The sequence below is a fragment of the Marmota monax genome, unplaced genomic scaffold, assembly GCF_021218885.2.
Source record: "Marmota monax isolate L192 unplaced genomic scaffold, Marmota_monax_Labrador192_F-V1.1 WCK01_AAM20220418_F8-fsc00005, whole genome shotgun sequence".
Lineage (NCBI taxonomy): Eukaryota > Metazoa > Chordata > Mammalia > Rodentia > Sciuridae > Marmota > Marmota monax.
The window spans coordinates 16,331,455-16,908,170 of record NW_026692254.1 but is presented as its reverse complement, the minus strand read 5'-3'; the positions used below and the strand labels follow the sequence as shown (position 1 = coordinate 16,908,170).

At 40.8% G+C, this 576,716-nt stretch overlaps 2 protein-coding genes, 1 long non-coding RNA gene and 1 pseudogene across 4 annotated transcripts; 2 read left to right on the top strand and 2 right to left on the bottom strand.

Moving 5' to 3' along the window:
• Positions 1-17,176: 17,176 nt before the first annotated feature.
• Positions 17,177-17,677, top strand: LOC124089331 (ribonuclease P protein subunit p25-like protein; annotated as a pseudogene).
• A 27,992-nt stretch (positions 17,678-45,669) lies between these two features.
• Positions 45,670-128,129, bottom strand: LOC124087393 (protein FAM169B). The gene is made up of 13 exons (XM_058577745.1): positions 128,075-128,129; positions 108,303-108,436; positions 105,328-105,427; positions 87,510-87,595; positions 81,718-81,895; positions 70,399-70,581; positions 66,673-66,801; positions 64,698-64,805; positions 62,253-62,355; positions 62,121-62,181; positions 60,527-60,673; positions 59,696-59,769; positions 45,670-45,859 (listed from the first exon to the last, which is right to left on the bottom strand). Exons 1-13 carry the CDS (start codon positions 128,103-128,105, stop codon positions 45,670-45,672), a joined length of 1,524 nt encoding a protein of 507 aa, XP_058433728.1. The 5' UTR covers positions 128,106-128,129.
• Positions 128,130-160,698: 32,569 nt separating this feature from the next.
• On the bottom strand, positions 160,699-470,072 carry Igf1r (insulin like growth factor 1 receptor). Of its 2 annotated transcripts, XM_046436272.2 has the most exons (21): positions 469,895-470,072; positions 417,192-417,737; positions 239,064-239,376; positions 234,386-234,534; positions 224,486-224,630; positions 214,894-215,108; positions 212,728-212,854; positions 210,962-211,200; positions 208,008-208,175; positions 207,578-207,782; positions 201,626-201,909; positions 199,887-200,023; positions 199,271-199,430; positions 194,965-195,067; positions 194,339-194,409; positions 188,733-188,962; positions 188,338-188,448; positions 184,797-184,956; positions 181,888-182,017; positions 176,502-176,636; positions 160,699-168,354 (listed from the first exon to the last, which is right to left on the bottom strand). In XM_046436272.2, the coding sequence occupies exons 1-21, from the start codon at positions 469,986-469,988 to the stop codon at positions 167,973-167,975; spliced, it is 4,104 nt and encodes a 1,367-aa protein (XP_046292228.1). In that variant the 5' UTR covers positions 469,989-470,072; the 3' UTR covers positions 160,699-167,972. The 2 variants fall into 2 exon arrangements, with proteins under 2 accessions (XP_046292228.1, XP_046292233.1); XM_046436277.2 differs by lacking the exons at positions 417,192-417,737; positions 469,895-470,072 and adding an exon at positions 377,469-385,286.
• Positions 470,073-551,777: 81,705 nt separating this feature from the next.
• Positions 551,778-570,676, top strand: LOC131424023 (uncharacterized). The gene is made up of 3 exons (XR_009226395.1): positions 551,778-551,829; positions 566,201-566,324; positions 570,322-570,676. It is a non-coding gene; the product is annotated as an uncharacterized LOC131424023 (long non-coding RNA).
• Positions 570,677-576,716: the final 6,040 nt, after the last annotated feature.

Sequence of the window (576,716 nt, the reverse complement as noted above, 5' to 3'; positions counted from 1 at the left end):
GGCTCCAAAAAACTACCACATATACTTTCCCTTTCTCAGCCTTCACTCCTCAGTATGAGGGCAATCATGACCCTAACTTCTAAGACAACCCTTCTCTGCTTTTCTTTGTATTTTTACCATCTGTGTATTCTTAAACATAATATTTTGGAACTCTGAATGGCTTAACAATGGGGATAAGTTCAGAAAAATGGATCACTAAGCAATCTTGTCATTATTTGAATGTCAGAGTATACTTACACAGCTAATGCAGTTACGACATAGCTAGGCAAGAAAATCTTAGGGGACCCCCATTGTATATGCTGTCCATCATTAACCAAAATGTCATTATGCAGCCCATGATTACATTTTTACCAGTCCTTAAGCTTCAATATTTATTTTTTGAAGGCGTTCTTTCATTCACCCATTATAACTGTGTGAAACTATAGTTTATTCATTTTCATTATTGTATAGTATTTCATATATGAGTATATCATTTATTATGCCTTATAGTGGAAGGCCATCTTCCAAACAATCATTGCTTTTAAGACACAAGAACACTGTTAGGGCACTGAATGAGATCAGCAGGAGAATGATTCTCAAATTTTCTGGACTCCTTTAAACACTTAAAATGTATTGAGAACTCCAAAGCAATTTTAATGTAGGTTTTAATTATTCATATTTACTATATTAGAAATAAAAACTGAGAGTTAAATATTTATTACTTCATTTAAAAATAACAAAAATTCCAATGCATGTTATTGTACATAATATCTTTTTTAAAATAACCCTATTTTTCCAAAAATTATTGAGAATTGTTTTACATGATCCAATCTCTTTAACATCTGGTTTTATAGGAGACATCTCTGTTAGTGGGTCTGCATCTGCATTCAATCTGTTAAGATATGTTGTTTGATTAAAGTATATGAAGAAAACCCAGACTCACACAAATATGAAATTGGAAATAGAAGGATCTTGCAAGATCCTCAGAGGTTCATCTTTGTCCAGCTGCTGAAGTAGAAGGTGATCTAAGAGAAAATGCCATTCTTAAGCAGGACTCCACAGAATTGGGCCAGTCCTATAATTCTTTTCCCTTTGCAATCCTCCTACCTTATCCTCTGGGGAAAAAAGAAAGAAAGAAAGAAAAAGAAAAGGAAAGGAAAATTAGTAGTAAATTCATATAAATCAATCAGCAATGTGAGGGAACAGGTAGAGGGAAGAAGCACATCATCCTCCCAGTTGACCAGGCAAATCTCAGTTTGCACTCAGCTAGGGCACCTTCTCCAAGTGCATTCTGCACAATTTCTATAGGAAATAACATGAAAATGAATGTAATTTTCTAGAATATTTTAAAAGAAGGAGGAGGAGAGATAGAACCTGCAGAAACTTTCCCCACTTTTCTTACTTAAAAACTGGATTCCCAGAGGCAGAGACCAAGATGGTGGCTAGGAAACCAGAGTGGGGTGAGAAAATAAGGATGCAACAGCTGAGAAGCCCAGGGCTCTGCTCCCAGGCAAGTCATTCACATGATGTGTCAGAATGTGATTTCTGTTCCAGGAGGAAGAGACAGTACTTTTCTGAGTTCATACTTCCCCATCTATGGGACTGCAGTGTAAACCTCGGGAGTCAGAAATAGAAACAATGTGCAAGTAGAATACATTGAGACCCTTCAACAAAGACCCTCAGTTATGCCTGCCTTTTATACAATCCTCTGTGCCTCCAAGTTCCTGCTTGAATGAGTAGAGTAATAACCCCCAAGATCCCAAAGCCGTCCACTCACTCAGATAAAGAAACCATCTGCAAAATAGAACCACATCAGAGCACAAAAGGTAGGTCCTTGCTAATGAACAGAAGCCTGGTTTGACAGCCTGGGCTGCTCGCCAAACTCATTTGTTTCCAGGCATTCTGTTTGCCAACTGAAGTTGTTGAGAATTAATAGGCCCCCAAAATATTTCCTAGGATACATACTGTAAAAGCTGCCAACTCTGTCCACTCCCAGTGATGTTAGAAGAAGCAAAGTAAAAGTGTAATAAAAAGAAAGAGCTGAAATACCATAAAGCACAAGCCATCCCAAAAGGAACAGCAAGTAAATTTGCTGCATTCACTAAGAGGACCATTTATTCTAAATTCAGCTTCTGATCACAAATGTCAGCAGGCTACTGCTGACAGCAGAAGAAAGGAAGCCTCCTCCACCTGCTATAAATAATAAATAAGTGTTCAAACTTACAGAACTTTTCACTTAAGACAATCCAGGTAGTATGTACTTTTCTTCTTTGGAGGCAAACGTTAGGGAGTAAATTTTAACTGAAACAGAGAATAAAAATTGAAGTAATGTGGCAAGATAATACTGGAATCCTAATAAACGTTGATATTAAAAAAAAAAAAAACAAAGAGATTGCCTTCTGGTTTCTTGTCTAACATAGGACCAGAATAAAAAACTGAAAAAGCAATAGTTCTCCCTAGATCTGTAAGGGAAGAGAGATCATAGGGCAAACCAATACCCCAGAAATTGGAGAGATTAACAGGGAGATACAGAACATCACAACATACCAGGACAGAGATTCAGGAGCAGAAACCTCCGTGGGAAGCAGTGCCAGCATAGGAAACCTGAATTGTGATTGATAACTGTTGGATACTCAGTATAGGAAATCTGAGAGTCTAACTCTGGGTTTATTTTCATGAGCTCTACCAGGTCCTTACAGTAAGCATCAGAGAAACATCCCCTCACACTTCCAGAAGGAAGAGGAGAGAAGGAACCACCTTGAAACAAATCAGAGCATCCTTCTCTTCTTAATATATAATTTGAATATAGAACAACAGGGCTGAGAATATAGCTCCCAGTACTTGCCTAAACTGTGTGAGACCCTCGGTTCGATTCCCAGGAGTGGGAGAAAAAAGAATATATACCAACAAATAAAAACAGTAATGAATGTGATCAATAGTAATCTAGCTCTGTCAAAAACTACTTTAAACACTAATGGTTTAAATAGAAAAAGAACTTCTAAGCTTGAGAATATGATGATAGAAACTTCCAAAAGTAAAAAGCAAAGAGAAAAATATACTAAAAAAATAGAACAGCATATCCAAGAACTGCCAGGGCCAGGCACACGCAGCACCCAGCCTCCCAGCAAGAGGATCGCAAATTGAAAGTCAGCCTCAGTCACTCAGTAAGGCCCTAAGCAACTTAGCAAGACCCTGTCTCAAAATAAAATCTAAAAAAAGGGATGGGGATGTGGCTCAGTGGTTAAGCATCCCTGGATTCAATCCCCAATACCAAAAAGAAAGAGAGAGAGAGAGAGAGAGAGAGAGAGAGAGAGAGAGAGAGAGAGAGAGAGAGAGAAAGAAAAAATACTATCCAAGAACTTGGGGAACTATAAGAGGCGTAACATATATGAGAATACTAGGAAGAGAAGAAAGAAAGAAACAGAAGTAGTATTTGAGGTCATATTAAATGAGAATTCCCCCCAAATTAAAGTTGGATGCTGAACTACATACCCAGAAAGCTCAGAGGACATCAAGCAAAATAAATGCAAAAAGAAAAAAAAACCTACATTAGGCATAGCATATCCACATTGCAGAAAATATATCTTTTCCATACAAGCAAGAAGAGAATAGAGTGAAATATATGGTACTGAGAGATAAAAAGCCACCTACCTAAAATTCTAACCCTTTGAAATTATCATTCAAAAATGAATAAGAAATGAAGACTTTCTCAGACAGAAATTGAGAGAATCTGTTACCAGTAGAACTTCCTTGAAAGAATGTCTAGAAGAAACTCTTTAGAGAAAGTAAAATGATATAAATCAGAAACTCAGGCCTACATCAGAAAAAGGAATAAGTGAAGGTAAAAATTAAAATTTTATCTAATGGATATTAATATATACCCACACAAGTATGCACACCACACACATAGTCATATGCCATATAACAGCATTTCAGTCTATGACAGACCCATATATGATGGTGACTTCATAAGGTTACATTACCAAAACCAATGTAGCTAAATTTGTTTATATAAGTACATTCTATGTTGTTCACACATTAACAAAATCATCTAAGGATGCATTTCTCAGAATGCATCCCCTTCATTACATGACACATTATTATGTATCATTACTATGTATATAATTATATATACATAAAAATGTATGTATATGCATTGGTACTGTATTGTATGCCTTATATGTGTCATGTATAGAGTATATATATATATATATATATTTTTTTTTTCTTATGTATGTTTGTTTATAAGTGAAATAAGTTATAATAATGATACAAAGAATGGGAGGATTTTGAAATATTTTGTTATTATGAGATATTTGGATAATCTGTGAAGCTGCATAGTATTATTTAAAAGTGGGCATGCAGTATGCACATATTAAAACTCTAGAGAAACTACTAAAAGTGGGGAGTTTAACTGATACATAAGAAAGGAGAATCATAAAATCCTCATTTAAAACCACAAAATGCAAAAGAAACGTGGAAGATAAAAGTAAGAATAAGGGCAACAAATAGAAACAGTGACAGGTAGGTATTAATTATATCAATTACCACTTTAAACATTAATGTTCTACTTATACCAATTAAAAAACAGAGATTATAAGAGTGGATTGCAAAACAATACCCAATTATATGTTTTCTATAAGAAAACAACTTTATTTTTGTTTGTTCATTTGTTTGTTTATTTTTTTAGTACCAGGGACTGAACCCGGGGGCACTTAACCACTGAGCTGTATCCCCAGCCCTTTTAATTTATTAATTTAATTTTATTTTGAGATAGGGTCTCGCTAAATTGCTTAGAGCCTTGTTAAATTGTTGAGGCTGACCTTGAACTTGTGATCCTCCTGCCTCCGCCTCCTGAGTGCTGGGATAACTGGCTAGAAAGCTAACTTTAAATATGAAGATATGCATATATTAAAAGTAAAGGAATGGAGAAAATATGCCATGGTGATACTAACAAAAGAAAGTGGTAGTAGCTATGTTAAATTCAGATCAATCTCACTTTAGATTAAGAAAAGTTATCAAAGATAAAGAAACACATTATATAGTTATAAAGGGGTCAATATTCCAAAAATACATAATAATTTTAATATGTATGCCTAATCACAGAGCATCAAAGTATATCAGAAAACTAAGAATTGCAAAGAGAAGCAGATGGATCCACTTTTTTAATATTTATTTTTTTATTTGTAGTTAGACACAATATTTTTATTTTATTTTTATGTGATGCTGAGGATTGAACCCAGGGCCTCACACGTGCTAGGCAAGCACTCTACTGCTGAGCCACAATCCCAGACCTGGATCCACTTTTATAGTTAGAGATTTCAATTCCTTTCTATCAGAAATAGACAGATCCAGCAGGAAGAAAATCAGTAAAACACAGTTGAACTCAACAAAATCATTAATAAATTGGGTATAATGGACATCTACAGACAACTTCACCCAACAACAGCATATGACACATTTTTCTCAGGCTCACATGAAACATTCACCAAAATAGACCACATGCTTAGCCACAAAATACATTTAGCAAATCTAAAAGAATAGCAATCATATAATATGTGTTCTCAAACCACAATGAAACTAAACTAGAAATCAATGACAGAAAGTTAGCTATTTTGGAAAATCCTAAAATATTTGAAAATTAAACAACACACTTCTAAATAACACATGGATTGTCTGGTTTCTGTTCAGGCTATATAAATATTTCACCTTTTATTAAATAACACATGGGTAAACGAACTCTCAAGAGAAATTAAAAATTCATTTTGGACTAAACCAAAATGAAAATACAACTCATTAAAATTTGCAGAATACAGCAAAATTGGTACTTAAAGGAAACTTATAATATTGAATACACATATTAGAAAAGAAGGAAGATCTAAAATCAAAATGTTCCTCAGAAAACTAGAAAAAGAAGAGCAAATTAAATCCCAAGTAAGTAGAAGAAAGGTAATAATTTTTTTAAAAAAATAGAGCATAGGGGCTGGGGATGTGGCTCAAGCGGTAGCGCGCTCGCCTGTCATGCGTGCGGCCCGGGTTCGATCCTCAGCACCACATACAAACAAAGATGTTGTGTCCACCGAGAACTAAAAAAATAAATAAATATTTAAAAAAAAAAAAGAGCATAAATCAATGAAATGGTAAGCAAGAAACCAATAGAATCAAGAATGTCAAAAGCTGGCTCTTTGAAGAGATCAATAAAAATCAATAAATTTCTAGCCAGGCTAAGCAAAAAAGAGAGAAGACACTAATTGCTAATATTGAATACAAAAGATGGGACAACACTACAGATCTTATGTACATTAAAATGATAAATCTATGTAGAAAAGCCAAAAGGAATTGACCAGGAAAGAAGAAATCTTCTAGAACTAATAAATAATGATAACAATTTTTTTCCTATATAACAGCAATGACCAGTGGAAGGTGAAATCTAAAACAAATTACTATTTACATTAGCACCCCCAAACATGAAATAGTTATAAATCTAACAAAATATGTACGTGATATATATGAAGGAAACTCTGATGAAAGTTATTAAAGAAGTAATAAATGGAGATATATTTTTATAGTCATGGATAGAAAGTCTCAATTTGTCAATATGTCACTTCTTCCCAACTGGACCTAGAACTTAATGAAAACCCAACGAAAATTTCAGACAGTTATCTTGCAGATATTGACAAACTGATTTTAAAGTTTGTATGTAGAGGCAAAAGACTTAGAATAGTCAGAGAACTGACCCTACCCAACTTCAAGACTTGGCATAAAGTTAAAGTAATCAAGATAATACAATACTGTTGAAAGAAACGACCAGTAGACCAACAGAACATGATACAGCCCAGCAATAATCTATATAAATGTAGTCAACTAATCTTTGACAGATGAGCAATGACAATACAGTGGGGTAAAAACTGTATTTCAACAAAAGGTTCTAGAACAACTAGACACCTTCATGTAAAAAATGAATCTAACAGATTGTATACCCTTCACAAAAATTAACTCAATATCAAACATAGATCTAAATACCAAGTCCAAAACTGTAAAACTACTAGAAGATAACAAGAGAAAATCTAATCACAGGGGTTGGGGGAAGGGATGGGTAAGTAGCTGCAGCACAGAGGATTTTTTAGAGCAATTAACTTATTCTGTATGATACTATAATGGTAGTTGTATGTCATTATATATTTGTCCAAAAACCATAGATTATATAATGCCAAGAGCAAACACTAATGTAGTCTATGGACTCTGGGTGATAATATGTGGGTGTAGGATAGTCAATTATAACAAATGTACTACCATGGTGCAAGATGTGGATGGTAAGTAGTTGAAAGGGAAATCTCTATACCTTCCACTCAATTTTGCTGTGAACCCAAAACTGTTCTTAAAAAATAGTTTCATTTAAAAAACTAGACTTACTGACTTGCAGATTGTTGACTTCATTTTCCCTCCAATTATATATTTTCTCATTGCTCAAGTTTTTGCCAAACCACTACCAAGCAACTTGAACTCTGGACTTGAGCACCCTCTGATGACATTATGGAGACAAGTCTGTACTGTTAGTAAATAACATATCTTCTGTTGATGGAGCCCATTGGGCTCCCAGTGCAGTGCTCACCACATGTGCATATATTACCACAGTCTGTTCTCACAACAACTGAAGAGGTGGGGACTTCTACCTCCCTTTTCCACAAGAAGAGTCTGGATTTCAGAAATGAAATAACTTGCTCTCTGCTACATAAGCACAACCTCAAAGATACTACTATTGAAGATCAAAACAAAACACTACATAACTCAAAACTATGTGCTTGTATGTGTGAACTTGAATGTTGGGGAGTGTGGTAGAAGGTGTCTACATCTACTTCCACAACTTAAGAATCATTCCCAACAGGTCAGATTCAGGAATCAGCTGCAAGAAATTTGATTTTGTGTTTATGGAAAAACCCATGGAGGAATTTAGACATCATGAAAGGAAACTCTAAGAGACCAAAGACAGAGCTAATAACTAGAACTATGAGCTAATTGCATGCCTCTTTTACTCAATCCTGAAAAACCTAACCATGTCAATCATCTTCAAAGCTATGTAGCTTATAGGAATCTCAAGTTGAAAGAGAGTGTCTCCACCAAACTTTATTATGCCCATCCCAGAATATCTGGAACATCTCCCAATTAACCAGTCATGATCTTTGTGAGATTTAGTATAGACTTTTGTGCATCAGCAATACACACAGTCTGTATTAGCTGGGGTTATGGGGTTATTAACACTAGTTGCTAAAACAAATAAATCCTATTATGTCTCAGTGGCCTGACAGAGGAATTAAGCTGAGCATCTCTCTTCTAAGTGTTTGTCATACCTCTTTTAACTTTGGCTCAGTCACTGAGTCCTCTTAATGGTCTGTCTTTCTGGAGTCTCCACATGCAAAGAGTCTGCATCACATTTTAGGAACCAGAATTGAAAGTAGTAAACATCTATTCTTTCCACATCTTGGCCCATGCTTATTACACCATCCAACACAACCTGGGGGAAAGCAGTTTATCTATGAGCCCAGGAATAAGTTGATAGGTGAATGTCAGCAGTTCAGTCAACAGACTCTATGATTCCTGAAAAAATTAAAAGAGAGGATTATGGAGAAGAAATGGAAACCCATGTAGAAGCAATGAGGAAAAAGGAAGATGGCTACAATGAATTCATTCCAGATCTTCCATGAACTAAGATGGTGATCTTTCAAAGCATTGGTTCCTCATAGGTAACATGAAGCTAAAAATGGCTCAAGAATTGTGATGAAGACTGATTGAAGAAATGCATGGAGGTATCAGCTTTAAATGGCAAAAGACCAAACACAGGACTCTTCAGCCATGGAAGGACTTTGAAAATGTGACCAAGGAAGTGTGATAAAGCTGCTGACTCCTGCTGGTGGGAGAGGTGTTCATCAAGAGGTACTCAACCTCATATCCATTCCATGCTCAAATCCACTAAGATCTGCTCAGCCCCAGCTGGGCAGTCCAAGTGCCCAGAAGCAAACTCATCACAAAGGAGAGAACGATCCCCTGGCCCTGCTTTGCCTGAATCCAAATAGCATCAAGCATCCTCAAAATAACTGGCAAAATGGAAATCTAGTCCTCTCTGTTCAGACAGTGAGCTTTGGATATTTACAGGAAAAGGGAGGGAATAAAGTTTTGTTTGTTGTTGTTTTTCCTGTTTGTCCTAAAATTGTTGATTCCAAGAGGCCTTCTGTTCAACTCAGAATCCATCTGGATCCAACAGAGCTGAATCAGATCCCTAGAGGCAGACATGTGATATACTGAGGGGGATTGAGGAGACCCAGAGAGGACCAGAGGAGCCATGTCCTCAGCCACATGCCATCAACACCTCTTCCACTATCCTTTCCATGCTCAGAAAATGTGCCACTATTGGCCCAGCCCATCTTCGTGGATGGAGAAGACTGTGTCTTCTGCCTCCAGGGAGGCCAGAGAAATCTCACAACAAGTTATCCCAATATCATCCCAGGCTGCCCAACATGGGATTTTCTTTTGACTCTATGCTTAAAATCAGGAAGAGGATTTTATTCTAAATTTAAACTTCATGACCTTGGGCTTGATCAGTCAAAATGCCTGAGAGCAGAGCCTTCTCCTTCCCGTTTATGTGTCCAAGGAGGTCATGAAGGAAACAGGTTCCTTGTAACTGGGATGCTTCCATCTTTAAGACAGAAATTTCATCCCAATGGTTATAAAATGGAGGCCAAACTTCCCAGGTCTTTCATTGCTATTTCATTCAGGAGAACAGGGAGGAATGGGAGTAAAAGGCACGTGCCTGCTGACCCTGTCTCTTGTTTCCCAGAAGCACAACCCAACAGACATGCATGTAAATTTCTTTGGCCAGACCATGTCAAATAGTCACACCCATTCTCCAAACTGGCTAGAAAATTAAAGTTTTACCTCTGTATCTGTGAGTTTTGCATCCATTGATAACAACCCAACATGGGTTGAAAAATATTGGGGAAAAAAACTGTTTCTGTACCAAATGTGCAAACTTTCTTCCTTGTACAATACAGGATAATGACTATTTATATAACATTTACATTGCATTATGTATTATAAGTCATCTAGAGATCATATAAGGATCTATGAGAATTATGTAGTTTCTACTGGAGCATCTGAGGGAGGTCCTGGAACCAGTCCCCCTCAGATACCAAGGGCTAACTCTACACACCTTGGTTTATACATTGTCCCCATGAAAAAATATGCTAATAAGTAAAAAAAAGGAAACAAATATTAGGTAAGCAGCCAGCAACGTGGCCACAGCATGAGCCTAAAAGACTGACAAAACTTCATTTGGGGGGAAAAATTAAATCTAGAGTTGGGACTAAGGTGGCTATCATGGCCTGTTTAGTGACCCTTTCCGACAGTTCATCTCCAGCAAGCCCCAAATGCCCAGTGCAAGACTAGACACACAGCATCAGCGTGGCTCACTCAAATAGCTCAAAATGTGTGCATTTCCTCATAATTACTGATTTCCTCAACAGATTTAATGTCTAAGTTTATCTTCACTTTAATCCAATTTCACGCCTGCAGCAGAGGGATTCCAGCAGAAGGTCTTTCTTAACCTTCTGATATCATTAATTATTGCTACATTGGGAGTTACTGCACAGAACAAGCAGGTTTTTAAATAGAAATCATTTGTCTCTCAGCAGGGAAACTCAACGGCTTTATTTCCAAGAATTCAAGCTGCTGCACTTGAGTAATCGGTTTCATGGTGATCTCCCTGTGCTCACCTCCAAGCCGAATAAATCCTTCCTCTTTGCTTCCCAGATCAGCCCAATTTGCCACCTGTAGCGGGAGGCATCCATTTCCTCCTTTAATTGTTGAATAGGGTTTTCCAGAATGAGAGGGCAGCCTTTCCCTAAGCTCTGGGCATTTGGTCATGCTTCCTGGTGATTTTCTGCTAAAGGAAATCCCCTAACTCATTAAAAAATAATAATAATAGATTAATTGACCAGTTCAGTTACAAGTCGCTCCAGGACCCAATAAACTTTGCAAAGAGTACATTCCAATTACAACAGTGCTCAGCAGGAACTCGGTGGGTAAGCCAGCATAATCTTTCCCTGGCATGCAGGAATTTTTATGTTTTCTTCTCCATTCATGTCACTTTTCTGCTTCAGCATGGGTGTTGGCAGTTCTCTGTCCTGTTGCTATATCAGCTGTTGTGACCCAGAGTGCCAGTAAATGACTCCCTGAAACCAACAGGGTCTCAGAAAGGGTGGCTGCAGGCTGGGTTGGTAGGAGCTCTTGGAGTGGGCCACTTGGATTGAGAACAGAGCATTATCCCTGGAGCACAAACATCTGGGACACTGTCAGCATCCTGGCTGGCTCTGCAGCTGCAGCTCACCCTCCACACCGCAGGAAGGTCATCAGGAAGCAGAGATTTGGGTAAATAGCCTGATTGCAAAAGCAGGCTAAGGAAATGTGGCCAAGTCCGAGATAAAGAACCTGCTGAGCGGTGGCTGCAGAGGATGCTTCTGGATGAGGCTGCTCTCTCTAAGGCAAGCTACGCCATCCTTTGAAAACCTTTGATATCTTGAAAATGTTCCCCCTGAGAAGGCACCAGAGTGCAAGAGATTTTATGCAAGATTCCTAATCAACTCAACAAATGTTTATTAAGCACCTCTTATGTAAGATGATGGGTATGTTCATTTGTAACACTATAGTAATTATTTTACTCTATTTGTATGTACCTTATAACACCATGTTATATATTTTAAGTATATACAATAAAATTTATCATAAAAGAAAGGAAGCAAAAAAAAGAGAGAGAGGGAAGGAAAGAAGGAAAGGAGGGAAGGGTCATGTGTCAGCTCTGATCTAGAACCAAGGGGTTACAAAACACCAAGTCAAGGTCTTGCCTCTCTCAAATCCCCACTAAACTGTCTGCACAAATAAAATATGATCTAGAAATAAACTACAGCTACAGCATTATAAATCAGCCTCTCTTTTTATCTGCCCTTTCCTCCTAGTGATTTTTTTTTTCTCATTTCTACTCCCCTGTCCTTCCTTGATTCTATGCAGGCCAAAGAACTTCAGCATTGAGGAAAGGACATGGCTTGTTGTTCGCCCAAGGAAAAGAGAAACAAGCACACGGGTCCTGGAGAATCCTACCCAGTACATTGCACAGACTGCTCTTGCTTCTAGAAACACAGTCCTGAGACACTCAAGGCACTCCAGCTGTCATTTCCAAGACTGTCACTTCTGTACATCACAGTTTCTGGGGGTCATGAGTCAAGTCCAATTGATCTCAATATTCCCAAAGACCGGCACAGTGTCTAGTCCTGCCAGGTACTAAATCAGAGTTTCTGGGCCTCAGCACTGTTGGCACGCACTCTGGGCCAGGTCATTCTCTGTAATAGGGGTCGTCCTGTGAACTCTCCTGTGATGTTTAGCAGCCTCCCTGGCCTATACTCCTATAGGAGCCAGTGACACCTCCATTCTGGTTGTGACAACCAACAATGTCTCCAGACATTTTTCCTGGTGGAAAAACCACTGAATAAAATAAAGATTTGTTAAATGAAATATAAAGATGGTCACCATAGTATTCAAAAATTTAGCTGCACCAGTATTGCTTTTGAATTCTACTTTCTGGTGTTCTTTCCCAGGTCTGTTTAACCTCGCAATCTTTGTAGAAACAAGACCTCAAGACTGGGGAAAGGTTGGTTCTGGGCAACAGATCACAGTGTTTTAGAAAGGATCTTGTCTCAGGAGGCTGAGGCAGGAGGATCACCAGTTTGAGGTCAGCTTGAAAGACCCTTAGCAATTTAGCAAGAAAGACCCTTCTCAAAATAAAAAATGACTGATGTAGCTTAGTGATAAAGCACCCCCAGGGTTCAAATCCCTAGTACCAGAAAAATTAAAGAAAGGATCTTGAGTAGTTAGTAAAATTTCCCCCGTGTGGGTGCTGTGCTACAATCTCTGTGTTGCTTGTCCCAGAGACTGAGGGGTCACCATAGTACATTGCCACCCAGTGGAAATCCCTAGGGTCCAAGTCCTTGGCTCAATTTACAAGTTCTTTCATGATTTCACATCTTCATACCCTCAGTAGCTTCACTCCCCACCTGCTGGGGTTTGGAAATGGTCTGAATGCCTCCCCCAAAAAAGTTTCGTGTATTGGAAGCTTACTCTCCCGTGTAACCATCTTGGGAGATGGTGGGATCATTAAGAGGTGGGGCCTAGTGGAAGGTAATCAGGTCATGGGTAACACCCCTGAAGGGATTAATGTTGGTCTTATGGAGTTTGTTCTTAAAAAAAAAGTGGTTTGTTATAAAGCAAGCTCACCCCATGTGCCTGGCCTCTTCTGCTTGTTGCTACTTTCTGCTTCTCTGTCATGTTGTAACACATCCAGGGGTCCCTCTGCATGTCACAGCTGCTGTGCTGTTTGGACTCTCTAACTGCCAAAATCATCAGTTAAATGAACCTTTTTTATTTATAAAATCAACATATCCAGATATTTTGTTATAGCAACACAAAATGGACTAATATACTTCCACCCTCAGTGGTGCCTCATCTGCTAGACACCAAGCCAACCCCTCAGTCTTCCCCAAGCCTGCTCTATCCTTTCTCTTCTGTCTGTGGTGCACAGTTGCTCCCACACTCTGGAGTACCTTGGCCCCCTTTTTCCTCCCTGCAGGGTACCTTCTGATGGTTCAACTCTGCACCCTGAGTTCACCTCCCTTCCTGGGCAGGGTGTAAGATTCCCTCTCCCAAACCCCATCTGCACCATCACATCAAAACATCAGCAGATGTTGCTCCCTCCAACACAGAGGCAGGAGCACAACAGGCACTCTGCATGTTTGATGAAGGACTTCCTTCATGGGTCAAAGCCTGAGTAACTGCTGCTATGCACTCATCCATCCATGTGACCTGAGTGACTAATTCCCTAATAATTTGAGACAGTAACATAAAGTTAACTCAGCAGCTCTATCTGTCAAAACAGTTTTCTGGCATTACTTGGGAAAAAAATAATAACCCATCTATTAAGTGGATGCTTTTTACTGGTTGTTTGGACACTTTGAATATATCATCAGGATTCTTGGTTCCTGGAAACTTATGATAGCATTATACGCTAGCTACAGATATACCAAAAAAAAAATTACACTCTGCTGTGGGAGGTGTTTTTAAAAAACACATTAGTAAAATTGGATCTACAGCACCAAGTGTTCATAATGGTTTAAAATATTAATGCATGTTGGATGCCAGGTTATTTTGAAGACTCAACCAGACTCCTGTTTAGCAGGAACAATTTTGCATAGACAATTAGATACACGTGCAAATATTTAACTATAAGTTGATGCTTATGCCATTGAAATATGGTGGTTCATCGACTAGCCACCTGGCTGGCAGAGCCAATTAAGGATTTGCCCATATTACTACTAAATCCTTCCCCACCTTCTCAGCATTCTAGAAATATAAATAATTGGGGGTATTGTAGGGGGAGGGTTAAAAAAAAAGTTGGAAACTACCTCTGAAACCTAAATTCTCAATGGAAGCCAAAGTGCTGGAAATACACCAGCTGCATACACATATCTTTTTATCACTGTTCACATCTATTAAGAGATCATGAATTGCTGAGCTGGCTAAATGCTCTCAATCTCATTTTTTGGTTTGGGTGGATTTTCAATAATCACACATTTCATGTAAGATATGAACATTTGGGGGCTAAGGATAGCACACTTGCCTAACATTGCAAGACGCTGGGCTTGATCCCCAGCACTGCAGAAGAAAAAACAAATTAACATTGTCCAAAAAATCACATCAAAAATCAAATTTCATCAGATACGAAATAGCAAATGCTAATGTATATATAAATACACACACATCGAAGACACACCTATAGAAAACTGTAATTGAAGCCACAATGTTCTAATCTCTGACTTTCTCACTTGTCTAAAGAACCAAATGATAGGAAATTCATCATAGTGTGCATGAATGCGAACTGAACTTAAAATCAGAAGGGAGGATCAAACCAAGCAGTTTCATTTACCAATTTGCAATCCTTAGCTAACTAACCCTCTGAGCCTCACCTACTTCCTTGGTAAAGCAAAGAAAACAATATTTATCTTACAAGGTGATGGGGAACACAGAAACAAGCATCCAGATGCTCACTTTCATCATTTGAGAAAGAGGGGCAGCCAGCTCTCCAACCTGCCCTTGGCCATGGCTTCCTGGCCTTCTGAGAGGCACTGTCGCCCATGCAGGGAGCATTCCTCTATCTTCCTAGAGCTCACTGTCTGTGTCTGAAAACTAGGCATGTCTCCTGAGATATTTCTAAATTAACATGACATTTTATTCCAAATTAGACTGACAATGGATGAATGCTTTGACACAGCATGATATACAGTGAGACCAGACCTAGTAATATGAACTATACTGATGTTAAGTTGTAGGTATTCCAACAATTCCAAGAACCAACATTTTTCTATAAAGATACAGAACGTTTTAGTAATGATATTCAGAATTCATGCTTCCAGCTTTCTAAAGAGATCAAGACTTTTAAATTCCCTACCCCAAATTCATTCAAAAATTTTCCAGATATATATATTTTTTTTTTCTGAGAAAGCCCAACACAGCAAAGTTATACAGAATTTGCCTCTTATTTAAAGCCTGCATACCTTGTAAGAAAAAATAATTAAGCCCAAAGTCTGAATATCTTATTTTTTCATAGGGTGCTCAGACCTTTTGACAATTTGGTCCTTAAAAATCTCAGCATACGCATCTGTTGGCAGCTTCAAGCTGAGAACCCAGGAGATCACATCACTCTGCATCATCCCCAACACTAAGCCATCCCCAAACACTACCCACGTTCACAACCCTTGCTCCATGTAAGTCTGCTTCACTCAGGAAGAATGGTGTGGGTGAAAGGACAGAGACTTGCCATAAGATAAATGAGTGCAGCCTGCCTAACTCACTGACAGTGGACCATCACTTACCCCTCTGGGGTCCCAATCTCCTTATCTACAAAGTGCAATAGCAATGTCTACATGGGGATCATTGTACCCCACTGCATGGCACACTGGATATTACACATGACCTCAAGGAAACTACCAAGCCCTATCTTCTGCACAAATAAAATCCCAAACTTAATGTGCTAATTTTACCCCTGTTGCCATTATGGACACAATCATGTTATGATGAACAAAATATTTCTTGCTAACATGGTAATGAGCGGTCTTTGAAAATTCAGAACTGCTGGAAGGTTTTCTGGTAACACTCTCACAATATGACACCCTTGTAGGGGCTGAGCTGGTTTAGCAAACCAATTACTAACTTCTCTCCCCGTGGGCATGACTTAACTTCTTATTTTCAAATAAAACTCACAGTAAGTTGCAAAACAGTGTAGAGTCCATGTTATTTATAAAAAAAAAAAAAAAAGAACTATACAATAGTGACCTCGTAGCACAATGTCAGAACCAGAGAACTAACTTTGGTACAATATTGTTCACAGGACTAAGGACCGCATTCAGTTTTCACCAATTTTTATATACTAGGGGTCAGGGGGTAGTCAGTTTGAGCCATAAACAAACTTCAAATTCCAATAACCACCACCACCATCAAAACACAGAACATTACCAAATACCTCAGAAATCACCCATGCACCCCTTTTATAGTCACACGCTAATACCTACTTTTAAAATTGACTGTGGTTCAGAGCAGCATGACTCACAATAGACAAAAGGTGGAAGAAAAACAAGTGTTCTTGGGCCCAGGACTGGATAAGCAAAATGTACTATCTCCATACAGGATTATTAGCCCTTAAAAAAGAAAAAAATTCTGTCACATGCCACAACATGGCAGTTACCTAGAGTAGTAAAATTCCCAGAGACAGAAAGTAATATGGTGGCTGCCAGGGGCTGGGGGAGTGGAGGGTGGGGAACTGTCAAATGTATATAGAATTTTAGATTTGCATGATAAAAAAAGTTTGGAGTTGGATGGTGGTGATGATTGCACATCGCTGTGAATGTATTTAATGCCACTGAACTGCACACTTGAGAAGGGTTACAATGGTAAATCTTGTTATTTTTAGCACAATTAAAAATTAGAGAATAAAAATAAAATTGTTGACTAGCCTGTGTGCCATCCTGGCTATGCTGTGAGGATCCAGTGTGAGCAGGGAGTGGTGGCTGAGTAGGCAAGATTCATGGACACCACAGCAAACAGGATGGAGAACTACCAGAAAGCTGGCTCGGTAGAGTTCCCAGAACCTTCACCAGTGTTCCAGCTATCTCCTGACACCCTGGATTTGTGGGTCCAAGATGGCAGCAAAATTCAAACCCTGCTGAGGCTGGCACTAGGTCTGTTGGAGATGGGCAGCACAGGGCATGTGGTGCTCTCAGGTTCTGGCTGGGTTGCAGGGAAGGCTGTCAACAGCCTGAGATTATCCACAGCTCTTCCCAGACCTATACCAGCTCACCAAACTGCATTTCCTGCACACTGAGGACAGCTGGGTCCCAACTTCACCTAACACAGGTCTAGACCTGCTCACAGGGCATGCCATGCACCTGCACTGTGGGTTCTGCTCAGCTGGGAGTCCCTGAGCCCCAGAGAGTATGGCCACCAGACCCCTGGGGCACACCCTAGCCTGGGGTCCATGCCCAGTCCTGGTTGTGGACCCCAACTTAGAAGAAGACCTTTGAGACACCCTGTCCTGAAGACCTGCTGAGCCAGGCTGTTCTCCAGGCCTGACTATTTGGGATGGCTGAGCCTTTTCTGAGAAGCCTTTGTAGTCACAATCCCAGAAAGTCTTGGGTCCAAGGAAGTCCTGCCTCCCCCTTCTCTCTGGCATATGGGAAGGGACTGCTGTGAAGAGTGCCAGGTGTGGGTGTCTGCTAATTTCTGGATTGTTTGAAAAGGGCTTACTCTGCCTCAATCCTATGGAACATCTGATCTGCCTTCTGACAGAGATCAAGTGAGGGGAGTCAGGAAAATAAAGGTTCTGCCCATTTGTCTGATGAAGAAATAAGTAAAATAAAATAGTTTGTGATTATGTAGCCTGCAGTTCTTCCAGGAGAAATTTCAGGCCATCATGAGGAGGAAAAAGTATAGGACATGGTTAAACCACCCCTGGAATCAGAAAGGCCTGGGTTCAATTCCCAGCCTGGGATGTTGACTACCTGTGTGGCTTCAAAAAGGTGCTTAACCATTCTGTGCCTCCATTTCCCCCATCTGAAAATGGGCAATAATTAGAGAACATACCTCAAAGGGATTTTATGAAGATGATGAGGGGCCTGTGTTTTGCATTCAGTGAATGAAAGATCTTGGCCTTATGGCCACTGTCCTCCTCCTGCATATCGCAAGACTTCCCAGCAAGACAAGACCTGGGAGGTTACTAAAGGGGCTGAGAAAAAGGAGGGCGTAAATCACCAAGCAACGCAGGACAGTCGACATCTTCCCACCGAACAACCTGTGAACCCCAAGTGATCCTAAGGGTGGTCTTACATCCCACCCACCCCCCAATGCAGTTTTATCTCATTTCTACTGATTTTAAGTCAAAACAGTTTTGTGGAAGTTTTTTTTCAATCCTAAATCCCACTTGCCCTGCATTGGTCGCTTAAAAAATGTGAGAGGTCAAAGAAAATATAGGCCAATGAAAATAACATTGCAGCAAGAAATTAATTGCAAAGCCTGTTTAATATGACAGGGGACTCCCTAAAATCCTATTATATCATTCCCTGCTTCCCTTCATCGTGTGCACTGGTTCTGTGCACAAAGGCCAGGGCAGGCTCCCCGGTGCATTGCTGCATTAATTTGACATTTCTGGCTCCAATTAACCTTACATTTCAGCTATTTTCTAAAGATTGTTCTTTTAATTTTCGATAAGGTTATTTTTTTTTTCCTATTGGTGTTTCACTGGCTTGTGCACAAAGGCCTGTTGTAGAAAATTCAGCCCAGTTTCTGTATGTTTCAAAGGACAGTGTCCTTTATACTTTGCCTGTTCATAAGCAGAAGAGTTGGGTAACGGGCAGTATATGTTGGCTGGGACAGGTTGCAAGTCCAGAAGAATCAGGTGAAGTGACCCCACATTGGCACAACGAACATTGGGAGCTAATAGCCCATACTCCAAGGGAAAAGCAAGGAAAACCAATAGCAAAAAGAATGCTGGATTCTGACTCAGTAGATCTAGATTCGAATCCATGGGTGTCTCTTAGCAGCTGTGCTACATGGGCAACTCGACTGTCGCTATAGTCTCAGGGTTCTCATATGCCAAATGAGGCAAGTTTACCTCCTCAAGAGGTAAAGATAGAAATCGAGATAAAAGTGCCTTTCTCATAAGAGACCTCCCCTATTGTCACAGATAGTTTTAGAAAAGCAGCCAGCAAACTATGGTCCACAACCCAAACTGGCCCACTAACTGGTTTTTTATATAAATTTTTATTGGAACACAGCCAAGTTCTTTCATGTATTGTCTATAGATGCTTTCTCATCGCAACAGCAAAGTTGAGGGGTTATGACAGAAACCTTAAGACCTTCAAAACCTAAAATATTAATTAGCAAACACTTTAGGGATAATGTTTGCCGATTTCTGATCTAGAGAGAAGAAAGAAAGCTGAGACAAGGATGGTGGAATGTGATGGACATCATTATCCAAAGTACATGTATGGAGACACAAATTAGTGTTAACATACTTTATATACAACCAGAGATATGAAAAATTGTGCTGTATATGTGTAATAAGAATTGTAATGCATTCCACTGTCATTTATTTTTTTAAATCAATTTAAAAAATAAAAGTTATACAGTAATAAAAAAGAAAAAGAAAAGAAAGAAAGCTGAGAGGCAACAGGTCTTGGCATCACAACACCCCTGTGCTTTGGCTTGGGTAAGTGTCCCAGAAGGGCCCAGCTTGTGGTACAATTGGGAGGTAGTAGGACTTTTAGGAAAAGGGGCCTCAAGAGAGGAAGTTAGGTCATTGGAGTGTGCCCTAGAAGAGAATATTGGACTCAGAACCCCTTCCTGTCTCTCTGTTTTGCTTCCTGGATGTCATGAGGTGAGTAGCTCTCCTACTATGTACTCTTGCCATAATGTTCAAGGAAAAATAAACACTTCCTCCTTTTAGTTTATCTCAGGTATTTTTCCATAGTGATTGTCAGCTGCCTAACACACCCTCCTTCACCCTTGTCTGGTTTGGGTGGTGACTGAGCTCCTGCACTCTCCGTAGGACCACAGTCTCAGAACAAGGTTTCATCTGATACTGTGAACAACTCTCATTCAACTGGGGACGTTAGTTTATTTTCTAAACTACGTTAGCCCTAAAATACCATCTTTAGAGTTGATGCCCCTTATGCCTCTGCAAATACAGAATTTATTTTCTGTAAGATATTTTGAGCCTTTCTCCAACTTCCTTCTTTTAACTCTTCCGTGGGAAAGGCTCTAAGTTATGTAGGCTACTTGGGGAGAAAGAAAATGAACCAGATGAATCCTTTTCTCCTTAATGCCTATGCTCTGATTGGAAACATTCACATAAAATAAAATTTGTGGAAATGGGAGTCAAATGAATGTCTTACTCACAATGTTGGGTCTGGGGACCAGCAGCCATGGGATCCTCCTGGAGCTGGTTGGAAATGAAGAACCATGGCCCACCACAGACAGGGTGAATCAGAATCTGCATTTCAACAAGATGACTGATGGATACACATATCAGGCAGTTCTTCTGGAAGCATACAAGAGATTTACAAAAGGAAGCAGGAACAGGGTCAAGAGCAGGGAGGAAAGTAACAGCTTATGATGCATCTTTGACAGGTGGAAAGAAGAGGGAAAAGGAACAATTAGGAAGGAAGGGTCTGGCATGAGGGGGCAGCTCTGAGAATGTCATGGCCAGTTCAAAAAAGATTTTGAATAAACTTGAATGTTATCCCTTTTTTATCTGTAGAAATTGGTTTCAGGACACTCCTACTCCATGCATAGTATTTGCATAGAACCTGCACACATCCTCCCACATATTTTAAAATCATCTCTAGATGACTCAGGATACATAATACAAAGTAAAAATGCTAAAAAAATAGTTGTTGTATTATTTAGGGAATAATAACAAGAAAAAAAATCTGTACATATTCAGTATAAATGCAAATTTTTTTTCTGGGATCAGATGCAAAACTGAGAACCAATTGTGATCAATTCCATGAGTTAAAACTGCCCATCTTTATAATTCTGCTACTCCTCTTCCTTTGTCCTTGATTTCCTCAACCATTTCCTGTACTTTTATTTTATGAGCCTCAAAACTTTTGTGTGTATATACATAATTTGCTTAAAAATTCAAAGCAATTTTTATGGATTGAATTTGAAGCATCTTTTCTCAAAAGATTATCCCTGTCATTGAACACTCAGATCACTTTTCTACCAAACCAACACTTGAATGAAATTGCTCTGTGGCTGAAATATCAGAGATCATTTCAAAGTGCCCATCCCCCGTACCCACAAATAGACACCGCCCTTCTTTGTCAATGTTGTATGTTCCCTAGTTAGTTAAGGAAAACTTTCCCAGCATTTGGTGCTCACAAAAAGGATTCAAAAGATGTTTTTTTTTCACACTTCAGGCATCAGATGCTGGTTTTTAAAATACCCTGCATGGTGTGAACTTAGCTTTCAACATCAAACACAACTTTTTCAAGTTTGAAACTAAGTGGCTGAGAAACAAAGATGTTGGGCAGCAAAATGCACATGTGCAGAACATCGCATTGTTAAATCAACATACTTGTGGGTGAGTGTGGCCATTCACACCAGAGAAGACAGCTGGAAGTCCTCCCACGATTCTGAGTCCCCCAACCCCCAGTGGGTATGCATGCACAAAAGTGCGTGCACACACACACACACACACAGTGTATCATTTGCTAGACTTGCCAGCTGAAGCACTGTGTCTTTTGCATTAATGTGTGTCTCCATATGTGTATTTGACATCTGTATCAGACAAAGAATGTGGTGCAAATACTTAATGAAATAGAGTTGTTCTTCTTTCCTGTTTAAAAAGAAATAGCTTTGCACACCTTCACAATCACTGTGATTTTGTAACATCCTAATTTGTTGCATTTGAAAAACCAAGAATACCTGAGAATGGTTTTAGAAAAAAACACAATCAGTCTTCCTTATCTGGGGATTCTGAATCCAAAGACTGGACTTGCAATTGTTTTCCAAAGATTCAACCAACCTCAGGTCAAAAATATTTAGAAAACGATTGCATCTATACTGAACATGTACAGATTTTTTTTGTCATTATTCTCTAAACAATACAGTATCACTATAATTTCCAAGCATTTACATTCTATTAAGTGTTACAATATCTAGAGATGATTTAAAGTTACAAGAGACTACATATAAGTTCTATTCAAATGCAATGCCATTTTATGTAAAGGACTTCAGCATCCATTGATTTTAATATCCGTGCAGGGTACTGAACCCTGTCCCTCATGGATACTAAGAAATGACCGTTTGCCTGAGTGTTTTAGTCAACTATTTCACCACTGTAACTAAAAGACCCAACCAGAACAACTGTAGAGGAGGAAAAGTTTGAGGGCTGATGGTTTCAGAAGTCTTAGTCCATAGAAGCCTGGCCCCATTTCTTGGGGAAAGGTGGGGCAGAAATCATGGCAGAGGGAAGGGGCTCACATGATGATCAGGAAGCTGAGAGAGAGAGATCCACTTGCCAGATACAAATACACACCCCAAAACTACCCCCCAATGCCCCACTTCCCCCAGCTACGCCCTATCTGCCTTCAATGACCAACCAATTAATCCCAACAGGTGATTAATTCACTGATTGGGTTAAGGCTCTCACAACCCAATCCTTTCCCTTCTGAACCCTCTTGCATTGTCTCACACGTGAGCTTTGGGGGAATACCTCACATCCAAACCATAACCCTGAGTCTCTGCAGGATCCGGGCCTTGCTGGCTGCCTCGAAGGACACCAGTGGTGGCACATCTGATGATGTGTGCCCCTGGTTCCCATGCTCACTTCATCTTTCCAAGGTTAACTTTTCTGATGTGGCTGTTTTGTCTTCACTGTGTGCTAACCCTTAAAAAAAGGCAAATGGGCAATCAACAGAAAGAAACCAAACTTCATGTCATAAGATTTGGCTTCCTCTGTGTCTTGGATGAGCCTCGACATGCTCATCTGGAAAATGGGTCCATGCTACTTCCTCACATGGGTTAAGGTTCAAGGAATGTAGGTGTGTGAGCTTCATTGATTGTTCAGAGTCATGCAAACTAAGGTATCCATGCTGAAAGCTAGTCACAAGAATACACGGCTGTCACCAAAGGAAAGGCAGACCAGAGCCTGGCCTGGCAGGAAAGCTCAGGAAGTAAAATCCTTTTCTGAACTTTTCCTCAGCTTTACCCTTCAAGGTGCTTCTTCCTAGGGAATAACAGTTTTAACATTTAATAAAGTATGACAAGCCCACTTCCACTTCTGTATGTCAGTTCTCCCAGCCTCATGCAAGGCTTAGTCTTTGAAGCAGTCAGACTTTTCTAATCAAATGCTCATTTTAAATGTTTTGAATACTATAAAAGCACAGTTATTGAGTGCTCATCATAATGCTATAAAGCACTGTGCTATGTTTTTTAAACCTCATAAGAATCCCTGCTTTATTGATGAGGAAAATCAAGGTAAATAAAGTCAAATAACTTGCTTCAGGTCACAGAGTTAATAAAGGGTGACACAAAGGTACAGACTGAGGACTGTGTCACATCACTGCACATCTCTGTAATTACTGAGTTCTGTCTTTCAAGGGCTTTTTAGAATGACCCCTCCTCAATACTGCTACTTTGCATATTTTAAATCCCTCGAAACATTTTAGAAAGCATCAAAAGCAAACAACAAAACAAGTAGGCAGAACCCAAGTAAGAAAAGACCATGATTACCCCAGCATCTACTTTCCAGGAAGACCATTCCCGGCTCCCAGGCGAAGACTGTGGTCCCAGATTAATTATTAATAGCTTTGCCTCACTCTCAAAGTGACCAGGCTGGAATAATAAACTATGTGGTCAACCCAGGCTCAAAACTTTTGCAAGGACATATACACATAAAATGAATAATAAAATAAATTCCCAGAGATAACCCTTGTGGAAATTGCTATTTTTCTGCAAAGAATAGTTAATAATGATGCATTGTATATCTCAAAATAGCTAGAAGATGGAATTTTGAATGTAATCACATAAAGAAATGGTAAGGGGCCGGGGTTGTGGCTCGGTGGTAGATTGTTTGTCTAGTATGAGTGAGGCACTGGGTTCGATCCCCAGCACCACATAAAAACAAATACAAATAAAATAAAGGTATTGCATCCATCTACTACTAAACTTATATATATCATAAGTTTAATGTGATACATATGGTAATTACCCTGATTTGATCATTACCAAACATATATATGAATCAAAACATCTCATTGAACTTCATAAATATGTACAATTATTATGTCACTTTTTTAAAAAACTTGGAATATTTTATCCCTTGCTTTAAGATTCTTAGGTATCAAGTCCTTAAACCTCCTCTAGACTATAAATTATTGTCTGCAGTTCAAATACCCAACTTCTTAGTATGGGACTCCATACCCATAGATTCAGGGCTCCTGGAGATTGACATTCCCAGAACTCTGTTTTAAAGCCATATTCCTCCAAGTTTTAAAGTATGAGTGTGGGGGGGAGGGGGGTTATTCTGTTGTGCTTTATGTTTTAACTTCAGTTTACCTATTGGTGGGGGGAGGTGGCAGGGAATGGCCTCACACATGCTAGGAAAGCACTCTACCACTGACCTATATCCCCAGCCCTGCCTATTTCATTCTAATTTGTTTTGAGAGTACAGATAATAAAAAGGGAGAGAATTATTTAAACCTTATTCTAATTGCATAGTTTATTTTAATTCTGTTTACACTTGAACTAATTAATGTGTACATTTAAATGAGTTAATAAAAAGTTCTATTTTATAGAATTATTTCCAGTTACCTCTGTTTACCATAGCAAGGAAATTTGAACATTAAAGTGCAATTCCCTAAATCTCACCTATTTAAATGTGTATTGAGTTAATAATAATTAAGACATATTGACTCATCAGAATGATGAAGATGTCTTCTCTATGTTTCATGGTAGAATTTTGTGGAATGCTCTGGTGCCAGTTCCAGGAGAAGCCCCTCTCTGCTACCTCTGGGAACTCTGGATAGAGGGTCACACTGTCAAGCTTATTGCTATGGGGCACCAGGAAGGATAAGGAAACCTCTGTGTGTGAACCTCATAATGCAAACACCTGGAGCTCCCAGTGACCAGAATCCTCTCTGGGTATCTAGAGGATTGCTCTTTTTTTGGTTTGCTCTGTGTGTGTGTGTGTGTGTGTGTGTGTGTTTCTGGGGATTGAACCCAGGGCCTTATGCATGCAAGGCAAGCATTCTACCAACTGAGCTATATCCCCAGCCCTACAGTTTGCTCTTTGAGACCTGGAAACCAGCCATGGTCACCCATTCCTGGAGATCAGCACAGGACACATGGAAACATGGCAGTGCTTCCTCCTCTGAGAGACTGCTCTGCACTGTTCCTTCAGAGGAATATCCATCCATTATCCAAAATGGAGAACTGCAGACAGACAAAAACGTTGGTGAGATTTTCAAGACATCAGCATAGGCAATGATGTTTTGGGATATGACTGCCCAAAGCACAGAAAACAAAAGCAAAAGTAGACAAATGGAATTCCATCAAACTGAAAAGCTTCTTCACCGCAAAGGACACAATCAACAGAATGAAGAGACAGCTTATAGAATAAGAGAAAATATTGACCAACTATTTATCTGATGAAGCATTAATGTCCAGAATATATATTTGAGGAGACTCAGAAGCTTAACAACAAAAACAAAAACAAAATTCAATTTTAAAATCAGCGAATGATCTGAATAGACACTTATCAAAAGAAGAATACAAATGGCCAATAAGTATATGGAAAAATGCACAAGTCGTTAGCCATAAGGAAAATGTAGATCAAAACTATAATGAGATATTATCTCATCCCAGTTAGAATAGATAGTATAAAAATAAACACATAGAAATTAACACCAAGCATAGGGGTGCACGCCTATAATCCCAGCAGCTTGAGAGGCTGAGGCAGGAGGATCACAAGTTCAAATCCAGCCCCAGCAACTTAGCAAGGCCTGGAGGAACTTAGGGAAACCCTGTCTCAAAATATAAAAAGGGCTGGGGATGTTGCTCAGTGGTTAAGCACCCCTGAGTTCAATCCCTGGTACCAAATAAATAAATAAGTAACAAATGTTGGTGAGGATGTAGAGAAAAAGTGTCATACACTGTTGGTGTGAATGTAAGTTAGTATAGCCATTATGGAGAACAGAATGGAGGTTCCAAAAAAAAACTAAAAATATATCTATGATATGATCCAACTATCCCATTTCTGGTTAAATAGCCAAAGGAAATGAAATCAGCTAGGAATGTCACCCAAGGTTCGTCCCCAGAACCACCAAGGAAATGTAATCAGTATATTAAAGAAATACCTAGCCAGGCTCTGTGGCACACACCTTTAATCCTAGTGCCTTGGTAGCCTGAAGCAGGAGGATCGTGAGTTCAAAGCCAGCCTTAGCAACTTAGGGAAGTCCCTAAGCAACTCAGTGAGACCCTATCTCTAAATAAAATTCAGAAAAAAGGCTGGGGATGTGATTCAGTGGTTAAGTACCCCTGGGTTCAATCCCCTGTCCCCCTCAAAAAATTTTTTAAAACCTATACAACTGGTAACAGCAGCATTATTCACAGTAGCTAAGAAGTGGAATCAAACTAGGTACCCATCAATGGATGAGTGGATAAAGAAAATGTGGTATATATGTACAATGGAGTATTATTCACCTGTAAAGAAGAATGAAGTCTTGTTATTTGCAGCAAAGTGGAACTGGAGGACATGTTATGAGAAATAAGCCAAACAGGAAGATAAATACCGCATGTTCTCTCCCACATGTGGAAGTTTGACAGGGGGTGGGTGAAAAAAGAAAAGAAGAAAATCGAACTGAATGTAGACTAGTGATCAACAGAGGTTGGAAAATGGTGGAGGGGCTGGTGACAGAGTGGGTAAAGGAAAGGCAGATTTCATCAATGCATACCATATGCATATATTGAAATATCACACCACCCACCTATATATACAATTAATACATGTTAATCAAAAATTTTTAAAACAAAAAAAAAAATTTAGTGAGAGAGTTCCAACCTAATCAACCTTAAATAAACTTTCTATTTCCTATGAAGAAGGATTGTCTTATGCTGCCTTTTACATAATGAAATTACCCACATTTCAAATTCTTTTCTCAGAGCCCCAGAGCTGGAACATTGGTTTCCTGTAAAATTGGGACCTCTAACCCCTTCAACGTGGAAGTGTATCCCAGGTTGGGGCTACTGATTATCTCCTTTTTATTTGAGCTAGTTTCACTCAAAGGACAAAACATACAGGCCTTGAGCGCTTGACCCTCCTGAAAATATTTAACATCTGAATTAAACCACAGGCTTTGCCAGAAGTGCTCTTCGCATTTTATGTCTGAGGCTATTTTTCCCCCAGCATTTAATCACTGAAACATAAGTAGATAAAGACAACTCGGATGAATTGTGTTCCTGAACTAAATGCCATCAAGGAAATTCTTTATTTTCCCCTTCTCACGGCAAATGTTATAAAATGTTCTACACCCTTTGTGTCCCCACTGGATTCAATTATTCTGGAAACAAACATTATTGTTCAAAATGAAGATCCAGGGGCTATTAGCGTGATCCAACAGCTGTACTAGGGGTGAACCCAGAAGCAATGAGGCAGAGATGCGGATGGAGGCGAAGAAGCCTGTTTTGATGGAGGATCAGAGACAATAAAATTATACAGCCCTCTTTGTTTACTGCCCTTTCAGGATTAATGCCAAAAGGCCCATTCCACAACAATTGACTGCAGAAAGGAATAATGGGGCTTATTGGACATTTCCAGAAGGCACATCTAGACCACCTTCTTCCCAGTGAATCAGTCAACAATATTTATTAAGCACTTCCGTCACATAAAATATGCTGTGAAGTGCTGTGGGGGTATAGAAAAGAAAGTCAATCCCATGCCATTCTGAAGAAAGAGAGGCATTCTTTTTAGTTGAGCTAAGTTCCTATTTCATGCAAGATCATGAGCTGGGTGCTTGGGGCCATAGAAAAAAATCTCACCCCAGCCTATAGGAGACATGTCCTGGGTACCTGTCTTCCTGTTGGTCAAGCAGGGAAGGGTAGAGTAGGTGACCTTGGCCATAGCTAGACTCAACAGGGCAACACCCACATTCCAGGTATAAAATGAACCCTTCTGAGGTCTCGTGGAAACATGTGGGAGTCTTTCTTAATAAGTTGAGCCACAGGACCCAGAGCAAGGTGATGTGGTCTATACACCTGGCTCTGAAGCCATGTGAACTAAGCTTGCAGAGGCCAGAGAACGGGAGGAGATGGGAGCAGAAAGGAGTGAGATCCTATGCCGCCAGCATGGCTGGAGTCATGGAGAGTCCTCAAGGCCCCCAAGAAATAAGGGAGGACTTCAGGCACTGACCACTAAACTTCAGTTTGCATTGCTCGCCCTCAAAGTGGGACTTGGACAGATTTCTGGGAAGCCAGGCAAGGGCCCTTGAGTTTCAATATACTGTTGACTATTTCTGGCCAGTGCTCAAAAAATTTGAAGGAGAGGAGATAGAGCCTAGGCAAAGGGTGAGGGACCCAGGGTACACAGGCCAGAACTTGTCGTGGCCTCCAAAGGACCCTCAGGTACATATGCATAATAAGGGAGCCACTGTGGAGCTAGGTCAGGTCCAGGGAGGTAATAGCATCTTACAGAAGCGTGAGTTAATACCGTGAACTGAATTGTGGCCTCCACCCCAGAATTCATACGCTGAGATACTTACCCATGATGTGATGGTATTTGGAGATGGGGTCTTTGGTAGATAATTAGACTATGTGAGGTCATGAGAGTGGGACCCTCATAATGAGATTAATGCCCATATAAGAAGAGGCACCAAGGAACTCGCCCTTCCTCTGTCTGCCATGTAAGCACACAGTGAGAAGGCAGCCATCTGCAGCCCAAGGAGAAAGCCCTTACCAGAGTCCCACTATGCTGGAGCCTCAAATTGGGGCTTCACAGACGACACTAGAACTGTGAGAAATAAATGTCTGTTGTTTAAGCCACCTGGGCTGTGGTATTCTGTTATAGCAGCCAGAGCTGACTAAGACACCAACTGAAATGGAGTCTGCCTCCTTTTCCCTTCCCCCTCCCCATCCCCTGGTCTTGAAAAAGACAGAAAGCAAAAATAGCACAGTGTGGGGGGGAGAAGCAGGTAGAGCAAGCAGACTGGCCCCATGCCCTCCCGTGGCACAAACAGCAGGCCCCAGCTGGGGGACCAGAGAAGGTCCAACTGTCATTAGATTCCAAGGGGCCCATACTACAGAGAACTGGGCATCTTCATTCCTGATGGAGTCTGCGTGTGCTCGGGAAAGTGTGGGACCTGTGTGGGCATAGAATCCAGGCATAATGGTGAAGGAAGTCCTATTTTGATCACATCCTCAAATCATGCTTGCTCAAAAAACAACCGGAAGAGACTAGAAAAGACCCCCTGGGGAGGTGGCCCTTGATTAAGGTCGAGAGGATGAACAGAGTTAGGTGAGTAGAGGGGGAAAGAAGAAAGGTCATGGAAGACAGTGGAATGGTTATTTGTGGCCAGAACGTGAAAAGATTTAAGCAGGAAAATGATATAAACTAAGAGAATATCTCAAGCCACATTTGGAAAAGAGCTCTGAAAAAAAAAAAAAAAGAGGGTTGAATTGAAAATGAGGAGAATTGGAAAGGTTTTTATCCAAGAAGTTATCAAGGCCTGAAGAACAGAGTGTTGAGGGCCACAGCCGAGTGGGGATGACGCATGGCATTTTTGCCAGAAGTAGTGGTTGAGAGGTGACGCCAGGGAGCCATTAAGATGATGACTTTTGAATTCTCGCGGAGTTCCCGTTGAACTCCGGTTGAGGTCTCGCGGGGATTCCTAAAGAGTTCTCGTTGGTTGGTGAAGTTCCAGTGATGAGAGTTCCGGTTGGTGTGTGGTGTGTTCCTGGAGGAGCCGCGTGGGTGGCGTTCCCGAGAGGTTCCCGGGGAGCATGTGTGGAGTGTGCTGGTGGAGTTCGGAAATAAAGTTTGTTCCTGCTTGAGTGGCTAGTGATTTGTGCTTAGCCAGACTGTGGCATACAAGCAAAGGGGAATAGACATAGCAAAGGCAGTCAGAGGAGGGCTCGGCACCCCTGACTGGCTATTGGTGGGAGGTGATAGAGACAGCCATGATTTTTGCATAGTTAGAGAAATGGAACACTGCTGACCTGCAGACTTAAAAAAAAAAAAAAAAGGTATTACTCAGTATTCTCTAGAGAAACAGAACCAATAAGGGGTGTCTGTGGCTGGGGTTGGGGGAGGTATAGAAAGAGATTTATCCTAAGGAAGTGGTTCACATGATTATGGAGGCTGGCAAATCCAAACCTACAGTGTTGACTGGCAGGTGTAGACCCAGGAACCCATAGTGCAGATGAAGTTCAAAAGCTACCTGCTAGAGAATTTTCTCTTCCTTGGGGAGGCCAGTCTTTTTGTTCTATTCAGGACATCAATCAATTGGCTGAGACCCACCTACATTATAGAGGGCCATCTAAATAATAATATTTAGATTAACTAACTATTAATCTGTCCAAAAACACCTTTCAAGTTGACACATATAATTAACCATAATCAAGGTACCCACCTCTATCAGCTTAACATCTTTATTTGGTGAAAGTTGACCGGTCCCCTAGCTGCAAAAATGTTGTGGATCTCCGTCGGCAAGGCTGGGGACACAGTTCCTTGAAGAACTAAGACAATATCTGAAGAGACTAACTCCCTCATATTTCATGCCACTGCAGCCCCTATATGCAGGGGAAATATTTAGAGGTAAGCAAACACATTTCCTCTGAGTTCCCCAAACAGGGAAGGACTGACACACACACAAGAACAAGAATTGCTGTGACAGGGGCTGGAGTCGTAGCTCAGTGGTAGAGCGCTTGCCTAGCATGTGTGAGGCACTGTGTTCGATTCTCAGCACCACATATAAATAAATAAATAAAATAAAGGCCTATCAACAACTAAAAAAAAAAAAGTAAGTAACCAAAAAAAAGAATTGCTATGATAAACAGAGCTGAACTCACCAAGCTTCCGCCTCCCTGGTATCCACACGCTATACCCATATGTTCAATCCAACACTAATGGAGGTGCTGCTGTGAAGAGGTTTCACAGGTGTGATTAAGCTCCCCAATCAGTTGACCTTAAGGAAGGGGGATTATCCTGTGTGAGTCTGACCTCTTCATATGGGCCCTTAAAAGGGACTGGGCTCTTCTTGGTAAAAAAAAAGATTCAAGGTGTGAGAGGGATTCAAAGCTTTGATGATGAAGTTGTAGCAAGGGGGTGAACTCCAAGAGCTAAGAGCATCCCCTGGCTGAAAACCAGCAAAGGAACATGGACCAAGCATAGAAGATGATTCTTCCCAAGTGCAGGAAGGCTTCCTGGCCAAGTCCTTGAGCAGAGAATCCAGTCTTGCCATACCCAGGCTTTCGACTTACAGAACTGTGAGCCAACACAGTCATCCCTCATATCCTCAGGGAGTTGATTCCAGTACCCTCCTGGGATGCCAAAATCCATGGCAGTTCTTACATAAAATGGCATCGTATTTGCATACTTCCTCCTATATATTTTAAATCATCTCCAGATGCCATTTGATACATAATACAATGTAATGCTATGTAAATAGTTGTTACACTGTATTGTTTAGGGGACAATGACCCAAAAAAAGTGAGAATTTGTTCAGTATAGATGCAAATTTTTAAATATTTTCTGTTCATGGTTGATCGGTAAAATCTATAGATGTACTACCCCAAATATGGAAGGCTGATGCAAATGGGTCATTTAAAACCCTAAGTGAAGCCACACATGGTGGCGGACACCTGTAATCCCAGTGGCTCGGGAGGCTGAGACAGGAGGATCATGAGTTCAAAGCCAGCCTCAGCAAAAGCGAATCACTAAGCAACTCAGTGAGACCCTGTCTCTAAATAAAATACAAAATAGGGCTGAGGATGTGGCTCAATGGTCAAGTGCTTCTGAATTCAATCCCTGGTACCAAAAAGAAAAAGAAAAAATAAACCCTAAGTGGTCATTTGCTACACAGCAATAGTAAATGAAGATAGCTGCTAACACTTACTCAGTGCCCACTCTCTGCCAGCAATTATAGTTAATTCAATCAGTCCTCAGAAGAACATGTTCTTCAATAAATCAAAATGCATTCTTCTATCATATATACCTAATTAAAATAAATGAATTAATTTTTTAAAAAAAGAAAGAACACATTATTATCCCCATTTTACTGTCAGAGAACCCATTGAGCATTCACCTGATTTTTTTGTTTGTTTGTTTTTAGTTGTAAATGGACACAATATCTTTATTTTATTTATTTATGTTTTTAATGTGGTGGTGAGGATCAAACCCAGTGCCTCATATAGGATAGTCAAGCGTTTTCCACTGAGCTACAACCCCAGCCGTTCAACGGGTTCTTAACATTCCTTTCAATGTTTTGTGGGCACTGGAGTTCCAAGAGGTGCTGGTCTCCCTCCTGATGGACCTGGAGTCACTTCCCAACAGTTCACAGTCAGACCAAGGGGTCCCTGCCTCCCACCTCTGCCAGCAGCACTCAGCCTGCCTTCTTCAAGGCCAACAGGGAGGCAGAAAAGGAGGCGCATGTGATGTTTTCTAAAGCCACCATAAGAAAGCACCACACCCTGGGCTGTTTAAATAACAGAAATTTATTTTCTCACAGTTCTGAAGGCTGCAAGTCCAGAGCCAAAGCATCAGCAGAGTTGGCTCCTTCAGAGGCTTCTCACTGGCTTAGGAACGGCCTTTCTCTGCTTCTCCCTGTGTCTCCATGTGATCTTTTCTCTGTGCGGGTCATTCCTATTGGATTAGTTCAACCCAATGACCTCATTTAAACTTCATGACCTCTTTAAAGGCCCCACCTCCAAATACAGCTACATTCTGAGGTGCTGAGGATTAGGACTTCCACATACAAGTTTTAAGGGGACACCAATCAGTCCATAACAGACACCAAGTTCAAGTTCAAGGATTTGAACAAACTTGTCAGAGCCCTGGTGAAAGGCCTCCTTGAGGTTCCCACCAGCACTTCATTTACTGATGCCCAGCAGAACCACAGGTTCCCCAATTCCATCACCACTGTCTCCCCAGACATCCCCCACCTGCACCCAGGACCCGTACTGGGCCATCATTTCCTCCCTGCACTCCAAGACATGGTGTGCCCCCACAGAGTGCCAGGTACCACACCGCAATCAGCTCATCCCAGCAGAATTTCAAGAGGAATATTTAGCAGTTCAAGCAGGGCCAAGGGCTGACATTAAGCAAATTTCAAGGGTTATTTGAAGTTAATTGAGTTTAATCATATAATGATTTTATAATTAGTCATAGTGTTCTTGTTTCTGCATGGGTAGACCCAAGTTCTAAAGAAAATGATTGTCCCAAGCAGAAAAGGGGCTTGTGCACCAGGAGCTTGATGGAGACCAGGGGCAAGGAAGATGAAGGAAATGTGGGTGATAAACTCACAGAAATGTCCTGGTGCTTGGAGCCCCAAACACATGTGCCAGCCGGGTCTCCTGCTCCATTCACTGGTGCTATCTGGCTGGCCAGTGCTTTGCATACTTGGGGGCATGTCACACCTGTGTTGAGCTGGAGCCTTGTGTCCAGGGGGTTGGCATGAGGAAGTTTCTAAGGCAACCAAAACCATTGTTAACCATGCAAATGCTGCTTCTGGACCAACAGTGAAATCAGTAAGGCTGTTAGTCCAAAAATATTGGCTTAACCTAATCAAGCCAATAGTACAGAAGTCCTGGCTAATAAATGGTTATATATGCTCAGCAGGATTAAATCCATACAGATCTTTAAGGTGGGGGCAGGGCGTGTGTCAAGATCTCTCATCCAATCGTAGCTGGGGTTCTAAGTTTTGCTTCCAATGCCACAAGACTGAGCCACTGGGAACTCATTGCACCCTTGAATGATGGAATTAGAAATGACTCACAGAGAGTCCTATGATATTTTGTGAAGCTGGGCTTCCCAGGGAGAGCCCAACTCTCAGGATGGCGAGAAGGAGGAGCTGGGCCAACCAGAGCAAGGATGTCCAACGTGTTGTCATGTATTTGATTCCCCAAAATTAGAAATATTTTCTCTTAACTTCATGACTGAAACCTGGGGGAGTAGTGGAGAGGAAACTTACATTTATGGAGCACTAACTCTGCCATCTCAGTTGTTTCTCTTGGCCATCTTTAGGAATCACAAATGAGCAGAGGCTGCAAGAGGCAAAGTCACAGGCCTGAGGCCCGACACTCCGAACCAGGCTGTCTGACTCCAGCATCTAGGAAGAGTCTCCTGTGGAAGCTTCTGGTGCATATAAACAAGGTACTGTGGGAAATCTGGGTGTATTCATATAAAAATATCTCCACCACTGGATGGGTGCCCCAGGTGCCATCAACCTGAGATGTCACTCACTGTCCTCTCAGGAAAGAAGTCTAAGATGCCATCTAATGCATAATGTCCAAGGATTACATCAGAGACACACTAACCCTTTTCTTTGTATCTCAAGCCCTTTCCTCCCTGGCAGGAAACATTCAAATAAGATTCCAGGCAAATGATTCAATAAACAGAAGTGAAGAAAACCATGGCTAAGGGGCTGACTTATGAGAAACAGAAAATCCAATTCCAGCTGGTTTTAAAATACAGAACCTGATTAGTCTTATATATTAGGATATCCAGGTAGAGTATGTATTTGTCAACTCAATGTTGTCTTCAAGGATTGTATTCTGCCATCCATAGTCTTAACTTTTCTATAATTCTTGTCCCATGGAGGTTCAAATGTAGCTGCTAGCAGCAACCTACCACCAAGCAGGTACTATTCCATCCAGATGGGCTGGAAGATAGACTGTTCTTATGCTGCAGAAGAGAGAACCCCTCCCACATTGAGAGACTTCCAGGGCTTTTCTGGTTGGCTCAGGGTAGATGACATTTTCACCCCTAGACAGCTTGGGCACAGGGGACTGTACCAGGCTAACTTTTCCTGGCACATTTCCTGCCTCCCACAGCTGAACCATTGCGGGGATTAACAAAATCAAGGTCCCTTAGAAAGAAGGAGGGGAAACTGGATAGCTCCAAGAGCCACTGCAGCTCCTATGACAGTGACTGCTGTCAACATGAACCTCAGACCAGACCCTGCAGCAGACATGAGAGGGTAGCACGCATTGTAAGGCACCTCTGTAGAAAGAGTCACAAGGGAACATCAAAAGCCAACCCATCCAGGCAACGCCAGCCTCCTCCATCACCAGGCCCTTCATCAGTCATATGGATTTTCAGGATTTTTTTCAAGTGTTTTGCTCTAAGCACCTGATTAAACATTAATAACAGGTCAAGGTCATGGTCCTCAGGACCTCCTGATAGAATCTGTCTGCTCTTTTCCTTTGGAATCCTCCTGTTGTAATGCCCTTGTTTCATTTTCTCCCTGCCCCTGACCCCCACTTGCCCCATTGCTATTTTAGGGCTGAGAGACCCAGCAAACAAACTGCCTTTGGTTCCTTTGATGGCGGGCATTTCCAAAGCCTTGGTTTATAGAACATGGTCAAGATTTGGGGAATCTGTGGCTCTAACTTAGAGAGTTTTGCTTCCTGGCAAAGTGCTTACAGACTATAAGAAATGGATGGTCAACGTGATGGGATTTCTGCATTCAAGGCCACCTTTCCTGTAGGTTAGTATTATTGATCACCCACACCTCCAGGCCTGACAGGTAATCAATAGACCCTCTGACCCAGATATGTGACTTGGCCTGTCGGGGCTTTAAAAACAAGAAGTGAACATGGCAACTCTGGTTCACGCTTTTCATACATGAGAATTACATTTTTTTTTTATTCCCCAGAGCTGCAAAGCCGTTTCTGCTCAAATTACCCCAGCCATCTTAGAAGCGCATAATCAAAGGATTCTTTTCATTTTTTCCTGCTGGATAGTTCTGCAACCAACCCCAGGCTATTAAGAGCAAGTGACAGACCCAACTTTGGGGAAATCTATTTTTGCCCCCCAAAGAGCTAGGATTCTATTCCACTGCATTTTAGGAAGGGCCATTAGCCTTCTGGATAAGAGAAGTGGGAAATGATGACTCTTGGGGGGGTAGGGGAGGACAGGAACAGGGGGCACCTGCCTGGGAAGAGGATGGAACATAGAAGCCATTGATACTGTGACCTTCAGAAACAGAGGCTCATGTCTGGGGAAAATGGCATGGACCCTCAGGCTGTGGATTTATGGAGGGGGAACAGTGCATATAAGATTCTCAAAGAGAAATTGAAGACAAAAACCTCTAAAACTCTTTCCACTATAGCTCCTCAGCCTGTCTATAGCAGGAGCCACATCCTCAGTGTGCCCACACTACCCTGGACATTCCTGTAGCATTTATGTTGTGTGTGTGTGTGTGTGTGTGTGTGTTGTTATCTCCTCAAAGTTTTAAGTCAACTGAAGTGGAAGGCAAGAATCATAACCAGATGACATCTAAATCCAGCCCCAAACAAAACCCAGACCCTGATATATACTCCAGCAAACCTAGTGAATGAGTGGATAAAATTATGAATGAGTGAATGAATGAATGAAAATGTGGCATCCAACCAAATGCAGAATATCAAGGTGATCACACCCTCAAAGAATCTTTCATCCCATTCCTAGAAATGTGCAAAGGAAGATTAGTTAGGTACAATTAAAAATAACATGTACATTTGCATCCAGAGTTGGGTTCAAATCTTGGCTCCACTAGCAAAGTGAGTTTAGGAGTTTAGGCAAGTTATTTAGCCCCAGTTTTATTATCTGAAAAATGGGAACAGCATATGGCCTACCTTATATAGGTATAGTCCTAACTAAAGATAAGGTATAATCAGTCTCTGCACATAGTTGGTACTCAGTAAGTTGTACCAGTATTAACATTACCAGTATTAAGCAAGCCTTATACAGAGCACCGAGGCCAAAGCTGGGACACCATGTTCAAGCCAGAAGGGTTGTAACTTCGCTAAGGATGCCAAGATTATTCTTAGATATCAGACCACTGTGCTGAATTTTCAAAAATACAAAACCACAACTTTCCTCTGCCCTACCTTAAAAGGGAAAATAAATTCTGACATTCCAATATGCCAATAGTAAAAATTCCCTCAAGGAAAATGAATTGATAAGTCAGGAAAGGTTAAGTCACTGCCTTTGTCTAAGTGAATATATGGTGAATATTAAGCTACAAAAAAGAACAACACTATTATCAGTCAAGATATGCTAGGTTTTGCTGCAATAAAAAAAAATCCAAAATTTCAATGTTACACATCTAGCAAAGAGACTCTGCTCAGAGATCTGGGATTACCAAACAATGACCACCTCAAATAGTACTGAACACAGTGGCTGAAGGAAAGAGGGCTCAGAAGGGATTAATACTAGCAATGAAATGTCCAGTGTATAGGTTACATGGTCCATGCCCAGTCATTGACCTGAGTTAATCACTTTGCACCTTCCAACCATGAGTGTTCAGAAAGTGAAATCCCCCCCATGTGATCCAAGTGGGAATAAAGGGAAATATTTAGCAAGCAACACTAATGGTCACCACATACCACAAGACAAGGAAACATCCAGTAAGCTCCTTGGACAACTGTGACCACAAGAATGACTGAAAGTCAAAGGAATTAACTCCCTCCCAAATTCTAACAGCTCAGAGTGGAAGAGAGTTTATTGAAGAAGATAACTTTGTTTTACATTTAGCAAAGCATGAGGGATTTCAGAATTTTCTTATTGTTCGCTTTAACAATCTATATTTACATTATCATTGGCCCTCCATATTCATGGGTCCTGCATTCACAGATTCAAGCAACCACAGATTGAAACTATTCAAGGAGAAAAACTGTACCTATACAAAACTCAAACAGGCATTTTTTATTACTATTCCCCAAATAATATAGCATAACAACTATTTACAAAATAACATTTATGTCGTATTAGATACTAGTAAGTCATCTAGAAATGATTTAAGGATATGTCTAGGTTATATGCAAATATCATGCCATTCAATATAAAGAACTTGAGCATCTGAAAATTTTACAGGGGATCCTTGAACCACTCTCCTGAGGATACTGAGGGATAACTATAATTAAGCATCTACATCAAATTATATTACCACCTGTGTTGGGCAAGAACAATCAAAAACATGTGGATTCTTGCATAGGGGTGAGAAAGAACTTCATTCCCTAATGTGGAAGTGGTTTTAAAATGCTCGAAGAAACAGAGTTCCTCTAGGCATTTTACCCTGCCAGTATAACTTATAAAGCATCGCATGTGTCCAGAGTCAGATGGTACCCTGCTGTTGGAGGTCACAGGAAGCAGAACTATATGCCTTCAACAAGTATCAGAAACAGCTGAACATTTGGCAAAAGCTGAGAATGACCCCTGGATCGCGTAGGTAAAAAGATCAAGTCTTCCAGCTAGAGCCAAAAGTAAACCGTCCTTATGAGAACAGGAGAAGACACAGCCACAAAGATCAGGTGCCTTGAAGGTCAAGGGTGGGAAGGGTACTCTGTCCTGATTCCTATAGGCAGAGGGTAGTCTCCAAAAGTTCCTGAGCAGAGGTACAGCAGGACTGGGTGACTTATGCTGGTAGCCTGTCTTTCTACACTGGGGTAAACCAACAAGGAAGAGCCTTGTGGACTAAATGAAGAGATAAAGGAAACCCGTTAGCCCTCGCCAACATTTAGGTAAGATGTAGGAAAGATTGGATGAGAATGGTGGGAAAAGAAATGGGAGAACATCCTTGTCTGGTAAAAGATGGAAACTCCAGAGATCTGGGCAATTTGTTGATCATGAGACATGCAGAAAAGAATTTTGCAAAAATTATTTCAAGGTTTGCAGCCTGAGTGACTGAGAGCGACCAACATGTTTTTGAAAACGGAAATTGCATGAATCTGTCATTGTCATCCTAAATACCATCATTGTCCTCCTTGTTAGTTTTGGTTAGGAGAATTTTCCTTTAAAAAATATGCTCTCAAAAAAAAATGGCATGATCTCACTTAAGGGCGTTTCCAATCTTGTCATTTCAATTATCAAATGGCCAAAGGATGCCTTGCTACATGAAAAGTCTTCATTTGGATGTTTTGCTCTCTAAAATGCTTGTAATTACCCCCTGAGTCTTTGAGGAACTTGAAGCAGGTGTGGCCTTTTTCAGTGATCAAATGGGCAAGATAAAATCCTTTCAAGCAGCATCTTGTAGCACTTTAAATGGGTCTGTGCTGACCAGGGAGCTATTCCTCATGCACACATGGACACAAGCACAGCTGCCCCATCAGAATTCCCAGATGAGACAAAATAGCAAGAGCCTCATCGATTGACCCATCAACACTTTGGAGTGGAGCAGAGAGGAAGGAACTCAGCTGGACCAGGGAGGAACAGGCAGGGGTGTTGACAGCATCTTCTGTGCTGGATTCCAGAGTCAGATGGTACCCTGCTGTTGGATGTCACAGGAAGCAGAAATATACTCCTTCAACAAGTGTCAGATACAGCTGAATATTTGGCAAAAGCTGAGAATGACCCCTGGCTCAGGCACAAAGAAAGCCATGTGCACTCTGTTCTTCCCTCCTCTTTAAGGGGCCACAGATACATTAAGGGAATTGGAGATTTAGACAAACTTCAAGATGCAACCTTGCACTGAACAAGCTCACCCTCCCACCCTGCAGCTATCTCAAAGTGAAGGAAAGGCTGAAGAAGAATAACAGAGACGTTCATCTTTTTCTTTAGTTTATTCACAGATACTTCCACCTATGTGTACTGTCACTGAAGTGCCACAATGATTTGAGGCAGTTCCTCTCTTGACTGGGCTTTTATTTGGTAGCCTGTGGTCAGTTACTGTCTCACAAGAGGCCCATACCAACACCCACTAAAGTCCCACTTCCCCAGACTCTGCCAGCATCAGCGGACTCCTGAGCAAACCATGTAGGTGTAAAGACGTCTATGCACACTGTACTGCAGGCATGAATTTAGTTGTTTGCTGCCCCATTGCTCAATGGTCCTCAATGAGGACAGTGGTCCCACCTAGGGGACATTGGGTAATATTTGGAGACTTATTTTAATTGACAAAAACTGGCGGAGGAGCGGCACTTGGTTATCTAGCAGATAGAGACCAGGAGTGCTACCATACACATCATAATGCCCAGGGTAACCCTTTGCCACAAAGAAGCATCGGGTTCCTTCTGAGGTTCAGTAAGCCCTGGTCTAGGTTATAAACATCGCAGGGGCAGGCACTGGACCCTTTCTAGTTCATGATTTTGTTCCCAATGCCTGAAACACAGTGACTATCTCATAATAAGTGGGGGAGGGGGAGGCAAATAGCACATTTTCCGAAGAAACTTAAAAGCCTGGATGAAAAGCGATTATTAATTTTTGCCTGATTCATATGCCTCACTTTCTCTGTCAAAGAGTTTTACCATCCTTCCAATTTTTTTCCAGTCCAAACCCAGTTGTTAATGTCCAGACAGATGCCCCTCTTAGGATATCAGGCAACATTCCTCCTAATTAGTAGCCCCCAATTGAAAAGGTGGTCTTTCTTCTTTCTCTATCCCAAGTGTATATCATGAGCCATCTTGCATGTTGACATGAATGTGTGTGTGTGCACATACAAACTAATACACAAGACCACTGGGTAACACTGTCCCCTGCTGAAGCTGGTGACCTGGGATGGTCTCACTCCCCTGTGCAAAAAAAAAATCTTTTGTGTTCAGATTCCATATGTTCCAGAGTGATCACTTCCCCTTCCAAATTGCCATCAGAAAGAACACAAGATTCAGAGAGATACAATGTCATGCAAAACCAGCACACTGCCCTCTTCTCTCTAAGAAGTCTGTCCTTGTCCTGAGCATCCTGAGCCCACCCCAGGCAGACATTTTCTGGTGGACAGATAGGTTCAAGTGGAGGGGTAGCTCCTGACAGGCATCTCAGCTCTGCTAACCAAACTTCATGTCACACTGGAAGATGCTCTGTTCAAATAAAGAGTCCAGCCACTCTGCAGTCACACAGAAGTCCACTTAGTGCCAGTGAAGCACATCTTCTAGAAGACCATAAACACGGGCCCTGTCCTGGAGGGACCGGGAGCATGCACAGGTTGCACTTTCCTCCTTCTGGGGATGGGAAGTACTTGTACTCTCTGTGTCTTTTTGTTGTCATTCTGTTGCTTTGACTTGGGGGCTCTGATGACCCTGAAAAGCATGCCCTCCTGGAGATACCTGACTCCTAGAGATAGTCAACCCTGTCTCCCCAGCATGTTCATCATACCTAAACTAACCAGTCCAGGCCCTACACCTCACCTCCAGTCCTCCTCCTATTGGGCACCCGCCTCCCAGGCCACTATTACCCACCCTAATCACACCAAGGAAGGGTACCAGACAACCTGACATGGCCCTTACCACCTAGAGCCCACAGAGATTATTCAAACAGACCAATTCTACACAAACTTACCCGCCTCACCTTTTCTTCCTGCGAAAATCACAATAAACTTTTTTTTCCCCACATTCTCCCCCACCCTCCACTGCTTTTGCCTCCTGACCAACCCCAGTGCTTCTCCCGCATGGCCCCGCACAACTGTCTATTGAAAATCATAGCGGTGTGTGACAGTCAAATCTCTGTGCCTGCAAATCTTCCCTGGCCTGATTTAGACAAACCTAGTGTATCTTACAACAATGCCAAAGCCCCCAAAGCTTTTCAAAAGAGCCGGAGCAATTGACATTCAGAGTCGCCCATGCCCACTTGGGCCTGGATCATGATGTCATGCCCTCCCCATCTTAACACTAGGGAACAGGAAAGGCCACAAAGTGGTGGGAAGGAAGCCGCACTTTGGAAGCACCAACTGTGTACAAACACTGTTCCTATTGCACACACCATCTCCTCTGTCATGGCTGCAAACTTGAACCACAGAAGAGGCTCCGGAGAAGACAAAAACCTACCATAGGCAGGAGGAGAGCTGATTTGAACCCAATTTAAATAACTAGCTCTCTTTCCACCTCCTTGACTACCTTCAAAGCATCAAAAAAGGTCTTTTTTCTTTCCTGGGACCCCCAGTGACCATGCAAAAAAGGAGACCTACAAAGTTGTCACCATTGCTCTCAACCCAGGGACCTAGTGCTCCTGTGGTCCAGTTCTCCACAGTTCCTCTCCAGTGCCACCTAGTTATTGGGTCATCCATGGTCAATGGCCAGTAACAGATTCTCCGGAGACATTAGCATTTTAGCAGTGCTCCAAGAGCAGAGAGGCGGCCTGAAGGTGAGGAGACTTCCATCTGTTCCCTCCAAGCCCTGCTGTAGCACGACACACATTGAAGTGTTTTTAAAACTATGCAGCAAAACCACCAAGGAGGCAGAAGGTAAATTGTTCCCACTCCCAGCTGCTCCTTGGGGAGGACTTTATAGTGCAGCCCTGGCACTGAGCTTGAAAGCCTGGGAACCGCCAGCATCACTCATGCCTAAAGCCAGCCTTCCTGCTAGAAGCCAAGAGACTTGTTAAGGTTTTCAACTGCAGCTAAGAAGAAAAGTTCTTTTCAGAGCGCACTTTGAAAGAACCACCTCCTGATGTTTCTACATTTGCATAGGTCCCCTGGGGGCAAGGAGAGACAGAAGTTACCGGCTCTGTGAGAAGGCACTTGACTAAATTTGCCCCCAGATGTGACACTGAGAAGAAACAATATCGTCTATGCTGTGTTCCAGCACAATTACAAAGATACCTCAGAGAAGTACAAAATAAAGAACATTCTATTTTTTTTAAACGGGGAGGAGCATAAGTACTGTATGTTGTAGAAAAGCCAATGCCAAAGACAAGGAAATGCTAGAGAGTTTCCAGATTGGGGGTCCAAAGAGACAGGACCATGAAAAGCAGTATATGCCCCTAGACTGGATTCTGCACTATAGGGACAGAAGGGAGAAGGCTTACTATAAAGGACATTATTAAATCAAGTGACAAAATTGGAATATGAACAGTGGATAAGATAAAAGTGTTGTATCAATGTAAACTGATGATGTTGGTCACTGCACTGTGGTTTCATAAGAGATATCTTCATTTTTAAGAAAGACACTCTGAACGGTTAGGGGGAAAGGGCAATTTATCTAGAAATGTTCAGAAAAATAATTATGCAGAGATCAAGTCTTGCTGTCGCATGCCCATAATCCCAGGGGCTTGGGAGGTTGAGATAGGAGGATTGTAAGTTCAAAGCCAGCCTCAGCAATGGTAAGGCATTTAGCAACTCAGTGAGACCCTGTCTCCAAATAAAATACAAAATTGTGATGGGGGTGTGGCTCAGTGGTTGAGTGCCCTTAAATTCAATCCCTAGTTTTTTTGTTTTTTATTTTTTGTTTAAAAGAAGAGATCAACTCTTAATAAAGAGTTTCTTGTACTATCTGCATTTTAGTAACTCTTGTAAAGTTAAAGCTAATTCCAAATTTTAAGTTTGTATTTAAATCTGATCTTTTGAGTTACTGTGGGCAGAGGCAGAGAGTGTTCTTCCACTGGAGCATCAGATGACTACAAGGTATGGTCAGGCAGGGATGGAGACAAGCTTGGGACCAAGAGAAGACCATTGGGAATTTCTCAAGTGCCCACTAAGTTCCAGAGGCCTGGCACAGGGCAGATCAAAACTGGTGGCCTCGGAGGAGCTTGTAAAATGGAAAAGGAGGAAGGAGAGGACAAACCAAAAATCCCATCAGTAAATAGACCATCCCAGACTTTTAAAAACAATAAGGGAGAAGTTTCAAAAAGAAAAAAGTAAAAGTGGGAGATTCATGCTGAAGAAATAAAATTAATAACCTAGATTAGAGAGTGTTTCAGGACCACTTAAGCCAGAGCTGAAGGAGGCATGGAGAACTGGGTGTTTCATTTGATGGGCCTGAAAATTTATTGATGCACTAGCTGGGGGTTGGGGGGGGTAGAAAGCAAGGGAGAGGCAAGGACAACTCTAGAGTTAGGGCTTGAACAACTGTATGAATGGTGCCACTCACTCAGCTGAGACCACTGCAGGGATCCCAGCCACCAAGAGCACAGTCCACACAGCTGTTCCTTGCACTTGTTCCTCAGGCTCATCCATGTTCATTTCCCCCTCTGGTTCCTATCCATATATCTGGCTCTGGCTGGCCTCTCCCTGATCCAGGGGTTTCCCACTGCCCTTGCCCATCTTGGGCTGTGGTGGGATTGCTCTTGAGAAATAGGTAGCCTGTCAAGAAGCAGCCTTCTGTAACTTTCCTGCTACAATCCCATAGCCCGTGCTGCAACCTTCAGCCATGCCTAGCCGTGACCTCCAATTGGTGGGGTCTCCTGGGACTCTACCACAGATCCCTGGGGCCACTAGCTTCAAGGGGAAGAGGCCCTAGAGTCAGAAGGCCTGGTTTGGAGTTCTGTCTCTGCCCTTCATGGGCATTTCCCTGTCACAACCTCCCTGTGCCACTACTTTCCCACCTGTGAACTGTGACACATCTGTCCTCCCTCCTACTGGAGTGGGGAGGATTACATGAGGTTGTTCTCATGGCTGCCCTGTGATTATTACTATTATTGTCACATTCTCCAAAGAGATGACTACTTGGGATGTGAAGATGTTGCTGGATGTTGGTGGCCCTTTTGCCACCCAGATATGTGCCTCCTGCAGCAAGTGTGTACTAAATATTCCTGGGTGCTGAGGCTGCTCTGGGCTTTCACCCTAAATTAGCCTTAAACCCAGTTTCAGCCTGACCATGTCGTCCCTCCTGCTGTCCCCATAGCACCCACAGGCCCCTCTCATTCACACCCCCAGTTCTAGTTTTCTCAAACCAAGCAAACTATTCTTTGACTCTGGAGGCCTTCTGCAGGTTCCTTGTCAATCGAAGGTGGTTTTCCTTTTAGTCCTTGCCATGGTTGAATTGCGCAGAAACACAAAAAGAACGAGGGATGCAATCAGATTAGAGACTTCCCGTGAGAAGAAAATAGCCTGTCGCCACTTTTATGAGCTCTCCTCCACCCGACTGGTATTAGGGCCTGTGACCGGAACTCTGACAACCCCAGGGACGGGGGACGGTAGTGGAGCGGTGGGGCGGAGAGGGCGGGGGGGGGGGGGGGGGGCGGGGGGATCAGCCTGTCGTGAAGGGGAAAGGGACTTGTAAAATCCTAAAGGGCTTTCCTGCTACAATCCCACAGTCAGTGCTCCCTGTAGTCAAAGCCCCTGGCTGCATATCATTTCCTGGACATCTTAGTGAAATAGGCCTCAGCGTACAGTGGCACGTTGTTATTACACTTCGGGGACTCTGGTGCGACCCAGGGAAGCAGGAAGGCTGGCGCTGGAGCGTCCCTCGGAGCCGGCAGGAAAGTGCAACAGCGCCATCTAGTGGTTGTGCGGGGCGACTACGGAGATACCGGCGCCGCTGCCCAGGATCTTCCAACCTAAGGAAAACGTGGTATCATTCCAATCCTTGTCGGAGCGCAGTGACACGGCCTTCGGAGTGTCTTAAACAGCAAATTGACTATCGCTGTAACCTCCGTAAGAGAAGTAAATGTCAAAACGTTTACAAGATCTTGATCTGTTAGGTTTGGGTGTTGTTGAGGGTCCCGAAGGAGACATTGCAAGGGGATTCCCTGCACTTGTAGGCGCCTGAGAATCGAGATCGCTGCCGCTCAACTTCATCTACTTGGGCTGGAGCCTGCCTGCCTGGGTGCGGGTCAGTGAGGCCGTCACTAAAAAGCTTTTTGCAAAGAGGGGGAAAGATTGTGTTCCTGTGAGAGAGAATCAAACAGGTACTCAGCCCCAAGCGTGCACCTGGAGGGACTGTGAAAATAATGATTCCTGGAACACCCTCCAGTCTCTGATACTGTAGTTCTGGGATAGTATCTAAGAATCTGCATTTCTATCAAGTTCTCTGGTGAAACTGATATTGGTCTAAAACCCATGCTCAACCCTAATTGTGATGTAGGCTGGGCTGTTTCTTCCTAAACGTTTTGAAAAGTTCTCATGATCTGCCCTAAACCTGCTTGAGCTACACAGGCAGAGTTCCAGGACTTCCATCTGCAGCTCTTTTAGGAAAAGTCAATGAGAAAGTGTAAGATAGACTTAAACAACAGGACAGACTTTCCCACCTCCACTCTTTAGCAGGTAATGTCCACCAGGAGATAAAGTTGGATCCAGCTCCTGGCCAGCAAAAGCCTTTGGTCCCAACTGCAGTGTCCAAATGGTCGATGAGGCCAAGATGCTTATTGCCCACATTCCTAGAAGGCAGGCTTTAGGTCATCTGAACAACATAGATGTAGATTTTCACTTTACAGGAAAAAAAATTGCATTGGAGGCATTTCATGCTAGAGATTGACCAATCCAAATAGGAAGCCTCTGAGCAGTTCAACCAGCACAATTTCATAGAGGCTTCTTTCCTCAGCCTGCAGCCTCCAGCCAATAGGGCTCTGGCTGACACTTATGCCAATAAGACCTTTATGCATTCGGCCAATCAGAAGTGAGAACTGTTCTGAGCTCCCCTCTCATCATATTCAGCCTAATCCAACCCCAAATGCATTTGGCCAATTGGAATTGATCATTGCTCTAAGACACACCACCACCATCACTGGAATCTTCAACATACCTATTCTATTCATGCTCAAGAAATGGGCCGCAGTTGATGTGGTTCCTAATATGCTTTGTAAGATCAAGGGGGGAAATGATTTGCCTGTAACTCAGAACTAACTGTTGGTTACAAATGTTTGCCTATGATAAAAACTTCATATGTGCATATATATGTGTGCACCCACACACACACACATACACACCCCACAAGGGGAGGGGGAGAAAGCAAACACCCTTAGAGTCGCTTTATCCATTAGACACAATAGACATGGAAATATTTTACTTTAAAATCTTAAGAAAATATGAATAAATACAATCTGTCCTCAATTATATTCACTTTATTCCAGCCCAATAGCAAAATGTAACTTTCTTGAAGTAGAAGGGGGCCCATGAAGGAAAGGCCATGAAGTCTCTAAGACCCCAAAAGGCATGCTTCAACAAATTGGCCAAATTAGATCACTCTCAAGATCTTCCTCTACAGATTTGATCTTCTATTGTTCCTTGTTAGGTTCTCTTGTCCCCCCATTTTCTTAAAAAAATAAAGGGAGGTGAGAAAAAAATAATAGGTCAGTCTGTACTCTTGATTTCAAGTGATAGAAAAACAGCTCAAACTAACACAAGTAAAGGGGAGATTGTTTGTTCCAAATAAAAACCCCAGGGGTAGTTCTGGTTTCAGCCACAACTGGATTCAGGGATCCATCCTTCAGTTCCCATTCCATTTTATGGCCCTCCCCAGCAGCCACAAGATGGCAGGAATATTTCCACCCTCAGTTCCTACCAGTCTGCTTTTAGGCCTCTGAAATGCATTTCCGTCTGAATCAGCTCAAGCCAACTGAGCAGGCTGAGGCCCTCCTTGTTTAGGAGGACTCGGTGCTCTGACTCCATAGGCCTGGGTCACCTGTCCCACTGACACCACAGGGGGGAGATGCAGAGGAGAAGCCAGGCAAAAATCAGAAGCTATTTCTGGGAGAGAAAACAGATGCTAGAGACAGACAAAAGCCTCTGGGCAGACTTAACCTCCAATCTGCCGTGGAACTGTTGCCCACACCTTACAACAGAGAAGCCTTCACCTATGTCAGTTCATGGACCACCCAACAATTCAGGGACCATGACATCATTATCCCTACTTCACAGATGAGGAGACCAAGGCTCAGAGGGAGTTATTCTTCTTGCTCAAGGTCACTGGCCTTAAAAATGGTAGAGCTAGAACAAGAAAAGTAATCCAGTCTCCAAATGTGGGTTTTACCACTCTCTTGACCCAGCTCATCTGCTGGTCTCCCTCAGATACAAGAAATAATAAGATTGCCATAGAACTATGGCCAGGCTGGGACAGGAAGGAGGAAAGTTCCCTAACAAAGGCTCACTGAGGCCCTGCACGGGTCTGTTCATTGCTCTGAGATTGGGGACTTCCTGCTAGCTTAGGTCTTCAGGTGTTTCACACATATTCATTTCCATATCATCTCTGCAATTTTGCCACTTGTATTATTTTACTGTTTACTTATTTTTCTTAAGTCAGCTTGCCTTTTTTACTTACAAAATATATTTAAGACATCAACTTTAAGTGGCAATTGTCAATCAAAACAAGTACCACTTACCTTGAATAAAAATCAACTTCAAAATCACAAAATCAAATACTGCTCATCTATGAGCCACTCAAAACCACACCGCCCTGAAGTAAAGTCTTCAGACACTGAGGAGTCAAAGCTACAGGGTCACACAGGAATACAAGCAACCCCTGAGCTATTCTGCCACATGTATTTTCTCAGGCATACCCACAAATCTCCCTTGAGCTCTGATAACAAGGTAAGGGAGGTCCCAGCCCCTCTAGAGTAAGTGGCCAAGATGTTCTGCCCAAAATGTATCCAGGCCCATACCCACTATCATAAGGCTGCTGGTTCTGGCCACCACATCCTTAGTCTCCTACCTCTCCTGAGGTGTGATCTCTTTCAGGAACCACAGAGGCTTCTAGCATCTTCTTGCCTGGTCATTTAGTCATCTCATAACTCCTAATTTTCCTCTTCTGTAATTATTCCTGGTTCAGGGTTCTGGGCAGAAGAGGCCAAGCTTGCAGAAAGCCCCAGGGAAGCTAGCCATACCTTCAACTTTATCCACTGACCATCTGTCCACTGTAGCTCAGATGTCTACCAGTGAAAAATCTCCATGGGAAGATAGAGTAGTCACCAACTCCAAAAGCAGGATGAGCCTTCAAGAACATGCAGAGGAAGCCCCTCACTGTAGAGAGAAGGAAGCCAGCCCTGAGGCCCATGTCTCCCCATCTTACACCACCACCTGGGACACAGATGGATTGGATCAAGGTCCCCTGACTCCTGGTACAATTTTCTCTTTTATTCAACCTAGAATATTCCCACCCGAAATTACATTGAGTTAATTAAGGCTCCTAGCTCCAAGGAGAGAAAGTGCAAACCATCTTACTCTAGAATAATCTCTGTGGAATGGCTATGAAGTCACAATGACATTTTCTCATCTGGAAGATGACCCACTTGACCTTGACCTGCTAGACCAGACTCTGATGATCCTGGAGAAACAGAAATCAGAGGCCTGGGTTACCTGGGTCAGCCCTGAACAGCCCTCTCCACCCACTCTGGTCCCAAAGGTTCCAAGACTTTCCATCCTGTGGATATGGAAGGCTTCATTCGACTACTAAAACCAGATGCTGCATATAAGCTACACTTCAACCTTCACAGAAAGCAATACAAAATGAGCACATCTTCCCTGAGGCAGGCTGTCACCCGAGCCCTTTTCTCTCACAACTGCTTCTCTCAGTCCAGCAGCCTTCAGCTCCATGGTTCCTCTCCAAGTGCTGGTGGGAGATGGCCAGGAGGGGGCGCTGTTTCCTACCTGCCTGGATTCAGCTCACCCTACACAGAGTAGTTGGGCGAGAGGCAGGATACTAAGGGGGCCGCAGGTCCAAATAATTCAAAGGCAGAGCTGTGCCAAGGAGACAGAATTAGAGGAGAAATGGATCTTGTGAGAAAGGGATTGGAAAAGAAACAAAATCCTCCCCTTACCAAAAATATTTCCTCTACCCTCATTTTTTGGTCTTATTTTGGGGGGGTAAGACCTCTACATTTTGCAGAGTGTTTTTACAGCAGCTGAAAACAAGGAAGAGCTTAAATATTCAAGTAAAGGAATGTGGTCAGGTCAAGCATGGTACAGCTATTCTGTGAGGTCTTATGCAGAATTATGAATGATGGTTTTAAAACACCCATGGTTTAAATAATTCAGGTATGATTACTACTGTGCTATTTGATGCCATATTTTTAAGCAAAAGGTCAAAAGGTATATACAATAAAGTGATGCTACTGTATTTCTCAGGCAGTGTATAGAAATATAGCAAGATATGACTGGATTTCAGGCAAGGGTCTCTATCCCCACTCAAAGCCTCACAGCTTCCAGGCACACCCAGCTGTCAGGAGAGAGGGAGAACTCAGGCTAGGAAGCCATATATGTATCCCTAGCCCACCTGGCTCAGGGCATCTCCTTGGGGGGTGCCACACCAATAAGAATACCACTGGATTTGGCAGACTCCAAGGTATCCTGAGGGGAGTCCTTTCTATCTACTTAGGCTTGCAATTGACATTCATAATGGGCCTGTGGTATCCACCAATGTTGCTGAGACTGTGAGCCCTGACTCTGACATCAGGAAGTGTACAATCCAGGGTGAATATCCACAAGTGGACCCTTTGCTTCTGTTTGTTCCTTTAGCATCATAACAGCTCAAGGTCACTAGGCTGTGCCACCAGCCACTGCCACAGTGCGCTCACTCTCTCCCCCTGCTGCTTGCCTCCCTTAGCATCATCTCCAAAGCAGTTCCTTATCAGCACTGTGTAAGGTCTTATGTTGACAAGCTGATGGCTTAACACTAGGATGAACTTAGGACCCTAGTCCCCATTACTGCCATTGCTTCTTCTTGGGGCTGCTATTCACACTGGCCAGAAAATCCTACAATAGGGACCATGTCTGCCATGCCCAAGAGTCTGTGCTAGCCCTCAACAGCACCTGGCCCAATGTGCACTGAAAGACTGCATTGAACCTCAATAACACCAAGAGCTCACTTGTCTGAAGTTGTGACACTGCTATAGTTTAGATGTGAGGTATCCCCCAGAAGCTCATGAGTGAAACAATGCAAGATTTGGAGGAGAAACGATTGGGTTATAGCCTTAACTTGATCAGGAATTAATCCCTGATGGGATTAACTAAGTGGTAACTGGAGGCAGGTGGGATATGGCTGGAGGAAGTGGTTCATTGGGGGCGTGGCTATGAGATACATATTTTGTATCTGGTAAGTGGAGTCTTTCTCTGCTTTCTGAGCCCCTTCCTTCTGCCACACTCCTCACCATGATGTTCTGCTTCACCTCCAGCTCCAAGGAATGGAGCCGGCCTTCTATGGACAAAGACATCTGAAACCGTGATCTCTCAAATAAACTTTTTCTCCTCTACAGTTGTTTTGGTTGAGTCTTTCAGTCACAGCACCGAAACAGCTGACGAATATAGATAGACGTAGACAAATGGCATGCTGTGGCTGGGAAGATCTTGGGACCTTTGTTACCAGTCCTAGCTTGGCTTAATAACTAGGGTCTCTTACAGTAAGTCTCCGCTGTATTACCTGTCTTGTCGCTGCGGACATAGCTCCGTTTTAAAGCAGATCATCTTTGTTTGCATCAAAACAAGGAGGCAAGGGTGAGCAGTCTGTGATGCTCTGTGTCTTTTTCTTGTAAAGCGCAGGGTGTCCTGCTGCAATTAAAAACACCCATCGCTTTTGCAATTTTTGCTGGAAGACAAGCAGGTGCCCGCTGCCTGGGACCTTGGCAGCCTGCGAAGAATCTAACCGCACGCCGGGTCAGGGCTTGGTTTGGGCAATGCTGCCATCTTGTGGCCACTGCAGGTATTTCTCTCGGGAAACGGGGTTTTATACCAATTTGCACGCTCTCCAAGTCCGTTCTATGTGATCTCCCGATTTTTGTATTTTGTTTGGTTTTGTTTGGTTTTTTTCTGGTCAGCCAGAATAGTGGCTCAAGATATAGATTAAACTCAGACGAAAATCACGTTCTGATCTTGCCCCCCCGCCGCCCCCCGCCAAGGCTTCTCCAGAGCACGTCCCCAAAAAGTGCTGTGAGCCTCCAGTGTGGCGAGTAGCGATTTCTCCTCTGAAGAAGAAAGATTTTCTTACCAATCAGAACGGTCGGAAGATCCAAGGTAATATGGGGCTGTGTCCCCTGGAGCCCTGAGCTCAAAGTTCCTGGAACCCTCTAAGTGCAGGATCCCAGCCCAGCACTGGGCAGGTGCTCAGTAAATAGCTCCCAGTTCTACCCACTTCCTCTGGAACCACTAACAACTAAGGCGGACAGAAAATGAAAGGCAGGCACCTAGAATTTGAGAGCTTCAGGAGACTGTTAGTTAGGGTGGAGTTTCTCAACTCACCTCTAAATCCTTTGGTGAGATTGTTTCTGCTCTCTTAATACCTCATGAAGAGGATTAAATTTCATCCCCTGAGCATAGCATCCCCTGTTCCTTTCACCAGTGAAGAACTTCAGGTATCTGGAAGGGAATGGCCGTCCCAGCCTGGAAAGCAAATCCTCATTACTACCATCCCCATCTCTAAAGGACAACATCCCTAACAGTGAAGTCTGTGCATCAGGCCAGGGAGGGAGAGATGGTGACCTACTCCACTGTCCCCCCAGAGTGCTGCACAGGAGGCTTCCCTGAGGGACTGATGTGAAGACAGCATGGGGACCATGACTCAACTCAGGATGGGCTCTGGGGTCTGGCCACCACTGGGGGCTGTGTAGAGTTTGGCTCTGCACTAAGTGTGGAGGTACATGGTATCTGCCAAAGAAGCAGAAAGAATGTCTAGCTATTGGTTTTGAAGTCTTAAAGAGCCAATTTCATTTGGCAATGGAGGGAAGGGAATGAGAATTTCCCAAATTTGGAGGCTCCAAATTAGATAGGAGATGTGCCCCATTTCCATTCTGGAGTTCTCAGAAAAAGAAAGACACCAAAGAATGGCCTAAGCTCCAGGGTTCAGAAGAGGACTATATGAGGGGTGTCAGGGTGAGCCCAAGTGCAAAGCTATGACATTCCCAAGAAAAGGTGTAAACAAATGATTTCCATGTAGCCAGGAGCACAGAGGACATGGGTTGAGTGGGAGAGGAAGGGGCACCACAAACCACAGTGTCACTTCCTGATTGGGACCAAAGGAGCATCCACTGGTGCCAGCAGGGGCCACACAGCAATTCAAGTGGGGACAGCCACCAGCTCAGCTCTTGCTGCTAACTGGTCAGGTGCCTGAGTCCACAAACCAAGAAAGAACAGTCATACCTGTCAGCTGACGCCAGTGTGGGCCAAAAGCAGATGTCCCCATGTCACCTTACAATTGACCCCAGGAAGAAAAAGGTACAAGGGAAAAGAGACTGGAAGATATGTGGAATCAACTGGATTACATTTTCTGCCATTGGTCACAACAGGAATTAATATATAGACTAAGCTTTGTACAAGTTAGTCAAGTTGTACTAATTTTGTATTCCTGAATATTGGCTGTGTCAAATTTAAACTACACACAGTCATCCCTAAATACCCAATGGGGGCTGGCTCCAGGACCCCCCGCCCCAGATAACATAGAACCTGTACACATCCTCTCATGTGCCTAAAATTGTCACTAATTACTTGTGATACCTAATACAACATAAATGCTATGGGTATTATTGTAAAGAAATAATAACAAGTGGGGGAAAGCTATGCATGTTCAGTTATAAAGGAACTTTTTAAAAAATATTTTCATTGCATGTCTGGTTAAATCCAAGATACACACTGATACAGAACTGGAAGATTAGGGAGGACTGACTGTACAAAAATAATGAATGTGACACTTGCATAGATTAAAAGAGTGTTGTCCTGAGCCATCTGCCCCTATAGGCTGGCATTTGCCTCTGGGGCAGGATTTTATTCTCAGGCACAGGAAAAGCCTACAGGACTCAGAGCTGTGCAGTGACTGGCCCAATACTGCATGTCAAAAAGTACTAGGCCTTGGACAGGTACAATGGCTCATGCCTGTAATCCCAGCGGCTTTGGAGGCTGAAGCAGGAGGACCGTGAGTTCAAAGCCAGCCCCAGCAAAAGCAAAGTGCTAAGCCACTCAGTGAAACCTATCAAATACAAAATAGGGTTGGGGATGTAGCTCAGTGGTCTAGTGCCCCTGAGTTCTATCCCTGATACCAAAAAGCAACAAAAAATGGACAGGATAAAAACCAGTGCATATGCCATGAAACGTATCCTATTGCTCAAAATATGTTAAAAATCTTCAGGAAGTTGCCAGAGTAGTCTCTTCTTGGGATATGACCAAAGATTTCTGATGAGAGATCACAAGGGCACAGAGGCACCCCTGAGTTTGGGAGTCTGACATCAAAAACTCATGGTCTATCATCCACACTTGAAGCAACGGGGGGCCAGCAGGACACCAGGCTCATTCCCAGGAACCCTTCACCAGCCTCACAACCCAGCTCCCAAAGGATTCTGAGAAATAAAAACTTCCAAAAAGTAGGAAGCAAAATTTCTCCAACTTTTTAAACCATCAGTTGAGATTTTATGGAATTTTCTTTTCCAATATACAAACAATAGGAATTATTCTCCTTCTCAAAATATAGCATTACATGCAATATTGGATGTCTTTTTCTAACTTCATTCCTACCTACCCCCATCCCACACCCAGAACATTTCTGGTACACTTTATAAGACCCCAAGTAGGAGCCAGCCAGAGAGGCTGTCCCCAGGGGTGTGCAGGGATATCTTATAGTGGGGTTTTGATTTGCATTTCTGCAATCACTAACGATAGTGGGTCCTTGTTTCCATGTGTTCATTGGCCTCTTTGATATCTTCCCCCAAGTTCTGCAATCCATCTTTCTGCACATTGGCAAGAATCCTCATTAGAAGGGTGTGACTCCTAGAAAACCTGAAAGTGACTTGTTTGGTGGGATGGAGGGTCCAAAGGCACTAAACAGACAACTGGCATCAAAACATTTATAGGATTTCTCTGACAGGAGGAGAAATTGCCCTTTCTTAATATGTCTTATTTGAAAATGAAAATAGCACAGGCTTTTCACAGAGACAGAAAACCCAGCTTGGATTGGCCCTGGGCTGGCAGAGCTCCCTTGACTATGCCATGGTGGTTTGGGCTCAATAGAGCATCTGGATCTTCCCTCTCTAGCTTCTCCACAGTGGTATTTTGTGCATGTATGAAATGAAGGAGTCATGGAGAGGGGAGGAAGATGGCCAAAAATTTATCTCATGGCTTCTCACGCTGGAAACCCAGACCTAACTTTAAAGCTTCCAGGGACAGGGCAGGGCTGTGACTCCACGGTAGAGTGTGTGCCTTGCACACTTGTGGCCCTGGGTTCAACCCCAGCACCAAAACTAACACTTGCAGCTGCTGTCCAGTCTCTCTCTACAAAGATAACTAAGTCAAATTCAAACATTTTAGATTGTTTCCCACAGAAAACAGGGGTTTTAAGAATTTTAACAGGCAGACCCTCTGAGGCTTCTGAAAGTAGCCAAGCAGTTGGACTCATTCCCTCCTCTCACCATCAAGGTCTTATCCTCAAAGACCTTAGAACAAAACTCAGCCAGCCCCCCCTATCCAGGGCTTCTAAATCAGGGAATACAACTGACCTCAGAGTGTACTGAGACCTAGAATGGTTGTGTCGGCACTGACCACGGACAGACTTCTCTTCTTGTTCTTATTCCTAGGAAATGCAGTATAACAACTACTTCCATAGCATTTACATTGTATTAGTTATTGTCCATCATCCAGAGAGGATTTAAGGTATACAGGAGGGCTACATCGGTTCTATGCAAAGGCAACATTATTTTATATAAAGGACTTGAGCATCCAAGGGGTTGGTGTCTGTGGGGGGCCTAGAACCAATCCCCCCAGATTCTGAGGGATCACTATACCCAATGCTGAAACTGCCTAAAACCCCACTCCCTGAAAGAGAACTTGTTCTAGGGCCCAGTGCATCACAGTGAATGTCCATCACCAGTACCAGACCCTGAACTCTAAATGCAAGCTTTCACCTGACCATGGAGTCTCAGGTAGTCCACCCACGTGAGTCAGTTCATGAGTACAGGGTGGAACAGCCCTCAGGACAGTGCCTTTCATGGGGCATGGGCCTCCAGCCACTGCCTGCAAAGGACATGGGACCCAGAGACAGCTGCCTTCTATGACTTCTTGGTGGAATTTATAATATTCATTTTGGTGTCAAAAAACTTTTTCCTTAAAAGCTCTCTTTGGGTGAAAAAGGGCATGCATTTAGAAAACAGCCATTACTACTGAAATGACTACTGCTAAAAGTTCAGGCAGCCAAAGCAAAAACAGATTGGACTTTGTCAAAATCATAAACTGTTTGTGCTTCAAGGGGCAACAAGAAGGGGAAAAAACACAACCCACAGAAGAGACAGAAGTAAAATCACTCTGATATGGGACTCATATCCAGAATATATAAAGAACAATTACAACTCAATAAGTAAAAGGTAAGGGACAAGGACATGAATAGACATTTCTCCAAGGATGTAAAAAGGCCAACAAACATGAAAAGCTGCTGAACATCATTAGTGATCAGGGATACGTGGATCAAAACCCCAATGAGAGGCCACTTTACACCCACAAGAAAGGTGGCTATGTCAAAAAGACAGAAACAATGTTGGCTAGGATGGGGAGAAACTGGATCCTTCATAAATGGCTGGTGGGAAAGTAAAAAAGGTGACAGTTTGTAAACTATTTGGCAGTTCCTCAAAATGCCAAACTTCAAGTTTTCATACAACCCATAAATTCACTCCTATGTGATACCCAAGAGAAATAAAAATATATATTCACAAAAAGTGCATAATGTTCATGCAACGTTACTAATGATTTTCTCAATTTGTCATTCTAGCCAAAGCAATACTCAATCTAAAATTCCATCCACTGGTGAATAGATAACAAAACACCCTACAACATATCCATATAATGGAATATTATTGATTGGCAAAAAGCAATGATGCATAGATACACACTAAGATGTGAATGAAGCTTAGGAAGGTAATGCTAAGCGAAGAAAGCAAAGGACCACACAGTGACATGTGGAGATTCCACTCCCATGATGTGTCTAGAATAGGCCAATCTTTAGGGAGAAAATACAGATCACAGCTGCCTGGGCTGAGGGGTGAGTGAAAGAGGGGAGACTATTAATGGATAGTTTCTTTGGGGGGGGATTGTGGTGGTGGTAGAAGTCTGTAAATATATTAAAAATCACTGAATTGTGTACTTTAAATGAGTGACTTTTATGTTTGTAAATTATGTCCCAACAGAGCTGTTAAAAAATAATAGGCAAGACCACAGAGAAACTGAATAGTAAACAAAATTGATTTCATAAACCAACATACCACACACAAACATAAGCATATAGACATTCTGAGCAGAAGGGACTTGCACTGAGGCTCAGCACCGATATTGACTCTGCCACCTGGGGAGCAGAATTTCTTAACTCTGTGATCAATTTACATGTCTTTATATGAAGTCATCAACACATCAGGTTTTCTTCCCTGAGATGATTTTTTTATTGAACAATTACTTCATCAAATCCCTGAGATAATTTTATCCAAACATTTTCACGTAAAGAGAAAACACTAGCCATTCATTGCAAACAGCACAATGTTCACAGCACCCCCATCATTTTAAAGGGAACATTCCAGAATCACAGAGCACCATTCAGCTGCAGATGCCAGTCCATTTCTGTGGTCTAGCCCTCTTTGCAGAGAACCCAGATGCAAAGAATGAGGGTGTGGGGCCTCATGACTTCTCCGTCTAGAATTCTAAACTCTACTTCTATTCAATTGGACCCTTCCCTCTATGTAATTGGTGTAAGAGAGATAAAACTCCAGTGGACACTCCAGAAGAAACCCCTCTGGAGAGAACAGTTTCCCAGGTCAGTAATTGTGCTTCACTTATATTCCCAGGGTCCAGCACAGAACTTATCCCTGAGAAAGCACACATTCGTTGTATGACAGGATGGATGAATGGATGGATGGATGGATGGATGGATGGATGGATGGATGGAAAGATGGACAGAAAGAGAGATGGATGGATGAATGAGTAGATAAATGGAGAAATAATTAGAAGGAAAGAGGGAATGGGGGTGGAGACTGGATGGGTGGAAGCTAAATGAATGGATAGATGGATGGAGAGATGAATCAATGGGGAGATATAAAGATTAGGTGATATATGGTTGGGGAGATGAGTAGAGAAAGGGAGGGAATGAGGGTAGCTAGATAGATAGATGGACATATAGACAGACAGATGAATGGACCGCTGGATTCTTGGATGAAAATATAAGTAACAGAGGACCCACCACATGTGTCCTTTGACCACTCAGAACCACAGGTGCACTTCTAGAACTGGGGACTACTGCTGGTCTCCTCACCACCCCAAGGTTTGAGGCTCCAGGAAAGGCTTTGATTACATCACTAAGAAGATAGAAGCCCATTGTACAGGGCTCTGCCCAGGAACTGTGCCAGCTGTGCTCTATGGGCACTAGGGACACAGTGGCAACCAGAAAGGCTAGGGTTGACCCTGATGGAGGCTCTTGGAGCAACAGTGGGATGTGATGAAAAAAAAAAAAAAAAAAGTTGCAGAAGCACCAGTTCATGGTTCTATCACTTGAGAAGGAAAGGAGAAGGAGGTCAGGAGGAACGCCTGAACTGAAACCAGATGTATGGGTAGGAATCAACTTGACTGACCTCGTGTGTGTGTGTGTGTGTGTGTGTGTGTGTGTGTGTGTGTGTGGAGAGAGAGAGAGAGAGAGAGAGAGAACACGCATGTCCAAGGCAGTGAGTGGCACGTGAGCAGACCCCAAAGAAGGAGAGCTGAGATCCACCATCCTAGGCAACCAGGACACAAAGGGCAAGGAGTACAACAAGCTGGGCCCATGACGACAGGCCCCTGGGTTCTCAAAGGCCACAATAAGCCACCAAGGGGTTGGGGGGGGGGGACCCTCAATGATGTGATCGGATCTGCCTTCACCTAGAAGTGGGCTGAATGTGGGCTGTCTGCCTCAGTGATGTGGCTCCCTGGCTGCTGAGCCACACAGCAAGCCCACTAATCCCCACAGAGAGCAGCAGTGGAGCTGCCGAGCTCTGGCCTGTGGGGCAGGGGCGTGGGCTGCGAGCACTGGCCAGAGTTGCCCAGAGCCCTTCTTCCAACTCAGGCCTGAGGTGCAGCAAGCCAGGGTGCACCAGCCTGTGGATCTCACAGTGGGTCTGCCTAACTGGGTGGACAGTCGCTCCACACAGTGCCAGCTCTGAACCACCTGAGCATCCACGATCCACTCCCTAGGATGTTGAGATTATACGCAATAGGTGAGAAAATGGAATCGGGGCAGATCTTAATGGAGTTCAGACTCATGGATTGGCCAATAGCATCAGTGCTTTTCCAAAACCTGATGAGCACAAATTTGGACCAATTGCCTTGAACCAAGTGCTCTATAAACCCCTAGATTAGCAGCAACCTCTCTTGGGTCCCCACTTGTCCTGCAGACGTTCTATCTCTATTCACACCTGAATAAATCCTACTCTTATATTCCCTCATCCTCATCTGTGGATTTCACTCTTCAGAATCAGGAGTCAAGAACCCAGAAAGAAGAAGGCAGTGGCGAGCGGCTGTGGTCTGCTGCGACACTGGAGGGGACAGCCACCATTAAGAGTTGGAACCTGTTTCTCAGCTGCAGAGGCCTGCAACTTATGCAGATCCCACCTGCCAGCCAAAGGGGGAAACCCCCAGTTTCACCAGGAAGGTCTGCCAGCTTTCCCTAGGAAACCTCATTGCACATCAGCAATGGCAGGGCCCAAAGGCAGAGAAATCTCTACCAGCAGCTCCCAGAGAGCAGGCTCTAGGGCCCAGAAGCCTCCTGGATCCTGAAAGGCAGGCAGCAGTGGGAAACATTCAGCTGGCTTTACCAGCCTGGGGCAGATGGTGGCTGGGCTCTGTGTCCCTGCATGGCCAGGCACAGGCCATCAAGCAGGCTCTGGAGCTATTTGAGAAGGGGGAAGTTAAGGTCACATATGGATCAGCCCATTACTTTTAGTGACTTTTACTATCACACTGGGAGCCACCCATATGTCAGAAAGGCCATCAGCCCAAATAGTGCCCAGTGGCTTCCCATCTAAGTTAGGTGATAGCGAACACCCACTTATAACCCACTAAAAGTCCTCCTATATATGGGCTGAGATAGGCATGAGGCCTTTGGTAGGTAAAATCCTGGCCAGGTCCTGCTCTCAGGGAGCTCTGAAGTCACCAAAGGCTCCCAGGAAAGGAACCTGTCCCCTTGGAAACCTCTGGTGTCCATGATCTCATGGTCCCAACAGAGCTGAACCTGAAGAGGATTTCTATAGTACAGAGGGGGGACAGCATGGCCCTTCCCTGAGCTCACTTCCACCAAGGGAGGGAGATCTTCACATGGTTCCAGTGCAGCCTTGCAAATTTACCCTGAGGTATAGAAATCATGTTAGTTTAACCAGTAATCTTCTGAAATCTTTTGGAACTGCCAACAATTGGGAAAAATTTTCCACAACTCTGTAGAGTGCTCCATGCTTAATGAAGCCCTTTCTCTGTCTCCAGGACTGGGCACACACTGGAAGCCTGAGGTAGGCAGGCCCTGTGGCCACTATTTCAAGAACAAGAGGCTAGGCAGAGCCACATGGCTCTTGGGCCTGGATCCTGGGGAGCAAGCCAAGCCTCTGGAGGAGTCAGGAGCTGGGCAGCATGTGTTTCTGCCACAGCTTCCCCACCAGCCCAGGGACCGCCACTGTCCTCTTAACTTCCTTCCCTTCCAGCTCAGCCCAGCTAGGCCTCGTGGGTAGTCCAACTTCCTTTTCATTCTCTGCACAATCTTGATCGTTCTTCATATTTTCCAGTTCTTCTCCACAAATCTGCTCCTGAAACCAGAAAGGAATTCATAAGCATTCCAATTAACCACCACAATGAGGTCATCCTGGACATTCAGGGTCTGTGGGTGTCCTGCCCTGGTCATCCTTGCAATTCATATTGAGGTTTAAAATGATAAGCCAAGTTCAAGCACCCCCAACCAGCCCCAGAGAAACCACATTTTATATACAAGAGTGTGTATTTACTAAACAGACTGAAGAACAGCCCAGCCCCAGGAGATTTGAGAAAGGGAGACAAAGAAGCCTTGCAATTGACCCTCCATGTCTGCTCCTCATCCACAGATTCAATTAACCATGAATTGACTATATACTTTATTTCTTGTCCTTATTCCCTAAACAATACAGAAGAATGGCTACTTGCACAGCAATTAGACTGTGTTAGGTACTAAAGGTCATCTAGAGATGGTCTGAGGTATAGGTAGGATTGCACAGGTTATATGCAAATATACCACCGTTTGATATAAGGGACTTGAGCATCCCTGGATTCTCATATACAAGGGGGTCATGGAACCAGTTCTCCACGGATACTAAAAGACAACCATAATTTAAAAGCTCGCATTTTTGCTTGAATGTGCAGGCACACTGTCAGGCATTACAATGCCCTGGACCCCTGCTGAATCCTCCAAGAGCCTTCAAGTTTAAGACAGGATCAGGGGAAGAAGCCAAGCACAATGTTCTCTGCTCAGTGGACTGGTAGGCTCTTCAGTTTAACAGTCTTTCTGTTGTGAACCAAAGAGTATGAGAGCCCCTTTCTGCCTGATGGTTGGAACTAATGTCAGACACAATGCAGCTTTCCAAGGCAATCCAGCATTTACTGGGATGTTTTATGCCTTCATGTTGAATCTTCTACTGCAGAATAATCTATTCACCAAATTGAGCAGTATTGCCCTACAATGTACAATTGTTAAGTTTGGGAGTTTAACATAATTACTCACTCCTTAGGGACTGAAGAACAAAGACTTTTCTGTACCAGAACAAATGAATCTTATCACAATTACACTATGTGGGTAAGTATCTGGTATGGCTTAAAAAAAAAAAAAATACTGAACAACCAGCCACCAAGAAATATTCAGCAACCATCCTTCCCCAAGACTCCACTTTACAATTACTCTGGATTATGCAAAAACTTAATACAATATTCCATTTTTGTGCAATCTGCTCTGGAGAGGCAGGGGAGGAAAGCAAGACAAATTTGTCTTGCTTTTATTCTGCCTGAATGACACTGGTCCACGGCAGAATTTGAAATTCAGATTTTTCAGTATTTCCTTAACGATGCAAGACTACGGCTGATTCCCATGTGTTCTCGGTTTCATTTTGGCTCATTAGAGCCTGTCTAGCTTAGAGAGAAGACCACAAAAAGTCTAATTACAAAGGTTCTCCTCATCCCACCCTTCCCCCTGTGCCATATAGATTCTAAGGATAAACCAATACAGCTGACTGCCAAGGAGAAGCCCACAGCCAGGTCATCTAGGGAGCTATCTTGCAGGTTCAGGTCACAGCTTCAGGAAACAAGGGCAACATAATTACCAAAGAAACAAGAAGTTCATGAGATAACACACCACTGCCATACGTGTGGCCGTCTCCATCAGCAAACTCTGTGGGTCTGTCACCCAGAGAAGTCTGCCCAAGATTGCTCAGGTCCTCCTTGGAATCTCCAGGGTGAACTGCCCTCCCTAAGCAAGAAAAGAGGATAAACAAATGGGGGCTGGTTCCAAGGGGCTGTGCAATTTAACACCTGGGGGATCCTTCCAAATGTACAGATGGCCCTAACCTCATTCATCTTCTTGACCTTCACATTAACCCTTGCTACACTGCTCTCCAGAGGATGAGAAGAGCTGCCAGGTGCCAGCAGACATAAAGTGGTGGTACTACTCAAGCATTTCTGAGCTAGACTTGAGATCTGTTCTTCAACAAGAACAATTCAGGCATTCAATGGAGTCAAGTTTCCAGTCCCTTCTCTGCCTCCGGATGAGGTTACTCAAGAAAGGCCATACCACCATGTTAATTGAGCCTCACCCCCAATCCCCACCAAAAAGAGATGACTGTCGTGTCCTACTGTGTGCCTCCCCACTGAACACCCCCAAATCCATGGGGGTTCAGATTCCTAGGGAAAAATGCATGTTTGCCTTCAATCTGAAAATATATATGCAACACACATATATATATAGACATTCAGCTGGCTTTACCAGCTAAAATATAAACACATTATTTAATTGTTATCAATACGAGTACATTTTTAAGTTTCTTTAGAGAACTATAAAATTAGCAAAATTTGGTTTGGCAAAATTTAACTCTAAGCACTTTAAAATATCAGCACACTTTAGTTCTCTCTGATAAATCAAGTTTTTATATCATACAGCAGTAGTTGTTCATGTACTTTATTAGCTTAGAAATGAGTTCAGAAGACTTCTCAGTCTAATTCACTACTGTATCCCTGTAACCTAGGAAAGTGCCCAGTATATATAGATGTCTCATTACCAGATATTAAATAAATTGGTGAATGGATATGTGAATGAGTGAGGGAGGGACTGAAATGAATAATCCTTTACCAATTTTTCAACTTCCCTGAGGTTATTATGTGTTATGGACTACAACATGCTAATAAAATATTAACTTGAATTTTATTCCTAAACAATTAAGGTTCAGTGGATTTTTTTTTAAGGGAATGCACTTATTTAGGAGCACAAGTACAAATAACTCAGAACCAACCACAGAAACAAGTCAAGGAGGCACTTATTTCCATCCAGGGCTGCAGTAGATGACAATGGCCATGAGATGGAGCCACACAACCTGTCAAAGAGCAGCAGACTCATGATTTTGCCCTCCACACTGTCCAGCAGAGCATATCACAGGAAATGACCATTGCTGCTGTACTGTACAACAAGCTGAAGCAAGTTTAGAACTGAAGCTTGGGTCCGGGGATGTGACTCAGCGGTAGGGATCTCGCCTAGCATGCACAAGGCCCTGGGTTTGATCCTCAGCACCACAAAAATTGAAAAAGAATAATAAAATGAAATGAAAAAGCTAGACAGAGAAAGAATTGCAGTTTGCTGGACATCAGACTTTAGAAAAGTAAGCCTGCTTCCCCATCTCAAATTGTTCACATCTCTTTTCACACAGTTCCTCTTCTTAAAAATAAAAAATAAAAAATTAAGTGTAAGCAAAGTATTTTCCCTATGAATAACAATGAATCCATGAAGTTTTCCTGGAGAAACAAAGCAATATTGTGAATCTACAGAAGGAGAAAGAAGAACTAAATTCTTAAAGCAGCGTGCAATTAGTTCCTGCCTCCAGCAACATTTTTGCAAAAGAACATTTCACTGTTGATGTATTCGATTTCATTCCCTCCAGTAAAGAAACTTAAGGCATGTGCAGACTGACTGGGAAATCACATCAGATGGAATTATGATCCTATTGGTCAAGTTTCAAAGGCTTCACATGTAACTGAAGTGTAGGAAGAAAGAAATTTCCCACAAACTCAAAAGGTCTGAAAAATCTGTAAATATTTTGAGGGCCATTATAAGCCACAGATGTTATCAACAGCCAGGATTGTGCAAACTTTAAAAAGACCTCGTCCGCAAATGAGGCTGCTTCGAAAATAGATTTTAAAACATTTGCAAGGAGCCCAAGTGAATTTCCCTTTGAAATGTTGTAAATGGTTCATGCTTTATTTAGAGTAAGAAGCAATCGGCTCCACTGGGCTTCTTGCTTATGATGCTATTTCTACCGCACATGAAATTGTAGGAAACCTCCAATTAACAGTCAGAAATTAAGGGACAAGAGAGAGAACTTGAAAAACAAGTGAAGAAAGAATCACTAATTAAAGACAAAATCTGGGTGGCCTGGTGTGATGGCCAGGGAAGAGAAGCTTCTGGAATGTGCCTTGTGTGGCGACCGGTGGGAAATTCTAGTCGGCTAACACTTGCTGATTTCCATGAAGGGAGAAGCAGATTAGAAACTGAGCAAGTGCAGAGCATCTGTGCGGATCCATGATTGCATTTGCAGCCCCACTCACCAACTCGGAAAAAACCTGGGATGTCAGCACTAGCTGACATAATGGTTACAAGATGAAGCTGGTTGGCAGAAAACCTTCCTGAGTGAATTAAAATCCTGACTCTGGGCCCTGGGGGAGACAAGAGAGTGTGGGTGAAATTGGGAACTAGCCATGCTTTACCCAGGGAGTGAAAAGACCCTAACTTCGAGTCATTTTTTAAATTATAGAGTTTTAGTGATCTAATTATATCCTAATTATAATGATGACCCTTCCTTCCTTCAAGGGACTCGAGCATGCTTCTGAAATATTCTGTGTAAGTCCTATCATTTGCTGTTTGAAAGTAGATGTTGGTGAATCTCAGAGTGAATTAAAGTGACAGATCTGGCATCTGACTCCCAGATCAGCTTCCTCTGACCAGACCACACCGACTCCCAGCTCTTGAAATAACCCCCAGTGGAATTCTCCAGGAGGAAGCCATCTCCCCAATTAGGCAAAAGTCGTCCTCCTCCTCCCTTACCCCCTCCGGCCTCTGTGGTTTCCACATTCCAACATGCAATCCATTTTCTTTTTCCATCCCAGCCAAGCAACTGCAACCTCCAAGCACAAAGGCCATGGTCTCATTTGTGAGGCTAGTCCATAAACTCACACGGCTGGTCAGCTCAGTGCCCAGGGATACAGACTGGCTTCCCTTCAATCCTAACTTGATGCCACAGGGCAAGTCACTTAACCGCCTCATTAGGATCACAGTCATGGCCCTGCCATGGCCTCCTTCCCTGGTACCTAGTCACCCCATTAATATCTGTAAAAATCCATTAAACCTTCCAGCTGAAAGGTGCCATAAAAGCTAAGCCTATTACTATTATCATCAATAAACTCCTAGGCACTCTTGCCTGTCACCACCTGAGGTAAATCAGTCACCCAGGTGGAGAGAAAACCAGGCACCTCAGGCCTATCAGCCCCCTAATGAGCCATCTGCAGCCATAGAAATGTCCAAAATTGACTCTGCCAGCAGTTCCCATTCCAGAAAGGAAGAGAGCCAATGCTTTAATTTGGGACAGTGAATTTAAACTGTTAGAATCCCCTGGTCTCTGAGGCACACACAGTCCCTGTGGCTTGGAGGGCTACTCCAACCCTGCCCTGGACCCTCACCTTGAGTGTGGGGCTGAGAGAGGACTGCAATGTGCAGTCCTTCCCCACTTGGGCGAAGGGGAAAGAACACTGTCAGAAAGCAGCTTGGAATCCAGAGACAGTGGGCATTCCCTGCTGGCTATTTAAAAGACATCTCACCTCCTGCCTCCCTTGGGAACCGCCAGCAAGGCCCTGTCCTCTCTTGAAAACAGCCCTCCATTCAAACGCCAGACAAACTCACTGGGGCGCTGTCTTGAAAAACCCAGAACTGAAGACACCATGTGTGTCCATCAACAGGGAAGAAATAAAGACACATCAGTACGGCATCATACTATGCTGCTATTAAAAAGAATTAAACAGACAAAGCAACGATTTAAAGAGCACTGTATGGTATGGCCCTTGACACAGGTGTGTGCTCCCCTCAGAGGAGAGAGGGAAGGGAGACGTGCTGCTCCCAGCAAACCCCTGGGCATCTTCTGAATTTTCATCCATGCGCACACCTCACCTATTCAAAATAACGTTTACAACTGATCCTAAATTAGACAGAGGCAATGGATCTTCTGAGATGTTTCAGTGATCTATTGAAACTGTAAAAGGGAAGAGCCTCTCGACCTCAGAGATCCTAATTGTCAAGTTGGGGGAGATCTTTTTGAGCAAGATGGACGGAAATGTGCTTCATTCAGGAAGAAAGTGTAGAAAAAAGGATAAGATGCCACCAGCCAGGTCTCATTCCCTTCTTTGTCCTTCCTACAACCTCAACAGAAAAAAACACCTACAGGGGTCTGAATTAAACAGCGGAAGTTAATCTGCACTGATTATGGACACTAGGCATAACTAGGACTAAGGGCACCGTTCCTGTTCCACTCACCCTCTGGAAGTCTTGCCTGCTGCTGAACCTTGAGCCAGATGTTGACACGCTGACCCCGGACCCCCAGGGCCTCCACCTCCCACAGGCGGCCTCGCTCCTCTGGATGGGCCAACAGGAACTGCCTACAGACTGAGAGAGAGGAGCACGAGCATAAGTCAGAGGACCCTCGCCCAACCCTGGTTCACTCCGGGCCAGCTCTCCCGTGTCTGCAGACTCAGGCAGCTTCCAATTCCTCCTGCAGCAACCCCAGCTCGCTGCTCTGATCCCCGCTACCCTCAAACCACTCTCTCAGCAACCTCTCATGGACACAGAATTCTCACCTGCTCATGGGGGCTCCCATTCTGTACTGGTTTTCTAGGGCGGCTCTAATAAAATACAGTTGTCCCGTGGCAACCAAAGGAGATTGGTTCGCAGGAGCCACTGAAGACACAAAATCCAAAGTCCATACAGTTGCATTAAATAGTATGGTCTTTTCATGTAACTATGCACATCTTCCTATAGACTTTAAATCATCTCTAGATGATCTTTAGTACCTAATGCATGTAAATGCTATATAAATAGTTGTTACAGTTGTTACAATCCATGATTGATTGAATCTGCAAATTTGGAACTTGCAGATATGAAGGGCTGACTATACCACAGAAATTCATATGACAGAAATTTATTTCTCACAGCTCTGGAAGCTGGGAAGTTCAAGACCCAGGTGTGACAGGTTTGGTTTCTCCTGAGTCTCTTCTCCTTGAGAATTGCTGTCTTCTCCCTGTGTTCTCACATGGCTGTTTCTATGTATAGAGATCCCTAGTGTCTCTCTCTGTTCTTAAAAGGACACCAGCCATATTGAATTACGGGCCTACCTGCAGAAGCTCATTTCACTTTAGGGACCTTTTAAAGTCCCTACATCTCCAAGTACAGTTACACCACAGGCTTCAACATTTGGAGGGACACTATTCAGTCCTTAATGCCATCCCACTTAGGGTTTTTGTTGTTGTTGTTGTTTTGTTTGTTTGTTTTTGTTTTTGGCTGAGGACTGAACTCAGGGACACTTAACCTCTGAGCCACATTCCAAGATATGGGATCTCACTAAGTTGCTGAGGTTGGCTTTGAACTCGCGACCCTCCTCCCTCAGCTTCCCAAGTCACTGGGACTACAGGAGTGCACCACCATGCCCAGCTCCATCCTTCCTCCTTGACCAGCCTCCTCTGCCTTCCTTCCTCTCCCATGGAAGCTTCCAAACTCATTGTCCACAGACTCCTGATTCCAGAGGCCCCTCAAGGCACACTGACTTGTGAGCCCATGTTCATAGGATGAGCATCTTCACATGATAGTGCCCCGACTCCAGGCAAATGATAAAATGCTTCTGGTTCCGAAGGTGTCCATGGGGACTTCAAGTCTGCTCCTAACCTTTGAATGGTCCAGGGCAAGAGTGCAGGTGGAAACATACAGAGCACAATGCTATTATAAAGGTGGAAATTGTGCCAGGAAAGTGGTAGATCTCACATGTTCTGCCCTCCTTGCTGACAAATATAACTTCCTAACAACTGAGAAAGCCAGTTTTAAATTTAGAATTCTTGGACACCTTGGAATTGTGCATCAGAATGTGGCAACACAGGAGAGCCAGCCTCCAGCCTCCAACCCACTGCCTACCCGGCCTCCTCCCACTCACCCCCACCCACACTCCATCCACATCCCACCAACAGCCATCCCTGGGGCCGACAGTTGTGCAGATGGGTGCCGTGGTTCACCAGCATGGGCACAGATCCAGGGATGGAGTCAGGCCCTCAGCAACACTGGCAGGAATTTGGGGGTTCTGATATTCTGAGTGGGTTTAGAGGGAGGGATATAGACAGGGGTGGGCACATCCCCTTGAGCCCATGGAGTCCTCAACCCATGGAGAGGGACACAGCAGAAAAAGGACTCAAAGCCTGGAGCTCGGAGCAAAAGTCCCTCTTGTCCAGCTGGAGGGCAAGACTGCACTCAGTAAAAGCCGGACAGCGGGGTGTGGGTGGCTGAAGCCCCTAGAGAAATGTGATTCAGAATCAGCCCTTTCAAGTGTTTGCTGATGGAGACACAGGAGGGGCAGTGGGGATCCATAGCACTGGCCCTTGCAACATGGGATCTTTGGCTTCTTTAGCAAGATAACCTGACATCCTGAGGTGGCCTGCACTGGAAAGACCTGCTTTCTCTGGAGACCCTTAGGGGGCCTGCACCAGGGCAGGGAAAGTCTCTCCAACAGAGGACTCAGAAGCAAGAATGAGGAGAAGAGATTGGCAGGGTGTGGATGTAGATGTAGGACCAGCTTCCTGGGCCCCAGAACTCCCCAGCACCGGAAAGTGAGCTGCACAGTGCTGGCATCCTTGAGCACTCTGCAGAAACTCAAGGCTCTCCAGAGTTTAATAATAATAGCCAAAGGGTCTGAAAAACACCAAGAAACAACTAAACCCACTTGAGGGAAAATCGTTTGTGCCTGCTTTCTTTGTGATTTCAGAGCAGGAGAAGTTTATTTGCCTTTCCAACTTTCCTGTCCATTGTTCTCTTCATACCAGAAGGACCCTGGAAACTCAATACTAAGGATTCAAAAACATCTGAATGACACAAAGTGAGGCAAGGCCAAATTGAGCTAGTGTCCTTTCACGAGGTGACAAGGGGACCTGAAGAGATCTCTCCAGACACCCACTCTTACTGACTCAGAGTGATGTCTAGCAATTGAGTTTCCTCTGGCAAATGCAAACAAAGAATAGAAACCACTTGGAAAGAGATGCAGTAGGGTGATCGTGGAGGAGGGAGAGGCCTTCTTTTGTGGTGAGGGTGTCAGGGATCTTGGAACTCACTGCATGTGCAGTGTCTTTCCATCATCTCCCGCCTGCCCACAGCTCCTGGACTCTCCCTGTGGCTTCTAGTTCAATGGACAAAGTGATGAACTATAAGCTTCAGTTGAATGAGCCGAGTTACTGGGAGGATCCCGGCAGCAGTTCCCTGGATTCCACTTCTCCCTGAGGTTGATGATTTGTTTCTGATTACAGATGGTCCTTGACTTACAATGAGGCTGCCTTCCCCAAACACATCAGAAGTTGATAATTTGAAAATGCATGTAATACTCCTAACTGACTGAACCTCACGGCACAGCCCAGGCTACCTTAAACGTGTTCTGAACACTTACCTCAGCCTACAGCTGGACGAGCTCATCGAACACAAAGCCTATTTTATAATGAAGTGTGGAATATCTTGTGCAATTTATTGAACATCTGTATCCAAAAACCACTGGCAACACAGCCTCCTGTAGACTCTTGACTATTTGCCCTAGCCATCACGTGGCTGACGGGGAACTGCGGCTCACTGCCTGTTCCCACCGTCTCAAGAGACGGTATGGGACCACATACTGCTAGCTCAGGAAACATTAGAAATTCAAAATTTGAAGTACACATTCTACTGAATGTGTATTGCTTTCACACCACTATAAAGTAAAGAAAAAAAAAATCCTAAGTCAAATCATCATGAGTCAGGGATCATCTGCATATTCAAATCCACTTCCCAGGTTGGGAAAGTTTTAATCCTAGAGATCAAAAATGAGGTCTCTGTGCTAAAACTGTGGAAGACTTCTCAGGAGGGAGGCAAAGCCAAGGCCTGCTGTGCCCCAGAGGGCTCCATCTGCTCAGAACCACCTAGAATGCACACGTGTTATTCACCACTGTTACCCAAATCCCATCACACACCATGCAGTGGGCTGACCTCCGTACATGGCAGGAGAAATTGGGCAACTGAGCCCCAGGGCATCATCTTCTGGGAAAGTATCACAGAAGTCCTGCAGCATGGCTGTCCCTAGACCTTGGCGACGATGTTTCCTCCTGACAAACACAGTATCGAAGACAGGCAGCAGATAACATGCACCAGTGCCATTGCCACACAGGCTGCCTGCAGGGGAAGCAGGAGACACACATTGTTTCCTGGGCTGGATGCTGCTCCACCAGGACCCTGTGGGACCCTCGCACAGCCAGCGTCATTGATATCACCTGGAAGCAGAGTTAGTTTCACAAGCTAAACAACTGGCGCTAAAACAGCAGACGATTCCAAACCACCAGACTCTAGTTGACCCCTATTATTAATTGCTACAAGGGCAGTCCCTGGACCACTGCACTGAAGTGAAAAGCAAACCTGGGAGACTGAGCGGAGCAGGTGGCTCATGTACCCAGACTCTTCAGATCTCTCCCTTCACCGAGACCTTCAGAGCCAATGACAATTATCTGAAAAACATCAAAGCCCTCTTTGGAAAAATGAAACCTGAAGCCAGAGGATGTGGGCTAGGAGATCATCCCAACCTATCTCCAGAGTATGGACAAAAAGGACTCACCATGTCCCTTTATAGCAAAATGCACGCACTTCCTATATCCACACCCCTCTGCATGTGATTTTGAAGTTCTTCTCCTCAAGAGATGGGGTCTGTTTCCCTCCCTGCTATAGTCTAGGCTGGCAACAGGGAGAGATCTGAAGAGTCTGAGCAACAGAATAAGGCCAAGTAACAATACACCAATTCTGAGCCTGTCCCTCAGGCATTCGGTGTCTGTCTACCACCCACCACAAAAATAAGCCCAGGCCAGAGCTGGGGTTGTGGCTTAGTGGCAGAGTGCTTGCCTAGCACATGTAAGGCACTGTGTTTGATCTTAGCACCACATAAAAATAAATTTAAAAAAATAAAGGCATTCTGTGAGATGGACATCATTATCCCAGGTACTTCTATGACTGCACATATGGCGTGACGCTACCTCTTGTACAACCAGAGAAATGTAAAGTTGTGCTGGAATAATGAATCAAAATACATTTTGCTGTCATGTATAATACCTAATTTTTAAATTTTTTTTAGTTTTGTTATATGAAAATAAATAAAATTTTTAAAATAAAATAAAGGCATTCTGTCCATCTGCAACTACAAAAAAAAAAAAAATTTAAATAAACCCAGGCCAGCTTGATAACATGACAAAAACATGGCTCGGGCATCTTGGTGGTCCCAGCCAACCTCAAGCCAGTTCCAAGAACAAAGCCACCTACCTGGCAGGTAGTTACCATGAACACATAGCAAGTCCAGCCAAGACCAGAAAACCACCCGCTGAGCCCAGCCCAGAATATCAACCCAAGGAATTGTTAGTTAAATAAACATTTATGTCAAAAATGAATGAGTAGAGCGACCAGCTTCTCAGGAGTTTTAGATGGGAGGATTGAGAGAGAGTCCAAGGCCAGCCTGGGCAGCGTAGTAAGAACCTGTCTCCTGCAGATGCAGCTCAATAGTGGAGCACTTGCCTAGTATGTGCGAGGCCTGGGTTCAACCTCTAGTACTGGAAAATGGAAGAAAGAAGGAAGGGAGGGAGGAAAGGGGAAGCGGAAAGGAGAGGACATAATCTATGTCTAACAAGGAACCTCAACTCACTTGAGACTGTAATTGTAAAATATTTGTAATTTCAGCCTCAACATGCTTGAGAAGATAGTATCAACTTGTTTGAAGTTCTATGACTTCAATTGACAAAAAAATGAGAACAATGTCCCCTAATGTTAAGTTTCCAAAGCTGAGAAAGTGTAAATTTATATAAAGAGGCGAGCATTAAAACACAGTAAATACTTCGGAGTATATTTAACAAAACAAGTACAAGCCTTGAGCAGTAAAAAGTACAAGTTATCTGAGGGAAACAAAAGAGCTAAATGAGAGAAATTCCATGTTCACTGATCAAATTACCCAATTCTGTTCCCATGACAATTCTTCCCAAACTGATCTATAATGCTAGCCCATCAAAATACCAGCAGGCTTTTTGGTGAAAATTAACAAGCTGATACTAAGTTTTACATGAAATGCAGTCTCTTGGAATAATCAAAATAACTTTGAGAAAGAGCAAAGTCAGAATCTTTCCACTACCCAATTTCAAGCCTTTGTCAAATATTGAATTGAGTATTGAGTAGTGGCTCAAAAGCAGATCAGTGGAACAGACCTGAAGTCCAGAAATAAACTCCTATGCTTCAATTTTCACAAAGGGGAAAGGACAGTCTTCCAACAAATGAGGCGAGATGATTGGACATTCATCCACAGGAAGAAAATGAATGTAGACACAGACTCTTCACAAAAAAAAAAAAATTAACTCAGATTGGATCATAGAACTAAATGTGAAAGCAAAACTATAAAAACTCCTAGAAGATAACATTGGAGACAACTGAGGATGACCTTGGGCATGGCAATGACTTTTTAGATACAACATTAAAGGCAAGATCCATGAAAGAAAAAGTTGACACAGTGGACTTCAGGATACAGGATGTCTGTGAACAGAGGAGTGAATAATGGTTTTAGTGTGGAATTAAGTGATGATTGGAAAAAGATTCTCTTCCCAGACTGTGGCTCTTCTTTCATTGCTGTGACTTTTATAACAGCCTACAGAATGACAGCACATCTCTGCAAACTCTCACTTCAGGAGGAAGGGATTTTTTGTTGAAATAAAAGAGTGTTTTGCAAGAAAAAAAAGAAGAAGAAATAGAATGTCTGCTTGTGAAAGGCGTCATCACAAGAATGAGAAAACAAGCCACAGCGTGGGAGAGATCACATGAAAATGGCACATCTGATGAAGAACTGTTACCTAAGCCAGGCTTGGGGGACACACTTGTAATCCCACAGACTTGGGAGGCTGGGGCAGGAGGATCCCAAATTCAAGATCAGCTCTCAGTAACTTAGCCAAGATCCTAAGCAACTTAGAGAGACCCTGTCTTAAAATAAAACATAAAAAGGGTTGGGAATGTTTCTCAGTGGTTAAGAACCCCTGGGTTCAATACCTGGTACCAAAAAAAAAAAGTATTAGGTAGTTTTTTAAATGAAGTTGAACCCTCACCTCACGTCATACACAAAAATTAATTCAAAATGGAGTATAGACATAAATGCAAGAGCTAAAACTGTTAGTGCTTTTAGGGAAAAGCAAATACCATTTGTGATAAAAGGCTATAGCCAGAATAAAAGACTCTTACAATTCAATAAGAAAACAAATAACCTCATTAAAAATGGACAGAAGATTTGGACAGACATTTCTTCAAAGATGACATTCACATGGCCAATTGTCAATGAAAAGCTATTCAATACCACTCGTCATTAGGGAAATGCAAGTTAAAACAGCAATGAGATGCCACTTTGAGCCTCCCAGAATGGCTAGAATCAAAAAGACAAGCAATAATAAGTGTTGACAAGGACATGCAGGAAACTGGAAACCTCAGATATTGCTGATGGAAGTTCACAGTGGTGCAGCCGGTTTGTGCAATCACTTGGCAGTTCCTGAAAAAGTTAAACATAAGCTTACCAATTAATGGAGCAAGTCTACTCCAGGGAACCTAACTAAAAGAAATGAAAACACATTTCCACACAGATGTGTAGGTGAATATTTATAGCCACATTATTCATAATATTCCCAAACTGGAAACAATCCATCTGCTGATAGATCCATAAGCAAAATACAGTATAGTCACACAGTGAAATATTACTCAGCAATAAAAAGGGATGAAGTACTAACAAATGCTACAATTTACATGGACCTGGAAAACACTAAGCTAAGTGAAAGAATCCAAATGCCAAAGACAATATATCATATCATTGCATTTAGGTGAAATGTATAGGAAAGGCTAATTGGTAGGGGAAAAAGGCAGATCAGCGGCTGCCTAAGGCTGCAACGGAAACAGACTAACACCACAGAACACTTAGCAGGATAACAGAAATATCCTAAGACAGGACTTTGGTGATGGTTACACAACTATCTATATTTGCTAAAAAAATAAAATAAAATAATTGAATTATACACTTGTGATTGGTAAGTTTTACAGGATAGAAAATTTTACTTTGATAAAATGGATATTAAAAAGTCACAAAGAGAACATGCACAGTAGGGTGACTAGAGTTTATAACAATTTATTGTGTATTTTATAAAGAAAAGAGTGAAGTTTAAAGGTTCCCAACACAAAGAAACGATAAATGTTTAAAGAGATGGAAATGCTAATTACCTTGATCTGATCATTACACATTTTGTATACATGTTATCAAATATCATACATACCCCATAAGTATGCATCATTATTATTATGTGTTCATTTTTAAAGCTATATTGAATTAATATCTTCAAAATATTTTAACAGATCAAGTATAAAAAGGGAGAAAGAGTAATTTTACAGTGGAGAAACTCACAGGACTCCCACCTTAATTGAGGGACCAAGGTTATCACTACCCTTAATGAGATGTCACGCACCCTGCCCTCTGATATATAAGAATATATCTGTGCTCTCCTGTTCCCCAAGCCTATAACTCCAGTCTAATCATGAGAAAACATCAGACAAACATAAATTAAGGGACATTCTAAAATCACCTGACCAGTACTCTTCAAATGTATTCAAATGACGAAAAAACAAGAAATGGTCACAGACTGGAAGAGGAGACCCAGGTGACCTGAAGAGCAAATGCCTCGCACTGTTCGGGATCATGGACCAGAAGAGAAGGAGGATATGAGAAGGAAATTAACTGATGCTATTTTTTTTTTGTTTGTTTGTTTGGGACATTGTACCACAGCTACGTGAGATGTGGATATTAGGGAAGATGGGTGAAGGGCACACAGAGCCTTTCTGAACTTTCTTCATAACTCTTCTATATATCTAAAATCCCTTCAACATGAACAGCCAGAATAGGTTTTATGGATTCATGTATTTTATTGGACCAAATCTATAAAATCTATAAAACTCAACCCCGTTTCTAGAGACTCATAAAAATTAGAAAAAGTCTATAAAATTAGATATCATTTCTCAGCCATCAGAACCGTAACCACAGAGACCTTGGACAACACCAAGTGCTGGCCAAGATGTGATGCAAGAAAGCCTCCAGCCTTGGACGGGTGGAAATGTGAGTGGGCACAACCGATCTGCAACCCAGATGAGCATGACCTTCACCTAGAAATGCTGAGCTTGCACCTACTCCACAGCTAGGAATTTCCTAATAATTACATGCCACAGACCAGTGTTTCTTAAACCATTTTCATAATCACCAATCTGAGGAGCCTTTTTCAAAATTTGTTCCTAATCTCCACCTCCACCAAATGAAATACTGAGGGAAAAGACTTTGTTGGATAGTGTCATGTTTTGAAGAGACACAGACCACTCTAATATCTAAAATCTGTTTGCTCCCTGAGTTTGGATCTGAAGTGTCCTCTAAAATTCCACATGGTAAAGGCTTTCTCCCCAGAGAGGTGCTGGTGGGTGGAGGCAGGACCTTCCGGAGGTGGGGCCCAGTAGGAGGTATTCAGGTTAGTGAGAGTATGTCCCCTAGAACAAAATTTTGTCACACTGGGGACAATACCTGTTCACTGAGGAGTACATGACTAGGTCAGTAGTTCTGAAACTTCAGAGTACATGGAAATCACCCAGAGGGTTTGTTAACACAGATTGCTAGGCCCTATAGAATCTCTGCTTCAGTAGGTTTGGGATGTGATCCAAGAATTCCTGGATCCTATAAAACATGAGCAAAACAAAACTGTGCCTGCTGGAGCCATCTAAAATGTAGAGTCACTCAGCAACGAAGCTGCATGATAGTCTTGACTCGACACAGTCACAGTCCAGGCGGAGACTTTAGAAAAGGGATTCCTCCATGGAATATTATGGGATGCCTGACAAACCCATGTCTCTTCTTTGAAATTACTCTTATCACAGCCACAAAGAAATACAGCTGGATGGCCTTATCCGAACCACAAAACCCATGTCAGACAGTTGAGTTAAAGGAGAACCAACAATCCACAAGAATCCCATCCAGAGGCCAGCAGGGCTGACCTGATTCTTTCTAGAACTTGGAATGAATGAAATGACATTAGGATTGCCCTACATCATGAACCTTTAGGACAGGTGGAGCTAGAGGCCAGGTGGGCATCACAGCAAACCAAGGCAGAGTTCTAAGAAAGAAGTGGAAAACATATGTGAGTAAAGGAAGCTGTTTTGCATCCATGAGACTGGATGGGTACCCACTGCAGCATAAGGAGCCAAGTCGTACCTGATGAGCTTCTTCTGTACCCTTCCAGAGCCTTCCTACCCTGCAAGTCCTGGAGTACACTCCTATTTACAACAGCAACCCCCTTCTCCTTGGATGGCAGAGTTGGTACCAGAAACTGCACCACTCAATTTTTGCTACATATGTTTCCATTAATGTCCAGATGGTGACATGAGAGACTCCTGCTTAACAGGATAACAGTGCCAGGGGGACTGATGGGGCTGGTGTCTACAGAAGGCGAAAGCAGGAGGCCCCAGCCCAGGCAGGACTGAGGCCAGCTCCACAGTATTGCTGAGTCTCACAGGTCACAGTCTTGAGTTCCTAATCATCTCATCTAATATTCTCAAGTGCCACTCGTTATGACTTCGTTACTTTTGGGTATTCAGGAATCTGTAATGCAAAATTGTTCTTTTTAGATTTTTATGCGAACGCAAAATATTTATAAGCTCTGTCTTAAATTAGCCTCCTTTCCAATCCCCAATCCGGTATTCTCTCCCCCTGAATGTTAACAGTCTTATGGACTGGTGGTTTGGAAGCAAAAATTAAAGTAAACCCTCACTGATTCTTACTACCTAGGGAGAATTTCGGCACAAAACAGTGAAAAGACTAAAGTTTCAATATTTTGTAAGAATGGCAATTAAGGAACCATCAAACAAAGAGAGAAATTCAAACCAGTCTGCTAGCAAAATGTTTCCTAAGAGAAGTCTACCTGTAAATATTTCATTCATTCTATACAAAGGCACCCACCTGCTTCAAAACTAAATATGCCCCTCAGACATAAAGTGGCACAGCCTACTGATGAACACGCTGATGGGGACAAATCTCAAAGGCATTATGCTGAGTGATAAAGTCAATCTCAAAAGGTTGGATACTGCACAGTTCTATTTATATGATATACTAGAAAAGACAAAACTATAGTGATTAAGAAATTAGGGGCTGGGGATATAGCTCAGTTGATAGAGTGCTTGTCTCACATGCACAAGGCCCTGGGTTCATCCCCAGCACCACAGATAAAAAAAAAATTTAAAAAAAGGAGGAGGAGGAGGAAAGAAAGAAATGACCAGGGGTTGATAGAAGCTAAGCGCAGAAGTCGGGGGATGAGGGAGGCAATGAATATAAAGTAATAACATGAAGGTTGGCTGTGTTATAGGGACCTATGTGTAGGTTAAATTCCTAGAACTATAAAGTCCCCAAAGAGGCAATTTCAATCCTCAGTACAAAAAAAAAAAAAAAGAAAAGAAAGAAAATAGACAATTTCAAAGTCTCATACACAGAAAAAAAAATGAATATGCTCCTTGACTTAATATATGGTTATATCCAAAAAATAACCATCATAAATTGAAAATAATTAGAAACATATTCAACAGACCTAACCTACTGAACTCCCAGTTTAGTAGCACAGTACACTGCACAGTGTGGCTGTTGGGCTCCATGTTGGCAGGGCTGACTGGCGCTGTGGCCCCTTGCTGCTGCCCGCATCACCAGAGTATTCTACCACATCGCACTTTCCTAGAAAAACACCAGAATTCCAACTGCAGTTCCCGTTGAATATGTATCACTTTCACACCATCATAAAGTCCCAAAACAGTAAGTTGGATCAGCTTCCGTCAGGGCCCAGCTGTACCCTCTTCAATAGGTAGAACCTGCCCCCAGGACCCTGTGGATGCAGTGAGTTAGGCCTTTGGTTTTCCCAGCAGAATGAAACTCCAACCTTCAGGCTAGCCCCGGCTGAATCAATAGATATTCTCCATCACTGGGAAAAGCTGAAGAGCTCACCACGTGCAGTGCCCATACCCTAAGATCGACACAGCACTTCCTAACACTGTGACGAGCACCACAGACAGAGCTGAGACTGAAGATCATCACTAACTGCTCAACTGCTGAACTATCCATCCTTCTGGTGGTCAGCTAAACCACATGTATCTGATAGTGATACTGCAGTTTGGATGTGGTTAAAGTGTCCCCAAGGGCTCCTGTGTTGAAGTGCAGTGCTCCACATGGTGCTCTTGGGAGAGCCTAGTGGGAGGTCCTGGAGTCTTGCTGAGGGCACTGCCCTTGGAATAGCTTAAGAAAGCTGTTATGTGAGCCCCTCCGTGGTTGTTTCAAAGAGATTGTTATAAAAGCAACAAGCTTTTATAGCCCCTCCCCTTCTCTCAGCCTCCAAAACTGAACTAAATAAACCAGTTTACTTTTATAGCTGGTCTGTTAGGTATTTCAGTATAGTGATGATAATACAAGTGACTTTTCATAAATTATATGAGTAAAATAATAAATACTATGAATTATATCTGATCATCAACTAAATTTTCTGTTTGTCTTACCTACATGCTACTAATAACAATCATTTTTAAATTCATCTAAGTAATTTCTTCTCTCAACTACAAAATGAGATGAGGAGATAAGGGATTAAAAAAAAATCCTCCATCCATACCTGAACTCTCAAATAATGATGGTGGAAAGAAGAGATCATGCAAATCTCCACATGAAAATTTTTAAAATGCTTAAAGATACTGTAAGTCATCCGATAGCTGATAGAAGCCAGAAATCTAATTTCTGAAAACAGGTAAAAACCTGTGAATTTGCAGCTTATTAGCTAGAAAATATAATTTCAACCCCAAGGCTACAGAAAACATTGGTGGAGAAAACTGTAGCCAGACCAGGTAAATGTATCAGATACAGAGAATTCAGAAGTGGGAAAGCAGCAGAAATTTAATAAGAAAGTTCTGGCAGCATGAGAACCACAAGATGAGCAAGACCAAATGCAGAACATAAACTTCCTGTGTCGGGCGTGGTGGCGCACGCTTGTTATCCCAGCAGCTTGGGAGGCTGGAGCAGGAGGATGGAGAGTTCAAAGCCAGCCTCAGCAAAAGTGAGGCACTAAGTAATTCTGTGAGACCCTGTCTCTAAATAAAATATGAAAAAGGGCTGGGAATGTGGCTCAGTGGTTAAGCGTCCCTAGATGAAGAAGAAGAGGAAGAGGAAGAAGAACAAGAACAAGAACAAGAAAAACTTCCAAAATCTCTAGTTTATAGCTAATTTATAAATGAGTAAAGGAGACCTCAAAGGAATGGGGGGGAGCAGCAAGCAGGGGGAGATCAAGAAATTAGAGAGAGATCCACTCTTGAAAGATTGAACTTTCAGTGAGTTTGGTACTTTTCTTAACCAAGGGTACTCTCCAATTTGGGTGGCTTAAGTGGCATAAGGCTGAAGCAAAATGGTTCAAAGGATCAGAATAGAGTCCAGAACAGGCAGAAGTAAGAAAACTACTGAGAAGGTAAGTCACACCCATGTCCAAAGCTTGTCAGCCCAGGACTCACAGAGCAAGACTAAAGAAGCAGCCACAGGAAGCCAAACGATGTCAGCAGCCATGTATCATAAAGGAGACAAAGTTGGCAGTTTGAATCCAGGTAGATTAGATGCCTTCTAGCACAAAATCCAAAAATCCTCAGAAAACAGAGGAATTCATTTTCTACAATATGGTTGCCATTTTTTTTCAACCAAAAATTCCTAAACATGCAAAGAAACTGGAAAGTATGACCCATCCCCAGGAAGGTGAGGAGCAGTCAGTTATATTCAATATAATTGACTCTAATAGCTATCAATAGACAAGGACTTCAAAATACCTTTACAGATATGTTCAATTAATTAAAATGAAAAATGTATGGTCAACCAGCAAATGAATATAGAATTTCAACGACAAAAACTGAAAACTAGAAATATTCATTGAAATTCTAGAACCAAAATACAAAAATAACACTTTCAAGGGGCTAAACAACAGATGATAGTTGGCAGAGGAGCCTGACATAGATCAAGAGTGGTCAAATCACACTGATGAGAGTGAATATGAGATCAAATAAATCCTGGACAAGCAGAGCATACACACGATGTAAATAGAGTTCAAAACCAAAATCAGCTCTTTCTCCCCAAAGAAAAACACTCAGTTCTGACAACATCACATCCACAAGTGGTTTATTGGGATTTTTTTTTTTTTTTTTTTTTTTTTTTTTGCTAAAATTGAGAACTTTGGAGAGCCAAAGATGGTGCTGGGACCAGTTGGATCAGAGACATTGACAAGACTTTCAAAGCGAAAGAATCTGTTGTTCAAACACAACTTTAAAGAACAGCTCCATCCCTTCAAGCAAAGTGGTGCTCCTTACACTGTGGTGCTCACAGCTGCCCCTCAAAATAAGGCCCAGTCTCTTTACCCAACCTGTGATCGTGTGTGGCCGGATTCACTCTCTTCTGAGGTAATGTCTACACATCTTGGCATTGAGTGTGCTTTGCCTCCACATGTCACCTGTTAGCAAGGGTATTTTTTCCTGACAGCTAATTGGTAACATACAGAAAAGAAATGTAAAGACACTGTGCTTAAAAAGTTATTGTACATCATTAACTGCCACAAGTGTTTTTTTTTCTTTTTTTTAACTTATTTTTTATTTATATATGACAGCAGAATGCATTACAATTCTTACTACATATATAGAGCACAATTTTTCATCTCTGGTTGTATACACAACCAATTTGTGTCTTCATACTTGTACTTGTACTTTGGATAATAATGATAATAATGATCATCACATTCCATTAATAACCCCATGCCCCCTTCCTTTCCCTCCAACCCCTCTGCCCTATCTAGAGTTCGTCTATCCTCCCATGCTCCCTCTCCCTACCCCACTATGAATCAGCCTTCTTATATCAAAGAAAACATTCAGCATTTGGTTTTTTGGGATTAACTGCCACAAGTGTTTTACAGGGGATGTGGCACTGCCTGGGAATCAAAGAGACAAACTTTTCAGCCTGCTGGTCAATGAGATGAGACATGCACTGAAAATGAAATCCATACCTTAGGTTTCGTTACACAACAGCTTAACTGGCAGTATGTATGCTTCCTGTGCCAGGAGAGTCCTCTCCAAGTAACACTTGTGCTAAAGGTATGCCCAGGACAGCGGGACATCTCCAGTCCCCTCCCTCCCAGCACCTGAACTGGTGGCAGCCCCCAGATACCATGTGACCTTCACCTTTCACTTTGGTTGTGTAAAATCCAACAGCTGCTCCATTTCTCCACAGAATTTTTGCTCGCTCCTTCACAGAATGAGGCAAAAAAAACATGTCATCATCATCCAAACTTCTCTCCAGTCTTCCAAAAATAATGACATTTAGAACGAAAAGTACAATCCTTTCCCCAAAGGACTGAACCTTTAAAGACAAAAAAGGAAAGAAAGAAAGAAAGAATAATCACCAGGTGAGATCAGAGGGGATACATTTTGCACTTGGCATCCATGGCACGCTAGGCCACGTGTGTTCTCTCCCATCACAGGGTTACTTCTGTGTTCAACAGCCAATATGTGAATCATGGTGTCTCCACTGACCTGTTGCACCAATGTGGCCTCCAGGACTGAGTTACAATTCCTGGGTCCCCAGGGCAACAGATGTGGAATGCACATTAACAGAGCACAATCAATCACAAGCTAATGAAACAGGAAGTTACGGGGTGGGGGGGGGCATGGCAGGCCATTTTGGCAGATTTGCTGGATATATCCTGAAATAACCTAATCTGACCTTTTAAACAATGGTGGGGGGGGGGGCTGGCCCTAGAATTCTGGTCTAAAGAGGAGGGGAAATAATTGGAAAGATCAATGGCTACATCAAAAAATAAGGGATTTTCAATAGTTTGTGATAGATTGCAAACACACACTGGAGTCCTAACCCCAGAGAATGACTGAGAATTAAGGCCCACCCCACTGCTGAACTCTCTTACCTATAACCAGATCTTCATGTAAAAGAAAACTGCATTATGGTCAAAATCACGCCCGTGGAGTTATAAGCTTTCTCCTTTACAAGACAAAATGACTTCACACTCCTGTCTGCTAAAATTCTCTGCATCTGTATAGCCTATGGATGGCAAATATGTGGCCAAAATCAGTGACTTTGCTCCTGTACTCACAGCAGACATAGCTATTTGGCTAAGCCTGGAAGCTGTACTAGTCATCTTTCTGTCACTGTGACAAAAAACCAGAGATAAATAAGCTTTGAAAGAGGAAAAGTTTACCCTGGCTCACAGTATCAGAGGTTTTAGTCCATGTGCACTAGGTTCTGTTGCTTTGGACCTGTGGCAGCACAGTACATCATGGCAAGAGCACATGGCAGAAGAGGCCTAATTACCTCATGGCAACCAGGAGGCAAAGAGAGAGGAAGGGGCTGAGGTCCCAAAATTTCTTTCAAGGGTATGCCACCAATGACCTAACTTCCTTCCACTAGGCCCTGCCTCCTAAAGATTCCAAGACCTCCCATCAGCACCACCGTGGGACCAAGTCTTTAATATATGGGCCTTTGGGGACACTTAAGATCCAAGGTATAGCAAATGTGGGCTCAGGATCCTCCTAAATGCAGCCCTGTGGAAAGCTACAAGATACGGACCAAATGTGGCTCATTAGATGAAACTAATCAGCTATTTCCACAATGACAGTATTAGATTGGATTTTACTCCTACAACACTGTTGTTTGACAGCCCACATGTTGTGCTGTTGTGTGGGTATGCTATGTGCACAGACGTGTGCGTCACCACCACATCAGGCACACCATTAACTGGGTTGTGACTTCTACCCACGCGCTACCATTTGATTCTCATCACCCGCTGGGGAGGTCCTGGTTTACAGTTGAAGGAATTGAAGCTCAAAGAAGGTAAGTGATTACTTTTATTGATTTTCCTGCCTGCTTGCAAAGAGAACCTGAGTCATCTGGACAAGGGCTTTGCAGAACCAGGTTGCAAAACTGGCAGGGCTTCTGAGTCCCAGGCCAGTGCGCCTGCTCAAGCCCAGCCAGGCACTGATTCCTTCTGCACCCTTATTTGTTAGAAATGAGACTTTTGGAAAGACAAAGTTTAATGCAAATATTAATGTTTGGCTTTATATTTAACATTTGACCCTTAGACAGTCATCATCACCATCAGCACCCAGACTTTCTAGGAGATCTTCAGCCATTCACAGCTCTTTGAGCCTCAATTTCCCCTGAGAAAGAGGAGGCCAAGGAGGAGGAGGAGGAGGTCACTCAAGTCATCTCTAAAACACTCATCTGGTTTTCAAATGCTTTGATAATAAAAATAAGGCAGCCTGCAGCACCCTCGTAAATGGCACAGTGTTCAGTGCCAGTCAACTTATTAACTGGCCCAGAATGTAAAATATTTTACCTTTATCTGGGGCCAGATCTTAGATGAGGAAGAGATCTGTGGAAAGCTAACCAAGCTCAGCTCTGAGAAGCCACCACATTCTGTGTCTCAGACAGTGGCAACCAAATCAAGTTCAGACTTGGAGAACAACTAGCTAGTCTCAAAACCCAATCGGTGTGATGTGGGAGGTTATATTTTTCAACTCATAAAATCAAAAAGTTCAGGGGAAGCCAGAAGACAAAAACAGATTGCATCTGGCAGAAGGGAAATATCCCACCAAAAACTGGCAGGAGAAAAAGAAGAAAAACAAAATGACCTTAATTTATTCAATTTCCTTACAGAGGGGGGGGGAAATGTGTGACATATGATTTTTTACTTAGAAACATTTCCGAAAACATAAAACTAAGATCCAGTTCTAATCCCTCCTTAGGACCATTAATTATGTTAACAGAGAGAGCATTAAGAAAGCTTTTTAGGTAATTAATGAAGAATGACTGGCTAAAAAAATATGTAATTAAAAGAAAAACAAAAAAAATATGTAAAGACAAAGTTCTATAAGCAAAGAAAAGAAATATTCTCATGTTCAGTGGGAATATAACTTTACAACATGGTTTATTAAGAGGCACCCAAGGTTCTTTCTGTTCACAACACAGGTCACATTTCCAAAAGGTGGGTAGGGGGTTGTTCATCTAAACTCAGAAGAGATGACAAATGAAAGAAGTCTCCACTCTCATTCTGAAACATATGTATAGAGCAATAGGATTCTCCCTAGCATCCAGAACAACCAAATACTAAGTAGTCACCTGGCCCACTTGTGATAAAAGAGCCAGGACAACACACCCAGGCACATCAGGCACCACACAGGGTTCATTCACGCTCTTTTGTTGAATCTCAAGCCATCATGAATTTAATGGAAGAAAATCCTTTGCCTACTGGGCATGGTGACACACAACTTGGGAGGCTGAAGCGGGAGGATTGCAAATTCAAGGCCAGCCACGGCAACTTAGTGAGACTCTAAACAACTTTGGGAGACCCTTTCCCAAAATAAAAAAAAAATTAAAAAGGCTGAGGATATTGCTCAGTGGTTAAGAACCCCTGGGTTCAATCCCCGGTACCAAAAAGAAAAGGAAAAGAAAATCTTTTGCCAAATAATACCTATGGAGTCAATTAAAACCAGACCTAAAACAGACAACCCACAGAATGGAAAAAAGATAGTTGCAAATATTATATGTGATAAGGGACTTGCATGAAAAAGTCCTACAATGCAATAGTAAATGTCAAATAATGCAATTAAAATGAGGGCCAAGGATCTCAACAGACATTTTCCCAAAGAGGGTGTACAAATGGACAGTGAGCACTAAAAAGATGCTCTACATCCTTAGCCATGGGGAATGCAATCAAAACAGCCAAGAGAGACCATTTCACACCTGCTGGGGTGGATAACATAAAAGATAGACAAGCATCGGAGTTGGCTAATGGGCTACGGAGAGAATGCAACCCTCCAACACCAATGGGAGGGATGTAAAAATGGTGTAGGGGCCGTGGAAGGCAGTTTGGCACGTCCTCAAAATTTGACATACAGAGTGACCATATGACTGGCAATTCCACTCCCAGGTATATGCTCAAGAAAACTGAAAATATATGTCCTCACAAAAGCACTCATAGAAGTATTATTCATAGCAGCTACAAAGTGGAAACAAGTCAATGCCCATCACCTGATGAATGGGTAAACAAAATGCTGTGTGTACCTACAAAGGACCAATATTCAAGCAAGAAAAGGAACAAAGCCTGATACATGTTAGAGCAGGGATGAACCTCTGAAGATGATGCTAAGTGAAAGGGGCTAATCACAAGAGGCCACATGTGTACAATTCCATTTCTATGGCATGTCCAGAACAGGTAAATCTAAAATTGAGGCAGAAAGGAGATCAGTGGTTACCATGGGCTGGGGAAAGAGTGGCGTAAGGATGCAGGGTTTCTTTGGGGATAAGGAAAATGCTCTAGAATTGGTGGCGATTGATGTACAACTTTTTGAATACACTAAAAATCACTGAGCTGCAATCTTCAAAAGAGTGAAATGTGTGGTATTTGCATTACATCTCAGTGAAGCTGTTGTTTAAAAAAACTAAACTTTTAAAAATTTTTCAACAGAAAAAAGAAAAACTAGACCAAGAACTTATTCTCCAAACTGAACTTGAACAAACACTGATAGGTCGGTGTTTACTGAAGCCCATGTACATCCAGTGGCATCCCAGACAACTGTGGATAGACCCACCATTTCAAGACTGCAAAGAAGCATGGTCTTTCTCTCCACCTAAAGAATCAGGATAAATATGAAAACAGGCAGATATGAGGCAAACTGTCCAAACTCTTGGCTGGTTTCTACCCACCTCCTTAACCTCTGTCCTAGCCATAGTTCAGTCACAAAGACTCTGCCAGAACCTCTCAGGAACTGCTGCTGTGCCTGCCTTCACCTCACCATCCCAGGGCTTTGCTTATAAGTACTCTACAAAGTACTTATAAAGTACTTACAGCACTTGAAAGACACCAAACCTGACTGACTGTCCGAGAGACGTGAATTGATAATCAGCTAAATCGTCGTTACCCACTCTGTGACGCAGTCTCAATCTCTTCATGTGCAAAACAAATTCTGAAATCCAATAAGCCCTGTTAAAAGTCTGAGGTAATGTACAGAATAGATACATTTCTGAATCTGATGCCTATGAACGTCTGAATGCATCAAGCAGAACTTTCCCACACAACAGAGACAGTAGAGATGACAGTTTCCAAACTCAGGCATGAGAGACCACTCAGGAAGATAAAACAGACTTCCCAACAGCCAGGGATGTATTGAACATAGCCAGCTCTTACCATTTCCCTTGCTGTACTGTATTATGGATTGAACTGTGTCTCCCCAAAAGATCTTGAGGCCCTCACCGCTAGTACCTCTGAATGTGACCTTATTTGGAAGTGAGCTTTTTGCAGATGAAAAGGCCAAGATGAGGGCATTAGGGTGCTCCTAATCCAACCTTTTAAAAAGGGTGAATTTCAAGTTAGACATCTCCACAGAGGACAACCTAAGATACATACAGTGCATCAAGTGTCATCTTCAAGCCAAGTAGACTGAGGCCATCAGAAGCTGAGAGAGAGCCTGGATCATATTCTCAGAGCCTCAAAGGGAAGCAACTGTGGACTCCTTGTTTTGGATTTTCAGCCCCCAGACCTATGAGACTATCAATTCTGCTGTTTGAGCCACCCAGTCTGTGGTAGTTGGTGAGGGCAGTCCTAGGAAATGAGTCACAAAGGTGAACTGCTGCATATTATTAACATGATATTAAGTATGGTGACTCTGAAAACCCTGTTTTGCAAATGTTCACTTAAAACTACATTGCCCGCCTGGAGTGATGGTGCCCACCTTCAAACCTGTAATCTCAGTGACTCAGGAGGCTGAGGCAGGAAGAATACAAGTTTGAGACCAGTCTCAGAAACTTAGCAAGATCCTTTCTAAAAATAAAAATAAATAAACAAACAGGACTGGGCATGTGGCTCAGTGGGCAAAGCACCCCCTGGGGGCTCAACAATCCCCAGTACCAAAATAATAATAATAACAGTAAAAATAACAATAATAAACTTGTATCACCTCACCTTCACGAGACCTTCTCTTGTGGGATCAGAGGTTCTTAGTACATCTTCTGTGGACCACCAGGATTCCTTTAGGTAAACAGCTACAACTAAAGAGAAAAACCAAGAGGAAATGATGGTGTCACAGCCAACCAGCCACCAGGGAATCCCAAAAGCATGGAGCCAGAGAAGGTGCAAAAGATTCTTTGTAGATAAAGCAGTGATATTTTTAGAGCTGAAGTTTCTAAGAGCACTGACCAGGGCAGGGCATGACCATCTCTCACAGGACATCACAGATGCTTCATAGATGGCTCATCAATGATTCCAAAGCAAGACAAGATATATCCCCATGTTGTTGGGAAAAACAAGATACACACCAATATCGACACGTTCGATGGGTGAGAATTACATTTTTCACATGTTGCAAACATTTATCAGTCCAATCATTGGCCACAGCTCATAACTCCCCACAGCCAGTGAAATCCTACATTATCTAAGGGCACTGAGGGAACTCAAGGAATTGCTGCATAAGGAGCGTCGCTAGGGTGCTGGGCTCAGGGCTGCCTTCTTTCATTCCCACAATGAAACTGCTATCAGCACTTCTCTGAGGACACTGAAGCTGAGACATGAAGTAACTCGAAGGCAACCAGCCAGAAGGGACAGAGGTGGGATCTGCCCTGGGGCACTGGACTCTAAATCCAGAGATGAGGTCTGCTCTTAGGAATGGGGTGAAACGTGTGCGGTGGAGGAGCATCTCTGGATAGAAAGGTGCTGGGGCTAGGATACACCAGAGGAGGGAAGGATTGCTCTCCTCTTCCCAGTCTTCCCCCATCCCCATCTGCAGTCCCTGAGGCCTATTGATTCTGCCTCAAAACATCTCTAGGACCAAGTCTGGATGTGGGTCCTGTAATTTAGAAGGAGACACCTAGGACACATTCCCAGATTCCTCACCAGAATTGTCCAAACCAATCACTTGAGTTGACTGAGAAGGTCTCCAGCAAATCAGCTCTCAACACCCAACACAGAGCTGGTGCAAGGTAGGGGCTCAGTGTCTACTTTATAAAGTCAACTGGTGAGTTGATTCTCTCCTCCTCCTCCTCATGCTGCAGTCACCACATCCCATCAGGTCCTCCTCCCATCAAGATCTTCTCCACAGATAACTGAAGTAGCTCCTCTTCCCTTTGCCAGCTCAGTGTCCCCCGCAGCCTCTCCCTACTGAGCAGTCACTCTGAAGGTAAACCCCATCACAGCCTCTGTCTCTGGATCTCCGCTCCTCAACCCACGTTCCTTGCTTAAGAATTGCATTTAAACACCAAAATTAATTGTTTTCTGATATCTTTATATATCCCTTTTATCAACATTTTATACCTGCTTCTCAAAACAGGTATCTGAGCCTGAGGATTCCAGAAGTCACAGAATTAAAAGATGTACTTTCACCATCAAACATCAACATGGAGTTGAAAACAACATTTGACGCAAGGTTCAAGACTTTAAAGTACATTATTTTGTGGGTGACTTGGGGTAAGCTGGCATGGCCTTCTTCCCTATCCTGCTCTGCTATTTAAGAAATGTTAGTAGAAAACACTGGAAGATCAGGCTATAAGGCAGGAGCCAGGTGTCCAACAAGACTGCATAGCCAGCCCCTCTTCTCCAAAGATGAACAGCATCTAACCTGCTAGCTTCATGTCAGTGGTGAACTATCATTTCTGACAATGGTTCCAAAATTCATAGAACCAGCTAAGAGAGAAGGGCCAATTAAATGCTTGACATCTGCCTTCATTTGTTCAACATAATTCATTTCCTAGAACTTACAGGAGCTTTATAAAGCCATAAGGGTTATTTTCATGCTTAACAAGGTGAACTAACCTAAGATGTTCTGCTTACTAATAGATTGCATTTCCATAACACAGATGTTCAATTTACTAATACAGTTTCAAACAGAAAACAGGTTCACATGGTACCTTGCAAGTTTTACAGTGCACTGCAGAGCATTAATTAGTCCCACAAGGTGTCACAAAATAGATTGAACTGGTTGAAGTCTTTTTTCAAAAGTCATCTTGAACTGCTAAATGCATATAATATCAAAAGTGAAGTCCAATCCAATCTAAGAATCTAAAACACGTGTTCCTTAAAACCAACTCTTGAAAAAACACAAATTGGCCTTCTGGAAGGCAGTAGTTTTTGATCAGTGAAGCATGATCCCTCATCCAGAGGAAACAGCAAAGAGAGATGGCAGCAGAGCCCTTGCAGAGAGGCTGCCCCAAGCTCAGCAAGGACAAATGATGGATCGGGGGAACTGACAGGTGCCCAGAGCCAGCCTCAGGGCATCACTGCCAAGATCCTGGAGCCAGCCAGCTCCAAGCGTTAGAAAATAAAAACCACAACATCCCGTGTTTTTAAAAAGGAAAAATACCACCCAGATCAGCATCCCCTCAGCTCTCCACCACCCAGGGCCTGGGAAGAGACCGGACACGTGCAACAAGTTTAGGCCATCATGAGACCAATCAGCAGGGTGTTGTGAAGAGCCAGTCTTGCTGTGCCAACAAAATTTCTCTCTCCCTCTGAGTGACAGGTGACACAGACCACAAGGAAGATGTCAGTAATGGATTTTGTTCTATTACTCTCCCAGGTTTCCAAAACAAGACAGTGAGGTCCCTAAGCAAACTCTCAGTGGCCCAGATGTACCCAAGGTGAAGCAAGATCAACTGAATTCAGCTCTGCTTGGCTGAGTTGTGGACTGCACAAACAGCGTGTCCTCAGTCCTTGGGGAATGAGCCTCCATCCTGATCCCTGGGAGCTGGCAGAATGCAGAAGGAGAGAGAGATAAACAAGCGGTTCCAACACAGGGCAGGGCATGATGGATCCTAGAACTGACTGACATAAGGACCCAGATGAGGGGAACTGCAAGTGTCCAGAGAGCTCACCTACTTTGGATCACTGGGTAAAGTTTCAACAGGCAGAGACACCAGGTAAGGCACTGTGGACAGGTGGGGATAACGTTGAGCAGAGGCACAGAGCCCTTCAGGTCCAAGGCCAAGTTTAGACAAACCAAACATCAGGGAAAGCCAGTGAGAACTAATAAAAAAGAAACAACTGCAAACTCTGGCTTAACCAGACAACAGCTTCATTCACTCTCAAGTCTAAAAGACCTCAGTGTCAATGGACAGCAAGACCACATGAGGCATTTTAGATACAACCCTGGATAGTTGCTGGTGCAGGGAAAGGAATTCAGATTTCAGAGCCAGACAGGGCTCAAATTCTGGCTCCTCCAGTTACCAGTGACCTGAACCCATCCCCTCCTGACAGCTTCACCCACCTGTCAAATGGAGACCACAATGTCCTCTCCCTGATTCTCATGCAGGTTCAGTGAGAGAGTTCATCTCACCAAACTGTTTTTCTTAAGGTTTTGGGAAATTTCCAATAGCTTCTAGAAATTTCCTCCACCTGCTTCAAGTCCTGCTCTGAGATTGCAAAGAAAAATGGGAAAAAAAAAAAAAAAGCTGTTGTTATTTCCAACGTCAGACAATGCACTTTGTAAGACACTATCTCTCCCTTGGGAGCTCTCTCTCCCCCAAAAACATCTTTCTGCTCCTGTTTGCATAAAAACATCTGTCTGTCTTTCACAGAAAAGCACATACAACGTTCACTCAAGGAATTAAGTTTGGATTCCAGCTTAGGACACCTCCAACTTAGAGGAAGGGCTGGAACCTGGGACATGAAACAGAATAAAGTCAGAGCAGCAGGCTGTGTGCGGCAGGAAAGCAGGGGAAGAAGCAGGTCATTCAGACTGAGAGAACCAGAGAGGCTGGAAGGGCAGGTGCACTGAGCAGGGCCAGAAGAAGGGACCAGACAGCAGTAGGGGGAGAGGACCACCCCAGGTGGGGGAAGTGACAGCCACAGAGATGTAAGAGGGCATGAATGGGAACTGTAGCAAGTCAGAGCCAAAGACGTAGGGAGACTCAGGGAGATGAGGCCAGTCAGGTAATACGGGACTCTGTAGACAGCTACAGTCATCATGCTTCAGAGGGACACAATCTAATTACTGACTTAAAATAATAATATCCAGCACAACATGTCCAAGCACTCACCAAGGGCCAGCCACAATGCCAAGTTTAGTATTTCACAGAATGGTTCGCAGTCTGATTCTGTTTCCCAGGTGAGGCTTAGAAGGGTTAAGAGATCTGCTCACAGTCCCATGCCTGTGAACAGCAGCACTGATGATGGATGTGAGCCTGCATGGGGCTCACTGGTTCCCAGGGCCCTGCTCTAAGCACTGTGCCACAGGTGAAGACGGGACTGACAGGACTGCAGAGCAGGGGCCAGGCCTGGGCAGAAGGCTGGCAGAAAGAGAGAGAAGAGGAGGGGACAGCAGGACAGGCCAACGCACTGTGCTGAGAAAGGAGCAGATGGAAAGGGAAGGCCACAGCAGAGCCAATGCTTCTGGCCTTGCATTACGCTGCAGGACTGAGAGGGGCGCCTGCCATGCCCTAGGCAAACACTGACTCTATGCCGGCACTACACTTGGCATCAGGGGTCCAGGACAGAAGACACAGCCCAAAAGGACTACAACAGGCCACCTTGTCATGACCACACGCTGTGCAAATGCCTCAAGACATGAGCAGCCACTAGGAACCCACTCCAGGACTGCCTGGGAGGGCTCAGGGCAGAGTTACAAGACCAGGCCTGGGCCAGACACATGGTGGCCAGCTAGTGAGCAGGCAAAGGCCATGGAAGCTCCCCAGAGGCCAGGCCAGGTATTGGCTTTGTAACAAGTCATGAGAAGAGTCCAGGAAAGTAAGAGTTATTTGATCAGAACGGTGTTTTAGGAAGAGAACAATTGGCTACAACCAGGCGGGAGGAGATAGTCCTTCTGCAATTAAAAAATATATAAATATGCTATTGAGGGCTGGGGATGTAGTTCAGTGGCAGAAGATGTGCTTAGCATATATGAGGCCCTGGATCCAATTCCCAGTCTCCCAAAAAAAAATTATTTGAAAGGATTATAAGCTATATGATATTATAATGATGGATAAGTAAAATTATACAATTATCCAAACCCACAGAATATACAACATCAAGAGTGAATCTAATTTCAACTATACACTCTGAGTGCTTATGTCATGTCCATGTAGGTCCACCAGCTGCAACAAATATCCCACTGGTACAAATATTGATGAAGAAGGAAACTGTGCATGAATATATGGGAATACTCCTTGTCTTCCTGAGCCTAAAACAGTGAAACCTAAAACTGTGCACCTAAATTTGCTCTTTAAAAAAAATAAAATAAAATAGGGGCTGGAGCTGTAGCTCAGTAGTACAGCACTTGTCTTGCAAGTGTGAGGCACTGGGTTCAATCCTAGCACCACATAAAAACAAATAAAGGCATCGAGTCCATACACAACTAAAAAGATTTAAATATTAAAAAAAAAAATTTAAAGAATAAAATAAAATAAAAAGTGTCAGTGTGGAGAATGGAGGCCAATGGGAAGTCATGTGACACAGCCAAAGAGGGGAGGAGCTGGGCTACTGCAAACATGCTGGTGAGGAGGGAGGTGCTACGGACAGAAAGGACTCACTGGGGAACCAGACTGGTCCTAGGCAGAAGGGAGAGGGCAGCCCATTCTCCAGCTTGAGTGGCAGGACACATACCTTTTGCAGGAGGACTTGAGGACCACAAGGAGGTATTAGGGGTTTCAATTTCAAAATGCCTGCATATGTGAGGCACTGGGTTCAATCATCAGCACCACATTAAAAAATTAATTAATTAATTAAATAAAATAAAACAAAAGCATGCTGTTCATCTACAACTACAAAATTAAAATTGCCTATTAAAGACAGCAAGGAGAGGGTGGGTAGCAGGCGACTGGATGCACAACCCAGAGCTGAGTGGGGAGAGAGGGCCATGCACCATGCTATCTATCATGGAAAAAGCAAAGAGGGGCATATTCCACACTCAAAAATATCTTACCTCCCCAAGCTTGCTGCAAATTGTTCATGCCCTGCCTGATGGTCTGCACTTCTTCATCACAGCTAATGGGGCTCCAAGTCCCTAGTTTCCCCCATCCTTACTTCCCTTTCTATTGCTCCCCTGGAGTCTAAGCTGCCACTGCCCCGTTACAAATCTAAGAAATATGTAGTTCCACGAAAAAAAGAGCCCAGTTAAACCAAAGTGACAGGCCATCTTCCCAAAAGCAAAATACATGTAAGGAAAAAATGCTGGAAAGTTCTGGCAGAGGCCGACACATAAACACATTCCAAGGCATTGCATGACTTTTATGCAACATTGACTGAGCTGGTCAATAATTTAAGGGGAGGGGAAAAATACTCTAGTTGACATAGCAACTGTCACATCGAATTACTAGGGCTACCATTTCCATACAGATGTCTTCCTTAAAGGAAAACACTTCCCCAGATGCCCATGAACTTGGGTGCCTCTTTTGCCATGGAGAAGGAAACATCTGGTTTGCAGTATATTTGCATCTGCCTCCCTGTGTGTCTCAGGCCTTTCTAGCCTTAAGCAATTTTGTTTTCATAAATCTGGATTTTAACCCAAGGACGATGGAGCAAGGGGAGGAGAGGTGCCTGGATCCTGAGGTACAGCTGAATTGCAAGAGGTTGGGGGCAAATAGAAGCCCATACTAATGCCAGTCCTTCTATGAAAGGAATCTAAATATCAACAGGCTGGACCAAGGCAAGCTCACCAAGTTTCCCAGGGTTGCAGAGAATGATGCCAACAGACAGGCCCCAGCTGCAGTTCCATATGCTTCCTCCAAGAAGCAACCCCACCCCTGCCCTTCAAGACAAAGCCCCAGCCCTGACACTGGGAATATTTTCCTTGGAGCATTCCTGTTTTCCAAATACCATGAGTCCCCTGGTAAGAATGACATATCTTGGTAGGATACAATTCTCTTATGCTTAAATCCAACACACAGCAAATGCCACAAATTAACAGGGAAAAAAGAAGGAAATGTCAAACTATTGTCAACGTGCATTCCTGAAACACACTGCCATCACCGCTACCAGCTACCCAAACTGCTCCCTTCATGGCCCAACAAAAACAAAACTCAGGGGTCTGCCTGATCAAGGGTGCTGGCCAAGCATCCACAGCCACACTGGCACCTCAGTTGACCAGAGAGAAGTAAGTATTTAAATGGAGGCTGAGTATCTACCCAGAGCTCTTTTCCTCTGAAATGTCAAGCCTACTTTTATGCAGGGCTCCTCCAGGGCAGAAGGTAGGATGATGTGACATGCCCCAGGCTGACGTTTATCTTTGCATCACCCAAAAACAGAGCACAGGCTAAAACAGAAAGATACGATGTCCACAGGACCATGGAGGCCAACAGGTGCATGCTCTAACCAGGGGGTCCCTGATGTGGGCTCAGGGGAAACCCCCGCTCTGCATCCACTGGGTTTGTGGGTCTGCATAACCTCACACTCCAAAGCCAGGAACCCTGCTTTCTCCACATGCTGAAACTTGGACTCTACCCTCCTCTGCATCTGACAACATTGTTTGTTGTTTACTAGATGTACAAAAACCACCCATTTTGTTGAATCGTGTCCATAGGCTCATTCTGCTAGATACAGCTGATATGAACTCATCCCTCCCCCTGTTCTGACTCCAGAATGGCAGAGGGTCCCATTCTGGGAGTCAGAAATTCAAAGCTGTCCCACCTCATCCCCCAACTCTGGGCATCCTGCACAGGGGTGAGGCGCACCAGAAATGCCTGCTTGTTCTTGGGAAGTTCAAGGTACCGAGGAGTGCAGCTCACATCCACCATCATCCCCCCACAACCTCTCTGGACCCACCACCTGCCCCAAACATGGTCCACAGCGGGTCTGGCCACAGGCCCACGGTGTTGCAATCCCACTCGGCCCACGACAGCCACTCAGAAGGCAGGCTACACTGTGGCTCCGATTTCATCTGAGTGTTTGCCTTGGCTCTAGCTGTCACTGCAGAATATAATGGGCATGTTTTTCCTGGAAAAACTCGTTATTTTTCAATTCCCTGCTTGTTTTTCTCAGGATGCACAAGACGTGCAATCACTGAACATAAATTAGCAGCAATTTTAAGGGTGAGTATTACCCTCGGTCACAAAACGTCCTAGGAGATGCTGGAGGGACAGACGTCCTAATCAGGGAAGTCCTTGTGTGTTGACGCCTGAAACGCTTTTACTTTAGTCTTCCTTCCCCGCGAGTGTCTGCTTTCTGTTTCGTAGCCTTGATCACCTCCGTATCCCATAGCTTCTCTGTGCAAAGACCTAAGGAGCATTTAGTTAACATACTCTGGGGATGTTGGCCAGCCAACAGAGCTCTGAGGATCCAAGTGCCAGGCCCCTCCCATCAGAGTTTATAGTTAACCACAGGAAACGACCAGGACCATGAATAGTGACCTGTGAAGAACTGTAAAGTGATCTTCCCCACAGTGTACCTACAGCCCAGGTCCTGACCAGAGAAGGACCTGGGTCCAGATGCCTGCTCCCACTGCTGAATCTTACTTCTCATTGCCTTTTCTGTCCCATAGACCCTTCAGGAAGAAGTTCAGGTTGACCTCACCTATGCTTTTACTCCTAAGTCTCCACGCATGGTTGGCACCAGCATTAAACCAAGCCAAAACTTTCTTCACCCTCATTTCCCTCTGCCCTGTCTTCTCTTTCCCACTATTGCTCCATGCCCCCTACCCCACTGCCAGGCAAGTCCACAATATCCTCCCCTGGTTGCTAGCAGGAGATGAGCCCGCTGGTCCCTCCTCTCTACATCCTCCCTTGCAATCACAGGCAGGGCATTCTGCTAAGCACTGAAGATCCAGAGCCATGATCCCTGCCTCCAGCCCTAGCCCCATCAATCCTGTGCAATGTCACTAGGCATCTTTTGAACTCTGGGCTCCCTTCTATCTTAACTTCCAGCATAGCTTTCATGCAAGCAAGGTCTGGGACTATAATAGAAAGATTTTGTGAACTAAAACTGGAGAATGTTCAAGAAGAGACCAAATGATTCATGGCCAGACTCTACAAGGTTGGGAGATGCTTGGAGTGAAGGAAAGCCTATTGCTGCAGCTCCAGAGCCACTAGTCCTGCAGGGCAGAGGAGCCTGCCTCTGTGAGCACAAGGTACAGCCACCACCATTGAGCCCAGATACCAGGAGACAGGGCAAGGGGTCCTGGGGAAGAGGTCAGTGGGCAACTTCTCAGACCTCATGCCCTGTATTCAGCCCAACTGCCACCTTTCTGGCAGGAACCACAGATGGTTCCTCTCTACTCCTAGAAATACCCAAGAGTCTCCTCATTCCAGAAACCTATGGCACTGGGGCACTGTCTCTTTCATGTGACTCAATTACAATTTGCCATCTTTCATTAGTATCTGGAATATTCTTTTCCATGCCCTTTGACCATCTGACCACTGGGTTTTGTAGGGGGAAAAAGTATATCAGACAGATACACTTTATCCAGAGAGATGAAAAAAAGAAAATCTGACAAAATAATCACCAAGTTTCCTGACAAGGGCAACAGGAAGAGATGGTCTAGAAAAACTACGCATGGGGCCCAGAAGCTTGCAGAGAAGGCTGTCACCAGAAAGGGTTCTGGGCTAAAAAGATGCTACAGAGTAGAGCAGGGCACAGTGGAGCATATCTATAATCCAGTGGCTTGGGAAGCTGAAGCAGGAGGATGGAAAGTTTGAGGACAGCCTCAGCAACTTAGCAAAGCCCTGTCTTAAAATAAAAAATAAAAAGGGCTGACAATGTAGCTCAATGGAAGTGCCTCTGGGTTCAATCCCCAGTACCCCCCAAAATAAAGATACTACAGTGTAAAGGAGGGCACAAGGGACCCCATAACCAAGGAGAGATTCCCAGACCCCTTGCAATCCTGTAAGAAGAACGTGGGGAGGGAAGGAGCACTGGGCAAACTGAAGCAGGCTGGGAAGGTAGTAAACAAGGGGAACTACCAGGGAAGGCTGCAAGACCCCAAGGGGAGAACACTGAGGGAGAAAGCCAGGTGTTCTTGGCCACAGAGGACTACCTTCACTAGAAAGGCAAGTGTCAAATTAGAAGCGAGGTAGGTAGCTGGAAATAGTGGAAGGAGAAGCATGCATTAGCTACCTTTAGTCTCTAGATTCAGCAAATTTGCATCCCAGCAGGTAGAAACCAGGAATGCAATCCCAAGGTCGAAGTCTGTACTGCCTGAAAGCATGCAATGCCAGGAACACACCAGAAAGAGCAGGTGTGAACCAATGTGTCAGGGGGAAATGCCTGTCTTAGAGCCAATGCCTGGTTCACCTAATATCCCCTCTGCCCTAGCAAAGGTCCAGAATGGATAGAAAGATCTATTCTTGGGGCTGGGGTTGTGGCTCAGTGGTAGAGCGCTTGCCTCGCATGTGAGAGACCCTGGGTTTGATCCTCAGCACCACATAAAAATAAAATAAAACAAAATAAAGATATTGTGTCCATGTATAACTAAAAAAAATTTTAAAAAGAAAGATCTACTCTTCAAATAAGATGAAATCATAGTCCCATGTAAAATATAATCGGAAAATGGGCATAAATCTCTGCAACCTTGGATCAGGCAATGGTTTCATAGATATGACACCAAAAGCACAAGTAAAAAAAAAAAAAAAAACAGTGTTATGGTTTGGATGTTAGCTGTCCCCCAAAAGCTCACGTGTCAGACAATGCAAGAAGGTTTGGAGGAAAAATGATTGGGTTATAGCCTTAACCTCATCAGTGAATTAATCCCTGGTGGGATTAACTGAGTGGCGGCTAAAGGCAGATAGGGTGCAGCTGGAGGAAGTGGTTCACTGGGGGCATGGCTATGGGGTACACATTTTGTATCTGGAGAGCAGAGTCTTTCTCTCTACTTTCTGATCGTCACGTGAGCTGCTTCCCTCTGCCACACACTCAGCCATGATGTTCTGCCTCAACTCGAGAACCAAGGAATAGAGCCTGCTGTCCATGCAGTCATTCTTCTGAAACCATGAGTCCTGAAATAAACTTTTCCTCCCCTAAAATTGTTCTGGTCAGATCTTTTAGTCACAGCAGCAAGCAAAAATAATCAGACATAGTAAAAATTAAAAACTTTTGTACTTCAAAGGATACCACAAGAAATTGAAAAGGCAACTCACAAAAATGGGGGAAAAATTTTGCAAATTATATGAGAGACTTGTATTCAGAGATAAGGGACTCGGTTTCCAGAATATGTAAAGAACTGTTCCATTTTAATAATAAAAGATAAATAACCTAATTTAAAAAATGGGCAATGGGTCTGTATAGAGTTCTCAAGGAAGATGGTCAATAAACAAATGTAAAAATAGTCAGTGTCATTAGTCACCAGGAAGTACAAATAAACCACACCCAAAGATACCACCTGACACCCACTAGAATGGTCATAATCAAAAAGAGAGACAATAACCAGTGTTGGCTAGGATGTAGAGAAACTGAAATCCTTTTACGTTGTTGGAGGAACTAGACAAAGATACATTAGCTTTGGAAAACAATCTAGAAGTTCCTTAAAAGGTTAAATACAGCTACCATGTGATCCAGCAATTCCACTTTGAGATTCCCAAGAGAAATGAGGACATACACCCCCACAAAAATTTGTACATAAATCTTCATAGCAGCATTATCACAACAGCCAAAAGGTAGAAGCATCCAAGTGCTCATTCACTGACAAATGGATAAACAAAGTATAGTACATCTACCTACAAAATGAAATAACACTAAGCCATAAAAAATGAATGAAGTTGTGAAACAGGCTATGACATGGACGGCCCTTGAAAACATGCTAAGCAAAAGAAGGCAGACATGAAAGGCCACATATTTTACAATTACATTCAGAATAGACAAACCCATAGGACAAGAAAGTAGATCCATGGTTGCCTAAGGCTGAGGATGATAGAGGGACAGGAGGGAGTGATAAATAAGGGAAGCTAGATTTCTTTCAGGAGTAATGAACATGTTCTAAAACTGATTGAGACGATGGATACACAACTCTGAGAATATACTTAAAACCACTATAAATAGATGTGTTACATGGTATATGAATTATATCTCAACAAAGCTATTTATTCCTACATAGAAGTTTATTTATTTATGTTTTTATACATTTATGTAGAGAAACTGAATATCTCTTATCCTATGTGCTTAGAACCCATGTATTTTGGATTTGGAATTTTTTTTAATTTTGGAATATTTGCATATGCATAATGAGATATATTCAGTATGGGATTCAAGTCTGAAATTCATTTATGTTTCACATACACCTTAGGCAAATAGCCTAAAGGTAATTTTATACAACATACTTAATAAGTTCGTGCACATTTGGGGGCTGGAGTTGTAGCTTAGTGGTAGAGCACTTGCCTGGCATATGTGAGGTCCTGGGTTCAATCCTCAGCACCGCATATAAATAAATAAATAAAATAAAAGATGCATTTACAACTAAAAAATATTTTTTAAAAAGTTTGTGCACATGTGGAATCTTATGGCATCATGTTCATGTTAAACAAGTTTCAGGTTCAGCCAGGCGCGATGGCACACACCTGTAATCCCAGCAGCTCTGGAGGCTGAGGCAGGAGGATTGTGAGTTCAAAGGCAGCCGCAGCAAAAGCAAGGCACTAAGCAAATCAATGAGACCCTGTCTCTAAATAAAATACAAAATAGGTCTGAGGATGTGGCTCAGTGGTTGAGCGCCCCTGATTTCAATCCCTGGACCAAAAAAAAAAAAAAAAGTTTTAGATTCTTGAGCATTTGGATTTTAGATTTTTGGATTAAGGATGCTGAACCTGTAATGAGAATAGAAGAAGTAAAGTCTTTCCCTTAGGACTGAAGATCAACAACCCAAATTTTGGAAGAAGATGGAGTCATGTCTTAATAACAAGCGTGAAAGCAGAGAAATTGGGTGGTCCAGGCATGTAGCTGGTGAGCTGACCACCTTGCATTGGTTCTGCTAAAAAGCCAAGATAAACTGAGATAGCTTTGTGGAAGCAGAGTGTCCACTCCAAGAGTGAAGAAGGCTCTTGCCGTCCACCATATGCGTCTCCCGGTTCTCAGCACAAGCAATCCTCACACTGAGACCCGCCCATGAGTCACCCTGGTCTCAGTAAAGACAGAGTCTGACTCTGACTGGTGATGCCTTGATGCCAGGCCAGCACCACCCTCCTAGCAAGGCAGGACGATGAAGCTCAGAGACAGCAACAAATGACCTGACCAGGGTTCACCACTCATAAGGGCAGAGCCAATGGAATCCAGGGTCTAAGTGTCTCCAGAACTCAGGCCCTCTCCACTGTAGCACCCATGACATGATTGGGATGCTGCTACAGCTGGGATCTTGAATGTGTTAAAGGTTTGGTCCCCAGCCCAGGGCGCTATTAGAAGGTGGTAGAGCATTTAGTAAGTGTGGCCTGGAAGGAGGTTTTAGGTCGTCTGGGGGGGTCCTCAAAGAGGATTGAGGCACCCCTCCCTCAAGTGTCTTCCTTTCTTGTTGGCTGGCCAGGAGAGAAGCAGTTTTGCTCCACCACACACTCCACCCTGATGTGCTCCTCCCCACCAGAGACCTACCTGTCCTCCAGGTGGTGGACTGGAACCTCCAAAACTAGGGGCCAAAATAAACCTTTGCTTTTTGAAGTTGATTATCTCAGGAATTTGTTATAGTGATAGAAAACTGACTACCACATATGCCATGTTCTAAGAGAAACCTAGGTCTGCAAGAAGGACCCAGTGTGTGACGCTGTGGAGCCCACATCACAGGAAAAACAAATGGAGAATGAGAGACATGTGATCTAAAAAACAAACAAATGAACAGACTTTGGAGATAAGGCAATTAGCCCCAAACATGAGAAGAGCTGTCCAATAGGGAAGCCACCTACCTGGATGGTCCTGTTGGGGGGCACCCCAATGGAGGAGACAGATGGGCATGTTCGTTTGGGTTCTTATGAAGAATGTCATAATGGTTGGGCTGTCCTAAAATAGAACAGACCATCCTGGGGTGCAGAGGTCACAGCTTTCCAGACACCACCTCCATGACTGATGTGTCTGTACAGCACTTGTCATCTTACTATCCCTGCTATCAAAGAAGCATTATATGTTGTAATGATAACAGTAAATCTGACCAAGACAATACATCACTTCCAGCAAAGATCATTCAACCAGAAGACCTACTGTCTTTTTGTGTTTATAAAGAGGTGTTAATAAATGTTAGTCAAACATTAATGGCATATTATCAGGAAATGGAAATGACATATTTAGAATCAAAATAAAAGCAATCTATTTAGAATTGAAATAAATTCAAAAATCACTCTTTTTTCTCCCTCTGAAATTCAGCTGCACCTCCTAAAATCATCTTGGAAAACACTGGTCCTAATGATCTCAGCCATGAACTTCTAGACCCCCAGGCCCTTCTATTAAGCAGAACAGCCCAAGTTCCCCCCAAGTATTGCTTAGAAAGTTTTGAGCCCTCTCACCATCCCCGATACGCTCCATGGATTAGCATCTTGTGGCAGCAAAGAATGCAACTCTGAATGAGCAGGAACATGATCCTTCCAATCAAGCTGGCCCAGAGCATCCTCAGCTGCCCACTAGCATCTCCCTTCTCTGTTGGCACTCACTGCACTTGCTCCACGAGAGCCGCTATCTTCTAAGCCAGGTAAGGTCACATCCTCCTCAGCCCACTTGACTACTTGGTGCTTTTGGATTGACTTCTTATAGTTAGGGTAACTCAAAAACAGACTACATGGAGTCGCCAATCAGAATGTGTCAGGGAGAGAATTCAAAGTGACAAAGTTTGGCCAGAAGCTATTGAGCAGGCCTCCCGCCCTGCAATCCTACATTTAACACAACACACAAGGAGAGGGTAAGAAGATGCCAAGGTGCACCATGGGGAAAGAATATGGGAACCCTGCCCATTTCAGGCCTGTACTCTGCCTGATGGTCATGAAGCATCACATTTTCTGCCACAAGTCATTTCATTCTCATAGCTGCTCTGGGAAGTAGGTAAGATGTCCCCGTTTTGCAAATGAAGAAACTGATGCTCAGAGAGGCCAACTAATTTATCCAGAACATGCAGGCAGTTAACAGAATCAGGATTCCCAGTCAAGGTTCATCCTATTACATATGCAGACGAAGGAAGAAATTAGAAAAGCGAAAGGCCACCAGCTGATGGTGACCTTGAAGGTGAGGATAAGTGGTTATGTTTTAATACAGAGGATCAGAAAAAGGTCACATGTCTTTGGATGTGAGGAATTACTTTTGAGTCTTTGCAAATACTTGAGATCAACTAATACTTAACAAATAATGAAAATAAAACCAGAGGAAATAAGTGAAAGGCAAAACCCTCAGGATGTACAGAGGTGATCTAAGAAGGGAGGTTCCTGGTAGTCTTTGGTCATGTCCCTTCAGAGGACCTAAAACCAGCCTCTATCCAGAAAAGCAGTCAAGAACAAACCCTCCAGGAGCAACAGGGACAAGGATGACTCCTTCTCAAACCACCTTTGTGGAAAGTGCCTTCACAGTTTCTTAGAAGTGAAAGGCAAACGTTTAGCCACTTACATTTTAGCAGACTGCCGTGAACATTAGCTGTGTGCCATCAGGGAATTTGAAATTCCAGGATGTTTTCCATTGGCTCAGAAGGTCACTGGATGTTACAGTGGTGGATTCAAGCAGCTTATCAAAAATTAACTCATACACAAGGCTGATCCAACAGTTTGATTCCTATGCCTCCCACTGAAACACACATACACACAAGCATGCAACAGACCTGGAAGGAAATGACAAAGGGACTAGCGATAGCGTTCTCCACAGTCACTGCTAAGCACAGGGGAGAAGTGACACACTTGTCAAAGCTGTGAAGTGGGTCCCTGACACCACAGGCTGCTGCGGGTCCACATGCTTTCAAGCCACAGGATGTGCAATTCATGCGGACTTTGAAATATTGGATTAAAGAACACAAAGCTCCAGGAACACCTGAGCACCTTTTTGAAATCATGTAAAATCACAGTGGAGTCCACAGCACCAGGAAAACATTTGGAAACTTTACTTAAAGTATTATTACCTATGAGGAAGGGTCCGCAGTGAGATTTCTTAGAGCTTATGAATATTTATTATGGAGTATTCTTTAAAGCAACCAAAAATTAAGTCCAGAACAAATGGGAAACAGATTTCTAAGAGTCGTTATGTTTACATTATGCAAATTATAGTTGAAGATCTATAACCCGAATATTGTTAAATGCCTAAAAAGGGTGGGGGGAACAGCTGATATTTGGACATTTTCTTAAAATGGACGAATAATATTTTTAGAGCTTTTGACAGTCTGTGCACTGAGGGACTCCTGCAGGCACATCTTTTACTAACCTGGTAGTAAAGTCATTAGGTCAAGGCTATGTCAAAGGCCTGGGGTTTTAATAGCCCCTTTGTTCACAGACTGGATGGGTGACACTCAAACCCGATAGGAAAGCCCTCATACCTGGCTCAGCCCCTGCCAGTCCAGAAGCAATGAGGAGGCTTTGCCAACACGCCAAAACTCCCACCTAAGCACACTTGGGTTTCACATTTAGCAAAAAAGAGAAGCAAAGTGGACAGGCTTACATGCTGAAAAGCTTGCCCGAAAGATGTCACCTTGGACTTTATGACACTGATCGAGCATAAACCCCAGACAGACACACAAGTTTACCTCCAAAGGAGGCAGCGAGCTGAAGGTGGCCCCCACCCTTGACAAAATGTAGTTACAGACTCATAACCCAAGCTTTCACCAGGTACCACATCACTTGAGGAAGGCTAACTAATTGAAATGTTTATTATTAATAGCTACTATTTCTTGTTAGGACACCAATACATAGTCATCATATGAAATCTGTAAAACACAGAGAAAATTGCTAAATAGAAATACATTTAAAGTGAAAGCTTACCAAGTCAGAAATGAGGTGCCACCTCTTCAGATCACTGATGTCTGGGCTCAGGCAAACCCACAAGCCTTTCCTCCTCACCTCCCACTGCCCATTGCCAGCAGCCCCTGACCCCTGCCCCAGATGCAAAAGAGCACAGCTGTGCCCTTTCTCAAGGCTTCAACCCAAGGAGCTGAAAAGTCTGTTGTACATGGTCTCCCCATAGTGCAGAGGAGAATGAATGAGTTACAGATCACATAAACTTCACCACCAGAAACAAAACTCCCGGCCCACTCATCACCTTGCAAAAAACACCCTCCCATGCTCCAGTTGTGCGGTCTTAGGCAAGTCATTTGACAACCCTTGTCCTCCCCTCTATGTGGGGGCTGAGAATGTTCCCTTCAATTCAAAGGGTTGTGGTAACATTCAACGACAGTGTCCCATTCCGTGCATGCAGCTAGTTCTGCACAGCACTGTTAATAAGAACAGCAAGTCCTATCCCCAAAAGTAACTCTGAATCCTGTCACTGTGAGCAAGATATACAAAAAGATACAGACACTGGGGCTGGGGACAGCTCAGCCTTAGAGCATTTGCCTAAGCTTAGAGCATTCCAAACCCAGCATCACAAAAAAAGAAAAAAAAAAGTGTGTTTGTGTTTGTATGTGTGTGTATGTAGAAATAAACTTGCTCTACTGGATTCTTGAAAGTTGAAAATAAACCAGCTCTGCCTTGATGTTCTTCTAAACTTGGTTTATGAGCAAAACCATCCTTTCTTAGGCATTTGATTCCATTCATTGCATTCAATGAAATCAGGAACCCTGTTTTTAAAATCCAGGGCTGGAAGCATAGCTCAGTAGTGGAGCATTTGCTGAACACATGCAAGGTCCAGAGTTCCATCCCCAGCATCATATATGTATACACACATGCGCACACACGCACGCGCACGCACACACACGCACACACACACATTAATAATTACTAACCTGTCTTTGTGTCTTGGGGATTAACCAAAACCAGTATTTTATGGTGAGGTTCATCACGGTGCAGAGAACAAAAGCAAGTGGATGAAGTTTCAAGTTTAACCTGAAAAAATAATAAAATATCTGTTTTGCTCTTTCATCATATTAAGGGCACAGGAAATTGCTGAACAATTAGCACAGTATTCATTGAAAGAACACTACATCACGGAGGTAAACAGGATGTAGGCAACATAAAAATGCAAATCTTACTCATTCTGAGCTAACCACAAGGGGTATCTGGTAACTGTCCCATCTCCGACCTGCCAAACTTTTCTCCCCACTTTCACCTGCCCACCTATTCAAGTTGATTAAACACTCTCCTGCCAAATGCCCTGGGTATCTCTCACTTCCATATGCTTCCTACCCCAGCCTTCCATCCTGATCCTCCTTGGGCCTCAGCCTGCAAAAGCTGAGAGCTACACACCCACCTCAGTCATATACCTGTTAAGTCGGCATCAACTATCCTCCCTGAGCCCTGGTGACTACTCTATAGGAGCAGTCCAGGATGTCACTTTGGCTGCCTACTGCCCTGGCTCAGGCCCCTGCAAGCAGTCTCAAGAAATACATACTTCACTGGGTGCTCCAGGCTTAGCCAGGGCTCCATGCAGCCCTGCAGCGGAGATGCTCAATTCTGGGTGCCTATTTGCTTATATGACAGAGGAACTGGGGTCGCCGACACTGGGATTGTCCCAGAGTCTTCTCTCAAGCCCCCTCATCCAAAGCCCTCATAGTGGCCATCACACTTTCTTCTCCCAGCTTCCAAAGCACAAGGTCAACACATTCCATTACCATGCTTACTTTGAAAACCAAGGAGAGTTAAGAAAATTAGAAAAGAATGTGTCAGCTGAGCAAGGCAGGAAGGCTGCTTGTAAAAGTTTACAGGAGGCCTCCACAGTTTCAAAGAACTATTTCTTAACAAATCCTGGGACACATAAACATCTTGGTACCTCCCCATCTCTGAAGTCACTCTAATGAAGAGATCTCAAGCTGGCCCTCCTGCAGAGGTTATGTCAAGCACAGCTCATCCACAAGATGGCCGATACAAGGCCATTAAATGTGCCATTTACAAGGCATCATATCAACCTAGAAAGATACTTATTACTGAATACAGCATTGTATTCAGGGAGTGACCTCACCTAGTTGTTGTTGTTGTTGTTTTTAAGTATGCAGGAAAAAAAAAATCCAACAGAAATACATCAGAATGTTCCCGGTAGTGAACCATGCATGATTGTGTTTTCTCTACCCTTTGGTACAGTGCCCAAGTATCATACAGTGAGCTTTTACTGTTTTGTGACCAGAAAAATCAACAAATATTATTGTGTTCTAAATGTGACAGAACAATTTTAAGACCAGAAAAAGAGTCAATTATAAAATGAAAAGATATAGGAGCAAAGTGACATGACATGATATAGCCTCAAACCACTTCCACATCTTTCTTTTTATTTTGGAAAACCCCGGATTCAAAAAGAAAAGATAAACCTGCTAAAAGCAATGAGGCAGTTCAACACCATTCCTAATGAGGCTATTTTGTAGCTTAGCTGTAGGAAACTGCTCCTATCCTTTAATTAACTACTAAAATAGCAGGAAATCGAATGATTGTTTCCATGAAAACTTTTTTTTTTAGAAAGGAGTGAAGCAAATAGGTATACAGACATGACAGCATTTCTATCATATTAAAACAACTTAATTTTAGTAACTGTCTTATGTTTTTGTTAACACTAATTTTTTTATCTTAAAGAGCATAGTCTGTATTGAGTTTTATTTTAAGGAAAGTAATCCATAAACATGGGTGTAATTAAAGCAGGTGACTGAAACTTCAGGGCTAGCTGCTGCACTTCAAGGCTCTTTTTGGATTGCCCTGCAACCTCCACGCTCCACCCACCCCTGCAGCCCACCTCTCAGCTGGGTGTAACTAAATCCCCAACCTTGACGGAGTGCTTGAGAGCTTCTGGCCACGAGGGGGCGCTAGAAGTGTACAAGCACCTTCTGCAGATCAACGTGAAGTCACCCATGGGAACTGGATTCTGGGAGTGACTTGACTGGGAGTTACCATCTCTGAAATCTCAAGAAAGCCAGTTTGTAACTGTACCAACCATTGTTTTCATTAACTCTGGAACAACTGCACTATAGTAAAACAACACCCGGTCTCCCTCAACAAACTGTGCCTGCCAGATAGCAATCGTTTCTGCCATGAGTGAAATCTTACAGATGATCTCAAACAAGAATTTTTTTGTCTCTTCCAACAGATCAGCCTCAAATGTGAAAGATAACTACCATAGGTACTATCCAATACAGGTATTCTTTTTACTGACTGCAGAGAGGGAAGACTATCTCTTAAGTTACACAGTTTTAAAATTTCACCCACAATGCTACCATCCGAACGAATAAACAATTTTCTTGTCTCTCTGTTCCCTTCAAGGCCCGACTCACAATGCACACAATCTTACTAGTGCCCAAAATCATAAATGACATAGCTTCATTCCAAATTATGAAATGATAGAACTGAAAAAACCTTAAAGACCATAGATAAACCAATCTCTTCATCTTACAAATCAGGAAACTGAGGTTCAGCTAGGTATTTATTATACCCTGTATCGCTTTTAATTACTTTATAAAATATTATTATAATTATTTAATTATTATTTAATTATAATTTGAAAATAGTAAGACAAGAGAAGGTACAACTTAACCAAGGTCACACAGCTAGTAACTGGTAAACCTATGATTCGCACAGGTTACCTGGTTCATTGCCTGGCACAACCAGACTCACGCTCAGGACTCCAGAATCCCAACTGAAGATCCCTTCTGCTTCTCAAGGTGGAATTATTTTAGTATTCACTTTTGTTTTTGTTTTCCTAAATCTGGAATGTTCTTTCTATAACACTTTCTTCTCTAAATTAGATTTGACAGAACTCTCCTCCAAGAAAAAGCACACATACCTGCTCCCCAGAGGAAAGAGAGAAAATCTCTGATGAGGTCTGAGCTCCTTCACCAAGTGAAGCATGATAAGCCAATGTTGCTTCCTGATGCCCCTCGGGGTCATCTTCCAAAATATCCACAGGGTAAGTGCCTGCTGGGGTGGGGAGTAGAAGTGATGTTAGTTTTATTCTTTCATTAGAGGGACAGTCACTTATATCTTGAAGATATAAAACTAAAAGATTATTTGCTTTAAATAAATTTAGTTCACCTATTCCCTGTTAGGCTGTTTAGGAAACTTCTTTGAAACTACCGAATGATTTCCCAAGTACTTTCAGCAGAATCAACACAACAGCAAGGAACACAGCAGGCATTGGGAGGGCTGAGACTAGCTGCTGACTTCTTCAAAATCCAACTTGACCCAGCTATCCCACTCCTCGGTTTATACCCAAAGGACTTAAAAATCAGCATACTATAGTGACACAGCCACATCAATGTTTATAGCAGCTCAATTCACAATAACTAAGCTATGAAATCAACTTAGATGCCCTTCAAGATGAAGAAACTGTGGTACATATACACAATGGAATGTTACTTAGCCTTAAAGAAGAATGAAATTATAGCTTTTGCAGGTAAATAGATGGAACTAGAGAATATCATGCTAAGTGAAATAAGCCAATCCCCGCCCCCCAAAAAAAACAAATGCTGAATGTTCTCTGATAAGCAGATGCTGATCCATAGTGGGGAGCAGGGATAGGGGCAGGCGGAACTTTGGATTGTGCAGAGGGGCGTGAGAGGAGGGGTGGGGTGGTGGGGATGGGAATGAAGGTAGAATGAGACAGACATTATTACCCTATATACATGTATAATTATACTACTGGTGTGACTCAGCACCATGTATAGCCAGAGGAATGAGAAGTTATGTTCTATTTACGTACAATGTGTCAAAATGCATTCTATTGTCATGTATAACTAATTAGAACAAATTTTAAAATCCAGCTTGAGTGGTTCTCACTTTACTAGCTAATATTAACTATAAATATTAATATTAGCATGATATTCTCTAGTTCCATCTATTTACCTGCAAATGCTATAATTTCATTCTTATTTAAGGCTGAGTAAAATAATGATGAAACTTGGGATCTCTATCTCATACAGGTTCATGAGATTTTGCCCATTCCTCCCTTAGTGGGACTACTCTTTTGTAAGAGACCATAACTCCAATGACTCATATGAAGTACATAACTACATGCCCACACAGATAAATGAATATTGTACGTATTCATTTGCAAAGAAATTAATGCATATTATTCTCTGAGTCTTCCCTGGTGTCTTTTTCCTATAGCCACACTTTTGGAGAAAAAAATGATTTTATTTGAGGAAAAATTATATTCTTGAATCAAACAAAGAGAGCGTACAGTTGAACTTAGCAGCAGCAATCAAATTTTCCCTCTGGGGCTGGGGATGTGGCTCAAGGGGTAGCGCGCTCGCCTGGCATGCGTGCGGCCCAGGTTCGATCCTCAGCACCACATACAAACAAAGATGTTGTGTCCTCCAAGAACTAAAAAAACAAATATTAAGATTTAAACAAAAAAAAAAATTTTTTTTTTAAATTTTCCCTCCACAGCAATCAAAGATGCTGGGCTGGCATGTCCCCACGTGGGATAAGGGCTCTATCCCCATTCTGTGGACTCTGCCCCATCTTTACCTTGGATTTGCCTCTGGGCCTCCTATAAGAGAAGAAGGTTACCAGAGAAGCTGCTGCCCTTATTCCTCCCCTTCCTTATTGAATATGGAAGGACCATCATGATTCCCTGAATAATACAGCATAACAACTACTTGCATTTGCACTGTATCAGTAAGTCATGTACAGATTAAAGTCCCCAGGAGGATCTGCACAGGTTCTATGCAAACACACCATTTTATTTAATGGACTTGAGCATCCACAAATTTTGGGTTCCAAGCAAGGGGGTGGTCCTCAAACCAGTCTTATGGACACCAAAAGACAACTGTATATTCTTCCACTCTTTGATTTCTTTTTTAAGTACTTCAGGGTGAAAATCACACAAAAATTTACTACTACAACTGCATTGATTCAAATATTTCAAATAAAGAATTGACATCAGGCAAGGAGTAAAATAATGATGAAAACTTGGGATCTCTGTCTAAAAAGATTGTGGGCCACTACAACCAAGACACTCTGCTACAGAAGGCACACGTGTGTGAGCGTCGGTGTGTGTATCCTCTCCACACATAAATACATTTAAAGAATCCCAGACTCCTCCTTACCTTGATGAGTCAGGAAGTCCCCCAGCAACCAATCAGACCTGCAGCCCTCTAGCTGAGCCCCTGGGGTTCCTGTGTTCCTTACTGAGGCCTTCAGGAGCACAGCTCAGGAGCCAGAGGGATCCAGTTCCTTACCCAGGGACCATTTCAAAACCGTCAAGGAGACCAAACTCAGCCTGTCTCACTTCCCTTCAATCATCCCAATCCATCCCTCACTTAGCACAGGGTCTCAGCATCCCATAACAGCCTCTCGCCACCCCCGCATCCACCCACCCTCCACCCACACCAATTAAAATAGCAGCACAGTTAACTTTCTGTGGACTCTAGATCTCAATATGCTGCTCAGTGTCCCACGGACCGCATTTCACTGAATCCTGCTTCACTCCAACTGGCAGAAGAAGAAACAGGCCTCACGAGGATAAGACCTGGCTAGAAAGCAGCAGAATCAGACAGGAGACCAGGTCTGTCTGATTTCAAAATCTGTGTACAGCATTCAGATCATGACAGTGACCCTATCAACTCGGTCTCCTCCACCCTTACCCCTCCACATCCCCATCTCCTCCAGCACCCAGTGGGCTCATGTCCCCACTCCTGACATCCTCCTTCTACCTCTTCATCCACAGGATCCACCTCCGATGCAGCCATCTCTCCTTGCTAGGAATCCCAAAAGGCAAGGGCAAGTACTCTAGGGATCACTGAGTCCTGTGTTTATGTGAGAACTTAGCCTAGGATAGCAATTAACACTGATCAGCCACCCCCTCTGTCTGTAGGGCCCCCAACTCACACCTCAACTTGGTCTCTTTTAGTAGTTACCCCCTAACCCAGAGCTGCTGGGGCTTGCTGAGTACAACTTCCCTCCCCACTCCCAGACTCTACTCTGAAGATCCCTCCCCATGCTTGTCCCATACAAAGCACTTAGTAAATTTAGGTGGTTGTTTAACTGAGCTCTGCACTGAAACTGCTACTTATTTCATCTAGTTGGTCAAGTATGCAAAAAGACCTGGCAAACATTCCAATGAATCAAGGAAAACTGGAAAAGGGGCTGCTTGAAACCTGGGTGCATCCTGCAGAAACCAGCCTCAGTAGCTTCCTCTCCCAAAATGTCCCCAGGAGCACCAGCATAAGGAGCAAGTTAGAGATGGACTCTGATTTTTACTCTCTGTTGCTGACTCTATGTTTTGGGAAATGCATTCCTCAGGTCTGGACCATTGATCAGCCTACTCCAGTGAGGATGCAGGGCCGACAGAAGAGCATCCTCAACCAGCCCCAGAGAGAAGCTGAGCAAGGCCCCCTGTCATTTTCCCTTGTGCCCAGGGAGTGGAAGAACACTGTGGCCAAAGGGTTTGCAGGCACTCCCAATTTGAGGCCACCAGGCCAGAGGCTTGACTCCTGGTGGGTCGGGTAGGGAGGCTCCTTCCTGGCTTCTACAGGCTGCCAAGAGTTGCCTGGCACGATTTCTGGTCGTGTGTGGTCAGGAGAAATGCTATGAATGTGTTTTGCTCCTTCCATGCCATGAAATCATTTCCCCTGCAGGTTACTTTGCTGGGGCTGTGAAACATCCTCAAAGGACTCTGTGGGGACTTTCCAGAAGACAGTCACTGCCCTAGGGCTCTAACGCCTGACTGCCCAAAGGGAACACAGGAGTGGACCCCTTGGGGTCTTTTCAGAACCAACAGCTTCAGGAATCAGAAGACTATCCTGAGAGTGGTGGTGACATCCTGCCTTCCTCTGGGGAGAGAGGCACATAAATTAACCCTCCCAATCACGGCAAACTGGTGGGGGTGGGGGAACACCATAATGCTCAAAAAATAGTGTGGGGCTGGGGATATAGCTCAGAGTGCTTGCCTCTCATGCTCAAGGGCCTAGGCTCCATCCCCAGCACCTCCAAAAAAAATAGAAAGAAAATACTGTGGCACCCACACTCAGTTCCCTTTTAAAGCAGGGTGCACAAGAACAGCCACAGAGCAGAGCACTAGGAGTGCCCCTCAATTCAACCTAGCACCCACAACTCTCTGGCCCACTTTGTTTAAATTCATTCTCTTCCCTTTGAGGAAAACTTCTCCATCAGAAATCTCAGCAGCTTCTGTCCTATACAGATGTTTGGGTTAGCTTCCTGGAAAATTGGGTGGGAATGACAATCAAAGCCGCTTAAGACAGGAGAGGGGCGAGAGCACCCAAGGCCCAGCAGAAGAAGACCCCTCCCCAACCTTAGAAGAAGGAAGGCACCGCTCCTCAGCCCAGGAGAATGAAACCCTCTCATGACTCAGAAGGAGGACGGACTCCCCGCTCCCAGGAAGAATTAAAACACACACACACACACACACAAGCACACACGAGAGTCCGCCTTGGGAAGTAAACAAGGCTTGCGCACGCGCCTGAGGCTGGACCAGGCCTCCACGCTGTTCTGCTTCCCCGCTTCCCGGGTGATGGAAGGCAGGCTCTGCAAGAGCCTCCAGATGTGAAATGCTAACAGCCTTTAATGGCTTGAACTGAACAGAAAATATTTTCCAAAGCCAAAAGAATGTAATCTTTTCAGTACAACGTTAAATACTTTTTATTAAAAAAGGCACACAGTTGAAATGATATTCTCTGCAGACTGTAAAGAAACTGAAATCCCTCAACAAACTCAGAATTAAAGAATTCACTTTAAGCATATGTTGGCATAGTCACCCTAAAAACAAAAACAATAGTACATCTGAAAGCATTCTTCTAGGGAAAATAATTGAATTATTCAGGATGTTTGTACCAAAGCTCAAGTTCCCAGACTGCTTCAACAGCAATGTTATACCGAGCCACTTTGTATCACCCACTGCCCATTGGCCACCGACGCTGCAGGGTCAGCCACTGCTGTTCAGGCTGGCAAGGCCTTTCCCAGTACATTTTGATCCTTCCAATGTAAACAGCAATGCCAATTAATGAAGACCTTGGAAAAGATTGGTGATCTGCATTTAATCATTGATTCAATATCATTTGCAGAATATTCTCTCCAAACACTACCTCACCATAAAGATTAGGAAAATGCTCTCATTTTAGCAAAGCATAATTTTTCTCAGATGGAACTATTATTACGAGAAGCACTAAGGGAGATATTTTAAATTTTACTAGCCTCACTCTACGAACTTGGCCTTTGCCGAAAGCCACTACCTGGCAGTAACTACGGGATATTATGTCATTGGAAAGATTGGCTGTAATCATTTGAATTTTTTAGTAATGTGGGTTGTCATTCTTCAATTACAGTAAGAACAATTCTTGCTCAGGGTAACATGAAAAACATTCAGGATATAAAACGATAACATTCAACTCACTTTTTATAAAGTAGTTAAGAGGCACAAAAACTTTTTTCATATTTTTGCTCTCTATCATTTTTCACATAGGCAGTCTGTTTTGGCTTTTGCAGATTTTTTTTTTCTTCACAAATTAATTTTCTTCTAAAAAGCACTTATTAATAGAAATGGAAGCTTTATTAGAGAAGAAATCTACCCGGGGGGTTAAATGAGTAATTCTGGGCTTAGCAAAAAGCATGAAGACTAATTTCTAAACAGAGATAGGAGGGGGTACCAGAAAATTCAGGAAGCATAGAGGAAGAAATCTGGAGGGGGGGGGCGGGTCTGACCCCAGGTGTTATGCACTCCTAAGCAGTTGGGATAATGCCCAAAGGGAAGAGAGTTTTGGTATCATCTCAGCTGCTCAGAATTCAGAACCAGGAATTCATCAGGGCCCCCAGGTTCTAGTGAGGTGCGTGTTTCACTGTGCAGTCCGATGCCCAGGGCTGTGTGTCTGTAGGTCATGTGCATTAAGAAAACCCAGTAGTCACCCTGAAGATTTCATCCTGAGCCTGCAAAGCATTCATCATAGGATGCCTTAAGCCTGAGAGTTTCTTTTAACATAAAATATAATTAAATTTAATTTTACCTTTTTTTTTTTTTAGTGCTGGGGATTGCACAGGCTAAGCATATACTCCACCACCAGCCCAATTATATTTCATTTAAATAAAAGAGGACTATTATATTACACTTAGTAAGGAATACCCACAGTTGTATGAGACAATGCCTGGCATTTATTTAATATCAAAGCATTTAAGGTTTGTGCACACATCATTACAACTGGCCTGGGTATCCTGCCACTGTTTTCCCTAGAGCATCTATGGAACACTAGCTCCACGAGATATGCTTGGGATAGGCTCGTGAAAGCGGGGTTTCTAGCACCACCAAGTTTGGAAAAGGGTGGCATGCTGTGGCTCTGGGTTCATTGCTAAGAGTTCTACGTATCTATCAACAATCAAGGAATTTAGAATTCCTGTAGCAGCTGAATTTGCTTAGTTCAGCATCTCTTTCTCAAACTTATTTAACTAGAGCCCCCTGGTCCCAGACCATCAACTGACAGATGGCAAAGCAAACTTTCTGAGGGGAGTGCTTTGAAATAATGTCAGAGTGGAAGGACCCATCACGGCTAGAGTGAGAGAAAACAGGCAGGTGCCTGGAGCTCAAGGCCACAGCATTAAGAACTCACCACCAGGAAAGGCAGCCTTGGTGGCAGCAGAGCATCCCTCTTCATAGGAAAGTAGAGAACAGAAGGTGAGGCCAATAAACACTTGGATATTTTTGTTGTTTTTTGAAGAGCATCTGATTGCCAAAATATTCTTAGCAAAGAATTAAAAAAAAAAAAAACTGGAAAACAGAATGTAGAATATGTTAGAATTTTTTGAGCAGATGAGCAAAGTTGTCAGGAAATGAGGAGGCATTGCTGAAGGACTGCAGGTGGCGGCGGCAAAGGTTTTATTACCCAGTAATTGACAGGCAGCCGGTTGCTCTGTTATCACATGGATAGCACTGGCCCACTTGCAATTTGTCGTTGTCTTTGCTGAGAATAAATCACTTGTCCCAAATCAAAGATGGTAAAACATGCAGATGACTTTATGTGCCACCCACGTAAAGGTTTATGTAATCCTAATTGCTTTTAATATGAAGGTCTCATAATTTGAGTGTTGGTGCCTCTTGTTATTAGGCTGATGATACGAGGATAAAACTATTTCTCCCCTGAATCATTCAAAAGGATATAAGGTGGAACTAAGACATACTGTTCCTTTTTTTTTTTTTTTCATTCTAAGAGGCATCACATTTGGGGACACATGTGAATTTCTATTTGGGACAGACAGCAGAACATAACATCTCAAATATCAACTTCCATATGAATGGTAATCAGAGAGGTCTTCACCTTGACACAAGGACTGAAAGCTCAGGTTTTCCTTGCTGATGACCTCGAGCAACTCCATGCCAAATGGTCATCATTACAGTGCTGGGGCCATATTTGTCTAACCTTTACTGGGAAGGAAGAGGGCTTTGGCACATGCACAGGACACACAGAAAGCATTTGAAGCTTGACACTTCAAATCATGAACTTAATTGACCAGGAACTTACGAAAATACCAAGTCTCAGTGTCATGTGGTGGCCCTGAAGCTAGTGGGAAAACACTGTGGTACAGCAATTGTCCAGAAAAGAATCAGAGCCCTAAACCACACAGCACACAAGAAGGAGAAAAATACCCTCGTCACTGTGATGCTCTTACCCGCTAAGTCACAGAATAATATTTCTCAGAACTAACCCAAGAATCATGGCTGTTAATGGACTTTAGGAACTTTTATCCAAAAAACACATCCTTTTTTGTTCATCTATTACGTTTCAAACAACAAAACCTCTAAGAGGGAAGAAAATGAGTTTCTACTTGGCATGTCCACTTCTGTGCAGAGCAGTGATGGACACTGAAAGACCAACAGTCTCTGCCTATGTAGCCTGGTCCTGGATTAAGTTATTTCACACTGTTTAAAAATTGAAGCTGTCTCAGGGTTGGGGTTGTGGCTCAGTGGTAGAGTGCTCACCTAGCATGTGAGAGGCACTGGGTTTGATCCTCAGCACCACATAAAAAAATAAGTGAACAAAATAAAGGTATAAAAAAATTTAAGTGTGCAGTGGAGTGGGCTCACACCTGTAATCCCAGTTATCTGGGAGCCTGAGGCAAGTGGATCTGAAATTCCAGGTCAATCTCAGCAGCTTTATAAGAACCTGTCTTAATAAATAAAAAGTGTTGGGGGTTTAGCTCAGTGTTGGTGGAGCACTTGCCTAGCATGCATGAGGCCCTGGGTTAGATCCCCAGTACTGCAGAATATTGCAAAAATAAAAAGAACTTATGCTCATCCCCCAGATTTGCTTCACTTGAGGAATGGGCAGTGATAAATGGGCAGGCTTATCTGGAACTTTTTCCAGGTATTTAGAATGCATTTGTTTCTAAATACCTGGGAAAGTATCAAGATAACTGCATTTTTATAAAAGCTCTGGACTTATTTACATAAAAATGAAATGTAAATGAAGAAGATGCAGGATACTAATATTTGCATCAAGGTTGGTACCTGTTCAATTTGAAATTGAAGAAATAGAAATTGAACATCTGCCTTGAGTGTATAAACAATTTTTCTAAAGGTCTCACTGGGAGAAGATGTGTACAAAAAAAAATAAGGCTATATTCTCATATTAAAAAATACTCTTTTAAGTACTACCTTTGCATAGAGTTTTCTAGTTCACAAAGAACTTTCACGCATCCTGGCTTGTTTGAAACTTTCATCAACTCCATAAAGTCAATAAAGTACAGTGCACTGACCCCCATTTTTCAGATGTGAAAACAGAGGTTCAAAAATGGAAAGTTAACTAGACCCTGGGTCGAACCCTCACTGACTCTCCGACTTACTAATTTATGTTGAGCTAGCTCCCACTGAGCAAATGTCAGCTCACACTTGGGATCACCCTATTTCAAATACCACTGAACTTGTAAACCCATGTTCATAGCAACACTGTTTACAACAGCCCAAGATAGAAGCAACTCAAATGTCCAGCAACAGAGGAATAGATACACCAAACATGACACAAACGATGGAATATTTTAAGGAATAGTCAACCTTAAAAAGGAAGGGAACTGACACATGCTACACATGGATGAAACTTGAAGGCTGGACCCTGTGAGATAAGCCAGTCATGAAAAGAAACATTTTTTGCAAATCCACTTACATGAGGCACCTTAAATAGACAAATTCATAAAAATGCAAAGTGAAATAAGAGTTTACCCAGAGTCTTGGGGGAGGAGGAGTGGGGAGTTGTTGTTTAATGGGTATGAAGTTTTTATTTGAGAACATGATAAAGTTCTGGAGATGGGGAGTGGTGACATTTGTACAATGTACATAATGTGAATGTGCATAATGCCACCAAGCTGTATGCTTAAAAGTAGGCAAAAATGTGGCGCATGCTTGTAATCCCAGTAGCTCGGGAGGCTGAGGTAGGAGGACTGCAAATTTGAGGCCAGCTTCAGCCAACTTAGCAAGGACCTAAAACTTAGTGAGACTCTGTCTCAAAAAATAAAAAGGGCTGAGGATGCCTGGTACTCCCATAAAATAGTTAAAAAATATAAATTTTATGTTATGCATATTTTACCACAGTAATTTAAAAAAAAAACTTTTTATGGACTTGATTTTTTTGGGGGGAGGAGGGAGGGTTACCAGAGATTGAACCCAGGGGCGCTTAACCACTGACCACATCCGCAGCCTCATTTTATTTTTATGGAAAGCATGACACATATCTATAATTATTTCGGACCATTTATTACGGTAAAATAGACATGGCATAAGATTTACACTTTTAGCCATTTTCAAGTGTACAGCTTTTGTGGCATATTAAGAGCATTGTTGTGCAACCATGACCACCATCCATCTCTAGTACTTTTTCATCTTCCTAATGACATACTCCCCATCCTAGATATCACCTCCAGCCTTCAGGCCCTTTCTGCCATTCCACTGTCTCTATGAACTTGACTACTCTAGATATGTCATCTGAGCAGAATCACACGGCAATTTCTATTTGTAATTGCCTTAATTCACTTAGCATAATGTCTTCAAGGTTCACCCATGTCATAGGGATGCATCAGAATTTTTATCAAGGGTGAATAATAGCCCATGATATGCCACATTTTGCTTCCATTTCATCTGTCGATGGACACTTGAATTTCTCCCATTCCTTAGCTATTGTGAATAATGCTGCTGTGAACATGAGTATACAAATATCTCTTCAAGGCCCTGCTTGCAATTTTTTGGGCTAGATATCCAGAAGAGTGGTCAGCTAGGAATCCTGTGTTCAATTTTATGAGGAACCTCTATGCCATTTTTCACAGTGGGGCAGCACATTTTAGATTCCCATCATCAGGCAAAAGGATTCTGATTTCTCTATATACTCATCAATGCTCGCTATTTTCTGTTTTTTTTTTTTTCTTTTTAACAGAAGAGGTATCTTATTGTGGTTGTGATTTGCATTTCCCTAACGATTCAGGATGTTGAGGTTCTTTTCATGCACTGATTTTCCAAGTGTATATCTTCTCTGGAAAAAAAAAAATGTCTGCCCAAGTTTCTTTGCCTACATATTCCTAAATTTTAAAAATCAACTTTGAAAAACTTGCAAAAAGTGGAAAGACAGACATTCATTCAGAGGGAGATGAGCGGCAAAACTGGTGGTGTGAGTTTGGTGCTTCATCCAGAACACACCATAGCGGGAGAGTTAATCAGAGGCAGCACAAAGAGATCAGATGAACAATGAGGACAGCATGAACATGTGATTGTAGTGAAGATGGCAAAGGGAACAGATAACTTGAGCAGGTTCTGTCAATGTGCATAGCAGAACTTGCAGCTGACTGGCTGTGCAGCAGGAGAGGACAAGCTGACCTTCTACTTTAACCTGACTCTTCCAAATAAGTGAATGAAATTCAACTGGAAGCTTTCAAACTGCGATGGATTTGTGAACTAACATCAGAAATAGTCTAAATCTGTTATGATCCTAGCTTTATCAAAGTGTTAAATTGATGAACACATCAATAAAAGAATAGTATATACTTTACTCTAAAATATTATGTATTTTTCCTAAAGTATAAACTGAGCAATTTTGAAAAAGTAGATGAAACACCAGTGAAAGGATGACTTTTATATGCTGAATTGAAACCTGATAAAAACTAGAGAATGACACTTTGACTTTCCCCAACATTAAGCCACACAGGCATTTGAGCTGCAGATAAGGGTACAACTTTGAGGCCATTTAGACCTGATTTCATATGATAAAACAAACCACCATGAAAGAGACAGCACAAACTACAGACTCAAATTCACAAAGACTGCAGATATTGAGATTATGCAATATAGAAGATAATGATATGAAGCATGTTTTAAAATATTTAAATAAAAATAAATTTAAAAGGTGAAGATTTTTCAAGTTGCCCAATAAGATTCTAGGAGGAAAGAAAGTAGAACTTCTAGAAATGAATGTCTTAATAGCTGATGAATTGGAAAACACAGCTAAAGAAATGACCCAGAATGCAGTACACAAAAACACACAGATGGAAAACTTGAAAAGTGGGGTAGGAAAAATCAAGAGTAGTGAGAAGGTTCAATAACAATTTATCTGAAGTTCCAGGAATGGAAAAATAGCAAGAGTTCTAGAATTAATGAAAGACACCTTGTCTTAAATTCTAGAATCACAACCAATGCCCCAAACAAGGAAAATTCCCACCTAAACACAAGTAAAACTGCAAAACAGAAAATTCAAAAGATGACCATAAAAGCAGTCAAAAAGCAAAGAGAGATCCTTCTAAGCAATTAGACAGACTGCTGTCTTCTCAACATCAACTATGGAGGCCAGTAAACAATGGAATTCAATTTTCAATGTGCTAAATAAAAATAGCTTTCATCTTCCACCTAGCAAAAGTAACTTCCAAGAATGTGAGCAAAATACAGAAATACTTAGAAAAACAAAACTGAACTGACGGTGAAGCTCAGTGGAAAGTTGAAATGCATGAGACCCTGGCTTTATTCCCCAGCACTACAAAAATAAACAAATAAATAAATAAATAGAAAAAAAAGATGAGGGATTTTACTGCCAGCAGACCCCCTAAAGATATTTATTTTTCCTTTTTTTCCCTAGTGTTGGGGATGGAACCTAGAGCTACACACATACTAGGAAAATGCTCTACCCTTGAACTACATCCCCTGTCCACCCTCAAAGCTATTTCTAATGTGCGTAAGAGAAAAGGAAAATGACCCCAGGAAAAAGTAGTTAGTCAAGAAGAGATGGACACAAAGAAAATGACAAACATGTAGATATATCCAAGTCATTGCTGACCATACAGAACTAAAACATCTAACTTGAGGAGCTAAAAAAAAAAAAAAGCATGCTAAAACTGAGGTGCGACATAATACTGGCACACAAATGGGGGAGAAATGGGACAGAAAGCATTCTAAGGCCCTTAAGTTATTCCAGAAAGCTAAAAAGTTGACTAATCTCAGAATAAATTTGAGTTAAATATGCATATTAAACTTTACATTAGCCCTTTAAAGAATAAAAATGAAGATTAAATGTCAAAACAGGAGAGAGAAAAATGAAATTAAGGCAAGAATACAGGGGATTTCAATTAATACAAAAGAACGCAAGAAATTAAAAAAAAAAGATCTGTCAAAAATCATGTATAACTGTTAAGATTAAAAGCAGATATCATCAACAAATAACTAGACTTTTGCAGGATAGATTTTGTTGTATTTGTATATTTATACCAAATATTTTTAAATATTTTAATAAATATTTTATTTAATATTCATTCATCATCAAAACTACAAGTAAACTGGGCATAGTAGCACATGCCTGTAATCTTAGCAGATGGGGAAGCTGAGACAGGAGGATTGTGAGTTCAAAGTCAGCCTCAGCAAAAGTGAGGTGCTAAGCCACTCAGTGAGACCTTGTCTCTAAATAAAATACAAAATAGGATTGGGAAAGTGGCTCAGTGGCCAAGTGCCCCTGAGTTAAATCCCTGGTAACCCCACCACAAAAAAAAGCAACACCTTCTCTTCTACATAGCTTTAAAAGTGTCACCCCCACCCCAAGATGTTCTAATAATCCAAATGTGGGTAGCGTACATACAATACACAACTCACTTGTTGGAAAACATGAAGTTCAAAATGAACAACCAACTATTATAATTCACTTATACTGCTCCACCACATACATACACAAGTCAAAAATAGTCCACTAAGTACCAGTCTGATAGGGAGTACAACTGGGCAGGGGGATGGTACCATGAGAAGTTTTAAGCAATGGGAAAATTTCCACAAAGTCAACTTCTCAAATACTTACCTCTGGAGGAAGTATTCATGGACTCTAATTAGGGTTTATTTTAGCAATGAAGAAATGAACACAGATTTCTCTGTTAGTGAAATTTGTGAGTTGTAGTTCGAGACTCAGTTTCCAAAGAAAACACATTTATCTTAATTTCAGCAAGATCAAGCAATCTTAGGAGGGTTTGGGAAGTGGGAGCCCTTCCTCCGCTGCCACACACATGGAGCAGGGAGCTCACTACCCTGGGCAAGAGCCCATCCCTGTGTGCCCCAAGACCTCAGCCTAGGCAGTTTCCAGCGGCCTCGTGGTTGCCATGTTTTGAAGGACCAAAGAAGCATGAGAAGGTTTCTGTACCTTGTCAATCAACAGGCATTGGTTGAAACAGTTCTTCTTAGCAAGAAAATGAGGCTGCAGCCTGGGAATACTGAATGCCATGGGAGAGAGCTCCTCCCCATGGTCAACGAACAGGACAGGAAGATAGGGAGAAGAACTGCAGCGGTGAGGAGGGGCAGGCCTTCGTTTTAACAGTGGCCTTTGGATCCACAGAGACTGTATCCCTGGTTCCCATCCCAGTTTGCTGATCTCTGACCTTGGAAAGGCAAACTTACAGCCCAGGATAGGCAGTCTCAAAGTTCTAAACCACACTTGTTACATCCTCATTCAAAGGCCCTAGACCATCAGCTGCTACTGAAAGACACCAAACTGCAACTGTTCTACTGCCCCCCACCCACCCCAACTTTAAAAGTCACCTGACCCTTTAGGTATCTGAATAGGTGCTGGATTTTTCTCCTAAAATTTCTTTCTATACCACATAACACAGCCATTTTCTACAATCCTGTTTAGAACTTCCCTGGGCTAAGCTACCAATACCATAGCAGAGGAGCCAGAAGCTAGCTGCTGTCAGGAACCCAGAAAAAGCCAGTCACCGGACTAGGGGTTCAAAGGTCAGAAAGGCAACACCTCAGAACCCACTGTCCTCCCACTGACAGCTCCAGTCCTAGCCTCCTGGTAATTCACCCAATCCTGCCAAGCCATGGCAGGACCCTTGGACAGGGTCAGCACACCAGCCTTCTCCAGCCCTGCCTCAGGCTATAGCAATCCCTATTTAGCACAGACATCCAGTGACAGAGTGAACAAGAACTTTCTACAGTATAGATACCACAGGGAGGCAAGGAATCACAAGAGGAAAGGGGTACACAGACACCCAGGCAGTTAGGAGGACCCACTCGGACCCAGTCTTCCCAGGAAGACATTCTGAGGGACGTGTTGCCCAGCAACCTGGCCAGGTGCACTCTGCCCTGGTGTGTGGCAAGACAGCTAGCATCTCACCACTTCCTGACATACCCAGTCTACATAAAACTCCTCCCAGCAATCCCTTCTACACTCACAGAGCCAACAAGGGTTTTCACCAGCACCTGACAGGAAATGTCCCCTGCATTCAACATTCATGGAACTTGGGCACTAGGCAGAAAGACCAACCAGGGTCCAGCCCTCAGAGAGACTACTATCATCTGCTTGGGTAGCCATACCTGACAACTTTCATGGCCAAGTAGACTTTTAGGGACTAACTTATCCCTTCCCGTCCCTTCCTTTCCCTTCTGATGCATGGAGGCTGGCTAATCCCTTCTGATGGGTAGAGGCTGGGTAAGAGCTACAGGATAATTGATAGTAGTGGCATCCAGCCTCCGCCCACTATCCCCAGTGAGGTCCTGCTCCCCAGGAACTGAGATTCCCCGGACTTGCCACATCCATGTTCCCCTATGAGGTTACTCACATGCCATGGATCAGAGAAAATTCAAAATGGCTAATAAATATGTGATTTAAGTTTTATGTTAGCAGGAGGTCATCTCTGAAGGGGTCTTTTAGGAACTGTCTTGTGAATTATTTCCTTCCTGAGCCTCTACCTTTTTTTTTTTGGAACTTCAGGGAACTTCACCCTTAAGACAGATTTCCTTCTCTGGGGAGTCAGACCACAACCAACAACAACTCCCATTTGAATCCCAACACTGCCACTAACTAGCCAGCTAACCAAAGGCAAATTACTTCATCTCTGTGCCTCAGATTCTTCTCCAGTAAAGTATGGATGATAACACTATCTCCCTTTACTACTTCTCATGATATCAATTAAGGTCATGCTTATGAAGGGTTCAGTAAATAACTGACCTACAGTAAAGTGTTCCTAAAGGTTAATTTACTAAATTATTCAAGTATTCAAGTCTCCTCTGCCCAAACATGCAATGGAGAAGCCACCTCCCAGAGATTGAACCCAGAGCAGTGTACCAATGGTACATTCCCAGTCTTTTTTTTTTTTTTTTTTTTTTTTTTTTTTTGTCCTTTGTTGAGACAGAGTCTCACTAAGTTGCTTAGAGCCTTGCTAAGTTTCTGAGGCTGGACTTGAACCTGCGATCCTCGGACCTCAACTTCCCGAGTCACTGGATTACAGTCATGTGCCACCATCCCTGGCCTTCTGCCTTTTCTTCTCACCACAAACCCTTTTGAAACAGCAGCTGTGCCTGGCCCCTGTCAGGGTCCTGAGATATGACCACCCACCTTCTGGGCTGTTCCACATCTGCAGTGCCTGCGTTCCCTCTGCCTCAGGTCCTGCCTGTGGCTTCTTTTCTTTCTAGTTTCCCTCTTTGAATTTGTTGAGATCAAAAAGAAAAAGATACCCCAAAGTACAGCACTTTGGCATGCTGAGTACTGTGAACTAAAGCAAGTCGGAATCCCTCCAAACTAACGTCTCTGACCTTCTCCGGCCCTCCTGTCTCTTGCCCTCCTGTCTCTTGCCCACCATGTTCCCCAGAAACAAGTCATATAAATGAGAATTCCTCTTCTCCACAGTAGGCCATAGGAAATGGAACCCCTTCCCCCATAAAAACACTACACTTAGTCCTCCTGCTCCCAACCTTTCTGTCTTGGAGCTAGACCTAAAGAAATTCTCTGACCCACTCTTTTCCCATGGTGGGTCATAAGACCCTCATTCCAGAAGGGTCATGACCATTACTGGGGAGGAAGAAATGCTACAACCAGAGAAATCAGGAAGAATCTGAACACAGGCCTTGTGTGTTCCTCTCTAGCCTACTGCTGTCATTTCATCCCATGACATTTCTACAGGACTGTCCCTGCTTCATAGAATGTAAGCATAAGAGAGGCATTTCTGCCTTTGTGTCTTCGTTCTGAAAGTTCCTCACATAAAACTAGGATTAAATTAATCTGTTATATTTTTCTCTTACTCTGTTTTTCTGTTTGTTTTCTGAGATGGGGTCTCCCTCTGTGGCCCAGACTATCCCAAATTCCTGGGCTCAAGTGATTCTCCTGCCTCAGTCTCCCAAGTAGCTAGGATTACAGGTGTACATAATTAAGACTGCCTCATGTTACAGAGTTATGTTGGGAAGACAAGGGATCACCTTTACTACCCCTACACATCTGTGTCTCAAAACCAGTTCCCAGAACTTCTCCCTCCCTGAGCATTCTCCCTCTGTCCTCTCCTCCTCCTATGTCCCAAGGGACACCCTTCCCAGGCTTCCATCTGCATTGCTCTGTCTTCACTCGATAGCAGTGGTCCCCAATAGAGCTCAGGCACCACAGACTCTGGTGGTTCTAGAATTCTCCACTTGAATTCCTTCTGCACTCTGGAGTTAGTATTTCTGACAAACTTTTCATATTTCCAATGAGAGGCATGTCCTGAAACACCCTGAAATCACTATGTCTCAATCAAATCATGCCAGTACCCTCCCACCCTCAGAAGTCAGTTTATTTATTAGCATCCCCACGGTCCCCCTTACTCCTACCCAAGCTTCCGAGTTACCCTCTAGTTCCCCTTGCTTGCTAGCTTTCTTTTCTATCAGCCCACTCTGCTTTATGACCAGTGTAAATTGTCAGAACACCCAACTTTTCAAAAGTCCAAACAAATGGCCTTCTCTGTGTCCACTCTGCAAGAGTGTGGGCCCAACAGTTGGCTCCCACTCACAAGAGGTCTCATCTTGCCGAAGTCAAGCCTGAGTTAAGGAGACAGGGAAGTTCAAGGTAACAGAAGAAGGCTGCATCTAACTTTCTTTTTTCTTTCCAGTATATTCTAAGCTGAAATGACAGCAACAGATGCACCAGTGGAACCTAAGAAGGTCTTTGGTAAAGGGGAAATTAAAAACACACATACAAAGGCTCTGAAATGGGGGGGAGGGGCAAGGAAATTCTGTGTGGCCTTGGAGCATGTCAAGAAAACTTGAATTATTGTAGGGTTCTCCCAAATCCCCTTTGGACTGTAACTCCTTAGGAAAACAGACACACCCATATTAAGGAGCCTCACAGAAACACAAAACACAGCTCCCAGGTCCTTCACATGCCTTTTCCCTGTTTCAGAAGCAGAAATGAGTCGGAACTAGGATATAGCCTTACCTGAAACCATAGTTTCTAGTTCCAGGCTTCTTTGCTCAAAGAAAAAGTGTTCCCAAGCAGACACGATTAGCTCAAACCATTTTTGGAAAAGGGCTATCAAAGCTTGGGCAATGGTTCAACTATGCAAAATTCGAATCCATTAGGATCGGGCACATGTGGAAATGATTAATGTGCAACTGCTGTGTGTCATCTGGGCCATCAGTAACTGTCAAAACCACAGCAAACATTGAAATAGTACAGGAAAATCCGTAAACGGTTATAGGCCAGCTATACTTTTCCAGAAGGTGAAATTACCATTACTTTTTCCATTAAAATAAGACTGCATAAACGAATTTCTGAAGCACTTGTCATGGGGAACCCTCTGTTTCATGGTACCACCAGAAGACAGAGACCAAGAAAGGAAGCTAGCCAGGGTTGAGTACCTCCCTGTAATGACACAATGCTGTACAATGAGCCCATACTGGCTTCTCTGCGTTTTTTAAGAGTCACATTTTTTCCTTGCTTCACTTCTCCAACATGCACACTGGAAACAGTGCTCACTATCCAAACCATTAAAACTAACTTTCTTAAAAACAAACAAACAAAAAAACCCTAACTTTCTAGAAGAAAGTACCAAAAAAAGAAAGAAATAGAATCTCTCCAAAAATAAAAACAAAACTCTCTTAATCTCCAGACCAGCGAAAACATTCTTGAAGCATGTTACTAATTCATATACTTAGCTACCGGCTACCTTCTCCTTAACTCATTGACTTAGAATTAAAAGAAAAACAACTCGATCGTAGCTTTCAAATGCACGTTATAAAAGCAAGTGATTCCGACGCTGACATTGGCTTCCAATAAAAAGCAGAGGCGCCTCCAAGAGACGTAGTTTTCCCTCACAGGGATGTGTGGCTGGAGAGTGTAGCCAGTCTGCGGTCTGACTGCTTGTGAGGCGGGGCCCGCCAGCTGGGGCCAAGGCACCTAGTAAGCGAACTGGACGCTTAAGGGGACAAGAGGAGCTGGCCACGGTGCTCTTCCTCCCTCAGGAACCAGGCCCCTTCCTGCCACTTGTTCTCACTGGAGGAGAGGATGCAGGAGAGAAAAAGAAGTACTATCTCAGAATCTAATGGCCCTACCTCTGCCTCCCTCCAACAATCCGCTTTTTAGGGGTCAGTCCCAAGTGCTTTCAGATTCAGATGCTGCCTCCAAACAGAGGGCCAGACATAGTACCACCTGGGACCCGACAGGTGGCGGCCTTAGGGTAGCGCCCTCAAGTCCCGGCTGGGACAGTAGAGTCTCTTCTGACGCACAACTGCAGCCCGGGTGGGAACCGGCACCCAGTGGGGCCCGACCACCCTCCCCCGCTCCCCATCCCAGTTGCCCCGGCTGGGGGACTGCGGTAACCCGAGCTGTCTGTACGGAACTCTTCCCCACAGTGAGATTCCCATTTCCCAAACAAGACCACCAAGACCCTACGATGCAGGGAACTCGCCCACATTCCCGCCCAGGGAGCAAGCCCAGGTCAGCTGTCCTAAAGCCCTGCGGTCCCAGGGATGGCTGGGAGAAGCCGCGACAGAGGCTGGGTGCCCAGCACGGTGCCCTCCAGGGGTTCACATGTGGCAGCTCCTCCTACAGCTCCTCGGATCATTTCCTCTTTTTTCCGCGTGCCCTGCATTTAAACTTTCTGGGGTAAACGCGGGCGCCTAGCCCGCTCCCCACCCGAAGGCAACGGCGGCAACAGGTGCGCGGCTAGCGGCGTCCTGGCGCCTACTCCGGGAAGTTCCCTTGGCCGCGGCGCGCTGTTTACGTCTCGTTTTGCAGCGCTGGAGCATGGAGCTTTCGGGCGGGATGAGCCATTGAAACCCGAGACCCGAGACGCGAACAGGGGCGGTTGCAGAAGGCTGCAACCCAGGGCGCACCGGGTCGGATCCGCCGCGGCTCCCCTTACCTGCGGCTTTGAGGGAGCTCTCGTCCTCCATGCTCCGGCTCCGGCGGCGGCGCCCAGTCGCCCTCACTCCCCCCCCCCCCACTGTACCTCGAGAATCCCCTGAGACTTCCCCACACCCTGCCACGGCCGCCACACCAGCCACCCCACCTCAGGCTCCTCTCACCCCGCTCTTCCCTCGGGGTGCCCTCACTCCTCGCCTCCTCCCTCAAGACCTCCGCCGAGTAGTTTGTCAGCTATCAAAACCGTGGCTCCCCGAAAATTTTGCATTCTTTCCACCTTCCCATCTGATTGACCAGCCAGGAGGAGTATTTATTATTCCCCTTAATGTGGGGAGGGGAGAACTGTTCGCGACCCCCATACACACACGCAACCCCTTAGCCAGTGTCTCCAAGCCTGGCCACTTTCATGCCTCCATCCCCTTCTGTTTCTTTGTGAAAAAAAAAATTTATATATATATATATATATATATATATATATATATATATATATATATATATATATATATATATATTTTTTTTTTTTTTGCCCAAAGGTTTTGCAATTCTGAAATTTTGCACAGTTGAGAGTCCATAAAAGGAACACATAACACAGTACAACCACTTATGTTTCTGCCTATTTCAAAGTCTTTCCAATTTTTTTCCAATCTGCTTTTGCTGATACCAAACCCGTTTTAATTATTAAACGTTCAAAAAATTGCAGGCAATTTTTCCTCCATTACATTTGGCTTGTTTCAGGGTGTCATCTTTCCGAAGGTGCAGGGAATGAATGATGTTAAAATGCAACTGTGCACAGACTTGTCTGTAGTCCCAGCAACTCATGAGTCTGATGTGAGAAGATGGCTTGATTCTATGAGTTTCAGACTCAGGGATTTAGAATAAAGAGAGAAAAATACTGAACCTCGCAGGAAACACCCACAAGCATTGAGATATGGAAAGCACAGTTATAAATCTTGAGCAATGAGCCCTTGACCCATGCCCTTGGCCCATGCCCTTGGCCCAAGGCCTTGTACAATGAGGGAAATACACAAGTTCAGGGGAAACTGGCTTGAAATTGCGCTGCTCCACCCTGGATCCACTTCCAGTAGGGCCCCTGATGCAGCCTTTCTATAAATATGAGACCCCCAGCCCAAGTCAGGGCTGCTTCTCACTCTCAAGACAGCCTGCATTCTTCCTTGAATGTGCATCTACCTTCCTAAATAAACTTCTGTCTATGCCTTTTTCCAGCTCATAGTGAAATTCTGTTTCATCACCTACGCCAAGAAGGTGTCCTGAGTTGAGTTGTCCTGAGTTGAGTTCCCCCCTCTCCTTTGGAAACTCCTCAGACCCTTCTTGGGAGACAGCTCTTCTCCCATGATAATGAAGCCAGAATTAGACAGGTAGATAGGCAGGGGTCCTATCCAAAGAAAGGAGAGATTGAAATGTTAATGCCTTCAGAGCCCTTCCTCCACCCTTATCAAGATAACCTGCCTCAGCTCCAACCTGTTGCTAAGGTAACCTGTCCCAGGGATTGTCCCTTCCTAAGGGAGTTGTTAATTGTGCCCCCTTCCTGCCCTGATCACTCCAACTTGGCCCTCGGACCCATCAGCTTCTCTCCTTTTGGCCATCCCACTGAGCATCTCCTGGGTATCTCCAGGGCCTACTCACACATGCAGGAAGGAGAGAGATAAAGGGAAGAGAGGAGAACAAAGGAAGCCTAGGACATATAAAAAAGTCAGAATGCTCTCACTTCTTGGGGTACCAGGATACCAACTTATGGCCTTCTTCTCCCTCCCAGGAGAAGTCTATGTTACCCCTTTTTAAATAAACCCTGCTTTATATGCTTCCTCTCTAATATTATGCTTCGACGTGTGAGGAAGCAGAACTTGTCACCGGTAACCGGTGGTATCAATAAGACCAGCCTGGGCAACATGGGGAGACCCCATCTCTGAATAAATAAATAAGCATGCAACTGCCTAAACACAAGGGATCTGGTTGGGTACTTGGAAGCTGATCCTTCTGGACTGGCCCCTCAAGCTGACTGCATCCTCAGCGCCTATTATGGGCCTCTGCCCCTAGTACAGATCTAGGACTCATTTGCCTTCCTTGTCTCTCCACCTCCACCCCACAAACAAGCAGCTCTGAATGTTGCTGAAAGCTCAGTCCTTGTCCCCATTGCCAATCCAATAAGGAGAACATGGTTTTGAGAAAAAGAAAAAAGAAGGTTTATTGGTTTATTAGCAAAAGAGAAACACAGGGCTATGATTCTGCCCATCTGCAGGAACATGGGGGTTTTAAAGAGGTGACTCAAAGGCTACATTCCACGTGTTTTCTGTTGGAGTTGTAATTCAATTGTTAATTTTGGAGACAGTTATTTCAGAGATCTTCTGGTACCATCCCCAAAGTCTGGATTACTTCATTCCTATGATGGATGTGTACTCAAGGAATGAGAAAGGTAATCCTGTTTCCCCTGAGGTAGGAAGGGGGAGAGATTAGGTAGAAGCAGGGAGAGAGGAAGAGAAAAACACAGGTTCATTTTAAAAATAAGTTGCAGTAGCAGAACAGCAAGGATTATATCCAAAGCATAAAGTGGACCACTGTTACAAGAAGAACCATCTAACTGCTCCGCATTCTTCACCCCATCTCCCAAACAACTGAGGTGGTAAAGACCAGGGCATCCTCATGCAGAGGATGAGAAACATCCCCAGTTCTGCTTCTATGCATCACTGCTGTAGTGTGCTTACATACTTGGATCCCAGAGCCAGAAGCTCCCCTTAAAGCAACCCTTGAGTCACCACTTAGGAGTCTGAGATTCCATTTTCTATATTAATGAAATCTCGGAGCTCCCTGGGCCACAGAGCTCCAAACACCATGTCCTCGTGCAACACACATTAATTGGGGTAAGGAACAGGAGAAATAAATGTAAGCAGGCAGCTCACGAAGACAGTTTATGAGCTGCTCCTACTTAACCACAGATATCCTGGTAGCATTGTGCAAACAACTTGTGAGCCACCCCTGCCTAACCACTAAAATCCTGCTAAGATCAGATTGGCTAAAATAACATCTTACCCAGCCACAAGGAGATGACACTATCAAGCTAACTTCAGACTGGTTTCCTGTCCTTGTCCACCAGAAGACTTCCTCACCTTCACCTCTTTTAATCTTTAAGACTGATTACCATATGTATGTACACAACCATTAGCTGCATAATTAGATGCTAATGAAGCTGAGCAGAGTTCTCCAAAGGGACCTCCCAATTCCAGAAAATCTCATTCATATTTAACCCTTGTATATGAATATTCATCCCCCAGAACATTATAGATAGGGAACCCATCCATCTGGCCCCTGCATTCAGCATTCAGCCCTGGGGTGTGTACTTTCACTTTGCAATAAAGCTTTTCCTCCCTGCCTGAAACCTGCTGTGTCCTTAAATTCTTTTCTGCAATGTGGTCAAGAATCTGGAAGTTTCTAATAGAGGTCTCCTCGGCTCTTGGAGACATTTGAACCCCTAATCGGTGACACGGCTAAATTCCCCATACTCTTCTGGATCTAGGGATTCCGCAGTGAACAAAATGGACATACCTTGCCCTCATGGAGTCTACTTTCTAGGAAGCTAGAGATAGAAACAACACAAAAGTATGTCAAATAAGAACTAAGACAAAGAGTAAAACAGACCAAAGAAATGGGGGCTTATAATTTTAAATAAAGTAGTGAATGTAAATCTTCCTAAAAGGGTGACATTCAGGCAAAACCATGAAGAGAGGGAGCTAAGCATTAGGAAGTGTTAGGTCGATGAATGTGACTTAGGAACAAAGCACAAGCAGACTGTGCAGCCCGTGCATTATAGAACCAGCAATCAGGCAACGATGGAATCGCCTGTCAATCAGCCAATCCTGGCCAATCCTGGATCTTAGCCAGCTCCCCACCACCAACCCCAGTAGGACAAGGGACTCTAAAAACCCCTTTCCCTGTCCCAAGCCCCCCTCCCTGCCCTAAGTCCCATAAAATTCCAGTCTGGTCGAGCCTCCACGCGGTTTCTCCTCAGCCCCTCTTCTTGCTCTCCCGGTCTGAGAGTTTCTCCCGGGAGTGAAATCTCAATAAAGCATCCTTCAGCAGCCTTTTTAAATCTGCCTCCTTTTGGTCACCACTGCCTGACCTTACAGGAAGGGGGAAATGGCAGAGGTTACAGAAAGTGCAAAGGTCCTAAGGTGGCAGCAAAGCACTTTTTTGGTATTTAAGCCTTTGTGGACCCCTTGGAAGTCATGGTGTTATTTAAGTTATTGAGACATCAGGCTAAAGATTTATTAATCTTCCTTATGAAGCACAATTCTTAAATCCCTTATTACCTTTTCAAAAAGTGTTTATGTTGCTTTGTAAATTACGTACATAGTACCTGAACACATTCCTTTAAAATATGTGTGTGTACAGGAAGTATGTACATATGGCCTGAAAAGTTCCCTGCTTCTTATTCAGCTCCAATTTTCAAAGTCAATATTTAGTCAAATATTTTCCCTATCTCTCCCCCGCTCCAATCTTTCTCAGTTTTGTGTCTGGCTTGGATAGATAGAAACTGCCCCAAAACTAGGAAATAAATTCTTCTAAACTAGTTCTGTTTTTGTTTTAGACATCAAATTTTAATCCAATCAGAATTCATTCATGTAAATGGTGTAAGGAGTGGATCTAACTACACTCATTGGTTCCCAAACCACTAAATGGTGAATTCTTCCCCTACCATCATTGTATTATCATCTTCTTAGCCATAAATTAAATTTCCACATGTAGCAAGTGGCACTTTTAATTACTCAGAGGCAGATTGTCTTTAAATGCAAGCATATATTCAATCACAACAATCCTCAAATGCAAGCAGTTAACTCAATTCACACTAACCGAACACACCAAGCACATCACAGAATCCTAGGGCAACCAAGAGCCCCAAAGTACCTCCAATGCCGTGCCAGGTGACTTCTCTTAGCCGAAGAGCGAACATTGTCTTCATCCAGTGGTTCTCTTCAGCCAGCAGTTGGAATCAGGGAATGATGGAGTCAATCCAGGAGCGGACAGCTAGGTGGCCGGTCTCACCAATGTCCTTTGGAACGAAGCTCTCTGATGTGGCAGGACAAGTGGTTTAAATACAGTGCCAAGTTGGTGTTCATTGGTCATGTCCTTGGATGATGTTTTATCACACTCAGGCGTTGCTCTGTCTCTAGATGATGGTCCTTACTAATCACATCCAGGCATTGCTAAGCATGTTTGTGGCTGATGCTCCCTACAGTCAGCAACTTAATGAGTCCCAGCATGTCTATGGCAGATGCTCCTTACACCACATAAATTCTAACTCTTGTTTTGTCAGTTTTACTTTCTATATTGATTGATTGATTGATTGATTGTACCAGGGATTGAACCCAGGGGTACTTAACCACTGATCCACATTCTCAGCCTTTTTTATGTTCTATTTTGAGACAGGGTCTCACTAAATTGCTTAGGGCCTCACAAAGTTGCTGATACTGACTTTGAACTTGTGATCCTCCTGCCTCAGCCTCCCACACTGTCCATTGAGGGAACAAAGAGCAAGCAACCACGAATCAGGCACTGACAGAACTTCCTGTCAATCAGCGGGGTCTCCTGACCAATCTTGGATCTCAGCAAGCTCCCTCGACCAACCCCAGTAGGACTAGGGACTCTAAAAACTTGTTTTCCTGTCCCAAGCCCTCCCTTCCTGCCCTAAACCTCATAAAAATTCCAGTCAGGTCGATCCCCAAGCGCTTCTCCCCAGACAGCCCTGTTGGTCTGGAGGGTCTCACCTGGGAGCAAAATCTCAATAAAGCCTCTTCAGCAGCCTTTTTAATCTGCCTCCTATTGGTCGCTGCTGCCTGATCTTATACACACCATTGGGCTAACAGTTGTGCGCCACTGCACCTGACAAGGTCTGATAACTTTTAACACTTAATTGTTAAAGATTTTCTAGTAAATAAATTTTTGTCTGTAAATAAATTTTTACATTTCTAAGACTTACTCAGACCTACTCTGCCATTTTGCACACACTACTGACACCAAAATTGCCTCTGACCCTAACCAAGAATGAAAGAAAAGTGCGTAAGCAAATAGGAGCTCCACAAAGACCTGTGACATATTGTAGCATGGTCCCTATTCCACTGCAGGAGGACATGTTACACCCTTCATCGGGCCTCATTTATCCGCACAAGAATTTCCTCAGTGTTAAGAACACAACTATTCTGGTATTCCCAAAATATCTGTGAAATGTGACAGAAAAATCCAGCAGTATGTAAACAATAGGGCTAGCAACCTCAAGATGTGGCCCTTAAAAAAAGAGAGAGAGAGAGAAAAAAAAAAAACAAGCAAAGAATGAGAAAAATCATGACAGAAGAAAAATATAGGCAAATCTTTCTCCTATAAAATGCAGAAAAAATTATATTATCACATTGATGCCAGAATTAGACAGTCAGATGGGCAAGGGTCCCCTCTAGAGAATCAGAGGATTGAAATATTAATGCCTTCAGAGCCCTTCCTCCACCCTTATCAAGATAACCTGCCCCAGCTCCAACCTGTTGCTAAGGTAACCTGTCCCAGGGATTGTCCCTTCCTAAGGGAGTTGTTAATTATGCCCCCTTCCTGCCCTGATCACTCCACCTTGGCCCCTCAGGCCCATCTGCTCCTCTCCTTTTGTCTATCCCACTGAGCATCTCCAGGGCCTACTCACACATGCAGGAAGGAGAGAGAGAAAGGGAAGAGAGGAGAACAAAGGAAGCCTAGGACATATAAAACAGGCAGAATGCTCTCACTTCTTGGGATACCAGGATACCAGCTATGGCTATTGGCATCAGATCAATAATGGCATCAGATTTGCCATTTTAGGTTGGGAGCCGTTTTATCTAGAGGCTCCAAAGTTTCAATTCTGAGGCAATGCTGCTTAACTTCTTAACTTAAGAACATGTGCCTGCTAAACAATCAATCCTACCCCAGCTTATGATGCAACTCCTAAGCAGCTGATGAAATTCCTCTTGGGAGCTACAAAGCAGCTGCTGCTCTCCACCAAGGGTCAGCCTTGTTGGTTTGCCTCGTGCTACTGACAATAAATCTCTTGTGTGAGTTTCCAGCGTTTGGCATGATCTTTGGGTTTTTGCGTGGACTCTGCGAGCATTCTTTCAATGGCCCCTTTCTCCCTCCCAGGAGAAGTCTATGTTACCCCCTTTTTAAATAAACCCTGCTTTATATGCTTCCTCTCTAATGTTATACTTCAACATGTGAGGAAGCAGAACTTGTCTCCGAGAACCAGCGACATCAGCATGTCATAGAAGACTGCCAGAAATTTTAAAACACTCATATTCAAGCAATTTGAAATTCATAGGTAAAGTTATAAAAATCCAATATCCTTATCCAGGAACGGAGGTGATACCCACCTATAGTCCCAAGTACTCAGAAGGCTGAGGCAGGAGGATAACTTGAAACCAAGAGTTAGAGAGTAACCTGGGCCATATATCGAGGCCCTATCTCAGAAGAAAGAAAAGAAAAAGAAAATGAGTATGTCCTGTACCAATTTCCTATGGAAAGCTGAAAATAAGAGCAGCATTATAATGTACCCCCCGACATACCAATTCTCTGATTGATTTAAAACAGTTTTAAATGTTTGTTTCAGAATGTCCCAAAAGTAACAAAATTTTTTTTAGAATTTTTTTAGTTGTAGTGTTAAAGCACGACGCAAAGAAAACACCACCGACTCCAATTTTAAATCAAATTGGATATTGATTTGGATTTTTATTGGATTTTTATAACTTTACCTATGAATTTCAAATTAAAGCAAGCTTGTAATTCCAACTAGCCAGGACTGTCCCTCTCCTGAAATCCGAAATCTGTGGGATAGAAGATAGCCCGCAGCTCTCTAGGAACACAGCTTTATAGCACAAAAAAAGGGGGTGTCTTGAGAACTTACAGATAACAGAATTTTGATAAGCATAATACAAAGGCAGGTAGTAAGTTAATGGTCTAAATGGTTCAGCACTTAGGGAGTAAATTTAGATCAGAGAGGGTTGTTATCTGGTCAGAGAAAACCAGGCATGGGTGAGTTCAAGGCACAGGCAGGCATTCCAAGTAAGTTTAAAACATCAAAATACGGCTAGGCCATATAGAAATCCTAATATTTTACAGAAAACAGAAATGTATCTTTTATAACTTTTGACAAGATGGCTCCTGATCTTAGGAGGGAATTAGGCTGGATTTATCAGTAGATAGACAAACTACCTTTATTTTATTTTATGTGGTACTGACGATTGAACCCAGTGCCTTACATATACAAATTAAGCATACTACCACTGAGCTACAGCCCCAGCCCCCCAAAATTTTTGAATTTTTTTTTGTAGATGGGCACAATACCTTTATTTTATTTGCTTATTTTTTTGTGTGTGATGTTGAGGATAGAACCCAGTGACTCATACTTACTAGGCAAGCACTCTACCACTGAGCTACAATCCCAGCCCCCAAATTTTTAATTAAGTAAATAAATGCTAAAAGCATTTGAAAGTTATGCTTTAGTAGGACGTTTAAAAACATAAATGGATGTCATCTAATACCCTCAAGATCATCAAGGTCCTTATCTAAGTGGGTGCTGGAATAAAACCCACCTCGTACAACCAGCCAGTAGTCACAGGTCTGCATGTCGAGGCAAGGAGGGTGAGATGGGGGCATGATGCAATCATCTATTCTCATCAATAAAGAAAAAAATAATAATTGAGGGTGAGACAGGAGGATCACGAGTTCAAAGTCAGCCTCAGCCAAAGAGAGGTGCAAAGCAACTCAGTGAGACCTGGTCTCAAAATAAAATATAAAATAGGGCTGGGGATGTGGCTCAGTAGTTGAGTGCCCCTGAGTTCAATCTCTGGTAACCCCTACAAAAAAATTAATTGATAACTACTGCAGTTTCAGTTAGTTAAGTTCTAGTAAAATCATAAATACTATAATTTTGGAAACAAAAATATTTGCCACAATCATTCAGAATGCTCTTCTGTGTGGGCCTAACCAATAAAGAAAAAAAAAACACACAAAAAAGAAAACAGGAAAGCAGTGGAGATTTTGATAAATATTCAGAGTCACTTAATTTTTTAAAAATTATTCAGCAGTACCTTATTATTCATGGAAGATTTCCAGGGGATGCCTGAAACAGGATAATACCAAACTCCTCATATACTGTTTTTTCCTTTGTATACAAGCTCATGCAGAAGTTTGCTATGCAAATTAGGTACAATAAAAGATTTTCAACAATCACTAATAATAAAGCAGAACAATTATAACAGCATACTGTAATAAAATTGCCAGCATACTGTAATAAAATTGCCTCTTGCATTTTGGGGCCATTTTCAAGTACGATAAGGTTGCTTGAAAGCAAGCTCTGTGATGTCATGACAAGAACAAGACCATCTCATAACCAGCATGGCTGCTAGTGGACATGCTGGACAAGGGATAATTCAAATCCCAGGCAGGACAGAGCAGGATAGCAGGAGACTTCATCCCACTACACAGAATGACATATGATTTTAAACTTTCTGGAATTTTCCATTTATATTTTCAGATCATGGTTGACCAAAGATAACTGAAACAAAGGAAGCCTCTGAAAACTGTGGATAAGGAGAGCTACTGAAATCTATCTGCTTATTTAACTGAAAAATTTTCCACATACTGTGTACCAAAAGATCACTAGATCAGCAGCTATAACATGTTCTCCATATATTCTAGTACAGGATTTTGCAAACTACAGCTCACAGATCCAATCCAGCCCCGACCATTTTTGTAAGCCTGAGAGTCAAAAATAGTTCCTACACCTGTCAATCATTGAAAAAAAAATCAAAAGAAGAATACTTCATTTCATGTTGATATTATATAAAATTCAAAAATTCAGCATCCATAAATAATTATTGGAGCACAGCCAGGCCGGCTGGTTTACATTCTCACCTATGGTTGGTTGCCCACACTACAACAGCAGAACTGAAGAGTGGCACCAGAGGCCATGTGGTCCACAAAGCCTAAAATATGTATTATCTGTCCCTTTACAGAAACTATGTGCTGGCTGGGCCCTGCTGGAGTAGGAAGCAGAAGATGTAAAAGTACAGGGGAGGGTGACTCTCAAATAATACTTTGGTAGAGTGACATTTTTGGAGAATCAGTTCCTGCTTTGACAAGTAGCAATTTGGCTACGGGTTGTATGTTTGACAGCAGAGACAAGTAGCTGATCTGGAAGCAGAGATGCCTGACACGGAGGAGTGCTTATATTATATTATCATTATGTTTGAAATCACAAGTGCTTCTTGATGATTGATTTCTTTTCCCCAACCTCCCAAAGGAATTTGACCAGTTTGATTAAATTTCACTGATGTCAACGGTATAAAATGCATTGTTCTAAGAGCTGTTTGTGTCAGAGACAACAAGCAAACCCTTTTACTCCTTTTTCTTGCTTAAGCAGGAAGTCACCACTTGCCAATAAGAAATCTAAAACAAATCCTCAAAAATTTTATGCTTAGTTCAAAACGTGAACTATTTGGGGTCTTGGGATCTTGTAATCTTGGCAGCCCACATTTGCTGTCCCTGGTGAGAACACATGTGGACTGCTGCCTGCTTTCCGGTTCATTCTGGGGGTCACACCTTGCCCTCTTAATCCCGGAGTCAAATATGATTACAAATATTTTCCTCTTGGGAATCTATATTGTAAGGAAGATCTTTGTGCTTTCCGTTAAATAAAACGTCTCCCTTTAGTTGCCTTCTCCGTTCTCAGGCTTACTGTATTTCACCAGCCTAAAGATTGTGTTTGACATCAGCAATTGTTAGAGACCATTTGTTTTTACAATGGAAAAAAGAAATAAAACTACAGATGGCAGACCTCAAAATCCATACTTCTCTGAGATGTTTTCATTTAGAGAGTGGGAATGTGCTTTTCTTTTTTTTTTAATGGAGATGAATACAACAGTAGACATGTCATTGGGACTAAGTAAAAATATTTTGTCTCTTTTTTAAAAAAATTCATTACCAGATTAGAGAAAACTTTTAGGGCAGAAGAAAATTTTAAAAATTACAGGAACATAAAAACTGCAGGACACATTCCAGTTTAAGTTAAAATAAGAATGGTTCATGTCAGATCCTTCACCCCCCACCCCCCAAAAAAATCTGATAATAACTGTCAGGCTATGTGGCATGTCCTTGTAGCCCCAGCTACTCAGGAGGTTGAGGCAGGAGGATGGCAGGAGCTCAGGTGGGGAATTCAGCATGGGGAACATATTGAGACCCAGTCTCAAAAAAATAATAACATTAACAGCAACAATATTAAAATAACTGCAACTTCACTATCCAAAAAAAGCAGTATGGTTCTAAACTGGAGTTTGAAGCAGGAGGAACGTGAATTTGAGACCAGCCTCACTAACTCAGTGAGACCCTGTCTCAAAATAAAAAATAAAGACGGTTGGGGACGTAGTTCAGTGGTAAATTGCCCCTGGGTTCAATCCCTAGTACCCCAAACAAACGAACAACAGCAACAACAAAACTAGCAGTCATCACAGTCAAGGAGTCTGCTTTCTCTACGCATAATAAGTTAACATCAGTAAACTTAAGTTATGATTCCTGGACCTTATTAGTTAGTGTTGATTTTGGAGTTTGACCCTAGAACCAACCAACTTTACAAATGTGGGCATTTTATGACTTCCCAACTTCCTCCCTTAAATGTGAAAGGGACCCAAAACCCTTCTGATAGAAGAACTAGGTTAGGTGCCACAAATCAAAGATGCTAACCTGAGGGAGTTGACACAAAAATCTACAAATGCCCAAGGGAATGTGAGAAACTAGCTAACTGCTTTCAAGCTTGAATTTTCTCATTGCCCACTTTAACTTCAAAATAAAGTGCAGTCCAAAGCTCTTTGCATCTCTCACAAAACAGGGTTGACCTCAGCTTCCAAGGGTAAGTGGTGGCAGGTCAGTGAAGGCAAATGGCACTTCCCACCTGCTCTCAGCAGTCAAATAGCTTGCAGCCCCCTCCAGAGGCCAATTAAAAGTATCCTGTTGCTTCAGAATCCCAGGAGGGCATCAGCTGGGGTCCAGTCCTTATCAGTGAGCCCAACTAAGGGGGTGCATTTTTTTTTAATCAGGGGACCAATTAAGTAGTTGGAACTGCATGATTGCTTTGTCTTGCACACAATACACTGAACTTTCCAGAAGCAGCACAGTGCTTGAGCTCATTCCCTGAATGAGATTCTCATGGTGTTGCCCACATAGGAAAAGAGAATTGTTTTTTGTTCCTTTTATTACACAGCTTTTGAAACAGTGTTTTTAGTAAAGGGGGGGTATTTTAATAGTATTTTCGGAAAGGTCAAGATGTTGCATAACATGGCATCTTCAGTTATAGAAATAACCCCAAATGTTAGCTTTTTTGGTTACTCTGACACAGTTAAAAAGAGGAATGCCTACTGTACTAGGGAAGATGCCAGGGCTGCTCTCACATTCAACCGCACATTTAGGGAGTGGAGCATGGCATAGGCCATTTTTTTGCAAGCAGAAGGAGGGGTGCTGAGCTCACAGACTGGAACCAATAGTGACAACCAGCTGGTGAGCACCTGCCCTTTAGAGCCCAGGAGCAGAGACACTGCCCAGAACACAGTAAGACTCCCAAGTTCACAGAACAGGAAAAGATAAAGGGTGAGCTTGCCCACAGTTCCTAAACAGCAGGTGTTTGCAACCAACACTTCAGAGGTGGGTGTCATAAGGCTGGGGCTGTAGCTCAGCAGTAGAGAGCTTGCCTAGCACGTGTGAGGCACTGAGTTTGATCCTCAGCAGCACTTAAAATAAGCAAATAAAAAAACAAAGGGTATTGTGTTCATCTACAACTAAAACAAATTATTTTTTCAAAGGTGGGGTCATAGCTTCATATCTGTGTGTACTGTGCGGGGCGGGGAGGGGGATGCTGGGGGCATTCTTTTTTTCTTTTCTTCTTTTTTAAAAAAAAGTAGTTGGCAGAATCCCTTTTGAAAGCAACTAAATCTCACCGAATTATAATAGCCAAATTACAATGACGAGTTCAGGCAAGGGAGAGGGAGCATTGCTAACGAGGAAAAATCATGGTATAAACATAGGGTACCCACGGTCCGCTGCTTTGAGAATATTTTAGTCCTGGTCCTAAATCCTCGATCTGGGAAACCAGGACAAATGGTCACTGCACCGTGGCGCATGACCCAGGCCGAGAGTCCAGAAAGCGCCTGATGGCACTCCAACCCTCTACTGGTTTGTCTCTGGCAGCTCCTGAGTTCTGAGCTGCTATTTGTGCTTTCAAGGGGCATCACCTTACCACCACCACCGCCACCAGCTTCGTCCTTGGCCTTTCGGGCCGGTAACGCGGCGGCAGAGAGGCCGGGCACAGGCACTGTGGAGCTGCAGGGTGGCCTGCAGCGGGCGGAGAGGAGGACGCCCGGCTTGGCTCCCAGCGATAGCTCAGCGCCACACCGCTGCACCCGGGCCCCTGCTAATTGCGCGGGCTCCCCACTTGGGCTTCATGGATTCTCAATCCAGCTGTGTGGTGGTGACCGGTAAGGCTATATTTTTGTGCATTCCCATTTGCTGCTGCTTTTAGCCTGCACCTGGAATGCGCACTTATTTGATCCTGGTCGTAAACAGTTCCCTGAGGGGAAAAAAGAGTGGCAACTGGTGGTGCTAAAAATTCCAGATGGAGGCTAACTTCCTGCTATGTCCTATTAAAAAACAAGCTTCCCTGCTTCTGTGGCTCATTCGCTGCAAATAACTCCAGGGGCATGCACGAAGGTGCCCACGTGTGGCTTAGGCTCAAACCTTTCCTGTCTTTCAGTTCCTCAGGGAGGAAGCTGAGGCTTGCACCCGCTGTCCCTGAGTCTGGGACCCGCTGGCTGGACATAAGTGGTATCCTTAGGAGAGCACTTTCATAACAAGGAAGAGGGACATACTGGCTCAAAAAGACCAGGACCCTCACCAGGCTCTCACAGTACCTCTGTGGTGACCCCTCCCCTGCACTTCCCGCTCCAACCCCCAAAAGAGAAAGGAGCACACGGTTCCACATACAGAATGAGTTTCTTACTATGGGAACCCTGAAGCCCCATCCCCACCCCTGTCACGAGTGGATGCCTCTGAACCTCAAAAGGTCAACTTGGAAGGAATGATAGCTGTTTGCTCCTGCATTTCACAAGCAAATCTAAAGCCACCCACTACCACCACTATGCCTCACAGCTGGTCCCTGGGGGCTTGAACTTTCCTCACAAAGCTCTTTATTTATTTTTAGTTAGTCACCAAAGTTCTTTATTTTTAGTTAGACACATTTAGCACATTTTATGTGTTTTTTTTTTTTGAATACTGTTGGATGAAGGAAGCATTCAACAGATGAAGATTCCTATATGCATGAAAGTCACCCATCTTAATTGAAAGTTACCCATCTTAATATTTTCAGATTGCAATTCAAACTTCTATCAACCTTCTAAAAAGAAAATTCTTTTGAAACCCTTTTCTCTCCCTCGTTCTCATTTTGAGTCTAGAAATTGAATGATTCAAATTACGTCTGAATTCCTAAGGAAACTGTACTCCTAGTCAATGCAGTGGTTGTCTCAAATGAAATATGGATATTGAAGCACCATTGCCCCTCTTAGAATCACACCCGTGCTTTCCTTTATGTTGTCAGCCTGTGGTTTGCCAGCAGACTCTAGATTGTTGATGATGTACTTGATAATCAGCCACGATCTGAGGATGTCCACCAGGTTCCAGAGGATGACCTCCTTTATTAGAAATGTTCTGAGCTGCCCAGGGCAGCCTCTTTATATAATTGGATTTGCTTAATGTGTAAATCTCACCAAGACAATTGGCACATAGACAGATGATGGGAAAACCAGGGCTCTGACAAATGGTGTCAAGATCAAGGTGTTCTTTCTGATTGGCACCAAATGATAGCAATGAAAGGCAGAGGAAACCTGCCTCCAGAGGGCCTCTCTCATTCCCCTAGATTTCTCCAGCTCTTTTTTGCAAGTTCCCCTCCAGAGCTGGCAGGTTGACAGTGAGATCTGACCCAGCAAAGCAAAAGCTTCAAAGCTTCACTTATTGATTTGTTTTCCTAATTTCAAAAAAAAAAAAAGAGAGATGTAATTTTTGCTGATTTGAATATGATTCTAAAACAGAATGTGCTAGTTCTGTGTGCTGCGGCATTTTTATTATCTATCCTAGGAGGTACCTAGGATTCTTTCCCCTTATTCTCAATATTTCCGATTACCGTTCTTTATTTGCTGACTATTGCCCTGGGAGTTAATCATATTTATCCTATAGAATTCAGTCAAAGTCAGAGGTCTCCTCCTCCTCCCCCTCCATCTATCTTTCTAGTGCTAGGGATTGAACTAGAGGCCTTGTGCATTCTGAACACACACTCTACCACTAAACTCTACCTCCAGATCTAAAAGTTTTACACTTTTTTTGTAGAGGGAGGGTACCAGGGATTGAACTTGGGCACCCGACCAGTGAGCCACATCCCCAGCCCTATTTTGTATTTTATTTAGAGACAGGGTTTTGCTGAGTTGCTTAGGGCCTCTCTAAATTGCTGAGGAGGGCTTTGAACTCGCGATCCTCTTGCCTCAGCCTCTCAAGCCGCTGGGATTACAAGTGTGCATCACCACACCTGGCTTTTTTGTTGTTGTTTTGAATCTAAGAACTCTTTGCCTAGCCTAAGGTCCCAAGATTTTTTTCCCTTCTTTTTCCCCCTAAATGTTTGTATAGTTTTACCTCTTACATTTAAGTCCATAACCATTTTGAATTCATTTGTGCATGAGGTGTAAGGTTTAGGTTGAGGGGCTCAGTGTTTTATGTCCAGTCGATCCAGTACCATTTGTTGAAATGGTTGTCCTTCTCCACTGAATTTCTTTTGCACCTTTGTAACCAAACAATTGGGCACATTTATGTGGGTCCAATACTGCGTTCTCTACAAAGCCTACTTTTCTATTAGACATTTGTGCACATATGTACTCAACCATACCCCCACCCCCAGCCTGGCAGTGAATAGGTCCCACCTTCCTTTTCGACTCCTCACTGTGCCTTGCACGAAAGGTTGTTGGAGTTGTCCAGGACCCACAATGACCTGGGGAGCAGAAAGAGAATCTTATGTGGGCGTGGTCTTGCTTGAGAAAACCTGGGTATCTTTGGTTTCAGGTTTTGGGCCCTTCCGGCAGCACCTGGTGAATTCCAGCTGGGAAGCAGTGAAGGTAACACCCCTCCCCCACCAGGCCCAGATGACTCCTTCTGTGACTGCTGAGAAACCCCAGCTTGCAGGCCCCTTGGTAACCAGAGCCTCACAGGAGGAGACAAACAAACCTGTGCCCCTGGGAGAATGGTTTGTCTTTGGTCCCTGATTGGGAAATGCCTACCTGCAGATGCTCTTCCCACCTCAGTGGTAAGAAAGGAGGCTGAAGGGACACTCCTAGGGACAAGAAAGGCTAAACCAAGATGGATTCCGATTGTCCCCATCTCTGTTGTCTATGGGACTGTTTGGAAGTCATTCTCTCAGCCTCAGTTTCCTCAGTCATAAATGGGGGAATAATCATGCTGATATTGCAGGGCTGTTTTTGGGGACGCAAAGAGGTAAGTGTGCTGAACACTTTTGTATGGGCAGCTTTGTTCACGCATCGTGACCTGCACAGGAAAGCACTGTGCATAAACACTGTGCTTATTTTTAAGGAAGTAGCTTCCCAGTGGAGAGTGCATCCTCCCTGATGAGGGCTGGGAGTCTCCTACAGAGCAGATCTGCTTCTCCTTAGGACAGTTGTCTGTTATCGGTCCCCACTTGGTTGTCACTTAGAGGCTCCAGATATTGACAGCTGTTTATTCACACGTTTCCTTCAATTTCATGCCTCTGTTGGGTTAAGCCAAAGGTGGGGTCTCCAGTCTATTCTCAGAGTTTCCCAGTCACGCTGAAAAGGCAACAAAACCGCTGATGTCACCCACCTACAGCAACTGTGGCATTGATTTTTCTAGGCTGTCAGCACAGGTGCCATCAAGGGCACTCTCGACTTTTGAGTAAGAATTTGAGTTTTCTTTTTACCATCAGGAAAAATCTCAGAGAACCCCAGACCCACTGTCAAGCCTGGCTGCACCTCATTGTGCATCAAAAAGGCTAGCCTAGGGCTTTCATGGGGCCTTCGGGAGTCTGCAGCCAGTTCCTGCATAGATGGCACTTCCTCTGCCAAATGTGGGAAGGGCCCGCACTTTTCTGCTTCCTTTTGCAGTCATGATAATGGAAAAAAGCCATACTGCAAGCTGTGGGACCCAAGACAAGACACCCAACTTTTCTGTGCCTCGATTTCCTCATCTGTAAAGTGGGAAGGTCCTGATGGCTAAGAGAGTTAACACATGTAAACCCTTTAGTCTACTAAAGGGAAATTCTCCAAGACAACAATAAAAGCAAAAGAATATCAGTTGAGTAGTAACTTCAAAATGATGAAATTGTAACTGCCACAAGAAATTTGTACCCAGCAAAATTATTTTTCGAAAACAAGGACGAAGTAAAGACATTCTCATAAAAAGCAAACATCAAGAGTTCATTCTCAAAAGGACAACATTAAGGGAACATATAAAGGATGTGTATTTGGAAGGAAAGAAAATGGCCCCAGAAAGATGGTGTAAAATGCAAATACGAATTTTAAGAATAGTCAGTTTTTAGGTAAAATCTGTATTCACATTATATAAAATAATAATAATAATAATTGCTAATTTTCAAGCTTAAAAAAAGGATTGACCTGGGTTAAGTTGTGGCTCAGTGGTAAAGTGTTTGCCTGGCACGTGTGAGGCCCTGTGTTTGATCCTCAACACCATATAAAAATAAATAAATAAAAAAAAAGGTATTGTGTCCATCTACAATAACAACAAATTTAAAAAAAGAGACTGACCTAAAATATAGGGTTATGCCGGGTGGTATTCACCCAATTCTTCAGCCCTATGTCCATCCCATCACGGCTGACCCTCTGCCATGAGCTCATATCCATCATCTTCTCAGCCTTCCTGGTAGTCCCCAAGACACAGACTAGTAACAGTCTGCTTAATCTCCTTGCTCACAATGGCACCATAGAGTGGTGATTGGAGCAGAGGCCTTCTTAACAGTTGAAGACCCACAAGGAGCACTGTCAATAATGGCATCTGGAGCAGCAGTTTCCCAGGCTGGCTGGCCCAAGCCCAGGCTTCCAGTGCTCTCTGCCACCCCTGTTTGTCTTCCCCACTGGTCCCTGCTATCAACCTTATAGTTTCCCCCTCTTTGTGCTGTTTTTTTTTTTCCCCTAGGCAGAGTCAGTTGTGACCTCTTTGCTGTCAATTTGCAGGACCATTCTCTCTCCCTGGGCCATTCTGGGTCATTCGGTGTCCTTCACTAATATGTCTGTAGTCTCTATTTGGATTCTGGTTTAGGTCCTCACTGGTAGTACCCACTGAATGTGCTGGCATACCGCCGCGGGTGTCCATTAGTCATCTAAGTGGATGTATTAAGATAAACTCTCAGCTAGTTCATGGACATACATTGACCCATTATACAGATACAGAATTAGGCTGAGATGCACTAAACAATATATGGAAAGTACACAGCTCCCTGGGTCAACATAAGCACCAACGTGTGAGGAACTGCATCAACATATCCCCATCTCCACAGAGGGGTTAGCTGGATACATGTATTCTAGGGGCATTGTATTGATTGGCTACATAAATAGTGACATCATTCTTTTCTACCTTATTGCTTTATGCCAGCAAAAATCAAGCTGGTCAATGTCATGGGGGGAAACTAAGCAACATTTAATGAGCACTTACTCTGTACCAGGCACTGTAAATGGGAATGCAGAGAATTATAGGTAGTAAGGGAATATTTAATTTTACATTTGCAGCATTTCACTTAGAAGAATGAAGTGAGCTAGTAACAAATAATAACTTGAATGAATTTTTGTTGTGGTTGTTCATAAGTGGGAGAAGAATGTTGAAAAACAATGGAAAATGTAGGAAATTAATAGAAATGCTAAAAATTTACAATGAAAAGAGGCATATCCCTGGAAGCTTCCAGAAGAATGACTTGATTATATTTCCCAACAATGTGTGCCAAAGTATTTAACAATGAGGCTCCTGTGGTGGGCATCCTTCTTTCCCCAAGCTCAAATTTTATGTAGCTACATGTGCAGTGACTGCATCATTACCCATCATGATCCCCTGACTCGGTATACTCAAATTTTGGAGCTAGAACCACCTTATATTCATTCAAAAGAAATTACATCTTCAGCTTTTCTAGAAGTGCCTGAGTAAGTAAAATAAGAATTTTGTAAAATATACCATGGACCAATTTAGCTAAGATGTTTTATAACTGCATTTAAAATCCACACAACTGGAAGGGCCAAGAGGTCAAGACTCTTGCCAGATTGATAAACTTGATATGCAGAGTAATTCCTCTTTACCCCAAAGATGAGGTGGCCTCATCTTTATACATGTTGCTTTAAATGAGAACAACAGCAGTGATAATGATGAATATAAGGCAGTGAACTAGAACAGTAAATTAAGTATCGAGCTGATGAATACTTTAAGATGAAGGATGGGGCTGGTGCAGTGCGGCATGCTTGTAATCCCAGTGACTTGGGAAGCTGAGGCAGGAGGATCCCAAGTTCAAGGCCAGCCTCAGCAAATTAGCAAGAACCTAAGCAACTTATAAAAGACTCTGTCTCAAAATAAAAAATAAAAAGGGTTGGGGATATGGCTCAGGGATAAAGTACCCTTGGTTTCAATCCCTGGTACCAAAAAGAAGGAGGAGGAGGAAGAAGAAGAAGAGGAGGAGGGTGGAGGGAGGAGAGGGAGGAGAATATGGACCCCTTTCACCGCCCCCCCCCCAAAAAAAGACATGAGGATAGGTCTTGGCTTAGGGATGGGCAGGTAACTGCATAGCTTTCCTAGTACAAGTGAATTAAAGTTAATTGTTTCTCTCTCTCTCTCTCTCTCTCTCTCTCTCTCTCTCTCTCTCTCTGTGTGTGTATGTGTGTGTGTGTGTGTGTGTGTGTGTTCAGATATGCTTGCTCATGGACATGCTGGAGATCGAACTTACAACTTCACGCATGCTGAGCATATGCTCTACCACTAATATACATCCCAGCCCCAGATAATTTCTTCCTCTTCTTTTTTTTAATATTGTTTAGTTGTCAATGGATCTTCATTTTATATTTATATGTGGTGCTGAGAATCAAACCCAGCGCCTCACACATGCTAGGCAAGCGCTCTACCACTAAGCCACAATCCAGCCCTCAAATCATTTCTTTTGATTCATTTTTATTTTCTTTCTCAAGAGGGTCTCTGTTTTTCAATTTTACTGTTGCTGTGACCAAAAAACCTGACAAGAACAATTTTAGAGGATGAAAAGTTTGTTTGGGGCTCATGGTTTCAGAGGTCTCAGTCCATAGATGGTTGACTCCATATCTCTGGGCCCAAGATGAAGCAGAAGGGCATGATGGAGGCCTGGGATTGTGGCTCAGTGGTAGCACACTTGCCTGGCATGTGTGAGGCACTGGGTTTGATTCTCAGCACCACATATAAATAAATAAAGATCTATCAACAACTTAAAAAAATGTGTGTGTGTGTGTGTGTGTGTTTTAAAAAAAGAAGGACATGATGGAGAAAAGTTGTTCAGAATATGTCCACAAGAAAGGAGGGAGAGGGAAGGAGGGAGGTAAGTGGAAGTGCTCAACTCATTAGAGACAAAATACATACCAAAGGCACATCCCAGTGATCTACCTCCTCCTGCCATGCCCTACCCTCTATAGTTACCACCCAGTTAATCCATTCAAGTGGATTAATGCAGTGATAGGTGAGGGCTTTCATAAACCAGTAACTTCACCTCTGAACTTTCTTGTGTTGTCTCATACAAAGCTCTTGGGTTGAGCTTTCAGAGGACAACTCATATCTAAACCATAACTGTCTCTATTCTTCCTACCAAATACCAAGATAGATGACATACATTTTTTCAATGTAGCCCAGAATGGGTTTTGACTTGTTTTCTTGATAAAAGCAAGAAGGCCTGAGATTAAAAATAGCAAAGGCAAGGATGAAAGGAGACTCCTAGCTGCTCTACAGAGAATTTGCTGATGGTAACAGCCAGCCCAGTGCCATCCATTTCCTCAGCAGCCACTTCAATGGATTGTCCAGACATGGTCCTCCGGGTGTGGATAAACTGAACTCACTTGAACACTTTTCCCAGGATTTCTTGTACCTTTCTTCTCCACTTTGGTCCAGGTGGGGTATGAATCCATTTTATCCATAAAAAAACAAGTAGTCACTCACATTCATGCTAACTCCAGTTCAGCATGATAGAGGACTGTTCCTCCATTCTCATTCTGAGATGACACAAGAATCCACAAGAATATTGGGGCAATGCCTCCCTGATCACTAAGGGCCCTGTGCCCTGAGGGAAATGCACAGTTCCACATTTCATTTTCCATCACTGTATGTTCAACTATATCAAAAGTTAGACTAAGGTATATACTTTTGAATTAATTGTTCTTCTTTGCTATATAGAAGTCTCCCACTTTATCTGCTGAGGATATGTTCCAACATCTCCAGAGGATGAATAAAACTATGGATAGTACTGAACCCTGTATTTAAGGTTTATTCCTATGCCTAATACCTCTCAGAAAGTTTAATTTACAAATTAGGCACAGTAAGGGATCAACAATAATAACAATAAAGTAGAACAATTATGACAATAAAATTAATAATAGAAGTTATTTAAAACTTATGAATTGTTTATTTCTGAAACTAAGACTGACCCTAGTTAACTAAAACTGCAGATAATAGGAGGATATAGAATGAATCTGTGCATGACCTCCTGTTCTTGTTCCCACCACTCAGCATATTTCATTGACTTGAAGAACTACTTAAAAAAATGTTTGGGCATCCTGACATTGCATGGATGTCACAGTCAACTGCATCTTACCCTTTGTCATATTTGAGCAGTACTTTTAGTTAATTAATTAATTAATTTGGGTACTGGGGATTGAACTCAGGGGCATTTGGCCACTGAGCCCCATCCCCAGCCCTATTTTGTATTTTATTTAGACACAGGGTCTCGCTGAGATGCTTAGTACCTTGTGTTTTGCTGAGGATGGCTTTGAACTTGTGATCCTCTGCTCTCAGCCTCCAGAACCCCTGGGATTACAACTGTGTGCCACTGTGCCTAGCTAGTACTTTTACTTTACTACTGATTCATACTATAAGGCTTGGCATTCTGTCTCTGGGGCTCAGATTTATTGAAATGTGTCAAGTCCTTGCTGAATTACTCCATCAGTATGGGAAATATTCCGAATTGCTTATCTTGCTTAGTGGAGACCAGGCCGAAGTCTTGAGGTTATCAGAGCTCTGTGTTGCCCTAAGTGTGATGAATATCCGCTGCTGCATACACAATCAGCCATCAGAGGAAAGCCCATACATAGGCATGGGAATCATGCAGGTGACTTAGGACAGCAGAATGTCAGATTGGAACTGGGATTCAAAGGGCAACTCTTTGTTCTTTCCTATTCTGGACCAAGCTTTTTGGGAAACAGATAAGAAAGGGAAGGCTTATTAGCTCACCTTTTCTCCACTGCACCCTCACACTACTCACTTTAGAAGCATGTTGCAAATCTTGAAAAACATCAGACACAGTGGGGATGCCACACTTGGGATTCTAAAATCTCAGAGGCCCACCTACGCCTGCAGCCTGCGAGCCAGATTAAGTACCATGAAAAGTCCTCAGCCTCTTTGATGACATCTGTAATCAGGCATGATGACCCTGTACACCCTGAGACAGCCACATAGCCTGCTCCTCTCTGAGGTGCTCTTAACTCTCCTGGCTTGAAGCCCACCCTGAGCCCTTGTGGTCAAACACTGTGCTCTCTCTCTGGGCAGGCAGATGTGCATAATGCTGTGTTTCCTGTCTTGCAGGTATTTGCAGAAATATTCAGACAGGGACTAATGAACCTGAGGTGAAACTCAGGCACTGTGTCCCTGAAAGATGGAGAAATATTGTCAGGAGCCACAGATGCATTTGGGGCATCAGCCCTCAGCCAGTATCCTGCTGGAACCGCTGCCTCTTCTGCCCACTTATAAAACTATTTTTGTCCTTTACCTATATATATTTTTTAAATTTTTTTTTAGTTGTAGATGGACACAATACCTTTATTTTATTAGTTTATTTTTATGTGTGCCGGGATCGAACCCAGTGCCTCACACCTTCTAGGCAAGCACTCTACCACTGTGCCACAACCCCAGCCCACCAATATGTTTTTATTCATTCTAATTAGTTATACATGACAGTAGAATGCATTTTGACACATCATACATAAATGGAGTATAACTTCTCATTTTTCTGGTTGTACATGACTTAGAGTTGCACAGATCACATAATCATATATGCACATAAGGTAACAATGTCTGATTGATTCTACTATCATTTCTAACCTCATACTCTCTCCCCTCCCTTCTGTCTAGTCCAAAATACCTCTATTCTCCCTCTGTCCCCCATTGTGAATTAGCATCCATATACCAGAGAAAACATCCAGCCTTTGGTTCTTTGGGATTGGCTTATTTCACTTAGTATAATATTCTCCAGTTTCATCCATTACCTGAAAATGTCATACTTTCATTCTTCTTTAAGGATGACTAATATTTCATTGTGTATATATGCCACAGTCTTTTAATCCATTCATCTGTTGAAGGGCACCTAGCTGTAGTACAACTTAAGGTCTGGTATTGTGACACCTTCTGCTTTACTCTTCCTGATTGGTTCCATTGTTTGGCTATTGTGAATTGAACTGCTATAAACATTGATGTGGCTGCATTACCATAGTATTCTGATTTTAAGTCCTTTGGGTATAAACCAAGGAGTGGGATAGTTGAGTCAAATGGTGGTTCCATTCCCAGTTTTCTTTCCAGAGTGGTTGCACCAATTTGCAGTCCCACCAGAAATGTATGAGTGTATCTTTTTCACCACATCCTTGCCAACATTTATTGCTACCTGTATTCTTGATGATTGCTATTCTGACTGGAGTGAAATGGAATCTCAGTGTAGTTTTGATTTACATTTATCTAATTGCTAGAGATGTTGAAAATTTTTTTCAGATATTTGTTGATTGATTGTATTTCTTCTCTGTGAAGTGTCGGTTCAGTTCCTTTGCCCATTTACTGGTTTTTTGTTGTTAAGTTTTTTGAGTTCTTAATATATCCTGGAGATTAATGCTCTATCTGATGTGTTTGTGGTAAAGATTTGCTCCCATTCTGTAGGCTCTCTATTCACCTCACTGATTGTTTCTTTTTGCCGAAAAGAAACTTTTTAGTTTAAATCCATCCCATTTATTGATTCTTGATTTTACTTCTTGCGCTTTAGGAATCTTGTTAAGTAAGTTAGTTCCTAAGCTGATAGTGGGAATTAGGACCTACTTTTTCTTCCATTAGATGCAGGGTCTCTGTTCTAGTGCCTAAGTCTTTGATCTACTTTGAGTTGAGTTTTGTGCAGGGTGAGAGATATAGTTTTAATTTCATTTTGCTACGTATGGATTTCCAGTTTTCCCAGCATCATTTGTTGAAGATGCTATCTTTTCTTCAATGTATGTTTTTGGCACCTTTGTCTAGTATGAGATAACTGTATTTATGTGGATTTGTCACTGTGTCTTCTATTCTGTACCATTGGTCTATATATCTGTTTTGGTGCCAATACCATGCTGTTTTTGTTACTATGGCTCTGTGCTGAAATTTTTTGGGGGAGGTACTGGGTGGGGATTGAACTCAGGGGCACTGGACCATGGAGCCACATTCCCAGCCCTATTTTGTATTTTATTTAGAAAGAGGGTCTCACTGAGTTGCTTAGTGTCTCGCTTTTGCTGAGGCTGGCTTTGAACTTGCGATCCTCTGCCTCAACCTCCTGAGCCACTGGGATTATAGGTATGTGCCACAGTGCCCAGCTGTAGTACAACTTAAGGTCTGGTATTGTGACACCTTCTGCTTTACTCTTCCTGATAAGGATTGCTTTGTCTATTCTGGGTCTCTTATTTCTCCAAATGAATTTCATAATTGCTTTTTCTATTTCTATGAATAATGTCATTAGGATTCTATGAATAATGTTATTAGGAATTGCATTAAATCTGTATAATGCTTTTGGTAGTATGGCCATTTTGACAATGTTAAATCTAACCTTTATCTGTATTGATAGAATTTTATGGAACTTTAGAAGTCCTTCAGATATGGAAAGAGTAGGCTTAGTTACAATCCCAATTTAATTTTTGGTCCTGTCTACAAGACAGGGGTGATTTATAGTGGGGTTGGGAGGGGAGCTTGTGAAGTTTAGATGAACTCTAGCTAGGGCAAAGGGGAGGCAGGGGAAGGGAGAGGGTAGGGGGTGTAAAAAAGATGGTGGAATGAGATGGACATGATTTCCCTGAGTACATATATGAAGACATGAATGGTGTGAATATACTTTGTGTACAACCAGAGATATAAAGAAATGTGCTCTATATGTGTAATATGAATTATAATGCATTTTGCTGTCATATATAACAAAGTAGAATTTAAAAAATAAAATTAAGAAAATACTTGGAGACAAACACTCTAGAAAGATAGAGGATTGGGAAATATGTGGTTGATGTCTTTCATTCCTGAATCTCTAAGTCAAGACTGATCCACCAGTTTGGAAGAGTGGCTTAGAGGACACACCTGTGGAGAATGGAACTTTGACATTGCTAGTGCAGAGTGGTCTTTAATCAGCATTCCAAGATCCCCACAAACAAAGGGAGGGCTCTGGTCAGCCTTTAATGGTGAACTTCACATTTATGGAAGCATCTCCTTTGTGCCTATTTCTGCAACTCCTCTTTTCAAAATGTGCCTTCTCTGGACCTCAGTTTCCTCATCTATAAAACGGGGACACCATCCTCAGGAAGATCGTTGGGAGATGCTTGTATAGTGCCAATATGAAGTAAGGGTTCTCCGGGGGCAGCTAAGATGATCACCAGACTATTTTAGAATCAGAAAAATAGTACATGCATGACCATTGGAAAAAAAAAAAAAGCTTACAAGTATAGAAAGAAATGAGCATCAGCCTTAACTCTGCCCTCAAGAAAACCATTTCAGTGTGTTCCCATTTCCATCGAGGGCTATAGGAAACAGTATGAAATTCTCGTTGTTTTACTTATTCTATCTTGGAATTTCCTTGCAAAGTCATTTTTTTTTCTTTTTGGGTACCAGGGATTGAACTCAGGGGCACTCTACCACTGAGCCACATCCCCAGTCCTATTTTATACTTTATTTGGAGACAGGGTCTCACTGAATGCTTAGCACCTCATTTTTGCTGAGGCTGGCTTTGAACTCATGATCCTCCTGCCTCGGACTCTCGAGCTGCTGGGATTGTAGTCATTTTAATGGCTGTGTTATACTTCAGTGATGGCTATCTTATACTTCATTTCACCTTTTCCCTCTGCAAGGTCTCCCTTCTCCCGTCAGTGGGTGCTGGACATGGCAGCCAGGGCTTTGCACACGTTATACAAGTGCTATACCTTTGAGCTAAATTTCAGTTCCCAAACATCTTCTCTTTCCTCCTCCTCTTCCTGGTAAGCCCTACTGTCTCTGGATTTAGCTTCTCTCCTCACATGGAGCCCCCAAGCCTGGATGGTACTGGAGGCCAGGCGTGGGTCTCAGCCATACCTGATGGCTCCCAGGTCTTTTCTGACCCAACAGGCAAGAGGAATACATGATCGGGCTCCCTCTTTCCTTGTCACCTCCTACCATATCCACTCAAATCTTCAAACATAATTCCACACAGAGGGCATCTCACCCACATGCAGTGACAAAATTAATGTTGAAAGATGAATGGAAGGAAGGAAAGGAAGGAGGGTCAGGAAAGGTGAGAAGGAGGGAGGAAAAGCTGCAAAGCTAGGAAAGAAGGGAGGGAGGGAGAGAGAAAGGGAGAAAAGGAGGAAGGAAGAGGAAGAAGGAGAAAGCAAGAACAGTAGCAAGGGAAAGAGGGAGGAAGAAAGGAAGGGAGGAAGAAAGGAAGGAAGGAAGATAAGTTTTCACACACAAGCCTCACTCTTCTGGCTCCATGGAAAGTTCTTTCACTGGGCAACTCCTGCCAGTTGTCTAAGCCCTAGGTAGCTTTCTCTGCCCCATAGCCCTTGGCCTTCATGTCTTGCTCAGTCGTCACAGGGACCCTAGGAGGGAGGTCCTATTGTTACCATGTTTCACAGACAGGGAAACTGAGGTTCAACAAACTCCAAGAGTTTGCCCAAACTCTCTCAGTAGTGGGTGGAGGCAGGGAGTTCTGGCTCCTTCTGGCCCCACGTCTTTGTACTCAGCCTTCTGCAGCCCAGCACTGTCTGTGTCTACTTCATGCTTCTCCTCTGAGAATGTGACCAGGCCCCGAGCAGAGGAGGCACTGCAGGCTCTTGGGAGTTTTTCTGGAACCTCTGAAAGGAGGAATACCTCCATGCATTCTGTGCCTAGCCCCACACTCTCATTTGATAAGGGAAGAAGCAGATCTTGGAAAAACAGCAACTGCTTCTCCACACCAGCTGGTGCCACAGTTCTGTGGATTTGAACAAATGCAGAGAGCAACTGGTATCTTCCTTCCTTCAGCTCCCTTTGAGAAACTGCCATGTGTTTCTGGTGACCAGATTTCGGAGGTGGAGGATGGAAGAGAGGAAGAGAGAAAGAAACAGGAAGCCAGGTTTCCTCTTGTCCAGGACCTTTGCAGCTGTGGGGTTCAGGTTTTCTGGAGGCATTGTGGCTAAAGCAGTGGGCTGGATTTCACTTTGGGCGGGGGGTTATTCCAGGCTCTGTCTCTCCTCGCGTTAGCATAAAAGATTGCAATTCTAGCTGAGAAAGTGTGCCAATTCGGAAGGCACAAACCCATGACTCTCTCCAATTCTGTGCAGAACCAATACTCCCTGTGCTGAAACCACCAGCTCTTCTCAGCAGAAATGGTGGTGGCAGCCAGCAGCCTGAAGTCTGTGCAGAGTGTTATCACTGCTTCTGACAGGGCTCATCAAATTCTAATAAATGCCGCTTTCAATAAATCCATCTTGCATAAATTTCTCAGATTAATACAGGTTCATTATAAACACTGGTCCCTTCTATAAAGTCCCAACTATGTGCTGCTAGTCACTGTGCCTAGTGAATCATCTCATTCGATGTTCATGAAAATTGTGAATCATTTCATGAAAACCCATCTGACTTTCAATTATCCCCATTGCACAGATGAGAAAATTAAGGAACTCCAAAGTTGATAGTATACCTAACTTACTGGCTGCATGGTGGTAAAGCCAGGTTTCAAACTCAGGTCTTTCTGACCTCAAAGCCCATGCCATTTCCTGCAAACACTTGGGTGGCATGTGCTCCTTCTCTCCAGCATCATCCTCCCAATCCAGGCTCAGAATGACTGCCAACTCTAGCTTATTTTATAAAATGCCTCTATCTGCCATGCACAGTACTGGTGGCCTAGGACACCAGGTGTATGTGGGGGGTGGGGGGCCAGGAGACAGAATTTCAAGAGCAGGAGTTTCCAAATGAGGCTGCGCCTAGGTTCTCTCTATGATTACAAGCTGGGAAAGTTTCTTCAATATTCCAAAGCAGACTCTTAACACTGCATGAGCTCCTTGAGGGCAGGATGCAGGCCCACAGAGGATCCCTGTAAGTGGGGCCCAAGGGTTCGAGTTATAGGGACTCCCCTTTGTCTTCCATCAACTAAGTTAAAGCCAGTCTGCTTCTTTCTACAGGAGCTCTCCAAGTTGGGCCTGGGGACTGATATGGCGGTGGAACTACGAACTCTGCAGTTGCCTGTAGATTACAGGGAGGCAAAGCAGAGGGTCACCAGAATCTGGGAAGATTTTCAGCCACAAGTAAGTGATGGCTAGAGAGGCAGTGGGCCTTGGAGGCTGATGATGTAGGGGAGTACAGAGGTTATGAACTTCCTGGATCCTGGTGCTTGGGTTGATGGCTGACGTGCAACCTGTCCCCAAGTCCCATTCAACAGTGTGAGGTCCTGATATTGTAAGTGATAAACCCAGCCTAATTCCATCTAACAGTAAGTTTCTCGGTTTAAGCTGAAATATAGAGTAGGGTCCTCCTGGCCCCTGCACTGGGGATTGAACCCAGGGGCTTTTAGCCACTGAGCCACATCCTTAGCTCTTTTTAAATATTTTATTTAGGGACAGGGTCTTGCTGTGTTGTTCTGGGGCTTGCTAAGTTGCTGAGGCTGGCTTTGAACTCATGATTCTTTTGCCTCAGCCTCCAAGCTGCAGGGATTACAAGCTTGCACGGCCAAGCCTGGCTAAAGCAGGTCTTAAAACCAGGAGAGAAAGGAGAAGAAAAAGAAATGGAACTCAAAGAGTTTCCACCTAAGGAAGAGGCTTGGGTTGGGCCCCACACATGCCCATTCAGGGAAGGCTGGTTTGAGGTTGGACATGAAGTAAAGATCTCCTGGGCCTGGGAGAGTGACTGGGAGTGTGATCCACCAAGGGAAGGCTTATTTTCAAACCTATATTCTCAACCTATATCAAACTTATATTTCTAAACTATATTATCTGAACATAATTACTTGGTACAAATACCCTGGTACAAACAGCCCTCCCCCCAAAGCCCATAAGATGAAGTTAATAAAACATATACCATCATGCTCGCTGTTAAAGCAATGCCCCAAATGTTTTGATAAAATACTCAGCAGCTATTTTTGAAAAAGGAAAAATAATCAGCTCAAATACATTCTATCAAGATTTATTGGTCTGTTACTAACTTCCTTTATTAAAGTTTCATTAAAAAGACATATGATTCCACTAAAATTCTAAGCTTCTCCTATGGTAATCTTAGATAGTAGCTTCCTCGCCCCCCCCCCCCCCCAACCAAAAAGAGAGAATGAATACATTACTATGTAAGAATATCTTGAAATGTAAAGGTATTTAAATATAAATGCAGCATGATTTCTAGTCAGCTAAAAGCCCGCTGCTTTTCCTTCTACTTGTATTAATTAGAGGACACAGGCAGGGGATTGTGGGTTTTCTGGGTGGATTTGAGGCTTGAGATAGTTTGCACTGGGAGCTGGGGTCTCCCACAGCCTGGCCCTTCTGCATATCTAATGACCTGGTTTCTTGTGATGTCTCTGCTATTCCATGTGTTCACACAGCTTGCTGTGCACGTGGGCATGGACACCTCTGCCAAAGTGATCTTTCTGGAACAGTGTGGCAAGAATAGAAGTTACCAGGATGCTGACATCCGGGGCTTCCGACCTGAGGGCAGCGTGTGCCTACCAGGTGGCCCGGATGTGATTGAGTCGGTGGTCAGCATGAAGGCAGTCTGCAAGAACATTGTGGTGGAGGATGTTGACGTGGCCTATTCCCGGGATGCGGGCAGGTACACTTTGCAGAAGCGTCGAGTGAGCAAGGGGAGGGAATGATTTTCAGAGTGCCATCTCTCCCCGCCCCCCCCCCCCAAGGGAGAGAGCCATCCAATTGGCTACTCGATCACCCACCCCTTTGCTGCAGATGAGCACAGCTTGGTTGCTCACACCCTGGCCTGAGGTCTTATTTCCAGGACCCCTCCCTGTAACACAGGCTTTGGAGCATTATTACAGAAGAGATGGAAAAGCAGGTTTTGAGAATCATGGGTATTTTGTGGATGTTTATATATATATAATTTTTTTTTGGGGGGGGGGTCAAAATTCTGAGTTTATTTGGCCCCAGATAAAGATTAGTTTACCTTTGCATCTCCAAATTCTGATCTTGGTAGGAATTTTCTCCCTTCTCCAAGTAATGAATAGACAAATGACTCAATAAAGACATGAATGATGGAGAGATTTACTGGGGTAACAGTGTTTTGGATTAGTTGAAAGTCTGGTCATTTTCTCTTAATCACTTGTTGGTCATGAGACTAGGAATCAGTTTCTGATTCATTCCAGCCCCATGTTCTTTCTGAGGCAAGAAAACCCAAACTTAAATTTCCCCAAGTGGTGGTCCTCCCTCATAGTTTATTGCCAATTCTGTTTACATTCTGTGGAGTTAGAGGTTGGTATGAGAAATGATGTGGAGATTCATGTGGATGCAGGTACGTCTGTGATTACGTCTACTACCTCTCTTTGCATCATGGAAATAGGCATGCAGCGCTCATCCATACCCCTCCGCTGTCACACTGGCTCCCTGCCAGCCTGCTGGGAAGAACCTTGCAAGTCATTATCCAGGAAATGCTGGAAGAGACTGGGAAAACCCAAGCTTTCAACCTGATTTGCAGAAAACCGAACAGCCAAAGAGAAGCAACTAGGGGATGTCTGCTTTAGAGAAAATTACACGTTTCAGTGATGTGTGTAGAGTTCAATTGTGCTTTGAGAGGCTTTTAAAAAATTGCTTGTAAAACAGTTTACACAGAGGGGAAAAAATTCTGAATTAGCTCAACAAAATCACAAAGTTATTTTATTGTCAGAAGAAAAAAGAACTCTCTAAAAGGCAGACATTGCACAAGGGATTAACTAAGTTATGTTTTTCATGGCTTTGAAATCAAATCCTAGCACTTTTTTCTTCTAAAGGGCACAGCAGTGGGGCTGTATGATTCTGCCAGATTTCCAAGACCACAGACCCACTTTGCAGAGGCCATGGGAACTCAGGTGCAGCCACTGTTCTAGGTGCCCTCTGCCTGGCCTCCAAACAACGCACCCAGGCCCATGAGCGGCTTTAAAAGTACTGAGTTGCTGGTGTTTGGTTATTTCCTCTTTTGGTGTTCATTTTAGCCATTTTTATTTTTATTTTTTTTATTTTTTATTTTTTTTTAGAGAGAGAGAGAGAGAGAATTTTTTAATATTTATTTTTTAGTTTTCGGCGGACACAACATCTTTGTTTGTATGTGGTGCTGAGGATCGAACCCGGGCCGCACGCACGCCAGGCAGGCGCGCTACCGCTTGAGCCACATTCCCAGCCCCCATTTTAGCCATTTTTAAGTAGTTTAGTGGCGTTCACTACACCCACGTTGCTGTGCAACTATCACCACCATCTATTTCTAGATCTTTCTCATCATCCCAAATAGTACCCATTAAAGACCACCTACCTATTTCTTTCCTTTCCCCATGTTATTGTTTAGCTCTGGAATGTCCCTCAAAGTCTCATATGTTGAAGAAATTGTTAACATTAGAATCCTCTGCCACAGAGTCATACAGATCAAACCTGCCTTGGCCTGACTTTTGTCAGTGAAAGGTCTAGAGAAAAGCCTACAAATCAGTCAAAAATGAAGTACAGATTTTATATTATATGTATTCAAATTTTCTTTTTATAGTTTTAGTTGTAGGTGGACACAATACCTTTATTTTATTTTTATATGGTGCTGAGAATCGAACCTAGTGCCTCACACTAGCGCTAGGCAAGGGCTCTACTACTGAGCCACAACCCCAGCCCTGTATTCAAATTTTCTTCCAGCCAATTTAATGGAGTGAGAAAGAGTAGCTTCCCTGACTTCACCGGCAATTTGCATCCTCAGAAGGCTCAGCTGTCACAAATAAGGCGATGCTTTCTTAGGGAACACTTGCAAGTGACATGTGTGAATACACACGCTGCCACACAAGTGTGGTGATGCTTCCAGAAGGGAGGAAACAAAACTGAAGTCAAAAAGTGCGTACAGAATTTTTTTTATTTAACTTAAACCATGTAGTACTTTAACTACTAGAAAAAAGCAGAGTAAGAGAAACTAAAGTTGCCTTAGCTTCAGCCATTCAAAATAGACAAAGTTTCTTTTTTCCCCCATAATGTAAAGAATCCAGAGTATATAGATAACAGGAATAAATTCTTACAACAGAATATACAAAAACATTTTGAAATTTTTTTCATCTACTGATTTTTTTATATAAACAGAGGATTTCTTAGGAATAATTTATACACAGAAAGTCATTTTATGTAACAAATTGGCCATGTTATTACCTTTTTTTAAAACTTTTTTAGAAAACTTTTTTAAACAAGAAAACTCAGAAAATGCATTATTTGCGATGTATCCATTCCATCGCGCCTTCTGGTTTTTTGTTTGTTTGATTTTTTAATTCCAGAGGTAGACAAACTCTGGCAAACCTCTCACCTCAACCTCACTGGCTTAGAAAGCAGACAGGTGTTTTTGCCAGGCATCTGTTCACCTGTGGATGTGTCTGCACAACACCAAACATCCAAATCAGAAGCTGAAAACAAAAATCAAATGGTTTCTGGACCTTTCTCCTATGGAGTGCAAAAATTCCAGATGTTTCCAACAATGGGGATTTTGTGGAGTTGTGTCGACATGGCCAATTATAATTGGGAACTAGAGGACATGGAGTCAAACTTAAAAAAATATTGGCGTGTGCTATACTTTTTATTAAAAAGAATTTGTTCTGTATGGGAAAAATGTATCTTCGGTGCTCTGCCTTAAATAAAAATAAATAAAGTCTCTTCCTTGTTAGAACAAAGCATTCATCATAATGTGAGGCACAGAAGCAAATGGCCTGTGTGCCCCAGAATCTTTTGTGTGATCACTGTGAAAACCATCTGCAGTGCCCTGAAGTCCTTCTATCTGTATGGCATTGCGGAACAAGGCAACAACCATGCCAGACAGCCAGATGCCGCAGTGTCCTGCCCAAAGGGGTGGCAACACCTCTGCTATTTCCATGGCCAATGAGGTTCTTTTCTTTCCATCTGTTAAGGTCACTACACTCCAAAGGGAAATAAATGACCAGTAAAAGATCCCCTACCCAACCAGAGGGTTCTAGAAGACCAAGATACTGAAGATACAGAACTACTTTTGAAATCATCATCATTCCTTTGTTATATAGGGCACAAAGCATGGGGGGAAAAGAGGGTGAGCCATGGCCTGGGTCCAGGAAAATCTTTTTTTTTCTTTTTCTTTCTTTATTTTTTTCTTTTTAATTTTTTTGGCATATTGTAAAGCTAGCTAGTAAAGAGGTGTCCTAAAAAATGGATCACAAACACACATTTGCACACAGAGAGAAAAAAAAGTGTCTTTAAATTATTTTTAGCAATTATAAACTACAAACATTTTATAAAATTATTCTATGTTCTTACAAAAATGCAATGAAACATTTAATTAGTTCTTGTAAACCAGATCTTCGTCAACTGACTACCCGTAATCTACTGGACTTAAGAGCCCTATTGGAAACACTAATGAGTGACTAATTTAAAAAATGTTTACTGGAAAGATGCGGACACACAAATGTGGACATACAAATGAGTGATTATTATGTTCTTGCAGAAACAAAATAAAACTCTAAAGTCACGCCCCAGAACTGACAACTCAACTGGTGAGTGTGATATAGTTCGCATTCTTGAACAATGTGATTTAACTCTGTAGGTTTCCAGAGCAGGATGTTAGGTTTATTTGTTGAAACCAAATGCCCATGGATGACTGTTGAGCCTGGATGTGGTCTGATACCTTCAAAAGGCATCAAGTTCAAAACACTGCCCATGCTTCTTCCAAAGCCCTGTACCCTTCTGCCCACAATTCTTCTCTTCATGTCATGATCCCTGTTAACAGTGGTTTTCTAATGCCTGGTCATTCCACCATTGATGAGCGTTCATTTCTCTAAATGACCAACTAGTCATCCAAGTTGGAGGCCAGAAAGGAAAACATCTGGCCTATTCAAGGTCTGTATCTTCAGCATCTCTGGCAACAGAGGTTCAATCTAAACAACATCCTCTCTTGAAGTTCTCATTTGTACCACCGACTAGTTCAGAGTGGAGTAAGAAAGTTTGACTTTCATCACTGGTTCTTAAGGAGTGGATCTCTGGTCCAAGTCTCCCAATGCTGCTTAGCCCAGGAAATGAAAAGACAGCTGACAAACACAAAAGTAACATTAACGAAAGCACAAACCCCAAACCTTAAGTGCGTTACTGGGACTGCTGGAATGGGCCAAGGCATACCATGGAGTGTTACTGTCAACTGGAAGGTGCCTACATTTTGGAAAGGAGTTGCCTTCAACACTGTCTGGTCGCCCTAAGCAGATCCAGAAGTGAGAGCTGAGCACTGGGGATGAGCATCTTAGCCTTCTCACTCACCTGAGTCAGTGTAACTTGGCCACCATGGCCACCAGTCACAGAGGTGGACTGCTAAGAAAGAGGCTTTGGTGGATCAGACTGGCCTACAATTTGGCATCATACATGGCTCATTGATCTGTTATCCCAACCAAAGCACAGTGCCACATATCAAGCATTTTGCCATTTGGTGGTTTCCCAATAACCACTTTTCTATTTTATGAAGCCGCTTTTCCAACCATTGAAATGTCGTCCCGAGTCACAAGCAACAGGATGGAAGGAGAGGCCGGTGATGGCCACGAACACAGTCTTCTATCTTCCAAGAAGGAAGCGCTTTCCAACTGTGTGTCAAACATCATGACATCCCATAAGGAGAACTGGCATAGTCTGGGTCTCACACAGCTCAAGTTCGCAATGTCTCTAGAATATGCCAACTTTTGTTGCCTCAGGGAAGGGCTGTATGTGAGAATGTCTTAATGCTCACATCAACGCAGTGATGTGCCTCAGTGGTTCACGTTACTTTAAGCAGTGTGACCTGCTGTCAGAAGGAGGTTGCATGGAAAATGCCACAACTCAGCTTGATAAGATTATTTGGAGCACACAAAAGAGAAAAATCGAGAAGAGGTGGGAAAATCAGCATAAAATTAGGCTAGAACTGTGGATATATGATGCCTTGGTATAGTCAAGGTGGGTGGGTTGGTCCAGTAAAATGACTGTACCATCACACAAACAAAATTTTCTTTTATTGAAGTGTTTCTGAAGCATTTGTTATGATGGGCACTACACTGTAGTGTTTTCTCTCTACTTAAAGAAAAACCTCCTACATAATACAAAAACAAATGACACCAACAACTTGGACAGTTTAAACAAAACCCTTACAACCAGCTGAATGATCTGTAGAAATCCAGTTGCGGAAACCGGTAAGTATGTGCAAAAGAGAGGAGAGGCCACTATTCCAAGGGGTCACCTACAGCGTGGAAGAATAAAACCCTGATCAAACAGTATTTATCAATGACCTTAAGGTCCCCAGGAACTTGGGAGACAAGGGTAGTGTTCTAGCAGGAAGGAGAAGGCCCCTGAGCTTAACTGTACATACTGGAACTGCTAAGGAGCTGCCCCCTCTTGGACAAAACTACCCACAACGTGTTTCCCAGCTGAAGTCCCCAGTGCCTATGAGCAGCCGCTGGATGTGGAGAGTGCACCATCCGCCCGTGAGCAGCAGGATGACGGGATGGACGGAGGTACATCCCTGACCAGATGGGAATGCCACAGAGGCTGGGCCTACCACTGGCTTTCTCAGCCCCAAGATTTGGTATGTCTGTTTACCCCTGGGGGAAGAGGAGATGAGGGTAAAGTTGAGAGCAGTTTGCAGAGGGGAAGGGGTTTTGCCCCTACCACCCTTTCTGTATCAGATGGGTGGTAATGTCAGGAACCTCTGCATTCTGGATCAGAAGGCCAAGCTCTCAAATTGTTGATGTGGCTGCACCTTTGAATGGAACAAACCCAGCAGCAGAAGCAGCAGCAGTGGTGGTAGCACATCCCTGCCTCATTGCAGGCCTCACTGGAGCAGGTGAGGGGAACCAACCAACACCCCACACGTGCACACGTGGGATTCTCACAGAATCAACTGTGTGGTGTGGGGGGGCACCTTCCTGTTCTCAGCGAATGGAGAACACCTGCTTTCTCAGTGATGAAATGTATTGGTCATTCAACATGCATAGTTTTGTTCCAAAGTCATCTGACAGGGATGGCCAGGTGGCCTCCCATGGTGTGCTCTTGTTATCTCCTCAGGGTTGTAGGGGCTGCTGGGCTGAGAGCAGGACAATCCTAATACCTCCCAGCCTCTGAGGAACCAGGTTAGGAAAAAAGGAAAAGCAACATGAGATGAGACATCTCAGAAAAAGGCAAGCCATTTGAAATGAGTGGAGAGGTGAGTTAGTGTTGTTTTGACCCCGGAAAACAGCCTGGCCTCTCTCCCTGCATCACCTGGGTGTGTGGCCTGTGGCATGGATGAGGTTACCAGTATCAACGGCCTATTGTCAGGTGCTGAGAAATGTGAGATGTATTGTTTTTTTTTTTCTATATACACATATAAAAAAAATAAGAGTGAGGTAGATAAATGTTTGAAAAACAACAAAAAAAAACCCCAAAATCAAAAAACTGTCCCATCTTACACACACACACACACACACACACACACACATCCTTTCCTCAGTATTTAAATTCATAATGGGGGCTTTTCTACAGTGATTAAAACTGGTATTACAAAATAAGTTAAAAGAAAACTCCTACATATAATACCTTCTTGATTATCTTTTTTCTTTTTTTCTTTCTTTTTTTTTTTTTTTTTAAGGAAAAACACTGTGGGACAGAGGCTAGTGAAAAAGTTGTGAGATTGAAACTACTGACAAGCAAAAATGCACTACAGACTTTCTTTTTTTGTGTTTAATCTCCAGTCACAACTAGCAATCATCATCTTCGAGTTTTGTTCTTACTCATAATTTAAACATTTCCATCCCAGAAGCAACTCTTGTGCTGTCATCACTCTGGTGAGAAGTGCTAAAAAACTAAACAGAACAAGACCCCTCGGGCCTGAAGGACTGGGATTCCTGGCCAAGGAACAGCACACCAGCGCCAGGGTTCTGGTCCCCTGGGAAAGAGCAAAGGGCTGGGACTGCCACAGCGCTGGCACTGCCCTGACCTGGCACTCAGGCCAGCAGACCTGGCGATATGCTTGTACACACCCCTGAGGATGCTGTCCCTGGGCCAGCTGGGATGCCGGGGTCCTGTTCCCTGTTAGTGTGGGAGAAGTCCCTTAGGATGCTCTGTTTCTAGAGACAGGTAGGTCGGTATGGTGAGGGTGGTGGTGGAGGGTAGTAGAGGGGAGCCTGTTGGGCCACACTCTGCTGCACCCTGGGACTCAGCAGCTGTTTTCTGTGGGATGGAAGGATTAAATATCCATTTAAAAAAAAATAGTAATCCAAATGCCTAGTGTCTGCAGTTAAAACTGCTGTTGTACCCAATAGTTAAAAAAATATATATATATGTGTGTCACAACCAAAACAAAGGCAAGGGAAAGGTGAGACTTTCAACGATGGGGACTATAAACACTGAACAAGGATGTGTGAGATATTCAACCTTTTTTTTTTTTTGTCTAACCTGAGTTTGCATCGTGTCCTGCGCTGTAACAGACTCCAATGCCACGAGAAGGGAGGCAGGGGAAGGAGGAAGCAAGACCCACTGGGACCTTGGCCCGAGCTTCTGATCTGCCTCCTTCCTGCACCAGCCTCGTGCCCACAAAACCTACAATGAATGGGCCTGGGGGATCAGGGAAAGGGGAGATGAATTTATAAAAAGGCATCAAACAGTTCATGGCAAATTATGTTCTAGAAGTATCAATTATTGGGAGAAAAGGAAGAAAAATCACACACTCTAGTACAAAGCATAAGAAGTTTCTTGGAGTGAGCAGAAAGGGAAGAAGGGTAGACCTGAAAGTTTTCATAGATTAAATCCACAAAGATAAAGAACAAAAAAAATAGCAGCTTTTTTTTTTCTGTACAGACGTATAGATGAATATCTGAACCGTAAAAAAGTTATAAAAGTGACATTAAAGACAATGTGTATGCAAATGTTTCACGGTCTAACATAGAACTGTAAGACCCATGAAGAAGTCCTAGTAACAGAGAAAATGTCAACAAAGCTTAGAATGCTTGACTCCATTGCCTGCACTTCTTCTCACTGCTGTGGTGTCTGAACCCCTTTCCTTGCACACCTGCACAAATGGCTGGGCTGGGTCCCTGGAAACTCATCTGTGTTCCTTGGCGGGTCAGGAGCGGGTGCTGGGGCTGGGGGAGGAAACTGGCATGATGTCCACATGGACCCATTAGTCTGGCTTTTAGGTTTAACTCAGGGTCTGTTTCCTCCAGAATTCTCAGAGGGAAAGGGGTGGAGGTAGGGAGTGGGGTGGGGAACCTGGTTCAGCCTTTCCCCATCTTCACTGATGGAAGGTCCCATTTTGTCCAGTTCCCCCAAATAATAACCTAGTCATCAAAAGCAACGAGACTGGGGTGGATGTGGGCTTGGAAAGCACCTGGGGAACAGTCAGATGGAGTACATCACCAATATTTCTCATAAATGATACCATGCTCACCCCATTCCTCTGGACAGAAGAAAATCAATGTGTGTGGGGGCAGGGGGGGGTGTGGATGATAAGGGAGAAAGTTCAGGATTTTGGCAAAATTTGGCAGCATTACAATGGTAACAACCATGGATGAACAATGGCCCTTTTTGAATTTTAGATGACACTAGAAAGGTTAAAGACACAGTTAAAAAACTCCGTCTCAATGTGTGTATGTGTGTGTTTTATAAAGACCTGTGGTGTCAGGCAGGTATACACAGGGTGACGTGGAATCCCAGGAAGAGCCACTTCCTCCATCTGATAAAAAGGGCTTCCCGGCTGGGTTTGTGGCAAATATTTTTCCATTATGAAGCAGAAAAGGAAAAAGGAAAGAAAGAAGAAAGAGGGAGAGCGAGAGCAAGAGCGAGAGAGAGAGAGGGAGAGAGAGAGAGAGAGAGAATATATGAGGAGACTCAATTCTCAAGTGTTCTGTTGCTATTAAGTATTGTCATTAAGGTTCTTAGAGGCCGGTCAGTTAAGGGTTTGGGTAGGGAAATAAAAAGCTGCTTGCATATTGAAAAAAGGAATATCCCAAATGTGTTTTACTGCAGAGAAGCCGTCTCCTGTGGGCAGCAATGCAGTTCTGAAGATCCACTGAGGTACAGGAGGCTTGTGAATAGATTGTTAAAACGTTCTCTCCCCCCACCCACCGCTGAGTGTGCACACACGTTACTGTTTGCACGGGATTCAGGATCCAAGAATCAGCAGGTTGAAGACTGGGGCAGCGGCAAGGCTCTCTCATCTGTGCGTCCTCCATTCATGTGCGCGTAAGGCCGTCTCTCATCGAAGCTGGCTCGGAGAACCAGCACCCCAGGGCCTGGGCCATTCTCAGCCTTGTGTCCTGAGTGTCTGTCGGGCAGCGGCAGGGATGACGATGAGGCCGAGGGGTCCAGGGGGACACTCTCCATGTTTTCAGGCTCCAGGTCCAGCTCCTCAGGTTCAGGTGGCTTGTTCTCCTCACTGTAGTAGAAGGAGACCTCCCGAAAACCAGGTTCCATCTCGTCTTTGATGCTGCTGATGATTTCCAGAAAGGAAGGTCTCATCTTGGGGTTGTACTGCCAGCACATGCGCATCAACTCAAACCTGAGGGGAGACAGACACAAGATAGGCCCAGACTGGCCAAGCTAAGGAGACCAGGTAGCCTCCTGGACCTCTCACCATGTTCCACTCCCCACAGTAAGAGCTGAGGATTGCTCTGTCACTTCTCTAAGCCTCTGGCTGTCCATCCTTTTGGCCCTCTTACTTCCCACCATTCCTTTCAATACCCCCAGTACCCAAGCCCTACTGGAACCTAATTTCCCGAGGAGGATTAATCTTGGTGCATGTCTTTATTTATAGTGGCAGTGCTAAGAAATAAAACGGGCCAACTTTCTAGCTGAACACTCCCTTGCCGAAACATTGTTTCCAGAATCAGACTGTAGGAAACTCCCATTTCTCACAAATAAAACTGAGAGCCATCTTGGCTTTCCTGATGGCAATCTCTCTGAGCCCCACCTATGCCATATCCAAGCTTCATTCTAGTGCAGGGATATCCTTGGCAGAGGATGGGAGGATGAAGGTGGCAGGGCTGCCAGACAGAAGAAGTGCAAATTCCAAGCATGCCATCTCAATCCAGCATCTGCTTGCTGTAGGCCCTGCAAAGGCAGAGCCCTGGCTCCATGATCCAGGATGCATTGAAGCCAATGAGTCCTGGTGGAGACCTCAAATCAGATTCCAACAAGTCAGCAAGGAGAACCCTGGGCAAGAGTACCCTGCACAAGCCAGGGGCAGGCAGAGAACAGAGCATAAGCCCAAGCCACACTTCAGTCACATCAGCTGGGCCACCAATCTCCATGAATTCCTCCTGGTCATGTGGAACAGAGGTCACAAAGGGAAGAAGAAAGGAGGTAGGCTGTTACTAATGCAGTCAGCTGCCCAACCCAGGAAAGGCCCAGACTTTGACAAGAACAGAACTGGTACAGAACAGAGAGAGAGAGACCTGAGCAGAAAATTGGAGGGCAAAGTAGCAAAGGGCTAGATAGAGTGCAGGGGTAGCCATGGTTCTGAGGAGGAGTCAGCCAGCTTCCCTGCCCCACATGAGCATGAAACCAAAGTGCCTCCCCTTACACCTCTGTTCTTGCTGGAAATATACACTTCTGTTCTAAAGCTTCTGGAGAAATGCTTTTTGATTAAAAATTGCCAAATGGAACTCCCCCCATCCAGGAAGCTCAGAGCACCTGAAACAGAAGCTCACTGGATTAGACAGGGGAATGAAGGGAAGGAGGGGGACGGGAATAGGAAAGACAATAGAATGAATTGGATATAACTTTCCTGTGTTCATATATGAATACATGACTAGTATAACTCCATATCATGTACAATCAGAAGAATGGAAAGTTATACTCCATGTATGTATAATATGTCAAAATGAATTCTACTATCATGTATCTCTAAAAAGAACAAATTTAAAAACAAAACAAAACAAAACAAAAACTGCCTGTAGGGTGCAGAAGCTGCCTTAAGAGAGGAAGGCTCCCCTGCCAACCTGGTCAGATTCCTCAGAAGACCTCAGGTTGGGTCTGAAGGGTAGTGACCTTTGAGAGAGAGCAAGAGGGAGATCCATCAGAATTCAATGTTCTAGAGGCCTGGGGGGCCAGCAAATTACAGCAGAATCCACTTGTTTACATATCCTCCGTGGCTTTGAAGTTCCAACTGTTGGTTGGGGAGTTAAAAAGGAGGCTGTTTAGCCTATAAGCCTAAAATATTTATGGTTCCTCTGTAGAAAAATGTGACTAAAACCTGCTTTGGAGGAAAAGGAATTAGACAAAAGAGGAAGGCTAATTATCTTCCCTCCCAAGTAAACCTGGGTGTGGCACTAACCATAAGGGTAGGTGTTAGTGCCGAGTGACTGCAGGTGACAGTACACACAGTACCAGGCAACGGGAGCTTCATGTGTGGGAATTGCCTTGGTCCTCCCAGGTCTGTGAAGGAGGGGCTGTTTATTATAATGCATCCTCATTTCACAAATGACAATCACAAAACTAGCAAAGGCAAAGTAGGGATGGGGCTCTCTGTAAAACAGTATGGTTATACTTTGGTTGCCTCAGCCAAAGGGATTATGGTCCTGCTAGGAGATCACCCTGTCTTGGCTGTCTACTGGATAGTCTATGTCCTGGAAGGGTTTGATTTGCACTGATAAACCAGCAGCTAGTGTATTGTCTCCCCCTCTGGTCAGACAGTAAACAGAACTGTCTTCCTATATCGACATGTCTTTCTAAGAAAAAAGATCAAAATTAATTAGTTAATTGAAATGGGCCACAAATATATGGAACAATTTTTGTGTCTGGGCTGTGATTTCCTGTCTGGCTGATTGGCTTAACCCCGAGCAGTGTGTGGCCTGGGCTGAAAACATGAGCTGTACCTGGCTTTATGCCCTGAGGCCGGGGGCCAAGGAGGTGCCACCAACAGGGCCATGATGCAGTGACATTAGCACAAACACGCCATGTGATGCCTCCCTTAAATCGTTCCAGAGTCATAGCCCTTGCAGGGCTACCCATAAAAGGAAGCCTTTTTTTACTCTGTGGGATTCAAGACCTTGTTTACACTATTTCCACAAGAAAACTCCCCAGTAGACTCCAGAAGGATTTATGAGCTGATAAAACTCTTCTGTTAAAAAGCACATTTTTTACCACTGGTAAGCTCTGATGAGAAAAGCACTGTCCTCTACTGAAAGTTCATGGGGCACCATCTGGGGTAGCAACAAGGCTGCAATGGGACTCCTGCCTGGTTTTGAAGCAGCTTCCCAGGATGGAACTATACCCCTAAGAGTCTGTGTGGCAGCCAGGGTTGTATGCACACAGACACGCTTCCATATTCCCACCCTTCTCTTGGTCCTTGACATCTGACATCTTGAACTGAACAGGCTGTGATCTATGGAAAGTGTCAGTGAGCCGAGTGGCACTGGGCATCTCATGACCCAAGCATTCCTGCTGGTGGACGTTAGTTGAGTCTCAGCCCAGTGTCGACCTTCACTGCAGAAAGACTAGATTCCAGAGAGGTTCTGCAGGGCTGAGTATGTACTCCTCCTAGCATCCCTGAATAGCCAGGGCTGTTCTGAGCCACTTCCTAGCCAGGATGGAGGTGGCAGGGCTGCCAGTTAGAAAAAGTGCAAATTCCAAGCATGCCATCTCAATCCAGCACCTGCTTGCTGCAGGCCCTGCAAAGGCAGAGCCCTGGCTCCACGATCCAGGACACACTGAAGCCAATGAGTCCTGGTGGATACCTCAAGTCAGATTCCAACAAGTCAGCAAGGAGAACCCTGGGCAGCAGAGAAGTATGGCTTGCATGCTGTGGCAAAGTTCACACCAGGGCTAACTGGGTAGGTGCAGTCATCCTGCCTGTGTAGCGCCGACTCATGCACTTGATTTCCACAAAACCAACCTAGGATTTCCAGCAATGTGGGCACTTTAATCAGCAAAAGGAAAAACTCCTTGAAAATCACAAAAATGATCAGATACTACCAAGTGTGTTTCTATGAGTTGATGACTCTCTTGAGTTTAAAAAGTTCAAATTCTTTCCTGAATCCTGCAGAATAAAAAGCTGATGTGCAGGGCTGTGGACATGCTACCAGAACAAGTGGCTTCTTTGCCTGAGTTTTTATAGCTGAGTTCACCCTCTGCTCTATCCCTTATCCTGCAGTGTTAGAGCTGGGGCCTTTAATGCCTCCAGATTTCATGATATCGAGGATCACTCCTTACTTATCTTTGTGACTTTAATAGCCAGCATGTACCTGGAACATTCAGTGATGTTTGTGGCCTAGGTACTGGGATCTGAGCATAAAACAGGGTTCAGGACAGGCTTTGTCATCACTTTAAAATGTGGATGCAGCAGGGAACCACAACCAAAGCTGATCTCATGACACTTGCTGAATTAATTCAAACTGAGTTATGAGGCTGAGACTTGAATACCCTGGGGCTCAGACTGCAATCTTTCCTCTAAGGCTAGAAGACTATGTAATACTGAGGAATGAGGGCTTGGCTACTCCTGAGGCAACTGACTTTATGTATAGGCATCACTAAACTGCTGAAGGGTCTTCCTGATACTGAGTTGAGTCCCCTAGGGGCTATGACATGGCTAGAGAGTACCTGTTCCAACAGCAGAACCACAATGGTGAAAGGTTTCCTCTCCCACTTGAGACCCAGTAGGTTTTAGGCAACTCCCAAGGGCTTAGGACTCTGCTCTCCTCTGGGATAAACAAAGTCCATTTTTTTTCATCCTTATAACAAAAGAACTCCTCTCCCAGAACCCTTCAACTTCACTAAGCTCATCAGTAAATTCAGAAGGATGACACATCCACTCCCTATGAAACCAGCTCACCTCCCTTTTTTCTTTTCTTTTCTTAGAAGGGAGATAAATTTGCCAAAGGGGTTCTGGATGGCAAAGCAGAAATGCCTTGTGAATTAAACATTTCTTATCCAAGGGTAACCTCTCTGTGTAAACTTCCTCATCCTCCACGCTGGGAACAGGAAGTCCACTGCCTTTCCCATGGCAGGTGGGCTGCTTCCCAGGCATATTGAATTAATAGTGAAACTCCAGTCATCTGGAAATGGATCAACTTCAAGAGTCCTACAAGTTTCCCAGAGACAAACATTTATCCAAGTCTAAGAAAAAGCACAAAAGCAATACCTCTCCCTCAACCAGCACCAAACCACAGGAACAAAACTCACACCTGCTTTCCTGGGCTATTTCTAAGCTTGCTAAATACCACTAATTCTAGTATTCAAATCTATTCTGGCACTATGTACCTTTATGCAAATTCAGTGGGCATCAGGGCTCATAGCTCCCTTTCTTACATTTTACCTCAGCAGTTACTGTTCAAGGTGGGCAGCAGATGGCCACCTATAAGGGACACTGCATGTACAGAAGGTGGAAACCAGCTTTCAGGACTCCCAGAGCTTCTCTGAGTAATCCCCTCCCACACTGAAAACTTGGAGGAGTTGGAAGCAGTAGAGTGTTCCTTCTGGGATTAGGTCAGAAAGGACACCGGAGGCCACTTTGCTTATGGATCACTAGCTCCAGGGCAAGGCAGAGCAGGCAATCTATAGGTCTATGGGCCCAATTTGGCCTGCTGTCTCCCTGAATTTGTAGGGCCTCTGAACTACAAATGGCTTTTACATTTACAAATGGTTGGGGAAAAAATTAAAGAAAAACTGTTATGTGACAGCACAGAGTTACATGAAATTCAAATTTTAGTATCCAAAAGTAAAATTTTATTGGACCTCAGCCATGCTCATTTATATGATCTCTATGGCTGCTTCTGCACACAGCAGCAAAGCTGAGTAGTTGCAATCAAGACTGTGAGGGCCCACAGAACCAAAAATATTTACTGTCTGACTATCTGGCCCTTTAGAGAGTTTGCTGAGCCCTGCTCTAAGGGAAGCCATCTGTGTGTCATAAAGGACATTCCAGTGGTGCTATGGGGAGGTCCACATAGAAAGTGAGACCTTACATGGTGCACATCCACATTGGTGCCTTGGAAGAAGATCTGCCACCCTGAGTGAGCCTTCAGAGGACCACAACCCCATTTGCTTGACAGCAAGAACCCAGAGACTTCAAGCCAGAGCCATCCCACTAAGCCACTCCCAGATTCCTCATCTTCAGAAACTCTGTGAGATAATTGATACTAATTGTTGTTTTCAACTATCAGGTTTTGCGTATAGGTGGGGAGAGGTGGGATTATATGCTGGGCAAGGTCTCTTCCAACTTTGGGTTGTGGAGTTCTGAAAAGCCTGTACTAGGAGGTCTCTTTGACAAGGGATAATGGGAGGCCCAGCAGGCCTAGGACTGCCCCCAGGCTCAAGCCACTCCCTGATTTCCTATGCTCAGAGGAGAAAATGGAACACCCTCCCACCACATACACACACATACTAGCCAATGAGAGGAGGATGCCTTCATGGGGGCATTCTTTGGCATTCTCCTTGCAGCTTTCTTTCTTAATTCATGCAAAGTGTCCCTGGGACAGAACAGGTTTCTGCTGGATTGATGTTCAGAAGCAGCAACTAATGAACATAATGTTTACTGCATACCACCTTGAAGCAGAGGGTGCTGTATTGAGTTCCCCGCTTCACTCACACAGCTAGAGCCAGGGGAATGAAGCTCACTTCCTGTACATGGAATGCAGTTTTGGGAGTAACAATCAAAGTGCTTTGAAATAAAAAACAAGACTTTGTTTTGCTGATAGACAAAGACTTCCCTTTTTGAGGCTGTGGGATCCTAAGATGGTCTCAAGATCCCCACCTCTGGTGTAAACAGAGTCCCCTCATCTGTATGTATGGCAGGGGGTCTTGTAAACATGACACTTGACTCCTTTAATTTTGAATTGCACAAAAGTGTGATTATCCTGGGTGGATCTGACTTAATCAGGATAAAAACAGTAGAAGCAGAAAAGTCTTGTAGGTATTGAAGAAATAAGCTGCTCTCCCATGATGGTCAATGGAAGTGGCATGTGGCAAGGACTCAAATGGCCTCCAGGGCTGAATATGGTGCCCAGTCAACAAGTGGTAAGAGCACAGGGACTTCAGTCCTACAGCTACGAGGAGCCAACTCCTGCTAACAACCTGAGGAGCTGGAAGATGACTCTGAGCCTTAGATGAGATCACAACCTGTTCAACACTTTGATTTCAGCTTCATAAGACTGAGCAGAGGAGCTGGCACACCTGCATGGATCTCTGGCCCAAGACCACCTGAGAGACCATGTGAGAAAGCTTTCATGGCTGCTGGGGTCCATTCCCTTGTGCTCACAGACATGTGTCCAACTCCTGCCTGTAAATCATCCTGCCACTATGGGGCTCCAGCCTTGTCAGTACTTTACTTACTTACTGAAGGAGGGTGTATGGGTAGGTAGGAAGATCTGTGTGACATTTCATGCAGACATAAAAACAGCCCAACAATTCCTCTGGAGTGCTTTCTCAAGTAAAGCAAAACCTGTCTTGAAAAGCATTTTTAGAAAATTCCCAAAGTTTTGATATACTAGTAGAACCTACTTCTTATCTAGCTATTGGGATACAGAAGAATCTCTGAGCCTGGGCCTTAATGTACACATAAAAAATTAGCCTGATGCTCCCATTCTATACCTGTCCTGTAACTGATGATCCAAACAGAACATCTTTATATCTCCCCAACTTTACTCCAGGAAGAACAACTAGTCCTCCACCCACTTCAGCAGCCTGGACCTCTACCAAGCCACAAAACACCAGGTGGGTGTTATAGTTTGATACTAAAGTTCTCCAAAGGCCATGTGTTGAAGGCATGGTCCCCAGCTTGATGCTGCTGGGAGATAGTGGAACCTTTAGGGAAGTGGGGCCTACTGGGAGCTCTTCAAAATCATTAGGGCATGTCCTTGAAGGGGACAGTAGGACCCCATTTCCTTCTGGCTTACTTCTGCTTCGAGGCCATGGGGTTTGCAGTTTTGCTTTGGTATGCATTTCTGACATGATGTGCTGGCCTATCCCAGCCCCTGAAGCAACATGCCAACTGATCAACAACTGAAACCACCACAACTGTGGGCCAAAAGAATCCTTTTCTTTTTGTAAGTTGATTATCTGAGGTATTTGTTAGAGTGATGGAAAGTTGACAAATGTTGGGAGCATTTCCAAGAAGCATTGAGAAGTGAGGCCTATGAAGCACATACCCCCATTACATAAAAGTTTTCAGAAGCCAAACCCTTGAAGTTGACTTAAGAGTAGTAAGTATTGTGGGGCTGGGATTGTGGCTCAGTGGCAGAGTGCTTGCCTCTCACATGTGAGGCACGGGTTCAATCTTCAGCACCACATAAAAATACATAAACAAAATAAAGATTTAAAAAAATCAGATATTTATTTTTTTAAAAAAGAAAGGAGTAGTAAGTATAGTGTTGTTGACTTTGTTTTTTTTTAATCCTTACGTGGAAAAGATGAGCAAAGATTGCTTTAGTCAAATATTTTATGGAGACATTGGGACTCAGAAACAGAGCAAACTGAAAATTAGAACTGAATAATTAAGGAATTAGGGTGTTAGCCCAAAAGGCATAGGACCTGTAAGATCTTCTGAAGAGGATAAATAAGGCTGTTCTAATCTGCTCGGTATCATCACCACACCCATAGGACCAGAAAGAATTTCTGGTTCCTGTAATTTTTAATCTTACATGACTCAGGAAAACAGTTATTTGAGGAAATAAATCAAAAGGGAGCTGAGGGGGCTCAGAAAATACATACAGCATGTCGGGGCAGTTGTCCGGCTTGTCTAGAAGGCCACCTTCCATGACGAAGCGAAGGACTTGCTCGTTGGACAAGCCCTGGTACGGCTGCTCGGCCAGTGTGGCGATCTCCCAGAGGACAACCCCGAAGGACCTACAGGGAGAAAAGATACATGAGCAGCTTGGAGAATGACGGGCAGGACCATTCTGCCCCCCTTTTCCAATATTTCCTCAACCTTAGGCACTGAAAAACTGTCCTCCTGGAGGTGACTGCTTGGCAGTGAGCCAGGCACTTCGCTGAATGTGGGACATCTGCCTTCCCCCATCACCACTGATGTTCCCTGCAACTTTAGCCCTCATGGCAGAGCTGAGGCAACTGATGCTGGGGGAGCTTTCAGCAATCCCTACATGGTGCAGAAGTTCCTGATTTAGATCACAGCCCTCAGTGCTTAGTTCCAGCCATTTACCCCCACAGGGAGGTACTTTCCAAATTTGTTTTATTCTAAGAATAATAAAAAAAAAAAATGCAGACCTCCAGGTTCTAGCCAGTCACTGACTTGGGATAATAAATCTTAACAAGCTCCTCCGGAGATTCTTATGATCAGCTTAGAAATCTTTATCCCAGAATTTCTGAACACTGCTACACAAGAGAACCTCCTGGGAGTGTTTTAAATAGACTGATGCCTGGGCTCCCAGTAAGAGCTTTTATTTGATTGGTCGGGGGCCCTGGGCCTTGGAATGTTTAAAAGCTCTACAGGGATCATGATTTGACTCAGGAGAGAGAAGAGAACCCTTGAACTTGCAAAGAGCCCAGGAGCTGCTGGCTCAGAGGCCTTGCCCCACAGGTAGGGGTCTCGGGTGGGCTGCATTGGCCCATGAGTAGTGAGTGACACAACAATAAGAATCTCCTTCCACAGAGGCTCACTGAACAATGAACTTGGTAGGCAAAGAGGTGAGCAGTTCTACCATTCCTGCAGATTTGCCTATCAGTTCAGAAGTTCAAATTAAAACAGGCATTTATGTAGAAATTTCAGATAGATAATGTTCAAGAAAGCAATGCTGTAATCTGCAAAATCAATGTAGCTTCCCAGGGTAAATGCCCACCTTCACAAATTCTTCCTGACCTATTTGCACTATGCCAGGGTCACATCAGTGGAATAAGTCAGACTGCCTGTGAGCAAGTTGCCTATGAGGCTTCTCGTGGAACCTGGCACAGGGTACTAGCCAAGCCTCACGGAAAAACCTGTGGCAAGGTATTTCCCACCCAGAGCTCTAAGAAGCTTGGGGGATTGACTGTATCAGAATGTTTTATTCACTGCTTCAGTTCTTTCCCATGAACAAAAAGTTTTTGTATAAATTGATATAAAAAGCACATTAGAAACAGAACCTTAGCAATCAGAGGACTGACCCACCCATGGTCCTTTCTAACTGCAGGTAACCAAGAAATAGTCTTCAGAAGTACAAAGAGACCCATAAAAACCAAAGCATGGCTTTTAAAAGAACTGGGCAAAGGAATCAAGTTTTCCATCAACTCAATAGTGGGGAAGCTCTGCTTTCCCAAACCTGCCCGTCACAGAAGCAGCATACGCTCAGAGGCTGCAATGCCACCCAGCAAAAGTGATGAGCTTTCTATTTTTGCCAACTACCGGCTGGTATGAGAAATGATCTGAGGACATGGCTTCTGCCAACCCCACTTCTCTAGCCCCACCACTTTTCCTGGCCAGGTCACCAGTTTTCAGGCAGCCAGTTCTAACTGGATGGCTCCACCCAGGCCCTTGGAGCCCCATAGCTCTACTCCAAGCTCCTCCACAAACTCAGTGTGTCTCAAGCTGAACTATCAGGCTTCCTGTTCTTCTCTCAGCCTCCCTACAGCCAATGTCCCATTCCACTGGAGTGGTACACCTGTGGTCACCCTAGCCTCTTTGAGGTCTCATGACTTGGCAGTTAAGACCCAGGTTTGTTCAAGCCGTATGTGGTTCCTCCTTCTCCACCCCCAGTGCTTCCTTTGTGCAGGTGGTCTTCCTTGCCCAGCCTATTGCACCCTTCCATTCCAGCTAATGTGAACTTCTTTCTTGTAACACAGCTCTAGGTCACTCTCCTATTCAGAAACCTTAATTTTCAGAGCCTGCAGAATAGATCCCAAATCCCTAACACAGTAACCATGTAAATAACCTGATTTCCTCAAGAAAGTACTACTATTCCCCATTCTCCCCCAGCATTCCCTGCCAGGAACCCCTTTCCCCATTGCTTCATTGGTGGCAGTGGGGTGGTCCTACAACTTCATCTCGTCTATGAAGGTTTCCTTGACCCCAACCTGCCAGGTCACTTTCTCTTCTCTATAAGACTTAATCCCTTGTGGACAGGGATGGCTTCTTTTGTTGTATGTGCTTCTTCCACAAACTGATAACGTCACAATCACACATATGAAATAAAACAGGAAGCAATAGACACAGTTCACCACTAATTCTTATTATATTGAACTACAAATTTTTTTTTTCCTGAATGACTCTTGTCTGATGTCAGTTTCATCTGTCCTTGTGACACTAAGTGCTCCAGTCTGTAGTTGTCCTTCACAGTTCAATACAAAACTACATTCCATTCTTTTTCTGCTCCGGGGTTCAGGGCTGTGTCATTTCTACCTAACACCAGTTGTCATAACAGCCATTTAAACATCTATCTAAGTACCACAGAAGGAGCAGAGAGCACAGGCATCCCTAGACATTCTTCACCTAACTGACAAGCCAGTAGAGCCCAGAGAAGCCTGGTGACTTGACCAAGGCCACGTAGTCAGGCAGAGGCACTGAGAAATATGCATCACCTGTATGTTTTTCAAAGAAGGCATTTCACTGCATGAACTTACCTACTAATGCCTTCACCCAAAAGCAAGTATTTTGTGGACAGATTTAATCTTTAAACATTAGACAAATGCCTCTTTGTAAAGTCTTCTTTAAGCATGAACACTGGGGTGTTTCCTCCAAGTACACAGACCCCACGGTATCATCTTACTTGGTGGGGAAAGAGGTTAGTGCATATCTGTTCTAGCCACCAGCAAATTGACACCTACAAAGAAATCCATATTCCCCATTGTTCGGAATTAGTCACCAAAGAAGCAAATAACCTTGGAATTTGTGCCTCTCTGGAAAATTGCTTAACAAGTCAAGAAATGAAGACTGTGTGGGGGGGTGGTGCACAGGAAGGGAGCAACAATATGCTGTCAAGTCCCACTCCCCATCCTCTGCCTAGTTTTCTTCCTTCCTTTAATATTTACCTTTTTTTTTAGTTGCAGTTGTACACAATATCTTTATTTTATTTATCTATTTTTATGTGGTGCTGGGGATCAAACCCAGTGCCTCATACATACTAGGTGAGCACTCTACTGCTGAACCACAATCCCAGCCCCCTCTGCCTGGTTTTCCACATATCTAGGGGCACACCATGCTCTTTAATCCACATGGGCCATTTGAGAAGGATGAAGGAACTGCAAAAGGAGCAGCCACAGTTCCCAAAGGCCCAAGGACCCAAGGAATAAACCTAGGATACAGCAGGACCCCAGGGTATTAAACTAGAGGACAGAGACAAGTCTTGGATGACTCCATAGCCTGACCAAGAACAGAGCAGTATGTGTGACTATGCTGCAGACAGAAGGGCAAAAACGGTGTCCTAGAGAGGCCGACTGTAAGAAGGGTGTGAGAAAAATATAGACATTTGAAAAGTCCAGCTGGCCAGGCTGAGGGAGTGAACACGTAGCCCCTGGAAGCATCTCTGCAGAAGCTCAAATGCCAGCTGTGAAGGATACAGTAAGGGGATTCAGGACACTGACCTCTGGGGTGTCTCCCAACCTTAGGATTCTGAGTTTTCGTCTACAAAACCCAGACAAAATTCTTCATATTTCCTAGTCCTTAACTATTTAGGAATGATTGTTTTGTGCTACTGAACATCATCTAAAATTATTTCCATTCTTTAGAGAGGGGACAGCTTCAGGATAGAGCCCAAGAAGCACCCTGGCCTTCCCCAATGTGTTATCCTCAAAGGCCTGGATAAATGCCCAAAAGCCCAAAGCACTTCCAATGCCTGGCTATTTAAGGGAATGAATTCCAAATGCCTACTGTCCTTTATGGATATCTTTTCTTACTTGTTCATAATGGCTATGTAGTCTCAACCTTTGTTGGTCTCTGAAGTGACAGTTGGTAACTGAATTTGGTGAGAGTGAGCCTGTGAAGTATTAACAACTCTAGCTTTATCTTCCTACCCTGCTTCTGTTTCCTACCCTATAAATTGACCTCAAAGCTTCTGGAAGCAAAAAGCTTAGACAAACAGATGCATGTGTGCACCCAGGTATGCCCTCTTCTGACACCTCAAATTTCTAACACTTTGATTTAACAGAAAAGAGGTAACCATCTTGGGTAAGCTGACTGTAGAACAGATCTAATCCTTTAGCTCAAGAAACAATCAGGCTTGGCTGGGTCATATTCAAATGCTATTTTCAATTTGTACCTGTCTTCAAAATAAGATCTAAGGCCCTTGACTGTGAAGGAAAAGTTCATGAGGTTAAAAAATGATGTCAGTCACTATTGAAATAGTTCCCTTATGCAGTCATCCGGACAGTTGGAGTAAACAACTACCATTTCTGTATACAACAGCAATGGGATCTCCCAAGAGGAAAGCCAAGACACTCACTGACATTTGAGAAAGTGGATTGATATGCCAGGGCTTTTGTCTGCCAAGAATCTCAGTTTTATTTCAGAACCTGACTGCCTTTATACAATGTGTCCAGGGAATACAATAAAGAGTACTACAGGAAAGTCTTTGCATCCCTTAGCTGATGATCTTCCACCATAATACATTTTTATAACTAAGGGAGGTATTTTGCTTTCTATAACCATCTATGGGGACAAAGCCATGAACACCCATTGGGAGAAGACAGACAGCAGATGGAGATCAACACATCAAGAAACATAAGCTTTGGGTCCAAATAAAGTGTTCTCTGCAATCTGAAGGTTCAATTAGGTGACACAGGCACACACGTATGCAAATGCATCACACACAGGCACACCATCTACTGTCGTAGGCAAAGGGAGAAACAAAGAGATGTGAAACCTTTTGGCATGTCCCAGCTCCCAGAAACACAATCAACATCTGCTAAAGACTTAAAAAAAGAAAAAAAAGTTGGTCCCACAAATGCCCTTCTATCCTTAGCTAGCCCACTAATAACAGGACCACTTCAAAGCCCACACTTCCAGCTTTAAAGTCATTTTTCAGCTTTAGTCCATAAAACACTGAGCTAAAGCTGGAAACAGATAGCAATGAGCAGAGATCAGGAGGAAAATAAAACCCTTGAGCCTGACTGGTGGCATGTGCGAAGGCTGGATGCCTTGGGCTGGCCTTGCAGAAAAAGGCTCTCATACCAGACGTCTGAATGAGTGGTGAAGACTCCATCCTTGAGGGACTCAGGAGACATCCAGCGCACAGGCAGCAACCCTTTCCCTCCTTTCCGGTAATAGTCTGTCTCATAGATATCTCTTGTCATACCAAAATCTGGAAGGTGCAGAGAAAGCACACAGTTATGCTGCAGGAGCAGCTCTTAAGGTAGAAGCAAGTATATGGTCACTGTCAAAGCACAGGGCCCTTCACCCCTTCTGTGTTCAAGGTACATACAGACTTACTCCACTTTGAGATGGACTAATATAAAGGCTTGCAATTTCATAAGGAAGGAATAGTAAAGGGTGATTAATCACATAACAAGAAAATATCAAGAAATCTCTGCTTTTAAATACATTTATACTCTGGTTCCTTTAAGCATTTAATTCCCTTGCTGCATTTAAAATGAGAGACCATTGACAAATTATTCAGTCCCAAGATTTATCAAGAAAATATGTATTGCATAAACTAAGGATCAGTGACATATAATTCTAAAACCTGATCAAAGAAACAAGAGAGTGTAGCCTCTCATTTACTTGATAGCAAGGCCTATGGCCAGGGAAAAGCAAGGAACTTCATTACTTAAAAAAGGGGACAATATTTCCTGTAACAATTCACAGTACAAAAATGTACAATAAGGGCTGGGGATGTGGCTCAAATGGTAGTGTGCTCGCCTAGCATGCGTAAGGCACAGGGTCCAATTCTCAGCACCACATAAAAATAAAATAAAGATATTGTGTCCACCTAAAACTAAAAAATAAATATTTAAAAAAATGTACAATAAGGCACTGTAGAGATGATATTTAAAAATTCTTGCATTTTCTATGTCTCTAGAAGATGTCACAGAATTACGTTTGATGGCAGGTTTGCTTTATAATCCTGAATTATTGCTTCTTTTGTTGGATTTTGATTTTCTACTCAATCATACAACCTTTTCTAACATGGACTCTTCCTTTCTCCGAGAAAGGGTTTCACTGATTTTAAAAAATGTCTATTATGTCTCTAACTTGTGCCATAAAGAGGTAAAGCTATACAGCAAAAACACAAGGAGAACAAAGTTTCTTGGACATTAACCAACATAATTTACTTGCATGCTAAGGACCATCAGGTTGGCTTCAGTGAAATTATTTGTCATGCCTGTAATCCATGAGACAGTGGGCACTGGGAAAACATTTATGAAACCTTGTGAAGTATACAAATGAAGTCTTATCTCTGAATTAATCCAGTGACATGCAAATAAGAGCATTTGCTTTTGCTGTCAAAAACTGGAAAAGAAGTAGGGGGCATGGGGGTAGGAAAGATGGTGGAATGAGAAGGACATCATTACTCTAGGCATATCTATGATTGCATGAATGGTGTGACTCTACTTTGGGTACAACTAGAGAAGTAAAAAAATTGTGCTCCATTTGTATACAATGAATCAAAGAGCATTCTGCTGTCATGTATAACTGAGTAGAACAAATAAATTAAAAAAAAAAGGGAAAAGAATAAAATCCCAGAAAAAAATTCTCTTCCCAAATACAGCTAAAATTTTTTTATTCTAAAAAGAAAAACCAGGCTCATAGGACTGAAGGAATCTGCTCCTCAGCCTCACTGGGTGCCTCACTGCACACTGGGCAGAAGATACATTCTAAGTCCCTCAAGTGAGTGGGTTGGGGAAGGAGGACTGCCTCTTGGGCCCCTTCTTCCTCCTGAAGGGCTGCACAGCCAAGCTGGGCTTCATGGGGCACCAAATGTGAGGATTCCTCAAGGGGCCAGGTCTAGGGACACACTGGGGGATCCTGGATGTGTAACTCCAATGACTAAATGATATCTGATCTATGATGTGGTTATATTCTAGCATCTCCAGATACTGTAAATAAATGCCAAATAAAGACATTCACCTCTGCTTTGGAAACCACTCACTAGGGACCAAAACATTTCATTTGAAAAATCATTGCTAAAGGAAAAAAAAAAAAGTATTGCTAAATGCGGGCAAACACTTAAGAGCACAAGGTTTGAGAGCTAGACAAAGAGGTTAAACTGTAAGTAGTTGTCTTTGCATGTTAAGTCTTCTCTGCAGATTCTGAGTATAAATATTTCTTTCTTTCTTTTTTTTTTAAAATGAACTATCATCCTATCATAGTGGGAAGATGAAGGTCATGGTAAAAGCAGGTGGTTTCCTGAGAAACACTATATGTTTTTGTTAGGGAGATTGAAAGACCAGAGCAAAAACAAACTAAAAGGCTGAAAACAGTTTCAGCCTTTCAGAGATTCAATCCAATACTTTTTTTTTGTTGTTACAGTAGTGAGCGGTGGAAACACAGAGTCTACTTGGTAGTGTGGTAAGCCCAGATCACAACAATAACTGTCCTAACAGCAGGGTCAACAGCATGAAGGCTGATGGACCTCAGATATGAAACCCATTAAGCCATGATCTTCCTCAACTGAGGGACTGCCGTAACTGTCCCTGCCACCATTCCTGCTCTGTTGCAGTGGCTTCATTGTGGAGGCACTTTACCTCTTAGAAAACTCTGTGGGAGAAGGAAGTTTCCCTTATAAGTCAGGGAAACTGCAGGAAGATTGGATGATGATTTTTCTCCAGCTGAGATCACCTGTGGACACTGTCTTGATTATTTTTGTAGTTAATGTTGAAAAGTATTTTCCCTAAAATTTTAGGAGGAGTGGAACCTCGGGGACCATGTCAGCTACCTGGACCACCATGTCCACATGCTCTCAGGATTAGAGCCAGCCTGGGTAGGTTTGCAACTAACTAGCAACTGAAGACAATCATACTGATTGTTTTTGCACTCAGGGGATGAGCTGGAAAACCTCTCCATAGATAGGCTAATGCCCACAAGGCCCTTAAAACACTGAGATTTTGTTCTTGCTTAGATCTGGAGAGCAAAGAACATACCTCCAATTTTGACTGTGAAATCTTCGGCCACCATGCAATTTCGGGCAGCAAGGTCTCTGTGGACAAACTTGTTAGCATTGAGATATGCCATACCATCTGCAATCTCTCCAGCCATCTGGATCATCTTGCTTAGGCTTGGAGGTGCAAGGACTGGGTTATTCTGTTAGAGATTAAAAAAAAAAAAATCACTTGAGAATTTAGGAATTTTTTCTACCTCAAGTTTCTTTAGGGTATGTAAATCCATCCTTGTCCAATCTGAACATAATAGGTCATTCTGCAAAGAAATCAGGATGTGCTTATAAGGAATGTGTTATGGAGACCATGACATCTGCTTGGTGGTGAAGTCATGTCCTTGCTCCTTGATTACATCACACAGGGCTGTTAAGGAAGATACCAATTAACACTCCTTGGGACCAACATTTTCTGTTTTGGTTAAGGCAACTTTTGATATTAAGGATTTTTGGTTACTCAGATTCCTATTTGTTTAAATGTTCCTTTGATTTCCATAATCAAAGCACAGGTGAACAGAAATAGAGCACATCACAAAGGCCACACAGAAACACGAAATGTGCTTCCCATATGGACTCTGTGTGTTTTGTTTTCCACTGTCAGGAATTGTCTAACTCCTTTACTTTCCACTTACTTCTAAGGCACAAAGATATGAAGATTTATTTCTTCACTTTGTACTACTATTTTCTGTGGGCATTACGAACAAATGAAGTCCAGCTGAAGCTATCATGGAGATTATAAAACAGTGACCAGCAATATGAATAAGCATCCCCTCTTTGTAGAGAGGGCAAAACATTCACTTTAGAATTGAAAAGAATTACCCTCAAATGGTAATAAATCCATTTGGAAAAAAGAGTCATATAATACATGTCCCAAGCTCTCTATCCTAAAAAAAAAAAAGTGCAAAAACTTATCATAATGCAATAGTTTAAATGTTAACTAGCTTTTGTGGGTTCTAGTGAGACAAATTTTACCTTGTTTTCCCTATTGCAAAGGCATTTTTGCTGACAGGTTCTACACATTGCCTTCTTAGCTCAGGCCCCAAGGGCCATGGGAAATTTCCAGGGCTCTGGTATCCAACTACCTGGACTCCTGCTTGGGCTCTTCCACATGGTCTCCACCATAGTCCGATGTTGGGATGATCAACTGGCCCATGACCAAGGCTTAGAGGGTGTTGGCTCTTGCCCAGTGAGGGGCTGTTTCCACTGAAAGCCAGTATCTAGAAGCAGTTAACAACCCTTCCAGCACTTCTAGGTTGGTTCTCCACATTCCAGGACATATATGGGTTCTGAAGAGGCTATCAAGATGGTCTCTGGTGACTCAAAATACTCATCTCTCAGTTATCTGGAGAAGTGACATCATGTCACTGAGGGAAGCCAACATCATCTCCTCCTTTTACACAGGAGTCTTCTTTAGATATGCTCTCGCCACTTAGAACCTAACATTTCCTTTTAACCTTTTCAGAGCTTTAAACATGTAAATCAGGAAGTGTGCAGGTGAAATGCAAAGTAAGACTCATAACAGTTAAGTTATTGGAGTACGTATGAAGTACAGATGTTTACTATGAAGTTGTCACTCATAATATGAAATAATCAACACAAGGAACTTAATTTTAAGCACTGGGAGAAAGGGTTGACATTTTGTCAGTTCATGGTGTTACCATTATTTCATATTTCTTAAGAGAGCACAAATCTTTAATTTGGTGAGAGCTACTGAAGACAAGCATACATGCACCTATACTTAGCAGTATAAAAAAGCAATTCTGAACTGGCTGTGGGTGAGGGCAAGTAGAATATAATGTAGCTGCAGGATATGAATACTCACTTTTATACTTCACATAAGTTAGACAAAACTTAAATCTGACAAATCTAAAGGTGAATTTTAGATCTGAAAAGGACTTCAGTAACCACTTCCCAACCCTCTTACTTTACACATGAGGAAACTGAGGCCCAGAAACCTGTAGTAGCTGTTGGAGGACCAGAGGTAGTAACCACTGGCGGAGCAAGCACCAAAACCCATGTTATAAATTTTTATTCTCTGCCTGAACTGGGAAGAAGGAGGACGAGTGCCTGGAATGAGGCAAGTAGTGGATATCCCACCATACCTCCAGTAATGAAGGCAAATAATGAATATTCTGCCATATCTCCAGTCACCTACTTGATCAGGCTTGTTTTCTGCATGTGGGCTTATGGATTTAAGTGAGCCAGGAAAAGGCACTGCCATGCAGGGGTGCTGGGGACAGAGGCTGGGAGGGACAGAGGCTGGGAGAGGCATCAACCACCCTGCTCAGAGCCTTAGGCCATACTCAGGTGGTAGCTCTCAAAACACCCCAAATACCATGTGCTGTAAATAAATGAGGTCATTTGTAAATAGGTGCTTGGAACTAATATGAAGGAACTATCATTTGGGAGATGATCAGGTTGCGGATTAAAAGAAGAAAACAAAAACAGAGTGGCAACAGAAATGCAAAAGGGGTTAAAAAAAGTGGGTGGGACTTACTGTTTCCAGGGAATGCAGGCAGGTATCATGCTTAACTCATAAGTAGCAAAGGTCAGGGTCAAAGTGAGGACCTGAAACCCACTGAGGCATCGCAATGAAAGAAAGGTGTTCCTGGGATTATTTCCCAGTGTTTATCTACCAGCTAACTCTTAAAATTCATAACATGCAAGTCAGGTCTCCATATGTTAAAAAAAAACAAAAAAAACCAAAAAAAAAAAACAGCTCATGGGCTAATTGGACAGAAGGGGAGACACCACAATGACTAACACATAGGACTCTAGCATGTTGAAATTTTTATTACACTAAACAGCCATTGTGCAGCTGATATGATTATCATATCAAAAGTGCATGCAAGACACAGGATCAAGCCTGAAATGTAGACGCAAAGTTTGAGAAAGGGCTGTGTATGTGTGTGTGTGTGTGTGTGCATGTGTGGTGGGCTTGCGAGTAAGCAGATGTCTTGTGTACAGAACTGGGTGGGAAATCACCCTAGCAACTTCCCAAAGATAAGGGCAAAAATCCATCCAGCCTAACACTGAACTTCAACAAGCATTTATGGAAAGAATGCCTGCCACAAATGAGACCTGAGTTACATGCTCAATGAAAAAACTGAAGTCGATGGGTGAAGAAGGGATAAACTCATAGAACCACAAGAGGCAATTTGTGCTAGGAGATGAGTCAAGTGCACGGGGAAGTTAGTGGAGGAGGAGATGACTCCTGGCAGCAGGGCAGGCTGGCAGGCAAGGTTACGAGAGAGGGGGGCAGCACCAACATGGCCTGATGGATGGATATGAGGAAATGCAGTCACAAAGGCACAGAGCTGCTTACGTGGACAGTGATCTGAGAAAGGACAGACAAGTCCTTCTCACAAAAGTCAAGGACTGACTATAGTTGGGAAATCCTTTACATAAGGACTGTAACCAAGGTTGTAGCAAGAAACACTTGAGGCTGATTAAAAAGTAAACTGATTTAAGGACAAAACATTTTTCTACAGGTGAGATAACATGTGAGGTTGGTGAAAAACAAAACTGACCTCTATTTCTGGCCTCAGAGATCTGAGATAACTTTTGAGATCCCCCCGTGTCATCAGTTCCATGATGACCAGCGTTGGCTGGCCCTGGGACACCACGCCCAGCAACCGCACCTGTGAGGAACCAAAAAGAGAAAAGCTCAGTCGGGGAAGAGTTGTCCACACAATTACTCACGCTACTTGAAATTATCTGTGTGTTTCTGGGACCTGGTGGCCAGGAGCAGGGAGGACCAGGACATCTACCAACCAAGCTCTGCAGGTGAGGCAATGGGGTAACATAACTAGAAGGTAGAGGGCGGGACACCAAACCCACAGGTGTCACCACAGACACACTGGGGCTCTCTGGGGATGCTTTTTTTCCTCTGTCAGACCTTGGCTTTTCAGGGAACTTCTCTTACCACATGGTGACAATTGAACTCCTTCATCACTGAAGCCTCGTTCAGAAACTCAATCCTTTCACGCATGCTGGCAGCCTCGTTCACTGTCTTGATAGCCACCCTGGTTTCAGGTTCATCTTTAACCACACCCTTGGCAACTCCTTCATAGACCATCCCGAAGGACCCCTGCCCCAGCTCCCGGCTCATGGTGATTTTCTCTCGAGCGACCTCCCACTCGTCAGGAATGTACACTAGAGAAGAAACCAGGATGGAAACAGGCATGGAAAACAGCCCCCATACAGAACGTGGCTTTTGGGGGAAACTTCAGGCCAAATAATGCAAGATGCTGCTTCTTAAAATCCACAGACTATCAGGAGACAATCACATGGCTTTCTCCAAAATGTCCCCATGCCAATGACTTGAGTAAGACTGCACAAAGTACAGGTATTCTAAATCTTTGAGGATTCCAAGATAATTCAAAGATTATTATCAACATACAAGAACCAGAAGGAAGCAAAGAAGCCTAGGATAGGACAGCAAACAGTGGTTCCTTTTGGTTATTTATTTTCATCACTTTCATCTCTAGTAATTAGAAAAAAATGCAAATCAAAACTAATCAAGATTTCATCTTGCTCCAGTTAGAATAGCAGTTATCAAGAATACAAGCAACAATAAGTATTGGCAAAGGTGTGGGGGAAAAGGCACACTGATACATTGCTGGTGGAATTGCAAATTGGTACAACCATTCTGGAAAGCAGTATGGAAAACTTGGAATGGGAACCACCATTTGATCCAGCTAACCCACTCCTCAGTTTATACCCAAAAGACTTAAAAACAGCATACCACAGTGATGCAGCCACATCAATGTTTATAGCACCATAATTCACAATAACTAAACTGTGGAACCAACCTTCAATAGATGAATGGATAAAGAAACTGTGGCACCTATACACAATGGAATATTACTTAGCATTAAAAGAGAACAAAATTATGACTTTGCAGGTAAATGGATGGAGTTGGAGAATATCATGCTAAGCAAAGTAAGCAAATCCCAAAAAACCAAAGGCCGAATGTTTTCTCTGATAAATGGATGCTAATCCATAAATGGAGGTGGGGCATGGGATGAGTGGAGGAACTTTCAATTGGGTAAAGAGGAAGGAGAGAGGGGAGGAGGTAGGAAAGATGGTGGAATGAGATGGACATCATTACCCTAGGTACATATATGATTGCACAAATGGTATGACTCTACTTCATGTACAACCAGAGAAGTGAAAAACTGTGCTCCATTTGTGTACAATGAATCAAAGAGCGTTCTGCTAAACAACAACAATAAAAATACAATCATAACCCTAGACCTGAGATGGTGTTCTTCATAATAAAACATATTTCTCTGTTTTAGTGATTAAAAAAAGAAGTCATCAAAACAATCTTAAAAAAAAGTTGAAGTATTAACCCTCCACCCCCCCCCCCACAAAAAAAAAAAACCAAAACAAAACCACGACAAAAAAAAATGCAAGCTAACCACAGGAGACAGAAAAATTGAGTGAAATTGTTAAGAATTATTCTGGGTTTGAAGTTTGCTTGTCCTCATCAATGGATCCAAAAGGAAATCAGAGGAAGAGGGTAGTAGTAGGAAAGGGGGTTAGAGTTTTCATTCTGTTTTTGGTGCTGGGTATCAATCCCAGGGACTTGTGCATGCAAGGCAAATACTCTAGCAACTGAGCTATATCCCCAACAAGAGTTTTCATTCTGGAAGGGGAAAAAGTCAGAGGTGCATGTGAGAGGTGGTAACATCCTACTTCTCAGATGCATCCAAAAGAGATGTTAAGGGTTTCCAGCATAGCCTGTTTTGTCTATTCAAGTGCTACTGAATGGGGCTAGTCCATTTGAGACATGTCTAAGCACTAAATGTCAAAGACTTAGCAAAAAAAAAAAAAAAAAAAAAATTCAGTAACTTTTACATTGATTTCAACTGATGATATTTTTGGATATATTGGGTTAAATAAAACATTATTAAAATTTATTTCATTCTTTTTTTTTTTAAAGTATGGCTACCAGGAAATGTGAGGTTACTAATGTGAACTGCATCATCTTTCTAACAGGAGGACTTCTGTAGTCTAGATATCATCTCCCAGCCTTGCCTTTGGCCACTGCATCACTAGTGAAGCACAGAAGCAACTGAGCTCTGGTGCTGAGGGAGAACTGCTAGTGACTGTAGCAGTTTGGCCTGGACTCTGTGATTCCAGGGACTCCCTTGATACCAGGGTGAAGGGCTGGGGGCGGGGTGGTAAATACTGAGCTTGCATATGATTTCTTCTGCAGCTTAGATTTGATCTGGTTTGAGAAAATAAATAATTCTAGGCAGGAAGAAAGAAGGAAAAAAAGTGGGGAGGTAGGTGGAAGAAAGAAAGAAAAATCAAACAATGGTCCCATCCTACAGCTCCAATGGGTAGGATAAAAATTAAAATAAAATCAACCTAGTCCATAAGATCTGCATTAAATTTCAATTATAACCATGATCTCCTAAGTGCTGTGAGCTAAGGTCTCTGCCTGAGGGGAAGTAGTCAACAGATTTCTGCCTGGCAGGAAGGAAGTGGTCCTGGTTCAGAAATAGAGGACTAGAAGTGGGGTTCATGCCTGTATTTGCTTTTGTGTTTTCAGAGGCTGACCTTGGGTCTGCGGCTGGATGGGATAGACCAGTAGCTGATAATTGTGTGTGGCAATCCCCACATCAAGTATTTACCTTTAGTGATGTCTTAAAGGAAAAATGTTTACTATCAATGAGGCCCAGGAGATACCACCAATTTATACTTTGAGGAGTGTCTAACATAGATAATATTAAGTTTCTTAATTTTTTTTCCATACACATTTCTATGTTTCATCATACATATGTGCTCAGGAATTTCTCATATGGCCTCTGTAGGGCTGAGGCAGTTAGCACTCCTGAAGAGGAGGCTAAAGCTTACTTAGGGGGAATAAGGATGTAAGGCAGCCAGGAGATACAGCTCTTCACAATACCCTCTGAAGGTATAAAGAGTCACTGTCTCTATCCATTTATCTCTGAAGATCCAGGCTGGCTTTTAATCAGAATTAACTATGTGGTGTGCCATAGAACATGGAGTTAAAACCAATCACATTCATTCTGTGGGAGGTCCCAGAAGTCAAGGCCCTCAATCCTTTTCTTTAAACTCAACCCAAGAGTTCAGACTTTAACCAGCAGTCCTAAGCCCAATAGCGGTTTATAAACATGCACAATGTTATCAGCACTTTCCTGTAGGGGATTTTCAATGTAGTCTGGAGAATGGTGACATGCAGATTAGCTTTAGGAGAAAGAAGTTTTTAAGCACTTTTGAAATGCAGTGTCATTTTATTTTCCCTTGAGGAAAATGGCTATGTGGTATTTGTTAAAAGGCTGAATAAATTAAGTTCAAATGAGGTGACTTGTTTCCACCTGTTGGTGTGGATGGCAATAAGTTTGCTTCTGTTTTGTTTTGAAGAACTATGACATATTATGAAAGCATTCTGTTAAGGACACAAAATTTGAATTCAAGTCACTGTTACAGAGCCTTACTTTATTGTATTAATACTTTCTGTAAACTTCTTGGATATTTCATCATTAAAACTGAAAATGCCCACTTTCAATGCTTTATTTAAAAATACAGTAGATTCTGTGGTATAGTCTTATATAATCTTCAGAGAGGAGAGGTGGCCTTGCACTGTCCCCGTGTCTTCCCATTGTCTGGGAGAATACCTTTACTGATTTGATTTCTTTTCTTTTTCTTTTTCAAAAAGCAATTATTGAGCTGGGCTAGTGATGCATGCCTGTAATCCCAAGTTTATGGGGGAGACTGAGGTAGAAGAATAACTTGAACCCAGGAGTTCCACACCAGCCTGGTGAGACCCTGTCTCAAAAATAATGAATAAATAAAATAAAATAAAAGTTAAAGTGCTATTTTTAGTATAACAAACGAAGACCTATCATCTTGCTGGTTTTTCTTTTTCATTTTTTGGCAAAGCTGGCGATTAAATCCAGGGCCCTGTAATATGCTAGACAAGTACTCTAGATACCCAAACCCCCTGTTTTCATTATTTTTAAAAGAGAAGGATCTTCTTTGTAAGTAACTGTTCTTATAAGTGTGGTGTTCATCCTTCTGGAATGTCCTCTGTGTCTAACACACACACACACACACACAAACATAAATATCTACTAAAAACCAACTTTTTGAGATCTTTATGTAAATAGGAATAATGTACTTATTCTGTACCCAATTCCCATTCAGAAGGGGCTGTTTTTGATCAGCTCTGCTATAAACATAATTGAATTAGAAATGATTACAGAAATCATAGTAAACCATACACACTTACACAGTACTTTAAAATTACCAAAGTATTTTCCTATGTTTTCTCATTTGATCAGGATAATTGATTAGAATAATCACAACTCCTTATCTCACATTTCTGGCATATCTACTTCCACTTCTCCCGAAGAAGGAAAGTAGTAAACATTTTTTTTCTGAACACTCCCCTAATGTCATGCACTTGATTATTCATTTGACAAGCCTGGTACAGCCCATCCTATGGGCCAGCTTCCCTGGTTGCCCCAGGGACCCTAGGGTCCTCTTCCACACTGACTACATTGCATGCCAACCAGATGCAGCAGGAAGGGCTGGTGAGAGCAAGCTCATCCTGGCTTTCCAACTGCCTCACTGTGTGACCATAGGCAAGTTCCTTCTTGGAGCTTATTTCTGCACCTGAAGATGGTTGTAAGGAAACCCACCCAGAGGAGGAGTAAGGAGAACATTGGACAGTGTTTGGAAAAGCCCCTAGCAAAGTGACAATGGTATAGTCCTGTAGGTCCCAATGGCAACCACCCTTAGCCTAACTTAAGTTTGTATTTAAGTGTACTAGCAAGAAAAGAAAGCTAAAAAGTGGGGGTGGGGTGGAGGAAGGGAAATAACCATTGAGTACAATCCAGCTTCCAAGTCAGACTTTCTGTGCCATTTAACTAAATGACTCTCATTAGGTATTAACAAAGGGAATGTGAATCAGGGGAAAAAAAAAAAAACTGTATTACCCTCCTCAGGAGGGTAATGACAGAATGAATTCTAAGATAAACCAGAATGACAGAAGAATGTCATTCTTCTGTCATTCTGGTTTATCTTAGAATTCATGACAGATATGACAGAAGAATTCTAAGATAAACCAGAGCAGCCCTTAATGGCCAGAGACAACTGGAATGCCTTGACCATCTAGCCAAAATAGAATTAAAAGGACTGTTTTATCATCTGTAGCACATTCAATGATTACATGTTAACAGAAAGTTTCTTTCATTCTGGCATAAAATTTTAAGGAACTAAATAAACTGATTACTGTGCTCGTGACATTTATTTCTAAAGCCTATTTTTCCTTGGGGTATCCAACACAGTCTCAAAATTTTTGACAAATGCACTGAGATGCTAAAAAATAGATAGATAGATAGATAGATAGATAGATAGACTGATTTAGGTTATCAAAGATGGACCCTGGGCAAAGGTACCTCAAAATAACACAAACCTCTTCCCCAGTTAATAACATTCCTGACAGCTCCCGACTTCCCCACCGCCAGAGACCCTGGGTAAGACTCTTACCATCGGCTGCGCTGAAGTACTCTGGGTTTACAGAGGCATACAGCACTCCATTCCCCAGCCTGCTGTTATTCCTGCCAAGAAATGAGAAAATTCAGGTTAAGAAACCCTATTCTCCATCTTTCTGGAGATATTTTCATCTTTGTTACATCTGATTTATTTGTTGATTCATGAAGTATCTTGAGAAAGAAAGGGAAGAGTGCTAACTGCTAACAGGAGCTCTGGTCTGCAACCCCAGTTCAGTCTAGGGCCAGTAGATATTTGAGGACACATCTTTTGGCTTCTTTGGTGGCCTCGGATCAGAGTTTTTAAAGAAATAATAGTTTCCTTGTTCAATGGAAATAACACAGTTTATGTGATGGGGGGGGGGGCATGTGTGGAAAAGCTCCACGTTAGCCAGCATAACCTGTGCATCAGAGAAACCAATGAAGGGAAGAGGGGTATGAAGAAAATAACCCTTTTTGTTGTTGTTAAATCATTAGAAAATGTTCTATTCTCCTGTAAAGAACGTTTGACTATAAAGTTTTCCACTCTGTATAATATTTCCTGAAAGAGCTGACCTTTGCTCATGCTCAAATAATCAAACCACTTGGCTGCAAAAATTGTCTTAAATTGGCCCCAGTGCTCACCTCTTTCTATGGAAGACATACAGCATTATCACCAGCCCTCCCACGATCAACAGGATGGCGACCGGCAGAGCGATGATCAGATGGATGAAATTCTCATACGTTGCTGCAGAAATGAGAAGGACATGATATGATGTCATTAGGTGAACAATCTGCTCATTTTATCTTTCAAATTCATGTAAAAATATGAAAAAAAAAATCCCTAAAAGCTTTTGTACTCTCCTATTGAACACTAGGAATTCCTGAAGGTAAATGGTATCAGAAATAGCAAAGCAAACAAATGGAATATTTGAAAAAAGAGGAAATAAAGGGTTGGGCATATAGCTCTGTGGTAGAGCACCCTTGAGTTCAATTCCCACTTCTGTCAAAAAAAAAAAAAAAGTTACATGTAGAATGAGGTATATGTTTATTTTTTTAACGCAGTATATTCTGATATAATAGCTTAAATGATGGACTGAAGGAGTCTCTGTACGTAGTTTAATGATTCTTAGTGGATACACACACATTTGCTGAAATAACATTTACTTATATATATACTGACCTTTACCTGTTAACATAATTCCATAAAAAATTTAAAATAACCGGATGGTACCCCTTGCCAATGCTGCTCTAAATTTTCACAATCATTTGAGACCTGTTAAAGTCTTGAGACCATGAGTGCACTTGTCACCAGACTTGTATAACAGATGATAAGTTGGGCAAAAGGGATTCAGATGTGTACCCCTGAAAATTCTGCCAGATGCAGGAAATCATGTCAAAAGGTAGAGAAAAGTAGACCACACATAATGGCAAGGATACAGAGAGCAAGGGAGAGGAGAAAGGGGAGTTAAGGGAAGCTCCATAGGAGAAAATTTCTTTAGCCTGAGTCTTGAAAGAGAAAGATACACTTTCCTTGGGATAAATGATTTTATAAGCAGAGGAATGGCTTAAAGATGACACTGGAGAGAAGCCAGGGGCCAGCTCACCAGGGGCTTAGACCAAACCAAGTGGTTTCAACTCCATTATTCAGATTTAAAGGAGTCAACAAAAGTTTTCAAAACCAGCAGTGAACTGATCAGATTCATGTGCTGGGGTCCAAGAACAGACTGGGGTCCTCTCCACTGCCATGTCTTGGAGAATTGGGAGGAAATATGCTGCAACCTCTGGGGATGCTCTGTGGTACTCAGTTCTGACTTCAGGAAGAAATCACTGCTCCTTTTCTATAAACAAGCCAGATTACAGAGATAACCTTGCCTTCCCAAGGTCATAGGGGTAGCTGGTAAGTCATGGTTCCAAGATGGGAAGCCAGGCTTTCTACAGCCACACCTCAAAATACCACCAGAACACAAGCAACCGGCAGGCTCTGACCTGCGGTAGTGGAGGTGGGTTCCACAGACATTTAAGAGGCAGAGAGAGAATCCATATGACTTGGATTGGAATGAAAAATGAGTGGCTGGAGAGAAAGAAGAATGAAGGATAACTGTGAAGTTCCTTATTTGGGTGATCAGGGCTACTGATTGAGCTAAGAAACCAAGGAGAAAAGAGGTGTGTGTTTTGAGGACAGGAATTTAGATTTTGGTTTTGTGCACAAGGAGCAAGAGGTACCCAATGGACATCCAAATAGAGATGTCTACTTGGAAATGGGCTTTGAACTCACTGGGGACCAAGTTACGAGGACCATAAGTCAATGATTATTTTGCTACTAAAATCTGTTATTATTATTTCTCTTTAAAATAAAAACACATACATTCTCTTTAAAGACTATTAAGGATGCTTCAAATTTTTTTACATTAAAAATATATTTATCAAGTATCTTTCAAAATGAATGCAAGTTTCAAAATATTCATGAGGTATCAGAAGCTAGGAGGCTTCTTTGTTTCCCCTTAGACTAGAACTAGCCCATAGACTATTTGTTGTATTTATATCACTGGTACTACTGGTCAGGTTCTACTGTGTTTAAGTTTCACATTTCAACAGGCACATGGAGAAATTGGATCATATCCAGAGAAGAACAAAATGAGTAAATGGTTAGAAAATTGATCTCTGCAACTGGGCTGCAAAAAAAAGGCCAAAGACTTGAGAATATTTAATCTGGAGAAGGGAAGTCTGGGGGATAATTTAATAGTATTCAAGCACATACAGATTTTTTGTTCCTAAAAAGATAGCAAGTGCCAGAAAGCTTCCAAAGCTTCCATCTCCTCTGAGGATTAAACAGGAGGAAATGAGGCTAAACTGTAGTGGGAGAGTCTTGTCTGACATAAGGAAAAGCTTCCCAGCAGCAAAACTGGCATGTGGTTTCAATTTCCCTGCAGTTCATGCCAACTTCTGCTGGAGAAACTCCATCAGAGTGACTCTTGGGTTCCCCAGTGGCATCCTGGCACTCACAGGGTTACATAAGGAACAGAAAAGGCAGAAAGGAACATGACCTCTCTGAAGAAAAGCCAAGTTCACTAAGCCCTAAAGCCAAGGATGCTGTTTCATAGATCACAGCCAAATGCCAAGACCCCAGGCCTAGGCTCTAATCCTTGGGGATGCTGGGGATTGAGGGAGAGGGAAAAAGCCACCACTCTGGTGAGGGTTATATGAATGTTGTTAGAGTTTCAGGTACTGGAAAAGTGGCATAAACTGTAGTTTGGATAAATGTTCCACAAAGGCCCATGTGTTGAAAGCTAAGCTCCCAGTCTGTGGTGCTATTTGGAAGTGGTAGAATATCCCCCCCATAACTTTATTAAGATAAAATTGAAGTACAATACAATGCACATATTTGAAGTATGCAATTTGATCAGTTTCAACATGTATGTAACCAATATAGTTAATAAAAAAGCATTTCCATTACTTTTTTTTTTTTAAATTTGAAATCATGCAGACTGGGTTTCCTGCATGATTTATTACATTAGGAATCAATCACCATAAGATATATAGAACCCCAAATCCACATGTCAATTATTTAAAAATATACAAAATAAGAAATAATACAGCTAAAATTTGATAAATAAATCTAATCAAGAAAATAAGCAAGAACACAAAAATTAATATCAATGGAAAGAGAGCTATCTAATAATCTTACAGATGTTAAAATATATTAAGGTAATATTATAATTGAATGTGAATGTATGTGATAGTTTACATAACATGGTCTATATTAGAGAAGGCTACATGTGCTGCTAAGAAAGTGTATTCAGTCATTGATATTCTATATGTCTGTTAAGTCTAAATTATCAATTGTATTTTTTACTTCTATAGCTTCTTTAGTTTTTTGTTTGGAGCATCTATTGGGAGGTGGTAGAATCTTTAGGAGGTAGAATCTAGCGAGAGGGAGTTAGGTCACTGGGAGTGTGCCTTGAAGGGGATATTGGGACCCCAGTCCCTTCCAGTCTATCTTTGCTTCCCAACCAGTAGGAGGTGAGCAGCTCTGCTTCACCACATACTGCCTACCATAATATACTGTATCACCACACATCCAAAAGTAATGAAGCTAACTGCTCATAGACTGAATCTTCTGAAACTATAAGCCAGAATAAATATTTTTTCCTTATAAATAGATTATCTCAGATGTTTTGTCACAGTAATGAAAAGTCATATAAGCTAACTGGTCAGACTAGCTTAAGTGGACTAAATGGGAGAATTCAGACTATTTTAACTGACAAAATTATCGGCCTAAGCAATTATTTACCTTTGAAACCTGAACTCAGGGACAGCACAGTGCCAGATACATAAACTATCACCTCAGTTTACAATTCTATTCACTCCTATCCTTTTGCTATCTGTCATAGAGGATTTTCAGATAATCATGTATATCTCTGAATATTCAGTGTTGACTAAACTACTACAGTCCTTGTTTTATTTTTTTAAAGAAAATATCTATTTATTTTGACATATAAAATCACGTATGTATTTATCATGTTTTGAAATATGTATGCATTGAGATAATTAACATGCATTATATCACATAGTTATCATTTTGGGGGGTGAGAACATTTAAAAAATCTACTCTCTTAATAATATTCAAGAATATAATACACTATTATTAACTATGGTTAGCATGTAAAATGGCTCTGAACATAGACCAAGGTGAAAGCAGAGGTCTTTACTGGCTCAACAGTGGTTGCACCATTCCAAAAAGAGGAACTCAGACCCTCTTCCAACCAGTCACACGAGGTAGGGACTCAAAGTCCAGCAATCCCCTAGACTGATTTCCCAGACAAGGCACTGGCTTTTTAGCATGACACTTCCGAGAGTTGGTCTATGCCATTTTATCCTTAGCAACCCAGCCTTCCTGAATCTTGGACCAGCTTTCAGTTTTATCACACTACTCTTTCAATAGCCTTACTTTTGGCTGGGACATAGAAGAACACAGGATCTGTCCATGACCCATTCCCAGAGAGAGAGGTAGCCTGAATCCGCGCGGTATAGTTCCCTGGGTTTAGCCGGTTGAGCTTGGCCCCTCCATATTTTCTATAATCCTGTCTGGACACACATTCTCGCTGATCCTGAGGGGAAATAAAACACATGCATCAACTGCCTACAAACATAGTAGATATCTGGCACTTGCCAGCTCACTTGCTACCTCGGTGACTCTAGCTGCCCAATCTTTGACCAGCCCCACCCCCCAAAATGATCCTCCCTCAAGTCATTTAAACAATATCCCAAAACTGTAATCAAACACTTTGGAACCCAAAAGAACTTTAGGAGAGTTAAAAATTATTGACTGACCTAACCTATGTCATGAGATAATTTTCTACAATGAAACTATTCTGAGGATGAGAAGCATTCTAGCTTCCTTCCAGAAGCATGGAGCTGCTGGAAAGACCTAAATCCTCACCAACTTTCCACCCAATCTTATTGTTTGAAGCTAAGCTAACAGCAAGTAAATTGAGTATAACATTGCACATGTTGTCAACCCTGATGGAAATACATGCAGCTGCAAAGGAAAGCCCCAGTCTCACCTCAATTTGTGATCCGTATTTTATTTCATACATTAGAATCAATCCATTGGGGTTCTCAGGTTCTGCCCACTTTAAAAAGATGGAGTTCTCAGGCCTTGCCTCCCAGGTAACTGGGCCAGGAATGTCATCTGCTCCTTCTGTACAACAATTTAAATAAGGGACAAAGTTGGATTCAGGTCCCCAAAGAGGGTGACAAATGCTGGGGTCACCTGAGAACAACCCTCCTCCCCAAATCTGTGGGGGCGTGGCTGTGGACAGTGATCATGTGGGCTCCTCCTGAGTTGGCTGCTTACACACACAACACAGGTTTAGAAACTGGACCTACCTGATGACTCATGAATCTCAAGATGCCACGAGTCCCCCACCAGAAGCGCCTGTGACCAAGCATAAAAACTTCCTGGCACTATAAGTAATTTTCTTTTTCTGTTACTTCTACCTCTTGAAGAAAGAGCCCATCAAATAACAAAACACTGAAAGGGTTCTGACAAGCTGAAGTAGTGCATGGAGCCTCCAGGTTATGACATGGATCCTCCAAGGGCCACATATACATAGCAATTACAAGTTCTATGTTGTATGTGAAGGATAGCTACAAAGCCAGTCTGTAAAGATACTACTAAGAAACAGGTGCTGAGAGCAAGTGAGCTGACCCTGCCATCATCTATTCCTGACCCCTCTTTCTAAAGGAATGTAGTAAGCCAAAGTCATGGAAAATTCTACTGACAAAGATGTCTACAGATTAGCTGGGCTGGGCATGGTGGCGCACACTTGTAATCCCAGTGGCTTGGGAGGCTGAAGCAGGAGGATTCTAAGTTCGAGGTTAGCCTCAGCAATTTAGCAAGGCTCTAAGCAATTTGCTGAGACCCTGTCTCAAAACAAAAAATAAAAAGAACTGGGGGATAGGGCTGGGGATATAGCTTAGTTGGTAGAGTGCATGCACATGGCCCTGGGTTCAATCCCCAGCAACACACACACACACACACACACACACACAAGATCGGAGGTACATATCTCAGTGGTAAAGCACCCCTGGGTTCAATCCTTAGTACAAAAGATTAGCTGGTCTATGTTAGAGGAGTGTTGGGGAAACTGAGGCACTGGAGGCTGAGGACTGGCCAGGGAATGCTACATGTCAGTGCCAAAACTATGTCAAGGAAGCCTCCCTTCCCAGACTTTAGTCGCCTCCATGCCCTTTCTACTGCCTGAAGCCTCTTGCAGGAGTGAGGGCTGGGCAGTTCATTCATCTTCAAAGATATGAATGGTTGTCTGAGCAACAGGCAGTGTCTAACATACAAGGGAAATGCATATTCAAATAAGCAGGACCACTGGCTACTCTAATAGTGACTTGAGGAGTAATGGTCACTCTGGGACCCAGGTAGTCAACAGGGGTTCATACAGAAACTATGAGAATGCAGAAGTGAAGAATAGTTTATGAGGCCAGGGACTATGCAAATGCAAATGTGAGCCAAGCAGAGGAGTGGGGACTCTACAGGGAGCTCTTAGCTCTCCAGTATTTTCTTTGGAGAGCCTGAGATAGGAATGACATCACAGTGACAGCATGAGCTCCATTTCCTGGGCAGCTGGTCTACCAGGCTGTCTACTAATGACCACATACATATTCCTTAGTAGGACTGAGTCTCAGAGTTGTCAACCTGGATTTAAGACCCCATGTCCACAAAACACAACCTTCTCTACTAAGCTGTGATTGAGTCAGCAGTGGGGCTAGCTGGACCAAACCATACCTGCAGGCATGGTTCTGGCAAAGACAAAGTTAGAGGCACTACAGCCCAGCTTCTCAGCCTCATGATTACAGCTGTGAATATCAATGCGGTACAAAGTAAAAGGCCGGAGGTTAGAGATGACAGTTCTCTCCTTGTTATCCACTCTGCTCTCAAAGAAAGGGTACTCTGTCTCAAGTTCTTCTGGATCTGTCATATTGTAGGAGTCCATCACTGTGGTGTTCCTGCTTCGGCTGGACATGGTGGTGTTGGCCACTTGCATGACATCTCTCCGCTTCCTTTCAGGTCTGCAAGGAAGAGAGAAGCTTGGCTTATAAGTGTTTCTGCCTCTTTTGTCTTTTCTTTGACTAGAGTAAGAAAGAATAACAGAAAAGAAAAATCTAACCCTTGTAACAAAAGGAACTATTTAACCCCTTTGGGTAAGAACCAACAAATAATATGGGGATTTTCTTACTTATCTTGCTTTCTCAACTCTACCCCTCAGGAACAGCACATATGCTTCTTACTAAATCCCAGAGCCACCCTGGGCTAGGCAGTATCTTCACTGTTTGATCAGTGCCATCTGGTCACAGACCTTGTGGTTAAATATGTAGGGGTCAAATCTACTAGTTGCACTAAGATTTATGAGGGGAGAGGTGATGTGGTTGCTCAGGCCTCAGCTAGATGGGGCAGAAGGAATTCAAAGGCCTGTAATAGTGGCTTCTTGGGTTCCCTCTGAAATAAAATAAAGATGCCACGATTTGAGCAGTAAGCAAGTGCTTGAACTTCAGGATCCTTTCTTGGAGAATCCTGCTAATTGAAAATCCTAACCCTAGCTGGGAGCAGTGGCACACACCTATAATCCCAATGGCTCAGGAGGCTGAGGCAGGAGGATCAAAAGTTCAAATCCAGCCTCAGCAACTTAGTGAGACCCTAAGTAACTCAATAAGACCCTGTCCCTAAATAAAATATAAATAAGGGTAGGGACATGGCTCAGTGTTTAAATACCCCTAGGTTCAATCCCCAGTACCAAAACAAAACAAACAAAAACAAACAAAAGAAAAAGAAAGTCCCACCCTAAATCCCTGGTGCAGGCCTTACTCCTGTAAATCTCTGGAGCCCAGCTTTGCCTCCCTCTCAGCAGTGGGCCTTGTGGCCTCCTCAAGACTCAGCCTTTGTCACAGATTTGAGTAGGGCTTGAAACAGAAACAACAACAACAACAACAAAGACAAAGGGAATGCATAAAATCCCCAGGGAAGAACAACAATACCCAAAAGGGCAGATGAAGGTGTGACTCTCCAATTGGTGTTTTGGTGGGCTATAGAAAAAGGGGCTTCCCTCAGAAACCTTAAAAACAGGCTCCTTGGGCTGGAGGTATAGCTCAGTGGGTAGAGTGCTTGCCTTGCATGCACAAACACTGGGTTCAATCCACAGCACCGCCAAAAAAAAAACAAAAAAAAAACCCAAACTAAACAAACAAACAAACAACAACAACAACAACAACAAAAACCAGGCTCCTAACTTTTACAGGAACCAAGAAAACTAAACAGCATGAGAGGAACATCCAGACAGCACACCAACCACCATTAGGTTAGCCATGCACCATGAAGGAAATAGGGTGTGAGGCTACTGGATGGCTGCTTGTCTTATGAATGGGCAAAGGGTAGCTGGGAGCAAATGAAATAAACCTTGCCTGGTAAGAAAAGTAAGAGTTAAAAAAAAATGAGAAAGCTCAGAATATAGGAAGCTTGTGAGCCTCATGTATGAGGGAGAGCAGTAGCAGGGAAAAAAAAGTTCACCCAGGGAAGAAGGCATCCCGGAAGATATGTGAAAAGTTCAGTGGATGCCTCACAAGCCTCTTTCTGGTCCCTAGGCCTAAATCTGGAAGGTAGGAGGCCAGGAGAAAAGACCATGGGCTCCCTTGTCTGCTCAGCCCATGGATTTTTCAGCAGAACACATGGTCTTTCTTTGTATAGTGATACTTGGACACCATTAAAGGCAGAAACCACCCAATAGTTAAGCTCATTCCAAAAGGTAGCAACCTACAATATCAGGGGCATGTGAATTTGTTTTTATAATGCTGGGGAAGGATTAGGAAATGAGGTCAATAACTCACCATTCTTGCATTGTGCAAAACAACCAACTAACCACCTACCTTCTTGGAAGGAAAGGACACAAGAAACAACATTTATTGCTAGGGAGATCTTTTTCAACACGTTACCAACAAATTTTCTGCCCTTACTTGAAAACCAACACAATACACACTTAAGTTTACAAGTAAGAAGCTGCTTAGGTTTGATCTACTGCAAAAATAGTTCTGGTCTATGCCCTCCCCCAGCCACTCCTGTTGAAATGGTATTACACCATTAAAGTACTTAACAGTTTACTTATTTGTAAACACCACACTTTTGGAGACCACATAGCTACTGCTATGGACATCAAGTCAGGTGTTGAGGGAGGTAGGCAACAAAGAACATTAGCAGGAAGGTACAGGCTCAGGTAAGCAAAATGGCCCATACATAATTCTTTGTCATGGCTACATTCCAATGGCATGACCAATAAGAAATACTGCCAACTTTCTTCACTCTACTCCATGATACAACTTACTCCTATTGGAAAACATTTTACTTCTCAACATCTGTCAATGTTTTAGTTAGATAAAGCAAACTATGTATTTGAAAATTAAAGATGGTGGTAAAGGAAAGGTGTTTACCACCCAACACTGACTTCAGAAAGTAACTTGACAAACTCTACCTTCCATTCTATTTCAAACACAAAGGACACATGGGACCATGTGGAAGGGACTGTATTTGACTTATTTGATTTTAGCTCCCAAATAAATTGTTCTTAGAATGGATTGAAAGAAATCAAAAGTTTTTGGTAAGCTGTAAAAACAAGAAATGAGACTTGGTGATTCAGTTATTCTGTCATTTGAATACCTCTTTATGTGAATCTTCTCAGAACTTACATGAATATCAGATTTATGCCTCATTATGAGGCAAAAACCAATGAAAATTCTTACAAATTGTGGCCTCTTAGCATGGACAAAACATGGGTATTCTTCCCATGAAAAGAGAGAACGAAGTTGGACTTATTTTGGGAGAGAGAGTCATGCTATGGGATGTGGCACAGAGGAAACTTATTTTAAACCCAACAATATAAATGCTTTGCATTCCTTTATTGTGATGTATGTAAGAAATAATAAAAAATAAATAATTAAAATAAAGAAATAAATGCTTTGCATTAATAACATCTGTGTCAATTTAATGACCACCTTCACACCACTTAGTCTGGTGTTTTACCTCTGATGACAAAAAAGATATTGTCTTGTCACTATAATTGAAAGCTAGGGGCCTTTCAGCAAAACCTTTGCATTGTTAATGGTTTGTCCACTGAGAGTTCTTGTATGGGAAGCTTAGTCCTCAGTATGGTTGTATTAAGAGGTGGTGGAATCTTTAAGAGGCGGGCCTATTGGGAAATAATTAAGTCACTGAGGGCACTGCTCTCAGAAGGGATTAATGCTGGTCTCAAGGAGTAAATTAGCTGTTTTTGCAAAAGTGAGTTGTTAAAAAGAGCAAGGCCAACTGCTGAATCTCTCTGGCATCTTGCTAACTTTTGCTCTCTCCTCTAAAACTGAGCCTCAGGTATTTTATTATAGTAACAGAAAATGGACTAGTAACACTTTCTAAATCCTTAAAAATCTGAACTTTTGGAAAAGTAGATTGGATAATAAATGTATCAGTATAACCAATAGCCTCTGATGGTAAATATACAGACAACTTCTTGGGGCCAGGTATGTAGATCAGAGGTAGAGTGTTGTCTCGTATATGTAAGATCCAGTGTTTGATCACCAGCACCACAAAACAAAAAACAAAAACACAAACAAATAAACATACTTCCTGCCCAATCTGCTTGAGACATTCTATATTCATCCAACCTCCAACCTTACAACAACAGTGACTGCCAGTAGCTGAGCCTCTGCTGGCCCAGGTGGAGTGGATCATGTGGAAGATGCAGGGCAAGAAAGAGCTTATGTTTATGAGAAAGCATGTCCAAGACCCAGAAACTAAATTAGTTAGGATGTCAGAGGGGTCACCAAGCCTCACTAAGTTCTGATTTCAAACATCTCTTAGCTTTTTCCAGTCCTTAAGCTTTTAGATTCTAGGAATCACACACGGTACACAGATATCATGGATAAGAAAATAGCAATGCACACTAAAATACAAGGATGACACTGAAATAGCAGCCCTATAATCTGTCAGCCAACAGGAGCTCTCCCAGTGGGATGGTGGTAGGGCTGGTGGTAGCCTCCTGGGCCCTCATTGCTCTAGAGGCTTTAAGTGAGAGATAGAAGGGAAGGGATGGGAAGAAAGCCACCAAACAGTGAGGATTTTCATTCTCAAAAGGAAGTAGTACCTCCACTTCCAAAAGGTCTTTATTTCCTACTTTACTGATTCTTCAAAGTAAGACGGCTATCTCTGACCATTTCACAAGTATCATGAAAGTCACTTGACAGAAAAAAAAAATCACTTTAAAATCCATTTGTTGTTACAACTGAAGACAGTCTTTAAGGACAAAGTAAATATGGAATAAAGTGCAGCTTCAAGCTTCCAAGGTCTCAGAGGAAGAGAAAAGGCCAGGCAGAGTGTTGATAGCTAGGGCATCCTGGGGACTGGCATTGACACCTTGGAGAGACACTGCTGGTCTGAATCCAGCTTTCTGCCCAGTTTTCAGATATGAGGCTATTTCTGAATTCTGCACTATAATCTTCAGGAAGAAGATTATAAAGGGAGTCAAGGACCTCCACTCCAAGTCTTTTCTCAGACATTACCAGCCAACTCTGCTGAGGTTTCCTCCAGTTCTTAAAAACCATTTAATTCACTTTTTGATAAAGTATTAAAATTAAAAAGCATATCTATAGTATAAACTTTTGCCATTATAACTATTTACCTGTGTAATTTAGTAGCATTAATTTCATTCATTAGAGTTATACAATCATCACCATTTTTGCAAAAAAATTCTCACCAACCCAAACAGAAACTCCACCCATTTCAAGATAATTCCCCCATTGCCCTCATCACCTTACTCTATGCTCCTAGAAAATTCTAACCTACTATACACTTGCTTAATCTGTATATTTCATATACATGGAACCATATAGTATTTATTCTTTTGTGTCTGGCTTTATTGGGATGTCATTTGCAGGATTCATGCATGTTGTATCATGTATCAGAATTTCCTCCCTTTTCATGGCTGAATCCTAGTCCATCTATTTGTACCACATATGTTTATCCATTCATCTGCTGACGGACAATGAGTTGTTTCTAGCTTTTGTTACTATGAATAGTACTGCTACAGAAAATGTCTATTCCTCCATTTCTGTTCCCACTTCACAGAAACCAAGGCTTAGAGCACAGGAGCAGAGTGACTCCTTGAAGCAGGGTATCTGTTACTTTGAAAGACTATGTTCTATGCTGCTTCCCAAACCTGCTTGTGAAGGATGCCTGGGGCATCTGGTTACATTCTGAAGTTGGTTTGACTCTGACTTTCCCCCTCTTGCTTCAAACCTTCTCTGCCAGCATTGGGGAGAAATGGAAAGGGCAGAGATGAGCCCAGATCCTGGCTTTTCCTTTAGCTGATTTCCATGAGTGTGTACATGTGACTGGAGACCTCTGAGCCTCATCTCTCAGTATCTGTGTGGGGGACCCCACCTGCTGTCTGCAGGAGGCTGTATGGGTGAGGTAGCACCCATCATACCTGCAGTGCCTAATAACAGGAGCCCCAGTCCCCTTCCTTTTAGGACTAACCAGTTTCCACAGAAGCTCCACTTACTTGACTAAGCCAATGTCACCTCCCATTGTTCCCTCTCAGTGGCCTCCTGTATCATGTCCCACACTACCAAGTAAAGACAAAAGCAACAGAATCTGCTCAAGCATCACCATCCTCTAGGGGATGTTTTCAAATGGTACAGGTACCTGGGCACAAAGATGGAGTTATGCAGGAAATTCTCAAAGACTTTGCGGTATTCAGCCTCCTCCTTCTCAGCTTGCTTCTCAGCTTCAGTTTTAGGGCAAGCACAGCAAGGCCCTTTCTCACCACCACACACTTCAGTCTTGGGATTCTCTGTTACCTCTTCGACATCAATGGTGCCGTCAGCATACTTCCTGATGGGGATTTTGTCTTCCAAGAAAAGAGAAGTGAAAGGGAGAATAGGAATGAAAGCCAAGTATAACTGGCTTGTGAGGAGAAAGAATAGCTATCAGCACCTTTAATCAAGAAAGTGCTGGTTTCTAATGTAGGGAAATTACACTATTACCTGGTTGGTGTATTATTGGGCTCAGATACGTTCAGACAATGGGCATGAACAGGTGCACCTCCCAACTGGGCCACTGCTGGCAACCTTACCTTTGGAACAGTAATTATGCCGGTACAGGTAGCCGTCCTGAGGCTGCCGCTGCCATCTCACAATGTAGTAACTCAGGTTACCGTTGGGTAGAGATGGGGGGTTCCATTTCACAATCAGCTGAGAAGAGGAGTTCGATGCTGAAAGGACATCCAGGGGAATGGAAGGAACTAGAAAGGAGAACAAAAAACATTTCAGAAAATGAAATGAACCTAAGGTGGAGGCTATCAGGTACTCACTGCAAACCAACAGGAACCTGCAAGTTTGACCTGCACCAGAAGATAGCAATGAACACTGAAACACAAAGAGAAAACAAAACACTGTTTTGAAAGAATTTTAATTTAAATGCCAACATTTCCCTTTACAGCATTTATTTTTGGGTAATCTTTGTAAAAACAAACACTGCTGAGTTGCAAATGGGAAAGGTTGTTGGGGCAAAACCAGGGTTAGAACAGATGACAAAATCTACAGTCAATTCAAACACTTGATCTTTCTCATTTATTACAACTGCCATTCTCCAAAATGTTTAACTCTGGCAATTTTAACAAATGCTAAAAGTGACTGATTCGAATTTCATCTGAAATTTTGAATCTCTGATAAAAATGGCAAGAATACCAAATGAAAGGTGGCAGTAGAATGGGGGCTGCAGACCATGTGTGAGAGTGTATGAGTGCATGTGAGCATGCACCTGTGTGAGAGGGGTCAAAGGGACAGATGAGACCAAGAGCATGGAAATCCACCAATCCTGCAGTCATGCTTCAGTGGAACGATGAGACGTGACTCTGAAAAGCAGCCTAAAAATCAAACACATGTTAAGCCCTGATTTTAAGCCAAGGATTCTGTGGGCAGCAAAATAATACCGATTTTAGGCAAAGCATAATAATCCAATCAGCCTTTACTTACTAATGACAACCTAACCCAAATCCAGAACTAACTTATGCAAATAGGGAAAACATATCCCAGGGCCAATGAAATCTTGTTCTCATAAGGCTCACAAAAAAGCACCAATTTCAATGATTTTTCCAAGGTGCAAAAGATATATAAAATACACAAAGATCCAACACCTTTAAGGAATGCCTCTTTGGGAAAAGGTAGGATTAATGCTAGTTTTTTAAAGAAAACAAAACCACTAGATGCTCAGCCAATTTAGAGTTTCCAAAAACAAGTATTTCAAAAACAAACACCTTATTGTTAGATATTACAATGACAGGTGCCACCAAAAAGCAAAGAGAGAGGACCAAGTCATTATTTATCTCTACCACTCATAAGGACAGGGGCCAAAATGGAGTAAGCTGAGTCAATCTGTACAGGGCTTGGTTTTCTATCTTTGGGGAAAAGAAACAGGTTTCTTAAGAATTTGCTGTAACAGTTGGGTGTGGTGGTGCACACCTGTGACTCCAGTTCCTTGGGACACTGAGGCTAGAGTGTTCCAAGTTCAAGGCCAGCTGGGCAATTTAGTGAGACCCTATCTCAAAATAAAAAATAAAAAGGACCAGAAAACATCAGTGGTAGTTCAGTGGTCAAATAAGTCCAATGGGTTCAATCTCCAGTATTGCTTAAAATTAATTTTTTTTTTTTTTTTTTTGCTATACGAAGGAGAATTTTCTATTTTTTTATCAAACTAGTTACAGTGTTTTACTGGGAAGGGTTTCTTCCAAATGTTAAGAGGAAAACTTATTCTGGTGCATTTGAACTTCTGCTGTATGAAGCCTTGCCAAGGGTTAGAAGCCTATGCCAACTTTATCTCTATAAACTCTTTAGGGTCAGTGACATTACTGTGACCACTTACAGGGTCACTGAAATGGGGCAGGGGAAAGGAGGGGGAACCAGGCATGCACGAACAAAAGGTTTTCCCCATCTACTTTTTCTTCTCACCCTTTCTGCCATTTAAACTTATTCTGTGTTAGGTTTATGAGTATTAAAAAAATACCTTGCTCTTTTTAAGAGCAGTCATTATCAAAAAATGCTTCTCAGTGCTGTAGACTATTACCCCAAACCTCCCACAAATTCATATGTGGAAATACTATTCCCCTGCAGATGGCATTAGAAGATGGGGCCTTTGAGAGGTGATTAAATCACAAGGGTGGAGTCTAGTAAATGGAATTACTGCTCTTACAAAGAGGACATCAGAGGTCCCCTTGCCCATTCTTTCTGTAATGTAAGGACACAGCAAAAATACAGCTTTCTATAAACCAAGAAGTTGGCCCTCTCCAGATACCAAAGGTGCACATGTCTTTATCTTGGACTTTCAGCCTCCAGAACTGTTGAGAGATAAATTTCTGTTGTTTATAAGTCACCCAGGCTATGATATATTTATTATAACAGGCAGTGTCTTTAAAAATGAAGGGTAGCTCTCTACTTCTAAATTAGTCTTTATATACTTGGAAAATACAAATATATACAAATGTTGCTTTTGTTGTTTCCAGATTATGGAGTTGAGAAATGAAGTGCTTTAGAATATGAAGACGAAACATCTTCAGTCAATAATCATATACCCACGACAAAGTAGGTCTTGAGTTTTTGGGTTTTGTCCATTTCTTAGGAACACTAGTGATTATAAAAATGGAAAACCAATGAGCCACAAGAGGTTAGTGGTACACAGATCAATCAGCATGGCTTCAGTTCCCAGAGGTTTAAGCATCAAAATAAACAAAAAAGGCAGCCACAAGGGGCTATTTCCTGGTGGGGCCTTCCAAGGAAACTATCCCAGGACCCCGGAGGACCTGGGCTTATTGGCACAGAGCAGGTAGAGGATGAAAGGTCACAGCAAGTCCAGAAAATGGCACGGGAGCCTCTAAGATATTAGCAGCGGGAAAAAAATGTAATACAGTGTTACACGTTGACAAGAAAGACTATAGGTATATCTTATGACTGGCTCTACAACTATACCTTGTCTATCCAAGTACAACAGGTCATAAAGAGGCAGGAGATGGGGGTGTGTCTGATTTGTAGATACCTGAAGCATTGGTACGAATGTACAAGATTTCACTCTTGGCCCCACGAATGTGGTCATTCTCCACCATGGTGAGGGTCACGGCCTTGACATAGACTGCGTATTGAGTCCAGGGCTTCAGCCCATGCAGTAAAATGCCAGGTTCCACATCTTTGTTGGGAGGGAGGTCCACGTCCACCATGTTCCAGCTATTGGAGCCACAGGCATCCTGCCCATCATATTCTGTGACATTTTTAAAGGGTCTGAAAGACAATCAACCAAGTGCAGAGAATATTTCAGGGCTCTGATGTCAATGCTCTCAAGAACCTTCCCCAAATGCTGAGCATGTAACACTTTCTATAGTGGGAATTCCAAATAAAAACTAATAATTATACTTGTACAGAAGAAACTGGTCTCTGGGTTCATCACAGTTATGCACTACAGAATGAGTACTCAGTCTCAGGAAGGGGGCAAGTACTATGTTACTGTGATTGAAGATGCTGCTCCTTAAGACATGCAAATACTATTTTTTTCTCTTCTGAATTGCAACATTTTTTCCATCATTAAGAAAAAACAAACACAGTCTATTAAATGCAAACATCAGATATTGATAAAGGATAACTTGGAGATAAAACTGACATTTCTACATTAAAAAAGAATTGCTTCTAAAATTTAAATTGTTCACAGCCCATTTTGATGCTTAAGTAACTTATAATATTTAAATATCAGATTGTTTCAGAAACTAGCAAAAATTTATTCCTTAGTGAAATTACCAGCTGACACTGCCAGTATTGGTAGGATCTTCAAAGAGAATGGAGTATTTTACATGGATGTATGATTGAATAGGGATTCTATATATATGAGATGAAAGTGCCTCTGGCCACTGGCTTCTGAAACAGACATTAACCTGCCTGCTGTCATAAGGGACTGTTATGTATACAAACACTGAATGCCTAGTAATTCTGAGCTCCCTATTATTTGCTGGCTATACCAATTCCTAGGACCCCTAACTCCAGCAGAGAGAAGTGTGCCAGGTGCTGCCATTGCTGCTTGGCTCTTGGGAAGCCAAGCATCTGGAAAAGAGATTTATGCTTTGAGATGGAACCTGGATAAGGAGATGATTGACTGGGGGAATCACTCAAATACAGGAAGCAAAGGAGAGAAGGAGACCAAGGAGAGATTGCAATCTGTAAGAATAAGTCATGGCTTAACAGGTAGGTGAATGCCATCTGTACACAAGAAAAAGCCCCAGCACATTCAGGGAGAAGTCACAAAATGCTGAACATATGAAGGTCAGTTTCTCTACATTCTCATTCACTTGTTTGAAGGGCTCATGACCTTGAGCAGAGACTGGAAGAGGCCCATAGATATAATGTCTGGAAAAAGACAAGGGAGCAGTCTAGGGTCATACTCCTGCAGGTTGTTCCTAGAGTAGGTGTTCATGGGCATCACATGTGCTCATCACAGTTTATGACAGTTTGGACTGACCCAATTCTCTGAAACACAAAGATTTTCCCCCTTTGGGTTGAACTTATTCAAACATCTCTAATTACCAATAAACAATGAAAAGCTCAAGCTGATACTTTCCTGTTTATGGCTGTCACCAACTAGAATCAATGTTGCCTGAGAGCTAAGGAGGATACATGAGGATGAAATTGAATATTTGGCTTGGTTCTGCATGGGGAACCCATTGGCTTCCTGTTCAGCCAAGGCATGCAATGACCAAAGGACTGACCATGCCCACTCCCAGCCCTGCCAAAAGAATGACATCATGAAATGCAGAAACTCACGCCTCCTTGTAGTAAACAGTGAAGCTGATGAGATCCCTGTAGTCCGGGGGCCGGTACCGGTGCCAGGTTATGATAATGCGGTTCTTCCACGTGGTGGTGGATGTGAAATGTAGGACATCACTTTCACCTGGACACAGAGGTATCTCATGAGTGATAGAGATACATGCATCTCTGAAAAGATACTTGTCTGGGCACTATTCTTTTCCCTAAACCTGGTAGTACATACTAACTCTCTTTCTGGACTTTGTAGGTGGCTTTCTTATTTTCCACTGAGAATTTAGTATTTCACTATGTAGAACTCATATGAAGGTCCATTACTTCATTTTAGTTTAGTTAGTTGCACTGGCCACATGCCCAGGAATTATGTGACCCTGTGTTTCTTAACCTGAGAGAAGGGCCACTTCAGTGAACAAGATGGCCTATCCTTTACACACTGGCTGCCAAAGGGGATTTGGTTAAGTGAGAGTAAACCTTTAAGCTGGAGCAAGTCTTTTTAGAGAGGATGGCACTTGTTCTGCTGGTATCTGCTTGCTTCTGTGCAATCAGCGAAGGCATGTACACTACCTCAGGTGAGCCACAGAAAGGAGATTTTCTTAAGTCTAAACTGGGTGTCAACCTTAAAGAACAACGAAACTCTTTGAAGGCCAGCTAGAAACCTGCATTAGATTAAGTACTGAAAAGAACTATTGCCCTGGCAGAACTCTCTGTGCTCTGGAGAAGGTACACCTTGGCTGGTAGGGTGCAGCAAAAAAGCTGGCCCAAGCCTCTCTTGTTCTTTACACCAGATTCCAAGTATAAAAAGAACCAGAGAGGACCAATAGCTACTACCCTGAAGGAAACATGAAAATCTCCAACCAGGTGTCCTTTGCCCTATGTTTGCCTGACTTTGCATACCACGGAGGTGGAGCACAGGGTTGGAAGGCAAAAAGACACTACATAGACCTTGGAGCAAAATGTGCTCAACTGGGATGTGGGAAATGTTGCAGATTCCGTTGAAGTGTTATTTAGAGAGAAAACCCCGATTGTGTTTTTGAAGGAAAATAAATGGTTTCATATTCATGAGCTGACAGGTCAGGCTGCCTGGCTTTGAAAATGCTCTGATATATCCATTTGCCTATGGCCTAAACAGGGAGCAAGTCAGGGTGTTGGAGGGGAGGTGAAGGCGCTAGCTATAAACATGCTCTCTACCTCTAGCTCACATCTCTTCCCTCTAAAACTCTGGCTATCTGAGTATCTACCAGATAAATCCGAACACCTACAAAATAAGCTAGGACTAGATGCTAAACAATTTATAGATTCAGTTTTCTGTGTGTGTACATGCACGCAAATCACTCCCTAACATATAAATTACTATTTATTTCCTAACATTTTAAAGCTAAAGGCAGTGAGAAAATTAGCTCTTAAAATCCTATCAATCCAAAAAGAGCCACAATGCTTTTAAAGCAGTTTTCATACAGGGTTAAAGGAGAAGCATTCTGTGACATCCCAGGCCTAGGACCACACTTAAAGAACAGCTGGTTTAACAGAAGCTGAGCTTCATATCTATGAGAGCATAAAGTGAAAATTGTATCACCAGAACAGTGTTAAATTATATTGTTCAAAATTTTAAAAGTATATGGACTCAAAGAAGCAGGCTCACTCCATCTTTTTGGTATTGGTGGGGGAAACGAGGCAGAGGTGAGTGAGAGCGAGCAGCCCAGGGCCCACAGTGGTTTTCTTGCGGTTGAGCTCCTTCTATCCCCAGGCCTCTGCCCTGATCCTTGGGAGAAGGGCAGAGCTGGCCTGCCCCAGACTCAAGTGTGCTGGCTCTTCTTTGACAAAAAAAAAAAAAAAATCTTTGTCCTGGTGCAGAGAAAGATATTTCACTGTGTATTCAGTGATTACCCCTTCAGAATCTGAGTACTAACCTATTTATAAATGTTGAACGCACTGATGCAGATGCTCAGGAAAATGTATCAACGTGAATATATCAGCAATCTGCCCACTACTGACTGTGGCAGCAAGGTGCTAGCTAAGGTGGCCTGACATACCTCAAGAGAAATGAGAGGCAACAGGGGATCAGAGATGGGTGGGAGTGGCTGCCCAGAAACACATATTCCTATTGGAAGAGGGGTCATTGGTTATCAGGGCTGAAAGAGCCACTGTGGTTTGAATGTTGTCACTCACAGGAGGCTCTTTCTCCATTGTTTCTGGTGTTTATGTCTCCTTTGCTTTGGCGCCCTTTTGTCCCTGTTACTTCCTCCATGCGGTAAATTTCAGAAACACACAGTTTGGGATTGAAAGCAAAGTACATTTTCCCAGATTTGATGGTCAGGTTGCGGTGGTCCCAGTCCCACAGCTGCTGCAAGTTCTGGTTATCCAAGACATAGAAGGAATAGTTCCTGGAAGCACAGAAATCGACATTATTGTACCTGCTCATGTCCATGTTCCACCTCCAGCATGCTGGCCCCACCCAACACAGGTCCTCTTTACCATGTGTGTCATGCCATAACACATTTCCTTTACCAATAAGAGATTTACTTATTGATGCCATGTAAGAGCAGATAGCTGCTGATAACAATGACAACAGCATGAGTCAAGGACAACATATTGAAATCAATAGGACACTAATTAATTTGATGACATCCATTACCAACATATAAAGCTTCTCACATGGGAAAATGCTCCTCAGATCATTCCCTAAAAATGTCTTTGGTTATTTTTTCTCAGAGCCAGGTGTGTACGATGCACTTGAAATCAGTCCATGGGAGAACAGACACGCTTCACTGCCCAACCAGAACAGCTTACATATTTGCTGCAAAATCTCCCATTATCCCTGAGAGTAAATCCTACCCATGCCCAATAAGCAGCACACGATGAGATGAGAGACAGGGGCTGGGGTAGGACCAATACTAGGTTGCTTCCTCCTCTACTTTTATTTTTTACCCAGAGAAGCCCTAGCTTCAATGCCTGGAGGTATGGGGGTGGAGAAATGTTTCTGATAGGTAGTCCCCCACCCTGGGCCTCTCATTGATGCAGCAGGACTGTGCGTCCAACACAGTGGTTCTTCAAATTTGATGTGAACCAAGTTTATTTTTAGAGTGCAGGGCCCTCTGCAGAGATCTAACGTAGAGAATTGCCTCTCTAACATGAGCCAGGTGAACTCCAGCAAGATGCTGGAGGCCCAGAGCCCACCAGACTGGACATGGCTCCTCCCCCAATTCTCAAGTTGTCCACCAAAGGGAAGATGTGGGGACAACCAGCAGGACCCTGGTGTCAGGAGAAACCCATGTCTGGGTGGTGGGGGGGGACAGGTGAAAACTTGAAGGTCTGAAGAAAGATCCCTCTAATAGATCTTTCTCTTTTGTACCCCATCCCTCCTGTTATGGTTTGGATATGAGGTGTCCCCGAAAAGCTCATGTGTAAGACAATGCAAGAAGGTTCAGAAGAGAAATGATTGGGTTGTAAGAGTCTTAACCCAATCAGTGATTTAATCCCTGATAGGGATTAACAGTGGTAACTGAAGTGGTATGGTGTGCCTGGAGAAGGGGAGAATTGGGGAGTGGCTTTGGTGTATATATGTGTATCTGGAAAGTGAACTCTCTGCTTCTTGATCACCATGATGTGAGCTGCTTTTCTCCTCCAGTTCTCCTGCCATGTTGTTTAGTCTTACTTTGAGCCCTGAGGAATGGAGCCAGCCTTCTATGGTCTAAGATCTCTGAAACCATGAGCCCTCTTCCTCCTCTCCAATTGTTCTTATCAGATCCTTTAGTCATAGCAGCAAAAAAAGCTGACTAAAATATCTCCCCCTCAGGTAACTAGCAAGCAACACCATGGCTATCGGTCTGAGTCCTCTGTGTTGACGGGTCAGTTCCCTAAGGACCTTGAATCCTTCCTCTCTTCCTCTGGTGTCCAAGTCTCAGATTTCTTCAGGTTCTCTCAGAGCTTAGGACTTAGACAGTTCTTTGAGCTATTTCTGAGATCTACTCACAGACCAATAACAAACATGCAGAGAAAAGAACCTTGGCCCTCTCTCCAAAGCCAGGAATAACCAGGACAAAAGAGAACCTTGAAGTCCTCTCCTACCTCTGCACCTGCTGAGGGGCTGTATTATACCAAAACTAGGATCATCCTGTATTATACCAAAACCAGGACCTTGGCTCATCCTGATCCATCCCCAGCCTGAGTCTCATCTAGGGCAAAGCATGAATTATAATTACAATGCTGTCAAGCAGTCTTGAAATTTCCTTAAGAATTCACAAGGGAGTTCATACCAGAAGGAAGTTCAGAGACAAAACCCAAGGACCAGAAATGCCATTAATGAGTTGAAGGACCCTGAGGCAAGCCCTTTAGTGCTATTTGTAGCACCTTTTTCTCACTTACGGAAGGGACATGAACAAGTGACATTTGAGCTCCTTGTTGACTTTTAAGAGTCCTAATGTCCAGAGGAATTAGAGAGCTGAGATAGGGTCTGGCCCTCTAGCTTGAAGTCCTAGTCCTCTCTGAGCACTGGGCCCTCTGTGCACACAGGGTGTGTGTGTGTGTGTATGTGTGTGTGTGTGTGTGTGTGTGTGTAGGGCCCTGACATGCAGGGCTCAGTGAACCAGCAAGTAAGCCCAAAGTCAGCACCTCTGAAACCAGGCCAGGCATCTCACAGACCCATCTTTAGTCCTGTGGGAACATTAGTGGTCACCAAATGAGTGATAAACTCCTGCAAGTCAACATTTCTTCCCTTTCAGTAAGAGTTCTTTCCTTCACATATCTATGTGCTGGAAAAGAACCTAAGAACATTGTCCAAATAAATCTAGACTGCAATATAAGATCATGTATCCTGGGGCTGTCCTGGGACTCAGCCTGATCAGATCTGCTGTCCTTGGGGGCAGAGCCCATCCACATCCACTATCTCAAGGCTGATTAGGGCATTCAGTACAATTATCCAACTGAAGAAGGGGTGCAGAGGTGGAAATAGATTTGTCCTATCATAAGTCCATTCTTGCTCAAGGAATATTTCTAGCTCCAAAGGAGACTGCAGTGTCATTGTTAACCCTGATGGGTCTGGCTGCTCCAAGGTACCCGTGATAGTCACAGGTACAAAATCCCTTTATTGCTCTGAAGAAACCTACAGGCCAGGTGTAAGGACCCATTAATCAGGTCAAACTTCCATCTCAATCCAGGATGAGGATTATTTCAGTAAACCAATTTTCCTAGCAAGAAATAGAACTGCACTGAAAATACCTTCTGAACAAAACATTCTTCTCCCCATGGGAGGAAGCATGAATTATAAACCAGGAATTTGACATATGAATGGCAGGCACACTGAAATTCCATGTATTTGATTAATCACTTTGAAAAGCAAGATTATCTTTTTACAGTAAACACAAACATTTTTTTACAATGTTGAGAAGGCTGGGAGCCAGGATACCAATATCAACAAAACTCAGGCATTATGAAGCTAAAGAAAAAGGAAAATAAAACCCTCATCAAAATAATAATCAAGCCATTCATGAGCTGCCTGTCAATACTGCTCTTGTTTTTCCATTCCCAGCTTGGGTCCCTGCTCCCCACAAATTCCTAACATAATTAGGTGAAAATGAGGAGACACTACAAGGCAGAGACCTGTCTGTACATCTTCAACATATAAAAACACTGAGACTTTCATTGTTTCCTAAAGGAAATGAATATTTTAAAGGAAATTACTCAGTAAATGTGATTTCAAAATTGTTTCTAAGCTCACTGCTTTTACATTCATAGAATATTTTTAAAAGTTTTGTTATTTGTTTATTTAATTCCCACAGGCTCTGTGATGCCAAGGTTTTACTGCTATTAGTATCTTGGCTCTCAGACTACTTGATATTGCAAAAAAAAAAAAAAAAAAAAAATTTGTTTCTCTACTCAGATGGGTCCTGTCAGTCAATTGTAGACCAAGTGAGGTGGGTTGGGAGTGGTTGCTTATCACCTGGAGGGCATCTTTATGGCATCAGTATGGATATTCTAAATGTCTACCCAGCACATAGTACACATTCGATTGTGTCATCTGTGGCTACCATCTTGGAGTTGTCCTCCTTCTCAAGTGTCAGCACACCCCACACACACTGCAGAAAAAGTGGGGAGCAAAGAAAGCACCAATGCTGGGGATCTGAGTGGTACTTGGGAGACAGCGCCAGGGAGAGGGTTCAGAGCATTCAGTATGGGAATATAAAGATCAGGTCTGAGCCTCATCTCCACTGCTTACTAAGTAACAACTCTGGGCAGTTTATTCAGCTTCTCCCAGGTTGGAGTTTCTCAGCTGCAAATGGGAGGTGTCTTCCCTGTTCTTTTCTGGCCCAGAGGCCAGTAGGAAGAATCAGATGAGCTAAATATAAAAGGATACTGTGAGCTTTGAATCACCTCACAAAGGTGTGGGATGACCTGTTCTGCTCTCTGAAGTGCCAAAGTCCCTCAGAACAAAGTCATAAAGAACAGGCAAGTCTTGCGCCTTGACACTCAGGGCTTTGACACTCAGGGCTGAGCCTGAGGTCTGCAGCCTTTGGAGGTAGGAAGGAACATTACCCCTTTTAAGCCCTTGCTGACATATTGAAAGAAAATCTGCAAATACACATCTGACAATTCCTGTTCATTTCTCTGAGGAGAAACTGCTGCCTCCTGATAGCTGTCTCTAGAGGGCATCAGAACCCAGTGCACGGAACGATCACAGCACCAAGCAGTCTGCAATGATACAAGACTTGGCCTTTTCACAGATGCTCCCTCCAAACTATCTGCAGATGGCTGGCTTACACCACATCCACTCTCACCAAAATCCAGTGTTTCACCACTTATGGGGGCTCAGCAAGAGTAGAAATGTGCCTACAGGTAGAACCAGACATCACATGGATAGTTAGAAAACATTTCTTCTTTGTTAGGTGTTTTCTTAAATACAGCTTCACTTAAATATAATAAGTGTATGATTTCATGAGCTATGGTCTAATCCTCAACACTGCCCAGTTTCAGAACATTTCCATCACTAAAAAGCTCCCTGGGGGGGCTGGGGTTGTGGCTCAGAGGTAGAGCGCTCACCTAGCCTATGCGAGGCACTGGGTTTGATCCTCAGCATCATATAAAAATAAATAAATAAAATAAAGGTATTGTGTCCAATTACAACTAAGGAAAAAAATAAAAAAAACCCACAAAACTCTTTGGTTCCAACTGGTGGTTAATCTCCACTCCTAGCCCCAGCCCACCATTATCTGATGTCTCCACTATCTGCGGTCTGTTTTCTTTCTAGAAAGTATATAGCAAGGAACCAAATGACATGTAGCCTTTTGTCTTTTTTTTTTTTCCACTTAGCCTAATGTTTCTGAAGTTCACTCCTGTTATTACATGTATCACACTGCATTCCTTTTTGTTGTTGAATACTGTCCCATGTGTCACATTTTGTTTATCCATTCATCTGTTGATGAACATCTGGACTTTTTCCAATGGGCTGCTTTTTTTTTTTTTTTTTTTGGAAGGGGGCCTATTATGAATAATAGTCCCATGAATATTTATGTATAAATCTTGCATAGGCATGTTTTAATTTCTTTTGGGTAGATGCTGGGTAAATCCTGGAATTTCTGGGACACATGGTTTATATACATATTTTTAAAAGTTCCAGGGAAGTGCTAAAGTATAGCCATGTTTAGCCTAAACTCAGAGCTCCAAGAAGGTAGTATGAAGCAATATAACAAAGTCAAGAGGCAGGGATACAGGCACAGAGATGCCTAAATGCATCTAGAAGTTTTGATTTTTTTTAAATACTTATTTTTTAGGTTGACACAATATCTTTATTTTATGTTTATGTGGTGCTGAGGATCGAACTAGGTGAACACTCTACCACTGAGCCACAACCCCAGCCCCTAGAAGTTTTAATTTTTATATTCTACCACCTTCATGTACTTTTATTCTTTTCAAGATAACAGTCCTTAGTAGCATCAATGAATTGGAAATTTTAACTCCTTATTGATCTGACAGCATCAGAATATAAGGTTATTCCAATAAGGGAATCTTCCAGATAATAGTTATTCAAGGGTTTAAAAATTACAGAAATTGTGAATATGTGGATTACAAACAAATTTCCTTTTTGGATTACAAACTGCAAAAAAACCAAAAACAAACAAACAAAAAACAATAACAATAACAACAACAAAACCCAAAAACCAAAAAAAATCAAATCAAACCAGACAAAAAAACTCTTGATTTTTAAACTCTCTAATGTCATTACTCTAGAACACAGAGTGATATCCCCTAGGAAACCATGGATGTCTGAGTTCTTCTGGTCAAACCAATGATCACCTGATGCCATCTGGACCCAGTCCTTGGGTGACTGATCATCTACCTGTTCTTATGAGATTCTGCCCCTGCCTGTCCCCAGCCTGAAAATTAGGTCACAAATCCAGCTCACCATGGTTGTGATACAAAATGCTACAGAACTTTCATCCTATTGAACCAAATAGAAACATTTGTTTTCTCACCAACTATAAGAAAGGTTTGAGGAATATAGTCTTTGAAGGAAGCAATGTAAATACACACACACACACACACACACACACACACGTGCGTGCGTGCGCACGCGTGTATTTTTATTTTAAAGTCCACATTAATACATGTTTTAAAGTCCAAGTGCTCTGGAGATACATGAGAAGATTTAAAGAAATAAAATGGTGGTTTCCAATCTTTCCTGCATGCAAAAAATACCTAGAAATCTTTTAAAAAGAACTGATGGTCGAATTACCCACCTCCTTAACATTCTGATTAAAATGGCTTGGGATGCAATTGGGCATCAGGATTTCTTGAAAGTCCACCCTCTGGGTCCCATGAGTCTAATGAGCAACAAAATTTGGGAAAAACTGGGATAAAAAGTATCCTGCTTTATACCCAAAATACACTGAAATTAAAATCCAGACAGCACTGTTAAGACTCCTGTACTATAAAGCCTTGCATTTGTTCCACAGTCTACCTAAATTATAACCTCCACACCTGGGTTCAACAACATCTTACATAATTTTAGTACCAACTATCTCCCAGTGTTATTTGCCAATCAGGTACCAGGATGCCCTGACTCATTGCCTTTGCTCCTGCTCCCTTTCCCTGAATGGCCTGTGTTTCCTGAAAGTCTTCAAGACCCATCTCAAATGCCACCTCTTTTGGAAAGCCTGTCTGATCTCCTCCATCAGATTAGCTCTTTTCTGTGCCCAGGGCACATTCCTTTCTTTCCCCTGGAGCACCCTACAAGGTGTGCTTTGCACTGTTGAAATTCATCTGTCTGCTATGCCCCTTTCTTCTTTTCCAGACTTTTTCCTTCTTATAGAAGAAACAGGGAAGAGGAGAAGGGGCAGAGCCTAACCCATCCCTAAGTCTAAGAAGGAGAAACAAAGAGGTGAATTGTTGCCACTGGTCACTCCTGAAACAGAACTCTTGGGGGGTTCATCTTATTACAATGAAAATGAGCTACGCCTTTCAGAGTAAGGAAGGCAGGTGAGAGAATATAATACACATCAAAGAGAGATAAGAATCATAAGAGCTAAAGAGACAGACTCTAAGAAAGTAGCCTGAAGTTGAGAAAAGCTGAGGCCCATCTGTCCTCGCTTATTGTCTAAAATGCTAACTGCAGACCAGGGGCTGACATTTACCTGGGAAACCTCCCTAATACATGCATCCTTAAAGAGAACCCACTGATACTTTGCTTTATGCAAGTTTCAATAATAAGAAATGCATTATAAATATCCTTGCAAATAAAAATCAGTTTCAATTTCAGCATAATAATTTTAGTTAATGCACAGCGAAGAGGTAATAAAACCATGTAATAATTCCTAATAAAATTAAAGTTTCTTTTCAGTTTTCTCCTCTATGCTATTACTTGCTCAGAAAATTTGACAAATATCAGTCTGCCAAGGAAAAAGTCTTTACTGGTACCAGGAATTCCAGAAACAAATCTACTTGAAGGGGGGGAAAAAAGTAGGCAAACTTCGTATTACAATTTAATATAATGGAGCTGAGGTTGTAGCTCAGTGGTAGAGCGCTTGCCTAGCATCTGTGAGGGATCAAACCTCAGCACCACATTAAAAAAATAATAAAATAAATAAATAAACAAAATTATTGTATTCATCTACAACTAAAAAAAATTTTTTTTAAAATCAACATAATGAACAAAGGCTATCACCTCACATGGGCAGAGCCCCCCACCAGTTTACCACAGAAATGACTACCACACTGATGGGCACAGTGACAGCCTCCATGGATCTGCAAGGAGAAAGAAGTTCTTCTCAAGAATCAGTGTTCCCAGTGGGGAGGACAGTGTGATTTTCAAGGATGGAATGAAAAGCTGTCTTCTCTTTAGCAGTATCAGATGACGGAATTTGAAGAATTTAAGACTCACCAAGAGTTAGGCTGAAAAAAACTGGGAAGCTGTAAAGAAACCCTTATGCAGTAACTTTATCCAGTTGGGGCAGATAAATCAGCTAGGACAACCTTTCCCATGACCTTCCCACCTCTTTTTGTTTCCTAAATGATTTCCCCAAATTCTCTATAGAAGGAATTCACTCCTTAATTGAGGGATCCTTTTTATTCCCAAGCATCAGCTTAAGGAAAGGCAAGAGCCTGGACAAGAAAATGACATATGCAAAGGTATACACAGGTTAATGACCAGAGAGAAACAAGAAACTGTGTATACAGTGAGCACCAGCTTTTATCCTCCGATTAAAAGCCCATGTTTATTCTTACTTTTTTTTAAAGAGAGAGAGAGAGAGAGAGAGAGAGAATTTTTTAATATTTATTTTTTAGCTTTCGGCAGACATAACATCTTAGTTTGTATGTGGTGCTGAGGACTGAACCCGGGCCACACGCATGCCAGGCGAGCGCGCTACCGCTCGAGCCACATCCCCAACCCAATACCTTCATTTTATTTATTTATTTTTATGTGGTACTGAGGATTGAACCCAGGGCCTTGCATGTGCTAGGTGAGCACTCTACTTGTGAGCCACAACCCCAGTCTAGTTCATGATTATTCTAAAATCTCATCACAAAGTGTATCTCTGCAGAAGGCAAAAATCCTATCAATAGTGCAAATCCTATAAGCTAAACAATTAAAAAAATTTTGTGCACCAAAATTTCTTTATAGGGGCTGTGGCTGTGGCTCATTGGTAGTGCACTTGCTGGGCATGTGTGGGGCACTGGGTTCGATTCTCAGCACCATATATAAATAAAGGTCTATCAACGACTAAAAAATAAAACCAAAAAATTAAAAAAATAATTTCTTTATAACAAAATGAATTTTCTACACTTTTCCAAGTCTCTTATGTCCCAATATTTTACAAGATAGAATGATTTTTACATAGTAGAGCACAGCATCCTGAAGCATATAAGGGTCATGTAAATAATGATTTCACTGGGAGTTAAACACTTTAGACTGACTGCTATCATTCTTGGCAAGAAGAGGCTCCAAGAGAATCCCTGGTTGCTGTCTCCCTGGCTACAGTTAGCCTTGCAACTCCTGATGGATGGGTTCCAACCCAGTAAGCATGAAAATATCTATTTTCCAAAACAGCAACATCCCAGAATGGAGAATCATGACTCTATGCAAGACCTTGAGCAGGGATGTAGACCATCACCCAGGCAGCTGGGACAATCCTGTGGCTTTCTCTTTCTTCTATTTAACAAGGAATGTCTCTGACTTTAGTTACATGGTTGTATGAACAATTACTTACTTTGTAATAGGAGAAGGTTAAGGAATAGGAGAAGATTAGGGAATGAAACCTGGAGCACTCACCCTTCCAGTTGCTCCTCCCCTAAGATCTGGCGAAGGTTCTTAAGGAAGGACAAGGAGACCAAGGCATGGGAATGGCGGATCTTCACATAGCCGGTCACCACCTCGATGAGCCCCATGAAGTTCTCCAGTTCTGAGGCAATGTTATCTACATGAGAAACGGATGGTGTTACTTGGTGTCAGAGTGATGTACACACACAGTGTGGAGAGCAATTTGGTGGCAGGACTTGTTTTGTGGGAGCCTACTGAGATGTTCAGGAGCCAAGAATTAGAACTGCCATCCCCTGTAGCTGGGCGCAGAGATACATGCCTGTAATCCCAGTGGCTCTGGAGGCTGAGGCAGGAGGATAGAGAGTTCAAAGCCATTCTCAGCAATTTAGTGAGACTTTAAGGAACTCAGTGAGACCCTGTCTCTAAATAAAATACAAAAAGCGCTGGGGATGTGGCTCAGTGGTTGAGCACCTTGGGTTCAGTTCAGTTGATACCAAAAAAACCCCCCAAAACAAACAACAACAACAACAAAAACCCCAAAAAACAAAAATAAAAAAAAACTGCCATCCCCTGTCAAGAATGTACTCTCCTAGCTTTAACTTTCAACAGCCACTTCTGGGACAGGCCTCTGAAGCAGAGGAAAGCAAATCTTAGGAGGCTGGGTTCTACAGTTCCCAGGCTGATTAACAAAATGCAAAATCATAAATACCAGACTGCCAATTAGCTAAGGCTGACAAATCTAGGGAACGTCTTTTATTTTTATTTTTTTTTATTTATTTATTTTTTTTTTTTTAATTTTTTATTGTGGGTTGTTCAAAACATTACAAATTTCTTGACATATCATATTCCACACTTTGATTCTAGTGGGTTATGAACTCCCACCTTCACCCCATACACAGATTGCAGATTCACATCAGTTACACATCCATTGATTTACAAATTGCCATACTAGTGTCTGTTGTGCTCCGCTGCCTTTCCCATCATCCACCCTCCCCCCTCCCCACCTCTCCCCTCCCCTCCCCTCCTCTCTCTCTACCCCCTCCACTGTATAACCCTGAGGGTCTCCTTCCATTACCGTGCAATTTACCTTCTCTCTCCCTTTCCCTCCCACCTCTCATCCCTGTTAAATGTTAATCTTCTTCTCCTGTTCTTCGTCCCTACTCTGTTCTTAGTTACTTTCCTTATATCAAAGAAGACATTTGGCATTTGTTTTTTAGGGATTGGCTAGCTTCACTTAGCATAATCTGCTCTAATGCCATCCATTTCCCTGTAAATTCTATGATTTTGTCATTTTTTAATGCAGAGTAATACTCCATTGTGTATAAATGCCACATTTTTTTTATCCATTCGTCTATTGAAGGGCATCTAGGTTGGTTCCACAGTCTTGCTATTGTGAACTGTGCTGCTATGAACATCGATGTAGCAGTGTCCCTGTAGCATGCTCTTTTTAGGTCTTTAGGGAATAGACCAAGAAGGGGAATAGCTGGGTCAAATGGTGGCTCCATTCCCAGCTTTCCAAGAAATCTCCATACTGCTTTCCAAATTGGCTGCACCAATCTGCAGTCCCACCAGCAATGTACAAGTGTACCCTTTTCCCCACATCCTCGCCAGCACTTGTTGTTGTTTGACTTCCTAATGGCTGCCAATCTTACTGGAGTGAGATGGTATCTTAGGGTGGTTTTGATTTGCATTTCTCTGACAGCTAGAGATGTTGAGCATTTTTTCATGTACTTGTTGATTGACTGTATGTCCTCCTCTGTGAAGTGTCTGTTCAGGTCCTTGGCCCATTTGTTGATTGGGTTGTTTGTTCTCTTATTGTCTAATTTTTTGAGTTCTTTGTATACTCTGGATATTAGGGCTCTATCTGAAGTGTGAGGAGTAAAGATTTGTTCCCAGGATGTAGGCTCCCTATTTACCTCTCTTATTGTTTCTTTTGCTGAGAAAAAACTTCTTAGTTTGAGTAAGTCCCATTTGTTGATTCTAGTTATTAACTTTTGTGCTATGGGTGTCCTATTGAGGAATTTGGAGCCCGACCCCACCGACTGTAGATCGTAGCCAACTTTTTCTTCTATCAGACGGCGCGTCTCTGATTTGATATCAAGTTCCTTGATCCATTTTGAATTCACTTTTGTGCATGGCGAGAGAAAGGGATTCAGTTTCATTTTGTTGCATATGGATTTCCAGTTTTCCCAGCACCATTTGTTGAAGATGCTATCCTTCCTCCATTGCATGCTTTTAGCCCCTTTATCAAATATAAGATAGTTGTAGTTTTGTGGATTGGTTTCTGTGTCCTCTATTCTGTACCATTGGTCCACACGCCTGTTTTGGTACCAGTACCATGCTGTTTTTGTTACTATTGCTCTGTAGTATAGTTTGAAGTCTGGTATCGCTATACCGCCTGATTCACACTTCTTGCTTAGCATTGTTTTTGCTATTCTGGGTCTTTTATTTTTCCATATGAATTTCATGATTGCTTTCTCTATTTCTACAAGAAATGCCATTGGGATTTTGATTGGCATTGCATTAAACCTATAGAGAACTTTTGGTAATATCGCCATTTTGATGATGTTAGTTCTGCCTATCCATGAACAGGGTATATTTTTCCATCTTCTAAGATCTTCTTCTATTTCTCTCTTTAGGGTTCTGTAGTTTTCATTGTATAAGTCTTTCACCTCTTTTGTTAGGTTGATTCCCAAGTATTTTATTTTTTTTGAAGATATTTTGAATGGAGTGGTTGTCCTCATTTCCATTTCAGAGGATTTGTCGCTGATATACAGGAATGCCTTTGATTTATGCGTGTTGATTTTAAATCCTGCCACTTTGCTGAATTCATTTATTAGCTCTAATAGTTTCTTTGTAGAGCCTTTTGGGTCTGCTAGATATAGAATCATATCATCTGCAAATAGTGATAATTTAATTTCTTCTTTTCCTATTTTTATGCCTTTAATTTCTTTCGTCTGTCTAATTGCTCTGGCCAGTGTTTCGAGAACTATGTTGAAGAGAAGTGGAGAGAGAGGGCATCCCTGTCTTGTTCCAGATTTTAGAGGGAATGCCTTCAGTTTTTCTCCATTCAGAATAATGCTAGCCTGAGGCTTAGCATAGATTGCTTTTACAATATTGAGGTATGTTCCTGTTATCCCTAGTTTTTCTAGAGTTTTGAACATAAAGGGATGCTGTACTTTGTCAAATGCTTTTTCCGCATCTATCGAGATGATCATATGGTTCTTATTTTTAAGTCTATTGATGTGGTGAATAACATTTATTGATTTCCATATATTGAACCAGCCTTGCATCCCAGGGATGAATCCTACTTGATCATGGTGTACAATTTTTTTTATATGTTTTTGTATCCGATTCGCCAGAATTTTATTGAGGATTTTTGCATATAGGTTCATTAGAGATATTGGTCTGTAGTTTTCTTTCTTTGAAGTGTCTTTGTCTGGTTTAGGTATCAGGGTGATGTTGGCCTCATAGAATGAATTTGGAAGTTCTCCCTCCTTTTCTATTTCCTGAAGTAGCTTGAAAAGTATTGGTATTAGTTCTTCTTTAAAGGTTTTGTAAAATTCTGCTGTATACCCATCGGGACCTGGGCTTTTCTTAGTTGGTAGTCTTTTTATGGTTTCTTCTATCTCCTCAATTGATATTGGTCTGTTTAGGTTTTCTATATCCTCCTGACTCAATCTGGGCAGATCATATGACTTAAGAAACTTATCTATGCCTTCACTATCTTCTAATTTATTGGAGTATAAGGATTCAAAATAGTTTTTGATTATCTTCTGTATTTCTGAAGTGTCTGTTGTGATATTGCCTTTTTCATCCCGTATGCTAGTAATTTGAGTTCTCTCTCTTCTTCTCTTCACTAGCATCGCTAAGGGTCTGTCGATTTTGTTTATTTTTTCAAAGAACCAACTTTTAGTTTTGTCAATTTTTTCAATTGTTTCTTTTGTTTCGATTTCATTAATTTCAGCTCTGATTTTAATTATTTCTTGCCTTCTACTTCTTTTGCTGTTGTTTTGCTCTTCTTTTTCAAGGATTTTGAGATGAAGTATGAGATCATTTATTTGTTGGTTTTTTCTTTTTTTAAGGAATGAACTCCAAGCAATGAATTTTCCTCTTAGAACTGCTTTCAATGTGTCCCATAGATTCCGATATGTTGTGTCTGTGTTTTCATTTATCTCTAAGAATTTTTTAATTTCCTCCTTGATGTCTTCTATAACCCATTGATCATTCAGTAACCTATTGTTCATTCTCCAATTGATGTATGCTTTTTCCTTCCTTCTTTTATCGTTGATTTTCAGTTTCATTCCATTATGATCAGATAAGATGCATGGTAATATCTCTACTCCTTTATATTGTCTAAGAGTTGCCCTGTGACATAATATATGATCTATTTTTGAGAAGGATCCATGTGCTGCTGAGAAAAAAGTGTAACTGCTTGATGTTGGGTGGTATACTCTATATATGTCAATTAGGTCTAGGTTATTAATAGTGTTATTGAGTTCTATAGTTTCCTTATTCAACTTTTGTTTGGAAGATCTGTCCAGTGGCGAGAGAGGTGTGTTGAAGTCTCCCATGATTATGGTGTGGTGGTCTATTAGACTCTTGAACTTGAGAAGAGTTTGTTTGACGAACATAGCTGCACCATTGTTTGGGGCATAAATATTTATGATTGTTATGTCTTGTTGGTGTATGGTTCCCTTAAGCAGTATGTAGTGTCCCTCTTTATCTCTTTTGATTAACTTTGGCTTGAAATCTATTTTATTTGATATGAGTATGGACACGCCTGCTTGTTTCCGAAGTCCATATGAGTGATATGATTTTTCCCAACCTTTCACCTTCAGCCTATGTATGTCTTTTCCTATCAAATGCGTCTCCTGTAGGCAGCATATTGTTGGGTCTTGTTTTGTGATCCATTCTACTAGCCTGTGTCTCTTAATTGGTGAGTTTAAGCCATTAACATTTAGGGTTATTATTGAGATATGGGTTGTTCTTCCAGCCATATTTGTTTATTTCTGTTACTAAACATTGTTTGTTTTCCTCTTTGATTGTTTCCCCCCCCCCCTTTCCTGTCCTACCTCCCACTGTTGGTTTTCTTTGTTATTTTCCATTTCCTCTTCCTGTAATACTTTGGCTAGGATGTTTTGAAGAGATGGTTTTCTAGCTGCGAATTCTTTAAACTTTTGTTTATCGTGGAAGGTTTTAATTTCATTCTCCATCCTGAAGCTTAATTTCGCTGGATACACAATTCTTGGTTGGAACCCATTATCTTTCAGTGTTTGAAATATGTTATTCCAGGATCTTCTAGCTTTCAGAGTCTGTGTTGAAAGATCAGCTGTTATCCTGATTGGCTTGCCCCTAAATGTAATCTGCTTCCTTTCTCTTGTAGCTTTTAAAATTCTCTCCTTATTCTGTATGTTGGGCATCTTCATTATAATGTGTCTAGGTGTGGATCTCTTATGATTTTGCACATTCGGCGTCCTGTAGGCTTCTAGGATTTGGGATTCTGTCTCATTCTTCAAGTCTGGGAAGTTTTCTTGTATTATTTCATTGAATAGACTGCTCATTCCTTTGGTTTGGAGCTCTGTACCTTCCTGTATCCCAATGACTCTTAAGTTTGGTCTCTTAATGTTATCCCATATTTCTTGGATGTTCTGCTCATGGTTTCTTAACAGTCTTGCTGAGCTGTCTATGTTCTTTTCCAGTTGAAATACTTTGTCTTCATTGTCTGATGTTCTATCTTCTAAGTGTTCTACTCTGTTGGTAGTATTCTCCATTGAGTTTTTAAGTTGGTTTATTGCTTCCTGCATTTCTAGGATTTCTGATTGCTTGTTTTTTATAACCTCTATCTCCCTGTATAGTTGATCCTTTGCTTCCTGGATTTGTTTGCGTAATTCGTTGTCGAAGTGATCTTTCATTGTCTGATTTTGCTGTTTAATGTCTTCCTTGATACTCCAGATCATCTGAAGCATGTATATCCTGAATTCTTTATCTGACATTCCATCTGCTGCAGCTGTTACCTCTTCTAAAGTTGCGTTGACCTGCATTGCTTGTGGTCCTTTCTTTCCTTGTCTTTTCATACTGCTTGCGTATCTTTCCTGCAGGTGCGGGCGGCGGCTCTGCTCTCTCCTTATTCCAATTGGGGTGTCGTGGCTACCACGCCGGCAGGTCACTGGGCCTGTTCTGGGAGCTGGTGGCGGCTCTGTTCTGCCCCTACTCCAATTGGGGTGACGTGTCTGTCGTACCAGCAGGCCACTGGGCCTGTCCCGCTGGTCGGTCGCAGATCTGCCCACCTTTCGGGCACGGGTGGAGGCTCTGCTTTGCCCCTACTGCAATTGGGGTGTCGTGACTACCCCGCCTGCAGGATGCTGGGTCTGTTCCTGGCAAGGGAGGCGACTCTGCTCTGTCACTACTCCAATTAGGGTGGTGTTTGTACCCCGCCGGCAGGCTCCTGGGCCTGATCCGCCGGTCTGTTGTAGGTCTGCCTACCTTGAAGGCGCGGGCGGCGGATCTGCCCTGCCCCTCCTACCACGCCTGCGGACCCCTGGGCCTGATCTGCAGGTTGATCACTGGTCTGCTCACCCTGCGGGCACTGGTGGCGGTTCCGCTCCACCCCCACTCCAATTGGGGTCACGTGACCACCACACCGGCAGGGCCTGATCCGGGCGTGGGATAAGGATCTGCTCTGCCCCTACTCGAGTTGGGGTGACGTGTGTACCACACTGGCAGGCCACTGGGCCTGACCCGCCAGGCTGTCACAGGTCTGTTTACCTTGCAAGCACGAAGGGCGGCTCTGCCCTGCCCCTCCTACCACGCCCATGTACTACTGGGTCGTGGGTCTGTCCACCTGGCGGGTGTGGGTGGCGGCTCCGCTCCGCCCCCTCTCCAATTGGGGTCACGCGGTCACCACGCTGGCGAGCCGCTGGGCCTGCTCCGGGGGCTGGCGGCGGCCCGGCTCCTTCCCTCTGGCTCGAGGACAAATTGAGGAGACTCGGGTGACTGAGCCTCACCCCCCTTACCAGGAGACCAACTGCTTATGTCACCGCTGGTATTGATGAAGATCTCTCCTCCACCGCTTTCTGCTGACATCAGATCTCTGCCATGTTGGTATCCTATGCGAATGGCAGCATTTCGTTCCCCTTGCCAGGCAACCCAAGCAATGGGTGAGTCCTGACCTGCCCTCAGCAGGACCCGGACCGAGACACAGTTTCCGCGGGCTCCTAGCCCCGGTCCAGGGAAGTTCCGGGAGCCGGAACTCGGCCGCTCCGTGCTCGGTGTAAGCTCCTATAAGTGTAAGCTCCAAGAAGCAGCCCCCGCGGGCTCAGTTCTGGGAGCCGGAATTCGGCCGCTTAGTGCTTGGTGTATGCTCTGATAGTAGCAGGGTCCAAGAAGCAGCCTCCGCGGGCTCCGCAGCCCTGAGCCAGGGCGGTTCCGGGACGGTTCCGGGAGCCGGAACTCGGCCGCTCTGTGCTCGGTGTAAGCTCCTATAAGTGTAAGCTCCAAGAAGCCTAGGGAACGTCTTTTAAATATGCTCTGTCAACAGATAGTACTGCCTCCACAGTGCAAGGGCATGACTAAATAAACAACATTTTCTCAGCCTCATTAGTAACTGCCTTTGCTGTATTTCTAGTTCCTAAGATACAGGGATCTACATTTAAGGTTCTATCTTACTAAGACTGAAGGAAAATACATCAGAATGTTAACAACAGCTATCTGCAGGTGATTTTTAAAGGCTCATTTCTGCAGCTCTAAGTTTTTTATAATGCTCATGTCTTACTTTTATAACTAGAAAATAGTTAGAAAAATAGTTGTCAATACAGATGTAGAAATAATATAATAGAAATGGCAGATTTTCTTTAATCTTGATTAGCCTACCTTTTCTCATAGCAAAAAGAAAACAAACTTGTTCAGCCTATGTCAAAATTATGATGATGACTATAGTGAATTAGATGTGATTCAACAAATAGGATTTTATAGAACTTTACTATGATTTATGAAGGTTTGCTTAATAAAAGGTTGTGTTTTGCATTGATTTGATTAAAAAATACAAGAATAAGCATACTTTCTTGGAGGATAAGGCCTCATGTTTAATGGCTTTCCAAGAGAAATTAAAGGAAAATTTAAATTGGAAAGATAAGAGGTTGTTTGTAATTGATGTTTTAAGGATAGCTTTTGAATTTTTAGATGTGGGGCTTCCTGCCCTACATCTCTCAGTTAAGGCTTGGGAACTCCCTTCTGACAAAAATGTCCCATTATCCTAAATCCAAATGATTGTCTGTGTTGGACATACTTCTTCATTCTGCATGATCCTGTACCAATTTATTTTCAAAGTACTTTTCCATGAATTTAATTCATAGATGCAATTTTTATCTCCAGGAAAGGAAGTTTAAACAAACAAACAAAAAAATTAGGTACTTAAAAGGCATGTTCTAGGGATGAATAGATTGAAAGTAAACTAAGAAATGTTCCAAGAGCAAAAAGAACACAACTGTAGAAGAACCACGAAGAGTTCTAGTTGCGCAGAACAGGATTATCTCCATGGTGGGGCAGTGGGTGAGTGGTGTAAATAAGGGATATCAAAAAATCCCAAAGAACCAAACAAAAACTGATTTCTGCTATCTCTAAATTTCTCTATCTCTAAATATGAATAGGAAGGGCAGCAGAATACAACAGACACTAGTATGACAGTATGTAAAAACGTGGATGTGTAACCCATGTGATTCTGCAATCTGTATACGGGGTAAAAATGGGAGTTCATAATCCACTTGAATCAAATGTATGAAATATGATATGTCAAGAGCTTTGTAATGTTTTAAACAACTAACAATAAAAAATATTCTAAAAAAACAATATTACATGAAACTTAAAAAAAAGAAAACAAATATGATGGAAAAGTAAATCTGCAGAATAAATTATTAGTCACTTCTCTCTTTAGACTTTTAGAAAATTAAAAAAAAATCTTTTTTGTTTTAATATTGTTTTGGTTGTCAATGGACCATTATTTTATTTATTTATATGTGGTGCTGAGAATTGAACTCAGGGCCTCATGCATGCTAGGCAAGTGCTCTACCATTGAGCCATAACCCCAACCCTCAGAAATTTTTTTTTTTTTACCAAAGAACTTATAAATATATTTCTTTCAACTGTGAAGTCTTCTTCTTGTATTTATTCTGGCTTATAAAACTATCAGTACCTTGACCAAGTGGTCCCAATGATAGAGAATTAAAGGTACCATTGATAGAAGCCCTTGAAAATCAAACATCAGAAGGGAAAATATTGCAAGATAAATCACTGGGAAATGCTTTGCCCAACTGAAATTTAGAAATGTCTTACCAGGAATGCCATTTACTAAAAAGTAAAGATGGTTCTACAGGAGTGAGACCAAAGCTTTACACATATGACTCAGAATCAATTTGTATTGTTTTGGCTCTTAGAAATAAACTGGAAGATCTATCATTGTTTTGTACTTAATAAAATTTAATATAATATTAAACTCTTCCTTTTGCTCAGTCTCAATATATTTAAGTAACCAAAACTCTTTGGACTTAAAAATATATGGATCTGGCTACAGCTGGGCTAGCTGAGTCATGCCTCTCTGATCCCTCAGTCTCTTCTGGGGTTCATGTGTGCTGGTACGTGTTTCTCCTGCGTAAGATATGACTAACAGTGAGATGAGGGATGACCCCTTTTATAGGAACAAACTGTGCCAATGGGAAAAACAGACTGCCTTTCAATCTTTTTTTTTTAAGTCTTTGAAGGAAACTCAAGGAAAGAGGTCATGTGGGAGGTTTATGCACCATGCTGTTTTTCTTAAGCCCATTATTTTAGTTGTAACTCAGAGACAGGTTCAGGAAAAACATCAGCAAAAGAAAACCAAGACATCCATTCATCTATCCAGTGAGGTGGGATACTTACTGCCTCGTCGGATATTAATGAGCAAATTGCCCTTGAAGATGGTACATCCTTGGAGCATCTGAGCAGAAGTAACAGAATCAATAGTCTTTGTTTTCTTCTCTTCTTCACAGACTTTGGGGCAAGGACCTTCGCAAGGGATGCAGTACATGCTGTTGAAGGTTCAAAAACATAGAAAACTTAAGTCTGCCTCTTTGCATTAAAATTTTTTAAGTATAGGCTTTAGTTATTACAGCATGCATTACAAAAAGCAATTGTTTTGAAGTGTGCAAGTGGTTACATGGCATCACACTCTCAAGCCCACCCACAATAAGCCACTCAAATTGCAACCAAAAGGGGAAAGTGCCTGCAAAGGAAAAGCATGTTGCTTGTTTCCAGACAAAATGCGTGATCCATCCTGGAAGCATGTGTGTATCATAGGCTGTTAACTGGTATGCCAGCTGGTTCCATGTGGGAGACACAGACTTTTAGAAAGGAAGCTCTGGGGGCTCTGGAAAATAGAGCTACTCTCTGATGTTATGGTCCTCACTTGCACACCTGGAGTAGTAGCAGGGAGAGTCAGCAGGAACAACAAAAGCACTGCAGTGCCTTTGCTACAAACAGGAGTCTTACTCCTGAGGTCAAGTGTCCAGCAAAGCTCAATGATGGATTCAAAAAAGCATAGATCCATTATTTTTTTGTTAAAGCACAACTGAAATTATTTCTTGACAGTGTTTTGCAGAAACTTGTAAATTGATCCAAATGTTGTTTTTGCTATACACACAATAAAAGCAGGGAAATTCCATTACATTGTAATGAGCTCCCATTTCAAATACTATCCTGAACATGTCATAAACCACCAAGAATCAGAGACCAGCAAGACTGGCATTTTTCCTGTTTATTGACCATTATTTGGGAAATAGCAGACAAAATGCTAACCCAGCAGCTTAAGGACCTTTGGGATCTATAGCTATATATAGAACCAGGGTCAGAAAGTTGGGTCAATTTCCAAACAAGATAAATGATACAACCTTATGGGACATTTGTGTAACAGGATGGTAAGTTGGAGAGTCACTCTATTTACACTATTGTTCTTAAAAGATCTTTTTTAAACTATATGAAGATAAGTCAAAATATTCAAGAAAAGTGGCATTAAATCATAGCTATTTTTATTAAATTCCTTCTCCCTCCCCAGAATATTTTATATCTAAAGCAAAGATGCAGGGTTTTGCTTTGTTTTGTTTAAAAGCTTGCAGGTAAACAAAATTTCTCTATCATCCTCCTATTTCATGTTGGGAAATGAGGTCAGGGTCTCCAAAGTATCCTGTAGGAAGTAGACCCACTCAAAGGGGGAATAGTCCTCCTTCCTCTAAATTTACACTTAAGCATTCTCATTTCCAGCTTAGGGACTAGCTTCCTTTCAGCTTTTTTTTTTTTTTTTTTTTTTTTTGGTGGTCTTCTATTGTTTCTAATTTACCTAGATAGCACATAAGGCCCCCAACTATCTCTTTAAAAAAACTTATTTAAAAATAGTTATAGATGCACAGGAAGTTACTAGGATAGTATAGACAGGACCCATGTATCCTTCACCCAATTTCCTCTAATGGTTACAACATCTTACATAATGATAATGAAATATCAAGACGAGGAAATTAACACTGGCACAATATGTGTATAGAGTCCTGTGTTGTCTTACCACTGTGGAGACTTGTGTAATCCCCACTGGAAACAAGAAACAGAACTATTCCAGCACCACATGGATATCCCCTGTGCCACCAATTCATTTTCCCCACCCCAGTTTCTAATATCCCTAACTCCGAGCAACCACTAATTTGTTCTCCACCTCTTTTTAAATTTTATCATTCTACGAATGTTTGGAATCATGTAGTATGTTACCATTTGAGATTGTCTTTCTTTACATAGCACAATGTCTTTGAGATTCATCCAAACTGCTAGGAATTTCAGTGGGTTTCCCCTTTTTATTGCTGAGTAATATTCCACAGTGTGGACATACCACAGTCTGCTTCACCATTTACCTATCTTAGGACTGCTGAGTTGTTTCCAGTTTCTGGCTATTACAGAAAATGGTGATGTGAACAACTGTGTGCATGGTTTTGTTTAGATATCATTTTTCTGGGTTAAATGTCCAGTGTTGCCATTGCTGGATTTTAAAGTAAGTGTATATTTGGTTTCTCTCCATCTTTTATTCAAATAGAACATATTTCTTTGTTCAAATGTCTAAAAATCATCTAGCACTTAAAAATTTTTTTGTAAGAAAGTGTTTTGATAATGTACTTATAGATTGAGCTTCTTCAAATTCATTTTGGTACAGAGAGTATAAACAGTATTTGAAAAATATTTTAAGGTAAGGGTTAAACAGGTCTCAAAGACTGAAAAGGAGCATTTATTATTTCTTAATGATGTTTTATGTTAAAACAGAAAAGGCAGGTCTGTAGTTTTGAATAGACTATAATGGGTAGGAAAATAATTGCTCATCTTTTTAAGAATACCCTGCAGAGAAAGAAAAAAACAACACTGCAAACATAGAGTGTTCTCACTCTGACTGTTGCACTGGTGGTTGCAGAATGACTGAATGCATCCAGGTAGCATAAGAAATTACATGTGCAGATCAAAGGTGACACTGTATTAAGTTCATGGACCAGCTATCCCTTTCCTGACCCCACCCCAGGAAGGAGGTGGTGTCTGAATTATAGCTGAGCCTTTACTGGGCACCAGGCACTTCTCCAGGACTCCATATACACAACAATAAAGTCCCTTTGTGTCCTAAAGCTGTGCTATAGCTTGGACCAGAACCTCCTGCAAAGGTCTACCCTGTTGAAGGATTAGTTTTGAGGCCACTGGGAAAAACTTGAAGATGTGAGGCCTATTGGAAGGTCTTCTAATCACTGAGGATACGCATTTGAAGAGGAGATTGGGCCCCCAACCCGCTCCGGGCTCATTTATTCCTGACCACAAGGTCAATGGTTTTGCTGCACTACACACTCCTTGCCATGATGTGCTGCCTTGCCATAGGTCCAAAGGCTACCTGGCCAACCAACCATGGATTGAAACCTCTAAAACTGTTAGCCAAAGTAAATTGTCTCTTATAAGTTGACTATCATTTTGTTATAGCATATAACATTTTGTTATAGCAATAGAAAGCTGGCTAACACTGGCTGCCAGTAAAATGTAAAATGCAGTAGACTTTTAGTTATAGGTGTACACAATACGTTCATTTTTAATTTATTTTGATGTGGTGCTGAGGATTGAACCCAGTGCCTCACACATACCAGGCAAGTGCTCTACCTAACACATGGATTCAGCCACAATCCCAGCCCCTTATTTTTGATATAATAAATATACATATATTTTTGGCTTATTGGAGTTCCTGGCTCACTTATCATTTTGAAGTAGTTAATTTTTTATATTACAATGTTCATAGAAATTATAACAGGCCAAAAGTTGTGTTACACCTAGTATTATGAAAGGATATGAGTTTTATCATTGGTTTGAATGGCAGCCTGCAGTAGAAACAGCATCACTAAATATTGCACTAGAAACAGAACTTCTTTAAGAGAAAAAAATAAAAGAAGACCTATTTGCTGTAGTTTACAGATGCAGACTGCAGCAAATATTATACTTAAAACTAATTTTATTAATTTTAAAACTAATTTCTAATGGTATTTGTATTTGTAGAATATGATTGATTGATTGACTGCAGTTCAGAGAATCAAATTCAGGGCCTCACACATGCCAACCATGCACTCTATTATTGACCTACATCAATAATTCCCTAGTTTTATTCTGAAGAATCCAGATACACAAGGGTCCTCAGGTGTTTATTGTGTAGGAATCATAAATCCCATTGGTACAGAACTTTCCCAAAAGTTCTTTACTCTGCTGCAGGGGAGGAAATAGTAACCCCAAACTTCTATCTTCTTTTGCTTCCAGAGTTTTATCACTATATTTTGTAACTAAATCTAATTTCTCACTTTCAAAAACATAAACTAATGACAAGTTATAGAAGCCTAGTGGCCACAGATAGGAGAAATGTCATTTGTTATAAGGAATTCTACTTCCTAAGTGAAATTTCAAAGTTTAGGAAAGAAACTAAAGGCCACAAAGACTACTGAGGGAGTCAGAGGATGAGAGAGTGAGAGAAAGGAGAAGGGAATGGGAGACACAGTTTACTTTAAACTACTGCTTATCCTCAGCAGCTGCTAGTTCATGCACAGGGCCTATGCCTGCGGTAAGATGTACCAGGCCTGCTCATGGGCCTGGAGGATCCTGTAGGGATGTTTCTTTCCCCTTGCTCTCCCAAAGCTTTCCTTGAGCTAGTGTTAGTAGCAACCTGGGGATGAAAATCTAAAACCACAGGCCCCTGCCTCTCAGGTAGCAGCGTGGCAAGTGTACAAGGAAAAGGTGAATAAATTCCAGGCATCAGACCCAGGAAGCTAGGTACTTAATTTCAATGGTTGGGAAGTATACTTTTAAAACAAAACATAAATTGAAAAAGCAAAACACACACACATGTGTGGGTGTGAGAACGTGCTAACTGCTACCAGATTCTCATAAAAAATGTAAGTTATACTAGCCCTCTCAAATGGATCCAGTTGGGTTAATGTCTGGAAAGTCCTGACCAGATGTGGCAATTGGCAGAGAGCACCCTTGGTAGCCCCTGGGACTTGCAATGGACACTGACCTCTGGGTGCCGTTGCGGATGAAGCCTGAGGGGCACTCCTGCATGCACTCGCCGTCGTGGATGACGAAGCCCTCAGAGTCACTGCTCTCAGCGCTGAGGATGTTGGCACAGAAGTCGCGCTTCACGCAGCGCCATCCCTCGAACCTGTAGGTGTCAGGCGGGCAGGCAGGCACACACACGCCCTCATAGAAGTAGTGCCGGCAGGCCACGCAGGCTGTGTCATTGTCTGGTGCGTGGCAGCTGCCCAGGCATTCCTGGTGGCAGCATTCATTGTTCTCGGTGCACGCCCGCTTTCCGCACACGCTCGGGCACACTGTGGGGACAGAGGAGAATTGGTGAGACCCAGCAGGGCCCGTGTAACAGCCTGCTGCATCACCCGCTGCTACAGCCCACACCAGATGGCCTGTGGAAGAGGCAAGCACACGACCTTCCATGACATCCCCACAAAGAGAATCACTGTCTTTTCATCCAGTATTAGAAGAGCAGACAGCACTGGCAGGTTTCAAGTCCAGTCTCTTTTATGTACTCCTTGTTTGGAGCCACTGGCTTCTAATGACCTTGATCCCCCTCTTTTCTCATCTGTAAAATGGGGGTGAGAAGGTGCCTGAGGCCTAGGTGAACATGGGGAAGCCCTCTAGGAACCACAGGGTTTATCAGAACTTTAAAAGGCAAATATAAGTAGAATTCCTTATAACAAATATGGCAGTACCCCCTTAGGCACTATGATACTCCAAGATCCCCCAGTGGTTTCCTGAAACCCTGGATAAGTTTTTTTTTCTTTTTTATTAGATTGTGGGGGGTACACCTCCTGTGTGTTCCCTCTGGAAACAATTCAAAATCCTTCATGTGTAGAAATGCTTATTTTTAAAATAATTAAACCACAATATAGGAAAGATGGTGCCACTTGGGTTTACAAAGCAGCTTTAGAAGTTTGTTTCTGCTTAAACTACATAAAGTGTTTACTCTGAATAAGTGATGATTTTAACTCAGAACCCAACCTATTAGGTAACTGAAGTCACTTTGTCACATGGTCACTGTCAGGCCCCTGAGCCCAGGGGACCACAGGAATTTAGAGTCCATTTCCCCTACTCAATCCTCTCAAGTCAAGGGAAAGCAGTGCTTAATGACCACAGATCCACAATTCACATCTCAAGGAGATGAGTTGGCACTCATTTCCATAACAATGCTCTATGATCACACTCTATGGGCTGTTAGCCTTACTCCTAAATAACGTATAAATCAACAAAATATGAAATCTGGTTTGTATTATGTGTGTCCTACTTTTTCCTTGAGTGGGAAAACAATACAAAATTACTTAAATATGTATATTTTTGACTCTGATGTGCAACATTGAGTGAAGGTTCTAAATATTTTTTTCTTATAAAAACACATGCTTAAAAAATATCAGAGAGCATAGATGAAGGAGTATAAAGAAAGCACAAATCTATCTGCCCACAAATGGCCCCTTTATCATCACCTCCAATGGATCCTTTATATGTTCATGGACAAATAAAGACAAATACAAGGATCAAGCCATTCAGAAAGAATGTTTTGGCCATTATAGAGAGTGAATTTCATGATTGTTTAATGGTAAAGTTATATCCCATTGTGGAGTCTCCTATTATCTTCTATTACCATTATGAACATCCTCAACATTTCATTAGGCTCACTTTCCAGGATGAATCTTGCTAAGTCAAACTTTCCTCTGGAAAGTTTATACTAACCTACAAACCTACTAGTTCCATTTAAAAATTTCTGTTTCAATGCAAACATGGATTCAAAAACCAATATCAGAACTTGGGACATTCAAACAAATGTCACCTCTGAAGAAAACTGATGAATTCTCATGATACTGTCAAGTTTAAAATAATCTTGCAATTTTCTCCTTTGAGATCATCTTGTAGCAGGAACATCAGGTTACTTTCCATTGTTTTTTTCTTATGCTTATGCTTTTTGGCAGTTTTTAGTTAGGCATATTGCCATGTCCATAGATCTTACATCTCTAGCCTTCATTACAGTTAGAAGTGGCTATGTGTCTTAAGTTCTGTCCAGTGAGATATAAACAAATATTCTGACTGAAACTTCCTGGAGGACTTCTTAAACAGAGGGCATGCCCAATCTTCCTCCTCACTGGTTGAAATGCAAAAATAATGCAAGGAGCTTATGCAGCTATCTTGAATTATGAGGTAGCACTTTCAGAAGGGTGGAGTGATATAAAAGAAACTTGGTCTCTAACACTGAACTGCTTATTTCTGGACTTCTTTAGGTGAAAGGGAAACAAACTTTCATTTTGTTTAAGTGACTGCTATTATATGCAACTAAACTAACCCAACCAAGACACCCCTTTCAAACTATGTAGAGGGGAAGAAGAAAACCATTCTTGTTGGTTTATGCATGTCATTTTGTAATTATGTGTGTCATTTTGTTCATGACTTCTGGCTATTTAAAAAAACTCACCTATCCAACAAACAACAAGGAGTTAACTATTTATGATTACATAAAAAATATGTTGCAGGAGCTCCTAAAATATTGATATACATATACTGTCAACCATGATGATTATTTTGAAGAGTATAACATGAATTTAATTTAAAGCCTAGTATATTTACAGCAAACACAAATACATACTCTCTACCACCTCACCTTTCACTCAAAAACATAGAAAAATAAAACAGATTAAATGACTATTTAATTTCAAATATATCCATTATGGAGGGCACCTCGAGGCTCAAGATCTAAAGAAACATTGATATTGCATATGCTGACTTCAGATTTTTAAATTGATCCATCTATCCTTTATTTATCTACTTAGCAACTACTCATTGAGCATATGCTACACCTGTGTTCCAGACAGATGTGTGTATGGATCAGTCTTCAGGGAAGGCATAGCATACCAGATAAGTAGGAATGAGTGAATGTGTATTATGTTTCTGGGAACCCTGGATGCCAGGAAGATTTGCAGAGGTGATGAGGCTGGAGCTGAAAGATGAAGAGGAGCTGAAAGATGAAGAGGATAGCAATAAAGAATACCACAGAGAGCACCACATGTAAATGTTTATAAAACCAATGGAATTGCTATGGTGGTAGAAGTAGGTACTCATGGCAAAGAGGGATGGGGACCAGTCACATGTTGCCAAGAGGAAGAGGGGGACATGTCAGGGAGGCACTGAAAGCCTTTCCATTGGTGGACAATGGACAATTCCTGAAAGTTTCAGGCAAAGGTCAGAGTTTTATATTAGAAAAAGTCATCTGTCAGAAGCACAGTGGGTATGGTTGCTCAGGGAACACAGAACCAAAAAAGTGATCAGGCAAGCAGACAGACTTGCCGCCTATTATGTTGACCCTACAAAGCTCATGCAATATAATGGATCCACAAGGATCAATAAAACTGGCTGCAGAAAATGATGCTCACAGTCTGGCTTTCCAGGTATACCAGCAGTTGTAGGCACATACTTCATTTAGAGCTGCTCTTCAGCCATCTACCCACTATCCTTTTTTGTTGGAGGAAGGGAAAATTAATTATGAATCTTACAATCACCATCAGAGACTAACTGGGACCAATATTAACTTGCAGAACTCCTTTTTATTCACTTACAATGCAAAGAAAATGCCATAAAAATGATGAGTAACAGACATTAAGTTCAAATAGCTATTCACATAGTAGTAAAATCTCAAGAGCATTTAAAAGAATAGAAAAATGTCCCCCTGAACTCACTTGCAATAAGTCATAACAAATGTAAATATTGGGCTTTCCCAGGATGAGAAAGAAAAACAAACAAATAGCTGAAAAAGTACCTGTTAGATATATTTTGCATTTCCAACACCCTTATCCCTTCCACAGGAAATAGCATGTCTGAGCAGGGGTCCACTGAAATCCCCCAAAGGGATAAATTAAAGGGAACTGAGTGCCACAAACAACACATAAGCTGGAGAAGTCAGGTTGGTTCCAAGTGACAGGAGCTACTTCCAAATAAATTTCAGAAAAGTGTAACTAGTTAAGATCTTTTTTTTTTTCATTTTTTTTTAAAGAACAATTCCTCTTCAAAGAATCCCAAATCAATGGGTTCCTTTATATTAACTGGTGCAAACTGTGTATAAATACACATCTATTCTTTGCAGGGAAATGGATATGAGGTGTGATGAGGAGAAGAGGAGACTATAAGAAGGAAAGGTGACAAACTCCATAAATAAGTAGTGGCTTCAGGCAGGAAGCCGGTGTTCCTCTCTCTGAAGCACACTCCAAGAGGATTCCAGGAGGCAGGCAGGAGAACACGAGGAAGTCTGGGATTAGAGAGTACTGGAGCCAGCTCCAGAAGCATACTATAAATTTTGCCTCATCTCAATGTATATAAATATTATTAGTGTTCAGGCCTATTAAGGGATTTCTTGAAAAGCCCCAGGCAGTGTGTCTCGCCAGCAGATGGATGGCTGCTCCACATGAGTGCCAAAACTTAAAATTTAGTACAGTAACCAAATTTCCCAATTATGGTGCTATGGGGGAAGGAAGGGAACCTCTTCCCTAGCTTCTGAGAATAGGACCATTCAGAGTGTGATTAAAGGCATCTCAACTTTTAAAACTGAGAGGAATATAAAAACTATTATAAACTAACAAATGTACAGAGGACAAAGCAAACTGATTTGCCCATGAGATCTTTCTATTCCTTGGAATTCTTACAATGACCAACAATAAAAACAAAAGCCCATCTAAATGAATGGGAAAAGCTAACACCAATGTCCCACACCAACCATTGAGTAGACTAGTTTAGGGTCGCAATCATATAAAAATGAGGCTATACATTTAAAGAGTCATTCTCTTTATTTTGGGAGAAGAGGAAAATAGGTCACTAACTCTCTCCCTCCCCAGAATCCTTGTATTTATTAAATTATTTCCAGGATTTAAAAAAAATTGTTTTTGCTTTTGCCAGTAAACTTCAGTGATCTTGAACCTAGAAAAATCATTTTCTTGTGGCGCAGGAGTACTGGGCATTGAACTCAGGGGCACTGGACTATCAGCCACATTCCCAGCTCTATTTTGTATTTTATTTAGAGACAGGGTCTCACTGAGCTGCTTAATGCCTCACTGTTGCTGAGGCTGGCTTTGATTCTCCTGCCTCAGCCTCCAGAGCCACTGGGATTACACACGTGCACCACTGTACCCCGCCAGAGAAACCATTTTAAAAACAATATGATAATAACATGCTCTGCTAGAAGAAAAGATGGAAGACTCAATCTCTTGGCAAGGAACAAAAAATGAAAGGGCCACTCAGCCATACATTTTTAAATTTTTTACAATATAAACAATTTTAATCCCAAATAATTTCTAGAGGATAGAACTAATTTGTAGATGTTCAAATAAAATAAAGTTTCTGAATCAAAATACAAAGTAGTTTAGGGATGCCTTAGTTATTCTGGATTGCCCTAAGTGACCTACCACTGTTCCCTATTTTTCTAATAGGTACTGATCATTATACATAAAGATCAACTGCTATAAAGTTCAGGAAAGTGAACTGGAACCTTCAAAGTACATCATCAAGGAGACACATGGTTCAAAGAAATTCTGTGTTCTCTTGTCTTGTCATGTCTCCATCTAACACCATGGGAGGGGAAGAAAAGAGAGATAAGAAGAGGGAGGAGGGGGCTCTAAATGGATTATCTGATTACAGGGTATCCCCAAGCTCAACCAGAAGTTCTCCTTGGGCTGTCTGCATGCTCCTCTAGAGGGCAGCTGGCTCAGGAGAGGGAATGAGAAAGGCTCCTTCTGACCTTAGCCTTAGGGATACATCTCAGTCCTCCTGGGCTCACACCCTGAGGACCAGAAGTGGGAATACTGAGAGGGCAAGCAAAGGACCTATTTAGATGGTTGCCAGGGAATCGGACTTCAGACTTAAGTTTGAATAATAAGCAGTAGCTAGCAGGTATGTAGGGGTGTTGGCAGAGATCATGGGGTGTATGGCTAAGAGAACCACAGGTAACAAGGAAAACCACCACATGTCTGAAGAATGGAGGCTGTGGAGATGGAAGGGTGAGAGTACCTGCTGAACCCTAAGGCAGAGAGCCTGAAATGGACTTTTAACCCACCAACTGGAGTCAGGACTATTAGAGGAAAGGACTGATTTTTCAGTAGGGAGTTCCAAGAGCAGAGGTGCATTTTAGAAGGCAGCCACTTCCTTCCTTAGTGACAGTGGCCTACATCAAAGGACAGCAGTGCATATAGGAAAAAGCAGGGCAGATTCAAGATATATCATGGAGAATTTCTCTCTGTCTCTCTCCACATACACACACACACACACACACACACACACACCCTTCCCCCCCCCCCCCCCCTTTGAGGGTTTCAGAAAGATCATTTCAGTCTGGGATATAATGTTTTTTGTTTTTTTGTTTTTTGTACACATCCAAGTGGAAAATGCCCACCATGCCATTTTATGGTTGTGATCAGGAATAGTCGGGCTGGAAATGCCATGGGGCATGGTTAATAGACAGACAGACAAGCGATTGTGGGTGAAGTGGAAAATAGGGAGATCTGAGGATGCCCAGGACAGAATGGCAGGGCATACCACTGCTCATAGGGGTCCACCAGTACCCACTGAAACTTCTGCTTCTTTTAGAATGCCCCATTCCTTAAAAAAAAAAAAAAAAAAAAAAAAAAAAAAAGGTCTTAAGTGGATTTCGGCATATACATCTGTTAATCTTCAGTCCTGTTCCTCTATTCCAGTCTCTATCAGTGACACAAATCACGAGCCTAAGTGATGATAAAGATACATTTGTGGAGTTTTTCTAAGTCTCACAACAATAATACCTTGCTGCTTGCTCTTTGGTCCTCAAATTAACCAGAGAGGGAATTAAAAAAAGCCCTATCCTTCCAGGCTGCTCATGTCTCTGCCCCTGAAGGCAAAGGCAGACCAAAGAACTAAGGACCCCTTGCAGTTTGGTTGGAAGTTCTACTTTATTACTCAAAAAGAGTTTCCTCATCTATAGGAGCCATGATTGACTGCTGAGAGTCTCAGGGAACCCACTGTCACAAAGGATGGGAACAGACTGGCAGGGGCCAGTGCTGCATTCACACAGACTAGCAGATGAGCCATGAGGGTCTTTATTCGATAAAATATTCTTTTAAAAAAATAATTTTTAGTTCTACATGGACACAATATCTTTATTTTGTTTATTTATTTTTATGTAGTGCTGAGGATTGAACCTAGTACCTCACATGTGTGAGGCAAGCACTCTGCCACTGAGCCACAACCCCAGCCCAATAAAATATTCCTCAATCTGCCTTCAGGTTATCCTGATACACATTCCTCGGAGAGAATCATTGTATTCCATCCCAGCCCATTGGTTGAAGTTCTCTAAGTGTGCTATAATGAAAAAGCAGGCTCACTGGAAAATGTTTAAATCCACAAAGCAAAGCTAAATTAGGTGGGTAGGGGGTGGAGAGGGAGGGAGGGGGAGACAGAGAGAGACAGAGAAAGAGAAAGGAAGACAAGAAGAACCTGTCAAGTTCTTGGTCACTGTAAGGAATAGCTAAAGGAAAACCTCATTGAATTTATGCTTAGAAATCCCAGGTGACTTCCAAACAAACAAGCTTCTCCCTGGAAAATCATAGCCGCTACGTGGGTTTAGTTATGAACAGCGAAGGAAAGTTCTTGGGTAAACTCTGTCTTAAATGTTCATAACAGAAAAAAAAAAATCACATTGCCCAAAATTCCTCTTTATAATGCCAAAAAGAAAACACCTTCTGTTCTGGAGAGAACAACCCACCAGAGTAGCCAGATCTAGAAGAGACATCATTTTAAGTTAGATATCTGAAGATACTTCAGTTTCTCTTTCAGATTAAAAAGAAAGATGCCCAATCAAAGCTTATAAGAAAGCCAGAGCTTTGGGGATGCCTGTAAGGGCTCACAGAAAAGGACATTAGAGCACCTCTCCGTGTGCACAGCAAGGCTGGTCAGGGAAAAGGCTAGACACACAGGTTTTTAAACTGTTAACACAGTGGGTTAAAAGCTCCCATTTTCTCAGGGGTTGAGTACATACAAAGGAATTACTCCTTGTAGACTTTGAAAGGCTTTAAGACTCAGATTTGAGTCTGCTTCTTTCTTAACAGGAAGATGCCTGGAGAAGGCACCCTTGTGTTAACATGTGAACTTTCTAAAATACTAGGGTATAGAGCAGGCAAGAAGTTACACACTTTCACACCTTACTACTCCCCCTTTAACTCTTTTCTTCACCTTCCATTCCTTCTGAGGTGACACTGGGTTGCAGGACTACTTTAAAGCATGCAATACCAGAATACCAGGCAGGCAGCCATGTACATGAAGCTCCAAGGGCTATGAGGTCTGCCTGGCCCACTGCATCAGCAACATGTACTTATGCAGTCACTCCTGGTCATTCAATCATATCTTTCAGAGATGAAAGAAAGTTTACAGGTCTCCCATATCATGCCAATCTAAAACACTTCTCTACAAAAACCTAGGTGATACTTCAAGCAGCATGTAAGCAAACTCGTTAGAGAAGTGCCACTTCATAGCTAGACAGCACTAATCTTGACTCAGCTCCTCCACACTCAAGGGAAATGGACTTTTCTAGAGGACACATTCTCAGTCCTCTCCTGATGCACAGGGGAGATAGTGCCTTCTTTTCCAGCTCAGATTTGCAAATACAACACTCTAGTGTCCCAGGATGGTGATCCTGGACTCTTTACAAATGCCTTATTCAGTCATAGCTTATGCAACCTACATGAACACCGCTACTCTTTAACATGCCCATAAACCTACTCCAATAGCACAGAAGGCATTTGAACTGATGGAATATTCTGAGACTAACAAATCAAGGCAACTTGCCTGGACTCTCTTTGTGTGATCTGAAGAATAATTAACATCATCATACTTACTGGATTTATGCTGAGCTTCTAATCATCTGAAATTCCTAGGTCTTTCTTTTTTCCCCCACAATAACTATGTTTCTCCTACATGAATGCAATTTATATCAGAGTCTGAATACAGGACTGCTTATTAACATAAAGGTAATTTTCACTGAATATTTTCCATACACCTGAGAGTACATTAAGTATCACATTATTTAATTTAATCCCCCTAACAATCACACAGGGTCAGTATCATTATCCTCATTTGTAGTGATCAAATGGAGGCACTATGTGATAAAATAACTCATTCAGGGACACAGAGTTGTTAAGCTACAAACCTGGGCTTCAACCCAGACTTTCCTGACCATCTATGGCAGCCTCTTTACCCGTAACAACCTTCTATGGTGGCATGTTGTTTTTGCATGTCTTTGCTATCTGACAGGAAATGACTATAGAGTTCCTTTCATGCTACTTTTCTTTTAAAGCATGCATCCATCAGAAAGAAATATATCACAAGTCCAGGCACTCTTGTCTCCCCACTGAATTACACTACTTGGTCTGAAGGACAAAATCCACAGAACATGATACTGAAGAAGGGTACAGCATTTTCAAGGAGATATGATATAACAATTTGGCTTTCTTCATTTATTGAGTTACAGTACATGGAACTTGCAAGGTAAAATTTTCCAGTATAAATCTGCAAGGCTGGATCTTATCAGGTATCTGCAAGGGTCACTGCTAAGTTATAACACTGAAGCTCCTCTCCTGGAAGGCATTACTCACTGTGGCATACTCTACAGGGCAAATGTAACTATGTAGAAATGACTGTGATTTCAGAAAATAAGACTTAAAAGACCCAGAAGACTCAATGACCCACAGAGCCAGTTCCACTGAAAAAAGTCCTTCTAATGAGATTAGATAATCAGATTTCATTCTCTTTAGCAGTCCGTACAGCTTAGCAAGACCGAAAACTTCATCATGGAGGAAAAGAAAAAATTTTGTCTTTATCCTTTCCCTCTGGTAGAACATATTCTGGAAGTTCTCAAAATAGCCAAGTTCCATGGATTCTCATGGTCTAGTACAGAAGGTAAGACACAAGGTTTGGCTGTTGATTACATCTGTGAACACTGAACATTTCATTAATGAGTGAAAGAAATAATCACCTACTGACAATGCCCACGATCACTGAAGACTCAGAAACCAACAAGCAATGCTGGGCAGAGTACTGAGACAACAGGAAAACAAACACCACAAAAAGGGCAACCAAGAGACCAGAGGAGGAAAGTTATGAATAGCATCTTTATTAAATAGAGATTGAAAGAGCTGGTAGTAAGAGTAAAGACATCTTTGGTTGCAAAGATGCAGTGCAGGAAATTATAATGAACAACAAAGACTAAGAAGCAGAAGGTAGCTCAGGAATTCTTCCAGCTCAGCTGCTGTCTTTGGTTAGTGTGGGTTAGATGATTTTCTCTTTTTTACACATTTTTATTATGTCTTTATTGAGATATAATTCATAATACTTTACAACCCACCCACTTAACATGCAAAATTTTATGGCTTCGATATATTCACAGTTGTGCAAATACCACATTAATAGATGTTAGAATATTTTCATCACCCCAAAGAAAAGCCCTTACTCATCAGCCATTTTTCCCATTCCCTTATCTTCTCTCTTGTCCTATGCAGCCACTAATATTACTCTGTCTCTTATCAATTTACCTATTGTGAACATTTCATTTAATGAAACCATACAAGGGTGTCTTTTGTAAGCTTCTTCCACTTAGCCTAATGCTTTCAAGGTTCATCTTTGGTGTGGCACCTATCACTACTCCATTCCTCCCGATTTTCATTCAGAAATTTTGGCTTTCATGATTACACCATAGGAAAAAGAGCTCTACAAGCTTTTTTATTAACATGTAGTAATAAAATCACAGGTACGTCAGTCTGAAGTTGGTGAGAGAGGCCTGTTTGGACCCCAAAATATATCTGCATTCTCAATTTATTCTAAAGGAAGAAAAACTTGATAACTATCAAAATGATTAAATTGTATCATTCTTTGATTATCAGAGGGAAAAAAGAGCCACCTGATCTGTGGAGAAATGGTCATCCACCATGCCGTTCCTCTCTGCTTCACATCAGCATGCCACCTGCTCTACTGATATGGAGTACATATATACAAAAAGCCTAATTTCTGTAGAAATTCCTGGCAAGTGAAGTTGGGGCTGCATCACACCTGGTCTCCTTAGATGACAGTAAGGGAAAAGAAAAGAAATAATGTCCAATATTAAGAAAGATTGGGGAGGCTCGGGGGTTGTAGCTCAGTGGCAGAATGCTTGCCTACCATGTGTGGGGTACTGGGTTCGATCCTCAGCACCACATAAAAATAAATAAGAAAGATGGGTGGGTGTTTGATCTCTTCCTTTAACTATTTCTGTATTTTCAAGAAACAGACTATTTTTTTAAAAAATCAATTTTAGTGCACTTAAAAACTGTCCCCAAAATTATTTTAAAGTCCTTTCAGAGCCTACATACAAATTTGGAAAACAGACAGATGGGGTGGGACTCAAAGACAAAGACAAAGAGGGCTGACACTGGGGTTCAGACCAGATGGATGGGGCTTCAGGGAGCCACAAGCAAGGCCAGCGTGGGCTGGGTGGTTTCACACATGAACACAGAGTGAGTGTCTCTCTCACCACCTTTATTTTTTATTTCTCAAAAAAAGAAAGGAGAATTCTGCAGAATGGCAACTCTCCTGAGTAGTTCTTCTCCAGTGCTATGAGCATGGGCTAGAGCACACAGAGACAAGGATCACTTCTGACTGCCTGTCACAGATGCTTAAATGGACAGGGTGGAAAAAATACTCTTTCACACACTTAAAAATTACTCTGAGTTATTTTAAATTTGGAACTGTTTGTATATTCCTTATAAGTTTATAAAACTCACACTGTCCCTCCATGACTAACTAAAGTGGAATTGAGAGAGTATTCTATATTTATAACTTGCCTGGTTGTTCGTGCTTACAGCCCTATTTCCACTCTCTGTTACTGTACACAGAGTTATGTGAGGTATTATGGCCTCCTAAATGTTGCTCATTTCCTAACAAGGCAGGCCTGTGTCCCGTAGGGACAAATCGGGGGCTGTTTTGACCAAGTGGAGGCCAAGCTTAGAGGGAGAGGCCTCCAACATTGTGGTTTTGGCTGTATCTCTTAAAACAGTGTTGAGGCCATTTCTGGGCAATCACATACCTTCCTTGTGTTGACCCAATTATCAATGCTACTGACATACTATCACACATACCTGTAGAAGCTCAAGGTTATATAGCTTTCTATTGATTTTGGTAAGAATTGTTAGTCTAAAAGGTACGATTCTTCAACAACCTATGCAACAGCCCCATTCCACACATAAACATTTATGTCAACATATTCGAAATGACTGAGCACTATCACTCCTAGGGAAACAACTACTTAGAGAACTTCACAATGTTTTGGATAAAATTTTGTCAGCAACAGAACTCTTTATCAGGAGGCTGTGATAAACATATAAGAAATCTGTGGAGGTACACTTTTACAGTATCTGTGGGGTTTAAATTTTTGCGTGCACACCTGTACACATGTGCTTCACCTGTTCATAGATGACGAATAAATGAATAAGAACAGCCTCTCTAGAACTGGCTGCTTACGATGAAACAAACTTCTCCAACCACATCACAATTTGCCAAAACACTTTTGGAAACTTCTTTTGAACAATATGCCTAGCAACCACAGTACATTTTTGATACAACCTTAAGAGAAGCAAATCTTAAAGAAAAAAAAAAAAAAAACCATGGGTCATAAGCCCCATTTTTCTTTTATTTTCCTGATGTCAGAAAGAGAAACAGGCACCTCACCTCAATTCTGTGGCTGCTCTTGTAGCTGTATTGTTTTTCCCATATTTTTTTGGCCATTTGTGTCACCTCTCAATGTCTGTTATCATCTTTGGTTTCATTTTCTTTCTGCAACTTTAAGATTTTTATTACCTACAGACATGCATCACTTAATAATAAGGGTACAGTCAGAATGTGAACATCATGTTGTATACTTACACAAACTAAGACAGTGATGATGTCATGAGCAATATAATCTTACAGGACCATTGTCGTGTATGTGGTCTGTTAAATCTGTCATTGACTGAAACATCCTTACACAGTACATGACTATATTTAAATTTGTATGAGCTCTTAAAGAAGTAATGCTCTTTTGAAACGTGGTATTGTGCCTTAAAAATTTGTTGGGTGTGGCTTGGGGAGAAAATGCTTTATGTGTAAATTTAATCTCTCTTTTTTGGTAATCGAATCTACCCAAGGAATACCCAAGGTCTGTAGCAAGAGCTACAGACCAATAACTTAAGCCAATTCATTTTTTACCTTTCCAGCATCTCTCGTGGTCCCTCCTTGTATTTTATTACTTTTTGATGGCACATTAGTTAAGACTAGTCAACATTTATTTCAGAGTGTATTATATGCTAAAATACCATGTTACTCTTTTCCATTATCAAATCTGTTTGCTTGCCCCATTCCCTGAAGTTAAAGTTCTTTTTCTATAGTGTAGAAATCACGAAAGATCAACCACACTTTTAAAGTAAACTGTTATTCAGGATGGTAGAACAGGTCGTCCCTGATAATTACATATTCAATCATGTATTCTGGTTAACAGAAGCCTCATGAGAACCAATGTTTTTAGACATCTGGATCACAGAACACCCCCACCTGCAAAAAATATATGCAACTTATAATTAGCTGATCTAATGATTCAAAAGTATCTCAGAAAAATATGAAAATATACAACTATCAATTTTGGAACAGCCTTGCGGCAACTACTTTTACACGCACGCACGCACGCACGCACGCGCGGGCAGAAAAACACTTGCCATTCCCAGGGAATTATGTTAGCTTTTACTTTGTGCTTAGTTTCTATTTTTTGTGAGTGGAGGGGCAGTGCACTTGAACCATTAAGTATCTAGTATCATTTCCTGATTTTAAGCATTTGGTTCCCTCCAGAGTATTGCCCAAACTATCAAGTGAATTATATTGTTGTCAGCCCAAATATCACCTGTGGTCTAGGAGAGCTAGAATGTTTAGCAAAATACGACAAAGCCTACTGTCATCTCTGAAAAGTGGGGTGGAGAATTCAAGGGTTTGCCCTTCAGACACTGTGGTATGAAGCCTGTAATTTACCTTATAATTTTATAAAATTATATGACCCCTCTGGGATGGGCTGCAAAAGGTCAAGCACAGCAACCCTAGCAGTGCTGAAGCCCATCTGTGCTTGGAAGATACATGTGGGTACATGACTTCTTCATGACACAGCCGCCTTCATCCCATTTCATATCCTTAATGTTGAGAGGTAAGGTTTTCATTACCTCTCAAGCATGTTCTGATGTATACTTCAGTCTTATTTTCAGAATTCATTGGACTTTTCTTTGAAAGATTAAGGAACTTTTAACACTGAGGAGAACTTTGTAAAAACAAAGCAAGCAGGAAAGTTCTTCAGTGCAAAGTAAAAAGGAAGCTCCAAACTTGCAAGCCACATTCTAGGATCATTCCTGTATTCCATCCTTGGTCTGAAGACTGAAGCAATTTGCACAAAAAGTTCACAACCAAAAAGGGGTCAAATTGCACTCAAGTTCCAAGGATTATGCCCATGAATCCATATGTTTGGAGGATGTATAAGGTTTACTTACTAAGTGAAGGGATCTATAGACAGCAACTTGTAGGACACATGACTGTACTTCCCAAATCAACTTTTAAACTCTTTGCCTGAATATGGTAAAACCCCAAACTAGTCTTCTGCCTCCCCCAAAGCATCTCAAGCATATAGCTCTTCTTCAAAAATCTTTTCCAAAATTCTGGACTCAACCTGAAAATAAGGATCTGAAAATATTAAAGAGTTATCTTTTTTCCCCCCTTCTTCAAAGGAATAAGTGATGTAGCAACTTCCTTGAAACTCATGTCAAAACAACTGCTGTCTCATGAGATACCAGAACATCCTCATCCTAGAGCAGAGGGCCCAAGAGGCCAAGGTGCGGAAGCTGTAGTGCTTGCAAACTGGTGTGCAACATCCCTTGGGATGTGTATGCGTTTTACTCACTGAGAGAACAAGTACTGGTAAGTGACAACAATTTTTTTTTTTTTTGCAAACAATCAGAGTGACCTGAAACCCAGGGTAAAGGCTGAAGTCCGCGTTTGTTCATTGCAGTGTGAGCCAGACTGTGCAACGCTGTTAAATGAAGCACTCTGAAGAAGGGAAAGACTTCTTGTTTTCCCCTATTCACCCAGGAGGACCTCTCACCTAAGGTCTGGGAGAGGGGAGAGGGAGAAGGGAGGAGGAAGGAGGGGACTACGATCACTTTGTTCTGCTTCACTGAGGAGCTAGAGAGCATCTTTGAAATGAGATGAATGTCCAAAGGAAGGAGTAACAGGATTCTGGAGCTGAAAGCAACCCGAGAACTCAGGCATCCAGTCGAATGTCTTCATTTGGCAGATGAAGAAAGAAAAGTCCAAAACTGAAGCTACAAAACTCATACTGCTCACAAGAGTTGGGCTGAATACCTAGGTCTCAAGCCTCTGAGCCCAGGGCTCTTGTCACATCATGATGTCCCCATACCTTATGTCTCTAAAAACAACAGCATTTCTCAACCTTTATAAACATGCAACCCCTTTTCATAAACAACCCACATCTCCTTTAATATTATTGTACATTTTCAAATGGATTTTTTCTCACTTTTCAATTCTGAAACTGCCTACTGAATGTACTCCTTCCCAATTGTGCTCGTCCCTAACTTCACAATCATACTTCTCCCAGTCTAAGTACAGCCTATTAAATGCATTTTTGCCCAGCTGCACTCCCCTTACTCCCATCTAAATAAATAGCACCTAAATTTTCCTTAAGTTCACGTTCTCCTGCTTCACAGACTGGAAGACCTTATCTTGCTAAATTAACATTCTCAGCCCACGCTAGAGTCTGTAGGGGCACAGATGATACATTCTGAACCTGTTACTTCCATCCTCCTGCCCTCTCCACACTGCATGCCCATAATTCCTCACCCCTCTCCACCCCCATCCTTTGAAATTTCTAAACCCCAGTAGAGGAAGCGCCGCAGGGCTCTTAATAAGCTCAGTCATGCTCGAAATATCCGTTTCACCCACGAGGTACTGTAGGCAGCAATTCCGACCAGAGCACACATTTAGAGAAAAGATGATCTGTCTCCAAGATTCAATATTTGGAATTCCTAAAAACACCATTCTTATTCATTTTCATTAACATACCTGTGAACTTGAAAAAGTTTGGGAGTTGATGCTATAATAGACAGCATCTACCTAAACATGTGGTAACGACAGCAGGTTAAGAAATTGTCCTTCCTCTTGCTGTGACCACAGAGGGTACATATTACAACTATCCTTGCTCTGGAACTTGCAAAACTTACAGGAAATCTTCCACCACCCACATAGAAAACCCGATGCCAGAAAAATGAAATGTAAACATTTTATATTAAGTTAGCCAGGTGTTTAAAAAACATCATCATCCCAATCCGATATTTTCAAATTCTGGCTCACTTTCAAGTCTCAGGGTGCACAGGGCACAGGGAACCAGGTACAGCAGACACATGGCTTTTGCCCCTGTGTAAGATGTTTTGCTTTTCTGATGAACAGAAAAAATCTGCAAATTAGTACATGACTCAAGGTGTCAAAAGAAAGAATCTATCAATGTGTTTCCTTTATGTAAGATGTTCCTTCTATATCTTTTCACTGGACTGGGATAGGTATAAAGAATACAAATCTATTTATCCAAAGATAAATCTTTAACTTGATCCCAAACTTACTGAAGATATATTTGAGAGAATTATCATTGGAAATACAGAAACAGGAAAAAGTAGAAAATGTTGCTGTGTCACATGTCCATGTTTTTGTAAAATACTTTATTCAAAAAACAAAAAACTATCAGCATGATAACACTGTCACTGACTCCTAAACCCTCCCACTGGTACTATTTCATCCTGTGGGTGCACATTCCCTACAGTGGCCCCTCTACAGTCTCAGCTTGCCTCCTTGAGGAAGAGACATGAAGGCATGAAGTACCATTCCTCTGCACATAAGTAGTGTCAAAAATATATTAAAAAGCAAACAAAACTACCAGCTCCGAAGTTATGCTGGCAAAATTTAAAGCAACAATTTAGAAACAGACTACACCCATTTATGTGCCAGTTGGCCACATTTTTAAGGGCCCAAGTCATGTCTGTGTGACTGTCTTGTCTACTTTTTAAAAAGTGGGTTTTTAGGGAGTCAGCATTTAAAATTTTGAGATGCTTTGGTTCAAGGTCTGTTTTGGAGACAAAGTATGGGAGAATAAGCTGGGCTAAGAATTGAGAAGAACATGGACTCGGTAGTTAGAAGTTGTCACTATCAGCTGCTGTTGGTCAAAGGAACTTCAGTTCCTCAATACATACAAAAGACAATCGATACCACCTTGTGCTACTGGTACAAGAGTAAATGTGGCAAACCAGGTAACTACTGAGTACATTTCCCAGCATATTGTAGGTGCTCTGTAAATATTACCTGCTATTATTATTTGATCACTAGACTGGATTTCTAGTCCTGGCTCTGGCAACTCTGCTTGCTCATATCTTAGTGTGCATGAGTAGAGAATGATGAGTCTCAACCTACGAATTGCTGATCTCGAATCCCCCAGCAGGCCTTAAGAGAACAAAGAGGGAGACAAAGAACACTGTCTATGATGAGTTTCATATTGTTGAGATCCATAGAAGATTTCATTTCATGGTAGAGGGCCATATGGCTAAGAGACAAAAAAAGGAAAGAAAACCAAAGGACAGGATTCTAAAGTATTTCAAATTTCACCTCTGCTCAAATAAAAACATTACAAATTTTAGATTAACTCAGCTTTAGAACTGCAATTTTTCAGTGCTGTTATTAAATAATAAGAAATAATCTTTAAGTAGAATAAGGTGGTCATGAGATTACCCAAGACATCACTTGAAAGTTCAATGTAGTTCAGTTTTTATTTTAAGGGGTCCTTGGGATGTAGGTACAGACTGAAGGTTGGGTGAGGGGGTTGAGGTCATGGGCAGACTGCACTTTTTAAAGTATGCCAAGAAATCTTTCACAAGCATGGAAATTAAAACTTCCATCAGGAAGCAAGCTCCTTTTAGACAAAGAAAAGAATTTTCTACGTTTCAAAAGCCGTTGTTTGGTTCTTCAAAAACAAACAGGAAAAAAAAAATCCTAATACAAGTTGCTCCTAAATGACTTTATTCAACTTTTTCATGAATTAGATGAACAGTCTCTGGTACTAGCCAAGACATACAAACCCCTTCCTCTTTGAAAATGTAAAGTTTTCCTATAACCCAAAAGAAAGACTTGAGGAAATATGCCCCTTATTAATTACTGGGCTGAGATGAGGTATGTGGGGAATGCCAACATTTGGGACAGGCATCCTGAAATACTCAAACAAGTGGGCAATGCTAAATCAAATGCTAAATTATTATTCAATAAAGTTATGCAATAAAGTTATCCACTACCAGGTTCATTCAGAGGCTAATTGAAGGCAGTGGTTCCTCAGGAGCTACTTGGAGGCTTATCTGAGAACTAAGAAAGAATATTTGCCATTATTATTTCCCAAGTCAAAGGCATCTCTTCCAACACCCAAGAGCTGGACCTCCTAGCTGCAAACAAGAACATGTGCAGGTTACTTAAAACATTGGATTTGTGTATAGGATCCTGGGCCAGCTATTGGGCATGAAGGTAAAAAGGAATACTACCAGGACAAGGCAGCTAATGAATGTCCAGGTCTTATACCACTTGCACCTCCAGTATCTAGAACCCACTGCTTTTACTTTACAAAAAAATCATCTGTGTACCAGTGACTTGGAAACATCCCTTCATCCTTACCCCATCACTCAAGGCCACTACTATGGGAGGATGTCAGGAGCATGGCAACTGCCTAGTCCTCTCTGAGCCTTATGAAGGAAGATGAAATCATTCATCCCTTCAGCAAATATTTCTGTAATTTCCTGGTGCAGGCCTTCTGGAAGTTCTGAGACACAGCTATGTGTACTCCAGGTTCTAAAAGGGCTGCTCAGTAGATGCTGTTACTAAATCAATGATGGGGATACACAGATATACATGTTTTCTGCCTTTGTGGTCCCTGCTCCAACTACATTGGCTTCTTTCTTTATCTAGAAGGAAGGGCCTTCACTCTCACTGTTCTTACTGCCTGGCTTTTGTCTCTTTCCATTACCTACCTGCCCTGAGGTGCTTCAATGACCTGCCTATAGGCTGTCCTCACACCCAAGAGGTTTCTCCTGACCATCCCCTCTGGGTAGGTGCCACTGTTGTTTGCCCTATCATGTGATGTCACAGCATCATCTTCATCTCCTTTAAAGCATCAATCACTTTTGCATTTATAAACAAAGATTTTTGTTTGTTTGTTTATTTTGGTGGTGCTGGTGAAAGAACCCAGGGCCTCCTGCATGCTAGGCTAGCATTCTACCACTGCGCCACATCCCCAGCCTCCCCTTCTTCTTCTTCTTCTTTTTTTTAAAATTGTAGTTGGACACAATATCTTTATTTGTTTATTTTTATGTGGTGCTGAGGATTGAACCCAGGACCTCACACGTGCTAGGCAAGCACTCTACCACTGAGCCACAACCCCAGCCTAGCTTCCCCTACTATTTTGCTAAAAAAATAGTGAAGGAGGAGGAATTACTGTTTCCTGGGTACAGAGCTTCAGTTGTGCAAGATGAAGACAGTTTTGGAGGTGGATGGTGGTGATGATTGTACAACATTGTGCATGCATGTGATGTCACTGAAATGTACACTTAAAAATGGTTCAGACAATACATTTTAAGTTATATGCATTTTATCTCAATAAAATAGATTGTTTTTTAATGTTTAATGCTTTTGTTTCATCCACTAGTGTACACTAGACTGGTGGCAGGAATCCTATGTATTTTCATCACTATGTGACTCCTGACAAACAAGCTGTAAGTTTTTTGAGGGCAGTGACACTATTCCTTATTTTCATCTCACAGCTCCCTACAGAGGGCCTTATACACAGGTGGGGTGAAATGGTAATTTAACCCTAGCCTACTACTTAACAAACTTTCCAAAAGCAAAGCCCTTGAACTTTATACAGAGGTGGGGGAGGAAGCATGTGTGTATACAAACACAGATTTTACTGTGCTTCTTCTTATGCCTTGGCTGCCAAGAATTCTTGAGGAGTCAGATTCCAGGAAGAATAAGCTTCCTTCTGCTGTGGTGTAGTCATCTTACTAACTTGGCCATTTGGGTCCTATATTACCCATAACGTTTTTTGCTGTTGTCTTTGTTTTAATTGAAAGTTGCCTTTAATTCTCTGTGGAATTAGGCAAAGTATAAATGGAAAGCAAATAAATCAAATAAAACAAGGGGTTTTCCTGCAGGGTAACTACTCTTCTATGTTTTGATGGTGAATTCTTACTAAATAAATAACTGATGACAATTCCCTCTTTAATAAAGAGGGAAAATAATAAAAATCAGAAAAGTTATTTTTAGGGATGAGGAAAAGAGTGAAGCACAATCTTCTGGCTTCATTTCTTTGCTGGTTTTCCCCAAGAATAACCAAAGACATAATTTAACTTAACAATAAGCTTTAGCTCTCTTCAAGGCCACACTTGCTCTTGGTAGACACCACCACCCCCCAACTGCAAAAAAAAAAAAAAAAAGAAAGAAAGAAAGAAAACAATTCTCATATTCATTCTCTCATTCCCTCCCTCCCCCCCCCCCTCTCTCTCTCTCTCTCTCTCTCTCTCTCTCTCTCTCTCTCTCGATTTGAATAAACCCGAAGGTACCAGCAGGGAAGGAAACAATGCCTGCCTGTTATTATTAGTAGTAAGACACATACCAACATACCATTTATGAGGCACTCATTGCTACATGTGCTAAGAGCTTGGCATGCACTGTCTGATTTAATCTCCCCAAAAACCAGAGGAGGGAGGGCCTGTTATTTTTCTATCTTCAGAACTGAAGCTAGAGGCACAGAGAGTGGTATGGCCAGAGTCACAAGGATTGTAGAAAGCAGAGCTAGAATTCAAACCTAAGAGATCAAACTTCAGGGTAGATGCTTCTGATGACTATGCTTTAGGGCACCTGCAACCCCTCCCCAAAGATTCCTTCAACCATTCCCATAATTATGGTAACAGTGGTCCTGAGAGGCTGGATTTTGCCAGGAAGACAGAGCTGATAAGTAGGAGACAACTACTAGTGAACACCACTGGCAGATGGCAAGAGGCTCCTTTCCATACCTTAAAAATGTGTCAGGGCCATTCTGGTCCACCGAAAGCTCCAAAAAACAACGAATTTGGCTACTTAGAAAGTGAAAGCCAGGCTTAATGGTCCCACTTATAATACATGCTACTTAGGAGACTGAGGTAGGAGGATTAATTGTGTCCAGGAGTTTGGGCCAGCCTGGGCAGCACATCCAGGCCCTGTTTTGTTTTGTTTTTAAAAAGCAAAGTGAGGGGGGAAAAAAGAAAAAGAAAAGTGTCACATTAGATTGGGTAGAGAGAAGTGATGGGAGGGGAGGGGAGGGGAAGGGGAGATAGGAAGGGCAGCAGAATAAAATAGACACTAGTATTGCTGTATGTGTATACGTGTCTGTATAACCAATGTGATTCTGCAACATGTACACTCAGAAACATGAGAAATTATACCCCATTTGATTCAAGTGTATGGTATGTCAAGATCATTGTATTGTCATGTGCAACTAATAAAAAAAAAAGCAATACAGACAAACAAAAAGTGGAAACCTTACTTTTGTGCTTCATATCTGAATATTTCTCAATTATTTCTACTTTAAATGCCATAATTCATACAAATTGGTAGAGCACAGAATTAGTACCACACCATGATTAAACATAATATTTAATCATGATGGCATTTAAAAAAAATGCCAAAGAGCTTTTCTTTTCATAAGCTCTTATCAATTAAATATTTGTTCATTTAATACCTGAGTGCACCTCTGTAAGGCATGCCAAGCACATGAGGATTCACAGAAATGCATGAGCCTTTCTGTAGTCAGACAAGGAGAAGAGATGTACACATAGATAAAGATTCATGTCCTAGGAAGACAAGAATGCTTCTAACTGAGAAGACCATAGGATGGAAGGGCATGAGCAAGACAGGAATGCCTAAACAGGAAATTAAAAATCGGGCAAGGGACCCTTGGGGGTTTAGAGACTGGAGTGTGAAGACAGTAGGGATTTTCCAATCCACATATTTCAACAGAAAGTTATAAATCTTCATATTTATTAATATGTAATTGAAAATTCTTAAAAATTAGCTCAGTGTGTTTTACCTTTAAGAAAGATCTTAATTAAACAAACCAAATTTGTTTTAAAAAAAATCACAGAGATGGGGTCCAGAAAGAGTCTTCTGTTGTCTAAACTTAATGCCTATGGATCATACATTCCTGAAGTTGTTTAGAATGGGTTATTGCTCTTTCTCTCTTCTGGCACAAGGAAGTTTTAAAACATTCATAATCCCTCCATTAAACAAACAAACAAACAAATAAACCTCCATTGTGAGAGGCATCATTGGGAATCTGCTTCCTTGTCTTCCCATCACAAAAGAAGAGGAGTACTGAGGAACAGCCTCATTGGTCAGGATTTCAAGCATTTAGAAAAGTGTAGCAATGTTGCTTGACCAGACAAAGTGAAAAACAAAACCTCAGTCATTTGTTAAAACAAACTCTCTCACACACTTCTACAATATATCAGGGATTTCTAAAAAGGACCACACATTTAGTAGATTTAAAAAATGTTCACAAAGCAGAATGATGGGAGCAAATAAGTGGACATCACTCCTCTCCCAAACTTATCATTTCTTCAAGCTGCCAACATGACGGCCAGCAGTCCCTCTCATCCCAACAGGAAGATTTCATGGCTCCTGAAGGTCTGAGTCAGACCACATTCACTCATGAATATGCTGATTTTTCTGGAACTGAAGCAAGGAAATCACTATAATTGATGACCAGACAAAGATTTACCTACCACACGTCTGAACCACTCCTCTGAAATAATTTATCAGATGTTGAATTTTCATTTTCAAAATTATTAATAACAAGTCTATTTCTGGTCATTTAAGATGAATTTTAATCTTTCAAGCCTTTCTTCTTTTCAATAAATTGCCTCTATAGACGGGGATCTCTATTAATAAACTCCCTGCTTTACTGCATTTTAATGAAGGTAAAGAGAAAGTAAACTGAAGAGACCCTTAAACTTTCCACAAAATAGGAAGAATGAGTGTGCTACGGATTTAAATGAGGATTTACATTTATCGGATACCAGGGAATGAAGATCTGCATTTACCCAAGGAATGAGGACATATGTGTGTCCCCTGTGATGGCAGCAGGGAATGGGGTAGGGGTGTCTTTCTGCAGGCAACTTGAGCATCATCACTGTTTTGATGAGATTCAGGTTCTGAGCACATCGAGTTAGCAATGGGGCGGTAACATAAAACAATAAGACTGAGTTCAATTTGCGAACACGTTGCTCTTATTCCATATTAATTCGTTTCTTTTGCAAGCACATTTGCATCTTTTACTTTCATTTTAAATTGTGCCATGCGTGTAAGTGCGTTAGCAACTTCTCTGGGTGACCTGGAGAAGTTATCTACCCCATGAGCAGCCTCCAACCGAGAACATGGCAACACTACCACTACAATCAAACCGAGAAGGACGCACCCTTTTCTTACAACTCCAGGACTGCCGATTTCCTAAAATTCAAGTTTTCTTTAAGACACAACAGTTGTGTATTGAAATAGCTCGAGATAATTGCCCTTCAAAATAAAAAGTATCTCTGACCACGGGAATCTGGAATCCTCCCTGTTGTGAGCGATGGCAGCTGTTCCCCACAAGGGATGGGTCCACTGACCAAACTGATCCTCTGCGGAGAAACTGGGGTTTAGACAATGTGATTGGTTTAAAAAAAAAAAAGGACAAACTTTTTATGCATTTCAAATATCAGGATTAAAGAATTAAAACAACCATTTTCCAAAACTGGAAAGCTACACCCATGCTCATGTCAGTTTTCTATCTACTCTTCAACACCAAAAAGCCCAGCATTTCTCCAAGACCAGCACACCATGGGGGGCGCAGTCAAGCAGCCTAGGCGGCTCTGCAGGGACCTGAGAGCACACAGCCTTTCTCCAGCTGGCGCCCAACAAGGGGTGGCAGGGCATTTCCTAACCTACAATGGCACCTCCATCTGCAAGCATCTTAAAGGATACAAGGGTACTTGTTTTCTCATTTTAGATCTAGAAATAACACTCTAAACAAACTTTACCTATCTCATTTTGTTTTGCTGCCAACTAAAATATTTGCAATGAAGCTGCAAACACAGTATAACTCTTAGAATGTGATATCATGAATTCTGAGCAGCCTCACCTTCGAAACATACATATACTTCAAAAACTATTTGTGTACACACATACAAACACACATACACAAATGATGGATCCTTCACACCCATTAGATTTGGGACTGTTAAAATTTAAATAAATATAGGGCTTTCTCCAACTTGTTTGCCATGTCGGTTATAATTGAAAAGAGACAGCAATACCTTGAACACTTCTTTCTATTATAGCTTTAAAAGCGCAGAACTAAGACGCCATACTATAAATTAAATGCCTTGTGCTGGGAGATAAGCCTTCCTAACCTATTCTGGTCAGAGCTGTGCCTCAGAGTTCTCAAAAGCAAGAGTATTTGCAGCTAGGACTAAAACTAACGGGACTGTTTTGGCAACTAAGATCTCCTGCCTTCTCCTTTACTTCCTCTGTAAAGAAAAATAGCATGAACATTTCAAATAACACTCATATTTGAGATTTTTTGGGCTTCTGCATATTTTTCTGCTTCATGTCATTCATAATTGTCATCCCAGATAAAAGGGGACCTGCCACTGATATTTTAAAAGTCTTGTTTCTTGTTTTAAAAAATATATGAAGTCCTAAGAGGAGAATTACAAGTACTAAACTAAGTATTAAAAAAAAAAAAAAAGAAAGAAAAGAAAATCACCATTTGGCAAATATCATAGCAATGGAAGTTAAAATTGGGGGATGAAAGAATAATGAAAAGCAGTAATGTTTTACATAGTCTCAAGTATCTATCCCCTAAAGGCGCTTCCTAATTACAAAAGGAAAAATAAAAATAATAATGATAATAAAAAGACTAGCAGAAACCACTTTAACTAAGTGATCAAAGTTATAATCACCAAAACTGAAATATGCTGGCATCATGTACCCCTAACATGGTGCCCTCAGAAGTACACAGCAACCTTCGTGACCTCCATGCTAAAAGCGTAAAATTCAAATTTAATCATGAAGTTGTATCTACAAACTCAAATGGAAAGACAATCTATGCAATAACTGGCCTGTGCTATTGAAAAATATAATGGGGGCAAATGACCAAGGAGGACTCAGGAAAATGTCTGAGAATCAAGAATCTGAGAAGGTATAACAATGTCAGATGGGAGCCTCTCCTGGATCTAGGACCACAGAAAGAACATGGGGTAAGGGGAATGGTGAAATGTGAACCCAGTCTGGAGATCAATAGTAGTGTCCCTGTGTTAACTCCATGGTTTTGATAACTGTATCATAGTTATGAAAGATGTTAACAATTAGGATGTTCAGGAACTCTTGGTTTTCTTGTAACTTTTTCCCAAGTCTGAAACTGAAATATTTCAAATTATAAAGTTAAAAACTTTTAAAAATGAATGTTTTTTGAAAGTTCATAAAGGAAAAGAAAGCAACTTATAGCATGATCACCAACTACACTGAAAGAAAATTCTTGAGCTATAAAGATATATACCAATGGTATATAAACTTTGTTATACATTCCAATCTTTGGTAATCATCGGTAAACTTAAAAACCTTTCTTTGAATTACATATTTAATCTTGTGTTCCTTCCACCTGAACAAGATAACATCACTGACAGTTTCATAAATAGGTAAATCTCTGATTTAGAGACAAGAGAAACCTCTACTTTTTATAGATGATTCCCAAAGAAATACTGTTGTTAGAGGTCAGACTGATAGAGAACTGGGCATTGATGCTGAGGGTCTTTCCATTCTGAAATACTGCCTAACATTTAATTTAGCTTAGATTGTCCTCTAATGGGGTGAAAATGGAAAATGAGACGGTTGAGGGATGCAGAGAAACAGTCAACAAAATGTACAACAGAAAATTATGTGACTCTCCCACATACTTATAACAATTGTCTTTGTTTTAAAGGTAGTCATAAGTGTATTTTTCCAATCTAGACATGTACTTTTTCTGTTCTCTGCTATAGATATGTTTCTGTGTTGTGAATGTTATACATAAAATAGACCCAAATTTTTCAACAGCAAAGATCTCATTGCATTAGCAGTCATTTCCAAGCATCACAGCCTGACAGTTTCCTGATCCACCACTATGTGGTATCGAAGGCAATAAAAAGAATTTGTCAGGTTTCTCCTCTAAAAAGCTTGATCTACTTTCCCCCCACCCCCCCAGAAACTGGCCTCAAATGAAATGATCCTCACTGGGGAATAGTGGAAAATTAAGGCCACAAATGATGTGCAAAGGCTACTAGTTTTACTTTGGTGTTTCCCAGCATTTGGGGGTTTGCAACAGACAAGAACTTTGTCAAAGAATGTACAAAACTCTGTTAGGTACATGTGCCCCATATAGGTGGTGTGAATGAAAGAAAAGGAGAGAGAGTACCAGGACTAAGTGCCTGCATGGCTCCAGGAGCTGTGCTGTCCCTCTCTGATTAAACTGAGATGACACAAGCTCCTTTTAAATTTTGCTTTTGAGATGGGATCTCACTGTTTTGCCCAGGCAGGATTTCAGATTCTGGGTTCAAACAATTCTTTTGTTCATCTGCATGAGTAGCTGGGACTACAGGTGTGCACAACCATGCTCAGCTACAAAAGCTCCTTTTCAGAAACAGGGAAGTAAGATGAAAAGCCTTGCCTGACTTGTGCAGGGTCAGAGAATCCCAAGATTGAAGGTAGGGCAGGAACTTAGTTTGGCCTCATCCCAGGATTCAGGTTCCATTATACCATGTTACTTCCCAAATCATGTAGGTTCATATTGCAAGGACTCCAACAGCTGAGAGGTATTCAGTAGAATAGATGGTATAAGGCTGATGTTCCCTAGAGGGAGAACTTAATCTGGAAATTCAGACCAAAGAGGACTCTTAACTGGGGATGGCACTAAGTGACAGCATGTTGAAGGTGTGATAAGGGGCTTTGTGGAGAGCCATTCTCACGCGTGACTGGGCGACTCCCGGTTTGGGTCTGAGGCTTCTGGCTGTGTCGGAACTTTCCCGGCCCTCTCCTGATGAGAGAACCCGTCCGTGTGGGGGTGTGACTGACCACTGACCCCGGGGGCCCAATCACTGACCCTGACCTTGGAGTGCGGCCCCCCCTCAACCTTCATTGGATGGAATTCTCCCCTGAATTTCTTGTTCCCCAATAAAAGGCTACTCCCTGGCGTGCTCGCGCTCTCTCTCTCTCCTGCTAGCCCTGAGTAATCTTTGCTGCCCTACGGGTGGTTCGAGGTTGGAGAGAGAGAGAGGGGAGCCTTCTCGGACCTGGTCATAGAAAAAGGTAACTGAGTCTGTGTGTTTATTTCGATCTCTGCTAGCTAACTTTTATGCCAAGAACCTCATTAATGAAACCAATGCGCAGGCCGCATGGTGGAGGGCTTCCCTACCAAGACTGACATACACCAAGGAAAAGACCAGGAGAGTAGAGCTAATAGCAGGAGAGGAGGGGAGGATCCCCAACAAACTGCTTTAAAAAGTCCCTTAAGGTATTTATCTGAAAGCAAGGCCAAGGAAGTATGGGGGCTAAAATACTGTGGGGGCTAAAACACTAGGGGTAGAGGGCTTCACCAGGATATAGCAGTGGGAATTACATGGATTTGAAGACAGGTTTTTTGACCTCAGTGTTAAGCTTCAATGTGGGAGAATGTGTTACCTTCATTTAAATTATTCTAGCAGCTATCATATTGTGAACAAGACAAAAGACCAAGATGCATAGAAAGACAGCAATATTGGTGGATGGAGATTAGTAAAAGAAAAAAAAACCAAGTGAAGAAGAACTTTTCATAGAGTGATACTTTACTTTTCCAGTACTCAATCTACAACAAACTCACATTTGTGGGTTTTTTTGTTGTTGTTGTTTTGGTATTGACAAGTACCAGAAGGAAGCTGGATTTCAGTTGCTGCCTAATACTCTCTCATGTAATTCTTTTTTTTTAATTTGTTTAATTATACATGGACACAATATCTTTATTTTGTTTATTTATTTATTTTTTATGTGGTGCTGAAGATGAAACACAGTGCCTCACACATGCTAGGCAAGTGCTCTACTGTAGAGGCACAATCCCAGCCCCTGTCTCATACAATTATAATACACTTGGAAATCTCTTTCCAAAGTACTTTTTTTTTTTCATCAATCAATTTAATGAACAAAAAAATACTGATGTGTATAAAAAGTCATTTTTGTCTGTCACTTAGTGTCCTCATTTTCTATTTTTTTATTATTAGTTGTTCAAAACATTACATAGTTCTTGACATATCATATTTCATACATTTGATTCAAGTGGGTTATGAACTCCCATTTTTACCCCGTATACAGATTGCAGAATCACATCGGTTACACATCCACGTTTTTACATATTGCCATACTAGTGTCTGTTATATTCTGTTGTCTTTCCTATCCTCTACTATCCCCCCTCCCCTCCCCTCCCCTCCCATCTTCTCTCTCTACCCCATCTACTGTAATTCATTTCTCCCCCTTGTTTTTTCCCTTTCCTCTCACTTCCTCTTATATGTAATTTTGTATAACAATGAGGGTCTCCTTCCATTTCCATGCAATTTCCCTTCTCTCTCCCTTTCCCTCCCACCTCCCTGTTTAATGTTTAATGTTAATCTTCTTCTCATGCTCTTCCTCCCTGCTCTGTTCTTAGTTGCTCTCCTTATATCAACGAAGACATTTGGCATTTGTTTTTTAGGGATTGGCTAGCTTCACTTAGCATAATCTGCTCTAATGCCATCCATTTCCCTGCAAATTCTATGATTTTGTCATTTTTTAATGCAGAGTAATACTCCATTGTGTATAAATGCCACATTTTTTAAAATCCATTCATCTATTGAAGGGCATCTAGGTTGGTTCCACAGTCTAGCTATTGTGAATAGTGTTGCTATGAACATCGATGTAGCAGTATTCCTATAGTACGCTCTTTTAAGGTCTTTAGGGAATAGTCCAAGAAGGGGAATAGCTGGGCCAAATGGTGGCTCCATTCCCAGCCATCCAAGGAATCTCCATAGTGCTTTCCAAATTGGCCGCACCAATTTGCAGTCCCACCAGCAATGTACAAGTGTACCCTTTTGCCCACATCCTCGCCAGCACTTGTTGTTGTTTGACTTCATAATGGCTGCCAATCTTACTGGAGTGAGATGGTATCTTAGGGTGGTTTTGATTTGCATTTCTCTGACTGCTAGAGATGGTGAGCATTTTTTCATGTGCTTGTTGATTGATTGTATATCCTCCTCTGAGAAGTGTCTGTTCAGGTCCTTGGCCCATTTGTTGATTGGGTTATTTGTTTTCTTATTGTTTAATTTTTTGAGTTCATTGTATACTCTGGATATTAGGGCTCTATCTGAAGTGTGAGGAGTGAAAATTTCTTCCCAGGATGTAGGCTCCCTATTTACCTCTCTTTTTGTTTCTCTTGCTGAGGAAAAAACTTTTTAGTTTGAGTAAGTCCCATTTGTTGATTCTTGTTATTAACTCTTGTGCTATGGGTGTCCTATTAAGGAATTTGGAGCCCGACCCCACAATATGTAGATCGGAGCCAACTTTTTCTTCTATCAGACGCAGAGTCTCTGATTTGATATCAAGCTCCTTGATCCATTTTGAGTTAACTTTTGTGCATGGCGAGAGAAAGGGATTCAGTTTCATTTTGTTGCATATGGATTTCCAGTTTTCCCAGCACCATTTGTTGATGATGCTATCCTTCCTCCATTGCATGCTTTTATCCCCTTTGTCAAATATAAGATAGTTGTAATTTTGTGGATTGGTCTCTGTGTCCTCTATTCTGTACCATTGGTCCACCCGCCTGTTTTGGTACCAGTACCATGCTGTTTTTGTTACTATTGCTCTGTAGTATAGTTTGAAGTCTGGTATCGCTATACCGCCTGATTCACTCTTCCTGCTTAGAATTGCTTTTGCTATTCTGGGTCTTTTATTTTTCCATATGAATTTCATGATTGCTTTATCTATTTCTACAAGAAATGCCGTTGGGATTTTGATTGGCATTGCATTTAACCTAGATGAGGAGTTGTCATTGCCAAGGTCTACAGCGCCTAACCTGCCCACAGCACCAGCATCTGGGTGTGCGCTGGCTGTCACCACAGGGCAGGAGCTGTCCATGGAAGGTGTGTGGCCCTGGGGAGCTCTAGTCAGCCTTTTACAAATATCATAGTCTTGTTCTTGGCCTGAGAAAGCCACCAAAGTTAAAGTCAAAATAACTGCTGCAGAATGAATGTCTGCCCTGTGAGGTCAACCCAGGACCGCGAGGAGGCCAGGCGTTGTCCCAGCCCTTCCCTCAGCCTCTGGTTCCCAGTTGAGGGCAGGGTTTCCAAAGTTCTTTGAGCAAAGAGGAAGAAGCAAATAATCACCTCCTGAGAAGCTGATGGAAACAGATTCTCTTACTGCAGTAAGTCTATTAAACAGAAATGGAGACATAAAAATGATAAACCTAGATCATAAGAACACACTAAGCACAAGAAACTTACAGCAGAGGGCAAACTGCCTCCCTCTCTGCCTGGAGGGTATCACTGTATTATGCACAATACAAGCTATGCTCACTGATGTTCCCAAGTTGGCCAGAAATGATTAAATGACATTCACTAGAGTAAGAAGCAAAGTAGTACAGAATATGTGTTGGAAAGATTTCCGCTGGACAGTGTACAAAAACTGGTGCAGTAGTTTCAGCTTTACAAAAAGCTTCACTGTATTTCGTCATCAGTTTGTCAAATATGAGCCTCTTGGAGAGATCCTCTGGAGAGGCCAGGCTCCTGTTCTCATGGAGTTCACTAACTACTAAGTATCTGACATACTCAAGATCCAAGATCCAAACTTCTACTAGGACGGTTTGCACAGTGTTTGGACTTTTGTCCAAGCCATGGTTTTGAGTAATTTTTGGATATGAGCAACTAAAATTGGGTTAAGTGTTTAGAAATAATGTAACATTTCAAAAGTTTTTGCTCATGCAGTTTGGACTTTTGGGTTAGTCAATACTTCAAGAACCTATACCATGTGGTCATGCGGCCAAGAACCCAGGCATGGCATGCTGCTTTGCCTACACAAAAATATAATACGAAAGGTCAACAGAAATACAGTTCCTCAATTTGCCAGTTTTTTCTTCCTGTTGAAGAAATCCATTCTAACACACATATGCATTCTTATATTTGATCTATATATCCTATAACTGAATCAATCTATACACACTGAATCATGCGCTTAAGAATGTGACCTTTATGTTTTAAAAAGTGACTCAATTTTTAAAATGGAAAGTCCTAGATATCACAACACTGAAAAATGTGTAAGATTACAATAATCATAATTTAAATTATGATTTAAATTATGATACAATAAAGTTATTTTTCATTTCTTGCTTTACAAACCCAAGGGTTCCCCGCCTCCCTTTGAGGAAAAACATTACAAACTGGAAAATTTCATTTTACTAGGCTCTTTCTTGGGGGAAAACAAGCAATACACAATTTTCTCAAATATCCAAGTGGAAAAATTATAGAGGCAGTAGAGGAAATGAAAAGCATACATTGTGAAACCAGCTCTATCTTAGTTCAAGTCCTGTCCCTTACACCTACCAGGTGTATGAGTATAACAATTTATTTTTCTAGGCTTCTGTTCGCTCACCAATAAAGCAATGTTGGTAGACTCTACCACACTGGCTGCTACAAAAATGAAATGAAATGTGCTGTCAATACATTGCTCATGATTATGCAGGTCAATGTGCTGAATTTGTACACAGATCTCAGCGCATGTGGGCTTTGTAACTGGAATGATAATACTGCAGAGCTCAAACTGGATGTATTTCTATCTAGACATTTTGTTTGTTTGTTATGGCTTTCTCCTGTTCCTGTAGAAGAGAAGAGGTTCATGTAACCCTGGGGCTGGCCTTCCTAATGAGTTGAATGGCCTTTTAAGCAAAAAATAACCAAATCAAGAATCAAGTGAAGGTAGAATTCTGCCACTGAGAGGGGCTCACTTGCCTTCTTCCATCAAGAAAAGTGCGAGCAACTCTATGGCATGTTCTAACACCTTCCCACATAGCTGTTCCCAGATGTTAGAAGAAGTTCGAAAAGAGGAAGTTTCAACACCAACTAGCATTGGGAGAAATTTCTAAGTTTCAGAGGTAAAACTAGGATGATGATGATGATAAGGATAACGATGGGGATTAAGATGGAATGAGATCTCTCCGTGACAGACCCTTAGTTAAATGCTGTGCTGGTTTGCTGGGTGGCTCAGTGGAAAACCAAGAGCCAAGGCAAGGGCCTTGCCCAAGAATTTTATTAGCATCCTGAAAGGCAGAGACTGTGCCTCTGAAGCCTAGTGTTCTCTGACTCTTTATATCTACATTAAATGACTGAGATTGTCCTTGTGTACTTGGGTGGATTGATATTATTCTAAAGCATGCAATTCATTTCAAGAGGGAGAGGGAAGATTAAGTTGGAAATATTTTTCTATTGAAAAGAAAAATTAAATATAAGTGGAAATGTTTTCATGAAAATGTTTTTATATTTCGATGTTTCCCCAGAGCACTCTGATCCCAATACATCACAGGACTCTGCTAGATTAGAAGGAATGAAGGTAAAATGAATTTAAATAAAATTGAAACTGACCAGCCAGGCTTTATTCTCCAAATCTCATGAAACAAAGCTGAGGGGAAAAAAAACCCACAAATAAACCAAAAGAAGAAATAAAAACTGAACTAAAAATTTCAAATGAATCTCAATTTTATTCCAAAATGTTTAAAGTCTAGTTTATTTTCACAGCCATGAAAGCTTCAGAATATCCAGCCACTTGATAGAACCATCAAATCTTTCTTAGTTGTTTTCTCTCAACCATTTCCCCTTGCATGTTAACCCACAGTATTCACAGAAAATGTGTGCTTGTCTTAGAATTCTTAGGTCATTTTGAGTGCTTAGCAGTTACTAATAACCATCATCAACCTAAAAATGTGTGCAATTAGGCAGCTGGTCTAAGTGATGGTGTTGCATTTTTAAAAATGTGCACACCCCCCTTATTTGCCTTAAATATGACAGGAAAAGAAAAGTACAGGACTTAGTTAAGGGCACAAATTCTTTAGAAGGAAAGTATTTTGCTAGTTAATCTGTGTCTTGCTCTGTACTGCTAGTTAGCCACAAACTATATGTGGCCATTCAAATTTCAATTACTTAAAAGTAAATAAAATCTGTAATTCAGTTCCTCAGTAGCACTAGCCACACACAGTGCAAGTGCTCCACAACTGCGTGTGCACTGGTGGTTACAATACTAGGCAGGACAGATACAGAGCATTCCATCAAGGTGGAAAGTTCTATAACAGTGCAGGTCTAGATGGAAGATCAGAGCTGTGGGCTTTGAGTATTTACATTTATTTTTACAAATCTTCACAAAGTGGCTTATCCTGAAATTTGGTGGCCTTTTTAAAGCAGTACCTTTCCACTTTCATACAACACTCTCATAAGCAACTTAATGCACAAGTCAAGGCACAAATCCAATGCATATTTTCTCTTCAACATCATCTCCAGTTGTACTTTCTCTTGTAAAATGCTTCTCTTCCCTAACAACAAAACTTCATACCCCAAACGAATAGGATTCCTGTTGACTACAAAGAAAGGAGTTAACTGCAAAATAAAGGGGAAATCATTACTTTTAGATGGAAAGACCTTCCCAAGTTAACATGTAATATTACAAACACAGCAGGTTGTACTGAAGGCTTCTCCCTCTATGCCCACCATTGCATTTCTAATCCTGGAATGTCTACATTCCCTGTCCAACAGTGAGCTCTCTGTGAGCAGAAAGCAAGTGCTCTGTTTGCTGTTTCACACCCAATATAAGCATAATGCCTGGGACAAAACAGATGCTTAGATTTTTGTGGAATGATTAAATGAAGCTTACAAAGAATGGTATTTTGCTAAAGAACAGCAAAAGAGCTTGGATTCAATTCTTTATATTTGGATAGCAATCCACCCTTTATTTTCAAACTTAAAATAACTCAGCACATTGATTCATGTAAGTAAAACATGCTACAGTTCGATAACTTTTGCACTTAGCAATAGTTCCTTCTAAAAGGTTATGTAATAGTAATCTATGTAATAATAATGTATAAGCTGGTATTTATTGCACAGTTAAAAGTCAGGCCCAGTGCTAAGCATTTAACGTATGCTATTTCATCTGCCTTTCACCTGGATATTTTCTCTGCTTTGAGGAAGAAAAAAAGAAGGCTTAATAAAATTGAGTGACTTGTCTAGGCCACAAAGTTATAGATATACCATGGAAAAGCTGCAGTTCTGAAGACCGTGGACCCTGCCAGTAATATTGCCTGGTTATACAATCCCTTCTTGGGTCAGGAAGACTACAACTGTCCTCACTGAAGGAGGGCTATGGCTTTGTATTTTCGTACCCCCAGAGCTGAGCACCTGCCCACAAATGTTTGCTGAATAAGGTACAAGAGTCCCAATGGCTTAGGACTCTCCAGCACAGAAGGCCCCCATTAGAATTACAGAAGTAGGCAGAGCTCAGAACCCCTCACCACTCCCCAAACAATAGCAATGAGGAATCACTGTGATTCTGCTCATTATATAGTAGCCTTATATGCTTCGGCCACCATGTCACAGCTTTCTCTGGATCAGGGAATGGCCTGCTTCTGTAAACTGACCAGCTGTGCATATCTGAGAGGAAGCTGCTATACTTCAAGTATTACCATTTTCTTCATAGTCAGTACTTCAAATAACCCCACTATTTGAAAAATATACTTGACAGTGATTTAGCAAGGACTAAGTAATGGTCAGACCACTCTGCCTTCAAGGGGCTTAGACTTTCCTGTTTGGCCCAATTCCCTCAGATTAGAGTTTCCAAAAGTTTGACCTATGAGCATTTCTTTAAGACTATTAAATTATTTATTAAATGTTTCTTATATTCATGCTCCTATTTGAATAATACAAATACTGTTTTTATACAAATATGTTTGCTCTTAAAAGTTGACATGATAATATCTGATCATGCACAAAATGAGCATTTATTTTCATAAAAATCTCTATTGATGAAGCAACAGGTCCTCAATTAACACATATGAAACACTAATTTTTTATCAAATCAATATTTATCAAGGGCTTTGCCAAGTGTGAAGTATAGAAGTATAACAAAGGGCATCTGTCCTTATAGAGAAGAGGTAAATAAACATTAATCAAGTCCCTGGAAAATGACTTTACATAATTCCCAGTTATTCTCTTCACAATCCTATACAGAAGGTAATATCTCTATCTATGGATAATAAAAAAAACACCTTCAATAACTCACACTTCCCAAGTGCCTGTTAGGTATAAACTAGAAGCCAAGCACAGTTAATCCTTACAACTCCCAAAGGAAGAGGTATTTATCACCCCTGCTCCAGATTAAGAAAGAAGGGCTCACAGGTCATCCCCGAGTCCCAGGCACCAGTGCTGTGCTGAGTGAAATAGTAAAGACACACAAGTAGTCCAGCTGGCTCTCCAATCATTAAGTGAGACTGCTTTCACTTTAACCTGGGGACACATACACAGAAGGCTAATCTCCATGAGAGAAAAGTCAACCATGAGACCACAGATTGATATCATAAACCCATATCACTGTTCCACAGGCATAAGACTGATTAAAAAAAGGGGGGGCAAGGGACTAGCACAGTGGGATGTGAAGGGGTTGTCTGAAGTTGGTTCTAGAACATGGATCACTCCTCAGTTTCCAGAACTGGGGAAGCAAGATAAGATTCTCTGTGTGTCCTTGTCACAGTAGCATTGGCCAATCTGGTAGAAGGCAGCTCACTTTTATGCACTGGTGGAGTGGGGAGATGGAGAGGGAACAGAGGCAAAGGCAGGCTAAAGTCATGTCAGGCCAGGGTCTTTGCTCTGCCTCATGCAGGAAAGGGGGAACCAGAACACTGGGGTGGGGAATTAAGTTGTGATTCAAAACTTAAGTCACCAAAGAGCAGAGCAGCCAGGGCTCTTCATCCCTCCCACCTCTGGCTTATTTGAACAGGAGAAATCCATTTGGCTTCCAAATCTGCTTGCCCTGGCATTCTCCAGTAGGGAAACATGCTTTGGTTATTCAGACGTGACTTACTGGCACTTAGAGGCTATTGGCATGGAAAAACTGAACAGACTGACCTGGCCAGAAAGGAGCAGGTGATACAGAAACCCAGAAGAAGAGTTCAACTTCCCATGTAAGTTAGCAGGAGGCTCACGTGAAGGGCCACCGAGGAAGGAGGGGGAAGATAAAGAAGGCAAAGTTCTAGCTTTGGTACCTCTGTGGGTCCAGCAGGGTGCCAGGTACATTCCTCTAACATGTTTCATTGTGCCCTTACCTGCATCACTACTTCCCACTTAGGCAGGAGATAGAGGCTAACAGAGGTAAGCTCAGATGAGGCAGGTAATAAACAGGAGCCGGAGTATATATCATTATGACACACTTCATTATAGTGTCTTTCTGCCTCCAATCACTTGCCCAGTTTGTAACTTCATAAGGGGATGTGGCACCAGGAACTTCATGACTCTGAGGCAGAACTCTGTCCCAGCTCTGGACTTCTTAACTTGCTGTCATAACATGATACAAATAACTCTTCTCAAATCATGAGGCAAATGATGAATATATTCCTCCCAATAATAGCATACTATGCATTAATTTAATCACTTTAAAAAAATCCCTGTAGGGCAAAGTGTGCAAATGGACAACTAGAAGAGTGAGAGAGAACAAGATCCAAATCAGATACTGTGGATATAACTTGAATAGGGGTTTTGCTGGAGCTTAAAGCTCATAATATGCACATTATGATCACCCAGGCCTTATATTTACATCTGTAACATACCTTTCTCCCTTTGCACTCCCCAAATCCCATCACGGGGACATTTGGGGAAGTTCAGAAGCTGCAGGAATTGCAAGGCGCAAAGGGTTCCATCCCTTTCCCATGGCTACATCTCCATGGTATGCCTCTGCAATTCCTACAAACTAAAAAACAACCCAGAATCACAGGAGAGAAAGCCTATCCTCCCACTGTGCAAGACAGAACCTCAAAATCTTCCTTTTTATGTTAACAAAGCTTCTAGCAAAATATCCCAAACAAGTCATCTTCATAGTTCATTTCTCCAGTCTTTATAAAAGAAAAAAATCAAACGGGAGAGGATATCATCTGGAATAGCAGCTTCTAAAAAGGGACATTTTTGAATTGAATGCCACACGATGTATTTTGCCATCTTGCCTCTGCTTCCTGCTTCAAGCCTGTGTAACAGAAAAACCTCAGGCATTGGAGCTGTTCCGGGCCACGCAAACTCCACTCCGCATCTTCCAGGCAGCTCTGTCGCAAATAATTCATGTCCACTACGCCCCATCACACTGAATACAACCACATTGTGCTGCTGGAAATGGGAAACCTGATTCAGATCACAGAAGAAGGTAGAAAAAACATTTAGTTCAACACAATACTGCCTTTCAAAGGGGGAGGGGAGGGGAGAATATCTCAAATCTATAAGTGGGCAAAGGATTTAAGACCAATCTGGAAGAAAACAACCAAATAGCATTCCATGCAATCTAAACCAGCAATAACAACAAAAAAAACCATCCAGCTCTTCCAGAGCTATGCCTGTTTTAGCTGTAGTGTCCTAATCAAAACCAATCCAGCCCTTCTGAGCAATGTAAAGAGGAAGGAGGACATCTGTAGAAAATGGTGCATATTGATAATACATGACTTGTCCCACATGGACAGCAATAAAAGAAAAACAAGCCTGCACAATGTAGACTCTTTTACTCTGTGCTCACCAGAGAAGAAAAATAAGAAAGCTAGAAAAAGGGGAGGGAAACAAGGGGAATAAAGAATGAGGTGGAAGTGGTGGTGATGGGAGGTGTGCCATTGCCCTGCATGATTTTTGTAAACAGCAGCCTGTAATGGCCACGGTTAGAGAAGGGAAAACAGACATGGAGGGAAACGTGTTTACAACTGCAGGGAAGGGCGGGAGGCGGAGGGAGGGATTCCCCGACTCTGCACTCAGCCCGCTCCGCTCCAGTGGGGCCCCGGGGCTGGGTCGCGCTTCGCCCCCCTTCCAGCTTTCTTGGTGGTGGCGGGGGGAGGCATCTTGTTTATAGGGAAGGATACTCCTCCTCTGCTCTGGTGATCGCGTCCCTAATACTCCTGCTGCATCCTTGCGGGATGCCCGCTTGACTGACAAGTGTTTTAGCCAATTGTCACCCGGGCCTCACGGAAAGGTGGAATTTCCCAATGAGCCGATTGGCCAGCAGGAAGGGCGGGTCCTAGTGATTGGCGTGTTATTCGGAGTAGAAAGTAGTAAACAACCTTAGTCCAGGGGCGCCAGGGAGGGCGCAAGGTGCCAGCTCTCTTTTACTGGCGCAGGGCTGGGAGCATACCAAACAAAAGGAACTGCAACCATGGTTTTTGGAAGAGCGAGAGGGGGCGCCCCCAAAATCGAGCATGAGTGGGCGTCCCCTGGAGCCCTGGTGCCAGAACTGCTGACTTGCAGCTTCACATCATTTTTGTTCTGTGGAAAACCGCAAAGGTTTTGTTTCTCTTGGACTCTTCTTCATCTTGGGGTTTAAAAGCTCTCTAAAGGGGATCCATGACCAATTTAGTTTTTCTTCTCTCCCGTACTCCTCCCTACTATCTTGAATAAATTTTTAGTTCTGTCTTTTCCTAAGTTGTTTTAAATCCCTATAATAAAAATTGTTGCAGTACACAATGCACCATTAATGACACATGGGTACATCAGATGACCCATTAGACCTTTTTCCTCGCATGTTTCTGGAGCTGTGATCTCACTCGGATGTACCTGAGTTCCAGAGCATATAAAAACAGAAATGGAGATTGGTGCCACTTGACAAGCAGTAAGCAGTTAAGTTGCCTTTTCCTTAGAGGATATAGATCACCCAGCATACCAGACTGCATAGTGATTCTCTGGCTGGCTGGCTGGCTTGACTTGAATCACCATTCGTTCTTCATTCTGGCCTCAACATCCTTACAGGACCCCAGCGAAGTAAAACCTCATAGCTTCCAGCACGTAGCTGAAGTTCCCCCAAGTTAGGCAGCCCTCCAAGTGCAATAATCACCCTCAGAGGTCTATACTAACCACCAGCCTGAGTGGGATGTAGAGATTCTTCCTGAGATTCTAGAGAAGCCATTCCCCATGCTGATAGAGGACAGGGAAGGAGAACAAAGAAGATGGACCCTCAGGGGAGCTCTACTTCATTTATTTGTTCCTTGAACCTACATTCTGATGATAAACCATATTGTCACTTGTAGCCAGACAGCCAGACTGTTAATGCTTAAAACGTAAAGGGTACAAAGGGTTACTTTGTAGGAAATAACATGATATAAACTGGCTACCTAGGAGTCCTCTTTGCTACCCCAGAGCTGATACTCTCCCTCAGCCTCTTGTGTCCCCACTGGAGCCTGTCCCAAGCAGTCCCAGGGAAACTCACATAGGATGAACTCAGTTCTCCTTGGTCCTATGAGCCTTACCCAGTCATCAATTCAACTGCCTCCCTCCCAGCCACTTTGTTCTTGTCCCAGGTCTCTCTTCCAAGGCCATACCTAACCTTTACTCAGATTTTTTTTTTTTTTTTTTTTTGCTTTCTAGACCTTACTGCTGCCTGTCCTGGAGAGGCCACTGTTCCTCCACAGCTTCCCCTGACCCAGCCAGCCCACTTTCTGCAGAACTACTCTGAAGTCTGTCTCCATAGCACTATATCATGGATAGAGCTTCTAACACTGCATTTAGACTCTGCTTGCTTGTTTTTCTACTTCACTAGATCCTGAACTTCCTGAGGCTGGGTATGGTGTTCTATTCAGATTTTTGTCTCTACTGGAGACATAGGTTCACCACAAACATTCACTCCAGACTTATCAAACATTTGCAACATACAGTTTTCATCTTCTCCACGACCCATCTCCTGGACCCCCCAAGTCAATTCCTCCTACCTGGTTCCTTACTGATAAGTTACCTACTGTCCCTCTTCTGCTCCAAGTGCCCAGACCCTTACTGCTCTGTCCTGAATATCTCACACTGGTTCCCTACGCATATGCAGTTGCTTTTAGGTATGCCATTTCCTCTGCCAGCTATATCTTTTTCTACCATCTCTGTCAAACTTCCATCTTGCCTAAAAATCACTATTTCCTTTGAACTTCTTCTACAAACTCACCCAATTCCTCTATGCCCCAAAGTATCTGGAGAGACATCCTTGTATCCTCCTCTCTCTCAGCAAAACACAGATACAGAACCACAGCTGGCAATAGTCTGCTAGAAGAACCTGGAGTTGAAAGGTCAATTTGTAAGGTGTTGCCATCCAGGTGTCTGCAGACCTGATATATTTCTGGCTTCAGAGGGTGGAAGCAGAACTGTGTTTCTAGCTTGTCTGTGCCACAGAATCCTCTCCTGCTCTGCAGTCTGAAGGCCTCCACTTTTTCATCCTTCAGGTCTCAGCTTAAATATCACCCCACATACTTACCTGCCGACTACTGTAACATAGACTTGTTTAATTTTCATCACTCCATTTATCATCCTTATCTGATCATTCATTTACTTGTTCATAGTCTGTCTTCCTCCCCCAACTGGCAAGATCTAGGTGTTCTGAGAATCCTGATATTCCACTGTAGGAACCCATCCACAGTCTCTGCTTGTATCTGAGTGTATCAAGTTATATGTCATTGTCTCTTATACACTCCCAAATGGACAGAGCTTAATAGTGGGAAAAAGTAAATTATTACTGATGAAATTAGTACTTTCAATAATAGAAATCAGCCCTGCTTTAAGCTTCTTATTATAGGTACTCATTTATAATGGAAATTGTTTTTGGTACAGGTAATAACTTTACATGGTTCAAAGCCCAAACACACACACACACACACACACGTATGCAAAGAATCTTTCTTGTCCCTTTGGCTTTTAATTTATGCTGAAACTCCCCCGCACCCAAAGCTAGAAGCAACAACTTGAAACATCAGAGCAGAGATGCCAGGCTCAGATCTCTTTTCACAAAGAATTCAGGGTTCATTTGTGGAGCGTCCCTGGTTAACAGCTACAACTGCTAGCTCTTTTAGGGTCCACTTCAGCTTTCTGTGAGGTCACACTCCTTCTGGCCAGTCCCTGGCCAGTAACTGATCACATCGATATCCATCCAACAAGAAGCTCCTCAAATGAGCACTTTTTTGCTCTAAGCTCCTCAAGGGCTGCCAGAGCTCTGCCCAAGCAAAATCCTGAGAGGGCTCCTCACATCCATTATCTTCTCCCTCTTCCTTTTACCAGCCTCAGTAAATCTTTCATATCCCTAACTCCATCCCAGAGTCTGCTTCTTGAAAAACCCAAACTGCAATGAAGACATTTAGCAAATCTGGGGAGGAAATTAAAATCCCCATATAATGTAGGCACATACAATTCTGAAAGTAGAAAGGGTTCAAATCAAATGTTTCAGCTAACATGTACTTGTAAGTCTGGCTTCATCTCATTTTTGAAGTCCTCCAACTTTCCATGTTATCAATGAGCATTTCCTAAATAGTGGACACTTACATGGTCAGTCTTATACAATTTAAAACTTACACATCTATTCTGGGGGGCAGATATAATCATTGTCATTTTACAGACAAGGGGGACCTGATGCAGAAAGGCGACAGAAACCAGATTCAAATGCAAGCAGGCCTGCTTGACTATAAGATTTTTCCCCTTCCTATGTCTAATACTTCCTATGTCTAATCCCTGTCTAATACTTCTAGCTTGTCAGCCAGGGGGTCAATAAGCTGGTGAAGGGGCTGGGGTTGTGCTTGCCTAGCATGTTTGAGGCACTGGGTTTGATCCTATACTGTGCTCATCTACAACTTAAAAAAAAAAAACCAAAATACGGCAGCAGCAGCTGGTGAGTTTTTGGGCTGGCATGCCATTTCTGAGTGCTTCTGGACCTATACTAAGATGCCTCTGTAGAAACAGTGGACTCTCCTGTCTTTGCCTAAGAAGGGGATAAATAATTGGCAGCTATGGAATATGTAAATATATTCCCAAGTCAAGGCTATACTTCATTTTTGCCAAGCCTAAAATAGCATTCATTCACACATTTGTTCAAAAATATCAAGAAAATATCTGCATAATTTTCCATGACAGCCCTGATTCATGTAAATATTAAAACTAATCCTGGGTGAGTGGGTAAGCTACCCACTGGGTTTCAAACATCTTTTTTAAGGTGGCATAAAAGAATCAGTGTTATTCTTACTGAACTGGCTCCCAGAGTCCAGCAGTTCTGTCCTCTTCCGCACACTGTATCTTCCACAGAGGGACCTCTAAAAAGCCCAGCTTGAATGAAATAGAGACTGGACAGTGCTGGTGGCCCTGCTAATGAAATGGACCAACAGACCAACCCAGAGCTACCCAAATTTAGTGGAATTACTAGGAATAGAACAGTCCTCCTACTCTAGTTAAGTTTCAGGCACAGAAGTGTCTATTATGTTAACTTATTTATTATTTCCAATTAAGTAAGGCCACACTGTTGTACCGGTACCTTGGGCAAGGTATAACACTGATGCATCCAGTGACACTTTTGATAAGTTTGATCAGAGAAGCAGCCAATACATGTAGATGTCTGCTTTTTATGCATGGCTTATACAACTAGCATAATCTAAAATTTTATAAGCCATTTGAAAGAATAAACTCTGATATTAATTTCAATGAGTTCGTGAAGAGAAATGTATATATGTAGTCAAAGAAAGTTTCTTTCCTTTGGTCCTTGAAAAAATTATGAACATCTCTTTTGGAAAAATAAAAGTTAAAGAAGCATAGCATTGGCAGAAGTCATATGATGATACAGCAAAATACCACAGGGCAAGGAAAGCCAAGGATGTAGATACAAATGTGGAGCCTTACTCAAGCTCATACCTCTAAACTTTTATTTTATAAAGCTGCCAATTCAATTTTATAGTACAAAAATTTTAGTCATTTAGTGTACATTTAATATGCACAATATCTACTATGAGAAGAGAAAAGATCTGAGAAGAGTTTAATAAAAAATACTACTTTGGAACACTTACGGGCAAACAAGAGTTGGAGCACTAATCACTGTAATTTCTCTGTGATGATCACTAGGTGAGGCATTTACAAAATTGATAGGAACAAGTGATGATTCAGATGCAGTAGTAAAGGGAGAATAAAAATTTGCCAATCAGTTGCAAGCAGAGTGCTGCACAGGCTCATCTCAAGGGACTGCAATGGGGTTGGGGGAAATGAATATGAGAGGGAGAGAGGAGACAGATTGACTCAGTTTCCAAACTGCACATGCACAAAGCCCTTTGAAGATTATCATGCCTGATCTGATCCTGAATCAGGGTAAACATATAATAACTACAAATCACAAGGAAAATCAGAATTATGTTTACTCTGTTGATAACACACAATGAATATGTACTGGAAGTATATTTATCCCTTTCCCTACTTGCAGTATTACTGACCACCTATTATATACAGAGTACAAAAAGAGTTTACCAAGTATGGGGCACTGCCCAGATCCTTCTAGGGTTAACAAGGTAAAATACAAACCCTTTGGTGGGTCCAGTACATTGCAAGTGCCTGGTGATATCTTTTGAGTTTTCCTTTTCCATCTTTCACTTATCTTCAGAGGTCTGGCTGTAGAATTACTAATATTTTAAACAATGCAAATGTAATTATAGTTGAAGCACATTCTCTAACAGAAGGAGTGAAAGATTGGCATTTAGAAGCTTCATTAAACTTTTGGCCTTTTCAAGGCTAAATGAATCTAGGGAAGACATAAAAAGTTCCTGCTGATTGATTTAAAAACAGATTTTTTTTTTTGCAGTTAAAAGATCTAAATCTATGAAAAAAAGGAGTATTCATGATAATTTTAATAACATCTCACTTTCTCTCATTATTTCAAATTGTAACAATTAGAAAATCTCTTTATAATACAAATACATTCACATACACATGAACACATGTATACTGGTGTACTTACAGCAAAACAATCAATTTATTTACAAGTACACAGGCTTATTAGGAAAAAAAATGATTTAGTTGTATGACATGCTATGTTGTCCCAAACCAATTCTCAAATACTTTGTGGGGTGTGTGTAGAAAATTATAAAAGTGCTTTGGAGTATATAAAAATGTTCAGGACTTAAAATATTCCTTGCTTCTGGTTCTTATTGTGATGATTTATTTAAAAGATAGAATTAAGTTATTATATTCTCTTTATCTTCCCAATTTATTTAGATTTGGTATCCTGTTCTTTCTCTGGAATTTCTTTCACCTTTCCTGTTGTCAGTAAGCTAAATTATTTTTCCTCCCATGTGCATAAAAACATTAATTTATAAAACACATAGCCATGTCATATCTCATGTAATTCTATTGTACATTTCACCTCCACCCAGACTTTCTAACATGAACAAATAGATATTATTTACTGTAGTCAGAATGAGAATTATCTAATGCCACTACATAGCCATAAATTGATTTTTGATTAATGTTTAAGCAAAAAGCAAACAAACCCATCTGCTCTGAAAACAAACAAACAAAATGAAGCAGCAACCATAGTTCACAGGAATTTCTGCCAGTATGAGTAGGTTTCAGCTGCTCCTGAGAATAGATTCTTTTTCATTGCTATTAAGAAAATGTACTGCTGATAAGAATATAATTCCATATCTAGACCCCACTTCTTCTCTAGCAAGGGTTAATTTAATAGACTATTACTTAAGGTGAAATAAAAAGCAATGCCCTGCTGAAGAAAACTGAGAAGACCTGACACCAGTAGTGAATTTCTTGTCTCACTCAGTAGAAGCAAAAAAAAATTTTACATGGGTAATTTTTTTTTTCTTTTAGAGTTGCCCCCTCCATGGGTCAAGTTATTAACAAAGAAAAGCTAGGTATCCTACCTCACACAGGAAAGCAAGTGCTGAAAGGACTGCTTTTGAAAAATATGTTAAAATATCTATTCTGTATATATGGACTTTCCTTTCAATGCAATCCAACTGGCAAAACTTACACCAATGAGAGAGAAGTAAAAACAAGAAAAAGGCTCTATTTCTATAATCTCTGGGGCTGCCTTGGTATATGGCACATGGCACAGCTGACACTATGTTTGGCAGACAGATATCTTAGAAAGATTTAGAGTCAATTACTGCTACTTCGATGATAGAGGACAGAGGATATACTGCTGTATTAGGCAGGACTTTCACAAACACGAAGGAATTGTCGATATTCCAACATTCCAGAGCAGGGTAGAAGGCATGAATCTAGTGAAAACATTTTGAACAAAAGTATGTAGCAGAATCTGGGAAGGTAAGGAATAAAGGAATGATATGAGCATTTTTAGCAGCTAAACTGACACAAGAACACATATGCCAGTGAGTAAACAAAATATACCTTAATGTGCAAGAAAATAATTTAAGTTGTAACTTTTAAAATTAAGTTCTAAATCTGGTAACAAAAAGGCCATGTTAAATATATTGGATACCATCCAAACGAATGAGTACCTTTACGACAGTATGGTTATGTCAAAATTGTTCTTTAAAATCTTACACACATGTAAAGACACACACACACACACACACACACACACACACACACACAGAGAGGCCTGGAAAACAAGGACTTTTGTCCTTCTTTGCCAAAAGACAGTGAGTGTTTACTAAAGACTAATGGTTCTGATTTTGTCTTCAGAAAAATAATTGCATGACTGACCTAAACAGGAGGGAGGAGAAGGGGGAAAAAAAAAAGGAAAGAAAAAGAAAAACCCTTAAACAAAGATTGTTAACACATGAATTACATCAACCTTTTCTAATTACAGCTCTGTATCTCATTATTCTTCAGGAAAAATGAGTACCTTAAGTTTAGAGTGTCAGGTAAACAAAGCCTTTTGCTGTCCTTGTTTCACAAGTTTGTTTCTATAAACATTCCCCTGTCCCCCAAACCCAACTGGGCAGCACAATGGTCCTGTTGTTGAGCACAGCCTTGATTTCCACAGGACAATAGATTGTTTTTCTCTTAGCCCCTTTGGAGTAAAATTAGCTTTAATATTGTAGACTCTTCCTTATCAAAGGTGTAAAAACAAGAACAATATCAACATCCCTAGCATGGAATTCTATGTTTAGATTGTATAAAAAATGGTAGGTACTTGGTTACCAGGTAGATGTATCTCTCACCTGTTTCTGCTTGTCTCTAGGTACAGAGAGGAAGGGGTGTGTTACTCCTCTCCACAGGGACAAATAAAACTAAAACAAAATAAAACATAGGCTATCACTTTGAAAGGAGTGTATCTAGAAAGAGGATGCCAGGCGTTGTTCCTTTCTGCCAAGACAGACATGACAACAGTTCTCCCCAGAAAGCCAACAGTGGAGAAGTTCCTTTTCCAGAAATTTCCAAGGAGCAGATGAAGTTCTTTATAAGCACAGAGGAAGGGAACCCCCATGTGCCAAGGACAAGAAGCAACCCATAGCTCCTGCCCATGTAGCTAATCACCAGAAAATGAGAAAGGGACGCAAACTCCAGTACTCGGCAAGGCAGACCATTTCTCAAATGTACCTCATAGATGCTTCCACAAGTTATTTCTGTATTTTGAAGGCACTTAGTATGCAGAGTATTTGTTAAACACAGGCAGCATCCTCAGTCAAGATGTACCAATTCAAACTCCTCCCTGATGCTAGCAAAGATGAACATGGGGCCAGGTAAGGTAGACAAAAATCACACAAGACCCAAAGCTCAAGGGGATGTGGGAAACTCCTGTCACCACAAACAAGCTTTTTATTTTGTTTTGTTTTTAGTTCATCTCAATGAAGTCAAGGTCCCACTAGTGCTTCACAGTACAGGGCTCCAGTGTATGGACTTCTATTGTCCACAGGAAAATCCCCTTTTTGGTAGTCTGCAGAAATGTACTAGGTAACTCATTATGATAATAGTTAAGACTGTTTTTTCAACATACACCCACACTTTCAAAAACAACTTACTGGTAGAGCAAGGCCTCTAAAACCTTCTCTCCCCTACCTTCTCTTTCTTCTAAAGGTTACGACTAACTTTTTCCCTAGGTTAGATGATACCAGAAGAAATAGGACAATATAAAAAGCATATTTTGCCACCACAGAAAGCAAAACTTGATGGCAGTCAGGTTTGATAATAGGACATGCTGTTTTTGCAGTTATCTCATCACCAGGGCCCTCACATCATGTGCTTTGGGGCTCATTTAACACACCCCAATGGAATGCCTCCACTGAACTGGTGAGAGCTCCGCAACAGCCCACCCACTCCAACTATGCAAGCAACAATATCCAGAAAGGACAGAAAGGAATGGAATACGCAATTAAAACTGTGAGGAATAGTGACTTACATAGGCAAAAGTTAATAAGGGCCATGCCAAAGTTCAGTGGAACAACTGAGCTTCCAGAAGGGACTTGAAAAAAGACTAACAGCAAAATAAATAACATGGTAAGTGCCAGAATTACATCAGAAGTTTTCTTTAAATGATAGCAGGCAAATTATTTTCTTTCCCAAATGAAATAAGACCCAGGGACCATTTGAGTAGACATCCACCCACTGTATGATGTGGCAAATGCTCAGGTGGGGAGCACTGGGGTAATCACCAAACTGCATCACTGCACTGGCAGGAGACTGCTAAAGAGGCAGATGTGTGAAGACTCCTGCTGAGTGCCACTTCCAGCAAGGTGCTGAGGAGGCCAATGAGGGAATGAATGAAACTAGAGGTTCTTAGGCCTGCTATCAATGAAGGCAAAGAGGACATGGGGGCTGTTGCATATTAGTGACCACTATCTCTCTACCACCCAGGACATTATTTTTGCCAGGAAATTGAGAAAGAAGAAGAATACGATCTTGTGATAAGGAAAGGTTGTTTTTCTTTCTCCATTCTCTATTCAATGCTAATAAAAAAAAATCTTAAATCTGAGTGGGTTTGAACTAATGTTTTCATATCTGAGACACATAGGAATGAGCTGCTGCTTACAGCCATCTGAACTATCTACCCAGATTAAGTGTGTAAATATGTGTGCAAGTTCTGTGCATGCATGCGTACATGAATATGGTGGTGGTGGCTGAGAGTTGGAGGGGGTCTTCTATTAAGAGGTAGTAGAGAATAGGGTCTAAGATATATATTCGGGAGCCAGAATGACTGGGCTTAATCCCAGGTCTGCCATTTACTTGTGCTTCCTTGGTCAGATTACTGAACCTTTTTGTGTCTTCCTTGACTTCCTCATCTCTAAAGTGGGAAGAATAATTGTATCTACATGAAAACTAAGTTGGTATGTGCAGATGGCTTAGAATAGTACCTGGCATACAGCAAGGGCTGAATAAGTGTCAGTTATTATTGTCATCCAAGCATAAATCCACTAGCAGCAGGCATGAAAATGAGTGTTTCTGGATGGTTAACAAGCTACAGCTTGGCTGATGATGCTGTTTGTGAAACTCAGTGAGTGGCCTCTTCACGCCTTAGTTGCCCTCCAGTCCTCCTGCCCTTGGTGACCTTGGCAGGAGTTTGAGGTTGAGTGGGGACTAAGACAACTCAAACTCTCCCAGCAAAAGCAGGAGCCCTACTGCACCCACAGACCCTAAGGACCATTCTTGCGTTTTTTCAGGGTCTGCTGAGTTGTCACAAGAGGAAAGCAAAGGGGTAGGAGGACAGAGCCTCCAGCAGTGACAAAGGAGTCCAGCACCTCCCCCAGATCCGCAGCCAACTGCCTCTTGGCTGGAAGCTTATTTAAGTTGTCCTCTGTCCCATTTTTGAGGCTCTATAGGGATGCTTTGGGCACCAGGACCTAGGAATAAATGGAAATAAGTGAAGCAAGGGAACACTCTGATCAGATCAGCCTGTTTCACACTATCCTTTGACCTCAGAGTGATGGAAAGGTCCTGATGGTCAAAAGCATGAGACAACCCCATGCTCTAGGAGCACAGGCTCCAGAAAGTGATGCAGGAGCCTTGCCCAGTTGCAGACAGGGTTTAAGAAAGTAAATGTAGGCATCTCTACCATTCACTAACTATCTGTATTCCAGTAAGTCCTAGACTAGTTTTAGTTCCTTACACTCCAGCTAGCATTTCTTTCTTTCTTTTTTCTTTTTTAAAATATCTTTATTTTTATTGGTTTTTATGTGGTAGACCGTTTGCCTCACATGTGTGAGGTACTGGATTCCATCCTCCAGCTAGCATTTCAACAGCAAAATCTGGAGGTAGAGGCAGAGGATTTTCAGGATCATGGGTTAGTTTTCATTGCTTTACATGTAGGATGCAGACAGCATTTTAATTTTCAATGTTCTAAATATAGTTATTTGGCCACCATCCCTGCTGAGGACTCTATCTTGATCCTGTACCTCTAGTAACTGTGCATCAATAATATATCATTATCATCACTTGGAAGGATTTATGGCAACCTATCTCTCTTATCTCCTTGCAGAACAGGCAGTCTTTTGAAAATCTGTGGTAAGTCCAAAGAACACAGCTAATTGAAATCTACAGATAATCTTAGAAATTCCTTTCAATCAGTAATGTCAACTTCCTCTCTTTTTCTAATCGTTAATTTGTACTTCTGATACAACTCCAAAGAGATACATCTCATTTCATTCATTGATCTTCTAACCCTCTGGTGCAGACAGCAGCAAGCAACTGAGATGGTCAACTGCTGACAGCTCCAGGTAAAAGCAAGTAAAGATCTGAGTGATATAACAAATTGCTAGTGGCAGAAAATGAAAAGGCTAAGATTAGAAAATCTACATTCTTTCTATTAAAAGTAAATTAAAAAGCCCAAAATGAAACCCAAACCTGTCCAATAATATTCTACTAAATAAAGTGTGTTTGTAAAGAAGCAATGACCAAAAAAAAAAAAAAAAAAGGAAGAAAGAAAAAAGAAAAAAATCAGTATCAGAAAGACTCTCGGGCCATAAAACACTATTTTAAAAATGCTCTTTTGAGGGCTGGGATCATGGCTCAGTGGTTGAAAGCTTGCCTCACATGTGTCAGGCATTGGGTTCGATTTTTAGTACCACATATAAATAAATGAATAAAATAAAAGTCCATCAACAACTTAAAATTTTTTTTTTTTAAATGCTCTTTTGGACCTGATAGTCCAACAAATCCAAATCAGAACTGGGGTCAAGGTATTTTGTAGAGACTCCATAAAAGGTGAGGAAGACATTGTTGAGATCCTATAGATTCATTCTTTTGATGTTTGAAAGACATCTCCATTCTTTACAAGTCACCCTCAGTCCACTAGAAGTTACTTGGAGAAAAGTGTGTTGGAGGGAGTGCTCAGGGTTGAGAAGGGATAGCCCTCTTCCTTTCAGGAAAACAAGCAATGAATAAACATAGCAGGAGACAGAAAATTCCCACTAGAGCACAATAGTAATAAATATTGCAGATAAGCTCCATCAGAGTATTCTGACACTGGTGAGTAATCCAGGGCAAAGTAGTAAATGTAGAGGAGAAACCTAGCAGACTTCCATCTCACCCAGGTGGTCAAGGGTAATATCACCCAGCCTCACCCTGACATGACACACTGAGGAGGATGCTATGTCATTCCTGTGGGAGTCTTCTTCAAAATGTTAGACTGAGTCAAATGATGAGAACTATCAGAGGAACCCCACACTCTTGTGGAATGAAGAGCATCCTACAAAATAACTGATCAGTAATCTTCCAAAGTGTCAAGGTCATGAAAAAGCAGGAAAGCAGGGGAACTGTCACAGATGGGGGGAGGATAGGCAGATTTGGTAAATAAATGCAATAATTTCACTCTAGAACTGAAAAAAAAAAGGACATTAGTGGAAAAACTGATGAAATTCGAATAAAGTCTGTAGTTAAGAGTATTGTGCCAATGTTAATTTCTTGGTTGTGATAATTGGATTATGGTTATGTAAGATGTTAACATTAGGGAAAGCTGGGTGACATTTCAGGAACTCTCTGTGCTGTTTTTCAACTTTTTTGTAAGTCTAAAATTATTTCAAAATAAAAAGCTAAGGAGGAGGGGAAAGGAGGAGACTGGCTGACTATTCAGTTCAGTTTATCCCCAGCAAGAGGGGTCATCCTCACTACGAAGTTGCTGGTTTGGGTTCCAGCTCTGGAGTTTCCCCCACTTGATGGATTTCATAGCCTTCAGTACCACTGATAATACCAGTTGAAATTCACACTGAGTGGAGAATGAAGAACATGAATGAAGAAGTTATGCATGTGACACTGAGGAAAAGAGGAATTATGCATGAGAAAACTTAAAAATTCTAAATACTTTATGTCATCCTCCCAACCCAGTCACCCCCTCCACAGGCCAACTACCCTTCCCAGTACATCAATAATTTGTCTAGAGCCCCAAACAAACACTCTTTTTTTTCAGAACTTGTCTTTGTAGAAAATGCAGTAACAAACTCTGAACGGCACAAAGACTTTGTTTTACAGGAACCAAAATCCTTCCCAGATCCCAATCATACCCAAAGAGGCCAGGATCTTTCTGATTCCTTTGTAACTCTTTACAGGGTGAAGCCATGTGACTTGTTTCAAGAACTGTAACTTTTTCTTACTCCTTAACCTGCCGTATTTTAACTTTCCTAAACTTTAGGGTATTCACATTGGTTGCCAGGGTTCATCCTTGGGGTGGACACAGGGTCTTGAAATGACTATGGAAGCCTTCCCTCTGTGGAGAAAAACAATTGATTCCTAGAGGAAATCTCTACTTAAAGTCACATTTAAAATCACCCTCTCCCCAACCTCAATAACTTTCTTTGAAAGATTAAGAATAGAAAAAAGATGAAGGCTTCGCCTTTGCTGGTAAGAGTTAGTGGTAGGAGGACCTGGTGTTCTTTCCAACCAGCCACCTACACATAATAGCAACAACAATCTAACAGCTGTCATCTCTCAGCAGTCTTCAAATCCTCTGTATGTGTGGGCGTTGTGTGTTCTCTTGTCCTGGTCACCTAAAAAGTCCAAGGTACTTTTAACAAATGGACAGCTCAATGCTCTGTCTCTTTCAACCACAGACAAACATCTACGCATCTAAGTGTGCCCTCTGGCCCTACTTCCAACCCCCAACCTAAATACTGTTAACTGTGACAACAGTGTAGACACAAGTCAGAGTATGTCCACTTAAGGTGAGGGTTTGATTTGCCTGCTAGTTTATGAGGATGACTTAAATGCCATCCCACAATTAAAATCCTTCCAAGTCCAAGTCCTGTCTGGCTTGACTCACCTCATGATGCTCTTTTAGAGCTGCTATATAGATCTGCAAATGGAAGGATGTTCAGAAATGCCCACCTAAAAGAAATTACTTTGTTTTAGGATATTTCTGATAACCCCCAGAGTTTGATGTCTTTCTAGCTTGATTTATTCCTAAAGGACTGGAGCCTTATTGAACCTATATATAAATTCTGGTGGAGTGAATTGCTGAGTTAGGCAAAATAAAGGTGAAGTAAATGTGAAGGGAGAGTTGTTTTGTGGTTGTTGTTGTTTTTTTTTTTTTTTTACCAGAATCTGATCTTTTCAAAAGATAACTCACATAATGCAGAGCATAGGTTATACTGCTAAGACTGAAAACTTCCATTTTTCCTAAGTGCATTTCCCCCTAAACATGGATGATAAACTGTCATGGCCAGTGGAAGTGATTCTACTATAAACTGCATGTTTCTACCATAAACATTTCTGAAGTCCTATTGTGTGCCAGGCACCATGGTGATGTGAAAGTATAAAAAGAGTCCAGCTTATAAGTTTTCTCAAATCTTACCAAAAAATCCAGGGGAGTTTGAGCTATAAACACATAACTACACACAAACTGTCACATGCTATGGAGATAGGACGGATTAATTTATTGGGAATAGGGGAGAAGAGTGATAAGGGTAGAGAAGGGTTTTAATTAGGAGATGACATTTAGTGTCTCTTCATAAGCCCAGCAGAGCAGAGATGGTCATATAAATCATATTCAATGTCCACACTATTACTCAATGAGGATAATTCAAGCAATTACTAGAGCTGTCATGATCCAAAACGTAAGTTCATTCGAGGACCCCAGCTATGTAAGCTTGAATATTTTTTGGCTGCTTCTAGCTAGCACGTTTATGAAAAACAGGTTAAGTTACTGGCTCCAAATTACTTTTTAATAAAAAAAGCAAACAAGAAAAGCTTAAGCTTTTAAGATTTTCTTTTTTTAAAACCTGGAAAATAATCTGCCTGTCAAGAGTATGCATGATTAATGATTTATGTGATATAAGCTTGGGTATCTGTGTTACTATTACATGACATTTCCTAAGAGCTTGTAATTGCTCTGAAGATTCTTTTGAAACTGATATGCTCCCTCCCAACTTCCATCCCCTTTCAAAAAAATTCTTGAGTAATTTTTGGAAAATCTTGGACTATGAAATGTCAATGGGTCATTCAAAAACCAATACCATTGTAAAGTTATCCATACAAAATTTTGAAGGTATTACCATGAAGACAGAATCATTCACTTCCATAAAAGAGCGGATGTAAATACAGCCATCTCTCACTATCCATGGGGGAATAGCTCCAGAATCCCCTCCCCCAACACACCAAAATCTGAGGATGCTCAAAAGTCCTTTATAATAAAATGAAATAGAATTTGCATGCAACCTAGGCTCATCTTCCTGTGCACTTTAAATCATCTATAGATGACTTAATACTTAAGACAATGTCAATATTATGGAAATAATTATCATATTGTACTGTTTAGGAAATAATAACGAGAATAGTGTCTGTACATGTTAATAAAGATGAACTTTTCTTCAAGTATTTTAGATCCACAGTTGGGTGAATCCACAGGTGGCTAATACTATACCCCAGCAGTTTACACCAAGAACAAATACTAGAAAGTTACCTACTTGCAAACCCATTTTGGGAACTGGAATCAATCAGGGTGACCAGGTCAGTTGTCTGGACTGAAGGTAATAGTCTGGTCAGCCGAACATCAAGAGCCACCATCTACAGTACTTGATAATGCTCCTAGAGATGCTACAGGCCAGGTCTAGAACAGACTATGATGCCCTTAGGAACGCTCTCCAAAAATGGTGGTTCTTAACTATTCTAGACTAGAAGCATAAAGAGCTTAACTGATACAAACCTTTGATTTGACAGATGAGGAAACTGAGGGACAGGGATATAAAGAATCTAGGATTTTTTTTTTTCTAGTATGGTTCACTACATCCTTATTATCCTATTATCAATTTCAAGACATGGTGCCAGTGGGAAACTCAATCAAAAAAAAAAAAAGATTTTTCTTAGACAGTTTTAAATCTGGGCAGAAAACCCATAATGTAGTGCTCACCATCTCCTCCCAATACTGGCCAGTGTCAGACCTGATCTAAACCTATAGGAAGGGCTGGGAGTGTAGCTCAGTGGTAGAGCACTTGCTTAGCATGTGCGAGTTCCTGGGTTCCATCCCTGGGAACACAAAATAACTAAATAAATAAACCTACAGGGCTATGGTTCAACATTCATTCCCTAAACAAGCCTATGAATGAAAGCAATTACTATCACAGATAGAGACTATTTAGGATCTGAAGCAATTAAACTGGTAATGGTCCTATTTGCAATCAGAAATTGGTTTTACAAACCTGTGAGTAAAAGGAACCAGGTGAATGTGCCTGAAATTCTATGAACCATGGCTTACATTACATCAAGGTCTTTAGTAGACAAAGCAAGTACACATATTTAGTATGCCAATTCCTATATTCCGGTTTAGAACAAAAAAGTGCCTAACGTTTCATTAAGCATCCCACCCAACTTAAATTTGCTTTTCAAGAAAGGCAATCAAGATTGACATAGTTAATTCAAATTCACCTAGACATGTCAATACCTGTAAAAGAATTATCCTTAATTTTTCAAGTTCTTTGAGTAAGAATAAGACATCCAGAATGTGGCTTTAAAAAAATCTGATTTGTGAGGAGGTTAAACATCTCAGGAAATAATAATGAGAATAGTGTCTGTATATGTTAGTAACGATGAACTTTTCTTCAAGTATTTTAGATCCACAGTTGGGTAAATCCACAGGTGGCTAATACTATACTCCAGCAGTTTACCAAGAACAAATATTAGAGATCTATTACATCTCAGAGATAACCACCTAATAAAACAAAGTTTTACAAATTCTACTTCCTGGCTCCTTTCCTTCCTTTATCATTCATTTAAATATGTAATGAGCTCCTAGAATGTGCTATAGTCCTCATGGGAATTAAGGCACCACCATTACTGTACCCATGGGCACAGCATCTATACATCAAGTGTCCTATGACATAATCTTTGCCCTCCAGTAGTTTACACTGTCCTAGGGCACACAGAACCTGTGCACAATGATAAAACTAAATAAACACAGAGGGCCAGGTGGAAAAAGCAATGTGAATTCTAGGAGTTTAGAGAAAGAGGAATTTTTCCTGAAGTCTAAAGAAAGGGAGCAAGACGCATGGAGAAGAAAGTGAAGGCTACTTCCTGAAAATAAAGAAAGAAATCATTAAGCTGGGAATGTGGGCAACAGATGCTGGTGCACAGGGATGAAAATTTCATTGAGGGTGGAAAAGGTAGTGTGAGGTTATAGTGAATAACAGTGAGCTACATTGATGCTGGAGCACAGTCAATGCAAGAAGCGTTCAATTTGCATTTAGAGAAATAGGAAAGATGGATTTGAGTGGGGAGGAAGTGGGCAGAGGTATTTTATTTAGGAAGCTATAGCAATCCTGGGGTAAGATGAGGGTGGAACAAATGGCAAAGAGAGCATTTAATCCTAAAAGAATTGGCAGAATTTCATCATTGATGCCAGATTTTGAGCTTAGGCCGGTACATCAACTGTAGAATCCAGAATTCAGGCTGGCTTTGAAAAAACAATGTGTTTGGTTTTTCACATGTTGAGTATGAGAGGATGGGAGGCTTTTCCAAAGAATGCATCTGGTGGAAACAAAGATGTGGGGCAAAAAAAAAGAAAGAAAAGAAGAAGAAGAAGAAGAAGAAGAAGAAGAAGAAGAAGGAGGAGGAGGAGGAGGAGGAGGAGGAGGAGGAGGAAAGAAGAAGAAAGAAGAAAGAAGAAGAAAGAAGAAAGAAGAAAGAAGAAGAAGAAGAAGAAGAAGAAGAAGAAGAAGAAGGAAGAAGAAGAAGAAAGAAGAAGAAGAAAGAAGAAGAAAGAAGAAGAAGAAGAAGAAGAAGAAGAAGAAGAAGAAGAAGAACAACAACAACAACAACAACAACAACAACAACAACTTAGGTGAAAATCAGGCCCTGATGGAACCTTCAACTGTGGCAGTGGTGGATAAAGCCACAAAGGAAATGAACTCTCAGAGTTCCCACCCCATGCACAAAGATAGGAACACTGCCCCATAAACTTAGGGCAGGGTTGAGACAGACATGGAGGAGTCTCTGGTGAAGCTTGAGCTAAGCTAGAACTGTCTGCTAAAGGAAGGGGAAAGAGTATTACAGGCCAGGATTCAGTGGGGACAAATGAACAAGATAGCAAAGGACAGGTCATTATACCTCTGTTTTCTCCATATCAGAAAACCATTTTCAACATATTCCTGGCAAATGTTTTATAAGCAATTAGTCCCCACTATATGGAAATGCCCCTTACATGTAACACTACTTAGATTTTCATACTCAGTTACTTTCATAATTAAGCAATTTTCCAATTTTAAAAAAAGCAACAAAGTAGTACATAGAAAAAAAACAAGGGTATCATATTTCACCAAAATTTAGTAGTGGTCAATTTTGGTTCATCTGAGATGACCTGGTCACTGGCATTGTGCATTATGTATTTTTTTTTTCAACTCAACAAATGTCAATATTAGAACCACCCATTTTTCAAGGTCATAATTGCTGTATTTAAAAGACTTAGAGTCACAGACTGTCCCCAAACAGTGGGAGCCCTTGTAGCCTGCCTCTCCTGAGATCCAAGAGCTACAGTGTTCATCTGCTTCTATTTAGAGTATCATGAATGCTAAATAGAAATGTTAAAAATTATTCCACAAAACAAAGCAAAGTAGACATCAGCCCCCTGTAGATCTGAAGTGGCTCGCCACTCAATTTTGGCTTGCAAATGCATGCATAAAAGTAGACTCCTTGTTTGTCATCTGTAACCCCTAAGCACACTAATAACACATTTGTATAACACCCAAATAAAGGAGGTGGAGAGGGAGAGAACGAACTCTCAAAAGTTATTTTTTAAGGTCATAGCAGTGATTGCTACAGGAAAATCATAGAGCAATTCTATCAAATTGGTGCTTTTGCTACTTAGCATCATGTTATCTCAGACACAAATAATATTAAAGGTGTGAAGGGCAAAAGGGGCATTAGCCACAGTTGTGACAAACAAGGAAGGATTCTAACAAAAATATTCTTCTGTCCCTAAATTTGTCAAATGTGGTTTAAAAACAAACAAAAAACAAAACAAAACAAAAAACATCTTCAAGCTGGACTTACTAAATGACTTGTTTGAATGAAAGTCTGAATTGGAGATTAAGTACGTCTGAGGGCTTGAAAGTAGTTACTCTCAAGTAGTAGTTCAAACACCATCAAGATCACATAAAATATTCCAGGGCACTGAACTCAGTTAGTCAACCCTGCAAGGCTCTGGGACAGATGAACAAAAAAGCACTAAATAGTTCATATTAGGCACTTGCTACGTTTTTAAAAAATCTAAAACCTCCAAATAGAAATAAACACATAAGCAAATATATTCATTTCAGTATTCCTTTAAATATTAGGTCCTATTCATGCTTGCTATGTTTTGTTGTTATTGTTATTATTGTTGTTGTTTTGTTTTCACAGATCATTAATTTCTTTGCAAAGAATTTGGGGTACAGAGACTATATGGCCAGAGTATCTGCAGTGAGGATCCAAAGGCATGTGATTAGAGGGGTTTCAGTAAATGTTTATTTATTTCAAAGCATTCCAACTCCCCTCCTCCCCAGCCATTGTTTCCAGGGCCACTGCATCTCCCCATTTTAATCCAGAAACATGAGAAATCATATACACAAATGAGTTTCCTTGTCTTGCTTCCTTGTGTAGCCAACAGGCACACCCAGGGTATAGTCACAGTGACCTGACCAGAATGCCATGTCTTACACAAGTGGGAACAGGCTCTTGGTGGCTCTTTGTATTTTTCTGGCTGGAGCTAAACCAACTGGGAAACAAATAAGAATTCCCCACAGCACCTTCTGAGGCTGGGGTCTGAGAAGTTTTACAAGTACCTAAGATGTTGGGGGGACCTTAAAATGAACTCTTGTCTAAGGAAATAAAGTGTCAAAATTGGGCAGTCTTGTTCATTATAAACCATAAGGGAGTGATCATTCTAAGGGATACAATGGACAGGGGAGGAGGGGCTAATATCCCATGGAATATTTCTTCTAGAGATTTTGCTTTCTCAGATCATTCTCTCTCCTACCTGAGACTTTGGCTTACCAACAAAAAGGAACCCTCTTTATCAGGCTGACCAATTAGCTTTCAGTGGGTGGAACGGTGGGTGGGAAAAAAATCTCCACCACAGATTAAGAAATTCTGTCCTTCTGATTCAAAGACCACTTTAAATAAGCTAAGCATGAGTTACCCTTTCCTTTGTAAATGGCCTTTTAAATAAATTCACACTATCTTCAAGTACTTTGGTTTACCAAGTCTGAGGGCGGCCTAGAACTCTCCTTGTAGTCATTAGAATGAAATTTAGTCCTGACTTTTTGCCCATAACTACTACTTCTTTGGTTCATTAACCCATTTGGTCCCATTGTGCCAAATGGGGGACACCTATAAAAATTTAAATAGAGTATATATGGTTGTATAATTACATAATAATAATGTGATTATATTGTAATAATTAACTAATATAATACATAGGCTCTATATTATGATTTCCACCCTATTTTAATGCACCTGTGTCAATTTCATTGTTACTATAATTATTTACAGTAATAATTATTTATAATTATCACTATAATTTAATATTTTAAATGTCTGCAGAATTCAAGACCAGGGAATTAATGGGTTATGAATGTAAACATCACCTAAATGGAACAAAGGTATCTGAACTAAGGGGTCTTAATGGTACATATGCAAATCCTATGTGAGCAGGATTACATGGTACAAAAGAGAAATTCTCCATATTTCCAATGTGGTTACAAATGCCCAATCAAAATGCATTCTGCATGTTTTCCAAGAGCCCTTTGCTCTGAAACTCCTAAACACAGGTATTAAAATGGCAAGAGACTTCACTGTCATATTTATAATTCATTCTCTGATGAGGTAGGAAGGTTAGATGAAAAATTTTTAGCCAACCAGCCTCTAAACAGAAATATATAGTTTATTCTGGGTAGTCAAATCCAAATCTTAGTAACGCAGCAATTACATTTTAAAATAACCTATCTCCATGTTCTTGCTTCTAAGGAGAAGGTTTAGTGGGATATAAAGAGAGTCTAATCCTAGGCAGCCGTATGGCCAGGCCAATTATAAACCCCATAGACTTTCACACATCACAGAGAGCAAACTGCTCGAGAAGCAACCCTTAATATTTTATTGCCTATTCAGGTGCTCTGGCACTTTTGAGATATACTTGTCAGCAACAAAATACAGCTCTTCCTCTGTCTTTATCACGCTGGTTGCCAGACAACTGCATAGAGCTAAAGTGGGTAATGTTACAGTAAACACTTCCCTAAAACATTTACAAATGTCATTGATAAACAAGAGAAATTTAAAAGAGATACAAATATACTCCTGGAATCTTAAATCTTCCTCCCACTAAGGCCCAAGAACTTAAAATCTTCATACACCTGGCAGAGAAGAAGGAAAACAAATTCCAAAAGAAGTCTAGATTTATGGCCTAAATATGTCTTTCTCTAGAATATTTAATACACTTAAGCTTTAGTCATTCTATACACTTTGAAAATGTTCTTCTGCGATAAATTACAGTAGTTGCATCCTTCATTGCTGCTCACATAAATATCATTTTGCTTTCAGGAAACCAATTACAGAGCAGTAAATCATTTTTATGTTGCTTTCCAAAAATCTTTAAGTTGCAACATGGACAGTGTACAGAAACACAAGAAAAACACAGCTTACATATTCTATCAGTCTTGTTCATTTAGCAAGTTAAATCCCTGAAGAAAGTGCTACAATTTGTTGGGTTTAAAATATTTAGGTTACTTCATTGTATGCACTGAAATAGTATCCATATCAGACTCAATAAATATTTACTGTTCTATAATATGCAAGTGTCCAGATTTGGAAGTAGGAGTTTGGGGAGTCCCCATAATTTCAATGTGGTAACCACTACTATCATGATCGGCTGCTTTGTGGACATTTACTGCTATGGCATGCACTGACATAAGCCCATTACACACACACAATAGAACATTTCACCCCCACAGCCTTCCTGAGAGGTGGACACCATCATCCCATTTGAAAGGTATATGGAAAGCAATGTTCAGGGCTATAAAGGTCACAAGGCTAGGAACATTTCAAGGTATGATGAAATTTCACACTTAAAATGGACAAGTAGTATACTGTTCCACTATAATGTCTTCTAGGTTATGCCAAGTTTATGAAGTTAAAGAACAACATAGTACATGAGCAAGTCTTAGGATACAGACTGCAGACTACAATTGCAAACAAGCACTTTAAAACATAGATCTTAGCTGTCGAATGATGGGTCAAGGAAGAAGCATAGGAAGGAATTCCAATCAAGGGCAAAAAAGCAGGAGAAGCAGCATGAGAGTGGGAAACAAGATAGAGCATTTTGGCAGAACCTCCAGAAAAACCAGTCCAGTAGACTGTGCCTCTGTATAGCAGCAAAAGATAAGTTTCGGTGTCCAGGGGTAAGAGTGGAGTCTAACAAGACTTCCTGTGTTAGACAACAGGGAGCCAATGTGAATTATTGTGAACAAGTGAGCATATCACCCACAGCAGCAGTGTAGATAAAACAGTCTGGCAGTAATTTACAGGATGGAATGGAGAAAAGGGAAAACTGAAGGTGAGGAGATTAAGGGGAGGCTGTGTTAGGGTACGGCATGAGACTGTAACAGTAAGCAAGCATGAGGGCCACTTCCAGGAGAGTGAAGGACATAGGGAGAAAAATTCCTGCCAAGTCCTGCCTAGTTATATGCACCACTTGATATTCACCAGGGAGGAGGAAAGGAAGCCAGGTGGGCATGCACAGAGGCATTTGCTCTCTCCTACTTGGGGGACCTGGCAGCCCTAACTATCAATTCTTGCCACTCCTAAATGGGCTGCAGTCAACTAGTCAGCCCTCGGAATCACTCAATAGTCTCAGGTTACCTTCCTTGGTTCCCCGTGCTGGCTATACAACAAAAGCATTTTTAGTGAGACAATCGATTCTCATTTCAGTTTTGTTTGAAACACATCATTCACAAATGACTGAGTGATAAGAGATCAGCACAATTCCAAAATTAAAGTTGCTTAATGTTAGGATGTCCAGTTTTTTCCTTTCCCTCAAATATGTTTGAAAATAATAGTTAATCAGGTTTGTTTGTTTGTTGTTTGTTTTGTATGGTGCCTGTTTTGTTTATTTAAACTGGGGTGGTCCAGAGAGAAATATTTTCTGCAAGAGTTTCAGCTATTGAATCATAAACAGAATGTGTGGTGGCTACGCAGAAACCCTTGTGATAATGAAACCAAGAAGTTATGGTTGTTAAGTTCAGAGACTGTATTATTAACTTAAAATCATGGATCTGACACTTGGAAAGACTACACAGGGCTCACAGACCAGCCCTTCTAGGATCAGAACCTCCAATGAAATCAAACCAGACCCTATTCCCGTTTCTCAGTCAATAAGAAGTGGCTCTAGCCATACTGGTAGGGCAGAAACATAAAATAAGCTTTGAATTAGTCTTAATGCTTTGCACAAACCTACCAACTTGTTAAGATACGTCTTCCATGTACAACTAAGCCTAGTATGATGACTATTCTCATCTGTACTCTAGTGAGCCGCTGCAGCTCCATGGTGGGAGGGGGGGAGGAGGAAAGGGGACATTGGCTTAAGACACTACTCTTGTTTTGTGGGCATTTGAAATAGCTGCCAGGCACATGACAGCAACTGTTCCAATGGATTCAGAGTGACATCACTTCATTATTCAACTCTGTTTATATTTCAGCTTCCTCTTTTTCAGGGACTTCAGGGCCCTTACCCCAGCCAGTAACTTTAGAAGAGAAGCAGAGAGAATGAAGCACATCTCAATGTAGTCAAGAAATGCCAAAGGCCTTTTGTGTTCTTTAGCCTACTTTATAAGACAGAAACTGGTGTGAAATAAAAGTTTCAGTCAATACTACAATGGTATATTTCTTTCTTTATAGCATGAGGAGGGCATGGGAAGAGGGGTAAAAGGTGGCCTTAAGTAAGTTAAAACTGACCAACTTCAGTAAAAATTCTCAAAGCTTATTTTCAACTGGGAAAACTATAAAATGGAAACCACATGCAATCCTGTGCTGGAACCTCATTTAAATCACTCATGCTTCTAAAACTCAGAGAACATTTCTAATTTAGTCAAACACTCCCTCCCTTCCTCCCTCCCCCCCTCCCCCTCTCTCTCCCCAAATAATTGGTCTTAATTTATTTCACCTAACTCTATTATTTTTACATTTAGCAATGTGATCACCAGAACTTAAAGCAACCCCCCTACTGATTTGGAAAATAAAAGTTCAGTCTGATTTTTCCCCCATCTTTCATATACTGAGTAACCAGAAAAGTTATAAAATATAGATTTCAAGAGTGATTAACTTTGTTAAACTTAAAAGGAAAAACTTCCTCATAGGAAAATGAATGAGCAGGGTTTTAAAAACCCAATGAATTAGAAACCCCATGGCTCTCTGCCATGAGATTATAGCAGCTTCTGGTATCTGTGGGTCAAAATTTATTTTAAATTCTAACTCAGGCTCAAGCATTCTCATTGGGCTCTTGAAAGACAGGAACTTCTCTCATGTTGAAACTATATTATCCTGTAGGAAATGTGGTGACATTAACCAAACACACAAAGCCACCTCAAGCCTAAAAAATGCCTATTATCCACAATCCTGTACTCACTTGCTCCCTGCCAGAAACACCACCAAGAGATGAGTATATACACCCAGAAGAACTCTGCCTAGGCCTGTGAGGCAGGGCTAGGACTGCATGCCACACAAGATTACTTGTTAACTTGCAGCCAGGCAGTGCCTAGGGCCGCTGGCTCTGAAGAGCATCCACTGGGTCACTCTGTGAAGGAGGCTCACATGCTTCATAGACCCTAGCATAGACATGGGAAAACTTCCATCTTTCTGAAGGCCTAATATCTCTTTTCTTGTAATCTCAATGATTTGCTCTGCCTAGACTTGCCAAGTCAATTATTATTTATCATTTACAGAATGGCTCCTATTGGCAACAGACTCTGTGACTATTTCAGCACTTCATAAGCCCTCTGTGGTATAACCAATTAGGTGGGGGTGGAAAGTGAGCTGGCCTCGAGTTGGAATTCAGAAGATAGCATGAATATAAACATGTATATGTACATGTGCACATGTATACATGTGTGTCTCTCAGCTCCTTCCCACTCATTGACACTTCAAATCTTGACTCCATAGGCCCAGGTATCCTACACCTAAAGCTCCTGGCAGATATCAAATCATGCAAATTCAGTCATTTCAGTAATGGGCTAGTGGTTTAAAGCATAGTTTCATTATTATCAGTCTCATTCCCACCACTAGCTGAAGTAAGAGTGATGTCTCATTGTTCTACCTTGGTTTCATCATCTATAGAAGGGAAGTCATACTGAATGTAAAACACTATGCATTTTAGAGCATCATGTATATGTAAAACTCTCCTTACCCACAACTCAACTAGTTGGCAAGCCACACCTTCTCCTTCCATTCATTTCCAAATGGTTGCAAACCTGGAATCCAGCAACGAAGTCTCTCCATGGTGACTATACGCTTTACTCATCTAAATTCAAGGTCTACTTAATATGGACTTTCATACACTTTCAACAAGATTAAATATTTAAGTTCTAAAACCAAAGTGGACCAGAAGCAAGCATGCTAGGGCATAGTGCTAGAGATAGTGATGGTAAAAGCTTAAAAACAAACAAAAAAGCAATGTGTGGAATAGGGGAGGGAGGATGGGCGACAACTACAAAAAGTCAACAGAGGAATTAAAAAACCAGGAATACTCAGGCCTTTTAGGACAGCACAGTGTTTCTCATACCAACTGTTTCTCACACTCTTGGGAGTTTGAGAGTTCTCCTTTCTAATTTTTATTTTGCTTGTCTTTATTTTGATTGTAATCTACTTACCTATGTTTTAGTTCATCTACTTAACTTTCTTATAACTGCTGACTGGTGATTTTAGCTTCATCATTTGCATAAGAAACACATTGGAAGCAAAATATTTTATTCTAGTTATGTATGCACAAAAGAGAAAAAGGCATATTTAAAATATAAACGTGTTTATATACAAGTGGAGACCAAATCATGTTGTGATACTCTGTGATCTGAGGCTTTGGGATACTTAAAGAGAAAAATCACCCAAAATGCCAAAAGGAAACATTCTATCATAAGTTACTTTTGCCTTTGAGGTCAGTTTATTATATTTGGAGCAGTGATTAAGTTTCACCCAAAATATCATTTGTGCCATTAAATAAATAATCAAATTTTTGTTTCATAGGCATATAACATGTAAATTAGTTTATAGTCATAAAAGATCTAGAAACATAAGAAGTTGATACCTACATTTATGGTTACAGGCATATAAGTCTCTTTATGCTGCAATAATTTATAATGATACTGAGGTTCAATAAACATATCTTTTACCTTTAAAAGGGGTCTTAATGATCTCTGATGGAAAACACTGCCTTGTCCACCTGGGAGTATTATCTCTGAATGATACAGTGAAGCTATCATTGTACAATGTTGGGCATTGAGAAAAGGTTGGATTATGTTCATTATACTGTCTTTAATGAAAACAATGTGAAATATCCTTAGAATTATTTTTCTTTAAAAATGATTATTAAAACTATGTTCCTTAAAAAATATGAATCTTGGGCTGGGGCTGTGACTCAGTGGTAAAGTGCTTGCTTCACATGGGTGAGGCACTAGGTTCGATCCTCAGCACCACATAAAAATAAATTAATAAATAAAGATAGTGTGTCCATCTACAACTAAAAAAAAAAAAAAGGTAAATCTTTTGGGGCTGAGGTTGTGGCTCAGTGGTAGAGTGCTTGCCTAGCATGTGTGAGGCACTGGGTTTCATTCTCAGCACCAAATATAAATAAATAAAATAAAGATCCACTGACAACTAAAAAGTTTTTTTTTTTTAATGTATTTTTTTACCAGCCAGGTAATTCAGTTATCATTTAAAGTTTCTCCCCATTTTCTCGAAGGTTCTAGGTTTGGTGCATATCTGTGTGGTATAAAATTACCTATGCCTCTGTGTCTTGAAGACCAGAGAGAAAAGCCAGAATTACATATGGCTGAAGCAATTCCCTAAGTAAGGTCAAAGGTGGAAGTAATAACTTGGGATTCTGAACTCATTAGAACAATCAATGGTGAACCTCAGACACTATATTAAAAAAAAAAAAAAGTGTGTGTGGTGGGGACTGCATCCCTAGATCCATGGCTCTCAAAGTGTAGACGGTGGATTCCTGGAACCGTGAAGCCCTTTCAAAGGATCTATAAGACCAAATTATTTTTGTAACTTCTTTGCGTTTTTAACGCTGTCTCATTAGTACAGTGGAGTTTCTGTAGGAGTCAAGTGATATTGACAGCAAACTGAACACAGAAGTAAATAAGAACATCAAGTTATCCTCTTATTAAGCCAGATATGAAAGAGATTTTTGAGGCACATGAAAACAAAACCACTTTACTCATATATTACGGGTTAGTGAGGTATAAAGTTTTTTTTTCCACAAAAGTATGTTAATAGGTATTTAGGTTGGTTAGTGTTTCTAAAAGAGTCAATTTAAATTGTAAATTTAATTTCTCATATGGCAAATATCAATGTATTTAATCCACACAAATGAAATTTCATTGGTGTTTGTCTTTGTTTGAATTGTTTAAAAAAATCCATCAACTGAGAACTTTTTATTTTATTTTTATTATACCTTTATTTTGTTTATTTATTTTTATGTGGTGCTGAGGATTGAACCCAGTGCCTCACACATGCGAGGCAAGCACTCTACTGCTGAGCCACAACCCCAGCCCCAAGTAAGAAGTTTTTTTTTTTAATATATTTTTTTTGTTGATGGACCTTTATTTTATTCATTTATATGCAGTGCTGAGAATCAAACCCAGTGCCTCACACATGCCAGGCAAGCGCTCTACCACTGAGCCCCAGCCCCAGCCCCTGAGAAATTTTTAAACAACAAAAATTTATTTCTCACACTTTTAGAGTTAGGGAAGCCCCAGATCAAGGTGCCCAGAGAATCCATGTCTTCTAAGGGTTCATTTCCTGCCTCATAGACAACACCCTCTTGCTCTGGTCTCATAAGAGGGAAGGGACAAGGCTTCTTTTGTAAAGGTGCTAATCTATCCGTGAGGACTCCACCCAAAATAACCTAATCACCTCCTCAAAAACTCACCAATTTGGTGGTTAGGTTTCTACAGACAAATGGGGGGGGGGAGGGGTGGCAGGGCACAAACATGCATATCAGTGTAAAAAGGGATCCCCAAAACACCAAGTTTGAACACCCTTAGACAATCTCATCCTTTCTAGAAAGTCAGCTATTGACAAATAAGTCCTGAATCTTTCTCTCCATCTCTGGCCTGGCCCTTGAGGCCTCACACCTTATTCAAATCCTTCTTAACTCTCCCCTGAATGGTAAGGAAACATTTCAGACTTGAGAAAGAAACACAAAGCAGAGTTCCTACTTCATCTACCTTCTCTATTACAGACCTCCCAAACAAACCTGTTCATCTTTCCCTCTCCTCCTAGCTCAGGAACAGGCCACCTCTACCTCCTACCTCAAGCCAAAACACATGAATCATCTTTCAACCTACAGCACCATTCCCCACATTTTACCTACCAGTTACTATCACTCTAATCTAGTGTACCTCAACAGGGACAGTTTTGTCACACACACCCTCCATCACATACCATGTTTGCATCAATTTTCACCTGTTATAGATAAGGGTTGGGGTGAATAGGTTACTGACATTTAGTAGGAATAGACTAGGGATGCTGTCCAAGAATTGTCCAACTCAAAATGTTGATGGTGCCAACATTGGGAAACCCAGTTCTGGTCTAAGCCATGGATATCTCGCAAGTGAATTTTTCCAACAGCTTCCAATTGGTCTCCCTGCCTTCCACTTTCCCTCTACCCAGCAGCTAGAATGCTTCCTGTGGAGAGAAATCAGTGTGACACTGGAGTTCTTCTCACCTTATGCCAAGTAAAATCTCATTCTTGCCATCTTGTAACTCAATGCTGTGGACTGAATTGTATCCTCTATCCCCCAAATTCTTGTGCTACAGCTCTAACCCCTCATGTGCCTGGAAGGCCTTTAGGAAGGAAGTTAAGGTTAAATGAGGTCATGAGAGTAATGCCCTGATACTATTAGGATTAGTGCCTCATGAGAAGAGACACCAGAGCTTGCATTCTCTCTTCATTATGTGAGGACACAGTAAGAAGGTGGCCACCTGCAAATTAGGAAGAGAGATTTCACCAGAACCCAGCCTTGCTGGGACCCTGGACTTCCACCCTCCAGAACTATGAGACAATGTCTGTTGTTTAAGCTACCCAGGCTATAATGTTTTGATATGGAAGGCTGAATTGACTTATACACTCAATTTCCCTAGTTTGCCAAGTTCTAGACTGGCTGGTTATCATTCTGTGCCCAACTTGTAGCTTTTTGTTTTTGTGCTGTCCCCTGAACTTCCCATGATGGCTCCTCAATCGAGCTTAGTCCACATGCATCTGCTCAGAGAGGGCTCTGTGACTCCCCAGACTAATGAGTAACTTTCAATCATACACTCCTGGGGCAGTGCTCCTGCATTTTGATGTCAGCACCCTCTTTTAAAACTTCCTTTTAGGTACACATTTCTACACTAGCATGTTACTGTCTTTGTTTACTGTCCCACCACCCTGGTGTAGAATGTAGAAACCTTTTCTGTTTTGTTCACTGCTAGATCAGGACACACTTAAGTGCTTAAGATTTGTTAAATTAATAAACAAGTGATTTAATTTGCCTTTGTAGATCTTTGTAGATTAAACAACTGGGCATTCCTGGCCACTCTCTAAGTCAGTGGCCTTTCAGGAGACACAAAGTCATGTGAATGTGCCTTGCCCCATGACTCATCTCCCTCACCCACCTCCCAAAAGAAAGCCGTTGTGTTTGTGCCAATCTCTGATTTCTTTGTGGACCATGAGAGGCAGGAGGGAATAAACTGCACTATCCACAATTACTTGCTGTATTCTTTCACTCTATGGAGGACTGAGGCTCAAGGTTATATTAAAACACAGGCCTGGGGTAGGGTGGATCATCTAGAAACAAGGAAGCACAGGGAAGTCCTGCAGCCACAGAGTGGGCAAGGATGTGATCAGGTTACTTCAGTGAGACTCAGGGGCAACTTCTCGAAAGAACTTTCTCTGAACTGCCCAGAGAAAACTAAGGCAAGAAATTGAGGGCATGCTTGAGGGGTGCTATATTAGGCTAAGTGGTCAGGGAGGCATCTCTGAGGTAGGGGTAATTGGACTAAGGGTGGTTGAGGGTCAGTCATGGGAAGTTCAGGGGGAAAGACAAAGGAGGTTGGGGTGGGCAGCAGTAGTCAGCCAGGATGAACATTTCCTCTTTCTACCTATATTCAATATAGGCAGGAGCTATCCAATGACTGGCTCTTTGAAAAGGGGGTTCTGGACACATAGGGCACTGTGAGGAATGACAACTGGGTACCACAGAGAACAGGAAATTCACAAAAATCCCAAGGCTGGCTGTGTGTAGGATTCTGAGCAGCTCTTGGGGTTACTGATTGGAATTTAAGGAACAGTCCTGAGAAGGACTGGCTGCTCAAGTCTCTGAGAGGCAGGCAAGAAGGGTAAGACCCCCAACTAGGGCCATCTGAGAGGCCTCTGAGGGAGAAGACATGAAGCAGGTGGAGGCAAGCTTGGGGAAGTAGGGTTGGGGTAGCCACAAACAGCAGGGCACAAAATGTGTGGTATAAAAGCAGAAGAGGATACATCCCTGCTCTGGAGGAACACACAGGTTAGGATGGACAGAATTCAACCTCAGACACTGCTGTTTTGGATCTTAAATTGTCTCCCAAACACCCACATGTTAATAAAGGCTTGATCCCCATTGTGGTGCTATTGGGAGGAACTTCTGAGAGCTGGGCCTATTAGATGACTTTAGGTCACTGGGGTGTGCCTTGAAGGGGACAGTAGGACCTCAGCCTGTCCTCGTTCTCTCTGGCTTCCTGGCCAGGGGAGCAGTTCTGTTTTGCCACATACTCCTTCCATGATGCCTCATCACAGTGTGAGGAAAAGCTATGACAGACAGACTACCCCGTGTCAACCTCAGGCATAGTAAAGACATCTCCTCCCTTGTTTGTTGGACCGAAACTGGGGATGCTTTGGATATCTCTTCCCCAAACACTCCAACATAGTGTCACACAAAATTCTCTACTTTGAATGGCACTGTCCCTATCTTATCCACCAAGAGATTTAGAGTAGACAGGACAAGAGGTAAACCTAGTTTTTCTCCCTCATCCCCCAACATCCATCCTCTTCCAAAAATATCAAATATTTTCTTCCATAAATAATTGCAATAGGATGCCATAGCTTTTCCCAAACAAACAATAGCCTGATTGTTCCCTGCTTGCCATGAGTCTAGCCTAGCACATACAAAGAGCTGCTTTCACAGGCCGTGCCTCAACCCACAGCAGGGAGATGGGTATGAGTCCCCCTTCCTTGTTTCTTCAACTATTTCACGACAGCAATTCCATTAGGAAAGAAGCAACAGAAAGGGCTGCTACTAGGAGGAAAAGGAATGACTCCCATTCAAGAGAACAGCTATTATTCCCCAGACTTTTGACTGCCTTTTGACCCCATCCAGAAATCTCTTCTTTCATCAGAAGAAGACTGGATGGTTCCAAGATCCAAATTATACCAATTTATGCTTTTAAACTTTTTATTAAATTTTGAACTAGTTTTAAATTGTAATAATTAACTTTGAAAATATGCCTGATTTTTTTTTTTTTTTTGTACTGAGGACTGAACCCAGGTGTGCTTTATCACTGAGCCACATCCCCAGCCCTTTTCATTGTTTTATTTTGAAACAGAGTCTTAGGAATTGCTTAGGGATTCACTACATTGCAGAGGCTGGCCTCACACTTGTGATCCTCCTGCCTCAACCTCCTGAGTTGCTGGGTTTACAAGGTATGCTCCACCATGCCTGGCCCTGGATTTAAATCTAAATCTTCCTAACAGTTTCAGAATCTGAGTTGAAATGAATGTGTATGTATTTTTTTTAATACTACTGTTTCATGGTTAAAAACAAATGGATAAATGAACAGACAAAACTTATCCCTTTATAGCTACTATATGACAAACACATCCTTTGGTGTTTAAAATACAAAGCATTAGGTTCCCTTTGAGAATTTTAGGTTTGATTTCCACTACCCCCCAAATGGGTACAGCTATAATATTTCTATTAAGGAAGTAAAAATTCATCTTTATATCCAACAATTCAGAACTTTATCCCAAGTCATACACACATTAGACACAAAGAGGTCCCCCCCCCCTCAATTTTATGGTCCTTCTTCCGTTCACTTCTGTTGCACTCTTTTAATTGAAATGAAATGTAGTTTCACATGGCCAAGACACTAATAAGGCCCTGGAAAGTCATCTTGCAAGCACATACACTTTTGTTTTTAAAGCCATGTAAACATATAAGGCTTCAGAGAGCAATGCTACGTGGGGCATAAAAAAGACAGTTGGTGACATGGTAAAGTGTTACTCTGAAGTTATTTATCATTCATGCCAGAAAGAATAGGTTAAACTCAAGTGAATTTTAAAGTTTAGACTTGGCTTCTGCAGACCATCTAGAGAGGAAAGCAATCCACAACCATGAACTTCATTCATCTGTGATGAAGTTCAACTCAGAGACACTGGTTCATTTTAGTCCTTAGGCCACTGGGCACCCTACCCTCAGAAGAAGGATTAGGAAGTAATTAAGAGGATTGTATAAAAGGAGCAAGCCTGGTCCCTTCCCCTCTTTCTCTCTGCTTCTTGGTTGATGATGTGATAATTTGCTCCCATAGACACTCTCACCATTGCCATCAGCCAACAAGTTGTCTCTTGCCTGAACTTGTACTGTGCTGTTTGGATTTTGAGCCTCCAAATCATAAGCTAAACGTCTTTATAAAGGTAGCCTATGTAAAGTAATTCAGAATAGTAACACAAAACTGACTAAAACAGAACAGATGGGCAGGGAAAGCAGACTTAGGATTGGCTAGATGAATTATTCTGGCAGGATCTGGGGTAGGGGCTGTATCTAGTTGTCTGCTATTTGACCCTGGAGAATTTGGTCAGAAGAATATTGGTCTTGAGATTGAGACCCCAATAAAGTAGTTGGTATAAATATAGGCTCTGGATTGATTTACTATATGAAGAGGATGCTCACTTACTATCTAGGAATTTAGCAAGGCCCCAAGATGTCAAAGCATCAGAAGAACAGAAAATAAAAAGGTAAGATTAGTACAAAACAATAGCACAAGTCAATTAGATTGAAATTTCCACAGCCCCAGATAGGGAGGTAATGAGAACACCTGAACAGAAGCTCCCAGTTCACTAGCCCTACTGGAGAAGCCACTTTAAACCACTGTTTTTGTGCTGAAGATGAGAACAGTGTAAGAGAAAGGAACTGAGTCTGCAGACATAAGGTCATGGGATGATGGTTTCCTGTAAAAAACTGAGCAATTTCATGGCACTTGTAAAGGTATTTTGATTGGGGTCAAGCTATTTTGGAGTTACCTTAGTGGTCAGCCCAAAGACAATACCTCAAATAGGAATGTGTCTTTGTTTGGTGTGTGTGTGTGTGTGTGTGTGTGTAAAACCAACAATAAAGCTGAGAGCAAGGGCAAATTAGCTAGGTAAAATATGACATGCAAAGATCAAGTTTGAAAGGATGGACCAAATCTCATACAACAAAAAAAATTTTAAAAGTTTTATGAACAATAATGTAACAATGGAGTTGGAGATGTAACTCACTGGTAGAGCACTTGCCTAGCATGCAGAAGACCCTTAGTTAGATCCCTAATACCACCCCTTGCCCCCCAAAATAAGTATAATACAATGGTGATATGGCTAACAACTGAGAGGGCCAAAGAGTTCAAAGCGCTTTGCTGGTTCATGTCAATAAGTCAGTAGTCTATGAGAACTTGAAAAAGAAAATATAATCTTCATCTTCATTCCAAGAGTCATGGAATCCAAGTAAGGGTGGTAAATAATCCTTGTTTTAGTCAGCTTTTTCATTGCTGGTATCAAAAGACCTGACTAACAATGTAGAGGGGAAAAAGTTTATTTTGTCTCAGTTTCAGAGGCTCAGCCCATGATCAGCTGACTCCTAAACTCTGGGCCCAAGATAATATAGAACATCATGGGAGAAGGGTGTGATGGAAAAAGGCAGCTCAAGACATGACAACTAGGAAGCAGAAATGATCTGCTCACCGAGGACTAAATATAAACCCCAAAGGCATGCCCCCAGTGTTGTACTTTTTCCAGTTACACCCTATCTGCCTACGTTTATCACCCAGTGGATTAATTTACTCATTAGGTTACACCTCTCATACTCTAATCATTTCATCTCTGAACATTTGTTGCATTGTCTTACACATGAGCTTTTGGAGGATACCTCATATTTAAACCATAAGCGTTCTGGTATGATTTCTATGGTTATGTCCCTCATGGGTGATTTTTCAATTCTTAGGGATATGATTCAGAGAGGAGTCCATTAAGTGGAGACTAAAAAATCTGCAATAAAGAACAGCTAACTAAGAACTAGCAACATTTAATCTGGAGGAGGAGATATTTGGAGCGTACAGAATAGAAATTCTCAAATACTTGAAAGGGTACATTATCTTGAAGAGGTATTTCTTTTCTATGGATCATAGGATACAAAGGACTCAACAAGATATAAGAAGTAGGGTTTTGTTTGCTTCTATAAAGAGAATTTTCTAACATTGAAAGCTGTCTGGAATAGAGCAAACTGCCTTGTAAGATAAAAGATTCTTGCACACAAAGGCATTTAAGTGGAAACTCATCAGCCTTCTAAGAAATATATCAATGTTTGGAAAACCTTTTCTATTAAAGGCTTTGCCAGCCATTCTATTTGTGTCCCTAACTATTCAACTCCACCACTGTAGTGTGAAAAGAGACATACACATCATGTAAGCAAATGAGTATGACTTTGTCTTAATAAAACTTTATTGATAAAAATAGCTTTGGCAGCATGGGCTATAATTTGTCAATTCTTGGATTATACTTGAGAAAATCACTTAGAACCTGATTTTTTAAAAAAGCTGCTTGGCTAGTAGCAGTAGGGCACACCAGTAATCCCAGCAGCTCAGGAGACTAAGGTAGGAGTATCAAAAGCTGGAGGGTAGCCTCAGCAACTTAGTGAGGCCCTGTCCCCCAAAATAAAAAGACTGGGAATGTAGCTCAGTAGTAGACTATTCATTCCCTATTACTGCCAAAGAGAGAGAAAAAGAGATGCTCATCTGTAAGTGGGAAAAAAAATCTATAAAGGGATTACCATATACATATACAGGTGTTAAAAAATGTATTGCTTTCCCCAAAGAGACAAACATAAAACCTCCGTACCTTTGTCACCTTAAAATAGCACAGTATTAAAATGAGGGTGAGGTGGAGAATAATCTCTAGGCACAGAAATGGGCAAACAGGTTTAAGTACAGAGATGATCTAACGCAGATTCTCAGCAAACAATCAACATAGCTACTGACCCCCAGGAAGGCAGAGAGCATTGAATAATGACAATGATAATATAAGCATAATGCAGTGGTGACAGGACTAACAGCTGAAAGGGCCTGAGAGTTCCCTCAGAGATGTGAGAACCATCCCCACCCTATGCCTTCTACCATAAAATTGGATATGCTGGACTCCACTTCCCAAGTTTGGGTGTGTAGTACCTTCACTTGAACCATTACAGTGGTTCAGCATTATCCCCATGTTCTACCTTCATTTCTCAAAATAGGGATCTGTTTGGTCAGCTTGCTGTCCCTCAGGATGGAATACCCTACTGAGCTCACACCAAACCCTGTGTCTGAACTGTATGCCCCTCTCAGAAACCCAACTAGGATCCATGGTAGGGGAAATGGGTTCTTGTCACACTAAGAGAACACACATATGGAACATAATTTTAGCAAGTAGGATAAGATAGGGGTGGGAATACACTGGCAGCATGTTTCCTGCAGGCACTCACTGAGGGCTATATGGACACTGGTGGATCTCATAGCACAGACTTTGGTAGCACTTTATGTTGGAAATAGACCTGACAAATATTGTTTTTAAATATTCCTCAGAATCCAAACTAGTATCCTCTGAGGTTGAATCCAGAAACTCTAAGACTATTTGCACAGGATTTATAATCTGGTATCTACCCAGTGGCTTTATAAAAACATGGAAGGAAAAAAATGGCAGTTAAAGGGCCTGCTCATTCAGTGCCAGTTCATTGTGGTGGTTCACGTTTCTTGCCTGGCAGGTCAGGCAATACTCCCAATGCCCAGAGACCTGGCACCAGGCAAGCCTTTGAGCAAGCAGCACTTGGGAAGCAGAAGAGCTCACACTACTTTCATGGCTCTTCTCCCAGTCTCAACTAGCAGAAGCAAGCCCTTCCAGGCTCCTAAGACCCTTTGCTAATGAAGTTTAGTCTTGGATAATGGAGTCTAGTCCCTGGAAAAGGCAAATCCAAGCTTCTAGGAGGAGGTCCTCAGGCCACCAATGCCTTGAATACTGCTAGCCAGACTAGAGAATTCCTGTCCCATTATAAGACTGACTCTGTCTCCATTTCCTGCAAGAGACAGTCAGGGAAAGGCACTCCCCTAAGAGAAATGTCAATGAGTCACAGATAAAACATCCTCAGAGATGCCACCATGAGGGGCTGGAATGGTCAGGATAAGTGAGGATATTGGGAAGCCTCTTATCTGAGCTAATAATAGGAATCCTTCCAGACATACCTGCCTTAGAGTCCCTGCATGGAGTTGTAACTATAAGCAATACAAGGGTGAGGATGATATTATGGTTGTCTTTATAACTAAAACCATGAAATATGTTTACAGTGTCTTCTTAAAAAACAGATATTAAATTTATTTGCACTTTTAAAGTTCCTATGTGTTATTGGTAACACAATGCCATAATTTGGATTTTGAATATCACTCAATGACCCATGTGTTAATGGCCTGGCACGCAGGTTAGCACTAATGGGAGGTGGTGGAATCTTTTATACCCCAGCCATGAGGTGAGCAGCTTTGCCCCACCAAAGGCTCCCACCATGATGTGTTGCCTCACCACAGGTCCAAGAGAAATATGACCAACCAACCATGGATTGAAACCTCTAAATCAGTAAGCCAGAACAAACCTTCTCTCTTCATAAGTTGGTCATCTCAGGTATTTCATCATAGTAACACAGCTGATAACACACATAGGTATAAACAGTAATCCCAGAGGCTGAAATTACCTTTTTACCCACAGTTCTTTCAATGCAAAACCACTGCATAGCCAATATTAAAAACCAATGTGAAATAGTAATTCACAATTTGTCCAAAAGCAGGAAACATACTTTTAAAAGGGATTAAAATATTGACAAGAAAAAATAGAAATCTTTCAACTTTAGGTTTTGAATAAATAAGTGTTGGTATGTAATTGGATACTGACTGATATCCTAAAATTTGTTGTTTTTAATGGTAATATATCTTACAACAAATATGACACTTTTGGTTGTTGTAAGCTCCTCACAGGGAATACCCCAACACCATTCTTTCCCATGCTAAGCTGACCTAAACAATATATATTTACTTATTTTTTTAGGCACAACTTCATTACCACATTCCATTTCTAATGGCACCTTGTCCTTCAAAAACTAATGTTCACTAGAACCAGTCTTAGATAATTTTCCAGTTATAAGGCAATGTGTATAATGAGAGCCTGTGGATCAAATATTCAGGTTAAATTCACAAATACAATTTTGCAAGGAAAGTTACTATTATCACATAGCTACTATTATTTTTTCTTTGAACTTACATTGTGTCAATGACAGAAAATTGCACTGATATAAAGGAGAAAAGCAAATTAACAGTGTATGCGTCCATGGCAATGAAGATACTGACTAAAGCAAAGATGGCTACTATGTAGTCAGATAATACTTTACTATGTGTTAGTCAGCTTCCGCATTACTGTGATCAAAATACCTGACAAAAACAACTTAGAGGAAGGAAAGTTTATTTGTGACTCAAAGTTTCAGAGGTTTAAGCCTAAAGATGGCATACTCTGTTGCTCTGGGCCCAAGGTAAGGCAGAACATCATGGGGAAGAGCCCAGAAGAAGAAAGCGGCTCAGCTCATGGCAAGGTCAGGAGTCAGGAGTGTGGGGCACAGGGTGACAAGGGAGATGAATTCCATTAGTGGCAGAGCCAGGATAGAATCCCATCTGGCAGCAAAGTAGATGCTCTTGGCCCCTACCCTACCTTAAAAAAAGTGTTCATTTCTGAACTTATACTGGGGATCTAAATTTGACTCTACCAAGCTCAACAACAATGAATTCTTCAGGCGTCATGAAGCACTACACTGTTCAATGCTGCACAAGAAAAGTCTCTAGAAAGTTGCCTGAACTTATATGGTTACTACCAATATACTGGCAAAGGAAAGTCCCAAGGGACAAAGAGTCTGTCACATGTGTACAACATCTAGTTCATCTGTTAATACATCCAGGATGCAGTCTGCTTTCAACACTCGGCTAAGAGGAATCTAACTTTATGATTAATATGTTTTCAGCTGCTAAAAACATGACAACTATCTCCTAGTCATCTGTATTTATAGAAATTCCATCATGCTACAAATAACAAAGCATTTTATGGAATAACTGTGAGCCAGACATAAGCCCGTGATCTAAGGAGGGTCTAGGGTGAGTAGGGCAGCTCTGACTTTAGTGCTGAGAGAGCACATCCCATCAGATGTTGTGCATTCCCCAATCTACATGACATTAATGATCACATCAGGTTTAAGATTTGCTGTGCCCTAAAACTGTTATAGAGTTGTCAGTCCTCCCTTATTTGTTGTTTACTTTTCATGGTTTCAGGCCCCTGTGGTCAATTATGGCAAGAAAATATTAAAAGAAAAAAATCCAGAAATAAGCAATTCCCAAGTTTTAAATTGTATGCCATTCTGAGTAAAATAATGAGATCTCCTGTTTTATGTGAATCATCTCTTTGTCCAGTGGATTCACTTGGTATATACTAACCAACTGTTAGCAACTATTAGGTTTTCATATTGACTGCCATGAGAGAAACAGTGTCAAATAATTCTTGTTTTACTTAACAATGGCCACAAAGTGCAAGCAGTGATGCTGAGAATTTTATTATAGTATATTATTATAACTGTTTCATTTGTAGGTATGTTTTTTAAGCTCTTATTGCACCTAATTTATGAATTAAACTTTATCATAAGCATGTATGTATAGGAAAAACATAGTACATATAGGGCTTAATGCTATCAGCAGTTTCAGTCATCAACTGGGGGTCTTGGAAGATATCACTCTTAGATTGGGGGGGCTACTACACCAATATTTGCAATGTCTGGACTTAATGCTGGCATATGTACATGTTTGCTGATCTTTTACTAATGTCACAGAATGTACTTTTCTAGTCACAGTGCTGTCCTGGCTTTCAACGCACATCTGCAATAAGGACTAGGAAAGAAAGATCAACTTTTCTTTTTACAATGCTAAAAACACTGTGTAGAGAATTCCATAGGATCCTGGTGACACCTATTAAAAATTATTTATTTCATATTTATTCCCACAAATGCCAATTACAGAAAGAGGCTGCTACTGATCAGCTAGAATTAAATGTTTTTTTAAAGCTCCTATGAAGGGCTAGGGATATAGCTCAGTTGGCACAGTGCTTGCCTTGCACACAGAAGGCCCTGGGTTCAATCTCCAGCACCACCAAAAACAACAACAACAACAACAACAACAAAAACCACACACACACACACAATTAACTCCTATGAAGAAATTGTTGAAGGGAAAGAAAGAAAGAAAGAAAGAAAGAAAGAAAGAAAGGAAGGAAGGAAGGAAGGAAGGAAGGAAGGAAGGAAGGAAGGAAGGAAGGAAGGAAGGAGAGGCTCTTCAAGCCTGAAGATACCAGCAGAGCTAGTAGAAGGGAGGCTGATGAGCTGGCAATGAGTCCCCATAAAGTTGGGCATCACATTGAACTTACAATATATTGGCAGGCTTAGCAGATGGCCATGGTCTTACAACTGAACTCCTACCTTCTTTGACACTTCAGCAAAGAAGCTCCATACCATCCTCTATTTCTGACCTATATATCTCTTCACTTGGCTATTCCTGAGTTATATCCTTATTAAACCACCCAAAGCAGCTAACTGTGTTCTGGAGTTTTGGGAGCCATTCTAGCAAATGATTAAACCTGAAAACAGAGACTGGCTACAAACCCAAGATTTTGTATGCAAGTTAACACAAGTGTCCTCACCCACTGCTTGCAACTGAAGTGAGGGTGGTCTTGTGGGATTGAGCCTCAGCTGAGGATGTCTTTGAATGGCTAGTGTCAAAACTGAATCAGATTATAGAGTTGGAGGAGGACTGATTGTTGGTATGGAAAAGCCCACAGATTTGGTGTCAGGAGTATTATGAGTAGAAACAGTTCAGAGTTCCTAATGTGAGTTTGCAAAAGAAATAATTTATGATACTAACTAATCAGAGATGTTTTAGGATTTCATTTTAAGGTTTAAGGACCAAGGTTAAAGATTTAACTAAATAAAACAAGCAAAACATATACTTCTTCTTGACTCTCCTGGAGTTCCTACCCAAAGCATGACCAAAGCAGATGTGGGGGCATTTCTGGCGTATAGGAGATGGTGGGCAGACACCAAGTACTCTGTTCTCAGGTACTCTGACTCTCTCACACACAAGAAAAGATAGACATGAACACATTATCACCTTCTGGAAGGGACGATTATGAAATGCATTAAAATGAGCACACCATTTGGAAGTCTGGTCTTGCGGCTCAGCCCAAACTCAGGGGCGAATGGGTATACACTCCAGGGCAAACAATCCCAGAGAGACATCAGCTCTGTGAACAAGGTGAAAAACTTCATCTACAGTGGAAAATAGCTTTTGTAGGTAGCGGGTGAGGGTGAGGAATAGAATGAGACCTATCAGAAGTCATTTTCTAACTTAATTCCTTAGCATGCCAACTCTGGAAACATAAAGTTTAAATGGGAATATCTTCATATTGACTTTCACCTGCAAGATTTTCCCATAATGGTCCAGTAATATCTCAAGATTTAGATCATCTACATTCTAACCTTAAATTAAAAACCACCCCAAAAAAAATACCCTTGAATATAATTGTAATTCTAAACTTTGACAAATAAGTATTCTATATTTCTTAACCTATGAGAATCAATCATTTCTTCTAGAAGTCTTCACAGCTTACTGTGTTTTCCAATAAAAAGGTTAGCAACAATTTTCTTAGTGTCTACACTACTACTCTCCTTCCTAATTCACACCACAATAAAATCCAGGGGCTGTGTGTTCACACCCTTCTTCCCACACAGCTCCACTATACTTGCCCTGAAGTGCATCCGCATCCTCCAGTTTCAAAACTAAATCCACAAGCAAACTACAATCCTTTAAAAAGAAAAGCTGTGTTGTTTTTTTTTATGCCTCTGCATGCCTCACCTTAGTCCTAAACCAGTCTTCAAGAGTACTAGCTACATGCAGCGCTATCCAGAAATGGAAGACTGCCTTGCAAAATGTCATGATAATACCCCAACTAGACATTTTATGGCATTCTAGAGCTATAGAGAAGATTCCCTCTACATAAGCAAAACAGGAAGCAAAAATTTTTCTACATAAATAATGATGTAATAAATGTATGAAACAGGTTGCTCATTCCCTTAGTGTAACTTACACCCCATCCCATGATTAAAGATGAGCACTTCTCCACAAGCCCATGACTGTGGAATATAATACATTACTGGGATCTATATATTTTTAATTACCTTAGAGTTACTGAATCCCGCTTTGGAGGAAAAAAAAAGCAGGAAACCACTTTTATATTGTGTTTCAAGTCGGCTACAATTAAAAAACCATTAGCTCAGGGGCTGGGGATATGGCTCAAGTAGTAGCATGCTCGCCTGGCGCTCACCTGGCATGCGTGAGGCACTGGGTTCGATCCTCAGCACCACATAAAAATAAAATAAAGATATTGTGTCCACCTAAAGCTAAAAAATAAATATTTAAAAAAAAATCATTAGCTCAGTGTCAACCTAAAATGGAAGCAAACAATTACCAATAGAATGTTACATATTATATTTGTTTTTCATTTTCATTAGCACAATTGCCAACTAGGAAAATAAAAGGAGATGTGTGTAGGAAAAGTAAAAAAAGGGAACCAAAAATTCTTAGGGAGGTCTGACTCACTCAAGACCACTAATATGAGAGAAACAGAAAATGATGTAAACAAAAGTGTTTAAAACTATTAACTATAATTACTTCCCATCTGCAGTTCATATCTGAGTATGTGTTTATAGTAATGCTCTTTATATCTGATAAAAGTCTAGTATCTCAACCAAGAAACACTTAGAACCTGATACCAGCTTAAAAGCAATCACATACACACACTGACTTACACAGGTACTTAGTTTAGTAAAAAGATTGCCTAAGATCAACATTCATGATGCCAGGCTATGAAAAGGATACATTAAATATAAACATGCACAGATGTCGGAAGTTATTTAATTTAAGGAAAATCAATATTCTGCAAGCCAACAGATTCTTAGGGTAAGGTTTCTTAATAGTGCCCTGGGTTACCAAGAGAATGATCCATTATTAAAGACAGTGAAGTGCTGTCAATCGATAACAAGAGGAATAATTTAAATACATTATGCTTTGAGAAGTAAGTTTCAACTCAAGAAACAAAATGTTTCAATAATGTCAGACAATGAAACCCACGTGTAGATGCTAGCATGTACATAGCACTTGCAGCTGCAGACACTGGCTTTAGAAGTGAATTTACATGAAAGAAGTCCTTGTTTTTCATGGAGCTAAGTGCAAAGCCTGCATTCCTTTTGCTCCACAAAGTTGCTACTGGTCAAAATGTCTCTAAAGCTCTTCTTGATCTTAACAGTTGTGGCAACTCCCCACCTGTGTGTGTGTGTGTGTGTGTGTGTAGCTGGGGATTGAACCCCCAAGGCCTTTCACAAACATTCCACCACTGATCTATATCTATATCCCCAGCCCCAGTTGTGACACCCCTGATCTCACCCCAAGCCAATTCAAAACCAAAAACTTTCTTAAGTCCTCAACTGCGCTTCATTCTCCATCATCTTCCATTTCTATCAGTCTTTCAGAAAGAGCCTACGGTTGTCCTGCCTTTGCTGACAACTTTTGTGTGTGTGTGTGTGTCATTAAAAAAAAAACTAATTTATTTGTTCTAATTTGTTATACATGACAGCAGAATGCATTTCAGTTCATAATACACAAATGGAGCAAAATTTTTCATTTCTCTGGTTGTACACAAAGTAGAGTCATTACCTTCTTGTCTTTACATGTACCTAGGGTAATAATATCCATCTCTTTCCACCATCTTTCCTACCCCAGGCCCCTCCTTTCTTTTCCCTCCCCTTTGCCCTATCTAAAGTTTCTCCATTCCTCCCATGCTCCCCACTCCCCATTACAGATCAGCATCCACTTATCAGAGAAAACATTCGGCCTTTGGTTTTTTGGAATTGGCTAACTTCACTTAGCATGATATTCTCCAACTCCATCCATTTACCTGCAAATGCCATGATTTTATTTTCTTTTGATGTTGAGTAATATTCCATTGTGTATATATACCATAGTTTATTTATCCATTCATCCTAGAAGGACATCTAGGTTGCTTCCACAATTTAGCTATTGTGAATTGAGCTATGAACATTGATGTGGCTGCATTACTATAGTAGGCTGATTTTAAGTTTTTTAGGTATAGACCAAGGAGTGGGATAGCTGCATCAAATGGTGGCTCCATTCCAAGTTTTCTAAGGAATTTCCATACTGCTTTCCAGATTGGTTGCACCAATTTGCAGTCCCACCATCAATGTAAGAGTGTCTGCTTGTCCTTTGAGTGAAGTCTTCATGGAGTTCCTGCCCCAGTTAATCACTAGACAGCGCAACTCAAACTCCTGCCTAATGGTTCTGTCTCCCAGTGTTCCGCCCACTCAGTACTACACCTTAACTCCTCAGCCTCCTTTCCTCATTTACAAACATTTTGCTCATTAATCTTTTAATCATCTCCCAAAAGCTCTTGAATAGTCAAAGGAATCTCAAGCAAAAAGAACAAAGCTGAAAGCATCACATGACTTCAAAATATACTATAAGCCTATGGGAACCAAAACAGCATAGTACTCATATAAAAATCAACACAGAGACCAGGAGCAGAACAGAAAGCTCAGAAATTAACCCACAAACTTAAAGTTAATTGATTTTTGACAAAAGCACAAAGAACACATAGTGGAAAAAGAATAGTCTTTTCAACATATGGTAATGGGAAAACCAGATATCTACATGCAGAAGAATGAAATTAGACACCTCTCTTACCATACACAAAAATCAATTCAAAATACATTAAATAATTAATGATTAAGATTTGCAACTACAAAACTACTATTAGAAAACACAGGGGAAATGCTTTGTGACCTTAGTCTGGGCAGAGGTCTTTTGTGTAACCTTTTAAAATTCCTGACCTCAATTCTTCTCCAACCTTCTCTGTTCGTATGTCCTAAAGAGTTCCAGAGATCTTCCCAGGGCCTAGACTGGGGAATTTAAGTGGCCTGCCATTGTCGGCACTAAGACTAGTGCTAGAATCCTATCTTGGAACCATCAGCCATAGCCTGTACCAGCTCACTATGACTTTTTTTCTAGTTAGAGTCCAAACCAGATTCCAAGGCCCAAGTGTAAGTCTGGTGTCCATTTTCAAAATATCGTATTTAGTCTTAACTGAAATATAAGATCCAATCACAGCTATTTTAATTTTATCCTTTCTCTTGGCTTGTATGGTAGCAAGTTTTAAAATTTGCCGATCATATAGATTGTAATCTGAACTACTCCTATCAGAGCCAGGGGCAGTGCTGTATTAGGGATTAAAAACAAGCCCACTGCCTGCTCAGGTGTACTTGCTTGCCATATTTTGTTTGGTAGTACACCCTTCCACAGAAGTGAAATTTGCCTTGCCAAGCTACTTCCAAGCATGTGTTTAATTCCTTGTGACACCCTAGTATTTCTAACACAAGCTACCACTGCATTCCAATGTTAACAAACACCATGTTCTTTAATTCATACTCTTAAGACACTGGTCATAGCAGCATTGAGTTGGCTGTTTCCAAAGAGGGTGGCCTCACAATCAGGACCCAAGACCATTCTCTCTCAACCTATTATTCCTTTGGTGTTACTGCAATGAAATGACAATTAATCCTCCCTTTTCTTCTGTGGTCAGAACATGCAGCTCAAATTTACCATATCTAAGAACAGTCCTAATGTGGCATTCAAGGTTGGGGAAGGACCACTTCAGAGTCACGAGACCCATATGACATAGGAGGAAAACCATGGCCATAAAGATGTGTATAATAGTGAGCACATATGCCCTTGCTGGGACATGGTGCTCTGGGTAATTACCAGGTATGTTTATGCAACATCAAAACATGGACAGCAAGTAAGCTCAGTCCATCACCATCTGGATAGGCTTAGTCTATGGCATTAGGTATCTTAAAGCGCCTATTCTCTGCTAGCAGTAGTGGTCATGCCATTTAAAAGTTGGAGCAAAACACCAAGGGTCATCCCCTCTAATTGTATATTCTCATTGTCTTACCTTTATAAGAGGGAATGCACTTAAGCTCTTTGGTAGAACAACCTGAAAACAATTATACTCCTTCTATACAGCCACAATGCCTCAGGTGGAATGCTTTTTTTCAAAAAAAAAAAAAAGTGCTCAAGGGTATAACCCCAGTATTTCTGATAGGGTAGCAAGAAAAGCCAGTGGTTTTGGAGACTGCTGTACTTTAAATGAGGGGTAGTATCTCTCCATGCATAGGATGCTCATCAAGGAAGGGCCTCTTCCGGGACTGAAAGCCCTCTTTGTCAGGAATGAGGTCTGTTTGCACAGGCAGCTGTAACCAGGCTGCCCCTCTCTCTGGGTGTTTGTTTTGATAGAGGCTCATTTATGCCCAAGACAATGCCTGCCCTCTTTGTTCTGTCCCTAGCAGGAAGCAGTAGCAGGGAGAGGACCAGCACTGTCACACAGCTTCCAATTCAGATTTTGGTGGTCACAACAATGGGTCTCAAGTGCCACAAATAAACAGCTGTCCTCTGTAGGACAGAGGAGAAGGTGACAAGGGTACAGAACTGGAAGCTGGCTGATTCAGACCTGGGCAGGGCTCAGGTAGAAGTCACCTGGCCTCGGGCACTGTACTCTCAAAGACTCCCAGAGATCTGGGGATTGGGCAGACAGACCCCATCTCTTGGGTGATACAGGGAGGAAGAAGTAAAAAAGATCCCCAGGAATGGCAAATCTTTCCTTTCTTTGGGTTAACCTCTCCAACTACATCCCCAAACTAAATGAGCAAATATGAAAAAAAAAAAAAAATTAATGCATCTTAGTCACAGTCCCACAGAATAGGGGGAAAAAAGTCTAAACTGAATTGCTAAAAATGAATGATAGCCTTTAAAATAAAGCCTGAGCTAGATGGTTGGGAGTAGATGAAATGTATTACCCAATGGCTGGTGTAACGCAAGCCCTCTCCTCCCCCTTCTGGGCCTCATTCATAAAAAGCCCAGCAGCTGCAGGAACTGGGACTGGATTTGTGTCTGTATTTTCCAAGACAGAGTGAAAATAACTCAAACAAAGAGAAATGCAGATATATACCACCACCAGTTTGCCTCCTCTGGGGAGGTCTGCTGAGATTTCTCTTGGTCTGATCTTTTAACCCAAACAGGCTGGAGTCCAGGAGGACATTTTGCAGAGCTGCTTGCAGGTGGTGTTTCTAATGGTAACACCCAGCATGTTATTAAAGAAATTCCTATCTGCTGAGTCACACTCCATATCTTTCCCCTCCCCATCATTTTATTTTCTTAAAAAATCAAGAAGGTTCTAATTTGTTGGTTAAACAGGGGCTGACAACTTATTAAAGACTGCCAAACAGAGTTGGTGGTGGCATCACATTTCTGAAAGGAATGGAGTTTTTTTATAAATGGCTGCTTCTGAATTGATATTGCCATATCCCAAATTTATACAGCCTGCTAGAAATCTTAGGAAATAAGAAACAACTTTAATTCTCCCCCTCCTTTTTACCAACAAAACAACTTACAACGTTGCATTCAGGCAAAAGTTCTTCATAGTCCAATTCATTTTTCCTTGGCTGCTCTCTGGGTCAGGCATCTTTTACCCCTTCCAAGTCCCAGTGAGGCTGTTTTTTTGGCAACATAACAAACTGTGTGAAGTACCAAGCCCTGAGGAAGCTCAGAAATTACTATGATCAGTGAGGGACTATCCAAGTTTTTAACTCCACACACTTTATATAAACAGGGCCTGAGAACAGCAGTATGTTCTAGTTTAATGCTTTTAATGGGAGAATGACATAGGAACAGAACACAGGAAGGGTGAAAAGGAATAAAACCATTCTTGTTGTCCTAATACCAGAACAGGCTTCTGGTGAATGGAGTTATAACCCTCCCCAGAGACAAGATTAGCAGACCTATTAGCTGTTCCCCTCTTAACCGTCACAAAACACAAATAGGTTCTCAGACTCTTGTGGAAAAGCTTGCTACATTTCCAGAAAAGTTTGACTTTAATACCACCATCACATCCTGCAGGGTGGTACTGGTCCCCAGAACACAGAGATACTAATTCTAGTGCCCTCCTTGGGTGAACACTTTTCTACCATATTCTCTACTCCCTTGCCCCCCTGTAAGCCACTTCTTCCCACCTTTGCTCAGGGACTAAGAGTCAAAGAAGCAAGGAAATAATGTGGAGATACCAAATGAATCTTGTGAAATACATGGTCCGTGATTGAATTGCCAAACCCTGCCATCTCCACTAGAGTCTAAACCCAAGTCCTTACCATGGTTTCAGGGCCCTAGGTAACTGGCCTCAGACTACCCTTACCCCTGCTGAGCTTCATACAGCCTTCCAAATGTCCAGCTTTCCTGAACTCCACCTTAAAGGCTCTTCCTCCCTTTCTCTTACATCTCTGCCTAAACGTCACCTTATTAGAGAATTTCTCTCAATACCCCAAATAAAAGAGCACCTCACAGCTTGTCGTGTACCCCACACAGCCCTCCATTCCCCTTCCCTACTTTAACAAGGGGTCTTGTGTCCACTGCTACATTCCTGGCATGGAGAACAGTGCCTGGCACAGAGCAGGTGCTCAACAAATATTTGTGGAGTGAACATGACCCTGTCATGAGATCCTCCCATCTTAGGCTCTTCGCCACATCTTCTCCTGGCTGATTTGCAGTCTCAGAGCAAATGCCCTCTCCTTGGAAAGCCTTCTCTGACAGCCCAACCTGAGGAACCCACCCAAAGCAGCTGGCCTATTATTATTATTATTATTATTTCCATATCACTTATCACTGTCTGTTTACTTGTTTGTCACATGTTCCTATCTACCCGACTTGGCTTTGCTCCTCTCTGTATCCCCAGTAGCTGTATCAGTACAACAGAATGCTCAGTCCATATTTATTGAATAAATGGTGTTGCATACACTGACATTCTTTAAAAGTACAGGTTTGTTTGACCTCAGGTGACATAGCCCTGCAGGGTCTCTTTCAACAGACTACCTTGGACACCTAAAAACACTTCACCTACTGATGAGGTCTCCACCCACCCATACCTGCTGGAAGCACTCAGAACTCAGAGACGGCTTGTGCTCAAAGGAAAACAAAGTTACTAAATAAGTTACTAAATAACAGCTCAACATCTGTCACCACAGGTGAACAATTCTACACTGCGCCCACAGTCACCAGGTGAGACTAACTGTCCAAACACTAGGGTGTGAGGTTTACCTTCCCCTTGAGTGCGCCTTGAAGCAGTCAGCACAGCTACCTGGGAGACAGAGGCTCTAAAACAGGGCTACAACTGCAGCCCAGGGGCTAAGGCTCTGAATGTGTCACCTATGCAGATCAGTCGTGTCCTGCATAGGTGACGCATCATAAAGAGGAAAGAGCACCCTGAAGGGCTGCCGAAAGGGCAGGTGTGACTTTGGTGGTGTTTCTATCCTCGCTGGGGAAACTAGGGGCCACAGATGTGACCCTATGTGCATAGCTTTGTCACCTACATAGAGGATGGGGTAGGAATTAACAACACAAGGGAACAATTCCAAAAATATCACACCACTAACAAGGTGAAAACAAGCACAACATCCCAAGACACTACAGGACCATGGCTTTTGGAGCTCGATGTACTCTCAGGATCCCAACAGGTTTGATAGTGAGAGTGTTTCTAAATAACCTGCATTTGACAAACATCTGCAGAGCCTCTGCTTGGCACTAGATTCTGTTTTCAGGGTTTGGGATACATGGATAAGAAAAACAAAAAAGGAAAAGATTCCTGTCCCTGTAAATTTTTTTTTAATCTCTGTGTGTATACATGAACCTGTGTCTGTATATGACAAATATTATATAAAAGGCATAATCATTAAGTAGATTAAATCATATGTGAGAAAATAAGAGCTGTAGAGAAATTCAGATTAATGCTGCCAATTACAGTAGTCTTTCCTTATCTGTAAGAGATACATTCCATTTCCCAGACGCCTAGAACCACAGACATACTTCTAAACCCTATGTACATTATTTTTTCCTATACATACATACTTAGGAGTTTAACTTTTAAATGGGGTATAGCAAGGTTTTTAACACAAGTAAAATAGAATACTTTATAACAATATTCTAATAAAATGTATTTAAAACTTATTGTTTATATCTGTACTTTTCCATTTAACATTTTGGGACTACAATGGACCCAGGGTAACTGAAACTACAGAAGGGGAAGTCATGAATAGGGATAAGAGGTGAGGCTACTACACCAGCAATCAGATCTCATAAGCTACCATGCACATATTATGCACAGAGACCAGAGTCACCCTATCTGATCAATGAGTATCCCCATTAGAAGGTAAACTGCCGCATCCTGGGATTATAGTCTCTTATTCCCTACAAGATTCTCAGCTCAAGAAAAGCACCTGGCACAGGTCAGGGGATCAGTAAACATATGTTGAAGAAATGACTTGCAAATTGAATTCTCACTTCTGCAATGTCCTTGGCTAGTGACCCTCTTGATTTGGCTGAAATCTTCCCTAGGGTGAGGAAATTGGGCTTTTATAACAAACTAACAGACGTCAAACAAACCACTCTCCCATACACCCCTACAGGCACTTTTACTATGTTGCCCTTCTGATCGTTAGATGTACACAAGCATGCAAGGTCTAACCAGCCAGCACATGCAGTATGAGGGGCGGGGGTGCGCCCTCCTCAATGCCTGGTCAACACTGTCAGTGCCACTGGCTGACCACTCTCCTCCTACAGAGCTATCTCTTTCTGCACTTGCTGGTGCTCTGGGGTCACATCTATCCTTAGCACTAGGCCACTGGCCAGGCTCTATGGATGGATCAAATAGTCTGTCCTTGAGGCAGAGGTGAGTAGAGTTGCAGGCATTGAACTTCAATATTGTCATTATTTTAGATATCCTAAATGTCTATTATAAATCTTAATGCTGATATTACATAGGTGCTTCAAATAACTAGGAAAAAAAATGGATAATAAATACCATGTTTGGCACATTTCATTTCGATGTGGCAGTTCTCAGGAAATAATATCTGTAAAGCATGCTTATTAGGATTAAATATTTTCTTTAGAAGCACATAATAATGCTAACACAGAATTTATATATTATTAAGTTTTTAATTTACTGATATATGTGAATGTCTTTTAAGGCAAAAATACATGGCAGTTTAATCCAGGTCTAAAGGACAAAGTTAAAATATAGCATACAATTTTTTTCTAAATTTCTTCCTTTACCACCTTTTCACACTACTTCTTTGAACTTTAAAGAAAACTTACCTTCTAGCCATTTCCTAAATAATCTATGACTGCCATGATATTCAATCTTTATTTTCCCACTTAATACTTTGCTTACGGATTTGATAATTAAATTTCTTATGGATTTTCACCATGATTTGATATTTATACATTAGTAAATCTGGCTTCTTCCTTGAGTAGATAAGTTAGGCTAAGGTCAAGGAAAATTCATGCCTTCTTATCCAAACTGAAAATGATGCTAAGGTGAGTAAAGCTTGAGAGATGAGGAGAGAAGGTCACTATCCACAGTAGGAATGCTAAAGTCTATAAAACATAGTTCAAGGCTTAAACCCAAAACCTTGGGATTAAGAGGTGAGGGAATCTGGATTCAAGTTTATATTGGACACATTTTCCAGTTAGAGAACTCACAATGAATTAAGACTAGTTGGTATTTCAAGTGTTTTCCAAAGTGAAGGGCTCTGAACTTATTCTATGTTGAAATTAATTACTAATCTATTAACAGACAAATAACAACAAGCATTTGTATAGCAGTTTCCAGTCATTACACATAAAAATGCCTGGGCTTACGTGTACAATGGGAACTTTATATACATAAATCAGCATGCTGCTGCCTAATAGAGATGATCTCTTTATTAATTGATTTTCAAGTCCATTTTGTAATAAAAACAGTCACAGGTTGGTTGTAGAGAATCATTTTGCTGCTAACTGAGCTGTGTGGAAGGCACAGTTCTCCCTTTTATCTCTGGTATTTTCCTTTCCACAAGTGAATAACCTGTATACCACAGTGAAAACTTCTACTCTCTAGCACAGAATGAATCCAATTCACCCATCCATTTTTAGGGAAAATCATTTCAGATGGGAGCATGAAATCAATATCCACATGACCAGTACCTTAGAGAGCTACCTAATAAAATCCAAAACTACAGCCATGAATCCAAAACTGCAGAAGTCTAGACTACTATTTCTAGAAGAGCAAGAAAAAAGTATTTGATGTGCGATATCTTATAAACCCACAACTGTTGGACAATGTCTTTTGTCACGGAGCTGAACTCAAAGGACACTGCCATTTTCAAACAGTATTTCCTTTTTTTTAATATTTATTTTTTAGTTTTAGGTGGACACAATATCTTTATTATTTTTTTTAATGTGGTGCTGAGGATCGAACCCAGTGCCTCACGCATGCCAGGCAAGCATGCTACCACTTAAGCCACATCCTGAACCCAGTATTTCCTTTTTTGATAAGAATGCAGGGGATACTTGTCATGGCCCTTACATAAATACCAAGATCACACACCTCATCCTTGAGCACCATGCTTCATCCCCAAAACTCAAATTTTACATTTAAAATCACACTCATTTTGTGTCTTTTTGCAAAAGGAAGTTATTTCAATCCTAGTAAAGGAATGAATACGTGTATTTCAGAATATTTCACTTTGAAGGGTCCCTAAGATTCAAGGGTGCTCTCCCTTAGGATGGAATTTTATTTGCTGAAATAAAAAGGTATTAATAAAGTCTTTCTTCCAGCAGATCTCTGGGTGTATATTACAGAATGAAGTCAACACAGTGGAAGGGATTTGAGGCAAAAGATATTTCTTCCATAAAATAAATAAATATACACACACTATATATACTATAAATATTTAGCAAGGGATAATAAGGCATTTATTAATATTTCTGTCAAAATAACATCTAAATTGTCACATTAGCAGACTAGCATCTCTTCCCGCTTTAGTATACAGAAGCATTAGGAAAACAGTATCTTTTCTTCTTAAAGAAAAACTGTACTCTGACTACCGTTAAAACCAAGAGTAACTTGAGTCTGTGACTTAAAGGGCAGAACTAAACCTTAATACTACAGTGATAACAGGAACAGAGCATTTGATTACACATAAGCTGGCTCTTATAAACCCTGAAACATAATAAGCTTCCACTTTCATTACAAATGTTTGAAAGTCTGGATGAGTTTATTGATAATACCAGATTTTGTAAAGAGCTTGTTTAATTTTCTAAAGGAGAGACTTATCTGCTGAATATACATGTAGTCTTTTTAAAAATACCTTTATTTATTTAATTAATTTATTTTTTATATAGTGCTAAGGATCAAACCCAGCACTTGACACGTGCTAGACGACCACTCTACCGCTGAGCCACAACTCTAGCCCCTACATGTAGTCTTTCTGACAAAGAAACTTCAATATAAAATGGAAATCTTAATGGAATTTTGTGATAAGGTGCAAGAGAATTTGGAGTGATTTACTGACAGTAATATCTAACAGTATCCATGCCCCAAAGGTTTCCTTGTAGTGACCCCAGGGAACAGACAGAGAACAGACAGCCACAGCTTTTCAGGAGGAGGAGGAAAAAAAAAAATCAATACAGTGATATACAACGGTGACAAACTACATGTTTACAGTTTTGGCACACAGAAACATCCGGTTCAAAAGCCTGTTGAACTTAAAACCTGTGTTTGGACTTTCACGGCAGGTAACTACTAAAAAATTAATAAAACCCAATAAGACAGAAAAAAAGTTTTGTGTATGCACAGAATATCAGCAAAAAAAAAAAAAAAAAAAAAAAAAAAATCCCCAAATGGAAGCTCTTTACAAATGAAAAACGGTAAATTTAAAGAAGCAGCCAATAATTAAGAGGTATAATATTTAACATTTGGGCTCTGGGAGTTTGGCTTCCCCTCCTTGCACTCACTTAGGAATATTAATAAAAAGGACTGAAGTTAAAATGTAAGTGTGTATGAGTATGTATGGATATGTGCACACATGGGAAAAGATATTATAATTTGGACCAGTCATAATTACCTCAAAAATAATGGTTACCGGGTTAATAATTGCATACCAGAATTTATCCTTTGAGGATAATGGCCACACATTGATGATTTTGATTTTAAAAGCCTCTTTCCAATACATCAAATCAAAAGGCACATTCTAAGATTAGAAAGATTTTGCTAATTTGTCTTTATTTCAAAAAATGAGTCTTAATATGAAATCTCACTTAATGGTGGTCTGGTCTCTCAAAATAAATGAAAGGGCCATAGAAATGTTGCAGTCATATAGCAATGGGTATATATTTAGGTGTCAGTAGTCTTCTCTTCTTGCTGAGAGAAGCAGCTACCATTTGAGGAATTAGATTCTATCTTCCCTACATTTACAATACTTTACCAATTAAATACTCATTTGGATTAGCAAATAAATGACAGTTGCTGAGAAGAAAGCTGTCAGCCATTCATACCTTAAACCTAGATGTTAGGAAGAACAATCTGACTTCGGTATTTTATATTAAGTGAATTCTAGGATTTATAAAGTTATAGGGAGGGATAAGGAGCCTTTTCTTTTAACTGCTTTGGTCTTAGAAAGGGGGAGAATTATACATACCTGAGTCTCCCACTCAACCCTTCTGCCTCACCCTGCCAAATTAAGACCTTCATCTAGACAGTAAATGAGGAAATCAGAGCAGATTCTACTCTGCCAACTTCTCTCCTTCCACCTTATACTTCTTTCCTTCTAAACCAAGACTATTTATTCAGAATTGCCATGCAACACAATAACAATTATGCATGTACTACATATGTACCTGTGAAATTTATCACACTATAGTGCAAGAATTCTACTATTTACTGGAATGCATTCAGCCTTTATCAATCCCACAGCATTTCCACCAACTTATAATTTACAAGGGAATCAGACAATATATACTCTTGTGACTGCTTTCCCATGTCTAAGCTTCATCTCTACATTTTCCTTTCTATCAGATGGTAAGATGATTTGTCCATCTGTGATATCAATTGGTACTTCGGGTTGGAAAACTTTTCTTGCATAGTCTACATGTCATACATTACATAGTAGTCACAAACAGAATTTTAATCTGAAGAAATCAACAATCTTCCTGGATTTATCCTTTTATAAGAAATTTAAGAAGTTAAAAATAAAATATTGAAAGAAAAGATACATAATAAATTGCTTATTGAAGTCTTTCAAGATACACAGTACATTTACTGCATTTGACAAATGGAATAATAGCCTGTAACAAGGATTCCCATAACCATGAGGTCTTTAGGATATTGCATGAATAAGATTTAGCACTGAAGAATTGTCTTAATATTTATATGTAAATACTATTATGCATTGTTAAGTACTTTCTAATCAAGAACCTATGGCCATCATCAAATACACTTAGCATGAACTAGCAACTATGAAAATTTCTGTTTTTGAGGTGGGGTCTAAGTTCCACAGGTTGGTGAACCTCCTGCTTCAGACTACTATTAAACTAGGATTATAAGTGTATCTCAATGAACCTGACAAAAACTGCTTTAGAGGATGTTTGAGGACAAGCTTCAGACTAGACACCTTTGAAATGGTTTTAGCTTATATGTAACTATACTTTACTGGATAACAGGTATCTCAAAATATAACAAATGGATACAAAAAAGAAAATTATCTTTTCTTTATGTTTAACCAATATAATTTCCTGCTTTTGATTTGACTATTACAAGATAAATGAATTGATTACACATTAATTTAGGGTACCAAGAACGCCATCTTTTGATTCACTTGACTAATGACTCAATATGAAGTAAAAGGGAAAGAAAAAGAAAGAAAACTAGGTTTTATGAGATAGTAGAAGTTTTTTTGACAGTAGAAATATTATACTTGGTTTTAATGCTATTCATTTTCCCCCCTTCTTATTTCTATGAGGGGCAGAATGTGGGGGGTGCAGAGAGATAGAAAGAGCTCACAACAGGTAAAGACCAGGAGCCCAGAGGGCTTTCTATGTGGATAAAAGCAAAGCTCAGAGGTACAGGCTACCAGGTCGGCTGAGGGCATAGCCCTGCACTCTTTCCAGGTCCTGGGAGCTATCTTTCCCAACCATCCCCCATACCATAGGATCTCTGCAAGGTGCAAAGTACATCTGAGATAAGCTTTCCCAGATGTACATTCACATGGAAGTTACAGTGTTTCCTATCCACATAGACAGGGTCTGTCACAGCCCCATGGAGGGAATGACAGCCTGGAAGAACTGGGAGGACAAAATTATCCACCATGGATAATTCACATGCTTCCTTTAAACAAAAACATATAATCCTTTCTAGGAAAGGACATAGTAGCTGTCTGTCAGTTTACACACACCCCTCACTCAGGTCCCCATCACCATGGCACATATACACCCCAAAATACCTTAGAAACTGCCACCTCACACACTGAGATCACCCAGTATAATGCCTCCTTCACCGCTGACACATTCTTCCTTCTTCATCTCTCCTGGGCCCTTCCCAAATCCAATGGCACAGAGTGATAGTTTCCTTCTCAGAAATCTGCACAGGGCAAAGTCCCACATCACAAACTACAAAGAAACTGAACAGTTACGGTACTTTTCTTCTAAGACATTAGTATTGGCAGACAGAGTGCACTCAAAGCAAATCAGAGCTACTGTCAATGTAGCCCCCCCCCCCCAAGGAACCCTCTCTAGAACCATCTCTCTCCAAGAGCTTGTCCTTCTGCAAAGCTGAGGGCCTCCCTAGGCTTAAAAAAAAAAAAAAATCCTGAATTCATGAATTACATATTAAGATTTTTTTTAAAGACTTTTTTTTTAAGTTGTAGATGGGCACAATACTTTTATTTTATTTATTTATGTAGTGCTGAGGACTAAACCCAGTGCCTCACGCATGCGAGACAAGGGTTCTACCACTGAGCCACAATCCCAGCCCCCTACTAAGATTTAAGAACACTGTAAGATCATCATCCAATTTGAAATGCCACTATCCCACAGAAAAAGTTCACTGGTAAAATTTTAAAGATTTACTTTTCAAAGTCAGTATTCTACATAGTTACATTTAAGAAAACAGTTATCACCTATTTTTATAAGGTACAAAATGTTCGATTTTCCAATAAAAGACAACCTCCTTCAAAGTGAGGGTTCAGAGTCAAGGACAGGGAGGGAAGAGTGCAAATAAGACCTGGATCCTAGAAGCTGGAATTTGACATTTGATCTGAGAAATCTACTACATACTTGTGGAAAACAACAATGGTACAAATTAAGGTTGGAGGTTTTTGCATTAAAAAATAAGGTTAATCAGCTGACACAACCCTTATCACCCCTGTGGTTCCAAGTGGAAAATAGCTTCATAGACGCAATTGTACAAGTCCAGAACAATGCGTCCTTGTAAATAGTGCAAGGTTTGTTTTTTTTCCCCTTTCAGAGATAAAGAAGGCATAACCTAGAAATAATATAACTACTTACGCACAAAGGGAAAAGTTGACAGTGGTGATCTGAGTTAGGTTTAAGGATCTATTTGTCTTTCCATGTTATGAGAAGGTAAATGAGCAGGAAAGGAAGCTGGGATAAGTCAGTTCTCAGCCTTGAGTCATGGTCAACCTTTAAAAACTTTAAAAACAAAAATGAAGCTACTGTATAACTACCATTTAAAAGTCAGGTAAAGTAATGTTACCTGATTCTGGAGCATAAAATTTCTTATTTACATTAATTAACTGAAATAGATACTGTAAAAAATATACATGATGCATACTGCTTTGCTGAAAACCATGCAGGTATCAGGCAGAAAAGGAAAAAAGAAAAAAGAACAAATGTCTCTTTCACAAAGATTACTGTGTCTGCTCTGCACAGCTTCCACTCAGAGCTGAATTACCTACCCAAAGAGGAGGTTCAAGGACAGGCCCTCACTGGCCTATGTAAGCTGTCCGAGTTCAGCAGGGTACACACTTGAGGAGCCCCACTCAAAGCCAAGTAGCAAATAAACAGTTTGAGGAATTGCACAAACTGCTGCAAGTTGTTTCACTGATGTGCAATTTGGGAAGAGATTCCCAGAGAAAGGGAGACTCCCATTTGACCTGATGAATTCCTTAAAAATGCTTTGATGGGAGAGATGTTCAAATGTGTTAACAGACACTGGTACCACTGAGTCAAAAGCACTTTGGATGACTGATAGGGCTCAGAGAACAGGAAGAAAGCTTGTGTGACTCAGCAGACAGGACAACTCTTTCCTTCAAATTTTCATAGAGACTGTCTCTACCCTCTACCCCAAGGGAAGACCTCTGCTCTTCCTCTTCCAACATCCTACATTTTCAAGATATTCTTCTAAACCTGGTATTAGGGCAACCCTAGCAACCAGACTGTTGAGCAGATTCCTTTCTACCAGTGGAGGTAGCACATAGGTGCTTTCAGATTATACATTTAGAGTGTGTATAGAGCTTGCATGGGTACACACAGGTCACGTCAACATTCTTCCTTTAACTTACAGCATGGACTGTTTCAGTTACCAACAAAACAAAACACCAAAATAAACGAATAATTCCTACCCACGAATGGAATGTGACCTGAGGACCTGGAAGCAAATCTGTCCTCAAGCCAGGTACACAAACTGAAAACCCCCACTTTCCCTTGAGAAGACACAATCTTGAAACTTGTGCTTCCCATCTGTCTTCCTTCCCCTCTCTTCAAATTCAACATTCTGACATCACAAATGGCCTCTAGGCACAGATACAAAAATATGTGCAGCCCATTCAAGAAGCAGGCACACATTACTACCAGAAATGTCCAGATGAATGTCCCAATTCTTTATTTCATATTACCAATGCGGAACTCACTCTGGTTAAGAATCCAGCTGGGGTGAGGGATCAATAAAATCAACAGACTTCATGTCCACATCCCAAGCAGCTAGGGTTAGAGGACAGACAGGGAGGAGATGACTACATAATTCTGAATTTAAATTAAAAAAGACAAAGTTCACTGTAACTATTTTCCCCTGGGCTTCTACTCCAAAGCCTTCTCACACAGTCAATCTGAGAGTTTCACCATTTTGAGGTTGGTGGTTTTGTGAGCATGAGTTTTCTGTTATTGGTGTTTTACATTTGTTTGAAGGTGTTTACTGGAGAGGGTCATGGGGGCAATTTTTACAGAAGCTTTTAATATAGTCATATGCAAAGGTCAGGTTGGCAGAAGCTTACTTTATTCTGTTTTTGAGGCCTGAAAGGATAAAAACCAAAAGACATATGTGCCCGAGAGTGCTTGAGTCCCACTAATACACTACAATCCTTCCCAGGAGCCAAGAGAGAAAATCTATTCAGCTCCCTGACCCTGCCCAGCCCTACAGGAGGCCCCAGTCTCATGACCAACTACTAAAGGGTGCTGATGGATCTAGGGCATTCTGGTGGATATCGAAATGGCATTCGGGGCTTAGGGAATGTCATCATCAACTGGAAATAGTGCCATTTCAATTCTCAACACAGGCTCTGAGGAATCCTCAAGTGGGTGAGCAAGATAAGGCATGCCTAAGTCATGACCAGTTCTCCATGACATAAGAAAAGGATAGGATAGCAACAGCATGGAGAGTCCTCACATTTCAAAAAGATTCTTCAATGGCACAGCCACCTGCTTCTTTATCTCATGACCAGACACATGGCCTGGTCATTGGCCTGAGTATAACATCTTACCAAACAATTCCAAACAAGTCCCATGAACGGGGGGAGGGGGAAGATATGCCAACCTGGACTTTTCCCCAAATGCAGATAAAAGACATGGTATTTTTTTCACTAAATTAAAGAGTAAACATGGAGACTGTCTATGAGCCCAGGTTCCCTAGAACCTGTGAAAAGATCAGAAGAAGCTTATAATGTTTATTTGCTCACATGCTCTCAGACACACAATTGAGCACAAAGCAACCATCTCACCAAGCTAAAAAAGGCACAAGGCAACTCCCTGGATAATGTTCCTTCAACTGGGTAATGTTTAGAATGATTTAAAGCCTTTTTTTTTTTTCTTTTAATGTGCTTCATTAAAAAATGTTTTTAACTCCATAGTTAACAATTAAACTACAATGGAAGGACAATTTTAAACAGTGCGAATCATTCTTTGATTCAGTTAAATGAGCCAAGGAGACTAGGTTATACCTTTAAGTTTCCCTCATCTTGTTCTAAGATTTAAGCAAGTGCTGGCCCTAACTGCCTGGAATAAACAAAAATCTGCATGAAGTTCCACTTGTAGGGATACAAAACACTCATTGTGGACCTGGGCACTCTTGTTGACAATGCCTGGGATGACCGAGGCTATACTAGCTGAAGCCCAAGTGTGGTTTTTGGGAAGTCACAGATCAAGCACTGAAAGGTTGGGGCAAGAGGAGCAGAGCCTACATGGGAGCAGGGCAGCAGCTGCAAGGAGACGCACTGACAGACCATCCATAATTAGATTAGACAGTGGAGACCAGCAGCCCTAGCTCCTGCCCCTAGGCCCCATCATGCTCTAGCACAATGGTTCTATATGTGTTTTATTTTAAGGAAATCAACATCTCACTCCAGATGCACATCATGGATCCTTTATTGGAGTACTTGCTTGGTCAGACCTATTTCCCCAACTACATGAGCTGGGTATTAGGCCAGGAGGAATGTCAAGAAAAAAAATATATATTGGTTACTGAATATTACCATTAATGATAAAATAATAAGGGGCTAGAATGCTTTACTCACATTATCTAATCCAATCTTCAAAATATCTCCAAAGGTATAATATTTATCCCTAATGTATTGATGAAGACTCAGGGAAAGTTCCAAAGAATCTCTTGGAGCCACAGTCTATTAGAGCCAAAAACCATGCCATTGGGACTGTTCGCCACTGCTCTTAGAATTAGTCTTAAAAAGTAAATTTTGCTACCCCTCTGTGCAGATATTATTTTTAACTTTTAATTACTTGGCACTGAAATCAGTGGATATTTTCTAGTGACTTCATTACTTGATGTTCCCAAGTACATATGCACCTACTTCTGTCTGTGAGGGGAGTAGGGGATTGTGACAGGGGACAGAAAGAAGGATAAAGAAACTCAAGTTCAAAGGAACTGCAGGTACTTGTCTGCTACAATGAATTCTTGGTACAGTGTATTTTTTCTAAAAACACTCTGTATGTACAAAAATTAGATGTGATTTCTGTAACAACATGTCAGTCGTATGAGTCAGAGGTTAATTACTGTAAGATACCAACCAATCAAGTCAAATTTCAGTTGCAAAACTGAATTTTGAAACTGTAATCATAACATTACAAATGACTAGGAATTAGGAACTATTTCCCTTGTTTAACAGCTTGCTCCCTTCTAAACACATATGCATACACATGCATACTTAAGTGTATTCATATTCTTTCTGGTTTGATATAAAGTGTCAAAAAATTAGGCATGTTGTAAATATTCAGTTTTATATAAGGGATCAGAATTACAATAATTCAGGCAAAGAATGTTCTCAAAGTAGAGCCTAAACTAGAGCATGCGGTTAAATATGAATTAACCCTGCCTAAATGGCTCAGAAAGAACATTTTTATTTTGGTCAGCTATAACCACTTAGGTTGGTACTCCATTCTGACACTAATCTTTCTAGCAGTGAAATGTGGAGACAGTGATTCTCAGGTATTCTGTATTTCCTAATGGGGAAGGAGCCCCCCACCAAGCCTCACCTGTTTACTGTCATGAGAGGAATGCCAGACTTAAGAACCATACAACAGCTATTCCCAAGTTGGAGAAAGATGTAAAAATTGGACTCAAATGCTATATTATATGTGACAAACCAAATACTGCATGTGCATAAAGTACATAAATAACTTCTAACTTAGCCTAAAAAGGAGGGAGAAATTTTTATATACAGGACAGTAGTATATACACACTTTGTGACAGAGTAGCATCAGTAGGCTCCATGAGAATATCAAGTATTACCTAATAAAAACAGTAGTTTATGTGTATTGAACATATACTAACTCCTCTAGACTAGATTAAAATTAAGTACCATGGGTCAGAGTAGCGATAGGGCAGTCATGAATACTATCTACACATAGGAAAAGGCTTAGATATAGAAAAACATTCTGCTCTTTAAGAAAGATAATATTTTCTTTAAAAAAAACATGAAAACTCTTCTAAAATAATGAACAAAGCAAGGATATCTGCTCTCACCATGCTTATATAGCCACTGCAATAAGGCAAGTTGAGAAAATAAAAAAGCATACAGATTATAAAGGAAGAAATAAGTCTGTCCATATTTGTAAATGGCATGATGTTAAAGGTAGAAACTTCATGAAATTCTTTCAACAAAAGTCCTAAAACTAATAATGAAGTTCAGCAAACTGTATCTCTATTAGCAATAAATGAGAAATTAAATACCTAGGCATAACTCTAACAAAATATACACGGGATCTGTATGTTCAGTACTACAAATGCTATCAAAAGAAACTGAAGAAAAATCAAATAAATGGAGAGAATATCATGTCCAAGGAATGAAAGAATTCCTTCTGAAGATGTCAATTCTCTGCAAACTGATATATAGAGATGAATTGTAATTCTAATAAAATACCAGCAAAAAAAAAAATCTTTTTTTAAAAAAAATGTATAGACAAAATTCTTAAATTTAAACAGAAATACAAGGAACAAAATAGCTAAAACAATTTTTTTTAGAAATAAAATGTAGAGGCTGGGGATATAGCTCAATTTGTAGAGTACTTGCCTCGCATGCACAAGGCCCTGGGTTTAATCCCCAGCACCACCAAAAGAAAAAAGAAAAAGAAAGAAATATAATCAGTCTACCTGATTTGGAAATTTATGATACAATTATTCTACTCAAAATTATGTGGTGCTATCAGAGAAATAAACACATAAATTAATGGGACAGACTAAAGAACTGGTAAAACATCCACATAAACGCGCATGACAAAGTGTTGCTCTTTTTTAAATTGTGCTGAAATATGCTTTTCTCAAGCAAAGAAAAAAAATAACCTCTAAGTCTCAGATCTTACACAAAAAAATTAATTCATAATGGATCACAGACTTAAAATGTTAAAAAGAAACTATACGACTGTTAGGGGGAAAATAGAAGAAAATCTTTGGGATCTAATACTGAGCAAAGAGCTCTTAGTCTGGTCATCAAAAGCAGAAATCATAAAAGAAAAAAATTGAAGTTAAGACTTCCACAAAATTAAAAATTTCTATTCAATGAAAGACCCTGTTAAGAGGAAATGGTAAGCTACAGACTGGCAGAAAACATTTACAAACCCTACACCTGACATAGGGTAAGAATCTAGAATATAAAAAGAACTCCGAAAATTCATAAAACAAATTATCCAATTAGAGCAAAAGACATGAACAGATGCTTCTCCAAAGAGGATATATAAATAGTCAACAAACACATGACAAGGTGTTTGACATCACTAGCAATCAGAGAAATGCAAATTAAAATCATTGACAATGAGTTATCACTCCACATCTCTCAGAATGGTGAAACTGGGTTACTCATACATTGTTGGGGGGAATGTAAAATGGTACAGCCACTCTGGAAAAACTGTTTGGCAGTTTCTTTAAAAGTAACCTTGTGGGGGAAAAAATAACCATGCCTCTATTTGCACACCTTAGTAACTGCACATCCTGGATACTTATCCTGAAAAGTGAAAACACTTTCACCCAAAAACCTAAATGCCAAGGGTTGAATAAGCTGTGGTACATCCATACCATGGAATACTATTTGTCAATAAAAATAAATGATCACTGATGCATTCAATAACCTAGATGAAACTACGAAGAACTGCGCAGAAGACTGGGGGGGTGTGGGTGGGAAGCAGCTAATTCCCAAAGGCTACACACTATACGATTTCATTTACAGAACAGTCTTAAAATGACAACATTTTAGAGATAGAAAATGGATTCATTGTAAACAAAGGTTAAGGGAATAAAGGAAGGAGAAAAACAGGTAGGTATGGATATAAAAGGTAACATGAGATTCTTCTGTGTTGACAAAATATATCTTAATTATATCAGTATCTTCATTGTGATATTGTGCTATAATTTCACAAAATGTTTCTACTGGGGTAAATAGTGTAGGGGAACCTAGTATTTCTTGTAACTGCAGGAGAATCTATACATTAACTCAAAATAAAAGTTAGTTTTTCTTTTTTAAATGGTAGGGGTGTGATCCCAACAACAAATAAGTTAACTTGCTGTTTTCTAGCAGCCTAAGCAGACAGCTTCTTACCACATCATCCTGATGTAGGCTGTCCAGATGGAGAACATATTCTGCCTATGTACTGCCACTTCATCAAGAAGTCAGCTCCAAAGAGGTTAATTTTTAAGTCTCTACTTAGAAATCCCAACTTTAAGCTAAATTGCATTCTTAGCAAAAGTACTATTTTGGCTATAATAGTTTAGGATTATATACTATGAAAACAATAAACTAAAGGAAGAACTCAAAATAAACAATCACAGAAATTAGCATAAAAGAATTTCTAAATCAATTATTGAGTAACTTTCTGAAAGAACATTACCATTTAAAACTAAAAGAATGTCTATCCAAAACATGTTTATTACAGAGTTATTTGTAAAACTAAAAAACTGGAAACAACCTAAACGTCTAATTTGAAGTGATTAAAGAAATTGTGTCCATCTTTCCAGCATTATGCAATGGTTAAAAATAATAAGGCAGATCCACATGTCCTGACAGTGAATGATAATCAAGGTAAATTATTAAGCTGGGGAAAAAAAAAAGATACAGAACAAGCCAAAAGAATGATCCCGCTTAAGTCTTTAAAACTATATATTAGAATATGTGCACATATGATGTAAATAAACGAAACTGAATATTTTCAATATTATCTGTAATGAAGAATTTAGGGGGAGGAAGATGACAACACCAAAAATGTATTCATTATATTAAAAAATACAATCAGAACACACAAATTTAGATTTCTAACAATGAGTTGTCACTAAAATAATATTTGTTTTTAATTTAATTCAACTGTGAGGAAAGGAAAAGGAAAAGGAAAAGAGGTTGGTTACTTTCTTTTATCCCAAAGTACATGCATGTACTGGGGTTTTTATCCAAATCTGTCACCAAGTTTTGGTCCTTCTTAAAAAGTATTTAGATGAGTGACTCACAAACTTAAGTCTTTCAAGGAATCCTACAAACAGGTTTGAGAAATGCTATTTAAAACACAAATGGGAAAGGAACAAGGTAATCAGCCTTTCACATAGCTATGAAAACTTCCTTATGCCAGTGCCTGAAGAAGAAAAGGTCCTCAATGGATTTCAGAGTTTGAGAAATGCTGAACTTGATTCCCTTGATCTTGCAATATCCACCAAGTCCTTGAAGCAAGTCTCAGTTGGGAATCATCAATTACTTGGGAAGAAGTGACATGGATAATATTACAGCTTCTCACAAAGAGAGGAAACAGAATCCTTATGGCATTAGCACCTGGCACAATGATGGCACATGGCACTTTCCCACATCTGAGTATGTGACATGTACCATGCAAGGAGGAATTATAAAATCTGCAAGGTATGGGATGCTCTAAGAATTTTATACATTTGCCTTACAATTTCATTGACACTATTAATTTACCAAGAAAGACTAAATGTGAGAACTCATTTTTAGTCAAAAAGCATTTGCTAAATAATAAAAACAACAACTAAGTACAACTTTACAAAAGGTTCCATTAAGTAAAATCTAAACCAAAAACTGAGAAATTCACTTATACACATTATAATCATAGTATTCATCAATTCTTTGGAAGTTTTTCTTAAATGGCAAAATCTTCTAATGGATTTGAATATGATCTGAAGTGTAACACTAATAATGGCAAGGAGGGCTTATTTCTAGCACAAGTGATTAGGCAAGCCTCAACTGGGAATCATCAATTATTTGGGAAGAAGTGACATGAATAATATTACAGCTTCTCACATAGGAAAAACAGTGTTCAGCGTTCTACACTTTGTTTAAATCTTTTTTTATTGTCCAGCAAGAATTTGTAGATTTTCTGTAAGTGCATCCTGTACCTCTATTAGAATTATTCCTTGTTATCTGAATTATGTAAACAAAAAGAAAGTATTTAACATTTCTAAATATGTTAAGCAATTCAATTAAGTTATCCCATTTAAACCTTAAGGAGATCCTGAAGGAGGTAGGCTGCCTGAGCAAATAGTGGTGAATTTTGTATAATTAGCATGTTACTTTCATCATCTGTAAATAGGAAATTACAAAACTCTTTCAGGTTACTTAAAAGAGTTCTATCAAGCCAGTTACATAGTTGCTTTATAATCTTATTTACTCTATTAATTTGTACTACCAAGAAATACTGAGATAATACATTGCACAGCACTTAGAAGAATGACCCCTAAACATTCAACAAATGCTTGTTGTGACTGGGCGCGGTGGTGCACGCCTGTAAGCCCAGCAGCCCAGGAGGCTGAGGCAAGAGGATTGCCAAGTTCAAAGCCAGCCTCAGCAATTTAGTGAGGCCCTAAGCAACTCAGTGAGACCCTGTCTGCAAATAAAATTTATAAAAGGGCTGGGGATGTGATTCAACAGTTGAGTGCCCCAGGGTTCCATACCCACTACCCCTCCAAAAGTTTGTTGTTATTACATAGACTTTAAAAAAAATCCACCAGACTCCATTCTTGGCCACTAACTCTGAAGAGGTAAAGCTAAAATATATGAGGGATGTCTGATGACCTTGCATACAGGTCAGTCTTAGCACCTGGACAGCCTCAAGTCAGAGAACTCGGTGAGTGCCTCCAAAGATCACAACAGAACATGGACTCCAGATCCCCAGGTAAACTTTCCACGGAGCCTGGCAATAAAACTGTTACTAATTAACTCATTATCTCCCACCTTTCTTCCCTAGGTCTCTTCTGTCCAGTTTACCCTATTCCAATGGGACATCCTGACATTCAGCCTGCTCTCGTGTTCCCTCTACTGGACAGTTCTGGTCCCAAAGTTGCTCATGCCTCTGCCTCAGGTCAGGCAAATGGGATGTCCTCCTCTGGACACAAGCTCAAGTGCTAATTTACTACCAAAGTTTGACTAGACAAAAGGGATTGTACTGTTTAATGCTAAGTCTGCATCAGAAAAGATTTCAAAATGTTCAGCGCAAGACAGTAAAATGTCAAGTCTGAAATTCAGAAAATAGTCAAAACTACTAACTAGGAGTATAACTTGAAAAACTTACTTGAACTTCTTTGTAGCTCAGTTTCCTCCTCTGTACAGTAGAAAAAGCAGTACTTACCTAAAAGGGCGATGATTAAATAAACTCTCTCTCTCTCTCTCTCTCTCTCTCTCTCTCTCTCTCTCTCTATATATATATATATATATATATATATATATATATATCACTTAGAACAGTACCTAGCACAGAGCAGTGCTCTAAAAATATTTCTTGAATAAATTAATTAAAGAAAAAGAATGCTTTAAACCTTGAGAGGGATTGCAAAAAAAAAAAAGCCATTTTTTAAAAGCAAAATTTTAGAACCAATTGCATCTTAAAAGTCATTACTAAACATGAGATTGCTGCTACCCAGTCACTTGTATTGGATTATATAACCAGTGAAAAACTTATTCTCTTGGGAATTTCCAGAACTCTGTAGCAGAGCCAAAATACACTGACCTTGAATACATTGTTCTTGAACAAAGTGGATGTACTGCACATTGAATAGATGTTACTATTTTGTACTGAGCACATAGCACTGAATGCTCTCATGCTCAATTATCTGACAGTGATGCTAGTAAGAATAATACATAATTTTTAATCTTATTTAAAATGTATTATGCACTCCCAGTGACTTATGAGAAAATACTCTTCTGCTCTTCAGGGTTTGCTGTCTATTCATCAGAAGAAAGACAGCTGGTTTTAGGGCTGGTGATGGGTTTTTCCATTGTTTTCAAAAGACAGAGAACTATGCATATGCTAACTTTCAGAGAAGCTACAGTGATCAGTGGAAGCACATAAAAAAGTTCCCACCAGAGATCTCTGTGCAATCTACCAACTCTCGCCTTAAAGACACTATCAGGCTGCTGCTAAGCTCCTGAGAAGGTGGCCCAGTATGGGGCAGATGTGAGAGAGACTGCAGTAATGGGGCAGGCTCACCTCCTCACTTCACCAAAGGTAACATACTCAGCAGGCAAGGGAGGGTAACCACCCAGAGTCATGGTCAGTCAGAGACCAACATGTGGCCAGCCAGCTGAGGACCGCCCCATACCCCACTCTGCTCCTCAGTAAAGGCCCATCTGACTGCTCATTATCAAGGACTCTGTGGACTGCAGAGAATGAGACCACCACTGTGCCATGTTTCTATACCATTTTGCCAACACACATGTTCAGTAAATCACAACCCCTCTCTGGTCTCAGTGTTTTCACCTGCAAAGTGAAAGGGAAGGACCAGATGACCTCCAACGCAAACAGTGGTCATGAATTAGGAATAACAAATGAGTGACTATAAACCAGGTACACAACTTAAAGTGTCAAGGATTGTGTGGATTAAGCAAAAGGTGTCTGGACCATGAACTTTTCAAATAATGAAGTTAACAAATAGATGGAACATAGTTTCTCCACTTCCTTCAGTTGCCCTTGGGTAGAGGTCATGCTGTCCCCTAACTCTTCTGTGTTCTTAGGAAAATGGTACAATTGGCCATTTCTGTTCTGGTTCTCTCCCACCAAAATGGTCCAAAACCTGGTATTCTAAGCTCTACATTGCCCCTGGCAAACATTCTCACCTTTATTAAGTAGGTGCTCAATAAGTGACAGTACTGGCCCCCAAACACCTCCTAAACAGAAAAGCCTCTGATGGCAATTATACTATAAGGCTCTACTTTCTCACCCCCTATGATCTAGTCCTTTCACCTACATCATACCACAGTGGTCTACATTTGGGACCCTTATAGAGAACATCTGCTATTTGTCAGAAAACTCCTGCAGTTGCTTCAAGCTGTGCTCTCCAAGTCAAGGGGGAGTGTCTTTAGTCCCTGTCTTGCATTTATGTTCTTTTCTTTTCCTTTAGCTAAAATGCTACCCTCACAATCTGCTGTCAGGATGCAATTGGCCTGCCCTACTGTAAAGCTACACTCATGACCACCATGACTTCAGACAGGCCCCTGCAATGTGCACCATCTCTTATCTGCTCTTCCCATCACTGAGATGCAGTCTGAGATCCAGAGACACCTCTGAGATTCCCCTTTGATTATCATTCCTGACCTGGATAGGGCACTAATAATTTTGGAAAAGGACCCTGAGCTGTGTCCTTCACCAGCACTTCATTTCTTTGTCCCCTCACCACTTCCCACAGACTCCCAAACCCTGAAACTGAATTAAAGGTGTCTTCCCTCTTTGAAAGGTTATAGCAAACAGCTCCTAAACTCTCACCTTGGAAAACATATTTAGCTCACTGCCAAGCTCCAGGGTCACACCAATTAAGGGATGGCCCATTTAAAACAAACCACATGGAGTAGCACCAGGGAATGCCTCCCTTCTGGGGCATGTATGAAATTCAAGAAGGCCCTGACCAGCAATCCCCTGTACTTCAGAACATCATCCCCTCTCCTGCCCTATCCCCGCCCCCTGCAGCTGCACTGACACACGTGGGCTGACGCGGTACCCTGGGAAACAGACCGCAGCCTTCCCTGGCGCCCAGTGATTACAGGGCAAGTCTGAAAGCAGCAACAAAACTAAGAAACAAAGCCTTCCGTGAAACCAGAAACTGCACAAGGTCACAAAAACAGAAAGAACTTGTAAATCCTGATAGCCCTTCGGTGAGGAATTTTCCTAAGCACCTGTGTCCAGCTCTGAAACAGGCAGGCCTGACACATACCTGAGATGACAAGAACACAGATCCAGTCACCCCTTGGGAAAGACTATTCAAGGTCATGGGACTTTTAAGATATGGATCATTTTCAGGCTTATCTATGGATAACAGCCAAGGCACAGACTAAACAACCACTTTGAAAACATGCTTAAGACAAGACATGCCATATCCTCGCACACTTACGTGGCCTTAGGTAAATGGAGCCAGCATCAATGGCTGGGGGAGGAAAACCCCAACTCCGACTCTTCAAATAATGCTTATGAAATCTAGTACTTAGAATACAACTCTGCTAGTAACTAATAATAGGTCTCTATGTTTTGTTTTGTTTTTAAGAAATAAAAATCCATCTTGCACCACCCTCCCTCCCTCTTCAGGAGTTTGAGGAAAATCACCATAAAGAGAAAAACAAAGTCAGTCAAAAAGCTGCCTAAAGGATGTGCAATTATGTGTGATTTAGAAAGTCTGTATGATTAAAGCCAGAAGAACGGCTGTGTACTTGGCAAGTAATCGGCAATGCATTTAAGCAAATACTTTCAACTATCTGTCCTCCTCCTTCCACTACACACCTCCCTAATTTGCAAAGATTTGTTCAACAGGCCCACGTTTCTCAAAGTGCATTGCCAGTCCAACATCAGGATCACCTCGAAGCTTGTTAGAAATGTAAATTCTCAGCACTCTACCTATCCCCAGACCTGAGAAATCAAAACCTTGAGGGTGGGGCTAAGTCCTGTGAGCTTGAACAAGTTCACAGGGGATACAAACCTGGGAGAACCTCAGCACTGAGGCCAGGCCCCAGCAGGCCAGTGGGCTTCCTTCTCTACTACGCCAAATACTGTTCTCCTTCTAGCAGCCATAGGACAGCCAAAGGCCCCTCCCCAAATGCTGCGCCCCCATGTGGGGCCTCATGACACTTCACAGGTGGGTGGTGGCAGGAATAAGAGATCTATCCTGAAATAGAAGAGAGGAAGAATGTCTAGGGCCTTGGACTCTGAGCTTGTTTGTACATTGTCCTGGAAGATAGCTTTAAAAATGCTGATGCCCTGTCCCACTCCCACAAAGGGTGGTTCCAGGCATCTGACTATTAGGAGAAAATGCCTTGGGTGACTATAATGTGCAAACATGTTTAAGTCTGCTTATTATTCTGCCACCACTAAAAGAGAGTTGATGCAGGAGTAAGAGATGGCTGAAATTTAGCATGATGGAGAACTTCCCCAAGGAAATCCGACCTAAGGTGTGGTGGTGGTGGTGCAGCGGATCTGGCTCTGAGGCCTCCCTCTTTAGAGGGACGCCAGGGAGGGCTTGATGCAAATGATTAAGCATTATCAACCTGTTCTCCTTATAAGGATGCTGGTATTAAGGCAGGTCAATATTACTCAGTCATACAGGTCCTAGCTGGAGCTGGCTGGGACTCAAACTCAGGACTGCTCAGCTGGAATGTGAGCTCTAAAAGAAGCTCTAAAAATTGGCAAGTGAGACCTCACCTCTCATTTCCTGATGTAATAGTCAACAACTAGCTGAATACTATCCTCTTTTTTAATCCTCTCTTTCTTTTTAAATTTCTTTATTTCAATTGTAAAATATGGCCTAACAAAATTTACCATTTTAGCCATACACTGCAGCAGTATTTACTACATTTACACTATTATGCAATATTACCACCATTTCCAGAACTTTCTTCATCTGGCAGAATAAAAACTTCACATTTCTCCCACCCCATAACCCCTGGCAACCATCATTTCTTCTTTCTCTATGAATCTGATGACTCTAGGTACCTCCTGTAAGTGGAATCAAGTAGTATTTGTCCTTTTGTGACAGGTTCATTTCACCTCAAGGTTACCCACAATGTAGCATGTGTCAAAATTTCCTTCCTTTTTAAGGCTGAATAATATTCTACATTTCTTCTTCAACAAACAGTTCTCAGTTTTAAAGTCCAAACCCCAGAGTCAAGCTCTGCATTTCCCATGACTATAAAAATAAACACTGCAGTTTTCCTGCAATGATTGGCAATCACATACTTCAGTCTTTTGTGGGGAAAGCTGCAAGATGTTCCCATTATTTAATCTCTGCCTTGTATATTGGCCCCAAATCCCTCAGAGGGAAATAACTTAATCTGATCTGAGGGGACTGACAAAGAACTCATGAAACTTAAGAGCCTTTCCTTTTTGTCATATCATGATGTCTAACCCATAGCCTAGTTCTTCAACCACTTCTGAAATACTGAGATTGACCAAAAATCAATTCCAAAGGAATAAAAACAATTGACTATAGCTGATTATATAGTAAAGGGGATTAATTTGCTCAAAACTGGAAAAAAAATACAGAAGTAGTGTGGGTTTGTGGGCTCCTCCTCTGGTGTTCAGTGATTTCCCCCACACCTGATCCTCTTTCTCATACGTATTGGCTCTCTCCTCAGGCTGCCTTCCCTCCTGGTCACAAGATGGCTCAGACATCAGCAGGAGCTAAGTGCTTCTTATTCACTTTCAGTGTGAACACCACTTCCCAGAGCTACCAGACTGAAGTTCTTGGCAGTGTTCTAATGGATCAAGCTGAAATGGATTATTACCTGTGGCCAGGAAATACCTCTTCCTGATTATAGTATGGGGCATATTCTACCCTTTGGGGAGAAGAGGTGGTTTTGACTAATTTATACCAAGTTTGGGGTTACTCTCACTTAAAAGATATGGATGCTTTGCAGTATAGGTAGACAAGTCCTGGAGGAAAATCTGGGAACTGGGAGCAGAAGCAAATGGTTGCTGATCCAGATTCCTAATGGCACCTCATAGATTAAGTAACACTCAAAGTAATACTTGTGCCAAAATTTCATATACTTCTTGAAAACTCCTTATTAGAGGAATAGATAACCAATTTTTTTCTTTTCTTTGCTTTGCTTAATTGTGACCTTAATGATTCACAGACATTTATACATATTCATATATATATTTTCATTCTTTTCTCATTTCTAGCATTTTGAAACCAGTTATTTTTCATGGATTTTTTTTTTGAGGACTAAAAAGTTTGATTAATACATTTCTGTTTTGTTTTGTGGTTTTTTGTTAATTTAAAAAAATTTTACTTTATACATTTTCTCTATTTCCCTTGAATCTCTTTCTCTCTTCTCTTCTGCTAACAGCCAATCTCTATTGTTCTCTCTCACTCTTCCTATAATTTTTTACTTCTATCTTCTCTCCTCCTCCCTTAAAATCATTACATCCTACATCATTTCTGTTCTCTGCCTGTCCACCAATTGAAATTGTAAACCCTTTGCAAACTTACTGTTTTTATTGTAGGCAATAACTGATCATATCATTTGCTTATTAAGACAACCTTGTAGACGTCATAACAGGAACTCTTTGGTTTAATGCTGTATATTGTTTGCATTGGTTGTTGTTATTATTTGTCTCCCTCTAGATGATGAAGTATTGGAAACCTTCAGGGACACTATAAGGCTACACAGTAGAAACTTGGTCTCAGGCCCATACTGTTATATGGGTAGACACACAAAATGAAAAAGGGAACAAATTACCACAAACAATCCAAGATAACAGAATCTATTGCCATCAGAGTAGAAGAAATGTCAGAGAAGAGTTTAGAATGTACATAACTAATCTGCAATGTAACTAATTCTACAATGTAAGGAACCATATCAGAGAGAAAATAGAAGAATTGGAAAATAAAAGTGAAAACCAGCAAAGGGAGAAACTACATTAGAATAATAGTCAATCAAAGGAGGAACTAATTCTAATTAAAAACCAGAAATAAATCAAAATGGCAGGGAATAAAAATCAAACCTCAATAATAACATTGAATATAAATGGCCTAAACTCATCAATCAAAAGATATAGACTGGTAGATTGGATTAAAAAACAAGACCCAACAATATGCTGTCTCCAAGAGACTCACTTCATAGGCAAAGACATCTACAGACTGAAGGAAAAAGGATGGGGAAAATCATATCATTCACATGGATCTCATAAATGAGCAAGGATTTCTGTCTTTGTACCAGATAAAGTAGACTTCAAGCCAAAGTTAATGAGAAGGGACAAAGAAGGACATTTCACATGGTTAAGGGATTGTATATCAACAAGACAGAATAATAGTAAATATTTATGCCCCAAACAATGGAGCATCTACGTACATCAAATCCTTCTCAATTTCAAAAAGCAAATAGAATACAACATAATAATACTAGGTGACTTTACCACACCTCTCACACCAATGATAGATCCTCCAAAAAAACCTAAATAAAGCAGTTTTGGAACTAAAAAATACAATTAATAATTTGAACTTAACAGACATATATAGAATATTTATTCCACCAATGACTGCCTGCATATGCTTTCTTCTCAGCAGCCCATGGATCCTTCTCTAAAATAGACCATATCTTAGGCTACAAAGCAACTCTTAGCAAATACAAAAAAGCAGAGATAATACTTTGCATTGTATCAGATAATAATAGAAAAAATTAGAAATCAATGAGAAAATAAAAAATAGAAGCCACTCCAAAGCCTGGAGATGAAATAATATATTATTGAATGACAAATGGATAGCAGAAGAAAACAGGGATGAAATTAAAAAAATATTTAGAGGTAAATGAAAATGGCAATACAACATATCAAAATCTCTGGGTCACTATGAAGGCAGTGCTAAGAGGAAAGTTCATTGCATTAAGCTCACTCATTAAAAGAATAGAAAGTCAACAAATAAATACCCTAACATTATATCTCCCAAAGTCCTAGAAAAAGAAGAACAAATCAACACCAAAGGCAGAAGACAGGAAATAATGAAAATCAGAGCTGAAATCAATGGAATTGAAACAAGAGAAACAATCCAAAAAAAAAAAAAAAAATCAACAAAAGAAAAATTTGGTTCTTTGAAAAAAATAAATAAAATCGATAAACCTTTAGCCAAGCTAACAAAGAGAAAAAACTTAATTAATAAAATTCATAATAAAAAAGGAAATACATAAAGACACTACTGAAAATACAGACAATAATCAGAAACTATTTTGAAAATTTATACTCCAATAAAATACTTGAATACATCAATAAATTTCTAGAGACATATGACCTAACCAAATTAAATCCAGAGGACAGAGAAAATTTAAACAGACCAATTTCAAGCAATGAAATCAAAAGCCTACCAAGAAAGAAAAGCCCAGGACCAGATGGATTCTCAGCTGAGTCCTAACAGACCTTCAAAGAACTAACACCAATACTCCTCAAATTATTCCATGAAATAGAAAAGGAGGGAATCCTTCCAAACTCATTCTATGAAGCTAATATCACCCTGATACCAAAACAAGACAAAGACACATCACATTCTAAATGGAGAAAAACTGAAAGCATTCCTTATAAAAACTGCAACAAGACAGGAGGAGTGCCCTCTTTCACCACTTCTATTCCACATTGTCGTGCAAACTCTACCTAAAAAGAAAGGGATATGAGTAGGAAAAGAAGAGCTCAAACTCTCCCTATTTGCTGAAGACATAATTCTATATTTAGAAGATTAAAAAAACTCCACCAGAAAACTTCTAGAACTCATAAATGAATTCAGTAAAGTATAGGATATAAAATTAACATCCACAAATCAATTGCATTCCTATATATCAGTAGTGAATCAACTGAAAGAGAAATCAGGAAAACTATCTGATTCACAACAGCCTAAAAAAATAAACAAATAAAATACTTGGGAATCAATCTAGCAAAAGAAGTAAAAGATCTCTATAATGAAAACTACAGAACTCTAAAGAAAAAAAATGAAGAAAACCTTAGAAGATGGAAAGATCTCCCACGTTCTTGGATAGGAAGAATTAATAGTCAAAATGGCCACACTATCAAAAGTGCTATATAGATTTAATGCAATTCCTATTAAGGTTCTAATAACAATAGAAACAGAAAAAGCAGTAATGTAATTCACTTGGAAAAATAAAGGGTCCAAAATAGCCAAAGCAATCCTCAGCAAGAAAAGTGAAGCAAGAAGCACCACAATACCAGACCTTAAATCATATTATAGAACTAGAGTAACAAAAATGGCATAGTATTGGCACCAAAATAGACACAAAAACCTATGGTACAGAATAGAAGATACATAGACAAACCCACATAAATATAGCTACCTCATATTAGACAACGGTGCCATAAACATACACTGGAGAAAAGATAGCCTCTTCAACCAATGGTGTTGGGAAAACACAATGGAATATTACTCAGCTATCAAGAGAAATGAAATTCTATCATTTGCCAGTAAATGGATGGAACTGGAGACTACTGTGCTAAGTAAAATAAGCCAATCCCAAAAAACCAAAGGCTAAAAGTTTTCCCTGATAGGTGATGCTGATTCACAATAGGGGTGGAGCTGGGGGTGGGGCTCACCAGATTAAACAGGGAAGAGTTGGGGGATGGGAATTGGAAAGACAGTATAATGAATCAGACTTAACTTTCCCATGTTCATATGTGAATATATGATCAGTGTAACCCCACATCATGTACAACTCACAAAAATGGGAAGTTATACTCCGTGTATATATAATATGTCAAAATACATTCTACTGTCATGTGTAACTAAAAAGAACAAATTTTGTAAAGGTGGTGGGGAAGCCTGCTTCATGTTTTTAGAAACTCTGAGATTATTTCATGGATGTCATATGGTCACATCTTAAAGAAAAATTCACATGGTTAGTTTAAGCAAAATTCTGTTTATTCACAGTTTGGGGGTCTCACCAGAGATGATTCCCAGTGTGTATATGGGAACAGAAGTGATGTACTTATTCTCTTTTGAGCTCAGCTGTGCAAACTGGTCTTTCCTCATCTAAACTGCTCTACACACACCACTAGAGGGGGAACACTTAAGCTATTCTCATGCTGTTAAAAAAATAAATGCCTTCCTGCAATTTTTTTTTTTTTTTAATTGTCAGTAGAGTAAGAGATGGAAGGAGGAAGACAGAGAGGAAGGGAAAATCAGCTTTAACATCAGAAACTTGATAAGTGTGGTGCTGGTAAACAAAGAACACTCTGGACTTTGTAACAATTGCCAGTAATGAAACAAATAAGCCCACAACCCAAGATTAACCTTGATCTTAATTTTTTTTAATCTTTTTTTTGGTGGAGTTCTTTTTTTTTTGTCTTTTTTGGTACTGGGGGCGAACCCAGGACTTTGTGAATGCAAGGCAGACGCTTTGCCACTGAGCTACATACCAGCCCTTTGATCTTAATTTTTTTTTCCTTTCCTTTATCATCAATGTTCAAATCTCTAGCATAAGTCCTTGCTGATTCACAGATGAACTGCAGCAGGAAACTCAAGCCCTGATCTATGGTTTCCAAGGTACATGAGGCCCCATAGTCAATCTCACTGTAGGAACATCCTGACTCAGATCAACTGCCCATCTTCAACATCACATTTCTAGGCTTCATTAAATATAAAACTCTGACTTATTCCTTAAATCCCTATTCTTCTCCCCTTTCCTCATCAAATATACATGCCTGTCAGCACTACACCTACACAAGTTTATTCTATTCATATAAATTCAGAAACCCCTATGAAACAATAGACCATGAAGACAGAGACAGGACAAGACTGGTGCACAAAAAGGAAGAGACTAGGAGAATGGTGTACAGAGGGAAAAAAAATCTCAGAAGTTCTAATAAACACAATTCTCCAGAGAACTAAATACCATACAGGACAGCTGGAACAACAAGGTATGTATGTGAGTCATCCTTCTGATCTCCACACTGGGCATGTGGATGGAAGGATGAACAGATGGATGGACTACACACACATGGGGACACAACTGACTCCCCACTCTGGGGACCCCATCAAATTGCAAGTTACACTTAATCACACAATGATGATCTGAAGTTTATCAACAATGCCCAAAGCTTCATCCACAGAATTAAGTCATGAAAAACCATTCTCCAACTTTACACATTCCAATACAGTGCCCAGGGGTCAAGGATGACACACTGGGATCTTACTGACTGGGATTTCCAAGGCTTAGAGGCCAGAAATCTCTTTGAAAATGTAAGAGCACCTGGTAACCCTCTTGTCTCCAAAACATGCAAACAGTCAAATCTGACACAACTGTGAGGGACATCCTGAAACTATCCCTGGACTCCTCTGTTCAAAGGTCTTTGGGATAAAACTCTATGCCCAAATCTATCTCTTCCCCCTAATTTTTAATCCCAGCAGAGACAACCCACCAGCCCATGGCACCACTCATCATCACCTCCAAACTTGGAAGTCACACTGACATGGTGGAGATCCAGGACTCCACAGAACAAAGGAATTCTAAGGTTCCTGGACAATGAGCAGAACCAAGCAGAACTGGGAGGGAAGGGACAGAAGAGTTAGTGACTGCTGATTGTTGATAGCTAGAGGCTGATTTACACCCAGAGATCTACTGAGCACAGGAGGAAACCCAAGACCACAAAGAGAGGCAGAGATAAAGAAAGGAGATTAGCCCTTCTGGGAATAATCCACCAGAGGGATAGGGATAGAACATCTCAAAAAAAATTTTTTTGCCTCGAAAAACCTTTGAGCATGTGCCATGTACAAGTTAAAAAATAAAAAGGAAGGGGGAAAAAAAAAGAAAATAGTTAAGGGTGATGAATGTAACACAGTGCTACTATTGGCATACTTGAAAAAGGTAGAATAGAATTATAAATTCTCAGGCAAAATGAAACAGAAAATAACCATATCAGCAATGTCTACATGAAAGCGCCAATAAGGCCCCTTCACATCCTGGTCTAATTAAACCTTTTTCACAAACACCAGCAATCAATATAAAAAAAAATTTCTTATTCAATTTGGGCTTATTGGTTTAATTACTGGGATTACAACCTGCTGTGATTTGGAGAACATCTGATCTATTTGAATATACTTCTTACCAAGTCTTAGAAAGAAATGATGACTGTGTTCTTATTTTCCCTGTTTCTGCATAGCACTGTTGCTAGACCAAGGGCTTACAAGACCCCTGGGAACAGGCCAGTGCATATAGTACCATTGAATTTTTACAGAAAAGACTAAGAAAGCAAGTAGAAAAGACATTCATTTTTGAACACTTTAGACCACTCATTAGAGCAAAAATAGGTAAGTTTGCTTAAGGGCTTAAGTGATTTAAGTGACAACATGCAAAAATGTATTGCTTCATGAGTAGGTCAGCCACAAGATGCACAACAGAGAAATGCTAGTCTTTGATGCTGTTTGCTTACAAAGAAAATATGAAGAATATTCCTGTTGAAGAATTTTCACAAAACTGAGAGAAATATGTATGTAAACACTTTAAATTGTTGCTTTTATTTTGATATATAGAGTCTGTAGCAAAAGAGTTAAAATCACAGGAGAGGTCATATAACCTGTTTTTTTTTTTTTTGGCAACCAACATTAAAGGGGTTCATATTCACATTATCCAAATGTATTAATATGTAAGCTCTAAGGGGCCAGGGTTGTGCACTTTTACTTTAAAACTTGATCCCTCTTAAACAATGCCACAGTGTAGAAATTGGCATCAATGACTATTTTCCTCAGAGAGATTCTGTATCAATGGAAATCCAAGGTACATTAAAAAAAAAAAAAAAAAAAAAAGTCAAAGACCAGCAGGGTGATGCACACTTCTGTAGTCCCAGCTACTGGGGAGATTGACACAGGAGGATTTGAGCACAGGAGTTCAAGGCCAGCATGAACCTGGGCAACACAGTGAGACACCCATCTTAAAAAAATAAAACAGTGCAGAAGGTATGAGGAGATGTCAGCCCAATTTCCTGGACACACAATTTCACCAAATTAACTGAAGAATGGTGTGTGAGGGAAGGACTTGTGAAGAAGGGTTTTTCATTTGGCAAGAGACATAGAGGGAGTCAACCATTTCCTCTAGCAATTTAGTTTACTAACTCACAACATCTGTCAGTCGTCTCATCACCCAGAATCTTACCTCATTTCTATAAAGCACACAGGTCTGAGTGGCAGTCTGCAGAATGATGAATTCTGGTAATTTCTGTTATTTAGCAACATATCAGGAAAATACCACCCCCCATGTGAAGACACAAATATTCAAACAATGTTAAAGATATGACTTGGGAGGTAAGACATAGTGTTCCCACCTCTTCTGTATCCTAACAGCACCAGCAAGAAGCAAAACCCTCTACCTGCCAGGGACATTGTGCCCACTGGCAGAGGAAACAAAACAGACTAAGTGGAAAGTTTTGTGCTCTCTATCCCTGTAACATCCTATTTTAACCAAGAACCATGGAATTTAGTATATTCTATCACTTCTTAAAAACATATCAAGATAAAAACCTATGGATAAGATCATCGCATTTGCCCATTATTGAATATTGACAATAAAAATATTTTCTGGGATATTCAAAACTGATAAAACCCATTATATTTTTTAAAAAGTTTTTTTTTGTTGTTGTTTGTGTTTTGTACTGAGAATCAAACCCAGAGGATGCTTTACCAATGAACTACATTTTCAACCTTTTTTTAGACAAGGTCTTGCTAAATTGCTGGGGTTAGCCTTAAACTTGTGATCCTCCTGCCTCAACCTCCTGAGTCACTATGATTACAGGCAACGTACCACCATGCCCAGCTCAGAAAAAATATTTCATCTAGCCTATGAAAAATGATGACACTGAGGCGGTTCATCCTGCAGTTCACTGATTAGGAAATAACATGAAGGACCTAATAGATGCATGTAAAAAGTAACTATTTATAACTAATGATCCAGAGAGTACAAAGAAAATAAGTGAATATCAACCATGTGAAAATCCTAGCTGGGTTTCTAACAGCTCAAAAGGCATGAATGGGAGAATAGGCAACTAACTAGGGTAGAAGGGGTTGAGGGTATGCTGGCGGGGGCCTCACTCTGATCATGCAGCCCTGAGATACTGTACCTGGCTAGATCTGCTGGAGTTTTTCTACAAACAGATTTATCTATTTGTCACTTGAGAAGTAACCCCCTGTTGAGACTTTTCACAGTAACCTGAATTAACAAAGTAACTGACTTAGTACAGAATTATAGGTACAAGATGATCATGACAAAACAGCTTAAGGTGATATTGTTAATGCCTTCATTAATAATCAAGATGTTTGCTTCCTACCACCCACAATAGCTGTACCAACTTTGGCAGAGATTAACACTACAAGATGTTTTTAAAAAGACTAAAAAGGAACCACTGGGATACAAAGATGGGTCCCTACAAATTCAAAGTTAAATAATTAAAAAACACATTTTGGGCTGGGGATATAGCTCAGTTTTTAGAGTGCTTGCCTTGTATACATAAGGCCCTGGTTCAATCCCCAGCACCACACCAAAAAAAAAAAAAAAATCACAATTTTCAGTCTCCACTCAAATCGTTCTGATATATTAACAATGGCAAGTCCACTGCTGAATTATTATATCAAAAAGAGTATTATTTACCTTGTTCAAAGAAATTGAAGCTCAAAGACATTAAACAGCTTTTTCAATGTATCCCATCTGGGAAATATCTACCACTGAAACCAGTGTTCCTTATACAGTACTGCAAGGCTGAAGTATACGGCAATTTTATACATGGAGCCAAAAGTACTAATGGCTGTAACTCTCTCTCTCAATCTGCTGACAGCAAATTTCTTTTTAATCAAAGGACAGGCTTTGTCTTGAGGTTTCTCAGTGCTACAGGAGACTCTTGTCCACACCCATTGTCAGAAATTAGATTTTTCATGGTTCTCAAGTCTGTTCTGTGCACAAAAACCTAAAAGTTACAAGTGCATTCTTGTGTAATAAAAATGAAGCGTGGGTATACTTAACTTCCAACCATTAAGTATATAATTTTATGACACACATTAATACACACACACACACATACCCCACATACAAAAAGACAAAAATAAGGAATGGCTTTGATATATGGAATATAATGGTTACTTTTCAATCTTTCAATGGATCAAAATTCTCATTGTTACCATTCATAAAATTAGAATTTTCAGATTACCTACTTCATCCTCATTTTGTTAAAGTGTAAATCCAATAAGCAGAAAACTCAGGAAAAGTGGGAGGTGGGAATCAAAACAAAGATAACTAGAAATGGGAACTTGTGCTCAGTAAAACCAAGTGGGAGAGCAAAGGCATTTCCAGGGATCTGGAAAGTCTGTTTGGATGATGGACAGCTTATTATTATTTAATTTATTTAAGCCTCAGAATTAATGAATGAGGGGAATTCTGGTTCAGTGGGAAAACCCTTCAGGGATACCCCTAATAACTACAGAATGAAGTATACTTGCATGGCTCCCAAAGTGCTCTGCATCCTTGCAGTCCAGTCTCACTTTCCATCCCTGCTCTTTCCCTGATGTTGCCTCCAGTCCTGCAAGTTACACAGAACACTGTCCTCCTCCTGCACTGGTCCAGATCCCCAGCAAAATTTAGGCAGGTTCCACAGGCGCCACTACAGAATACTGGAAGCCCTTGCTCTCCTATGTGTCATCAGCAGGCCCATCATGTGGCACCCATCACTAGCACAGCATCATTTACTCATTTGTCCTCTCCCCACTGGATTATGAATGTCTTGAGAATGGTCCTTGAAAGGAGAGCCTTGGTATACAGCTGAGTTGAGAAAGAGTTAGCTGTCCAAGCAAGGGAGGTGAATGCCTACAATGCTAGATGAAGTATTGCGAAGAATCTAGTAATTATTCTTTTTAAAATACATTCATTTCTTTTTTAAAAATATTTTTTAAGTGTTGACGGACCTTTATTTTATTCATTTATTTATATGTGGTGCTGAGAATTGAACCCAGTGCCTCACAGATGTGAGGCAAGCACTCTACCACTGAGCCACAACCCCAGGCCCTAAAATACATTCATTTCTATGGTTAGCATCCATCTCACCATATCTCTAGATAAAAAGTGTTGGCATGATTGCTGGACTTCAAAGAGAAAAGGGGAAAAACAAGGAGGTTAATCACACACTAACCTAGAACGTATCCTAGAACAAAGATTGTGATATCTGAAGTCCTGGATTTATGTAATAAAAAGCAAATCTTTTGGATAAACAAAATGTGGTATATCCACACAATGGAATATTACTCAGTCACGAAAAGGGATTAAGTACCGATATATGCTATGAAACAAACCTTGAAAACTTTGTATTAGGCAAAAGCAATCAGACATATTTTGTAAATGCATTCATATAAAACATCCAAAATAGGTGGTTGAATCTACAGAGACAGACTACAGATTGGTGGTTGTCAGGGACTGAAAGGAAGGGGGAATAGGTAGAGACTGCAGAGAGGGGACAGGATTTCCTTTTGGGGTGATGAAAATATTTATAGAGACAGATGGTGGTTGCACAGTAGTGTGACTATATTAAATTTCACTGAATTGTCCACTTTTAAATGGCTGGTTTTATGTTACATGGACTTTACCTTAACAAAAAATTAAAAATGCAAATCCACCATACACATCAGAAAGAAAGTCTAAAACAGATTTCCAATGCTCTGGACACATATGGGCCCAAAATAGAGCCAGAAATAGAATATTGTAAGTAATTATTATTTGAACACTTAGTATCATTAGGAAAAAAAAAACTATAAAGTTTTTAAATGGTTTAGTATTTTCTGATATCCTACTATCTCTGAAAACTCTTCTCAATATTTATAAAGTGTTCCCATTCCCTATGCTGAAGTCTTCTTTTTATAATGAAATCTAATTTCTCTATTGGGTAAAAATCCCTGACATTCTTCCACATGTAATTTCTTTGCTGTAAATAGTACACCAACAATCTATGTGTGTTACTCATGAAGGCTCATGATTTTAGCACGTGAATAATTTATTGTACTTCAAAACATTCTGCTTTTCTTGTCTTGTGACAAAGGTAGTATAACAAAAAAAACTACACAGAAAAAAACCTGCTAAAACTCATTTATGAATATACCTCCATTCCATTAAAAGTTACATTTTAGGTGACTTTTTGCTGGTTAATAAGGAGAAAAGTTATATTGCAGTAAAAACACAAAAGCCTCGAGTAATTAAAATCTCTACTAAGTAATGAAAAGCTAATCCTGTAGTGAAGAGGTGTGGGCTGAAGGAAGAAGGGGTGTTAAATATGCAAATGGAGTGTCTATTTATTGCTAATGCAGCCCTACAAGAACAAATCAGATGCAATGCACCAAGTGTTCTCATCAACATTTGCTTTCTCTAGAAAAATGGAAAAGCTAAACCCACCTGGCTCATACAAGGCACAGGGCTGCTCCCAAGTACCCAGGATGGGAAAAAATGCTCTAGAAACACAAACACCACCATTTTGTTAGAAGTGTAAGGCATTTGCAGCCACCTGTGACAACTCACCAACCTGAAAACACAGAAAAGGGCCTTATCTAAACAGGGTCTCAAGTCTCACAAAGCCACTTGGTCTAGTTGTAGTAAGTAAACCTTGTTTAAGATTACAACTTGGATGAGAGTAGGATCCCTAAAGAGCCTTCCTAGGGTCCTCAGGATGCTGCATATTAATATGGTTTATGCTGCCTCACAAAGAAAGGTGACAGGAAAGATGGGAAAGTTACTAGTTCCACACCAGAAAAAATGAACAATTCTTTGTTCTTAAAAGAGAAAAAAGGGGGAAAAAAAGGGGGAAGTCTCACCATTTCAATTATACAATGTACAAAATCAAACTAAGGCCCTGAGGATCCTGTGCAACCCCCTTCATATCTTAAAGACCACCAGCAAATATTTTTTTTCTTGTCTTTTTTTTTTTTTTGTATGGAGGATTGAACCCAGGGAAGCTTAACCACTGAGCTACATCCCCAGCTCTTTCTTTATAATTTATTTAGAGACAGGGTCTTGCTGAGTTGCTAAGTGCTTTGCTAAGTTTCTGAAGTTGGCTTTGAACTCATGATTTTCCTGCCTCAGCCTTCCGAGCTGCTAGGATTACAGGTGTGCGCCACCTCGCTTGGCACCACCAAATATTGAGCAAACAAAGTTGAAGGACACAAACCAATGGAGAAAAACAAAGTTGGACCAGAAAAAAAAAAATCTTTCCCGAGTTAGACTAAGTATGATGAATACCATATACAATGTCAATATTAAATAAGAGCCTAGCACAACTTCATTTATATACATTGCAATGTTTTAATTTTCTCTTAAAGTTTTCTTTATCCTTTATATTTAGTTTACATATTTGGATGCATATAATTTGTTTGAAATAATAGAATCACAGGGTTCAAAATCAAAAGATATTTATGTAAGAAGTAACAACTTTAATCAATTTCTTGCATATTCTTCTGATCTTTTTATGCAAATTAATGGTCACCATCTTATTCCACTTTCTGTTGCTATAAGTGAATATCACAAACTTGGTAATTTATGCAGTTTCCTTGACTCATGGTTCTGGAGGCTAGGAAGCCTAAGAGCATGGCACCCGCATCTGGTAAGGGCCTTGTTGCTACGTTAGGACTGGCTGAGAGAATCACACAGCATGATAGAACAAGTGTGCTAGTTGGAGTCTCTCTTCCTCTTCTTATAAAGCCACTAATGCCATCATGGGACCCCACCCTCATGACTCATCAATCCTAATTACCTCCCCAAAGTCCCATCTCCAATTATCATCAACATATGAATTTGGGGATTAAGTTTCGAACACATTAACTTTTGGGGAGCACATTCGAGCCCTAACAGTCACTCTACACATGCAGGAATTAATATTGTCAGAACAAGTTAAGTTGCATCATTGTAAGAGGTGGGGAAATGAATACTGCAGTCTCTATATGCAGAGGCCCTACACATAGTGTCTATATTAAAGGTCCCTGTGTATCATCTATGTTCCAAGACATGAAATAAATATGAGATGGCAAGATGGGTAGATGAAACAGATAAAGAGCAATAAAGGGCTGGTGTGTAATTAAGACACAAGATTTGCCTGTTTCTCCCAGTAGACCCAAAGCCAAGAACAGTAAACCTGTTCATCACTGTACTCCTCCATACTAGCACAGTGCATGACAGGTAACAGGTGGCCAATAAATGTTCACTGAAAGAATGTATCTACCAATGCTACATCATGGGGGAGGGATTTGGAGATACCCATGGAAGAAAAGAAAGCCTCTTCTTGTAGGGGCAAAGGTTTAAGCATAGGAATAAGGCTCTGCTCGACAGAAAGATCTGCTTCAACCCTGAGTAGAAGTGATATGCTCCCACAGAGGTATACATGTTTTCACATGGCTTTTCTTAGCCTGGGAAGAGTATAGGTGTCCTAATGTCATACCTAGAGCTCGGGTAGACTCAATCAGTAGCCAGTCTTGGACAAACTATGAAGTTTAACCTTTGTCACTGTCCTCTGTGAACTGTTACATGGAAGTCATTTCCCCACCTTCCAAATGCTATTCTTTTCATATTCATCCCTTCTTCCTCCCTCTTATGACTTTGTAGAGCTTTCTTCATTTTCACTGTGCCTCTGTATCATTTTCTCTTTCTTTCTTTCTCTCTACCTGTCCCTGAAATTCATGTAGGACCCTGCAAGATCTCAAGGGCTATGCAATAACAGACAGCACTGACATTATAAGCATCAGTGATGTGTCTTCATGAAACAAGCCATCAAAGATAACACCAGTGAATAACTGAAGTGTACCAAGTGCCCCACTGTACCCTTGCAGATGCTCTCAAGGGAAAACCCAGGCTCACCTGAGACACAATGCTATAGAGTCCCTATAATATGGCTGCTCACCCATATACTTAGCACAGAGGCCAGGCAGTATTTAGGCCCAGACTCTAACAAGAGGGTCAGGATCCATACAACCCTGTGAAACTCATCTCTGGTTCTTTTACATTTGACAAGAAGCTGTTCAAAATATGTCAGTTTTAAATGCTTTAATAAAGTAGGCCTCAAAAAACAAATAAAGAGTTGAATGATAGTTCCCTTCCCCTTTTTAATCACTGGAGTGTTCTTTGTTTGGTTTGTTTCAAAGAATGGGTAATCAGAAAGCACAAGAAATATGCCTTCTTATATAATACTCTCAAACTGGGCAGTGACTTGGAGTTCCCAAAACAGAATCTCCATTTTGCCAAAAAAGAAGATTCCCTAAAACCTCCTACATGGAAACAGCTGGACTAGACATACTCCAGTCATCAGAAGTGATGCTGATGTGGCCTCCCTCTCCAGACCAAGACAGCCGGTGGCAGACACCCCAGCGCAGAAGCCAGCATGCATACACCTCCGCAACGCCACAGCAGCATGCACTCAGCTCAGCTGGAGACACACAAGTACCCACGTAAATGGTCAAAGTGTTCAAGACTCACAGTAAATAATGGCACTTATATTACAGCTATCGTTATAAAGATCTGTAACACTTCAAGAGACCATTATGGGACTATTAAAAAGATTTTGCATTCAATTTTCAAGATGGCTTAGGCAGAATGCCATCACTACAGTAATTGCTTTATTTATCACTATGTAAACGGACTCTAATGCTTCATTAAAAAAGAAAAAAAGGTGGTGCTCTGGTGCAACAGCCAAGCAAAACACTGTGGCAAAGGCAGTGGCCCCATCAGCAAATACTGGCCATCATGAATAAGAAGTTAAGTCTCAAAGTGCCTTGGGATGACAGGTGACTGGACCACTGGAGGAATTAAAAGGTAGCAAGGTTAAGTAACTCTGCAAGACAAACTATGTTTGAACCTCAGATGGCCACACAATTCTTTCATTAAGAGTTTGCAAGCATTAACTTTTAAATCTGATATACATAGATATCTTAAAACATATGCAATATAAACTATAAATGTCTTTAAAATACTCAACTGTATCCAACATATTGCCCCAGATTCCTAAGAACCTCAAAATAAAAGTCTTCCTCTACTCAGCACATAAGTGGTTAAGAAATCTTCTGACATATGTGCATAGCAACAATTTCCAGGTCCTTACTTGTGTTGGCAATTTTGCAAGGACATGGAGTTATTTCTATAGTACCTTGCTGCAATAATACATATGTTCAACAAATGGGCCCCAGGGTGGGGGTAGGTTCTTCTCCTATAATACACAAGATATTTGCCACATGAGATCAAGTCATAAAGGTAGTTTGCGACTTACATCCTGAGACACTGAAAAATGGGAAAATGTACTAAATAATTCCAAAGATAAGACTGTCATTAAAATTAAGAGTGAGCATGCATGTGCTTAGCCTAATGCTGCAGTCCTTTCTGGGGCATCCCAGTACCACCTTATATAAACAGACTGTGAATATAAGCCACAAACACCTGCACTGAGATGCCGACAATAACACCCTCCAATTTGGCTAAGCTGGTTAAGCATTTTGCCCCACATTTTCCAGCTTTGAAGTGAGGAAATGCGACTTCTCCCTGTGTATGTGTGTGTGTGTACTCACTTACAGACATATAATGGAAGTTATTTTAAAAGATTATTCCATTGATAGAAGTATTATTCTCTATACTGACTGATGTTGGAGTGTAGGGAAGGGTGCTAAGGATAAGGGTAAGAAGCGGAGTCCTTTTTTTAGAAGAAACAGACCATATTATGCTGTGTAAGTATTATAATTTCCCTTTGTTAGGTTAAGGGCAATTTTTCCCCATCAATCTATCATCACTTTTGGTGCTATTTCTAAAGGTAGATATGCATACTATTTTTTTTCCCTATCTCCATCCCATAGTACCGAAAATAAAAATTCATTCTAATAAAAGCTTTATGGGGAGAATGGTGGCCTATTTGGTCCTGGCTCCCATCTAGTCCCCTCTCTGGAGTAACAAGGATGACAAATTAAAGTTCTTAACACACAGTGTATGTGGTGGCAGGGATTCCAAATTTCTGAGCATTACCAATGCTCCATGGTTAATGGATCTGATGATAGTCCATCTGAAGGGAAGGCAGCTTTGGATTCTGGTCATTCTGCTAACATAGCTGATTCCAAAGGGAAGGGGTTTTGGTGGAAGGTGGAATAGTTCCCAAGCCTCATGAATCAAAAAGCCTGGGAACACAGCAACTTAGCAGTAGGGTATCCATTTCCTGGCCTGTCACCTACCACCTGCTAGTCATTATCTCCTATGACCTGCATGACTGCTGCAGGCAGCCACCAGCAGGCCACCACCCACTGAGGATGATACAGGAGCCTGAGGGAGGGCACACTGCTGAATTGCAGCAGGTTTTACTCACTGAAGAAGGACCAACATGAACAGTAAAGTAATAACACACACAGAAGTGTAAGGGAGCCCACAAACTTTCTGACATTTTTACATTTTAAAAATTTTAAATTGAGCAGTACAGATCTATTACTCTAGAGTACTGAATTAATGTTCTGAAGGATTAAGGAGACGAATTGTGACATCAAAGAGCAAGGAACAAGAACAAGGGATTCAAGCAAAAGACTCTCTTGGAGAAAAGATCCAAGGTGTGAGTCATGGGAAGGGCAGAAAAATGGGTAAATGAATGCACATCTTGGTGGTAGAACCTGTGAGCATGTTGCTGTAGCAGAATTAGAAATCACACCTTCCAATTAACAAGGGAATTATTAAATTAACATGAGGACTGAGAAAAATAAAACAAAGTAAAATACATGGCAGCCAAAGAGAAGACAAAAGAAATACAACAAAATGTATCCATTGTCAAGCAAACAGAGTTCAGCAGGATTTCCCTGTTGAAGGACAAAATTGTCAAACTGAGTTCTAAAAATCCAGCTCTTTTAAAAAACAAACCTGTAACCTACCCAAATCAAAGTGGCAGTTTAAAAATGAAGAGCTGAAGAAAGTTATATCAAGCAAAGGCAAATAAAAAAAAAGTAAAGGTGGTCATTTTAAAATCAAACCAAAAACTGAAGGTTAGAAGTGTTAAGCTAGACAAAAAGGGATATTACACATAATAAATGTAGAACCTGAGAATATAAAGATTACATGTTCCTGTATCAACCAAATGGCAGGTGAATCCTGTAAGTAAAAAGAAATGAGAGTTTAAAAATTACAAAATACCTTAATATACCTTTTACTTTTTAAAAAATTCTTTTAAAAAATATTTATTTTTTAGCTATAGGTGGACACAATATCTTTATTTTACATTTACGTGGTGTTGAGGATAGAACCCAGTGCCTCATGCATGCTAGGAGTGCTCCACCTCTGAGCCATATCCCCAGTCCCATGCCTTTCACTTTGACAGCTAAAAACACACATGAATTTGTACGATCTGAATATAACAATCCATAATTCTGACTTACTAAATATAGAAAATGAAACCTCTATATTTTACAAAGGATATAAGTCTCAATGGAAGACTGAAAATTAACCATTTACTCAGACAAGTAAACCTTAACAAGTCTCTATCTTGAGATAGATTTCAGAGCTGTATTCATAGACCATAACAAAATATCAAAAGATAATAAGCTAAAGAAAAATGCAGTGACATACTTCTAAATAATAATCAAAGGTCAAATAAATAATTTAATTGCAAACCATCTAGAAAATAACACAAAGAAGATCAATCATCTAAAGCCAAACATGCATAATCTAAAGCTGTTCTTAAAGAAAATGTAAGGCCTTAAATGTCATTATTTTAAGAAGATCAGAAAGCAAGTAAGACAGGCATTCAACTTAATAAACTTAAGTCAAATGGAACAGAAACATGGGTTAATAAAAGTTTACTGAGATTATTTTTTAAAAGATTTATAATTTTTTAAAAGTTTTTTGAAGAAAATAAAATATATAAATCTCTAACAAGCGTCACTTAAAAAAGCAAAAATGTCTCGGTAATGAGTTAATTACTACTATGTATACCAAAGATATAATAGTATTATATAAATTCTGTGCAATAATCCTAAATTTTAGACAAATTAAATGATCTTCCAGCAAGTACAAAATATCAAAACTCGGAAAAAAATTAAAAGAGCTGAACAGAACAACTAACCTATTCTGAAGGATACTTTCTTTAAATGGGATTAGGGTGGGGGGGGTCTCCAATTCCAGGTTGCTTTCTGTTTATTTTAAAATTTGAAAACTAGATATTTCCTACATTATGTAAATGCATCAAGACTCTTAAAAAAAAGATGAAAATTTTCTCATGTCATATAAAAAATATGCTCCTAATAACAATACCTTAGACACTACAAATAAAGAAAAAAACTAAAGACCTGTCTCAAGATTGCAGTTTATAAAACATTAAATATTAGCAAATAAAATTTAGCAACATATCAAAAATACTGTACCATAAAAAATTAGGGTTTATTCCAGGAATGCAAATATGATTCAGAATTAGGAAATCTAACCAACACAATTTATGACACTACAAAATAAAGGCAAAAGCTCACAATTACATCACACCAAAAAGGCATTTAATAAAAGTCAACAACCTCTTCCAATAAAAATTAAACACTAATGGAGATCTACAACTTTAACATGATGAATTATTTTTACCAAAACTTAACAAGAATATTCATTGCTCAAACACTGAAAGATTTTTCCTTAAAGTAGTAACATAGCAGTTCCCTTTTCTATAGAAACCAAAGTACCAGGAAACAAACAAGGATGAATATATACATGTATACAAGCAAATTTACTATTACCTTGTTTTAGTATCTAAAGAAAACACAGAAAGGAAAAGAAAAAAAAATTAGCATGATTTTCCATCAACACAGGATGGATAAAAATGGATATTTTGAAGTGCTATAATTTTCACTTTTATTGCAATATCTGCAGTTATTTAAAGTGGTATCCATATACTAAGAAAAATAAAAATGTTAAAAAATACACAGCGAATATTCTTTATATTAATAGAAGATCTCATTTTTTAAAAAACTAAAACCATATTGGATGCATATATTTTTATATTCCTAGGGAAAGAATGGAGACTATGGTGGAGATTAAATTTTCCATCAAATTGCATTTTTTAAAATTTTTAATTGTAAATGGATACTACACCTTTATTTATGTATTTTTTTATGTGGTGCTGCAGTTCGAACACAGGGCCTCACAATAAGCTACAACTCCAGCCCTAATTGCATTTTAATCGTTTTTATTTTAATGATAATCTTAAAGAGACTAGATAGACAGGTACAGATACAGATATGTTTATTTTGATGATACAAAGGATCTCCCAGACATACAAAATGTAGAAAATAATTTTTCTCTGTGTTACTATTTCTTGGGAAGATAGGAAGAAAGTACACTGCCGCAGCTAGCTTCAGATAACTGAGATTTGAATACTAACTTCAAGCCCCTTAAACTCTAGAAGCCCCTGCTTCTCCATCTGTGAAAGGAGATATAATTCCCCATTAAATGTTAGCAGGATTGAGTGTTTACACCTAGCCCTGAAGGAGAGTCATTACTAGTATCCTTTTATTATTAGTCCATTACTCTCAAAAAGGAAGACAGAAAAAAAGGTCAAAACTTTCCTTCCTGAGCATTTCCAGGGGCTGCTGGCATCACCTAAATCCATGGCTCAATTACTTCTGAATTCTGTTTTGTGGGATTCCTTTTCAAAGTCACTGCATCAAAAGGTGAACTGAAAACATTGGTGGTCTTCAGCTGTCACATGGAGAGCTTATAGCAGCCAAGCCAATCCACTTCTCAATTGCTATTTTAAAAGCAGCAGTTTCTCTCAAATACTCTCAGGCAGAAAGCTGGCAGGGGCTAGGGATTTCCTGGAGTTTCCTTAAGACTCTTCTGGACAATGAGAAAGGACAAAGGAAGCACCAACAGAGCCCTCTACTTCTAAATCCTCAGGTCCCTCCCTCCCACACCCAGAAATGCAGTAAGAAAACATCAGGGAGACTCACAGCCACAGCTTCCAACCTGCTTGGATTAATTAAGGGTCATTAATTACAAGCAGAAAAGAAAAAGGAAAATGTTGAAATTTGGTCACCTCCTAGTCCTCATACTGATCCAATTCAGTAAGATAGTATTAATTAGGAAGAAGAAAATAGGGAGAAGGAAAAAGCATTGACAGAGAAGGGAATGAAATTATGTGTTGAAAATATATTTAAATTTTCCCAAAAAGAAAAACAAGGCTTACCTGAGAAATGAAGGGGCTGACATGATGGCAAGAATACCACAACAACAAGGAGCAGAAACTGTCCCCAAGGAGGGAGAGTACAGAAAATTCTGGAAACTGAGTTCTTTAAAACAGGAGATACATCTTAGCATAACCTGAAAAAAATCCCTTCTCTACTACAGAAAGAACTCACAGGAGACACTGCCAGCTCACATCTACACATCTCACATTTTCCAAGATATCTGCTTCATGATCCAAATAATATCATACAAAGGAAATAAAACCATCTGTAAGAAACATTAATTCATCATGGTTTGGCTAACAGGGAATTCTTCACTATCTCCCCTCAGATAAGTTAAAAACTAAATGAAATGAGTCAAGAGCTTCTTTTGGTAAAATTCAATGAAATTTATAAATATACTCTTAGGGGAAAAAACCCACATTTCCTTTTAGAGCAGGAATTATCAAAATTAACCTAATTCTCAGTCCCAAACATATAGCTGATCTCACCTGAATAATAGTTTTACTAATATATTAGGTTTTTCTTCAGAAATATTTTATATTGATTGAAATAATACATTTTAATATTGAAGTATACATAACTTCTAATAACTCAAAATAAATTTAATATTACATCATGAACTTGAACTGTATTATTCACATGTAAGATATATTTGGGGGATAAAACTTACATGGTTTCATTAATAAACATTATTCCTTACAAATGGATTTCATTCGAAACAACTCCATAGAGAGCAAGACCTATTAGTTAGCATGGTCATGTACCCTGAGTTTTCACAGTTCTGTGCCCTGGTTTTATATAAAAATGACCTGGTTTGGGGTTCAGGAAATAGTTATAAATGGTAAGAGTCCACAAGTGACTGTTTTGTTCACAACCTCTGCTTTTCACTGACTCATTCATGGGGGTGGGGGTGGGGTCTGAAAGAGCAAATGCAGAGCCCAGGTATCTGTGCAGCTGGCTAAGTGGGTTTGGGGCCACTTTGGTACCCAAAGAATAAAGTCTCTACACAAACCCACAGGAAAGATCCCTAAAAAGAGCACCTGGTAATCTAATTCCCATGTAATCAAGCCCCCAAGTAGACCAATAAAATTAATACATAATACAAACAGCAAAGAATTTATATAAGTTGTTTATACAGAATAATAATGACTTGGGTAGGGAAGGGAGGGAGGAGACACCCACATATACCACGTACATATCCAAACAATTTATTTTTTCTTTCTGTGTTTTTCTTATTCCTGGGGAATTTCTCATAAAGCGAATGTAAACATCTCATACAAAAGATTTAGAAGCACCGGTCAGGGTACAAATTGCAATGAGTTGTCTGGGAATTAATATGGTCATATGAGTCAAGAACCTTAAATTCAGCCCTCTCCTCGGAAATGCTATTTCAAGGGATATTTTCTAGGGAAATAATGTGAAATAAAAGACACAGATTAAGGTACAATAATGTTGTGGCCTTCTTTATTTATAATTATGAAAAACTGAACCAATGCAAATGCCTAGTGTGGGGGAATGGTTGAATACACTGTTGCTGCAGTCTGGCTGGGCACAAATCACGAGCCACTAGAGCAGGAACAAACTTTATTTCTGAACTCTACCAGCACACTCCACATACGCTCCCCGGGAACTCTCCCGAACGCCACCCACAGGGCTCCTTCAGAAACACACCAACCGGAAATTCCCTCCTCCGGCATTTCCCCAACCAATTCGAACTCTTCAGGAATCCCCGAGAGCTCAACCAGAACTCAACGGGAACTCTTCGAGAACTCAAAAGTCATCATCTTAATGGCTCGCTGGTGTCACCTCTCAACCACTACTTCTGGCAAAAATGCCATGTGTCATCCTGACTCAGCGGTGGCCCTCAACACACTGTGATATCTTCATCCATGTAACTTTTAACAAAGCCATTAAAAATAGTTATAACCAAGCACAATGGTGAACACCTGCAATCCCAGAAACTTGGGAGGCTAATGTGACTGGATTGACAGCTTGGGCAATTTAGTGAAACTGTCTCAAAACAAAAATAAAAGGTCTGGGGTGTAACTCAGTGGTAGAGTGTCCTGGGTTCAATCCCCAGTAAAATACACACACACACACACACACACACACACACACCACAAACTATAAGGTACTGAAAGGTTCAAAATGTCAGTAAATAAATACATAACTACCAGGATTATATGCTTTGTTAAAATGCATTTTAATGTGTTTTAAAAATCTAGAAGAAAATAAACCCCAGGGCTCTCCATGATGGAGTTGTAGAGGACTTGAGTTTTTCCCAAATTCTTTAGTTTAGAAACACACTTTAATCCCTACATGCTGAGTAGTTTTAGGGATTTTTTAAAAACAAAATAAAACTAAGGTATGATAGATACAATATCATACTAGCCTCAGGGGACTTGGTTGTGACCCTAGTTCTGCCGTGGACAAATCTCAAAACATCTCAGAGCATCCATTTTTGCAACTGGAAGATGAGAAGTTGGATTAGATGATTACAGGGACCCTCACAGGCAAAGCACACCTGGTCAGGGAAGCTAACCCCTCATGTCTGTGACCCACAAGGTCTGAGGCACAGGGGACCAGGCAGAACAACAGAGCAAGCCTTCCTGGGCCAAGAGAGCCACTGGAAGGGATGGCTAGGTGCTCCCATGTCACCTGATGAGATCTTGCTTGGTTTCATCAGTCCCTGTAGACATGCATCTGCTTTATATACTGGAGGAATGAATTCCTGGGGTCCACGTTTGAGGAATGACAAATGCCACAGTAAAAATGGTATTGGGATGCCAACAATTCACTCACAGCATCATGTCCCTTAGAGGTAAGGAAAAGGGAAAAGATGGCCCTCTGGGATTGAAATCAAGCTAATGTCTTTATTCACTTAAGTAACTAGGAGAATAAAATACCCACATAGACCAGGTTTTCAAAGCAGAAAAATCGGAAGCCTAAACATATTCTTTAAAATCTAAATTGGTCAAATGATGCTCCAAGTGACACTAGGAACCTTACGGTTAACTACCCCAACCAGAAAAGTGAGAAGTGTCACACCATGCTGTCACCTATCCAGGCAGCCTAGTCACAGCCAAATCTAATCTCTTAGGCAAAATATGGAATGATAGGATTACATAATTAATTTTCCTGTTAGGCATAATTGTTACTGACTTCAAGTCATTACAATGTCAAATCATCTGGTAGGCGATTGCTATCACATCCCAATTACAAAAACATACAAACAATTTGTAACCATTCATTATTAAATAACAAGCAAGGTCACAGTGGCTAAATGGAAACCTAGAAAAATGAAAATTAAAGGCAAAATGGACAAGAGGTGCTGAAGAAATTAATCAATTAATCCTGATGAAATTTCTTTTGTGTTATTAGGTATCTAGCTCTCAGGTTACCTGATAAACGTATTTTCTAAGAGCCACATTGTTTAACTTGATTAAATGTCAGAGTGACCCAGATCACTCTGTGTCACCAAGAACAGATAGCAATACAAATATTTAAAATACATCTATAATTGTCATGGCTGCACTAACAAGGATAGCATCCTTCCTTGGTTGTCTACAATAAGGAAACCACACAAACAAACAAAAATAGGCAAATTAAAGGATATGTATGTAATGAAAGACTTTATTCTGTAGTTCTCAGTGGATGGGTCTAAAGTTTATGAGGCATCAATTGAGGAGAGTGTCAAAGAATCACAAGCTGAAGTATGGGCACCTCTGCCAAATGTGAACTAGCCTAAAGAAGAAAGTGCACCATCTCTGAAATCAACTTGAGCTGTGCATTACCTGGTACTCAAACATGGGTGGGTCTGTAACAACTCAGCCAATTAGACAGGTGATATCAATCCCATCTCATAGATGGAGAGGCACTTCAAGGAGGTAGTAAATAGCCCATAAATTTCTTCTACTAACCCTACCTAATTGGAATTTTTTTAGACACAGAATAAAACTTATGATAGAATCTTCTAGGAACAGCAAAAACTTGTTGAATAATGGGGCCAAGAGGAAGGACTTAACTAATGCATATTTGGGGTCTCTCCTAAAGAAAAGAGATGCATTCTTACCCTGACCCCATGGCACAAAACTCTTTTAAAAACTCACTATGCAATATGTGAGTGTCTAGCCAGGCCTAAATATAGTTTAAAAAGCATTTCTCTGGCTCTGAATTCTAATAAGTCCTGGAATACCACTGCTGCTGCTATTAAAAATCAAGTTTTAAGAGTAGAACAAGAATGGCTCCAGAATAAAAGCAATTAACTATATGTTTGCTGCAAAGATGTCAACACAGATTAGCTGCCAATGACCTGACTACTCGTGTTGCAAAAAGTTTTAAATCATTTGAAAAATTGCAAAAAAAAAAATATATATATATATATATGAGTCCTACAAATGAAAATTAAGAGTCATAAATGGGAATTGTTTCAGACCCTATTCTTTTCAGATTTTAACAATAAAAGTCAATGAAAAAGAGTGATTTGCATACACATCTTCATTTTGCTGAAATGCTCACTTCCATTGCTAAAGAAAGTACCTAGAGGGTAAAAGATATTAAAAGCTGTACATGCAGAAGTTTAAATATGAATGCATATTCATGTAATGCAGAGCAATAACCAAATCAGAAATAAAGACTAAGGGAAGAATTTTTAGTCTTTTTAGTCTTAGGATTGCTTAGAAGTAAATGTTGATCTCTTTCAAATGGATTTCAAAATTCTTTGGCCTATCTAATCCACACCCCTTCAACATACATGCAGAATATGAGTGAACCATTTGCTACTAAAGCTAATGGTATAGACATTATCATCTAAAGCCAAAAAAGGAGGGAGGAATCCTCTAGATGGTTCTAGATGATAATATCTATACCAACAAATCCCTGATACCCATTATTATGCGCTAGAACACAGCCGAGGTGACTCAAATCTCATCATACTACCATTTCTGTAGAGCAACTGAGAGACACAGTAAAACATTATGGACTCCCTAAAAATTCCAACCACAGAATGACAATCCACTAGTTAATTTACTGTCCTGAGGCTATGGTTTGGTTTAACTTCTTTAAAAAATCTTCAAATCCCTTTCTAATCCACTACTGACTCCCGCAAAGACCACCCAACATAGTTCTCTCCCTCACATATCTGTTCTTGTAAGATTTGATCATCAGAAGGAATCTAAGATGCAAAATAACTCATATACAATTAATTGACTTAGCACCAAAAATGACTTAACATACCTGATTATAAACTGAGTAGGATAAAGGTTAGTCAGCTTTCCATCACTATAACAAAATACCTGAGATAATTAACATTTAAATAAAAGGTTGATTTAGCTCATAGTTCTGAAAGTTCCAGTTCAAAATCAGGAGGACCCACTGCTTTGGGCTTCTGGTGAGGGTGTTGGATAGCAACAGTGGAGAGTACAGAGTGAAACACACTACTCACTTTAGGTAGCACAAGAGAAAGAAGAAGAACCAGAGCTCCACAATCTCCTTCAAGAGCACACCAATAACCTGAAGACCTCCCACTAGACCTTATCTCCTAAAGGCTCTACTACCTCCAACAGCACAACTCTAGGGACCACGCCTTTACTGCATGGACCTGTGGGGGACATTCAACATCCAAACATTAGCAGGGTGTAAATACATGGGAACTGACAGAACTATACTTTGAAGAGGAAATTGCTGGAGTCCCCAGCTTGAATTTCCATTACAGTGAATTTATATTATCTTCTGAACATTTGGCATTAAAGAGTTAAACAACTGACAGCTTGAAAGAATTAATCATAATGATCCACGCACCAGGTGAATTACAAGTTCATTCATCCATAGTGCACAGGTTCAACTCAAAAGAAAGAGAGTAAGAACAACACAGTTCCAAACTAATGTGCAAAGAGTTTCTTTGCCAACCCTAATTAGTGAAAAAACCAACACAATTCAAGTGCCAGAAGAGGTACAAAGAAATAACTAGCAAGACACACCCATTGAGCCCTTTGAATTCCTTACCACATGCACCTAGGGGCCTCAACTCTCAAAAGCAAAACACAACAACCAAAAAAAGTGAGTTCTTTTAAAACCATGGGAGTATATTTGATCAGCAGACCTTGTGGGTTGAATGATGACAGGGAAAAAAGGAGACTGACAGGCACAGACAAACATGTGGTCTGAAAATGTTCCTTTCTGTACACTATAAGAAAACATCTAATCTCCCCATTCCTGATATGACTGATTCTAGAAAGATACAGGATTGTAGGTCTAATATGCAATGGAGCAGGAGCTGATTTCTCTGAAAAGCACCTGAATTAAAGGCATGTTAAATTACACAAAAAGGAAATCTATCCAAGAGGTATGCCCTCTCACCTTCTGCTTTGTTCCCGATTCCCCTGCACCTGAGCAGGAGAAAGTACAGCAATTACTTGGGGGTGGGGGATTAATACACAATATAAGCACAAACTTAAAGTAATGTTAAAATAATGATACAAAGATGTATACTGAGGCATGTGACTCTCAACTCTGTCTCCACCTACCCACATGTGTCATCACATTTATCAATTTCTTAATTTTTCTTCTAATGTCAGTCAATCTACCCAAGTATAAGCAAATGGAAATAAACAGTCTTATTTTCTCCTCTTCAACTTTTTTGCTTTGGCTTTTCTACTTAATATCCTAGAGATTTATTTAGATGGGGCATCAGGTGTTGTCGGGTTTTATTCAGTTTCAGAATATTCCATTTTTGTGTACCTATCTTAGAGAATTAACCAGTCTCTTACTGAAGAAAAAAAAAAATGGGTTGTTTCCAACCTGTTACTATCATAAACAATGTTTTAATTCATACATGTGCAGGTGTATTTATAAGATAGATCCCTAGATGTGGGACAACCATGTTCAAAGGTTACATGTATTTATAGCTGAGAGAGACTGCTAATTTGCCTTCCACGAAGGTTACATCACTTCATATTCTCCACAGCAAAAATGTATGAGAGTTCTTGTTTCCTCAGAATCTTGAAAATAGAGGTTACTGACAAACCTGTAGGTTTTATAGAAGCTTCAAGTTCAAAACAGGAAAAGAAGAGAGAGAGAGAGAGGAAAAAATAATAATAAAGTGTTTCCAAAGATGAATGTAAGTAATTGCCAGGAGTTTCACCCTGCCATCTTTCATATAGCATCAGCAATTCCTCAAAGATGAGAGTGTGGTCCATTATCTTCAGGACACCAAAATAAAACCAGAAAAGCATACCGCTCCCCTGTACTAGACCCCTGCCCAGGCCAGTTTCTGTATCATTTCAAGCAAGAGAAAAAAAGGACCACAGAGGGAACTCCTCACCTGGCCTCTGCATTTCCCAGCTTCCTCAACTGTAACAGGTAGTCCCATGATAACACACAAACCTCCTGAGGCCACAAGGGAGATCAAATGGAGTTATTCAGGCAAGTGCTTGGTGCAAGGAGTGGCATAAGGCATGAACTCTAAAAAAGAGTAACTAGGGCTATTTTATAATAAATGCATGGCCATCATTTTAGAATACCAAGAGTGTAACCAAGTATAAATTAACTCCTGTAATTTAGTAGAAAGCTCAATTGAGTAAATCAATACACAGATACTGCTACTTTAGAGTGTGTAATCTTCATTCTCCCTACACTAGTTAATATTACCTGAAAAAGAACTAATTATTAAAATAAATGCGACCATCCCCTAAAGCATTTAGTTCATATTAAATTTTACTTAACTTAAAAAAAAACATTTGATAGTTATTCTCAGGCTTCTGGGTACAAGGCTACATATAATTCAGCAGCTCTGGGAGGCAGCCAGCAAAGGAACCCAGTTCAGAGTTCAAGTCTCTGGCTTTCCTCTCTCCAAGATAGCCTTCCTCCTAGGCATATTCCCTAGATTCTCCAGGGTTACGCGTCTTCATCTACAGAGAGAAAAATAGTTTCTTCTCATAAGGTTTGGTAAAGATCAAATAAGGAAAACACATAAAGTTCACAGTTAATGCCAAAAAAATGTTTTTAGAGGAAAAACACTGAGCAGGTTTCATTACTGTCATCTTTAGGAAACCATCTATCCTTTCTCTTTCTGCATCTGTGCTATGGTCTCTCCTGGTATCTCCTGATCCTTACTGGAGCTTTCCCCTGCTATCCCACAGACTTTCAGTACTGCTCCAGTCTGTGTTCAAGAAAAGAAGACGTGCACTCAGGCACTCAGCCTGATCCTGAAAAACTCATTTCTTGGGAGTTGCCTTTTCTCCACTTCAAGGGTTCCACAGTCCTCGTCCATTCCGCTGACACTTCTGGCCCTGTCACTCCATTGATCGGGTTTCAGGTGTGGTCCTCAAAGACCTTCCCATTGCAAGATCCAGTGCACATCTCCATTTTTCTTCAGGTTTGGCTTTTGGTCACTTCCTGCAAACCCCATCACCCAGAGTCCTGGCCATGACAATCCCCATTTGCACTCAGGCTCCTTTATAGCTCATATTCTTTTCCTTGGCCCTTGAAGGTTGGTGGTCCTTTGAGCTCCATCCGCAGCAGTCTTTGAACCTTTGTTTCTGCTTTCAGGTACCATTGCCACAGAAACAAATTCTTAAACTAAGTCATGTGCCCAGAATTCCCTCTAAGCACCAGAACAAGTTTCACCTTCACTCAGAATGCCTCAAAAAACAAACGCAGGCTCATGATCCCTGCCACCTGATCTCCATCCAGTATTGCGTAGCTCAGTGATGGCTCTGACCCCTAATCCAGAATCCTGGCTAGACATTATCTTTGACATCCTGCTCAACATTCAGCAGAGACCTGGTTGATCTTACCTCCCTACTTTTTCACTGCAGGCAACTTCTGATTATCTCCACCACCAGCCCAAGTTAACTTCATGCTTTGCCCTGCCTACTTAAATAGCTTTGGAAGGCTTCCTACCTAATCTATTCTTCATGATGTGGCCAAGTGAATTTTTTTAAATATGAAGTCTCCCCCACCCCATGCAACATTTCTATTTAGTACTCTACACTGATTTCCCATTGTTCCTATAGTAAAGACAAAACCTCAACATGACTTCTGGGACCGTGGTGGGCCTGGCTTCTTTCCTTTCCACCACAGGCCCTTTACACACCCTTTTCTTTTCCCCTGGGGAAAAATTCCAGTTACTTCAAAAGTACACTATAACAACTTGATGATATACATGTGACATGGAAACAGCTTATTGTATTTACATTGCTAGATCTCATCAAAATCAAATGATTTTTAAAAAGTAATGCATTTACATCTTATTTCCCTTATATTTAAATTCATCTAGTTTTTACTTTGTTTTCATAAGTTGGAACAGAGTTTCAGGTCACTGGCAGAAGGGGAACAAAAGGAAAAAAATCTAAAAATAACTTATTTATTATGAAATCATGATTTACGCAACTCATGTTTCCTTCGGGGATTCATTATGAGTGCAATTACATACAGGTAAGCCAATTTTTGTAACAAGTAAAAACAATATTACTTAGAAACAATTCAAAATAATCAGTATTTGTTTTTGTTTTTCAAGTATTATATCTAAAACATGAACTTTGGCAAATCATATGCTAATAATATAACATGAGAGTTCTTCTCTTCTGGCTGGGATGGGTTCAAATCAAGCTACATCAGCCCAGAGTTAAGGCTACAGAATTATTCTGATGCCTTCAGTAAGTCTTACAAACACCTCCACGGTGTCAGAGCTCCCCAGCCAGTGCAAAGATTCTGCAGAAGCTAGCCTCAGCCCATTTGCCCCCCATAAAGATTCCAACATCTTGGCCAAAACAGGAGTGGCCTTCTCTACTCCTGCTGGCTTTCACACACACACTCACACACACACACACACACACACACACACAAAAGTAGCACAAGTTATCTTGGATTTACTTTCAAATTTTATGAAATTCCTGGTATATCCATGAGCTGATCTGTTACAGACCTGGCTTCATGTTGTACTTTTTGCAAGATAGGCACCTGGGAGGGCTAGACCCACCCCCCTCAGGAAGATGTGATCTTTAAAGAGGTTTTTCCACACCCAACTCAAGGAAGAACAAACAATTTCAGGACCCAACTAAAGAAGAATGGCTTATAGTTTGGGCTTCACAGAAACAGAGCAATTCTGAAAGGCCTAGATAAAGTTCCCCTATCTCACACTAGGTATCTCAATCTTTTCAAATATGTGGGAAGTTTCTTTTGAATGCGCACACACACATGCACTTACTATATTCTACTGCACTACTAACCACATAAAAATCCATACACAGGAAGAGACCAACACAGAAATGCCTTTAAATCTACTTATTGAAACAAAGAACAAAACATGATTTTGTTTATTTTGTGTAGTTCTGGGGATGGAACACTGGACCTTGCGCTCTACCATGAAGCTACAACCCCAACTCCCTGAATTTATTTTCTGATGACAATGCTTCATAGTGTATACTGGCAAAATCCAACCGTTAATCATCTAGACTGTGAAGGACTCTACAGAAGAAGAAAATTCAGGCTAGAACACAGCACTGGACTAGTACCATTCGGCAGGTGTAAATGCACCCTGGCTCTCTAGTACTTGGAACTGCAACACCTGAAGTACCCATTCACAGCCTGGGAAACACCTGGAATATTATCTTCAGTGAGGGGATATTTCTGTTAAGAGTCTGCTATTTTGCAACATGACCCTCTGGAGACCTGGAAAAAGGTAACATGGAGCCACCAGCTGCCTGCTGGAAAAGGCAAAGTACACACCAGGTAGCAGGCTGAATGGCACTCCTATCTAAATGGACACAGTTCACTTGACTACAGACGAAAGCCACTTGTACAAGTAGAATGTAGTTTCAGGATATGATATAAACTGAAGAGGGTAGAGCAATGTCAGGAACTGTATTCAAGCTATATCAAAAAACCAACATGGAGACAATTTAATTGAAAAGGAAAATGGACATGTTAACAAAGTTTCTGCTAATCACTTATCCAAGAGTTATATTACAATATTAAATTTAGAAATATAAAGTTAGTCTGAAATTTACAGAGTATATTATTAAAAATTTTTAACTGATGCACATAAATGTTTATGGGATACCATGTGATATTTTAATACATATATACACTGTACAATGTTCAAGCCAGGGAAAACTTTTTTATCTCTTCAAACATCTGCATATCTTTATGGTAAAACATTCAGAATACTTATCCTCTAGCCTAAAACACACACACACACACACACACACATTACTTGTGCAATAGAATATCAGAACTTCCTACTAACTGTAATTAGTACCCATTAATAACCTTAGACTAAAGTTTACAGAGCATAAGCCTTTTTTAAAAATCAAGATTTTAAGCATAAAAGTATCACTTTTCGATTCAGGAAGGACTTTTCAGTCAATCCTGAGATGTGATGGCCAGCAAGAACCTGCTCCAGGAATATTACACTTCTGACAAAGTGGGCTTTCCCTAGATAATTAAATTTCACTCTAGTTCTTTAAAGAGCCAATCTAAATTCATAACAGCAGGCTGGGGAATAGGCATGTGGGGAATGTCAAAGAATGGGAAAAGGTATTTCCTAAACTAACCACTTTGTTTAAACTGTATGACTTCTAAAATGTTTTTACATGTGCAGCCTTAAAACAAGCTACACGGTATGTTTTACTACTCTCCTTTCTCCTGCCTTCAAAACATGATCAACCAAATTTTTGCCCTACAGATATGGCAAGCCACACATTTATTATATATAAAACATTTTCCAGGCCAGGCTTGGTGGTACATACCTATAATCCCAGCAACTTGGAAGGCTGAGGCAGGAGGATCTCAAGTTCAAGAGCAGCCTCAGCAAGAGGCCCTAAGCAACTTAGCCAAGACCGTGTCTCAAAAACCTACAATAAAAAGGGTTGGGAATATATGTAGCTCAAGAATAAAGTGCCCCTGGGTTCAATGTAAAAAAAAAAAAAATCTTTGGTTCCTTAGTTGAATTATTTTTCCTCAAAGAGATCCTACTTCTCTCAAGCACATCCATCTCTTATGTCACACATAATCAACCACAAAAACTCTTTCAGCTTTTAGGATGTGGTGCCAGTGCTTTAGCAAATTCTGAACTCTGTTTCAATGGGCCTACTGCATGACTGTATTTTGGCTTTGTGTGCGTTTCTTATTAATTGTTTTTTTGTTGTTGTTGTTTTGTTTTGTTTTTTGTCTTAAAGCTTCAGATCCTTGACCTGTTCAATACTTTTTCAGGCTGCATTTACTCCTAGTCCCATTGGTCACATTATTAACCAGAGCCTTGACATTCTCTAAGGAAAAGATTGAAAAGAGGAGTTAATAAAGCCAAGAGAGTTCCATGGTGAATTAATCGTGTACACAGGTGTATAAATTAGAGCAAAACCACATGGCAAGCAAAACAAATGCAGGAATACTAAGGCATTTAAAAACAAGATCACTAACTCAAAAGTTTTCATCTTAATGCTTTTACTTTCTGAAGTCAATAATGGGAGCCAAAATATTTTCTGTAGAAAGTGATACTAACTAAACATGCTCTCAAACGTATCCTCTAGGCTTGAGCAATGTTCGATATCCAGGGTTCCTTGAAGCAGTAATGTGAAAACTTGTCCCTCTGGTACAAACAAAAGGGGGTACTGGGCACAGTCTCAGGACTTCTATTCAGGTTACATTTCCTGTCCTGAGCTTAATATTTTTATACTTTCGTAAAAATCTCAAGTAGGATTATAGTTTCAAAGACACATTTTTAAGACATAGTCCAATCAGCCATCAATGACTGGCCATTTGGAATCTAAAGACATAATGACAAACCAATTTGCAATTTCGTTTAGGGTAAATATCCAGTTATAGTTCAACTTTGAAAGAAACTTCAAAGTGCCACTTTGAGGAAAATGATGAAAAAATAGTATGCATATCAAAAAGTCAGAAACAAGGCTATACTAAACAGGAAAGCAGCAGATTAGATCAGACTTCAACAGAGCACCTTCAACAGAGGACCCAGATAAGGTTCAGGCACATGAGCCATCATTTCACAAAACAGAGTGGTCAAGATCAGCCATCACCATTTTCTTGAATGTTCTGCACAGTTCCTGAGTCATGCTTAACCCATTAACTGAGATGGATTCTAAGATGCGTGAAAAGAATACGGTCTCCAGAGTGTCACCTGCACCATAAAAATAGTGAATGGGTCATTTCCACACTTAAAGTTACAACAACTTTTTTGAAGAAATGTAAACTATGAAACAGGAACCATGTAGTTTAGACCCCTGAGTTTGGTTCTTATTTTATTTCTTTGCATATCTGTATGTCAGTGTATATATATATTCTAGAGCTGGAAGGGTGTGAGGGCTCAAGTGTAGTCATTTAAGAGCCTGTGAAATATTTTGAAATGTATTTGACATAACATTCTGTTGTGCTCAGTGCAAACTGAGGTTAATTATATGTACCAAGCATGGCTGTTGGAAGGATTACATGAATATGCTTGGACAATGAAAGGCACACTATAAAACTGGATTCAAGTACAAAGTTGAATTTCTAGGTATTTTTCTCTGTTATAAATAAATAATTTTGCCTGAATATTGTTAGAGTCTGTAAACAAGTCAAGATGGCGCCTGGAAACTGGGATTTAACCACCTACATCTTGAATGGGGGTTGGAGTGGTGTGACATTTGTGAATTAGCCTTAGACACACACAACTGTCTAATAACACAACTCAGGACTAAAATCCTATGGGAAAATCTTCTGTCTCACTCAATTCCTAAAGAGAACCTGTCTGACATTTATCAGGCCTGGGTCATGGGCAAGATATGAAAGATCATCAGTATTGTGTATCTAACAACGAAAGTAGGCTTTCACCTACCATCTAGCAAGAACATTTGCAACAAAAAAAGTCTAAAACTGAATACGATGCCAGATCTTACAGATCATGTTAAATCTTCCTCAGTAAGAGATTCCATTTCACTCGATTCAGAATGTCAATTATCAAGAATACAAGTAGCAATAAATGTTTGTGAGGATGTGGGGGAAAAGGTATACTTATACAATGCTGGTGGGACTGCAACTTGGTGCAACCACTCTGGAAAGCAGTATGGAAATTCTTCAGAAAACTTGGAATGGAACCACCATTTGACCCAGTTACCCCACTCCTCAGTATATACCCAAAGGACATAAAATCAGCATACTACAGTGACACAGCCACATAAATGTTTATAGCAGCTCAATTCACCTGAGTAAAGCTATGGAACCAACCTAGATGCCCTTAACAGATGAATGGATAAAGAAAATGTGTTTTATATTACACACACACACACAGGAATATTACACAGCCATAAAGAGAAATAAAATTATGGCATTTGCCAGTAAATAGATGGAACTGGAGACTCTCATGCTAAGTGAAACAAGCCAATCCCAAAAAGCCAAAGGCTAAATGTTCTCTCTCATATGTGGATGCTAACCCACAATGGAGGGTGGAGATAGAAGTTCACTGACTCAGACAAAGGGGAATGAAGGGAAGGGAGAGAGGATGGGATTAGTAAAGATGCAGAATGAATTGGACATGACTTTCCTATGTTCTCATATTAATATACATGACCAGTGTAAAACCAGAAGAATGGGATCCTAATTAGAATGCGTTATAATCCATGTATGCATAACATGTCAAAATACACTCTGGTGTCATGTATATCTAAAAAGAACAAACAAAAAAAAAATGACTGTATGGAGCAAAAACAAAATCCTCAGTGAGAAGAAAGCTCTTTTGTCAGCTCAATTCTCCCCTGACCTTGGAGAAGGGACTAAATCATGGGATAAACCATGTTTTACCAAGGTATGGAGGAACCTGTTGCCTCTATAACTTCTTATGTCCTAGGACTCCCTAAACACATTTAGATATGAACAGGGACAATTGTCATGGGATCTTGTCACCAGACACAGGAGCATGACTAAAAACCTGCAGTAACAAGTACAGTCAACAGGAACAGCCCACCTAGACTATCAACCAAATCAAAGTGACAGGTTTCCATAAACAAGGGTGCAGGAACTCCAAAGAGGACTGGGAAACCTCATGCTCTCTGGACAAACATCAAAAGCCAAAGTTGGTCTTCCCCTATAGAGATAGTACCAATGGCGAAACCTGAAGGAATAACTGGAGACCCTGACCATGCAAAAGAAGGTTACAGAAGGTCACAGAACCTCCCACCCCTTCCCCAGCCCTACCTCCTCAAACACCCCTCCCTCTCTCTGCCCACTCCAGCCCACAGCTGTCTCCTGGATCTCAAAAGTTTGGGGCTGCTTAAAGACATATGATGAGGGGGAAGGAATGTTGTTCTAAAGCCTACTTTTCTTCACCCTTGGATATGGGGATGGACAAGGAAGGAAGTGATGAAGGGGACAACTTGTATATTCCTTTTAAAATTAAATACTTTTCCCCCCCTTAAATATCACTTGAGAAATCTGCCTAAGAACCATTCATGATTTATTTATTTGATTTCAAACTGTGACTCAGCCTACCCTTCTGGATGAGTCCCACCCAAGAGTATCCCAGCTCCTGTCAACTTACTATGATTATCCGGCAAGAGATGAGCGTGTCCTCAGCAGAACACACACAAAAGTTCCAAATCCTCTGTTAGTTCCTAATCTCTACACTGAAACACACTGAGGAACCAACTGGTCACCAAAATGTCACCAGCCAAACACTTCAACACCCTGCCCCACTGAGAATACCACACTCCAATTCAAGACCATGGATGGCACAAAGCAGCTGCTGACTGTTCCCATTCTCATTGTTTACTGCTGAGTAAACATCAGGGATCACTGAAGTACCACGTGCAAGGGCAAGAGGACAGGCCATTTAAGTCCCTGTAGACCAGCTGCCCCTCCCAGAACACTTCACTTTCCAAAACACTGTCTTCAAGGGCTGGGTGGGTGCCAGAGAAATTACTGATTCTTAAAGCATCTTGAGCTTTAGATCTTGGTAATTCAGAGATGCTTTAAAAACAGAAGGCTGTTGCCACTTTGTAATATGGTGATCTGTTTTTCTCTTTGAAAATGCTTCCACTAATTAGGAAAATACATGCAGCCCTCTTGCAATGCTCTTAAAAGAAGCACCCTCATTTAATATGGCTTACTACTTCACACAAAGTTACCTCACAACCCTGTAAGCAGACCGCATCCAGTGCTGACCGCTTACCACCCCTATAAAACTTAAAGAGGAGAAGAAAGCTTCACCCACGTCTCACCAATAACTGTTTATCAATTGAGTTATAAAAGAAGCTACTCAGTTTTTTATTATCTAAGCTTTTAGGACAGTTCAAGTTCAATACATACAATGTTTCATTCATGCTGTTAAATTGATAATATTAACCTTTCTTGCTGAGATGCATTAAAAATTCTGGCAAATGTAATTAGTTCATATTAGTAACTTCACCAGCAGCAGCGACAGAAGCAAAGTGAACTAACAGGCTATGGATTAAAGTAATCAAAATATCACCTCCCATCATCCCCACTCTCTAGGCAGCTGGCTGCACTTCCTCTCTTGGTTGGATTTTTTTCCTTTTAATAAAAATAATAGATCAATGAAATGGATGAATAACTACTTGTAATCCTCCCTTGGGGGAGTATTGTACAGGAAACCATTTTGGCGAGTGATCCCTAAAGTTTTAAATTTGATGTGTCTGTTCAATACCATTTTGACAAAAGATTTTTCCAGGGCAAAAACCTTGAATGGAAGGAAGAGAATGGAGAAAGCCAGAAGCTATATGTGGATCATGGGATTGGGTGTTTCTAGAGCCCCACCATAATTATCTTGCTTTCTAAACAACAAAGTCAGAGAAACAAATCAAAGTCATGTTTGTCCTTTAAAGTACCTCCAACACATTCCTGCAGTGAACTTGTGTACACCCTATACTGCCCATCCATGCTGAATCTTTGTTGTTTTGCGACACTCCCTCTTCTGATCAGAATATCCACCTTTTCTTCTAAGGGATCAACTTCTCTCTTCTTTCTCACTGAGGGTGAGGACCATATAGCTTGGGCTGGTTCATCTCTGGAACAAATAGGTAGAGGGAGCCACATCCAGAGAGACCTCCTGAAACCTGTCTGTGTCATGAGAAGAGAGCCCTTGCTCTTGGGCACTGATTTCTAAGTTAGGGGAATGCAGGGTTGAAGTTGCCAACAACCACTTTTCTCTCACATGGATCATAAGTAAGCTGATATGCTGGTAAGCAGAGTCATGAAGAACCCTTAGTGCCCTGTTGAAACCAGCTCCACTCCTGGACTATACCATTAAGTGGGACTTTTTTGAATAGACCAATTGAAATAGGTTTTCTTCTCTAGGAAACGAAAGTGAAGATACTTCATATAACACATTTTCAATAGTGCTGCCTGGACTTGGGAGGATTGGGGAATGGATGAAAATGGGGGTGGTCACCTTTCCCAATGTTTCAGGATCCCAGGAACAAGAGCACTTCAATGAATAGCTCTTCTGTGCTCTCCAAGGTGAACAAACTACAATCCAATCAGCACTGTCATTAGGACATTTTAGGTCTCAGACAATATGAGGAAGCAGAGATAAAAAGGAAGGACATTGCTAAACTTTGAGGTTAGAAGTTTGAAGTAGAGTGATAGAATCCTTTCTTTAGGGTCAGATTTTACATGTAAGCTGTAGAAAAAAAAATTATCCTATTAATTTGTCTTGGCATAGAAGGGAAAAATCTAATTCAGAACAACATAAAAACTAAAAAAAAAAAAAAAGCAAAACTCACACTAAGAGGGAAGTGATTTCATGGCTCCCCTAAAGTCAGCATGAATCAGAAGGCACCAGTGTAGTTTTTTATCCAAAATCAACAAAGCCCTCAAAGGTTCACAACTGGCCTCCTGGCATCCTTCAAATACAAAGGGCAGTTAATGTTCAGATTTGTAGTCACCAATTAATCCAAAACATGCACTATTTATCAAGTTCATACCTCTATTTAAGTTTTAAATTGCTGTGTTAGCATTTGACTAAGCCTGAACTGACACAGCTTTTGGGGTCAGTACTTTACTGCAAAGTTAATGTCACCTTTCCGAAGCTTCCATGGATGCAAACACTGTAAGTCTTTCTGGGCAGTTCTAGGTGCAATCAAAGGACATAAACAAACTTTTTTTCCATGTGTTTCCATTTGAAAAAAAAGAAAGCATGATGAGAAATATGGAGACTTGATTGAGGCTGACCTACTTTGAAGTTTAGAAGGACGCATTTATAGCCAACAATTTAAAAACTGGAAAAAAAAAAAAGTATGAAAAAAATCAGCATGTCCTATAACTATGACTAAGAATACCTAGTACTGTGCCCAGTTACAAAGCCCAAGTGATCTTCACAGCAAGTGATACATTATCATTTGAGAATACAAAATTCAAAGAAATTATAACACAACAAAAACTTCAGATGGAAATTGTAGTAAAGTTTATATGAATTTGGAGCACGCTTTTTTTTATATCTAAGAATTGCAAATTGAAACATCTGAGGGTCCCAGAAGACCAGCTAATGTTACCTACTGCTTGGAACACTATTCAATTACTGCAGTATGTTTGTAAAGGACTTTCAGGGTATGTAATATCACCACTGTTATGGTCCTGCCTATTAGCAGATCAAATATATTAAATTATCTAGAAATAAGACTTGAAAGAAAGGAAAAGAAAAAGAAGATTAGGGATAAACAATACAAATCTCTAGGCTTTGCCACCCAAAGATACTTTTCGTAGATTGTTTGAGGCCCCTATCAGTGATTTCAGAAAGAGAAGTAGCCTGGAAGCAGTCTGGAGCTCCATCAGATCTTAAGATTTTCGAGGGTGGGGAGTGGGGGGTTGCTTCACCACATCTCAGCTTATCAGGTAGAATAAGCTTAAGGATTTTGAGAATTCCTCTCTCAAATGACAGTGCTAGGGGAAACAGCAATAAAGGCTCCTCAAAAGGGAAGTTCCCTACCTGAGATCTTCCCCCTCCAGTGGACCACATGTGGGGGTTAAAAAAAAAAAAAACAAAAAAAACAAAACTTTCTCTCAGATTATTTTGTCTCTTTGTTTGAAACCTGATAAGAAGAACCTGGGCCCTTCTAAACAGCCTCCTTTCCTGGAGACTCAGAGGAACCTCTGGACACAATTCTGGGATCAGTGTGTTGATTCCCTGCCACAGAGGTCCCCTCTATAGAACATACCAGGAACTCAAACATGCAGACACCTCTCTGGGTATCAGCCACTCCTTCACATATAATTTTTAAAAACATACCTGAGAGGACTTTCTTTTTTCTACTTCCCACAATCCTCCTGCTGGATATTAAGTGTCCTCTAAAGGCCCCTGCAGTAAAGTCTTAGTCCCCAGCACAGTGCTGGCAGGATGTAGGGGACCTTTAGGGTGGGGCCTAGTAGGAGATCTTCAATCCATTGGGAACATGCCTTGGAGGGGAAGTGGGACCCCAGCCCATTCCTCTTCCTCTCTTTCACTTCCTGGTCATGAGGTGAGACACTTTGCTTTACCATGTGCTCATGCCATGATGTGCTACTTTGCCTAAAAGCATTGGTGCCAACGGATCATGGACTAAAACTTCCAAAACTGTGAGCCAAAATAAACTTTTTCTCTTTATAACTTGCGGATCTTGGGCTAGGCTTGTGGCTCTGTGGTCGAGTGCTCACCTAGCATGTGTGAGGCACTAGGTTCAATCCTCAGAACCACATAAAAATAAATAAAGTCATTAAAAATTTAAAAATAATAATAACTGGCCTATCTCAGGTACTCATTATAGCAATGGAAAGACTGACACACCTCCCTTTGGTGGTGTCACTAAGATGACTCCTAAAACAGGTCTCTAGGGTTGTTTGTCCCTCTTTCTAGCCAGCCCCATATTTCCAAGACCAGTTCCACCTGCTCATGCCACAAGAAACTCAAACTCAATGTGCCAACATTACAAATATTTTCTCTTCCACCCCTGCCAAATGTCTACCTTTTGTTTTTTCTGATTCCTTGTTAATAGCATTGGTGGTCAATTGGTTTCTTCTAATAGAAACTCAGGCATCCACAAAGAGGAAAAGCTCTTTGCTTTTCTTCTACATTCCCAATCAACTTCATCCTTCACCAAATCTTGCTAAATCTATCTCCAATTCTTCTGACACCCTTTTTTTATGCTCACTCTTCACCCACTGCTCTGCCAGCTGTACTCCTCCCAGGTGACTGGCAGAGAACCTCCAAACCTGTGGTGTTCCCCTGCTTTATAGCTACTGTCGGTGAAGTTAGGTCCAACCTCCTGAGGCTGGCAGATGGGGCCCAGTACAACCTGGTTTCTATCAACGACCTCACCATCATTTTTAGAGGCAATCTGACTACGCTGACTTATTCTTATACACTGCCTTTGTCCACCTCTCCCCACTACTGCCAACCTCAATCTCTGGTATCTCTCAAATTCCTCCTTTTAGGACATATCAAGTTATTTTCAAAATGAGGCCCTGCTCCTTGGTGAGACTTTCCTCATCACCTCGTCACCAAGCTGCCCCTTCTTTCAGTCTCCTGTGGCACTTTGCACACAATCTTAGTAAAATAGGCACCACAGGGCTGTTTCATTTGTTTATATATTCAGTTTCTCCAAGGTGAGGCTCCCCCAGGAGTGCAGCTGTGTCTGCTCCTCTTTGGATCCCCAGAGCTAAGCTCTGGGCTTGGCAGAGGTAGCAATCAGCAAACATTTGCTGAATACAAATGCAGCACATATGGTGCTGGGAGCTTGGAGGTGAGGACTGGGCCTGTGAAAGGAATGCAACTGGTCTCACACTATCCACTTGGCTCCATAAGGCAGGGCTTTCTCCAGTGCAAGGAACCTAGTCATCAAGCAGAACCAAATGCCACCTCTGTGAGCAAACACACTGTCAACTCTCACTGCCATCCACATTTTCCAATGGTTTGCTTCATGCCCTAGACCAATGGGTCTATCCCTGTTGACAAGTCTCTAACCTGGATGCCTCTAACAAGAGAAAGAACTAACATAGACGCTTAAGAGAGTGGTAGCACCAAGCTGAAAGGGTGCACTGACCTCTAACATGTCCACAATATACTCAGGGAAAAGGGACTCAAACTGCCAACAACAAGTTCTCCCCAGAAGAGGTGTCAGAGCTGACATTAAAGCCAACCACAAAATTGAGGAGCACTAGATACAGTTTCAATAACCCACGGAAACAGTATCAATGATGATTAATCTTCTATCACAATCCAACCTTTGGAAAACTCACTGGGAGGAGGAAACAACCGGCAAAATAAAAGTCAAATGAGGTAAAAATTCAATCATTTTTTAAATGCCATTCATTGTTAGGGGTTAATGATTGCCTGGACAGGTGATTTACCAGCAAAGCAACTAGCCTCGAATAAGTATTCAGGACTCAACTAAAATGGTGCTTTAGTTGGTTTCAACATAAACTATGTTGAAAAAGAGATTCACACATCCCATGACATGTATTTTTTTTATAACACATGGCCTAGAGTTGGGCATATCACTTTTTTTTTATTGGTTGTTCAAAACATTACAAAGCTCATGATATATCATCTTTCATACATTTGACTCACATGGGTTATGAACTCCCATTTTTACCCCAAATACAAATTGCAGAATCACATCGGTTACACACTCACATTTTTACATAATGGCATATTAGTGACTGTTGTATTCTGCTACTTTTCCTATCCCCTACTATCCCCCCTCCCCTCCCCTCCCATCTTCCCTCTCTACCTCATCTGCTGTTGTTCAATTCTCTCCCTTGTTTCCCCCCCTCTTTCCCCTCACAACCTCTTATATGTAATTTTGTGTAACATTGGGAGTCTCCTACCATTTCCATATGATTTCCCTTCTCTCTCCCCCCACTCGTCTCTGTTTAATGTTAACCTTTTCCTCATGCTCTTCCTCCCTGTTCTGTTCTTAGTTGTTCTCTTTATATCAATGAAGACATTTGGCATTTGTTTTTTAAGGATTGGCTAGCTTCGCTTAGCATAATCTGCTCTAATGCCATCCATTTCCCTGCAAATTCCATGATTTTGGAATTTTTTACTGCAGAGTAATACTCCATTGTGTATAAATGCCACATTTTTTTTATCCATTCGTCTATTGAAGGGCATCTAGGTTGGTTCCACAGTCTTGCTATTGTGAATTGTGCTGCTATGAACATCGATGTAGCAGTGTCCCTGTAGCATGCTCTTTTTAGGTCTTTAGGGAATAGACCGAGAAGGGGAATAGCTGGGTCAAATGGTGGCTCCATTCCCAGCTTTCCAAGAAATCTCCATACTGCTTTCCAAATTGGCTGCACCAATTTGCAGTCCCACCAGCAATGTAGAAGTGTACCCTTTTCCCCACATCCTCGCCAGCACTTGTTGTTGTTTGACTTCATAATGGCTGCCAATCTTACTGGAGTGAGATGGTATCTTAGGGTGGTTTTGATTTGCATTTCTCTGACTGCTAGAGATGGTGAGCATTTTTTCATGTACTTGTTGATTGACTGTATGTCCTCCTCTGAGAAGTGTCTGTTCAGGTCCTTGGCCCATTTGTTGATTGGGTTATTTGTTATCTTATTGTTTAATTTTTTGAGTTCTTTGTATATTCTGGATATTAGGGCTCTATCTGAAGTGTGAGGGGTAAAAATTTGTTCCCAGGATGTAGGCTCTCTATTTACCTCTCTTATTGTTTCTCTTGCTGAGAAAAAACTTTTTAGTTTAAGTAGGTCCCATTTGTTTATTCTTGTTATTAACTCTTGGGCTATAGGCATCCTATTAAGGAATTTGGAGCCCGACCCCACAGTATGTAGATCGTAGCCAACTTTTTCTTCTATCAGACGCAGTGTCTCTGATTTGATATCTAGCTCCTTGATCCATTTTGAGTTAACTTTTGTGCATGGCGAGAGAAAGGGATTCAGTTTCATTTTGTTGCATATGGATTTCCAATTTTCCCAGCACCATTTGTTGAAGATGCTATCCTTCCTCCATTGCATGCTTTTAGCCCCTTTATCAAATATAAGAAAGTTGTAATTTTGTGGATTGGTCTCTGTGTCCTCTATTCTGTACCATTGGTCCACCTGCCTGTTTTGGTACCAGTACCATGCTGTTTTTGTTACTATTGCTCTGTAGTACAGTTTTAGATCTGGTATCGCTATACCTCCAGATTCACACTTCCTGCTTAGAATTGCTTTTGCTATTCTGGGTCTTTTGTTTTTCCATATGAATTTCATGATTGCTTTATCTATTTCTACAAGATATGCCATTGGAATTTTGATTGGCATCGCATTAAACCTGTAGAGAATTTTAGGTAATATCGCCATTTTGATGATGTTAGTTCTGCCTATCCATGAACAGGGTACATTTTTCCATCTTCTAAGATCTTCTTCTATCTCTCTCTTTAGGGTTCTGTAGTTTTCATTGTATAAATCTTTCACCTCTTTTGTTAGGTTGATTCCCAAGTATCTGATTTTTTTTGAGGATATTGTGAATGGAGTGGTTTTCCTCATTTCCATTTCAGAAGTTTTGTTGCTGATATACAGGAATGCCTTTGATTTATGCGTGTTGATTTTATATCCTGCCACTTTGCTGAATTCATTTATTAACTCTAGCAGTTTCTTTGTAGACCCTTTTGGGTCTGTTAAATATATTATCATGTCACTGCAAATAGCGATAATTTAAGTTCTTCTTTTCCTATTTTTATGCCTTTAATTTCTTTTGTCTGTCTAATTGCTCTGGCTAGTATTTCAAGAACTAAATTGAATAGAAGTGGTGATAGAGGGCATCCCTGTCTTGTTCCAGATTTTAGAGGGAATGCCTTCAGTTTTTCTCCATTTAGGATGATGCTAGCCTGAGGTTTAGCATATATAGTTTTTACAATGTTGAGGTAAGTTCCTGTGATCCCTAGTTTTTCTAGTGTTTTGAACATAAAGGGATGCTGTACTTTGTCGAATGCTTTTTCTGCATCTATCAAGATGATCATATGGTTCTTATCTTTAAGTCTAATGATGTGGTGAATAGCATTTATTGATTTCCGTATATTGAACCAGCCTTGCATCCCAGGGATGAATCCTACTTGATCATGGTGCACAATTTTTTTGATATGCTTTTGTATTCGATTCACCAGGATTTTATTGAGAATTTTTGCATCCAAGTTCATTAGAGATATTGGTCTGTAGTTTTCTTTCTTTGAAGTGTCTTTGTCTGGTTTCGGGATCAGGGTGATGTTGGTCTCATAGAATGAATTTGGAAGAGCTCCTTCTTTTTCTATTTCTTGAAATAGCTTGAAAAGTATTGGTATTAATTCTTCTTTGAAGGTTTTGTAAAACTCCGCTGTATACCCATCCGGTCCAGGGCTTTTCTTGGTTGGTAGTCTTTTGATGGCTTCTTCTATTTCTTCCTTTGTTATTGGTCTGTTTAAATTGTGTGTGTCTTCCTGACTCAATCTGGGCAGATCATATGACTTAAGAAATTTATCAACATCTTCACTATCTTCTATTTTATTGGAATATAGTATTTCAAAATACTTTCTAGTTATCTTCTGTATTTCTGTAGTGTCTGTTGTGATATTGCCTTTTTCATCCCGTATGTTAGTAATTTGAGTTCTCTCTCTTCTTCTCTTCCTTATCATGGCTAAGGGCCTGTCGATCTTATTTATTTTTTCAAAGAACCAACTTTTAGTTTTATCAATTTTTTCAATGGTTTTTTTTTGTTTGTTTCGATTTCGTTGATTTCTGCTCTGATTTTAATTATTTCTTGTCTTCTACTACATTTGCTGTTGTTTTGCTCTTCCTTTTCTAGGTTTTTGAGGTGTAGTGTGAGTTCATTTATTTGTTGGTTTTTTTCTTTTTTTGAGGAAAGAACTCCAGGAAATGAATTTCCCTCTTAAAACTGCTTTCATTGTGTCCCATAGATTCCGGTATGTTGTGTCTGTATTGTCATTTGTCTCTAAGAATTTTTTTATCTCCTCCTTTATGTCTTCTGTAACCCACTGATCATTCAGTAACATATTGTTCATTTTCCATGTGATGTAGGATTTTTCCTTCCTTCTTTTATCATTGATTTCCAGTTTCATTCCATTATGATCAGATATGGTGCATGGTATTATCTCCACACCTTTATATTTACTAAGAGTTGCCCTATGGCATAATATATGGTCTATCTTTGAGTAGGATCCATGTGCTGCTGAGAAGAACGTGTATCCACTTGATGATGGTTGATATATTCTATATATGTCGGTTAAGTCTAGGTTATTGATTGTGCTATTGAGTTCTATAGTTTCTTTATTCAGCTTTTGTCTAGAGGATCTGTCTAATGGCGAGAGCGGTGTGTTGAAGTCACCCATAATTATTGTGTTGTAGTCTATTTGACTCTTGAACTTGAGGAGAGTTTGTTTTATGAACGTTGCAGCACCATTGTTTGGTGCATACAAATTGATAATTGTTATGTCTTGTTGGTGGATGGTTCCTTTTAACAGTATATAGTGTCCTTCTTTATCCCTTTTGATTAACCTAGGTTTGAAGTTGATTTTATTCCATATGAGTATGGCCACTCCTGCTTGCTTCCGAGGGCCATGTGAGTGGTATGCTAAATCCTGGAAGCCTACAGGACCCCAAACATTGAAAACCATAATAGACCAACTCCAAGACATATAATTATGAAGATAGCCAACATACAGAACAAGGAGAGAATATTAAAAGCTACGAGAGAAAGGAGGCAGATTACATTCAGGGGTAAACCATTAGGTTAACGACTGATTTTTCATCACAGACTTTGAAAGCGAGAAGATCCTGGAACAATGTATTTCAAACGCTGAAAAATAATGGATTCCAACCAAGAATACTGTATCCAGCAAAATTAAGCTTCAGATTTGACAATGAAATTAAAATCTTTCACGATAAACAAAAGCTAAAAGAATTCGCAGCCAGAAAACCAGCACTGCAAAGCATTTTGAGCAAAATACTACAAGAAGAGGAATTGGAAAATAGTGCCCAAAACTAACAGTGGGAGGTATCTCAGTAAAGGGGGAGGAAAATAACCAAAAAGTAAAAACTAGCCAAACTAAAATAAATAAATAAATAAACATGACTGGAAGTACAAACCATATTTCAATTGTAACCTTAAATATTAATGGCCTAAATTCACCAATCAAGAGACATAGGCTAGTAACCTGGATCAAAAAAACAAATCCAACAATATGCTGCCTTCAGGAGACTCATATGATAGGAAAAGACATACACAGGCTGAAGGTAAAAGGTTGGGCATATCACTTTTAATGGCTTGAGATTCCAGAAGAATTATCACTATGGTAACATTTCAAAATGGCCATCAAAGTTACCAGGCACCAGTCCACAATGGTTTGGACCTAGTAGGGCCTTTTAGGACATACCAAGTTATTTTCAAAATGCCTTTAATGATTCTACATTCCTACCAAAGCCTTGCTAGAACTTACCTAATGGGGTTACTTATAAGTGTGAGTTAATACAAAGAGCACCTAGTCCATAAATCACTCGGATATTATGTTACCACTCTGAATCAAGTTTTTTCTAATAAAAAGCCATCAACAAATAATTCATTGAAGTTTACACTGTGCTAAGTCTTTAAATTTTTTGGTCTGTATTAAAGGGAAGGTATAAGGAAAAACAGAAAAGTATGAAGTTGATGATTACTTTTGTTATTTCAATATCTGACTTTAAATTATTTTACAGCTGGGCACAGTGGAAGGCTGAAAGGCTCAGGCAGAAGAATCATAAGTTCAAAGCCAGCTTCAGCAACTTGGTAAGGCCCTAAGCAACTTGGTGAGGCCCTGTTTCATAATAAAAATAAATTAAAAAGGGGCTGAGAATGTGGTTCTGTGGTTAAGCACCACTGGGTTCAATCCCTGATGTCAATAATATATAAGTATGTGTTTATGTATGTATGTGTGTGTGTGTGTGTGTGTATATATATACACACACACACACACACACACACATATATATATATATAAACAAATTATCAATTTATAAAAATTATCCAAGACACAGCAGAGCTCAAATATTTAAACATGCTTGTGGGTGAACAATGAAATGCATCCTACCATTGGGAACACATACTCAAATTCTTAAATTCCTCCCAGGCCCAAGGGGTAGTCCTGAAGAAACAATTAATTCCCCCAGAGTCTCATTTTCATAAGAAAACAAGAGTCTGACCTCAAAGGTCAACACCTAATGCAATAGCACTGGGTACCCAATCCTCAATACAGAGCCAACAGATTCAAAATCTGAGCTGGAAAAGACCTTAGTAATGTGCTTTTCAACCCATCACCTATTGTTAGTTCTCAAATAAGCTTAAAGCATCTCTTACCAGCATTAAAACAGAATAAGAAAACACTGTGGTACCACATGGGTAGTAAGGGTAAATGTGTTAAATAAGAAATCTTTTGGAAACACATATTTTAGTTTTAGTTTTATATTTATTTTGTTCTGGGATCATAATGTAAATCTATCTTACTATGGATCTAATTTAAAAAAAATAGAAAACCAGTGATGAGGTAGGACACCTTAAGATTTCCAAGAAAGGTGAGATGACATGGCTAAGGTAATTAATACACATTAGGCAGGGATACACTCAGATATGAGGACTGGGATCCTCGTGGTGTTTAAACATTCTTTCTTCATCCATGAAACAGTCAACCCAAGTATCCAATGGGATGAATCCACATATGACCATGTTTTAGAAATTAAGGGAATCGCAGACACAAAATTCTGCTTTCGACTGTGCCTTTAGACCAGATGCCCTATAAAAGGGCCCCTGTGATCCCATAAATTTTTAATTACAATATCATGGACCTGCAGACAGGGTGTTACAAGTGAGAAATGTGCTTTCCAAGGGTTACACAGGAAAAACCTCATGCATGCCTGCCAAGAGCTCATGGCATTTTCAAGGCCTTTTACCAAGGAAAGACACACACATTCACATATGCTATCCCAAGGGCCTTCTGGACCAGAGCCCCTGCCAGGACCTACTGTTTGGGCTCCTAGAGAGGATGAAGGTGATTCACAAGCTTCCATGCCTAAGAAAGTCCAGTTCTGACTGGGAAGGATGAGGAGGCCCTGCTACTACTGTCTCCAGGGAGCCAGGAGCTCACCAAGACCATACACAGCCTGCAGAAGAATAGTCAGAGTGGGAAATCTGCTTTAAAAGCAACACGGTAAGATTTTTTTTTAATGCAAATAGGCATTATGAAGAAACAGAAAATAGACCACAACCCTGTGGTCCAAACAGTACTTATTGACCTTCAAAAAAAGAATATAAGCAATGAAAACACATGTTTACAAAATCCAAACAGGGCGAAAAGCATACAGATGAGTGATGAAGGTCACCTGGCACTTCCAGTTCCATTCCACAGAAAGTAAGTGCTTAACTACTTTCTGGGATTCCTTCTGAAAACTATTTCATGACTAAACCAGCATATATACTCTTTGTAAATTAGAACTGAAAAATCAGAGTACATAAAATGCATTGCATCTTTTCCCCCCCACTGAATTTATAGCAGCACATAAAGATCTAACTTTTTAAAGAACAGCTATGTAGTAAGAATTCTACCTCAGAAATGTATAAATCAGAAGCAAGTTCAAAATGTATTATTTTTGTGCCTACTTTATAATCCGATTTTTTGTCCTTTAACAATTATACCTATGGGAATAAAAAAAAAAAAAGTTTAATAGTATCACAGCTGGTATTCTGTTGAGGAACTGTCCTGTGTCAGCCCTGGACTAAGCCCTGTCCTTGATGCCTCAAAAAAAAAACATCTTGGAAAGAAGCTGGTGTTTGAAGTGGTCTACCAGTTGAGCCTTTAAGAGGTAAACTCTCTTGACCAAGGTGTCAGAGCCAGGACATTAAGCCAGATCTGCCTACAACCTCCTACTTAAGGAAATTTTGTCATAGGACAAAGGTACCATCTTCCCCACCAGAGAACAGGAAGCCACTTCAAAAGCTTTACTGTGAAAGGCCCATCACCAAAGCCCAGCAGCTGGTTTTGAGGGAGAGGTAAAGGGATGAGGCAGAGAAGGGAATTTGACCCTCCACAGGTGTCCCTGGCAGCCATGCAGGCATCTCCAAAGGGCTGAATTAAAATAGCTCAGTGACTAACCAGATACAAAGCACATCCCTATCCCAAGATAAAGCCTGGGCTCAGTCTCCTAAAAGTCTGCCCCAAGAACAATTCAGATGCAACACAGCAAGACCCAGAGAAGGAGGGCTGGGAAAGACAGAGCACAGTTTAGGCTCACTCACTGGGAAGCAGTAGGAAGGTGACCACCCCTAACCCTGCTCTTCTGTCCCCTGCATGCAAGTCTGCAGTGCAAGCAGAACCCAGGCTGACCTGGCCATTCTCACTCCACACAGCCCAGCCAGCCTTGTGCAGACACACAAAGGGAGTTGTGATAGAGAGTGGCAACAATAAGTGAGATTTCTCATGGGACACCACTTTTCACTAAAACACCTATCCTGAATAGCGATGTGTTTACAGTCCAGAAAGGTACAGAACAAAACTACTTCTTTTAAACAAAAATGCGTTAAAAAATTCATCTTCAGTGAGTGGAGTGACTACTTTGTGTTACTTTTTTCTTTGATGGGAAAAAAAGGAGAAGTAGATTTACTTTGAGTCAGACAGGCTGGGTCTGCCATAGGGCCTAGAGAACTTTCTAGGCCCAGCAGCCCTAGGCTGGCCCGCATTCTTTCAGGGTGACAGAGCATCCAGCGGTTTCCTAGTCCTACAGCCCCTGCCATGTGGTGACTAACCCCACAGGAATCCTGGCTGGTGTTGGATCTACCGGGTGCACAGGCAGGCTGGGAGGAAGGCCTCGGGGGTCCAGGCCCTAGACCCAGCCTCAGGAAGAAAGCCCTTGCTCTGCCTCTACCTCCTGATGTGATAGAGGGGTAGGGGAAGCCACTGGAGCCACAAGCAATGCCCACCCATGCTCAGGTGACAGCCTCCATACTTTTGGGGTCCTGCAGTAGTATCTGGGTCCCATATTCAGGCCTGACTTTGCCAAGTGACAGAAAGCCAGGTTTCAGAGTATACCTTGCCTCCTTGAGAAAGACACCAGTAAATTCTGGTAACTCTGGACAGGCAACCACAAGTTGGTTTACATGATAAAGACAAAAGAATAAATGTAACTCTATATTGGCACAGTCACTTTTCAGGAGCTGAATTCATAATAAAAATCAGCTGAAACATAATTTTGATAAATCATCTCCTGACACTTCACATATCTTACTGTCTATATGACAGTTGTTTTTGTTTAATAAAAGAATAGAAAGTTTACTATAAACCACATCCCTTTTCTTCCTTTATCACAACTTGCCATTCCTCAGAACTAAAGCATCAATCCATTTAAAGATATTTTTTATAAGATTAAAGAACGGACTTTAAAACAAAGAATTCTCCCTAATTAAAAGCAGCCATACAGAGGTGCTTGATTGCTGATCAGCATCTGACTTTTGCCTCACACGTGTAAATAATTCATCATCAATGTAAAAATGAGTCCTGCCTAAAGGGTGCTGGGGGAGGTAGCGAAATTAAAGACTCGGACAAAAGCAAGGAACTAAAATTCACAAGCAAGTTGTTTTATAATTGAGCATCTATAATTCAACTGTGCTGATATCATTGTTTCATTTTCCTCTTTCCTTATCTCCCCTACCCTTCCAGTACTGGGGCTCAAACCCAGGACCTCAAGCATGCTAGTCAAGCACTGTTCCAATGACCTACATACCCAGCACCATCTTTCCCTTATTTTAGGAGTCACAGAAGTTTTCTCTGACCATGTGAAGAAAGTGAGGAAGAAATACAGAAAAACAAGGAGAGAGGTAAAGAAGGAGGGAGGAAAGGAGAGAAGTAAAGAAGAAGTGAAGAAAGGAGAGAAGCAGGGAGGGAGGGGAGGAAGGTGACAGGGAAGGGTAGACCATCAGAGAGAGGGGGAGGAGGGCTCTATGCTAACAGAGCCCTCACTACATTTATTAATCACTAGGCAGATCTGCAAAAAGCCTCAAAGACATAAAAGACTCCTGCTTAGAGCAAAAACATCTTTAAAAGCTCATCAAACATGATATCCAGCCTTCCTCAGAACAAGGCAAGCCACCAGGTCATTACTGGGTATATGTTCATCTGGGACTCCCTGGGAGGTGGTGGAAGGGCCTGAGGGGAGAATAAAGGGCAGCAAAGTCACAACAAAGCAAATATGGCTACTCAGCGCATGATTCCTTGAAAAGTTATGCCAGGTCTCTGTGCTTCCATTTCCTGGTCCATAGAAAAGGGAATGGCAGTATCCACTCTCCAGACTGTGACAATGACTAAATAAGAATATTGGTGAGGTGTTTGGGAGTAGTCACACTCAATGAATGCCAGTCCTGATCAAAAACACAGTTCTATCTAAGAGTCATCACCATAGGGGCCCTGGAGGTTCAGCTCTTTGCAGGAGTTGCAGAAGCATTAGGGGAGTAACTAGGGTTCTAACCTGCAAACCCCCCAAATGTAAGGGGTCCTTCTAAATGGTTATGAAGAGCTTTAACCACAGATTGGCCCCACAAAAAGTGCCTTTTTGTCAATGACTACTAACTGCCTAGGATTTAGATGTGGACTTTTTTTCTTTTATATTCAGAAAACAATGAATTGTGAAATCTTAGAAAGGGGGACAAAGATGCTATTAAGACGCTGTAGTTCTATTGCTACCACCAGATGAATACCTTTACATGGCACTGTTCACAATGTACCAACACAGCTTACTGCACGGGCCCATTGAGAGCAGAAAGGGCAGTTGGGCAGGAGAGGACATGGGAACTGGATACACTGGACTGGGGAGTGTCTAGATTCTAACTGGTCCTGATGTTTGGAACACTGGGTATGGCTTGGCTGACTCTTCCAAGTCACGGTTTTCCTTCTAACTATGACTTTTCTGGGGATTAGGCAGGTCATATAAAGCTATTTCCTAGAAAGTGCTCATGGAACACAGAAGTTCTATCTGAAAAGGCAGAGATGCTTTGTTTGTTTGTTTGTTTGTTTTAACGGTAGCATGCCTTTGAATAACCAAGTCTTTAGATATTGCACAGGTTTGAACGGTCAGGCTTTCAGTGAGTTTAGGCCAGATGTTTAGGCCTCCTGTTGTCTTCTTTCTGTGTACACTGACTGCAGGGACAGTTCTCTTCTTACTTTCTACTTCAAGGCAAAATGCTCAGACCATCACCTCCTATTTTCTCTAAGCTAGAAGACCAACCTTGCACAAGCACACCTGTGGATACAAGGAAAAAGGCCACAGATGTGCCTATTACAGTGGCATCAGTTCAGTTAGAAAATGGAGCTGTGGGCCAGGTTAAGGCTGGTGTGGCTTTTAAAGCCCGGATGGGCACAGACAAGAGAGCATGTGCTAAAGTCAAAGGAAAAGAGATTCGTAAACTAAATGAAAAATCAATCTAAGCTTCCTTCACCCACTGAGATCCACACCAACCCACAGCATTTTCCCCACACTTGTAACCTCTATTTCAAAACTGTCAGTGCCAGGAAGCCAGGTGAAGCCTGCTATGGTCTATCAATTACCCACCCAGAGAGAGAGCCTCTCCCCTTGTGGAACTCATTTCTAGATTCCAAAATTAACATTTCATTCACATGAAAATAAAAGTTGAGTCTTTTTAAAAATCAATCTTGGGGCTGGGGTCATGGCTCAGTGGTAGAGCGCTTGCCAGGCATGTGTGAAGCCCTGGGTTCAATTCTTAGCAACACATATAAATAAATAAAGAACTTTATAAATGCCTATGGCATTCAGCTTTTTGACTCACAGGTGATACCAATGGGAGGGTGACACAAGATAGGAGAAATTCATAGTTATCTGCTATAGTTTGCTTTAATCTATTAGTTCAAACATTTACTCAGTATCATCTTAAAAGATAAAATATAATCCTAAAAGAAAGGTAAATTTGTTTAATTCTATTATTTCAAAATATTAATCATTGATACAATTAACTGAGGATTGGCCTAAATTGTTCCAACACTTTCCCAACCTGATAATTGAATTTGTTCTCACTACTGTAATAAAAATTCTGAGAAACCTTGGGCTTCTGGGCATATTTCTGGGCAGGAGGGGTGAATCAAATCTATAGAGTCCTGATCTACTGCCCCATTTAATAAACAAATACTGTTAAGAACATGCGTTTAAAAAAAAAAAAATCTGAAAGGCTTCATAATGTAGATATTGCAAGTCTTCCCATGATACTAACTGAAGGTTTCTGAGAAGAGTTTAATGTGCTGTTATCCGATGAATTCCAGGGCTGGGGATGTTCGCCTCTTCTCCTTTAGAACAGAGGTTGCTCAGAAAGCAGTTGGCATTGTGATACATACTAAATGGAATTGCCCTACTCTTTACTTTTATATTCTGTAATTTAAATCACTCTGTTAACAGGCAGAAAAATCCCAGCTAGCTTCAAAACTCCCTCATATTTTCATTACCTCAAATGACAACCTCTTCCACCACTTTATCTTTGCTTTAAGTACCAGGAGCTGAAAGATGCAATCAATTTAGTATTTCTCCCTGACCATTTACATTACTTATTTGTTTCAGCAGATCCTCTGCCACAAATCCTTCCTTTGCCCATTCATGTCTGCATACTTAACATAGATTCAATACTTCTCCAGGCCAAAAATTATACTCTAACTAAGTTTTTCTTTGACTGGAGGACAGAAAGACAAGGAAAGGTGGAGGGGGGTGCCTAGAATTAGTTTGTTCTTGCAGTCAACAATTCTCAATGAGAAAAAATTTAAAGTATCCTAACTTTTCAGATTCAAACACTGTCAGATACTTTCCTGACTTTCTGTCATCCAACTGGCTTAGTGGCTCTGGGAATAGAGCAGAGGCTAACCCAGACGTGGACCTTAAGTCCACATTTCATTAAAATCATGACATGAATAAGGAACCACACATCATCCACAAACTAATTCAATCCTTTTAGGGCAAGAACCGCATCCTCTGCTTCAGCAGCACCTAGTGGAAATGTTCCCAATTCCACTTAGAATCCTCCCTGGAGACCAGCAGGGAGCTAGGAGTGATAAATATAAGCTCCCATCACCTCGAAGGCCTGCAGATATCTACAAGGCAACCCTTCTGCCCCCTCCCCCAATCCTGAATATCTGGAAGCCCTCAGAGGGGTGCCATCACCCTTGCCTTATCCAGAGAGAAAAAGCACCACCTTCTAGGATAGAGCTCACTGAGTCTCTTCCTCATAGAATCAAAGCTTGGACAGAAGTCAGATAGAAAAGACATCTAAGCCAAAAAGACTTGGGGGCACCTGTGAGGAGAGAGGGACGTTGACATTCTGACCTGTTTTTATGAAATAATATACTCCACATTCCAAATGCCTTGTGAAGTGTTGGAATACAACCCATTCCTGAGTTGAAGGCTGTGTATACAATGCTGGGCAAGGGATACCTAGCAAGTTCAGGCATTCTTAAGGAAAGGCCTCAATCTTGCCTGAGGCAAATATCTGTCTCAGGTAAAGGTATAAATACTGAGCTCACCCTCCTCTGAGCTCTTGTTGCCTCTGCTCTGTCAGCAAAAGTTGTGAAGGGTCTCACCAGACAGCCTAAGTTGTCATTTCGTTTTTTAATGCCACGTGTTTTTTAACTTATCACCCAATCCTGGGTTTGTGTCATCTAACGTTGCCCAGAAAGATATGTGTACAAAACAAGAGCATCTTAATTAGCTGATCATAGGAAAGTATGGAAACTTTGGCCAAATAACAAGCAGAAAATCCTCAAAGAAAATCCTGCAAAGACTCATCAAGACCCAACTTAAGCCAGGTGCAGTGGTGCACACCTGTAATCCCAGCAAATCGGGAGGCTGAGGAAGGAGGATCACAAATTCAAGGCTACCCTCAGCAACCCAGCAAGACCCTGTCTCAAAATAAAAAGTAAAAAGGGCTATGAATGTGGTTTAGTGGCAAAGCGCCCTGGGTTTAATCTCCATTATTTAAAAAAAAAAGATCCAACTTAGCTGTTATTTACGATTCAGACCTCTTTACTGTTCTCCCCTTCCACAGGAATGATATGTACATAAGACATCTACATTAAGGACACTGGACTGATATTAATAGGAATGGTAGAGAGGAGCATGACACTCAAAATCATCTCCCACTTAGCAAAGGTTAAGAACTCAGTCAAATCATGTATGTACACACATTCTCTCTCACACACTCACTCTTAAACTCTATTGTTATTTGGTTGGTTCATTTATTCCAACTAGGACCAGAGGCTAATTTAGTTAATTGAAGATATTTTACAAATCCCTTCTTAAAATACTCACACCTATCAGGGTAGGCATGAGAGCAAGACAAGATAACTGTCTACTGTACAAATTTGAGGTAGGTGCTCATTCTTGAATTCACACTGATCTGAGAAGATATCCTTCATCTTTGCATACCTCACTGGTCCTAGCCTTCCTCCCTTCCGCTTCCTCCCTGCTCTCACACTAAGCCTCCCAGTCTTCATGAGAGCCAAACCACTCAGATGCTACCTATGCTCAAATCTACATAAGAGGTAGATTTTTACAGAATATCTCCTCTGTTGGCCTCCCACAAAGGAAAGAAACAAAAATTGGAGACTGAAGAAACAAAAGTAATACACAGGGCACCAGTTCTAACTACCAAGTGGATAATCAACTATTTTTGGAAAGAGATGAGTGATAGGTTGACAAGGTCTTTTCAGATTACCAGTGGAGTACAGAGAAATGATCATCAATGGCCAAATAACACCCCAATGTATCAATCCCAGCACAAGAACAACTTGGAAGTGAGAGTCATTGGTAAGGGGGAATCCAGGCTTTGTGTAAGACTAAGACTAAGTGGTGACAGTGAAGGAGAGGCCCTAAAGAGCATGGCCTCAGCAATTATGTTTGCTCTAGTTGAAACTCACTGTGCATACATGCCAAACCCAGGTGCACCTGTGACCCCAGGTGCAAAGCAAAATGCACCCAACTTGCAAACCACTGGGAAAATTTTTTTGAACTTTATTTATTTATTTTTATGTAGTGCTGAGGATCGAACCCAGTGCGTCACATGTGGGAGGAAAGCACTCGACTGCTGAGCCATAACCCCAGCCCTGGGAAAGTATTTTAATTCCACTTTGATCATTCAAATGGTGTTGCAGAGTCCACAGCACCTTGCGGTATCACAAAGTTATCAATCATCGGTAGTAGCAGCAGGAAGCTCTCACTAGGCTATCAAGTTGCTCAGACTCTGGATGAGGGAAAGCTGACTTTAGTCAAACAGAATGATTTAAACAAATTTAAATACATTCCACATAATTGAGATACATCAGTGTTTCTCATGAGTATTCATGAATAATTCACTTTGGCAACAGCAAAAGCCAAACTGGAAAGAGTCACTTCAAAGATACAAGACTTAACATAAATCCTACCTGAATTTCCTGCTATCAACTCCTTCTCTGACCACTGTTATTCCTTTCTGTCCTGTCAACGAGATGCTTCACTATCCTACCAGCCTACATCTGCTACCTCTGAAAAAGCTCTTAAGAACTTATGAGTTGTAGCGACCTCTGGGAAGTCCACAGTCCATCCTTACAGAAATCAATCCTGCAGCCAGATAATAAAAGCAGGGCTCATTCAAAAGAGGGCAACTGCCAAATGCCCTTGCAAATCTAGAACACCAGTCTATAGCCTGAGCAGTGTTTACCAAAAATCAGAGCCAACGGATCCATCCTAGATCCCTCAACTTTCCCTTCAACAATGAATCTCAGAGGTAGAAGGAAATTCAGTGCTCACTTAGTTCAAAAAATCAGAAAACCCAGAAGCAGAAACATAATGGCCACCTTGGGTCCACTCATCTAAACTGAAATGGAAGAAGTCTTATCTCTGTTTCTGCTGAACAATAATGCTTACATGTAGACAGTTTTCACACAAATTACACCTAATCATGAGGCTCAGCTGTCACCTTCTGCTTCTCACCATTTGATTATCCAGGCTACACATTTCTCCAGCCGGGCTTTGTAATGGGAAGGCACTGATGAGAGGCTTGCAATTATTTGATATATTGGTGGAACATGAGACTGGATACAGGAGGCTAAAGAGCTAACATATGAAAGTCCATGCTTTACACATCTAAAATGCAGGGGGTATACTGAGCTTGTTAACAGAATCTGACCTGGCTCACAAGAAACCACTCACAGACCATTCACCTTTTATTTATCAGCTGAAGAGGGGGGTCTGAACACCATCCTGATTACCATTTCTTTCTAATGACCACTTAATCTCTTCTCATGCATCTTCAGCAGCCCTTTAACAATACTCTGAGGCTTTCCACGAATTAGGATAACAACAATGCCCAAGAAGATTAAGTTGTGGTTATCCAAAGAAGCAAAATAAACTTTCCAGTCAGACCAAATCAAACTGAGGGTCTGAAGTCTCCCTCCATTCTGCAGCATTCAACGTGAAGTTCAGAGAGTCTGTAACTGAGACCAAAATGCCTGCGCTGCATCACAATGGACAGCAGGCACTGAAAGCTGTCACCACTGTACAGCCATCAATAAACCTAAACTCAAATTAATCCTGCAAAACAAATTCCTCTTACAATGGCAGTCTGTTAGGTCACTTTGACTGTTTTATCCATTGTCTATCAATACAAATTGCTTCACTTACACACACCCAAAAGTCTGTCCCTCCTCCTAATCGCCCATGTCTGGCATCCAGAGACTCTTCTAAGGAGGATTTTTTTCTCAGCAAACAAGAAATGTTTGTTGAGCTAAGAAGTAGTCTGAGAAAATTATACATTCTCAGAATTCCATTCATAAGCATGTATGACATCAAGATCCTTTGGGCCTCGACTCCACAATGGTCCCAAAAGAATAGCTAGGGAAGAGGTGGGGGTTGGGAGAAGAGGGCAGAGAATCCAATGATCTCAGACAGTGACACTATACAACTATACCACCTGAATAGTGCTTGAAATTACAAAGAGTTGGTACCAGATATACCCTTCTGCACCTACGCTGTTGTCTTTCTGTTTGAGTGGAAGAAAAAAAGGACTGTACATTTTCTGCCACTTTGCTTAAAATCCTTTCTAAAGTTTCTCTGACAGTTATTCCAAAGCTTCTAAAAAGGAATATTGACATATTACAAAATAATTTAATCATTTCAAATTCACTATGCAACAGAACAAAAATATGTCCCTACATCCTATCTGAAGAATACTCAAGAAACTAACTATCATTTACTTAGCAAAGCAAAAGGGGCCAATCAGAGGTCAAGAAATCAAACGGCAGCATCATAGTAGTTACCAACCCAAGAATAAAACTAGTGTTTAATGGATCTAAAGAGCTCACTAGTTTCCATTTGTCTCCATCTTAAAACTAATACCTCCTGAGGCAAGGGTGTGGGGAATATCCTTACTTCATATGCTAGTGCAACAGGAGATATGTCTAATAATGGCAATCTTCATCTTCATCTTCATTTCGTATTGAGGGCTTTTTGCCCCTAATCATCTTTTACATCCTCCCCTTTACTACTACTAAGATCAACCCTCTGGTCTCAGCAGCTGCTAAAAACCACCCAAGCACTTTGCATCTACCAGGAAATCCAGAATGGCATCCTGATGCACAGATCTGCTGCCATTGGCTTTCAGATGTATGTGCATGGCAGCTGGACCCCCCTCCCTAGAGTCAGTAGGCACAGGTAGCTCAGTACCCAGCATTAGTCTCACTGGTTGCTCTTAGCTACAGCTTCTGCACACAAGATACCCAAGATCTGTAGCTATGGACCTGACTTCATAGGGTTCAGTGACTGCAGTAGCCCCTCTTATCTGCCGTTTTGCTTTCTGTGGTTTCAGTTACCCATGGCCCATTGTGGTCCAAATATATTAAATGGAAAATTCCAGAAATAACACCTAAGTTTTAAATTATCCATTTTTTTCCAGTGGTGTGTTGGAATCTTGAGTCATACCACTCCATTCTACCTGGGATGTAAATCATCTTTTTTTCCAGTGTATCCCTGATGTACATGCTATCTGTCCATTAATAACTTAGTAGCCCTCTTGGTTATCATATTGACCGTCACATCATAGTGTTAGTCTTCAAGTAACCCTTATTTAACTTATAAGTGGCCACAAAGTATAAGAAGTGATGCTAGTAATTTTATTACAGTATGCCACTATATTATTCTACTTTATTATTAGTTACTATTGTTAATCTCTTACTGTACCTGACTTATAAATTAACTTTATCATAGGTATGCATGTATAGGAAAATAAGATGGTATATGTAGAGATTAGTACTATCTGCAATTTCAGGCACCTACTGGGGGTGGGGGTCTTAGAACACATCCCCCTCAGATAAGGGGAGACTACTACACAACTTCACTCACTTTATCCAATCCATTCATTAGGACTTGGGACAGGGGTGGAAAACTAGAAACACCTACATATTGGATCAGTCTGCAGTTTCTGTAACCAGGGCTCTGAGTATCAAACCCCTGAAAGTCCCTGAACACTGCCTCTGTTCCCATCCCACGTGGATTCCATGAAAAATGGCAGGAAGAAAGAAGAGAGGGCTGGATTACTTATTTGTGACCGAGGCAAAGAAACAAAAAGCAACTTATGTTCAATAATAAGATGAAACAGAAGCCCAGCTTCCGGAAGAGGGCCTGACATTCCTGCAGAACATTTTCCCACCCACCTGATCCTCTGGAACGGAAGGAAGATCTAAGGGAGGACAGAGAGAGCCAGTGTTTACTTCCTGCAATGGGGGTGAAAGGAAGAAAATGAAACAAAACAGAACAGAAGAGGAGGCTGGGTGGGAGAAAAAGTAATACACATGCACACTGGCAAATACACACAGACACACACACAGGCATACATACAAGTACACATACACCAAGACCCACAAACACACACACGTGCAAACATGCACGAACAACAGCATCAACAGAGTATTACCCAAAGAAAAGAATAAATAGGTGGAGGCTCTCGCCTGGAGCAGATGGTTGACTACCTTCACTATGTGAGACCTGCATTTGTCACAAACAAATATGTAACTCCTTGTTATCTTTACCAAAAATTGTGCCCACTCTATAACCACTTTAATGTTCTCAAAAAAAAAAAAAAGAAGAAATCACACACATATTTTTAAAAGATAATATTTAATGTCAGTCTCAAACAAGAATCTGTTGATGTTTCTTAAATTCTTCCAAATACCAAGCTTGCAGGAAAAATAAGTTCATGAAGTTTGATAATCAAATAAATTACGTGTAACTATAGAGGCCCTGCTGGGCATCTTAATACAGACATTTACATTGCTGAGTGTTCTTTTAAGATATGGCATATCTGGACAAACATGAGAATTTGAACAATTTAGATTAAATTAGCAAGAACACTCCTACACTGTGCCCTGCTATTTATGATAATTGAATTTTTGCAATTTAGAAAAAGCAACAGAGAAAGACCACGGTCTCAGAATGCAACTTTTAGTTTAATTTTGTTTGTTTTTCCAATGCTGGGGATCAAACCCAGAGCTTTGGGCATGTCAGGCAAGTGCTCTACTGCTGAGCTACATTCCAAACCCTAGCTTAATATTTAAACAAAAGAGCAACAGCTACCATTTATCAAGAACTGGCATGTATTTGCAGAGGCAATCCTGATCATTCCTATTTCACATGCGGAAGGTGAGGCCTGCTGTACTATCTCAGAGTTGAGGGGAACATTCCAACATAGGGCAGTGTTGAGGGACACCTCCACCTTTTAGTCCAAGTCCCTGATTCACACAATTCATTTCCAAGAGATGGTTTCCAGCTCTACTGCTAGACAAACTTAACTTCTGAACTACCCTAAGCACTGGAGTTGAGCAATAGAATTCAGGACAAGATTAGCCACAGGCCCACACATTCCACGTCATCCCCACTCTAGTTGAGAATGTCACACTGGCATACACATGAGAACAGTAAGATAGAAATATTAATGCAACAAAAGAAACAGAATTTTTAGGAGCAGGATGAAACGAGAACTATCTTACAAGTAAGCTTAACTGGTGAGACCTGAAGGAACCAGTACTTTCCAAATATCTCAAATTATAAAAATCACCATAAGAGAGTCATTCTGAAAGCTTTTTAGTCTGTAAGAGTATGTCCCTATTAAAAATCTAACTTCTGAAGCAGACCCAGAAGAATGACCCCTTATTTAGAGAATAATTAGCCAAAAATAAAGCCTTTCAGGAATAAGATACATGCTCTAAGAGACGGAGTCAGCTAAGAGGCTGCCCAGAGAAACATGGACACAAACTGCTTCCCCATCTCAGTAACAAGGGTGGACAATCAGGGAAAACAGAATGTGATCTCCAAGCCTGACTATAAAAGGCAGAGCATGAGGCCTGGGGGCATGTGACCCCTTCTAAATAAAGATCACCCCTATACTGGGAGCAGCTGGCCAGAGCAGGGGCCTTCCAGGGGAATGAAGAAAGCTCCTAAGAAAAAACACCAAGCTGGATCCCACTTGTTCAACAGCCTTCCTTCCCATGAGGGTCTGCATGCCTCCCTCAAGGCCCTACCTGCAAATAAAGGTCCATGTCATGATCCACCTTAGCAGTCTGGAGGGCCGAAAGCCTGCAGGCATCTGGCAGCAGACCACAGAGCATTTAACAGATACACTCCAGGTATTCATGGGTAGCTTAAGTTTTAAAATACTTTTTTAAAAAGTTAAGCTGTGCTACTGCACATCATGACTGGACTCTTAAGGTAGAGAAAATGTGTTCTCCCCATTTTGATCCAGCAGGTGATTTACAAATGCTTAAAAGAGTCTTCTACCTTGAGGTACCAACCTATGAGAAAATGAGGAAAGGGGAACACTTCCACTCCACAAGCACATGCTGTCTTGATAAGGAGTTTTCTAGAAATAAAAACTTGAGCAGCAAAAAGAAAGAAAGAAAGTAGATTTTTATACCACTTGCCATTTTAAGTCCCTGATCTCATCAGTGAGATTGTAGTAAAATGTTTTCCTTTTGTCAATAAAGGGAGCCATTTACTGCCTTCTCACTCAAAGACTCCAATCTGCTACTTTCCTGGTTCCTCATTTTGAAGTCATTAGGAAATGCTACAAACACCAGGACCACTGTTCCCAGTCAATGCCCTTTTAATTGAAATAAGACTGCCCCATCAGCAAAGCCAGCTTCCAGCCTGGCCAGGCTCGTGCCTTCGTGAGTTCCCTGGCAAAGACCAGGCCTTTGCACACACAGTCAGAACATGAATAGACCATAAGCTAGCTGCTCACACTGATGGGGCAAAAGGACTTGGAGGTGACATTTAGCAGTAAGGTCTTTAGTTTTAGATTTTTTGGTGGTGGTTGGGGGTGGGGGGGTCTCTATCTGGAATTGAACATAAGATCTTCCTAACAGTAAATCCTTCACAAAGCAGGTACCATGTTTGCCCTGACAACCATGCACTGGAAGATACACCCAGAATTTATAAAGAATTCTAAAAAGTGCCCTGGCAGGTGCTGGGAGATAGGTCTACCAAAACTTATAAAACCCTAAAGTTCTCCAGTGAAAAAGCAAGGCTGGAGTTCAGCCAGGTGAGTGAGGGTGGCTGGTAAGCACAGAAGAGGACTACTGGAGGCCAAGTAACACTACAAGAAGTAGGAAGGGAACAGCACAGTATTCAGAGGTAAGGGATGACCACTAAGGAGCTTCACAGTGTGCAAGTGCTTATCCTACAGGGACCACTACAGGATTGTGTGCAGGAGGAAACATATAGCCCAAAGTGTATGCTGGGACATTCACTGGTGTCAAGTGGAATTGTAGGACACAGAGCAGGGAGACTAGAGAAAGCTCATGTCACTGCATGGGCAGGGGTGGGGTAGAAGGCAGCACAATGAAGCAATATTAGGAATGATAAGGGCTTAGTGTCCATTAGAAAAGGAAGTGTCCAACATACAACTATGTTTCTGACATGAGAGGTAGGAGGACAAGATGCTGCCCACCTGGGAGGCAACACAAAAAATAGTAAGCCAGAAATTAGGAAGACCATGGGACACTCAAGTACTCGTGGTCATCTGTATATGAATGAACATATCATCTAGAGCCCCAAAAGAGGTCTGAGCTGGAGATGGTATATGAAGCTACATGGAGTCAAGAGGACACTGAAGTACCAGTAGATGAGATGGGACAGAAGTGGAACTCTGGCCATACTGTAGTTTGAATGTCTATGTCCTCCTCAAATTCATATATTGAAACCTAATATCCAATGGGATGGTGTTAGAGGTGGGGCCTTAGGAAAGGGATTAGGCCATGAAGGTGTAGTCCTTGGAATGGGATTAGTGCCCTTATTAAAGTGACCCAAGAGAGCTGCCTTGCTCCTTCCACTATGTGAAGACACAGCTAAAAGATGCTGTGAACCAGAGAGCAGACCCTCATAGGCACAGAATCTGTCAGCACCTTGTTCTGGACTTCTGGCCTCCAAAAATTGAGAAACAAATCTGTTGTTTACGATTTTTTTGGTGTAACAGCCCAAACAGACTAAGATAGGAAACCACCAGCTATCCAAGACTAGACTGAGGAAAGGAGCAGCACAGTGGCGCCACAGGGTAGAAAGAGAACCAGAAGAGAGGGGATGTCAGAAGACAAGGGAGGAGAAATGGCCATGTCAAACCTGAGGGCATAACAGGTAGGTCCTTACAGAGGGAAAAGGCCATGCACAATTCTTTAAGGGTCCCTCACTCTTTAAGAACAACTCAGGCCTGTAAAAAAAACCTCTGCTCAAATCATGAAGAGAACAGAGAAATACTAAAGTGTGCAGACAACACACAGAGTGATTGTTTCTTTAATGGGGCTCTCTATTCCACTGCCAGTCACTGCACAGTCAAGATCTAAGGGGTTAAGAGTGTCAAGTAACACTTTATATTAGCACTATACAAGGGAGTGTTTCTCCATTATATCCACAACTTCACATACACCTTGACTTCATGTTTCTCTATATGTTCTCCCTACTAGTGGAGACAGCCAATGGAAGAAAAACTGAATAGGAGTCCTCTATACTTACTCTTTACAAACAGCCATCTAGTTAATGATGAACTCAAGGTAGACATTCTGTCTGACTCTATACCTGGCTCCTTGAGGGATCACTGAGGGTTTTGGCTAGACAGGTGCAGAGTATAACACCAGGGCAGTGGCCAGTCAACCAGAGAGATGATGAAGGGAAGAACTCCCAGCCTCAAAGACGGGCTCTAAAGCAGCATTCTCCATCAAAAACAGAATGCAAGCCATAATGGCAAATGTTCTAGTAGCCATATTCAAAAGTAAAAAGCAGCAGGTGAATTGATTTTGATAACACATTTTACTTAATCTAACATATCAAGATTGAATTTCAAAATGCAATCAATAAAAAAATTACTAATGAGATATTTTTACAGCATTTTCTCCACATTACAGCTTGGAAGTCCAGTGTCTGTTCTGCGCTTCTAGTACCTCTCCATTCACACAAGCCATGGTTCAGGTGCTCAGTTAGTACAGATGTGTCCAGTGGCTACCATACGTAGACAGTGCATGTCTAAAAGAAATCCATGCAAAGGGCAAGGATTCCAATTAGGAAACATCTAAGAAATTGTGCCTTTGGCTTAGTTGTCAGGACAAGGTAAATGGAAAACAATAATACTGAGCACATTTATCAATTTTAAATGAGTACTCTATTGTGAAATCACACACACAAAAAAACACATCAACAGGACTAAGACAGCTGGCCAAGAAAAAGCTATGGGGTGTGGCCTTGGAGAGGCAGGCATACAGCCAATAGATTCACCAGCACCAGGGCCCAATTTCTAACACTCTTTACTTTTTCATTGTGCTTTTCCTTTTTCTCCTTTTAAACTTTCAACAACCCTAAGGGGAAGGCAGGATCCATTCTAAATTGCAGATGAAGAAATTGAGGCCTAGGTAATTTAAATTACTTACTCATTCCTGGTCGGTGCTTTCAGACTTAAACCCAGAATTTAGGCCTCACTCCTGTCCCAGACTTTTCAGGAAGCAGTTGATCAAAAACAGCAGAAAACCCACAGTGAAACCAAAGTATCTGCTGAATCACAGAACAGGTGCCTGACAAATGTCTTTTTAAATAGCATCTCCCTTTTGTACAGAGCTTAGGAATTTTCAAAACACTTTTATACACGTATTTGATCACCAAGAAGGAATCATATAACTGCCCTAGGAACACACCCACTACAGCCCAGAGAGGCTGGCTCATCCAAGGTCACCTGGGATGATCATCTCTATATCTAACTTCCCTCTACTATTCCATGCTGGCTCCCTTGATGACACCTTTTAAGATAAAATTCTAAAATGCCAAGGCTACTTTAAAAACATTCTGTTGTTTTTGCAAACAAGTGGTTAAGATAAGGACAGAGCACAGTTTTAATCAATCACCATAGTCCCTTTCCTCCAACTCTAACCCACTGATCCTTAAAGTGGCCTGTCAGCATTTTCATCTCTTTAAGGTATTGGTTGCAGCCAATGGGACTCCTGCCCTTTATTAATCAAACATTCACGCACACACTGATCAAACAAAGCAGAACTAAGAGCATGTGATGGGTCATACAAATCACATCATTTACTGCTTCAGTCAGGCTGAAGGGGAACTAAACCTGCAGTGTCTGACCTTTTATTTGTTTATTTTATATACTTCAGGATTCAGACAAGCCTATCAATTTGAGATTTCTTTTTTTTAATTTTTTCATTTTAGTTGTAGATGGACACAATACCTTTATTTTATTGGTTTTTATCTTATTTTTTTATTTTTATGTGGTGCCGGGGTTCTAACCTAGTGCCTTACGCATGCTAGGCAAGCACTCTTGCCACTGAGCCACAACCCCAGCCCCTCAATTTGGGATTTCTTGACTCTGCAGGACTAGCTAGAGTAAATAGGTTCCATGAGTCTTTAGCAGGGTCAACCATTTTTAAAAAATAGCTATTTATAGTAACATGCTGACATTCAAATAGTGAAGAGGATCTTCCTGGCCAATATACCTACACATTGCTGAATATAAATAAGGAAAACACCCAGAGCCACATTTTAGTTGGAGGGAAAAAAAATACCTCACTCTTAGGGTATTGATCACATAGAGCAAGAGCTCAGTTATTCTCAACGGAAAATAAGTATATCGCAGATAAATGAGAAGCTGCAAAACCGCAACACCTGACTCTTAAGACCACTGAATACTTTCCAAAATTTCTTCACAAAGTCATTTCATAAGATGTTCACAACTGTTTGGTGAACAGATTTAAAAGAAAGGAATAGAAACCCAAAAGTTTAAAAATGCACCCTGCTACATAGCTATCTGTAAGTACAGCCTGAATTATGAACTCCTAGGAACTGGTAAGAAGTCTCCCACCTCTACTAGATGCTCCCACCTAAACCAGGGCACCTGAGCACCACAATATCATCACTAAGAATCAAAGACCTCTTTCACAGGACATAAAGAAGTACTCTATTTTTCTTTTATTTAACCATGATCCAAGTATATTCATGCTAAGGAAGTCCTGCCTACCAGAAATAAAAATGTCCCTTGGGGTGAAGGATGAAAGAGCTGACACATAAACAGGTCCCAGCTGTCAAGGGTTAGGGACTTCCAAGCACAAAGGGTCCAACTCAACAGTATAGTAGATTAATTCTTTATATATATATATATATTTAGTTGTTGATAGACATTTATTTTATTTATTTATTTATTTATATGTGGTGCTGAGAATCGAACCCAGTGCCTCACATATGCCAGGCAAGTGCGCTACCACTGAGCCACAGCCACAGCCCCACAGTAGATTAATTCTAATATATGATTTGACCAGTATTGACAGCAATCATGAGGGCCTCCAACCATGCCACAGTCTTGCATTCCAAGAACACTCAGAAAGTCAACCAAGACCCCTGCTTCAAACCATGTCCTCAAGGAAGGTATGCCATATCCTAAATGCAATGACATCATCCACCCCATAGAACATGCGCATTCAGAAGAGGAAGGAAGGTACAGAGGAGAAGGAGAAAAATGAGAGATGCAGAGATCAGTGGGGCTTACTTTTCTGGCAGCGATTTGTGGTCCAACAGCGGTAGTTGTACTCATTATTGATGGTGGTCTTCTCACACAATGGCTTCTCCTCCATGGTCCCTGGACACAGGTCCCCACATTCCTTTGGAGGCTTGTTCCCCACAATATAATTATTGGACACTGCATCTAGGATCAAAGACCAGTCCACTGTGGAGAGGTAACAGAGATCAGCATTTTTTTCAATCCTGATGGCACCCCGAGTAATGTTCCTCAGGTTATAAAGCCCAATATCCTTGAGATTAGTCATCTCAAAGATGACCAGGGCGTAGTTGTAAAAAAGTTTCCAGCCGCGGATGACTGTGAGGTTCGGGAAGAGGTCTCCGAGGCTCTCTAGGCCAGCCACGCGGAACAGCAGCAAATATTCAGTGATGACTGTGAGCTTGGGGAAACGGTAGCTGCGGTAGTCCTCAGCCTTGGAGATGAGCAGGATGTGGAGGTAGCCCTCTATCACCGTGCAGTTCTCCAGGCGCTTCAGCTGCTGATAGTCGTTGCGTATGTCAATGCCCGGGCCACAGACTGAAAGGAGACAAGAGGGCAAAGGCAGGACATGCCCCAGTTAAAAGGAAATCATTCTTTAAATATTTTCCAGCCCACAATATGAAGTTTGCAGAAAACCTATATTAAGGAAATAAGTCTCAATTCTTCACTGCAGACTAAAGTGAGGTATAGACTGCAGGCTGACTACCTGGGTAGCTGCCCAGTTAAGCTGTCATTTCTGAAGTGACTATTCTGGACCAAATGCTGATAAAATACTCACATGGACTGAGGGAAGGAACATCTACATTAAACATGTAAAGTGAAGCAGAGCCCAAGGTCACATGGGATTACATGCAAAAATCAAGTTTGCAAACCCAGGCCAGCCTGCCTTCACAGCTGTCACACTTCACACTCCCTATCCTTTCCGAGAGCACCAGTTCCTGATGCCTGAACAAAAGTTCAAAGGCCAAGCAGCACCAACTTACTACTGCATCCAGCCTGCAGGACTCCAAGCAATAATGTCTATACTGAAGAACAGTCACCATGACCTGGACAGTGGGGACTCAGGTAACATGCTCCCATGAGTGTTGCTACCATTTGACATGGGCCAGGTGCCCTGTGTTCTCCCCAAGAGTGCATTTGTACAGACACAAGATAGAAAACATGATTTATGAATAAAAGAGGCATACAGTTCCAACTTTAATAGTTTTATTAATCAAGAAAGCATGCTTCCTATACAAAAGTTAGGTGATAACAAAAAATAATAAAAATCAGTGATCTCAACACCCAAAGATAAACAATGTTAATATTATTTATACCAATTATCCTGTCTCTATAAATAATTTAAGGCAATGAAATCAAACAATGTAACATTTATACATATACTTCTTCCACTTAACATGAACATTTTACCAAGCCAATAAATGTTCTTCTACACCATTTTTAAAAAGAGATAGTAATCCTAGAGTATGAATATGCATCTTGAGTTTTTATTTTTTTAACCAATCCCCCACTGTTGAATATTTAGTTTATATTCAGTATGTAACATTATAAACAATGCTCTAGTGGACATTCTTGACAGATATCCAGGAGTATTTACCTAGGATAAATCCTTAGAAGTGGAATTGTCGGCCAGTGTATTCACAGATTTTATAGGCTTTTGATAAAATAGCCTCAAAACTAGAAGACTTTATACTTAAAATTCTACACATATACACCAACAAACTCCCTTGATTATTGTACTTTCTTAGGATTTAATAAATCCCAACCCCACTATTATAGATTCTCAGAAAGAGTGAAGTTTCCTGATTCATATAATTCATTAATTTGTGAAGCACCGCATTTGTATGACACCATGAGATGCAAATAGCTCTGATCTCTGAGGTGGTTTATGGTAAAGGCCAGGAGCTTAGACCCATGACAAATGACTGTCACACAAGGCAGGAGGAAGTAAGAGGAGTGCATGTGATATAGCCACACTGCATATACACTCATCAGGACAGACAGAGGTGGCATCAGAGCTTCCCTGGCTCTCCAAGGGTGGTGGAATTTAAAAGTATGTATGACATTCCAGAGACTACAGACAAAGCAGAACAAGGTTTGTTCAAAAGACTGTACACAGGTCAAGGATATAGAGAAAAACAAAAATAATAATAATAAGTTTGGTAGAGACCAAGCCTTAATGAAGGATGTGTGAGGATGAGAACTATCATCTGTAGTATTAAGGTCCCTCTCAAGTCTCTGGAATGGGAGAGACGCCCAAGTGAGGTCTTTTGGAGGATTAATCTGGTGGCTGATACAGAACAGAATCAAAGTGGAATAAGTGAAAGGAGAACAAATGCCCCCCCCCACTTTAGTCATAATGAAAGGAGAACAAATGCCACCACCCCCCCCCATTTTAGTCATAAAAGAAACTGGGAAGAGACAGTAGGATGGGGGAAGATGGAGTGATCCAAGGAATTATGAGTGGGCAAAGTCCAAGAACCTGGGAAGGGAAACTATCTTTGGTCAATTTCCCTCATTTTTCTGAAGAGAAAATGAGACTCCTCAGAGAAGAGGATGGGAAGACACCAGCCCTTGGCAAACACCCAGGTGTGCTAGAAGCTCCTGTTGCATCATTTTTATCTCACATGATGTTCTAACCATCCCTCACTTGAGATAACATTATCACCACTTTACAGGTGAGAAAAAAGACCTGGAAAAGTCAAGTCTTATGAGCTGAAGTAGTAATTACTGGCTTCCGTCTTAAGACTACAGCATCTGTGGCCCACTTTCTTCCCCAGGGAATACTCATATAAGTTCTCATACACGAGACATAACTCCTTCATAGCGAAATTTGACACAAGATTTGCCAGCCATCCCAGACCACATCCTTACCGCCACTCTGACTGGGCCTCTGTCTCTACATAGCTCTTAGTTATGCCTTAGGCGAAACTGTCAAAGACAATGACAGGTACCTACTTTGTGCTCTTGATCTTCCAGAGCCGTCTGGCACTGCCTCTTCCTCCAGGCTTCTCTGATTTCACACACCCATCAACTACTCCTCCCCACTACCTGACGTCCAAATTCTGGCCTCTAGTCTTCTCTCTGTCATCTCACCCAAGCAAGTAGCCTCCTGTGCACCCTTACTCTGGATGATTCTCGAATGCATGTCACTGGCCCAACTCCTCTGAGGTGTAAATATCTATCTGCCTACTCCACATCTCCATGGAGGTGTCTCAATAACTCATTTCCTTCCCCATCCTTACCTACTGCCCATCTTGTTCAGTGACACCCCCATTCTCTTGATTGCTCAAACCAAAAATCAAGGAGTCATTCCTCATGCTTCTCTCCCCTCACATGCATACACATGCCATTTAGCAACACCCCCTCTGGGTTCCTCCCCAAATCTGTGGGATTCTCAGGTGCTTTGCCCACAGTTACACTCCCTTTGTCCTCCTTGTGCAGCTCATTATTCCCCTCTGACCCCATCTGCTTCCCTCCAAAGTCATGTCTGCCCTCCTCAGAGTCCAGCTCTGGCTTTTCTCACTCCCATCACTCCCATCACAATGGCAGCTCTAGGAGGAGAGGGGTTATTTTCTGTTTAGTTGACAATTATGTCTCCAGGGCCAACACAATACTTGGTGCATAGCTCACACACACAGGACATATGTGTAGAATGAATATATGTCTTCACCACTATAACTCTGATCTCACCATTGTCATCTCCAGCCTGGGCCAAAGCAATACCTTCCCATGATCCAGCCTCCCTTTCATGTCCATCCCAAACCCAACACCGGGCCAACAAGTAAGACACTACTGAAACTCGTCTTTGCCTATTTGTATCTCATCTTCTAGTATGGTATTCTTGCTTAGCACACTGTGATCACACACCTCTAATATGGCAAGCTCCTTCTCTCCTCACACCCCACTGCCTGGAGGGCTTCTCCCCCTCTACATGCCCCCCCTAATCATTTCCCCATGCAAATTTCAACCCAAATGTCACCTTATCAAAGCTTTGCCCCAATACCTTAGGTTCAGTAGTCCCCTCAACTACCCCACTAACTCATTCTCCATCCTTCATTTCTCCATTTCATTTTCACCAGCTTCAGGTTAATGGCTCAATGTCCTTGAATACTAAGAGCACTAATTCTTTTCTTCAGAGTAAAGGAATGCTATTTTTTTCCCTATGCCCAGCCTAAAAATTCTTATTCCTTCTGTGCACGATAAATTAAGTATACTGATTTGCTCTTAAATAATAAGAAGTTTGTATAGGAGTATTGGATCTCAATCTCAGTCTATTATTGTATTCAACATGTGCTTGATCTTACTATAAAGTGCTAGGCATCGATTTATTTACTATTGTTTCCATCAGATTACAAAAATTCAGGACCCAGTAAACGAGCACAAAGATACATAATTAAAGTATGCTGAACTTTCTTACTGTGATGAAAATTCAAGCAGTAAGGGAGAATCTGCTTCACTCTGCCATTTGGCTCCCCTCCATGATCAGTGACGACCACTCAGTTAACGGAAGCTGCACAGCAGAGCTGGAACTGGCAGCTCCTTCAAATGAAAGAGCAGTCTCCATACTTGACACTCCCCCCACCCATTTATAGAACAAAAGAAAAAAAAATAGGAAGAAACCACCCACTTATTCCGGAAGAGAAGACAAGCCCAAGCCGCAAAGTACAAGGCAGGACTCAGCAAACAGCTGTTTTGGATTCTGTGACTGACACTGTTGGTCTTTGGGGTGTTTTGTGATAGAAACAGAAAAAAAGAAAACCAAGCTGGACCATGAATGATAGCACAGTGTTCAAAAGATGCAAGCCACAAACAGGAAAGAGAATACAACGTGCCTCATTTGTGCTGTGAAAGAATACTTGCATTGAGGGAGCAAATGCTCAACACAGTGTGCGAAGCAGAGATACACCCTTTGCTACTGCCCATTGACGATTAAAAGGATATTTTCAAAGCAACAGATATATGGGCATGCTCCAAAAAAACCTAAACGCTTTTAGAATGTAAGATCCCAGGATAGCCTACAAAGGATAATCAAAATTTATGAAAATGAAGGTAGGCAGAAAGCAGGGAGAAAAAGGATACTGCTGAGAGGGAGAGACAGTGGGCCTCAGTTGCAGTCCCCAAAACTGAATAACAACTGCAGAACCAAAACAGATAGAGGGCTGCTTATGGTGGCGCATGCCTATAATCCCAGTGGCTCAGAAGGCTGAGGCAAGAGGATCATAGGTTCAAAGCCAGCCTCAGCAATTTAGTGATGCCCTAAGCATCCTAGCAAGACCCATTCTCTAAATAAAATATTTAAAAAGGCTCAGTATGTGGCTCAGTGGTTAAGTGCCCCTGGGTTCAATCCCTGGTACCAAAAACCCAAAAAACAAAAAACAAATGGAGGCCTGCCAAAGGTGCTAGGGAGACTGGAGCCTCAGGCAGGAGCCTGGGACCAGAGGCAAAATTCATTTTCCAAAAGATACCATATCAAATAAAGTCTATCAGTTGAGATGGATGATGTTCCAATAACTCAGTTGTGTGTTTGTTTGTTGTTGTTGTTGTTGTTTAATCAAGAGGCAGAATTTAGTCTATCAGAATTTAAGTGAATGGCATAAACAACCTATACATATTTGGAAAATAAATACCTACTAAGTATTAATATAAGAAGGGGTAAGGAAAAGCATCTATTTATCTTAGAAATCCCCCCAAAGCTGTGTATCTATGTGTCTGGAAGGGCTATGCAACAAATGCAATGGTATATATATTATATGTTCTATGTAGACACAACCTTAGGGTCCTGAAAAAAGAAACATGGGAAGATAAGGTTCTGTATCCCAGATTGTTTTCCCAGCTTCCACTCTGAGGTGGACACATTCTACCTCTAAGTCTCATCTTCTTCGTCTACCTGACAATGTGCAACCCTGCTACGATCTACCCTACAGAAACAATCTCAGCAATAAGACAAGTGCTTTTGTGATACTTTCAACAGTAACATGCTTCCAGCAACATTACTGAATAAATATTAATAAAAAATGTCCCTCTGCTTTTGTGAATTGTGCTGCTATTGTGGGTGTAGTATGCTGTTTTTAAGTCCTTTGGGTATAGACCAAGGAGAGTGACAGCTGGGTCAAATGGTGGTTCCATTCCCAGTTTTCCAAGGAATCTCCATACTGCTTTCCATAGTGGCTGACCAAAATCATTGACTATCCTTCTGTCAATAATTCCATTAAAGAACATTATAAGTTACCTGTTTAATTAAAATGTTTTCAATTTTAATCTCAACTCTCAAAAAATATGGGTAGTCTCTGCTTATGGCTGGAAATCAAAGACACTAGGAAGGAAAATCAGCATTATTTTACTATGGGTCTACAGGCAAATAATGAAGTAAAGTACCCTAGCCAATCAGCCATCATCTCTAGTTCTGAAGAAGCTGCCTATTTTGTCTCAGCTAGTGACTCATTATAATAGTTTTTTACTTCTCTTAAAATGAATTTTTTGGCAAAAACCTTCTCTAGATACTATCATTCTGTGAAAGTCAAAGTGATTTAAGAGGTTAGGAGAAGATTAATGTATAACTGAATTTTGCACAAGGGGGACAGAGCAACCACCTCAAAAAGCAAGTGAAAAATTAAGTGAAATAAAAATTTTAGATCAATGGGCAGGGCTCTGGGAACATAAAAAGGAGGGCTCATGACTTTCTAAGGAGGTTAGGAAGATTTCTCAGAGGCACGAATCCCTGAAGATGGTCTGAAAGATGGGCAGGATCTTGCCAGGAGAGGTGAGGTGGAAGACAACTAGACAGAGAGAGGAGTGCATACCTCAAGACAGCTGGAGCTGACTTGACTGATGGCAGTTCAGAGGAACCTTGGGGTACAGCAGGTGCCACAGGAAAGATAAAGAGCAACTTCAGGATGGAGGCTAAAAAGCAGACTGAGACAAGTGCTTTGGAGGTCAACTTCAGTTTACCAGGAGTAGGACAGCATTCAACATCCTCTCATGGATCAGAACCGTGTGGAGGGCTTTTTAAATCACAAAGCAGTGGAGCCAGAAAATGTGTTTCTATAAAGTGCCGATTCTACATGTCTAGACACCTCCCTGCAAGACCCATTGCCCTAGGAAAGAACCTTTTAACCCCCCTCTCCTATAACTACCCACCTAGATCGAGGCAGGTAAAGCCTATCTATCCATATTTTCATATTTCCTAACTTAACCTACACTCAACCAGAATACCCCCAAGCTGCCCATATAAACATCAAAGCAGGAAAAAAAAAATGGGCTGGAAACAGGGTGTCTCTAGTACCACAGAGTTCTTCCATGGCGTCATCATGCTATAAACTGCAATGAACCAAAAAATAAGAGATCAGGAGGAGGAAGAAAAAAAAAGAAGATGACAATGTTATGATAACAAACACCACTGATACTCCAGAGTTTGTTAAAGTAGAATTTTCTGTGTTAAGTGTAAACAGACACAATTCATGCTAAGCCTTTTATCTTCATGTGTCAATGAAAATGTGTTTACATTGTATATGTACATTTCTATTTCACACAGACAAGCACTCCTAGCCACCTGACACATTCAATAACTAAAGGCAATCATAGGAATTTCCATTACACAGATAATTCTGAGAACAGAAATTAAAAACATGTAATTTGAATGTACAAATTGTTCTTTACTGCCCCGCATAAAAGCCACCTCTATCTTGTATATAAACATAATCTAAAGATCCAAGCTCACATAAAATGCAGACCTGAAAGCTGGGAACATTAAAACTGAAGGCTAAATTATAGCAAGGAATTTACAAAGATGGGTGAGATGCTTACATCCTCCCGTGCCAATTAAGAAATGGAAACTTTACAGGGAATTAATTCAAAGACTGAAAGGAACACAAGCCCCAGTGTCCCCTCCACTTAAAGCATCTGTAGCCAAACAGATTGGTACAGAATAGAGTTTTATTTGCTTTAACAGTGAAGCAGCAACTGTTTTCCTGGATCTTCACAAAAACAACTTTAGCCACTCTTAGTTACTCTAAATGCCTTTCTGGTCTTAAAATATCCCAAAGTCCAATATTCTAAGTCTTTCTTTTTTTTTTTAATATAGTTTTAGTTGTAGATGGACACAATACTTTATTTATCTATTTTTATGTGGTGCTGAGGATAGAACCCAGTGCCTCACAGGTGTTAGGCGAGCACTCTACCACTGAGCCACAACCCCAGCCCATATGTCTTTATTTCTTAAAAACATCCCGTAAGAGGCTCTAATCATGTTAAATTAGTGATGACTCGGATGGATGGTTGACTTTTTGATGAAGCGTCACACTAAGTTCTGTTGGTTAGATTCCCACCCACCACCCAGAGGCTGGGTCCCTATGGAAACCAGAGCTTTGCCTCACTGTGAAGCCTTCTGCAGGGGGCAGCCCCTGCAAGTCACACACTCTTCTTCACCAACCCCCTATTCCCAGAGCCAGAGGTTGGTGCTGGGGAAGGTGCACAGTAGAGTCAAGCCAGAACAAGGCCCACACTGAGTGAGCACCCTGCAAAAAAACACGCTTCTTCTCTTCTGCCTTCTTTTTCCCTCATGATTTTTGATTCTCTGCTCTGAACCAGGCAGACATTCTAAGTAGAAGTCGGCCCTGTGTCCCCAGTCCTCTAATTGGCTTCGTTTTGTAGAACACATTACATCGTTCCAGTTATAGCTCACATGCTCATTTCAAAAGTGTTTTACTCTGCCCTACAATGATCCAGTTTCCTTAAGTGACCTATACTCTTTTTAATTAGCCAGTTACCTAAATCTAACTTAATCAGTGTGGAAATCCCATTCACTTGTTCACTCAACACAGTGATGTGATTCTTCATGAATGTGCTGTTAAAACACAAGTCTTGCCATGGAGGGTGGAGGGTGTAGCTCAGTGGTAGAGAGCTTGTTTGACATATGAAAGGCCCTGGATTTCATCTCTAGTACTGCAAATAAACAATAGTAAACATGCATGTGTGCATTTGTGAGCAGGCCTCTTGAAGTATTGAGGGTCCTATCTGACTTGGGGACTTTACTAGAGAGGAAGGGCTAGTACTCAAGGACCAGGTAATCTTGGTGTCATCACAAACCACCCACATGCCTGAGTAAGATCAGTTGGTATATTGCTCTGTGCCTCAGTTTCCTTAGGACTCAAGATGCAGATTTGAGACTTAAATTTATTCATTCTGCCAACAAATATTTATAGAATGCTTACCATGTGCTAAGTACTTTCCAGGTGCTGGAAAGTCAGCAGCAAACAAAAACTACAGACTCCTACTTTCATGGAGCAGCCAGTCCTGATGGAGCTGAGAGCATACCTAGTCCACATCCAGTGATGTGGAAAAGCCCCCGAGCTTGCATGCAGTCTTTCTGACACACAGGCAATACCATGGGCTTGAGGCACATTCAGTCATAATTCTTCCCCCATCCCAACAGTTAGGGATGCAAACCACAGCCTTATTCATACGAGGAAAGCATTGTGCCACTGAGCTACCCACCCCTTGCTGCTCACTCAGACTGAGATAACTGCCCCTGCAAAGTGCTATATCAAATCACTACAGGAGCAATGATGAAAAACATGAGAGGACATGGATGCCCAGAAAGGGAATCATCCCATGACAATCGAGCAGGTATTGAAAGCTATGTAGAGCAGAAGGTTAGAGGACAAATTCCCTGTGAGTGGGCTATTGTGGCCAGAGGCTATATGGAACAGGCTTGGAGGGCAGGGATTTATGTGATTGAGTAGAGAGAACAAGTAGTCTGAGGGAAAACAGGAAGAAGCTGGCCAAAGGAGGGAAAAGCAAAGTTAGGTATGGCATAGAATATACTCACAAAGTCAAGAGGAAAACTACTGGATAGAGCCTTGGTGCCCAGAGAGCAATGGAAAGGGGCAGCCATTGAGGGTGCTGTTGCATGAAACCCATATAGAGTTTGGAAATGGTAACTCTGCAAGTGGGCAAAAAACAAATAAAAGTATAGGAGATGGCACACCCTTGTTCGTAGCAGCATTATTCATAACAGCAGGAAAATAGAAACAAGCCCAGTGTTCATCAATGGAGCAATGGATGTCTATACATGCCATGGAATATTAGTCAGTCTTTAAAAAGAACAAAATTCTGAGACTTGGTACACCATGGTTGAAACTTCAAGACATTATGCTAAATGAAATAAGACAGGCACAAAAGGACTGATAGTATAATTCCCTATCTGAGGGAACTAGAGAAGTCAAAATCATAGGGACAGAAAAGTAGAATAGTGGTTTCCAGGACTGAGAGGAAGATGGACTAGACAGACAGCCTTAGTTTTCCAAGATGAAAAGAGTTCTGGAGCAATGTGAATGTGTTTAACATGAATGATATACCTGAAAATGGTTAAAATTGTAGATTATATATGTAATTTGCCACAATTTTTTTGAAGTATAGGGGAAAACTTGTTGCATTTTATCCTGCCCCTCACATGGGTCATATAAGTGTAAAAGGATGGCTGAGGGCAGGCCACACAGTCTATCCATTACCATACCAGCAGGAAGGTAGGTAGGTTTGACCATAGTTCTGCCACAGATAAAGCACATTAACCAAGCATTTAAAAATGCTACCGAGGCCACATGTGATAGTCAGCATGCATTCCGAACAACCAGAAATGTCAGGACACAGACAGGGTGCCCCAGCAAGAGTCCTGCACTGACTGCCATAGAAATGAGCTCTGAGCACACAGTCTCTTACAAGCAGATAGATGCAGTGGGACAGACAGATGCCTACCTGCACTTCTTTACAGAATGAACAGAGGCTACAACACCATATGCAACCAATCATCTTTGCAAACTAAACTGCAGTGACATCACGCTATCTTATGTGACCAGAGGATATATGGAACAGGACTTGCATCAATTTTCTAGCTTTGGGTATTCATGGCGCATGTATACCTCAACAGAGATTTGACTTATAAAAGCTGGTGGAGCAAACATGAGGAACCAGTTTGGTAGCACATACCTGTAATCTCAATGACTCAGGAGGCTGAGAGGAGGACAGCAAGTTCAAGGCTAGCCTCAGCAATTTAGCAAGACCTTGTCTCAAAATGAAAAAAAAAAAAAAAAAAAGATCTGGAGCTGTAGCTCAGTGGTAAAGCATCTCTGGGTCAATCCCCAGAGGAGGAGGAGGATTAGGAGGAGGAGGAGGAGTTGTAGTGGTAGTAGTAGTAGTACTACTACTACTACTACTACTAATAATAATAATAATTTGAAAAAGGGGCTGGGACTGTGGCTCAGTAGTATCAGTAGTAGCACTTGCCTGGCATGTATGAGGCACTGGGTTCGATTCTCAGCACCACATATAAATAAATAAAATAAATATCTATCAACAACTAAAAAAAAAAAAACTTTAAAAAAGAACAATGAGAAGGCTCAATTGCCTCCTGCCATTGCCTCTTGCCCCCAACTTCCCTTCAGTCGTCCCCCAATTCTTGCAAACGCCATCATACCTGCCACAACTTCAACATTTACTATTCAGCTCCAACATTTCCACACACAACCAATCACAGTCAAACACCAAAGCCACATGGTAGTAACATTCCTCACCTGTACCCCAGCAGTGTTCTATCAATCACAGGCAGAAATAGAAGAAAAATACTGCTGCAATGTGAAGCTATGGGTCACAAGTCACAATTGGGATTTTTGGAATGTCTTGTTTTTCTTGGCAAAAGAAACTTTTAATTGGTAGACAATGGGAACACATACATTGTCTACAATGCCTTGCTAAAATATCATAAGGTAAAGAAATATGAACTACATTTGAATAGCTTGATAAATGTACAGTTCTCTTTCCCATGCGCTAATGAATAGCCCAAGAGGCTCTCTCAGAGTCATGAATGTTTCAATGTTTTTATCAATTACTTGATCAATGGCACAGGAAAAAAAATGTTTATTTAATTCAAGGATGACTCCAGGAGAGATGGCAAATACATTGGATGACAGAGTCAAGAGCTAAAAAGATCAACAGATTGGAATTGCAAGGAGAGGAAATAATGTTATTCGGATACTAGGTGCAAAAAAAGAAATGCACAAATGTAGGAGGTGTGAAAAAGACTTAGGAGTTTTAATTGGATATAATTTCTGTATGTGATGATGGGGTGTTGTGCCTGCCAAAAAAAAAAAAAAAAAAGTCAGGCGGTCTTAGACTGAACCCAAGGGAGACCTAGTGGAATAAGAGGCTAGAGGAGAGACTCCAAATAGTGTATTAGGTTCTGTCTACACACTACAAAAGACAGGCAAGTCAATGGGAGAATACCAAGTGACAGCCAGGAAGGAGCAGATATCAGAAAGCCTGCCTTGTGGGGAATGGCTATAGAAACCAAGCATGTAAGCAGCTTCAGAGGCAAGGGCCAGAAGGGCTCTCTGGGACCCTAGTCAGGAAGAGAGACAGGGAACTTGGACCACACAAGGTAAAGCATTTGGGTTCCAAGAGTACATAGAATTTATTGGAAATCAAACTGGACTGCCTAAAAAGGCAATAAAGATTACTGAAGAGTAGCACATTTGTGAGATTTTATAAGCCTGACTGACTTGTAACTGATAACTCTTTTAGGATGTTATTTACCCTGTTCTACATCAAAGGAAACTGAAGGTAAATAAAAACCAAATGACCTTTCTGGCATCACTCAGATATTGAGGGAGAGAGTGGGGGCATAAATCTAGATTACTGCACATAATTGTGAGGTAGATTTCTCTCTGGAGGTATCTCTCAAGGCAGACAAGGATGCTACAGTCAGGTGCCCAGGATTGGAAGGACTCTCTCACGCACTATGCATCCTGAGAGCCATCTGACCAATGTGGGCACTTCTGTAAAGACTCTGAGGTAGACACTTCTATCAACCCTTACTCTATTATCCCTAAAGAAAGACAATCAAGGAAGTCTGTAAAAAGCTCTGTGAGCCTTCTGTCTCACAGCCAATGGATAAAGCGCTGTCTTTGTTGGAAAAACTGCTATCATTCCAGACCTGATATTCCCCTGGAAAGCATTCCCATTTCCACAAATTAATCAGCCTGCTGAACGTCAAATTCTCATTTCTGTTCATAACCCTGGGGGGTGGGGATAAAGACAGAAAACACAATCTAACCCAACCACAAGAACTCTTCTTGCACCTGCAATGTTCCTAGAGGACAGGGGTGCATCTGTGTCTATAGAAGTGTTCCGGCTTCCTCCACTCAGCACTCCCTTGTTCATCTCACTTTCAGGCAGATAGCTCTGCTTCTATACAATTCTCAGACACAGCTCCAACTCTCCACTGAAAGACCCAGGGAAGTAATTCAGCCTTCAACCTCAGCTTACACAGTCCCATTCAATTCTGATATTCAGATCATATGAAGATCACATAATGTTAAGAGTCAACCCAGGCTGTAGCTCAGTGGTAAAGCACCTGCCTCGCATGCTTGAGGTCCTGGGTTCGATCCTCAACACCATATAAAAATAAATAAAAATAAAGATATTGTGTCCATCACGACTAAAAAAAAAAAAAAATGAGTCAACCCCACCAAGAAATCCACATGTTCTTACATGGCAATTGAGAAATACATGTCTCTTGTTGTTGTTGTTTTGTCTTTCTTTATAAATTTTGGTTGAGACCCAATATGATTTTCAAATATATAGAGAGCTTTGGAAAGTGCACACAACCCTTGCCTTTAAAGTAGACTACTTAATGAGATGAAATGACAGCATCTGCACCCTCACCACACCCCAACAGAGTCTACCCACACTCCTAACCCAGGCCTTCCAGTTCAGTGGGCTCAGGAGTGCTGTAGACTCGGGTTCCAAGGAAACAGTATTACACCAGGCTACCATAACCCTATCACTCCAGGAAGGTGGTAGACATCCCCAAATGCATGCAGCAGTACAACCAGGGTCTCAAAGCCTCATCAAGGTAGTTCTCCTTGGTGAAGGGTGACAGGCACGTCTACTTGATGGAGTCCTGTGGTGGATTAAACAGCCCAGCCAGGAATGAGTGCAAAGGAATAAATGGTATAGCAGGATCTAAAAAGGAGCTGTCTCATCCCTGTAGTAACCCTCCAATTTCATTTCCCTGCACTCTTGACACCCCAGCACTGACTAGATGTTAATCTGCTTAAAAGCCAATGACAGGTTACAATATGCAGTCAAGAACAACTACTCTGGGGCTGGGGTTGTGGCTCAGTGGTAGAGCACTCGCCTCGCATGTGTGAGACTCTGGGTTCGATCCTCAGCACCACATAAAAATAAACAAAATAAAGATATTGTGCCCATGTATAACTTAAAATATAGATAGATAGATAGAGATATAGAGCAATTACTCAAAAAACAAAACAAAGACAAAAACCCTGCACACACACAAGTATGTCAGTTAAGTGCAAAGGGATAAACACAAACACTCACTGGTACCAGGTAAAAGATGCACTTCCAAAGCCAAGAATGAGGCAAGTGCAGCCCCATCTTGGGCACCCTAAAGGAGTAAAAATTTCTCCCATTCCTCCTTTTTAGAATAGTAGGTGAAGCCTGGAAGAATTCTACCCTTGACAGTAGGGAAATAGAAGATCTCTCTGTCAGCGAACAAGCAAATCCCTGTGAGTTGGAGACAGCCCAAAAGGCACACAGACCCCTGTGCTCAGCAAGGACCTGACAGATCCACTGAGCCCATATACAGGGTTCTCTGCATTTTGCAGCTGGGAGACAGGGCCTGTGGGATAGCAGCCCTGTTCATGAGTCATGTGGACCAGCCTTCCCAGGGACTTGAATGGGACAAAGCTCCAAGTGCAGGATTATGACATTGTTCCTCAACAGATAAAAGCAAAAAACAAAAACAAACTAAGCAAAACCCTTAAACCCCCAAATAGAGTGCTGAACTCTATCCCACCACACGGATGCAACCACTCTCAGCACAGTCAATCAACACTCACTGCCTTGGCCTACACCACCCCCACACCTGCTGCCTTCTCCTCATCCTGGACCCAGTCGGGCTTAACGGTAGCCTACAGTTGCTGGACAGCAAGTCAGGGAACAGCAAGGAAAGGGTTCATGTGGGATCAGGCAGCAGGGCTAGAGGCAGGGAAGAGGCCTGTTCTCTCATGCAGCTTGGGTGAGGTAACACTCCAGCCATGCTTCACCAGCCCCTCTACTCTCTATGTAATGCTGTCTCAGATGGAGGAGGCACAGGACAAAATGAGATGGGGTAACATGTATGACACTGGAGACTAAGGACCAGGGTCTCACACTGCTCCATCACCTACTGATCCCTCCATAACCCACCCCACCCTGAGTCCACTAGAACCTTAGGGCTCAGAGGGTTTACTTCTCCCTCCCTAATATCATCTCTATTAATGTTTCCATTCCAACAAGCAGCTGTCACCAATACACAGGACAGCAAGCACAAGACCCACACTAATCCATGGTTAAATACTGGAACCTATGACCAAGAAAAACACTGCAGTAGGTATTTAGGAAAGATAGCTTTTAAATAAAGGCTTTGATTCCTCAATCCCCATTTGGTATATATTGTCATCAGAGCTTGGTACTAAACAGATGTTTTCCAAATATCACTGAGACTCTAGTTCTCACTGTCATCTTTTACATTAAGGTTCCCAGGTTATGCTAAATACACTTCTCACAATTATAGAAATGCACACTAAAATGCTAAACTAATTTTAACTTATGATATTTGCAGAAAAACTACAGAACTAATAGGATCATGCTTGAGGAAGGAGGTGGGACAGCAGGGACTCTCCTACTTTTGATAGGAGTATACAGTCATTTAGAAGGCAAAAATTCCAATGCCTATAACCTTTGTCTCAGTAACTTCTCCTCCAGGGATCCCATCTTCACATAAGTAGGACAAATAAATATATGTGAAAGCATCCCCAAGAACGTAATTTGAAATTTTTTTAAAAAACCAGGAAGTCACTTAAATGGTTCATCTTTTATTTCCTTTTTTATTTTATTTATTTATTTATTTATGGTGCTGGAGATTGAAGCCATAGCCTTGCCCATGCTAGGCAAGTGCTCTACCAATTGAGTTACAACCCTAGCACTTTTTAAAGAAACTGCAAAGTCTCCTTATAGTGATTAATATATAGCAATTAAAAGAAACAGAGAATATCAATAGGTAACTGGCTTTTATAAGCCTTTTACAGTAGGGAAGCCCAATACACATAACCTCATTCAGGTGGTGAAAGTCAATATCTCTGGTGATAAATCATAGTAAAGGTACATATTCTTTATGTAATGGGACAAGAGGCACTGTAGTTCTGTGATCTTCCTCCCTAAACCGTATGGTGCCAGTTTAACCTTCCAAAACCATCAAACACAAACTAAAGAATAGTGTACATAAAATCTGACCAGTGTTTCTCAAAACTGTCACTGTCACCAGGTGTGGTAGCACATGCATATAATCCCAGCAACTCAGGATTCTAAGTTCAAGGTTAGCCCGAGCAACTTAGTGAGAACCTATCTTAAAATAAAAAAGCACTGGTGATGTAGCTCAGTGGTAGAGCATCCGTGTATTCAATCCCCAGTATCATAAAAAAAGAAAAAAAAAAAAAAAAACATTAATGGTCAATCAAAGACCAGGAAAACCTAAGGCATTGTTCCAGACCAGAAAAGGCTAAGAAGACATGATGACTATAGATAATGTGGTATCCTACATGGGATCCAGAACTGGGAAAGGATCATCAAGTTATTATGAGCAAAAGCCCAAAGAAAGGGGTGAATTCAGTTCTATCATCATCGTAAATCAATGCTGGTTCCTTCCGTGTAGCAAATGTACCAAAGTGATGCAGGATGTTAATAAGGGAAGTATACAGAAACTCTCAGCACTACCATGGCAACTTTTCTGAAAAATTAAAACTGTTTTAAAAGAAAAGGTTCATTTCAAAGGAGAAAGAGATCATGTGTGTGGGGGAGAAAAAGCCTTAGAGACAATAGTAATCCAATTTATGCGTGTTTTCTTCTTTTTCTTTTTTTTGTTTTTTTAAGCTTCTCTTTTTGACCTTTGGCTTGCTTCTCCATTCTCATTCACCATCTATACAGGGGCATATAAACACACAGAGGCAGACACTCACCTGTGGTTCTCTCTGGAGAGGGAAGTGGACACTGAGTGGCAGGGAGAAGAAAAGATAGGTGTATGGCTTTCTACTCTCATGATTCTGCATGATTTTAATTCACAAGGAGTATACATTACATTCCCTCATATACTCAAAAACCTTTTAAGAAGAAAGATCATGCCAGGTACAGTGGCACATGCCTGTAATCCCAGCAACTCAGAAGGCTGAGGCAGGAGGATCATGAGTTCAAAGCCATCTCAGCAGATTAATGAGGCACTTAGTAGCTCAAAAAGAACCCGTCTCTAAATAAAATATAAAAAAGGGATGGGGATGTGGCTCAGTGGTTAAGTACTTCTGGGTTCAATCCCTGGTACCAAAAAAAAAAAAAGAACAAAGATCATTCTGCTATTGGAAAATAGCCAAGACATATTTAAATGAAAACTACAAACTGCAAATATGGACTTTAAAATCAACCAGGACATAGCATGTTTGCTTGGCACTGAGATATCTACAAAGCTTACCTTCTGGAAGCAGGACAGATGAAGGTAGAATTAGAGAATAGGAAGGGACTTGGTGTTTTTACTCCTTACCTTCTATTTAAATATTTTACCACAAACATGTATTTTTTTCTATGATCATCACCATCGAAATAATCATAAATCCTTTTTTATTCCTTGCCTGTTCCATCTCCTTGACCTCAAACCACACCCAAAGGAGCTACCAGATACTTTGGAATTTTGATCTAGGGCTATTCTATATGGTGGCCCTTCCTTTGACCACAGCTTGTTGATCGTGGGGCCTGGGAGGACCAGGAATGGCAAGGAACAAGTGCCCTTAGAGGTGTCCTGGCCCTTGTTCACATTGTGGCTGGTAATGGGATCTCTCTATTAAACAGAGTCTTTTAACACCACCACTGTTCCATACCACAGCATCCCAAAAGAGCTACGTAACATGGTATCCATCCATAATGCCAGAATGAATGGCCAGATCCTAATGCACCTTTGCAGTCATCTTTAAACTATGCAAGATCTCTGGTCCAGCTGAATACATTCTAATACTTTAGCTTAATACTTTCTGATGAAACTACTGATAAACCTCAACTCAGCAAATAAAATCTAGTGCAACCATCCCAAGCTGCTTCTCCTTGGAAAAGGACACCAGAAACACAAAAACACTCTTAGTCATCCAGGGAGGGGAAAACGGCTCAATGAAGATGAAAAATGGCTATTCCATGTTGCTTTTAAGATCAAGTGATTTAATTTCACTAACATTGATTTCTGCAGGATGATTTAATTTCCCCACCACTAGTTGAGCTTCTGCTTACTTGATATGAACTCTGAGCAGCCAATGTTGTCACCCACAGCACGGGCAAGGAGTTGTAGAAAGGGCAGGCCATAAGTGGGGCTCTGCACATGCAGATACTGATGTATCAAAGTACATTGGATTAAAGGGGAGCCCCAAGATTAATTACAGTTTCTATTTTAGGTCCTAGATTTCTGAGAAAGTCTAATAAAAGCTGGGCCTTTTCTCAAAAATAATAAAAAAAATATAAGGCATTTGCATGCAGTTGCAAAGGGTCCTTTGAACCCCACCTATGGACTCACAGATCCTGAACCTTAAACATCTGTGACACAATTTTGTAGTGAACAAACTGGTCCTGAGAGATAAGGTAAGACTTTCAAAATTCTCCCACTAGCTAGTGTGGGGTGGGAACAAAATCTCTGGTCGCATGCTGTCAAGCAGAGAGGTTTCTAGAAAACATGCAACACATCCAGCAGACATTAGCATCAATCCCCTGTAAAAAGGCTGTGCCACCACCTAAGATTCCTAAATTCCAAGATATGAGGCACATGAGCTTTGCAACACTGTCTATTGGAGCACCCATAATCTCCACCATAGGCCTCTCAAACTCACCTTGTGCAGAGGCCACCCTTCATTGGCACAGGATCTGAGTGTGCTCATCTCCCCTGAAGTAAATCCTCACTTGCTGACTGGACTGGAGTCCCCTAGGAACCAGGACTGCACTGTATTTATTTTGTGTCACTCACAAGGGGCCAACCAGCGGAGGCCTAAAGAACAGTGGATGCTCAATAAATATTCATCAAATGAACCATAAGCAGAAAACCAGCTGCTGTTGTTCACATGTGCTTTCTCCTCTCCTTCTCAATCCTTTAGGTTTAAAGTCACTTTGTACCCATAAAAAGTTGAAATCCTGGGGCTGGGGCTGTAGCTCAGTGGTAAAGCACTTACCTCGAATGTGTGAGGTACTGGGTTCAATCCTCAGCACCACATAAAAATAAATAAAGATTTTGTGTGTTCATCTACAACTAAAAAATATATATAGTTAAAAAAGGGGAAAAAGCATTTTTAAAAAGTTGAAATCCTTCATTAATATTTGCTAAAACTCCCAAGTGCCCTCAATCATTAAGACACCACCCCATACCCATTAGGATAGTTATTACCCACCCCTCCTCCCCATAAAAAGGAAGCAGGGAGAAAAGTGGGAAAATTGAAGATCTGTTTTAGAAAATAATTCGGCAGTTCCTCAAAAAGTTAAAAACAAAACTATTATATGATCAGCAATTCTACTCTGGATATAAAACCCAAAGAACTGAAAGCAGAGACTTGAAAAGTTAATAAAAGAACCATGTTTATAGTAGCAGTATTCATAAGAGCTAAAAGGTAGAAGCAACTCTAGTGTTCACCAACAGATGAATGGATAAACATTACATACCACATGGTACAAATATGATATGTGTACTACTGGAATATTATTCAGCCTGAAAAAAGAAATTCTGACACAAGCTACACAACGTGGATGAACCTTGAGGACATTACGCAGAATGAAATAACCCAGACAGAAAAGGGCAAATCTGAAATTCCACTTACATGAGAAACCTAGAGTAGTCAAATTCAGAGAGACAGAAAGAAAAATGTTGGTTTCTAGGGGCTAGAGGAAGGGAAGAACAAAAAGTTGTTGCTCAATAGATATGGAGTTTCCATTTGGAAAAAGTTCTGAAGATGAATGGTGGTAATATTTGCACTACAATGTGAACACACTTAACACTGAACTGTGTGCTCAAAAATGGTTAAGATGGTAAATTTTTATGTTATGTATATCTTACCACAATTTTTAAAAAGCTTTTAACAGTGTGCTTAATCATTTCTATGTGGCATTGCTCTAAGGTAAAGTTAAAAGTGGTTTTAGATATTGGAAGCTGCCCCATCGTTCAACAAAGCTGTAGCACCAAGGCAGGGCTCAGGAGGTACCCACTGCCAGCCCCAAATCAAATCTGAACACCAAGAGCTTGCACATTAGCTCTTGCACACTCATGTCCTGTCTTCAACAGTCACTTGGGGAAATATACTAGGTCCTAGCCCACAGATGCATCTTTGGAGGGAACCCAGGCAGGCAATGGGTAGAGAGAAACATTTTCTGAGACAGTCAGGGACAGGGGCCTGTGGCTGAAGCACTGGGAAGATGCCAAAGGGCAGAAAAAGAAGGTCAGAGGAAGAGGTGCCCAGCTACGTAACTAAGAGCAAATTGTGCAGGAAGCTGAGGATGGAAGTTAACTCATCAAGGGAACCAATGCCCTGGAGGTAATCCCCTATGGTGACCAACTGAAGTAGACTGTCCTCAGGTAAGTTATAGCCAAGAAAGGACCCTCATGGGACCACCAATCCTGGGGGTCTAAAGAACATAATACTCTACTACCAGGCTCCATGCCCCACCATCCAACATTTCCACACAATTCACAGAAATCACAGTGATATTACCATAAACTCAAACTTAGCATTGTTATTCTTAAAAGTCAATAGTTCCAACTGAAAAGTTAAATGGAATTTTGAAATGCTAGGATTCACTCTTTAGCTATTCAATCTAGTGAAATTCGATCCTCTAGTATACATGGGATGAAATGGCAAAGAAACTGATAAATTAAAACAATCTAATGTTGGTTTCCATTTAGCTTTGTAATAAGATATAGGCCCATAAAATTTGGCCTAAGATGTTATTAAAATGATTTTCAATTTTCAAATTATGTTAACAAATGGTACCCAATCATGTGCAGAGTGGCAGAACAAAATTGAAGCTACAAAAAAAAAAAAAATCAATGTGGGGATGATCTCAAGTCTGGATACAGTTGTTCCTCAGTATTCTCAATCAGTCCTTGGGGTACTGATTCTAGGACTACCCCCTTAGATTAGAAACCTGCAGACACTCAAGTTCCTTAAATACAATGGTGTAGTGTCTGCAGATAACTTAGGCACATCCTCCTGTAGACTTTACATCATCTCTAAATGACTTATATAGCTAAAACAATGTAAATGCTGTATAAATAATTGTTACTCTGTATTGTTTAGGAATGACAAAGTCTGTACATGTTCAGTACAGGCACAAAAATTTTTTTTTAAATATTTTCAATCTGAGGTTGGGGGGACCCTCAGATGCAGAACCCATGGATAGTGAGGATGGGGCCAAACTCCTCACAACATTTCTCAAACATCTGAAGTTCAGGTAGAATAAATAATTTTCCCCAGATCATAATCACTAAATATTAGTGCTAGATAGAATGCAAACCTGGACTGCCCAAAGCCAAACACCATAAAAGCTCTCAGCACATGCAGGGTCTCTCCCTGACTGCAAATCTCTTTCTACTCTCTAAACTGCAGTATCCCAGTGGCCAAATTTTGCTCCCTTTAAAAAAGAAGAAAGAAAGGTCCCTGTCCTCATCTGGATAAGCTTTAGTTATATTTGTAAAACATTCAGAAAAAGCCATAAAAAAAATCTTCACTGAGGGCTGTGCTAAGCATTAAGTATTATTCAATAAACCACAGCATGGAAGTTGCCAGCTGACGTCTCACTGCAACCTGGATAGAATCCTGGCTGAAAACATTTTTTTTTCCTGTTTCAATTTCTAGGTATCATTTATATTCATCAGCTCCCACCTCCCAACTCTCCATTAGAAAGCAAAAAACAAAAAAGCAGAGCTACAATTGTAGGTGGCATATTATGATAAACAACAATGACAATACAACATTTTTCCAGCTGTGATAAACATATTTAAGATCTATCATACAGGCTGCTGGAGCTAAAACTGAAAACTATGAAAATTACAAGTTGTTTATAACATAGAATTTATGTCTTAGAAGCTTTTGGTTTGCAGGCAGAAATTGGCTCACTAGGAGATCATTTCCTTACCTTCTTAAAATTTAAACTTTTTTTTTTTGTTTTAAAGTGTGCTTTCTGAGGCTGTCAACACATCCAAAGTGATTTAACAAATGGCTCATGGATGAGCAGAGCAGTCTAAGACTGAACACCAGCACATGGCACAGAGGCCAAGCTGGCAAAGCTGCTACAGAGGGCAGCGCTATCAGCCTCCAGGATTTCAAAGTTCTACACCTGCCAGGTGGTCAAGACGCTCTCACTTCATTACATGTCAAATATTATGCATAAGTACCTAAATTAACAGTTGTCTCACTATCTCAGAGATAAACAGTAAGAAGTAAAAGAAAGATATGTCCAGATTTTCAAATATCCAAGGTCTCTACACCATTTTTTAGCCTCTGAAACCATTTGGTTTCTATATAAGGTTTCCTTTCCCAACTTGGGGAAAAAAAAAAAAAAAAAAAACTTTGAACAACAAATTTTGCTACCTAACTGTGACTTAAGAAATGTGTTTGGGAAATTGGCTTGTCAGATGCACTTCTATATGAGGATTCTTACTTGATTACAATTCCTAATGTCTTTAACATCTTTAAAATAAACTTCAATAGACAATGATTTCTTCAACAAACTAAACTATTGTGTATTGCATTAAGCCGAGCTAAGATTACCCCATCCTTTAAAAACCAATGGCAGTAAACAAGTTGTAACTCAAATGGGCAATGCCCACACAAGCACAAGCCCCTTTGCAAAATCCAGGGGACTTCCCAGCAGTTTCCCCATGTTCCAAGCAAGAACAGTCCCCAATGATAGGACTTATGGAAGAGAATGCACAGAATTGGAGAACATCAGATTATGAAAGACTCCATTTGTTAAACGGAGCACTTACTTTTTGAATCCTAAAATAAACATTTAAGCCAGTTAAGGAATCACTGAGGTGTACCCATGGCAGAGAAAAAGGCTGTATATTTCCTTTCCACGTTATAAATCCAAACCCACCAGATCTCTTCTAAAACCCGAGATACCAACCTCAAGTATATCAGTTTTAATGAATACCTACTATGTGGCAGGCACTTTGTCAGATGCTGGGAAAACAAAGCATATGTTCCCTGCTTTTGAAGCATATTTATGACATCAGAGGAGGAGAAAAAGGAAGAAACCAATCATTCCAGCTCAATACATCTAGCTGTATAAACCAGAATTCCTGGTAGGTAAGAAGGTAGCTGACATGAAGAATTAATCAACTCTGAGGAGAGAGATACTCCCCCTGAGCCAACTCCAAGTAAAACACATAGCAGGAAAAGTTAAACATAACCACTTATCACATTTGAGCCCCAAATAAGATATTAAATATAAACTTAAAAAGCAACCCAAAGAAAGATATTAGTTTTAATGTCCCTAAAAAATGTAAAAATGTAGACAAGCTCTTTGATTATATCTTTATCATCTCCAAATCATCTATTTAAAGAGAAAGTCCTCCCCCCTTATAATTACATTTGACACTTTTCCCCATGAAAAGACAATCCAAGAGCATGGCAGTGGGGGGAAGTTGGTGGTGCTGCTTCTTCAAGGTAAAGGTTGGTCTTCATGGTCCCTAAACAGAACATTAGCCCATTCAACAGGATATGGGAAGTAAACTTACTGTAGAACATTCCCAGTCCCTCTAAGAAAACAACTCAGATAACCTTAGGTGATAAAAGAGCACCTCTATGATTTGGGAGCTGGAAGGTCCTCAAAACCATTTCAAACAAGATCACTTCTGAGGGACTGGTATTTTGGCTTAGTGATAGAGTGCTTAAATAGCACTGGGTTCGATCCCCAGCACCACATTAAAAAACTAAATACACCAAGATCTCTACTGAACCCTTCCTGTATTCAATGAACATTACCAAATGACAATGCAGGTCCTTGTGGGTTTCCAAGTGCAGGCCTGCCCCACCCATCCAGCCTATCATTCATTCACAGATTTCCCTCCTAGACAGACCCCTGGGCCTCTGTGCAGAATCACTCTTCATTCTACACAGAAAATCACTGACCTCAAATGAAAAAAATACAAGGGCCCCATCAAAATTCCAAACAGATTTCCCATGACACAACAGAAATCATGGCATTCCTCCTAAACTCCCCATGTTGAATAATGATAATCTTCTCGTGGTCATGCATGCCAAACAATAATTCAGACATCATCAGAGAAAGACTTTAAATTCGTGTATTGGCCCATAGTAGGGCTAAAGCAGAGATTTCAATAGAACTTCACATTAAGCCTATTAACTGAGTTTTCTGCATTTACCAAGACATGAAGAGAAAGTCTCCACAGAGGAGAACACTTTCAAGGCTGAGGATGGAACATGAGCCCCTAAGAAAGCTCTGAGCTATCCCTTAAAAAATAACTATCCCAAGGCAGTGGGGACCCGATGATGTTTCCCAACCCTTGCAGTCAGGAAGCATTGGACACCATCCACGCTGCCTTCTGTGGCTTACAAATCCAGCAAATTATAGCACAACTTCAATTTGGAGGTTTATCCATGGACTAGCTCTTGGGATGAACCCATAGGTACAGATATCTTCCTCTCCATAAAGCCTCCAAAGTCGATGCAGCACTTCCTATCAACACCCACCGAACACGATTGTAATCAGTGAAAACCTCCTGATAACTAACAGAACAGCTGGCAGTGGATGCAAAGACATGATAGTGAAGCAAAAACTAAACAACCAAGCTGTACAGTGTGTGCCTGAAATAAGCATGGTACAGATGGAAAAGAGAGAAGGCAACCTGCCATCAAGGAGCTGACAATCTATCAACAAAGCAGACCCATAAAGAGACAGAATTCTAACATAAGCAAAGTGCCTAGGGAAGCTTAAAGAAGGAAGTAGTTCTGGAAGGGGAGCACTAAACAAGGAGCACTGTGGCAGGTATAATCATAAATAAAAAGGAAGACAACTAAAAAATCTGAGAAAACAAACACAGTAGGAAAAACACCATAAAGAAAACCTCACATTCAACTGAGTTATAATTTTTAATTATGTATTGAAAACTGATCCCCAAAATTGATTCAATAAAGAACCAGAAACTTAGAATGCCTATGAAAGAATTTTTGAAAGCTGACAGAGAATTATCCATTTTCTAAAAGTATCAGTCTTCATGCATTTAACAAGTGAGTTCTTCCAAACCTTCAAAGGACAGTTTATTGCCACATTATATAAATGTGAAGAGGCTAAAAAGGAAAGCTATTAATTCATTTTACAAAGCTAGTCTAAACCCTAATAGCAAAATCTAGAAAAGACTGCATATAAAGAGAAACAAAGTTACCCCATTTAAAATTAAAGATGAAGAAAATCTAAATATGTTATTTACTAAACCAAATTTAATTAGGACTTTAAACACTCACCCGTCACAACCAAAAAAAAAAATTTATCTCAGGAAGTTACAATATCACATTAATAACAGGTATAGCAACTTTTGAATCTAAATGGGTGCCAAAATGACATGGATGACATTCAATCCCATTCCCCAACAAATCACCCACGAAAACCGACAGAACATTCTTCAACATGATGAAAACTTCTCTTAAAACAAAGGATATCATACATGTTAAGAAATAACAATGGTATTACCATTAATATAAGCAGAGAGAGAGAGAAATATGTCCATAATTAGCATTTAACACAATTCTGAATGTATGGGTCAATTCCACAGCCAATTCTACTAGGCTGTCCAACTCCATGGCAAGACCCAGTATCTATACCCACTGGCCAGTGGCCATGTAAGTCAGCACTAGCCAATGAGAAGGAGGGACAATTGGCTGAGCAGAGCTTGCTGCCATGTTATTCTGCCTTTCTGGCCTTTGTTCTTAATCCCTTCCTACTTTTTCCTGATACTTGGAATTTCAGGGCCATTTTATGACCTAAAGACAAAAGTCACATGCTAACAATGGAAAAACAGAAGTCAGGAGTCTGGTCTTCCATGCTCTCTTCCATGCTCTCTTTGAGCACACTGCAAGGGCCACAGGCTGCTTCCCTTGAGATTTATATATATATATATATATATATATATATATTTTTTTTTTTTTTTTTTTTTTTTTTTGGAAACAGATCTCATTAAGATTCTCAGGCTAGCCTCAAACTCAATATTCTTCTGCCTCAATCTCCCAAGTAGCTGGGATTATAGGTATATATCACTGTGCCCCACTAAGACTTCCTGAATTTGGGAAAAATCATCCTGTAGTTATTTATAGCTAGTTATTCCTAAATGACATATATCTTAGGTAAAGAGGTACGAATACTGTATGGAAAAACTGAATTATCAACAGGAGGCAATATCTCACTTTATTTAAATATACAATAAATTGGAGAAGTATTCAAAATTATAAGAAAAAGATAAAATAATCTAGAAGTCAGTATGCATGATTAAATTTAACTGATTCTGACACGAGTGTGACTTTCTAAGCAAAAGAACTAAAGACCATAAATAAGCATTGTAATTATCTATTAAAATGAAGCATTGTGTAGCTAGCACAGTAGTGCATACCTGTAATCTCAGCTACTCAGGAATCTGAGGCAGGAGGATTACAAGTTAGAGGCCAGCCTCAGCAACTTAATGAAACCCTACCTCTAAACAAGATGGATTGGGGATGTAGCTTAGCGGTAGAATGCTTACCTAGCACACTGCAAGGCCCTGAGTTCAATCCCCAGAACTGCAAGGGTAAAGGAAGTGTTCTGTACAAGAACAAGTTAAAAAAATTAAAAATGTTTAAAAGATAAAACAACAGCAAAGCGATAGAAATATCTACAATACAAAGGACACATGGTAAACACATTTATAGTGGAGTCTATAAAACTCAATTAGAACACATTAAAAACCCAAGTAAAAACTGAGGGTAAAGGAGAAAAATGAAGATTCTATTGAAATATAAAAGAAAAAATTAAAACAGTAAGATATAATTTCTTAAATGCTAAAATTGAGAGTCTCAATTTAATGTTCTAATGATATCGATGAAGAGTATAAATGTCAGGTACTGCTTCTGGAAGTCTTGAGTTTTCTGAAAAACAATTTGGCAATATTTATCTAGCATCATAGGCTTCACTTACAAATTGTTAGTATTCCATACCTTCAACTTTTATAATCTAACCCAAAGAATTAGAGTAACACATCAACAATAGTGCACAATGATTTTATTACATTACTTTTAATGGCAAAAAGTACAAAATGTTTAAATTTAGCAATTACAGAATAATTTTGATTTTAATAATTTTATTAAGAACATATTCCAGATGATAAAGGTAAAATGTGATATACAAAAATCCACAATGTGGCTGGGGGTGCAGCTCAGTGGTAGAGTGCTTTACTAGCATGGTTGAGGTCTTAAAATTTAATCCTCAGCACTGGAAAACACACACACACACACACACACACAATGCTAAACAGGAAAATGAGAATAATCCCTGTTGTATACGGTGCAATGCTAATTTTATTTTTTTTAATGTGTAGTACACACAGGCTTAGGGGATAAAAAAAAAGAACAAAATATTAACAATGGTTATCTCTAGGTTGATTAAGGATAATTTTTATTTTTCTTTTTTCCTAACTGTATTTTCTAATTTTCCCTTAATAACCACTTGTTAACATTATAATTTGAAAAAAGCATTAAACATAATAAAATAATTGTAGTATAAGGTGACAAATTTGTCCTTATTAAAGGTTCATTGTCTTTAAACAGGTCAAATATGTGCAATCATTACAGTGCCTTATGTAGACATGATTGCTGAATCAATGATCAGAGCTAACTGAACCCATTCTAGAGACCTCACATGCAGGATACAATGGGCTTTTACTGGAGCGCAGTTTTGGGAGGAGGAGGAAGCTTTAAATTATCATCTGGATCTCAGAACTTCCCAAGACCTCCATATCTTTAACTTATATTCATAGAATATCCACCATGTGCCATATACCATGTGCTCAATAGTGAACACAGTTCTTGCTTTCATGGAGCTTATAGTTTCTCTTTCTGAAATTTTAAGTCTGAGCAATCACGGCCACTGTGTTTTGCCTTTTTGATATATCTTGCTATATTCTAATAACAAATCCTGTTTCAATGTGACAGATTTGCTTCACAGTAATTATTTTAAAACATGTCTAAAAAACCCACTTTCCAAAGAGCTGAGACTTGATTATTAATACTTTTGAGCATATATATTTTCTAGAATCTATAAGTAGCATTAACACTGACAATTCAGAGACCATCTCAAATTTACACTGCCCATCAAGCTTGTCTAAGCCCTCAAGAAAGCCTTCACTGGACAAGAGAAACATAGATGTACATTTTTTCCAAATATTTTTCAGAGAAATTGCAACCACAGTGGAAAGTTCATAGAAGGAGGAGAAAAAGGAGTCTGTCAGATTTCCAGAAAGAAAAAGATGCTGGTCTCAAATACAAAGAAGTCTGACACAGAGTAAGCTGCCTATCAGGTATTTCCACATCAACTATTTTGCAGATGAACAGTGCCTTATAAAGCACTTACTCATCTGCAAATTCAGAACTCCCAGCTCCCAAGAACTCTATGATACAGGTAGAAATTGGGAATTTCTTCACCAACCAAAGGTGAAATTGGGAGTATCTAACTGTAACATCAAAGCATATACCAGCACTGGGAATCCAATGTTCACTGCCCATTCACTACAAACACAGGTATTTTCAAAGATGATCTATAATGTTGCTAAGTTAAAAGTCCTCTGCTTTAATAAAATAAGTAAAAGTCATCACCTAGGGATCTAAGTATTTCCTCCCAATTTCTATCATTGAGTGAGCTCCCAAAACACTGCCACCAAGATAGATGTCATTCTCCCACTAGAACCACAACAGAGGAGGACAAAAGAACAAGATTATCTATTATTTGTTTTACAGCCTCTTATCTGCCACTGAGAAGAGGCCTCCAGAAGATGGCAATGTTACCAGTCTATCAATTGACCATATAGTAAATGATATATATGGTGTGACTGATGTGCCAGTATATCAATTAACCATACAGTGTAAAACCAAGTGTGCTGCAAAAGGACCTAACAATCATCCCAGAGAAGGCAGGCCACAGCACTTACAAAGCTATTTTTCATAGTGCAATAGTACAACAACAGGAAGTAGAATTTCTGGGACAGAGATTTTGCTATTTATTTTTTCTTTCAAAAATAATGGTCAGTGTCTCCAAAGAAGAGTTACTGAGCTACAGAATGGAATCTGGACATTAGAAACCCTATCCAGAAATGTTTGCATTAATCTTCATTGAGTTTCTTGTCGAACATCACCAGATATCCTGCTTCGAATGTTTTGGTCATCTGCATTTGGTCAAAAAACAAAAACAAAAACAAAAAGTCTATTCAGAACAGATGAAGTGATTCTGAGATCAAAATTAGTTAACCCAGTCAGAACCACTTGAGAGGTCAAGACATCATCCCTTAACGTAGGAAAGGCTTTGTATTTCTCAAAAGTTATGATTTCTATCACAAAGAAGACCAGAATCTTCAAATTAGAAAAATAAAATTTGCAGTAAGGAAGGATTTGAACTTTCAGCACTTTTGCTGATCTGCACTTTTATTTCATGAAAAGGAATAGTGGGAAAATGTGAAGCCGGCCATTTCGACATTGTCTTGATTACTTTGGATCTTTCTCCCTTGTTGCAGGGACATAAATATTCCCAATTCTTTTATAGTCACAAAATGCAATTTGTGCCTGAATCCATCTTTTAAAAATAAACATTAAACATTATGGGGGAAACAAGTGGCACAATGGAAAAAGTCTGTGTGCACTGGCTGAGCAGCTCACTATTGCTTGTATTATATTCATATACATACCATAAAACTAAGAAAGACCTTAAAATGTAGCCTCTGCACTTGTGTGCTGATTAAGCTGAAGTCGTTTTAACTTATCGCCTTCATACAGCCTGTCCAAACAAAAAGATCTCAAGAATTTCTTTGAAAAAGCCCAAACAAGAGCCTAAACTTACAAAGCTATTTTTCAGAGTGCAATAGTACAACAACAGGAAGTAGAATTTCTGGGATAGAGATTTTGCTATTTATTTTTTCTTTCAATGGCTGCTTTTAAAGGGGAGAGAGAGAGAGAAGGAAAAAAGCTACAGGCATTACAAATCCTGGAAGCTATGAATCAGGAAGTGGGAAATGGCTGATCCTGAAATGGCCAGCTCAAAAGTCCTGGCTCTTTTATGTAGTCAAGTCTCCAAGACCAGGAATTTCAAAAATCCTAGGCATTTTGCATTATTTTCTGAATCTTAAAAGAGCTGGGACTTGAAACAGAAGGGCCAGAGTAAATTAACCAGTAAAGTAAGCCCCCAGCCTCTAGCTTCATGCCCCCACCAACATACAAACCTCACCCCCATAATTAAAAGCTCAGCTGGAACTCACTTTCTACAAATGGGGTTTTGTTTACCATGATGCAAAGGAGAAGGGGGTCAGAGCTCCCAGAGCCTACCCCAAACTTTAGCTCCCTCATTCCTCCCCAATGTTGAACCTGGAATGGACCCTAGGGACCCTAAATATTTCACATCTCCAAACACCCTACTGTGATTAAAAACAATAGTCACTCTTGTTTTCAGTTAAGGCTATACTTGAGAGATTTTTGCTGAGTCTGAGTAAAATGCAAAGGCCCATAAAACAAAACTGCAGGAATGCTTTCTTTCATACCTGCAGACAGTAGGGTCGCTGTTCTTCCTTTACCTCAGCTTCAAAAAGGAGTTCTAATAACAGTGCAGGAAAGAGCTCACTCTGCATAATTGCATTTACATCAAGGGGAGGAACAAAACAAAGACCTGCACAGTGGACAGTCCATTATGCTGATCAAGGGAAAAGAGGGCTAGATCTTCCTCCTCCCAAAGAGTAATAGCAGCTCAATGGGCAACTTCCTACTCCAAAGTCCTATGGACTAGAAAGGTACCACAGTTTGTAAAATATTCCCAACAATTTTATATGGAAATAGAACATGCTACCTATATGAACAGGTCATACTAGATGACAGGTTTAAAAATGGACATTAATCTGGAAAGCAATGCAAACGAAAAAAAGAGGAAACACGGTCATTTCTACTAACTTGTGCCTGTTGTAATCATTTGGGAGGTCCTTTTTCTGGCATCCAAAATGAATCTACCATAAGCAAATGCAGGAATGTGCATAAGCATGTGGAAGACCCATCAGGATATGTCAGGAAGGTCCACCTAGGATCCCTGAGACCAACTTCTTTCCATCTCCTCTGCTAGACACTGTTTACTATCTCCCCTCAAAGGCTCAAGGTTCCTTCTCAAAGACCAGGAACCTCCAGTGTGTTGCTTTAATGAAACACAAAGAACACAACTAGTTTTTAATTGAACTCTTTTGCTCAAAATGGTGTAGTATCAACTATACCTTATAACCTGGGCTCTAAGGAACCCCAAAGCCTTCCCCAGTCTCATCCCCGCTACTACCTAAATAAGCCCTCCTCTCCAGGCTTGCTATAAGATCCATCCCACATCTCTAAAGACCTGAACCCAAGCCTAGGAAAGTCCTGATCTTTGGTGAGGCCTCTAGGATCCTTTGGGCAGTATGCTCTATTCCTCAATTTCCATGGTTCTTTCCACTCTATGGTAAAAGTGTCTAGTCCTACTCCCAACAGCTGTGTATACCTTTTATTTTCAAAGATGACACAGGCTCTTTGTCAGGCAGGGGTTACATCTTATGTCCCTCCCACAGATCCCTGAAAAACCCCAACACTCCAATTTGTTTCTCTCTTCAACTCCTACAAAACTGAATTCTCTCTACCCAGTTCAGTTCAACATCCCCTGGACCCCTGAGCTGCCTCCTTTGCCTCCTCTGTCTGCAGAAAAAGCAACACCAATCACCGCAACTCGGCTGCCCACTGAAGGGAATCCAAGTGGCATTCTCAGTGCATGTTCTCACAGGCAGTCCTGGCATCTGTCAGTGTCAGAGCATTCCTCTGAACCCTGAGTGGCTTCCTTACCAGGTGGTCAACATCTGAGGCCAGGCTTGGGACAATGAACTGGCCATACAAGCCCTGGGAAAAAGTTCCTCAATTTCTGACAAAGCTATCCAGAAGACTGAAGGAAGGTGGGTACAAACTGATGACCCTCACAGAAATTGGAGCCAAAGTCCTGAATTTCCACAGCCCCAAAGCAGCAGGTTCGTTATTTCTGCTTACTGCCCTTCCCCATCACCCTCACCCTCTATCTAGATATCTAACCCTCAACATTTCCCAGTCCACTAGTGGATAGTAATTCACAGCAGCCAGGACATCTGACCTGCAGGGCCACTTTCTAACCAGTCTCCAATAAAAATCTGAGGAATTCAAAGCCCTATGTTGGGGCAGGGTCACTAATTCCTCACAAAGAGCTGTACAATTTTCCTGAAAACTCAAAAAGGTAGCCAGGGTGGAGTTCAGGGAACAAAAGTGAAGAGACAACCTCACATAGACTTGTCTCCCCTTCATTTAAGGCAGCAGAAGTTCCAAGAAGCATGTTAAGCACCCAAGGTCCCCTTGAAGGTTTCAGATCAGCAGATAAAAGGAATTGCCCAGGTCTGCAGTAAACCCAGCCCAACCCCCCAACACACAGGGATCACAGGGATCCAAGCTGGCAGAAACCTCAAGACTGATGCCCGTTTCCAAGCTGCTCACAGAATTAACAGGATGGCTTGATCGATACCAATTTTACCATCATGGGAGTGACTCATCACGAAATTCTACCCAGCTTAAAGCTTAACTGTGAACAGAAACAAAACAACATAATAGCAGGGTCAGATTTAAAATAGCAAGTATGACTGGTAAACAGTTAATGCTTATAAACAATTAGCAATCACCTCCCCAGATTCTAGATTTGCTGGAGAGAACAAGTACCACTACCAGCTCTGAAAGGAGCAGCACAGGCAGGTCTGTCTGCTGCTGCAGCCCCTTCCAACGATGTTGGTGCCTGCTTCACAAAATAGGCCCTGGGGAAGGATCAAGATGAGCTACTTTTGACTGAATTCCACAGGTCAGATACAAGTGTGTTCACTATAGCAGAGAGAGAAGAGGAATGTACTTACATGAAACTAAGTTTTCAAAAAATGAAAGTTAAACTCCTCTGGAGTATAATTCCCCTCTATGTAGCTCCTACAGAGTCTAAAATAAGAAAATTACTTACCCTAAAATGGGGGAATGGGGGTCATGCAAAAATTCTCAATAATGGAGTGCTCTCAAACTGCGTCCACTTCAAGAAAAGCAATGAGTTGCACAGAAGGTGAACTGTACATCGCAAGCATGTGGTTGAGAAGGCAAATGTCCTCTGTGTCATCCTGAAAACACCTGCAGTTGTCCCTTGGTATACATGGAGGATACCATGGAATCCCTTGGTATCCAGGATTCAATGCAGATACCAAAACTGAATGATGCTCGAGACCATTCTATAAAAAAGAACAGTATTTGCACAGGACCTATGCACATCCTCCCCACATCCTCTCACTCACTTTAAGTCAACTCTAGATGACTTACAATATCTAATACAATTCATGTTTGTAAACAGTCATTTTACCGTATTGTTTAGGGTACAACGACAAGGGAAGAAAAGTCTGTAAAAGTTCAGTACTTAAACAATTTTCCCCCCAAATACTTTTGATCAATAGTTTGTTGTACCCATGTTTCTGGAACCCACAGACATAGAACACTGACTATAATTTTGATACTGAATTCCACTTAAGTTTATTTAGTTTTTTTGTGGTACTGAAGAGTGAAACCAAGAGTGTTCTCCAACTGAGCCACACCTCCCAATCATTTTTATTTTTTGAGACAACATCTTGATAAAATGCCCAGGTTGACCTTGAACTTGCAATTCTCCAGCCTCAGCCTCCCAAGTTGCTGGGATTCCATGCATCCACTATCATACCTGGCATGTAATTAAGTTTTAAAAATTAATGTGGAAGCAACTCTCAGACTTGGCCAAGAACTTATACATAAACAGGACCTTACCTTTGGAATCTTTGCCTACAGCACATCACATCATTCCATTATGGACTGCATGCCTATGTCCCCCCAAAACTTCACAGGTTGAAACTCCAATTCCCAAGGGGATGATGGTATTAGAAGGTAGGGACTTAGGGAGTGATTAAGTTTAAATGAGGTCATGATGAGATCACCATTTTCCCCTCTTTGAGACAGGGTATCACTAAATTGCCAAGGCTGGCCTTGAATTTGCAATCCTGCTGCCTCAACCTCCAGAGTAGCTGGAATTATAGGCCTACCTCCACACCCAGCAGCACCATTGAATAAAGAGAAACCCCTGATCCCTCTGCGATGTGAGAATACAGTGAAAAGACATTTGCCCTCTGTGAGCCTAAAAATGAGCCCTCACCAGAAACCACATCAGTTGGCACCTTGATCTTCGACATTGAGCCTCCAGAATTGTGACCTCTGTCTATTGTTTAAGCCACCCAGCCTATGGTAATTTGTTATGGCAGCCCACAGTGGTTCAGACATCCATACAACCCTGTAAGAGCACATAACCAACCCAGTGAAGAGTCATGCCTGCCTCCTGTCATGTGACAACACCCCCTACCCAGTGGTCAGGCAAAGAAAGCAAACAAATAAGCAAAAGATCATGGGAGGGCCAGGGGAAAAAAACAGTGATCACTCTGGTTAGCTTTTAAGATGCTGGGGAAAGGCCAGTCTAATTTCCAGATATGATCAGCCACCAGCAGCCAGCTTTGTCCCATAGGTCTTAGACCAAAAAGAACTGCTATGGGGGCAGAATGAAGAAAGCTCCTCTCACAGCCAGACAGACTCAGCTACCTCTTGGTCTTGTTTGGAATCCAGCAGGTAGAGGCCTGAGTACTGGTGTCTTGTTAAACTAGAGGATGACAGTTGCATACCAAGGGCTGGCCCCAGAATATATACTGGGATGGTGTTGAGTCAATTCTGGCCTTTGAGATGTGGCACATGTCCCATGACCTCAAGCAATGAATGCCTTAAAGGACCTTCAGGTTCCTCACCTACAAAGCGAAACCTCTGACACGTTTCTACTTTCAGATGCTCACATTCTTGCCTACGGTAATCAACCCCTTCCTTTCAGGACTCCCTATGTGATGGAGGAATCAGTTTGCAATAAAGAAATTGAGCTGTCAGAACAAATGAAAAACTTCCAGTATAATCAGGGAGGGAACCAAATATCTAAACAAATCTCTCTTCTGGAAAAATGAGAAATGAAAAAGCAATTACACATCACATGGCTGATTAGCAATAAATTTCATCTGTGACTACAACGGCACGAGAGTTTGACTCTGGACTTGTCTTCCTTGAAAGGAAAACAGTGTCTATAATACCGTCTCTCATTTTGGACAGAAGATCCAACTCTTGTGACCCTCAGCTCAAAAATGCTCCACCCCTAAGGCCTCCAGGCATCATACAGCTCTACTGAAATGCCATGGTACCTCTGACACAGCACCTGCCCCTTTGGTGTGGCCTCCACAGGCAGGGACAGGTCTTCCAGGTCACTAACCTACAAAACATATGTTCACAGACACATCTCTCAAGAAATAAGGGTTTGGGGGGCTGGGATTGTAGCTCAGTGGAGAGCACTTGCCTAGCATGTGTGAGGCACTGGGTTCAATTCTCAGCACCACATATAAATAAATACAAGTCCATCGACAACTAGAAAAAAATATTAAAAAAGAAACAAGGGTTTTCTTTTATTAAAAAAAAACATGGTAGAATATACATAACATAAAATTTAACATTTCAACCACTTTTAAGCATATAGTTCTGTGACATTAAGCACATTCACACTGCATGCAACCACCACTACCATCCACATTCAGACATCATTTTCCCAATTAAAACTCTGTACCCATTAAATAACTCCCCATTCCCCCACCCTCCTTTCCCTGAAAACTTTCATTGTATTTTCTCTGTAAACCTGACCTCCTCAGACGCATCATATAAGTGGAATTCTACAGTATTTTGTGACTGACATCACTTAGCATAATGTCTTTAAAGCTTATCCACATTTTAGCATGTGATAGGATTTCCCTTCTTTTTAAAGGCTGAATAGTACATCCATGGACTTTCAGATTGTTTCTACCTTTGGGCTATTAAAAGTCATCATTAAATGCCAAGAACATGGTGATACAAATATCTGCTTGTGTTGCTAGTCTTACTTTTCATTCATATACCCAGAAGTGGAATTGCTGGATCCCATGGTAATTCTATATTTATTTTTTTGAGGAACCCCCATCCCATGTTCCAGTGCCTATACCACCAACAATGCACAGGGTTCCAATTTCCCTACATCCTGCCCTATAACTATTATATGGTTTTTTAACAATGGTCATATTAATGGTTGTGAAGCATTACTATTTGTGGATTTGACTTGCATTTCACCAATGACCAATGATATTCCCCCATCTTCTCATGTGGTTACTGGCCTCAAGAAATAAGTTTTAAACCAAAGGAACTAACTTTTCCTCCGAAGAGATCTTTGATCTCAAAAAGTAAATGGTAATAGGGGCTGGGCCTGTAGCTCAGTGGTAAAGTGCTTGCCTTGTATGTTTGAGGCACTAGGTTTAATCCTCAGCACCACATAAAAATATATAAAGATACTATGTGTTCATCTACAAATAAACGAATATTTAAAAAAGAAAAAAAGTAAGTGGTAACATTACTGACTAGGAATTAAGATGATTCAGTAAATGGTCCAGGCTCACAACACATTTCCCCTGGAATCACCACCATGGGTAATGGCTCCCAAGCAAGCCACACAAGCCCACCTACCAACTGCCTAAGGAAGATTATGCTTCAGTGTAGGTCCTGGGAGGCAGGGACCCTGTGTAACCCAGGAAGCAGAACAAAAGTCTGGCTCCGGCTCATCATCCTGGAGCAAGGATCTCTTGCAAGCATTTACTAATCCAGGCAACATATCTGGGACTGGCTTCCCAACCCCCCCAGGACCCCAGTCTCTGGGGACTTTCATCCCTCAAATTGAGGGTAGCCCTCAATTTACAAGGGCCACAGTATCTCAGTATTCCCCACTCTCAATTTAAATGATTATAATTAGTTAACGGACACCTAGATTTCTGCTTTTCAGATTTTGTGTCCCAAATTTTAGTTGGAAACATAAGCCCCATGCTCCTTCTCCCTGTGCCCTTGACCTGCTCTTGCCCAGAAACCACATGACCCCCAACTATTTCCTACCCCTGAAGAAGGTAAAGAGTAAAGGACAAGACAGGACTGCACAGCTCACACAATACGTGAATGAATCATTTCTGTCATTTAACTCTTTGGACAGGACACACTGGCCTTCTTAAGAGGGCACTTGGAATCCGAATAATCCATCTCCCAGAGGAGGATGCTTCAGTCTCCTCCCCAGAGGCAGGAGTAGTATCAGGAGGAGGAAGGGAGAGAGATGTTTCTATTCCCTCACAGAGCACTGGTGTAACTTTTTATGTAAAACAAAACTCATATCATCTTAATTCTACAGTCAGAAACAGCAAGGGTAGCTAAGAGCAGAATGTCTCACTCCACACACAGCCAGGAAAGTACTATTTTTCTCTCTTTCTTAAGGAACTAAATAACTTCAAAGGTGTATCTCCTCTATCTTTAACAATATCGTCTAACTCCTAGTGTCTGTGACAGGCACTAAGTTCAAGGGACTTAAGGCAATTACTAAGGAAGAACTACTAATAGTCCTCTGACCCAGGGCACAATTATTACCTTCCATTTGACACATGAGAACAGTGAGGCAATGAGGGAGAAAACCTTCCCAGGCTCTGCTGATCCCCAGGCTTCTAAGTGACTGGCTCTGAGCTCTAATTCTAAGCTCAAAGAGGAATGGGGCCAGGCAGAAGCCTACTTTCCAACTAGGGTAAACAGAGCCTGTCTAATAACAAGTGAAAAAAAAATGATTTAAAATTCGGAATGCCCTATAGTAGGAAGTAATACAAAAGTCCACTGACCAAATAATATCACCCTCCCACCAAGCCTCTTACATCACTGTGTTCTTCAATGTTACTTGTGAGTGAAACAAACAGTAACAGTTGCAGAACAGGCTGCTTAGTAGCTGAGCATCAAGAATTACAATGTGCCCAATTCATTTTAAAACATAAATCAATACCAGTTAAAAAGCACCAGTAGGAAAGCCCAGACCAGGATGTAAAGTTGGCATCTCCTTTTAAACAAATCATTCCTCTCTGCTTGTACAAAGGCTGGAAATCATCCTCCCAGGTTGGCCAGCACCACAGGTAACAAGGTCTGTCTCCAGATCCCAGTCATAAGGACCCCAAGGCCACTGCAGTGATTCAGCCCAAGGCCATCTCTGCGCCCATCTGCCCCAGCTCAGAAGGAAGCAAAGGTTTTTTTCTGGCCCAGATTTCCTTTGAAAGTTAAAAAGCAGTGCCCCTAGCATATTAACAGCAAAGAGCTCACCTCAAAAAATTTCACCACTCCCCCAACTTTTACTTTTTTGAGGAAGGGAGGCAAGTTTGGAGAATATATATTACTCCCACAGGTTTTAATCCTGGCCCTTGACCCTACTGGTACCCATGGTGCCACTAACAGAGGAAAGAACTCCTCCACTTCTCTGAAGTCCAGTTCTCTACAAAGGTGAATACTGCAGTCTCCAGAAAGCTTGGCTATCTGAATCAAGCCTCACTAGAGGTTTGCTCCCCTGAATTCTCCCCATTCTGTGCCCCAAAGGCACTGGGCACCTCCTCAAGGGCCTGTTCTGTGATGCTTCTTCCAGCCAATCCCAGGGCCATGGATTCTGTCTCTCCACATCCACAGACCTGATCTCTTCTCAGTTAGGTCCCAGCCTCTGGTCCTATTACCAGCTCCTCCATCAACTCATTCCCCCCTCCCTGACAGGAACTTTGCCTTACAGGTCACCCACTTCAACCCCAGAGCCAGGTCAAGGAGTCCAATGGTTACTGCTTCCCTTGTCTCAGATCTAGAGATAATAAATACATCCTCCCTGGCCCCATACTCATTACCCCCCTTTCTATACATCACTGGTTCACACTAGACTGTTTGTGATCTCCCAATACTAACTCCATCAAGGGGCCAGAGCACCCTCCCTAGGATGCTCCCTGGGTTACCACAATATTCCAACAGTTTCAAAGTTCACCATTCTTGACCCTTCAGTCAAGTTCCTTCCCCTGACATATTTGGATCTGACACCCACTCTCCACTCTATTGGGGCAGGCTGCTACCCATGTCCCACACAGTCCTTCCCCCTCATGAGATGAGGTTTCCTGAGAGCTTAAGAGACAGATGCTTGAAGCACATTAAAGTCAGACATCAGGGCTGGGGATGTGGCTCAAGCGGTAGCACAATCGCCTGGCATGCGTGCGGCCCGGGTTCGATCCTCAGCACCACATACAAACAAAGATGTTGTGTCCGCCGAAAACTAAGAAAAATAAACATTTAAAAAATTCTCTCTCCCTCTCTCTCTCTCTCTCTTAAAAAAAAAAAAAAAAAGTCAGACATCATTCCTAAAGCTTCCTTAAGGTATTTATTTAACAGCTTCACAAGCCCACCTTCCAAAGCCCACACACTTCAAATTCTTAAGTCAACATCCCATAATTTAGCACTAAACATCTATTGCCTGTTGCTATTCACTGCTATCCAAAATTCTTGGGACCAGAAATGTTTCTGCTTTCAGAGTTTCTCAGATTTGGGAACATTTACATACACTTTACAGGTCAGTCATCCCTTATCTGAAAATCCAAAATTCTCAGAAATTTCCATCACTGATAAGACACTGACTTGATGCTCACAAAGTTTCAGATTTGGGAGCATTTTGAATTTTGGATTCAGAATGCTCAAGATGCATTTGACTTTTCCCAAGTAGACAGTAAGCTCCTTGGGGTGGGAGGGAAAAATAAATCAAGCATTCTTTCCAAGTGTTCACCAATGGAGCAGAGACCCTGGATGTCATCAAGTCCCCTTTCCACTACTCATTTCAGCCAGCTACTCAAGGTAAAGACTACTTTTCAGAGAGGGCAAACCAGTTAGTGGTTCCAAAGGCTGTCCTAAGACTCAGACTTTCTTGGTTCAAACCCTCACCATGGATATGAAAAAGAAGACACATCCTAAGTAGTGGCAATGCTCTAGTGCTGGCAAGAGATAAGTGGACTAGAGACCCAGAGACAGCCCACAGGGCCACCATGGCAATGAGGGGAAGAGAACAATATCCATTTGTTGGATGCTTTCTGTGTGCTAGTCTGCTGAGCATTTTCAGACACATTATTACTAATTCCCATGGTATTATTCCAAATTACAGATGGACACCTGAGGTCTACAATTACCTTTCCAACATGCTCTCTGCATCTGAGAAAGAAAGACAGTGAACTGTTCAAGGAGACACAGCTTTTTGAGAGAGAGGCAAGGTAGCACTACTCTTCCAGGTGAGTTCACATCTGCCTAGTTCCAACATTCACAGAATAATTTTACAAGTCACTTTTTATAATCTGCATTTGAAATTAACATACCAGGTTCAAATGATTGTTTACATTTTCTGTAAGAAATATCTTACCTTATCAGTCTCCTCAGGAGTATCAAGCCTTTAACAATAATTTCTTAAGTGTTAATTAAGTTTGAGAGTCCTTTATCTCAGACAAGAAAACTTTGTTCTGCCAAAGGTGGGAACAGGGAGAAGAAGGCTTCAACCCCTCCAAAGGCTCCAAGACAAAACTGTCTAAAACCTTGACCTATGGCTATGCCACAGCAGTACCAGAGCAGAAGGAGAGGCGCAAGTAACAAGAGACCCTCAAGACATGCTAAAGTCCTTCTCGGGATTTAAGGCAAAACTTTATTGGCCTCACTAAGAAAACAATGCCAGAAGCAGAAGCAAACTTCTATCCAGATTCCAACTAAACCTGCATTGTGTCTTGGGATTTAAAGTCTGGAAGAATGGCTGAAAGAGTCCACCTTGTCATTCAAGAGAGAGTGGGAAAGCAGTCAGCAGCTGCAGAGGGTGTGATATCCACCAGACCTCTCTTTCCACCCTGACCCTCTGCATCAAACCAGTCCAGAGACAGACACATTGAAGTTCAGCCTAAAAGTGCCCACCTTCAATCAGGCACCAAGCTTCATGAGAGTTGAAAGCATACCACAAACAAGAATTGGTAGGACTGGGATTCTACCACATGTGAGGCACATGTGAGGCACTGGATTTGATCCTTAGCACCACATAAAAAAAAATAAACAAACAAAGTTATTATGTCCACCTAAAACTAAAAATATTTTTTTAAAAAAACAAGAATTGGTGATGAATTATTCATTCAATCTTATCCATAGGGAACTTATAGAATATGGTCTCCATCCACAGGGATGAGGTCACCTTTATACAAGTTAGAGTGGAAAATACTCTTTCCACATCTCTTTTTTTTTTTTTTTCCACCTCTAGTTGCAAAATCCCTATGGGAAAAAAAATATTTTAAAGATCATTTTATTGCTTCCAAGTTTCGTGTATTTGTAGCTGGTATGGTAAAATGTTTCAGTAAATATAGCTACAATGACAAGATGAAAAGACATTTGTTATATGTACAGTGTGTCAAAGTGAATTGAGAGGGGGATGGATTCCTTTTAGAATTCCTCCATTGCTTGATCTTCTTTATGTGTCAAAAGCTAAGCCATGTCCAGGGATTCAATGATAACCAAGGCACCAGTCACCAGCTCTACAGAGGGAGAAAACAGTCTAAGAAGCCCTGTGAGAGGCCTGGTGTATCATAAGAGCAAGAAGTCAGAGCGACCACCCTGCACACAAAATCAAAGTTGCCAAAAAGAGTGAAATTGTTAACTAGTTCTTAAAGTGAGTTTGTCTCAAAGGACAACCCAGTAGTATGGTCATTTCAAGCAGAGGGGCTTCCACCAGCCCAGGCAAACCCATTAATTCATATACACTTGTTAAGCACCTTAGCAAAATAAATATTATAGAACACACATTAATGGAGGACTTACTATGTGCCAGGCCCAATGTCAAAATGGGACAATCAAATATCAAGTGTGTCCTTATTTCTGGAACTATTCAAAACCTGCTTTAAAAACAGCCACAGTAATTGTTCAGAATATCTTAAAGGAAGGCAAGCTGAAATTATCTCTCAAAAAGTCGAAGAAGTGATTTCTAAATTAAAAATAAGAAAAGGCAATCATGGGGAAACTGATCTAAAACTACTATGTACTATATGTAGTTTCATTAAAGAAGTGAGAAAGCATAAATTCTGAAATTATCAATGAGAACAAATGCAGAAAAATATCTAACAAAGTACAGCCAACATAGGGCCTAACATCTGTAATGGGAGTATTTTCTATTTACTATTAGTATTTATGGCTGATAAATATCTTAACTACATAAAATAGCTCAAAGGGACACACATAAGAACAATAATTAAAATGTGACTACATATTTCAATAAAGCAATGGAAAGTAAACCTTGCTGTATTTTTCAAAATGAATCACTAGTGTTTTGGGGTCTTGAAGGATTTGTTTGTTTGTGATCCCCCCGCCCCACCCCAGAACTGAGGATCAAACCCAGGGTCTTATTGTGCATGCTACCCAAGTGCTCTATACCCCCAGTCCTATGGCTTTGTTTTGTTTTCTTAAATCCCTAATCTCAAAAGAAATACTTCAGAACTTTTGGCTTACGAAAATCCTATAAAAATATCTTAAAATTCTAATTTTAAAGGACACACAGGTCTCAGGTCAAAGAACTGCCCAAGAGTTTACAGTATACTTGTTTACATGATTTCTGAAGATCCTAATTCTCTCATTGAGTTGCTTCCTAACATAGTCAAGCAACCTTAACCCAAAACTATACCCAAGTGATTTCTACAGAAGCCTACAGTATCCACATTTTCTTGCAATCAGTTCTCAGGAATCATGCCAGAAAGGAAAATCTAGGGAAGTTGTGGGGAATGGCTATCGTCATCCTCAGGATGCTATGGATTCAGTTACGGAAGAGGCTGAATTTCCCATACTGCCACTAGATGGCGCCTATGCATTGGTGAGGTGGGCAAAGTGTACACTGCACACCTCTCTGGCACTGGCAGAAATTGGCAAGTGAAATGATTAAGGGAAAATGTATAAAAACAGATCTCTGAAATATAAGTGATCTGTAGGGACTGGCCACTGTTTACTGAGAAAAAGTAAAATGACACAACTGCTTAACAAGCAAAATTGATCTTAATAAGGAACTATTATGTGCCAAGCTCTATACCAATTGAGGCAGTAAAACATCAATTGTATCCTGTATTTTTGGCAATATCCAAAGAACATCTCTGTTCAAGGACAACACACCCATAAGGCAGTTGCAGCTGAAGTAATAGGGACTAATTAACAGTTGCCAGGCTCTGTTCTAAGCACTTGACATGGGTATTAATTCAGCTAATTTTTATGAACAAATGTAAAATTATTACTCCTAGTAAAATTATCATTTCACAGATGAGGAGACTAAGGCACAGGAAGACAAAATAATTCGCCATAGAATTTAGCTGTTGAGGAACTTAAGATTCAAACCAGCCACTTGGCTCCTCTGTCCTTGTAAAACATGGACAACCATGGTACAAGACAAAACAAACCATTGTTAACCAGCACAGCAATGGTTATGAACTCAAAAGGAGTAAAGAAAAGCCAGATCCACAAAAGTTAGGGAAACCGTGAAAAGCTTCATGAAGGAAAATTAATTAGAAAGCAAAGGATGGCATCTCAGACATCAGGGAGGAAAGGAATTCACTGATCCAAAATGCTACCTTCAGACAGTCACAGTCTTGTCCCTGTTTTACAGATCTACCTGAAACTTAAAAGAGATTTTATTTTTTTTAAATTATATTTCCCTGCTCCAATTTTTCTGACTTTTTCTAAATACATTAGAAAATACTTTTATTTTGCCATTTAGTGAGAAAAAGAGAAACACTTACCATATATTTAAGTCTCCAAAAAAATTAAATAACTTCTTTGGAACCAAAGAAAAAACTGGCATCTAAGGAGAATCTTGAACCAAGTGACCTTCCTATACTCATGACTAGCACTTTCTGCTATTCAGTATGGGGTGAGGAGGGGGAGGAAGGGGAAGGGGGGGGAGGAGGAGGAGGAGGAGGAGGAGGAGAAAAAAACACTCCAGGCCATGGGAGGAGAAACAGGAGGAGCAAAAACCTTGCAGATAGGTATAGCTTGCCTCACGCACCACCACACTAAAGTCCAAGCATTGGGTTGGACAGGGAACTTACCCTATAGCAAAATCTCATTAATGAACTATAACAGTCCAATTTGAGGGAGTCTCAGACTTGATTCTTGGACCACAAGGAAGCTCCACAAGCGGCACATTCTGAGAAGCAAAACTCCATCAAGCCAAAGGGATGGCACAGGAGTCAGAGCTGGTTCAGAGACCAACTGAGCAAGTACTCTCTCTCTCTGAGAGTAGAGATGCAGGTCTGGACTGGACCAGGGTGGAGCCAGAAACAGGGGTAAATCTTGAGTGATTTCAAGTGACTCAGTGAGGTGGAAAGGAAACATTCAATTAACTGGTCTCTCCAGAAAAAGACTGGCTGCAGAACTGAAATTTAACTAGAAATTCCATCTCCGGCCAACCTTTCTTGTGAAAACCTTAGTTAGGTGCATATTAGAAAGAAAACTGAGAATTCAGCACCCAACTAAGAAAGGCTACTCTGACAAAAGAATTTCCTGTGATTAAACTATACCATGTTGTCACCTAACATATGCTATGGACCCATTATCCATAGAAATCAGACTCCAGAACTATCTTCCTCTGCTACTGGGCTCCCATTGTATCCATCTGTTCTCTGTTTTCCTCCAAGTCATAAGACTTGGAAAATTCAGGTAGAGAGAATAAATACAAGATGATACAGATAAACAAGGATACAACTGATAAAGCTTTTTATGATCTAAAGACAATAAATAGCTAATGACTTAGAAAATTCTTTGCAGACTTATCCAGTCAAATGGGTCATGGGTTATCTCCTAGAAATTTCTCTGGATATTTCTTAGTTTTTTAGGAAGTTATCAAAGGTCACTAAGATACATCAACTTATTGCTCTCTAATTATTATCAGATTTCTGTGCCTTAAAGTGCTATTAATATTAATTAAAATTCACCTGATTCAAATTGGTAATGTCTCATTTACTTACTCACATTCCAAATAATAATTTTATACAAGCTACTGACTCTATTTTACAGAAGAGGACAAGCTGAAAGTAAACATTTAAAATATCTCAGGAAAATCTTAAAGATCTACTCTATAAAATATTTATGCTTTAAGACTGTCAAAATATATTTATTCTCCAATGTAGAATAATTTAAAAAGTAGTATGCTTTTAAAACTGACAACACAGCCAATTTAAAGAAAACTAGTGACATGTTAAAAAGAAACTGACCAAATAAAGTATATAAAACCCCAACAACAATGTATTTATTTCAAACTGTCACAAATTAGATAGCTGGGTGGAGAGACCACACAATTCTGAACAAATGTCATTTTTATTATAGAATTCTTACTACACTAATGGCTTACAATAGTAAGGAAGCTAACAGAATAATAACTGAGATAAGAGAATAAAGATTAAAACTCTCCCCCAACACACACACACACACACACACATCAAGAACTTTCTGGAATAAGAATAGATTATGTTCTAAAGTTTTTAAAACATGAATGCTTTCACTAAAAATGTCTTCTAGACTGTGACAACATGAGTAATGTAAAGTAGTTGTAGCTCTCTCTGCAGTATATGATTCGGTGTATGCATTTTCCTTCTGTAGTTAGTCACTCTGCTATCCCAAATAAGAAAGTGTGAGCTTCAAGACCATCAGCCAACAGCCACAGGACAGTGGGTGAGCTCCATGGACACATCCTCCAACAGCTTACACACTAGTCATCACAGCAGTAACTAAGTTAAGAGAACTCATAAAATAAATAACAGCACAATACACTGTAAAAAGTTATTGCAATTATAGGTATTTGTTCCTTATGATAAAAGAAGCTACCCTGTTGTGTGTCAGTAAAATCTAAGTAGCTATCTATAAGTTTAAAAATTCAGGACATGAAAAAGAAAAATTAAAGCCTTGCTTACTAGTTTTTTCTTTAGTCCTTTAAATAAACACAGCGGTAATTTATATGTCCTGGTATATACCTTTACAATCTCATGGTAAGAGCGGGGCATGGTGGTGCACACCTGTAATCCCAGCAGCAAGGGAGTCTGAGGTAGGAGGATCGTGAGTTCAAAGCCAGCCTTATCAACTTAGTGAGGCTCTAAGCAACTCAGTGAGACCCTATCTCTACATAAAATACAAAATAGGGCTAGGGATGTGGCTCAGTGATTGAGTGCCCCTGAGTTCAATCCCTGGTACAAACAAACAAACAACAACAACATGGTAAAATATATTATATTATCAGACAAAAATTATAAACTTAAAAGAATTGAGTAAAATGAGTATTCAACTTGTATTTAAAGAAAAAAAGGATAGAAGGAGGATCTTATTTTTCAATTCAAGTAAAGAAATATCAATCTTCCTTAAGATTTCAAAATTAGTCAATTTAATAAGATGAAAGTGAAATTGGCTTAAGTAAAAAAAAAAAAAAAAAAAAAAAAAAGGAGGGAAATCACCAAAAACAGTATCTGGGACTTTAAAACCTAAGTTGAAACTATTACAACTATTTAGTCTTCAAAAGTCCAAAAGTCTCAGAATCAAATATACTGTTAATATTTTCAGTCAAATAAAACCAAAACAATTTAACAAAAGAAACAAACTTCATCATGCGGAGGGAATGTGCATCTGTTGATTAAGTAACCTAACATGTTTTTTAAAATCTTGTTTACTAACCATTTTATATACCAAACATATGTCCTTTCCTCAGAGCAACTGAGAGGGAGGGTGGCAGGGGTGATGGGATGAAGGGCTATGTATATATTTCAAAGTTTTAATCTTTACAAATACTGGAAATTAGTTATGCTCCCCAAATATTGACAGGTCTCAATGTCCACAAACACTGGAACTGTTACCCCCACCCCCATGCCCATTAGTTTAAGCCAAATCACATCTTTACAAGGAACTGGAAAACTTCCTCTTGCTAATCTGATGCCAAACACCATTTTCCAAGAGGACTCAGAGTGCATCATTCATTATGCACTTTGTTGTCTTTAAAGTGTTCAAAATTTTCCTTCAGAACATCCCAGAGAAATAAAGAAACTGTATCTCTACCATGTATGCAACTATTATATATTTAGTACAATTGAAAAGACTTCATCTCTTGGGCTCAGATAGCACCTGTCATAAATTGGCTAAGAAAAGCAGTTCAAAGCAAGCTGCTCTTCAGGCACAAATACCTCTTCTATGAACTAGGGTTGAGTTTTAAATGGATTTTGAAAAAAACAACAACAAAGAAAGTCACAACCCAGAGAAAAACATGTCTTGTATGAATTATGATTAAATTAAAAAAAAAACTTTCAGGATTTAATTGCCATCTCAAACTTATTCTTAGTCCCTCACACTTAAAAAAAAAAAAACAGTTATTTAAAAAATTATATATAAAAAGGCCTGAATTACGAACATTTCCCAATGATTATCAGAAAGCTAACTATGCAATGTACAAATCCAAGAAAAATTCAAAATAAGTCCCATCTTTCTTACAACTCAAAACATGCCAGGCATCATTCAGGTACACACCTGTGACTCCCAATATTCTGGCAAAAGGTAACAACACTGCACATTTTAAATCACAACAGTCATAACCAGTGTTATTAAAAAGGCAATGCTGTTGGTTAAGATGGGCAGATGCCTGTACATCATGGCCTACAATGACATTTCAATATAAGAGAAAATATTAATAAGGCAAAGATAGCATAGCACTGGCTATACACAAGACCATCAGCATTGCTGTATATCAGGTCTTAAGCCTAGAGAAAGGTCTTTAAAGGGTCTTTAAAATGCTACTCACTGTCTATATGAAAATTGTATTCTGTCCTGAGTCTGAAAAAAAACCTGAATTTTCAAGTAACTTTCTTTCATATAAGTTTATATATAAAATACCCAAGAACAAAAGCACAGTTCTCTTGTCTTTGTAGGCTCATGTACTGTCTAGCACAAAGTCAGCTTTCATATAGTAGGTGCCCACTAAGTGCTGCCTAGATTCAGTTACTTTTCACAGCACATTCTTACAAAGCAAATGAAACCACATTAAAAAGGAAACAACCATCCCTTGAGGGCAACACTGGGGTGGGGGGTGGGGGGCTAAGGCAACAAGTGAAAATGATATATTTGTTTTTCATTACTGCTCTGATCTTGCATCAATAGGAGGGGCAGGAAACATTTTTATTAGTAAACTAAGCCTTAGACAAAGACCAAAACCCAATGTAAACAACTATTCTTCTGGATCTTCTATTGAAAGGCCAAGGTAAATCTGGATAAAGAAATAACAATATTAAGGAATAACAGATTTTTAAGTCCTGACCATATTTTTAAATATTTTGTTCTGTAATAAATTTTAATATTTTTAATAAAAATAACTAAATGCCTGAAATTACTGTATTCTACAAAGATTCCTCCTCCTGCTCAGATCTGAGAGCTATTTAAGATACAAAATTAGCAAAAAAGAAAAAAAAAAAAAACACTGTATTAAAATGAACAGTCTTTATTTACTAACACTTGTGGTTAGCATGGCATATCAAAAAAGAGTGGAAATTCTTTACCATCTTAATACAGCACATTATTTCTTTGTTGGAAAACATACACAATAAAATTGGAAATGCAAACAGCCATCCAGACTAGGTTCCTAAACTATCTTGAAAAGACCAACATCATTTCAGATGTAGTCGAGGGTTTTCTACCAAAAAATTCTAACTTTCACTAGCATATGTGTGTTTGTTAATTCCTCTACTCAAGCCTTAACTCAAGCTGTGTATGCCCAAGATTCATTTTTCCCTGCTTGTCTCTCTCCTTCCTATGGCAGTGAATCTCTGCTGCTACAGCTTCAATTATCAGTTTGTTGTATTGTTGTAATTCAAGGATCTGAAAAACTCAAAAAAAAAAAAAAAAGGCACCAAACTGAAAGACAAATTTATTCAATAATTTTAATCTAATTTTTATGTCTGAGGTAGCACAATACATCATTTTCAACCTTAGCATAATATTTTTAAAAACAAAGTTTACTGAGATACAATTCACATACCATAAGAGTCACTAATTTAAAATGTATAATTTAACAGTGATTTGTATATTAAGAATTGTGCAACCATCACAACCAAGGAAGTTTAGAACATTTTTATCACCCCCAAAAAGAAACCCTACACCCATTAGCAGTCACTCCTCATTCTGTCTTTCCTCAGCCCCTGGCAACCACTATTTTCTATCTCTATGGATTTGCTTATTCTGGACATTTCATACAAATGGACTCACACAAGCTGTCATCTTCTATAACTGACTTCTTTCACTTTTTGTAATGTTTTTAAGGTTCATCTATTCAACTTTATTTCTTAATGTTGAAATTTTCCAATCCTTTTGACAAATCAAACATATGGCCTTTTACATTTGATCCCCACACTACCCCTCCACAAAATACTGTTTGCTTGCTATTTTCCTCTAGAGATGCTAAACTATAATTTGCTACTTTGGAAACTTCTTATTCTGGATTCTCCTTCTGGTAGATAATAAAACACTATTTTAAACACCAACAATTCACATACCTATATTTCTCTGACAATAGAATACATGCCTGGGGCAAAAAGATGACTAAATCCTGTTTAGGAGATGGCCACTATAAATTAAAAAAAAAAAAGAAAAGAAAAGAAAGAAAAGCCTGTTAATTTTAAAAAAGAGAACAGCCATGAGATTATTTGGCTGTCACTTGTAACTTCCAAACCTCCTTTATTTCAAAGATCTGCTCAAGTAGAGTTACACAAAGCAAGCATGTCCATATGACTTCTACATCTTTTAAGTTAAAAATGCCACACTGCTGTCGCTATCAAAAGAGAAGTCACTAATTCCTAAATATGTCAACACAATACCTGCAAGTGAACCAACAACACCCCAATCTACTACTCCTCTCTGAAAAAACTCACTTGCTTTCTTTTAAGTGGTCTAGCACCTTTCAGACTAAAAACTAAAGGAAATGTTCATACATACAAGATTAAATCCTCAAAGTACAGAGAGGAGGGAGGGGAAGATACTGACTCAGGACTTCAGCAAACCATAATCAGAATTTGGGGTGCCTTCTGGCCATCTATCAGGATTTAAGGAATTACCATTTTAAAAGAATCGTTGGGAAGAGTCTGGGTGAGGTAGGATTAAAAACGTACATAAAAACACACTTTCCCCTCTTATGTTCTTAAGAAAGCACCTATTACAAAGAATCTTCAGAAGAATGCTCCAAATAACAAGACATACTATTTTAAGATGCCTGCATCCTGTCTGGGAGGAGAAAGACCATCCACTGCTCCTTTGAATTTCAGAATTCATATTATATAATAAAACTACATATTTCAACAGTATGTCATAATAAAATGTATTAGCTCTCCCATGTCTTCTGAATTATATTTATTTAGCTTTTAAAGGCTAGAAAGCTTCTTTTGTGCCCCCCAAACACCATTAAACGCCTGAATAGAAGGCCCCCTGCCCACCCCAGTAGAAGGGAGTTGGAAGCCTTACACGCCCAATCCAGTATGATAAAAGTTCGGAAAAAACAAAGACCAGGGGAGTCCAGATTTGTGGAAGTCCCATCCCCCAGCTGTCTAACTCTATGCAGTAAACACGCTAATTCTGCAAAGATCTACTCTTCCTCCATCGTGGACTCATTTCTTACAAGACGTTTAAGGATTTGTTTATAAAAACACCCTTTCTGATTTTTCCCTGTGATGGAGCCACACAGCCCCCGCTGCCTGTTTCTCCCCCTCACTCCTCAAGGCTCAGTCATGATTTTTCAAACTTAGTAGGCACCACCTGCATACTTCGGCAACTATTACTCACCAACACGCCCTCACCCTTCCCAGCCCCAGTTCTGCGACTGCATTTAAACTTTCAGTCGTGTTCAAGTTACCCTACCATCTCAAACGTACCAACAGTACGCCATACTTTATTTATTTATTTATTTTTGTAGAACAAAACCCCCTCCTTTTCCTGCCGTCACATACCATGGGGAGTTCTCATTCTCTATGTCCCCGCGCTTGCCTACCTACCCCTACCGGACACCAGCAAAACAAAAGCTATCAGATTGCAAGAGATAGCGAGTATGGGGCAATATTGCTTATTAACTACGTACAAAGGAAGTGTGGGGCGGGGGGGTTGGCAATGCAACAAAACTCTGGCCACAACAAAACCAAGGCCAGGGCTTTGCGCTCGCAAAACAAAACACCCTCCATTCTCTCCCCCCCCCCACCCCGCCGCTGAAGATCCTGGAGCTCCCTACACGACAGCACACGACACCTCTTTTCATGGCCAGGCATCTAGAAGTCCCCGTGTGGCCATAGCTACACCCCGCGTTGCGAGCACGTGTGTGTGAATGCCCTTCGGCTCCGACCACTCATCCACTAACGCACACGTGGACGCTACCCTGCCATCCCCCAGACCCTTAGGGAGGAAAAAAGGCGTCCACAAGCTGGGTAAAAAACGGAAACAGCCCCTGAACCGTCTGAACTAGGGATTCGGTCGCACGCCCCAGAAAAGCCTGGGTGATGAAGGTCCCGACCTCACACTTTCCTAGGGACCGACCAGGATGAGGGAACCCCCCCCCCAATACACACACACTCACACAAGCCGAATACTCTAAAATGATGGCAAAGACCAGGAACCCAAGGTGCCTGGAGGAGCAAAGCAAGTTGTGCTACTGGAGGCCTCCCCGGGATATTTGGAAACGTGTCCTGGGGCTGCGGGGACTCTCTGCCGGGTACTTTCCCCTCGAGGACAACTGGCACCCGGAGAACGAGCGGCTCCCCGATCCCCACCACCAAGCACCCTGTCTGCTCCAGCAGCGACGCGCAGCACAACCAAGGGTACAGTCAGCACTGTCTGTGCGCCACGCTGGGGTCAGCGGTGTGTGCCGAGCGGCCCGCGCATCAGGGAGGGGCGAAGTGAGAGGGCAGTGGGCCCGGGGGCTGCGGGGCCCGCCCGGTGCCAACTTCGCTACCAGGTCTCAGGTCCTAGCCCGGCCACTAAGCAGCCAGGGACTGAACACTGCCCACCCACCAGGCCGCGGGACAAGGCTCTCAGGACCACGAAAGAGAAAGCCCCGAGCCCTTCCCGCGCGGGATGCGCTGAGCTCGGGCCCGCGGGGCTCCAAACCAAGAAGCTCGGGCCCCAAGTCGGCTCAGGCCTTCCGGCAGAGCCCCCTCCGCGCCCCGCCCCGCCGCTCCCGAGCCCGGGGGCCCGACAGCTGCGACGGTGGCAACTCGGGTTTCGCAAACAGGGCGCAGCCCCTCAGAGGAAAAGTTCCCGCAGTGGCCGCGGGCACATACTCACTTTCTCCACTCGTCGGCCAGAGCGAGAGCAAGGCGGAGAGGAACAGGAGCCCCCACAGCGAGGTCGGGGACCCTCCTCCGGAGCCAGACTTCATTCCTTTTATTTGGGACGAAATTCCCCTTTTCTCCAAAAAAAAAAAAAAAAAAAAAAGGAAAAGAAAAAGAAAGAAGAAAGTCTCCAACTCAGTCTTCGCCCCACCTCCAAAAAAAAAAAAAAAAAAAAAGGTGAAGGAAACAATACTTCGAAGGCGGCGCCGGCCCGGGGGCCCAGCGGACAGCGCTGACGGGGCGGGCGGCGGCGCGGGGCGGCCCCTCAGCGCCGGCAGCAGCGGCCCAAGGCTCGGCTGAGTCGGGAACCCGAGGCGCGCCTGGGCGGGATGTCGGCGTCGTCGGCCTCCATTTTCAAACCCAGAGAGGCAAAAGACGGGTAAAACTGCTAAGAAAAGGGGCAAAGCCAAAATCCGTCTCGGCGAGGACAAACAAACCCGACCCCCAGACTGAGAGGGAGGCTGCCGGACGCCCCAGCCTCCGCGCTGGGAAAGCGCGACGCAGTTCACAAGACTGCCCCGAAGTCTAGGTCGCGGGCGAGGCCGGGGAGGGACAGAAATGCGGAGTAAAAATGAATGAGCGGCTCCCCCTCCTCCTCCGGGCTCCGCTCACTGCCGCCTCCTCCCTCAGCGCCGCCGCCGCCGCCGCCGCCGCCGCCGCGAGCTCCTTCCTAAATCCAGGACACACACAAAGCGGCGGGCCGGCCGCGCCGCGCTTAGCACTCCCGCCGCGCAGCCCAGGCTCCCCGCCGCCGCCCGCCCCGCGCCGGCCCCCGCCCGCAGCCGCAGACTCCGTGCGCGGGGGCTCCGGCTCTCTGAAGGTCAAAGCTGAGGCGCGCGGCGCGCGGTGGAGGTCCCCTCACGCGGGAGGGGCGTGGAGGGTGCGGGAGGGGGATCCGGGGAGCCGGGCCGAGGGTCTGCGAGCGCCGGCCACGGGCGCGCCGGGAACAGGCTCGCTGGCAGCGTCCCTCTCCCCTGCTCTCCTCTCTCGAGTTCGCCTGGTGCGCTCGCTCCTCCTCGGGTTTTTTTCCTTTTTTTTTTTTTTCCGCTCAGTGGAGTTAATGCTGGTAAACAAGAGCCTCAGCCTCGCCGCGCCGCTGCCGCCGCCGCTGCCACACACTGGGGGCTCGCGCGCGTGCTCCCGGGGCCGCGCACACGTGCCCGCGCGCACACTTGAGCGGCCACAGCCGCAGCCGAGGCGCGCCGAGGGCCGGGCCCAGGCCGGCACACTCCAAGAGCCGGAGTCCGGGATTCCAGGGACGTGCGGATCGGAGCCCGGGCGTGGGGCGCGAGGCTGTGAGACACCGCCCCCACAACCCCGCCCGCGCCGGCATACGCGCGCACACACAGACAAGCGCGCGCGCCTCCACACGCTCCCGCCCCCACCCGCACTGCGCCGGCCACTCCGCACGCGCCCTCCCCGCAAGCGCCCTCCCCGCATGCACCCTCCCCTCCCGCAGGACTCCAAAAACAATGCCCCCGGCGCCGGTCCGGGTTCCGCGGCGGAGAAGGCAGGGGAGAGGTGGGGGCCGGGTGGGCGGGGAGTGAGGAGCCCAGAGAGGTTCATTGAAAACAACAACAGCGGGGCTGGGAAGCGCGTTTCCCCGGTTCTTGAAAAGCTTCATTGTTTCTTGTAGCTGTTGCTAAATAAATAAATAAGTGCGTGCATGCGGCATTTTTTCGCAGCGTGTTGGAAAGCCCGAATGTGGCAGGAAGGGCACACCTGGGAGAAAGGGGACCCCCCCCCCAGGCTACTATGGCTGGCACTTTTCACGCAAGGCTCGATGCCTGCAGCATCGCAACCGGGGTGTCCGGAGTTCCAGGGTCTCTCGAGGAGCTGGAGGGGAAGGGCCGGGTCCTCGTGGCTGGGCTCTGGGGCGCTAGGGGCGAGAGCCCGCCGCGGGCCCCGAGCCCGGGAAGGGGGGCCCAGACAGGCGGTCCCGCATGCCCAAGGCGCGTCCCCACGGCGGCCGCCAGAGGGCGCGGCAGCCGCCGGGGAGGGCTGGCCCGTGGAGTGTCGCCTCCCTCCCTCCGGGGAAGGAAATGTGGGGGCCCGGGCTGGGGGCCGACTCTTGCTGGGTAGTGCTGGCGTAGCCTCCCCGACCCGCCCGCCCAGTGCGCTCTCTGAGGCCTCGCGCTTCTCAGGGCTCCACCACGTGGGCGGCTGCGGAGAGCGGCCGGGGCGCGTGCACTGTGCTGGGCTGCTGGGCCCGGGAGGGGGGCGTGTCTGAGGGGCCCCAGAGAAAGGGATGGGGGGGCCGGGACCCTCACCCGGACGCTTCTTCAGGGTCCGGTCACAACCTAGGAACATGCGGCACGCACCCGGGATCGGTGACCACTGCGGAAACCCACCCGCACCTGCCTCTCCCCCCTCCCCGCACGTCCTCTTGCTTCGTTTGATACGTAAGTGACTAGAAACTAGCACCAACCCAAGTCTCCTCAGTAGTTTTTCCCGAATGTGCCAGTGGAGATGTTTCCCCAAAGAGAGATTTCCCCAGGACTGCCATCTAATGAATAAATGCTGCTGCGGAGGTCAGGTCCTCAAAAGGAGGAAATAGCCCAGCGATGGCTGGAAAGAAGAGTTTGAAATACATGGACTTTTAAAAATAGTGAATGGACCACGTGTCGCCCTGAATGTGGTGGGTTTCATGACTCGGGCTAATCGATGTCAATAATAAATTGAAAGAAGAAGAAGAAAATGGCAAACAAGAGAGTCGTTGATATCTAGATCGGATAAAAGTGTCTTATAAACAATCACACTGTCTGATAGAAGGGACCTGTTCTATAGGAAAGAACGGTGGTGGTTGTTGTTGTTGTTGTTGTTGTTTTATTGGTTGTTCAAAACGGTTGTTGTTTTTTTAAAAAAAGTACTCTCGAATTGTAAAAGATTTCCGCATCACACTATATAGCCCATCATTCATAAATCATCTTTTAAATTAAGAGCTAGAAAATAGATCAAAAGCTATCATTTTTCTTCTGTATTTATTTTCTAGATCAGTTTTCCCCTTAAAAAATTTTAGCTCAATTCAGTGAGTCCCTTGTATAGAAAGAAATAAACCTTGTGTTTGTTGTGTTTGTTTGTTTGTTTTGTTTTTAACTTAAGCGAGTTATGCATGTGGGATTTTTGTTTTGTTTAACTACAATTCGGCTTAATTTTTAAATAACATTCCAGATTTACATGTGCTTGGACATTAACAAAGAAATGTATTAAAATCTCAATTTTAGCATTCATCATTTAAAAATTAGGCAATACAAATGAATAATTAAAATTCAGCCTACTAAATTTTAAATATGTCTTCAGAGCATACGCTCCATGAGATTGATCTCAATGCCTACAGATCCACTCTATACTTTCAGCAGAATACTTTAAGTGCAAAGGAATATCAACATTATATTTTCATTATATTTGGTGTTTAGACTTTTTTAAGATATTTGCAATAAGACAAAAGTTTGGTAATGGTTTTTAGAAGATTAGGGCAACATAAAGTTTTAAAATACTACACAATACATTTTTAGTGTTAGTAATGAAAATGCTCATTTATTTTTCCCAAGAACATAAGAAGATATATAGAATAAAGAGATATGCATACAGTCCTTTGTAGGTGTTAAATAAGACTTTATGTCATTTATTAAAAAAAAAAATTTACGAAATATTTACAAAATCATTTACAAAAATGATTTTTCATTTGTGAGTTTTTAAAATGTGTTTTCCTAAAGTAGTAGGAAGTCAATACGACTAATAAATTTAGACAATGAAGTTAAGTACTTAGTATATAGCTTACTATTTAGGGGAAGAAAACAAAATGTAAATTGCCTTTAGGCTCTAACTTGATCACATTGACCAAAAAAAAAAAAATGATTTTATTTCTTTGTAATTGTTTTGCCTATCCAGTCAAGCTTTCTCCCCTGCCCCCCCCCACAAAAAAAATCTTGGGAATGAAATCATATAGACAAATATCCAATTAATATGTGAAGACTCCAATTAGTCTTCACAACCACCCTGACAATGAGTCAATCTCTCTCTCTCTCTCTCTCTCTCTCTCTCTCTCTCTCTCTCTCTCACACACACACACACACACACACACACACATTTGTACACCACTTGCCTCAGGTATCCTGTAGATTCTCTTTCTTTTGGAGCACAAGCTGATAGCTTGTTTTCATTTTTTAAAAATTATTTATGCAGTTACAGGTTTAGCTCAAATTATTCTGCTGAACATCCAAGACTCTGCTGAATGTACCAGACTCTCCAAAGTTGTAATATATATTAAGGGAAAAGATGAGAAACAGCACAAACAACAATTGACAAGTGTTACAAGTAATACAGTATGTTGTGATATATTCCCAGAAAGGAATGTTATTCAGTAGCAAAAGTGAATAAAGTACAAACAAAGGAAACATGAGTAGATCTTTGAAATACAATATCAAGTAAAAACACACAAGTTCTGAAAAACCACCCACAGCATGATACTATTTCCATAAAACTCCTAAAAGCAAGGAAAACTAAAAAATTACTGCACTTTTTTTTTACAGCAAGAAAATTAAATGCATGATAAAATGTTTTGTTTTGCTTTTGTTTTAGCAAGAGGATTAATAAAGGATATTAATTCCCTTGGAGCAGAGAGAGCCCCCTAGGCACATGCAAAGTTCTTGGAAATATGTTCATTATTGGATTGAGTGTTGGATTTACAAACTTCCATTTTGTAATTATGCTTTATAAGTAACATACATATTTGGTATGTATTAAACATTAAAGAAGATAATAAAAATATGCAAGAGATTCATGAACAAGATCATCATTCAGGTTTTCCAATGAGTCTTCCAGATTCCAAGTTGTATAAACAATTTAGAAGCATTAAAAAAAAAAAACCCACTAAAGTAATATAGTTAATCTTGTCTTTAAAAATATTTTTCAGAAGAATGTGTACCCATAGCATATTGATACAATTGAAAATCATAGCAAATCATAAAGACAAAAAGAATTCATTTCATATGGTAATCAAGTTTATTAATTAAGAGTGTATTATATAAACTGGCAGTTTCCTATAAGGTTGAATATACACCTAACATAGGATCCAGCAATTCTACTCCTAGCTATTTACCTAAAAGAAATGAAAACACATTCACAAAAAATACCTGTATGGAATGTTGATAACCACTTTATTCATAATATCAAAAAGCAGGAAACAACCAATTTGTACATTAAAAGAGGATTGTATAAACAACTTATGACATATCCATTCAATGCAGTAGTTGCTATCAATAAAAAGGCACAAACTTCTAAATCATGCACTATGTGGATAGGTCTCAAAAGCAAAATTGTAAGTCATGTGTTAAGAAGTATTACTATATTAATCCATTCATATGAAATTCAAGAACAGGCAAACTGACCTATGAAAAATAAATCAGAGCCACGGTGGCCCTTGGAAGGTGGGGAGGAAGAAGTTTTAGATAACTAGTAAGAGGCACAAAGAACTTTCTAGGGTGATAGCAATGCTCTGTTTTTCAATTGCAGTTTTGCTATGTTAGTATGTGTATTTACCAAAAACATCAAACTGTACAATTAATGTAGGTACACTTCATTGTGGTTAATTATACTAAATTTAAAAATTTAAAGAGGGCATTATGTAATTCAGAAATTTTGCAGCTGTTCTAAAAAAGGTGAGCACATTGCTTCCCATATTTTTGCTGTCATGTGAGTTAGTAGAGATGATCAATTCCAATATCCATTCCCACAGCTATCTCTACCGATGAATACACTTTTGTAAATGTCTCTGCCAGAGGTTCTCTGCAAGGGACTTTAGCTATGGAAGGCACAACATTGTCTCTACAGAGACAATATATAGGGGCAGGAAATATAAGAAAAATACTCTGGTTGGTTCCAGTCCCCACACAGCCACAGCAATAGGAGTCTCAGTCTCACTGAGATCTGTTTATGCTCAACTTGAGAAGATTTTCTATTTTAGTTTTACACCAATAGCCAGCTCACAAGGCATAAATGCTACATTCCTTAATGATACTTTGAAAGCAGTGTGGAGGTCCTAGAGAATATTTGCCCAGAGATGGGCAAGAGAATATCTTTCTGTGCCTACTTCCAGAATCATATTCAGTGACACATCAATAAGATAAGTTCCTGGAAACCCTAGGCCAGGGCTAGGAGTGACAGGCACACTTGGGATCTCTATAGATCCACGATGGAGATGGGATCGCTTTTGTGGCTACACCAACATCCTGAGCATAGTCCTACAGCCACAAGCCTGTCTCTGACATGGGAGTGGGCATGATCCACCCCCAGTGTGGCAATCTGTGGGGAAATACACTAGCCAAGAATGCTGTAATGGCTCTATCTTTCTTGTTTGTCATTTGCAGTGGTTAGTCTCTGAGATGGGTGTGCTGTCTTTACTCCTTCATGTAATTAACTTTCAAACATATCAATAGTAAAGATCCCTGTCTGGCAGACAGTACAAAAGATGCTTTTTTTTGTTGAAATGCATCAGAGATTACATGAAAATTCAAGTTAAATCAAAATGTCTGTTCCCTCTGATTAATGCCACCAGCTCTGAGATGTTTTATCAGCAGCATGACAGAAAGAGATAAACTGCTCCTGTGCTCTGCCTCATCTAACTGCAAAGCTGTGTGATTTTTGGACATTGCTTCACCTTTCTGTTTTCTTCTCTGTGAAGTGAGATGATGGAATAGAACTTTCTGCTCTAAAATGCCATTGTGTCTTTGTTTTTTTAATTGACAGTAGTACCTTGATATCACATACTTTATCTGCACATCTTCCTTTGCCTTGTCTGTCAAGTAACCAGTAGTCTATAAATCAATGTACTAGCAACAGTAGCCAGGCTCATGAAATACTGGTTTCCTATTTTGCTTTAGTATAACAGATTTGTCACACATTAAGGTTGCTAACAGCAGAATATACTTTTTTTTCTGAACTCCCATATATATTCACCTAAGAATTTGATTATGGAAAGACAAGGAGAAGCATCATCAAGAAAGGGGGAAGTGACCACCATTAATTCACAAAAGGAAACCCCCAACTGATCACAGATAATGTTCCTGAGAAATATTCTCTTTGGGATATTAAGTTTCAGAGGGACCTTATTCTACAAAATATATTTGCACATTTCTTCAGTAATTTTTTACAGCAATGTCAATGCATCAGTGTCCTTACTTGCAGTGAACTGTTTCTGGCCTTATGGACAGGCTACAAAACAAAAAGATCTTGATTGAAGTTTTGTAGATATCTCTGCAGTTGTGGAGTGTGAAGACCACATCTGCAGAATCAGATTGTTTCCATCTGTCCTAGGAGGACCATCAATCAACAGAGAACTGAACACTGACATGTGAAGACCATGGAAAAGGGCTAGTTCTTACATCCCATGAAGAATGATTAAGATCTAGACATTATAAGAAGGCTTATTTGACTTCTGGTTTCAGGTACCTGAAAAACAATTATGAGACTTGAGTCTGATGATAGCTAGAGCTAGACCAATGAGAAGAAAACATATTTCAGTTGTTTTGAAAGAATTTTTTCTTCTTTTCCCATTAAAATAAATAATTGGCATTATTTCGTGGTCTCTGCTTAGAATAGTGTTTTGTGTAGGAAAGTGTTGTCCTTCATCATAATGTTCACGCAGAGATTGAACCCAAGCCACCTAGAAGAATCCAGTCCAAAGAAGCACTGGGTTGAGTGAGAAGATCTCAAAGTGATATTTGAGATCCTTTCCAATTCTTGGATCACTAAACACTTGGATTCTAATTCCATTACTGTCTGAAGGGCTGCTAAAGGACCTTGACTTTGCTTTAAATAGTGATCTGCTTCAAAGTTGAAGATGTATATGTTTCTACATAATAGAAAGCCTGATGAAAACTCCTGAAAGGGGGTCAAAGCCCAGTTCCAATAGGTCAAGAAGCCAAGTTGGAGATCAGGGATTTTCTCTCAAATCAGTCATATTGAGGGAGATGGTTGGACCATGTTGGAGGAGGGGGTTAAATAGTGAGATGAAGGTTAAATAGTGATATGTTGGTAAATCATGACATAGGCTAAGGGAGGGACAGCCCTGATTAGTTGAGTTTGCCAATGTCACTTGTCTAAATAGTCCCACTAGTGCCAACTTAATGAACCAACGGGAAGTTCCTGGATTCAGGGTTCTAAAGAGATGCACACAGTGGGCTTCTGCAAGACAAAAGTACATCCTGCTCTAGTACATCCCTGAGTTGAGATACCTGAGAACCTTGTGTTGCCTTTGTAACAAATTCAGTGAGAAAATTGTAAGCAACCCTTTGACAAAAATAGCAGTAGCCATAAACTGGCAATTCACAGAAGAAATACCAGAACATCCAAAAAGCAAGAAAATATATTCAGCAAATATATTTGTAAAATAAGAATTTTGTAAAATTAAGAATTAGACAATATCAACTGTTCACAAGGATGAATGGGTAGAACTGAATTTTCTGCTACTGGGAAGATAAATTGATGCATCCACTTTAGGGAACAATTTGGCAATATCCATAAGGTTAAAAACACACCTACCCAACAATCAGCAGTATCATTTATAAGGAGTATACCTTAAAAGCGCTTGACTCATACACCAGGAGACATAAATAAGAACTTTAATTGGAGCATTGTTTTTAACAGTAACAATGAGAAACAATCTGACTTTCCCTCTGTGGAAGAATGAATAATGGTGCTTGATTTATACAGTAGAATACTAACAGAGGTTAAACAAAGGTTAAAATGAATGAACCCAATCTAAGTGAATCAACGTAGATTTAACAACCAATATTGTGTCAAAGAGCAATTTACAAAGATTAAATAATCCTATGTTTCCATTTAGGTAACTTAACACAGAAACAACTGTACATATTGTTAGTGGATACATACATATGTAGCAAAAATATATAAAATGCCTTCAAGTGATAAGCAACAATTTAAACATTATTCCTTCAGAGAGGAATAAAAGGGAAAAGAATAACAATGGTAGCAACATTTACATTGGCAACATCTTCTGTAAGACAAGAGAGACTGAAGCAAATAGGGCAAAATGTTACTGTTAAACCTAGTTGGTAAGTACATGTGTGTATCTGTTAACATTATTTTCTTCATTCTTGAACCCTTTTATAACTTTTTTCCATCTCTTTTTTAAATAAACTTTTTGTTTTGAAGAGTTTTAGATTTACAGATTTATTGTAAATAGAATACAGTCTATACCCACTCCCAGTTTTCTGTGTTAACACTTACATAAATAATTATAATACATTTGTTACAATTAATGAACTAGTATTGATACATTATCATTATAAACTAAATCTCTTCTTTAATCAGATTTTCTCAGTTTTTCGCTGATGCACTTTTTCTGTCCTGAGATCCTATCCAGGATCCCACATCATCACATTTAGCTGTCACATCTCCGTGGACTCCTCTTGACTGTGACAGTTAATTAGATCTTCCTTGTTTTTGTTGATGTTGAAAATTTTGAGAAGCACTAATCAATTGTGTATAGAATGTCCCTTATTGGAATTTCTCTGTTTGTTCCTCCCATGACTAGCCTTGGGTAATGTGTTTAGGGGAGGAAGACCATAGCTATAAAGTGTCCCCCCACCAGTACTGGAGATTGGACCTAGGGGCACTCTACCACTGAGCTGTATGCCCAGTTCTTTTATTCTTTATTTTGAGATAGGGTCTTGCTAAGTTGCTGAGGTTGGCCTCTAACTGCATGTACCATTGCACCCAGGTAAAGCATCATTCTTGTCTCATATCAAGGGAACATAATGTCAATGAGACTTATCACTATTGCTATTAACATGGATCACCTGGCTGAGGCAGTGTTTGTTAGTGTTCTTCACTATAAAGTTACTCTCTTTTCCTCTATTTATATGCTATAGTCTTTGAAAGGCAGTCACTATGCTTAACTCACATTTAAGGAGTAAGGAATTATATTTCACCTCCTTCAGCACAGAGTACCTGTATAAATTATTTGAAATTCTTCTGCACAGGATATATGTCTCTTTCCTCCACTTATTTATTTAATAATTTATTTATGTTGGTATGGACTCATGGATATATATTTCATATTTTGGGTTATAATTCAATACTACTTTATGTATCATGTTGCTCAATTTGTTCCAGCTTTGGCTATTGGGAACAATTTCCATAGCCTCCTGGGTCCCTTTGACCCATCTCCATCATTGTGGATTTGGTTTTGTTCTGGACACTTTCCCTTTCTGGTACTACAAAGTACTCCAGGCTCATCTCATGGACTTCCTGCCCCAGTTCTAGAATCAGTTATTTCTCCAAGGAGCCTTGCTTCCTTCTATTGCAGAATGCTATTAGGAACCAAATTCTAGCTACTAGGTGTGCTTGTTGCTAAGGGGATATCATTGCTTCTAGGCCCTCTCAGCGGACAGAGAGAGGAAATATATGTGTATATACTAACTTGTATATTTACACATATCTGAAAATATTTCTACATGCAACCATCTGTATCACTATTAAGCCAACCACGAGTTCTTACTGAAGTCTCTAACTCTAATCCATTAGCACATGGATCATTGTAGCCTCCTCCTGCTTGCTCCTATCCAACAGTGAGAAATCAGACTCTCACCATCTGCCATCCATTGTTCCATTTATAATTTTTTAAAGAAGAAAAATAAAAGCTACCAAAAGTGCTTCAACTCATTGCAGCATTTAGACTATAGATACAATTTACATAGCAGAAATGTGTGGGGAGAAGACATTTCATGTCTTGATCCATTCAATGCATAGACTCCTCATTGGTCCCAGACATGTTTGCTTGCCTTGGCCCTTGCAGTGAGCACTCCTGGAGAGGCAGGCAAAATGTCCTTTCACACCGGGTCCCTGAAGCCCAGATAGAAGGGACCAAGAGCACAAAGACACACTTGGAGAGGATCTCTGGTGAAGACAAGGTGGTGGTTGTTGGAGGAGTAGGAATCATAGGAGGCAAGCTAAAGAGGATAAGATTTGGAAGCAATCATTTCTAATAATAATTCTTTAACTTTCTTTTTTGAATAATAGACATCTTCGAGACCCAAATGAGAGCAAGGAAAATTCAGCTCAGGGAACACATTTATATAGATCCAGTAGCATGAAAAATTTCCCATCTCTGAACCCATCCTTGAGCCTCAGGTTAAGAAAGCCTCCTGTATACTGTATGAATGGCAATTTTGCTTGTTTGTTTGTTTGCCTGCCTGTTGGAGAGGGGCAAAGTGTAAGCAAGTGTGGAGGCTATGTTACCTTAGCTTTTTGTTTTTGGAATGGCCAGAGTTCCTGCTTTCCTGGTGTGGGCCAGGCATCTATCTCTAGCAGCTGCCAGTTCACTAATGATTACTGCTACTTATGACAAGTATCAAGTGATAATGGTTTTCTATTGGTGGAATTAATAGACTATTTTAAAATAAATCTGAGTTTTATTTTTAATAAAAATGAAATTAAAGAAACATATGAAGTGACATTTGGAATAGAAACATGTGCACAGATAGACATCTTGAATTTAGTGAAAAGTACACACAATTTGAAGCCAGACTTTACCAGTTGCCAGCTGTGACCTGCCGTGAGAGAAACTTTTCTGCATCTGTAAAATGGCATTTATAAAATTTAGCATGCAGGGCAGTGAGAGTTTCTTCAAGTGTTTTTTCTGTACCATCCATAACAGAATCAGCCAAGATGCTTGCAAAACACAACTTCCCAGGCTGCCACCCAGAACTTTTTTTTTTTTTTTAATCAGATAGAATCCTAGGACGCAGGGCCTAGAAATCTACATTTTAACAAGTGTCCCTAGTGATTTTTATTTTGGGCTCTGGAAGAGGATGCACTGAACTGAGATAGGCAAAGCACCTGGCACAGAGGGACAGGAAGGACATGATCATTCTGGACTACCCATCATCTGAGCACCACCTCCCTCTGAAGGAAATTCCAAGGGCTCTCCCTGCTCAGGACTGTCATGGATGACTGTGCAGGCTATATAGTGCACAAGTATAATGACTGGCACCCTAGAATTGCACAGTACCTACACTGCATGCTCATACCTCCTCAGAAGGAGCTCATCTGATTTAGTCTACTTTGGTTCTTCCCCTCCTGCAATTCCCTGTTTATTAAGCCTGATTCTCCCAGACTTTCTTATAATTCTCAGCTATTTAGTCTTCCAAATTGATCAGGGTCCTTAGCATTGGATTCTTCTGTGTGTGATCAAGAACCTTGACAAAGAGAGTGACCAGTAAATCCTTTGTATCCTTTCATCAATAGTTCCTCAGTGGTGTTTCCAGGATTTGGAGAGTACTATAGAGTCCCTCCTGGGCTGAAAGCAGACTTCAAAGAAGTAGGTAAAGATATGCTAGGCTTCAAGTTATTTGATGGATTCAATTTGGGCTCAGTGCTTCCTTTGGAAAGAATGGTTCCACTACAGACAGTCTTAATGGTTTCACCTATCATTTTTCAATTTGTAATGGTGTGAAAGCATTCATTCAATAGGAACTGTACTTTGATTTTTTTTTTAAGCCAGGGGTTAAACTCAGGGGCACTTAACCACTGGGCTCTATCCCCAGCCTCCCCCTACCTTTTGTTGTTGTTGTTGTTGTTTTTAGGGTCACACTATTATCTTTTCCTGGACTAGCAACATGCAGTATAAACCATTCTGAGGCTGGGTGTGGAAGTGAGCCTCAGCTCCCAATCAGCCACACAATCTTGAAGGCAGACAATTGACACTACAGTGCGCTGGGTTGCTAAACTACCATGTGTTCAGTGCATCTTAGAATTGGGATATATTCAAGCTACAATGGGTTTATCTGGACATAACATCATCTTAAGTCAAGGAACATCTGAATAATTTTTAAAGAAAATTTGAAAACCACTGCCTGTTACAAGAAACCCTAGAGGAGATGTGCTGGGGTGGGGATGGGGATGAGGCAGAATGGAGACAGGGAAAAGAGGTCCTCAGATCAACAGAAGCTAAGAACTGGCTTCTCCTGTCATACTTCAGTTGAGATCTGTGGGACTCCCTATAGGCAGAACAGCCAATGTCCTCATTTTTAGAATTAAAAACTTCCAATTGGTGCTAAAATTCCATCACTAGACTAGAGGAAAATCTCCATGGTCTTTGTTATCTGTGTGATCCACAAAGACTCCTCTCCCCTTCCCATGAGAAAACGACTGAGTCACAGATAAGAAGAGAAAGTGGGTGTTAGTGTGAACAGATGACCCTGACAGAAGTCTTCTGACCTGGGGAGGAGGCAAAGACAGGATCTCCAAGGAAATCCTCAAGACCACATCTGAGAAAAGGGCACCCACATCATCCCTAAGTGACCCAGAGAAGAAGGGCAATGGGGCTTTCTTTGTTAGGACACCAACTTATGAAGCAAGGTGAGAAGAATAAAGGGTTCAGGGCAAATCCCACAGGAACTAGAGTTCCCCACAATCTGCAGCACTTGGAGCATAAGGGGAGAAATGTTTCCTCATTCTCCAAATTTTGACAATGGCTTTAAGTTTTCATTGAATATTTCCTCCTGGTTCATAACTAGGATGATAGAAAAAAGGGAGGAGAAAAGACTTTATTGATGGTTTTCTGGGAAATTTGCAATATTCTTAATTTTTTTCATTTGTTACAAAAAGGTACTATGTAGCATCTGGGGGGAAAAAATCTTTGCAGCTTCCAAAATCAGAATGGTTTTTTTTCAATATAGGTTCCAGGGTGAATTGGCCACACCACTAAAATTTTGGAACTGGTGCCTCTATGAGGTGATGTGGGCAAGTTACAAACCCCTATAAAAGTCTGTTTTCTTGCCCATAAAGTTGGCTAACTGCACTGGATTCTGGTGAGGATTAAATGAGAAAACGTAGATTGCTATGAATATAGTTATATTCTACTCCCCAATCTCATGAGTGTGTGCCCACACTCATAAAAAAACTGGGTACATTAAAAAAATAAAATAAAATCACCCAGCACCTAGTTCGGTTCGGACCCATGATCAGTGCAACGTAAATGGTGTACTGGCCCCCAGGAAATTCATCCAACAATAGACAATATGTTGGATATACAGATGTTCCTCAACTTACCATGGGCTTGGTTCAAATTAAACCCATTGTAAATTGAAAATATCTTCAGTCCAAAATACATCTAACACACCTAAACTACTGAGCATCCTAGCTTAGCCATACAGCACCTGGTAGAGTTCATTGTTTTTCCAATCATCTTGGGATGACTGGACATTGCAACACAGACAGTCAAAATTGAAAGCTTTTTTATACTGAATGCAAATCACATTCACACCACTGCAAAGTCAAAAAATTGTAAGTAGAATCAACTTCAGTTAGACACTGGCTGTGCTTATGTCAGACCTGCTTATCAGGGATCAGCTACCTCTAGGATGATATTTGCTTCTTACTTTCCAGTGAGCCACAGATTCAGTGGGATGCATTCATCTTATTTTTTTTTAAGTCTGTACCAGGCTCCTTTTAAAATCATCATCATCATCATCATCCTTTCTCTTTTATCCCTGCACTCCACTCTCATTCCTTTCCTTATTTTTCTTTTAAATTAATATAAGGGTAGACAAGAAGTTGTCAATTTTGTATATATTTGCAAAGCTGGGCTATATAAAAGATATACAATATTAGTTTACAGTTGTGGTAGGGACCAGCATGGGTCATCTAATAAAGTTGTAGTCCCCTGCTGTGGGAAAATCTACCTATATACATACAAATTTGCAAGCAAATTATAGGGTTCAGGAAACCCCTAAAGCTCTCTGTGGACATCTTTAAACTCCAAATTCACTATCGCCGTATTAAAAGAAAATTGGGAAAATTAGGTAAATATTTGTAATGCAGAATCTTTTAAACAATCATAGCTTTTTGGTTTTCAAATTTACTTTAAGAATTCTTATTAGAATCAAAAATTGCAATAAATTAGAAAAATGTACATTTATGAATGGTTAAGGTATATTTGTAATTAATGCAAAATAGATCTTGCTTCTATAGACTCCTGTGGAGGAAGAGGAAAAAACACACTTTTGTTAACTGCCAGCCCTGACCCAGGCATTGCACTAAATGAATCATCTCCCTTTCCTTTCCCAACACCAGTGGTCATTATTGTCACATTCATTTTTACAGATGGGGAAACTGAAGTGTAAAGAGAGGATAAGAGGCGTTCCCAGGCCATGCAACTCGTGAAGTTAGCATGGTAAAAAGCCTGCCTTAAACATAGACATGGTGACAATTTTAAACCTAATAGTTGTCAAGTGAATTTTGTTAAGTGAACTTGAATTCTGTTTTATTGAAATAACATTTAAAATTAGAGGAATTTAGGTGTCCTGTGACATTTTTGATGGCCTCATTGGGTTCCTTTGTCTCATTGTTTTAGTTTTCACTTAAAAAGGAATCATTTTTTTAAAAAAATCTTTGTATTTCTATAACTTGTCATATTTCAAGGAAAAAGCTCTTTCTTAAACATTCTTCACCTATTTACTCCACAGACATTTGCATCCTCCAATGAGAAGCTCTGTTTTCCTAAACATGGAATTAACTTTTCCATTTCCCTGTCCTCAACCTTTTTCTATTATCTCTACTAATTGTCCATGCTTTGTAGACACAGTTTCATTTCCTGTACCAATGCTGCTTAGGGGTTGGATTGTACATATTAGGCATTCAGTAAATGTCTGCTAAATAAGTTAAAGTCCTATTTAAAATTTTATTTTGTTTTGTTTTCTATTAGTTTGTTTTGCAGAGCTTTGGATTGAAGCCAGGGCCTTGTATATGGCAAGTGATCTATCACTGAACTACACCCCCAGCCCTTACTTGGGAAAAATGTTAATGCAGAAAATCAAGGAGGAAAATATTGAAGAAACACTTGACCCATGAGCCAAAGTTAACATATTATTACCTTTTGCTCATTTATGCTCTAGCTCTTGTTTGTTAAAGATAAATAAAGTTTTCTTGCAGAGATAACTACATTGTTATTTTGGTATGTATCTTTCTTATCTATATTTTTATACTGTACTACATACAATCCTTAGTGCATTTTATATGACTTTTTAGACATATATGTTCTGTACCTTGATTTTTAAAATTTAACATTATGTCTTCAAGATCTGTTGATGTTGATGGGTGTAGATCTAGTTTGTTGGACTTAGTTATTATGTAATATTGTGTGATGTGAACACACCACACTGCCCATGCTCCCTCCCAAGTGTGACACACTCAGGCTCCCCCTGCCCAATCTTAATGTGCTGTAATGCACATTCTTCTTACAACTCATGTTCCTTTTTGTACAAATTATCTAATACACAATTGGTAAATAAGGGAAGGATGTTAGAACATGGTATTTATGTTTGCTTATGTATGCTTTTCCCAACATGTTATTGTTTTAAAGTGATCAAAAGAGAAAATTTTTAATAATGAATAAAAACTGGAATTGAAACTCCACAGAAATGTCTTCCTTCAGAGCAGTAACAAGTTTAGTGGCTTCCAAGACCACTTAACTTTCACTACTGAACTATCTGTGCATACTGTGTGTGCAGAGGAAGAAAATTAAGAAATTGGAAGCATTTTTCCTTGAAGTAAAATGAGAAACCATTGAAAAAGACTTTCCGGGACTATCTTTTTAATTTAGATGAAAATTAAAATTACTAAAGGCAACTGCTTATGTGTAAATATCTGTTCAGGATGGAAGAAGCCCCAAGTGTCAGGCTACAAAGGACAGGTATCTAGGATTTTAGGAACTAATGACAACTGGTACATAAATTTTGTTTTGTCGTGGTTTTTAAATGATATTTGTTAAGTACCTAGATGACAAAATTCTATAGGTTTTGATTTGTGTGTCACAAGTATATCTTCCCCAGAAATCTTGCTAATTTTAGTGGAAGATGTTTCACTTGTTTCTTTAAGCACATGTGGAATGGTTTCTCTAGGGTGTATGCCATGCAGTGGAATTGCTGGGTCACAGAAGGTGCACATTTTCAATTTTTCTAGATTTTTCCAAATTACTCTTCAAAGTGGTTTCACCAATTTACATTTCTATCAGAAGATGGGAGTACTTATTTTCATGCTTCCATGTTATTACCTGATTTTTTTTAGATCTTTTTATGTTGACCAATATTACAGCCATGAAATGCCTTCCCATGATTGTTTTAATTTGCATTTCCCAGTCACTACTGTATATCTTTATACATTTATTGGATGTTTCAGTTTCTTCTCCTAGTTATTACCAGTTCAATCCTTCATCAATCTTTAAAAAATTTTTTTTCAGTTGTAGTTGTACACAATATCTTTATTTTATTTATTTATTTTTATGTGGTGCTGAGGACCGAACCCACTGCCTTGTACATGCTAGGTGAGCGCTCTACCACTGAGCCACAACCCCATCCCCTCCTTCATGAAGTTTTAAGCTTAATTGTTTGTCTTTTTCTTATTGACTTTTAGGAATGTTTAATACATTATAGATATGGGTCTTTTGTCTATAAATTTCTACTTTAAATTCTCAATACTCCTACTTTCCATTCAATCCATTTTTGACAATGATGCTCCACTATAAAGTACACTAGATTACTTTCTTTCTGAAATCTGTCCTAGACACCTGTGGTTTTAGATGATCTAAGTTGGTGATATAACTAGAGTAGTTTGAAGTTCAGATGTTGATAAAGAACCTCTTTTCATACCCATACTTTACCCATTCTCCTACTTCTAGAAACTTCCATGTGTGTACAAGAATTTTCAAAGTAGACAAAAGGGATATTCCTTCATTCCTGATAACTGTTGGCCAGATTTCTTTCTTTCTTTTTTTTTTTTTTTTTGCTAAAATAATAAGGAAAAGGTTTTTGTGGAAAAGTTTCAGGAAGGTTAAGCATCATATTTGAATTGGATCCTATGTAGACATTCTAAGCCCAAGAGAAAACAATTATACTTTATTAAATTCCATGATTCTCATTTTAAAAATAATCAAGTCACAAGCAATCTATCATAATTTTCTGACAAGTTACCTAAGAAAATTTTCCTTAAAGTAAACAGTATTGAATTTCAGACTAAATTTTCAGAGTGACATTCTGACTTAAAAGAAAAAAAAATCCTAAATGAAAATACGTGGAGTTTGCCTGGAACTGAAAATTTAGTGCGTGAAAATGTGAGGAAAAGATCTAAGTGTTGGCAAAAGATTGCAATAAAGTAAATGATGTGGTTTTCTCAGGGGTGATTTTGCAACTTGAAACATTCCAAGAAAGAGTTACTGATCACAGAGTTGCTTTTAGCATCTAGCCCTGAAATGCTTGGCATATGTAAAGCTCTTACGGATATTTGGATAAATTAAATTTATATTGACATTTTCTAAAAGTTGGACTAGTTTTCTAGCGGGTGTGGGCACGTGTAAAACAGAACATTTTGAGGCATTCGATTTTACAACTGATAGGCATTGACATCAAACTGCCACTTCCTATACCATATTCTCAAAAGCTGGATCATTTGAAAATTTAAAATGTCATTTTTTTCTTATATAAAAAAGCAGCAGTTTTCTCAGAAAAGTTGATTGTAGAATTATTATATGACCCAGAACCTCTACTTCGAGGTATACACCCCAAATAATTAAAAGCAGGGACTCTTTTAATTAAAAGCAGATGCTTGTACATTGATGTTCATTGCAGCATTCTTCACAATAGCTAAAGGTAGAAACAACCCAAGCGTACAGCAACAGATGGATGGATAAACACAATTTTGACATACACATATTGTGGAATATTCACCATTAAGAAGAAATGGAATTTTGAAATATGCCACAAAAGGGATTAACCTTGAGGACATTACACTAAGTTTCAAAAAGACAAACACATATTGATTCCACTCATGAGGTATCTAGAATAAATGAATTCATAGAAATAGAAGGTAGATTAGAGGTTATCAGGGATTGCGGGAAGAGGAATGGGGATTTATTGTTGATGGGTACAGAGTTTCCACCGGGGGAAGACAAAAAGATTTGGAAATGAATAGTGGTGGTGGCTGTACAATATTGTGAATGTAATTAATGCCATTGAATCATATATTTAAAAAGTGGTTACAATGGCAAAATCCATGCTATATATATATTGTATTGCAATAATTAAAAAAATTTTAAAGAGTTTTATTCAAGCTCTCCTTCAATAAATGCACAAATACTCATTTAAAAAAAAAAAAAAAAAAGCTTGTGGGGATATTGCTCAGTTGGCAAAGCACTTGCTTAGCATGCACCAAGCCCTGGGTTCAATCTGCAGCCCGGTGAAGAAGAATAGAGAAGAGGAGGAGAAGGAGGAGGAAAAAGAGGGGGAGGAGGAGAGAAAAGAAAGCTTGCAGAGGATCTTACAGTACGATAGTGTGCTTTTCTCACTGTGTGTGTAGAAATAAGTAATTCTATGCATAAGCCCTAATTTATTTTTTACCTATCAACTATTATTGGATAATGTAAAATGTAAATTTTCTCAATTTTAAATGTCTTCATAGTGAACATCCTTATGTGAACATTTGCTTTATTTCCTTAGGAAAAAATACTCAAAGAAAAATTCCTGGGGCTAAGAATATGGATTGAAAAGAATCTCTTAATACATATTTACTATTAATCATCCCTGCAGCAAATGTTGCCATTTTGCCAAAATTTCGACATTTTTGGCAGCCAGATATAAGAAGATTTCATTGCATCCTGGACACTAAGTATTATATCTAATAAAAGTCTCTTTGAAATTGGTAAGAAGAAATTCCACAGAGATGTAATGATGTTGGAATAATGACAGTGTTGGTATAAAAAAGAAAAAAGATAACTTTCATAGATTAAAAGGAATAGAAGAAATCAATGCCCATTTGTCACATTAGAATTATGAGCCATTTTCTGACACCATAATCTGGATGAAGACGCCCTCAGGCTCTCCTTGCCCAGAGAGTTACATTTGTTCTTCCTTTGCCATCCAAGCCACACCAGAAAAAATGTACAGCACTTTCTGCCTCTTTGTCCTTGCCTCTGCTATTTCTTTGCCTGAAAATATTATTCCTCACCCACTTCCTCCAGTACAGACCCATCCAATCCTCAAGATTCCTTTCTAATGAAACTCTGCGGACTCAAGGAGTAATGGTCTGCACCAGGAGGAAGAAGAAAAATCAAAGGTGCAGATTCAATGCACACATGGAAAGAAGTACTAAATTCCTTTTAAAGCAGATTTTGAGGGGAGCCTAAAGATTGCCAAGAGCACATAGTATCTTCTGAAACAGGTAGTGATGGGAGGCAAGAAGTGGGGATTCTAGGATCTCGGTAGAAGACAGGCTGAGAAAAAATGGGGCTAGGCAGCAGGCTGCTGGTGGACCATACTGGCATTGTGTTCCTTATCTGGGTTGGGGGCAGGCTTGGGAGTGGGGCAAGAGAGGCAGGGAAAGATGGGCAGATAACTTCACTGCCTCGAGCACTGGTGCTGAGTGCTCAATTTTTCAAGAATGCTTAGATTTTAAATTATAAGCAATAATGTGTTCAAGTATAATAGTTTGTGTAGCCCCTTAACATTACCTAGTTTAAAATTGTTTTTGAGTCCCAAAAGCTAGCTTTAAAATTGACAGTGCATGTACTGTCCCGATTGTTATGCCATTGTACAGGTGAGTGCTCTGAGGTTTGAGAAAGCTGAGCTCAATGAGAGCTTATGCCCAAAACTGTCTTCACATCCAGAGAGCACCCCCGACAGCCTAATTAGTTCTTTGAAATGTGGCCATCCTCTGAAAGTTTTGTGACTTTTCTGATTTGAAAATGTCACACCACAGTGCAAAGTTTAGAGAGAACTGTTAAAGGGTTTAAATCACAATACTTCCAAAAGCAAGATTGTGCGCCCTTTCCAAAAGGGGTTAAAAGGCACAGAGATGCTGTATGTTGGTAGTGAATGACATCCTATTAATAAATGATTTTAGGGGCTATTTTAATTACAAACGGTTTAGGATAAATTTTCTTTAAAATGCGTATAATTTACTTACATTCACTTATTTTTTAACTCTTGCTATCTATCTGATCATTCTAATTCATTACATTCTTTTCTAATTATCTTAGTATTTTTGTTTGGTTTGGTTACTTTCATCAACAATGGTTTATTCAGGAACAGCATTGAGTTAGGCTGTGTTGCACAGAGATGAAGCTCACATGGTCCTTGTCTTCAAAAACTTCTGACAGAGCAAGTAAGAATCACTGGTCCTCACAGTCCCTTTTCTCTCCCATGTATTCCTAGACTCTTTGTCTCTCACACACACTTCGGGAAGGGAGGTAAAGAATAGTGTTTGATGAAAATATGTTTGTTTAACTTTTTAAATAAAATATCCTAAGGTCATTTACCTAACATATTAACTGATACCAGAAAAAACAACCTAGCAGCACATTATAAACATGAGTAAGTTAAGAGATTTGACTTTGAGTTACTTGAATAATCCACAATTCTTTGAGTGCTTTTACTGAAGGAAAAAGATACTTTGTAACAAATGAGAGAAGTGGCAAAGATGCCACATCTGAATAATTTTCTTTTAATTTGATTCTCCCGTCCTTCACCCCACGAATGGGGTAAATTTGCTTTGTATTCCAGTTGGTGGCCCTGAAAAGGTGTATGTGAAAACTGCATGCCACAAAGTGTTTGGTTCCTACACTAGCTGGAGTTCAAGGATTTATCCTTTCCTTTTCTATTCTTTATCTATAATTTTAATTTTATTTATTAGTAAACCAATTTTAAAAACTACATTTAGCTTGATTAAATCATTCAATTATTTCTGTTACTTTAAGCCTTTTCTTGATTTTTATCCATTTGTTACTGGATGTTACACTACCTTTATCCATAGTTTTACACATTTTCCTACACTTTTATGTTCTGCTTTTCCACTTTTTTTTTTTTTTTTACACATTTTCAACATCTGCAATTACATTAATATTTTTTTTCTGGAAACAAATTAGAAGTCAAATTTTCTTTAGCAGAAAAATTTCGTTATCAAACAAAATCCTCCTCAACGTAGTGGAATACCTACTCTGCCCTGCACTAACCACTATGCTAGTAGATTTCAGTATTTGCTATTCTCCTTTTATGTATAAATAAATTGTTTTCAACGTTTGAAATTTTATACAATGCTATTATAAGCATCATTGTAAATAATTTTTTAAAAAAAATTAACTTCATTAGGATGAATTCTGAAAGGCAATGTTTTTTTTCTGAATGGAGCTGTGTGTGTTTGTAGACTATGCATTGTTAGATATCCTTCCAGAATGAACCAATTTTTATCACCATTAATGAAACAGAAATCTTTTTTTTCCCTGAAGTCTGGCTAGTATTACATTTTCTTTAATTAATTAAATTTAATGGCTATGAAATGATAACACATTGATTCCATTTGAATTTCTTTAAATTTCAGGAAAGGCGGTAGGTTCATCAGTTGGCTTTTATTTATGTTTTATTTTGTTTATACTATTTCTTTGTTTTCAGCGTCTCTCTCTTGAACACTGGTATTTGGTTCTGTTTTAATAAATTGATATAAATTCTTCATCTACTTTAGATAATAAGCATTTGCTTACAGTTTATTTCAAATATTTTCCTTATTTCATGTGATTTTAGAAGTCTAAATCTATCAACCTACTTTTTCTGTTGCTTGAATAATCAAAATCATTTTCATACATGGTTTTACTGTCCTCTCCTAGTTTTGCTATTGTTATTATTAGTGTACCATTTAATCCACCCACTATTTATTACAGTAATGGGTTAAAAGTCTAGGTTTAGTTGATTTTTTCTTCATTCTGATTTCTAAGCATCCCCAGAGCATTAATCAAAAAATTATTATTTTTCCGTTTGCTTTGTTAATATTTATAATTTACCAATTTTTACATAGAATAATCTTGTATTCTCTATTGTTTAAATTTGTTTCTGTATTTAACAAAAAAGTAATTTTAATTTCCTAATTTATATTATCCTGTAATTTTTAAAATTTTTCAATAAATATGCATTCTATTTTTTTTTTACTTTGGAATTTCATAATGAAGGAGAGAAAAATCTTTTTAAATTGCATCTGCCATTCATACATATTTATTTTTCAGATCTACTTTTGGAATCATTTTTATCTGAATTTTTGTAAGTATTTTTAATAGGTTTAATTGAAAGTAAATTAACTTCTAGGAAAATGTGTTCTTTTTTATATTCATTCATCTGATGTAAAAAGTTGTTCACTTTCCTTTATATCTTTTTAATGTTTAGCATTTTCTAGTTTTGCTTGCCCATCTTGAGTTAAGGAAATTCTGGAATATTGTATATTTTTTGTTAGTTTTGGGAATGCAATGGGAGTCAAACCAATTACCTCTTATTTTCTGGGTTTTACTAGAAATATGTTAGAGGTTGTGGATTTTGCCTTTATTTAGTACATATTCCTGAACTCCTTTTTCTTTCTAACATGTTTTTTTGGGGGATTCTTAGTTTCTGTTAATTCAATTTAGATTAATGATTCTTATTTGCATTTTATAATATTGATTCTCTAGTGCATTTTTAAGCATTTTTAGGATGACAAGAATCTCCAAAGACATGCAATAATTTTAATAACAACAACAACAAAAATTTGTTTTTTTAAATAAGCATTAAGTGAAATGTTTCAAAATTTCTCTATTATAGACTGGCAAGTTTTATCATGTTAAAGAAGTATTTTTTCTATTTCTATTTTAAATTTCTTACCAGGAAAGGCCATTGAATTTTATCAAATAATTTAATTTTCTATTAAAAGATCATATAAAATTTTATTTCTGAATTTATATAAGTCATGTACTTTATTCATAATTTTATTATTAAACTGAACATATTATGATGATAAACCCTATCTATTTATGGTGAACAATTTTTTAAAAATAAAATCATATTCTATTTATAGATATTTTTATATTTATGAAAGTTTTGCCTAGAGAGAGGTTTCCTTTTAGTGTTAATGGTTTTTAGAATTTTTTGCCGGCTAGAATTAACTAAGGATATTTTAACTGCAGCAGATTTCTTAAGTTGTAATTAGTTTTTTATTTGAAATTTTGAAAAAATTTCCAGAGAACTCATTGGGGCAAAGAAAGCAGTTTCTTGGTAACCTTAATTTCTTCTTTAGTTACTAGCCAATTAATCACACCCTTGGTCTCATATAATTTTAAGTTTATAACTTTTATAAAATTATCCATTTTAAATATCCAAGTGTATCACCCTCGTGAATGGGCAACTTAATCGTAATTATATGTAGTCCTTTTTTATTTTTAAATTTTTTTTCTTAAAGTTTTTTTTTCATACTAAATTTGCTAGTGAATTAAAAATTCTTTTTTTTTTCTTTTTGTCCTTTAAAGTAAGAAAATTCTGCTTAAACTTTCCATAGAATTTCCTTTTGTGAAAGTTTCACAAAATTTTTACTGCTGCATGTATTTTTTCCCATGAGCTTTTGGGTTCTTATCTAGAAGTATATTTCTATTTTTTTTTTTCACTTTTCTTATTAACAAAAATATTTAAACAATTTGTTTTCTTTAAATATATTTTTCCTTTAAGTTCAAAGATTTTTATGGGTAGTATCTTCATTTTCTATATTTAGAATGATTTATTATTATATTTTAAATTTATTTGACCAGATGATAGGTAGAATATTTGTTTCATTGGTATTTAATTCTTCTTTGTTAAAAATAAAATATTAACACTTTTTTGAAATAAGGTCCTATAAGGAAGTGTATATAATTTTGGCTATTTTTCCCTTATTAAGAATGTCTGTTCATCTTTTTTTCTGTGAAAGTTTCCCATATTTTATACATTCCCTTTAAATTGTCACCATAAAATCACTCATCCCTCTTCTTCTTCTTCCTCCTTTTTTTTTTTTTAATGGACACAACACCTTTATTTTGTTCATTTATTTTTATGTGTTTCTGAAGATCAAATCTGTGTGAGGCAAGCGCTCCACCACTGAGCTACAACCCCAGCCTCTCATTCACCTTTCTTAATTGTAGGTTTTAGTTTTACAAATTCTTATTTCTTTTTTTCCCCTACTTCATCTAACTTGTAAAAATATCTTCATTATTTTTTTTTAAATTACTTTTTTGTATGTGGTTGTCAGGATCGAACCCAGTGCCTCACATGTGCTAGGCAAGCATTCTACCACTGAGCTATTACTCCAGCCCTCATTTCATCTAATTTTTATGGTGGGATTTCTGTTACAATTTTATATCTCTTAATTTCCTCCTGTAATTCTAAGTACATGAATTTTTTTTCATGTACTTTGCTGCAATGTGTTGTAGTTCATATAAATTTTACACTTTGTTTTCAATGGTTATTTTGCCTTTTATTGTCACATAACAAACTCACTTCTATTGTTCAACCCTTTTTGCTTTAATATCATAATATATTTGATTGACATTTTCTTTCCCAACCATTTTTACTCTTTCCATGTTGACTTGTGTTTCCTTTTTAAGTAGAATATCCTTAGATGTTTTTTATCTTGAATCTAACCAAAACATTTTTTTAAATGAAGAAATTTAATCCACTGACATTATCTTACATTATAGCCACTATGACCATATTTTATTTTTATTTTTCTGTTTGTTATATTTTTTTCATTTTATTTGTTATTTTCACTGGGGTTAGAGACACATTAGACATTTTACTTCATTTAGAAAACATAAGATGATAACTTTAGAAAAATATGACAGAATTTTGTATGCTTAACTTTCTACTTGCCCTCTTCTCTTTTCCCTTCTTCATGGCTTGTATATCCGAGGTGAACAGTTTTTAAATGATTTTCATACTTTTCTATCACTGATGCTCACTATTTATTGCTATAAGTCTAAAAATGCTATGAAATGTCTGATCAGGGTATTTCTGCAGGTTTCCTGCATTAAATCTGGAGAAGAATCTGTAAGTATAACTCTCTCTCTCTCTCTCTCTTTCTCTCTCTCTCTCTCTCTCTCTCTCTCTCTCTCTCTCTCTCTCTCTCTCTCTCTCTCTCTCTCTCTCTTTCTCTCTCTCTCTCTCTCTTTTCTTTTTTTTCTTTTTAGGAAAATTGTGACGTTTTCCTTTTTCTTTAGGAAGGCTAAAGTCTCCGTTGCTACATTAGGTCTCATCCTAACCTGAAGCACTTTTTAAAAGCAGAAAATTCCCCAGTCTTGATTACATTTTAAATAAGGACACAAAGGGAACAGGTAAAAATCACACTGGCAGCTTATATTCATTTTGCAGTGAACACTGAGCTAACAAGTTTGCATTCACCCTTCCCAACTGGGAAATTTTAGTTACTAACTGGCTGCCTTTCTGTGGTTGTCAGATTTCGTGGGCCCTTGCTGGGAGGAGCGTGGAGTTTAGAAGTAAAAATTTGGCTTTTTCACTGACCACAGCATCTTCCCCTAAGAATTGAGACAGTCTCAAAGAGTTGCTGGGAGTCGTCAAAGGGGCCAACCTCTACTGATGGTTCTGTTATCCCAGAGTTCATTTATTTATATGTCGATTGATCTAATTCTCCCTTTATTTATAGCTTGTCTGTTATGTAACTGCCCCACACAGCTGAGATTCTTTTTTGGAATGAAATGTGGAATACTTTAAATGCCTATGAAATCAAGTGTATATTCACCACTGTCTGTTACACTTTCCAGTCTAAGCTCTTCAATCAGTTCTGGAAATTTGATTTGCTTATAGTTTAAGTTGCAGTCCAGGGCACTGACTGTTTTCTTAGGAATACTGGTATCAGTAGCAGCCAACACCAACTGACCTCTTGTCACTTACTGCCTCATTGTCGTGTTTGGAAAGCTATACTGTAAATTCCAAGACCCTTTCTTTCTTTCTTTCTTTCTTTCTTTCTTTCTTTCTTTCTTTCTTTCTTTCTTTCTTCCTTCCTTCCTTCCTTCCTTCCTTCCTTCCATGATATTCATGAAGATTTTAATCCTTCTTTATTATACACCTAATTTTCCACTTCATCCTCTATTACTGATTAACTTCCAGAATATTGTCATCTCTCTACACAGAACCCCCCACCCCCGTACCCCGTTTGGCTGTTCTGAATTATTCTGCTTAAAGCAACCACTGAGTTTCATGTTGTTAAAATCTGAACAGATTCAGTGGTTGCTCTGTCCCATTCCTCTAGAGAATGAAGGTCAGCTATATTCTGATTGTGATTTTCCTGGTTCTTCTTAAGAGAAGGGACAGGGGCTTTACTGGTTTTCCTGCTATTCATGGTGTGTACTGAATAACGTTTTCACTTACTTTTAAAGGGGCTGGTTTTTTTTCTTTTTGCATAACTCCTAAAAAGAACTAATTTATCTTTCAAGCTTTATTATATACACTAAAGAGTCTCTATATTTCAGGCATTTTTATTGGTATTTTGATGATCTTAACAGAGAGGAATCACCCTGCAGCACCTGACTTTATCAACAGAATCTGGGGAAAATGCAAATTATCTTATAAAACAACAAATATGGTACATCACTTCAGTTGACCTTGATAGCAAAACAGAACTAAATGTTCTTGACTATAGGAAAGGGAGACATACATGAGAATTTACTTCATTCTTTGAATCCCGTGATCTTAGAGTTAAAAAAAAAAAAAAAAAAAAACTCTTCTTTGGCATTTTTTGATATCTGAAATTTGACCTTTCATTAAGAATCATTTAGATATAATTTGGGCTGGGGTGTAGCTCAGTGTTAGAGTGCATGCTTAGCATACATGAGGTCCTGGGTTCAGTTCTTAGCACCAAAAAGAAAAAAAAAATGCACACATTACACACTTGTGCATGCATGCAAACACACACACACACACACACATCTAATGTTTAGATATCTATTCTCAGCTATGTCCTTCCATCTGGATAGTTCCCTCTTAGAATTTGTCAGTATAGTTACTTTTTCTTGGGAGAGTGAAAAAACAACAACAAAATGTCTTTCTAAAACAGAGACTGAAAGTGGTTTAACTACGACCTCCACTCACCTGGATTTTGTCAAGACCTTTCACCAGTTTGTTCCTGTGTTTCTCAACCTCCTTTCCTGGAGTGCATCTTGTAAGTAAATTCAAAATAACACTTGCACAGGGCTCAGCAGGACCCACTGCTATGTGTTCTTGTGTGTTGTGAAAAAAAAATGCATCCACCACAGTCCCTGGATTCAGTTTCTAAAAATCTGAGTTATATTCATGTGCATTTTTTTAAGCCTAAAATAAACATGCTGGAAAAGGCAAGGTGAGTAAGGCTTTCTCTCATTCTTGTAGATATCACTAATCACCTTGGAGGAGAAAGGAAGTTGCCCCTTCTGGAGATCAGTAATTGATAATTTGCAGTTGACACACAAAACACTGTGTTAGCATGCGCTGGAAACAGGAAGCTAGATGCCACTGCTAAATATTGCTAGCATTACTATTTGTATCCCTGCAATAAATAGTGTTATTACTGTAAAGCTGGGCAAGCATGACATTTCTGACTGCCTCTCCTTTTAAATCTATAAATAGTGCCTGGGTAGCATTTAAACATTTCAAAGCATCACGTTTTTGTTAATACAAATGTGCGATCAGAGCCATTCATCCCCATAAATATTTTCCCTCACAATCTGAGCATTAACAGCCACAAGCATTTCCCATCACCCACTAAAAATGGGACATTTAGTAAGTACTGGGCATTCCATGTGTGAAAACCAGTTTACCTCGTTGAGGAGCCAGGACTGTATAATATACCATTTAAACAACCCCCCTCTACATCTTTCCAAGATTCAGGAGGAAAAAAAAAAACCAAAAAGCAGCATTTTCCAAAGAGGGCAACCCTTGTAGCAAAAGAAGCCTTTTGAAAAAGGGTTCTGCTAGTAAGTAAGTATGAAAAGCACCACAAATTATTGCCTTCCTCTTGGAGATTCATGAACATCCAATACTTATTCCACAAATATGTATTGAGCAGATACCGGAGCCTAGTCCTATTTAGGAGCTAGGAATCAAACAGGAAGCAAATCAGACAATGTCCCTCTTTTAGTCAGCTTTTTCGCTGCTTCAACCAAATGTCCTGACAGGAACAATTTTAGAGGAGAAAAAGTTTATTTGGTGCTCATGGGGTTTCATGGTCTCAGTCCATAGACAGCCAGCTCCATTGTTCTGGGCTCAGGGTGAAACAGACATCATGGTGGAAGAGTGTGGGAGGTAAAAGCAGCTCAGAACATGGCACCAGGAAGTGGAGAGCAACTCCCTTTACCAGGGACAAAACACATACCCAAAGTCACACCCCCAATCACTACTTCCTCTAGTCACACCCTACCTACCTAGAGTTACCACCCAGTTAATTACTATTGGAATTAATGCACTGATTAGAGTAAGGCTCTCATAACCCAATCATTTCACTTTTAAACTTTCTTGCATTTGTCTCACATATGAGCTTTTGGTGGACACTGCATATCTACACCATGATGGTTCCAAACTTTAGGAAATTTACAGTTTTAATTTAGCATATTATATTAGTTTCCTTGGGGGCCATAATAAATGACCACAAACTTGATGACTTCAGACAACAGATATTTGTCTTCTCATAGTTCTGGAGACCTAACGTCTGAAGCTGGAATAACCAGGTAAAAATCAAGGGTCTGTAGGTCTGTGCTCTTCTGGAGGCTTCAGGGGACAATATTTTTCACCTCCTGTGGTTTCTGTTGGCTGCTGGCATTCCTCGACTTGTGGCTGCATCAGTCACTCTGAGCTCTGCCTCCATGTTCACTTTGCCTTCTCTCTTCCAGCTAGGTCCAATCTCCCTCACCCTGCCATTAGGAAGGCCACTTGTCTGCCCAGATAATCCAGGATAATCTTGCATCTCAAGATCCTTAATTTAATCACATCTGTAAAGATCTGTTTACCATATTCAGTTCCAGGGATTAGAACCGAAGATCCAGGGATCATTCGGGGGCAATTGTTCAGTCTACTGCAAGTAGCAATGGCTCTGAGAGGTCCTGAGTGCTTTTCAGCTTTGACCTTGAAACTGTCTATTTGAGAAGTGACTGCCACAGCCCAGAGAACCCAGGATCCCATAACCCATACTGGAAAATGCTGGCTGAGGGGCTTTCTGCTTGCATGGGATGGGTGAGCTGTCCTAATTGGCTCCCCTAGAATTTTTCCCTCCCTCACTAGGGTCTTTCCAGCTGACCATGATCATAGAATAGCTGTAAGGATAAAAGGGGGAAAGAAAATGGTTCCCCGGATGTGGAAAACCTGCACAAATGGGTGCTGGTGTCCGCAGCCTTCCCAAGCCAGGGTTCCCTTCTCTCCCTTGTCTCTGCCACAAGACAGCTCCCCAGACCTTTCCCTGTTAGTCCTCACTCCAGAACAAGGTGAGGACATTTTTATGTAGGACTTTAATAAAAAATTAAGAGAAATTTGACTGTGGATGTAGTTCAATGATGGAGGGCTTGCCTAGCATGCATGAGGCCCTGGGTCCAACCCTAGCACTGGGGGAGAAAAATTAAGAGAAAGAAAAAAAAAAAAAAAAGAACACAGACCCAAGAAATGAAAAGAGCACATTCACAAAGAACAGGTTCCTGGTTAGTTGCCACCTACACTCTAGTTTGGCTGGCAGCATTTTTTTTTTTTTGGCCTGTGGCCTGGGACTATTGTTTTGTGATCTCCAGTGTGTAGCCCCCTATCTACTCCTATTCAAGGCCAAACTTCAACTGTTTTTCCTGCTCTCTAGAATTCTCCTATTGAGTTCCCCATTCCAGAAAGAACAAATCTAGTGCTCTGTTTGTTTAGTTGGACCAGCCCTTACAAGCTTCCCCTCCAGGGGAAATCCATCCAACTGTGCAAAATGGGATTGAGATCAATAGAATATTTTTAAAGTATAGCTTTGGACATTCCATGCAGAATGGAAAGTTCTCTGGAGCTCATAATAAGAAATTAAAAGTATCCAGGCACAGTGGTGCACGCCTAGTAATCTTGGTTCCTTGAGAGGCTGAGGTGGGAGAATGGCAAGTTCGAGCCCAGCCTGAGCAATTTTGTGAGGCTCTGTCTCAAAATAACATATAAAGGCTTGGATATGTAGCTCAGTGCTTTCCTAGCATTTCCAAGTCCCTGGGTTCAATTGCTACTGGTGTAAAAATTAAAATTAAAATTAAAAATCAGAGGAAAGGAAAGTCTTCTAGGGGTACTTATAGGACCTTCAAGGTTTCATTGAGAACAGATATAAAGTATGGTGTTCCAGTTTACTTGGATAGTGAGCAGGGCTTAAGGGTCACATACTACTGAGGCACTAAGGCCTAAACTTTGAAAGTGTCAGTAACATGTCTCAAAAGTGCTGTGTCCCTTTAAGTAGAGCTGAAGTAAATGTCTCTCTTGGGCAGGATCCTCCATGTCATTATGCCCCAGGTGATCCCTTTTAATGGGTGTTTATAATTTATAGTATAGATGATAGATTATTATATAAGTGATAAGATTATACAATAGATGTTATATATAATTATGTAATCAATATGCCAATTTTAAGTATTAATGATAATATTATTATAGATTGATAGTTGATAATGTTGCTAAAGAGGTCCAGGCACTGTCCGAGATGCTTGGCTACCACAGAGTATATGGCAGATAGTGAACTTCTTCACAGAACTGACATTCTAATGTGATGAGGCAAATAGGCATATAAATAATGAAATGATTTGGTATCTTCTACCTTGTCCTCCAAGCCCAGTGATGTGGATCCTCACCTTTGGCCACCTCTCAATCAGGAGTGCCATGCATATGGTAGGCAGGACTGGGAGGGGAATAGAAAGTGGGGTGACAACAGGAAATGAGAGTGTAGTCACAGCAATGCAATCTCTTGGATGGTGGCATACTAGCTGCAAAGCACTTTCACTTGTCCCAGCTCATGAAATCTTCCCAACCACACAACCAAGAAACAAAACCAACATCCCCACATGGTATGTCCATTTCGAGATAAAAGTTTTAAAGCTCAAGGTTGCTGTAGGTTACAAAGGGCCTGTGCTTGAACTCAGGTCCACTCTTCTCTATGATGTTGTCCCCACTATACTCAACCAAAAGGAAAGAGACATAAAATTCTAGTGGCATTATTATTCCCAACCCTGAGAACCAAGTACATGCACAGAAAGAAAGCCGTTTCTTTACAGAATTCAGTTTCTTGGCTCTCATGTTGGTGGGGAGTTTAGAATTCTCTCTGCCTGCCTGGAACCCGCTTCAGAGTGGCTGCTTGGTGAGATAGGAGTCTAGACATTTCCACCTGATTAAGTTCTCACTTTTGTAAGGAGAGGCACTGGAGAATGAACTCAGGGGTACTCTACCACTGAGCCACACCCCAAACCTTTTTAAAATTTATTTTGAGATGAAGTTCTGCTAAATTGCAGAGGCTCTAGAGTCATTAGGATTACAAGGCATGCATCACTGCCTTGAGCTTCACCTGACAAGATTCTGCCTCTCAAGGAGGCAGGCGCAACCCACAGCCATTCTCCAGCTGGACAGTGTGAACATTGTACCTGTTTCTCAAAATGCTATGGGCAGTCACCCTCCTATGGAGGGAGCATGCAACCTGTGTTGACATAGCCATGGGCAATCCTTCTTGAATGGTACCTGATCATTGTTTACAGGGCAATGGTCAATGGGATACTTAAAATTTGTTGTTGTTGTTGTTGTTTAGTTTACAAGATATATGAAGATAATAACCCTTTCTTCCTCTCCCATCAACCAAACATAAGAGTAGAATGATAACAGCCAAGTCAGGACACTTTTTCTATAACTGGTGATCATTGCTAAGTTTTTCATGCTATCAGATCCCACTAGTGGGTTGATAACACTTGGTCCTTCCTCCTTTCTGGCTAGCAGGACAAGTTTTGAAGGAGGAATAAAATGAAAGAGGAAAACTTAATTTTCAATTTATGAGTCTTTCCAGTAGAAATTGGGGACATTCAAACATACACCTGATGGAGTTAGGTCATTCCACACACAGTAGACTTCTATGGGAGCTTGTGTATAAAGTGTATAGATTTTTCCAGCTCCTTTCCCCGTCCTTAGGGCAGATGTTCAGGTAGCCACTATTCACAGAAGGCTGGGAGCTGACATTGAGAGGGACACTCAAGAAGAGGGTAGAAAGGCATTCTCAGATATGAACTGTATTTCTTGCTAGGGAGCCCATCTACAATAAGAAACAATCAAATCATGACTATTTGCTTCACTGCAAATATGAGACACCAACAGAGCTATACTGATCAGTAATTAAATGTCTCTTACCTCTTCCTCTCTCTTTCTATGCCCGATCTTTCTTCTCCCTTGATTTACTTTGAAATAAATTCTTTAATTTTGTAAAATGATGCCTGCTCACATTAAAATATTCAAGCAATGCAGAAAAGAAGAAAGGAAGTGGCATGCATATGGTAGCCAGGACTAGGAGGGGAATAGAAAGTGGGGTGACAAACTAATTACCTGAAAGGTAATTACTGCTCACCTTTCTATGACAATCTCTCTCTGTGTGTGTGCAGGCACATTTGTTGTTGTTGCTGCTGTTCATGTCTAGGACTGAATCCAGGGCCCAGCACATACCAAGCACAGACTCTATTACTGAGCACAGCCCTATGTGTGATTTTGAAAGCTTTTATCAGAGTGTAACATGTTTGCCACAAAATGTACCAGTCATCTGTGTATAGCTGGGTGAACACCCCTGTGCAGTAAACAGAACATCCCTGTATCACCAGCAGCCCACCACTCTTCCACACAAGACCACCCCCTTCTTCTCAGCTTTAGCCATGATTATGGACATGGGCTGAGTTCTGATAGAGCAGAAGCAGCTCCAGTGCAGGGGAAGGTGCTTGAGCTCTGCTCTCCTGGGCTTGTTGGCTTCCTAGTCCCCCCTCAAATAATTTGGGGTGAGGCTAAGTTAGCAATGCTTTTATATCTGGGGGAATTGATTATAAATTGTTATACAGATGGCTCCAATTTACAATGGTTCTACTTACAATTTTTCAGCTTTACAATGATGTGAAAGTGATACACAGTAGAAACTGTGCATTGAATTTTATATTGTGATCTTTTCCTGGGCTAGTGATCTGTAATCTGATCCTCACCATGCTGGTCAGCAGCAGCTCACTGTCAGCCATGGTTTCAGAAGGGAAACAGCCAGCCTTCTGCAGGGTGCTGTGCTGCAGAGTGGGATGTTCTGTAGGTTAGCTGCATTAAATGCATTTCTGAGCCAGGTGCAGTGGTACACACCTGTAAGCCCAAGACTTGAGAAGCTGAGGTAGGAGGATCACAAATGGCAACTTAGAAAGATCTTGCCTCAAAATATAAAATAAAAAGGGCTGAGAATGTAGCTCAGTGGTAAAAAGTGCCCCTAGGTTCAATCCCTAGTACCCCCCCCCAAAAAAAAAGTGTACTTTCATCTATGACGTTTTAAATTACAATAGATATAATCTCATTGCAAATTAAGAAGCATGGGTAGAATGAAGAATGAATCAAGAACAGGGTTCTTTTGTTAAAAAAAAAAACTAGAAAAATCATCACATATGTTAGCAATTGAAACTAATTATAAATGTCTATGAAAATAATAGGCAGTTTATTATGAAGGAACACATAAAATCAGGTGTCAAGAGGCAGGACCTGGTTTCTATGAGTCTGTATTCTCTAATCAGTTGGGAGAATAGGGCAGAGGGTCTTGTCAGCATCCTGGGCCTCTATTGCTCCTCTTTTCTTGCCCCCTTACCCATTTGTTACCCAAAGTAATGACTGAAGGGTTTTTATTGATCTCTTTACAGCAGAGCAGAAAAATCCAGCCAAAGAAAACACATGAGGGACATGATGGCTGTGGCTTAGACACCGGACTTCGACTATACCTGCCTCAGACGGATGAGCTAAAATGAGTTGAAGATGAACCCCAAAGAATCATTGTTGCAGCCTTTTCAGGCAATCTGAACTTGCTTGGCTTGTTAACATTATCATGTGTGTGGTCCTGATTTGTATTTTCCTCCTTGAAAAGCTTCTATTAATATAAGAGAACTGAAAGAGATGGTGTCCTATCCTCTCTGATGATACACACACATCTGAGTCACATTCTTTTAGGCAGACATTAAGGCAATGGATAGAACTCTCCTTCTTGGAAGAGGCAGAGGTCTGAACCTGGGCCAAGAGGACATGTTCACAATTACAGGGGTGGCCCCACCATTTCATAGTCTGTTGCCTTCGGCTTTTATGCAAACAGACCAGCCAATACCTGGCAACTCCCCAGTGAGTGAATTTGGCTATACTCTAAGGAATCCTTTACGAATCAAATGATCCTGGGCATTCTGAGGTCTCTCCCCTTTTTAAAAAGTTATTTTAATTTTTAAAATTAATACAAAAATATCTGAACAGCTGAGGGCTCAGTGGCACATGCCTGTAATACCAGAGGCTCAGGAGGCTGAGGCAGGAGGATCGTTAGTTCAAAGCCAGCATTAGCAACTTTAGCAAGGCACTAAGCAACTCAGTGAAATCTGGGTCTCTGGGTTCAATCCTAGTACAAAAAAAAAAAAAAATCCTAGTATGGAGTATGGTGTGATAATTTGATACATATATACAATATGTAATGATCAACTAAGGGTAAAGAGCATGTCTATCTCCTTGAACATTTATCAATTTTATGTGTGGGGAACCTGTGGACTTTTCTAGTTATTTTGAAATGTATAGTAAATTGTTGTAAATTACAATCACCATACTGTGCTACAGAACACTAGAACTAATTCTTCATATCTACATGGTATTTTGGTAACTGTTATATAACCTCTCTCCACCCTCCTAATCTTTTGGCATTTGTAAAATTCACTGCCAGACTGTAATTTGTCTTCTCTCACCTTAAGTAGCCTTGAGTTTATTAAGGATAATAACAAACACAGCAATAACTAACATTTATAAGGTGTTTACAAATTTCAAAGAGCCTTCAGATCTAAGGTTTCATAATAATCCTGTGATGAAAACAGTATAATAAAAAGTCTTATCCATTTTCTAGATAAAGAGACTGAGGCTGAAAATTTACTGAATCGCCCAAAGCCACAGAACAGTTGGGACTTAAACCAAGATATCCTGCTACTAGAGCCAATCCTCTGCTTGTTCCTCTCTGCAGTAGTAGAAATACATTCTTATCTAGCATCTTATCTATTCCCATATAAACTAAGAGGACTGGGCACCCAGGAGATGTGGTTAAATCAGGGTTAGTCTTGCAAATTTCTCTCTTTTCACTGGCAAAATTAGGAGGTTGGACCAGATGATCTTTGAGTTCCCCTAAATCCTAACACATTTTAATTCTTTGCTCCATCTCAAAGGATAAGGGGTCAGGTGGCTTCCAGTGAGGATAAAAGAAGAGGAAAAAAATTCAATGGTGAACTTTTGCATTTGGAAAAGACCCAGTTTTTTTTTTTTTTCCAACCCAGCAAACATTTATTGGGAGTGACTAGTTGGTGACATAGTTTTAGGAACCAAAAGCACAAGATGATTCCTGGGCCAGCCTCTGTCAAGGAGAGATGAATGATTAGGATCCATCCTGGTGAGGGCAAGGACAGAAAATGGTGAGCTTCTACAGTGCTGGAGAGAGCTGCTTCTTTGGCAGCCTTGGGAGAGGGGTTCAGAGAAGGTTCTGGAGGAGGGAAAGCTTAAACAGGGCCTTGCAGAAAGGGCCAGAGTTACATGGTGAGTTGAGAGGTAGATACATCTGGGAAGAATGAAGAACAGGTGTTTTCTATTCAATATGGTGCCCCTGTGTTTTCAACTGCCCATACATCTCTAACCATCTCATTCAGCTCTCAGTGTCCATGAGAAAATCCTCAGTCCAACCACCTGTGAAAAGTTCCAGGCAGTTTCCTGAAATTCAAAGAGATATAATGATTTCCTCCAGCAATACACGAATAAGAAAGAAGATGGATTCCCCTCTTGAGACCTTTTACATTTCAAAGTGGGTAACCCTCCCTACCCCAACTCAGTTCACCCACTACTAAACAGTCAAGTCTGTTCCAGAAGTTGCCCTTCTATCTCATGGGAGGGTGTGCCCTGGGTGAGGGTAAGAGGAACCAAAGCCATTGGTTGTCTTTCTTCTCCCCACTAACTTTCTGGAGCTACCTGGAATCTTTAGTAGATGGAATTTCTGCTGACAGCAGCATCCAAGCCTCTGGGGCTTGATGTATGTCATGTTCAATGGCTATTTCTGTGTCCTTAGTCCTTCCAAAATTTCCAAATCAATGCTGTTTAAATGTTTCTGTTTTTTTCTGTTTCTATGGTGAACCACAATAAAATATCTCAATAAATTGTGTAAATCAGGTGTGATGGTACACACCTCTAGGTTCAGCTGCTCAGGAAGTTGAGCCCTCCCAGGAGGGCTGCCCACCCACTGGCATTTGAGTCCAGAAGTTTGAGACCAGCCTAGACAAAATAGTGAGACCCTGTCTGAAAAACAACAGCAACAACAAAATCATTTGACCACCACTACCAATAAAACAATGGCAATCACACATGCCCTTAGATTTCCAGGTCATGTAATAATATGTCATTAGACTGAGTGGAAATGTAACAACAGCAAGTGTACATTTGACAATCTGGACTTCAGCTACAGCAGAACTCACCATCACTGAAGTACCCCATTGACATTAGGGTCTCCTTTTCTAACACCAGCACTTTCACATCTACCTCTCTAAGCACATGGGTAAAGAGCAGAGTCCCTTGGAATTGGCAGCTGATGTCACCATTTCTCTGTATTCCATAGGAGCTCCAGCTCTCTCTCCTTCAACTCCCCCTAGGAGGGCTGCCTACCCACTGGCATTGAAAATTCCATGCTTCCCTGAGACATCTACACCTTCCCCCAGATTCTTCTCCCAGGCTGGCCCTTTCTTTCTTAGGCTCTGGGCTTTATTCATGATACTCTTTCACCTAGAAAGATGCCCCTTTCCACTGCTCCCTCCCTCTTCTGCCTTCCCTTCTTGCCCTAAGACCATGTCAAATCCAAGCTCCCAGAAGTGCCCATGGTGAAGGCGGGTCCTGCTCTGTGTCAGCTAATCTCCTCCTCATGGGTCTAAAGGTGCCCCAAGGATGGGAACCACAATCCTCACCTTTGTTCTCTGGGAGCACTTGCTACATGACTTTGCTTCCCAGACACTCTGCAGATGAGCACATTTTTTTTTTTTTTGAGAGAGAGAGAGAGAAAAAATTTTAATATTTACTTATTTTTTTAGTTTTCGGCGGACACAACATCTTGTATGTGGTGCTGAAGATCGAACCCAGGCCGCACACATGCCAGGTGAGCGTGCTACCGCTTGAGCCACATCCCCAGCCCAAGATGAGCACATATTGATTTGGAATCTCCAGAAAGATATCTGACCTCTCTAACAGGTAGAGAAAACGTGTGAAAATCATTCAGTTTCTCTTTTTGTGTCTAGTGGAAATAGTGAAATTCCTGTGTGGCAGATGGAATGTAACTTTATGCATAGGTTTTTTTTTTTAACATACACTTTTGAGGCACCACCTGCATGTGGGCTGGGGAGAAGCATGAGCAGGCCCCCATTTAAGATATCTGGCTGGTACCTGAGGAAGTAAAATAATTGTTAGAACATGTTTATTTGAGAGATTTGGAAAAGGACTTTGTTATTATTCTCAGAATAATTACTTTTTAAAAAAGTGCTTAGCATTCTTTCATGGGGAAGACCTTGAAAAATATATACTCCTTTAAAATTATTTTTTTAGTGCATTGTAGTTGAAAAGTATATCCTTTGTTGCTCTCCAAAGCAAATTAATTCCATCCTTTGAGGGGTGGTATTTCCTAGTGCTTACATAGCAAAAACTTCAATCCTTGTCATTTTTTTTTCCAAATGTTAATGTCAAAACATATATGCAAAATGTGTATGTGTGAATTTTTTATCATTAAGGACTTAAATAGTCTAATAATATGCTAAAGTGTGTTATGAACAAAATGATAAAGTAAGGTGTTTAGCAAAGAATGATGAAAATTTTTAACAAGGTACTAATTTTACATTTTAAATATATTTCTTGGAATATAAGTCACATGCCACAGAATTCACCAATTTAATGTGTACAATTCAATGGTGTTAGTATATTCATAGAGTTGTGCAACATCCACATTTCCATTACCCCAAAAAGAAACCCTGTACCTATTAGCATTCCCAACTCTCCACCACCCCAGACTTAGGCAAATACTTATTTGCATTTCAGTTTTTATATATTTGCCTATTCTAGATATTTTTTTAAAAAAATATTTTGCTTTAGTTATAGTTGAACACAATGTCTTTATTTTATTTTTATGTGATGCTGAGGATCGAATCCCAGCACCCTGCATATGCTAGGCGAGTGCTTTACCACTGAGTCACAACCTCTGCCCCTATTCTAGATATTTTATGTAAGTGGAATTATATAGCATATGTTCTTTTACTAATGGCTACTTTCACTTTGCATAGTGTTTTCAAGGTTTGTCCTCATTGCAGTTGATCTCATATTTTTCCTTTTCATGACTGAATAATATTCTGGTGTGTGTATATACTACACTCCACATTTTATTTATCCATTCATGAGTTGATAGACACTTGTATTGCTTCCAGTTTCTGATTATTACAAATAATGCTCCTATGAATATTGCTGTGTAAACTTCTATGTGGATGCAGATTTCATTTCTCTTAGGTACATACTTAGGTGTAGAATTGCTAAGTCATAAAGTAACTCCATGTTTAACATTCTGAGGAGCCGTGAAACTGTTTTCCAAAGTGGCTGCACCCTTGCTGCATACCACCAGCACTGTATGAGGGTTCAGATTTCTACACATCCTGTCTACCACTTGCTATTTTCTGTCATTTGTATCATAGCCATCTTTGAGGATGTGCAGCAGAATCTCTTTGAGGTCTTGATTTGCTTTTCCATAATGGCTAATGATGGAGCGAATCTTTAGATGTACATATTAGTCATTGTGTATCTTTGGAGAAATATCTATTTAAATCATTTGCCCTTTTTCCAATTGGATCATTTATCTTTTCTTTATTGAATTGTAAGATTTCTTTACGTATCCTGGACATATTAGTCCCTCATCAAACACAAGATCTGCAAGTATTTTTTTCTCCTTTTTGTTAGCTGTCTCTTTACTTTCTTAACAATAGGTGTTTTAAAGAAAAATTGAGACTGACTATATTCAAATTATCTGGACATTTCTGTAATTTCTGGGCAGTTCCCTTGCTATTTCAGATTTCTGACTGTTGGCTTTCAGAAAACTTATAATGTTGCAAATTTTTATAAGAACACAAAAATATATATTAAAAAGATTAATTTGTGTGCTGTCTCTGAGTTTTTATTGAGATTTTCTGTGGCCACTTTGTTATTTCTCATTTTAAAAACACAACCAGTTTCCTGTTACAATTTGTTTGTAAGGAAATATTTTGGTAGTTGGAAAAGAAATTAAATAATACATTCCATGTTTACTATGAACACAGTGTGGCAGCTTCAGAGTTGTGTAGGATGTCAGGCTGTCAGGGGAAATCAGGAAAGGGCTTTGGTGGAGAGACAGTGAGATTAAATAGACAGCCAACAGAAAGCAGGCCAGAGGCCAGAGGAGAGGGCTGGAGGCTCCTAACAGGGGAACCCAAGAGAGCACATTCTTTAGGGAGTGACGACCCATAAGAGCCAGTAGCCTTGAGGATGGATTCCTGGATGGTGTGTGTGTGTGTGTGTGTGTGTGTGTATGTACACGTGTGCGCATGAGCAGAGAGAAGGGGAAGTAAGGGGGAGTAAGGGGGGTATCATTTCCCATTGAGATTTTTTTTTTTTTAGACTTTTAAAACCTCTTCAGGGAGCCCAGTCTTTGTAAACATACCTGTAGGCCCAATTCTCTCCAGCCAAGGAATATAAGGACCTGCTTGTTCTCAGAATTGTATTTACCATTTCTTTTTAAAGGAGGCCTCAGCTCTGCTCTCTTACTAAAAGCATTTTCCTGCTCTGTGTTTGCAAGATATGCACTCTAGGTACTCCGTTACTCGCAGAAGGTCCTGATCCCTCTGGAAATTAAATTCCATTCCACTTTTTTGAACTTCACATATTTAGTTCATGACATAGGGGCCCTGGAAATGTTGAATCTAAAACTTGGTGTGGATTGTCATTCAAAACTTGGGACTTGAGCTGAAACCCCCATTCATCCCAAGCAGCAAGAGGAAGGCGTGGTGGCAAAGCCAGTGGGTTGTCTATTCTCAGCTATAAATAGAGACATTTTGTTTTGCAGTTCTCTGGCTTTTAGGCACAAAATATTTGCCAGTATGTACGCTATCACATCCCTGCTATCTGCATTTATGCAGATCATGGATCCCACACTCCTGCTTTGTTTCCTGTTGTAACTACAATTGTTGGTTGACAAATATCTTTTATCTCAATGACAAGGACAAAAATTCCATATTCCTCTCTTAATGTGTGTGAAAGAGGGAAGGAGGAAACAGATATGGAGGACCTACTAGGAGCCACAAGATTAACGTTCCTTAGTTGTGTGCCCACCGTGGGTCAGACAGTTGCCACACATCACCTCTAGGAGACAGGTGTTTTTCCAGCATTCACAGAGGTTAAGTAATTTGCCCAAAGTTACATGTTTTGAGTTCTGATTTGAGTCTAGAAGGTCCCGATTCTGGAGTCTGGTAGCTTTGGGTTTTAAATTAAAAACATATGATTTAGGAGAAAGCAGATGGGTTGTCTTTATCATCTAAAGCCAAAGTATTCTTTCCCAGGATGGGTCTGCAGAATTGTATATGCAGCCATTCGGTATGGAAGCCAGATGGCCAGGGCTCCAGTACTTGCTCAGCCTCATGTTGGTCTTGTGACCTTGAGCAACAATTTAACATCATTGTCCTTATCTGTAAAGTGGGCACGATGATGTTGATAATGTTGCTAATTCTGTCAAGGTGTTGGCAGGATCCAATAGGGTAACTAATGAAAAATGGTCAGCCCTCAATATTAGTCACTATGACTAAAAGTGGCATAGATAATCAAAGCTGGAATATCAAGGAATGCTTGCTAACAGTAGAATTAAGGAAATTCATTCAAAAGCAACAAAAACCTCCACCACCATTTTAATGCAACTATGGGTTTTCTTAGCAGTCAGGTATGAATTAGTTCATTCAATAAGTGCTCCGAAAACCCTGCTAGGGTGCCAAGTGCTGGATGCTAGCCAGGTATATAGTAGCAAATAAAACAGACACATACTCCCATTCCCCAGAATGTGTAACAAACTGTGGGAAAAGACACAACTTCCAATCAGATCTAAAAGCAGTGAATGCTATCTTGTAAAGCCAGCTCTCATCTAAAGTTTCTTCTTCCTTTTTTTAATCTTCTAAAATTTATCCTGAAATGTGTTTTTTTTTCTCTTGCCTACAAAATCATTGCCTTATGGAATTGAATGTTGTACATTTTCATAAATCTCTTCATCCAACACATGCTATGGATGTACACTAAAAGTCTGTGTATTTACATACATTTCTACATAAACCTTGTTGACAAACTCTGCCTAATGTTAGCTCCAATTACAAATGGTAAATTTAATTCAATGTTTTTCGCACATCAGATATTTAAGTACTTTTTTAAAAGAAATATCTTTAAATGCCAACTGGAATCTTTTTGGAACACAGAGTCATCTTAATGAGAATTTAGGATGTAGCGTGGATGGAAGATGTTAGGATTTTTTAAAATGTATGTCTCATTTTCATAAGGCTATTGGAGGGGCCAGAGGGCCCTCACATTTCCTGTGGGATGTCATTACTGTCCTAGACAGCAGCCTGGATGCTTTCTGTTTCTGATGTTCTCTTTGTAGGGAAGGAATGCAGGGCGGTGGGCTCCCGGTTCATGGATTTGCCCCAGGACACTCCTTGGGGGCAAAGAAGTTTAAAGAAAAAACGAAACTGATCAAACTGGGCGTGGTCAAGGAGCCCTTTCACAAAGCAAAGTGGCTTTGGACGTGGGCTGATGTTTCCTGAAAAGAGGAGTCCCAGGAGAAGGGGAGGGGAGGTTGATGACTTAGTAAGGTAGCAGGTAGGGGACAACAGAGCAGCCAGATGTGAGCAATTATAGAGGCACCAAACTGCATGTCCGTCTCCTTGTCTTACCAGCAACTGTGGCTTCAGGAACTTTCCAACACACACAGAACAAAACGGCACGAACAAGAAATGAAACAAACAAATGAATCATTTACAATTTAACCTCCAGAGAGAGAAGGCTTTTTCCTACCCACATCTGGATATTTTTAAGACCTGGAGAAGTTTTCAGAGTAGGAAATATAGTGGGCAGTGGGGTTCTTTCCTGGGATTCCTCCGTGACCTATCCTAAGGAAAATTTGGTGTTTGTTCTTGGTAAGTGAAAGAGTCCGAACAACACAGCAAAAATGCTAAAATTGTGGAATCCAGCTCCAGATGGAGCACAACATAACGAAAGGAAAGATTGTATTATCCTTATTACCTTTAAATAGCTCTGTTTGCATCGCTCCCTTTGAAATGCACACACACAAGCACATATGTGCGCGTGGCCCTCTGGAATGGGCAGAAGCCAAATGCTTTGAGTGTCTCAGCATTTGAGCTTTACCTCGCTGGCTCTTGAATATACACACTGCTCTTCACATCCACTTTGAAGTTAAGCCGCACAGCTCCTTCTTGACACAGATATCGTCATGACAATAAACATCTTGCAGTCCTTGTGACTCCTCATCTGTCCCAGCCTTATGTAATTCACTGGCACTCATGCTTTCTCTATGTGTCTGTTTGGTGCGTGTTTGTATCATTTAGATTTTAGGTCCATCTGGTAATGACTGTATCTTTCTGTACACATGTATTCAGTTACCGTTAAACAATGAGTTATTTAATGACAGCAACGTGTGTGCTTCCTGAAGACAGGACTGATTGCTGACTGGAGGGCAAGGGGTGCTGGAAGGAGGAGGTCCTTCCCTAACCTCCCTGAAGGTTTCGGAGCACTTTGATTCCCTCTCCAGTTGTGTGGATCCTAGTGCTGCAGAAGAGACCCAAATGACCCCAGGATCCCTTTGGAAAGTAGAAGTTGCTCTTAAGGTGCCAGAAGAGACGCAGTTTTCAGTCCTGGGCACTGATAGACAGCTCCTCAGGCTGATGATAAGGGCCACAACAGCACGGAGAAGGGACAAGGAGAGTGTCCGTGATTTTCCTTTCCATTCCCACCTGTATTTCAACTTGGCATTTCCATAGCTTGGGGCTGAAAGATTAACTAACTTTTCCTATATTTCCCAGCCCCGTGAAACAAGAGAGGTCGCCTGCTTGTGAAAAGTTGGCTGAGGATGAGTTTTCAAGGGTCTTTGTAACAGTGTCACCAAGGATGGCTTTCAGATGGTGGCGGGGGAGTTACCCTTCTCCCAGAATGTTTTTAACCTTTCAGAACCACCTCTAGCAAGAGACCTTCTAAGTTACTCCTCAAAACTTTGGTTTATGAACCAAAAGTATAAACTTCTCCTGGAAGTTAGTTGGACCTGTAGAATCTCAGAATTTCCAGCACCTCTAGGCCAGAGTCAGCACTTAAATGAGATTCCCCAGGAATTCCTGCGCACATTAGTGTAGAGAAGTGCTGTGCAAGGTAAGGTCTCTTCCCTGTCTGTGCAGCACTATCAGCTGGGAAACTTTCAAAAGGACCCAGGCCCCTGGCCTCCCCCTAGTGGCTCCAGATAATTTAAGAACCATTGATATTCAGGGTGCCAGACTGCCTGGGTTTTTCTCTTCCTTAGTCTCTTAGTAGATGCATGAATCTGAGACAGCTTTGTGTTGGCTTCTCAGTTTGTAAAATGGGGGTCTTGACAGTAACTATCTCCTAAGATTGTTGGGACGATTAAAAGAGATGGTATTACAGTAGATGGGGTAGAGAGAGAAGATGGGAGGAGAGGGGAGGGGGGATAGTAGAGGATAGGAAAGGTAGCAGAATACAACAGTTACTAATATGGCATTATGTAAAAATGTGGATGTGTAACCAATGTGATTCTGCAATCTGTATTTGGGGTAAAAATGGGAGTTCATAACCCACTTGAATCTAATGTATGAAATATGATATGTCAAGAGCTTTGTAATGTTTTGAACAACCAATAAAAAAAAAGAAAAAAAAAGAGATGGTGTGTGTCAACTGTGAAGCAGTAAACCCTCAATAAACAATATCTATTGATATCCAAACAGGATTTGCGATAAGTTCCCTGCAACCCTCTTCTCTCTAGATGGATGCCCTAAATCCCTTCTGAATCAATGCCACAGGACAAGCTTTGGGTGACCAGTGTCCTGGAGATTTCTTTGGACATATCAGCCATACTTGGCAGATACTCTTGTTCTTCTTCAGTAAGTTTAGTTGTTCTCAGTGCCTGATGATCGATGTTGGGGGAGCCATCTCTTAAAGAATACCAACTTTAAAAAGGAACTAAATTTTTGTAGCAAATGGGGAAGGGGAGGGAAACAAGTTTCATTTGGAATTTAATAACCAAAATATAAGCTAAAATTTAACCAAAATTAATATCTAGGCAATAATGACAACCATGTGATTTTTGGAAGAAAGGATAATTTGGTTGTCATTTTTATGGTTAGGGGTTTGGTGAAATGATTCTAGAGGGATAGAATAATGTGATTCTTTTTTATTTTTTTAAATCGGTGCTGACGGGGCATTGTGGCATTTCTTTTCTTTCTTTCTCTTTTTTATAATTTTTACTTCCATTTTGGTGCCAATGTAGTTTTGGTTTGTCTTGTATTGCTGAGACATTGATGGCATTGTCCCATCAGAAAGAGACTGAGCTAAAACAATATAGATGCCATAGATGCTACTCTGACACCTGGAAGGATGCCAATTGAGGATAAATACTATAAATGATCAGTTCAGTTCATTAGTCAGTCTTCCAGGCTCTGATAAATTTTGTTCTTTTAAGCAGAATGTGTATATCTGTTACTCTTTTGATATAAAATTTCAAATTAGGAGGACCCTTAGTATATAAATCTGAGTCTTTTTTTAGAGACACAAATTAGCTTGTTAAATGGCATTGCATTCTTTAGGAGCCTCCTTCTTCAAAATAATTTTCAATGTATTTCTTAGAACCACAGGGTATTAGTTTTGAAAATAATCTCAGAAATGATGAAGGAGAAACTGAGATTTGGGAAAAGGAAGTGAGTTTTCTGAGGCTACCGGGTTGATATGACTCAAAGCTCATGTTCAGTTTCATACAGATTTTTCTATTTAAGTCCCTGATGTCCTATGTTTGTCACTCACATCACAAAATGCTCAAAATCTTATCAGACTCAACTTCCTTAAAAAAAAAAAAACTTTTACAATATTGTGAATAACAAGAACTGAAAACAGAGCTGGGAAAGAAAACACCTTTCCATTGTCTAGCCTAGCCCATGCTTGGGAAGCTCGAGGTGGCTGTCAGGGAGAGGAGAGGTGGGGAGAATGGGGGAACCAAGTCAGAGAGACTCTAAGGAAAGGCGACCTCAAGGGAGGCTGGAGGGAATCTGAGGTCTAAATCCAAGGCTGAGGGCTGGAAAGAGCAGAGCAGGGTGCTGATCAGTGAGTCAGGTGAGCAGGAATTGCCCCTCCCACCTAGAGCTAGGAGTGTGATGCTAGCTCCAGCTGGCCTCAATGACATGCTTCTCAATGCCTATCTTGCCTGACTGGGGATCTCCACTTCTACCAGGCCATAGGTAGGGCTGGGGAGCAAGGGAGAGGAGACAATCGCTTTAGCCAAATGCAGGAGATGGTTGGCTCATCCCATTCCCCAGCAGGGTATGCCTGTCACCTGTTGGGTGGCCCATGTAGACTGTCAAAATTCATGTTGGGGCTAGGGAACCCACAAATGGGCCAGGAAGTTAATGGAGCTTTAAAAACAGTGAGCATCTTCACACCTCACCTCCAGGCAGGGCTGAGTCTGAACCATCACGCAGAGCATGGACCTCCCCATCCTCATTTAAATACCATCAGAAAGTTTTCTATTATTTATTTATTTATTTATTTTGAATGTTTCAGAACTATCATGGCAGGCACCCGGAAGAAGGGAAAGCTTCCAGCCCATTTTACATACACCAAAGTCCCCTGGAATTACTAAATCGCTTAAGAATCCCAATTCATCCTTAGCTTTATTGGGTGATCATATCTTTATCAAGAAGTATATGCCTTTTTCCAACAGATAAGATCATGAATGTTTCTTGCATCACTTGTCCACAAAGAACATTGCAACTCTTTCCTTCAGTAGCCCCATTCCCTGCAGTGACAAAAGGCAGTCATATTTCCAGACTGCTGTGACAAGAAGAGAAGGTGGCATCCTCCCCAGAGAGACCTGTTGAATTAATTAGTGGCTCTGGAGATATGTGGGCTCAACAGTCTGGAAAGAGAAAAGATACAAGGAAGCAGGCATGCCGTCAGTGAGATAAAAGCAGGAGAAAGTGAATGATGGTGAAAACCAAACCAGAGCCAAGAGTTGGACAAGTTCTGGCATAGAAAGAGATGAATGAGGAGAACTCTTCAGGGTGTTAACGTCCAAAGTGCTTGACTTTAGAAACAGTACCAATTATTTCTTTCTGGAGCAGTTGTTAACAGCTTTCCCAGTAAGACCAGCTGGTTCGAAGAATCACAACACAGTTATAAAATTGAGCCAGGAGGATCTGAAGGCTTCACAACAGGAGGCAGCTCAGAGCTCTTCCAAACAATTGTTTTCTTGAACTTTTTCCATAGCTTGGGAAACAAGGAAGGAGCAAGAGCAACCCAAGGTGGATGTGGAGGTGCATAGCCTTTGGCGACCATGATGGACAAGGATATAAAGTTAGGAGGTGAACTTCCTACATATTTAACCCCTAAAGAGTGAAGAATGCATGCTTGGCATGGGGGATATTTCCTCTGGTCTTATCTAAATATATCAACACCAGCTGTAGAAAGAGGGAAGTCCACATAGAGGGAGAAAAATGTTTTAGCTGATGCTTGCTTTTTGAAGCTTGATGATTTGATGTGTGGTAACAAGAAGATGAGAATTTAGTTCTAGAGAATATAAAAGCATTTCTATGAACATTTACTGGGGCTAGAAGTTTGGCACCACCTGCAGCTTCTGAGCATTTGGAATTCTTCTGGAGTTTGGATTTTGCAAAAGCAAGAGACTTTTTCACCTCTATCAGATATGTCATTAAGGACCCATGGAAAGTGCAGGGCAGCTGAGGATGGTATGTTATTCTTCCAGTACAAATGTTGTACTAATGTTTTATTCTGAGCAGAAACACATTGATTGAAATCACGTTAGGAGGCAGAGTCCTAAAACAGTGCAACTTATTTTTTTAATCAAACTTTTTATTTTGAAATAATTGTGGATGCATGTGCAATTGTAAGAAATAATAGAGAAATCCCGTGTACTTTTTACTCATTTTCCTTTAATGATACATCTTAGAAAATGATTGTATAGTACCACAAAGACGATATTAGTGTTTGTTATTGTTTAGAGATGAGGTGTCCCCCAAAAGCTCATGTGTGGGACAAATGCAAGAAGATTCAGAAGTGAAATGATTGGGTTATGAGAGGTGTAACCTAATTAGTGGATTAATCCATGAATATGAATTAACTGGGTGGTAACTGTAAGCAGATGGGGTGTGGCTGGAGGAGGTAGGTCATTGGGTGTATATCTTTGTGGTTTATATTTTGTCCCCGGTGAGGGGTGAGGAGAGTTCTCTCTCTGCTCCTTGTTTCCATGTCCTGAGCTGCTTTCCTCCTCCATTCCCTTCTGCCATGATGTTCTGCCTCACCACAGGCCAAAAGCTATGGAGTCGGCTGTCTATGGATTGAGACCTCTGAAACCCTGAGCCAAAATAAACTTTTCCTCCTCTATGTGGTTCTCATCAGGTCTTTTGGTCACAGTGAGGAAAAAGTTGACTAAAACAGCATTGGTACAATTCACAGGTCTTGTTCGGATTCCAGTTTCACTGGTATTGGATTGTATGTATGTATATTTAATTTTAGACAATTTGTATACAGGTGTAGTCTTGAGTATCCATCACCTCAGTCAAGAAAATGCCAGTTTTATTACCATGAGGATACCTCAGTTGTCCTTTGATAGCCACATCCTGTATTCTTCTTCCTTCTGTCATTAATCCCTGGCAACCACCAGTCTGTCATTCATTTTCATAATTTTGTCATTTCAAGAATGCTATAGAAATAGAATCATACAGCCAGGCATGGCGGCACATGCCTGTAATCCCAACAACTTGGGAAGCTGAGGCAGGAGGACTGGAAGTTTGAACCAAGCCTTTGCAAATTAGAGACCTTGTCTCAAAATAAAAGATAAAAAGGAATGGGGTTGTAGCTCAGTGGTAAAGCACCCCAGGGTTCAATCCCTAGTACCAATAAATAAATAAGTACATAAATAAAATCATGCAGAATATAATCTTTTGGAATTAACTTTTTCTACTCTGCAGATTTTCCTTGAGATCCATGTAAGTCATTGCGTGTATCAATGCTTTCTTATTTTTAATTGCCAAACAGTATTCCATGGTATGACTATACAAGAATCTGTTTAACCACTCATCCTAAAATGATAACCATTTTTAAGAGGGGAAATGTGTTGAATTTAAAAAGTCAAATGTAGTTCTGATATTATTTTCATACAAAATCTTAAAAGCTGAATGTAAAAGAAAACTTTGCTTTTAAGGTGTGTGTGTGGGGGGGTGGGGCTTGGAGGAAATTTTTCTAAATCACAGCAAGTTCCTGATCACCACCTAAAACTTATATGGAGTATCACATTCAGAAGAAGCACTTGTCTTTGTGCCAGATGAAAATTATGGGGCTGGGGATGTGGCTCAAGCGGTAGCGTGCTCGCCTGGCATCCGTGCAGCCTGGGTTGGATCCTCAGCACCACATACAAACAAAGATGTTGTGTCTGCCGAAAACTAAAAAATAAATATTAAAAAATTCTCTCTCTCTCTCTTAAAAAAAAGAAAATTATGTAGTGTTCCCATGAATATTTCAAATTAATATTTCTTGTCTTTCCTAATCTTATACAAATAGTCCTGATTTTAGATGTTTGTTTCTGTCATCTAAGAGGATACCTAAGGCCATTATTTTGTCATCCTGTGAAATATGTCTTGTTGGCCTTTGAAGAAAATTTTCAATTATTCTCTTTAATAGTCATTCTTAAAAGAACATAGTCTTTTAAATAAATGAAGCACCTCTTTTGTAAGTGATATAGTCATTTCCAGTTTGCTTGCAGATGGAAGAAATGAACTATTAACTAATTTCTTATTTTAACAGGAATAACACCCTCTCTTTTCATCAAAAATAATTTAAAGCCTGGATAGTCATTTAAATAATAGAACCCCACTTCATTAATTTGTAATGACACAGTTATCCATTTGTAGTAAATTGCAAGTATATCCTTTGCCAGTATTATATTTAAAAGAAAATTATAGAAATAACAAATAATTCTGACTTTAAATCCTCTTTAATAATTCTAGGATTTTAAAAAACTTCATGAGCGGGAGGTGGGTAGCTCAGTGAGCCCAACTTATGCAAAGCCCTGGGTTCAATCCCCAACAGTCCATGGTTAAAAAAAAAAATCAGGTCAATTTATAAACTAATATTTATACAAATCTTTCACAGTTATTTATTGTGCTTATTAGATTAACTTTTATATTTTTTTCCATTAAGCTTTCAAATGCAATTTAATATTTATATGTACACAATGTACATCCCAGCTGTCTTTGTGTCTTCTATAACTTCAGTCACTAAGAATTCTGTCCCTTCTTTGTTATTAAAAGAGGACAAAAAAAAAAAAAAAAAGGACCAAAGTTTCTCGTTAGGCAGAAAGTTCTCAGAGTGAAGTCATTAGAGTCTGTATCCACTCTTCTCTGCCAGCCCATTAGACCTGCCTGTTCAGAAAACAAGGTCAGTGGTGAAACATGCCTCATGTCTGAACTGTCAGGGCAGACAGTCCACTCTACCAGAGGAAGAGACAAAACAAAAGGCAAGCATATCATCATCAACAAAATCCAGAAATGACCGAGGGCTTTCCCTCCTGTTTCTGCAAGGGTTTCATCTGAATTTGTAAAGCTACACAGCTCCAAGTCTTCAGAAAAGAACTCAACTGAATATTTGAATTTATAGGTAATTTAAAAATCTGTGCACAAAATTTCAATCTGTGTCACACGAATCATAATTCTGCTATTTGTGGAAAATGCCCCTGAACCTCAGTTTGCCATACCTCTGTGGGGTTGTGAGTAATCACACAAACTATTCTATGTTTCAAGAGAGCATAAACTTTCTAAAAACTCTGAATTCACCATTACAGGCAAATGTTTCCAAGTGTCTTTCTCCTCTGGATAAAATCAGTTTTTCTCTTTGTAGATATAAAAGGATACATTCTGAACTGGATTATGGCTGGGAACAGGGTTGGGTAGAGAACCCCTTTGATTTTTCTTATTTTGGAATCCTTCAGATTGTTTGCATCTTAAAGGAAAACAGTTACCATATTCTGTTTTTATAACAAAAATTCTTTTCTTCATTTGTTTATTTTCAATTCCTGTACCTACCTACTTCTGAGAAAACTTCAAGATAAAACATCAAAGCATTCAAACCACAGGACACAGACAACCTGAAGGAAACAGAAGGCAGAGATGTGTGGTGGTGATCGCCCTCAAGTAAGCAAAGTCTGGCTCCAACTCCCTGGCAACTTCAGGATAAAAAGGAAAAAAAAAAAAAAAAACAGTGACAAGGCTACTGAGTATTTTTGTTTTGTTTCCAAAAATGAGAGCTTATAAATTCATCCACTCCTGTTAAAAAACTTTTTCCTAAAACTCAAGCAGATATTTGTAACACTGGTTGTTACTGAAAGGAGGAATGACCCAGAGAACAACATTTTGAAACAACATTTTACAAGAGAGAAAAATTCTGTCCCCACAGATGGTTCTCAGAATCATCCTCAATAGAAGTCCTTAAATGGTAATTGAGTAAAGTCGTCTCTGAGATTCTGTAGTTCTGATGATAAAAACACATACAAAAAGACATTATTCCATATAAAATCATTCCAAGTTCCTATTGTTTTATAGGGTGGTATTTATTCATTCTTAAACCTAGAGGGAGACTCTGGTCTGCTTTCCATCGTATTCCTGTGTAGCAGACCCACACTCAGTTTTCCAGGTATGCATGGGCCAAGGCTACATTTAAATTTTTTTTTTTCATAAAAGCATGGAGAAGAAAAAGGGATGAAAATAATAAAAAGTACCAGTGTACATTTTATTAGGAATTCTTTTTTCCACATTGCTGAACAGTCCCTTTACATAACACAAATGTCTTCTTGCATATTTCCATACATATAATTACTATCTTAAAACTATGGAATTACTAGACATTTTGATGTCTATGAATACACATTGAGAAATACTGATAGACTGCTTTTTGTTTTGAAAAGGATAATTTTTAAGATTAAGTGCATTGGGACTGGGGTTGTGGCTCAGTGGTAGGTAGAGTGCTTGCCTAGCACAGGTAAGGCACAGGGTTTGATCCTCAGTACCACATAAAAATAAATAAATAAAATAATGGTATTGTGTCCATCTACTACTAAAATATTTTTTTTAAATTAAGTGCATTGATTTCACATTTTAAATGCTTGTTTTAGAACATGCCACTTCTCTATTTGATTGAAATTTAACTTCTTTGGTTATTAAAGTGTTGAGTGAAAACCCAATATTTGAACAAAACTTTCTATATTTTCAACTAGAAACATTTATTTTCTTAGTCATAGAAAATGTTAGAAAAGGAAAGTATTGGCCTTCATTTGCTGGGTTTTGATGGTGTTGTTATCAATTTGCCAGCTCATTGTTTAATAAAGATATTAACTCTTGCTACACGTGATGCACATGCTTTGTCACGTGCTACAAATATTTTCCCATTAGTTTGCTTTTAAACCTGGCCAACTTGGAATCTCAAGGCAGCTTCCGCCCATCACAAAACATTCTCCACTTCTTAGCTGGCAAATGCTCAGAGCACGCAAGCCGATTTGTATGTTAGCCTAAGCAAAACATAATCAGGAAGATAAATTTGCTGCCACCTCTCCACATATGCACACAAAAAATCTCATGCCACTTATGAATCAATGTCAATTCTAAACAGATTTTGCCTTTCCTAGCGAGACACAGTACAAGCAATGGCTCTGGAAAGCAGAATGTGGAGTGGGTCCATCTTCTCTTCTGTGAAATGGGTGAAGTCACATTAGAGTCTCAGGAGAAAATACCATGAAAACAATGGAAAATATTTAATGATGCCATATGTAATATAGTGATAAAATTAATGTTAGCATCTAAACAGTAAATATGACAACTGAGCTCATAGTTAGGACAGCTTGATCTCTGCCAACTCTTCCCAGTTGGGTGACCCGAACCCATGGCACATAAAGTTGAAAGATCACAGAATCCACTGGACTCAAGCTCACCATTTCGACTTAATTTCTAATTACAACTAGGACAATTGAAAGCAGAAAGCAGAGATGTGCAGTACTGATTATAGCCACCACCTACACAAGAAGATAAATTTGATTTCCCCTATAGAATATTGTTTTTCATATAAAAATTTTAGATGTAGGAATGGGGTAAAGTATGAAAGAAAAAAAACCAGGTATCCTTCATAGTATCATCACTTAGAAATTATACCTATTAATTTCATTTTTTCCTTCCTTCCTTAGGAACATGTAATGAAATTCACATATTTTATACATGGGATGGTAGTTCCACAAAAACAGGTTTTGCAGTGACAAAGCCATGTGTCTTTGTATTTGGTGAAGGAATTCTCACACTTGTGATAAATTCTATGGGTGTATCATGTTAAATGACAGGATTTGCTTGTAAAATTATTACTCCAAAATTGAAATGCATGGTGACATTTAAGACCTTTAAAAACAAAACAAAATAAGTCAAACAAAACCTCAAAGAGAAAAAGCAAAAAGGAATTCTCAAGAGACTAAAAGCAGTAACTACCACACCCCAAAGAAAGTTTTCCTGACACGGATACATTGAATTCTCTCTTGCGCCTGACCACAGCTGACAGGAGAAAAGACCAAGTCCACTGCGGCGGTCAAGGGCTAGCTCCCAGGGAGAATCCACAGGAGGCAGTAGGACCTCTTTCTCTGGGCTCACTGCACACTTTACTCGTAGGAGTGTATTCACTTGTGGGTTTGGGGCAAGTCACAAATCTTCCTAATTCTTTTCCAGGTTTCCTCCATAGACTATTATAATGACATACTAAATGTCTATTTATTTTTTAAAATGGTGTATGATATCACATTTTCAGGTTGTCTCAGAAGCATAAGATTTCCTCCCCTTCCATGACATCCCACCAGCTCCAGGGGACAGCAGCAATTGGAGGCCATCAATGCAGTGAATGTTGTATTGAGCTGACTGGCTCTCCTCCCATCCACTAAGGCCAGTCTGTTCACACTTTGATTTGCCTTTGAAGAAAGTACACCTGAGGAAAATAAGCCATAAGTATGATAAGTGAACACAGTAAAGGAAATAATCAGTAGAATTCAAGTCAGTGATTTATAAATTAGATTTATGTATGATGTTTATAGTAGTTTTTCCTACAACATAGAAGGTATTGAAGGATCCAATCCATTTTACTCATCAGAGTTGAATATGGAATTCAATTTGGCTTGAGTTAAAAATAGCTAACTTTAATTAATTAATTTATCTTTAAAAAACTTTTGTAATCTAGCCAGATGCAGTGGTACATGCCTATAATCCCAGTGTCTGCGGAGGCTGAGGCAGGAGGATTCCAAGTTTGAGCCCAGCCGTGGCAAGTTTAGACTCTATCTCAAAATAAAAAAAATAAAAAGATGACCAAATATGACAAGTGCATGTCTGAATATATCAAAGTGCATTCCGATTTATATATAACTATAATACACCAGTTTAAAAAATAAGTGGAAAACCAATAGAGTGGAGTAAGAGGATCATGGAGAGGGAGTAGGAGAAGGAAGGGGATACTGGGGATTGAAATGGAGAAAACTGCTTTATATGAATTTATGAATAGGTCAAAATGAACCCCACTATTATGTATAAATATAATGCACTAGCAATAAACAACAACAACAAAAAAAACAAAAGCAATAAAAGAGCTAGAATTGTAATCTCAGTGGAACATACCTGGGTTCAACCTCCAGTACCCACCCCCCCATACAAATTATAAACCACATTTCCCTAAATAATATCTATACAAAGTTTAAAGTATTAATAATAATGCTATTGGTACTTCAAGTTCACACAGGTAAACTAGAATTTAAACCCTATTTCTAATGGTATAATAGCCCCTCTTGGGGACTCAGAAGAAATCTCCTTAGAAGAAAAAAGGATTCATTTTTATTTCATCAAAAATAAATGAAAGAAAAAGAATCAAGTGATGGAGGGCTTGTTTTGTCATGTGGGAAACTGCCGCATTTTTCATACAATTATCTTGGACTCGGAGAGTTCTCTTAATGGCACAATAATTACATATCTGTGGGAAAAAAATCATTCTTTCCTTTTTTGGGCAAAGCCATTTATTTGTCATTTCAGGAGCATTTAGTTGAAGTCAGGAGGGAAAGTTTACTGTGTCAGAAAATAATCATAGTTTGCTCTGATAGTCAGTAGTTCTTAACGACACTCTGAATATCATGTAGTAATAAATGCTTTCTTAAGAAACGAAGAAAAGAGTCTGGAAACCAGTTATTAATTTGGTGTGGCGTGGCTTAGCTAATGTAACTTGTTATTCCACTAATATGGTGTCATTGTCTGCCTAGGAGAGTACAAGAGTTATGATATGCTGCGTCATAAGTTACTTTTGAAGAAGAGTGAAACAATGACAAAATGAGACAGAGAGAAAAGAAAGTGGGAATGCTCTCTCATCTTCCACTGTTCATAAAAAATCTTAGGAATATCTATATGTGATATTTGTCCCTATTATATATAATATGAAAGGGAAGTCAAGTTTATAATTTGAAGAGAATAGAAACATAACAATAGCAATTTGGCTTTTTTAAAAAAATGACTAAAATATGTTTTCCAGTGAAGGTTCAGGATTTTTTCTAATGCACCTCCCTATGATTATAGACTATTTTAACTCTTTTCAAACACCTAAATTTAGAAAAATTCCATATAGGCTGATTTGTCTCTGTTACACAGACTTCGTTGCTATGACAGCAACATGATACAATTATTTATTGCCATGACAATCTGCTGTAGGTTTTAAAAATACGTTATCTATTTTTATTAGTGTTGTCAATTGTGCCAGGAAAGGATACCACCACTTCACCTAATTGACAGAGCCCATAACGCAGGGAACAAGTGGAAATCGTTTTACTGGAGAGGCAGAGCCCAGAACAAGCCAAATTCTTTGGAATCCTTAGTGACACGCACATCCTCCACGGACAGCAATGTCCCAGCCAGCTGTCTGGCTGCAGTGAGACTTTTGGCCAGGGGTGTGGGCTCCACTGATGCTTTCCATGTGACTTCTGCCTGTCACACTGAGAGGACTCAATATAGGATAGGACTAGAAGCTCAGAGAGGAATCTGCATTTTTTAGCTTCTCAGGAGAGAGCAAGTATGTGCCTGTGGCTAGGCTTATGGGAGACTGTCCTTCTCTAAGTAGGGGTGAGAAGGAGTTGTTTGTGGGTGCATGGGTAGGGTGTCCCCCAACCCTAACTGTACCAAATTAGAGCTGAATGTTCCCAGCTCTTGCCCCCTTTCCTCTTGTTTTACCAGACCCACCCGTCTTGTTAAAAAGAAACAGAAGTAATGATACGTTTGATGCTCCATGTTTTATCCAAGAAAGGAGACAGTATTATTTGTTTTTGAACCCACATTCAAGTCATCAGCAATCAACCAGCTAGTTAAGTAATTTGGGAAATTTAAGTTTGGTTGTTTCTAAAAATACAAGCTTTTAGGACTGAGGGCGTAGCTAAGGTGGTACAGTTCTTGCTTAGCATGCATGGAGCCCTAGGTTCAATCCCCAGAACCACAAAAAATAATACAATATGTTTTAAAATAAATCAATAAGAAGAAGTCAACTGTCTCCTGCAGTTGGGATGTGGATTAAATACTTAACATGTGTTGCGTGTTACACAAAGTACCGCAGCCCTCTGAGCTTATTCATTACTCACTGAGAACCCCTGAGTGAAGTGTTACTATTATCCTCATTTCACAGATGAGGACATTAAGGCTGGTGCAGGATCATCCAGCAGGACATGGTGGGGTCTGCCTGACATCATGTGCTCTATGGCAACTTAGGCAAGAAAGAACAATCCCATCCCTCCTGGTAGGAAACCTGGTCTCACAGAAATGTTCCTAATGAGAATACTGAGAATACTGTAATGCACTGGAGCTGTGTCTTTAAGTTCTGTAGGTCCTCAGAAGGGGTCTGTTTTAGAGGAGGCAAGATTGGATCTTTTCCTTGAACACCCCCATCAAAATTCCAGGGGTAGGCTTATAATAGTGCAGCTGTTTAGCTACAGGTGACCATTGCAAAAACATTTTTTTTTCTGCATCTAGTGTTTTATCCCAAAACCAATTATGGTATTTGTGCAGTATAACATAATCTGTCACCAACCAGTTTGTTCTGTTGTCATTTGTAAAAAACTAGACTTATTTATATAAATTAATAAGAAAAAAAAACAACTTATCCCAGTAAACATGGATAGATGATTATCCCCACCCCTCAAAAACAAACAAACAAACAAAAAAAAACTCCTATACAGATGCTTGATAAACATGTAATTAAAAACTCAAGCTCACTAGTCATCAGATTGGACAAGCTAAAGCAATAGAATATTTTTTCTTTAAGTATGTTATTGATTTAATAATAATATCAAAAGTTGAGAAAATTTGGGTTTAAATTATTGGAAGCCCTGTAGGAAGCATTTCTAAACTATTTATCCAACATGACTAAACTTGCTCCAGAAATTACACTTTTAGGATGTAAACTGAGTATATAAAAGGATGCAATCAAAACTATAAACAGGGCTGGGGTTGTGGCTCAGTGGTAGAGTTCACCTTGCACGTGTGAGGGCCTGGGTTCGATCCTTAGCACCATATAAAAATAAGTAAAATAAAGGTATTGTATTTAACTACAACTAAAAAATAATTATTGAAAAAAAACCTATAAAACAGGACTGTCTGGATCAGTAGCTCAGTGGTGGAGCACTTGCCTGGCATGTATGAAGCCCTGGATTCAATCCCCAGCACCAGAAAACAAAACAACAACAACAAAACACTACATGTAAATATCACTAAATACTGAGTTGTTAAGTTATCCAATGGTTGCCATAAACATATTTTAAAATCATATTTAGAATATATCTAATGATATGAATACCATTCATGATGTACTCCATGAGAAAAGTGAATTACAAATCACATTGATGACAACCATGAAAGAAAAAAAATCACCATGTACATTTGGAAAACAGACTGTAAAACTTTCACATAAATGTTCACAGTAGTCTATTTCTAGTCTTATGATGTTGTTAAAAAAAAGATTTGTGCTTTTTTTTCCCTAAATTTTCTTCAATAAGCATAACTTACCTTTGTGGTTGTGATCCATCTGAAGCCACTCCTGGTTGAACCTGCAGGTCACATGACTGATCAATGGCAAACCCATCAGCTCAGCCTCTATCAGTCTCAAATATAATAACTCTGAAATATTTGTACTTCTACAGTAGTTTTCAGTAAAGGTATGGGAAAGTTAGGTACGCGTAGGTGTCTGTCAAAGACTACAATTCTGCGTAGGTTTTATGAGTAATCAGAGCTAAGCAGCAGTATCTTGGGTCAAATTCATGTTACTGTTTTTATTTTTAGTTTTTTAAAAGGAACATTTTAAAAACTCTTTTTAATTGGCATTGGGTTAAGAGGATTGATAATTAATTTGTTTTCATGCATTCACATATACTTTGTACCACATTTATTATTTGCACAGAAACAAGATCAAAATTTATATTGAATTGATAGCATTTTCAATGAAAGTACACTTTTTCATTGAGAAAATAATTCTAGATTTTAGTTCATAAGATAGTAATTGACATGGACAGTCAATTGTTTTGGAACCGCGGTGAAACACATGGTGCAAGAACACCACAGAGAAAGTTGCTTATTCATGGTAGCTGGGAAGGGAGGTTGGCAGAGAGAGAGACCTAGAAAGATAAAGTGCCAAAGGGCATAGCCCTAGTGACCTTATTTACTCCAACCATGCCCCACCTGCCTACAGTTTCCATCACCCTGCCCCCCAGTAGTCCATTCAGCCTTCAGTGGATTCATCCTCTGATGAACTCAGTGCCCTCATGATCTAATCACTTCCCAAAAGCCATATGGACATTGCTGTGTTAGGGACCAAGGCTTCCATGCATGAATCTTTTGTGGATACTTCATATCCAAACCATAACAGACATCAAAAGAGGGACTGGTATTAGAAAAAATAAAGCCTCTCCTTCATGTAAAATTACTGAAAAAATAAACTGGTAGTGGATTTTATGAGTCAAAATAAGAAGATTCTTGTTCCTGGAAAATTATTCCTAAGAACTTTCAATTTAAAATTTTCAAAACCTGAGCTACAGTACAAAGTGCCATATTCTTATTTTAGAGAAAACATTTGACTTAAGCAAAAACATGATTTCTTAAAATCTGGTAATAGAAGTAATAAATATATAGAATTATGTGTTTTTTCCAAGGTCACACCTTGAGTTGGTGCAAATTCCATTTTTAATCATGTTCAAATCTTGGTAACACTGATGACGATGAAGATGGTGGTGATTATGGTGATGAAATATCCACAATAAATGTTACAGGTTCTTTTATTTTTGTTTTTTTTTTTTTGGGGGGGGGGCGTAGTACTGGGGATTGAACTCAGAAAGGTGTTGTGCATAATAGGCAAGAACTCTACCCCTGAGCTACAACCCTGGCCAAATGTTATTGTTTGGAAAGTACTTTCCAAAATAATATCTCCTCTGCCATCTTTAGAACTACCCTAGGTAGAGTTCCTTTCCATTTTAGTGAGTGGGTCCATGGTTAACTTGACATTTACAGGACTACCCCTATCTGCTGACATATCCTATCCACCAACAATACTTCAGGTTGCTGAGTGAGTTTCTCTGCTGTATCCCATTTAAATACACAAAAATTTCTGGGATAGTTATAGTTAAAGTATAGAAAAGAAAGCTTAGTACATGAGGGAGAGAATACTTATATTTGAGACCAAAAATGAATTTTTTTTCTTTTTGAGTAACAAAGTAGGAAAATCTTGCATTGTAACACTTTACAGATATGAAGAGTTTACAATAAACTGTCTTTTGAAAAATAAATACATAAAAGCAGCTAATGTCTGGAAAACATACGAAGTCAATACTTTCTCAATTTCACCCTTTCAGCCACCTGTTGAAATAGAGAAAGGGGCACAGAAGCAATCAGAGAATCATACTGAGAAGGAGGACAGGTTTCTTAATGTTGACAACAAAGAAGGCATGTTTATATATGCATTCATTCATGTATGTGTACAGCTATTCATTCATTATTCAACAAACATTATTGAGAACTGACTATGTTCTAGTCACATATTTGACAATCAAGAATAATACTAGGGCTGGGGATGTGGCTCAAGCGGTAGCGCAATCGCCTGGCCTGCATGCGGCCCGGGTTGGATCCTCAGCACCGCATACAAACAAAGATGTTGTGTCCGCTGAAAACTAAAAAATAAATATTAAAAAATTCTCTCTCTCTCTCTCTCTCTCTCTCTCTCTCTCTCTCTCTCCTCCTCCTCCTCCTCCTCTCTCTCTCTCTTAAAAAAAAAAGAATAATACTAGATGTGGTCCCTGTTCTCATAAACGGAACCTAAGTTGTAGGGTGAAGTAGATGTCAATCAAATTTTCACCACCATAGCTGGGTGCGGTGGCGTGTGCCTGTACTCTGAGCTATTTGGGAGGTTTAGACAGGAGGATAACTGAGGCCAGGAGATGGAAGTCAACATGGGCAACATAGCAAGACACCTACCTCAAAAACAAACAAACAACAACAACAAAAAACAATTAAATCACCAGGATGAATGTAAAACTCCGAACCATATGTCTGCCAAGCAAAACTGTGAGGCACCTTTAGAACACGGGTAGAATAATTTAAATAATCTTGGGTTCAGGTAAGATATTTCTGAAGAGACCCACATTTTGCAGGCCTGAGCTATCCAAGGAAGTCCTCATTTATAGTACAGAATTATAAATATCAACCAGGCTTAAAAGAGAGTATTTATTCAGAATGAGAAGAGAAAAGGCAACAAATTGTAAAATTTGTAAAGCTGCAAATATTGCAGCAAAAAATCTCCTCTCTCCCCAAACCCCATAATATTTTTATTAGTTGACTTTTTGACATATCACTATGATCTCTTTTATCTGACTGTTCTTTAATCACATTTTCATGGTAACAATTTTGGAATGTGATTTCTAAGCTATGGAAAGATAACCTAGTCATGATTTTAGCATTGGTTGATGACATTTGCTTTTTATTATTGATAGTTATAAAATGTTTCCTTCAGCTTCACAACTTGGCATTGTCTTGTACATGGTCAGAACTGTGGTCAGATTTGGAGAAAGCTCCACCAAGTTTATTTTATATATGATTGGAAAGATTTAGCAAAATTCTCCACACTGGCTTCTATTCTGTGCATTCCTTGCTTCTGCTCCTCTACCCATGCATAGACTTTTGGTGCCTAATGTATTTGTATATATCCCACTAAACTCAAACTAAAGGCATCCCATCTTAGCTTCTGCATGACCATTCATGAGAAGTGTGGGGAAAGAGAAGTTGAAGCGAAAGAGGGATCTTAACCAATTTTGGTTTGACTTGTAAATTCTAAAAATGATGGGACCATGAAGTTGCCCTTCTCAGGGCCTTGGAAGGGGATCCTGCAGGGGACAGCTCCTAAAAGAACGTTTCATTAATTTCACAATAAGTTCACCTGTGGAGTCCCTGAGGAAATTTTGGAACTGAGATACAAAGGGTAGAGTTTGGCACTGGGATAAGTCTTGCTGCCTGGAGGTGGGGGTGGGGGAGGCAGAATCTCCTGTGTTTAAGGTGGTAAATCTGGGTGTCTATACGCTCACTCAGTCACACCTTCCAGGGACCTTCCATTATGTCCTGAGTAGCTGAAGATCTATTTGGCATATCATTTCAGGTCTCTGGAAAATTTTGCTTGGAGAAAGTATTCCAGGGCTTTCTTTCCCTTCTTCTCTTTCTCCCTTCCTCTCCCCCTCCCTTCTGTCTTACTTAATATTACTTAATACCAGATTTCCTGATGGTCTCTTTATTTTTCTTTTTCCTTAATGGTTTTGTTTGAATGAGGATCCAAACAAGATGCACACATTACATTATGTGCGTATGTCTCTTGAGACTCTTTTATTCTATCCTATTTTTTTCTGTTATCTTTAATTGCAACTTAGCTATTAAAGATACTGGAATTTGTCTGTAGAGTTTCCCATGTCCTGGATTTTGCTGATTACATTCATGTTGGCTTAGTCTGCTCTTCTGTTTTTCTGTAAACTGGTGGTTAGATCTAAAGGCTTGATCAGATTTTGGCAAGAATGCTGGGAAGTTGGTGCTGTGTAGTTGCTGTTGCAACCCATTATGCCTGCTTTATATCTCTTGGTACTACAACTCATCAGTTGGCAACTCCAGTATAACAACTGATTCAGGTAAGAGTCTCCAATGGCTGGATCATCATTAACTAGTGGTCTTAATGGATTTATTAGCCATTGATTCATAGCCTAAATACATTATTTTATCAGAAGATGCAAAGTGGTGATAATTCCATCATTTCTTCTGCATTTATTAGTTGAAATACATCTGTAAAATAGCTTCGGAATACATTTTCTGAAAGAAATACAATATAAAAGCATGGTTCTTCATCTTTTTCATCAAATTTCATAGTCATGAGTTGGTGTCTAACAAGATCCGGTGGCAATCAATTTTTAAAGGTATGAACACATTGATATTTGCTTACTTGATGAGTCTACATCCATTATGGCTTTATTCTTATTGTTGCTCAGATTGTCTCAATTCATCTTCAAATCGGTTCCTATGTTTTTAACTTAACCCTAATAGATTTCAATGGTTTTTCTGCTCTCTGATATAAGTTATAGTCTGTTTGTATAGTTTTCTTGCTCTAGACCTGTTTTTGGTCAATTTTCCAAAGATTTTTTAGTCCTTTTTGTGGGAAATGATATTTAGAGATGAAAATATAGTGATGTGTGGCATTGTTGTTTTAAAAAAATATTTTAAAAATATTCAGTCTAATTTTCCTGTAGAATACTGCATTTTGGGGAGAGAGGAATACTGGGGATTGAGCCCAGGGTTGCTTTACCATTGAGCTACATCCTCATTCCTTTTTATGTTGACACAGGGTCTTGCTAAGTTGCTGAGGTTTGTCTTGAACTTGGGATCCTCCTGCCTCAGCCTCCCAAGTCGCTGGAATCACAGACAATGTACCTTCACACCCAACAAACATTCCAGATTTAGGATTTGAGGGTTTCCTAATGCTACTGTTGACCTTGTTTCTCTACTGTCTGTTTTCTGTGATTTGAAAGTTAAGTCTGGAAGCTTGATAATATTTAAGTTAGATTCTTTCTTTCTGTTTTGACAAGAGTCTCTTCAGTTTCTGTTTTCTTCAAATAGCATTCTATTGGAGGCATGTAATGTCAGTTTTTCCCCGTTAGTGATTGATTATTCATTTAGATGGGCACCTACAGAAATCAATATCTTTTTAAAAGAGCAATTCAAGTATTCAGTTCCCTGAAAATTTTTCATCTAATGGTTTTTAGCAGCCATTGGAGACTCTTACCTGAATCAGTTGTTATACTGGAGTTGCCAATGGTGATTTTCTAATTTTTCATCTGTACATTTATCACCTGATATTTTACAGGAAAGAAGCGCTTTTCTTTTTTCCCTTGCATTTTCATTATTTTCTGTTTATTCATCAATGAATACCGATTCATTCAATATTATAATCAATCAAAGTTATTATTATTGTGGTGCACAAATTATCCTAAACTTGGCCAGCAGAAACTCATTCAAGTTTCTTTTATGTACTTTTGAAAAGATTAAATTGGTTTTTGCATTTCTGTGCATTCTGGTATGAGATTTCCAGGCTAATATCAGATCTTACTCTAAATCCAACAAGACCTCCTGAAAGAATGGTAAGACTTCAATAGGCAGAATCAGAGCAAAGAAAACTTGATGTGGGAGGGGCTGCCAAAAACATGAGCATCGATCCTCTACTCCCAAGTAGAGGTGGGTGAAGACCTCTACTTGGTGAAGACTCCACTACAGGGAATCTTCAAAGAACCCATGAAAGTACCCATGAGACAATCAGCTTCAAATATCCTCCAGATCCTGAAAGCTCAAAGCTTCTAGTCCTGTAGGGACCTTCTTCTTTTATGTATCCTCCTTCTACCTTCTTTAGCTAATGGGAGGGAAGCATTGAAAGTGATGGGGTAGAGTGGACCATGTCCCCTTCCCCTGTCAGCTGGGACTCCTCAGGGGTGACGAGATAATTCTGAGAGTGAAAGTGGATGCTGGGAATACATAAAATGTTATTTTAACAATATTTATTATATAATAATTAGTTTTATTAAATAAAAGAATAGTTCATCAAAGTTTAATTTTGAAATACAGTGCTTTAAGAATAAAAAGAAAAATCTGTGCACATTAAAGAAAAACATAAAAACAACTTTCTGTTGGATACCTGGATATTAAAAAAAAAAAAAACAAGCAGAATCAACTTATCTTAGTGAATATTTATAGGCTCTTATTATTTTCTATGCCTTGTTTTACTAGCATATTTTTACATATGGCATTTTCCCCCGACAAAATTGGAAAAAATCCATCCTCAAGGATGCATTTTATTATGTATTTATTATAAATAATAAATTTTAAATTGGTGACATCTAGTTAAGTTTTCTCTATAGACCATAATAATTTTAATAATAAAACACTCTTTCTATAGGTATTAAGGTACCTGGTAACTTCATAGTAAATTTTGTTAAATGGAATCTTCTATTTTTTTTCCCCAATATTTGAAATGTGTAAAGTTTTTAGCTGAAATGTGTTCATAGGTATTGACGTTTTGCATTCATTTAGAAAAACCTTTCCTTATCAGATATTTGTATAGGACAAAATTCATTTAAAATTATTTCTCTTTATGAGACTTTTTAATGTTTCACCAAATTTAAGCATTGAAAAGTATTAAATGTGGTACTAAACATTTAATAAAAACAGGAGCCCCCTGAAATAGTCCTCCCATAAATTAAGATAGTTCAGAGCATAATCACAGGTTTAAAGTTAAAACTTGTAAATCATTTAGCTTAATATGTTCAGTTCCTCACCTTCTTTTAATTAAAATAAAATTCATCATTTAACAGTGTACAATTCAGTGGCATTTATTACATTCACAATGCCGTGCAACCATCCACTCCATTTCCAAAACATTTCTATCACCTCAAAAGGAAATCTTGTACCTACTAGTAGTCATTCCCCATTCCCAGCTCTAGCTCCTGCTAGTCACTATTTTCTATCTCTATACATTTATCTGTTCTGGATATCTCATATAAATGGAATCATATAGTATGTGATTTTTTTTCTGGGTTCTTTCACTTTGCATGACTTCAAGGTTGATCCATGCTGCAGCATGTATCAGTACTTTGTTAGAGTCTGTAAACAAGTCAAAAATGACACCTGGCATTTTGCCAGGGGAATGTTAGAGTTTGTAAACAAGTCTGGACGGTGCCTGGCAAAATGCCAGAGGGAGTGGTTTGAGAAGTAACAAAAACAAGCCATTAAGTGTGGAGATTCCTTATTGGTTGACTGATGTATCTAGTTTATGCTAATTAGATAAGCTGTGTGGAATGTATAAATACTGCTCCTGTCCTGCAATAAACGGCTCCTACTCCTGCTGTATCAATCGACACAAGTCGTTCGTCACCCCCAGTTATTTTGCTGCAGCCGGACTGTGACAGTACTTCATTCCTTTTATGATTGAATAATATTCCATTGTCTAGCTAGCCCACATTTTGCTTATCTATTCATCCACTGATGGACATTGGGTGTTTACACCTTTTGGCTATTGTGAATAGTGCTGGTATGAACACTCTTGTACAAATATTTGTAGACTCAGTTTCAATTTGGGTGGGGGGGGGTTATCTACCTAGATGTGGAAATACTGAATTATAAGGAAATTCTATGATTAACATTTTTGGGGAATTGCTGAACTGTTTTCAAAAGCAACTACACCATTTTCTATACCCACCAGCAATGTTAAGAAGATTTCAATTTCTGCACATTCTTACCAACACTTGTTATTTTCCATTTAATTTATTTTTATTATTATTGCCATTCAAGTGGATGTGAAGTGATATTTCATTGGTCCGCCCATGTTTTAGTGAAGAAAAAAATTAATATCTTCTGCTTCAAATTTTGTTTTCAATGATTACAATTTACTATAAAGCTTTGAAAGATGCTTTTTTTAAACATCATTCCTTGAATATTTGAATATTTTCAACTGATTCATTTAAATAATTTCTTTGGAACAAATGTAACCAAAATATATCTAACATTTAGATGACTCATTTTCTGGTTCTATTACAGGAAATTTTTTGTTGATTTGTGAAATATTTCTTTAAAGGCTCTGTATCTCTAAAATGTATTCATGACTAACTGAAAAAAAATAAAATAAAAAAGATAAGGAAAAAAAAAGAAAAGAAAGCTAAGCACATATACATACTGCCATACTGAAGTATGTTTTTGTACTCAGCTTCATCATTGTACTACACAATTATAAAAAATGTGTAGTGCAATAACTAATTGTTAGGTAGAAAGGTAATAAATAGGTAACCAATGTAATATTTTGGAAATAAAATGCTTTAGATGCAGTAATAAATCACCTGTGTACTGTAAATTATCCTAAATAACTTTCTGCTCATAAAGTCATTAATTTAAACATAACAATGTTTGTTACTGAACATACAATACTATGTTCTACCAAAATTTGTTAATTCTGTTATCACTATAAAATCAACTTTGTCTCAACTTTGAACTTCTTATTTGGATTTACGAAGTTGACAAATAATATCCGATGTTTCAGTGTTGATGGAGTGAACTTTCCAAAACGTGACTTTGAATCCATGAATTGAATGAACATTATTGAGAGTTAACTGATTTTCTGCTTGAGACATCTGTTATCACTGACATAAATCAGGCTTCACTTGATAAAATTCTTCTGCTACCAGTGGAGCAACACATTAACAGCTTTGGTTCCCCTTCTCTATGTGCTCAAGAGATGTAGAATGGAGAATGAGCAAAATTAATTTAGAAGACATTTGATCTAGATGAAAAGTCATGCATCACAGTGATACATAAAACTCCATTTGCAGCTGCATATATTAAACATAATAGATGTTAGTGCTTTTTCAGCAAATTGGTGTCTTGGTTTTTACCTGTTCAGTAAAATTGCTACAGTTCCCCTGATGGAATAGGTGTTGCTAGACATCTTATGCAAGTTACATATTCTTTACTGAATATCATGAAGAATGAAAATTCAGTATTTAATATTTCATTAAGTATGCACTTACATTGTTTTGGGTTCACTAATGTTCATAAAGTTTATTATAAAATAAAAAGAATTTACCAATTAATAACAGTTGTGGGCATATACCATATAATAAGTAACAAAATGACCAGAGGGAAACTTTCAGACTATTGTCTAAATGCTCTCTTGCAGGATCACAGCTTCTATTTTCTGCCCATATTTTGCTCACACCTAACCTATGATTTCCCACATTATGGGAACTCTGCTCAGTGAAGCCTGGAAGCTTTGTGACTCAGCACAGACCATGGTATGGCTGGCTGGTACACCAAGCAGCCGGTCAGCCCAGCCGCGTTTTGTATTCTCCCACCACTGTTTGAGACTGGAAGGAGCCAGCTGTCCCCAAATGCTTGTGAGTGAGCATACTGTTCTTTTAGCCACCACCCTGCCTGCCGTCCCTGAAAGGGAGGTGTGAGTTACGTTGAGTCTGGAAAAGGTTGGGAAAAAAGAGTTTCATTCATCTTTCAGTTTTCCCATTAAGTTAAAGTGAGAATTCTATGAGTTGGGTATGAGTCTTCCACGCTCCCAGTAGAGACCTTGGAAGAGGTGAAAGTACGGAGCTAAGATCTACTAAGCCCAGACCAGCTTATTTCAATGCAACTGTAACTAATGTATCTCCTTAAAAGTGGGAAATCCAGGACAGATGCCAATAAAGACAGGATGCCAGGACAATAGTATTACTGGAACTGTTCTAGGCAAACTGATGTGTGGTCACCCTGTCCTTAGAAGCCCGAAGGGGAGAACTCTGAACTCTGAATGACTTAAAATCTAGACAAATGTCTTGGCTTGGATGTCTTTAAGCTGTGACTTACAGTGACCACAGGTTGTCTATTGCTTAAGAGTATGGGTCCAGCCTCCAGAATGCAAAGGCTTCTGGAAAGAAACCAAGCAGGCTCCAACACTAGTGATAGAAACCTAGTGATGGAATTCCATCAGTGATAGAATTCCATTTAGCAACAAAAGAATTCAAAACAATCAAAACCCTTCAGGAGGAATATCTGAAATTGGATGCCGCCTATATGACACAGAGTAGAGTGTGTGATCAGAGAATTATTTTAAACAGAACCTCTCACACATGTGCCTCCTCCCTTGCTTTTTCAAGTTGCTGGGGAGCACTGAGCTTCTATTTTATTTCTACATATTTTAATTGCTTTTCCGTTATTGTTTTCAAATTTAAAGAAGGTGTCATGTCCTAAAATTGATGTGGGATTGTAGAGATACAGGAGTTATTTTTTAATGAGTTTTTTTTTAACATCATACAAGAAGTCACTTGTGACTATTATTCTTCAAAGTAGGACATTTAAAGCCTTGGAAGGCTACACATTTACACCAGTCATGATAATGAAAATGCAAATAATAATAGATAATAAATACAGTCATCTCCTCTTAGCTACAGTTTTGCTTTCCACAGTTACTCATGGTCAACTGCAGTCTAAAAATATTAAATGGAAAATTCCAGACATTAACAATTCATAAGTTTAAAATTGTATGCCATTCTGAGTAGTGTGATAAAATCTTGGCAGTCCCCCTCCCTCCTGCCCAGGTATGTATCATCCCTTGTCCAGTGTACTCATACTATATACACTACCTGCCTGTTGATCAACTTAGTAGCCATTTTGGTTATCCGATCAACTTAGAGTATGGCGGTGCTTGAGTTCAAGTAATCTTTATTCAATAATAGCCTCAAAGCATAAAAGTAGTGAGGCCAGTAATTTGGATATGCCAAAGAAAAGCCATAAAGGGCTTCTTTTCAATGAAAGTTCTTGAATTGATAAGGAAAACGAAATTGTATGCTGACATCGCTAAGATCTACAGTAAGAATGAATCTTCAATCTGTGAAACTGTGAAGAAGGAAAAAAAAATTCATGCTAGTTTTGCTGTCACACCTCAAACTGAAAAAGTTTCAACCACAGTGTGTGATAAGTGCCTAGTTAAGACAGAGAAGACATCAAATTATGGAGTTCAGCACTTTCTGCAGTTTCAGGCATCGTCTGGGGATCTTGGAACATATCCTTGGAGGATAAGTGGGGGACAGTATTAAGAACTTACTGTGTACCAATCTCTGGGCCAGGTCCTCTTCTGGGTTATCTGATTTAATCCTCACAAAAAAGCTATAAGGTTGGTACTATTAGCATTTTATAGATGAGGAAACTGAGGCCCAGAAGAGATGTTAAATTCAAAACTTTGAAATGCATAGATAGTACACACGTGCCAAATTCTTCTTTGCCTTTAAGGCACTTTGCTGAGATTGACACCTAGTCTGTTTGGTTCTAAAACCTGGGCTGACTGTACTGTCCATCCTATCTCCCAGCCAGGCTGGGGAGGGAAAATACAGAGCAGGAAACAAAGACAAACACAAGGACAAAATGCCATGCTGAACACTAACAGGCCAAAATATTGGCATAGATACGGAAATATTAGAATCTGGCTCATGACTGCTTGAAGATGTGTGTGGTGGCTGCCCATCTCCTTGGTGGAATATTCTGGCAAGAACCTAGGTTTGTGTTTCGTCTCAGAGGTGGCTGCCCGTCTGCGGTTACACCACGGCTCATTGACCTGGGCGCTGAGAGGTCCTTGATTCTGGGATGAAAAGAGCCATATGAATGGAACTTTCATGCACTCCTGGGTGCGCCTGCCTGTCAAGTTTGAGGGCAGATCCGCAGGAGCCAGAGTGGCAGTCGCGTCCAGCCAGCAGAATGCCTTCTTCTGCATTTGGGGTCTATCCTCATCTTTCACAAGGCTATGCTAGACTGTGATTTCCCATCCTCTCAACTACCATGTCTCAGAAATACCTTTGCTTCTTCCAGGTTTTGTACTTTTCATCTTTGAAAAAAAAAAATGGTTCCGAGGCATGTTTAAAGATGTCAATATCAACATGTTTTCAACTTACAACTGCCAAAAAGCCTATTGGTTTTCTTAAAAAAAATTTAACAATCTTTTGTTCCCATAGGATTAGCATTTCTCAGACAGAAAGAATATATTATGGCAACACTGGAGAGCACCTACCTAGCATGTGCTAGGCCCTGAGTTTGATCCTCAACAATGATATAAAAATAAATAAATAATATTATATTATATTATGCCGAATCATCTTAGCATGATGATAGTATATTTAAACCTACACAAAATGTAAATCATCAAGTAAGTATTGGATTAAAACTGCAAGCTGATTAAAGGTAAAAATTTGATGACTTTTAAGCCAGACACATCAAAATATGTTGACTTATCTCTCTACAATAAAATAATTGAGCTCTTCAAAATAGGTACATATTCAAGGAATAGTAAAGTATCAAGGAAATGCATTTCCTGACCTGGAAAGGAGAGAGGAAGGTGTTGTGTGATACAGCACAGGGAAACACTCTTCAAGGAAGGCATCAGGATATTCCCCCTGAATTAGAATAGGTAAGTAGCAAATAGAAAATATCAGAAGCAGTTGTCACATGAATCACCTCTTAACATGAAAAACCAGAGGTCCCCAGCATCAGGTGTCCTCACACATATGTATGCACATGTGTTTGAAAGAGTAAGTGTTGGGGAATATACCAGAAGCAGAATCTTTGATACTGCATTAGGCTGAGTGCCCCTTGCCACACTCATACTTGGCAGAGGCTTCCTACTTGCAAGGACAGCTGGGGTAGGTCATTATTCATTTCTTGGGAAAGAACCATTTTGATCGTCACCTTGATCACCTGTATGTCCTGAGCACTTGCCACGGATCAAAGCACTATTTCATCCAGTCCTCATATAGTCCTGTAAGGAATGTGTTACCTCTCTTCTCAGGTAGGAAACTAGGGTTTAGAGACATTAAATGACTTGCTAAAGTTACACAGCTAGGAATGAGCTGAAGCAGGGTTTCAGGAAAGATTGTGTGAGAGTCTGAGCATAAGCAGTCTATTTCTGGGCTCTAGGGTCCAATTAGTTACAATAATAACTCATTGAATGCTCATCCCAGCCCTATGGATTAGATATCATTATTGGCTCCATTGAACAGATAAGGTTGGTGAGACACAGGAAGCTTAGGGAACAGCTTCAACATTATACTAGCTAGAAAATGGTACCTCTGGGATGGGACCGTTATTCTGGCTCCTGAAACCATGCCCTACACCAGTATACCACACTGCCTCCCAATGACTAACTCCCTTCCTTTACACCATTCTGGGACATTGCAGGAGCATTAGGGCACAAAATCCTTGGCTCAGACTTTCATTCTTATGTTGGACATTTCACCATCAACAACATCAAGCCATTCCTCAGCTGCATGTGCTGCACCAGAGAGCTGGGGCAAGGTACTGCTGATGAGGCAGGGGCAAGAACAGGCAGCCTGGTCTCTCGATGTTGCAGGACAGATGAGGATGTACAGTGCTTTAAATGCTCATTGGATACACAAAATATCTTTCCATTTAAAAAAAGTATTTGCCAAACACGTTAGGACTTGGATTGTAAGTGACAGAAATCCAACTCAAAAGAACATAAATATGAAAAGGGAAGTTCTCAGCTTACCCAACTAAAAAACCCAATAGTGTTAGTGACTCTATGTTCAGCTCAATTTCAGGGCACAAATGACTTTGGTTTTCTCTGCTTTCCCTGTACCCTTTCAGCTTCCCTCATGCCATGGCCCTGTGTCACCTGCTCTAGACAAGGCCAGGTAAGATGGCCCAAGTATCCATACCCCAAAGGTACTCTCTGCCCTTGAATGTGGCCATGTGCTCTTGCTGGACTAATCACTGTGTCCAGAAGATGTGCTCCTATGATGGCAATACCTGGATTATGTGTCTATCCCCGATCAATCACTGACTACCCTGGGTTATGTGCCAATCTTTTTGGAGAGAGATGAGAGGCTCTTGACTGACAGACCAGTAGGACCACATGGATAGAAACGATGTTCCCCACAGAAAAAGTGTTCTGGGCAGATCCAGACGACAAGGCCACAACAAACAACTGGTTCTTCTAATTTCAGGAATTTATTAGGACAGTTATTTTAGATGCAGCTACTTCTTTGAGAGCAAAGTCAATGCAGAAAAATAACAAAAATTTCAGGAGTTTGCAAATACTCTCAAGGAGCACGTGTGGAAATTGTACCTGTTTAAACCTTAGACTCTAAAGTAAAGAATGTTGGGAATTTAAAAAATGAATTCTAAAAGGCAAAGAGTCAAAGCTTATCTTGCTGGTCTTTGCAAGTAAAACAAAATAGAGTCAATACAGAAAACCCACAAGCCTCTCACTAACTCTGGGGTGATGTGATTTTCCTGGGTAAGTCTCTAAGGCCCAGGTAAATCTCTATGGTCTGTTCACCCTTTTGGTTACTCCTCTAGGCCTCAGCTCTACAGAAGGCCTCAGGGTCGTGGCCAGGGCCCACCTGTGCCTCTAGGGGCTGAGCTAAGGACTTTTGTTCCAGAGCTTTCCTCTGCCTCACATCAGCATTAAATCCACATCAGCATTAAACTCACATCTTTTTAATCGCCATTTTCCAAAAACAGCAGTAGACTCTCCTCCCCGACAAAGCAAATAGAAAACAGCACATTCTAGGAAGGCCCTCCCTGACCGATGTTTGTGCCCATGTCATTACTAAATATTCCCGCTTCCAACGGCTTCCCACGTCTCCCTTAATGACTGCTCTATTTCAGCAGCCGGCCCTCCATAAATCTTCTTGGGCCTTCTGCCCTAAACAGGCCTCTTCTCACCCGAGGCAGCCTCCTTGCCAGCCGTGTAAACACTCGCCAGCTCCTGGCGATGCTCTGGCGTGCCCGGCCTGGCCTGGGCATTTATGACATTGCAGTCAGTTGACAGTGGGGCTGCCTCCTGCTCAGGGCTCGAATAGGATCAGGTCCCTGTGACCCACATGGGAAGCATTCCCCAGGCAGGGTTGTAACAAGGCATTTATGGAGCTGAGACAGCCCCCAGGCAAAGCTGGGCAAAAGGTGTGGTCTGAGACATTTCTGAGGTATTAATGTATGTTTCCTTCTCTGTGTTTTTCCCTCCTCCACCCTATTTGCAAGCAAGTAGTTGGGATTGTTTTTTTCAATCCTTTACCTCAGGGATTTGGCTCCACTAAAAGCTCAAAGTGTGTGTGTGTGTGTGTGTGTGTGTGTTTAGGAATAGGATCTTATTCTAAAAACCCTCAAGCAACCTAGACAGGTTTTGCTGGAAGTCCCCAAGCAGAACTGGAACTGTCTTGAAAGAGAGGTCTTCAGGATATATAGATGCCCACTGCAGACATTTCCAGACCGGATGATGCTACAAGGACCTATAGGACCCCTCAGCTTGATGGATACCACCATTACACCATCATGATGGATAGGAATATAGTGGCCCCACCACACCCCTGCGTCCTCTCTGACTTTTGAGAAATAGAAAGAGGGATCTCTGATTCCTCAGCAGAAATGACCCCCTACTTCACCTGCTGGAGACTCAGAGTCATCTGTAAATTTATGTGAAGATGTGACAGGCCAATCAAGATGTCCCTGTCCTAACCTTTAAAACCTATGTGACAACAGGAAATTATAAGGTAGCAGATGGAATCAAGGTTGCCAATCAGGTGAGCTTGACATAGGGAGACTCCAGGATGATGCCTGGTGGGCTCAATGTAAACACAGGGGTCCTCAAAAGTGGAAAAGGAGGTGGGAAGAAGGGAATCATAGAGATCAGAAGATGCACTGTCGATAACTCAGAAGATGAAGGAATGCAGATTCCCTGAAGGAGGCAAAGACATGGATTCTTTGCTAGATCCTCTGGAAGGAATGTGGCTCTATCTAAACCCATGTGGTACAGTAAGATGATAAATCTGAGGTTTAAGTCACTAAGTTTGTGGGGACTTGTTATAGCAACCATAGAATGTGAATACAAAAGACAGCAAATGATATTTCTTACATACTTGGCTCCCTACCTCTTCATAGTTTCTCCCTTCCCTGTGTTTCCTCAGGAGGCTCCATTTGCTCATGTCGTAGGGGCTCTACTAATGTTCAGATCCGCATAGTTCAGCTCCATAAGCAATCCGGGTGCCGGCTATGGGCAGAATGCTGTGGGGTACAGTAGGGTTGGAAACAAGAAGATGGCCTGGCCCCTGTCCTCAGGAAAGTGAGCTAGGGAGACAGACAAACACACGTGATGACTAACGTGGGCATGAGGCAGGCCACAGCAAGTGTGGTTCCAGAAGTATGAAAAGTGCTATGAGTGTAGTGGGAAGAATGAGATACATATCAGCTGGGAGAATCTCAATTACTCACCTCCTTTGAGGACAAAACCCAAGGTAGGGAAAATCTCCCTTATGTAGAAAATCATCTGCTACTGTCATCCCCCAAGACCCAGTTCAAACACTCCTGTCTTCTAAGCATCAATAATGTCCCTTCAATTGGGCATGGCTGGTCCACCTACATCCATCAAGGCTGTTGTCACTGATCACCCCATATTATAGTTAATTTCCTATATGTCTGCATCCTCCGCTGGACTCACAATTCCAGGAAAAAAGAACTCTGACTTGTTTATGATCTCAGCAAAAGTGACTAGTGTTGGGGCTGGAGTTGTGGCTCAGTGGTAGAGCGCTTGCCTAGCACATGCGAGGAGCTGGGTTCGACCCTGAGCACCACATAAGAAAATAAAAACAAAGGTATTGTGTCCAACTACAACTAAAAAAAAAAATGCCTGGTGTCTGAAACAGAATGCACATTCTAAGAGAGTTGAGTGAATGAATGACAGATGGATAGATGAATGAGCAGACAGACATCTCAGATCTAATATGTTCAAAACATGAACTCTGACTCCCCACACTCTTCTTCCCTCAACCCAGTAAACAGCTGACACCGCCATCCATATGTCTAAGCCAAGAACCTTGGCGCCAGGTTTGGTTCTTCTCTTTCCTCACACCTCCCATCCCACCAATCATTGCAACTCCAAAATATACCCCCAGTTCCACCCCGTCCTTCCACCAGCCTCACTGCCATCCAATTCAGGGTCATGTCATCTCACCTCCCTTATGCAATAGCTTCCTAACCTGTCTCCCTGCCTCTAACCTCGTCCCACCCCCAATCCAGCCTCCACTTAGAGCCAGAGTGATCTTCCTGCAGAGCCGGGTGTTATGCTTGGCCTTTGCTGAGAGCCCTCCCTCCAGAGACTTTCCACAGCCCTTGCCATTGAATCCAAATATCTAGTTGCAGACTAAGGCAAGCCAATCTTGTTCCTGCCAGAAGTGCAGTCCCTCCATTACACACTGGTCTCCTCTCAGATCACTTTTCTGCAGACCCCCAGCCTCCTGAAGGTGCCTTCAGCATGCCAAACCGTCTCCTATCTTGGGCACTCTTTCAGAAATGGTCTTCCTTCTGCCCTCAGCTATTCCCTTCTCATCATTTGGGGTTCAAAGTCAATTCCACTCTTCACAGTCTTCTCTGAGGATCCTCTCCAAATTACATCTAAATGGCACACTGTCTTATTGACTTAGTACTTCAAAACGATCCTATGTGTTGTCCACTTCTTGCCTTGCCAGAATGTTGACCCCAGAAAGCAGAGCCCTTTCTTGCTTTGTTCTGTGCTGTATCCATTGTGTCCAGTATCAGACCTGGCACATAGTAGAGCTCAACAAATATTAGTGGGATAAAAGAATGCCTGGTAACCTCTTTTTGCCCTTTTTCCAGAGAAAAATCTGTGCATTGATTTCAATAAGCTGCAGTACCAGTGCTGCCTGCTATAAGGAAAGTCGAATTTGAAGAGTATTTGCTATGATTGGTTTCTGTGGTGCTTAACGTCACTTCTACTATCTATGCAAGTAACAGGGAGACTGGAGGAGGTTAAAACACTGAAGAAGCCCCTTCGAGGAATGGAAACGTGATAGAATCACAGTTCCCACCCTAAGTCATTTTAAGTCCTTAATGCTTTGAGACAATTAAGAGAGCAAAGGAAAAAGGGCCTACATAATTCTTATTTCTTAGGCTACGCAGTCTTGGGCTTCATAGTTATTGATAGTGTTAGCAACTAATTAAGAAATCTTGACATTACTCAAGATAGATATAATTGAAATGGAATTCGAGAGAGACTTTAGATATCTGTAATAAGCTTAAAGTCAAGTACTAAGAAAAGGGATCCCTGATCAGTCTTTCTGAAGAAACCAGGGACATTCAAACAGATTTGCCCTGGAACCACTCAACAGAGTTGTGCTGCTGCAAAAAATGAATGGAATTGTCCATTTGTATTACGTGGGGTGGGGGTGAGGGCTCTGTTTTGCAAATTGTTGACTTGCACTTGAAAAGCCTTGTGGAAGAAGCAGTGTTTGGGCTCATTCCCTGGGCAATACTAAGACACTCTTTATGGGAAAACTAGGGGATGTTCCCCAAAGTGGAGGTGTTCTATAGGCAGTGTGCATGATCTCATCTGGTATTTGTAATGTGACTAAAATCTGAGCTCTAGCTAGATAATCATCAACATCTGGTTGAAAACAATAAAATGTCCACCATGCTAATTATTATGCTAATTATTAAAAAAGAGCAGGCTCAGGGATTCCCTACCATTTTCTGCCCTAAAACACTTGAAGGTTACCCTGTTGTCCAACTTACCAGTGGCTTCCTGGGGGAACAGGACAGGAGGGGATCTCAGCCCTTGGGTGTGGGTGGGACAGACGCCATCTGAAAAAGCCCTCTGGGTGATTCTCCTACCCTCTCCTGGAAGTCATGATTCCCCCCTTCCCCAGCAGAAAAATCCCTGCACATATCAATTTTATTCAATTTACATTTTAAAAAGATCTGAGGAAAGCAAATCAGTGATTCCCTGGAGCTAAGAGTGGGAGGGACTTGTAAATGGGCACAGAGGACATTTTCTGGGACAGTGGAAGTCTTCCAAAACTGGTTTACAGTGACAGTTGCACAACTGTGTTAGGAAGACTCACCCAACTCTACATTGAACCTGGGTGAATTTTATGGTATGCAAATGATACCCCACCAAAGCTGCTAAAAAGTGGATCAACAATCTGTATGTGTAGCCAGAACATCCACACCAGCTCACCTTCTCCACCCACCTTCTCTGCATTCCCACATTCCCTGTTATCTTGATGAATGGGTGTCACAGCCACGCTGAGCGTCCACCATCTTTTGTCTTCCCCACCTACATCTGACCAGTTCTACCTCTTAAATATCTCAGGAATCTGTTCACTTCTCCCTATCCCTCATGCCACTACCTGCTTGGTCAGGCTGTCACAGTTTCTCCTGAAAGGTGGCGATGGCCTCCTGATGCTGGCCCTGCCCTCACCTCTCGGTGCACTTTCTCCTCTAGGAAACTCCTTCACCTGGGACAAAACTCCAGCTCCTCAGCAGGGCACAGTTTACAAGACCCATGACCCAACATCTGTTTATTTGCCTAGGCTTACCACTTGGCAAACCAAATGTAAAGCCGTATTGACCTACTTAGCTGTATCTATTCCCTGGAACAAGATAAGGTTTCCTTCCCGCCATTGCTCACACAGCATTCTCTCTACCCACGACTCTAACAGAGACAGGTGTTTGCTTCTCAGTGGTTCCTCTTCTTCTTTGGTAACCACACTGGCTGTTACCTGGCATACTGCCATGCAAAGACCTCTTTCCCTAGCCTCCCTTACAGCTTTGTGGAACAACATAATAAGTTTTTTTGATGAGAAAAGCATGACATAACAGAAGTTCTTCTTACAAAAGAATTATTTCCTTCCCTTCCACATTTATGCTGCTTGGAATGAAGATGTCATGGCTAGAGTACTTGCAGCCATTCTGGATCAAGAGGTAACCTGGGAGGATGGAAGCTATGCATGACCGTGCAACAAGATAGTGGGTCTTGGGTTGCTGACACTATAAAGCCTCCATATCACCTCTGTACTTTGATTATGTGAGAAAAATCAGCTTTCACACTAATCATTTTATTTTAGATCCTTATTATTTGTAGACAAATAAGATCCTAACTTCAATGAAAAGAGTTCTTTCATGCGCCATTTTAACTGGTTGACTTTATCTTCTCTCCATCTAACCCTTGTGTTTCCTATAACATTCAGTTGAAGGGTCACCAACTTTGGGAAGCCATTCTGGTCTCCCAAAGGCAGGTCAAAGGCCCTCCTTTGACTTCTAGAGCACCCCCACCCCCAGCGCTTCTTCCCATCAGGCACTGTGTTATGAATCAAATCTGACCACATTTTGCCCATATCATCACATTCCCTACAGGAACAGGAGGCCCCTTCCTTCCTTTTTGTATGCCCTGCACCAGGCATTGTGCCTGGCACAACAGGTTCTCAATGCATTTGCTGGATAAGAAACTGTGTTTAACACCCAAGTGATTAACCCAGGTGGAAAAATCATGCTGCAACCTTGAAAGGGAGCCAAGTGAGCAATCACAGCATTTCAGTTTTATGTCAACTCCACCCCTCAATGTATCTGTAAAGGACAGATCCACATCGATTACATATATTAATAATTGTCACAGAGACAATAAAAACTTCCCATGCGATAGCAAGAAACATGAATTGGTAAAAGGTTAAATAACTCAAAATTTTTCTCTCACTGCACTTAAGAACATACTGCAAATTTACTAAACCAAGGAGGAAAATACCAAGAACACAAAAAGAGAAAATGACTCCTCTATGATGACTTAGGGAAAAAAATAAAATAAATGTTCTGACTGGTAAGTACATTGATTTGAAATAGATTCCCGTCTAGTGACAGATGCCACCTACCTGAAGGTGCATTGTGCTCACAGATTTCAGTATGCCAGGTTGGATACTTAAACCATTATTTTGGGTTTCATGATCCAACAAGCCATGGGAACCAAAGTGGAAATTCAAGATCTTAAAGCTCAAATGAATCTCAGACGGAGGGAAGGGGTTACAAATAGGAGTAATTGTGAAATAAAATTGAAAGCTGAATCCGAGTCAGGTTGAAGTTGGGGGTGGACAATACCCCAAAGGAATGTGGAAAAGACACAGCTTCTGAGAATGAAAAGCAACAGCTCAAAACTTGTTCTGGGCATCACCACAACCGATTTCAAAGGCACAGCAGTGTTTACAGTAAGGGTGATCTCATCTGGAAGTGTCTGTTGATACTGACTTGGATTGCATGGGAAAGCATTTTCGTTCCTTGCAGGATTTCAGCATCCACGTCATGAGCATGAGCGAATGTCTTGCATGTGAGTCTAAATTGTGATATTTTAATGTGCCTAACCTCTGATAAAATCATGCAAGGTGTCGCAGCAGGAAACTGAACCCCAGGGAGGCTATTAGCAATTTAGCATCTCATTTCACATGGGAATGTAAATGCCACTGTACTCCCTGTACTCATAGACTCAAGTAGCGACAATGGTGCTCCATGCCACACTGGGTTCTATATTTTCAATTCACCCACCTGCATTATTTGACTTTTCACTTCCTCCTCCATCTCTTTCCCTCCTGGGACTCTCCAAGTAGCAGAGGTCTCTCAGAGGGCTTGTTAAGAGAGGGTGCGAACGAAGGTGTGTGACTAGCAGCTCTGTATGCTGAAGATATAGGAGAAGCCATTTAGGAATGAACATTGCCTCTTCACAGGCTCAGGGATAGGGTAGGGTATGGAGTTGGGCGTGGGGTAAAATTAAACTCTGAGCTAAAGTGTCAAAGATTCTGTAATTCTTGGGGTATTTGCCTCCAGATGTTGGGGGTGGGTAGCAATAATAACTTGCTCAACACCTACCCCTGGCCCCAGACAACTGAAAACCTCAGACTTAGAAAAGGAGAGATGGGGGCAGCCAGTTCAGGGGACATATATCACAGAAGCTCTGAAGCAGCATCTTCAATCCTTTTGGTTCTTAGGATGTGATTGTTAATTCCATCACGCTTGCAAACCACCAGAAAACCAACACACTTCACTTACTTGGACTAATAAGGAGAAAATGATTCGGAATCAGTGAAAAGCTTGAAGGTATCGGTGCCATAGTATATTTATTTAAAGAAACATTCTTTACTCACGAGGGCAATGAAAAACACCTATTGCAGTTAGGTGATTATAGATAACGATAAGGCACTAAATATTTCAAAAATCTAGAAGAAAGGATTTTGAATAGTTTACCACAAAGCAGTAATAAATGTTTGAGGAGACAGATAAGCCTACCCTGTTTGAACATCACACAATATATACATGTATCAAAACATCACATGGTACCCATAAATGTTTATAATTTTTATGTGCCAATTTAAAAAAAGAACCAAGCAAAACTCAGAAAAAAGTAATGTATTTTGTAAGAAATAATGAGAATAGCTGTAGTAAACTTTATTTTTTTTTTTTGCATCACAAAGTTCTGATCTTTTATCTTAGTTCCTATTAAAATATTAAAGATCCTACAGTCTTTAAAAATTTAATTTGAATTGGAAGGCAGAGGCCCTGTTAATTAGCACAGTGGCCTTGTCCCTAATAAATATAAATATATGTATATATTTATTTTTAATTTTATTTATGTATGTATGTATGTATGTATGTATGTATGTAACTGGGGTGTTTTGTCACTGAATTACAATTTTATTTTTATTTTGAGACAGGTTCTTGCTAAATTGCTGAAGGCCTGTTAAGCTGCCCAGGTTGACCTCCAACTTGTGATCCTTCTGTCTCAGCCTCCTAAATCACTGGATTACAGGCATGCACCGCAACACCCAGCTGTCCACTAATATTAACAGCAATACTAGGACACATAAGCAAGCCTGGTGTCATCATGTGGCTTTCATAAATTATATATCTTTTTCACAATAAAATAAAATACAGTAAAATAGACTTTGATCCCATTTTACAGACTGGGAAACTGAGAAGAAAATTAAGATTACACAGCTAGCCAGTGGTGGAGCTGGAGTTTGTACCTACTTAGAAAGTTACATCTGTTCACCTGGATGCTGGCTTCCCCACTCAGCACTCAAAACCTCAACTTTAATGACCTTTGTTTCTCACCTGATAGATAAGGTTTAGGCCTAAACAGTCTCTGTGTCACCTGCTGCTATAAAATATTCAACTTCCTAGTTCCTGGATAGATCCAGCCTTGGTTGCTAATTGGAGGTGTTTTTGAAGAGTCATTTCATCATACATAGGGATCGATATTATAATTTATAATAAAATGTTTGTGTTTGTAAATGTGTGCTTCTAAATGCCAGACATCCCTGAGAGGAGGTTGGTCTTCCTGACATCTTGTTCACACTATTAATTTGTTTGGTAAACCTTTTTTAACGGAGGGAAAAAAAAAAGAATCTGCCGTGGCCTCTGTTTATTCTAGGGTCAATAACATCAGTATTGCTTGGTAACTCATAGAAGGACACATTTCTGCGGCTGGCTCCAGACCTGCTGAACAGAAAGAGGTATGTAGGGGGCCTCAGCATTCTGAATTTGAACAAACCCCTTCCTTCAGAGCCTTCTAATGCACACTCAAAAAAAGTTTAGGGATGCTGGTTTAGGATCACCAATTTCCACCTTGGGGCACCTGAGTGAATGAGGTGTTCCTAAAATGTTGACTGGGAGCCAGGGTTAGCAGACCGGAAATCCATTAGATTAATAATAGAATGCCATTTTAAAATACTAAAGTATTTCTGGGTGCCATCTCCCTTGCAGGGGAGGACTGCAAAGAGAGGGACTTTCTAGTAGACTGGGAAGGCAGAGGGTGGGGTTCTGGCAGCCCGGGGATGGTGGGAAAAGAGGGGAGGAAGAGGGAGTAGGGAGCCCCGGGGCCTCACAACCCATCTGGTTGGAAACATCCCGCAGTGCCCCAGCCACAGGAGCCGGAGCCAATTACAAGTTTACATAATAGAACAAGTCTCCCGGGCCTCCCCTCCTCCGCCCCACCCCCGCCGGCTTTGGGGATGGGGCAGGAAACGCTTTCTCTGAAATTCAGGATCGATCTAGGATGGAAGGTGCCTTTTCTGGGTTTACATCTCGGGGCCAGTTCCCCATCTGAGAAACTTCTTGGGTCCTGCTTGGGTCCTTTGTGTTCTACAAACCTCCGGTGCCTCGCAGCCCTTTCTGCGCCCGGGAAAGGGGCCTCCACTTAAGTCCCGGAGCTAAAAGAGGAGGTGTCTGGGTCGGAGCGTTCACGCGGCTTCCCCGTGGCTCGGTGTGAACTCGAGGGCGTTTATGTAACTCCTGCCCTTCACGCAGGATCGTGTGACACACTGAATCACGGAGGAGGGGGGAGAGGAGGAAAGAGGCGGGGAGACAGGGGGCCCGTGACGCCCCGCCCACGTGACCCGTCAGATGCCAGCGTTCTAAGTTTGCACGGGCTCTTTTACCGTAAGGCTGAGGGCTTCTAATCAACATCGATTCGCAGCCATCCCTGAGTGACATTTGATATGAGCAACAGCTCAAGACTAGGAAATGGCAACGTGGATGATGATGGAGGAGTGGGGGCGGGGTGAGGGAACGCGGCTCCAGCCGCCTCTGATTTTGTTTGGAACCGGCAGGGGTTAGGCTGAGTCAAGGAAACCTACTGCAAAATTGTCAGGGAAGACAAGGTCTCTTCTCTAGAGGCCTTAAATTCCTCTGGACTGGAGGCAGAGACTCCTGGAAAGACAACAGCCCACTCAAGCTATGCTCCTTATTTGTGGATTGGTTTTAGAAGTTGCATGAGATCTGTCTGGACACCCCTTCAGGTTTAAAGTGCTAGTTCAGTGATCAGCTAGTTGCCTGTCACAACTTCCCTAGGCTCTAGCCTAAGGACCAGGGACCAGTTCCATCCCTCCCACCAGGGAATCTGTTAGGATGCAGAGTCTCTGCTGCATCTCGACCTCCAGGAGGAGATTGTACCTGGAGGATATGGCCAGGCCCCCAAGAACACAAGCTGTGGAGAAAAGTGTCCTGGCCACTGAGGGAAGGAGACTATCACAGACCTTATGTGTCCTCCTGCTGTATTCTGGAGTTCTGGGGGGCGTGAAAAGTCTTTGACTTTTTATTAGCTTAAGTATGGGAAGCTTACCTTCCAGACTCAACACAATGGGAATCAAAAAGGGCTGAATATGACACCCTTGACTATACCACTACCATGCCATAGCATCACAAGCACATCCAGCTGCCATGTGACTTATTTATTTAAAAAAAGTGGAAGGGGTTGGGGTGTAGCTCAGAAGTAGAGCTCTTGCTTAATATATGTGAGGCTCTGAACCCAGCACTGGAGCGGGGTGGGGGTGGGTGGGGGGGTGCCTGCTGGGAGAGAGGGTGGGGGGAGAAGGGAGGAAAGGAAGAAAGACAAGGTGGTTGTTAATAGTTAAATGAAACCAACAAACAAAAAGTCAGCTCCTTCCTTTCACTGGCAATAGTTAACTCCACAAGCAATTTCCTCACTTAAAAGAAAAACAAACGAAGTAGGGTGGTAGGCTTTTAAAAGAAGGAGTAGAGAGAGCTCTGGCAAGTGGAATCTGCCTTTATTTACTTTAGGGCCTTGTTAAGACACATTTGCCTTGAGATAAAAGGTTTTCTTTTGGGACAATCCCAAAATGACTTTGCTTGATTCAATTAAATAAGATCTAATGAAAGAGAAATCCAGCTTTGAGATAGGCATCATCTCACCAGGTGAGTTGTAAATACATTCTGACCAGGTTTAAGAGGCCAAGCTCTTGAAAATTTAATCTATTTTAAAAATGCATATCCTTGCCACAAATTGCTTTGAAGAAGATTGCTGCACTGATTGCATGCTGAGATAATTATTCTGTATCACCAGTTAGGGAACAAGATTTTTTTTGATAAATACTACAGTGTCAGTCTTTGTTAATGATTTGGGAGGGGAAGGAGAGAATCCCAGAAGGCTGAGGCTGGCTTTATTTGCCTGCTTCCTTTCTCTGAACTCAGGCTGTGGGAACTGGTAGAGTCTTGAACTTGAGCTTTGAACCTATTAAGTAACCTCTGCTCACCTGTCCAATCTCTAGTCCTCACGTGAAAGTGAGATTTATATACACCTGAGGTATACAGGTGGTACTGAGTCTTCACCCTCTTGTCCTTGAGACCAGGCTTTGTGATTCTGAGCAGTAGGATGCTCCTACTTTCCCTCTTTAAGGACTAGCTCCCTGGGGGCTCAAAGAGTGGGCTGAGGAATCCCTTCAGTGAATGAATCTATGCTAGTATGTTGCTGGGTAGTGATGAAGGAGAGCCCCACCCTTCCTTCCATTTTTGATAATGTGATAGGTCAGGGCTCACACATAGAGGGGCATATTTCTCCCAGTGTGTGGTCCCACTGAGCCTGGATATGACCTCACAATCTTTCTTAGAACTGCATTACGAATCCTTTCGTAGCTTCATTCTTCAAAAGCATTTATGAGGAACCCATTATAGGTCAAGTATTGATCTGATATAGATAGAGAAAGGCATATGATGGATGAATGGGAGCAAAAGCAAAGCTGTAAGCTATGAAATAAATGAAAATGGGCAATGGTTAGTGATTGGATAATGATTGGGAGGGGTAATTTTAGATTTGATAGTCAGGGTGAGCCTCTCCTTGGAGGTAACAGGAAGGTTTTCTCAAGAGCCACAGGGGAAAGCTGGTCAAAAGAACAATGAATACAAATGCCGTGGGGGCAGAAGTGAATTCAGCAAGGTTGAGGATCAGAGTCAGGAGTTGGACTGTGTGAATCACCCTTGAAGCAAGTTCTTGGCATTTATGGGGTTTCCTCTTGTGATCTCTAACTCCTGGTTTGTTAACTTTTCCTGACTGTGACCAAAATACCTGACAAGAACAAGTTAGAGGAGGAAAGATTTATTTTGGCTCATGGTTTCAAAGGATTCAGTCCCTGGTTGACTGGCTCCAAAGCAGAGATATTAGGGTGGAAGGGCACACTTCCAGGGCACGTCCCCAATGACCTACTTCCTCCAACTAGGTTCCACCTCCTAGTAGTTTGTCCAGCTATCAATGGATTAATCCACTGATGAGGTCAGAGCCTTTGTGGTCCAACCACTGCCGAAAGCTCCACTTCTGAACCTTGCGGTATTGGGGACACATGAATTTTTGTGGGGATGTTCCAGAAACAAACTATAGCACATATTTATTGGGCTGAGTGAGACTGGGACTCCCAGGTATGTAGAGTAGGGTCTGCAGCCCCATATGGCTGCTCACCTTCACCCAGATAGCATTTCTGGTGAAGGAATGGCCAGATGGCATTTCATGGGAGGTGTGTGAGGAAGAATTCTAGCATGATGGCCAGGAGAATGAGAAGATCCTCATTCAGATCACAGCTCTTTTTACTGACATTCTGAACAACAAATTATTTCACATATTCTATGCCTCAGTTTTCCCATGGAGGTAAAACTCTTCATAGGAGAGAAAACAATTCACTGAACAGCTAAGTCACCAAACAATTAATTCAGCAAATTTAGTAATTTACCAAAACATTAAACAGTTTTTCACATATTAAATGAATATGAATATTCTTCAAAAACATACACACACACACACACATATATGTATATATATATATATATATATATATATATAAAGTTAATTACAATCTATGTAGCACATTAATAGATTCCTCATGAATATTGCCATTTAGTTTAATCAAATAGAGAAAAGTATTAGGAAACAATTCCCTCCTCTATATGATTAAAACATTTCCAGCAATAATCATAAAGTGAAATGAATAACAAAAATGGTATGAAAAATGCAAACAATGAAAATTTCCTTAAATTTAATATTTGTTTATGTGATCTTTCAGTAAAAAAGAATAAAAGTAAAATGGATATTGTGCAAAAAAGGGAAAAATCTGATTATCATTTTTTATCTTCTTAAGATTAATAATCTTTATTTTGCATGGATAATTGTTCATTCTCTGAGTGAATCTTAATACAACCGAAATAATCTAAAAGAGGTAAATTTAGGCAAATACCATTTTTGTAACAATTTATTTCCTTGATTTATCCTTTTGTTTAAAGCAAACAACAATTAGAAAAGAATATATTTCAATGTCAAATTCAGTAAAATATTTCATGTATGTACTAGATAAAATTTGCACTCATGAAAAGAAAGTGTTATGCCTTGTACTTCTCACTGTTTAACTGTCTTAAATTTTAAAACACAAATAAAAGCTCATGTGGTTGCATAGAATGAGAGAATTGAAGTACCTCCAGTTCTGTTTTCCTTTTATATAATCAGTTTACTATCAGTGTTTACTTTGAATCTACACTTCAAAAGCAGGTATATGTCAATTGACAAAATCATGCTATGCACATATGTAAATATACCACAGTGAAGTCCACATTTATGTATAGCTATAAAGCATCACTTAGAAAAAAACAATAAATAAATAAAACGAAGAGCAGTAGAGGAAGGGGAACAGGGGAGGGAGGAGGGGAGGAAAAGAGGGACTGGGGACTGAAGGGAAGTAAATTATATTTCATGCATGTATGATTATGTCAAAACGAACCCCACAGTCATGTAGACCTATAATGCACTATTAAAAATATAGTTTAAAAAGCAGGTATAAGTAGTAGCAGGGGGCTGGAAATGCCAGTGGGCAGCTCTAAACTGTTACAGTGACAAACTTCTCAAACAGAACCCTGATAGCAGAGGACTGCCACGTGGGATGGACTGGGATTGTGAATTCCCTGAATTAACTTCCATATAGAATAAGATTGATTAAAAGATAAGTAATAAGAATATTTTAATTTAAAGCTTACATACATAGAGATGCCCCTTAACTTATGATCAGGAAAACCCAGCATAAGTTGAAATGCATAAGACCAACATGCATTCAATAGATTTAACCTAGCAAACTCCCTAGCTTAGCAACCGACATGTGGTAAAGTATCAGTTGTTTACTCTCATGCTTGCAGGGAAGACTGGGAGCTGTGGCTTGTTGCCACTGCCCAACATCTGAAAGAAAATGGTACTGCTTATCGCTAGCCCAGGAAAAGGTCAAAATTCAAAATTCCACATGCAGTTTCTATTGAATGCATATGTCTTTTGCACTATTGTAAAGTTGAAAAGTGTAAATCAAACAGTTATGCGTGGGGGACAGGCTGTACTTCACTCACCTCAATGATGATCCCTGCAACTGTTAAGAAAAACCAAACAAATGTTTGGGGAGGGGAAGTATATTTCATCATAGACATTATTTAGAACTGTCAAGACATGACACTGCAAAGAGAAGATCGATTTCAGTTGGTTTTATTCTTGCTTTTAAATTCTCTGTGGACAAGGTATCTCTCCTACCACTTTGCCCTCAGTGAATTTATTAGCCAGTTTTCCAATTCCTCTTTATAACTGTGATACTTAAAACAGGTATTACAAGGTACTATAAGACAGTAGAGTATCTGTGTGTATCAAGGAGGACTTCCTTGAAGAAAGAATTTTTTAAAAATTTAATGATTTGCTTATCGGAATATGCATCTTTGGGGTACAGGGTACAGTTCAGTGGTTCTTAGAATTTTCATGGAGTTTTGTAACCATCTTTAGTATCTAATTTTAGAATATTTGCATTAGTCCCCAAAGAGTACTGATGAACTGTCACTCTGCATGCCCTACTCCCCTCTAGCTGCTGCAGCCACTACTGATGTGTTTTGTGTGAAGAGATTTTTTTTTTTTTTGGTACTGGGGATTGAACTCAGGGGCACTAAGCCACTGAGCCACATCTCCATCCCTATTTTGTGTTTTATTTAGAATGGAGTCTTACTGAGTTGCTTAGCACCTCGCTTTTGCTGAGGCTGGCTTTGAACTCTCAATCCTCCTGCCTCAGCCTCCTGAGTCACTGGGATTACAGGTGTGCCCCACCAGGTGATGCTCTTGAGGTGAGATCTGAGGCATAAGTTGAAATAACTTGTCAAACAGAGAGGGGAAGACTATTTCTGGCTGACAGCCTCATGGTCAGCATCTAACAGAGGAAAGGTGCAGACAAGGAATTAACAGGGATCCTACATCACCAGAGCACAGAATATGAGGGTGAGTGTTATGGGCCAGCATGCCATTGAAATCATGGAGCTCCCCTAAAGCACTTTGTTTGTCCTAATAGCAAGGAGGCCAGAGGTTTGATACAGAACCTTCCACACAGGTATGCTGAGAAGACATTTCATAAACAAGTAAATTCATTCTTCATGACCTTTTAGAACATCATTAAGGTGCACATGTATGATCCCAGCAACCTGGGAGGCTGAGGAAGGAGGATTCCAAGTTTGAGGCCAGCCTGGGCAACATAGTGAGACTCTGTCTGAAAAAAAAAAATGGGGGAAGACTGGAAGTATAGCTCAGTGGTAAAGCACTCCTGAGTTGGATCCCCAGTATTGACAAAAAAGTCATATAGGATTACTTTTTTAAAATATTTATAATATGATGTCAGAAATATGAGGGACTTACATGCCTGCTCCTACAGTCATGGTGTAATAGTGCTATTCGTTTTCTAGAAATCCGGTTTAGACTTTTATGCTAAACAAATAGCTGAATTGTACTTGGAAGTCAGTTCTAACTTATCTCCTCAGGAAGCCCTAATTCCAAGCTTGTTGGAAATTCTTGTTGATGCTTAACAGAATGGAAGATGGAATTCAGACTAAAGATTTGGGGTGGGTGGAGACTCAGAGCATTTTTTTTCTTATTTGAATTTCTTTCTATTGATTTTTTTTTTCTGTTTTTATTTGAAATGTATTTATCCATTTGGTGTTCCAAGATAAGGTTTTGGACCCCTCTCAGGTTGTCAGACCTAGACCCCAAATCTCAGCCATTGCTTTATTGCTGGTTATTCTGTTCCATCTAATGCTCCCCATAACCACTTTGATTATTTTCTGGTATGTTCACTCACTGTTGTTTATGCAAACACATGCTAATGTAAATATGCCATCTTATGTTCTCCCTTGCTTGCGGAAAAGATAGTGTAGTTTTTTTAAAAAATTAATTAATTTTAAAAAATTTGTTCTACTTAAGGGTAGCATAGTGGAGAATAGCAAAATTCTCCACTTACTATTCTATGGAGAATTTTCCCTATTAGGCTATAGAGAGACTCCGATTCATTTTTTATAACAGTTGCATGGTATGATGTGGTTTATTTAACCAGTCTCCAATTGATGGACACTTGAAATGTTTTACATTTTTTGCCTCTTACAATAATGAATCTCATTCACGCATAATTTTATCCATTAGCAGCTGTATTGGAATGCTCAGAGGCTGGACCACTGAGCACAGGTAGTGGGTTAACCTCTTCAATATATGCTTGAGCACCAGATCATCCTACAAGACAGCTGAGCCATTTTGTTTTCCATCACTCCATTGCTCACAGACTCAATGGCAGAGTGTCTTCTCAAACTTTTTGATGGATGAAGAACAGTATTCCAGGATAGTTTTTTGTATTTTTTTGCATTTCCTTCATTAATCATAAATTTAAGATCCATTGGTATTTCTTGTTTGTGGAATCTCTATTCCAATCCTTTGCCCATTTTTATTGAGTTATTGGTTTTTCATACTCTCAATTTCTGGGAGCTCTTCACCTATTGGGCAGAAATGAATTCCAAATATATTTTCTTAATTGGTCTTTTGACTTTTCTATGATAGTCTTTACTTCTCTGGAAAGTATAAACGATTATTTTTACACAATAAAACTTCTTTATCACTTCTGGATCTTTAAGCCATATGTAAAGACATCTCCACTGCAAGCTTCCAGAGATATTTGTCCATGTTTCCTTCTTATACTTTTATAATTTCATTTTAATATCTAAATTTCAATGTATCTGGAGCTCATTCTTTATTGGATGGCTGTCCATTCAATCAGCTGTTCATTGAATAAGATCAATCTTCATTGGATGGCTGCCCACTCATTCTAGCACCATTTATTAAAAATGTTAACAATATTTACCTCCACTGAAATGAAATGCCTTCTAAATTCTTATATGTCTCTGGGTCTATTTATGGATTTTCTATATATACTTGGTACTATGATTTAAATGTGGTTTGTCTCCTACAAAACTCATTGAAATTTGGTTGCCATTGTTGGGGGATTGAGAGGCATGGTCTTTTAGAGGTGATGAGGTCATTAAGAGGGACAAATGCCTTTCTCACACGAGCAAGTTCTCATTTTCATAGGACCAAATTAGGTGCCAATGAGTGGGCTGTTAAAGAACAGCTGCCCCTCCTGGTTTGTCTCTTCCACACATGCCATCATTTGCCCTTCTGCTTTCCATGATGAGTTGAAGCAGCATGGGGCCCTTGCCAGCACCCTGCTCTTCAACTCCCCGACCTCCAGAACTAGGAGCCAAACAATAACAAAACAAAAACCACCACCAACAACAAAAACAACAGACAACAAACAAAACAAACAAACAGAAAAACACCTTCTTTCCTTATAAGTTACCCAGTCTCAAGGATTTTGTTATAGCAACAGAAGGTGGTCTTGGACATTTCACCATTTCCTCACTATTTAATGGTAAAGACTTGATGATATGTTTTTCCTAGAGGGTTAGTTCCCATCTCACTGCACTTTTTTTGTCCAGTTTTCCTGTTCAGTTTTACTTATTTGTTTTTCCCCATATAAACATTACAATCAACTTGCTTTAATGGCAGGTAAAGAAGTAGGTTTCTTCTTCATGATTATGTTACATTTCTCCTGGTTTTTGGACTCATTCACCCCTTAGTTGCTGCTATGCACACACTGGGGCTCTTGATTTGCTCTTTGGATCCCTTTTTCCCTAGTCAATGCGTTCCTTGAGACTATCTATACCAAGTCCCCCCTCATCTGCCCTTTTATATTAGCATATTCCTGGACAGGTGCAGAGCCTATGAAGATAGACATTGCTCCTGGTGCTCTTGGGATGTTCCCTCTATCACTCTCACACCCTGGAGAGAGGACAGGGCTCCTAGTTTGCCCCTACTTAGTGTGGACTGATTAAATTGAGCACAGCAGACAGCCAACAGCATGTGTAGTAGGGGTGAGGGACTAACCCAGAGACACCACTGGAGTCAAGGCTGGGGGCAGAGAGGAAATTACAAGTTGATCAGCTGCATCTGTTTCTGCATTGGCCACTTTTAGGAAGATAAGTAACATAGTAGCATTCTAATAGGGAGTGCTTTGGACATTTCCTCAGTTAGGGAACCAGTCCTAGGGAAAAGGGAATAGAAAGTGGAGGCTCTGGTTTGTTTTCCCTTAGAAGTCATCCATTCATGAGTTTTCTGCCTGCTGGACCACCCACTTCCTCCAGGGAATTGGGAGAAATGAAGCAAATATGCTCCTGGGAAGGTAGGTCCAGGAATCCCAAGACTCCTGTCTAATTCATCAGAAAGATCAGAACAGAGACCTTCACCCTTTCCTTACCAGGACCACAGCAATGTTTATGATAGAGAATGTGAAGTCAAAAACCCTAAATGGTAAAATGTGAAAAGAAAATTATTATGAGCTCCCTGTGGCAAATCTTTTATAGCTGAGTTCTTTCAGCAACTGCTTTTATTTTTCTCTTTTTAGGTAGTCACTTGGTTCTCTAGACAAGGGTGACCTCAGGGATGGTGGCAGCTGAAAATCTAGGCAAGGAATCACTTGATTACAGACATTCCCTGAGTTTTCTTTGGTTTGCTGTTCATAGGCGTTGCCTGGGCAAGCTTATTTTCATAAGCCCGTGCAGGCGGGGTCTGGTTATCTTTGCCTCCCCTTCCCCCCAAACTAGCTCAGTTCTAACACTTGGGAAGGGCTCAACGAATCATTCCTTTAATTGATCTATTGATGACCTCATTTGGGGCAGGTGTTTTCTTTCTTGAATCAGGAGGAAGCCCATCAGCAAACCCATTTAAGAGAATCCATGTGGTCGGTTAGTTGTCGGCTTTGTTCAGAAACTTTTGCTCAAAGACATGTCCTGAGCCTGCAGCTATAAATTAGCTCATGTTCTGGCACAGTCTCAGCTGTCTGTGACATCACCTCCACCTGACAGCCCTGTCTTCTTCTGAAAGATCTTGCCACATTTCTCCACCTTCCCTTAAATCTTGTTTACAGAATCATATAATACTTAACTTCTTCCTGGTCTGCTCAGAAAGTTTGGGCCACCTGCCAAAGTCTGAGCTGCCTGACCAGGCAGAGATGTGTAGGCCCCAGGAATGTGGGGCAGGTGCTTTGCTTCACCTGGGGAGACCTGTTGGTTTGTATCATTGAGGGCATCAGAATCATTGCTTGCAGTTTTAGTTTTCTGAAGGACTGAAATATTCACATAGCATCAATGTCCTACCAGCCCTGTGCTCACAGGGAGATGGTGTGTCCATCCTGGAAATGGGAGGATGCTTGAGGGCTGAGCAGGGTGGCCACATGGCTTTCTGTTGCCTTTTGCAGGCAAGAGGATAAAACAGCTGACATCTGTTTAGGGCGTGGGAATCCCACTACACTGGAAGCCTCAGATAAAGTAAACCAAAACATTTCATTAAAATTCATTTCCTTTTCTCACATCTTACTGAAAACAGAAAAATATTTCAACCTTGGCATAACTGCTGAATTATTCATCTGAAAATTAAAAACAAAACAAAATTAAAAAAAAAAACAAAATAAAACTCTGCTGTAACATAAATTGGATCCTCCTGCCCTTTGCTCTTTGCTAACTCCTTCCTCTGAAGTGAGGCTGGGGGTTGATCTCCCACTGTGGCCAGTGCCAAGGAAAGCATGTTCCCTCTTGTCATCTCATGGGGGCAATGTGGGTCCCTAGCCCTGAGGACTGCGGGTTGCCATGAACCTATGAATTCTGAGGGAAATGGGGCTCAGGGCAGGGAACACCAGAGAGGTGCAGCCACTAGCCCCGGAAGGAGGCCTCTCATGGCTCTCTGAGTTAGGGGCCAGCCAGTAGGAAAGCCAATGACATACCACCATGTGACCCAGTGCCAAGTGGTGCTCCTGGGCAATCCCCCTGCAGCTACCTGTGTCTTCTTCCTGGAGGCTGATGCTGAAAGACAGCAGCAGAGACCTGGAGCTCACTTTATTTGACTCACTTGTGGGCAGGCACTTACTTAGCAACACAGGGAATGGGGCAGTTAGGGACTGTCCTCTGGATGCCTCCTCTTGGGGTTATTCATTTGGGACTTTTCCATTTGAAGGCTGTCTCTGGTGCTCATCTTAACCAGATGGTATTTGTTTAATAGTTTGGGGGAGGAGACTTTCTTGGCCCCAGACATGGGCTTTTGGGTTTGCTGACATCTCTAGATCTGGCTGCTCTATCAGTTTGTGGCCTTTCTTCTGATCTTCCTCCATACCCCTTAGAGACCCTCCTTTTCTTGTCCCCTCAGATAAACAGAGGCTCTCTTCATGAGCCCTGCATCTGTAGTGACTATATTTTCTGAATCTAAAAGCAAACCATGTGTGCGTGAGAATTCTTGGGGTTTTGAGGGAAGTAGATCTTTGAAATCACAGCTTCTCAGGGAAGCGCATGGTGTGTGTACCTCTGCTCATGTGGCCTTGCAATAATGGGGCTTCCGTTTCGGATATGGTCAGACTAGTGGCATGTGTTTTCATTTTACTTGTTTCCTAGGTTTCTGCCTCATGAAATCTATTTGTTTCAGTCACTGCAAAGTAGTTTGTACATGACAATTAAGTCTTCTTGCACTGATGGCCCAGGTACCTTAGAAGTTCTAGGTAAGCCAGATGACCCAGACACCAACAGCCACCTCCACACATTCTAAATCGGGGGAGTGCTAAGAACCCACCTCTTGCTTTGATTCTGGCAAAAGGCCCTCCCCCCAGAAAGCGGTCGAACTATTTACTGTAACTATTATCCCCAGGATTATTGTCAATGTCAATAATCCTGGGGATACTCAACTGTGTTTCATTTTGTTGCACAAATAAAGCCTAAGGAGAGGTGAGAGATTCTGGCTTCCCCTAAAATACTCACTCACAGGCTATAGACATTTTTATGAGAAGAGGATTCTTAAAGTGAAGGTGTGGTCCTTGAATACTGTGATCCATACCAGGTGTGTTGACTGTAGTACCAAAAGGGTTTCAGAGAGAGAGAGAGAGAGAGAGAGACCTGGGGCCCCAGGGGGAGAATAGATGGGCAGAGTAGGGTGGGCCTGGAATGGGAAAAGTCAAAATAGAGATGGAGCCAAGAGCTGAGACCAGCTGACCAACCCCTTTCTGGATAGTTGGGACAAGCTTACCTCAAACCTGGTGATGAGTGGAGCTAGGCCACATGAATTTGTTTCCTAGAGTCACCATAACAAGGTACCCCAGCACAGGCTGGGTAGCTTATTGTTTCACTGTTTGGAGGCCAGAAGTCTGAAATTTAGGAGCTAGTGAGGGAGAATCTTTAGGGAGCTTTGAGAGAGAATCTGTTCCAGGTCTCTCTCTTACCTTCTGGTGATTTGTTGGCAGTAACTGATGGTCCTGAGTCTACAGATGCTTAGCCTGTCTATCTGCCGTGGGTGTTCTTGGGGTGTGTATGTGTATTTGTGTAGGTGTCCAAATTTCCCTTTTATAAGGACATCAGTCATCTTGGAGAAGGGACCCATCCGATGTGACCTCCTCTTAACTAATTCCATCAGTAACAACCCTATTTCCAAATGATGTCTCATTTACAGATACGAGGGATATGACTTCAACATATAAATTGGGGGGCGGTAAAATTCAACCCATAACACCGGGTCTTTTGGGTGAGGTAAGGCCTGGATCATGCCTCGGCAGTCAATCAGAAATGGGATTTTGGGGGAGGGAGGGGTGAGGAGGGGCCACAGGGGCAGGAAAGATGGTGGAATGAGATGGACATCGTTACCCTAGGTACATGTATGACTGCACATATGGTGCAATGCTACATCATGTACAGCCAGAGAAATGAAAAGCTGTGCTGCAATTGTGTACAATGACTCAAACTGCATTGTTGTCATGTATACCTAATTAGAATAAATAAATATTTTTTTAAAAGAAAGAAATGGGGTTTGGGGTGGGAGTAGGGTCCCAGGAAGCAATAAGAAAATTGTGATTCCAGGGGCTGAAAAAATCAAGGAAAGAAGAGGGAGTAGCTGAGGCTCAAATGAAGACGGGTTTCTGGCCCAGAGCTCCTGAATGGTTTGGAGAAGCGGGGCCCATGCAAGGTTGCTCTCCTTGATTCTTCAGCCTCAGTCCTGGAGGTCATTCAGGTTCTTGCATACTTCCTAAAGTATGCATCTGGAAATGGGGCATTCAAGCTATGAAGGAGTAGCACCCAACATTCATAACCTCAGGGATGCCCCTAATGGGGTTCCCTAATGGCACATTAATGGAAATGGTGGTAAGGCCAGTGTGCCTCAGTAAGACTGAGAAGATAAATTAGCAGTCATGGAAAATGAGCCTCACCTAGGCTGTTTGGCACTGTGGCATAAACTGTTTTTTCCCCCAATCTCTAGTCTCTTTTTCTTCTACAGTAATAAATTTCCTGATTTTTAGCCAGGCATATAGTCCCGACTAAAATAAATTAAAACTACTTTTCAGCCTCTCTTGCAACTATGTGATCATGTGACTAAATTCTGACCAATGAGAAATAAATAGAAGTTCCTGGGGGAATTTCTGCCCTTGGGAACATTCTGCTTCAAGGAAACCTTCCTTTTTACTTCGTCCTTTCTCTCCTCCTGTCCTCTTTCCATAACTCTCTATTATTGAGCATTTAATATAAATCAGATACTTTTCTACACACTTTAAGAATTTTACTTTAAGAATATCACTGTTTCTCAAAAACTCAGAAGTTTTCTTTTCAAATTTTATGTATTTTTTTGATACTTGGGATTGAACCCAGGGGTGCTCTACCACTGAGTCACATCCATAGCCCTTTTTATTTATTTTGTGACAGGGTCTCACTAAGTTTATGAGTGCCTCCCTAAGTTGCCCATATTGGCCTTGAACTTGTGATCCTCCTGCCTCAGCCTCCCAAGTCACCTGGGATTAAAGGCATGCACCACCATGCCTCAATTGAAGTAAGTATTCTTATTTTATTTTATTTTTTCTGTTTTACAGATGAGGAGACTGAAGTACACATGGCACGTGTTCTTATTTCTGTTTGTTTTTTTGTTTGGGGTTTGTTTTTCCTTCCTCGGTCTGGTAGATGCAAATATCCAAACTGACCCAGGAGCTGAATTATTTAGAGAGTGATGACACATTCAGAATTTAGCTCAGTGGCTCTTCAGGTTGCCAACTAGAAAGCAGCTTTGCTGGCTGCCACTTTTGATCCAGGGCCAGACCCTGAGGGTGACACATCACTGAACTGCAAGGAGCCTGGAGAATCATGGGTCCCTGTAGCAGAGACTGCTCTCCAAAGCTATTTGTCCTTCTTCTGTGGCACAAAGCTAGACTGTATTCTTCAGCCTCCCTTGGAGCTTCTAATAATTTCTAGCCAATGGAATGGGATGGAATTTGCATAGAAATGATGGGTGCCTCTTTTAGAGATGGTCCTTTATAATCCACACCCCCTCCCCTGTCTCTGCCCATCATCTGGCTACATGCACAGGATTCTGAGGATTTAGAAAACAGAAGATGGTAGAAATCTGTTTTCCTGGTTCTTTGACTAGATTTCATTAAATGGCTTATTTAACTAAGATTTAGTCTAGTAAGCTTACAATCGGCTAGAACTTCATGAAGGAAAAATGCCTGCTGATGAGGAACACGTACATTGGACAGTTGAATAACCATGGGAAACAACTTTTCTTATATTAAGACATTAAAATTTACAGGCTTGTTTGTCACCACAGATAGCATTGACCTGAAAGGTCCTCAAGACCATTATGCAATAAGCTAGCCATACTAATCCTGAAGAGCCCACACTGGGACTTCTAGATGACGAAAAACAAATCTCACTTCTTGCATTTTCTCTATATAACTTCTATAATTCCTACTTGTTACTTGATATTTCCATCTATCTACAGATGAGTATAATCTCAAAAGAGAAAGTGATGGTTACCTTGATCCCTCTTGCTGCTTCCCTAACTTTGTTTTTTGTATCTGTTTTGTTCCAGTGGCATCTAACTTCGACCTTTGGGTTTCCAATAAATTTTAATTTTGCCAGCTTTGACCCTCAGAGTCTCCAAAATGCCATTTACACCAAGAATGCTGTTTGATGCTTCTAGCCCAGGTTATTTCAGGTAACCAGCCCTTCTACCTTAAAGGGCTGGGCACCTTGACATGCAAATATCCACACTAACCTGACAGATGATTCAATTAGTGGATGACAACTTATATTCAGCATTTATTATAGCAGCCTTTCAGGTTAAGATCCTCCCAGCTGACTATTTAAAAAACTTTGTACAAATTCTTTTTTTTTTTATTGTTGGTTGTTCAAAACATTACAAATTTCTTGACATATCATATTCCACACTTTGATTCAAGTGGGTTATGAACTCCCACCTTCACCCCATACACAGATTGCAGAATCACATCAGTTACACATCCATTGATTTACATATTGCCATACTAGTGTCTGTTGTGCTCCGCTGCCTTTCCCATCCTCCACCCTCCCCCCTCCCACCTCTCCCCTCCCCTCCCCTCCTCTCTCTCTACCCCCTCCACTGTATAACCCTGAGGGTCTCCTTCCATTTCCATGCAATTTCCCTTCTCTCTCCCTTTCCCTCCCACCTCTCATCCCTGTTAAATGTTAATCTTCTTCTCCTGCTCTTCGTCCCTACTCTGATCTTAGTTACTCTCCTTATATCAAAGAAGACATTTGGCATTTGTTTTTTAGGGATTGGCTAGCTTCACTTAGCATAATCTGCTCTAATGCCATCCATTTCCCTGCAAATTCTATGATTTTGTCATTTTTTAATGCAGAGTAATACTCCATTGTGTATAAATGCCACATTTTTTTAATCCATTCGTCTATTGAAGGGCATCTAGGTTGGTTCCACAGTCTTGCTATTGTGAATTGTGCTGTTATGAACATCGATGTAGCAGTGTCCCTGTAGCATGCTCTTTTTAGGTCTTTAGGGAATAGACCAAGAAGGGGAATAGCTGGGTCAAATGGTGGCTCCATTCCCAGCTTTCCAAGAAATCTCCATACTGCTTTCCAAATTGGCTGCACCAATCTGCAGTCCCACCAGCAATGTACAAGTGTACCCTTTTCCCCACATCCTCGCCAGCACTTGTTGTTGTTTGACTTCATAATGGCTGCCAATCTTACTGGAGTGAGATGGTATCTTAGGGTGGTTTTGATTTGCATTTCTCTGACAGCTAGAGATGGTGAGCATTTTTTCATGTACTTGTTGATTGACTGTATGTCCTCCTCTGAGAAGTGTCTGTTCAGGTCCTTGGCCCATTTGTTGATTGGGTTGTTTGTTCTCTTATTGTCTAATTTTTTGAGTTCTCTGTATACTCTGGATATTAGGGCTCTATCTGAAGTGTGAGGAGTAAAGATTTGTTCCCAGGGTGTAGGCTCCCTATTTACCTCTCTTATTGTTTCTTTTGCTGAGAAAAAACTTTTTAGTTTGAGTAAGTCCCATTTGTTGATTCTAGTTATTAACTTTTGTGCTATGGGTGTCCTATTGAGGAATTTGGAGCCCGACCCCACCGAATGTAGATCGTAGCCAACTTTTTCTTCTATCAGACGGCGTGTCTCTGATTTGATATCAAGCTCCTTGATCCATTTTAAATTCACTTTTGTGCATGGCGAGAGAAAGGGATTCAGTTTCATTTTGTTGCATATGGATTTCCAGTTTTCCCAGCACCATTTGTTGAAGATGCTATCCTTCCTCCATTAAAAAAAAAAAAAAAACCAAGAACAACTAACTTCATTAAGACTCAAATATATTCCATATAGTCACAAGCAGGTCCTGCAAATAGCAAGATGACTATGACACCTGGTCATGAACCAGGTATTGCTTCCTCCAGGTCTGTAAAATCTCATCCTTCCTTTAGCCTTCCATGAATAAACCACAACTCTTGATAAATCTTGCCTTTTCAGCAAGTTGGAATAAATGCTCATACTCTAGAAATCTCCCAGGATCTAGACAGCATGGAACACTGGGTGGGCTAGGAGATCAGCCATTGGAATGGTGGAAAGAGAGCAAGCTGGAAACTAGACAGACCCAATTTTCAATCCCAACTCTACTAAAATGCTCAGGTTTTTCATTTGCAAAATGAGGCATATTCGTACCTTGTGCAAACTAGATGTATCGAATATGGTTATTTGGGGAAGTGACTGAAGTTCTCTTGCCTTGCAAAATTTTGCATGGCTTGATGTTGTTTTGTCCTCTTCTTATTCTACTTCTGGAGCCATTGACTCTAGTTAGAATCCCAATCCTGCCACTGAAGGAGGTATATGACTTGTTCAATTAATTTAATCTCTTTATACAGTTTTCTAGTTTTTAAAAGGGGGATACTAATAGTACTGCTGTGAGGCTCCAGTTATTTAAAGTATGTTTGGCATGTAGAGCAGAGTTAAGTGCAGAGAAGTATCCAATAAACTATTCTTATCCTATGAAGGGATTACTTGCCACATCTTGTCTCTCTTTATGGACTGAAAACTCCTTGGATCCTAAAACCTCTGCTCTACTCTTTACCAACTGCAAACATCCATTTGCTATTAGTCTTAGTCCTTGGGATGTTCAGTCCATTTGTATGGACTTCCTGGCCAATTTGCTCATGCCAGGCAGGGTAGGGTATGACCCGTTTCTAAGAGGATAAACCTTTTGACATTCACTTAGCTTCTGAAACCCAGGGGCCATCTCTAAGTAGATGGAGTCCTGTAGTTGTCTGTGCCTGAAGCCCTGGTCCATCTGTTACCAGAAAGAAATCTTACTGCTAAATAATCACTCATCCATGCAGAATCTAGATCTACTGTGTGAGATGTTTTTAATCATTTCCTGATGAGTTACTTACCAGTCCAAACAGATGTGCATCTAGGGGGCTGGTTATCCTCTTTGGTGTTCTCTCTCATGTTCCTCCTCCAGCATCTTCTCAATCTCTCTCTCTTTTTCTTTCTCTCAGCCCTGACTCCTCACTACTCCACATTCACCAGAGTTTCTCAGTTTGAGGCCTGCTGGATCCATCAAGTTTTCCTCTTTCAGAAATTGGAAATCGGAGAGAGGTGGCTTCAGATGCCCAAGGATGGGAAACCTACCTGTCGCACAATTTTTCTTTGGCTGCTATCAACCTCTCATTTTGCAGGCTCTGATCCCAGGCTCAGCCTCTTCTTCTAGCTGAAGCCAACCTCCTAGGAGAAGGATGCAAGGAGGAAACCATCCTGCCTGGAGTGCAGATAAAACCACCATCAGAGTCTCCTGTAATGTCACTGTTCTTCAGCCCCATGGCTCACAGCACTCACCTTCATGTCCAGGATGAGGTCTGCACTCCATGGATCTTAGATCTCCTTCTTCCCCTTCTTCCACCCCTGCCTGGAGCTTTCCTTCACCCAGCTGATTCCCAGAGAGACCATCCTGGGGCCTGTTTCCAAGTTGTCACAAGAAAGGTTTTTCTTAGTCCCCAGAATGGTGGGATGCAAACCATTGATTACCCCATGGACTGTTTGAGCAGGACCAAGTTTTGACATCCCAGAGGAAGGGCCTATCCTTGCACTAGGAGGCTCAGGTAGAGAGATGACCCAGCTTGGGGGTCTTCTCTGTGTGAGCAAGACCACCATGGGGGATCTACATTCACAGGTGTGTCTATCTCCCTGTATGTCCCAGCATATGCACCATCAGGAACCTGAATTTCTCTCCTCTTTCCCCTGTGTGAAGACTCACCAATGAATCCCACCTTAGGAAGGACACGGAACATTGGATTGAGCTTTCCCATCGCCTGAGAGCAAAAGGCTACATCCTCATAATGTTTTTTTCAGTGTGATAATTAGACTTTTTCTTTTTTACAATCTCAGATAACCTGGAGATAGATAGATATATTTATCTAACTCCGGGTTTTGTTATCTTTGAGGACTACTTGATATGTAATTAAGTTAAAAAAAAAAGGCTTAACTGATAGCTAACCAGCCATTGCAAGTCAACAGAGACATGAGTTATCCTTTTTAGATCCACTGGGGGAGCAAAGGCACAGGAATTAGGAAAAAATTCTACAAAGGGCACTGACACATATCATTAAATACAAATGTGAGCAGCCTTGATTACAAGTGTTGTTGTCCTCTCTTAGCAGGCGCACACCCCGAACTTTCGTTAACCCCAGGGAGCTGAATAGCAGCTTGTCCAACCGAGGTGCCGAGGTGCCAGTGCCGTGCATTTTGTCAAAGCCTGCCTTAATGAAAAAGGCAGGGCCACCTACCATGAACTTCTCTCTGTGACTTCATTCTTCAGCCGTGCTCAAGTGTAAATAAACTTGTTTACCAGGATCAGAATGGCCATGTTAATGAAGTCTTATTTGTGTCACCACAATGACAAGTAATCTGTGCAAAGTTGAATTCAGGAGAGTGGAGGAAACCAGAGAAATTGTATTTTTGTTCTGAAGTTTCTGTACAGATGTCTTTGGGCCAAAGTTAGTACAGTCAATATTCGCCTTTTCTTTTGATTGTGTGTCCATGGTAGAGAAAAACCTTGTTACTGTGCCTAATGTGGTAAACAAAATTATACTGTACGCCATGAGAAGAAAAGTGAAATAAGAAGCATTGATGAATGTACCAAGGGGTGTAACCTCAGTGGTTAGTGTGTGGTTTTTATGAAATGAATGCATGAATATGCGGACCCTAATTATTACTTTCAATTGACAAAGTATGGTGAATATAGAGAACATTGCAGTACAGCTTTGGCTGAGTCTCAAAGCAACTTTAGAAGTAAATATAGAAATTCTTGTGTACGTTGTATTATATGAAAAGATCATTTTAAAAAAATTGAGACTATTTGTTTATACCTTATTGAGTGGATCTGCAGGATGATCAATTTTGTTTGTTTGTGTTGTTCTTTAGTAGGGATCAACAAACTATTGTTTGTTGTGGGCCCAATGAGGCCCACTGTGGCCCACTGCTTACTTTTATAAATAAAGTTTTATTGTAAAAAGACGCATTCATTGTTTGTGGCTGCTTCATCTATAATGGCAGAGTTGAATAGTTTTGACAGAGGACATATGATCCATGAGGCCTAAAATATTCATTATGTGTTCTTTTTACAGAAAAAGCTCACCAGCCTATGTTCTATTGGAAAGAGTTATTTCAAAGAAGGTTCACGTACTGTCGGTGAATTGATGCCCAGATGGAGTCGGGAAAGAAAAAGTCACATGCCAAGATAATGGGAAGGAAGAAACAGAATAGAACATAGGCAGGGAAAATTGGGCCCTTCCATCAGAGATGGGTTCCAATGTGAACAGGGCGAGGAGAAAGTTACGTGGGTTGTGATTCCATTCTTTAATAAGTAGTCTATGTGGAGTAAATATCTAAATGGAAATGCTGGGTACAAAGAGAAATTACCATGTAGGTTTTTATGGAGGTATTAAACATTTTATCAACTCATGGGATCTCTGACTCACAAATAAATCATGTCAGGGTCAGAACCTCAGTAGAGCACAACATCTCACTGGAAGCTCCGCCATGGGAGGGAAGGTTCCTAACTTTCTCTGGTCCTCTGGTGGAGGTATTTAAAGCAGCTGTGTTCTCTGACTTTTAAGGCTTTGCAAGAAGGCCATCCCTGCATTTGTGCTGTAGCTGCAAATTGTGAGAAAAGAAACATGGAGCATCATTTTTTTTTCCCTCAGGCCAAAGGGACCTATTGCCTAATAGGGTTCATTATATTAAGCCAGTGCCTACCTGCTTAATAATTCTGTGTCTGGATTCAGGAGCCCAGTGGATCATAAAGTGGGTGCCAACCAGGAATTTTACTGGAGATGGGTCTTTGAATTCCAAAGGTGAGGTTGTGAGGTTGCTCTGGGTAGACGCTAAATGATGTGACTATTAATACAGCAAGGACTCGTTAGCTCAGAGAGCCCAAATGAGTGGGCCCTCTTAGTCACACAGAAAGTGACTTGTAGTTCAAAACTTTTACTGTTGCTTTCTCTTTTCTGCTCTCTTGGTGAGAAGAGGGCTGAGTACACAGTCTAGACGTAATAGGGCTGTGTGCTCATCAACAATAGTGATAGTGGCTAACCTTTACCTCAGGCTCTGCCCTGAGTGCTTTCCATGAGCTAACCCTCTCTGTGCACACAATAGTACTGTGAGGAGTTCCTAGCAACATCCCCATGTCATAAATGAGGAAACTGAGGCATAGAGAGGGTAAGGAACTTGGGGAAATCTAGGCAGTGTGGCTCCAGAGTTCATGCTTGAAAAGATTAAAAAACAAACAAACAAAAAACTCAGAACAACAACAACAACAAACAAGTGAAGATCTCAGGTAATAGAATTGGATTAATTATAATCCTTGTCCATAACACACTTTCTCATGCCTAGGTCCTCTTTTACTTACAGTTAATGAAGTTACAAATCATTTACCACATACACACATGCACACGTAACAATCCTTGACTCCCACAGAAGCAGACATGGAGACAGGGTTTTGAGTGTAGGTGGTTTATTTGGAAGGTGATGGAAAAAGCAAAAGAGTGGGGAAGTGAGACAAGGAAAAAGAAGGCAGACAGTAAAAGAAACATTCCAGAGCCACAGCCACAGAGGGTAACTGGAGTTTAACCCGTGGGAAACACATGCTTTAGAAGTGCCGGGTACATCCCAGGGGTGAGAGAATGGGAGTCTTTATACACCAACGCCAGTCACTTGTGGTTGATGCATTCTCAAGAACAGAGATGCAGATCCGGGTAGTTGGGAGTTTTCAAGGAAACATGAGAAAACTGTCCACAGCACTGGTTCTCAATCCTTTGTTTTTCATCATTGCCAACCTTAAGGATCTTTTAAAAACATTTTCCTAATTGCCTCCCCACCACAGTTTCTATACTGTGCCCCCTTGAAAAGCCACAAACAATCTGATGCCTGTATACATCAGGCCCCACAGCATCCTGCCCATGTCTCCTATCCCTGTTCATTGAGGTGACTCAGTGCTGGAGTGGTGAATCCATAGGAACAGAAAGATAAAGGGACCACTTCACTTCATTCTTTTAGGATAAGAAGTCGGGGGTGGGGGCAGGGGAGCAAGAGATAGAAAAGGCAACCAGATTTGAAGCAAATGATTAGCAATAATCATCACTACAGCAGAAAGGAGTCTACAATTTTCATTATTTTCAGAAGACTGTTCAGTTTCAGTGTCCCCAAAAGGAGCCCTGGCACAAAGCAATTAGACCTGCCTTGGTATTTCTTTGCTGTTGAAATCAGATCGTAGAGAGGATGTGAACAGCCCTCTCTCTGCCTGAGTCCCACCACAATCTCACACCAATGTCAAGCTAACTTCTCATGTTCCCAAATCGAAAAGTAGTTGAACAGATGGTGGCTGACACCTTTCTCAGGAATCCTGGAAACCCACCAGTCTACCCACTGAGGCACGAAAAAAAAAAAAAAAAGAAAAAGAAGAAGAAGAAAAGGGATCTGAAAATGTGGTGTAGAAAAGAAAAAGAAAAAAAAAGAGGAAATGGGATGAGCCCAAGAGAAGCCCATTCTGCCTGGTGGGATGGAGCAGCATTCTCTCTGTGTTTTCACATGCCAGGAGATTGGGATGGGGGCTGGGCACCTGCAATCTTCAAGGTGAGAGATGCCGCTGCAGTCAGGAAGTGGAGACCAAACAGCATCCTGACCAAACCCAGTCACTCAGAAAACTTCTCCAGAGATTCCAGAGATGAGGTGGAGCAAAGCATTCCAAATTTTTATGCTTGCCTTAAAATAACAGAATTTCTTCCAGGTTCTAAATGGAAGCTTAAGTTGTGAAAACTAGATCATAAAAAGAAAAAAAAAAAAGTGAAGAGAAGAAAAGGAAAATCAATGCAATATGGTACCTTCTTTTTCCTTGAGAAAGCAAAACTCACTACAAATCTATATCATCTTTAGCACTGAAGATCAAGCAAGCACTTTTTTTTTCCTGCTGTTTTCTTGATAGATTAAGAAAAAGAAATCTGAGCAAATAATGTCTTTAAGTTAGAAAGAAAAATCTCAGCTTTCATTGGAAAGAAATACCTTAGTTAGGTATTTCCCCCCCCACACTCCTCCTCCTCCAACTCCTTCTTCTTTTTCTTCTTCTCCTCCTTCTCCTTCTCCTCCTCCTCCTCCGCCTCCTCCTCCTTCTTTGTACCAGGAATTGAACCCAGGGGCACTTAACCACTGAGCCACTTCCCCAGCCTGTTTCTGTATTTTTATTTAGAAACAGGGTCTTGCTAAGTTGCTTATGGCCTCAATAAGTTGCTGAGGCTGGCTTTGAACTGTTGATCCTCCTGCCTCAGCCTCCAGAGTGGCTGGGATTATAGATGTGTACCACTGCATTGGGCAGTGTCCCTGCTTTTGTGCCAAATAATTTCAGAATTTTAAAAAGTAAATGAAGAGTCTATATTTTCTCCAAGGTACGTTTTTGGCACCTTTGTCAAATATAAGATAACTGTAATTATGTGGGTTAGTCTCTGTGTCCTCTATTCTGTACCATTGGTCCGCAAGTCTATTTTGGTGCCAATATCATACTGTTTTTGTTACTATTGCTCTGAAGTATAGTTTAAGTTCTGGTATAGTGATGCCACCTGCTTTACTCTTCTTAATAAGGATTGCTTTAACTATTCTGGATCTCTTATTTTTCCAGATGAATTTCATGACTGCTTTTTTCTGTTTCTATGAGGAATGTCATTGGGATTTTGATCAGAATTGCATTAAATCTGTAGAGTGCTTTTGGTAGTATGGTCATTTTGACAATATTAATTCTGCCCATCAAGAGCAAGATAGATCTTTCCATCTTCTAAGGTCTTCTTTAATTTCTTTGTGTGTGTGTGTGTTCTGTAGTTTTCATTGTAGAGATCTTTCACCTCTTTTGTTAAGTTGATTCTCAAGTATTTTATTTTATTTCTGATGCTATTTTAAATGGGGTAGTTTTCCTCATTTCCTTTTCAGAGGATTTGTCACTGATATGCAGAAATGTCTTTGATATATGGGTGTTGATTTTAAAGGCACCAAAAATGTACATTGGAGAAAAGATAGCCTCTTCAACAAATGGTGCTGGGAAAACTGGAAATCTATATGCATATATTACATTTGTCCTGGTGGCAAACTCATCTTTCAATCCCAGTGGAAATATTTTGACTGACTACTACAAAATTACTAGAAGTTATGCTCTTTTAAAGTTCTGATTTTTCAATTTTTGCAAATTCAAGGCATTAGAACCATAGAAACTGTTAAGGAAACCAGAGAGAATCGTAGAATGCAGGATATAGTATTGTATTAGGATCAGATAGACTTTTCAAGAGCATCACATCAAATCAATCCCTTCAATTTGCTGTAGCAGAAACTGCACTGGAAAAGTTGAGCAGTTTACTCA

Excerpts from the sequence above, each read along its gene's own strand:
- Igf1r (XM_046436272.2), bottom strand. The coding sequence starts at position 469,988 with ATGAAGTCTGGCTCCGGAGGAGGGTCCCCGACCTCGCTGTGGGGGCTC. Across the intron at positions 239,377-417,191 it reads CACAAATCGCTGCCAGAAAA|TGTGCCCGAGCGTGTGCGGA; the intron begins GTAAGCCCCACT and ends CTGTCCCCACAG. Across the intron at positions 182,018-184,796 it reads TTTCACAGTCAAAATTGGAG|ATTTTGGTATGACAAGAGAT; the intron begins GTATGTTCTTTG and ends TGCACCTTCCAG.
- LOC124087393 (XM_058577745.1), bottom strand. The coding sequence starts at position 128,105 with ATGGAGGACGAGAGCTCCCTCAAAGCCGCAG. Across the intron at positions 81,896-87,509 it reads CAAGAGAAGGTCTCGTGAAG|GTTCAGTCCTTTGGGGAAAG; the intron begins GTGAGGTGATAC and ends TTGTCTTTAAAG. Across the intron at positions 62,182-62,252 it reads GCTGATGGAGACGGCCACAC|CTGTGACCTGAACCTGCAAG; the intron begins GTATGGCAGTGG and ends TGTTTCCTGAAG.